Raw genomic sequence first — 568787 nt, forward strand, 5'->3', positions numbered from 1 at the left:
GAAGGATCACAACATCCCTCCAGCCAGTGGTGGGATCCAAACATTTTAATAACAGGTTCTGATGGTGGTGGGATTCAAACAGTGGCGCCGCCGCACACACGCACCTCCAGTCCCTATTGGGCAGGGAGGTTGCTTTAGTAGCCCCTTCTCGGCACTCAGAAAAAATTAGTAACCACTTCTAGAGAAGTGGTGAGAACTGGTTGGATCCCACCTCTGCCACCAGCCTCTCGGAAGCCCTGGGATGATCTCTGAATTCCTTTTAGGGTTGTCATCAGAGATCAGCCCATGGGACAGCTCCCACTGGTCTTCCAGCTGCTGGTGAGTCACAACAGATGCTTGGAGCTCGTGGAAAGCAGCAGGTCCACACCAGGTCCCAGTAAAAGCAGTACCAAGCTCAGGAGTCATTTCAATGGCAGCATCAACACCCCTCACAAACATGGTGCTCCGCTTCTGGCCCTCTCGCAAGCAGAGGATTGAATGGAGGCCTCAGCTCACCCTTCCTGCGAGTTTGTCTCTAACACAAACTTCAAGCATCAGGGAAGTTGACCAAGCCCTAGACTGGATTATTTTTTTTTCTCAGTGAACCAGCCAGGAGTTCAGTGCATGCGCAGAAGAGGCCGACATGATGGCAATTACTCACTTCCGGCCAGTCACCATGCATGACTCACTTCCGGCCAATCACCACGCACACAGGTTGGGGGGCGGGGCGTACACAGAATGGGTAAAAACGACACAAAGAAAACAGCAGAACGTGGCTGTTGCTCCCTCTCTTACACGCTTGCCCTTCTCTCCCACTGCTGAATAACTGCAGTCACTGCACCGTCTGCAGCTTCCTGAATAGGAGCGGGTGCTGGGTTGCAACTGCTGACAGCTGCAACTGTGCCATTAGCTGTTGTGCAGCGGTACAGGCAACCGGGAAGAGCAGCAGGCATCTGGGAACAGGAGGAGGAGGAGGAAGCTGATGACACGGGGCCAAGGAGGAAGGAAAGGCAGGAGGGGCCGTCCCCTTCAGTGGTCACTGGTAACCCTTGCGTGCCAATGCAGCCATTCAGGAAGAGGAGGAGGATGTGGAAAGAGTTGGTGGCATGGGGCCAAGGGAGAAGGACAAGCAAGAGGACCCACCCACAGTTTTTTAGAGCCCATTGTATTTGTTCATACAACAGGCTTCACTGCTAGGGAGCAGCAGTGGCGTCAGAGGTTAAGAGCTCGTGTATCTAATCTGGAGGAACCGGGTTTGATTCCCAGCTCTGCCGCCTGAGCTGTGGAGGCTTATCTGGGGAATTCAGATTAGGCTGTGCACTCCCACACACGCCAGCTGGGTGACCTTGGGCTAGTCACAGCTTCTTGGAGCTCTCTCAGCCCCACCTACCTCACATGGTGTTTGTTGTGAGGGGGGAAGGGCAAGGAGATTGTCAGCCCCTTTGAGTCTCCTGCAGGAGAGAAAGGGGGGATATAAATCCAAACTCTTCTTCTTTTCTTCTAGTTAATATATATTAGGGATGCTGTAAATGTTGCTACAAAAAGCGTTTTATCATTGAATTTGTCTTCTTGGAATGTGTCGATTTGGTTTACGCTGAATACACATCAAACTGGTTTGCATCAAATTTTCCCAAACTACACATGAGCAAAGACCCTGCTGATTCAAACTGATCGATGGCCATTAGCTTCAGTAACAATTACTTAGGCGAACGTTGAAAGACCGGGCTGGCTTGGTTTGAAATGCAGCATTTATTTGCTACTAATTTATACGACTCGCGAGTTATTTGTCCATTTCAACAACTTCCTAATGAGCTGAGCTGTTAAGTAGCAAGGATGGAAGGGTAGTAGAACTTCATCAGATTGTATAAGAATGCACTTGATTGAAAAGCCAGTTGTGCTATACTGCATGGTTGGAAAAGGACACACTGAAGGAAGTTGCCAGCAATTAATGAACAGTTGATTAACCATCAAACTCATGATCAAACCAACCAGGCTTCTTTTCGCATTCAAGGAACAGGACACAAGACGAAATGTAGATATCTGAGCATCCCGGTGTTCAGTGCTCATCATTTCTACATATCTCTCTCTATATAAAAAGCTAACAGTGACTTTGTTAGTCACGCCCTAAAGCCGAAATGGCTGGATCCTGGATTCGCTTCCCCAAATTTTCAGCTATGATCGCTCCTCCCCTGTTAGGGGCAGGTAATCGGACCTTCAAATCGCCAAAAGTCCATACCTGAGCCAGGTAAAACATCTTTTTCCTGGCGCACCAGGCCATGAAGCTGTCTCTGTTTAACTGTCACCCTTAGAATGTTCGTGCAGCCTGTCTGTCTGTGGCCTGAGGGCTTGGGATGTTCGTGCAGATGGGCAGAGATGAGCAGTGGAAACAGTAAATAGGTAATACTGGTAGGTAATAACGAAAGTGGAAGTGAAACACATACACACTTTGCCATGTGAGACGCCAGGTGGGTGTTCCCCCCTCACACCCAGGTAACTTTCACTCTCTGTGCCTCACCCACTGCTACCACACAACGCACATCCAGCTCATCCTCACACACCTCACTCTGCCCTCCCTCTTTTACTAAAAGTGAGCTGGAGTTTGTCTTTTCCTTCTAAGAAAATCCTCGGGGTGGGGGCGAACCAACACTACTGGCTCAGCTTCTTTTGCACGTGGCCCTTTAAGAACCCAGGGAGCTGGCCTCGATCTGAGCGCCTCACCGCCCTGCCTCCGCTGCCTGACTGGGATAGCCTGCTTGCCCCAGTTCTGCCTTACCCAAGCCAGGGCTGTGCATGTCAATCAGCCTCATGGGCAGCGGGATTCGCACTCTGGACAGTTCCATTGTGGAATGGAAAGGGTTACCTTATACTAAAAAAAAAAACAAGACAGCACCATATAACAATGTGAATTGAAAAGGGAAAGAGGGATTCTATTTGACCACCCCAAAAGGCTATGCTGCGAATCATTGGACCTGCATGGACATCTGTGTGGGTTGCAGACTGTGATGAGAAGGACAATTGCCACAGCAACGCGTGGCCGGGCCAGCTAGTTAATATATAAATAACATGGGAAAGCTGTACATTTTATGGGGGGGAAATTGACGCGAGGGAACAGAATATGGCACAAAAATACAGATTAACGTTTCTGATTTGCGCAAAACCAAATTGGGCATTTAGATGTTCAAGCAACACAGATGAGAAATTCATTAGCATCCCTATCGGGTGCTTCATTTCATTTCATTTCAGTTACATTGGCGGCAAGCGGTGGGATACGTATAACATCTGAATCCAGTTCGAAACACGCAGAAGAAGACCCACTTTGTTTTTCTGATTTGTGAGGTAAAACTGTGAAATTTTCTCCTCACAAATGTCACCACCTAAGACACAAAAGACAGCTGGTGAGGGAAAAGCCCCAGAGACAGGTGATATTGAAACACCTAAAGAAGATCCCTTTCAGGATTGGGAGAGCATGAAACTGAAGCTGGCCAGTGTAGATGCTGAGATTGAGAAAGCTAAGATGGCTTCTGGAGTTGAAAAAGCAAAATTAGAGGCTAGAGTGATGGCTGAAATGAAATGCTTGAGAGGTAGAAATTGGAAATAGTTAAGCTAACGGGCTGAAAGGGCCAGAAAAGAAAGAGAGTTTAAAATGGCGGGAAATGCGTGAGGCAAAACATGAGCCATGAGGAAGGACATGTTTAGATTTGAGAGTGAGGGAAATGAAGCTCAGAGCAGAGCTGCTCCATCCCCCCCACATTAACTGTTGTGGAAGATTTCCCTCAAGCAGATGAGAAAATGGAAACAGCGTTTCCAGGGTTGCCAGAGTACCAGGATGAACTGGAGGGAAATCCTTTTCCCAAATGCTGATGGGAAACCCTCAGAATGGCAATTCCAGAAGATGCAGTTGGAAGTGACAACGCCAACCGCTGCAAGGTGTGCCTTGCCAACGTTAAAGAAGTCCAGGAGGCGAGAAAATTCTCCTTAGCACGCCTGACTTTGTGGTAAACCAGGCTGGAGTCTGCAGCAGTTCCAGAGTTGCAGGTGATGGATGGTGTTCATGCTGACTGGTGCCAAGAAGACCAGAGGCAGGATGAGTTCCCTCATGGAAGAGAACGGAAGGAGACAGCCGAGCTTGCTGACCCCCAAAGCTATCAAAGGTGGTTCCAGTTCGAAGTGCCAGGCAGTTCCAGAGACATGGGAGGCGAAGTCAGTTGCCAACGCCCTCGGCCGGACGCGCTCCAGCAGTGCAGCTGAAATCGATCGTTCCTCGCGGAGCAGTAACCCAGAAGGAGATCGGCGAGGCCCGGGTTCCTGCGTGAGGGAAAAGGAGGCGTAAGTTGCCAACGCCCTCCCAACGCTGCCCAGCTGCGCAGCTGAACGACGCTCCTGGCGGAGCAAGTACCCAGGAGATCGCTGAGACGGTTCCTGTGAGGGAAAAGGAGGCGGTTGCCAACGCCCTCTACCAACGCTGCTCCAGCGGTGCAGCTGGAACAACGTTCCTGCGGAGCGGTACCGGAGTTAGCCCAAGACGCATTCCTGTGAGGGAAAAAGGAGGTGAAGACGTACTGCTGCCAATGTCTGCCTAAACCAACTCTTTCGCGAGGCAGGGAGGTTCCAGTTCCTGAGACGGATCCAGTATCCAACAAGAACCGGGGACATTGTTGTGCAGGACTTGTGCTTGCGGAACAGTGCAGGTCTGGCAGAAAACATCAAAAATGAACTGAAAGCAGCAGCAGCCGCGAGAAAGCCTCAACAGAGCGCTTCAGCAGCCAAACGGAGAAGGATTCTGTTGTGAAAAGCCCAACATTACAGCTGCTCCAGCAGAAGACCGAGCTGAAGTTTTGGAATGTACCAGACTCAAGAGGAAATTTGAGGGGACCGGGGAGGTCAATCTGGTATAAAAAAATGAAAAAGGGTCTCGATATGCATTATTCTGGATAAGTGTGTGTTCTGGGTGGAGGGCAAAACTCGTAAGAATGTGCTTTATGATAAAATGACAAAGCCGTACCACAAAAGAGGCAAAGTGGTAAAAAAAGACAGAGGTGTAAAACCTCAAGCTTTTGATTTGGCAGAAAGGGGTAAGTTTAGAAGGGCTGAAATTTACCTTGCCTAATCGGTGGTGTCACCATCCAAAGTCACCACCCGCGACTCAAAGGGCAACTTAACCTTGCCATGGGTGAAAGCATGAATGTCCAGCTAGGATTTTGGATAACCACCATGAGGGAAGCTTTTCCTTGCACTGGAGGGATAAAGGAAAATTTACCCTGTGCTTAGAGGCACCCACCAGTAAAGACATCTTGAAGGAAAAGGTAACAGCAGAATGTATGTAAATAAAGTACTGAGCTTTAAAAATGCTTGTTGAAAATGTAATGTGGATTACTGCAATGTTATTGATACTTATTAGGAATTCATGGTAAGTTTAACATGGTAAGAAATGTTTATGGTAAGTTAATCTTTAAGGTAAAAAAAACTGAATGCATTTTGAAAATGTGAAATTTTATGAAAACGCCCTGTTTAGTTTTGGTTAACGCAGGTGTAAGCTTTATTTACACACATTGCTGCAACGGAGGCTTGTAGCCCTCGTGAGTCCGCTAATGTTTTAGGGAAAGTGGGACATATGTAATCGAACTCTGCCCCCACCCTGAAGGGCTGGTGTACAGCAGGCCAAAGGGAGAAGGCCTTAGCAACAGCCAGAAAAAGAAAAAAAAGGCTCCACAAAGGAGAGAACCGACCTCTGATTGGCTGAAAAAAAGGTCCAGTAAATCAGTTTTGGGCAAGAGCTAGGGGAGCCAGGTGGGCTTACAGGCACCTGGAGGAGGAGAGCTTGAGTGCTGATAGGGAGTCGGTCAGAGAGGGGAGAGGCAGAGCAGAGTCTGGCAGAGAGGGAGTCTGTCAGCCTCTGGAAGAAAAAGCGATTCCTGTCTCAGCAGAGTTGGCTGACAGAAGTCCACAGTCCCCTGGCCTAAGCGGTGTATGCTTGACAGAGAGAGGAGGCCCTGACTGGGTGCAGATTGAAGTGCCCTTCAGGAGCTTGGCGGTTTTAAAACTGCCCAGACCTATCTAGTCTGCCTTGCCCCTGGGTGTATCACCAGAATCACCAGTCTGGGAGAAGCCAGTCCAGAGGCAGCGAAGCCATATTAGGACTAGTGGGAGAGAGGGAGGCCAAGTGTGCCAGAATCTCCTGGGCTTGGACTGTGTGCTTGGGTGTGATCAGTGCAAACTGATCTGACTGCAAAATAGTCTGGTTAGAAAACCTCTTCACTCCGTATCCACCTGCAATGAGTCTTGAGCTCACCATTTTGTCTGAATCCATTTTCAGTTGTATGATTGAGTTCTCAGCTTACAGTATCTAGCTTACGATCTGAATTTTTTGGAAAGCATGTTTAAACAAATCACAACATATACTGCTGGAAATTAAGAATCCTGGACCTATTAAGTAAAATACTTACTCAATCTGTCCTAACACTTGTACCTCATATATGTATACGGGAAACTAGTGTGGTGTAGTGATTAAGGCAGTCGCGAAGATGCAATGGGGACATCTGGGGACAAACACCCCAGTCGTACCCAGTTGAGTCACTTGGGGGCAGCAAATAGTCCCCCACACTTCGGGCCGAGAGGCAGGTCTCATCTCACCCCTCAGGCAGCAGATGGCCCGGCCACAGCACAGAGCAGCCAGGTGCTGCCCAGGTAGGTCTCTCAGCCCATCGGGGGCCGGCATGGGGGCCCATGGGGGGCAGAAAACACAGAGTCTGCCCCAGGCGTAGCTTTTTCCAGCTATGCCTCTGGGTTAAGGCCAGGTAGATTCTAGTCTGGAGAACTGGGTTTGATTCCCCATTCCTCCACCTGAGTGTCAGAGGCTTATCTGGTGAATTAGATGTGTTTCTGCACTCTTACATTCCTGCTGGTTGACCATGGGCTAGTCACAGTTCTTTGGAACTCTCTCAGCCTCACCTACCTCACAAGGTGTCTATTGTGGGGAGAGGAAGGGAAAGGAGCTTACAGGAGAGAAAGGTGGGGTATAAATCCAAATTCCTTCTCCTCCTTCTTCTACCTTTGTGATCTACAGCTCAGAGTAAAGAGCGGTAAATGGGCTTCTAAGCTATATTAGGCAATATTGTATGGTTCAGAACGATCTGAAACCAATAACATTGGTGCAGATTTGAAGTATCCTGGTGTAGTGGTTAAGAGTGGCAGAATCTGCTCTTAACTACTACACCACACTGGAGAGGAAGGGGAGGATTTTGTAAGCCACTTTTAGGCTTTCCCCACTACAGAAGGGAGCTAAGGTCAACTCGGTTCCCTTCAGTGGAGGGTGATTCCAGGCTGTCCCCACAGCAACTGAGTTGGCCCCCTGGAACAGAGCTAAGTGGGCGGGATCATCTTGGTGCCTGTCTCGATCGTGATTGGTGCTTGCGTTACGGCGGGAAACGAGAGCGTTCTTTTTTTTTTACAGTTTACAGTTACATGCGCTTTCTGCCAGCCACGACTCTCCCGTTCTGCGCATGCCACAAAAGCGGCTCATGATTGGTTGAACGGATGAGGTGTCGTTTCGATGCTTCCCCACTTTGAAGCGGTATCGACCTTGTTCCGGCAGAAAAGTGTAGTTCATAACTGCGATAAGGATGTTGCAGTTCTGAGGGGGGGGGGGGCTGAGACAAAACAATGTTGAGCTCGGTGGCAGTGGGGATTCACTGAGGCGAACCTAGGTAGAAACCAGTTCAACTCTGTCAGTGGGGAAAGCCCCTTTGAGACTTTTTAAAGTTGGAAAAAGCAGGGAATAAATCCTAACTCTTCTTCTTCCTCCTCTGGATATAAAAGCCAATGGGGCAAATGAACAGGAGAAGGAGTTCAGCAGCCCCAGCTGATAGAGCTGCCAAGGCGAAACTCCTTGTTCCTTCTGGCAAAGCACCTCCATAAAGCTCTGGATGGATCCAAACATGCATGGATGTTGGCAGAACAGCATGGCTTTCTGGTGGCTTCTTCTGTTTCCCAGGGTGATGGAGGCGTAGCCAGGAAAGGCAATCAGAAATCAGGAGTCTGCACCACTTCCAACTACGGCTGAAAACAAGCAGGTGACCAACACTGGATGGACTGACCTGTGAATACAAGTTTTATTGCGAGGAGTGGGGCTGTACTCTATGATTCAAACTTCCCTGACATGACATCCCGTGATGGTCCCTTGCAAGTCTGAAAGAAAACAAGTAGACATTAGCCCTAAGCAGAGGTGGAATCCAGCAGGTTCTCACCAGTTCCCGAGAGTGGGTTACTAATTCTTTGTGTGTGCCGAGAGGGGGTTACTAATTGGGTCTGCTTTTCCGTTAGAAATTCCATTAGGTCCAAAAATCATAAAGTCCTGTTGTTTCCTATGTGGCTGGTTAGCGAAGGAAGAAAACGGGATAATTCTCCCTGTTGGGCTGTTTTAAAAACATGCTTTAGAAATATGGTAAAGTTCCTTGTTTAAGGGAAGTATCCTTCTTTTGATTTCTAGAAACAAAATTAAGTATTTGAAAGTATTAAGTATTTGCCAGGCAGTCAATTAGAGGAGAAGTGGTTGTTTCTGTTGGCAGTAGACGATAGGACTTGCTAGAATGAGTTTAAATTATGGACAGAAAGATACCAGCTGGAAATTAGGAACTTTTTTTTTACAGCAGGAGCTTTTTACAGTAACAGAGAAATTATTAATGCCCCTCCCCTGGAATGCCCGGCCACGCCCCCGTCATGCCCCGCCCAGCCCCACTGGTGCTACGCCACTGTTTGAATCCCACCACCATGGGAACCTGTTACTAAAATTTTTGGATCCCACCACTGGCCCTAAGGCAACTTGATAAGCCCTGCTGGGGAGAAGCTGACAGTGTGAAAAAAAAATCTTGTGTCCCCTTTAATAGTAGCTCTTGCCTTTTCTTCTGGTCATTGTCATCTGAAGGTGATGGCCTCGGGGAAATCTTGCAGTGATGAGTGTCAGACGATCATGGCATTTGGGAAGGTGATGAAGAAACGGTACCTTTCTCGTTGTAGCTGCTCATAAGAAAAGGGAAGCACTCCTGTTACAGTGTGAAGCCAGACTTTTAAAAATACACAAGTACATTTTTTTCATATTAATATTTGGCACGGTAAGCGACAAACACCGAGGCAATCAATATTCATCGACAAAGGGTGTTGGATCATGCCATTATACGACAACATCGAAGACAGAGCTCCGAAAGCAGTGAGACTTTATGGAAATCCATCTTCATTTCCATCAGATAGGCCTCCCGTTTTAAAACAATTCTTTGAAGAGCGTCACAGCACAAATGAGACGGTGGGCTTATCTCGTTGAGGCTGGAGGGCTGGTGAGTTCTTCGAAGATAACAAATTGCGGTAAGACCTTTGGAGCTGACGGTATCTGATAATTGACCGTAGCTCTCTATTAAATGTCCTCTGTTTGCCTTGTCTGATACAAGGTGGAATGGTCTCAGCTTCTGAGAAGCACTTTCTTTTTTCAGAGCAAGTGGAAGTGTAGGGGAAAAAAAATTAGAATCAGGAAAAATTAGCAAGCCATTTTTTTCTAATAAGAAGAACTGTGTATTAAATTGCCTCCAGGAATTTTAAATTCTAATATGAATACTAGTCGATCCACGTGAGATCCACAACAAGCTTTTCTTCCCTCCCTCTCCTCCTTTCTCTAATAATCTTCCTCCTCTTTCTCCTCCTCTCCTCTCCTCTTCTATCAATATTTCCCACCTCCGTTTCTTCCCTCTTTGGCACCAATCTTACCTCTCTCTCTCTTTCTCCACTTCCCCTTCTCTGTCAACCTACCGCCTCCTTTTCCCCTTCGCTATCAACTTAACCCCTCTCCAGTGGTGGGATCCAAAAATTTTAGTAACAGGTTCCCATGCTGGTGGGATTCAAACTGTGGTGTAGCGCCAATGGGGCTGGGCGGGGCACGATGGGGGCGTGGTCGGGCATTCCGGGGGCAGGGCATTCCTGGGCGGGGCTGTGGCAAGGATGCAGCCGCTGCGCCGGTCCTTGGGCGGGAAACGAATGCACAAAGGCGCAGGCTGCCACGCATGCCGGTGCACCTCTTGCTAGACTGCTTCAAGTTCTGCACGCTACTGCTGAGAGGAGGGGCGTAACTAAGGCAAAAAGCATGTGGCAAAATCACCAATTAGTAACCCCCCCGCCCTCGGCACACACAAATAATTAGTAACCTACTCTCGGGAACCTGTGAGAACCTGCTGGATCCCACCTCTGATCCCACCCTCTCTCTTGTCAACATTCTTTCCCTCTCGCTTCCACCCTCCCACCCCCATCCTTACTGGTTGTGGCAGATGGGGCATTGGGAGGTTGCTCCAGACCTGGAGTGGTCCTCCGGCTGCCAAGCCAGATGCAGCTTCAGGCCCAACTTCAGTGTCGTCATCAACCGGGAATTGCTCCAGGCCTGAAGAAACTACAGGATGCCATGGCCAAAGCAGCTGGGCCAGGAGAGGCTCTCAGTATCTGCTGCTGCCAGCTACGGGGAAAAGGCAGATGCACAGACAATGGTTCTTATTTGCAGGGGAGGGATTTAAACCCTCCAATGTATTTTTTTAAAGATGTCAAAGTTATCTGAAAACTGGAAGCCCCCCAAATTTGCAGAAACATCTATTTAGAGTTAGTGTGGCCCCAATTCACTGATTTAGATATCCACAGATGGGGGCTACACTTGATATATATATATATATATATATATAAAGCTAACAGTGTTTTTGTTGATGATAGTATAACTCAGTAACTGCTGGGCCAATTCCTCTGAAAATCCCCAGCCACTATAGTCAGCCAGGTGAGAGTGTTTTTAAATGTTCACATACCTGAAATTTCACACCTGGCCCAGGTAAAATGCCTTTTTCCTGGCGCTCCATGGTGAAGGACATGCAGCTGCCTGTGTGTAACTGTCACCCTTAGAATGTTCATGCTGCTTAGAATGTTCGCTCAGATGGCCAAATATGAGCAGTGGAAACAGCACATAGGCAGTAACTCCAGTGGAAGTGAAACACACACACACACACACACACACACACACACACACACACACGAGGGAGAGGGGAGGGAGGGAGAGGGAGGGGTGGCATGCAGGGGAAGAGAGGGAGGGAGAGGAAAGGGACGGAGGGGGAGGCAGGCAAGGGAAGAGAAGTGAGAGAGGGGAGAGAGTGAGGGGTGGCATGCAAGGAAGGGGAGGCAGGGGGCCCAGCATCTTGATATGACCCACACACCCTAGCGGAGGGAAAGGGGAGGGAGGGAGGGAGGGAGGGAGGGAGGGGGAGAGGTGGCATGCAAGGGAAGAGAAGTGAGGGAGGGAAGAGAGTGAGGGGCGACATGCAAGGGATGGGAGGGAAGGGCCAGGCACCCTAGATTCCCTGGGCTACTCTTGATTTAGTTAAGACCATCAGGCATGCATTACTCAGAAGAATGCTTCGGTGCCTTAACCCGTGACATACTTTGAATGGCTGCGTTGTGCCCCTCAGAGGGTTTCCTCAGAAGCGACACCCATTGCAACCAACCAAACTTACTCCCAGGTAAAAAATCACGACCAGCCAGCCTAGATGTGTGGGAGGGGTGCCTTTCCATTCCTCCCCCCAAGGAATGCGGGCACACACATCACTGACATCACACAGTATCAGGCTGCGTGTTTGCATGAGCACATACTGCTGGCCTCTGCAATTGATTTGCTGCTACTGCTCCTTTCCCATTTCACCACAGTAAGCCACAGCAACGCGTGGCCAGGCCCCACTAGTATATAGATACGTTTTTTCAAAGAGAGTTCAGTCTTAACTCATCTTACCAGCTGACATAAACCGATGTAATACTCCATAGAACCATAGACTTGTTCTGGTGGGGTTTCCGGGCTGTGTGGCCGTGGTCTGGTGGATTTTGTTCCTAATGTTTCACCTGCATCTTCGACAATACATAGGCTTGTTGTTTCTGTGCATAGAACAGCAAGGTAAATGTTTGCACTGACACGAGTATGTACCATGTCACCAAGTTGCAGCCAACTTCCAGTTGGATTTTCAAGGCAAGTGATTGCACAGAGGAAGTTTGCCATTACCTTTCCCAGCAAAGTCTTTCTTGGTGGTCTCTCATTCAAGTACTGTAGCAGCAGCTTGAAATACAGGCCATAACCAGGGGTATATTTTATAAGATAGTAGATATTAATATAAATTGATTCTTTTCAGCATGGCTGAACTAAAGAGAAAAACTAGCTCTATGAGCCCTTCGGGGAAGGGCAGTTTATAAATGTAATAAATAATAAATAAATAATAAATAATATTTCCTGGCATTTTGCCCTCTGGGTGTACCGACAGGGTCTCCAGTCTATGGATGCTTGCATTTGATGATACCCATATTAAAAAATATTGAAGTGTCAGTGGCTCTTCCTGGCCTAGGCAATAACTCAGTCGGGCGTTACAATTCTCCTGCATATCAAGGGTACTTGAGGAACATAAACTATTTAGAAAGGCCAGGAATTGGATTCTTCCTCCTCCTCCAGAAAATGAGATAAAGATATTAGCCATAACACCAGTTCATTGTTATGCGACCTTGCAATGGAAGAGGTTTATTTGCAACTTTGGTGGAATGTTCTAGGTCTTATTAGCGTGGCAAAATCTCCACCCCTAAGACCCTCTTGGTCACCACCAGAGGTGTTCCTCCCATTGGGCAAAGTGGGCAGTTGCCCTGGGCGCAGCCCTGTGGGGGGCGCAAAAACTGCAAGTTCGTTTGTGGGATTTTTTTTATTTTCAGTGTTTTTCCATTTTTGGCCTGCAGAGGGCGCAGTTTTTTGGCTAGCAGCACCAAAATTTCATGGATGTTTCGGGAGACTCTCCTGATGCTATTACCCAGGTTTGGTGAGGTTTGGTTCTGGGAGCCCAAAGTTATGGGCTCCCAAAGGGGGTGTCCCATCCCCCATTGTTTCCAATGGGAGCTAATAGGAGATGAGGCTACACCTTCGAGGGTCGATAACTTTGGATCCCCTGAACCAAACTTCACCAAACCTGGGAGGTATCATCAGGAGAATCTTTTACTGATACCACTCAGGTTTTGTGAAGTTTGGTCCAGGGGGTCCAAAGCTATAGACTCCCAAAGAGGGTACCACATCCTCCATTGTTTCCAATGGGAGCTAACAGAAGATGGGGGCTACACCTTTGAGGGTCCATAACTTTGGACCCCCTAAACCAAACTTCACCAAACCTGGGTGGTATCATTAGGAGAGTATCCTAAAGATACCCTGAAAGTTTGGTGCTGCTAGCTTAACAATTGCACCCCTGACAGCAGGCACCTCCCAAATTTCCCCAGATTTTCCTTTTAAATCCCCCCGCCTTTGACATGGATTTAAAGGGAGAATCTGAGGTCCCCAGTTTAAACATTGAAAGTGATGCTGTTTCAGGGTGGGGGATAATCAACTCCAAAATAGCATCACTTCCAATGTTGTTTAAACTGGGAACCCCAGATTCTCCCTTTAAGGTGGATTTAAAAGGAGAATCTGGGCTCCCTAGTTTAAACACCATTGAAAATGATGCTGTTTGGGGGTGGATTCCAGCATCACTTGTTTAAACTAGGGAGTCCAGATTCTCCTTTGAAACATTGAAAGTGATGCTGTTTCCCCCAATTGGGGGGACTGGATACAACACCATAAAATGTTTTCATAGCAGTAATAAAACATTTTGAAAGCATTTTGAAAATGTTTTCAAAAAATTATTTCTGCTGTGTGGCATGGCTTATTGCTGTGTTCATATTTGTGAGTTGGGGCATGTTCTATAATGTGATGGTGACTTTGAAACGACCTGGTGGAAAAAATCATTGTTTGGTCATGGTGGGGGAGGGTGTCTGCCCCTGGGGGGCGCCAAACTCCAGTTTGCCTGGATACGCCACTGGGCGTAGCTACAAGGGGGAGGGTGCGCATCGCATTGGGCATGTGCCTGGGGGGGCATCAAACTCAGGTTTTGCCCAGGGCTCCAGTTTGCCTAGTTACGCCACTGGTCACCACACTGGGTCTCAGCAATGATGTATTTGGGATGCTGTGTGGTTTCCGGTCTGTATGGCTGTGTTCTAGCAGCATTCTCTCCTGACGTTTCGCCTGCATCTGTGGCTGAAATAGTCTGCAGTGCCTTTCGTGTTCTTTAATTCATGTCTGAGCACTGCATTGGGTGGTTCCTATGTAGACTTGTCCACAGCATAGCGCAGCGCTCAGACACGAATTAAAGAACACGAAAGGCACTGCAGACTATTTCAGCTAGAAAAATCAGCAATAGCAAAACACTTGATAAACCAACCTGGACACAGAATATTATTTGAAAACACAGAAATTCTGGACCACTCTGACAACCACTACGTCAGACTACACAGAGAAGCCATTGAAATTCACAAGCACATGGACAATTTCAACAGGAAGGAAGAAACCATGAAAATGAACAGAATTTGGCTGCCAGTGTTGAAAAACTCTAGAATCAAGACAGTGACTGATCAGCTCCACACAAACACAGGACAACTATAGACTATAGCACTCAAAGGGAACAAAGACCAGGATACTTCTATTCAGATCCATTCACCTATTGACCTTGCTATCTTCATTGTTACTCCCATGCTACAGACTTCTCTGTGACTCACATGCCAGGCTACTCTATTCAGATGGCCTCACCTTTTGACCTCACAGTATATATACTCCACTTGCTTTCCATTCCTACCATCAGATCCTCTGAAGATGCCAGCCACAGATGCAGGCAAAACGTCAGGAGAGAATGCTGCTAGAACACAGCCATACAGCCCGGAAACCACACAGCACCCCAGTGATTCCAGCCGTGAAAGACTTTGACAATACAATGGTGTATTTGTGACTGACATCTATATAACCTCTGAACTTTGTAATTTTGTTTCTACCTTTGGTCAGTTGCCTATTTTGGCTGCAGCTCAAAATAAAAGTTTTCTACCTCACACTCCTGGCGCTGGATTGATTGGGCTTTCAACGGAGCCAGGTCCCCCCAGCCTGGACCACCAAGACGTGGTAGAAGAGTACTGACCTGCTTAGGTTCTGAGATTCGATGACATTGGTCTATACCAGTGTTTCCCAACCTTTTTGACGTTGCGGTACTCTTGACTTCGCTCTTCATATCTCAAGGTACCCTTGAGGTTCATTTGATTTTTTTTGCATTTTAAAGGTTTTTTTCCCTGTTTTTGGCCTGTAGGTGGGGGGAGTGGCAAGCAGGGGGAGGGGAGGGAAAGCAGCGTTGACAGCCTCGTTGTTTGTTTGCCTAAATTCGGCATGGATTGGGGGGATTTAAAGGGAGAGCTCCCTTTAAATCTATCCCCCCAATCCACACCGAATTTAGGCAAATAAAACAATGCTGTTTTTCAGCGTTGTTTAAAAAGAACCCATGAGGCTTCCAACCACCCCCCCCCCTTCAAAATCCATTTGATTCCGGTGGGGGGGGGGCAGGCGGTAGCATTGTCATGGTACCCCTGGGATGTGCTCAGGGTACCCCAGGGTACCACGGAACCCTGGTTGGGAATCACTGGTCTATACGGTTCCACATCTGTGTCAGTTGCTTGCACTTAAGTACTTCCGTTCAGCACCTTTTTACACATTGCATGTTCACAGGCTCATGCAGGCTATTTAATCTGCACTCGTAAGCCTGGGAAATGTGTGAAAAACACAACGTTTAAGCAGAGTACCGAGCCCTGATTGGCTACGAATCCTCACCTCCAGTGGCAAAACGTCACAAATCAGAGGCCTCGAACTAAGAGATGGCCGCTGTTTGCCTCAAGAGAACCAATGATAAAACATCTGCGCTTCAATAGGTCGGAGCCAGTCAACGGATCTTCTTTGATCTCTGCAAAGGTTCCCTCTCCAGTGTCAGAACCAAAGACCAAATTATCACTGAGGAGATAACGCTCTGTCTGTGCTTCAATGCTTCAGAGTGCAGGCGAGGGAATTACCTGATAGCATATTTCTCCTTATTAACAGGTTGCTTGGTTACTGTTGGCAACTAGAAATTATCCCCAGGAGACCACGTGATGGCCCAGAGACCCTCACCTGCAACACACTCACCTACGTAAATCTAGCATTTTAAAAAAACAGCATGTCTACTGTACACACTGAGTTCAGCACTAACTGGATTTGTTGGTCGGTTATCAAGCCCCACCAGAAACCTCCTGTTTTATAATGTAAAGAGATTGGAAGCTGGGATCTTTTTTGCATCAATCAAGGCCCAGACAACTAAGACAAAGACTGAACATTGGTAGATTGTCAGCATTCTGCCTGAATGGCCTTTCACTTAGTATTTACCTTTTCCTTGGCCTTAGTAGGGTCGTAGGGGAAAGGGGGAAAGGGAATTGTATTTCTTTCTTCAGCTGTTTGTGTTTGCTGCTGAAACTGCATTTGCCTTCAAAAGAGAAGAATCTTTGAACAGAGTTTATCTGAAGGCTTTTCGCGATTGCTTGTAACTATGTTGATTGTTCTAATCTTCACAGATTATTTGGATTGCGCTTTGGCATAAAACCCCTGGCTCAAATTTGGGAGGTCGGGGAAAAGGGTGACCACAAAACCTCCGTGCGCTTTTGTTAAAAGAGAGGCTAGCTTAAGTAGAAATGATGTTTTATTCTTTGGACAGTGGAAAGCCTCGGTGGAGCTGGATTCATGATTTTTTAATATGGTTCTTTGAAGGTACATCAAGGTAAAAAAAAATTAAAAGGGAAGAAAGTGGGTTTCTTCCTTTTATTTCTCAGGGATTTTTTTCTTCTCTTTTTAAAAAAAACAACAGAGATTTTAACTGGTGTCTTCTGAAGAGTGAGATTAGCACATTTAAGCAGTGTTTTTTTTTAAAGTGTGCGTGTACTAAAAAGTTTTGTTGGCTAGTAATTTGTTTGCAGAACTGTGCTCGCCTTCATGCACAGAGAAAACAAGCATTGTGGGCAGCAGGTTAGGAAAATACCCTGCTCCCTGACAAGCTAGTTTTCTACACGGGGCGGGATTGCTCATTTGTGTCCGCTGCTATTTGCATTCTGAAATAATTCCCAGGTAGGCTGGTTTACCACCTCAGCGCCAACTAGTCTCAAAAGACCTACTTCAGCCTGGCTTGACTCTTTCACGCCCACCCCAACTGCTCAACTGCCACTCCTGGTGCTGCATCAGAGGTGGGATCCAGCAGGTTCTCACAGGTTCCCGAGAGTAGGTTACTCATTATTTGTGTGTGCCGAGAGGGGGTTACTAATTGGTGATTTTGCCACGTGATTTTTGCCTTAGTTACGCCCCTCTTCTTAGCAGTAGTGCGCAGAACTAGTGCAGTCTAGCAGGAGCGCAGTCTAGCAGGAGGTGCACCGGCGTGCGTGGCACCTGCGCCTGCGTGCATTCGTTTCCTGCCCAAGGACCGGCGCAGCAGCTGCGTCCTTGCCACAGCCCCACCCAGGAATGCCCCGCCCCCGGAATGCCCGGCCATGCCCCCATTATGCCCCGCCCAGCCCCGTTGGCGCTACGCCACAATTTGAATCCCACCACCATGGGAACCTGTTACTAAAAATTTTGGATCCCACCACTGCGCTGCATGTCTTATCTTCTTCTTCCTCCAAAGAGCTCAGAATGGCCACAATATTCTCCCCTCTTCCATTTTGCCACAGCAACAAACCAGTGAGGTAGGCTAAGCTGAGAGAAACCATGACGGGCCCAGGGTCACTCAGCCTGACTATACACTGCTGCCCTGCCCCGGCCAGAAGAGACACTCCTTTCGGGGCAGAGCTTCTGTTAGGGTCTCATACTCCCTGCATGGCAAATTCCATAATCTCTGCTGTTTGTGAGAAGAGTGGGCAAAGAGTACCTGAGGTAAGTGTTCCATGCATAATGGGCCTCAGTGAGCTTCATAGCTGAGCAACGGTTTTGAACCCAGCAGTGGCATACTGGGCTTAAATGGCACCCGGGGGCATGACCACCTCCCCACACTCCCCCTCTCACCCGGCCCCCCGTGCCCCACTTACAGGAGCCAGCAGGGAGGCCAGGGGAGGGGGACTTGGGGGGACAGCTTGGACGACTGCTGTGGTGGCAGGCCGGCTCCTGGACTGGGCTGTGTTGTGGCGCCCACCAGGGCTGTCCACTGCCGAGCCCCGCTTCCCAGGCCATCCTGTGGGCCGAGGGCAGAAGTTGGCCTGCAGGGACGCTGGGGCAGGGCTCGGCGGGGGGCGGTCCAGGTGGGTTCCACAGCCACCCTCCGCCAAGCCCAACCCTCCCCCCGACTTCCCTGCAGGCTGGCTCCTGCTCTCCCTAGGGGTGGGGCTCGGTGGCAGGAGGCTCGGGCACACACTATTTTGTCAGGGGGGGCGCCCAGCACCCCCTACATGATGAAACAGCATGTGCCCAGGGACATGGCATACCCCATGTCTCCATTAGCGGTATGCCACTGTCTGGAACCCAGGTTTTCCATACTCTAAATCACAGGTGTCAAAACCACGGCCCTCCAGATGTTATGGACTATAGTTCCCATCATCCCCTGCCAGCATCATGCTGGCAGGGGATGATGGGAACTGTAGTCTATAACATCTGGAGGGCCACGAGTTTGACACCTATGCTCTAAAGTGACACTAACTACTGCATAACACTTTTTTGTTGCCATGAAAATGTAAGCGTGCCTTCAACAGTTCTGAATGCTAATTGCAGGAGTTCACTGCTAGCTCTATTAAGCCTCCAGACAAGACAAAGGAATATATTGGGAGGATCTTTCAATCAGCTGGTGTAGAATAAAAGGACATATGAACACATTCTTCAGAAATGGGTACTTCTTTCCAAAGATACTGCCCACATTATGATTTAATGTTATAGGTGATGAGAGTGTTCCTACACATCAAAAATAGAACAGGGAGAATGAATGCACAGAAAGCCATAGGCACATCCCAGGACTCTGCAGTTAAGCACATTTTCAGCTTTTTAATTTATTTTTATGTGATATAATTTAATATCCTGCCCTCCCCGGCCTTCGCCACGATCAGGGAGGTTAACATACATGTTAAGTGATTACCTAACAGTACTTAATCCAAACAACAATGAAAAACGTATCATTAAAAACTCCAATGGCAATTTAAATCTAAATCATTTGCCCATGTAAGCCCCAACTACCCAATTCCAAAGCTCTTATTTGAGTATAGGAGAAGTGTTAATGTCGATTTTTTTATTTTCGCATGAGTAAGTGCATCACTTCTCATTAGAAAACAAACTCCTTTCCCTTCCTCTCCCCACAACAGACACCTAGGGAGGCAGAAAGATAGAAATTCTAATTTGAAGAGTACACTTCCTTATACAAGTGGCCAGCTATTTTGGTATCATGTGAGTGCAAGTATGGAATATTTGCTTCTGCAGGAGAGAGACTTGTAGAATCATCTGATTCCATGCAGGTCCATGTGGAAACTGAGGCAAAGACCAATGACTGCTGAGAGAGAAGACGCGGGGGCCAGAGGGCAGCTCCCAGCTACAGACAAAGAGAGGAACATCCCACAAAGAGATACACTTGGACCCATTATGCACGGTCAAGAAGCATGGGAATAGGACACTATATACCCTGTTTTGGGGAAGGACTTCACACACGTTCCACCCCCAAAATGAGTCTGCCCCATTTTATTTCTCCCAACTGGGTTTTTAAAAAATCACTAAACAAGCGATCCTTTTGAATAATCCCGGCTTGGAGCCACTCCTGAGTAAACGGCCAGGCAGAAGGTGTTTTGTTTGCCTCCCTTCCACCCCGTCTTCCATGGTGAGGGAGAAGCCGCCCGTCATTGCCCAGCCAATCCAGGGAGGCCCCTTCCCCCCCCCCTTTTTTTAAAAAAATGCTGATTCCAGTTACTTTATGGAGTACCTATCTGGCTCCAAGCAGTTGACGACTCCTTGAATACTGTCCAATCCAAATTTTTCCGTAAAATCATGGGCCTGCCAAATTGTGTACCGTATGCAGCCCTCTGTTTAGAACTGGGCCAAAATTCATTAGTTTATAGGGCTTGGTTGAGAGCCTTTAAATTTTGGCTTCGGGCTTGCCATTTCTCGCGATGATGAGCACTCAGCTGTTTCCCACCTACTTTTGTCTGATACTCTCAGGCTAATCCATGGTTCTCTCTGATAGAAAGAAAAGCATTTCAAATCATTTGGTATAATCTCTCGCTTCGCTTTTCCCGGCTATCTAGTTCAGAATCCACCAACTTGTTAAAACAAAATTGTTGGAAAGCGAATGGATTAATTCTAATTAGGGCTGCTATGAAAACTTGTTCACCCTTACATCTTTCAATACCCCTATATCAAAACAGGATGGCTCCCTCATTTGTATTTTTTCTGACTAATCCTATGCAGAGAAGAGCCCCTCACACTTGCTGCCGCTTCCAATGTTTTCCTCCTCCGCTTTTAAGCGTGGCAGATTTAATGCAACTTGGAAATGAGCGAGAAAGGTCTCTGCTCCTTGTGGTGAACAACAAAGTGAAACATTGGCACATCAACTGCTTTGCTGCCCTAAATTTGCTAATATCAGATCAAAATATTCCAATATTCTTTCTAGGGGATACCTAGTGAAATGGGGAGAATCAAGGTAGACTCCTCTTTTCCTTCTGGACAATTCTGACAATGAAACTTGTGAATTGATAGCACGGTTTTTACTGGAGGTGAGGCACAATCAATAATTTATACTCTATCTTAAACCTTTGTATTTGTGTACCTTTTATCTCAGGTTTTTTATTGTGTTATGATTATTGTTATGCCAAATAAAGGATTATTATTATTATTATTATTATTATTATTATTATTATTATTATTATTATTATTATTATTATTAAATGCTGATTGCATCTGCATAGCTAGGCAGGTTAAGCTGAACGTATCGTGGGATGATCAGCATGTCTGTGAGGATTCATCTCTGCGTGCCTGCATTTACACAGGTGTTGCAGGACAATAATAAAAAAGAGAAGCGAAGGTACAACAACAACCCTGAATATTTCCGGGGGCGCCAATCGCTGCCTGTATGGAATGGATGTGAACGGGAAAACAGGAAAATGGGTTTCTTTATCATGACTGCAACCTGTTATCAGTGGTTAGGGACAGGGGGGACAGGGAGGCATATTGCACCGGGTGCGTGCCAGTGAGGTGCAAAAATTGCCCCCTGACTCCAACCCCTTCCCCCAGCCCGCCAGGCCACGCCCCACCAGCCTGGCCTATTTTCAGCAGGCAGAAAGCTGTTTTCTGCTGGCTGTAAAAGGTAAGTGGGGGGCTGCAGTGGGAGGGAGAGGGACCACGGGAGGGGGGGCCACGGTGCACCCTGGGCTCACTCCTATTCATCCAAGCCTCTGCCTGCTATACATTCTCTGTGTGGAAGGGGCCTTGGAGAGATTTACCACTGCTCCCCCCCCCCCAATGTCCAGGCATGCTGAGTTGCTCTACCTCAACAGAAAGTTAAAGAGATCCATGTTTTGGTGACATTAACTGCTTACCAACAGTTTACCAGATTACACAGAACTTCAAATGACCTCCACCGAGACACATCAATTCAATAAGCCTTTATTGGCATATACGATAGTATAAAAATATATACATGATAGTATACACGATAGTATAAAAATACAGTTCCAGTTAAAAAGTGAATAGTAAAAAACTTCGCGTGTGTCATACATTCAGTTTACAAACTTCTGACAAAAACTTTGCCACCATAAGGCAACAATGAAAATCCTGACAATTTAAAAGCGTAACTACTTTATCTGATTCCGTATAATTGATCATAGGGCCTTTCCCCACTTACTGTAAGCCCCGCGCTACTTGAGGAGAGTAGCGCGGGGTTCCTCGTCCCTCCCCACGGCAGGGGCGGCCACAGCGCAGCTGCCCCGACGCTGCCGCTGTTGCGCCCCCTTAGCGCGCGGCATCCCAGGCGCTCTTCCGAACGGCGCCTTTTGACGACCCCACACAGAGCGCGGGGTCGTGGGGACGCCTGGGCGCGCGCCTGGGATGCCGCGCGCTGAGAGCAGCGTGCGGCATAGGGGGGATGGAAGGGAGTGGGGAAAGGCCCATAGAGTCTATAGCTTGGGATAACAGGCTGGATCGGAGTTCTTGGTGTAATAAGCAGTTCAGGAGAATGTGTGGGATGGAATCCAGCTGTCCTATGCTACAGGGACAGAACCTCTTATCGCTTGGAAGACCTTTAAGTCTTCCTCTATGTAGCGGAGATGGCATGATGTTAAATCTAGCCAGTATATAGGCTCTCCTGTGCATGGGATTTGTGAGCGCTGTAATATAATAGGCTGGGTATCCCTGCGTGAAAGGAATTGACATATTCGTTGGTGAACAAGATTTATTTGCCAGGCTCTGCAATTGTTGGTAGTCCATTGCTAACAGCCTCTCTTCGATGAGGGCAAAAGTTTCAGTAAAGGTTAGCATAGTGAAGGAGTCGCTGTCATAACCCAGTTCCCCGATCTTTGCTGTAACTATTGTGCACCATTTTGAATGGTGGAGTTCACTCAAGGTAAGTTGGGTCAATGAGTTTCTGGAGCTTCGGTAGTAAATACACCTAGACACGTAGAAATGCACCTCACCCCCCACCTAACTTTGAAGTGGACAAAACATATGCCAATACACAATCACTCCATACTGTGTCACGGAGAGAAGCACATCTTACCATGACGTGCCTCTGAGGATGCCAGCCATAGATGCAGGCAAAACATTAGAAGCAAAAAAAACCACCAGGCCACAGTCACACAGCCCAGAAAACCCACAATAGCCAGTGGATTCGGGCCATGAAAGTTCCAATAATACACAGAATTAGGATTTGTATTGTCGAAGGCTTTCATGGCCAGAATCACTGGGGTGCTGTGTGGTTTCCGGGCTGTATGGTGTGGTATATGTACATTTATTTATTTATTTATTAAATTTATAGGCCGCTTCATTCCCGAAGGAGCAGGAAAAAAGTGAGGTAAATGGTCAAATGTGGAGCAAATCAGAAAGTGAGCAAAACTAACTACAGGGCTCAAAAGTGTGGAAAACTTGTAGAATATGGAGCAGCCTCAAATAATTGTTCTAGAACAAACCTGTAGTGTGAAAAGGGCCCCTTTCCCCACAACAGACACCTTGTGGGGCAGAGAGAGTTCGACGAGAACTGTGACTAGTCCAAAATTACCCATCAGGCTTCATGTGGAGAAGTGGGGAAACAAATTCAGTTCAGCAGTAATAATCTGCTACTCATGCGGAAGAGTGGGGAATCATACTCTGAATTAGAATCCACTGCTCTTAACCACTATACCACACCATACAGCATTCTCTCCTGATGTTTTGCCTGCATCTGTGGCTGGCATCTTCAGAGGATCTGAATGAAGATCTGTGGCTGGCATCTTCAGAGGATCTGAATGATCTTCAGATCCTCTGAAGGTGCCAGCCACAGATGCAGGCGAAACGTCAGGAGAGAATGCTGCTAGAACACGGCCACACAGCCCGGAAACCACACAGCACCCCAGAATTAGGATTGCTCATGGTGAATATTCTTCTTTTTCTTCCTAAATGGATAGTATGTAATGTGTAAATCTTTTTGACAATGCGCTTATTTAGTATGATTTTGATTCTCTTCTGTCTCTTTGGTTGGGTTGCAGTTTAATAAATGTTAACTTTTTTAAAATGCGCAGTTTTGCACCGTTCGCTGCCGCCAGCCTGACAGCCAATGACTCAACGTTGGGGGTCAGTCTGGAACGTTATGCTGGTTGCTTCTAGCTTTAAAGTGTTCGTAACTGTGAACGTCTGGCCTCATTCTTGCGCCTCCCTCAGAATTACTTCCACCCTAAATTCCCTTGAGGCATATGCCCAAGGACCAGTGAATTCTCTGGTCAAGCACTTCCTTTCACTTGGATATAACGCCGATTGTCTGACACATCACCTCAACCACTGACTCAGAGTGCCTTTCCCACATTCCAGGAAGCAGCGAAAGAGAACGCATGAATTACTTGCGCTGTACCTTTTGATGAGCCTCTTGTAAAGCGCGGAAAGAGAATTAATGCAACCCACCAACGGAGAGATAAACAAGCTCTTTCCACATCTGGAATCCACGCACTGCCACATGAAAGCCAAGTGCAAGTTGACCCGTGGCAGAAAACACAGCAGAGGATATGGGGAAAATGGAGAAGCAAACGGATGCCTGGCATTCTGGATAGAGCCCCAGTGGCAAGCGTGACTGGAAAAGAAGGTTGGGAACTTATAAGAAACCTGAAGGAAAAAGGTATATATAAAGTGTCTGATTTAGTCTGTGAAGGAGAAATCATATCATTACAAAACTTGATAGAACTGGGAGGGAAGGAGAATTTGGCTGGTAATAAGAGGGTTATGGGAAAGATTAAGGAAATCGAGAATAAAAAGTGACTGTATAATAAATCAATGGTTAAGACTCCATGAAATATTAAAAGGGAAAGTTATAGGATCAGTGTATAAGTATATGGTAGAGGATAAAGAATTTATGTTAAGAACATTGAAGCAAAAATGGGAGAAAGAAACATTTTTAGAAGAAGAAAAAATAGAAAGAATTATGGATAGTATGACGAAGATAAAGATTGAAAAATGTGTGGAATTGGAAAGAAAGGTTTTACTTAAATGGTATAGAACCCCAATACAACTAGCCTACATGATTAAAGGACTAAGCCCAAAATGTTGGCACTGTGGAGAAAAAGGAGCATATTAAACTCATATGTGGATAGAATGTAAAGTGGTAAAAATGTTTTGGGAGAATATTTTGAAATATGTAGAACAGTTAGTAAAAGTAAAAATTGATGTAAACAATGATTTATTAATTGTGGGGATAATAGATGATATAAGAGTGAACAGAAATTTGGAGCCAATGTATAAAATAATGATTAGAGCAGCACACGCAGGGTTGGCGTTGGGCTGGAAAGATAACAAGAAATGGACAGTCTCAAAATGGTTGGAATATATTGGGGAACAAATTCAGTTAGAGATTTTTGAGAAACTGGCAAAAAAATACACTATGGCAAGAGAAACTAGAAGATATTATGAAGCTATGGACATTGTATGAAAAATGGATGGAAGAAGCCGGGTTTAACGAAGAACCATGGAATAAGAGAATAAGAAGAATGAACCTTCTGCTGCTTGCTTGAAATAATCAATGGAAAAGAGGGGGGTAAAAAAGGAAAAATGTATAGTTGGAACAAACATATTGAATGTAACAAATATAATAATATTCTATACAATAAAAAATTATAAAAAAGAAAAGAAAACACAGCAGAGGCATAAAGAAGAAATGCGATTCTTTCAGCCTGCCCTTTTCACTACCTTGCACTGCGAGGGAAAGAGCTCTGACTGAAAAATATCTTCGCAGAGGAGTGCCACATGACTTATATAGGTTGTGTCAAGGTGGACATATATCAGCTGAGTCCAGAGTCCTTGGAGAAACGGCACTTGGCTCAGTTTGTTTAACCATACAATCTTCTCCTGAGGATCAAGCGCCAAGAAATTAAGAACATAAAAACATAAGAACTAGCCTGCTGGATCAGACCAGAGTCCATCTAGTCCAGCACTCTGCTACTCGCGGTGGCCCACCAGGTGCCTTTGGGAGCTCACGTGCAGGATGTGAAAGCAATGGCCTTCTGCGGCTGCTGCTGCTCCTGAGCACCTGGTCTGCTAAGGCATTTGCCATCTCAGATCAAGGAGAATCAAGATTGGTAGCCAAATTCAGCTTTGGAAGCCCTGATTGGCTGTTTCCTCGTTCACTCATAAGGCAGCTGTCCCCTCGTCCTTGAATCTGAATGTCAAGTGATGGGGGAACAGATATTCAGAGAAATCAATGCACACAGAGAACTTTAAAAAATAAAAATAAAAGCAGATTGTCATCTGTGCTCAATTCATAATTTAGAACACCACCGGCATTGCAAATGCAAGAGAAAAATAGGATAATTCCTGTAATCTTGCCCAAATCCATTTGTTATGCCTTTGGGGAGGGAAATGATCAGAGCTAGAAGCAGCAGAGACCATAAAGAACGAAGGCTGGGCATTTGGGTAATCCCAAACTGAAAAGAAACAGACCAAGCACAATTAGACGATGGCTCTTGGAGGTTCCTGAAGTTCTTGGAGCCACACTTGCACATTGTGCAATGACAAAGCATGGTTGGAGGAAAGATATTTGGAAATAACGAACAGTGCAATCCACGGGGGCACTTTTGGGGTGGCTGGGGACAGTATTGTGGCAGTGGTGCAGCTGCAGCATTGCCTAAGGGGTTTCAGGAAGCACAGAGGGAGCATTGAAAACTGAACAACCCCCCAACCGACCTGGAAACCCCTATCGCTACCCAATGGACTATTCCACACTAAAACATAGCTTAAGTCACTGGGTGACCTAGGGGGCTGTTCAGGGCTGAAAGCCCTGTGGAAGCCAACTAAAGTCAGCTCCACCCCCAGGAGCAATCCCTAACTCCCCCTACTTGAGCTATCACAGGGCCCTTCCAAGATTGTAGGAGCTTCTCGGCATCTGAGATCGGACTTCTGATGTCTCCGACCTCGAAGTCCTCCGCGACAGATCGTAGCGTCGGACTCGTGTCTGACTCGACTCACCCCCCTCTCGCCGTTGAATTTCTGAGCTCGACTGGGGGGTTGAGTCGGCTGGCGGACTCGGGTTGTGCTCGAGCCGAAGCCAGCGGAGTGCGGAATCTCCGTCGACTCGACTCTGCCATCTAGCCAATCACAGCTCAGTATTTCGCCCATGCGCAGAAGGGGAGACTCGTGGCGGCAGCAAAAAGCTTTGGGCATGTGCAGAATGGGGGACTCAGCAACCAATCAGAACGCAGCGCAGGGAAGTGGTCCCACCCTCTGAGCTTGGCTCTGGAGACACGAGTCAGCTGCTGTGTGGAGGAACAGGAGGACTCGAGCTGAGGTACGATTCACCTGACACAAGTCGAACCTGAGTCGTCTCGTGTGTCCGAAAGGGGCCACAGTGTGCAGGGGGGGGGACCCTGGTGTGCTGCCATAGCAGCACACAGTACTGAGGAGGCTCAGAGCTGAGGCTGGGCTGCTGACAGTTCAGCAAGGTATAAAGTCCAAGTCACTGGGAGAGTCCAGAGAGATGTCAGTCAGGCCAGGAGTCAAATGCTGGGAACATTTACAGCAACCAGAAGTATCCAAGAATGAAGGTCAGAATCCAGTCCATTGCCAGTCAGGGTCTGGAAACAGAAGTGGTGTGCAAGCAAGGTCAGGTAGAGCAACACTTTGCAACCACACTTACAGTTTCTGCCCAAAGGACTTTTATTCCTCAGAGCTACTTGCTGGGGACTGCTCCTGCAAAGACTCTGGGTAATCCCTAGCCCAGGGGTAGGGAACCTGCGGCTCTCCAGATGTTCAGGAACTACAATTCCCATCAGCCCCTACCAGCATGGCCAATTGGCCATGCTGACAGAGGCTGATGGGAATTGTAGTTCCTGAACATCTGGAGAGCCGCAGGTTCCCTACCCCTGCCCTAGCCTATAGTCTTGCCATGTAGCATCTCTCCTTTAAGGCCAGTCTGAAGCTCCATCTGCAACACAGGCTTGCATCTGGAGACCCAGAGCTGCTAATGAAACCCCTATGTTCAGAATGGGTTGACCCAGAAAGGGGTGGAGACTCAAAGCAGCAGGAGGCTGCAAAAACTCATGAAGTTAGAGGAAGTGAGGCTACCAGGCTGGAACCTTGATTTCTTTCTTTATAAGCTGTTTACACCTTGTTTAAGGTAACTGCACAGTGTTGGGAACTAGTAATGTATGGTACTTCTGGTTTATGCCTAATAAAGGTTTTTGGATTGGATTGGAACTAGTGGGAAGGGAGTTGTTTATTTTTGCTGTATTGTAAACGTTAGAATTTATTGTTTCAGGGCTTTCTGTGTATATAGTTGATGGGAGTTCTTTTGGGGACCTTCATCATCTTGAATCCAGTTCACCCAGCCTCTGAAGTCTTCATAAGCCAACCAACAGCAGGAAGAATTGGACTTGGCATTATCAATAGACTGTAAATATAAGGACTTGGAATCGAAACTTGAACAGGTCCTTGGAGTGTTATATGAACTGTTAATGTTTAATAAGTGTCACATGTTAAAGGAAAAGTCAACCATTTTGTGTTAAAATTAGTTGTTGCAAAATCCTTCCAATTTCTGCCCCACAGAACCCACAAGCAGAGGTTACACTAGCGCTGTGGTGGCGAACCTTTGGCACTCCAGATGTTATGGACTACAATTTCCATCAGTCCCTTCCAGCATGGCCAATTGGCCATGCTGGCAGGGGCTGATGGGAATTGAAGTCCATAACATCTGGAGTGCCAAAGGTTCGCCACCACTGCCTAGCATCTTCTTTGGTCCTGCTGATTAGTTCTGAGCCAGAAGCCTGTGTGAGTTCAGGCTCTACCAGTTCAGCGGCAACTCTCTGCAAGGCTCCATTAACCCTTTCTCAGGCAAACTGTCAGCCACAGCAGGGGCTTCCTCAGAGGAGCTGTCAATTGCAGCAGAGGGGGCCATGACACACAAGCTCCTGCAGTGAAGCAGTGTCAGCATCAGTGGTGGGATCCAAAAATTTTAGTAACAGGTTCCCATGGTGGTGGGATTCAAACTGTGGCGTAGCGCCGACGGGGCGGGGGCGGGCATTCTGGGGGCAGGGCATTCCTGGGCGGGGCTGTGGCAAGGACGCAGCCACTGCGCCGGTCCTTGGGCGGGAAACGAATGCACGCAGGCGCAGGCTGCCACGCCCGCCGGTGCACCTCCTGCTAGACTGCTTCAAGTTCTGCGCGCTACTGCTGAGAGGAGGGGCGTAACTAAGGCAAAAATCACGTGGCAAAATCACCCATTAGTAACCCCCTCTCGGCACACACAAATAATCAGTAACCTGCTCTTGGGAACCTGTGAGAACCTGCTGGATCCCACCTCTGGTCAGCATGCACGGCAGCTTCCAGGTTCGGGGATGGTGCAGTTGCCCAGCGCCCCTCTGCCAGCACATTTGCCCCTTAAACCTGAGCATCACATAGTGGTCACCACTTCCAAAATGCATTTCCTCCTCCCCCCGGCCAGGTGGATTGCACTATAAGTCATCAGTTAGTTCCTGTCTCTGCTAAACAGTAGGACCAAATTCCAGGATTTAATTGCTAACGCTTTCTCCCTGAGGATATGAAGGTACCTTATACTGAATCAGAACCTTGGTCCATAGAGGTCAGTATTCCTTACTCAAACTGGCCGCTGCTTTCTGGAGTCTCAGGCTGAATGCTGAAAACCAAACCCTGCGCTGTGCTATAGAGAGTGTCTTAACCTACTGCATCTGTGTATGGTTCTCCAGTTGCACAGTGGCGGATAGGAAGGCGCTCCAAAGGGTGATCACTACTGCACAGAGGATTATCGGCTGCCCTCTCCCCTCCTTGGAAGAACTCTACAATTCCCGAAGCCTAAAGAAAGCCCAAAATATTCTGAGAGACCCGTCTCATCCAGCAAACTCTCTTTTTGAACTGTTGCCATCCGGCAGATACAGGTCTATCAAAACTAGGACAAAGAGGCTTAGAGACAGCTTCTACTCTAGAGCTGTGGCTATGCTAAACTCCGCGGCTTCTTGTTGATGTGTTTGGGGCTGTGTAGGGATGGGTGGAGGAAGGGGAAAGTGAGGATGGGGTATGAGTCTGGAATTGTGTTCATCGAGGAATGCTGCTGTAAATTTTCGTTGTGCGTGCACAATGACAATAAATGCTTATGCTTATGTTAAGACGGGCCTGACATTTTGCAGAGCATAATGGGCGTATGTTTCCTTGCCATTCAGACAATCTTTTTTCCTCTGCTACCGAAAGTCCTTCTCCAAGTACATTTCCTGTTGACAAAGAGCGGTGACAAGCGCGGGGCTATGAAGTTGCCAGTTACAGCCCCTTTTGTGCCATGCCTCCAGTCATCGGACGGGCCAGGCGTTTTAACAAGAAGTCTGTTGTTTTCCATTATGTAGCGACAGAGTGTGAGGACACACGCTGCAGCCATATGGGTGCTTCTTTGCAAGGACATATGCTGTATCACCCGAGGCACTGAAGCAATTAGGAGGCATTTGACTGAAAAGGAGGCAGGGTCCCTTCCAATCAGCCCCAGAATAGAATCCTGAGCGCAGCAAAATGCTCTTGAGTGAACATTATCTTTTTTTAGAAGCCGGAGTACGAAGAAGATAAAAACGACTGGGACGGGCATAGTTGCGAACGTCATCTTTTTCCTATCCCTTCCTCAAAAAAAAAAAGATAAACTGAGTGCCGTGAGGGGAAATAGACGTTTCTTCAACATGGGAGCACTGGGTTGCCAACTTCCAGATAGTGGGGCAGTGGTGGCGAACCTACGGCACGGGTGCCAGAGGTGGCACTCAGAGCCCTCTCTGTGGGCATGCGTGCACAGAGTTCATCATGTGTGGGGGGGGGGAATCGCCCTCCCATCTAGGCTAGCCTGGGCCCCTGGACTTGATGTGCGTGCACCTCAGTGAGCAGGGAGGACTCAGCTGGCGGGCCTGGTGCCTGTGCTCCAGGTCGCTGCTGCCCGGGGTGGGGGTGGGGGTTGCAGAGGCGGCAGAGATGCTAGAGAGGCACAGAGTGGTGCGTGTGGGACTTGCTGGAGGCTACAACAGGCTGGCCCCTGCTTGAGGGGGTTATTCAGGTTAAATTGCCGCATTGGGTTGCAATTTGGGCACTCGGTCTCGAAAAGGTTTGCCATCACTGTCCTGGGGTTACGACTAATCTCCAGTCGACAGAGATCAGCTTACCTGGAGAAAATGGCTGCTTTGGAGGGTGGACGTGATATCCCATTGAAGTCACTCCCTTAGGCCCAAATCGTGCCCACTTCAGGCTCCACCTCCAAAGGCTCCAGGTATTTCCCAATCCAGACCTGGCAATTCCATTGGAGCAAGATCCTATTGAGACATGTGCCCAGGCTATGGAGAAAATCTTTCTTGAGAGCAGCAGAGACTTCCTACCCCCTTGGGACCAAGGATGTTGATAAAGGTTTAAACCCACCCATTACATGTCCCAAGTTCTTCCCCCAGTTTGTGGGGGTTTTGTATTTTTAAAGTGTTTTTTCAGTTTTTTGCCTGCAGGGGGCGCGGTTTTTAGGCTAGCAGCACCACAATTTCAGGGATTGTTTGGGAGACTCTCCTGATGATACCACCCAGGTTTGGTGAGGTTTGATTCAGGGGGTCCAAAGTTATGGACTCCCAAAGGGGGTGCCCCCATCCCCCATTGTTTCCAATGGGAGCTAAGAGAAGATGGGGGCTACACCTTTGAGGGTCCATAACTTTGGACCCCCTGAACCAAACTTCACCAAACCTAGATGGTATCATCAGGAGAGTCTCCTGAAAGTTTGGTGCTAGCTTAACAATTGCACCCCTGATAGCAGGCACCCCCCAAATTTCCCCAGATTTTCCTTTTAAATCCACCCCCTTCGGCATGGATTTAAAGAGAGAATCTGAGGTCCCCAAACATTGAAAGTGATGCTGTTTCAGCGTGGGGGGTAATCCACACTAAAACAGCATCACTTTTAATGTTTAAACTGGGGACCTCAGATTCTCCTTTTAAGGTGGATTTAAAAGGAGTATTTGAGCTCCCTAGTTTAAACACCATTGAAAGTGATGCTGTTTGGGGGTGGATTCCAGCATCACAGCTGCCGCCCACGGGGGGGGGGGCACGCAAAACTCAGATTTTGCACCTGGCTCCAATTTTCCTAGCTACGCCTCTGCCCAGAGGGGAGGGCAGAAGGGACTGCCAGCTGCTGGCTGGGAGCCCAGCCAGTGTGGGGAGGCGGGCAGGGCAGGGGAGTCTGCTATCCCTGACCTTGGAGAGCTGTTCCCCGAACCCACCCCATAAAAAATCTATACCTACGTCCCTGCTTGGGACACATTCTTAGTTTTTCCTCACAACTCTGAAAGAACAGAATTAGCAAATTTTGGCATGAAAGTTGGAATTTTTCCACATTTGAAGGTGGAAAAGGACCTGTTTTTCTCTCCTCTGGTTCCATTCACGGTTGTCGCTTAGGAACATCAGATTTTTCAATAGAGTAATTAGCAAAAGGAAACAGAACAGAGCTGCAAACTTGGAAAAACATGAAAGGTAAAAATTGGGCATGGAGGGATTTTCATGAGAAAAGTTTTTTGGGAAAATGCAAGATCAGAAATTCAGACATCAACCTTCAAGTCAATAAGGTAGGATGATGTGAGGCTTCCCCCGCTGAACCGAATCAGGTTTATATCGGTGGAAAACAAAGACTTGGATTGAATCAAAAATATCTGATCACTGTTTCTGTCTTGTAGAAGCCCCAAATGTTGCTCCTGGAGATATGGAATCTTCAGAATGGTATGTTTGGGGGGACGGGGGGAATCAGAGGTTTGTCACTGAAGGGAAGAATCAACAAAAAACCTCCATCACCACTTCTTGCATTAGTGCTTCTCCAAAATCTCCATCACCACTTCCTCCATGCAATCCAAGCCAAGAGTTCATTTTTGTTTTTGTTTTGTTGTTCTTTTTTATTTTCATGTCTATTTGGCTTCTGTTCAAAATTCTGTTTTCCTTTCCACTGTTTTCAATAGGAAGCACAATTCAGGCTGTAATTTTGTTATTTTTGTTCACTTCCTTGGACTGACTTAATGAGTATTGTTCCTACTGCTCCTCAGCAGTAGCACGCAGAACTTGAAGCAGTCTAGCAGGAGGTGCACCTGCGTGCATTCATTTCCTGCCCAAGGACTGGCGCAGCGGCTGCGCCCTTGCCACAGCCCCGCCCAGCAGTGCTTTCTTGGTTGCCCCAAAGAAGACTAAAGACTTAAACTACATCAACCAAGATTGGTTGGAATATCCAAAACTACAACAGTTCTGTGTTTTTTCTGGGATTCTTTTTTAATAGCAAGAGTCTGCTTTGGGGGGCTAATTCTTATTTTCTGAACTGAATGTTTTCTATCAGCAGGATAATACCCAGGAAATACTCCGTAATACATGGGTGCTTGCAGTACTCTTCAGTGACTCAGCAAGAGTCTCACCTTCATGTATAGCCATAGCTCCCGATGCAGGACTGGGAAACTGATGAAGATTCATTGAAACAGGACCACTTACCAGATTCCTGCTGTACTATCCCTTGTAGTCTACCTTACATCTGCAGTCCTTTGCATTCTACGTTGCTGTTGATGCATTGAGCTTGGTAACCTCTGTACTTAGGATTTGCTAACTTTTGGACTGATATATGAATATACTGAAGGGCAACAGGCAGTGGTGGGATCCAAAAATTTTAGTAACAGGTTCCCTCGTCAGCCCCCCCCCCCTCAGCAAAGGGAGCAGAGGCGTACCTAGGCAAATCTGACCCCTGGGCAAAACCTGAGTTGGATGCCCCCCCCATGGGCAGCCACCCCACCATGACCCCCCCATTTTTTTGCACTAGATCATTTCTAAATCATCATCACATCATAGAAAATGCCCCAACTCACAAATCTGAACACAGCAATGGTGAAACACACAGGTTCTTTGATAGAGACTGGTGAGATAAAAGGTACGAAAGGCTGAGAATCCATGAATTGCAGTACCTGAAAGGGATTAACCCAGTTCAGGGAGTTACATTATTAGTCGCAATTGCTATATGGAACCTTCACGTTCAAAGGCAGGATGCCTCTCGGGAGGCTTGAAGCGGAGGCGGAAAAGCGGACCCAATTAGTAACCCCCTCTCGGCACACACAAATAGTTAGTAACCCACTCTCGGGAACTGGTGAGAACCTGCTGGATCCCACCTCTGGCAACAGGTATATTTGGTAAATATAATCCTGTCAAGCAAAGTTGCGGGCGGAAATGTGGATTGTGCTGCACGTCAAATTAGAATAGTTTATCTCTTAAAAGACCAGACTTTTTACTTCAGAAGTTCATAAAAACATAAACAGAACTTTACTTAACCTGAGAGAGAAAACATACAGTATATACATTAACAAAGTATCACCAATAATAGTTACATGCATGGCTCATGGTTAGTTACAGTTTGGTTGTGTTACAATATCTTATAGTCCAGTGGTGGCGAACCTTTGGCACTCCAGATGTTATGGACTACAATTCCCATCAGCCCCAGCCAGCATGGCCAATTGGCCATGCTGGCTGGAGCTGATGGGAATTGTAGTCCATAACATCTGGAGTGCCAAAGGTTCGCCACCACGGTTATAGTCTATACTAGTCAGAGCACATTTCTATATCATTTGGTTTACAACAGTATACAGAGCACAGAGCACATCTTTTCTCTTAGGTAGTCAGTCAGGGAGTCTAGAGAGAGTGTGTGTGAGGGAACAGAACACTACCAATGGATTTTAACTGTCACCTTTGGAATGTTTGTGCAGCTTCCCAGAATTCCCTGCCACTTCTGCTGCTGCTGCATGCAAAGCAAGGCTGGAAACTCCAACATATACTGCATCAAAATCTGGACAAGAAAATGCCCTATCAATGTGTTATGTAGAATTCAACCTCTTGTTTATGACAGCATGATTGTGTTGTAGAGTCATTCTATGATTGTGTGACCACCAAATCTATAATGTTGCATTAATGTGTTGTGGCAAAGCACAATGAAAGCAATACAATTTATGTGCATAGGTTATTTTTTTGATACATGAACAGTGGTAGGATTCAGCAGGTTTGTACCACTTCGGCAGAACCGGTTCTTAAAATGGTACTTGTAACTAACCAGTTGTTAAATTATTTGAATCCCACCACTGCACATGAAGACTGTCTTTTCCACAAAATATATAATAATTTTCATTTAGCCTAGCCCCCAGTCCCCTTTTGTTCGCTTTGGTCATTACTACCCCAAGGTACTTCACCTGTTCGTGCCCACTTGGGGATTGGCAACCCATGTTCCCTGCTAGTGACAGTGAATGAAAACGCAATCAAAAGACTCACAGCATAACATGTCATTAAATACAAAACAGACCAAAGAAAACTACGCCTTTAGGATTGCCAGCACAAAAACTGCCTTGCTGTATTTTTAGATATTCAGGCCTGCGGAAGAGTTTTGAGTATTTTGAAAGTTTGCATAGAGCAGTGATGGCGAACCTTTTCAAGACCGAGTGCCCAAATTGCAACCCAAAACCCACTTATGTCTCCCAAAGTGCCAATGCGGCAATTTAACCTGAATAACCCCCTCGAGTAGGGGCCAGCCTGCTGTAGCCCCCAGCAAGTTCCACATGTGCCACTCTGCACCTCTCTAGCATCTCTGCCCACCCCCACCCCCCGGGCAGCAGCCACCTGGAGCACGGGCACCAGGCCCACCAGCCGAGTCGTCCCTGCTCACTGAGGTGCATGCACATCAAGTCCAGGGACCCATGCCAGCCTAGATGTGTGTGTGTGTGTGGGGGGGGTGATTTTCCATCCCCCACATGATGAACTCTGTGCGCGCGTGCCCACAGAGAGGGCTCTGAGTGCCACCTCTGGCACCAGTGCCATAGGTTCACCACCACTGGCATAGAGCATTCCCAATAATAACTACTGAGTATATGTTGTGTGCCAGTAAAGGTAGTCGTCGTTGTTGTTGTTACTGAGTATATGATCAGGTATATTCTCTATTTCCCCATGACAACATTTGCAGCAGTGATGCACTATAGATCATCTTCATTCGTAAATATTTGAACATGATCACGAGATGGCTAGTAAACAGACGATGTACTGCTGCATCGCACATCTGAAATGCATTTTTGTAATCCTCATTTAGCTGACTTTTGAGGTCCAGTTTTGAAGTCTAACGAATGATGTCTAATTCATTTTATCGTGTAAGAAAAAAATGTTTGTGTTTAGGGGGAAGAACATATTTATTCGAAAATGAGAAACAGGATTGTTTATGGGTGTTCCAGAGCTTTTATGTAGATTCCAAGTTTCAGTGGGATCTTGAGCCAAGATATGTCTGTGACCTTTGTGAGTGTTGAAACAGTTCTAATATTTTTGGATCATTTTTCAGCATCTTGTAATTTGTTCCTCTTTGCAACTTCTCAGTGTTCACTTGGTGTGCCTTGCAGGCATCTTTTCTCAGATAAGTATCATAATTTTGACATGATATTTTCACAGAATCACATCAAAAGAGTCTCCTTAGGTTCCCAGGCAATGTTGTTGATGTTTTTAAAAAGACTGCAGGATTACACTTACATGTTTGTCAGGGATGGACTCATTTTAAGGTTTCCTAGCTAGTCAGTACAGCAGACTAGGAAGAGTTTGCTTCCTCTGCCTATATAGCCTTTGCATGGAAAGATGATTGGGATGTTAGATAGAGCAGTTAGACTTTTTCACAGGGGTCACCTAAGGCTCATTCCGCACATGCAGAATAATGCACTTTTAAACTGCTTTGAAGCTGTGCGGAATAGCAAAATCCACTTGCAAACAGTTGTGAAAGTGGTTTGAAAATGCATTATTTTGCGTGTGCGGAAGGGGCCTAAGACTCTCTGCATCAGTGTTCTCCATCTGTAAAATGGATAAATGTTAGGGTTGGGGGTCACCACAACATGAGGAACTGTAGTAAAGGGTCGCGGCATTAGGAAGGTTGAGAACCACTGAGTTAGAGGGTTCCCTGATCAGTCAGGGAGTTCAGTCACTGGCATAGTGAAGGGGTGTGTGAGGTGGTGCCACTTCCTGGGGGTTGTATTGCCATACCCTCCCCCCCTCCTCACAACTGCGCCCTGAGGAGTTCAGGGCGGGGTTGCAGTTAAATGCTGGCTAGCAGGGCTGGCCCCATTCCCAAACTCCACGTAGCACTTCTGCAACACCAGAAGAATAGAACATAGTCCAGAAACATCAGGAGATATAATAGTAGAACTGCCAGATGAAAATGCCAGCACAGGAGAGGGAATAATAGTGCGATCACCAGAGAAAGTCTCCATGGAAACAACTGATAGACAGACTGAAAGAAGACAAAAAGAGCTAAGAGAAAAGATCATCAAGTATGTGCAACCAAATGAGGAAAGACAATGGCTGCCAGCATTGAAAATGGCTGCCTGCTGGGATCCACATGAATACTACATCAATACATTACAACTTCCTAGACCTCTGGGTGAGGCTCGAATTGTAATTAAAGGTCAACAACCAGTTAAAGAACCGACAGCTGTGATATCAAACATAATAATAAAAGGTGATTTGGTGCATTTGTAATGTACATTCTGTTCAGATCACATTATGGGTGGTAATGATTGATGTTTTTGCTTACATACATGTATATGTATGTGAGTGTATGTATGTATTTTTGCCATCAAGTTACATTTGACTTCTGGCAACCCCTGGTGGGGTTTTAAGGGCAAGAGATATTCAGAGATAGTTTGTCATTGCCTGCCTCCATGTCACAGGGTTGAATTTAATGGACTTAGAAGGATGTAATTCTATTTAGGACAGATTTGTTAATTTTCAATAAACAAAACTGCAAATGTACTTAAATACTAGAGAGATGAAGTTGCAAACTCCGGCATTCTGTGCCAACTTAGCATATGTACCTTACTTCTTGCCATCTGAGAGGGAGAAAGTAATAAACATTGAAAATCGAAAGCATGAATTTTGTAGCAAACCAAAAAGTGCACTGTGTAGACAGAAATAGTCTCATCCAGTCAAAATAATCTATTTGGACATGGAGTTGAATTGAGTGTCGGGTTTGTCTTTCTGGTAATAGGCAGACAAAATTACACAAAGCGCCATTGGGTTAATAACTTCAAGGACAAGCGCATCAGCTGGACCCAGTCACGTGGAAGACGATAGAGGCTCCATTAGTTGTTCCCAAATGACACATTGCTGAAGGCAGGAAGATCTCTCGTTGTCCACCATTTGCAAGAAATACCTATTGCCTTCAGAGGTGCCTCCAGCTCACATAAGAACTCGTGACCTTTTATTGCAGATGGAAAGGAAGAAGTCATCGATACCCCAAAGGTAACACCATGTAATTCTCCTACTGAAGAACTCATGCAATAAACCACATTGAAATGATCTTCTAGAATAACAAATTGCTAAACATAAGGCATATCTACTCAGCAAGCCTTTATTGGCATAGACAACAGTATAACAATAATAAAAAACGGATTAAAAAGCATATACAATACAGGAAATAAATGTTAGGTCGAAGGAAATCTACTGGCGTTTTGTAATTTCCAGGAGAAAGTCTGCCACTATCATACAGAGAGAAGGATCAGGATTGTCCAACAAGTAGTGTAATCTAATTAAATCGGGGAGATGGGGTAAATGTAAAGGAGTAAGATTCACATACTTGGATCTGATTTCCTTGAATCTGGGACAGTGTAGTAATTGGTGGGCCAGAGATTCAACTGAGCCATCGTTACATGGGCACAATCTTTTAGCCTTTTATTGCTTATTAAATCTGCCGTGTAACAAGGCAGAAGGCATAACATTAAACCTGGCGAGCATTCTGGTTCTCCTTTGAGCAGGGTTTATTAAGCAATACAGGTAGTGTGCCAAGTGGCCCCGTTCAAATGGGAGATAAAAATACAGGGGGGAGCACATTTTCTTGGCTGCGGTGATTAGGGTAGAGAACTCTCTATCCAATAGTCATAAGGCATATCAATATTTTCTCCACTGCCAGCTGTAGTTTCTTATTGTTTCGAATTGCTGTATAGAGTAATATTGCCGAAATTGCATGTATGTATAACCCTCAAAATGTATCCTTCCATATATGCTGATATGATTCTTGATCTAGTGCTTTTCCATATTATATCACAACACCTCTACTTTTCAACTGAAATAAACATTTCAGTCCATAAAGAACATGTGCATTTTAATATATGTGGTTTATGTTTAATAAAAGGTTTTGTCAACTCAACTCAGCAACCTTTATTGGCATAATAATACAATTCAATCAACAGAGAGTTCAGTCACCAAACAGGTAATGAAAATAAAATTACGAATAAATATCAATACATAAATTGAAAGCTAAAACAAGGGGGAGAGGGGGAGATAGGAATTAGGCAAGTTAACACTTGGATCTCTGGATTATATATAGGTCAAGAAATTTGACCATTTAAGTTCATAAAGAGGTCCCTTATCTAGAACACTTGCATTTTAATACATGTGGTTTATGTTTAATAAAAGTTTTTGTCTAACACCCCCATTGCTGGAGCCACACGAAACATGTCAGGGAGCAGCAAGATTGTTACCTAGAGAATCTGTGATGACATTCAAGAAGGCTGGCCCTTGAACGGCAGCAAGAATAGAATGGCAGACTCTGGCAGTATAGAATGACAGCCTGTGGGCCCAGATGAAAATATTCTGGAATTGGAATGACAGCACCTGCCGTAGAATGGTAACCCCATCTCTGGGATCACTGTTCTGGGGTTGTCCTTCTAGGCACGGAGCAGTAAATGAGGTCCCTGGGACCATCATTCCACTCGGGGGCTGTCCTTCTAGACCAGTCTATCTAGGTCCAGGGATTGTCATTCCACTCTGTGAGCTATCATTCCAGGTCAAGGGCAGGTTTCTTTACCTTCTTTCCAGACTGCTATGATGTATTCCAGTTCAGCCTGTGCAAATCAAATGGCATTCCTGGTTTCTATTGTATACCAATGAGCCTTCAGATGGCAGGACTCTCCTACTGTTTCCAACAGGAATTCTTATCATCCCAGCCTTCTTTTGCAGAAACTCACCACCACCACCACCATTCCTTCCTATTGGTCTGCCATTATTTTCTATGGGGGATTTTCAGGGAGGCTGGAGCAGAGGCGTATCTAGGCAAATTGGATCCCGGGGAAACCCTGAGTTTGCCCCCCCCCCCCGCCGGTATGGGCGACCATCCTCCCCCACCACGACCAAAAATGATTTTTTTGCACCAATAATGGTTATTGATGATGATGATGAAGAAGAAGTTGCCTCCAGATTTCTATTTGCCCAATCGTAATACTTGTAAAGAACAAAAAGATTCTGCTGCCACACAGGTGAGGGAGAACAGCTGGTGTCTGCAACTTGTGTCCAAAGGTGATTGGCTGGGATTGCTGTGTGCTCCTCACAAGAGTATGATTGGAAATGAGTTATGCTATTGCCCAGGAAATCAGTGGAATCAAAGAAAAAATGTGAGGGCATGCTGCTTTTCTGGTAAGCAGCTAAACTCAAAAACAAAACAAATTTAAAAAAAATCAAAACCTACATGGATTCTTTTGGGCAAGTGTTTATTCTGTTATATTCTTGATTTATATTACTGTTCTAGTAAATCTCTGTAGTGACCTGAACCAGCCATTTCTCTGTATACCTTTAGCTTGGCAATTTTGTTATGCACATCGCTAACTGTACAGGCATGAATTCATCTTCCAAGGAAGATTGGGGATGATAAGATTCCTATACAAATCTTCTTGCCCTGCAAGGAATCTGAATGTGCTCTGGGAATATACTGATCTAACCATTTTTCCACATTGAACAGTATATTAGGGAAAGAGTGTTATTTTTCACTGTGATTTTTCCTGAGATTAGTCCTTTTTATAGGATTTCCTCTCGCCAGAAACTCCCCCAGGAATTCCTGAATCCTTACCTTTCCCACTGCCCTGGGGGTCCCAGGAGGAAATAATGTCTATGGGCAGAAATTAGGGCTTGACTATAAAGCCCACCCAAGCTGTGACTGATAAGTATGAGATAACTTGTCAGAGAGGAGAGTGTTTTCTTTTTAAACGAGAACAAGAGTGGAAATGATTGGAAACACCAAGTGACAGAAATACAAAAAGTAGCACAGGGATATCGGATTTCAGTTTTTGAATTGTTCAAGCCATAGGGAGAGAGAGAAAAATCCCTTTCCAGGTAGACTTTAGTATTATATTTTACCCTCTGGTTAAACTGCTAAAAATATACGCAGCACCATACTGTAACCGTAACACTCTCAGTTCCAGGATGGCATAAAGGGACAAAACAAATAATATGATTGCTAGGCTGCCTTTCCCCAATGCTCTCGCTCTGGTAAACCTTTTGCCAAACTCTTCACCATAACTCCAAACTGTCAATTGACTCAAACCCCCAGTTCTGGGGAGGCAGCTGGGAGGTGTTCTCTACATAATTGTTGCACACCTGACTATATTGAGCAGCTCTGTGGAAGGTGCTAATGTGGTCCCCACAGACAGTCTGAAATATTGCGGTTTATCAGGCAGCCTTGAGAGCCAGTGCTTAAAAGGCAACCTTGTGTGTCTCGTTTGGTTTCTCCTCCTTCTGTGCTCCCATATTTCCTGAAGCAGAGGCTGACACACGGTACCACAGTTGCTAGCAGCTGCTTATGTCCGTTTCAGATTTGTGGATGTCCTTGTCTCAGTTCAGCACATGTCCCCTGCCTGAGTCATTGCCTAGAGATGAATGATTGACGGGCAGTGGCATATCTGCCTAGGGACAAGGGGTACCCCTTGTCTCCGGGTGCCACTCTTCTGGTCACATGGGGGGGTGCAAAATCGGCCCCCCACGTGACCAGGAAGTCCTGCTGTCTCGTTTTCACGTGCCTCGACCCTGTCCGAGGCACGCAAAAATGGCAAGACAGCTGGACTTCCTGCTGCCTCCAAGCCCCCTCAACCCCACCCTGGACTCCTCCCTCCCTTCCTGCTCCCCAAGCCCCACCCCCAGCCTCAGTGCTTATAAAAGAAGGTCTCCGAGGCCAGGACTGCAGCCTCTTCTGGCCTGCCCGGAGGGGAGGTCAGAAGAGACTGAAGGCTGCCGGCTGGGAGGCCAGCTGGGAGAGTCTGGGGGGGGAGGTGAGCACCCTAAACCTTGCCCATGTCCATGGTGACGTGGCCAGTGTCAAGGGCAGTGGGGGCAGAGCCGAGGTGGGTGGGGCAGGGGCAGAACCTGGGGGGCGTCCTGGAGACAATTTGTCTCCGGGCGCCATTTACCCCTGGTACGCCTCTGTTGACGGGGGAGGAGTTTCAAGAGGAGCCCTCCCAGTAGCAGGGGGTCTCTGTCTCATTTCCTTGCATTTCACAAGGGGTTCTGGTCTGCTACTGATCAATAGGAGTGGAACAATACATCAGTACAGCAGCCAAAGAGGTATGTGGGTAAAAAAAATGAATGCACGTGTAAATGGGCACATATGCAACATTTGTGGTCAGGGCCACTGTGAGCTTGGATCCAACATGATACGAAAGGACCTGTGCCACACAGATAGCAAATCCCCCCCCACCGCTTGCAATGTAGTCTTCTATCGCACCCACAATTGTCTGCCCATGAATCAGTGGGCCAACTGAAACATCATGGGGGGGAATCAAGCAGGGGGGGTGGGTACAGTCAGAGGGGAGCTGTCAACAATAGATCCCCCCCCTTCAATGAATGGAAAGGGAAGTTTGGTTCTGAGCTATTATTAAAGGGGATAGTCAAGACAAATATTAACCCACAACTTACAAAGATCATGCCCCAGTTACATTGAAAAACCTCGCTGCTGGCATGTAACCAGAATGCTGCTCAATAGCTCAGTGATGAAAGATTTGTATCTTGAGCAAATTATAATTGCAAACACATTTGAATCGCAATGCCTGAGATGTCTTGTAAGTCAACATGGGAGGCAGGCATATTATTTTTGTCAAAGAAATGTATCTGGGGAAAAAAAGTTGAGACAAATTTACTTGATTAGATCTTAGAAATGGAACAATTGCACAACACAACGAGGCCAAAGTGTTTATGTAGAGTAAGCTTACAAATTTAGAGCAATAACATAATTGGGGGAAAAAATCACAGATTTTAAAGTGCAGAGATCTGGATAGAGACAAGAGGACTGGCACTTGGTAAGGGAAAAGGAGAAAGAAGAAGATTGCTGCAGGCAAGGAAGAGCGTAAATCAGAAGTGTATCTGGAGGAGGAAAGTCTGAACTTATATTGTTTTGGGAGAAACATCATGATTTGGTGAGAAAGTGAATTTGAGGAGAAAAGGAGAGAGAAAAGAAGAGTTTGGATTTGCTCCTCTCTTTTCTCTCCTGCAAGGATTTTCAAGGTGGCTCACAAACCCTTTCCCTCTTCCTCTCCCCATAACAGACACCTTGTGAGGTAAGTGGGGCTGAGAGAGTTCGGCAAGAACTGTGACTAGCCCAAGGTCACCCAGCAGGCTTCATGTGGAGGAGCAGGAAAACACATCTCCAGATTAGAGTCTGCTGCTCATGCAGAGGAGTGTGGAAACCAACCCAGTTCACCAGATTAGATTCTGCCCCTCATGTGGAGGAGTGGGGGATCAAACCCTGTTCGCCAGATTAGAGTCTGCTGCTCATGCAGAGGAGTGTGGAAACCAACCCAGATCACCAGATTAGATTCTGCCCCTCATGTGGAGGAGTGGGGAATCAGCCCCTGTTCCCCAGATTAGAGTCTGCTGCTCATGTGGAGGAGTGTGGAAACCAACCCAGTTCACCAGATTAGATTCTGACCCTGTGGAGGAGTGGGGAATCAGCCCCTGTTCACCAGATTAGAGTCTGCTGCTCATGTGGAGGAGTGGGGAATCAACCCCTGTTCACCAGATTAGAGTCTGCTGCTCATGTGGAGGAGTGTGGAAACCAACCCAGTTCACCAGATTAGATTCTGCCCCTCATGTGGAGGAGTGGGGAATCAAACCCTGTTCACCAGATTAGAGTCTGCTGCTCATGTGAACGTGTGAGGAAACCAACCCAGTTCCCCAGATTAGAGTTCACTGCCCATGTGGAAAGGGGAATCAAACCCAATTCTCTAGATCCGAGTCCACCTGCTCTTAACCACTACACCACGCTGGCTCTCAGAGAATGACCACAAAGCAGAGGTATTTATATGTAGGGAGTATTTATATATAGGGTGTAATCAATTTATACATAGGGAGTAATCAAAGAGAGGAAATCTTGAGAAGAATGGAAAGGAGTTCATTCCAGGGCATGTGGCTTGTGGGCAGAGATGAGGCATCGAAGTATAAATAGCAAATATGCAGTTGAAGATGCAAGATGAAAAGAAAAAGAGGGTCATCTATGTGCAAGATGTCACTGAAATCTGCAGCATATGGTGAGGCTTGCCGAGGACAAGATACCATGTAAATACAGCAGGGTATCTGAGGAACTTCCCCTGATAGGAGGGAAGCCCGAGATCAGCATCTCTCGGTAGAGACATTGAATATATGGTTAGAAAAATACCCACCTGAAAAGAGACACTTGGTCCTGCAAATCAGATTGGCAGAGCCTAGAGGTAGACTTCCCCGATTCAGATGGCAGGTGATAGACTTCAGATATGCATTAAAAACTCAATGCAAATACAAACCCAGCCCAGTTCTACCTCTTCTATTTGCTCTCAGTGCTTCATTCTGAAATCTGCAGTTTTTTTCCAGCATAGGGGAGCATTTCTGTTCCCTTCCACCTGAAGCCTGTATCTATGAAGTCAAGGGAGATGATGGCAGAGCAGAAACCATTAGGTATGACAGTGAAAAGATGCTGAATGATTTTAGCAGAAGAAGAAGAGTTTGGATTTATATCCCCCCTTTCTCTCCTGCAGGAGACTCAAAGGGGCTTACAATCTCCTTGCCCTTCCCCCCTCACAACAAACACCCTGTGAGGTAGGTGGGGCTGAGAGAGCTCCGAGAAGCTGTGACTAGCCCAAGGTCACCCAGCTGCCGTGTGTGGGAGTGCACAGGCTAATCTGAATTCCCCAGATAAGCCTAACCAGCTCAAGCGGCAGAGCTGGGAATCAAACCCGGTTTCTCCAGATTAGATACACGAGCTCTTAACCTCCTACGCCACTGCTGCTTAGCGAGGAAAGCATCGTTGTTGCAAGAGAACAGGTTGAGACCTTGAGGGTAAGCCACACATTCCACCAGGAGGCAAATGGTGGAACGGAAAAGAAGTGGCAGGCATGGGAAGAGGACCGCGGGTGAGGGTGGATAAAAGTCTGGTTAGTCTCTCGGGCAGGCTATGCAAATGCTCATAAGCAAAGTTTACGACATGTCTTCGCTTTCATGGTGATTTGAGAAAAGTGGATACGCTTGGAAAGTTCATTTCTTTCTTGCAAACTGGTGCCATCCACTTTTTCCAGATACAACTTAACATCCAGATACAGGCCTTCTCCGTATAAATGCCAAACATGGTTGCAAGCAGTCAAATTTGCCTTTTTTAAAAAATCCCGTGTGGTATTTTCCTCTTCTCTCTTTGGCTGATTCCGCATGGGCCAAAAACAGCAGCGTGAAAACGGTGTGAAAATGGTGTAAAAGGGTTGAAAAGGGTGTAAAAGGGTTTATACTGTTTTCACACCATTTTCACACCGCTGTTTTTGGCCCATGCGGAATCAGCCTTTGGTTTTGGAAACATTTTCACTTCATTTTTATTTTGGGTTTTCTCCAAGATTTTTACCTCAAGGATTTTTTTTTTAAATCTGTTTTGAGATCTTTTCACTGAGGGAGTGAAATTCTCCAAATGGTTTATTTCCCGATAATTTATTATCAGGCAGCTGGCCTCGTTTAGATTACAAATTGGATTAAAAAAACAAGACAAAGAATAATTAAATCTCAGATGCACAATCTAAAAGCTGGTATACATAATTAAATACGGATAGAAAACCTATCACATTTGAGAGAAACATACCAGAAAGAAAAGCATGTAATAAGAAGAGGGTTATTTGGAATATGGATAAAGACACACAAATGTTTAAGCAAGCGAAGTGACCTTGGGCTAATCACAGGTCTCTCAGGACTCTCTCAGCCCCACTGACCCCATAAGGTGTCTGTTACGAGAAGAGGAAGGGGTTTGTAAGCCGCTTCAAGGCTTCTTATGGTTGAGAAAAGTGGGTTATAAAAACCAAGGCCGTTTCCGCATGGGCCAAAAACGGCGGCCTGGGGGCGGTAAAAACGCCACCACCCTGTGCCGCCGCTTCAAAGCCCCAGGCGGCGCTGCTGAAACGCGAGCAGCGCCGCACCTGGCTGCCCTTTCCCTCCCCTCAGGGCGGCGGTCAGGCTGCACACAAAAACAACCCTTTAAAGGGGTTGTTTTGGCGAGGAACAGCGCTCTTCCGGGCGATAGCAGTGCGAACAAGCAATCCGCCCGGGAACACGCTGTTTCCTTCCCCTCCCGCTCACCTGCCGCCACCGTCGTCGGCCTGCTGTCCTCCGAAGCCCCTCCCTCACTGTCCTCCGACCCCTGGAGGTCGGAGGGCAGCGTGAGAAGGGCTTCGGAGGCCAGCAGGCCGATGACGGGGACAAGGTGAGTGGGAAAGGGAAGGGGGTAGAGGCGGCTCCATGCAGAGCCGCCTGTCGTCCGCCGGCCTCTCCTGAGGCCGCTCACATGCTTGCGTGCGAACTGCCTCCGCCCCCACGCTGGCAGAATTCTTGCCGGCGTGGGGGCGCCTGGGGGGCTGTGCGGAAACGGCCCAAGTCTTTTATTCTGGAGAACCAGTTTCGGTTCCCCACTCCTCCACATGAAGCCTGCTGGGTGACCTTGGGCCAGTCACAGTTCTTCCAGAACTCTATTAGCCCCACCTAACTCACAAGGTGTCTGTTGTGGGGAGAGGAACAGAAGGAGTTTGGAAGTCATTTTGAGACTCCATATTGTTGAGAAAAATGAGATGTAAACTCTTCTTTCAGATTCTTAATGTGGACATTCTAAATAACTGGGGTGAATTTCTGAGGTTCTGTTATTACTGTGACTGCTTTAATATATTATTATTCTCTTCAATAACACTATGCTAGTTCACACATTCAAGACCTTTTAAAACTTGTCTTAAAGTTCACACTGATTTGCCCAGGGATCCCTTGGTTACTAGTTGTGTATGTTATATCCTCAAAAAAGAAGAGAGGAAACCTCTAAACGATAAAAAAAATAAAAAGATTCAAACTATCAGAGGTCTAAATAATCATTGTAGAAACATTTAAAAAGACAAAGTACATACATAATGAGAAGATTACAAAATATAATAGAAATTACAGAACATTTTTATTGGGATTATAAAACGACGTGGTTATGCCATCCTGTGTCCACAAGTCAAAATGGCAACAATTAGAAATGGTATTAAAAAGGATTTACAAGCCCAATATGGGAAATAATAATGTGAATGCAGAGATCATATACTGCTGCAATATGGTAATTCCAGAGGTGGGATCCAGCAGGTTCTCACAGGTTCCTGAGAGTAGGTTACTAATTATTTGTGTGTGCCGAGGGGGGGCTACTAATTGGTGATTTTGCCACGTGCTTTTTGCCTTAGTTACGCCCCTCCTCTCAGCAGTAGTGCGCAGAACTTGAAGCAGCCTAGCAGGAGGTGCACCGGTGTGGGTGGCAGCCTGCGCCTGCGTGCATTAGTTTCCCGCCCAAGGACCGGTGCAGCGGCCTTGCCACAGCCCCGCCCAGCAATGCCCTGCCCCAGGAATGCCCAGCCATGCCTCTGTCGTGTCCCGCCCAGCCCCACTGGCGCTACGCCACAGTTTGAATCCCACCACCATGGGAACCTGTTACTAAAATTTTTGGATCCCACCACTGGGTAATTCTATAAAAAAGGGTAACAAGCTGGAGAAGAGCACACGATGGACAGGATGCCAGCTACGTTTCTTTTCCGATATATGAATCTTCATCAGTCAAGTACAACCTTGCACTGGTTAATTTGGAAGCCAAATCCGTGTGGGCTGAGAAAGTTCAGAGGAAACTGTAACCGGCCAGAGATCACCCAACAGGCTTCAAGCAGAGGAATTCAGGGGAATTGAACCAGGTTCTCTAGATTAGAAGAAGAGCTGGTTTTTATACCCTACTTTTCTCTCTCTTTAAGAAGTCTCGAAGTGGTTTACAATCACCTTCCCTCCTCCTCCTCCTCACAACAAACACCTTGTGAGATGGGGAAATTCTGAGGGAATTCTGAGAGAATTTTGACTGGCCCAAGGTCAAGGGAAACAAATCCAATTCTCTAAATTATCCCTCAGGGGAAACAAATCCAATTCTCTAGATTAGAATCCATCACTCTTAACCACTACGCCACACTTTCATCCAGGGTTATTACCAAATGCTTAACCAAACAAAGAAGAATAATTTGGATTCATACCCCACCTTTCTCTCCTGTAAGGAGACTCAAGGTGGCTTACAAGCATCTTTCCCTTCCTCTCCCTTGTGAGGTAGGTGGGGCTGAGAGAGTTCTGAGAGAACTGTGACTGACCCAAAGTCATCCAGCAGGAACGTAGGAGTGCAGAAACACATCTGGTTCAGCAGATAAGCCTCTGACACTCAGGAAGAGGAGTGGGGAATCAAACCCGGTTCTCCAGGTTAAAATCCACCTGCTCTTAACCACTACACCAGACTGACTGTATGGTATGCACAGCCAGGTGTATAGTAACTGTAACAGTACAGATTTATTTCAGGATGTTTTACATTGTGCGTTAATCTTAGCTTTGGTTACTTAGTTGAGACTAGAATGCTCCAGCAGCTTCCGAAGCCGTCTTCCAAATGCGCAAATTCCCAAACGTACAAATTCTAGCATGCTTTGGAGGATGCTCAATCAGTTTAAACCTGTAGTGTAGACAAAGCCTCAGGCTATAGCAAGTCAGTGGAATCATTTCACCGTATCTGCTGTCTCTATCCTCTTGAAGCTGCTATCTTGGCAGATCTACCTAGCATCCTTCCTGCCCCAGACTGTGCCTGTTTGTCTGGCCTTGTCACCAGCCTCCCATTAAGTTCTGCCCCCCTCCCTTGGGTTCTTTTCACAATTCACATTCATGCCTGTAAGAGCTCCCTTGCCCCCTCTCTACTAAACCCCCTGAGACAGATTCTATACAGTCTTGGCACCGGCAGTCGTTTTCTGCTTTAGAAAGACAAGCTCAGTAAAATCTCTGAGATTTCAATTACATCATGTTTATATTGTCCTTGTACGGCTTACAAGGAACGTTCGTAATTAGTTCCAAACTAAAGTCTCCAAAAAATTAAGGACGGCACCTAAAGAGCAATAGGTTTCGGCTTGCCTAACGCGTCAGAGCTTTAGCAATACACACTTAGACTCCAACAATAACAATTTCACAACAAATGCATTATGTTTATTGTTGGAGGTTTTCATGGCAGGAGTCAGCTGGGTGTTGTGGGTTTTCCGGGCTGTGTGTCTGTGGTCTGGTAGTTTTTGCTTCTAACATTTTGGCAGCATCTACGGCTGGCATCTACAGAGGTACGTCATGTTGTGACATAATCTGTAGATGCCAGCCATAGGTGTGGGAGAACAGTGGCGTAGCGCCAATGGGACAGGGGGTGACACCCCAAGCGGAGGCGTGGCTGGGCCATGGAGGGCACCACGGCAGGGAGGAGCAAAAACTACGATGCAGGTGCCCTGACTAATTGACTATGCCATCTTCATGGTTACTCACATGCTAAATGGGTGGATTAGCAAGATTGCTAATTGCACCCTTAACACTTGTTAACAGGAACATGGTTCTTTCTCCCACCCTGGACAGATATATATACTCCACTTGCTTTACTACCATCAGCTCCTCTGAAGATACCAGCCACAGATGCAGGCGAAACATCAAGAGAAAATGCTACTAGAATATGGCCGTACAGCCCAGAAACCACTCAACACCCCAGTGATTCCGTCCGTGAAAGACTTCGATGGTCCAGAAAACCCAGAATTGCCAATGCAGCCAATTCTTTGATAATAGCTATACTAGCAAATTCAAATGGAAAAATTAACATTTGGATATAATAAGGGAAGTGTTAACCCTTTATATTCCAGTGCTAGGTTGATTCAACTTTGGCAGCGAGAAAGTGTAAGTATCGTGCGGATATGCTATGCTTATTCAGATTTCTGTAATCGGTCTTGGTGCATTGCTTATTTGAGGTCTGTCTACATTGATTTTATTGATTTACACTGCGCAATCTGCCTTGAGTCAGTGAGAAAGATGATCCATAAATGTCCTAAATAACTAAAATGGAAGAACCTGACAAAATGAAGTTTCTGGCTTTGACTAATTAGTTTCTAAGCTGTCATATATCTTTCGAATGCCACCTTTTACAAGTGCAGAAAATCTGAATAGCTGCTAAAATTAATTACAGAAACTAAGCTCAGAATTCCTTGACTGAAAGACCTCTTCTCATAGTTTCTAGGTTTTGATGATACATGTAAATTCGATGCCTGTCTATCGGCCACATTTGTAGTCCAAGAGGCATAGGACAGCACACACAATTCACCCACCTCTATCTTATCCTCACAACAGTCTTGTGATGTCGGTTATGTCAAGGCTAAAGGTCATGCAGTGACCATTGTGGTTGAATGGAAGATTTTCCCAATCCTCATTCAACATGTTCTAAATACTGTAGTAGGACATGTGTAGTAGGACACGGACTACTGATTTATGGCCACAAGGTTATGAGAATTCCACTAGTGTGCTCATAGTCTGTGATTTCTATGAAACTGGGCAAGATGGTACCAAGCAAAGGGAAGAGCAAGGAAGTCATATCTGCTGCTAAATATATCTTCCATTTCTTTCTTCGTGTTTTACATTTGACAATAATTGCCATTGAAACAGCACAACAATGTGGCTGCCCCTTGTTGTCATGGTAATCACAGTCACACCAATTGATAAACAAATGGGTTCCAACAAGGTTACACAGTATTCTCCAACTCCTGCTGCATTGAAATCAATGTGAACATTACAGGTGCTAGGAGCACTGGCCCACAAAACGTTCTTAGCCCATCTCCAGATTTTTAACAGGCTACAGCTCTCAATGAACCACTGATTCAAATTCAGCAGGTGACGAAATACGAACGTCACTCCAAAAAACTCCAAATTGTGGCAGCTGAACAAAGCAGATTTACATCAATAAGCATACTTGATATACTTTGCTCTGTCCAGGTTTTCAAAGAATTTGGAAAGATTTTGCCAAGGGAAAAAAGTTGCAAGAGGAACACGGTGAGGAACAAGAACGATGATTAGAGTCAGATGTCCTTCTAGTAGCGGACCAGTAGAAATTCAGGACCACACGTTAGGTGGCATTTCAGATGACGGCAAGAACTAGTTCGGACAGCCTTTGGACAGAATTATCTGGAGAGAGAAATTTGCAGGATTCCAAATGCCATTCCAAATATCAACTTCTGGGTTTTTGCAGCAAAGGTGGCAGAGTTCAGTATGTATGCACTGATGATTTTTCTTGCATCATTCGGTCAGAGGTTTCTTCAAAGAATCAAAATGTCCCCCTTCCACTAATAAAAAAATGAGACATCCAAATTTAGTTGAGAACTGAAGATGGATTCTCTTTTTTTTCTGTTCAGGAATACAAAGGTCCCCTGCAGTGTGCTATCTGCAGCATTTGATGTTGTGCAATTGTGGTTCTGGAAGAAACTACACAAGTTAGCTACACCTGAAAACGGTGGCCTGTAATGAGAGACACACACCCTGCCCCGACTTTGCTAAAGATTCAAGATCTAAACAAGCATTCATGGAAAGAGGGGAGGGGTGAGAAGGAATGTCTGGTTTATGTTCAAATGATTTATATGTTTTGAAAAAAACAAAACTTTTATTATAAAGAAATAGTGGCGAATAGTCCCCACTTCGAAGTTCCAAAAAGTTATTTATAGCCCAAGTCTGTCCTTTATCAAGGTCCGCTCCATTGCACCGTTGGTCAAAAAGATCCACAGTGGCTTTGGGAAGAAAATAGAATCAGAACGGTGAGACCCAACCTTTGATTGGGTCCAGATGGGACACAGAATTCTCCTCACTTTCAACAACCAATTGTTTTATCAAAATGGTTTTGGAAAATGTTTATGGGTATACGTGTGAAAGACGGGATATTCAACTGAATTTAAGTTCTAGATGTGTCTGTGTTTTAACTCTTTAATGTAATCAGAATAAAGGCAACCAGTCACAAGGAGCTGCAAAGTTTGGTCAAAGGAGCCCACCGCTTCTCTTCACTTCTTCTCCAAACCCAATGCAGAGACCACCGCCATATCTATCACTTACATAGTAATTTTTATCTGAGTGTTGCTCAAGGTGAAGTTCAGGGCAACCTGCAATTACCTTGCCTACTCTCCCTGTGAAAAAGGTTAGAGTAACTGGGTGCCTGGAGCACACACGGGTCCTGCACCCCCTCCCCCCGGCCGTGCCCCTGCACTGGTGCGCGCCTGGGGCATCGCGCCCCCCGTCTGTGGGTGCTACGCCACTGGGCCCAAGAACACCTGGCAAGGTTCCATGGAAGGGTAGGGATTTGAACCCAGGCTGTGGGGGTCAGAGTCCAAAATTCTTGCCACTACGTCAAGCTGGCACTCTTTCTGTACAGCCTACCTATCCAAGCTGGCTCTCCCTCCCTCTACCAATTTTCCTCTACAGTTTGCAATTCTGTCCCTTTTTCTTTCCCCAAGTGCAGACCTTTAAATCAGTCTTTATTGTGGTCACAAACCAGAACGAGGTAGATAAAATATGACTGAAGGATGAAACAGCTGTTGTGGGTTTTCCAAGCTCTGTGGCTGTAATCTGGTCGTTTTTTCTCCTAACGTTTCGCCCCCATCTATGGCTGGCATCTCCAGAGGTATGTCATGGCGAGATCTTCTGAGACTTGCCTCTGAAGATGCCAGCCACAGATGTGAGCAAACTGTTAGCAGCAAAAACTACCAGACTGCAGCTACACGGCGTGGAAAACCCACAATAGTCAGTTGATTCCAGTTGTGAAAGCATTCGATAAAGGATGAAGTATTTCAAAATTGCAAATATTTTGAAAAGAATCTATCGATGATAAATAATTGGAAATAAAAAAAATTATTGAAACATAAAACAATAGGACAGAAGAATAATTAAGAAAGGGAACAAAAGCTTTTAAAAACCCATCGAAAAGGACTATACAAACTATAAAGGGGAATAGGCATAGGGCAGTGATGGCGAACCTATGGCACGGGTACCAGAGGTGGCACTCGGAGCCCTCTCTGTGGGCAAGCGCAACCAAAGTTCATCATGTGGGGGGGTGGAAAATCACACACCCCACACACACAAACACACATCTAGGCTAGCCTGGGCCACTGAGCACAGCATGTGCACACCGTGGTGAGCAGGGACGACTTGGCTGGCAGGCCTGGTGCCTGTGCTCTGGGTGGCTACTGCCTGGGGGGGTGGGCGCAGAGGAGGCAGAGATGCTAGAAAGGCACAGAGCGGTGTGTGCGGGACTTGCTGGAGGCTAGAGCAGGCTGGCCCCTGCTCGAGCGGGTGGGGCAGAGGAAGAGGGAGCCAACTGTTTTTTTCTAAACTAAAACCTCAGCAGTCAGGTTAAATTGCCGGGTTGGCACTTTGCAATAAATAAGTGGGGTTTGGGTTACAGTTTGGGCACTCGGTCTCGAAAAGGTTCACCATCACTGGCATAGGGGAACAGTAAATTGGTAGCGGAGACATTTCCCTCCACCTCGTTCTTCTTCTCCACCCTGATAGAGTTAGAATTAACTGAACTGACTCGTTTGTATGTATGAAAGCATTCAATATTCAATTGTAGTATATAGCCTGCCTGCAGTCCAAAATTGGTGCAGTCTAATTTAATGCTTCATTCTGCGACCTGTCATATATAAGGGTGCAGAGAAAACAGAGATTTTTTTCCATGGAAAAAACTCAAGAGGCCCTGGGAGAGGGGCTACAAAACTCCTTGCACAGGAGCAAGAAAACTTAAGAATCAGGACCAGTGGTGGGATTCAGCAGATTCGCACCACTTCGGCAGAACCGGTTGTTAAAATGGTGCTTGTAAACAAATAGTAGTTAACTTATTTGAATCCCACCACTGGAACCGGTTGTTAAATTATTTGAATCCCACCACTGATCAGGACACTCCTAGGAGGAGAAGCCATTTTGAACAGGAGGCCAACCTACTGTGCCTCATGGCAGACAAAACAGAGACATTCGCAGCCCCGTAGACTGGAAGTCAGTCTCCACTCAATTGGGGTTCCTCCTACGTGGGTTAACCCTAGGATAGTCTTTGTTTTTCTTGCCCAAATAGCTGCCAAGACGGGAGATGGGCCATCATGAATAAAGAACCGTGTCAGGCACAAAACATGTTACAAGTGAAGAATAGAAAGATTTTAACCAATGTAAATAGGCAAGAGGGAACTCTTGGCAGGAGCTTATCAATTGACCTTATGACACGCTATTTCAAAAACATAAAATAACAAAATGTTGCTTAGTTGTATTAAGATAAAGCCCTACTTGCAAGTTATAAATGTCTTCTTGTGAGTAGCACTTTATGTCAATACAACTAAGCAACGTTTTGTTATTTTGTGTTTTATAAGCAACTTTGAAATAGCATCTCATAAGATCAATTGATAAGCTGATGCCAGGAGCTCTTTATTATTTACATTGATTAAAAAACGTCTATCCTTCAGTTGCAACATGGTTTTAAGATTTCGTGTGACTAACATGGTTCTTTATTCATTGTGGCAAGAGAAGAGATGGGAACACAGTTTGCCCGGGCAGGAGGAGGAAGTGTTAGAATTTGGAGAAGGACGGATGTTCTGCTGGTAGATACCAGTTGCGAATGTCTCTGTGGATCAAGAACTCTTCACAAATAGAGTGAAGAGTCTGCTTTGCTTGGTTTTGCAGGGAGATTTTGACATAGGGGAGCCACTCCAAAATGGGAAATTCCACCCACAGCCGGATCTGGTGCAACCCATCTTGTTAGTTCAGCAATTTTACCACATTATTTTCTTGTACGGCAGAGACCCACGCAGCAGAATGAACCACACGGCAGAATATGATAGCACAGTGGTGGCGAACCTATGGCACGGGTGCCAGAGGTGGCACTCAGAGCCCTCTCTGTGGGCACGCGTGCACAGAGTTCGTCATGTGATAATAGTGTAATTATGTCAGGGAGATTATTAGCATTAAACCTAAGACCTAGTTTTGGGGAACCAGTATAGGTAGCCCTGTTAAGCGCTGTTAAACCCTACTGATTTTCATGGGAAGAACGAAAGCGTGATCCTTTACCTGGGAGTAAGCTCGGTTGCTGGCAATGGGGTTTGCTTCTGAGTAAACCCTCCTAGGGTCGTGATTCACCCATTCGAAGAGTTGCACAGTTGCTTCAAAGCAAAGCCACCGACTACCACCAAGCTTACTCCCAAGTAACCTGTGCCTTGGAGCCAACCATTTTTTCTATACTAAAACCTCAGTATTTAGGTTAAATTGCCATGTTGGCACTTTGCGATAAATATTATTTGTGATCCATGATCCATGGGCAGAGAAAGCTTGATGGGGATTGGGGGGGTGGGGTAGATGGGAAAGCTGTCACTGCCCATGGACCCTGTGATCCATGGGCAGAGAAAGCTTGATGGGGGTGGGGGGTGGATGGATCAAAGGAGACTGGAGCACCACTCTCTCTCTGACAGGTAGCCTCTCAGAGAGAAGTGGGCTCCAGCCCTTCCTCTCAGAGAGGGGGGACCTACGCGTGCCATAGGTTCGCCATCACGGAGCTAGGGCAAAATCTCATAATGCCTCAGGCATAGGAAATTCTTCTAGTCTGGTCCAAATGAAGACTGCTTGAAGATTCCTTAAGGTTGAGGCAAGAGGGATATAAATCCAAACTCCTCTTCTTCTTCTATCTAAACTCTTCTTCTTTTTCTCATTATTAATTCCTGGATTCCACTCCATTAATTACCCTGCCTCTTTCATTAGAATAGCCAGCCTAGTCGGTGCAAAGTCTGCTAATTTTTAATATATAATAATAATAATATATTTAAATTATATTTGATTAATTTAATTTATTATGTTATTATTATAAACATTAACCATATTAGCAGACTTTGTACCATTTAGGCTGACTCTTGGGAAAGAGCATGCTGGTGCGGGTAGAATCTGGTGTTTGTAAGGGAAACCCCCGTTTTTAGGATCCTAAAATGGTGACTGTAATTGTGATATTGTATGTATAAGGTAGGCTATTCTGGCCCTTTTACAAGTGTAGATGATTGTAATTTGTAACTATGTGTTTTTGATATTTAGTAGTTTTACATTTAGTCAGTAAAAGCCTGTTTGTGCCTGAAAGCATTACAGAAAACTCTAACTACTCTCCGAAGCCCCTCCCAGCTCAAACTTATGTACTTCGGCCAAGTCTCTCATTTGGCTACTCAGCGACCTGCGCTGCTGATCTGTAAATAAAATACATTTTCTGTGTTATTTGCATACTCCTGCCTCAGTGATCCCCGCGTTCTACTTGCTTGCCCCAAAACCTACCGCGCAGCATACTCCCCTATAGACAGTGGTGGGATCCAAAAATTTTAGTAACAGGTTCCCATGGTGGTGGGATTCAAACTGTGGCGTAGCGCCAATGGGGCTGGGCGGGGCACGACGGGGGCGTGGCCGGGCATTCCTGGGGCAGGGCATTCCTGGGCGGGGCTGTGGCAAGGACGCAGCCGCTGCGCCGGTCCTTGGGTGGGAAACGAATGCACGCAGGCGCAGGCTGCCACGCACGCCGGTGCACCTCCTGCTAGACTGCTTCAAGTTCTGCGCGCTACTGCTGAGAGGCACTGGCGTTCCTGCCTAGGGACATGGGGTACCCCTTGTCCCCGGGCGCATCGATTGAGGTCACGTGGGGGGCGCCAAAACATCCTCCTACACAGCGAGGGATTGAGCAAGCCCTAGAAAGCAGGCACTGAAGCAGCCACTGCTCCCAGTGCCTGTCATAGCCCCGGCCATTCTGTACGGTGGCCTGGAGTGTCCAGGGGGCAGGGGAGAAGTCCCACTGGGCTCCCAGGAGCAGGACTGGGGAGCTCTGCCTCCCCTCCCTCTAACCCAGCATGCCTTATTCGCCTTAAATTAAGTGTGGCATTACTCAGAAGCCTTCTCCCCCGTGACGGGCTACCGCAGGCACAGGAAAAGGCAAGCTGAGCAGGGAGCCTTAGCAGCAGCAGAACTGGAAGGACATGCTGACGCTATTTGGTAAACCTTCAGATGGGGGGGGTGACTTGTGAGAGATTTACATGCTTAAAAGCACTCCCACTTGCACTGGCTTGGAGCTGCTTCTCAGGGTTAGCAGCCTACCTCACAGGGTTGGTGTGAGGACACAATTAGGAAAATGGTGGGGAGGGAGCCATGCCTGCTTTGCTGGGGGGTAGGAGGTGATTTGTGAGAGATGATGCTGACGTTTGCTTGGTAAACCTTCAGATGGGGAGTGACTTGTGAGAGATTTACATGCTTAAAAGTTAATTCCACTTGCACTGGCTTGGAGCTCTTTCTGAGGCTAACAACCTACCTCATAGGGTTGGTGTGAGGACACAATTAGGAAAGAGAGTTGGTGGGGAGAAAGCCATGTATGTTTTGCTGGTGGTGGGAGGTGTTTTGTGAGCTGGTGCAAAAAATCATTGTTTGGTCGTTGTGGGGGAGGGTGGTCGTCCATACCTGGGGTGGGGGTTGGGGGGCACCAAACTCAGATTTTGTCCCTGGGCTCCAGTTTGCCTAGATTCGCCCCTGCTGAGAGGAGGGGCGTAACTAAGGCAAAAATCACGTGGCAAAATCACCAATGAGTAACCCCCTCTTGGCACACACAAAGAATTAGTAACCTACTCTCGGGAACCTGTGAGAACCTGCTGGATCCCACCTCTGCTTGTAGATAAGGGGAAGGTTTACGGTGGCCGATAATCCACCGGTACAGAGGCGCATGTTGGGACAGAAATCTTGTCCCGCCGCATATCCTGTTAGTGGTGCACGGAGAGAGGAGGTGCATCGTGGCCAGATTCCTGGTCCCAATGTGCTTCTTCTTGCCCCGCGCATGCGTCTCGCTTTCCCCAAGGAAAACACAACCGCTTCTGGCACAACTGTTTGCATTGGAGAGGAGTGAGGCCAGGGAGCTGTGGCACTATTGGTCCTTCCGCCTTAACCTTGGACCACCACATCCTTCTAGATCACAGGTGTCAAACTCGCGGCCCTCCACTGTGACTAGCCAAGGTCACCCAGCTGGTGTGTGGGAGTGCACAGGCTAATCTGAATTCCCAGATCAGTCTCCACAGCTCCAGGCGGGAGCTGGGAATCAAACCCTGTTTCCTCAGATTAGATACGAGGCTCTTAACCTCCTAAGCCAATGCCCATATTGTGCCAACTACAGGATTATTCACACAGATCAACTGTCTTTGTTTGTCAAAACTAGAACACACAAAATGTGTAGGGTCCAAAACAGTGCATGCCGAACTAGATAGACACCACCCAAAATCTCCAAGTATTTTGCAACCAGATTGGCAACCCTAGTTTAGCTTCTGGTTTCAAGGGATGGCCCCAAAAAAAAAGACCATCAGAAGCTGCATTCATGGGATATCATCATCATAATCATCATCATCATCATCATCAATATGTCATCATCAATAGCATCATCAGAGAAACCTATACACAACACTTCAGTTTTGGGAAAGATCTGTGGGAAACAGAGGATTTCAACAGCAAGGAGCAGTGGATAAAAGATTTTGAGAAAGATGTTGGCCAAAACAGATGCAAGGCGAGTAACTGATAGCGATAAAACATCAAAGCAAGAAAGTGAAAAGCTGGATAACCAGGACACTTGATCGAGAATTGCATGGCTTCTGAAAGCAAAACCTAACCAGTTTGCACTCGACAATGGCCAACAGTTCAATGAAGCCATGAAAAAATGCAATGAAAAAAAAATGAAGTCTGGAAGACTGACTTAATGGTTGGAAATGAAAATTTTGGACGGGTCAACATCAAGAGAATTTTTTTCAAGGTGACTCATTGTCACCCTTACTATTCTGTCATTACAGTGATCCCACTGTCATTGATTCTAGAAGAAGACAAATATATGGGGATCAAATTTTGCTGCTAGTACATGGATGATCTAAAACTGTCTGGAAAAACTGAAAATGAAATACAATCATTGAGCAACACAGTCCGAATTTTTTCAGTGCAGATATATCAATGGAATTTGGACTGAAAATGGGCCTCAATAATGGTGAAGGAAAACTAAAAACAGAGAAGAATTCAAATGCTTAAAAGGCAAATGATCCAAAAATAACATGAACAAATTACAAATCAGGGGCATTCTGGAACTAGATAACATCAAACATGGTCAAGTTAAAAAAATTGCAGTCAGCAAAGAATATACACAAGGGATTACAAAAAATATTGAAGAAGACAAAATTAAATGGTGGAAACACTATCAAACCATAAACACCCTGGGATATACCTGTGATTCATTACTGTGATATCATTAGGACTCAAGCTGATTTAGACATTTTGGATAGAAAAATAGAAAATTGATGTCAATCCACTATGCTTTACATCCTTGTAGTGACATGATCCAAATATATCTGCCCCATAAAATTGATGGCAGAGGATTGCAAGGAAAACAAACTGTAGAAGAAAGAAAGGAAGCTTTGGCAGATTACATCAATTATATCCAGCCCTGAAAGAGTTAAAAATCTGAATTTATTGAAGATATCAGCTACAAAAAATAAAATACAGTAGAACTTTAAAAGAAGAACAAGAAAACTGGCAAGAACCGGGGCAGGCGGGATAGAAATTTGAAAACATAAATAAATAAATAAATAAATAATAAAGAAGCACTACATGGTCAATATGAATAAAATCAGTGGAAAAGTGGAAAACATGGCAATGGTTAACATCTGGAACTACTAAAAAGGAACAGAAGGATTAATTCTCCACTGCCCAAGAACAATGATTAAGGCAAATGCAATAAAACAAAATCGATAAAACATCTAACAATGCAAATGCAGATTTGTACGCGGAGTGTGGATGAAACTGTGGATCACACACTCAACTCATGCAAGAAGAAGATCGTACTTGAGACTGATTACAGATTGCAGCATAATTCAGTTGCCAAAATGATTCATTGGAATTCACATTAAAATTATGGTTTTCCCACACCCAAGATGTCAGGAGATCTGGGAGGGACTCAAGTCATTACTATCGAAGTAGCCAGCCTGTCTTCCCCCTCTCTCGTGGACTGGGGGCTGATAGCCAGGCTGGGCTGGCATTTTACAAGTGTGAAGTAGTTCCTGCTGCGCATGTTCTCATCGTTGTGTTGTAATGTGTGATGTAATGTTCCTATTCTCCCTTTTGTTATCTTGCTGCAGCGTGGCCTTCAGCCCAACGAAGTGCGTGGGCATCAGGAATTAAAAGATCCAGCCGAGCTATGTTCCATGAGAAATGCGTCTATGTCTCATTATGCTTTGGCTATCCTAATACAAGTCTACAGTTTGAGAAACTACAGTTGTTTTATTTTTTGGGACTGAAGTCTTACAAGAACTGGTGGGAACAGAACACCAAAAGTGATAAAAAATCAGCAAGCCAAAATATTTATGGGACTTTAGCATTCAAATAGATAAAGTACTGGTAGCACAACACCTGAACATTACCATGCGTCAGAAGGAACCGTCTTTGGTTGGAAATTAAAGAATTAAAAAAAAGAACGAAATACCAGGAGCATCTGTAGGATATTCTGGAATAATAATAATGTCCACACCAATAAGGTTGTGGACCCAGACATTTCTGCTATGCAGAGCAGGAGTCTTACCAAAAGGTTGCTACACTATGACAGATTCGTATGGGCCAAAAACATGAGTTCGGCCTCCAAAGAGGCCGGATAGTCCCGAGTCAGCGAGGAGTTGGTGAAACAACAGTGACCTGGCCTGAAAGCATCCGATGCCAGGTCCCTTCCGAGGCGGAACTGCTGATAGGTGGAACAAGCGGCCATTCCTTCTCCCAATGGCTGTGTCAAACCAAAATTGTGGGACTAGTGTTACTGAGCCTTGAACACTTTCGTTGACTTCGGGGATGCACCCGCTGCCTAATGCAGCCAGCCCTTGTAACCCAGTTGGGGCTACAGCCGGGTCCCCTGGCTGCCCCATCCTGTTGGCTCCGATGGATGGGGGGGGGCACATTGAAGTACCCGAGGCGGCGGTAGGTAGAAATGACAATCTCCTCTGAGCATAATCTCCCCGTGGCATAAGCAACAGAAGGCAGCAACTGACAGCCACAAATCTGAGGGTTCCCCTCAAATCAGCTGCTGGCCAGAGTGGGGATGGGCAGCCAGGTGGGCCAGTTGGCACGGGCCTACAACTTTGAGGGAGCCTATTCCCTCAGGAAGAGGCAAAGGAGACCTTCTGGTTAAAAAAAAAACACTGATCTTGTAAAGAGAGCTAAGGGGGATTGTTTAGCACATGATATTAATATTTTAAAGATGATTCATAATAAAATATTAATACAGATAAAATATAGTTAAATGCAGGTAACTAAAACCAATGTATGGGTTTTTTAAAGATCGGTTTTGTGAGACACTGTAAAAAAATATGAAGGTGTATTATCCATAAATCATATGTACTTAGCACTGATTACAAAAATACTTAATGAGCAGTTTGAAATGGGACCTACATTTCCCATTTTTCAAAGCCTTCTCCTAGTCAATGGGTGGGACGTAGGACTCAGACCTGCAGACCAGTACTACGGGGGCCTTGTGTGGGATCATTGGCTTGCCATTCAAGAGGACACAGGTTAGACCCCCTACCATGCATTTTTCAGGAGAAAAAATTGAGAAGTGATCTCTAGAGCTATACATTACAAGATTTCCAAGCTAAAGGTATGTACACAGAAATCAGTCCAGTGATTTTGTGGAATGGTAATACAAGTCCAGTGTTGTGTGTATAATGAAATCCCCTTCCCTGAAACAGTCTGTGTTTTCGTGTATGAGTTTGGGTGCTAACCAGCAAAGCAGCAAGTGCTCATATTTTTCTTTGATTCCACTGATTTCCTGATCAATGGCTCGCCTTGCTTCAGATCAGATCCTTGCAAATGCAGCACTCCCAGCTAATCACCTTTGGCACAGGGTGCAAGGAGCTCCTGTTCTCCCTCCCTCACTACTTTGTTGGGTGGGGAGCTCTTTTGTTCTTTACAATTATTGTGGCTGAGAAAATGGAGCTGGGGCAGCTTGTTCAGGGGCAGCTTGCTCATTTTGAACCCGTAGTCCAATTTGTTTGAAACTTGGGGGTTAGAGGACAAACAGCACCCACTCCACTGCAATTTTATGACATTTGGCTCAAAAGCAGCCACTCTAGCTTCAGAAATCCCCCAAAGGAAATAATGGCAGACTGATGGGAAGGGGAGGGGGACGGGGGAGGCTCTGTGTGAGGGGCGTACTAAAACAAACGCCAAAAATGATGGTTGGAAACAGTGGAAGAGTCCTGCTGCCTAACACCCACTGAATATAATGGGAATCAGAAAATTCCACTGCAGGAGAGACTATGTATATGTTCCTCTAGTTCCTTAACTCAATTCAACATGTCATTTTGGATTGTCCGTTACATGTAACACCTCGTAATACCTATATTCTTCCTTACTTCAATCTAAAAACCTAATGAATAAGGACGACTTCCTTCATTTCTTGTTGAATGGCCATGTTCCTGAGATTACTGATAAGGTGGACAAGTTTCAAGGTGTAATTTTCAAGAACCAGGAAGTTTTGCTACTCTTCAACATCATTTATTGTATTGTTAACTCTGCTTTTACCGTGGTGCGAAGGACAATATCTTGTGGGACTTTCAAATCCAAATGGACAAAGTGTTGGCACATAATACACCAGACATCACAGTGATCGAGGACAAGGAAGTGACCATCATCAACGTAGCAATACCTGGTGACAGCAGGGTCATTGAAAAAGAACATGAGAAAGTCACTAAATGCCACGATTGGAAAATCAAGCTTCAGTGTCTATGGCACAAACCAGCCGAGGTTGTCCCAGTGGTAATCGGCACCCGAACCACCATTCCGAAAACACTAGTGCTGCATTTGAAACATCTTCAAATCAAACAAATCAACATCTGTCAGATTCAGCCCTGCTAGGATCCTCATGAATACTATTCTGATATGTTACATCATCCTAGGCCTCTGGGTGAGGCTCGAATGGTGAGGCCAACAACCAGCTAAAGAACTGGCAGCTGTGAAATCAACCAATAAGAATAAGAATAAACATCTGTCAAATTTAGAAGGCAGCCCTGTTGGGATCTGCACGAATACTACGCCGATACATTACAACTTCCTAGGCCTCTGGGTGAGGCTCAAATTGTAATGAAGGCCAACATCCAGCTAAAGAACTGGCAGCTGTGATATTAAACAAAATATAATAATTTCTTACCCCCAAAGGTGGAACGCCACGTGCTCTAAGTACCACAAAAGGGACCTGTGGTGCCCTGTTGCCTGGGTGCCTTAGTTGGGGTTTATGAAATGTTGGGGCTGGAGGGTTCTATGACTTGGTATATTGAGTGCGCTTGTCTGTTGGGAGGGGATGTTCTTGGTTTTGAAGAAGAGGAGTTTGGATTTATATCCTACTTTTCTCAACCATAGGGCATTTTAAAGCAGCTTACAAACGCCTTTCCTTCCCCTCCCCACAACAGTGTTTGAGGTAGGTGGGGCTGATAGAGTTTTGAGAGGACTGTTACTGGCCCAAGTTCACCCAGCAGGCTTCATGTGGAGGAGTGAGGAATTGAACCCGGTTCTCCAGATTGGAGCCCACTGCTCCTAACTATTGCACCATGCTGGCTCTCAGTGGAATTAACTTCCTGAGTTGTAGCAGTCTTCTGCAGTGTGTGTGTGTGTGTGCGTGCGTGCGTGCGTGCACGCACTCACTGGGGAAAAGCCACTTTGAATTTCCCTTTTCAAAAAACCCTTGGGCTTTGTCTGGTTGTTGTGTTTCTTTTTTTAATGTAACTTTGCATGGGGAGGGAAGGCAGTGTGGTTATAGCCTGACCTTGTTAGATCTTGAAATCTAAGCAGGGTCAGTTCTTGGATGGGAGACTACCAAGGTGAGGAAGGCAATGACAAACCACATCTGTTGAGGAAGGCAATGGTAAACCACCTCTGCTGAATCATTTACCTTCCTGGGGTCGCCATAAATCATCTGCGACTTGATGGCACTTTGCACACACACAACTTTGCACCAGTGTTGGGGCAGGGTGGTGAGACTTTGGGAGGTGATAAAGTCCAACTCTGCCCTTAGCGCATGCCTGGCATCTCCCATTCATATGCCAGCATGTTAGCCATTGCCCACACTTAGAAACGTTCCCTTCAAATGAAAGAAATATCTCAAAAATGGAAACATCTGTTTACTGGAGGTAATTGTGGACGTTGTGCGAACCCTGTGGACAATAATTTCTCCTCTTTTAATATTTCAGAAAAAACTGCCCCCTCTCGTCCGCTTCCATTGTTACTACTTGCTGTATTAGGGAGCATGGGTAAATCGAACATTGAGTTAACTTTTGTAGTAACACTGAACTCTTCAGTACTGTATATTGTTGTACTCACTAGATGCCTTGAGAATTCTGGACAATTCCATATGAGATCTATACTATTTTTCCCCAGCAGGCTCACCAGTCTGATCAGCAATGGAGGGGCGGGGGCAGAGGTGGGATCCAGCAGGTTCTCACAGGTTTCAGAGAGTAGGTTACTAATTATTTGTGTGTGCCGAGAGGGGGTAACTAGTTGGTGATTTTGCCACGTGATTTTTGCCTTAGTTACGCCCCTCCTCTCGGCAGTAGCGCGCAGAACTTGAAGCAGTCTAGCAGGAGGTGCACCGGCATGCGTGGCAGCCTGCGCCTGCTTGCATTCGTTTCCCGCCCAAGGACCGGCGCAGCGGCTGCGTCCTTGCCACAGCCCCGCCCAGCAATGCCCCGCCCCCGGAATGCCCGGCCACGCGGAGCGGAGTAGGTGGGGTTTTCTCAGACCAGATCAAGAGCCCTTGAAGGGGGTGGGGTTTTCTCTGCTTGCTTGCGGGACTGATAAGCCCTCACTAGAGGCTGAATCAGGCCTCCGGGCCACATATTTGACACCTCTGGTCTAGAGGGCGGGGAAGAGAAATTCTGTGCTAATTTTTCTGGTCTTTTTCCTGAGCCTTTTTATCTCTGGTCTTGGATTGTACTTTGGTGAACTATTGAGGAATGGAACCTGAATCCCAGTGGTCATCTGTTACAAACACCCATGTGTGGCTTCTTGCAGCGCATTAAGCCTTAAAACACTGCTGCATACAATTGTACAGCCTCCCGCTCCCTTGTGCATATAATTTTGGAATTCTGTAGAACACATTCCTACTGTTAGACTTATATTGCTTTATTGTCATCTGGTACAGAGTCTTTGAATGAGAAGAAATGAGCTAAATGTAACTCTTCTTTTTTAAAAATATAAGTGGATCATAACCAACTTGCGGGCCCGGCCACGCGTTGCTGTGGCTGAGTCTGGTGAAGTGGAAAAGAAAAAAAAGGGGAAGCGAACGGTTTGAACATATGCCATTGCACAATGATTGCAGGGGAGGGGCAAGGGGCCCCTCTCTCCCCTCCCTCTCTCCCGTTCCCTTGCATGGCAGCCGATCCCTCCCTAACGTTCCCCTTCCTCTGCTAGGGTGGGTGGGCCATGTGCAGGTGGCTGGTCCTGTCCCTTTCACTCCCTTCCCTTGCAGGCAAATTATCTAGCGTAAAACACGCTGGGAGGCATGAGCTACGTTGTGTTCAAATTTCAGAGCATTTGGTCCAGCAAACCCCTGGACCCTCCCTCACCTTCCCCTTCCTCCGCTAGGGTGGGTGGGCCATGTGCAGATGGCCCGCCCCATCCCTTTCACTCCAGATGGCAGTGGTTTTCAAGGAAGGCATGGTTGGTTCCCTTGTATCAGAGGGTGTTGCTTTGACGGCCAGCAGATGTTGCTGTTGCGGAACAGAGCTGTGGTTCCAACTGTCACATGTGTGGCATGTACACAATAACTGGCACAGTTGTGACATGTACACAACAGGAGGTGTGGAAACAGTATGGAAACCTGGCCGCACGTGAATGCGACATTGTGTGAAAATTTCAAAGCAATCGGTCCAGTAGTTTGGGAGATTACCTGTCAGCAGAAAAACGCACTGATAGATTTTTATATATATAGATAGGGCACAGAAGTTAATGGGGAGGGCGGAATGAGGACATTTCAGCAGCTGGACTGGGAAAGCACAGCGCTCAGGTGTCTGGCAGTGTGGGATTAAGTTGGTTTGCAGCAGTGGCGTAGGAGGTTAAGAGCTCGTGTATCTAATCTGGAGGAACCGGGTTTGATTCCCAGCTCTGCTGCCTGAGCTGTGGAGGCTTATCTGGGGAATTCAGATTAGCCTGTATACTCCCACACACGCCAGCTGGGTGACCTTGGGCTAGTCACAGCTCTTTGGAGCTCTCTCAGCCCCACCCACCTCACAGGGTGTTTGTTGTGAGGGGGGAAGGGCAAGGAGATTGTAAGCCCCTTTGAGTCTCCTGCAGGAGAGAAAGGGGGGATATAAATCCAAACTCTTCTTCTTCTTTGCAATGTAAAACTTGCTGAGACATGTATTTTTCCTCAAATGGAAGTGGCCCTTAGCACGTAGTTAAACTTTTTCAGGTGAAATTAAAGTGTTCGTAAATAAATAATTCATGCTTTGTAGAATACTAAAGTTATTCTGTAACTAGTTATTGTGGGTTTTCTGGGCTGCATGTTTGTGGTCTGGTAGTTGTTGCTCCTAACATTTGCCCACATCTTTGTCTGGCATCTTCAGTAAGATGCCACAGTAAGATGTGACAAGCCTCAGTAAGATACCAGCCATAGCTATGCAGGCAAAATGCTAGGTCAAAAACTACCAGACCACAAACATGCAGCCCCGAAAACCCGCATCAACCAGTTGATTCCATTCATGAAAGCCTTTGATAGTATATTCTGTAAGTCATCTTTTGTGACTTGTTTGTATCTATATTTGTTTAGAACTGTATTCAGAAAATCGTGTAATCACACAGTATATTTAGATTTGTCCTATAGGCTCCAAAATGGGTTGTCCTTGCTTTTATTCCTCAGAGAGTTTGAACTCTGCTAAAAGACTGGACAATTTAAAAATAAAATTTTTGAACACTCTTATTAATGTTGTTTGTTTGTTTGTTTGTTTATTTGAATAGACTGCCTATTCCTGAAGGGCTCTGGGCGGTGTGCAATAGATAAAACATGACAAAACACAATAAATTACAATAAAAACAGAACAATAATAATTTAAAACAATATAGTCGCATGACCTCCATAACAAAAAGGTCAACAGTTACGGCTGCCTGGCAAAATCCAATTTTGGGAGAGGACACAGCACAGCACATTTATGGCCAGAGATCAGAGGTGGGATCCAGCAGGTTCTCACAGGTTCCCGAGAGTAGGTTACTAATTATTTGTGTGTGCCGAGAGGGGGTTACTAATTGGTGATTTTGCCACATGATTTTTGCCTTAGTTACGTCCCTCCTCTCAGCAGTAGCGCGCAGAACTTGAAGCAGTCTAGCAGGAGGTGCACCGGCGTGCGTGGCAGCCTGCGCCTGCGTGCATTCGTTTCCCGCCCAAGGAGCTCTGCAGCAGCTGCGTCCTTGCCACAACCCCGCCCAGGAATGCCCCGCCCCCGGAATGCCCAGCCACGCCCCTGTCGTGTCCTGCCCAGCCAGATTGGCGCTACGCCACAGTGTGAATCCCACCATCATGGGAACATGTTACTAAAATTTTTGGATCCCACCACTGCCAGAGATGGTATCGGGGGGGGGGGGGCAAAGTGGGTACATGGAAAGAAATGGCAATCAGCAACTGACTCTCCCAAAGGCCCGGTGGAACTACTCTGTATAGTCATCCATTTAGTTTTATACAGAAGGAGCGCTACCTGTGGTACATATGCCCAACGTTGTCTAATGTAGGTTAGTTACTGCTTGACACCCATTCTAGGGGAAGGCAGCAGATTTTTGTTACAGTGAAGGATTAGTGGACTCTGATATGCTCTGGAGTTCATGCCAGGGCTGGTTGCCAGCATTTCCTGAGGCCAGGAGCAACTGCTAGGACCTCAGATTCAGATGGGGCCCACTGTCATTGATCATCCCACCTGTTCCCCCCCGTTTATTTACAACACAACTGGCTCCATGTGCCATCCAGCTGTGCCAGAGAAGGTGATGCACAGCAGTGTTACTCATGATAGCAGCACTCCCTGCCACACACACTACCCAGAGCATCTGGAGAAAGATCATGCAGGCAAGTGTGAACTTGTTCGATGGAAAGGCTTGCAAGTGGGTGGGGAAGGGATGCCCAAGTGAGGAGACCACGTGGGTGGGTGGGCAAGGAGGCTTGAGTGGGAGGCTTGGTGGGGGCAGAGGAGGGGAAGGGGATCCCTGAGCCCTTTCTCCCAGGGACCCCCAAAACACAGAACTGCTTATATATGCATTCTGCTACCACATGTCGGTAGCTCTGGATTGGAATAGAAATGGTGGCAGTGTTGGATTTAGTGGTAGAGCGTCGGTATCAAAATCATGTGCCCCACCGAGTCAGCCGAGTAGCTGGGCCCTGCCAAAGATATTGTTGCTTGTATATACTACATTTTTGCCTCCTGCAGCACTGTAATTCTAATAAAGGTATTTGCATATGGGAGCATAAAGCTTTTGCTAGAAAGATGCAGCCTATTACATGATAAAGGTGCAGATATCAGACCCGAACAACAATCTGTTTTAAATGCAGGTAAAGGTGCAGATGTCAGACCAGAACAGACCTGAACAACTATGTGTTTTAAATGCAGGAGGGACTGGGAATGTAACCAGGCTTGTTAATACGTTGTAGGCTTGCAAGGTTGAGACCACGGTGTGGAAATGATGCCGATAACTCCCCCTTCCGGGGCCATTTCAATTCGGGGAGAAAAGTGTGCCAGGAAGGCAGGAGCGCCTCCTTTCCCTGTATTGTGCTGCAAGCTGAATTGGGCCTCTGTACGTTTGAAATGCATTCCCTAGGTGCTCTGTGGCTGTAAAGAATGTGCTACAGGTTCAGGAACCTAGATCCAAATGGTTACAAAACACAGCATATGGTTTGGCCCTAAGCAACAAGCTTAGTTGTGCTGGTTGGAATTCGAGAGTTCCTAGAAGCCGAAAATTCGAACGTGCAGAACTGCCAGCTAAAATATGTAACTTATCACTAAATCAGAAGCTTGGGAGGTGGCCAATTTAGCACCGGTTTTTTTTAATTTATCCTAAGGGAATTCAGAAACCTACATCTGTCAGCCCAACTTCTATCCCAGATAAAACTAGCAGGAAGTATTAGGACAAGAATTGTTCAGATATCCAGAAATTAAAGCCTTGCCTAGAAGAATCAGCCTGTCTTCAGCGAGATATCTTGATTGAACTTGTAAAATGGATTGGCTGTGTCAGGAGGCATTTCTGGAGCCTGAAAGGCATGAAGCCGTGACGTGATGACACTTTTCACATACACACACAAGGCGTGGAGGAAGGGCACTTCCTCGTCTTTCCAAATATAGTCTCAATAAATAAAAACAAATTATCTTTTTTTTTCTGTGGAAGCTGTTAAAAGCTTAGCGAATTCTCTATGGGTTCAAAATACTAAATGTAATTTGCAGCAGACATAAGAGACAGTTACAGATGAAACAAAGTATTCTGAGGATTGTGAGGGAACAACGGTCTGTCTGTGTGCTCTGAGGAAGAAGTGATGCATGACCACTAAATCCCAGACTAGAAGTCTTTTAAACGAAATCACAGCTTGTCACTTTGGCTTCCCTCAGCCTTGGATGACTGAAGAATAAAGGCCAAACTAGCCATTACTGTGTCCGCTGGTTGGATCTATAGACACCATAACTCAAGTTTGACCCTGAGATCTACGGTAATCATTTAATGTGAGACTTTCCTGGACTCCACACTCCTCAAGCTTACTTCCCTGAAGATAGTGGCCCTTTCCGCACAACCTTTTTTTTTAAAAAAAAAAAGTTTTGAAGCTGGAAATAAAATGTTTCCTCCGTGGAGTTCTGCACAGGGACGTAGGTAAGGGGGGGGGGTTTCTCGGGTTTGAACCCTCCCCCTGTTTGGGGGTGGTTCCAGCATCACAGCGGCTGCCCGGGTGTGTGTGCAAAACTCAGATTTTGCACCAGGCTCCATTTTCCCTCTATGCCTCTAGGGGAGGGGCAGAAGAGGGCAGGGCAGGGGAGTCTGCCATCCCCAACCTCGGAAAGCTGCTTTTATAAGCACTAGGCCAGGGGCAGGGCTTGGGGAGGCGTGGCCATGCCCTAGGGGCGGGTGGGGGTGTGGCCCCCCCTGAACCCCCCCATAACAAATCTATACCTACGTCCCTGGTTCTGCATTGTCCCTCTGTATGTTCCGAAAACGTTTGATTCCCAGCCTGGAAATGTTTTATCTGAAAACCCTTTTACAAGGATGCTTTTGTGTGAAACATTTTAAAAACGTCTTCCCTTGCTGTGCGGGCATATTTAAAAAGTTTGATCTTTCCCCTTCATTTTCCATGCCTCTGTGCTTTCCTGAACTTCCCCCTCGGAGCCATTTTATCAATTCCCCTTCCCTTCCATACCCTTCCCCCCCCAGGGTGGGTGGGCCTTGAACAGATGACGGCTCCCTTCCCTTCTAACCCTTCTTAACCCTTCCCCTTCCTTCCCCTCCCCCAAGATAGGTGGGCCATTCTTCTGAATAAAAATCCAGATTGCTTTTCACTTTTATGGAGTCAACAGGTCAAAAGTTCCTGCCACTATACAACGTAGGGACGTGCAGGCTCCGTGAATTTTACTCTGCTGTTACGATTTGGGTTCTGGTTACTATCCAGGAAGAAAGGGGAATTCATTTGTGGAATATGATAGCAATTTTTAAAACAATTTTTAATTGTTTCCCTGAACAGTTTCCCTGAAAGAAAATAAATTTCATTTAATGTATTGTCGAAAGAGCATAAATAAAATCCACATTAGAAGGTGTTTTGGGGGCACACATAGAGTTAATAATTTGCTGCTTTTTTGGTGAGCCTATTCCAGAAATATAAACCGAGGTTTCTGACATGGAGTGAACACTTCCGGTAATTCAGTGAACACTTCGGGGGTTGTGGAATCCTGACATTTAAGGCAAAAACCTGGCAGTGGGAGGTTTTGTTAGTGGGCCTAGCTGGACTGGCTTTTCCAATTTTAGACCCCATGCTATACAAGCAGACTATGTAATGACAGGCAGCCGAGCAAGGGGACGAGATGAGTAGCAAAAACTTAAGGTGGATGTTTCTGGTTTGCGGTGGATAGATGGAAGAAGAAGAAGAAGAAGAAGAAGAAGAAGAAGAAGAGGAGGAGGAGGAGGAGGAGGAGGAGGAGGAGGAGGAGGAGTTTATATTTATATCCCACCTTACTCTCCTGTAAGGAGCAGCAGTGGCGTAGTGGCTAAGAGCAGTGGCTAAGAGCAGGTGCACTCTGACCTGGAGGAACCGGGTTTGATTCCCAGCTCTGCCGCTTGAGTTGTGGAGGCTTATCTGAGGAATTCAGATTAGCCTGGGCACTCCCACACACGCCAGCTGGGTGACCTTGGGCTAGTCACAGCTTCTCGGAGCACTCTCAGCCCCACCCACCTCACAGGGTGTTTGTTGTGAGGGGGGAAGGGCAAGGAGATTGTCAGCCCCTTTGAGTCTCCTGCAGGAGAGAAAGGGGGGATATAAATCCAAACTCTTCTTCTTCTTCTCTTCTTCCTCTCCCCGCCACAGACACCTTGTGAGGTAGGTGGGGCTGAGAGAGTTCAGAAGAACTGTGACTAGCCCAAGGTCACCCAGCAGGAATGTAGGAGTGCGGAAACACATCTGGTTCGCCAGATAAGCCTCCGCCACTCAGGTGGAGGAGTGGGGAATCAAACCCAGTTCTCCAGATTAGAATCCACCTGCTCTTAACCGCTACACCACGCTGTACACAGCTTCATTCAACAATTTAAAAAAATTATCAAACAAAATTATCATGCACAAGTCACCTAAAATGTTTGCAGAATGTTTGCAAAATATTTTGCACTCACCTCCTCTAAATGTTCTATGGCTGCCAGGAGGGGTTTCTCTCTCTCTTTTTAGCTATTTGTAGAACTGATGCTTTGAAGACTTGATTCATGGATTCTCTGTTGCTGTGGGTAGCAATGCTTCAAATATTGAACCATTTTTAAAAAAAATCAAAACAAAAGCAGAACTGACGAAAATAAAGAGGCGAGGGGGAATGGAGCGAGCTTAGGGACGTGATAAAATGCCGCTGAGGAGGATGTTCAGAAACGACACAGAGGCATGGAAAATTCAGTGGGAAAGAGAAAACCTTTTGAGTATGCCTGTGCAGCAAGGAAAGAGGTTTTGAAAGCATTACCAGACTGGAAATAAAACATTTTTCAGAACATAAGTGGGGGAAAATAATGTGGAACTCCGCAGAGGAAATGTTTTATTTCCTGCCTCAAAACGTCACAAAAGGTTTGTGTGGAAAGTGCCAGAGAATGCTTTTGCTACCTCGTTTAGAACTTATTCCGGCAACAAGAATGAAATGTTTTAAATAATTGAGTGTGGTGGTGAGCTTGAGTTACTCCATAACTGGAAAACCTGCTTTTGCTCTTACAGATGCTGCCGTTCGTTTCTCTTTCCATTCCCACATAACCCACACATAATTTCTCTTTCCGTTCCCATAGCCCACACTGAGACCGTTGTAAAGGACCAGGAATAAATCGAAATAATAAATCGAAATAATAAATAATTCAGTTCAATAAGCCTTTATTGGCATATACACGATAGTATAAAATACAGTTCCAGTTAAAAAGTGAATAGTAAAAAACTTCGCGTGTGTCATACATTCAGTTTACAAACTTCTGACAAAAACTTTGCCACTATAAGGCAACAATGGAAATCCTGACAATTTCAAAGCGTAACTACTTTATCTGATTCAGTATAATCAATCATAGGGTCTATGGCTTGGGATAACAGGCTGGATCGGAGTTCTTGGTATAATAAGCAGTTCCGAGAATGTGGTGGGATGGAAATCCAGCTGTCCCATGCCATATGTGGACAGAACTCTTATCGCTTGGAAGACCTTTTAAGTCTTCCTCTCATGTAGTGGGAGATGGCATGATGTTAAACCTAGCCAGCATATAGGCTCTCCTGTGTATGGGATTTGTGAGCGCTGTAATATAATAGGCTGGGTATCCCTGCGTGAAAGGAATTGACATATTTGTTGGTGAACAAGATTTATTTGCCAAGCTCTGCAGTTGTTGATAGTCCATTGCTAACAGCCTCTCTTTGATGAGGGCAAAAGTTTCAGTAAAGGTTAGCATAGTGAAGGAGTCGCTGTCATAACCCAGTTCCCCGATCTTTGCTGTAACTATTGTGCACCATTTTGAATGGTGGAGTTCACTCAAGGTAAGTTGGGTCAATGAGCTTCTGGAGCTTCGGTAGTGAATAGAAATAATAAATAATGCAGGAATGTAAATTCAGCCTCTCCCCATTTCCTTGTGGAGGAAATTGATAAATATCTGACATGGATGCTGTGACGTTTTCAATCCTTTGGTGGAGCACTGGCTGGAATAAGGGGCATCTGGCATTTGCCGGGCGGGCCAGTAGATGGCAGAGTGTTCAGAACAGCCTCTGCAGAATTGGAGGAGAAGGACATCCTCCCCCCCCCCCCCCAGACTTTCTCCAGGACTCATGTAGAGTTGAGATGCCGGGGTTGGGGGGGGGGGGCTGCCATAACAGCTGAGACGAATGCGTCATCTTCCATTGTGGCCCCATCTCCCGTTCAGCCTTTGCCCCGAGCAAAGCCCATTAGCTCTTAATGAAGCCAAAGAGAGTGAGTTAATGTAGGAAACACAAAAACTTGGTGTTCCGTAGCTGTTGAATGAACTGTGAATGGTGTGTTTCTGGTTCTTCAGGATTAAATTAAGATAAACATGTCAATGATGTAGCCTTCTGAAGTTATGACCTTTTCCAACATAAAGATGACAGGAGATTTGTGCATTTATCCTCCATTTCCTGGACCTTCTTTGTTCTAGTATGTTCCGCTTGGGTCCCAGTAATTACCTAGTTCTGTCCCCATGGCACTAGCACCCAAGCAGAGCTTTCTAGAACAAAGAAGGTCTGGGAAATGGCAGATTAATTCGCAAATCTCCTGTCATCTTTCTGTTGAAAAGGTATAGTAATGTGTATTGTGTTTTCAGTTATACACTTGGGAGTCCCTCGGGGTGTAACGAGGCAAACTGTAGCCCTGGGCAAAACCTGAGTAGGATGCCCCCCCCCCATAGGCGGCCACAATTCCAATCACGCACTCAAATTCATTTTGCAATTCATGGACACTGGTTAAAACAGCCTGCAGGGGGTGCATTTTTTAGACATATCAGTTATGGACTCCCAAAGTTATGGATCTCTCTCGTGCTGGGTGCTCCTTATCTCTCACATTAAAGCTTTCAATGGGAGTTGGGATGAGATGGGGGTTGCCATGCTTGAGGGGAACCATAACTTGGGCCCCCCTGAACTAAACTTCACCAAACCTCCAGTATCATCAGGCAGTCTCCAAGATGAGACCCCTGAAAGCTTTGAGATTGTGCCTTCAGAAATAAATGCCCTCCCCAAGCTCAGCATCTGCCATTGACAGCAATAGCAGAAAATCAATGCAGGAACAAAGATTCTTGGGCAAATTTCTGGGAGGTTCCTACAGGGGGCACATTTAGATGGGAGTTATATTCACCAAAATTTCAGGGTATCATTCTGAGAAGACCGTCCTGATGGGACTTCCCATGTTTGGTGCAGTTTGGTTTAGGGTAAGTTCCAAAGTTATGGACCCTAAGTATGGCAAAGCCCGCATCCCCCATTCTTCGCTAAGGAGATAGCTACCTTTTGAGGGTCCATAACTTTGGACCCCCTGAACCAAACTGTACCAAACTTGGGTGGTACCATCAGGACAGTCTCCAGATGATACCCTGAAATTTTGTTGCTGATATGTCCACAAATGCACCCCCTGCAGGAACATCCCAGAAATTTGCCCAAGAATCTTTGTTCTGCATTGAGTTTCTGCATTTCGCTGCTCAGTGGGGATGCAGGCTGGCAAAGGCTTATCGGCTGGCACATTTCTGAAGGGCAACGGTCTCAAAACTTTCATGAAGAAATTATCAGGAGATCGGTTCTATCGATACCCCCCAGGTTTGGTGCAGTTTGGTTAAGGGGGGGCCAAAGTTATGGACCCTCAAAACTGTAGCCCCCATCTCCTATTAGCTCCCATTGGAAACAATGGGGGATGGGGCACCCCTTTGGGAGTCCATAACTTTGGACTCCCTGAACCAAACCTCACCAAACTTGGGGGGTAGCATAAGGACAGTCTCCCGATGATACGCTGAAATATGGGGGCCGCTAGCCTAAAAACTTCGCCCTCTGGAGGCCAAAAATGGAAAACCACTACAAATACCCAAAAACGAACCCTGCATTTTGATGCCCTCACATTTCCAGGGCGCATCATCGGTAGGCAAACTGGCGCCCGGGGACAAAAGCTCGAGTTTGCTGCCTCCACCGGCTCCTGGCATATGGGCAGCCACCCTCCCCACCATGACCAAACAATGATTTTTTGTACCAGCTCACACAAAACATCACTCCCAATCTCTCAGCAATAAACATCATACATGGCTCTTCTCCCCACCACCAACTCTTTTCACTAATTTCCTAATCTCAACAACCCTCATGAGGTGGTGGTCGTGTTAGCTCAAGAAACAACTCCAAGCCAGTGCAAGTTAGGTATTAAGCATGTAAATCTCTCACAAATCAATTCCCCCAGCAAAACATTTACCAAAACAAATGTCAGCATCATCTTCCTCACAAAAACACTCTCGATATTGAATCTTTGACTCCTCAAACAGCATCACTTTCAATGGTAGTTTAAACTAGGGACGCTCAGATTCTTCTTTTAAATCCAATCTCTAAAGGGGAGAATCTGTGGGTCCCCTGTGTTAAAATCAAAATTGAAAGTGATGCTGTTTGGGGTGGATTCTACCCCACCCTGAAATAACAGCATCACTTTTGAGGGTTGGAGATTCAAATGAAAACAATAGCTGATTCAGATGGGAATCTGGGCAAGTATTTAGTACATTCGGACAAAAAACTGTCCTGATTATGTCCTGCCCAAATATGAAACAAAATGCGCATGCATAGGTATTTGGGTTTTTTTTTTGGGGTATTTTTTGGTGTTTTTTCGTCCTGGCAAGGAGTCTATTTTTAAAACTAGCGGTGCTTATGATTTTAGGGCATCATCCAGAGACTGCCCTGATGTATACCACCCGAGTTTGGTTGATGTTTGGATCAGCGTTGCAGCAAAGTGGACACCCAAATGGAATGCCTCCCATCCCCATTGTGGGATGGGGAGCTAACCTGAGATGGGGCTACCTCCATTTGAGGGACCATAACTTTGGTCCCCCCTGAACATAACTTCACTAAACTTGCAGCATCATAAGAATAGTTAACATTTATGATACCCTGAAAATTTGGTGTCACTAGCTTTTAAAAATACAACCCTTCCAGGCACCCCAAGAAATTTGGCCAAGAATCTTTTGTTTTGCAGTGACTTTGCCCATTGTAGCTAATGAGGAATTTCCTCTGAGGCAGACTGCACATTTTGAAGATAGAGGCGCCAGACTTTCAAGGTGGCTCCATTAGGCTCTTGAGAGTAATAGCATCCAAGCTTGGTGAGCTTTTGCTTCCTGGAGTGGGGAGCAGAGAGTTCTGGAGAGAACTTAGCCTATAGGCTTTCAAGTATGCAGGAACAGAAACAAAATAAAAGTCTTTTGGGGGCACATATAAAATTGAACCCCCAGAAGCAAAGTTGTCTCTCAAACCTGATGCTATTACTTCAGGAGGCGGCCCCTCCCTGGAGCCACTCCTGAAAGTCTGGTGCCTCTATCTTCAAAAATGTGCAGCCTGCCCACGACTCTCACAGAAATTCCCCATTGGCTACAATGGAGCAAAGTCACTGCAAAACAAAGAAGTTCCGGCCAAATTTCTTGGGGTGCCTGGAAGGGGTGTATTTTTAAAGCTAGTGACACTCAGAATTTTCAGGGTATCATCTGTTAATCTATTCTCTTATGATGCTTCAACCTAAGTTTAGTGAAGTTATGTTCAGGGGACCAGTGCCAGTGTTCCCTCAAAATGGGTAGCCCTCCCCTTATCCTTCAGGTTAGCTCCCTTTACTGGAAAATCAATGGGATGGGGTCAGAACCTCCTTTGGGGTCCATATAACTTTGCTGCCCCTGAACCAAACATCACCAAATGTGGGTGGTATCATCAGGACAGTCTCTGGATGGTACCCTGAAATTTTGGTGCCGCTAGCCTTAAAATTGCGCCCCCTGCAGGCTGGAACGTGAAAAAACACTTTAAACATTTAAAAAGCACAAAACGACCCTAAAATGTTGGCGCCCCCTCACGTGACCAAATGGGGGGCGCCCGGGGACATAGGGTACCCCCTGTCCCTAGGCAGGAACGCCACTGCCCCCCCCTCAAGGTGGTGCCCTGGGCAGCTGCCCACCTTGCCCAATAGGCATTACGCCCCTGGGGTCCCTTTTAAAGTATGCTATGTGTTAAGTGCTATCAGGTTGTTTCTGACTCAAGCTGTCCCTATCTATGAATCACCGTCCTTTGAAATGACCTGTTGTTTACAGCCTTTCTTGGGTCTTGCAAACTGAGGGCCCCAACTTCTTTCATAGAGTCCATCCATTGCGTCTTGGGTCTTCCTCTTTTTCCTGCTGCCTTTGACTTTTCCTAGCATTATTATCTTTTCCAGTGACTTTCATCTTCTCATAATATTTTAATGAATTGACCCATTTCATTTTTCAACCTGCCCAACCCTTTGAGGCCAGTCGTAACCGCTCAGTTCCTGCTCAATTTGGCCCCGCTCTCAGCCTCTTGTGGGGCTGTTGAAATTGCTAATCTGAAGAACAGTGCAGTTTTCAGACCAATTCTGTGTAATTTACATTCATCCTGCTGTAGTTAATTTCTTTGTTAAAGTCTGCATGAGAAAAGAAAAAAGTGGAACGGAATGCAGTGCAGAGAAATGACAATAGCTAAAATAAACATGATTTCATTTTAATGCCTTAAAAGAGAAATACATTTGTCCCAGCATAATTTATTGTAGACTCTAGAACACAAGGAGTAATGAGTCAATCTTCGCTATGCTGCTCTTTATGTAGTAAAAGTGAAAAACAGATAGTTGAATAGCCATGTTAAACAGCAGTGAAATACAGGAAGTATAGAGTAAATGTAATTATGTAAAGTTCAGACCAGATCAAGAGAAATAAAAGGACAATTCACTGCTTATTCTAGGTTAGTTAATGCCTGTAATGTTTGGGGTAGCTGTAGATTTTGCTACGATAATTCAGTTTTTCAGTCAGTAAGAAACACTCCTTGCTCATCCGGTGGGAATTTTCTCAAACCTCCTAATGAACTCAAATTCAACGCTGTAAGTTCTTTTCCAAGGAATGGTGATTCCATGGCTGTGTGTAGCTGTGTGTCAGTACTAGTACTGACCCGCTAACGGAGTGTCCTGAAAGATTGAAACGTACATTCGCTGATGTTTTAATATATCACAATGAGCAAGTAGACGAGCCTCAGATAGTATAGAGCCAGTTTGGTGTAGTGGTTAAGGGCAGGTGCACTCTAATCTGGAGAACCGGGTTTGATTCCCCGCTCTACCACTTGAGCTGTGGAGGCTCTAGTGAACCAAATTATCTTGTGCACTTCAGCACATGCCAGCTGGGTGACCTTGGGCTAGTCACAGTTTTTCGGAGCTCTCTCAGTCCCACAGTTCTTCAGGGTGTTTGTTGTGAAGGGGGAAGGGAAAGGAGATTGTAAGCCCCTGTGAGAAAGGGGGGATATAAATCCAAACTTCTCCTCCTCCTCCTCCTCCTCCCCCTCCTCCTCCTCCTCCTCCTCCTCCTCTTCTTCTTCTTCTTCTTCTTCTTCTTCTTCTTCTTCTTCTTCTTCTTCTTCTTCTTCTTCTTCTTCTTCTTCTTCTTCTTCTTCTTCTTCTTCTTCTTCTTCTTCTTCTTCTTCTTCTTCTTCTTCTTCTTCTTCTTCTTCTTCAGCTGCTATTATTTGGTCATGAATTGTGCGTTTACTGTCAAGTCATAGCTTGCTGGCCACCCCATAGGGTTTCCAAGGCAAGAGATATTCAGAGGTGCTTTGGCATTGCTTGCCTCCACATGGGCCGAGAGAGCTTTGAAGAGACTGTGACTGGCCCAAGGTCGCTCAGCAAGCTTCACATGCAGGAGTGGGGAATCGAACCCGGTTCTTCAGATTAGAGCCCTATATCGACCACTGGGATTGTTGTAGGGTCTGGTTTGTGGCCCTGCTAAGTGTACTGTTCTTGCAATAAGAGACTGTTTTGGGTTTGGGGCTTGTCTGCCTGCCAGGAAAGACCTGCCACCCGAACTCTATTGACCGGTGGGACGATCGCATATTATAAACTGGCAGGTATGTGAGTCACATAGCAAAAATGAGCACGAGAGGAAGAAATAAAGTATACCTATGCACTGCCTAATGGGACATAGAGACCAATCTGAATGAGTTCACTGTGGCAAACAAATCCTTTCAGATAAGAGCCCTCTGGCATTGCTAGGGAGTTCAGAAACCAGGAAGCGGCGACCCGAAAGGCCAGATCTGATGTTCCAAAGCATCAGTTACAATCACAGGCTACCTTCAGGCATCTAATTCCCAATCCCCACATCAGTTGGTTTTTTCTTAATCTACAGGCAAGCAAAACAAGATCGTGATTACCAATTTCCCCCACTTAAAACATATTTCAGGGGTGACGACATCTTGGCTGTCATAATCACGACGGTTTACTTCCCAGTACTGTAGCATATCCCAAGAGTTAGAATATTTTTTGTTGCTTATTGCCTGTTGCTTTGCTGTCGTGGGTGTAAGGGAGCGGGGGGGTTGGGGGTTGGGGGTTGGGGGTTAAATATCTTTCCTGTATGCCTGCGAGTGTGGTTATTGGACTTCCTTGCTCTGCGTAAAAGGTTAAGAGTGAGACTTGTCTGAAGTTTTATTTACTTGACTTTTTCAAAGTCGCTTACCCTCTACCAGCAGTGGCGTAGGAGGTTAAGAGCTCGTGTATCTAATCTGGAGGAACCGGGTTTGATTCCCAGCTCTGCTGCCTGAGCTGTGGAGGCTTATCTGGGGAATTCAGATTAGCCTGTGCACTCCCACACAGGCCAGCTGGTTGACCTTGGGCTAGTCACAGCTTCTCGGAGCTCTCTCGGCCCCACCTACCTCACAGGGTGTTTGTTGTGAGGGGGGAAGGGCAAGGAGATTGTAAGCCCCTTTGAGTCTCCTGCAGGAGAGAAAGGGGGGATATAAATCCAAACTCCTCCTCCTCCTCCTCCTCCTCCTCCTCCTCTTCTTCTTCTTCTTCTTCTTCTTCTTCTTCTTCTTCTTCTTCTTCTTCTTCTTCTTCTTCTTCTTCTTCTTCTTCTTCTTCTTCTTCTTCTTCTTCTTCTTCTTCTTCCTGTTTCAGTGTTAGCTGTAGTAGGGGGTTGCCCAGGCCTCTCCAAATCTACCTCTCTGCCTCCGGCTGCTATTCCACACACATTTGTTCTGGTTGGGGTTTTCAAGATTCCTTGACCTGGGTTGGCAGGGCAGCTGCTGTTAGTGTAATTTGAGGGGGGTCAAAGACCAAGCAGGTACAACTCTATCACATTTACAACTTGACATTTCCTGTTCTGGGACCTCTCCAAAGAGTAAGAACATTTCTTTTCTTTTTTTAAAAGTCTACCAGATATTTAGACCTCCGCTCTTGCTTGCAAGATGCTGTTTAACTTCTTGCACCTGCTATTGCGTTACAGGACCCAGGAGAGCCCCGTGCTCCTGTCGTTCTGCCCAAGCACCATGTGATGTTTTCTCGCAAGTCTCTAATTTAACTAAATTTTAGCCTTCCCCAGCTTTTCAGCCACAGAAAGTTCCAGACGATTGGCCTTTCAGATCACTCCAGTGCCAACTTCCAACTTCGCCGCTGCGGCTCGCAAACGACTGCGTTGTGGCAAAGCCGTGCATTTTCAAACTTTTCGAAAAGTCCCACACAATTCTAGTTATGGCACGCTTGCTCCCCTTAACGTCCCAGTCCCTTTGTGTAAAGAGTAACCATGCATGGATGACTCTCCGCAAGCAGCTGTTACTGGGAATTTGCTTTTACCAGAACGAACAATGCTTATCGGTTATGAACTGTCGGCGAGCATTCAAATTCCATAGCCAAAGTGAGACTGAAACTTGTGGGTTTAGTTTCCGCTGCCGTCAGTGCACGGTCTTTAAACCTAGTAAGAAAGGAGATTATTTCCACCTTTCTTCAACTGTCTTGTCTGCCGTCCACGGTTCTGTATGTGGACATAGTGTAGAATGCTGATCCAGGTCACTGCACCAGGGAAATTAATGTAGGGACTTTCATAGTAACGGTCATGACCCCAGCAGTGGGAATGAGTATCGCATTCCCCACCATCATAATGGATTCAGACTAAAGATTAAATTAGACCCGTTGTCTCGTTTTCGTTACGTATTGATGTGCAATGCACTTTTTAGCCAAGGGCATTCGAATTGTGCGTGTGTGCCCGTGCATAGTTTACAAGAATGGCTCTGAGAAAGAACAGTTGCGTCCTTACTCCGAATTTGACAGCTGCCCCCCAGTTTCTTAATGCTGGATTTCATTTCAGGACCCACTTACTACTATTATTGTGCTGAGAAGGCTAATTGAAGGGTTGTGCTGGACAGAACGAGAAAAGGTCTCTACTGTTGATGGGAAACTCTCTAGGCTGGTAGGGGGAAAATGGGGGGGGGGGCGGGAGGAGAGCAATGAATTCAACAGTTCTGTGCTTTTCTCAACAGCTACTTGCCAGTTTGGTCTGTGAGATGCGAGTAAAATATATGAAAGAATTCCACGCAAACCTCCATTCATGCATTCCTTTAAACGTTCTTTATGAATGAGCTATCCTCATTGCCAATCTCACTTTAACTTATCATCATCATCATCATCATCATTTATTATTATTATTATTATTATTATTATAAATATTTTTTCAACATATATTAAACAGATCAGAAAAAAGAAAAAGAAAATAGTAGAAAATAGCAAAAGCTACAGCATAGAAGATATCTACCCACCATTATATTAAGTACATTATATTAAGGAGCAGCAGTGGCGTAGGAGGTTAAGAGCTCGTGTATCTAATCTGGAGGAACCGGGTTTGATTCCCAGCTCTGCCGCCTGAGCTGTGGAGGCTTATCTGGGGAATTCAGATTAGCCTGTGCACTCCCACACACGCCAGCTGGGTGACCTTGGGCTAGTCACAGCTTTTCGGAGCTCTCTCAGCCCCACCTACCTCACAGGGTGTTTGTTGTGAGGGGGGAAGGGCAAGGAGATTGTAAGCCCCTTTGAGTCTCCTGCAGGAGAGAAAGGGGGGATATAAATCCAAACTCCTCCTCCTCCTCCTCCTCCTCCTCTTCTTCTTCTTCTTCTTCTTCTTCTTCTTCTTCTTCTTCTTCTTCTTCTATTATATAATAGATCCCAGAAAAGCATTTTTTGATTACTAGATAGGCCTTATAAAATCTCATAATCTTATTGTCTTATGTTTACAGGATCGATTCAGATACATATACAAAATGAGGATTCCATTTGCCACCTCAGGGTGGTCCTGTTACTGCTCAGAGTCCCAAACCCAAAATAACAACACAACACTCTTGACTGTGGGTTAAAATTTTGGCCAGAGCCAAACCGTTTTATTGACAAAGGATGAAAAGAAGCGTAAGGCGCACCGTGGGATCTGATCTGAACCCTGTGCAACCTGAATGCTGTCCCCCAGTGAAACCTTCCTCCAACTCCCCTGTCGGAGGAAATAGATAACCTTGCACAGTACCAGCGGAGCCCAGCCAGGTGGAAGGTCACTTTCTGGAGATCCATTTTGCACAGCGCAACGAACATGGAACTCAGCTGGGCGGCAGGACCCGTTCTGAGGAACCACTTTACTGCTGAGGGGTGCAAGCCACGTTAGCCCGTGCCTGGGCATCCTGACTAACCTTGCTCCACCCCAAACCTCTTAAGGAGGTACCACCAAATTGGGTTAGCACCGCAGCTCAGTTCCCATGTGCCAACGGCCAACTTGACTATGACATCAGATTCTCTTTGCCTTGTGAATATTCCCTACCACTATCTTGGATGGGAACGCAAGTTGGGATTTCTTCAGAGGAAAAAGTGAAGGTGTTAAGCGGTACTCTGGCTTTGCAGGTGGCCTTCAAGTGAAGGAAAAGTTCATGGGATAGCATGTAACTCTTAATTTAACCCTCAGAGATAGCTTCTACTAATATTGTGTGTAGAATAATACAGCCTAGGTACCATCAAGCCATAAAACAGCAACATGGCGGAGGTTCTACCAGGGGACCCTGAGGGCCAGTGTTGGATTTTGGTATCCTCCTGCAGCTGCTGAAGCCCTAGAGAAGACCCACAGTAGACCCCTAAGCAGAGGTGGGATCCAGCAGGTTCTCACAGGTGCCCGAGAGTAGGTTACTAATTATTTGTGTGTGCCGAGAGGGGGTTACTAATTGGTGATTTTTGCCTTAGTTACGCCCCTCCTCTCAGCAGTAGCGTGCAGAACTTGAAGCAGTCTAGCAGGAGGTGCACCGGCGTGCGTGGCAGCCTGCGCCTGCGTGCATTCGTTTCCCGCCCAAGGACCGGTGCAGCGGCTGTGTCCTTGCCACAGCCCCGCCCAGGAATGCCCTGCCCCCGGAATGCCCAGCCACGCCCCCATCGTGCCCCGCCCAGCCCCATTGGTGCTACACCACAGTTTGAATCCCACCACCATGGGAACCTGTTACTGAAATTTTTGGATCCCACCACTGCCCCTAAGTATCCTTGAGCAGCTGCTGAATCTCTAGTATAGGGAAGGTCCACCAAAGACTACAGTAGATAGTAGGCCCACAGTAAACCCTTCTCTCTGAGGCAAAGAGTTGGGTCCTATTGGAAGGAAGGGATTAGCAGCTCTCCATCCCCCCCCCCCCTCTGGTAGTGGGTACTGTTTCCCACCAAGGTCAGTAGCAAGTATCAGTCCTGTTCTTTTTGTATTACGATGAGAAATAGTATCTGTATTTGGCTTGGTGGTGATGTCCAGTTGGTGACCACCAAACAGGATCTTCCCAAGGGCCCTCCCCAAAAGTTTGAGCTGGCTATGGCACACACCTGAACGGAAACAGAGGATAATGAGAGGATAATGTCTTCACACGCTGTGAATTATCAGAGGGTTGCGATGGCACACATCCCTCCCATTTTGGCCAAGTATGTCCAAGTGGGTTTAGGATACCGGAGTAAAAAGGTCAATAACAACTACATGTACGAAATTTCAGGAAGATACGTAGAGGTAGCAGACGTTTGTATCTGATAGAAACAGTGATTTCTAAGTGCAGAAGAAGTGTGTTGGAACTCAAAGATGCTGTACTGAGTGTAATTCCTCATGAAAAGGCTGACTTTGATAGTGAAGCTGCTACGTTTAATTGCTGCCATCTGCAGCAAATGATTACCAGTTGCTACCCGGTATAAACTGCTGTTCGTCGCCAAGCCCATATGGTACGATTGGACTCTATTGTGATTGGTATTCTTCTTCATTACACATCATTTGTACCACGAGGATTTTTTACAGGGTGGAGGGAGGAGGGAGATGGAATAATTTATCGGTTTTCTTTCCTGCACTGTTGTCAAAATCAGAGTTCATTTAAAAAAAATGTGGTTTGGCCTGGATTTTGGTAACTAAAGCTAAGATTTTAATTGTGCACATTTGGGTATCAGAATCTTAGCTTTCAATTGAAAACTGAACTGAAGTGTTTCAGGAAGGCAACATACAGTGGGATTTCTTTTTTGGGCAGGGGGGAGTTCCAGCGTGGCTGGGGTTGATGTAGCCACTCTGCCTTCAAAGAGGCTTGCAAGCTGTAAGGGATTTCCCACCCCCACCCCCCACCGCCGGTGGAGTGGCTCTATTCAGCTCCAAGGGCTGCACCGATCTTTTTGCTGGCGTAAGTTTGTTACCGCACGGCCTGGGTAACTTTTACTCTCCCAGATCAACCAGCTCTCAGCAGCGCAGAGGAACAGAAACAGGACCCAACACAGCGAGAATAGTGAAAAATAAAAAATGAGTTTATTGAGATGCTGACCTACGTGTCAGCACCTCCACACCACGGCAACTGCAGCTGCCTAGCAGCTTTGCAACAACTTTTATACACTTTCTCCCGCCCCGGAGTCCGGGGGAGTACAGGACAGCCTACAACCATTCATTTACAGATACACTGCAACCAATTAGAGTCCGGAGGGCGGTCCCTTCTTGAATTTCACGGCAGAAGCAGGGCGAGGCGATGACGTAGGCACAGGCGGGAAAAACACAAAAGAGTCCCTTGGGTGCTTGGGGTCAGGAAACGAAACCTAACGACGGCGGCACCCTTATCTGCCTGCTGGTGGGATTAGGCAGATGGAGGCTCTTCTTCCGGGGTCTCTTTTGTCAGGTGTTCATTCATGGTTTTAGCACATAAAAAGAGACGTGCCCAGGTGGAGCAGGGGTGGACTCCTGCCTTGAGCAAGGGAGGTCCCACACAGATACAAACACAAAACACAACGTCAATTCCTACTTTCTATCTAATACAACTTATTCCTATCTAACTTATGAAGAAAATAAAACATAATTTCACCTTTATTAGAATGTCCGATCAGAAATGGAATAATTCATTTCTGACTCCGCTATCAAGTTCATGCCAGCAAATGAGGGCGTTTCTGGGCTGAAAGGGTTCCGGAAGCAGACTAAAGCTGGCCACGCCCCCGGGAATGCCCCATGTGGTGGATTTCTGTGCTGGAGAACTGCTGGCGCTGTTGTGACGCTGGTGTCCAGTGATGGCTTATCAGTTTGCAGTTATTCTGCTGAATTTTCAAACCAATCTGGATTCTCAAAGCTGTCTTCAAGGGCAGTCCAGTGTAAAGCATTTTGTAGTTACACAGTCTTTTCAGAACATGGATTCGAAGCCTATTTTCCAATGAGATCTTTTTTAAAATTGTGAATTGTCATTTAATTGAGAGCCACTTCCTGGTTGAGAAGCTGCAGCATTCATAGTTTTATTGATTTAGAGTTTATTTATAATTGTATTGATTTATGCTTATTTATTTAATTATACTCTGCCTTTTCTTGTGGTTCGAGGCATTCTGCGGCCATTCTTTTTCAGTGTTAAATTACAGCACACACATTAGTGTGCCAGTTTCGTTCACAAAACTACTCTTGCTTTTCCCAGAACAAAGGCAATCAAGGGTTAATGCTTTCAGGTTTCTGTCTGAAAGTAGGTAATGAGCTCAAGCAGAGAATATGCTTTTGAACAGGCCTGGAGGGAGAAGTTAGAAACCAAGGAGAAGGCAAACTTTTTCTTTTCTTCGAACTTGCAAGCATAGGTTTAGGCACATAGCACATACTTTGTGAGATGGGGGTGAAATCTGTGGTGTTTATCAATTAGCAAAAGAATGTATATTGCTCCCTCCCCCCCCAATGCCCCTTTATAGGAACTATACTTGCATTTCTATGAGCACATTTTTCTTAACTATCGAGGTACTTGGTCTGTCTTTAGAGCTTTTTTCATTTACAAATTGCATTAAGGGTTCAGCTTGCAATAGAACGGAAAACAGTAGAATAGAAGATGCCACAAAAGGTATCCAAAGGACTGAGATCAGTCAACAGGATTTTAGACTAAAAGAGATAATTAGTTCCTCTTGAAAAATCCTCAAATAACTGCCCATTCCAAATCTTTAGTACCGATACTTCACTTGTTCTCATTCTAGCCAAGCTCTCTATATTCTGTTTCTGTACGTTCAGTATTGTTTGGCTAATTTCGCTCAATAAACTCTAATGTAAAATACCTGGCAAATGTGAGAACGCTGTAGGGCAGCCCAAAAATAACACGGAGAACACCAGAGAAACTAAACTAGAAATGCTTTAACCAACTTGTCGTCGCACATTCTTTTTTTTTGTGTGTGATAAATCTTTATTGGAAATTCCCCATATAAATACAATAACATATCACCTTCATCTACAATCTTACATCAGAGTTGTACAGGATACAGTAAGAAAAAGAACTGCCAATTGCTTTAATGTAACTCAATATTACTCCTTTGTTTCTAGTTCTCATTCCCTCCCACTCCTACCCTCCCGCACTTACCACCCTACACCCTTGACTTCCCCTCTTATCTATAAGATATTTTGTCTTTCTGAACAACTTTCATCCTCCCCCCTGCTGTATAGGGTCCCTAACATCATCGGGACCCATCATTCTTCTTGGGAGGGTTGCATATGGGTTCGTGGGATACTGTTTTAGAATGTAAATTTTAAACTTTTATATGTTTATGTTTATATATGCTTTTATATTGTTCACCGCCCTGAGCCCTTTGGGGATAGGGCGGTATACTAAATCAAATAATTAATAAATAAATAAATAAACTAATTTCTCCATTTCCAATAATGTAATCTAACCCTTCTTACCTATTTTAATTTATTATTTACATGTTGTACTGTATATATGACAGAAACAGTGGGAATCTACTTAGCACGCTAAGCTTTTGACTTCAGAATTTTCCTGGAGTTATTGTGATATCATACATTCGTCGCACATTCTTAGTGTCAAACATCAGCCACTCTTTGGGCTGAATCATGCTTCGTTTCAGAGAACGAAACACAAAAACAGGTAAGGTTACTTCCAGTCCTGGAAGAAGAGTGGGCCTGTAGGCTGTATAGCCGAAAATGCTGTGTACTTTGGGCTAAGTGTAGCACTTGTAGCCCTACACTTAATTAATCTGAGTCTAGTTCTCATGGGACTGTCTTTAGCAGGTCTGAAAGTCAAATTGCAGTGAGGAGTCCTGTTTGCTCTTTCCAGACCTTTTTAGAAATTCCAAGCCCAGAGGGCTGTTTGTTTTTCCCACATCTGTTTTGTGCTCATTCTTTGAGACTCGGCTTGCTGGATGCTCTCTCTCTTTTTTTTAACAACTCAAATTAGTAGTTAGCGCGATTGCAAAATGTCAAAATAAGCATTTCTGTATTGCTGTTGTAAAGAATAATTCTTACGCTGTGTGTGGAACCTTCAGTTGTCTGTTCACTGAAATTAAAATTCTCTCGGTCTGTATCAGATGGTGCAAATGAAAGCTACAGTTGGGTGTATATTGCTTTTGAATCTATATATTTTAATTTATATTTAGGGAATACAAGAAAATTTCAGTTTAATAGGGGGGAAAGTGGCATATTAAAAATATTACACGATTTCTCCTGCATTATTAATCTCAGATGTTTTTGATCTTCAAAGGACACCTTTGCTTTCCAGTGTCTGTAAGGTTCTTTAAGGAATTTATGAGGGATTGCTCCTTTATGAACGCGTCTGATGTCAGAGAGAGATAAATTCAGCTGTATTCCTATATAATTTCTTTGAGAGATCATTCCTTCAGTCCGTCAAGTTTAAAGTATTTCTTAGCAGCCTTTGCTATAAATCTGGCCCTCTAACTTGTTTTCAAAGCCCTCCAGTTTATCTGATACACAGCGGCGCTTGCTAGTTCTGTGATACAGCATGTGAAAAATGCTTGTGTATTGTGTGTTTCTAGATGGTGCGGTTGAGTATCGCTGCACACATGAAAGACCTTGCATAAAGTGACTTTGGATGTGGATTTGATCATATTAGTGTCTGCTTGGTATCACTCATACAAAAACCCATCGCTGGATGTAGTAAATGCACAGCTGAAGCTACCGTGGCATTCTTTCGAATAGATTCCCACTGGGCAGGCTTCTGGCATTTGGAGATGCTCACTTACCCTGTCCCTCAGATTATCACTGGAGATGACGTTGGTGAAGAGAGAAACTGTGTTCAGTTTATGCAGTCTCTGCAATCCTTTGAATTGGTATATCAGGTAGAGCAGTGATGGCGAACCTTTTTGAGACCGAGTGCCCAAAATGCAACCCAAAACCCACTTATTTATCTCAAAGTGCCAACACGGCAATTTAACCTGAATGCTGAGGTTTTAGAAAAAATGGTTGGCTCTGAGGCATGCATTACTGGGGAATAAGCTTGGTGGTAGTTGTTGGCTTTGTTTTGAAGCAACCATGCAACTCTTCGAACGGGTAAATCAGACCCTAGGAGAGTTTACTCAGAAGCAAGCCCCATTGCCAACAACCAAGCTTATTCCCAGGTAACGGATCGCACTTTAGTTCTTTGCATGAAAATCAGTGGGGTTTAACAGTGCTTAACAGGGTTACCTACACTGCTTCCCCAAAACTAGGTCTTAGGTTTGATGCTAATAATCGAGCCCAGCAGCCCAGGCCAGCCTAGATGTGTGTGTGTGGGGGGGGGGGGCGATTTCCCCCCCACATGATGAACTCTGTGCGTCCCCACAGAGAGGGCTCTGAGTGCCACCTCTGGCACCCGTGCCATAGGTTCGCCATCACTGAGGTAGAGGGTACTATAAAATGTTCTGAAGAGGATCTGAGAGACAGCTGCCTTGGTCTAGCGGGCTTCGTTAAATGCAGAGTGGATAATCCCTGCTCCTTTCTCCACTCACGACAGCAAAGTTATTTATGTATGTGTAGAGTTTCCCTGTTGGCTTTGTGCTTTGCGCCGAAAGCGCTGCACAGACTGCTAAAGTGATCAAATTAATGTGCAACTTTCCCACAGTGTTAAAATCTCAAAACAACTCAAATAAGTTGTTTAAATCAGAATGGCTTGACAAAACTAAAAAAAACCCTAAAAATTACATTTATGTTAGCTATCTGTTGGAAGGAATCCGATTTATGAAGAATAATCAATGAATGGGATCTTTGACCGCGCTAACATAAGTAAAATCAACAATTCCATCATGCCCTGGGAGAGGTGGCCAACCTATGGCACTCCAGATGTCCATGGACTGCAATTCCCATCAGCCCCTGCCAGCATGGCCAATTGGCATTGCTGGCAGGGGCTGATGGGAATTGTAGTCCATGAACATCTGGAGTGCCATTGGTTGGCCACCACTGCGCTATAGAGACCTTCAGTATGGAGGCTTATTTATTTATTTGTTAGTTAGTTAATTAGTTAGTTAGTTAGTTAGTTAGTTAGTTAGTTAGTTAGTTAGTTAGTTAGTTAGTTAGTTAGTTAGTTAGATTTTATACCACCCCATCCCCGAGGGGCTCCGGGCGGTGTACAGCATAAAATCTCAATACAATTATAAATATCATTTCTAAAACCTTTAAAAACAGCAGTAATAATAATAATAATCAGAGGCGTTCCACAAAACCCCATTTTTTAAATCCTCCCTAAGAGGGAGGGACGGCGAGTCCCATTAGATGAAAAGGGCTCAGACTGAAGAGTTCCCATTTATCTTTAGCAGAAAAACCCCAGTGATTCCGCCTGTTGGTCATTGTGGCCATGGGCATGTGATCCTATATCAGGGATCGGGTTCCCAACTGCCTGATAATGGTGGGCAATTGCCTTCCAGTTTATGTTGCTACTTCCTGACATGCCACTAGTTGGCCGGTGGAAGCAGACTGGAGGAAGGGGGAGAATAGTCTGCATCACCTGCATGATGACATCATGTCTGACTTTTTACGGAAGTGCCAGCATGGGACTGGAGGGGCGCTCTAGTGCTCTCTCCAAAAACTCAATGGAAACCATACAGTGTCCCCCAAGTGAAATGCTGTTGCTTCTGCGTCAAGACGGAAGTGGCTTCATCGTGTAGGGGACACAGGGCAATTCCGCACACAAGTAAAATAGGTTCAACCCAGTTCCCTGAGAAGGGTGCTAACCTAGGTCGAAGCCATTGTTGTTCCCCACTGCAACCAGCTTGATCCCAGCTCGGAGGGCGGAATCATCCTGTGCCTCTTCGCCGCTCTGTTCCGATTGGCTACTGTTCTACGGCCATGTTCCGTCTATCCCCCCACACTGCCACAGGAATGAAGGGACAAAGGTGGCGTTTTTTGATTGGCCAGCTGTACGCATGCCTGAAACACTCAGCTGTGATTGGCTGAATGGGGGACTCCTGGCACCAGAGATTCCGCACTTTACTGGAATCGAGCTGAGTTCGAGCGTGGTTCCCTGAAAAAGTAGCAGTTCCCAACTGGAGTCGGAAATTCGACCGCTACACAGGGCGAAGCTGGTACAAAACCACGTCGATCCCAGTGGTTGTGCAGAGCACTTAGGTCGAACGCAGCTCGAACTTAGGTCGATAACCCAAGTGCGGAATCGACCACAGCTCGCCACCCCCTAACTGACTTCCCTGATGCGCCTGCTGGTTTCCAAGAGAGGCCTGGCCACCCTAGTTAGGGCTCACCTGTGTCCATGCTGTTTTGCCCAAATATTAAGTCTTCTAGGCACTCCCCAGCTTCAAAGATGAGGTGGGTGACAACAAAGTTCCAGGCTCTTTGGTAGCTGCTCCTCCATTTTGGAACGCTCTCCCCCTTTCTTTGCACTTGGTGTTTTTTCCTTGGGCGTCTTTCAGTACCAGGTGAAGACATTTTTATTTTTATTTCCTTTTTCTTTTAGTTCGTTTATGGCCCCTTGCACAGGTTTGGAGCTACTGGTGGTTTTTTTTAATACTGCTGCTATGGGTTTAGTTGTTACTGTCCTTTTGGCTATCTATTTGGTTTGCCTTGTTTTGAGTTCCATTTTTTAAAAATTCCTTACTGTTTTGTGCACTGATCACTATCAGCAGAGATGCTATATAAAAATACTTTACATACTTATGGGCTAGGGTCCATTTGACTAATTGTTCCTTTTTTTTAAGCAAGCCTTTATTGGCATAGACAACAGTACAACAATAATAACAAACGGATTAAAAAGCATATACAATACAGGAAATAAATGTTAGGTCGAAGGAAATCTACTGGCGTTTAGTAATTTCCAGGAGAAAGTCTGCCACTATCATACAGAGAGAAGGATCAGGATTGTCCAACAAGTAGTGTAATCTAATTAAATCGGGGAGATCGGGTAAATGTAAAGGAGTAAGATTCACATACTTGGATCTGATTTCCTTGAATCCGAGACAGTGTAGTAATTGGTGGGCAACAGATTCTAATTGTTACTTCTACAGATTTTTAAGATCCTTACCATTCTTTCAGACAGAAGGGCCATGCACGTGAACGACGGCCACGCAAAGCCTGTGTTGTTCTACTGAGGTGTGGGCTTCCGTGAAATCACTGTTCGCTGATAAAATATCTGCAGTAGCTCAAATTGACTCTTTCTACTATCAAGAGGTTGTCCAGTTTGAGTATCCCAGAGGAAGCTAGCTGATTGATAAAGTAATGTGTGTCTGTCTTATACCTCTCTTAATCTTTTTTAAGACTGAGAGATCCTTTTCAAGAAAAATCTTGAGTGATGTTGCTGTTCCCAGTGGTCTGAATTTTTTTAAAAAACTCGTGTAGAGGTGGAAGGACTCAAATTAGAAGGGAGAAGAACAGTTTCCTAGCACATTTTTCCTTCTCTGTGGAGCTAAATCTATGGGGTGGGACGTGGCCAGATAATACAAACATCCTGCCTGCTAACATGCTCTAAATTTTACTAATCGAATTGCTGTGGTGCCTAAATCCTCTGATACTTCAGGTCTATATTATATTGTTCACCGCCCTGAGCCCTTTGGGGATAGGGCGGTATAATAAATTAAATAAATAAATAAATAAATATATAAAGTGACGATGGAATAATGACCGGGGAACACTTTGTGACCTTCATGTCTTGAAAGAAAGAAGTCTGTAAAATGGCCTTACAAGTCAGTGGGGCATTTGTGGTGGTTGTTTCCGAACAATCCTATTTCTTTGACCTTTAGACAAGTTTGAGTTTGAGTCTGAATTCCATAGCATGACTTGTAGTTTGGAATGCAGAAGGTAATTTCGGAATGCTGTAATTTTATATATTTTAATGATGTTAATTATTTTAAATGTTATTGTTATTGCCATATTGTTTGTAATACTTGTTGTCCACCGCCCAGAGCCCTTAGGGGATGGGGTGGTTTATAAATGCAATCAATCAATCAATCAATCAATCAATCAATCAATCAATCAATCAATCAATCAATCAATCAATCAATCAATAATCCAGGTCTTCTTTTGGCACAAGTCGTTTAGAATGTTTTCAGAACAACAATGAAGCATTTCCTCCCAAAGGCATATTGCAGGGAAATGGCTTCCAGAGACAATTTCTTCAGGCACCCCCCCACCCTTGCACCCCCCCCATCCCGCACTCCTCCTGCGCTCAGAGGCGTGACTCAGTGCAAGCCCCCCCCAACCCTCCCCCCAGTAGACCAACTTTCAAAAGCTGGCTTTTGAAAATTTTTGAAAGCTGGTCTGCATGGAGGCCGGAGGCGCATGGGGGTCAGGGCCATGCCCCCGAGCCCTGCCCCCCAGCCTCTGTGCAGGCCTGGAAAGCCAGCTTTTGAAAGCCAGCCTGCACAGAGGGTGGGGAGCAGGCTTGGCGGCAGCGGGCAGCTAAGGCAGGTGTGTGGCCACCCACTGGTGAGCCCTGCCCCCCTGCAGGCTAGCTATGGGGGCGGGGCTTGATGGCGTACAACTGGGGTGCACACAGTTTGGTCACATGGGGTCTGTTTGGTCTGCCCCCCCCACGTGATCGAAAGGTGTGCGCCTGGGGACATGGGTGTCCCCATGTCTCTATGGCGGTACGCCTGTTTCTTCCTTGGATTTCTGCACTTCATTTCCCCCCATTGGTGCTGGAAAGGTTTCATTCTACCTTTTACTCCATCGTCTCTGAAAACCCTTTTAGCACGCTGTTTCCCCCTGAAACATTTTCAAACTACCTTCCCTTGTAGTGTGGTCATACTTAAAAACATTTTATTTTTCCTGTTGAAAAACCTGGCTGCTTTCCGCACCCCAACTTCCCCCTTGCCTACCTCCTTCCTCACCGCCAGGTGTGCCATTTTCTAACATCCCTGACCTCACTCCTTTCCCCCATGTCTCTTCAATTTCATTATTTCGTTGGGGTTTTTTCTTGCTATATCACTGGATCAATGAAGAAGAAGAAGAAGGATAAGAGTTTGGATTTATATCCCCCCTTTCTCTCCTGCAGGAGACTCAAAGGGGCTTGCAATCTCCTTGCCCTTCCCCCCTCACAACAAACACCCTGTGAGGTAGGTGGGGCTGAGAGAGCTCCAAGAAGCTGTGACTAGCCCAAGGTCACCCAGCTGGCGTGTGTGGGAGTGCACAGGCTAATCTGAATTCCCCAGATAAGCCTCCACAGCTCAGGCGGCAGAGCGGGGAATCAAACCCGGTTCCTCCAGATTAGATACACGAGCTCTTAACCTCCTACGCCACTGCTGCTCCATGAAGCATTGATTAAACTGATTTACAAAGCATTGAAGCAATGGATCGACACAGCATTGCTTCAATGAATAAGCGATTACAAAGAAAAACATTAGAGCAGCTATGAAACTTTTAGAGGAGGTGAGGGCAGACCAACATTGTGGTGGGGGAGTGGGGGGTTGAAAAAGTTCTGGAAACATTCTACACAACTTGTGCAGAAGGGGCCACCGAGTTGGTATGTTTTAGAAGAAGAAGAAGAAGAAGAAGAAGAAGAAGAAGAAGAAGAAGAAGAAGAAGAAGAAGAAGAAGAAGAAGAAGAAGAAGAAGAAGAAGAAGAAGAAGAAGAAGAGTTTGGATTTATATCCTCCCCTTTCTTTCCTGCAGGAGACTCAAAGGGGCTACAATCTCCTTGCCCTTCCCCCCTCACAACAAACACCCTGTGAGGTAGGTGGGGCTGAGAGAGCTCCGAGAAGCTGTGACTAGCCCAAGGTCACCCAGCTGGCGTGTGTGGGAGTGCACAGGCTAATCTGAATTCCCCAGATAAGCCTCCACAGCTCAGGCGGCAGAGCTGGGAATCAAACCCGGTTCCTCCAGAAAGTTTGAAAAAGCATTATTTTGCGTGTGCAGAAGGGGCCTTAGAAACTTAACCTGGACTAATAGGAGTTGGGCTGGAGTGTAATCTTCTCCTTCTAGGTTAATATGGTGAGCTTGATCGAGCCAGTTTGCCTTCTAACAGGTGGATATTTAACAACCCTTGAGCTGGGGGTGGTGGGGGGTGGGTTGTTGCAGGGGGAGGTACATCCTCCTTTTTAATTAGCAAGCGAACATTTTGCTGCATGCTTTGAGAGTCTCCTGAGTTTGCAGAACCCCCTGTCTGGTTTCCAGGTGGCTGGCCGTTGCTACCCTCTTGACGGGCACACTGTTCATTATTTTCCCGTGATCACAGACGTTTCACCTAGCTGCTGTGGCTGTTTCGAGGGGTTTCTGTGGAAGTGCTCGGGTAGACCGAGCATTTTTGGCTGTCTGATAGGAGTAGTTTTTTTTAGAGAAAGCTGCTTTTTCCAGTGGAGGGACCAAAACCTTGGATTTTCATCATTTGTTGACCTCACTGTAGCTACTGTGAAGACTGAAAGGCAACTAAAAATTAATGCCGAGAGAAGTGGGTATAAAATGACAATGGAGGCTGGCTGCTAGCAGTTCCCCATTTTTTAACTGGCAGGAATTTTAACCTTCTGAGTTTTCACAGCCAGAAGTTAGAACAACGGAACAACCAGAAATAAAAACTGTACTAGCACCTGAAACCAAACCTGTCGTTTTAGAGGTAGTTAGGACAAATGCCAGTCTGTAGTACCGGTGTTCTTAATCTGTGGGGTACGCCTCTCCAAGGGAGGTACAGATGGACTCAAAGGGACTCAAAAGGAGGTGTAGGTTGTCTCTCAGCTACAAATTGCTTTATTAGTCTTTTAGATACACAAAATGTATTTCCATGAAACTATTTCACTAGTTGTGTTTGTATTCATTTCAGTTATTCATTTTTAGTTTGTATTCATTTGAACACAAACACAAGCAACGAAATAGTTTCTTGGAAATAAATGTTGTGTATCTAAAAGACTAATAAAGCAATGACCCCCCCCCCCCTAAAAATGCAAACTCATTCTAGGCTAGATTCATAGGAGTAGGTCAGAAGGTCATTCCCAAAGGAGGTGTGACGGCAAAGACGTTTCAGAACCACTACTCTGGTATTAGGCTTCTGACCCTTCAGCTATTGTTGAAATAAATATCAGACTTGGACGCTCAGGCAATTTTCCATTGCTACACTGCCACTCACATGCATGGTAAAGGGTGCTTCTGAACATGTGCAAAATTCATTTTATTAACCTCTTACTGCCCCCAAAATCTGGACTAAGAGGTGTGAGCCTCAGACTGACTTTAGCCCCAGGGTCAAAGTACCAAGGGGCCATAATGTCCAGATGATTGTAAGCTCCCCCCTCACAACTCTCTGTACAAAGAAGTAAGGTCTTTGCAAGGATCTGAAGAAATCTGAGTCAAGGAACATCTCTGCACTGAATGCTATGACTATACCCAGGGGCGTACCGACCACAGGAACAGTGGAGGTCAAATGATCCTGGGCGCAACAGCGCCCCTCCACAAATCACCCGCACCTCCTTCCCTCCCCAGGCCCTTGGGGGCAAGGGTGGCTCAGAAGGGCACTGCGGCAGCAGGTCAACTCCTGGGCTGCCCGTTGCGGCACCCTGCCCCCCACTTCCCTGCAGGCCGGCTTTTGCCCTCCCCAAGACATGGGGAGGGCAGGAGGCGGCCTGCAGGGAGGCAGTGGCGGTGGTTCGGGGAGGGGGCATGGCAGCAGGCTGGACCAGGAGCTGGCCTGTCACTGTGGTGCTCATCCGAGCCGGCCCCAAGTCCCGCCCCTGAGCATGGGGGGGGGGCGCCCGGTGCAGGTGTTGTCCCCGGGCGCCATTTTCTCCAATACGCCTCTGACTGTACCATCAATACCCTGATCACACAAAGAATATATTTCCCTACTGCGCAATAACCAAACTCATTTACTTGCCTACTTGATATTAGAGGATAAATTTCTAGGCTGGAATAAAATTTGCCAGCAGTTGCTGATCTGGAACCCCCTCAACTTTTAGTATGAAAAGCCTTGATCAATAGTCTTCTACCTCATCTTTTCTAGCGTAGATTTGAATCCTACTTCAGTGTTATGCCTCTACTAAGAACAGACTGTGGTCTAGATATTCAACTAAATCAATAAAGAGCTTCTAGAGTGACAGGCAGATTACTTTTTCCAGATAGCTGATGATGTGCCACGTTTCTGTTATCTTGTTTACGGCCCCAAAGCTCATTTTTACTTTAAGTTTATACTGTCTGAGATGTCATATCACTCAATTCCTGTAACAAACTCCTTTTTTAAAAAAAAAAAGATACTGACTATGTTATAAGAGAGTAGGATGATAATTCGTGGCAATGTTTATCGCGTGTATCATCTTGCTTTTTATCTTAGTCCTTTGTGGTCTGTTTTCTGCATAGCAGTATGTTATACCTGAGTGTTTTTCATTGTGTAACCTTAGTATTACTGCATTGTTTATTTGATGTCTCATACTGTCTGCTTGACTTGTTTACTGTATGTTTTGCACCCTCATCCAAAGGGGAGTGGTGTGGCCATGTGCCAACGCATTTGCCCTCCTGGGGCACTTACCTCGACAGAAGTGGTAGACCAGTGATGGCGAACCTATGGCACGGGTGCCAGAGGTGGCACTCACAGCCCTCTCTGTGGGCACGCACAAACAGAGTGCCCCCTCCACACACCTAGGCTGGCCTGGGCCACTGGGCTCGATAATTAGCATTAAACCTAAGATCTAGTTTTGAGGAAGCAGTGTAGGTAGCCCTGTTAAGCGCTGTTAAACTAAAGCACAATCCTTTACCTGGGAGTAAGCTTGGTTGCTGGCAATGGGTAGACCAGTGATGGCGAACCTATGGCACGGGTGCCAGAGGTGGCACTCACAGCCCTCTCTGTGGGCACGCACAAACAGAGTGCCCCCTCCACACACCTAGGCTGGCCTGGGCCACTGGGCTCGATAATTAGCATTAAACCTAAGATCTAGTTTTGAGGAAGCAGTGTAGGTAGCCCTGTTAAGCGCTGTTAAACTAAAGCACAATCCTTTACCTGGGAGTAAGCTTGGTTGCTGGCAATGGGGCTTGCTTCTGAGTAAACCCTCCTAGGGTCGTGATTCACTCATTGGAAGAGTTGCACGGTTGCTTCAAAGCAAAGCTACCGACTACCACCAAGCTTACTCCTGAGTAAAGCACGCCTCGGAGCCAACCGGTTTTTCTAAACAAAAACCTCAGTATTCAGGTTAAATTGCCGTGTTGGCCCTTTGCGATAAATAAGTGGGTTTTGGGTTGCAATTTGGGCACTTGGTCTCGAAAAGATTTGCCATCACTGTGGTAGACGCTCCAGCAGCCACCCATCCCTCAGCCCCGTGCCACGAAACCCGGAAGTCTAGCCTTCAGCAGGGCTGCACCGATATCCTAATTGGACGGCAGCAGGGGGGGGGGGCCTTTCCAGGGTCATAGCCAATGTTGGTCAGCTCGCTCCTGGGGATTAGGACTGGGAGCACTGCCCCTTGGCCTTTGGACTTACGGGGCCCTTTTGGTGGTACCTGTACCTGTATCACTATGGGGCTTTCTGGCAGTGGACGGGTTTCAGGGCTTTTTTTGGCTTTCTGCTCTGCTGTAAACCAGAGGTGGGATCCAGCAGGTTCTCGCCAGTTCCCGAGAGTGGGTTACTAATTATTTGTGTGTGCCGAGAGGGGGTTACTAATTGGGTCTGCTTTTCCGTTAGACATTCCCTTAGGCCCAAAAATCATGAAGTCCTGTTGTTTCCTATGTGGCTGGTTAGCGAAGGTAGAAAACGGGATAATTCTTTCTGTTGGGCTGTTTTAAAAACATGTTTTAGAAATATGGTAAAGTTCCTTGTTTAAGGAAAGTATCCTTCTTTTGATTTCTAGAAACAAAATTAAGTATTTGAAAGTACTAAGTATTTGACAGGCAGTCAATTAGAGGAGAAGTAGTTGTTTCTGTTGGCAGTAGACGATAGGACTTGCTATAATGAGTTTAAATTGTGGACAGAAAGATACCAGCTGGAAATTAGGAACTTTTTTTTTACAGTAAGAGTTTTTTACAGTAACAGAGAAATTATTAATGCCCCTCCCCTGGAATGCCCGGCCACGCCCCTGTTGTGCCCCACCCAGCCCCATTGGCGCTACGCCACTGTTTGAATCCCACCACCAAGGGAACCTGTTACTAAAATTTTTGGATCCCACCACTGCTGTAAACCCTTCTCGGAGATGGCAGAGGACTGCCACATTGGCACAGCCTTCAGCCGACTCAGGCTTTGGATTGGGCTGATAACCTGCTGTGAATCTCTGTGAGAAAGGTAGGCTGTAAATGAACTAAATAAAAAATCTGTGGAAAAACATGATGGAACATAACTCCCATACAGAACATAAAGTAATTTATGGAGAGAATGAAGAATTTCTGGGTGATATTCCTTTGTTTTACACAGAGATCACATTCATATCTTGCTCTGACACTCCTCCCAACTGGAAATTCTTCTCAGATGTTCAGTGTTACGGCCTTAACAGGGGTAGGGGTTTTATTAAAGGGATTCTCCACCAGCTGCTAAACATATAACAGCACACACAGGATTTTAAAAGTAGCAAAGGGGAATGAGCTCTCACATTGGCAGCGAGAGGGGCCGAGAGGGGATCTTTTAGACTGTATAATACGAGGAAGGAATTCTAGCAATGGATATTCCACAGAGTATCAAGAGTCCAAATTGAGTTTAAAAGTTTTATATAAATTTGTTTAAAAATACAAACATACAGTGAGACATAAGAGCACATACATTCAAGTTCCTAAGATATAAAAAAGGTTTTAAAAGATAGATTGGATTATAGGAATGGAGGGGGGTTTTCAGGGAAATACGTTACCTAAGTTCAGCTGAAGAAGATCTTGTAGAAGGCAAGGATTCAAATAACCAGCATCTGAATCCAGGCGAAGGACGATATCATGTCTCAAACTGACCAGACCAAGGAAGGTACAGGCTAGTAAGAGCACATGTGTTGGGGTGAACTGAACTTTTATACCCTTTTGCCCAGGAAGAGGCGGGAACAAGTGAGTTTTAAGTTTCCTTTTTCTAAATTCTCTGGAATTTCCCATGCTGGGCTTGCTGGGTGAGCTAATTAGCGACTCTTCTATTGTTCTACACCTTGGGACAATGGGAGTCAATTGGTCCTAGATTATATCAGGAAGCACAGAATGGCTTTATGCAAAGTAACTCTTACAGTCTCTGCCTTCAGTATTCAGATTTGAATGAGGCTTGATTGATTCAGGATGGGATCTTGTTGTTAGGGAGATCATATGTGGAGGTTGGGGAAATGCAAGGAAACAACCATCTGTTGCTAGAAGAGATAGTGAAATTCAGCAACTGATGCTAAAGTGGCTTTCCATATTCTTTGTTTTAACAGTATCTTTGCAAGGTGTGGTAATCAAGATCATGCCCACAAACAAAATGAGACCTCCAGGTTATTTTGGGGTAACTCATTATCTTAACTCAGCTTTTGTTAAAGTAGTTTTGACCTTTTGGCTGTGGTCTGCCTTCAGCTTGGACACTCTGCTAACCACACAAAAATATGAGAGGTGGCTTCTGCCTATGTAGTTTAACAGGAAAATATTATGAAATAATATATATATATTATAGGATTGGTCAGAGGGCTTACATCAGTTTGTGAAGGTATTCAAGATAGCGTGTTTCTGCTTCTTTTGTCACTCCCCCAACTATTTAGACTCTCCATTACTAGAACTACCAGAAGTAAGATGACTAGAACTACCAGAAGTAAGCTGGGGATCATTAGGAAAGGAATTGATAATAAAACTGCAAAGATTGTCATGCCCTTATATAAAGCAGTGGTGCGACCGCACTTGGAATACTGTGTTCAGTTCTGGTCACCAGATCTCAAAAAGGATATTGAGGAGATAGAAAAAGTGCAGAGAAGGGCAACGAGGATGATTGAGGGACTGGAGCACCTTCCCTATGAGGAGAGGCTGCAGCGTTTGGGACTCTTTAGTTTAGAGAGGAGACGTCTGAGGGGGGATATGATTGAAGTCTATAAAATTATGCATGGGGTAGAAAATGTTGACAGAGAGAAATTTTTCTGTCTTTCTCACAATACTAGAACCAGGGGGCATTCATTGAAAATGCTGGGGGGAAGAATTAGGACTAATGAAAGGAAACACTTCTTCATGCAACATGTGATTGGTGTTTGGAATATGCTGCCGCAGGAGGTGGTGATGGCCACTCACCTGGATAGCTTTAAAAGGGGCTTGGACAGATTTATGGAGGAGAAGTCGATCTATGGCTACCACTCTTGATCCTCCTTGATCTGAGGTTGCAAATGCCTTAGCAGACAGGTGCTCAGGAGCAGCAGCAGCAGAAGGCCATTGCTTTCACATCCTGCATGTGAGCTCCCAAAGGCACCTGGCGGGCCACTGCGAGTAGCAGAATGCTGGACTAGATGGACTCTGGTTTGATCCAGCTGGCTTGTTCTTATGTTCTTCTTAAGATTATAACGATCAAAATCATCTGCTTAAATAACACTGCTTTGGATGGAAGTTCCATTCGCATCAGAGAGGTTACATCACTCTGTGGTCATCCTAGAATGTCGATAAACACTTGAAAATTAATTTAAGTAGTTGTAGGCGTATTGGAATGGTGTTTTTTTCCTTTTCCTTTTGCTGTTTCAGATTGATCGACACACACAGTGTAGCATTATGCCCCTTTATCATTACATTCTGACTATGGGCCTGCTCAGAACTGTTTGAACTGGCGAAGCGTGGCATCTCTGAAAGACCCAAAAGCTTTTAATTGGTCAGGCCCAGCAGCCGAGTGGAGACAGCAGCTGAGAGGGAGACTCACAGAACAGACTGTGCGAGCCAGTGAACGAACGGACTGAATGTATGCTCTGTGTGATTAAAAAAGAAATTCCTTCCGGCATCATATCAGTAGTCGCTCCTTTCAAGTAGCTAGACTGGCCTTGGGGAGAACTGGTCTGTGCGAACTATTCAGGATCTTTCCTCAGGACTATTTTTTAGCACAATAAACCTAAATATGTTGCTCTCTTGCTGCATTTGGTCTGGGTGCTTTTTCTTCTGAATTATGTGTTGTGGGATTGTTGTATTCTTCGAGATGGTGTAGATATGCTGGGTTTTTGTACTTGACCAAATGAGATACTTCCACTGAACTGTAACAGGACCAGCTCTTGGACTTCAGTAGATCAAGTCAGTATAAGTCAGTGGTGGCGAACCTATGGCACGGGTGCCCGAGGTGGCACTCAGAGCCCTTTCTGTGGGTACACGTGAACAGAGTTCGTCATGTGGGGAGGGGGGCAGAAAATCACACACACCCTACACACATATCTAGGCTGGCCTGGGCATGATCCTTTACCTGGGAGTAAGCTTGGTTGCTGGCAAAGGGGCTTGCTTCTGAGTAAACCCTCCTAGAGTCATGATTCACCCATTCGAAGTGTTGCACAGTTGCTTCACCAATTTAACCCGAGTAACGAGCGCCTCGGAGCCAACCGTTTTTTCTATACTAAAACCTCAGTATCCAGGTTAAATTGCCATGTTGGCACTTTGCGTTAAATAAGTGGGTTTTGGGTTGCAATTTGGGCACTCAGTCTCAAAAAGGTTCGCCATCACTGGCTATAAGCCATATTACAAGTGAAGACTTGCGATGTTAAATATTTATTTGAAAGAAAAAATATAAGCCAGTTCAATCATGTTAAAATAGAACAGTGATACTCACAGCAATTAACTCGCATCCTTTGGAAAGCACTGTTATTTCCGAAATCCTCAAGATTTGCCAATAGATGACTAGAAATCCAAGAATAAATCTGATGTGTATAAAATCCCATAAGGTGGCTGTTTTCCCATGCGTGGGTCGAATGGTAGATTGCTTCACTTGAAGGACTTAGGCCTGGTTCAAACAAGACAGCAGGTGTGGCGTTAAAAATAGCTCCTTATCGATGCGGGATTCCATACAGTCAGCATCATGTTCACACCAGGTTGCCATTCCCCACAGAGCAGTGTTAACATGTTAGTGTAATATAAAGTTGGGCTGTGCATTGTTTATCCTTGGGTTTCTCATGGGAGTCTCTTCATATGCTTACCGCCACGGAAATTTACCATCATCTAAAGATCAGACTGTACGACCAGGAATACCAATCTCTCCTGAGTGCTGCACAAAGCTCCTGTTCCCCTCTATACTTTGGGATCACACCCCCGAAATCTAGCCCTGCTGTATACTTAGAACAGCTTGTTAATTATAAGTGCAGATGGGTCATGACAAGAGCAAGGTGCAACTCATTCCCCTCTGTCTATCTTCAAGGTCGTTTCCTTAACATCCCACAAAGTGAGCGTTGTTGTCGGTACTGTCCCAACGCTATGGACTCAGTCCCTCATATCCTGCTTTACTGTTCGAGGTATAATGATATTAGAACCGATCTGGGAGCTTTACTACCTCTAGAATTTATGTGTCTCTCAGACAAACTAAAAAATGTCTAAGCTATTGAACAGCCCTAATGTAGAAATTTCTGAAGCAGTTGCTACATTTTAAATTCATGTTCTACATGATATATAACAATGATCCTGTTTTTTGTATTTGGAATGTATGGTACTTCTGGTTTATGCCTAATAAAGGTTTTTGGATTTGATTGGTTTGGATAAAATTGCACTTGTATAATCTGAAATCTGAAACATGATTCCTGGGTCCTTGGAACCATTTCACAAGTAACATTTAAATTGTGCCATAGCCAATAGGCATACACAAATTCATTTCTGATTGGGCCGACTGGCTGCCTTTTCTTTGAGCTATCAGTGTTTACCGTGTGCTAGGAACACTAGGAGCATTTATGCACTGATGGTCTCCTTCACATTGAATGTTCATTCCCCTGAGGTTGAAGTCTCGCATATGCACATACTCCCCCCTCTCCCAAATTCACTGCACCTTAGATCAGAGAATCTCCACGGTTTCTGAAACCTCTGAAGGGAAATGCAAAAGGAATCAACACGCATTTTGTTTTCTTCAAGTTTTCTCACTCCTCCCAGCTATCCCCACCCACACCGTAGTTCCTTGTGCTCTTCCCTACTTCAGAAGGATTGAAAGGACTATTTTTTTTAAATTCACACTGAGGGTCTATTGTCTGAACAGTAGAACCTTGAAATTGACCTAGAACATACATGATCTAGCAAATTTACACTAGACCGAAGACAGCACTTCCCTGCCCCTCAAAAAAAAAGGCATCAGGAAACCTCCCCAGCAGAAGGTTGTAATGATATAACAAGGAAGTGGGGGTGGGCAGAATGGAGCTTGGCTGGGGATGCTTTGCAGCAGCACAATACCCTTTTTGAACCAACCAACCAACCCACCAACCCACCAACCCAAACCCAAACCCAACCCACCAACCCACCAAACAAACAAACAAACAAACAAACAAGCAAACAAACAAAAAACCATGGAAAAACCAAGCACACAGCTATGCTGTAAGCACCGCATTCATAGATGACCTAGCAAGCCCCAAATGTCAGCTCCTCTTTGGAGTTTGTTGAACAAATGTGTTACGGACAGTGAAGGGGAAAGACATAAACCACCTGAATGTACATGCATAGATTGTTGTGGACTTGGCAGTTATTAATAGATTCCAAAACACACTATCGTGAGACACCACAGGAATATGTAAAAGAGCTGTGCCATATTTGAAGGGAAAATATGTATTTTTAAGTTGGAGGTGGCCGTGCCACAGTTGTGCGGGGTCGTAGAAGTGAGGTGTTAGTTGTGGAAAAGTGACATGTACTCCCAAATGGGAAACAGGCTTTCCCTTACAACTGGACTTGTGTGTGTTGTTCAGATGCAGACAAGCAGTGCCAGGCGATAAACATTCAGCCGCTGGGATTACTTCCTGCAAGTAAGGCGTGAGCCAGATCAATTCTAATCCAGCATCTCGACTTTTTCAACTAAGCAGAAAAGTGCTATATAAATGGAAAGTTATCATATGATTGTGGTGGGTTTTCCGGGCTGTGTGGCTGTGGTCTGGTGGATCTTGTTCCTAACGTTTCGCCTGCATCTGTGGCTGGCATCTTCAGAGGTGTATCACAGAGGGAAGTCTGTTACTGTCCTTCGACTGAACACAGGGTGTAACAGACTTCCCTCTGTGATACACCTCTGAAGATGCCAGCCACAGATGCAGGCGAAACGTTAGGAACAAGATCCACTAGACCACGGGCACACAGCCCGGAAAACCCACCACAACCAGTTGAATCCGGCTGTGAAAGCCTTTGACAATACAAAAGGCGCCCCCCTTTGCTCCCTTATCTTTACAACTTTGAGGGAGGAGTCCGCCCATTCCCTCTTTTTGGGGAGGTTTTTAATGAACTGGGTTATGGGACGCCTGTTATTATTGTTTTGACCACTGTTTTAATGGATTTTAATGGATTTTAGTGAATGTGGTCACTATTGTGATCCTTGTCATACCTTGTATATTTATTGACACTGTTGTGCACCGCCCAGAGCCCCTTGGGGATGGGGCGGTCTATCTATCTATCTATCTATCTATCTATCTATCTATCTATCTATCTATCTATCTATCTATCTATCTATCTATCTATCTATCTATCTATCTATCTATCTATCTATCTATCTATCTATCTATCTATCTAAATAAATAAATAAATAAATAAATAAATAAATAAATAAATAAATAAATAAATAAATAAATAAATAAATAAATAATCATATGATGACTGTTTTCATCACTGGATGGCCAGTGGCTCTGGCAAGAAGAAGTGTTTGGATTTATACCCCACTTTTCTCAACTGTAAGGAGTCTCAAAGTGGCTTACAGATTTCTTCCCTTTCCCTCCCTACAACAGGTATCTTGTGATGTTGGTGGGACTGAGAGAGTTCTGAGAGAACTGACTAACCCAAGGTCGCTACCGGGGAGAGGGAAGGGGTGGGGACCCATCATCTGGTTGTGTCCCAGCCACCCCGTGGGGAAGGGGACCATCATCTGGTCATGGCCCCCCACCCTGTGGGGAGGGGGGAGAGCTTCAAGTGTAGGAGCGGGGAATCAAACCCAGTTCTCCAGATTAGAGTCTGCCACTCTGAACCACTAAACCATTCTGGCTGTTAATGCACCTGGATGCCTATGAGAAAGCAGTCACATTGATTGAGATGCTTTCTGTTAAGGACAGGTGAAGAGACAGCTTTTGGTACAGTCTAGGGTTTGAATGAAGAAAGGGTCATAGAGCTAGTGTTTCTAGCTGAAGCTGGGTTAGTTGGTGAGTGCTTGGGGAGCTTTGTGGAAATGGTGCTTCTGATAATCTAGTGTAGGGTTAGTGATTTTGGTGGTATTATTATTGTTGTTGTTATTTATTTATTTATTTATTTAATTTGATAAACGGCCTACCCCCGAAGGGCTCTGGGCGGTGTACAGCAAAATCACAACTAAAACAATGTGCACAATAAATAAGTGATAAATAGTTAAAATACATAACTCAGAATTAGTAGGTAAGTTACCTGTGCTTTATTTTCAAACATTAATAAGGTTCTGTGGATGAGCCTGCCTTCAGGAGAGCAAACCTTCATAGAGTTATCCTTAAAAATGTTTGCCATCTGGGCAATTACGGAGCATTGATGCTGTTGTTATTGGACTCGTATGAGAGTCTCCATCCCAACTGTCCAAAGTTGAGCTCACAAACGAAAGAGAGATCTTTGTGCTGTCATCGTTTCTCCTGTCATTATTTCAAAGTTCCCTTAGCCTGGTGTCGTGATTAAGAGCGGTGTACTCTAATCTGGTGAACTGGGTTTGATTCTTCCCTATGAGCTGCAGACTCTAATCTGGTGAACTGGGTTTGTTTTCCCACTCCTCCACATGAAGCCTGCTGGGTGTCCTTGGGGTTGTCACAGTTCTCATCCCCATCTATTTCACACGGGGTCTGTTCTGAGGAGTGGAAAGGAAGGAGTTTGTAAGTGGCTTTGGGGCTTTCCCCACTACAGAAGAGAGCTAAGGTTGACTCGGTTCCCTCCAGTGGAGGGCGATTCCAGGCTGTCCCCACAGCAAGTGAGTTGGCCCCCTGGAACCGAGCTAAGTGGGCGGGATCACCTTGGTGCCTGTTTCGCTCCTTGATCGTGATTGGTGCTTGTGTTACGGCGGGAAACAGGAGCGTTCTTTTTTTTTTTTTACAGTTTTTACAGTTTACAGTTAAATGCGCTTTCTGCCTGCCACGACTCTCCCGTTCTGCCCATGCCACAAAAGCGGCTCGTGATTGGTTGAACGGATGAGGTGTCGTTTCGATTCTTCCCCACTTCGAAGCTTTGAAGCGGTATCGACCTTGTTCCGGCAGAAAAGTGCAGTTCATAACTGCGACAAGGATGTCACAGTTCTTGGGGGGGGGGGGGGGACCTGAGACAAAACAATGTTGAGCTCAGTGGCAGTGGGGATTCACTGAGGCGAACCTAGGTAGAAACCAGTACAACTCTGTGAGTGGGGAAATCCCCTTTGAGTCTCTTTACAGGAGAGAAACGCAGGGTATAAATCCCAACTCTTCTTATGAATCTAGTGCATGTTTATCTAAGTTCTCCTGTCTCAGAACGTCAGCTTTCTCCCCTTCGTTCCTACAAATTCGATTCTGCTGATTTTTTTTCCCCTACTCGTTTGAATCATTTGTTGGTTTTAAATGTTGTAAGCTGCCTTGCAATCATTTGGCTGAATGTGTGGGATAGAAATGTCTTGCTTGTGGCCCTGCATATAAGCTGCCATTCAGAGTCTATCCCTGCCCTGGGAAACAATTGATTTGACCCAGATGTTGCTGGAACGGTGGTCTATTTTTGGTGTGATTGAGTATAAAAACTGGGCATTCTTTTCTGATCTTTGGTCAGATGCTCTTGAGGATTGCCTTCTGTCTTTTTAAAAATTATTAAAATTGAACCATCTATTCTAGAAGAAGAAGAAGAAGAGTTTGGATTTATATCCCCCCTTTCTCTCCTGCAGGAGACTCAAAGGGGCTTACAATCTCCTTGCCCTTCCCCCCCCCACAACAAACACCCTGTGAGGTAGGTGAGGCTGAGAGAGCTCCAAGAAGCTGTGACTAGCCCAAGGTCACCCAGCTGGCGTGTGTGGGAGTGTACAGGCTAATCTGAATTCCCCAGATAAGCCTCCACAGCTCAGGCGGCAGAGCTGGGAATCAAACCCGGTTCCTCCAGATTAGATACATGAGCTCTTAACCTCCTACGCCACTGCTGCTATTCTAGTCTTCTTTTCCTTCTTCACCCTGATCCTATTCTAATGTTGTGTTCCCATCAGCGTCTGTCTGCAAGGCTATCTGGTTATGCCCCCAGTCACATTGTTTATTGTCAGGTCTCGCAACCTTAAGTCAATAAACAGATTCTGAAGTATTGATCAGTAGTGTTTATTGAATAGGTATCCAAGCACCACGCTTGACGAAGCCAGTTCTGAGGAAGCCGGCGTTCACAGTCCCCTTTATCCTCCAGAGAGAACCCCTCTCCTGTTTCCCCAAGAGTTTGTAAAGAACTGTCTTTGGAGCCAAGGTGTCCCAACGGTTGGCAGCAAATAGTTTGCTTACCAAATACTATGCTTACCAGGGCAGGTTTGCAGGTTTGCATCATGCTGTAATGATGCTTGCAGTTATACCCAGTGGTGAGATCCAAAAATTTTAGTAACAGGTTCCCATGGTGGTGGGATTCAAACTGTGGCGTAGCGCCAATGGGGCTGGGCGGGGCACGACGGGGGCGTGGCTGGGCATTCCGGGGGCGGGGCATTCCTGGGCGGGGCTATGGCAAGGACGCAGCCACTGTGCCGGTCCTCGGGCGGGAAACGATTTCACGCAGGCGCAGGCTGCCACGCACGCCGGTGCACCTCCTGCTAGACTGCTTCAAGTTCTGCACGCTACTGCTGAGAGGAGGGGTGTAACTAAGGCAAAAATCACATGGCAAAATCACCAATTAGTAACCCCCTCTCGGCACACACAAATAATTAGTAACCTACACTCGGGAACCTGTGAGAACCTGCTGGATCCCACCTCTGGTTATACCCATTGTGACCCCGCAGCTTCCATTCGTTCCAAGGAGAAAGGGAGAGAAGAGATGGGTATTGCATGGTGAACACTACCGGAATGGTAGCTATGCTTGTCTGAGTATCTAGCCTCTGTGGGGCATATGCAGGATATCCCTCGCCTCTTCCCACTCAATCCCTGCAGGTCATCGTGATGAAGATTTCGCTAGTGTTTTCGTAAAGCCATCTTGACACTTCGATTGCGACAGTTCTTGCCAATTTACCTGGAACTGCTCCTTGAAGGAGGAATTGTTATGACCCGCTTGATTGTACTCTTCAACAATCCTCCCCCCCCCCACGCCCCTTGTGCAGAGTCGTTGTAAAAGCCTGCCTGGAAGGTGATCTCTCTGCTCAGGCCTTATGTGGTCAAACATTTCTTTTGTTGATAAGAAGAGTAAATGGAAAGCCGGAATTTGACGCATTCGAGCGCATCGGTTGTTGATATGTAGGAATGAAAATGTTCAATTAGCCTTTGCGTCCTGGCTTCTGTTGCCGGCAGTATGGACCCTGGTGCTAAAGTTACCTGCCTCTGCTATCTGGACAGGAAGCGTCACATAGTGGTCAGTAAATTTGGGAGACGCGAGTTCAGATCTTGACTCTACCATGAAATGACTTGCACCAGTTATATTATAAGATTGTTAGGAGAATCACATTGAAAGAGAGGGAGCCACCCGAAACTCCTTAGGCCAGAGGTGTCCAACTCTGATGCTTCAGATGTTCATGGACTACAACTCCCATCAGCCCTGATGGGAGTTGTAGTCCATGAACATCTGAAGCACCAGAGTTGGACTCCCCTGCCTTAGAAGAAAAACAGGATGGAAATGTACTAAGAAGAAGAAGAGTTTGGATTTATATCCCCCATTTCTCTCCAGTAGGAGACTCAAAGGGGCTTACAATCTCCTTGCCCTTCCCTCCTCACAACAAACACCCTGTGAGGTGGGTGGGGCTGAGAGAGCTCCCAAAAGCTGTGACTAGCCCAAGGTCACCCAGCTGGCATGTGTGGGAGTGCCCAGGCTAGTCTGAATTCCCCAGAAAAGCCTCCACAACTCAGGCAGCAGAGCTGGGAATCAAACCGGGTTCCTCCAGATCAGAGTGCACCTGCTCTCAGCCACTATGCCCCTGCTGCTCCTAAGTGAACAGTAACACTTTATGGCCGTGGTGGCGAACCTTTGGCACTCCAGATGTTATGGACTACAATTCCCATCAGCCCCTGCCAGCATGGCCAATTGGCTGATGGGAATTGTAGTCCATAACATCTGGAGTGCCAAAGGTTCTCAACCACTGCTTTATGGCAATGTTTCTGCTGTTTTCTATTTTGTTTCTAACTTGCTTTTGTTTTTTCTCTTTTTCATTAAAGGCGCCTTAACAGAAATAATCTCCAGATGCTTTCTGAATTGTTGTTTCTTGGGACTCCAAAGCTCTACAGGCTGTAAGTAGATGTAATTTCATGTTAATTTTGGAAGGCTTTTTGATGCTGCGAGGCACTTACGGTTTTAAATAAAACATGGTCTTAAGTAGCTTCTCCGTCTGCTCCTGGAGCCAGTGCACCTCCAGTTCCTGTTTGTTTAGTTTTTCTTTCCTGTAACAGTGTGTGTGTGTGTGTGTTCCCCTTTTGGATTGCCTCTGTGGCGTTCTATAGGATTTGAACTTCTGTAGCGGACTGACCTACTTTTTGAAAGTAGGTTAGAGGGAATCAAGATTTTCCTTTCCTTTTCTTCCAGCACTTTCTAATGACGAAGTGGTTTGAATTCGGGATGGAAGCCTGATTTGAGTTTCTCCTTTTCCCTTTGTGTAGTAATTCTGGAAAGAGTCACCACGCTGACTTACTAGTGGTTTGGAGGATATTTTCCCTTTTGTAGTCTCCCGATTTTGATTTCCGATTGTACTGGATTGTGTTGTTCTTGTGCAATGTTTGCTGGGGTTTAAAAATCGGAGAAGTCATTTCCGTGTGACGTTTCAGGTAACGGTATTTTGTGGATCTGGAATGGTGGCATAAATTCTACATTCTGTTGAATTGCACCTGTTTGATGAAATGACGTTGTGAGAAGGAAACTTCTTTGAGGAAGTGATATGGAATTGAGCTCTAGTGGAAAGTGAATGTTGTCTTTAAAAAATCCCTTTTCCATGGAAAGGTAATTCCCCATAAACAGCTCTGGAACACTTGTAGGGCCCTTCCGCATCGTAGGAGTCTTCCTTAGATCGACTTGTGTCTGACCCGAGTCCTCCGCACAGACGTAGCGTCGGACTCGTGTCTGACTCGATTCACCCCCCTCTCACCGTTGAATTTCTGAGCTCGACTGGGGGGTCGAGTTGACTGGCGGACTCGGGTTGCGCTCAAGCCAAAGCCAAAGCCGGCGGAGTGCGGAATCTCTGTCGACTCGACTCTGCCATCTAGCCAATCGCAGCTCAGTATTTCACCCATGCGCAGAAGGGGAGACTCGTGGCGGCAGCAAAAAGCTTTGGGCTTGCGCAGAACGGGGGACTCAGCAACCAATCAGAACGCAGCGCAGGGAGGTGGTCCCGCCCTCTGAGCTCGGCTCCGGAGACACGAGTCAGCTGCTGTGCGGAGGAACGGGAGGACTCGAGCTGAGGTACGATTCCGCTGACACGAGTCGAACCTGAGTCGTCTCGTGTGTCCGGAAGGGGCCGTAGTTTCCAGAGAGGCTTGCTGTGTGGCCTGATGGGAACATTGTTCAAAATTGTCAAGGCCAAAGTTAAGTACCCTTGGCATAGTCTGCAGGTTATGCCATTTTTTTGGTTCCCTGCCAGAGTTTTAAAAGGCTCTAAATTTGCATAAATTTGCATGGAAAGCTCTACAAATTAATCAAAGCATAGAGTTTGGAAAATGTTCGGAGGTTCAGATATCTGCATTCATAAAAAAAACTTGCCTGTGTGTAGCTATGGGATTCCAGAATAGGTACCTAAAGTATTATAAGCTTGCAATTTAAACCATTTGTTACGTTTCTTGTCCTCAGAGCTGCATTGGTACATTTGTAAACAGCTTGTATCTGGTGTGACTGCAACTACTAACTGCGCTCAGCTAGTTCCAGTCTGTTAAATAGCCAAAAACACTGGCAAGTCCGCAGCAAGACCAAATACATAATTCCACTCATTAGTCAACTCCGTTTCTGAGCAGCATCCTTGTGAACTGTAAGAGACAGCTGGTTAGATAATATAACACTGTCATGGTCTGTTTAACAATACCCCTTAGGCGCTAGAAGAGTATCATTATAGTATTAGGACACCTTAGTACATATAATAGCGGTTTGCCTACATACTTATAAGCGTGTATTTCTTCAGGCAAAATGGGTCATTTATAGATTGCCAATGTGGCAGAAGTTAGGCTTCCTTCTTCCATGTACGCTGTAAATCTTCCGGACTTAAAAAAATATGCGTCTGCAATAACTACCTGGCACCTACTGTTAGTAAGTGGGTTCGGTTATGAAGACGCATACATAGTTCTTGCGTGGCCTGGAGAGCAACATGGAACAAATATAAGAAATACAGTTAGATGTCACTGGTGGTCAGTTGTATTTCCCTTTTGCTGCCTATTTCAGTTTCCCTTTGGAGAAGCTGAAAGTGCCCCACGTGAGCAAGCTGCGATGTTTGCTTGGAAACGGACGTGCAGTTGCTGCCGCCCAAGACTCATTCAAATAGCGTTTCCATTTATCTAACCCATTAAGAGAACTTGGTAAAATGATACCAGCTCTTTGTGAGCTGCAGGGTGGCATCATAAAAGCACGAACGTTTGATGACCGGAAGGCGATAAGGTGTGGCCCGAGACATGTTTCTTACCCAATATCCTTACTTCGTTGGGGAAAGTTGTTTCAGGTTTCTTAACTTTCAGATGTTTCCAGATAAAAATTCACCTTCTGTCCCCTCTCCCCCCTGCAAATGCTATACCAAAGCAAACCTCTGTTTACACTGTCGAATAATGACTTCCCTACTGAAAGCATCGATATCATTTATAAAACATGGTATTAGCGTGCTGTTGTGTTTTCAGGATGTACTGAGTTTTCAGAATACAAATTTGAAAGGGCGCTGTTGCAGCAGTCTGGCTGTTCGTAGGCCCGGTTTGGTTCTGCTTCTGTTGGTTTTCTGTATCTCTAGTTCAACAAGTCCTTTTCTTTCTTTGAATGGCGCAAGTTGTCTGTAGTGACCCACGTGGCAATACATCCAGCGTCGGCAACGGCATCTTCAATTCAGGAAACCATTACAGCCCGACCGAGCTCTTATCTGAGGCAAATAGATTTTGACTACTTAATTTGACTGGTTAGACTACAGCCCATCGATTGCCATTTGCTGCAGGGTACTAATTTCGACTCCGGTGCACGGAGGTTTTAAAGCCTACCTTTCACAGATGCTGTGTTTTGAAAGCAACACTGGGTTCTGTTTACAAAACGCTGCACATTTTGCCTTTACTCTTGGGGGGGGGGGGGTTGACTGCAGGCTGTCAGGCAATTCAGAGCGGCCGCTCCTCAGAACTGATATCCCGATAAGCCGCTTAATACCGAAAAAACTTGTAAAATATTTTAAAATGTCACTCTGTTTCCTGTATCTGATGCTTCGTTTCCAGCAGCCTTTAAGGGGAGAAGACGGAAAAGGTTTTAAACAGGATCTGTCTGGCGAACAACCTGCGTGGTCCGCTCGCTGCATCTGTCCTCGTAGCCCCAACTGAATGACTGAACCTTGCTTGGAGATCACTTGCAGAATCCCTCCCGAATTAAATCCTGCTTGCTGTGATTAAAGTGTGGGGTGCAAGATGTGTCAGACTCCATAGTCCTCCGCTTCATTTTACCGCTGGCCTCTTTGGCCTCTGCCACAATAAATCCAACAATGATTACGCAGGAATTGCAGGTTACAGTTGCTACGGTTACCGTTGTCCAGTTGTACCGACATCATTACTCATCTAGCGGGCTTACCATGATAGCTACCGCTGGCTTGCATTCCTGGGAGTGCTAAAGATATTTGAGGCAAAAAAGAATGGAAGTTCTCTTGGTGGCTCTTGTGTCTTGCTTTTATATGAGAGAGAGAGAGAGAGAGAACCTGCTGTTTAGGAGGTGCCATTAATACCTGTTCGGTTGTCACTAGCTTGGATGTTCTCTCTTTGTTTCCAAGTCGCCTCTGTCTGGGAGGGGAGAATGAAATACTAGTTGCATGCATATGGCATGTTTAATAAGTGCCTCCAAACGCACATCACCCACGGGGAAGAAAAGTCGGCGCACGGTTCTGTCGGCGTCTTCATGCTGTAAGCCAGATACAACCAGAAAGGATTCATGAGTAATTCTGTTAGGTAAAAAAGTTTCCATGCGTTCGTCCGACAATCCGTTTCAGTCTGCCTTGACAATTGTGCCATTGAAGAATGTCCTCTTTAAATTTTCTCAGTGCTTCTATTCAAAGCGCAAACAGGTGTCTTGAAGAGTGTGGAGAAGGACTATCCAGTGGTAGAATGGCATAATATTGGTCCTCCCCTTTCACAAATTATTATTAGGCGGATGACCAAAGGAAGTAGTGTGCCGACATTGACTGTTCTGTACATGTGTATTTTAGGTCTGTAGACTTAAAAGACAAGATGTCTGTCAGAACATGAATGCAGCTCTAGAATGTTACTTGTGTTTATAGATTACTAATATAGATTATTTACTAATATAGGAATTTTTTTTGAGCTTTAGTGACATAGTTTTATCATTACCTTGTTCCGTAAGTGTGTGGACATTTATAGTTATTCGAAGCAGCAGTTCCTTGAATAATTTTGCTTTCCTTGATTTTCAAAGTGGGAATTCACAAAAGGAAAGAGACATTTATGTTGTGTTCTTCTCCCCCTTTAAAATAAACGCACACTGGGAAACTGTCGTGAAATCCAGTAGCAATCTGATCATTAGCAGAAGCCTCATTGATGATATCTTAATTCTTACAAAGAAACCATATGACATCTTCCATTTATTTATTTATTGCTGATTGCTGGAATTGCAAAGGGTTGCTATTTTTAGTAGCTAATCAGAAGACTGGCAGTTGCCGTCTTGCTTTAGTTGTGGGCTTCCCTAATGCATCCTGGTACCCAGTGTTTCAGACAGGATGTTAAACTAGAGAGAAGTTTTGCTTATGTGTTATATGCTGACCGCTGTTAATGTTGTAATTTAGATTGGCAGGCATTGCCATTTTTCTTAAAAGGACGGAAGTCATAACGTGGGAATATCTGACATTGGCATGTGACTTGAAAATACAGCTTTTAAAAAATAATACCTGCCTAAGATTGCAGTTTGTTGCATTGAAATGGTGCAAAAATCAGGAAACACGCAGTAATTCTTGGGTCAAAATGGTTTTTTTCTTACACCTGGAATGAATTCGATCAGGATTTCAGCACAGTATTATGATGACCTGACAAAATTACTTGTCAAGATTCCCTACCTTTCTTAAAAAACAAAACAAAAACAAAACTTCGACTCTGATTTTTGTCTTGCTCAAAAACAGTGGCTAAGATATAGTAACCAATAGCTTGGCTGTATACAGTGCTTTTAACTGCAAGCGCATCACAACTAAACCAAGGTTTCTTAAGTAATTTGGGGTCTTCTGAGAAACGAGCGCGTGATGTGAATGATCTTTTAGACTTCATTGCTCTTGTGGCCCAAATCGTATTTTACATTGTTATATCCAGCAGTTCTATTTTGGAATTAGATGAAGGCAGTCTTCTTCTTTACAGGGAAATCCTTAAAACGTAGCCACCTTTTTGGATTGTACAATGCAGCAATTGCAGCAAGCAAACTTGTATGCCCTGAAAATCTGACACAGGGATGCAGCATGGATTTTGATGTCCCATTCCACCTTAACTTTGAATTCTCTGAAAGAAATAAAAACACATTAATTGAATGTAGTTGCCCCTTTTCATTTAACTCTAGTTGACTCTTAAGAGTTTGCAATGGAAATTCATGGTAATTTCAAGCCTTGGGCTTTGGTAAAGATTTAGTTTTAATTTATCCTGGGAATAGAATGACTATTTAAAAAAAAATACAAACAGCATTTCTGTCGAGGTCACAGACAATGCAGTTTTAAGCAGAATCACACCCTTCTGGGTACATTGAAGTCAATGGGCTTAGAATGATATAACTCTGTTTAGAATTGTCGTGTTTCTTAGGCAGTTTGCCTGCCACCTTACTTAGAGTACTGTACTGTCTGTCTGCTCTTGCAATAACCAAATCGTTATCAGTCTAATTCAATCACTGAGTTCTTGAATGGTTAACTTCATGATATCCTGTGATATTGGAAACCTCTTAAGCCACAGTTAAGGAGGAAACTAAACCCCAGTTGAGGAAGTAATTAAAAGTGCATAAGTCAGGAAATACCACGATGTGACTTAGAAATAGGGTGAGAAATATTATCAAGAGGCACCACGACCCTCGCTTATATTAGGGGGGCACCTATGTATAGGCATGTCATCTTGATTAATAAAAGAAAAGAGAGAGAGAGGAGGAGGAAATGAAAGCAGAACTATGGAAGAACTTGTAACTGCAAGCCGTGGTAGTAGGGAGGGATTAAAGCGTGTAGTAACTCAATAGCCGAGAAGCGCTCAAAGGAAAGTTGATTGCTTCCCCTCCAACTGTTCCAATTGATTGAAAAAACCCTAATTTAAAGTTCTGTTTGTTCTGTGTCTTAAACTATCCGAATTTCCTTTTAGAGCTGGGAGAATACTCCGAAGGAATCCAAGGATAAGAAGTCATTGCCAGCCAACAGTTGCCTCTAATCCTCACAAAATGCTGGAGAAATTAAATTTATTCTTTATTGCTCCAAGTGTTACCTAGGTCACTGGGCGATGGGAAAATTGAACTGGAAGTTGAGTGGCGCAGTCTTTGTTTTGGTGTCTAGATGCTTAACCTTAGACACGACGAGGCATCTTAGAGTATTGTGGGAACAAGGCTCGGAGTCTTAACCCTAGGACTTTTGTTATCCTGGATTTATAATGGGCTGTGCTGTCAGTAAATCAAAATGTTTTGTTTACATCTCTGTATTAAACGATCATTTAATTAACACCTTGGGTGGGTGGGGGGACATTAGAAATTCCTTGCAGCTTTTATTGTCTCTGGGGAGGCTTTAACATCCGTGTAATACTTGAACAAATACAGTGTAGCTATGGAAGATTTTATGAATTCAGTCAAGGAAGGCAGCCCAACTGCTATTGATACGGGACTGCAGAACACTTTGAATAAACTTCTTAAATACCGGTGAACATTTAAGATTTTTTTTTCCCGGCGTATTTTTGCTTTGAAGCTGGGATGTGTAAAAGATGACTGTCTTGCAAACACTGAAACTGAGAATATTATTTTAGAAAATCCTGGATAAGTTCCTGATGTGTCTTATGAATCTGTAGTTTGGCAAGATTTCTGTAGCACAAATATTTATATTTATTATTATTATTATTATTATTATTATTATTATTATTATTATTATTATTATTATTATTATTATTATTATTATTTAGATTTTTTTACCGCTCTATCCCCGAGGGGCTCCGGGCGGTGTACAACAATAAACATAATATAACATAAAATGGCTAAATCTTTAAAAGCAGCGATAAAACAGTAAAAGCTAGATCTCATAAATACAATATAAAAATACTAGCATAAAAATAAAGGGCGTCCATCAGCTCCATATTCAAAATCCTCTTCCCAAGAGGGAGGAATGGCAGGTCCCGTTGAATGACAAACGGCCCAGATGTAGAGGGCCATGAAAGGGGGGGGAAGGGGGCACCATCAGCGGCTGGTTCCTCCAAAGGCCCGGCGGAACAGCTCTGTCTTACAGGCCCTGCGGAACTCACCAAGGTCCCGCAGGGCCCAGACAGCTGGAGGGAGAGCATTTACCTGAGAATTACACTTCTGCTTATGAGGAATTGAACCTCAAACTCAGTATTTAGCATGCACTGGGCTTGCAAAAATGAGACATAAAAAAAAGAAATCAACAAGGAAATGCACATCTACTCTACATCATACAAATTGGTTCTCATTGTCCAGGTGGAAGAAATATCTGGCTGTCCAAATGCTTTTTGTTAATAAACCATTACTGATTCAGACCACAAATTGCAACAGATCCAGGTGTGCTCCTCTCCCTCCTTACCCCTGGGTCCCAACACTTTCCCCCCTCCCCAAGAACTGCCTCACTGGTCTCCATGGCCAGGTGCAGGAACAGGAAGGGACAAGCCACAGAGAGGACTTCCCACAGTGGCCCCTTAAAGCATCCAGAAAGTGCCTGATTCAAGTGCTTATACCAGCCTCTTTCCTGCCAATATGACCCCCTCTTCAATGTCAGATGATGGGAAATAGGAAGGGGAGTTCTTTGAGGAAGAACCCATAGTGGAGGAGCAACCAACCTGTCTATCTTTGGGGAAAACGATCAGTCTTATTGACTACAGTTTTTATGGCATTTCACTTCTCTTAAGATCTTCTTTCTGGGAAGGAAACAAAAGGGGGTGGCTCTAGACCAGCCATTCTCAACCAGGGTTCCATGGTACCCTGGGGTGCCATCAAACATGTCCCAAATTTTAGCACATGCAACACTTCGCCCCCCTCATTTTTTGGCGGGTGTGTCTCCCACCAGCCAACAAGAACATGGAACTGGTTCATGAGCAGAGACCTACCACAAGGTCGAAAACAGCCACCACCACACCCCAATTTTACCTCCCTTCACCCTGAGGGGAAGGGGTGTGATAATAAACAAGCTGGGCAGTGGGAGGGAAGGTGTGGAGGGTGGTGACAGGGGTAATTTTAAAAGGATATAGAAGATTATGAGGTCAGGGTACTCTTGGGAAGCTTGGGAAACACTGCTTGGGAAACACTGCTTTAGACCTAAGCTTGGGAAACACTGCTCTAGACCTAACGGAACTCAAGAGTTTTTTTCCCCAAAGATCAGTTACTTCCCCTGAGTACTTTGAAACGATAGTGAAGGTAGAATGGGCCAAACACTTAGCTAATAGGCAGTTTCTAGAGCTACAAGAAAGCTGCAGGTCCCGTTGGCAGATGCCCCTATCACAGCCCTGCAATCCACAAACTTGCCGTCAGAAGATGGAATGGGTCCCTCAGATAGAAAACTGGATTATGCCTCCCAGAAGTCCCACGAGGCCACAACATTGACCTCAAAGCAGTAGCCACAGCAGCCCTTATCTCAAGGGCTCCAGTCGTCCGGGCTTGGAAACTGAGCCAGTAGAAAGGCAACCAATCATGTCTTCAAGAGTGTTGCCTTCTTAGCAGCTGCATCTCTAGACATCTTGCAGCCCATTGGGTGGTTGTGGCATCCCTTACAACTCACATCCTGGGACTGAGAGCCTGTCAAGTCAACTTTCACTCCAAATGTGTAGCGACGACTGATCCCTTCAAGGAGTTCTTTTGTTGGTAAAACATGTTTTGATTTGGGGGGCCAGTTAGAACACTGCGGAGACACTAGAAAGGTCCAGCTGACCAGCTGGTCAGTTTATGGATCATTTTTGCCCAGTTACTTCAACAGATTTCAACAAGATCTTGGGATTGATGACGGCCACCCCTTGTATCCTCAGCTCAGCTCAACTTTCTATGGCTACCAATCTTGATCCTCCTTGATCTGAGATTGCAAATGCCTTAGCAGACCAGGTGCTCAGGAGCAGGAGCAGCAGCAGAAGGCCCTTGCTTTCACCTCCTGCACGTGATCTCCCAAAGGCACCTGGTGGGCCACTGCGAGTAGCAGAGAGCTGGACTAGATGGACTCTGGTCTGATCCAGCAGGCTAGTTCTTATGCTCTTATGTTCTTAACTTTACCTTTATTGGTACAAATACTATAAGGTGTTCAGGTTGAAACATCAAAAGAGATTAAAACCCAGCATGCCTGGGGTAGGTAAGAATAATCAGGAAACATTACATTTTGCTGTAAGTTGGGTCAACGTGTCTGCTAATTTTCCCTGCACAATATCTGTTGTAAATGAGTCTTTGTCTCTCAGAAGTTTTGTTAATGTATCTTCTTCTAGACCATGGGTCGGGAACCTTTTCCCCTCAAAGAGCCATTTGGCTCACCACCAAAGAGCCATTTGGCTCACACACCCCCCCACCCACTCGCCCCCGGTCTGCACTCCTCCCCCCCCGTGCAGACATGCAACAGCCCTCCCTCCCCAGCGCACTCACCCCTTCACCCCACGGGCTGAGAGAAGTGCCACCCTCTGCTTCTGGTGGGGCAGGCAAAGAGAACCCGATTAACAAGCCATCCCGACGCCGCGGGAAGAGCACCAGCATGACTTCGCCATGGGTCGCGGAATACTGAAATCTACCCATCCTATACAGAACTGGGTAAGCGAAGAGGGGGCCAGCTCGCTCCGCTCATGGAGCCATGAACAGCGGCGGAAGAACACATGCGACTCCATGAGCCATGGAGTTCCCGACCCCTGTTCTAGACTTTGACTTCTAGGCTTCTAGAATTCTCATTTATATATTGTTCCAGTGGCAAACGTTGACAGACAAATTGTTTGCAATTGAGCAATAACTGTAATAAGGAATCTGGCCAAATCAGCATAGTCACTGCCGGAACGGTATCTGTCTGTATCTTCCACTTGTAGCATTTGATGGAAAAACGTTGAGTTGGGCTAGCAGCCTAAATGCTCGCCAACCTTGTACCCTAAATTCCTGCCCATTCTGATCACTGAAATCATGTAAGGATTACATCATTGAGGTCCTAATGTCCATCATAAATCAGGGATGTAGGTAACCTTGCCTCAGTCACTAAAAGGAGCAGCAGTGGTGTAGGAGGTTTAAAGCTCGTGTATCTAATCTGGAGGGAACCGGGTCGATTCCCCGACTCTGCTATCCGCTTGAGCTGTGGGAGGCTTATCAGGGAATTCAAATTGGTTTCCAGGGCTACTCCCAATAACACGTACCAGCTGGGTGACCTTGGGCTAGTGCAACTTCCTGGGAGCTCTCAGCCCCACCCACCTCACAGGGTGTTTGTTGTGAGGGGGGAAGGGCAAGGAGATTGTAAGCCCCTTTGAGTCTCCTGCAGGAGAGAAAGGGGGGATATAAATCCAAACTCTTCTTCTAAATCCAAAAAGCTCTAAAACAGGCAGATGTGTAGGGATGGTTGGAGGAAGGGGAATGTAAGGATGGGCTGTGAGGTCTGAAATAGTGTGCATCGGAGAATGCTTGTAATTTTCGGGTTATTGCATGCACAATGACAATAAACGCTGCTGCTGCTGCTGCTTCTTCTTCTTCTTCTTCTTCTTCTTCTTCTTCTTATTATTATTATTATTATTATTATTATTATTATTATTATTATTATTGATATTACTGGTTAAAATAACCCTCACTAGGAGAAAAAGGTCTTGTGCCTAATTATTTATTGGTTTCCTACATCGAATGTGCTGAAGTTAGTTGACACATTTCTCTTCCTTCCAAATGCCTTTGACCAGATCTGAGCACAATGGTGAGAAGTGATATAGAACAACTTCAAGTATTCCTGGATAAGTCATGCACTGCAGAATCCTTTCAGCAGTGGCGTAGCTACAAGGGGTAGGGTGGGGGTTGCGCGTTGCACCGGGGGGCGCGCCTGGGGGAGAGGAAAATTGCCCTTGCCCCATCTCGCCCACTTTCCTTTGATGTGCAGCAGGGCAGGGTGGGGCAGGGTTCTTTTCTACCCCTACGCCCCTACCTTTCAAGCTGACTTCAGATAGGACTATGGGATGGAAACGGAGCTGGTGGTTTTAGCCAGTGATCTCCATTTGAATGTAGACTAAAGCCATGTCTCTCTGTGGCTCATTCCGCACACGCAGAATAATGCACTTTCAAACTGCTTTCAGTGCTCTTTGAAGCTGTGCGGAATAGCAAAATCCACTTGCAAACAGTTGTGAAAGTGATTTGAAAACGTATTATTTAGCATGTGCGGAAGGGGCCTGTGACTCTTACTGGTTTTATTGACAGTGTTTGACACAATGGATCATGAAATCTAGTTCAGACGTTGCTTCCCAGGAGTTGACTTTTGCACGCTTTATTTTGAGCCCTCCCTCCCTCCAATGCAGGGCTAAAGATACTGACCTCCTTACAGGGTTATTGAAAGGATTACAACACTTTAGTTGTTCAGAGTGTTATATAAATGCTAAGTATTATTAATCTGCATAGTGTCAAGAACCATCCAACAGCAGCTACAGCTCTTGATCTCTTTTAACAACAAATTATGCTAATAAATATACAACCAATTCAGACACATCCCTTTTGCAATTAATTTTTCTCATGATGGGGTAAAACATATTCTTACACGTCACAGCAAAAACACTGCCATCTTTTCTGAGTGGAGCAGTCTCCAGTTAACCTATTATATATTCAGACAGTGGAGTCTTTTGCATTGTTCCGTCCCAAAATGGGACGCTGCACTTCACTTTCGGTTTTTACATGGCAACTTAATATTCACTAGAATCTACAGGTTTCTAAGCAAGATCTGTTTGCCTGTGGCTTAATGTACGTGGGTGGAGTTCCAGTCTTACACTGATTACTTCAAATGTTTTAGCTAGAACAGCCATTCTCAACCAGGGTTCCGTGGTACCCTGGGTTGCCGTGAGCATGTCCCAGGGGTACCGCGGCCAGCCTTCTACCCCCTTTATTTTTGTGGTGTCTCCCACCGGCGCCAGCATGGACATGGAGCTGGCCCATGGGGCAGGGCCTGCCACAAGGTCAGCAGCCACCACCACCCCCAGTGCTTCCCTTCACCCTGGGAGGGGAAGGTGGGGTGTGTGGCAAGCAGGGGCAATGGGAGGGGAAGGTGGAGGGTGGCGGCAGGGGTACCGTGAGATATGAAGAGTGAGGTCAAGGGTACCCTGACCTCGAAAAGGTTGGGAAACACTGAGCTAGAATAATATTGGCTAGTGCAGAAGGGTGGTATGGGGTTTTTTGTGGGCAATAAGATTGGACTCATTTGGAAAGGAATTAGTAGCATGGCAGGGATACAGACAGACTTACCTCTCTGTGGACTACTTTCATGCTGTATTGTTGCCTGGTGCAGTAGAATGGAGGCAAATCCATCAAGGTACATATACACTAGCACTATCTCATATTTGGGTTTTTTTCTTGCAGCATGCTCCCCAGAAAGGCTGGACACCAGAGGCGGAGCTACCAGGGGGTGGGGCAGAGGTGCACATTGCACTGGACGCATGCCGGGGGGGGGGGGGGGCAGAAAATTCCCTGCTGCCCATACTTACCGTAGTTCAGCCTGAAATTGCAGGCTGGAAAATGCGGCCTGTTCACTTGAGGCTGAAAACGGCCTGGTGGGAACTACACTTTCCAGGAGACCTTGCGAGCCCCTAGTATTTTCCATACAAAATTAAGATTTACCAAGTAGAGATGATTACAGGGTTCGTTTCTCACTTGCATCTTTGTTCTCACGTTTGCTTATTGTACGGACTTTTCTTTGCAGACTTCAGTTGGGAATATCAGCTCGTAAACTGAAGGCTGGCTTCAGGAAGTGTCCCTAGTGGCAAGATGATTTGCAAAACAGCGAAGCAGGAAGAATGTCTTGGAGGCTTGCTTCAGCTCTTCACTTCAGTTCGTTCACAACTTTGAGCCTGCGTGCAAAAATGAGAAACATTGCTTGCACTGAATGTGATATCAGTAAATTTGGTTTTAGATGGGGAAGGAGGAGAGGGGAAGGGAATCACAGAATGCCGTTGAAAACATTACTGGCAGTGGTGTTGCTGGGTATGAGTCCAATTACTGAAGTGAGATATGAATGGATGAAATGTTGCCTCAGAGGCAAGAAAGCCATCCCGAGTCATAGGTCTGTGTGTTACGCTTCATGTGTTCCGTGCTGAGAGGGAACTGACAGGATCTTCTCTTCTGAATGGAATACTAAGCATCCCAGCAGTGGTATTCTGAAAGAAGGAAACTTGGCATTTCATCTGCTGTAGTTGTTCTTTATTTATGCCCAATGCAGTCACCCTTGTGTAGTGTGTTCAGCTCACTTCATGACTTGTGTTCAAATCTTTCCCCGCATGAATTTATATTTGAGCATTAAATGAAATGCAATCACAGGATGGTTCTTGGGGTCAGATGGCGCTGGGCCAGTGCTCAGGATCTAATTGATATTCATGTGTTTGTAAAGCTCTATATTAAAGACTCATTTGTGTTAAATATTGCACATAGCAACATTTACCCCATATGGTAGCTGGTTATTCCATGGTAAATATCACTGGGCTTGGGTAGTGTTTGTTTGCAGGATCTGTGGAGAAATTCCTTCTGCACTACAATTCATTCCACTCCACTTATGGATTATCTGCAGACTCATGAGAACTGTGGCCTGGTTTCCAGACTGTATGGGCCGTGTTCTAGCAGCATTCTCTCCTGACATTTCGCCTGCATCTGTGGCTGGCATCTTTATTTATTTATTTATTTATGTTTCAAATTTCTATCCCGCCCCGTCCCCGAAGGGCTCTGAACATCTGAAGCTCCAGAAGATGCCAGCCACAGATGCAGGCGAAACGTCAGGAGAGAATTCTGCCCCACCCCCCCCCCCCCCCACCCCCCCCCCCTCGCCCCCCCCCCCCCCCCCCCCCCCACCCACCCCACCCCCCCCCGCCCCCCCACCCCCCCCCCCCCTGGGACAGATCCTCCTGTTGGTCTGCCTGCCTGCCTGCCAAGCAGAAGTCCACCGGGTGAGCTGCCGCCTGCTGCCACTGGGAAGGCAGCCAGCCTGCTCAGCCCTGCCTGGGACAGACCCTCCTGTTGGTCTGCCTGCTTGGTGTGGTAGTAGTTAGCGAGGCTATAGGTTTTGGGGAGAGCGGCTGAACAATGGGGACACCTACTTTGCGGCAGGGGATCCCGGTATTGATGGGACGGGGTAGATATAGCGGTAGGCGGCGGCCATATGATAGAAGACGAACAAGATACGGTCATGCTCGTTCGCCTTCTGACCTCCGACCTATCCCAAGAGACGACGGTGGCAGAGTTCAGGGTTACTCTGCTTCGTCGCTGGTGCTGATCAATGCCAGGTCCATCAACAATAAAACCGCTGTGCTCCGAGATTATCTCGAAGCCCAACAGATGGACCTGGCTTGTATCACTGAAACCTGGGTGCGTGAGGGTGAAACCGTCGCCTTAGGCGAAGTCACGCCACCCGGGTTCGCGTGCAGCCATACAGCCACGAACCACAGGGCCGGGGGGGAGGTGTGGCGATGTTCACCCAGTGATTCCATTCCCTTCAGGGCGGCCCCCATCCCAGAGATTGCCGGCATGGAGTGTGTCGGCCTAGAGTGGTTGGCCGTGGAGAGGATGGCGGTCCTCCTGGTGTACTGGTCGCCTAGCGCACCAGGGGACAGCCTGCTGCGGCTGCTGGAGGTGGTGGCGGACTGGGCATTGCGGTTCCCCAGTCTTATTGTTCTGGGGGACTTTAATGTCCATGCCGACACCGCCTCATGTACAGTGGCTGCGGACCTGGTGTCATCCATGGCGGCACTAGGCCTCTCCTTGGTAAGTTCTGGCCCCACTCATGAGGCCGGCCACACGCTGGATTTGGTCTTTGGTTTGGGGGTTAATATGGTCATATCCTCTACGGATAGAATGCCATGGTCTGACCATTACGCCTTGAAGGTTCGGATGGCCCTGCCACGCCAAACCCGTCTAGGCGAGGGGCTGATTTATGCCCGCCCGCGGAGACTTATGGATCCGATTGGTTTCCTGAATGCTCTGCGGGACCCTGAACCCGCCGGCACACTCGATGAGCAGGTGGAGGACTGGAACTCCCGGCTCTCCGATGCCATCGAGATTGTTGCTCCCCGGCGTCCTCTTCGCCCCCGTGTTCGGCAGGCTCCTTGGTATACCGAGGAGCTGCGCCATATGAAACGGATGCCTTGACAACTATATACTGTGGCTATCTCGCGACGGCGTTGCGCGAACATCTTATAGGACGTTTATGAAGGCCTATGAGATGGCAACGAAGGAGGCGAAGAGGGCTTTCTTCTCCTCCTCTCTTGCGTCTGCTAGCTCCCGCCCGGCGCAATTATTTCGTATAATTCGGTCTTTGACCTCCTTATCGGAAGGGTCTACAAATCATCGATTGGCTATTAGCTGTGAGGCATTCATGAGCTTTTTTGCAGATAAAGTCACGTTGCTTCGCCGGGACCTTCCTGCCACGTTATCTACAATTAGTGAACTGGAGGCTCCCTTGCCGTCTTCGGGCCCAAGTTTGGCCCAGTTCTCCCTGCTCTCCGAAGCCGCTGTTGACAGGGCCTTGGCTGCTGTTAGACCTACTACCTGTCCTCTGGATCCGTGCCCCTCCTGGCTTATAAAAGCTTGCCGGGCGGAGCTACGACCCCATCTGTTGAACATCATCAATGGCTCCCTTGAGCAAGGGGTCTTTCCGGATGGGTTGAAGGAGGCAGTGGTCCGCCCACTCTTGAAAAGACCATCGTTAGATCCAGGTGATCTGGCCAATTACCGCCCCGTCTCGAATCTTTCGTTTCTGGGGAAGGTAATTGAGAGAGTGGTGTTGGAGCAGCTTCAGGGTTTCCTGGATGACGCATTGGCTTTCGACCCCTTCCAGTCCGGCTTCCGTGCTGGGCATGGGTCGGAGACCGCTCTTGTCGCCATCACAGACACGCTCCGTATGCAACTCGACCAGGGCGGATCGGCGCTGCTGGTTTTGTTAGATCTTACCGCAGCGTTTGATATGGTCGATCACGACCTTTTGACCCACCGCCTGGCCGCTTCCGGGGTACGGGGCACTGTCCTTCAGTGGATTGCCTCGTTTCTCCGGGACCGGAGTCAGCAAGTGTGGTGCGGGGATGAAGCCTCCCGGAGGTGCCCGCTTCAGTGCGGAGTACCGCAGGGAGCGCTGCTATCCCCGCTATTATTTAACATCTATATGCGACCACTTGCTCAGTTGGTGCGGAGCTTTGGGCTGATCTGTCATCAATATGCTGATGACACTCAGCTCATTCTGTTGATGGAGGGGGGAGCGGTTGCCGCCCCTGCGGCTCTCCAGCATTGTTTGGAGGCGGTAGCTGGTTGGTTGCAGCAGAGCAGGTTGCAACTGAATCCATCGAAGACGGAGATCCTCTGGCTAGACCGCAGGGGTGAGGTTAGGGATTTCCAGCCGCCGGTGTGGGAGGGGGTCTCATTGGCGCCGACCCCCTCTGTTCGCAGTCTGGGGGTCCACCTGGATTCGTCTCTCTCAATGGAGACCCAGGTGGCCCATACAACCCGGACTGCATTTTTCCATCTTCGCCAGGCCCGGCGGTTGGCTCCCTTCCTCTCCCAGGCGGATCTGGCCACTGTGATCCATGCAACGGTCACCTCCAGGCTGGACTATTGTAACTCGCTGTACGCCGGCCTTCCCTTGCGTTTGATTCGGAAGTTAAAACTGGTCCAACATGCGGCAGCACGCCTGCTCACAGGAGGCGCCTTCAGAGAACACATCCAGCCTGTGTTGCGACAGCTGCATTGGCTCCCGGTTGAATTCCGAATCATCTTCAAGGTGTGGGTTTTGACCTTTAAGGCTTTGCGCGGCCTGGGACCCTCGTACCTTCGGGACCGCATCACCCCATATGTCCCAACTCGGCCTCTGCGCTCTGCAGAGGCCAACTTACTGGTGGCCCCCGGCCCCTCTATGATGCGGCTGGCCTCCACGCGGGCCAGGACCTTTACGGCACTGGCCCCGGCCTGGTGGAACACCCTTCCTCCAGCTCCTGGGTCCTCAGGAGACCTGGGTGAGTTCCGCAGGGCCTGTAAGACTGTGTTGTTCCACCGGGCCTTTGGAGTGTCCAGCTGCTGACATGGTGCCCCCTTACTGCCCTGCCCCTAGGGCAGTTACATCAGGGTCCCCTCATATTGAGGGGTCCTGCCATCCCCCCCCCCCATGGGGGTAGGTTTTAAATTGGGGTCGGACGCCTTTTATTATGTATTATGGTTTTTTGCTGTTTTATGAGTTTTAAGCTATTTTATGGATTACTATTAATGTTTGTTACCGCTGTTTTAAAGGTTTTAGTGGCTTGTTTTACCCTGTTTTATGCTGTACACCGCCCAGAGCCCCTGGAGGATGGGGCGGCATAAAAGTTTAATAAATAAATAAAATAAATAAAAAATAAATAAAACATACATCTGACAGAAGGGTGGAGGTAGAAGCCTTCATGGTCCGAGCACAGAGCACTCAAGCTCTTGGTTATGCTAATGACTCTGGCCAAGGCAGGGCAAGTACTACATTTTTTGCGTTGGGACTCCCATCCTCTGCAAATCTGGAGGGCCTGCAAAACAGACTTGTTCCAGCAGCAATGGTTACAATCTATGTCAGAGGTGTCCAACTCTGGCGCTTTAGATGTTCATGGACTACAATTCCCATCAGCCCCTGCTGGCATGACCAATTGGCCATGCCAGCAGGGGCTGATGGGCATTGTAGTCTATTAACATCTGAAGCTCCAGAGTTGGACACCCAGATCTATGTGGCTTCCCGCCTTCTTTTCCCCTTCTCTCTTTCCCCTGGCTTCCCCCATTACGTTGACTTGTCAATATATTTCAGTATGGCGGTTGTTGGTTGTTTTAGCCCTCAAATTTTAAAATGACACTGAAGTTGATTGAATCTTACTGAATTTTATTGTTTATTATACTGCTATATTGTTGTAAGCCACCCTGAGCCTGTTTGGGGAAGGACGGCCTAGAAAACAAATAATCAATCAATTAATTAATCTTTTCCATGCAACAAAAGACAATGGAGCGGAGTCTCAACCATGGTTACTATGGTAATGCTGAACTTTAAACTACTGCAGCTTCTAGTAATACTTGGCTGTAAACTCTATTAAGATAAGTACCAAGTGTAGAGAAAAAGTAGTTTGTGTTTTCACCTGTTTTCTTTGTGCCCTTGCTCAGCCTGGATGCTTGAACAGACCATGTGTATTCTTTTAAAACTTTCTTATATTTGGAATACTCTAAGCCTGATCTCTGAAAACACTCCGTAGCTATTCAGTCTTGCAATCCGAAATGTGGTAGCGAAGAGGAGCAGCTGGAAGGCTGATTATCCCTGCTGCACAATAGCTTGAAATCACAAAGTTGCAATCGATTTTAAGGTTGTAGGAGCAAAGTCGGAGGTATGACAACTATGTGAAATCTCTAAATAGCAATGCGGGTACTGAGGGCAGGATATGCAACTTTATCTAGCAGAAGATGCTCTGGCCATTTTTCCATGGTGAAATTGCATCCTTGTTAGCACTGGAGCGTACCTGCCATAGCGCTTTTCGCCACACTTCTAGCCCCCCACGGCTCTCCGGTTCTTTCCTGGACTTGAGTTAGGGCCGGTGCGTTATGCCCCAACTGTTTCCCCACAAGTCCGGGGCTTTTCCAACAACTTTGCGAACTCTTCCGCAATCGCTTACATGCATTCATGGACAGCATATGTTCCAGTGGTGAGATCCAAAAATTTTAGTAACAGGTTCCCATGGTGGTGGGATTCAAACTGTGGCGTAGTGCCAATGGGGCTGGCCGGGGCACGACTTGCAGTCAAGAGTGGCCAGGCATTCGAGGGGCAGGGGCATTCCCTGGGCGGGGGCTGTGGCAGGGGCCTTGACCCTGCACCGGTCAGCAGGAGGAAGCAGATGCACGCATGAGCTGGCTGCTGCATGGTTTCCTCCTGCTTCAGACAACTTCCAGAGTTCTGCGCACTACTGCTGACCAGAGGGAGGTAATTGTGGGCAAAATCACGTGTGAAATCGTGTTTAAGTAACCCCCTCTCGGCACACACAAATAATTAGTAACCTACTCTTGGGAACCTGTGAGAACCTGCTGGATCCCACCTCTGATATGTTCCCTGCGTTCTGATTTGCCGAGTCTCGTTCCATTCCCCTCACTCACTCTTTCACTAGTTTATTTTTATTTTAAAATTTGAGCGCAAAACAAGGCGCTGGGAATCGCCTCCCCCCCTCCCCCCCCCCGGTCTAAATCCTGGTGCGTGTGAGAGAATCTAAATCTAAATCACTGCATGTGCGAGAGAATCACTGCCTTCCCCTGGCAATCCTTGCACACGTGAGAGAATCGCTGGCCGACGGTGGCTGCACACCCCACTTTTCTGTTGGAAAATCAAGCGCCTCTTGAACGGTGGGGCAGGCCAGGGCGGCGAGGTGGGGAAAATGGCCCCGGTTCTGCTGCCGTGGAGTTTTTCACAGCAGCAGAAGCCAACGCAGCCACACAGGGGCATTTGAAAAGAACCTCCATTTTGCTGGTTTTTGAAATTCACGGAGCAAAGCCAATGTTCCGGGGCGGCGCGGGGCAACAGCATGGCAGGCACGCTGCAGCACCGGGAGCTGTGGGGAACTCTTGATCACACCGGGTTTTTCCTCGTGCTAACAAGGGTGCAATTTCGCTGTGGGAAAACGGCCTCTGGGTCACTGATGGCAGCAGGAGTTACCCAGGGAAGGAAGCAGACTCAGAATGGCTGCAGGTGTTTTCAATCTCCTTGGGTCAAAGCCAGGACAAGAATGCAAGTCCATTCCTTCATAGGGGCACTCTGTGACTCAGTTCTTTGCCTGCAGGAGGTTCTTAATTCAGACCTAAGCATCTGCAGTTAAAAGATCTCAGGCAGCAGTTTTGGTAAACAGTTCTTTTGCCTCAGGGCTTGATGTGTGTCACTTCAGTGAAAGTCAGCAATACTGATTTCTGTAAACCAGTGGTCTGGTTCCCTCAATGATGCGGCTGGCCTCCACACGGACCAGGACCTTTACAGCCCTGGCCCCGGCCTGGTGGATCACTCTTCCTCCAGCTGTCCGGGCCCTGCGGGACCTTGGCGAGTTCCACAGGGCCTGTAAGACGGAGTTGTTCCGCCGGGCCTTTGGAGTGCCCAGTCGCTGAGGTGCGCCCCCCCTCCTTTGCTCTGCTCCTTTGCTTCCTTATTTTTTACAATTCCATTCTTGTATATATATTTGTTATCCTTTTAGGGAGGAGTCCGGCCGTTTCCTCCTTCTGGGGAGGTTTTAATGAATTGGGTTATGGGACGCCGTTATTATTGTTTTGACCGCTGTTTTAAATGATTTTTAATAGTTTTCAATGGATTTTAGTAAATATGGTCACTATTGTGACCCTTGTTACACATTGTATACACACTGATATTGTTGTGCACCGCCCAGAGCCCCTCGGGGATGGGGCAGTCTATAAATTTAAATAATAAATAAATAATGCAGCTTCTTAAGTTCATATTCTTTTAAATTTGGTTTTTGACTGGGATGTCAGTTGCTTCAGTACTGACATCACCCCTTATCGCTTCTTTTCCCTCTGTTTAAAAGAAATTTATCTGCTTCAACTATTTTGTAACCAAGGTGCTGTGGTTTCTTTGGACATTCCTTTTCTGCAGTTAATTATTTTGCACGTATGCTGGATTGTAAGCCTTTGTTGGGTAATTTCAATTTTCCTTCTTGTTCTGTGCAGTTTGTTGGTTATGATGCTAATATAATAATTGTTTAGCTGTGACGTACACAAAAGCTGCTCAGTTCACATCCCACAGATACAGCGCCACAAAATAGGAAGAGATGAAAATCCAAAAGCCCCAAGCCCCAAATTGATTTCCCTTTCAAGTAGGGAGATTTCCACCAAGAACCAGCACTGGGTAGTGGTTAAGAGCCGTGGACTCTAATCTGGAGAACTGGGTTTTATTTCCTACTCCTCCACTTGAGTGGAGGATTCTAATTTGGTGAATTGGGTTTGGCATGGTGCTGGCAGGGGGTGATGGGATTTGTAGTCCATGAACATCTGGAGAGCCGCAGGTTGTAAAACCCTGGCCTAGTTCCAGTTCTCTCCAAATCCTCTCAGCCCCACCTACCTCAAGTGCCTGTTGTGGGGAGAGGAAGGGAACGAGTTTGTAAGCCACTTTGGGACTCATCACGGTTGAGAAAAACATAGTATAAATCCAAACTCCTCTTCTTCCAATATTCATGTGGAGTATCTTTGATACCTTGTTTCACAAGGAACCATTAGTTCACCGATTGTAACAGTGATAATTGATAACATCATTCTCTGCAGCTTTCCTAAACAAAGAACATTACAATTCAGACGGATTTCACAGTAAGTCAGTGTATTTCCTTCTTGCCTGTTCTTGTATAATTCCTCAAACTTTGTGTATGTTGGCTGAAAAATTATGATCTCTTTATTTGCTTGTTTTTTTAAAAAGGATTTGTATTGAAGTTTTAGTTGTCATAAGTTCCTCTTTTAAAATAGCTGGTGTTCTGCAGGCAGGCAGGGTGTGGTCTGGTCCAGTCTCGCAGGACAGAACAGGTGGCAGACAAGAGCATAGTCCAATGGGTCACAGCAGGCAGCAGGTGAAGGCGTAGTCACGAGTCAGTTCAACAGGTCACGGCACAGGAGATCAGGCAAACAGGCTAGAGATCAGCAGTAGACCAGGCACACGAAGGCAACAGGAAACACACTTGTTGCATCCAGGCAGAAGCAAGCTCACAGCCAGGCTTATTTAGAGAGCCTTGTCCCAGGGGTTGAGATTCTGCAAGGAGTTAATCCTCATCAGATGCAGAGACTTCTATCTTCCCACATCTTGCTGCAATGCGAACACTCCTCCTTTGCTTCTGCAGCAGCTGCCTCTGCTTCTGCCTCCTGGCTCATTACTGGGTTCACTAGGAGGATCTGCAGGCTCCTCCACCTGCATGTCATCAGGCAGGGAAGGGCTGAGAGTTGGCTCTGGTCTTCCTCAGGAGCAGCCAAGTCTGGCTTCACCACTTTGTCAGCTTCTGCCTCAGAGTCCTCTGTACCCTGGTAAGTACCCAGGGGCTGGCTCATGACAGCCAAGTTTAAAATAAAATCGGAACTTCATGCAAACATATAATCTCATATAACTGATGATTCTCTTAAACCTTTGACAGGCTGCTTTGCTTTGGAAATCAAAATCTGTGAGGGGAACAGCTTTCCTTGTAGCTATATAGCTCAATAGTTTGTATATTTATGGTTGATACTGGAAAAAAATTAAATAATCATTACAACTAACCAAGGAAAAAAGCTGATTTTAAATCTGTTTTTAAATTAGCCTGGGGAGGGGGTTAATTTAAATCAGCCACTTCAGTCAATCTACCTTGAAGGGGGAACACCAATCTTGTAAAAATTCTGCATTAACAAGCATTGTATGCTTTGCCAGTGATGCAATTGCTGATATTAAAATTGATAAGCAAAAACAATGTTGTCTAGATGTTTCTGAGTTTGCTAAGCGATGCAATTAAATCAAGTCCGTCTTTATTACATCAGTGAATAAGTCATAGCAACACAACAGGTCCGTCAAAGTAAGAACCAGAAGTGCACACATCTTAATAGAAGACATTAAGTTTAGACAATAATTATTTAAAACACTATTGGGCCCCACGGTCATCATTGTTAAGGTGCTTTCTAATCCAACATCACTTTGAGCGTTCTGGTCCAACAATCTTTGTTTTGCTAAACATTTGGCTACATGGAAGCCTAGACTCCTCCAGTATTGTTGTCAGAATCGAAGGCTGTTTCAAAATACAAAACCATTCAGGGAACATATTAAAATATTTGGAGCAGGGGTGTAACGAGGCAAACTGTAGCCCTGGGCAAAACCTGAGTTGGATCCCCCCCCATGGGCTGCCACTCCCCCAATCTTTGCTAAGGAGATGGGGGCTACCCTTTTGAGGGTCCAATAACTTTGGACCCCCTGAACCAAACTGCACCAAACTTGGGGGGGTGCCATCATGACAGTCTCCAGATGATACCCTGAAATGTTGGTGCTGATACGTCCAAAAATGCACCCCCTGCAGGAACATCCCAGAAATTTGCCCAAGAATCTTTGTTCTGCATTGAGTTTTCTGTATTGCTGTCAATGGGGGTGGAGGTTGGGGGGGCACATTTATGAAGGCACAGTCTCAAAACTTTTAGGGTCTCATCAGGAGACTTCCCTAATGATACCCCCCAGGTTTGGTGCAGTTTGGTTCGGGGGGGGCAAAGTTATGGACCCTCAAAACTGTAGCCCCCATCTCCTATTAGCTCCCATTGGAAACAATGGGGGATGGGGCACCCCCTTTGGGAGTCCATAACTTTGGACTCCCTGAACCAAACCTCACCAAACTTGGGGGGCAGCATGATACACTAAAAATTTGGTGCCGCTAGCCTAAAAACTGCGCCCCCTGCAGGCCAAAAATGGAAAACCACTAAAAATACCCAAAAACGAACCCTGCATTTTGATGCCCCCCCCCCACAAGATAATGCCCTGGGCAGCTGCCCACCTTGCCCAATGGGCATTACGCCCCTGATTTGGAGAAAAAGTATCAAAGCATGTTTGAAATTCATGGTTTTGCTGTTTATTTCAGGTATCAGATACTGAAGAGAATATGCACATGTTTGGAAAATTTGCAGCCCTTATAAGTTGATGTGTGCTCAGATGATAATATGAGTGTAAGGCAATTGCATAGAACAGTAATACTTGTATATCTGAATATAAGACAGTAATATTTGTACATCTGTTTCTTGTGTGTCCCATATTTGCGGACATCTAAATCCATGAAGTGGGACCATGGTGATACTGAAGAGATTTTCCTGCAAACTTGGGGGACCCCCGTCCCCAGGTGTGCAGTGAAATCTGGACTTCAGTTGTTCAGATCAAAAAGGTTTTCGAAAAGTTGATTTTACATGTAATAAACAGGTTCGTAATGGCGAATTCTTTTATGGAAAACTGACAATAAGCAGCACTTTAATATTGCAAGTGAACATTCTAGAAACTGATTTCACAAAAAAGTAGGGAGTGTAAAGAGAAATATGTAAATAACCATTTGCTCTAATGTTTTATGAATAATTGATACTGTGAAATAAAGCCTAGTTGGTATTTTGAACGCGGGGGAATTCCTTAATACACAGTACCATGAAGGGGAAAATGGAGTGATGGCTTTCTGGTACTGAGTGTCTGCTGTTATTGGTCCAATGGGAATAACAGCGGTGGCAGAAACTTAGGCATTGTGCTAGAGTTAAATGGAAGAGACAGGTTTTTAAGCAGAGGCTAAATAACCATCTGACAGTAATGCTGATTCTGTGACTCACTAGCCCATTACATATGGGGCGCTTACCTAGGGATTCTAGGTAAGCTCCCTTTGGGGGTGAGGCGGCCTATAAAATCAATCAAACAAACAAACAAACAAATAAATTATTCTCTGCACAGTGGGCTTGCAGAGGGTTCTCCTCATATTTCTCTGTTTACATGTGAGGAGGCACTCCCTCCTTTCCCCAGAGTTTTTCTGCAGAGAGCTGTCTAGGCCTGGTTCTCTTAACTCTGCCCATCAAGTGATCCTTAAAGGCACAGATCTCATTACACCTGGTAGTCAAGACTGCTGGCTTGGCCTTTTATGCTGCACTTGTGTCGTTATTACTGTTCCAAAAGTAATCCTCCCCCACACCCAAAGAAAGAGGCAGAGCAATTCCCTGGACCACAGGCTGCTAAAGAAGGGAGCCATCCTGGAACAGATATTATCTCCCCCTCCCCTCCCCTCTCCTCCACACAGCACTTCCTATTTCTGCTGATGGTGCTGCCTGAAGACAGAAGTTTATTTCCAAGCTCTCTTTATATCATTATCTCAAAATATCAAGAGAATTAGAGGTCGGTGTTGTGTGAATGAGCTTCTTTTCTTTAAAACAACTGGCAACGTGGAAGTGGGCAGAGGTGGGATCCAGCAGGTTCTCACAGGTTCCCGAGAGTAGGTTACTAATTATTTGTGTGTGCCGAGAGGGGGTTACTAATTGGTGATTTTGCCACGTGATTTTTGCCTTAGTTACGCCCCTCCTCTCAGAAGTAGCATACAGAACTTGAAGCAGTCTAGCAGGAGGTGCACCGGCGTGCGTGGCAGCCTGCGCCTGCGTGCATTCGTTTCCCGCCCAAGAACCAGTGCAGCGGCTGCGTCCTTGCCACAGCCCTGCCCAGGAATGCCCCGCCCCCGGAATGCCCGGCCACACCCCTGTCGTGCCCGCCAAGCCCCATTGGTGCTACGCCACAATTTGAATCCCACCACCATGGGAACCTGTTACTAACATTTTTGGATCCCACTACTGGAAGTGGGGGTGAGGGGGAAAGTGTGCAAAACTGCATGAGGGAGAGGGAAGCCTGGCCAAGGGCAACAGAAAGATGTCTGGAGCAAAGCTGTGCTCACTGGCAAATCTGCCCCACTCCGGCAGAGAAGCAAATTAACCGTTGTGCTAAAAGTGATCTCGCTTGCCACAGAGAGAATGGAAAGTGAAAGCAGGGCTTGAGGAAACAAGCCTGCACAAGAAATCTTGCTGTGATGGACATTGACCCCCATCACATAGCAAGCATATTGTGTGTAATTGCCGTTATGAATTTTGGTAGATTGTGAGAGTGAGGGCTGGAAGGGATGAGCCAGTGGTTGGCTTTTGTGCCCCTTCCTTATATGCTCCGTGTTAATGCTGATGGCCTCTTTGGGGTCAGGAAGGAATTTTCCTCCAGACCAGATTGGTCCAAGGAACCTCCAGATTTTTTTGTCTTCCTCTAAGCTTAAAGCAGGGGTCACTGGGAGAGTTGCGGGTTGCGTGTGTGTGTGTGTGTGTGTGTGTGTGTGAGAGAGAGAGAGAGAGGTAGCTATGAATTTCTTGCATTTTCAGGGGCTTGAACTAGATGACCTTTGAGGTCCTTTACAGTTCTGTATTCCTATGTAGAGGTTTTGCGGTTGTGACATTTATTTATTTATTTTTGGGATTTATACCCCCTTCTTACACAAGATTAAAAGCAACTATTAAAACAATAGTAAAAACATGAACATATAAAACAATCATAAAACCATATTAATAACCACCAAAATGCCCTCCCCGACCCTAGATAGGCAACATCTGGAGGGAGCATCGGGATGGGGGTGGGGGGTCAAAGCCCACTGTCCTGCCTGCAACAGAGCCTGCTTTCCTGCCAGAGGAACAAGACCTGGAGATCGGTGGCCTGCACCTGTGGCCAGAGGGAGCGAGGGAGAGTCCTTCTCCGTCTATCCCAGGGGTCTTCAAACTATGGCCCTCCAGATGTTCATAGACTACAATTCCCATGAGCCCTACAACTTGGCCATGCTGGCAGGGGCTGATGGGAATTGCAGTCCATGAACATCTGGAGGGTCATAGTTTGAAGACCCCTGGTCTATCCTGTTTAGAACACCTGTGGAGGGTGAGGCCTGGCAGCTATATAAGACACTGCAGCATCAGCCCAAGACAGCCAGCCTGTCAGCCAGCCAAGTGCCGGCTGAGAGCATTTTGCCCTCCTTCTGTGCTTCCCCTGCGGGAACCAAGTGGTAGAGATCCTCTGGAGTCCGGGTTGGACTCAGTCAGGTGGCAACAGTGCATGTCAAAAAGATAATGGCAAACTGGGCCTTCTCTTCCCCCATGTGCTACTCTCTTGACAGTTTTGTGCCTCAACTTCCCCTTTGACCAATGGCCTGCATGGTTAGAGAAGAAAATTCGCTGTGTGCTTCTGCAGGTGATTTTAGGGTTAACGGAACGAAAGCGAGGAGGTCGATATTATGAAATGAACCAAAGAAGATTTGAAACATAGCTTCATTTTTGATCATTTTGCAATGTTGCAATGTGCTGGCAAACAGCTGTGTTTCAGTCAGATTAAGTAATTCCTGGATAGTCCAGTAATTTGAATGGAAAATGTTGGATTCTCAATAGTCCACAGGCGAACGGTCATGAAAACGGTTGCGTTCGTGTGAAGTTTTATTGTTTCGGCTTTCTGTCCTTTTTCTAAGTCCTTGTTGGTAGGCAGAATGAAAATCCAATAAGCAAAGTACCTGCTCCATCCGTCATGGGCTTTTGGGTGGGAGCAGGCAGGTGTGGTACCTGCAGCGAACAGGCCTGAAGCGGGCTGGGTTGAGGTAGAGGCTTCCATAGCAAACGCAAGTTGTCATTTGCAAAGATTATGTCCTTTATTGGGTTTGTCAAGTTTGTGCAACCCTTGACCCCTGAAGGTACCCAGGCATGTCCAGTCATACAGTCTCGCTCTTGGCATGCTTGGTTTTGTCTCAGTTATCGGTTGCTTCCCAACTGTGGTCTGTCACCACCTTAAGTTTCCAGCCCAACAAGCTGCCTGGTGTTTGGGACAGGTGGGGACCGAGGATTGGAGGGGGAGGAAGTGGCAGTGGATGAACTCACCGTTCTACTTCTATCTTCTAATGGGACAGAGTCAGTGGTGGGATCCAAAAATTTTAGTAACAGGTTCCCATGGTGGTGGGATTCAAACTGTGGTGTAGAGCCAATGGGGCTGGGCGGGGCATGACGGGGGCGTGGCCGGGCATTCCGGGGGCGGGGCATTCCTGGGCAGGGTTGTGGCAAGGATGCAGCCGCTGCGCCGGTCCTTGGGCGGGAAACGAATGCACGCAGGCGCAGGCTGCCACGCACGCCGGTGCACCTCCTGCTAGACTGCTTCAAGTTCTGCGCGCTACTGCTGAGAGGAGGGGCGTAACTAAGGCAAGAATCACGTGGCAAAATCATCAATTAGTAACCCCCTCTCGGCACAAACAAATAATTAGTAACCTACTCTCGGGAACCTGTGAGAACCTGCTGTATCCCACCTCTGGACAGAGTATAGTAAACATTGTGATATGCTGTCACCCCCTGGGTCAGTAATGACTTAGGGACTGCCGTTACCCTTTTCCAGGCCTGAGCTTGAAACAGATGTGCCTGTAAGAAGGATTGGTTGTGCCTGCTTGTACTTTTTCCCTTTCCCACCCTTTCTCTCCACCAGAAACTGACTCAATTGCTTTACAGAACAGGAATCATCTACTCTAGGGATGTCCAACTCTGGCGCTTCAGATGTTCATGGACTACAATTCCCATCAGCTCCAGCAGTGGCTGATGAGAATTGTAGTCCATGAACATCTGAAGTGCCAGAGTTGGACACCCCTGATCTACTCTCATTCTCTGAATCTGAGTTCTCAGGGTTTTTTTTTTGGGGGGGGGTAGTAGATGACTTCTCCCTTCCTTCCCCCAACACAGTCTTGGTTTGCAAACTATAAGGGCAGATTGCTCCTATTCTCCTCAACCCTTTGTGTCAGTTTCCGGTGGAGAAGAAAGAAGCGATGTCCCTCCCTCCCTTCTGACACTGACAAAATGGGTTGTCGGCCTCTGGGGAGAAATTTTTCTTTTGAGGTTTCAGCCTTTACCCTGTGTTTTGTCTCTCTTGGCAGAGTATTTTGTGTGTGTGTGTGGGAGGGGGGGGGAATTGCTCTCTTGCATCACCCATCAAAACTTTAGAGATGCAAAAGTTTGACCTGGATAACCATAGTGAAATGGTCAAGTCACACACACACCACTCCAGATAGAAAGGCTCCCAGTTGAGTTCCGGATCATCTTCAAGGTATTGGTTTTAACCTTTAAGGCCTTGCGCGGCCTGGGACCCTCATACCTACGAAACCGTCTGGCCCCATATGTCCCACGTCGGTCCCTGCGCTCTGCGGAGGCCAATCTGCTGGTCATCCCCGCCCCCTCTATTATGCGGCTGGCCTCCACCAGGGCCAGGGCTTTTATGGCCCTGGCCCCGGCCTGGTGGAATGCTCTACCTCCCGCTGTCTGGGCCCTGCGGGACCTTAATGAGTTCCGCAGGGCCTGTAAGACTGAGCTATTCCACCGGGCCTTTGGGGAGACCAGCTGCTGTTGTGGGTGCCCGAAACATTCTGAGAAACACTCTGAGACCCGCTGTCCCTCTTTCTAAGAAGAGTTTTAATAGCTGGATTTAATAGCTGGATGATAATTGAATGCTGCATTTTAAGTCTTAATTTAACTTTGTATTTTGTTTTTATGGTTTGTTGATGTTGTACACCGCCCTGAGCCCTTCGGGGGAGGGCGGTATAAAAATGAAATAATAAATAAATAAATAAAGGCGACAACCAGTGGGGAACAATTACTCGGAAGACTTAAAGTGCTTGACAAACTTCTGGAAAAACTTCCTGAAGACTTCCGGAAAGGCCTCTTTGACCTTGCCTGACCTACCTACTGGGAGGCAAAAGAGAGGGTATGAAACTGGTGGGCAAGAAAGGGCCGCTGTCCCTTGGGCTGATTTCATCAAGGCCGACGGAGCTCCTTGCCTGTTTCTGGGCAGACTGAGAGAGTTCTGAGGGATGCTGACAGGCCCAAAGTTACCCAGCAGGTTTTAGGTGGAGGAGGGGGAAATTGAACCCCATTTTCCAGATTATGGTTTGCTGCTCTTATCCACCATAGAGGGTAGAAACCCATCTAAATCACAGGTGTCAAACTTGCAGCCCTCCAGATGTGATGGACTACAGTTCCCATCATCCCCTGCCAGACATCATACTGGCAAGGGATTATGGGAACTGTAGTCCATAACATCTGGAGGGCCGTGAATTTGACACCTATGATCTAAATGTTACATCTACTGGATCCAGAATTGCCGTTTCAAAGCAGGTTGCTGCAGTAGCCAAGAATGGATTCTACTGGCTGCATTTGGTTCATTAACTCTCTACTTTATTAGACTCAACTGACCTGCCTATTCTGATGCAAGTTTTTGTAAGACCGTTGGACCACTGTAACATATTCTATGTGGGGCTGCTGTTGAAGACTGCCAAATAACGGCAACTCAGAATTTAGCTACTCAGTTATTGTCAGGGGCTAGGTGACTGGAACATATCTTGCCTATGTTAAAGCGGATGCGTTAGTTGTTTGTTTTCAAATTCAGTTCAAGGACTTGTAATGAACTTTAAAGGGCTAGGGCTGTCCCTTGGCTGTCTCTTGGCTGTCTCTATGGTCTCCGTCATCTTCTGGTTGTGTCTCTCCCTGTCCTCAGTTAAGATTGCCAACAGCATCCACCAGAATTCATCTCTTCTCATCTGAGCCAGAGGACATCTTGCTGGGTGATTCCCACAGTCCAGTCAGGGAAACAGGAAATGATTTTTTTAGCTTCCTTCTTCCTGTGGGAGTCACCCTTGAAATCTACACACTCAAGTCATCAGATGCTGTCTTCGGCAGACGAGTTCTACAAGCTGTACTAGAGACACAAGACACAAGGCACCTACACACATGAGGACTCTTCTCTGGGACGTCCCAGCAAGATGTCCTCCACCACAGATAGGAACAGTCTATTGGGCATTCACCATGAAGGCGGGTCCCTCTCATCAGGGGATAGGAGGATATCTTGATCTTCCTGTTGTTATCATCATTTTTCTTTGTGATCTGCACCTGTTCTTGTTAACTTTCCTTCTCTCTCTTTCATTCCCTGATTCATTTACGGTTATAAGGTTTGATTTCCCCAGTTGTGAGTTATCAACAGTGATTGATATAGTTACAGAGTTCCTTAGACTGCTTGCAGAGTCACTAAAATTGAATCAAAGGTGACTCTCCCAGGAAGAAGGAAGCAGGAAAAACCATTTTCTGCCTCCCTGATTGGATGGTAGGTGGGAATGACCCAACAAGATGTCCTTTTATCCTCTGATGAGAAGGACCCTTCATGGTCCATTCCCAGTGGGCTGTTTTCAGTAGTGGCTTTCACATTATAGAATGGGGCTCCTTGAGGAAATGAAAAGGGGTACCATCTTTAGAAGATTTTAGGAGCCACTGTTTTATTTGATGGGACTTTTAATGGGATTTCAGTTGCAGACGTTTTCTTGGGAGAATGTTTATTGGCCTTCATTGTATTACATTTGCTTTTAATTTAAGATCCATCAAGTGTTTTCCAGCAGCTTGTTGCTAGATAATAATAAAATGAGCTATTTTTTGGAAAACTATGAAAACTTCAAAGTATCATGGTGATGCTAGATTTCCTTTACGGTGGAAAAACATGAACTTTATTAAGCTTTGGAGTTGTCATAATTCAGCCAAAGCAAAGTAATATCAAGTCTCATTAATTTCAGTGTGAAAAATCTAAGTGGCTTTTAGCTCTCCAGTTCCAAGGGATGTTACTTGAGAATTACCTTTGGCTATGAGGTCTTTCCTTGTTTCAGGAGAAATTGCTTATATTACATTTTTATTCTACCCTTCCTGTGGGGAGATGAGGAATGGGGCCATACAATGTTCCCCCTTCTTGTAGTTGCTCCCACAGTAGCTCTGACAAATGGGTTGGGACCGTCACTTTCTTTGAGCTTCATGCCTAAGTTGGGATTTGAAATTGGTGTCCGACATCCCTCAGACACACTATGGCAGTGATGGCGAACCTTTTTGAGACCGAGTGCCCAAATTGCAATCCAAAACCCACTTATTTATCGCAAAGTGCCAGCACGGCAATTCAACCTGAATACTGAGGTTTTAGTTTAGGAAAAAACAGTTGGCTCCAAGGCGCATGTTACTCGGGAGTAAGCTTGGTGAAGCAACCGTGCCACGCTTCAAATGGGTGAATCACGACCATAGGAGGGTTTACTCAGAATCCCCATTGCCAGCAACTGAGCTTACTCCCAGGTAAAGGATCATGCCCAGGCCAGCCTAGGGGTGTGTGTGTGTGTGGGGGGGGTGATTTTCTGCCCCCTCCCCACATGATGAACTCTTTGCACGCGTGCCCACAGAAAGGGCTCTGAGTGCCACCTCTGGAGATCCTTAACGTGAAAAGGAAGGCTGCTTGTAGTGGAGGAAAACACCACCATCAGAATAAATCTGGGATCCTGTGTCACCCCCACCAGAAACCCCTGGGCATCTTCTCATTCTGACCACCCATTTTGAGGACATCTTAAGGCATGGTTGCTATCTGTGTTATAAAGCAATGGGAATGTCTTCTGAAGCATAAGAACATAAGAACAAGCCAGCTGGATCAGACCAGAGTCCATCTAGTCCAGCTCTCTGCTACTCGCAGTGGCCCACCAGGTGCCTTTGGGAGCTCACATGCAGGAGGTGAAAGCAATGGCCTTCTGCGGCTGTTGCTCCCGAGCACCTGGTCTGCTAAGGCATTTGCAATCTCAGATCAAAGAGGATCAAGATTGGTAGCCATAGATCGACTTCTCCTCCATAAATCTGTCCAAGCCCCTTTTAAAGCTATCCAGGTTAGTGGCCATCACCACCTCCTGTGGCAGCATATTCCAAACACCAATCACACGTTGCGTGAAGAAGTGTTTCCTTTTATTAGTCCTAATTCTTCCCCCCAGCATTTTCAATGGATGCCCCCTGGTTCTAGTACTGTGAGTTGTTAAATCAGCTGTTGGTGTTACTATGGACGTCGTTTTGGTGTTGTTGTGATTAATTGCCTAGTGGAGCAGAATAATTATGCCATATTGTATATTTAATTTTTCAACCTTTTAGAAGAGGATGGGGGATAACTTTGAATAAATAGAAGAAAAAATACATTAAGGTAAATGCTTTCCTTTCTACACCAGCAATTGACACGGGATTTCTATGCTTTTGGGAGGGGGAGTGGGGGTTGGTCCATATTTATTCTTTTGCGCACTAATTCCGCATAGAGATGAGTGAATCCCAGATTCATTCTCGAGGGAAGGCTCCATCTTGTGGATGACTTTGTGGAAAACAGTTTACTTTTCTTCTGCGATGTTCAATCTGTGCACAGTGAACACTGAGAACTTGTTACACCGTAAAAATGGGCCCATTTGTCAATCTTCTTGGTACTTAGCGAAGCCTATTCAAGAGAAGTCTGGGAACTCCGATTTTTTCTCCCCCCTGGTCGGCTTCGCAGTAAATAAAATCAAACAATGAATATAAAGTGGCATTCCTTCTGATTAATCTTGTGTCCAAGTGTTCAGTGCCGTAGCAGATGAACAGGTTATTAAATACTTGGTTGAATCTGATGACCGTCGTGTTTGCTTTTCTTTTTCTTTGTGACTCAGGGAATTTCCCATGAAACCTTGAGCAGTTGCCGTTGCAAAGGGCTTTGGGTGTTAGCTTATTCACATTTTAACATCACGCAAAGGGAAGCAGCTTCGTTGCGTAGCTTGATAATGTCAGACTGGTTATGGTTGATCTGGGAGGATTTTGGACCAGTTGAAACCTGGTCGAAAAACTCGCATTCCTTCAAGTTACCTAATGGATGATATGCCTTGTCATTTCATTCTAGTATGGGGAGAGGAAAGAATATCCACAGTATCACACCATTTACAAAATATATCAGCCAAATATGTGATTTGGTGTGGGAGAAGGGAGTAATTTTAATTAAAGATTAGTTTTTACAACATAATGATGGGTGCATAAACGGTATACCATTGCACGAAGCTGACCTCATGGCAGTTTGACACACAGAAAATATGGCTACATAAATATTCCCTTTGTGGAATTGTAGAGCAGGTCAATGCCCAGACTTCACAGAAAAGGGGGGGCAGTGGTGGGAGTCAAATAATTTAACAACCAGTTCCGGTGGTGGGATTTAAACAATTTAGCAACTGGTTGTTTGCAAGCACCATTTTAACAACCGGTTCTGCCGGTTCATGTCAGTTTTCAACTCTGCCGAGTCGCCGACTGTTGCAGCCCACCCTTCCTGAAACGTTCCCCCAAGCAATTTTTCTGGTCGTGGTATCAACCAGGTGCCATTTCGCCTGAGTTAATCAGGAGTGGAGTCCCAAAATGTCCCTGTTTTCTTTTCTGTACTTGTACTGTTTGCTCGGACTGCCTAGCTAGGGAGATGTGCACTTTGGGCTGAATGTTAGTGGGCATATCACGGGGAAGAGGAGTCTCTCGTTTTCCACAAAAATGTGAGAATGTGAGTGGGAATGTGATGTGATGCTGCGTCCCATTGTTTTTTTGCTGCTGCTACTTCTTGCCGTGTTGAGGCCTGCTACCTGAACTGGAAAAGGGTGAGGCTTCATGCTGCTACCTGAAAACCGCAGAGCAGGTGTAAAGGCGGGCGCCAGCAATTCAAAAGGCAGGGCGGAGACGTTCATTCAAGCTGCCGCCCCAAAACAGCAGCCAATCAGAACAGGGGACACTGAGGATGTTTGTGCATGCGTGGATACACTTGGGGTATAAATACAAAAGACCCGGGCTCGTGTGAAACGAACTAGAGTATTTCCTCCCAGTCTTCACGCGATTTCTTCACAGAAATGGGCAGCCAGGCGAAGGGAGAAACCGGGATGAAATAGACCCGGATTGTCACCCGGTGTAATTGTGCCGTGCAGAAACTGCCTTAAACAACCACAGATCTTTGTTTCAGTGAAAACTTTGGTGGAAGTCGGCTCTTGTACACAACATTTATGCTGGAATAAAAATGTGCTAGTCTTTTAGTTGTCCCATAGCTGCTATTGGACATTCCTTTCCTGGGATGATCAGCCTATAAATGAAAAAAAAACCCCGATTATCTCTCTGATTCTTTTGTGACACGCTGCAGGCTCCTAAAAGTCTTGCCTGTTCAGAGGGAAAGTTCAGATACGGTATCATTTAGAAATGTAACCATGTTTTCTTGGCCAGTGCTGGCATTCTTTGAGGTAAGATGTTCCTCCACAACCAGCTACTTCTCATGCAGCTAGCTGCTCTCTCACCTTGTCTGGAATAGAAGTTCACTTCAAAAGACAAAGTGTATGTGTCTCTCTCCCCCGCTTTGCTTTTCTGGTCTCTGGGTATATAAATATTTGGATCTGTATTCTGTGGCCGTGGACGAGGAATAGTAAATCACTTGGAGCCGTCTGAAGAAGTCTAGGTAAAGAGCAAGCACTAGGAATATTTGAGATAACACTATATACAGGTTTTGCCAAACATACATTTGGTTTACTCGAGTAGCTGTTAAATCCACAAGTCCTGTATGCAATAACAAGTAACCATGATACCTTTTTCCTCTGTATTTAGCAAATAGAATGTGTGATTTTTGCAAGATGCGCCAATTTTAATTTTAAGCGTTCAAAAATGTAATTATTGCAGTGGCCGAAAATAGCCTTGAAATACTTGGGTTGTTTGAACAAGAGCCCGTTAGAGTGACAGGTGATTGGCAGATTAAACAGTCTAGTTCTAACCTGACATCATGCCGTGATATAGCTCTGGAGAGACTGTATAAACCTCAGGAAGTAGCCACGGTCCAGTCTTTTTTTATTAAACTCCTGGTGCCAGTGACTGTTGACATTCTTTTTAATTAGCAGGCAAAATGTGCCACAGGTCTCTCTGCCTTTTATCGCCCCCCCCCCCCCAGTTTTGCACGTTTTTGTTCCTGCTCTGTGGGAATTTTGTAATGAATGAACACACTAAGTGGTCACATACATTAATGTTCACCAGGGGCGTATCTCTTGAATGTCTTTCCTGAACTGCAAAGTCCTCCATGTTGGCAAATGCAGAAATGTCAAATGCAGTTCAATGTAGCAAAATGTAAAGTGATGCACATAGGGGCAAAAAATCCAACCTTCACATACACGCTACAGGGGTCAGTGCTATCAGTCACAGACCAGGAAAGGGATTTGGGCGTCTTAGTTGATAGTTCCATGGGAATGTCAACTCAATGCATGGCAGCTGTGAAAAAGGCAAACTCTATGCTGGGGATCATTAGGAAAGGAATTGAGAATAAAACTGCAAAGATTGTCATGCCCTTATATAAAGCCGTGGTGCGACCGCACTTGGAGTACTGTGTTCAGTTCTGGTCGCCACATCCCAAAAAGGATATTGAAGAGATAGAAAAAGTGCAGAGAAGGGCAACGAGGATGATTGAGGGACTGGAGCACCTTCCTTATGAGGAGAGGCTGCAGCGTTTGGGACTCTTTAGTTTGGAGAGGAGACGTCTGAGGGGGGATATGATTGAAGTCTATAAAATTATGCATGGGGTAGAAAATGTCGACAGAGAGGAATTTTTCTCTCTTTCTCACAATACTAGAACCAGGGGGCATACATTGAAAATGCTGGGGGCAAGAATTAGGACTAATCAAAGGAAACACTTCTTCACGCAACGGGTGATTTGTGTTTGGAATATGCTGCCGCAGGAGGTGGTGATGGCCACTAACCTGGATAGCTTTAAAAAGGGCTTGGACAGATTTATGGAGGAGAAGTCGATCTATGGCTACCAATCTTGATCCTCCTTGATCTCAGATTGCAAATGCCTGAGCAGACCAGGTGCTCGGGAGCAGCAGCAGCAGAAGGCCATTGCTTTTACATCCTGCACGTGAGCTCCCGAAGGCACCTGGTGGGCGGCCACTGCGAGTAGCAGAGAGCTGGACTAGATGGACTCTGGTCTGATCCAGCTGGCTAGTTCTTATGTTCTTATGTTCTTATGTTTTTCCATGGTTTTTACAGGCTTGTGAATTTTGACAGAGGCGGACTCCAAACCTCCTCATTTGGAACCACACATTCATCACACCTAGTCCCCAGGTGGTTAATCTGACTCCTACCTTTACTCCATTGGCTACAGGTCATGACAGGAGTTAGGAGTGAGGTATTGGGGACCTCCATTATGGGATGGGAACAAAAATGTTCCTTACCGGCTGACTCCAGGCATTTGAGAATCAGACAGCTCTGTTTTAATGTCTGTTTCTTGCATTGCTTTCATACATGTCAAATAATTCACTTAAGGGTCCACGTTCAATTCATTTTAGCATTCATTTGCAAGTGGGTTTTGCCATTTCTCATAGCCAGCTCCCGTTACAAAGTACATTGAATGTGAACTTAAATTGCATTATTCAGCATATATGAAAGCAGCTTTTGGTCAGACTGGAGTGAGACAGTGCATATAAAATTGGTAGTGTATGATCTAGAACTGAGGGTAATATTTCCATCCTCTTGGCCTCTTATTTTCATGTGCAAAGAGGTAGATTCATTGTGCATAATGAGATGGCACAGTTAACAGGTGCCATGCAAATTTAATAAAATAAATAACCACATAAAATAGTTTCCTTGCATCCCTGGGCACCACCTCCTTTTAAATTTGGCACATTTTGACTCTAGTTGCATGGGGCAGTTTGCAACATTTAAAACACAATGCAGCCAAATGTAATACAATAAATACGCATAAGTATAAAATAACAAAAACCAATTAAAACATCAATTTAATAAGCCGATTTAAAGGATTAAAACAACCGGCCAGCTCCTGGCTTTGTAATGCTAACCAAAGTCTGCATGAAACAAAGTTGTCTTGGATGCCTTATGGAAGGACCTCTGGGGAATTAACATTTCTGGGAAGCTGGTTCTAGAGCAGGAGAACCTGTGGCACCTGATAAGCAGGATTGTTAATTTACCCTGCCAGCATGGCCAATTAGCCATGCTGGCAGGGGCTGATGGGAATTGTAGTCCATAATATCTGGCGTGCCAAAGGTTCGCCACCACTGTCCTAGAGTGAGGGGGCAGCCATTGAAAATGCACTTGCTCTCATGGTTGACAGGTACCTGCTGAAGACCCCACAATTATGATTTAAGGAGTTATGGGAGAGGTCATAATGAGATGGCAGTCCTGCAGGTAGGAAAGTCCCAAACTGTTTAGGGCAGTGGTGTCCAACTTTGTCCAGGTGTTCATGAACTATGATTGGCTATGCTGGCAAAGGATGATGGGAGATGTGGTTCATGAACATCTGGAGGGCCAGAGTTGGAAATCCCTGCTTTAGGGCTTTATAAGTTAGAGCTGCTAAAACACCTCCAATGACCAGAAAAGAAAGCTTTCTCTGCTTGGTGTGACCTATAAGGTGCAATTTTTCTTACGAGGTGCTCTCAAACATTTCCCAAACGGAACTTGTCCCAACACAGTCCTGATTTGAAAGTTTTACCACCTTGCTATATAGCGTTAAATCAGCCTGTCAAAATAAAGCCATTGAGCAAGTTGTACAGTGGAACCTCGGTTTTCGTTGGTAATCCGTCCGAAAAGAATCGATGTAAACCGAAACCGATGAAAACCGAGGCAAACTTTTCCGTAGGAATCAATGTAAATCCAATTAATCCGTTCTAGGCACTCCAAACAACATACCAAAAACACATTTTTGGGTGAATAAACATAGTGTTTAATGCTGAAAACAGTAACAAACAATAACACTAGGACCAGCTTCAGAGCCAGTGGACCAATGTCATACCAGAAAGCTGTCCAAAGAGGTCTGTTTCTGACGCCTGAAATGGGGCAAGACATTGTCATTAAACAAGTTGCAGACACGGCCTGCTACAGCTTTGTCCAGGTGATTTTTCTCCACAAACCCCTGCACCTTACTGCAAATCGATGAAAACCGAGGCAAATCGATGAAAACCGAGACAAATTTTTCACTGAAAAAATCGATTAAAACCGAAACCGATGAAAACCGAAGGCAATGGAATTCGAGGTTTCACTGTACTCCTAACCAGCCTAGGACTATCCACAGCCCATTTTATGCAACTATAAATGAAGAAAGACAACCAAGTACTTTTGTGGGATCGTTGTGAACATTTTCAAGCTGCATATTATTGGGAGTGCTATGTTGTAGAATAATCTTGACCCATCTGGTTTTTCTTCATTTACTTTTTAATCCTACCCTCTGAATTGTTTGAAGTGTTGTGGCTTCTGTAATGAAGAGGAACCTCAAATAAGTGGACAGTTTCATACATTCCTAACCTGAATGGGGTTGTTCCTGGCACACAAATGTAAGTGGTATATCCCCCAAATATTAAAATCCTGGGTTTTCAAGAGAACTGAAATTCTTTTAGGTGACTCATCATCCACTTGCTCAGTCGATCTCATTCATATTTCTGCATTAATTTTCCCGGCATTCAATACTGTCCATTTGTGAAGATTTGTAAGTAACTTCCTTTTTGGTTCAGACAAATGGAATGCTTCCCTGGCTGACAAAATAATTGTTGATCAGAGTATCCTCAATTTGAGCCATTTATTTTTTCAGCGGTTTATTTTTTCCAAGACAAAAGTCTCTTTCCAAGAAGTAGCAAATTTAGTAACAGATTTTCATCCCACAAAATAACAGAGAACCAAATGGCAATGTTAATGTGGCATTGCGTTTGTAAAAAACCCCCCAAATCATCTGGTAATGTTCTTGTTGCTATTAAGGTAACTACGGCCATCCAAAGAGGTGGTGCTAGATGATTTTGCTAGAATTTGTGTAGCATACTAACATGCTTCTTTTCTCAGGGCTCAGAGTGGCTTATGAACTTTGAGGTTGTAGACAATTAAAATATAATAATGCAAACCCTTTACATCAAAAAATCTACTGTCCACATACTTATATTCTTATAAAGGAGCAGCAGTGGCATAGGAGGTTAAGAGCTCGTGTATCTAATCGGGAGGAACCGGGTTGGATTCCCAGCTCTGCCGCCTGGGCTGTGGAGGCTTATCTGGGGAATTCAGATTAGCCTGTACACTCCCACACGTGCCAGCTGGGTGACCTTGGGCTAGTCACAGCTTCTTGGAGCTCTCTCAGCCCTACCCACCTCACAGGGTGTTTGTTGTGAGGGGGGAAGGGCAAGGAGATTGTGAGCCCCTTTGAGTCTCCTGCAGGAGAGAAAGGGGGGATATAAATCCAAACTCTTCTTCTTCTTCTAAAGTTCCAATGTGGGGGAAAATACTACACTACACATACAGAGGCAAAACATTGGTCGAATCCCCACTACCGTCTTAGCCAGGTTTCAGAACACAAACTAACCAGGTTTGAGGGACGACCTCCCCGGTCGAATCCCCACTACCGTCTTAGCCAGGTTTCAGAACACAAACAACCGCTGTTAGGACTTCATGGCTTGGACAGCTGAGGCCCTCCAACTATCCGGGCCCTGCGGGACCTTGGTGAATTCCACAGGGCCTGTAAGACGGAGCTATTCTGCCAGGCTTTTGGAGGGGCTGGCCGCGGTTCTATTGCCCCCCATTGATACCGGAACTAAGCTGCCTTTTCCATCTTGGTAGGGCCCTGATTCCATCCTGGGCCCTGCCTCTCCTCCCTTCTCCTTTTGCCTTTAGACCGGGAGCCTGTGTGTGTGTTTTTACACAACCTTTGTTGTTTAATTTGTATTTTAATTTTTAATTGCTGCTGAATTTTTATGAGTTATATTTTATGTTATATTGATTTACTGTTCTGGAAACAGTCATGTTGTGAGCCGCCTCGAGCCCTTCGGGGATGAGGTGGCCTATAAATTTAAACAGCAGCAGCAGCAGCAGCAGCTGCTGCTGCTGCTGCTGTTTCTCAGTTCCTGGGACTCTTGGAAGAAACTGATCTTGTGGACCCATTTCAATTTGGATTTGTTTTATTGTTTTATTTTTATTGGATTTTATTGGATTCAGGACAGGATTTATAACAGAGACTTCTTCGGTCACCCCAGAACTAGTCAAGAGAAATGTGAGCCCTCTAGTTCTAAATTTTGGTTTATGTATTATTATGTACTCCACTTCATGTCCTCTTCTTATATTGTAAGCTGTCTTGAGCTCTGTAAGGGAGAAAGGCGCTAATAAATGGGAGCAACTTGTACAGGCAATAAACTGTAACGACTCAAGGAAGTTTTGGTCCCTTGTATCCAATGACTCAGGTTCACTTAGTTTCCACACAGCTTGTATACCCAGTCATATCTGGCAGAAATACTTCCTTGACGTTTTTAATGAGACCTCTTCATTTTTCCTAATTTGCATGTTTTCTGCCTACATAAACGACAGTCCAGAGTGGCCCCCCGTCTGTGCAGAAGAAGTGCGTGAACTTGTGCTTAAATTAACGGACCAAAAGGCTCCAGGACCACGGTTCCCCAGAGTTATTTAAGAACTTTGTTGACTGGTGGCCCCCGGTACTAGCAGCTCTTACATCCGCTAATCAAACAGCTCTTGTACCATCAGATTGACCCATGTATTATAATTCCTTGCTCAAAAAGGGAGATTTTTTGCTCCCTTCCAATTACCGGTCCCATCAGTTTATTGTCCATCACTGGCAAGGTATATGCAAAATATTTGCACAATAAACTCTCTTCATGGATTACAGAAAACAAAATCATTGGCCCAGAACAAATAGGATTTCCAACATGGAAATCTACTTTTTAGATCATTGTTTGATCCTTAGGACTCTCACACAAAAAATACACCAGCGAAGCAAATCATCCCTGTTTGTGGCCTTTGGACTTAAGAAGCATTTGACTCTTGTCTCCAGAGATCTACCGGTGGAGAAAACTTGTTAATCTAGGAATTGACAGAAGGCTACTTCTTACACTAGTAATGGCCTTACATCATGACACTACCTGTCAAGTCAAATGCTCTCCTGATGGTATACTTAGTCCTTATATACCACTAACAGGGTGTCAAACAGGGGTGTGTTTCTTGGCCCCCCAACCCCTATTTAATCTTTTAAGTGATCTTGGCTCTTTTGATGGAGATTCCTCTCGCGACTGCCCTTGCTTTGAATCATATGACCATACCTTTACTTTTGTATGCTGATGACGCTTGCTATTACTTCTCCGCATTAAAAGCTGGTTGTTTGAAAACGCTTTTACTGGCATTGTGTTGAATATTGTAGTCATAATAACCTGACGCTTAATTTTGCAAAGTCAAAATACGGTTTTTGCTTTGTTCTGGAGACCATTTAGTTGGCCAATAAATAATGAACAGCTTGAACAGGTCAAAACATTTTAAATACCTGGTTCCACTTAATTATATAACTCCTCTTGCTACCCAAAGGAAATTGGCCATTGAATCAAGCAAACTTAGTTGCAAGGCCATTAGCCGCTATTTTCGCGACCTCAAAGGTCATGAATTTGTACCTGCAGCCATTAAGGCATTCATTTAATGCTAAAATCACCATGCAATTACTATACGGAATCCCACTGTGGATACAAGCATGGAGCTGCGATATGGAAAGAGTTCAGTCATGCTTTCTATAGTATATTCTTCGGCTTACCTCACTCAGTCCCATATGCTGCGGTTCGTTTGAGGTGGGCTAACATCTACCCATACAAGCATGGTGCATGACCTTCCAATTCTGGATGCATTACAGTTTTTAACAACTGTCACAAAGCTTTACTTACCAGGCTCTTTCTTTTCATAGCCAAAACCGAGTGGTGGTCCTTTGTTGAGGCTAGTAACCATGAAAATGGGTCTATCCTTGGATGCATTGGTTTTAATGAATGCCAATGAGCTAAAAGCTGACTATCAAAAAAAGAGATTGTATGATTCTCGAAAGAGAAGTCACCCGATGCAGCAGGCTAATAAACGCTTGCCTCCCTTGCACTTGGGTATACCATTAAAACCTCTATACCATGGGCCAAGTATTTCCATTTGGTCTTAGAACCCAAATTATGACGAGCCCTGACCCTTGCTAGGTGCAATATTCTCCCTTCAGCTACCACTCAGGGGCAGAATACAGAAAGTGCCTTTAATGAAAGATTTTGTCCCTGCAGTTCGCTACTTAAGAATCATCAATCCAACATCGATATTGAATTGCCCGCTACACAGTTTAGCCAGGAATAAATATCTAAACTGGTTAAAACCCCCCATTGATAATAATAATATTAATCTATCAATTGTGGTAACGATGTTGGATTGTGGTTCTTGCAAGGTATTGAAGCGCTATTAACTTTTTTTGTGCTCTGTCATCAGCAAACGGTTATAACTGTACTGGAGATTGTATCATTACACTGAGGTCGCCATTTTTCTGGTATATTGTTGCTGTTTTAATTATGCCATTAAAGGTTTATATATATAAAAAAATAAATGTAATACTCCACATTTTTAATAGTGGCTTCAAAAAAAAAGTTGCCAATGAAGAATTTAGATACTAAATGGATGAGATATGGTTATGCTCGTTCACCTTCTGACCTCCGACCTATCCCAAGGGACGAAGGTGGTTGGGTTCAGAGACACCCTGCTTCGTCATTGGTGCTGATAAATGCCAGGTCCATAAATAATAAGACCGCTGTTCTCCGGGATTTCCTTGGAGTTCAGCAGATGGACCTGGCTTGTGTCACCGAAACCTGGGTGCGAGAAGGCGTAGACTGTTCTCTTAGGTGAGATCATCACTTCAGGTTTCGCGTTTCCACCGACGCGAACAACACAGGGCCGGGGTGGCGGCAATGTTAGTCCGGAGATACCATCCCTTTTAGGGCTATCCCCGTCCCTGAGATCATTGGTATGGAGGTCGGCCTGGAGTGGTTGGCATTGGAGAGGTTGGCTGTTCTCCTGGTGTACCGTCGCCTACGCCTCCAGGAGACGGCTCGTCAGCGCTGCTGGAGGTGGTATGATCATGCTGAGGCACTTGCGACTCATTGTGCTGGGGATTTCTTTAACGCCCATGTTTCCACACCGCCCTTCATGCACGTGGCTGCGATCTGGTGTGTCATCCATGGCATCGCTGGCCTCGGTAAATTCTGGCCCCACTCACGGTAGCCGGTCACACACTGGATTTGGTCTTTGGGCCAGGGGTTGATGGTCATATCTCTATCGACAGAGTGCCATGGTCTGACCACCACGCCTGAAGGCTCGATGAGCATGCCACCAACACCTCGGGCTCCAGGCGACGAGCTTAATTTATGCTCGCCCGCTTAAGACTTCATATGGATCCTGATGGATTCTGAATGCCTTATGATTTGAACTCAATCGGCACTCTCGATGGCCTAGTAGCGACTGGAATGCCCGCCTTCAGATGCCATCGTAGGTTATTGTTCCCTCGACGCTCTCTTCGACTCCCCGCTGCTTCGCTGGCCTGCGGGTATAATGGAGGAGCTACGCTTGAAACGGAGCTTAGACGGTTTGAGCCGGCGTGGAGGGAAGTCTTGACGAGGCTGCTTTAACATCTTATAGGACGCTTTATGAAGGGTTTGACGAGATGCATTATAATTTTAAGGAGGCTTAAGAGAGCTTTCTCCTCTCGCCGCTGTCAAGTTAGCTCTACCTGTTACCAACTGTTTCGCATTATTCGATCCCTTTACCCTTTATCAGAGGGTTCAAAACGATCAATTGGCTATTAGCTGTGAGGCTTTTATGAGCTACTTTTGCAGATAAAATCGCTGTCAGTCCGCCAGGACCTTCCTTCTGCCACCTTGAGACAATTAGTGAACTGGAGGCTCCTTGTCAGCTCTTCTGGCCCCTTGCTTGGCCCAGTTTTCCCTTGCTCTCCTCGAAGACGATGTTGACAGAGCCCTTAGCTGCTGTTAGACCTTACTGCTACCTGTCCCTCTGATCCTGCCCTCCTGGTTTATTAAAAGCATGTCGGGGAGGAATTACCAATTCCACCCGTTATTATTAATTGCCCTGGAGCAAGGAGTTTGTCCGGTATTGAAGGGAGGCAGTGGTCCGCCCACCTTAAAAGACTCTGCCGCTAGACGCAGGATCCGCCACCACTCGCTTCAATCTTTCGCTTCTGGGAAGGTAATTGAGAGAGTGGTGTTGAGCAGCTCAGGGTTTCTGGAGGACGTTCTGCCTTTTGATCCCTTCCAGTCCAAGCCTGCAAGGGCATGGGATTCGGAGACTGTTCTCGCCGCTGTCACAGATACGCCCAGATGCAGCTTGACCGAGGCGTGATCGGCGCTTGCTGGTAAGAAAGAAGATCTCACCGCGAGCGCTTTGATGTGGTCACCACTCTATCTTTTGACCCACCGAAGCCTGGCCGCTTTCCGGGTGCGGGTACTGTCCTTCAATGGATTGCCTCGCTTCCTCGACCGGAGTCAGCAAGTGTGGTGGCGGGACCGAAGCCCGGAGGTGCCCGCCTCTATTGCGGTGTGCCTCAGGGAGCCGCTGTTGTCCCCTGGGCTGTTATTTAACATCTATATACAATTTCTTGCTCAGCTAGTACGGAGCTTTGGGCTGAGTGCCATCAGTATGCTGATGCTACTCAGCTCATTCTGTCGATGGAGGGGGGGAGGTGACGCCTGCAGCCTCTACAGCATTGTTTGGAGGCGTTGCTGGCTGGTTGATGCAGAGCAGGTTAAAACTGAATCCAGCTAAGACGGAAGTCCTTTTGGCTGTGGGTCGCAGGGGGCGAGGGCTTCCAGCCGCCGGTGTGGGAGGGGGTCTGCTGGCACTGCCCCTCAGTTCGCAGCCTGGGGTCCACCTGATTCGCCTTCTTTCTATGGAGACCCAGGTGGCCCATGTAACCCGGGTTAAGTGCGTTTCCATCTTCGCCAGGCCCGCCGCTGGCCCCTTCCTTCCCAGGCTACGGATCTGGCCACAGTGATTCATGCAACGGTCACCTCCAGGTTAGACTATTGCAACTCGCTTCACGCTGGTTTCACCTGAGACTGATCCGAAATTGAAACTGGTCCAGCATGCGGCGTTCGTCTGCTCACGGGTGGTGCCTCTAGGAGATCGGCTGATCACTGGGTGCCGTACCGCCCTGTACTGGCTCCCAGTTGAATTCTAATCGCCTTCAAGGTATTGGTGTTAACCTTTGGGCTGGCCTTTACGCCGTCTGGGACCCCGCCAGGCCTTAGGGACCGTCTAACCCATATGTCCCACGCCGGTTCTGGCGCTCGGGCAGAGGCTAATCTACTGGAGATCCCCGCCTCTATGATGCGCGCGGGTTGCTCTTTCACCAGGCCAGGGCTTTTACTGCCCTGGCCCCCTGCCTGGTGGGAATACTCTTCCTCCAGAACCGGCCTCCCCCTGCGGGACTCCACAAGAGTTCCGTGAGGGCCTGTAAGACTGAGTTATTCACCGGCTTTTGGGAGGCCGGGCTGATAGTGCCCATTAACATATCAACTAAGATCCGCCTGTCCCCCCTTAGGGAGTTGGGGAGCCAATAGCTGAACGCCATCTGTTTCTGACCGTCTTAATCAGGAGCTTGTTTTTAACTGATGAATTTTTAGTATTTTATTTGTTACCCACTTGTTGTATTATGATGTGAACCGCCCTGAGCCCTCTGGGGGAGGGCGGTATAAAAGTGGAATAAATAATAATAATAATAATAATAATAAAAGGTTGAGCAATATTGAAATAGATTAAAAACACATACTTCCTTGATGTGTAATAACAGTTTGCAGCTTACGCGAAGTGTAATAAGACAGTGTTTGGTTGTCTTAGTTGGGGAAAAAAAGCACCCTTTTTGTTTCTCTGAGGATTATTTTTGAAGAAAGCCATTTCTCATGTTTGATCTGTTTGCCAAAATAAATTGAGTTGCAAGAGGTCAAATAATGGTTTTAGGAGTAAGCTTGGTTTAATGTTGCTTACGGGGAGAGCCCAAAGCTGAAACTCAATATTGTGAAGGAGAAAGACTCAATGTGACTTGATGTATCTTGGACATAGAAACTTGATTGTTCTTGCAGAGTTTTGTCTCTATCATCTGGCACCTTGGAAAAAATTACACAAAATTTGTGCTTTTCCCCGTTCCCGTTATGCAGGTGGTTCTAGGTTATTTATCTCTACAGCCATGGAAAACAGCCATACTTGCTAATGTTCTTGTTTTTTTTTTTAATATTTTCAGTTCATACAAACATACATAATACCCTTACCCCACATTCCCTTACATTTACTACATTCACATTACATAAAACCATCACCCCACCCTTGGTGCATTTGACTTCCGCTTGGAATCAATCCATCTTCTGATATCATTTGTCTGTTATATAATTCTACGTTAGTCCAATATTTTCATCAACATTGCAGGCATAACAAAAATTATTTATAATCTTCATTTTTCCTTAAGAAATTAATCACTGGTTCCCAAATTAATACAAATTCATCAATTGTACCCGTACTTAACACTTTAGATAGTTTATCATAGGAGGCAATTTCCAAAAGTTGGTTCATCCAATTTTCTATTGTTGGTACTGCAGAACTCTTCCATTTTTTTGCAAATTGGATTCTCCCAGCAACTGACATATATAAAAATAGTGTTTCAGTCTTTTTCCCCATTTTTTTCTATAATATTTAAGAGAAACAGCTCTGGTTTGAAAGGTATTTCTATACACAAGATCTTTATAATTAAACAATAAATACTATACCAATATTTTTGCGCTTTCTCACAATTCCACCATAAATGCATAAAGGTACCTTTTTGGCTATCACATTTCCAACATTTGTCAGAACAAGTACTATACATTTTTTGCCAATTTGCTTGGGTACAAAGACCACTGGTGAAAAATCTTAAGGTAATTTTCTTTTAATCTTATTGCTTTAGTGAATTTTTGTTTCTTAACCCAAACATTTTCCCAAGTTTCCAGTGGTATTTCTCTATGTAAATCTTGTGCCCATTTGATCATTATAGTTTTTACTTGTTCACCAAATAAGTCCGTTTGCAAGATATCTTGCTAATGTTCTTGTGGGATGCGGTTTCTGGTTCTTGTGAAAATGATGTATGTGTTTCAACAGTGCATCACTGATCTGCAGCTAAAATCTGGTTCAGGCAAGAATTGGGGCAGGAGTTCTGAGACTTAATTGTAGTGATTAATAAAGGAAATTATGCTCTTCAGAAAAAGAACTGGGGCTAGATTTCCTGTAGCTTTGAGGCTTGTTTTAAGCCAAAGCGATCTCACTCCTTTTTTTAAATCAGTCTGATTTAAATTAACATGTGGTGATGGCGAATGCTAAATATTGGCAACTCTGTGTTATTTCCCCTCCCCTCCCAAAAAAAGAGCAGTTGAAAGCCATGGGTCTAGTCTAGGAGAATGGCCATAAGCAAGAACATAGTGGCCCCTTCCGCACATGCAGAATAATGCACTTTCAATCCACTTTCAATCCACTTTGAAGCTGGATTTTACTGTGTGGAATAGCAAAAATCACTTGCAAACAATTGTGAAAGTGGATTGAAAGTGCATTATTCCGCATGTGCGGAAGGGGCCAGTGTTGCCAGGCAACCAATGAGAAGCTTGGGGGCAGGGATATGCAGAGCAAGGTCTTTTCCACATATGCGATGTGGCTCTTGTACTGAAAAGTTTGGAGGACCCCCTTCCATTTTAACTGAGTATATTGCCAACTAACTGTAGCAGAGAGATTGTGCGTAGAATATTGAAGGGTTTGAAATAATAATTTGTTCCAATCAACTGAGATTGTAGCATTTGACCATTAGATAGATATTTAGTGTTTTTGAAAAACACTCTTGTTCCCTATCTTAATGTTAGGATTTCCTAAATAGTTAGATCCTTTTGGGTTAATGAGTTGAAGGGCAACCGAGTGCCAGCCATCTGTCAGATCAACCTTGGAGCCTTGGGGATGATTTAAGCAAGTAGAGCCCAAGGTAGCCCTCTTACGAATGGAATAGTGCTGGGGTAATCCCCTTCAGGTATTTCCTGTTTGGGAGCTAGGGTCCAGTATTTCATGCTACCCTGTTTCCCCGAATAGAAGACATCCCCTGAGAATAAGACATAGTAGAGGTTTTGCTGAAGTGCTCAATATAAAACATCCCCCGAAAGTAAGACGTAGCAAAGTTTTTGTTTGGAAGCATTGCCCGTCAAACAGAACACCAGAGCATGCATCTGTGGAGCGGAAAAATAAGACATCCTCTGAAAAGAAGACATAGCACATCTTTGGGAGCAAAAATTAATATAAGACACTGTCTTATTTTCGGGGGAAACACGGTAGACAGCAGGAAGGCTAGGTGATATTGGTGCAGATTAGGGAAATTAAAGTGCCTTTTCTTTCACTGTTGGTTGAACTTCTTATTTGCAATCCAAGGCCTGCTTGAAGGACCCCAAATGAGTTTGTATGATGAACAATCGATTTCTGCAAAAAATCTTTTGGGGAGTATGTACTGGAAGTCTTCTCAGGATATAAATGATGCATGGAATAGTATTCATTTTAAGCATGTTAACTTATATTTAAATGGAATCATCTATCAGGATCTTTGGAAAGCCGTGATCTTTTTCCCGTGTACATCTCTACATATTCTCTAAGAGATTTGATTCGTACTTGAGTCTACTTTGAGAGATCTGGGGGACACGACATCTTCATTGTTGACCCTGGATGTCTTTGGTGTGGTCTCTTAACCAAATAACAACTAAGGCTGGCCCTCCTTAGCTTCTGAGATCTGACAGGATTGGGTTAGCTTCTGTAAGAGAAGCTGCCTGAAATTGCTGACGTTGCTTGTTCAAAGCTGGCTAGGATATATTGCTAAAAAAAACTTTGAAACAGCCTCTGCAGAAGGTACAGAAGAACAAACTGCTTTAAAATGTTATGAATTGATCACTAATTAGGGTTGCTAGCTCATTCCTCCTCCTCCTCCTCTTCTTCTTCTTCTTCTTCTTCTTCTTCTTCTTCTTCTTCTTCGTGAGTTGCTCTGGTTTCTTCCAGAGGTATGGGAGTCTCTTGGATCATGGCAACGCAGCATGTTGTCTTTTAAAGTCATGTAGTATTCTTTTGCACATTTTTAGGTTCCAAAGACCCTTGACAATTCATGATATTCAAAACTAAGAGCTCTACAGCAGATGCATCTGTGAACAATAAGCAATTGCCCCACCAGCCCCATTTAGGGGAGTCCTCTGAGTTTTGGGGAGAGCGAGGAGGAAGGAAGGAAAATAAACTGACAATAAACAGGAAAGAAAATTATAACAGTAAAGAGAAAGAAACTAAGAACCTCATAAGAGTTAGAGCAAATCCACCCAGTCACGTCTGAGGCTTCTAGGGCCATTCACAGTCCCAGTCAATATCATGGGGGCAGGAATGGGGGTGGAGAACTAAAAGAGAATTTAGCAGATCAGCAATATGCAACGTGACTAATTCTGACAGCTTTCCCACTGGCTGACTTAGAAGGGAGCCAGATACAAACACACGAGTGATAAATTGGGAAGAATGTTAGAGACAAAACAGAAACTGCAGTGCGGTATCTGTGCTCAGTAAGGAAGTGCAGAGAATTGAGTCCCAGTGCTAACCAAGAGAGAAAACAAATGCTGACGAAGAGAGAAAAAGAAATATAGCAATGCGAGCACTGGCAAACGATGCGTCGGTCGTTGGAATTCCTTGAGGCTGCTGTTGTGAAGGCCGGTGGGAAACCTTGCTCAGTGCAGGAAACCCAGAAGTCAGTTTTGCTGCAGGCATCTAATTTCTGCAGACCTCCGTCGTTCCTAAAAGCTCACGGAAATAGCATTCAAGAAAAGTATTCATGAAGTTTATAGGAAGAACTTTCAGAACTTCAGATTATTCCAGATTATTATTGTGGTAGATCTCCAAGAAGCGTGCAGGTTGAAAGAGGCAGCCGTCGCTGGGCAGTCGGGACAGATTCTGCTTCAACGGGAATTTGGAATCTTTTTATTTCTTACTCGGAAAATTGGTAGATGTGTCATACAGCAGAGGTGTCCAACTCTGGCGTTTCAGACCAGGGGGCATTCATTGAAAATGCTGGGGGGAAGAATTAGGACTAATAAAAGGAAACCCTTCTTCACGCAACGTGTGATTGGTGTTTGGAATATGCTGCCACAGGAGGTGGTGATGGCCACTCACCTGGATAGTTTTAAAAAGGGCTTGGACAGATTTATGGAGGAGAAGTCGATTTATGGCTACCAATCTTGATCCTCTTTGATCTGAGATTGCAAATGCCTTAACAGACCAGGTGCTCGGGAGCAACAGCCGCAGAAGGCCCTTGCTTTCACCTCCTGCACGTGAGCTCCCAAAGGCACCTGGTGGGCCACTGCGAGTAGCAGAGAGCTGGACTAGATGGACTCTGGTCTGATCCAGCTGGCTTGTTCTTATGTTCTTATGTTCACCAATTGGCCATGCCAGCAGGGGTTGATGGGAATTGTAGTCCATGAACATCTGAAGCACCAGAGTTGGACACCCCTGTCATACAAGCTTCTAAAGTCTTGTCCCAGACAAGAGTCCTGGCAAGTCAGGAGAACAGCTGGAGCTTTTGTCCTGTAATTCTGCCTTTCAGCTTGCAGAAGCTGCCTTTTTGTGTGTGCAAATATGCAATACTCTTACTTGTATCTTGGGGTGGTACAGTCGAGGAATACTGTTGAACTGGGTCTTCACATCACCAAAATAAGATGCCTCCCATATGGATTTTGCGTCTGGCCTTTCATTCATTGATGCTAAATGATTTTTGACCTTCGCCGCTAAGGTACAGTGCATAAACTTGCTGTGTCTGCCCGGCTTAAAAGAGGAGACGAGACTTCCTTTGTGATTTTCGATGCCCCACAATTATATTTCTCCAGTTCTTTAACTTGCTTATCCTGTCAGATGTTCTTGGTGAGCTTTTTGGAGCAGGCTGTCCATTTGCATGCATAATGCATCGCGAAGGAGAAGTGAGTCTGTATGAAAAGCATGTAGTATTTGCCTTGTTCTTTCATCAGAAGAATTTTTCCTTTTGTCTATGTTATGCTTGTTTCCAGAGGCTTAAAATGAACGCTTTGTTTCTGAAATAATGGCTTAGTGTAAGCTTACGTTGTCGATCCCCTTGGTAGAGGCAACATAATCCACTTTGGTAATGTGAATTTTTAAACAGTCACCACCTTTTGCCATTAACCCTTGTGTACAAATGGTAATACCCTAGGAGAAACTTTAAAAAAGATAATTTAGCAACCTGGTTTAACATAAGAGTTGGAAATTCGTACACTTTCCGCACCCTGCATCTTCCTGCAAAAGGTGGAAAAAAAGAGAAGTGGGGTCCCCGGTGTGTAAGCAGCGGGTCATTATCAGTCGCGGAGCTACAAGTGGCAGGGGGTGCATCATGCACCGGGCGCACGCCTGGGAGGGCGTGAAAAATCGCCCCAGACCCCTCCCCTTTCCCCGCCCTCCTGCGAGGGCCCCCCGCGGTGCCCCCCCACCCCCCTTCCCACACTTACCTTAGTTCCTTTCCTTTTCCAGAACTTTTTCAGGCTGCAAAAGGCCTGTTTGCAGTAAAAAACGGCCTGAGGAACTACAGTTCCCAGGAGACCTTGGGGCTCACAAGGTCTCGCCGTGAAGTATCAGATTCTCATCAGGCCACACTGAGAGAACAGGCCTTTGCAGTCCTGAAAAAAAGCATCCGAAAAGGAACTAGGTAAAGCTACTGAGCAGGGTATCGCCTTCGGGATAAGGGCGGTATACTAAATTTAATAAATAACAACAACAACAACAACAACAACAACAACAACAACAACAATAATAAGTGTGGGAAGGGCGCCATGGGGCGCCAGCGGGGGGGGCACGGCCTGTGTTCATGACTGTGAGTGTGTAGTGTTATTTTGCTAGACCATGTAGATTTCATGTAGATTTCACTGGCTTATTGCTCCAGCAATAGACCGGCAGTATTAAAATAATTTTTAAAAGCTCTTCTGATTGCTGCCCCAAAGAGAGGGAGAAACTGCTGTTGAGTAGAACATTTGTAAGTACCCCTGACCTGGAAGGCATGGTGCCATCAAATCTTAGAAGCTAAGCAGGGTTGGCCTTGGTTAATATTTGGATGGGCACAATCCAAGGAACACCAGAGCCCTGACATAGGCAAGCAATGGTAAACCACCTCTGAATGTCTCTTGCCTTGGACCTCCTGTGGGGGACTTGACAGCACACACACAAAAGGTAATTCAGTAAATAAGTAAATAGCATTCTAGGGTTGATTCTGCACTTGCGTTATCGACCTAAGTTCGAGCAGTGTTCGACCTAAGTGCTCTGCACAACCACTGGGATCGATGTGGTTTTGTACCAGCTTCGCCCCGTGTAACGGTCAAATTTCCGACTCCAGTTGGGAACTACTACTTTTTCAGGGAACCCCGCTCGAACTCAGCTCGATTCCAGTAAAGTGCGGAATCTCTGGTGCCAGGAGTCCCCCATTCAGCCAATCACAGCTGAGTGTTTTGGGCATGTGTACAGCTGACCAATCAAAACACGCCACCTTCGTCCCTCCATTCCTGTGGCAGTTTTTTTTATAATGTGTGTGGGGATAGACGGAACATGGCCATAGAACAGTAGCCAATCGGAACGGAGCAGCAAAGAGGCACAGGATGATTCCGCCCTCCAAGCTGGGATCAAGCTGGTTGCAGTGGGGAACAACAATGGCTTCAACCTAGGTCAGTACCCTTCTCAGGGAACTGGGTCAAACCTATTTTACTTGTGTGCGGAATCGCCCAATATGTCTGACTGTTGAGCCAACAGAGAGTGAGTTGCATCATAGAAAATGTTCTCTTCATTCATATGAGTAGGAAGGTTGGCCTGACAGTCACGCAACGTTCTGTGTAAGCCGGATGGCTGTGCAGGTTCTGTATTGCTGCAGCGCAGGTCGGGTGGCCACCCAGCAGCAAAAGCTCTTGCTGGCACTTGAGTTCCGCTCAGTGAGAGCAACCTTCCACGCAGGAACACATTGCTGTCGCATTACCCGCAAACATGACATGCCTCTGAGGATGCCAGCCATAGATGCAGGTGAACTGTTAGGAGCAAAAACTACCAGACCGTGGCCACGCAGCCCTGAAAACCCGCAACAGCCAGTTACACCCAGGGTTTTTTAAAATTAGTGGACATTATTGTAACATGTCTGTGAATGTAAGACAATGCACCCCTCTTTTGAGGGCATACCTGAGGGTGGGGGGAAATGCCTACACTTCCATTTGAGTAAATATCATAATTCAACTAGTCACCAACATGGGTCAGTGGCGTAGGAGGTTAAGAGCTCGTGTATCTAATCTGGAGGAACCGGGTTTGATTCCCAGCTCTGCTGCCTGAGCTGTGGAGGCTTATCTGGGGAATTCAGATTAGCCTGTACACTCCCACACACACCAGCTGGGTGACCTTGGGCTAGTCACAGCTTCTCGGAGCTCTCTCAGCCCCACCTACCTCCCAGGGTGTTTGTTGTGAGGGGGGAAGGGCAAGGAGATTGTAAGCCCCTTTGAGTCTCCTGCAGGAGAGAAAGGGCGGATATAAATAAATATAAAGCTCCTCCTCCTCCTCCTCCTCCTCCTCCTCCTCCTCCTCTTCTTCTTCTTCTTCTTCTTCTTCTTCTTCAAGTCTCTCAGGTAATGAATTCCACTCCCCCCACCCCAAAGTATTCTGTTTCTCATAGATGTAATCAAAGTTTCGAAATTAAGAAACACTGATCAGCTCCTGTCGCTTTCCATGACCTCATGAAGTAAAATTGCAAATTAAGCGTGTTCCGAGGGAAAGCCAATAATGCCGAAGAAAACAGCTGAAAGTGAAATTGCCGTTGTGCGGTTTGAAGTTAGAGAGACCAAAGAGCAAGTTGCAACTTAGCACCTGCTACTGGCGTTTCTCAAATCCCTAAAGTGATTGTGAAAAAAGAATGGGCAGAATATTTCCACACAGTTATTAAGTTGAAAGGCAAAATATTTATGCTTTTGATATGCTGCCCATTAGAAAAATAGCAGTCAGAATGTTACTCCTTCCATTAGCATATGGCTTAGTTCAATGGTCGTGGAAATGTTTTGTGACCTCCATTCTAAAATTCCCACTTCAGAAGTTACGTCAGTGAAAGATGTGTCTACGGTTAACAGTTCCCGAATTTTTCTTGCCTTGGGAAACTGGAAATGTTGCTATCCATTAAAAAACCCTAATGCATCTGGGATTTTGAACGGTCGAGAGGGCCTGCATCGCTCTGTACTGTAAAATTGCATGTTAGAACTTGACTAAGGAAATTGGGGTCCCTTGAAATAACTTTGCGCAGAGAATGAGATGCCAGTAATAGCCAGCAGTCTTTTCTCAACAAAATATTATAATAAATATAATAAAACTTTCAATTTGTATTCGTTCCTGGCAATTTTATGTATTAAATTTGCGTAACTCTCTGCCTGGAGAAAGTTGCACTTAGTAATCAAGGTGTTTTTCTGTAGACCAGAGGGAGTTCTGGAAGAGAGTCCAGCTCAGAACTTTTTAAGCCTGAGACCTTGACCAGTGTGAACAGATAGGGTCAACAGCTGCCATCTTCCAGAGTTTTTTTTTAAAAAATAATTTTCTAATAGCTATAGAAAATACTCGCAGTCTGTTTGGTAGTTACATTAAATGCTGCAGTTCTACTGTTGTGTTAACGCAAAGCGTAGCCTTGAATTTTCCTTGGGAATGAAAGATGCAATGTAAGTAGAATGAAGTGCAAGCATTATTATAGTTACCAAGATAATGAATAGTTCCGTATCCAAATCAGCGCTACAAAAACTTGTGGTGATGGCTGAATTAATTAAAAGGACTATGTGCATTGGCCATGAGCCCTAAATAGATTGAATTTGTTTTTGAGAGTTCCTCTTTGAATAAGGTGACCAGATGGTCACCTTTCTGAACCGGGACTGGGGCGCGCGCAGCTGCAGGACCGCACTGCCTTCTGGAGCTTGCCGTTTCCTGCCCTGTGACAGGGCGGGAAACAGCAAGCCCCAGAAGGCCATGCTCCTGAGGCCGCATGCGCAGGAGGCTGCCGCACTGCCTTGCGCCCCAGAAGGCAGTGCGGCAGCCTCCCAAAAATCGGGACAATTTAAATAACCCGCGGGACACGGGACAAATTGTTTGAAGGCGGGAGTGTCCCGCCAAAAGCGGGACGTCTAGTCAGCCTGTCTTTGAATGTAATTGTTGCTTTCAGTCAGATGGAACAGGTTTTTGATTTTTCAAGTTGTAAATTTTTCAATTAGGTTGTCAACCTTTTTGGTATATTCTCTTGTAGGCTTCCCCCAGAAGAAACATACCGTTAAGTATTGTGTGTCTACGGAACTTGTTGCAAGGGGATCAGATTTAGAGTCTCCCAAATTTACAATGCTAGGCCATTTAAAATAAAATAGGCCACAAATAGTGTGAGACCAGGTCATTTGAAGGATTGCCTCCTTTCCAGCTCGTGAGTTAAAAAATCCTCCTTGTTGGTCCTGCCATCTGCCCGTCTGTAGAGACGAGATGGACTCTGACAGGGCCTTTACTGTGGTGGCACCTCACCTGAGGAGTACTTTTTCCCTGGAGGCATTAAAAGCATGGGTAAAAAGAAATGTTTTTGCCTGCCACTTAAAAGGGTAGGTTCTAAGGTTGCCAAGTGTCCAGTATTGTCCTGCACAGTCCAGTATTTTCACTAACTGTCCTGGACAACAATATCAAAAAATGCCACATACTTATATGTCTGGTGTTTTGTCCGCTTCTCCCTGGAACACTCTGAAAGTATTGAACTGTCCAAGCCAATTGGCAAATTTACCAGGCCTAAAGAGTGAAACCCAGTGTTTGGGATGGGAAGAGACTGTGCTGAGGCAGCCCGAGCTGGTGCTTGGAACTTGGTCAGCATGATCCTGCCGGGGCAAATAACATGCCTTGTCTTCTGGTCATGGCCCATCCACCCTGGGGCGGGGAGGGTTAGGAAGAGGGAGAGGGGAATGGAGCCTGTCATCTGGTTGAGGACCATCCACCCTGGGGGGAAGGGTGTTCAGAGGTGGGATCCAGCAGGTTCTCACAGGTTCCCGAGAGTAGGTTGCTAATTGTTTGTGTGTGCCGAGAGGGGGTTACTAATGGGTGATTTTGCCACGTGATTTTTGCCTTAGTTACACCTCTCCTCTCAGCAGTAGCGCGCAGAACTTGAAGCAGTCTAGCAGGAGGTGCACTGGGGTGCGTGGCAGCCTGCACCTGCGTGCATTCATTTCCCGCCCAAGGACCGGCGCAGTGGCTGCATCCTTGCCATAGCCCCACCCAGCAATGCCCCACCCCCGGAATGCCTGGCCACGCCCCCACCCTGCCCCGCCCAGCCCCATTGGCATTACGCTACTGTTTGAATCCCACCCCCATTGGAACCTGTTACTAAAATTTTTGGATTCCACCACTGAGGGTGTTCCTCATGTGGTCGAGGCCCATCCACCCTGGGGGGGGGGAGGGTTAGGAAGAGGGTGGGTCTTGACCAGATGACAGGCTCCATTCCCCTCTTCCTAACCCTCCCCGCCTGTCAGGCCCCGCCATTCTGGGCCTGCCAAAGCACCTGAGACATGCCTTTGCATGTCTTGCGGTGGCTGGCCTTGCATCAGCCTTGCCCCAGGTCAGAGGTGTCAGCTTTCCTGTTTTGCAGCAAGGTGGTGATTAGAGTTTAACGATTCCTCCTAATGTCTCCTCTTCCGGGAGTGGCTAGGCCATTCCCAAAACAATGTGTCTACTGCAACTGTCTTCAACTATCCTTTCTAATGCTGATATGGGGAATGCAAGGGTGGGGGCTACTGGATTGTAATTGTAAGGTTTATACTGGGAGCCAGGGAGCTGGGACCTCAGTCTCAGCTACCTGGCCATATGGGTCAGACACAATTTCAATAAAGCTCTTGAAGCCATTCTTGACTGGGGTACTAGACCCTTACACCGCCCCAGGGCAGATGGGCCTTGACCTGATGACGGCCCTTCTTCCCTAGGGTGGATGGGCCTTGACCAGATGAGGAACCCCCTTTCACCCAGGATGGGAACCCCCTTTCCCTCCCCTCCCTGCGCTAGGGTAGGTGGGCCATGTCCAGATGCCAGCCCCCCTCCCTCCCCTCCTCTTGCATGCCACTTCTCCCCCTCCCTACCCTCCCTCCCTGCGCTAGGGTGCGCGGGCCATGTCCAGATGCCAGGCCCCCTTCCCCTCCCTTGCATGCCTCCCTTGCATATTCCCCCCTCTTTTTTTGGGGGGGGGATATGATCTCCCTGTTACAGAATCTAGTAATGCCCCTATGAATCTAGTAATGCCCCTATACTGAGAGATGCGAGGAACCATGAAAAAGGTGAAGGGTGACATGTCCACAAAGGAAATGTGTGACCTCTGATGCCAAATGCATTGTTAGTCCTGTAATCTTCAAAGGGAAATTTCAGTATATTAACTGTCATCATACTTAGTAAGTTAAAGTTTTCATAGGTATATTTAATCCTGGGGATAACCCCAGGCTAGCCTGATCTTGTCAGATTTCAGAAGCTAAGTGTGGTGGGCCCTGGCAAGGGAGACCTTTGAGGACGCAAAGGCAGACAATGGCAAATATAATGTGTACAGACACCTAGGCACATTTGAGCAGTAGAATGTTTGGAGCCCAAAGTGTTAATCTGGAACTCCATGTGATTGACTGAGAGATATGCACTCAGATATGCACAGTGTCCTATAGCCAGAGGACAGAAAATTCTGAGGGGAGAACTGAATTGAGATCCAAGTGAATGGTTGTTCTGTGGTAGCTCCGTTCTCTGATAGCTGAGGGCCAGTTCACAATGAGCTGTTCTACTCTTGATTAAGGGCCAGGAAGGGCAGATTTCAGATGTTCTACTCTTGATTAAGGGCCAGGAAGGGCAGTTAGGGAATCTGTGCCAAGGTCCTGGAGTTAGCCATAACACAGTAACACTGATTAATCACATGGATGGCTTGTTAGTGTTCTCCGAGGAGAACCCCACTCAGATATGCAGCAGGGAAGCTCCTGGGGTGTGGGGGAAGGGAATTATATAGAGAGAGGATTGAAGCTTTCTGAGTGAGAGAAGCCATCCTTCTACCTGAAGCACTGTGTGAGAGAGATACTCTAGTGAAGAGTCTGACTTAGAGTTAGTGTTCAAGGAACTGTGTGAGTTATATCTACCTGAGGGTAGAAACTGAGGTTTTTAAACAAAGGGATAGAAAGACAAACTGAACATTTTAATGCCTACATGGGAGTACCTAAATGTTTTTGTCTAGAGTTGAAGTGACTGTAACAATGGAGTGACCTGTATGAAACTTGTATCAACTGGAAAAAGTTACTGAAACCACCTGTAAATAATAATCTCTCGAAAACCAACTTCTTATATACATATTTATCTGTTTATTCTTTTGCCTGTAAAGTTCTTTCACTTGGTTCCTGTAAATAAAATCTTTTAATTTCACAGTTCAGCACTGCAAGCCTCTGGTGCCAGTTTATTATTGTTGGTTTGAAAGAAAAGGGTTATTTTGGTGTCCTTTCAGAGCTGTGTCTCTGCCTAACTCAAAAGTGTCCTTGATGAGCAGCTAAATAATATTTTGATGGTTTAAAAGAATGATAAATGTGGGAAAACTTAAACATGATACAAACTCTCAAACACCTTTTCCACATTACTAAACGTCTGTTCTGACAGGGAAAAAAAGAAAGTTGCTCAGTCTGATGATGATGATGATGATGATAATTATTATTATCATTATCATTATCATTATTATATTGATCTTGTTTGCTGTGTATAACTGTTTTTGTATCAATATAATAATAATAATAATAATAATAATAATAATAATAATAATAATAATAATAATAATAATTATTATTATTATTATTATTATTATTATTGGGAAAATCCCCTCAAGGCAGTGGGCAGGTGCCTGAGGGCATCCTCCTTTTGTATGGGTGAATGTGATCCCTATAGAGTCACCATTAGATAGGTGCGACTTGATGGCAAAAAAGAGAGGACATTTAAAATTAAATTACTGTAATGAGTTTCTTTTGATTTGTTTTGAAGATGAAGAAGAGTTTGGATATATGCACCCCACCTTTCTCTCCTGTAAGAAATCTCAAAGGGGCTTACAAACTCTTAGATCAGTAATTTCTAATCGTGTTTTTTCTCACTTGTATTTTTTTCTTTATTATACATATCTGTTTTATAATTTTCCTCTTTGTCTGCCAATAAAGGGCATTGTTGTTGTTGCTGTTGGCTTACAAACTCCTCCCCTTCCTTTCCCCGCAACAGGCACCTTGTGAAGTAGGTGAAGCTGAGAGAGTCCTGAAAGAACTGTTACTGGCCCATGGTCACCCAGCAGGCTTCATGTGTAGGAGCAGGGAAATAAATCCAGTTGTTCAGATTAGTCTGTGTTGCTCATGTGGAGGAGTGGGAATCAAACCTGGTTCACCAGATTACAGTCCGTCGCTCTTAATCACTACACCATGCTGTGTTCTTTTATTTTTAAATTGTAATTAAATTGCATTATAAGTGGAAATTAATCAAATACAGTGTGCAGAGAGAAAATATTCCAGTCCTCTCTCCACAATCGTTTGCTAAGGGACAGCCCCTTAGATGAAACAGCGGAGGCTGGAATAGGCCGTGTGCATTCGCTAGTTAATGTTTCATCCAATTTATGTTTTCTCATCTGAGATCTAAAAGTTGGACTGCAACATGGAATAGGAGAACAGTGTAACGTAGTAAAACAAGAGCCTAGTGGCACCTTAGAGGCTAAAAGAATTTATTCCCGTATCAGCTTTCATGAGTTAGAGCTTACTTCTTTAGAGGCATGAAGATGTGTAACATTATTTGCTCTTTCCTCCCGGGAGCACATTTCTAAAGCATCTACCCCTCCCCTTTGTGTGTGTGTGTGTGTGTGTGTGTGTGTGTGTGTATTAACACCTTATCAAGAGGTCTGGAGGAATCAAAAGCTTGCATGTCGTGTTGTTGTGTTTTTATTGGGCTTGATACAAGCCATTATGTGACCTTGTTTTTTTTAATTTGGCTTGGGACGAGCACCCTTTAAATTCCCTTTTTTCCTCTGTAAAAAAGTGCCCTCAAAATAAATCCAAGGTGGAAGCAGCTGCTAACCCCGGGTAACTGATCAAGCTCCAAAACAGCAAGAGAAAAATAGATTCATAGCTCTTTCAGATTTCTAAAAGACGCCTGGACAGGCTTCTTAAAAACAACTTCATATGCACAGTGACCTAAACGCGCTCGGTGTGGCTCCATGGATGCCACAATGATTTTAAGTTTCCACGACGGCTAATGAAGGTGTTCGTATGTTTTGTTCGGAATCCCCGAATCCACTTTTGTCTGGTTCTGCTTTCCTAAGAAAAGGGCAAATGCAATATTTGGCAAGCGCTTTAATGTCTATTGTCATCCTTCAGCTCAGAGAGAAAGCTGTGGTCAGCGGGACACAGTGGGGATCCTCCCTTTCCTCCAGATGGCTGTGACATTTGAGTAAACCTTTGGGGATTAAGAGCACGCCAGTGAGCACTGGCTGCAAACTCCTGACGCAACCTGACAGTCCGAAGCTGGGCTGGGGACCAATTTCAGTAGGCATGGGCCCGGGACAAAAATCAATAGCCCTGTGGATTGTCGAAAAGGGACTCTAAAATGAGTGGTGTCTAATATTTAAGAGAACCGATTTGTGAGCAGAGGCGGGGCCAGCTCAGACAGCCTTCCCGAAATGTTATTATACAAATAGAAGGGCCGATTTATGTGCCTCCCTACTCATTAATTTCAACTTGTCTGAAGCCGCTTGCCTGAGTGAGCACAGCACGGTGCAAACCGTCTTTGCGCCACCTTAAATGGGGTTTGCAAACAACCTAAATAGTTAAATAATGGAGGGAACTATAGAAACTCATCAGACCCGAGCCAGGTTGACTAAATGTAATTATGCACTGGCACCATCTGCTCCAACGTGATAACCAAGCAAACGCGAGCATCTTTTTCTTTTTAGTCCGTTGGGTCCAAATTCCCTGTTCCCCCTCTCTTTAAAAGTGAAACACTTCCTGTTTTGGGGAATTGCTGAAATTAGCGCGAGGGAGGGTTTAGGAGTCTCTGTAAGACGGTAGACTTAGAAGTTTGAATTTTTTTAAATGCCCTGTGATGCTTTCAGGTGGAATTTGAGAAAACATCGTTTTCCACGTTCGTGGACCTTCTGGGTTAATGCACGTTCCCGGGGTTGTACGTTGAGCCACTGAAAAACCACGTTGGCAACAGGTGTATGATTATCAGCGTTGCCCGTATCTTCAAAGTAACACGTTTCTTCTGGATGAGTGAATATTTAAATCACACTGCTTAACACTACTTCTGCTAGTAAACAGACAATGCTTCAGCTGGGGCCTGTAAATTGATCTGCGTTATCTATAGATTGCTTTTTACTGCACAGCAATTCACTGCAGTAATTTGTGCCTTTCAGTGTTTTTCTCTGTTTATCAGAGCGTGACAGAAAGTCTGGTTTCATTCCATGTTGGGGAACGAAGGAGAAAGCACCAGTGTTTTTAATTATTATTTTCTGCCACCCACCTTTTCTCTCATTTCTTGTTTCTTGCTGATCTGAAAGGGTGTGATACGAAAATGCTTTCAGGGAGCCAGGAATGGCTCTACTTAGATCTAAACCTTACAAATAGGGCCTTTTGATCCACTGTATGTGTTGTGTATGCTATATTATTGAGTATTTTCCAAACTATATTCTGTGGTATATGATTTAACTTTCCTGTGGGGCAACTGAAATCATGTTTCAAGAATTGTTGTCATATGCACTAACTCAGTGGTGGGATCCAAAAATTGTAGTAACAGGTTCCCATGGTGGTGGGATTCAAACTGGCATAGCGCCAATGGGGCTGGGCAAGGCACGACGAGGGCATGGCTGGGCATTCCGGGGGCAGGGCATTCCTGGGCGGAGCTGTGGCAAGGACGCAGCCGCTGCACCGGTCCTTGGGCGGGAAACGAATGCACGCAGGCGCAGGCTGCCACGCACGCCGGTGCACCTCCTGCTAGACTGCTTCAAGTTCTGCGCGCTACTGCTGAGAGGAGGGGCGTAACTAAGGCAAAAATCACGGGGCAAAATCACCAATTAGTAACCCCCTCTCGGCACACACAAATAATTAGTAACCTACTCTCGGGAACCTGTGAGAACCTGCTGGATCCCACCTCTCCACTAACTTGATGTGTAGCTTCAGAGTTGAAAGTGAGCCTTTTTGGAAAAGACTGGCTAAGTCTTTAAAATTTTAAAGAAGTCTCTTTCTCTCTTTTCAAACAGGATCCGCCCCTGGTCTTTTTCAACAGACTGATCTGTATAGTCTCTAGACCCCCACTAGATCCTTGTGAATCTAGTAATGTCAGTTTCTAGAAACATTCAGGGACAGAGTAAAATATGCATAGAAGTTGAAATTAATTTGAAGTTCATTTGGTGCCTTTTTTGAATCGCCAGCTCAATTATTTTGAAATAAAACATTTCACACTTTTGGTTATAAAGAAAAGCAGAATATTGGATGCCCGTGCAAAATATGAGTCGTCCACAACGGCCTTGCGTTTGATGTGCAATTCCAGGCATATTAATTACATGCAAGCAAAGTCGCTATCATTTCCTAAGTGCTTACCTCCCGAAGTGGTTTTCTGTGCTGTACTGATTACTGATCTTTATAAAATATCATGTTAAGGTTGGCTTGTGAGTTGACCTAAAATGCAAAGTCCTGGCCTAAAGAGAAAGGGGGGATATAAATCCAAACACCTCCTCCTCCTCCTCCTCCTCCTCCTCCTCCTCCTCCTCCTCCTCCTCCTCCTCCTCTTCTTCTTCTTCTTCTTCTTCTTCTTCTTCTTCTTCTTCTTCTTCTTCTTCTTCTTCTTCTTCTTCTTCCTTTGATTAGTATTGAGTGAAATAGTTGATTCTCAATACTCGCTGAAAAATGCCCATCCTCGATTTGGAAAATAAAAACGCAAAATGAGACTTTTTTGCACAGACATTTAATCGGCTTGTATAAACCTCCAAACGCTTCATTTATTTTTTAAAAAAAATCAGAGAACTATATAATACTTTGCTTCTGGTCTTTACTGCATTTGGCGTTTCTGAGCATTCAGTAGTACTACTGAATTCTGCAGACGGTGTCTACCCTCTGCCTCGGGTTACTTTGCCTTTAATTTTTGATCCTGTTTTATGTGGCCCATATTTGTAGCCACTGGGGGTACTGCTCCAGTGTGCTAGTGAAGGCTTTCATGGCGCGCTGCCCGAGTCAGCTATTGTTCGTGCTGCTTGAGGCTGCGAGGTTGCTTGGAAACCCCCATTTGCCAGCCTGCTCCCCCTGCCTCCCAAATCACAGTGGTCTGATGTTTGATGCTTCTGAGAAGGGAGATCTATGTTGAGGTTGTTTCTTGTTGACCCCGGTGGTACTAAACCACTGACCTCTTAAACGCAGACATGTAGCTGCCCATTGTCGTTTGCATGTCTGTCTAGTTAAAACAAACACCGTACCAGCTGCCAAACAATTGTAATTGATGCCCGTAAAGTCATTAACATTGTGACTTCAGAAAAGAAACTATTGCATTGCTCAGAAACAGAAAGTTGTATGCTGAGCATATTCTTACAGTAGATCTAGTTTGAAAAGAGGACGAAACGGGATTTTTTTTTCTTTAAGACGCGTGAGGAAGCAGAAGATCTCTTGTACATTTGTAATAAAAAAGCGGAGTTTATCATCCTTTCTAGATGACTGTTCCATTTTGCTTCCTCTACGTTTCTTTCCTAAACAGTAACGTCACTGTATTAAGGATCTATGCACCAATTCTGTCATGTTGCGTTCAGACTGATCTCTTAGCAGAAATATTAATAGTTTTGAATTCTCTGAGGCACTGGATTTTCAAGGCACTCAAACTTTGGGTGACTACTTGTAAAACTTTTGAGATCACGAAGATTGCACAATGTAGTCTTAGATGTTTTTATCACTCTGTAGGATGACTACATAATAGCAGCTGTAACCATGTTTGCCTACATTCTGTGTAAGAATATAGAAAACGTAGGGTGTGTTACTTACACAGTCTGCTATAATTTCAAAATGTAGAAGTAGTGGCGGGCTCGATTTTTCCCTTGGTTCAAACATGAACAAGTCTTGAAGGCGCCCCAGGCTTATTCGTAATACAGTTAGCCTCCTCATCTTCCCTCACGTGTAGTGAGTGGTGAACTAATGCAGTTATTTTCACTTCTTTAGCAAAGTGTGTTTGAAATTACATCCAAATGGGCAAACTGTGATTTCTGCTTGTTCTGCAGACCTGGTTTCCATACAGGAATCAAGCCATGGTTTTGAGTCCTACCTGGAGCCAGCGTGGTTAAGAGCAGGCGGTTAAAAGCAGGTGCACTCTAATCTGTAGAACTGGGTTTGATTCCCCACTCTGCCACTTGAGCTGTGGAGGCTTATCTGGGGCACTAGATTAGCCTGTATACTGCAGCTCATCCCTGTGGAATGTCCAGGGTGTGAGAAAGAACCATTTGCCTGTTAGCAAGTGCAAAGTTTAACAAGCTTGTTTGCATGTGTTGAGTGGGATCCACCCGTTTCCGCATGTGAGTAACCATGAAGAAAGCATAATCAATTAGTGAGGGCATCTGCTTTTTGTTTTCAAGGTTTGGATCCTGCTCAAAATCCATAGTTATCTGGGGCAAGGGGGGGTGGGCAGAGAAAGGTGACCAAATTTTCCTGCTTTTATACGGGATTTCTTGCCTCTCCTGTTTGTTTCCAAACAGATGTGTGCAGGTGACATGTGCAGCTACTCAAAACATCACTCAGAATTTTGCTAACAGAGGGAGTTGTAGAATCCATATCTGGGGTGGGAAAACAGATTAGCCTGGCTTTCTGACTTTCAGAAGCTGATGCTGTTGATGATGGTCTAAGACAGGGGTAGGGAACCTGCGGCTCTCCAGATGTTCAGGAACTACAATTCCCATCAGCCTCTGTCAGCATGGCCAATTGGCCATGCTGGTAGGGGCTGATGGGAATTGTAGTTCCTGAACATCTGGAGAGCCACAGGTTCCCTACCCATGGAAGAACTTTAATACAGAGGAGGGGAGATCGCCAACATATTGCACCAGGGATGGAACGATACAGTTCTGGTGTTGTGTTAAGTGGAAAGTGCAAAACAGACAGGAATTTGCAATGGTGTTCAACTTATATTTGGTTTACTACATCCAAATGTAGGAAGAGGAGCAGTGGCATAGGAGGTTAAGAGCTCGTGTATCTAATCTGGAGGAACAGGGTTTGATTCCCAGCTCTGCCGCCTGAGCTGTGGAGGCTTATCTGGGGAATTCAGATTAGCCTGTGCACTCCCACACACGCCAGCTGGGTGACCTTGGGCTAGTCACAGCTTCTCGGAGCTCTCTCAGCCCCACCTACCTCAGCCCCACCTACCTCTCAGGGTGTTTGTTGTGAGGGGGGAAGGGCAAGGAGATTGTAAGTCCCTTTGGGTCTCCTGCAGGAGAGAAAGGGGGGATAGAAATCCAAACTCTTCTTCTTCTTCTACATTATCTGATGCAGAAGCAATCCTAAATCTCAGTACATAAAAGAATCAAATTGCTCACTTGGGGCTTTTGTGCACTTTTTGCCCGGCTCTTTGCTTTGCGGTGGGTTTTTCTCTCTGCTTTCTTAGCAAACAGGATTCTCCGGGTGCGAAGCACCCCCCAGCCATGGGGATCTGGCCTTCTGCCCGCTCGCCCTTCCTGCTTCTATCCCTGTTGGAGGAACCGATGTTGTACGGACAGGGACAGCCGGGAGGTGTGAGAAGACCCACGGGAAAGCAAAATGCACACTTTTCCTTTCACTTTCCCTGCGAAGGAGGGCAAAGAGTTGAGCTTTTCCAGGTTTTGAAAGCTGTGCGGCTTCTCTCAGCTGAGACCTGGTGATTTTGGAGGACAGTGAAAGGTCTGTGTTACAAGGAGATCCCCCAGTGGAAATGAATGCTCACCACGTGCATGCATAAATGGCCTTGGATTGGTTTAGAACCCGTCTCCTGCTGTAGTTTGAGACATCAGATGCACTTCCTAGTGTGAGGCCGGAACTCAAGTCCGGCCTGCGCAGCTGTTTTGAGAAAAGATGGGTTAGAAACAAACTCCCAAAAAGAAAGCAAAAGACATCTGACATCAGAAACAGACGGACAGTTTTACTAAGCAGAATACAGAAAATTACAAAAGATGAACTCTCCCGAGGGTGCTCTCAAAAGAGACACACCCACCATACAAAATACCTTAGTCTTTATAGATACAAAGAATAAATACGTCACAGTTCATCCCCATAAGATCCATACCCCTTTCACGTGCTATAAGCATGAACCTTAAAATCCCATTGGATGGTTCTGTCTCCTTGTCACATTAAGACGGCCTCTATTCTACGTGTCTGATTCCTTCTGTTATACACACACTGCATGCTGTTTTCTCACGTCCTTCTGCCCATATGCAAACGGCTGCAATAAAACTAACTTCTGCCTGTCCGGGAGCGGGGGTAGCCCCCACCCCCTCCCCAGACTCGCGCCCTCGCCTGCGGCCGGCAGGCGCTTCCCCCACGCCGCGGGACGACGTGACGGCGGGGGAACCCCGTCGCGGCGCCGGCAGGGCACGGGAGCGCTCCGGGGCCGGTCGCCATGGCGACGGGGACGGGAGCGTCCCCCGGGGCTCTCGCCAGCTGGCGAGGCGGGTGGGAGCCTCGGCCTCCGGGAGCGCCGCGCTGAGGGGGCCAAGCCGACCGAGCAGGGCCAGCTGGGCCCTGTTGGACTGAGTGCGGGGGTGGGGGTTTTATTCGGCAGGCAGGCGGCGGAAGGGATAAAAGGGGGGAAAGGAAGAACGTCGGGGGAGGAGGAGAGAAGGAGGGAGGAAGGAGGGTGTGCATGGGTGTATGGGAAGGAGAAGAAGGAGCAAGCACTTTTTGGGACCAGTGCTCTTTAACTTATTCATAAATGACCTGGAAGTAGGGGTGGGTAGCGTGGTGGCCAAGTTTGCAGATGATACCAAATTATGTAGGGTGGTGAGAACCACAAAGGATTGCGAAGAGCTCCAAGTGGACCTTGATAAATTAGGTGAGTGGGCTCAGAAATGGCAAATGCAGTTCAATGTAGCAAAATGCAAAGTGATGCACATAGGGGCAAAAAATCCAAACTTCACATACACGCTACAGGGGTCAGTGCTATCAGTCACAGACCAGGAAAGGGATTTGGGCATCTTAGTTGATAGTTCCATGGGAATGTCAACTCAATGCATGGCAGCTGTGAAAAAGGCAAACTCTATGCTGGGGATCATTAGGAAAGGAGTTGATAATAAAACTGCAAGGATTGTCACGCCCTTATATAAAGCAGTGGTGCGACCACACTTGGAGTCCTGTGTTCAGTTCTGGTCGCCACATCTCAAAAAGGATATCGAGGAGATAGAAAAAGTGCAGAGAAGGGCAACAAGGATGATTGAGGGACTGGAGCACCTTCCTTATGAGGAGAGGCTGCAGCCTTTGGGACTCTCTAGTTTGGAGAGGAGACGTCTGAGGGGGGATATGATTGAAGTCTATACAATTATGCATGGGGTAGAAAATGTGGACAGAGATAAATTTTTCTCTCTTTCTCACAATACTAGAACCAGGGGGCATTCATTGAAAATGCTGGGGGAAAGAATTAGGACTAATAAAAGGAAACACTTCTTCACGCAACGTGTGATTGGTGTTTGGAATATGCTGCCACAGGAGGTGGTGATGGCCACTGACCTGGATAGCTTTAAAAGGGGCTTGGACAGATTTATGGAGGAGAAGTCGATTTATGGCTACCAATCTTGATCCTCTTTGATCTGAGATTGCAAATGCCTTAACAGTCCAGGTGCTCGGGAGCAACAGCCGCAGAAGGCCATTGCTTTCACATCCTGCATGTGAGCTCCCAAAGGCACCTGGTGGGCCACCGCGAGTAGCAGAGAGCTGGACTAGATGGACTCTGGTCTGATCCAGCTGGCTTGTTCTTATGTTCTTATGTTCTTATGAAGGGACAAGGGAGGCGACGGTGGGGAAGTCCTGGGGCAGAAGAAGACACGACGTTAGGGAGGGAGGACTTGGAGAAGGGAAGAGTTGGTGGTTGGATAGAGGGTGCAGGAGCTGAGAGGGGAAAAGCAGCCAGCCGTCCAACGCCTGGCAGGGGAACTTCCCCACTCCCCCTCCCACGCTTCCTGCGCGCCCTGGGTCAGCTGTGGGCAGCCGGCTCAAGCTGTGGCTAAAGCGGCTGTCCCACTTAGTCCACTCCCCAGACAACGGGAGTGAGGCCGGAAGCTCCAGCATCCGGGCAGGGGTAGGCGGGTTGACAACAGGGGTCCCGGCGGGGACGCCGCCCAGGGCGCAGGACACTGCCTTTTCTTGTTTCCAAGAATAACCTGTTTATTAAGTTTGCTCCTGAAGAGAGATATACCTCTTCAGGGTATGCAGGTTTGACATTCTTTAAGATAATAAAACTTCCCTTTTCCCAGTTTGAAATTATTTAACTTTAACAGATTATACAAACATTGATTCTAGCACAATAGAATTATAGTAAAATACCAGTAAATATGAATCTCTCATTATCATTTCTCTGTGTTCATGTAGCTAGTTCTAACCAAAAACAAAGTTATAAAGTATATGTCTTCTGTCACGTATTAGCCTTTAGTGACAAGATCTTAAAGTTATTTATCTTTGATTGCCTGCATAATCACTGACAAGCTTCTAACATGCCTTTTGACCTGCTGCTAACATGCAGTCCTGCTGGTCACTATACAGAAACCCCATTTTGATTCTTAGAAATCTTTGGTTCATACGAACTTATATTCCTTAATCAAATGCAAATTTTAGGCATTTGATTCAGTTCCCACACTAGTTCGGTGATCTGAAAGCACAAGTTGCGACTGTTTGGTGGTGAGTGAAACTTGTTCTGTACAAAGTCAGATTTTTAAAAATGATTTCTGTATATTAAAGGACTTGGGTGCCACGTGATGTTTACGCGTTTCGATCTGTATTTTGAAGCCTGGTTTTGGAAAAGGATGTTTGCGCTCTGTTGTTCATAGCTCCTGGTACAAATGCTTGCCAAAGCTTGCTCGCGGTATCTTTAGAGGTGTGGGGATCAGGTGCTTTGGGAATGTTTATCCCTCCATAGGTTTATTTCTGCCTTTATTATAGAATGGAGAAGGAGGAATACTTGCAACCTTAGTTTCGCTGATGCCGCCGTTATGTGTTTCCAGAGTCAAGCAAACAAGTGCTCATATCCCTGTTTTCAGGAGCTGATTTGGGAACGTGCTTGTTTTAAATTAGCTCACCTGAAGTATATTCACTCCTAGATTCTTCAGCTCACAAGGCAAATGATACACGTGTACAAAAGTCCAGTATGCTGTCAATTCATACTGTAGATTTTGCATGTAGTTCCTGAGCTTCTGTTAGGAAGGAAACTTGGGGCGTTTCCCCACTTGCCACGACCCCCCTATGCCGCGCGCTGCTCTCAGCCCGCATCATTTCTGGCCCGCTCCCAGGCTTCCCCACAACCCAGTGCTCTGCGCGGGGTCATCAAAAGGCGCCGTTTGGAAGAGCGCCAGGAATGACACGCGCTGAGGGGGCACGACAGCGGCAGTGTTGGGGCGGCTGCGTTGTTGCTGCCCCTGTAGTGGGGAGTACCAGGGGACTGGTAAGTGGGGAAACGCCCTAGGACTACCAGCCAGAGGCGTAGCTACGAGGGGGTGGGGGGTGCATGATGCACATGATGCGGAGGGGGGTGCATGATGCACACCTGTGGGGGTGTGACGGGGTGTTCCAGGGGCGTGGTGGGGCCGTTCCAGGGTGGGATGGAGGTGTTCCGGGGTTGGACAGGGGCAGAGATCGCACCAGGGCACCGGGCGCTTCCCCCCTTGCTATACCTCTGCTACCAGGTTTGTACTAGATTGTACTTGATCGGATTGACTTGCTTAGTTACACTAATAGCCATCTGTGAAGTCTTTTAAGTCTTGAGAGCCAGCGTGATGTAGTTGTTAAGAGGGGTGAATTCTACTCTGGAGAACCGGCTTTGATTCCCCATGCTTCCATATGAGTGGTAGACTCTTATGACCCAGGTTTGTTTCCCAGCTCCTATACATGAAGTCTGCTGGTTGACCTTAAGAACATAAGAACAAGCCAGCTGGATCAGACCAGAGTCCATCTAGTCCAGAACTCTGCTACTCGCAGTGGCCCACCAGGTGCCTTTGGGAGCTCACATGCAGGATGCGAAAACAATGGCCTTCTGCAGCTTGGTAGCCATAGATCGACTTCTCCTCCATAAATCTGTCCAAGCCCCTTTTAAAGCTATCCAGGTTAGTGGCCATCACCACCTCCTGTGGCAGCATATTCCAAACACCAATCACACGTTGCGTGAAGAAGTGTTTCCTTTTATTAGTCCTAATTCTTCCCCCCAGCATTTTCAATGGGTGCCCCCTGGTTCTAGTATTGTGAGAAAGAGAGAAAAATTCCTCTCTGTCAACATTTTCTACCCCTTGCATAATTTTATAGACTTCAATCATATCCCCCCTCAGACGTCTCCTCTCCAAACTAAAGAGTCCCAAACGCTGCAGCCTCTCCTCATAAGGAAGGTGCTCCAATCCTTCAATCATCCTCGTTGCCCTTCTCTGCACTTTTTCGATCTTTTCGATATCCTTTTTGAGACCTTGGGAGTAGTCACAGTTCTCTCTGAACTCTCTCAACCCCACCTACCTCACAAGGTGTTCATTGCGGGAAGAGGAAGAGAAGGAGTTTGTAAGCTGCTTTGAGACAAGGTGTAAATCCAAATTCTTCTTCTAAGTTTCCATATAACTTAGTTCAACTTTCACTAATCCTACTTCGTAGGTTGTGAAATAGTATTTTGATTCCCATAACACTGTTGCTTTATATTAAGTACTCACTCACTATAAACTTCTGTAATGTATAGATAAATCATTTTCAGTAGATCTCCACTGTGTTTGCAAATAAAGCATGCAACCTACTCATTGATTTTAGTGGGAGTTTTAAGACAAACAAAATCAATGGCATGCTTTCAAAAGTGCTTTGGCTGGATTAGTGCAGTTTTTGTTTTATAAAGTTTCTTCTCTTTGAATATTTGCATCCTGAGCAGATTGTTCAGGAAATGAAACTGGAGAATGTGCAAGAGAAGAACCAACATTTAATATTTAAATATCAGCTCCATTTTATACAAAACAGTGTAAAAATCAAAAGGTACAGGAACAAGTGCACTGCAACTTTTGATTGAGATGATGATGATGATGATGATGATGATGATGATGATGATGATGATGATGATGATGATGATGATGATGATGATGATGATGATGATAAGGTCAAGATCCTGTGGGACTTTCGAATCCAAACGGACAAAGTGTTGAAATACAATACACCAGACATCACCATGATCGAGGACAAGAAAGTGACCATCAACGACATAGCAGTCCCCGGTGACAGCAGGGCCATTGAAAAAGAACACGAGAAGGTCACTAGATACCGTGATTTGAAAATCGAGCTTCAGCGTCTATGGCACAAACCAGCTGAGGTCGTCCCAGTGGTAATCGGCACGCTGGGCGCCATCCCCAAAACACTAGGGCAGCACTTGAAACATCTTCGAATTGACAAAATTAACATCTGTCAAATTCGGAAGGCAGCCCTGCTGGGATCCACACGAATACTACGCCGATACATTACAACTTCCGAGGCCTCTGGGTGAGGCTCGAATTGTAATGAAGGCCAACAACTAGCTAAAGATCTGGCAGCTGTGAAATCTACAACAACAACAGCAACAACAAACAATCAACAATAATGCCATAATGAACCTATGCCAGAAGTTAATTTGGAACAACATTTCCCAATATATCAATACCTTACCTGATGGCAAGAAAACCTTAGCTTAGGTTATTCAGGCTGTAAATATCAGTTTAGGGAAACCACAGTTGAAGGCTGCACGCCCTGTGGCAGACTCAGCAAGCAGGTCAATGAACTCTGCCCTTGTTATCCTGTGCCAATCCTGGCAAATAATACGAGAGCAAAACCAGAAGATTTTCTGTTTGAGGACCAGGAGCTGTTTAGTAACCAAACAGACAAGGACTTAAGGAGCAGCAGTGGCGTAGGAGGTTAAGAGCTCGTGTCTCTAATCTGGAGGAACCGGGTTTGAGTCCCCGCTCTGCCGCCTGAGCTGTGGAGGCTTATCTGGGGAATTCAGATTAGCCTGGGCACGCCCACACACGCCAGCTGGGTGACCTTGGGCTAGTCACAGCTTCTCGGAGCTCTCTCAGCCCCAGCTACCTCACAGGGTGTCTGTTGTGAGGGGGGAAGGGCAAGGAGATCGTAAGCCCCTTTGATTCTCCTGCAGGAGAGAAAGCGGGGATATAAATCCAAACTCTTCTTCTCTTCTTATATAAAATGCAGAAAAATAAACTCCCCCCCCACTCCAAGACCTTCCAACAAAGGTGTTTCCCTGGACATCTCCCTCAGCCTCAGAGTCACAAACAGTATAGATCAGGGGTCTGTTCATGCACTACAGTTCCCATCAGCCCCTGCCAACACGACCAATTGGCCACACTGGCAGGGGCTGATGGGATTTGTAGTACATGAACATCTGGACAGCCGCAGGTTGCAGACCTCTGGTATAGATACTATGTATTGTCGAAGGCTTTCACGGGCCGGAAACACTGGAGTGTTGTGTGGTTTCCAGGCTGTATGGCCATGTTCCAGTAGCATCTTCTCCTGAAGTTTTGCCTGCATCTGTAGCTCCAGAGGATCTGTGGCTGGCACCCTCTGAAGATGCCACAGATCCTCTGGAGCTACAGATGCAGGCAAAACTTCAGGAGAAAATGCTACTGGAGCATGGCCATACAGCCAAGAAAAACCCACAACACTCTAGTGTTGATACCACCTGCCACAGCAAGATACTATGCTGCTCAGGTCTAGCTGGGATCACTGAACATGCAACAGGCTAGCAGACAACTGAGGCAGACATCGAGCAGTTGCAGAGATCCAGAGGCTCATGAGTCTAGGTCAGGTTGTGTTTGCAGGTGTGGGTCAGGCAGACCAGAGGTCATGCCCGAACCAGAGGCGGTGTCTAGCAGAGAGTCCAGGCACACAGTGGCGCTTTCCCCACTACAGAAGGGAGCTAAGGTCGACTCGGTTCCCTTCAGTGGAGGGCGATTCCAGGCTGTCCCCACAGCAACTGAGTTGGCCCCCTGGAACCAAGTGGGCGGGATCATCTTGGTGCCTGTTTCGCTCCTCGATCGTGATTGGCGCTTGTGTTACGGCGGGAAACGGGAGCGTTCTCTCTCTTTTTTTTTTTACAGTTTTTACACTTTACAGTTTACAGTTACATGCGCTTTCTGCCCGCCACGACTCTCCCATTCTGCGCATGCCACAAAAGCGGCTCGTGATTGGTTGAACGGATGAGGTGTCGTTTCGATGCTTCCCCACTTCGAAGATTCGAAGCGGTATCGACCTTGTTCCGGCAGAAAAGTGTAGTTCATAACTGCGACAAGGATGTCGCAGTTCTGAGGGGGGGTGGGAGTTAGACAAAACAATGTTGAGCTCGGTGGCAGTGGGGATTCACTGAGGCGAACCTAGGTAGAAACCAGTTCAACTCTGTCAGTGGGGAAAGCCCCAGTGATTCCAAGGGAGTCACACTTGTTGCTCCCAGGCAGAACAAAGCCCAAGTCCAGGCTTATATCAGATGCCCTTACCAAAGAGACCAGAATCCTGCAGACACATTATTCTGACCCTAGTCCACCTCTAATGCTGCAGTTGCCAGTTCACAGAGCCTTCTGCCACATGGAGCCACCATACAGGTGCCTCTCCTTTTATTACTTAGCTCTTGTCTCGATTTCTACCTCCTCCACTCTAATGATTCATTAGCTTCTGCTGACCGTTCCTTTTGTATCTCTGCTTCCACTGGCAGTTTGTCTGGCTGTGATTTGTTATCTCCTCATCTGCTTCCAGAGCCTCTGGCGTTTGATTTATTTCTTTGATGTCTTCCTCGGCCCCTTGTGCTTAGAAGGCTGACTCGTGACAGATCCCATGTTTCACAAGCAACAACCAAAACAAAGTCATTATGCCCAGGCTACAAGAAATAAGCAAAAAGTTGCTAAACCGACATGCAGATTTATTGTAACGGTGAATGGAAATGAAACGGAAGAATCAAAGACCTATGTAAGAATGTGCTTAAAAAAACGGGTCATTCCCCTGATGGGGCAGGAGGACACCTTGTGTGGGTCATTCCCACCCCTTCCTTTAGGGAGGCAAGAAATTATTTTCTTTTGCTTCCTGTGTCCATGTGTGGGAGTTCCCCATCTTCAGTTGTTTTCTTGCCTCAGACAGGGAGAGCAGGGTTTGACAAAGAAGGAGGAGGAGGAGGAGGTGGCGGCGGCAGCGGCGCCGGCGGCAGCAGAGACTCAAAGGGGCTTACAATCTCCTTTCCTTTCCCTCCTCACAACAAACACCCTGTGAGGTAGGTGGGGCTGAGAGAGCTCCGAAGAACTGTGACTAGCCCAAGGTCACCCAGCTGGCATGTGTGGAAGTGCACAGGCTAATCTGAATTCCCCAGATAAGCCTCCACAGCTCAAGTGGCAGAGCGAGGAATCAAACCCGTTTCCCCAGATTAGAGTGCACCCGCTCTTAACCACTACGCCACTGCTGCTCTTTTTGCTCTACTTCTTTCCTAGCTTATTCAAAGCTGTTACTTAATTCCTTTTCTTTCTCATTCTTTATACTTCTGCTGCCCTGATCTGGTGAAACCCCACGCTCTAACACTCTCCCGGCCAAAGTGATGGCCACTAAGAAGATCGTCTTCATTCTCAACCAGCTCCAGCTCCAACTTGGAGAGAAACCCATTGTTCAGTTTGCTTCACCTCATTGCACTTGGTCGAGAAGCGGATACTGACCCTTGTTGAGGCCAGCCAGATCACTTTTGGGCCAGGGATCACCAGTAGGTCCTCCTCCGAAGAAGAATGGAGGGGCCTATGGGGCAATATGTTAATCGTCAGACATTCGAACCCTTAGAAGTGATGTTAATAATGAAAAAGAGTCGGATTTCATACCCTCCTTTTCTCTACTTTTAAGGAATTTCAAAGCTGCTTACAATCCCATTCCCTTCTTCACCCCACAATCGGCACCTTGTGAGGTAGCTGGGGTTGAGAGAGTTCTGTGAGGTCTGTGACTGGCCTATGGTCACATGGCAGGCTTCATGTGCAGGAGTGGGGAAACAAATTTGGTTCACTGGGTAAGAGTTTACCATTCATAAGGAGAAGTGGGGAATCAAACCGAGTTCTCAAAATTAGAGGCTCCTTCCGCACATGCAGAATAATGCACTTTCAAGCTGCTTTCAGTGCTCTTTGAAGCTGTGCGGAATAGCAAAATCTACTTGCAAACAGTTGTGAAAGTGGTTTGAAAACGCATTATTCTGCGTGTGCGGAAGGGGCCAGAGTCTGATGCTCTTAACCACTACGCCATTGTGGCTGGAAACACTGCCTCCTAAACAGAGTTATGGCCTTCTAAGCCCATGACTTACACCCTTTCAGCTCGATTTTGGGTGTCTTTACCAGACATTGAATCTGGTGGTTTTTTAAATCAAACTATTAAAAAAAAATAAGACTGAGTTGGATCTTGTGGATCATGAGCAGAACTCTGCTCTTGGAAAAGGGTTGAAAGTTGGCTCCTGGGAACTCAGAGCATAGGGAAATATAAAGGGAACATAACAGGTGAATGCAACTCAACAAAGAAAATGTATTGTCAAAGGCTTCCATGGCTGGAATCAACTGGGTGTCATGGGTGTCCCGGGCTGTGTGGCTGTAGTCTGGGTACTTTTTGTCAGACTCTCGAGCATAGAAATAACGGAGACCATGGAAAGGTTCTACAGCGTTTATTCTAGATATGAAGAGTAACATACCGTGTTTCCCCGAAAATAAGACAGTGTCTTATATTAATTTTTGCTCCCAAAGATGCGCTATGTCTTATTTTCAGGGGATGTCTTATTTTTCCGCTCCACAGCTGCATGCTCTGGTGTTCTGTTCGACAGGCATGCTTCCAAACAACAACTTGGCTATGTCTTACTTTCGGGGGATGCCTTATATTTTGCACTTCAGCAAAACCTCTACTATGTCTTATTTTCAGGGGATGTCTTATATTTGGGGAAACAGGGTACTAAAGTTGGATCTGAGCGGGAGACTCAGATCTCTCTACTTTATTTCACTAGCCCCCCTCCCCCCGTTGCGTGCCACACCAAATGGTCACTGCGACTATACTACAAAACATCAAAGGACCTGGGAACCTTTCACACCTCTTTTGAAGAGGTTGCTGAGGGGAAGGAAGAGAGGGACATTGCAATAGCAATAACATTTGCATTTCACTCCTAGAAAACATCAAGCATAGTCAGCATGATCCTGACACTTTTTGCTCTTAACATTTTGCCCACATCTATGGCTGGCATCTTCAACCTGGAAAACCCACAACACCCAGTCAAGACGGAAACTTGCAGAAATGGGTGAGTCACACCCCTTCCAAACTTGGTCAAGAGGAACTGTGGATCCAATCCACCATCTTAAGGCTGGGATCCGATATACCCTTAACCAGAATACAACATTTAATTGACTAAGTCTTATTCAGAAGTCCAAATTCCTAGAACAGTGATGGTGAACCTATGGCACAGGTGCCAGAGGTGGCACTCAGAGCCCTCTCTGTGGGCACGCGCAAACAGAGTGCCCCCCTCCCAATCTAGGCTGGCCTGGGTTGCTGGGCTCAATTATTAGCATTAAACCAAAGATCTAGTTTTGGGGAAGCAGTGTAGGTAACCCTGTTAAGCACTGTTAAACCCCGTTGATTGTCATGCAAAGAACTAAAGCGTGATCCTTTATTTGGGAGTAAGCTCGGTTGCTGGCAATGTGGCTTGCTTCTGAGTAAACCCTCCTAGGGTCGTGATTCTCCCCTTCGAAGAGTTGCATGACTGCTTCAAAGCAAAGCCACCTTCTAACACCAAGCTTACTCCCGAGTAATGCACGCCTCAGCGCCAGCCATTTTTTCCTATACTAAAACCTCAGTATTCAGGTTAAATTGCCATGTTGGCACTTTGCGATAAATAAGTGGGTTTTGGGTTGCAGTTTGGACACTCGGTCTCGAAAAGGTTCGCCACCACTGTCCTAGAATGAGGCGGCAACAGTTCATTCATAGAGTAACATTTCCCTCGGTCCATTGAAGTGAACAAGCTCTGTGAGATGTAACCCCTCTTAGGATTTAATTGCAAATAACCTAGACACCAGCCTTCCTTTCACCTATCTGTCACCATCAGCCCTCTAAGGCAAGTGATGTCTACAATAAGTCATTAATTTAGTGCAGGAAAGCAAGACATGCTTTTCTAATATTGGGAGGGCATTTTCAGAGACTTCCCAGTAACATTTTCAGTCGTTTGAAGAGCTGTTCTCCTGAGCCTCGAGGCAATGCAGCGATATGGCCGGTACCAAAATGTTATCATCATTCGTGGAAGAATTTGTATCTCTGCGGTCTGCCGTCCTAGGCCCGTTGCTGTATAAAATGAAATGCTTCACAGAGCTTTTCACAGCTATTTTCTAATCATTGTGCTCACACAAAGGACAGCCAGCGAGACAAGGCATTACCCAAATAGTGGACATATGCATAATTCTTTTTCTTTACAGGATTCATCACGCCGCATCCTCCTTTTGCAAGCTCGGTTCGTGCTTCATGCCGCCGCACACCAGTGCACAACCACAATTGCTCCATTCTTTCGATGTGCTGAAGGACATAGATTGAATCTATGGAGTAATCTTCTGGCATTTTTTAATATTACAAATAGCAAAAGAAAAGACCACGCTATGATCATTGAACCATGTAATAATCGTTCCCAGAAAATCTCTGGAGAGATAAAGATAACAGAAACTAACCTTTAGAAATCAGACAGGGGACACCGCTATCATAATAAATCATAATAATTCCTGTTGAGTTCAAATGCTGAGTCTTTAAGGGACAGGCCGCGCAGCATCCATCCTCAAATAAAACAGCCCTTTCCCTCATTCTTTTATTTATTTGAATATGGGCAGATATAATCTGCTGCCGCTGTTATTTAAACTCTGCAAGAAAAAAAAGAAAAATATTCACGGCCTTTGTTAGACTCTCTGATATGTCATTATTCCGTCAGGTTATCAAATGTGAAAAGCATACCACAGGACCCGACTACCTTTTTGGGGGAATATCCAGTGATGGGATCTAAAAATTTTAGTAACAGGTTCCCATGGTGGTGGGATTCAAACTGTGGCCCAATGGGGCTGGGCGGGGCATTCCGGGGGTGTGGCCAGGCATTCCAGGGGTGGGGCATTCCTGGGCGGGGCTGTGGCAAGGACGCAGCTGCTGCGCCGGTCCTTGGGCGGGAAACGAATGCACGCAGGCGCAGGCTGCCACGCACGCCGGTGCACCTCCTGCTAGACTGCTTCAAGTTCTGCGCGCTACTGCTGAGAGGAGGGGCGTAACTAAGGCAGAAATCACGTGGCAAAATCACCAATTAGTAACCCCCTCTCGACACACACAAATCATTAGTAACCTACTCTTGGGAACCTGTGAGAACCGGCTGGATCCCATTGTGTGGGAATATTCACACAATGTCCTCCAATCATCCACTTTATATGTTTCTCAAACCTACTTTACTACCATCTTTTCAGAAAGAGCACAATCCGAGCATGTTAGCACTCCATCTGGATGGGAAGGCCTGCATATTCAAAGGTCCAGTCTGCGTCAACATCTTTTCCCCCCCTTTTCCATCAGTTCCGTCTGGCTGCCGTTTCCTTTGCAGTAGGGCTTGGAGAATGCCGGATTCAAGCTTTACCGATTCTCACCGTCATAACCAGGAAGCCCCTTGGAAAATCCCTGAAGTTAAATCAGGCATTTTGACACCCAGCACAATTTGTAATGTTCTTATAAATAACCCAGAATAGTTGCAATTAAGGAGGAGCTATTTCTATCCGCCTCAGAGAAGAATATGACTAATAACTTCTCTTTGCTTGCTGTGGAAAGAAACGATTTGTTTGATATTTGCAATTTCTACATTTGGGCAGGTTTCCTACCACTTTAAATTCCCATCTTGACTAATAAAAATTCTAATTGTGCAGGGAAAAAACATTTAAGTGTCATCTGTAAAGTACAAAATAGCCCTGATGGAGATGACTTCCTTCAGCTTGACTTCTGAAGGACAAGAAAAGAGAGAAGGACATTCCACCTGTGAGGGGCCCTGGTTAAAATGGTCCACCCAGAGGTGGGATCCAGCAGGTTCTCACAGGTTCCCGAGAGTAGGTTATTAATTATTTGTGTGTGCCGAGAGGGGGTTACTAATTGGTGATTTTGCCACGTGATTTTTGCCTTAGTTACGCCTTTCCTCTCAGCAGTAGCGCGCAGTCTAGCAGGAGGTGCACCGGCGTGCGTGGCAGCCTGCGCCTGCGTGCATTCATTTCCCGCCCAAGGACCGGCGCAGCAGCTGTGTCCTTGCCACAGCCCTGCCCAGGAATGCCCCACCCCCGGAATGCCTGGCCACGCCCCCATTGTGCCCCTCCCAGCCCCATTGGCGCTACGCCACAGTTTGAATCCCACCACCATGGGAACCTGTTACTAAAATTTTTGGATCCCACCACTGGGTCCACCCATAGAAGCTCATTAATCTGACTGGATTCTTGAGTGTTCCAGGGGATTTTAGGACCCAGAACATAAGTTCTGCTGAGGCTACTGTGGAAACATGGAATGTGAAGCTCCATGAAGCTACTGAGAAGGTTGTCCCTCGCTGACTTCTCCCACCCATGGGATGAAATTCAACCTGCTGCTTTAACCTGCAGCTAGATGATCTGATAATGACTATTGACAGTTAGGAGCCACAAATGTTTGGCCAGATCAGACTGAGCATTGTGGATAGTTCTCCCCTGAGCTAGAGGACATCTTGTGGAATGGTTCCCACCGTCCAACTGGAAAGGCAGGAAATGAACTTTCTTCTTGTTCCTTTGGACTGGGACCGCCCCTTTCCTCCAGTTCTATTCCTGCCTCAAGGGGAGTAGCACATTCCTGAATTACCTGCACCACCCTTGCCTTTTCTTTGATCTTACTTTGCGGAAAAGTGACAGTCTTCTGTCGACAGTCTTCAGCCTTCAATATGTACATGTGTCAGAGAAGATCCCCCCCCCCCCGAGAGTTGTGGAACATAGGAAGAGATTTCACTAGCTCAGTGGTTGCATGTGTTTGGTTTACTAACATTCTCAAAATAAACTACTGTACATCTTGCTTTTCTTGTTTTGCTTTTTGGGGTATTTTGGGTTGTTTTTGCTGTTAAGTCACAGCCAATTTAAGGCAACCCTGGGGGATTTTCAAGGCAAAGTTGAGGTGGTTTGCCATTTCCTGCCTCTGGGTAGCAACCTTGTGCTTCCTTGATGGCCTCCCATCTCAGTACTAACCTGGGCTGACCTTGCTTAGCTTCTGAAGCCTGATGAGATCAGGCTAGCCTCAGCTGGCCAGATCAGGTCCGCCAGTGGCCCCTTCTGCACTTACTGTCTCCCTCGCACTTACTTTCTCCCTCGTTTTAACTTTAGTCAGTGGTGGGATCCAAAAATTTTAGTAAGAGGTTCCCATCGTGGTGGGATTCAGTGGCGTAGCGCCAATGGGGCTGGGCAGAGCATTCCAGGGGCGTGGCCAGGCATTCCGGGGGCATGGCCAGGCATTCTGGGGGCGGGGCATTAATAATTTCTGTTACTGTAAAAAACTCTTACTGTAAAAAAAAGTTCCTAATTTCCAGCTGGTATCTTTCTGTCCATAATTTAAGCTCATTATAGCAAGTCCTATCGTCTACTGCCAACAGAAACAACTACTTCTCCTCTAATTGACTGCCTGTCAAATACTTAATGCTTTCAAATACTTACTTTTGTTTCTAGAAATCAAAAGAAGGATACTTTCCTTAAACAAGGAACTTTACCATATTTAAAAAACATGTTTTTATAACAGCCCAACCGGGAGAATTATCCCGTTTTCTACCTTCGCTAACCAGCCACATAGGAAACAACAGGACTTTGTGATTTTTGGACCTAATGGAATTTCTAACGGAAAAGCGGACCCAATTAGTGACCCCCTCTCGGCACACACAAATAATTAGTAACCCACTCTCGGGAACTGGTGAGAACCTGCTGGATCCCACCTCTGGCTTTAGTCATGCAGACATTTCCCCCTCTTGAGAACTCTCTGTGCCTCGAATCTGAATCTCCTTGGAAATTCCAAGACTGCTTAAAGTTCGACTTTTTGGTCTGTCTCGCAGTCCCTGTGGAGGGAACAAACGAGTGCTCTTCTTCTTGTGGGTTTCCCCACTCCTCTCCATTTTCCCTCACTCAGACAGCAGGAGTTCTGCCTAGTCTTCCGGTCGCTGAGCAGGAAGCAGTCAGTGGGACTTCCTTTTATGGGAGAAGTTCCTTCCCTGTAGCTCCCACATGGGAGCCCACCTTGCTCCCTTAGCACCCTGGAGCAGCAGTGGTGTAGGAGGTTAAGAGCTCGTGTATCTAATCTGGAGGAACCGGGTTTGATTCCCAGCTCTGCCACTTGAGTTGTGGAGGTTTATCTGGGGAATTCAGATTAGCCTGTGCACTCCCACACACGCCAGCTGGGTGACCTTGGGCTAGTCACAGCTTTTTGGAGCTCTCTCAGCCCCACCTGCCTCACAGGGTGTTTGTTGTGAGGGGGGAAGGGCAAGGAGATTGTAAGCTCCTTTGAGTCTCCTGCAGGAGAGAAAGGGGGGATATAAATCCAAACTCCTCCTCCTCCTCCTCCTACCAGCGTCCAGCGCCTTGGGGATGGTAGCCTTTCCTCCCTCGAATTTTTTCAGGGCATTTTTCAACTACATCTTTTTGTGCTTCAGCCATGTCTTCCAGCTGAGCTGCTGGCTCACCCACGAGCTCATTCACAACACCCTTGTGACTGTTGCATGAGGGAAGCCGGGGAGCACTTGGGAAGGATGCGCAGGATGCTTGGAGAGGATGAGCAGGGTGTTTTGGTGGGAGGGGATGGAGGCCAGAAGGACAGCCGGAGGTGGGGGAGGAGAGCCAACTGCTGCGCCCAGAGAAGGGGGGGGGCGCGGCTGAGCCAAGTGTGCACAAAACCACGGAGAGAACCAGCCTGAAGACAAGAGTTGCAGAGTACATAGAGCAAGGGTGGCCACCCTATGGTGCTCCAGATGTTCATGGTCAATTGGCCATGCTGGCAGGGACTGATGGGAATTGTAGTCCATGAACATCTGGAGCACCATAGGTTGGCCACCCCTAACATTTGTTTTTATTTATTTTATTATCAGTTTTTTATACCGCCCCTCCCCCAAAGGGCTCTGGGCGGTATACAACATAGTTAAAACAACATTAATGAAGCATATAAACAAACACAGTCACATATAATGTAGGCTCCATATAATATAGGGAGCATATAATATAGGGAGCAGCACATATAATATAGGGAGCAGCAGTGGCGTAGTGGCTAAGAGCAGTGGCTAAGAGCAGGTGCACTCTGATCTGGAGGAACCGGGTTTGATTCCCAGTTCTGCTGCTTGAGTTGTGGAGGGTTATCTGGGGAATTCAGATTAGCCTGTACACTCCCATATGCCAGCTGGGTTACCTTGGGCTAGTCACAGCTTTTTGGAGCTCTCTCAGCTCCACCCACCTCACAGGGTGTTTGTTGTGAGGGGGGGAAGGGCAAGGAGATTGTAAGCCCCTTTGAGTCTCCTACAGGAGAGAAAGGGGGGATATAAATCCAAACTCTTCTTCTTCTTCTCCACTGAGCGTAACATTAAAACCCCATAGAGACAGTGTATCATACAAAATATATATTGGCGTCCAGCGTAAAAATCTTTATAAAAAACCCTCCCAGGAAAAAAAAGGAAAGAGAGAGCCCCCCCCCCCCCCGGTAGATATTAAGGGGCCCAAAGGAGAACAAAAGGGGACACACATCAGCGTCCGCCCCCCCCCCCCGAAAAGCCTGGTGGAACAACTCGATCTTATGTAGGGTGTACATAAGGGTTCTGACTTCATTCCATTTTAATTGAGTTTGTTAGAGGTGCTGTTCTGTGAACACTGTGGAAACAGAAACGTTCAACCACAAGATTTCCACCCCCAGATACTCTCCCAGTTCTGGATTGGCAAAGGAGTTGTATTGTGACAAGCACTGGAACCGTAGTGAGCATGCCACTGTTTGTTTGACAACTGTTGGCCGAGGATTTCTATTCTGTGGAGTTCAGTCCCAGCCTAACAGGTGGTTTTGAGTTGGAAAGCATTTTTTAAAAATACATCCAAAAAGTTCTCATTGCACGGCAGGGCTCCTTCGATATTGAAGCTAACGAGCAGAAAGAGGCACGGTTTCTTCTTCTGCAAATTGGTCATCCTCCAAACATTCCTACACGCAAGGAGCGTGCTGAAGTATTGTTGACACTCAGATTTCTGCTCAGTCTCACGATGATAGATGGAAATGCAGTTAAATGAATTTTGATGTTGTCATGGAGCTCTGAACATGATTTATTGCACAAATTTCAGATAGAAAGCAGAGATCATGGCGTGTTCCAAAGCTGCGGGAGGATATTTACTCAGTTTTAATGAAATTTTTTTTAAAAAATCTCCATTGCTTATTTGATATGCTTCACACATTACATTTTTGGAGTATGTATCTAAAAGTCCAAAACTTTGTGTGAACATGATAAACATCGTATTGTCGAAGGCTTTCACGGCCGGAATCACAGGGGTGCTGTGTGGTTTCCGGGCTGTATGGCCGTGTTCTAGCAGCATTCTCTCCTGACATTTCGCCTGCATCTGTGGCTGGCATCTTCAGAGGATCTGATGGTAGGAATGGAAAGCAAGTGGAGTATATATATACTGTGAGGTGAAAAGGTGAAGCCATCTGAATAGAGTAGCCTGGCATGTGAGTCACAGAGAAGTCTGTAGCATGGGAGTAACAATGAAGCTAGCAAGGTCAATTGTTGAATGGATCTGAATAGAAGAATCCTGGTCTTTGTTCCCTTTGAGTGCTATAGTCTATAGTTGTCCTGTGTTTGTGTGGAGCTGATCAGTCACTGTCTTGATTCTAGAGTTTTTCAACACTGGCAGCCAAACTCTGTTCATTTTCATGGTTTCTTCCTTCCTGTTGAAATTGTCCATGTGCTTGTGAATTTCAATGGCTTCTCTGTGTAGTCTGACGTAGTGATAAACATCACTCGGAACCACCTGCAAGACTAACAGATTTGTATACTATCATAACATTTTGTGGACCAGCAACCACTTTTGTGACAACCGATGGACTGGGCGGGGGGAGAGAAAGAGAGAGAGAGAGAAGGGGGGAATATATGAATACATAGAATAAAGACACAAGTTTCAAGAAGCAAGGGCAAACAGATCATAGAGTTTTCAGTCTCTGGGTGGAACCTGGAATTTTCCTAGAATTCCAACTGATCTCCAAACTACAGGGATGAGTTCCCCAGGAAAAAAATGGGAACTTCATTTGGCCTTTATGGAATTACATCCTTTCAGGTCTTCCTTCTTTCCCCAAGCCCCACCCCCAAATCTACAAGAATTTCCCAACTGGAGTGGGCAAACCGAGAAGGCCTTGTGATATAAAAAAAACCCGGAGAGCGTAGCATTATTAAGTAAAGTTAAAATGCAACCAAGAAAAGCAGTGGGACAATTAGGGCATGCTGTCTCCTCACCTCGCAGTAGACGTCTCACATATAACGGTATGATAGAAATTCTACATGCTCACCTTTGGAGCAGGTGACTGATGCCAAATTGGGGCGGTCAAAAGGAAGGAGGAGTCCAAGTTGAAAACATCTAAAGAACATTACCTTATGACACCTTACCTTCCATGTGTCTCCTCCCAGCCAGAAGAGTCCTGTTTTTCTGAACCTTGGTCACCAGACCAAATTCAAGATTGCCATACTCCACCCAGGAAGTATGCCATACTCCACCCATACTCCACCCACTCATGCACCAGTGTTCTTATTTTTGCCTTTGAAACGCGGGAGAACATGCAACAACACTTCAGTGTGTGTTTGGTGTTCCCACTCCATTTGGAAAGCAGTTCATTCACCGAAGAATGAAATCTAGGGGAAGGCTAAGTCACATTGTAGAAAAGAGTGCTTCCTAAGAGTGGCTTTGGTCAGTGGCATACCGCTAATGGGGACATGGGGTATTCCATGTCACCGGGTGCATGCTGCCGAGCCCTGCCCCCCTCCCCCAGCCTACCTGCAGGCTGGCTTTTGCCTTCCCCAGGCAGGGAGGCCGGGGGATGGGCTCAGCAGTGTGCGGCCCAGGAGCCAGCCGGCTACCATGACGCCAATCCAAACCCCGCCCTCCCAGCTGGCTCCCTGGCTCCAGTAAGTGGGGCGGGGGGCAGGGGGAACCGGGTACGGGGAGGCGGTCATGCCCCCGGGCGCAGTGTAGCTCTGGTACAGCACTGGCTTTGGTTGTATGGTGATGTGCACTTTGGGTTTTGATGTATCCTGCAACATGTCTGCTCAGAACTAGGCATTTTGAAATACGTCTTTGTTGAATTATGCCTGTAATGTATTCTGTAAAAATTGCTGATGACTCGATAAGGTTTACCGTCTGCTTTCTTTCAGTTTGGGAGATTATAAGCTGTTTGTTGTGAATTATTTAAAAGAACAGGCATGCTCTTTTGTAAATTTTGTGGGTTTTCTCCTTTATAATGTTTTTGGTCTATTCGTGAAGTTATTGTAATGGTTTTACGTCTAATTAGTTAGGACCACCACCATTAATGCCCATCCATAAGTGTGTACTTGAATAGTAAGTGCCTGTCTGAAGAGAATTATGTATATGCATGTCTGAGAATTTAAGGGATGATCAGAGGCGTAGCGGGGCCAGAGTGCGCCCTGTGCGCACTCTGGCTTTTTTGCGCGCCCCCCGCGGCGGCGCCCCCCCACTCCCACTCCCACTCCCACTCCCACTCCCTTTAGGAAACCGAGCAAACTAGAGGCCTGTTCTGGTGGGAACTACATTTCCCAGGGTAACCTGGGAAATGCAGTTCCCACACAGGAAGGCCTGTTCTCCAGCCTGCTCGGTTTCCTAAAGTAAGTGTGGGGGGCGCTGCAGGGGGGGCGCTGCGTGGGGAATTATGCCCATCCCCTGCAGCCCCCCCACACTTACTTTAGGAAACCGAGTATGTAGTTCCCACCAGAACAGGAAGGCCTGTTCTCCAGCCTGCTCGGTTTCCTAAAGTAAGTGGGGGAGGGGCACCGCCGGGGGCACACAGGGGGCGCGGGGAAGGGGGAGAGGCCGGGGGGAATTTTGCGCCCCCCATGTGACCCAAATCTGTGCTGCCGGTGCGTGGCGCACCCCACCGTCCCTTGGTGGCTTCGCCACTAGGGATGATAAATTACCTTTATTGGAAGTAGCCAGGCCACAGAAGTGACGAAATAAGGAAAAACTAGACAGTGAAAGGATTACTATGGAGGAGGATGGGATTATTATTTTACAATAGTCCTGGTAAAGTTGGGTGAAAAAGAGAACTGAAAGCCTCATCTCATAAGGGAATCCTACATTTTTCCAAATTGTTGAGGAATTTAACTTAGGCTCTTTCCTCACAAATCACCTAAAACATTTGCAGAATGATCCTCCCCTTTTGTTCACACTCACCCTTTCAAAATGTTTCATGGGTGCTATGAAGGTTTTTTTCTTCTCTTTTTGGCTATTTGTAGAATCATTGCTTTGAAGACTTGATGCATGGATTCTCTGTTGCTGTGTGTAATCAATGCTTTGAAGATTTAAATTTTTTTTAAAACCCCACAGAACTGACTAAAATGAAGAGACGTGTGTGTGTGTGTGTGTGTGTGTAGCTGAGTCTGCTAGGGGGAACATAATAAAATGGCTCCGATGGGGAAGTTGAGGGATGGCACAGAGGCATGGAAAACACAGCAGGAAAGATAAAATGTTTTAAATATGCCCACACAGCAAGGGAAGACATTTTGAAAATGTTTCACAGGAAAAAAAAAAAGGTTGTAAAAGCGTTTTCAGATGGAACATTTCCAGACTGGAAATAAAAGGTTTTGGAATGTAAGGTGGAACTTCCATTGAGGAAACGTTTTGTTTCCTGCCACAAAACGTTTCAAAAGGTTTATAATCCAGTAGCTACGTCAGAAAGCATATTTCACAACACATTCCTATTTCAGTGTGCCTCAATTTCTGTCGGTTGCTTATCCTCAGAACTTGACGATCTCTCTCTAAAGAAGCAGAGACAACTTTCACCACAATGTGAAAATATCAGAATGTGTCCCTACTGGAGAAGTTCTGGTATCCTCCAAGAAAATCACGGCATACTGTTCAGAGTATTTTGGGCAGGATACTCTATTTTCGTAAGCACGGTCTTGCAAATGAACATATTTTCTTTGATTGCAAAGTGTGTTCTGGAATTTCTTGTCTGTAAAGGTTGAATACTTGTTTGTTTAGGAAATGTTGCCAGATTCTTGATGAAGGAAATAGCTGGATCAAACAGTTGAGGTAGCATTCGAAACACAAGTGATTGTGTGGGGGAAAAGATTCTGCACTGCGCCTGGACAAGTGAAATGCAGGCAGTTCTCAGATCCAGGATGTTTTTAAAATCTGGAGCAGAATAAAACTTGGCAGGGCACATGCATTCCTTTTCTGTTTTTCTGTGTTTTTCATTACATGAAATAACTTTATTAAACATTTTAAATAGAAGGCCTGACATTTTAAAATTCTGACTTTGAATTTTAGAAACCTGGACTTTTATACATTTGCACCAGCCAACATTTAAAAATCAATGTTTTGGGTATGCTCTAGCATAGAGGTGGCCAATCTATGGTGCGCCAGGTGTTCATGCTGGCAGGGGGTGATGGGAATTGTAGTCCATGAACATCTGGAGCACCATAGGATGGCCACTCCTGCGGGCTAGCATGCATTCGTGTGCCAGTGGCATTGCCATTGTATGGGCTACTGCCCACCAATAAGATGGCCACTAACCTGGATAGCTTTAAAAGGGGCTTAGACAGATTTATGGAGGCTCTATGGCTATGAATCTTGATCCTCTTTGATCGGAGATTGTAAATGCCTTAGCAGACCAGAGGAGCAGCAGCAGCAGAAGGCCATTGCTTTCTCATCCTGCATGTGAGCCCCCAAAGGCATCTGGTGGGCCATTGCGAGTAGCAGACTGCTGGACTAGATGGACTCTGGTCTGATCCAGCAGGCTCTTTCTTAGGTTCTTAAGATTCAAACATTGGCTAAATATTGCATGAATTAATATCCTGAAATGGGTAGAAGATAGGAAAGGTGGCAAATGCCACCTAGGATATTTCTTCTTTCTGCCTTTGCTTGTTTGTTTGTTTAGGTTAGTAGTTGACAAATACTTGCCAAGATGAAAAACACTAATAATTCACCTAATAATAATTGTTTACTCTTTTCCTTGACCCTGAGGCCCCTTCCGCACATGCAAAATAATGTGTTTTCAAACCACTTTCACAACTGTTTGCAAGTGGATTTTGCCATTCCGCACAGCTTCAAAGAGCACTGAAAGCAGTTTGAAAGTGCATTATTCTGCATGTGCGTAATGAGCCTGGATGTCCTAGAGAGCTCTGCTTCTTGCGCTGTCAAGTTTGACGGATTGTGGCGACCAAACAGTAAATCACTTGACTGTGTGGTTTAATCTGTCTGCCGCAGTGTACCTTATTTGTACCACCTGCTAGTCACAAAATGCTTTCTGCGACTTGCCGTAGCATTAGCTGTACTTTTGTTTTGGGGCCTGGAAAAACCCCTGGATCTTGGTGACTTTGGCTTTGCTTTTATATTTACTTACTTGCAGTTAATCTACACCAGGCTATTCTGGCTTGTCTGAGTCCCATCTGACTCTACTGCTAACAGCTGACATCATCAGTATAGGCTTGAATAAATTTTAGGTTGTTAAATCTTGTAAGCTATGAGCTAACCTTGTAGCCTCAGTCAGGTTCATGTTCTATTCATCATATTCCTCACTCCTGCAAGAGGATAAAGTCAGCATCATTTTATGGCTTGAAAGGTCGAGCCTGCTACAAATAATTAATACGATGCAGCCTCAATACGAGACTCGGGCTTTGATGGTGCTCTGATTCAAGGCTCAAGGCTGAGGAGTAGAGCAGCCTATAGGTCTCAAAGGCAGCCTTTTCCGTACACACAGGTCTGCAGTGACCAGGCACCCAGCAAGCCTCAGCAAGGAACTGAAAGAAACAGGCCCTTTCCGCACAAACCTTTTGAAATGTTTTGAGGCAGGAAATGAAATGTTTCCTCCATGGAGTTCCGCATTGCGCGGCCTGGGACCTCTGTACCTGCGGGACCGTCTTACCCCATATGTCCCGAATTGGTCTCTGCGCTTGGCAGAGGCCAAGCTACTGGTGGTCCCTGGCCCCTCAATGATACTGCTGGCCTCCACCCGGGCCAGAGCCTTTACAGCTCTGGCCCCGGCCTGGTGGAACGCTCTTCCACCAGCTGTCCAGGCCCTGCGGGATTTTGATGAGTTCTGCAGGGCCTGCAAGACTGAGCTGTTCCGCCGGGCCTTTGGGGAGACTAGCAGTTGATGTCCCCCCTCTCTCTTTATAACATCAAGTGGATCCTACCACCCCTCCCCTTTGGGTTTTTGAGGGAATTGATAGTAGGTGCCCTCTTTTGTGTTAATTTTAATAATGCTGCATTTTAATGGGGTAGGGTTTATATTTATTAGAGCCTGTATTAATTGAAATTTAACGGATTTTAATCTGATATATGTGCTCTATTTATACGCTGTTCACCGCCCTGAGCCCTCCGGGGGAGGGCGGTCTATAAACCTAAATAATAATAATAATAATAATAATAATAATAATAATAATAATAATAAATTATGAAATTATAAATAATAAATTATAATAATAATTATAATAAATTATAAATTAATAATAATAAATAATAAATTATGACCATCAATCGAGCACTGCATCCAAGAAGTGATGTAGACAGACTCTACCTAGCAAGGTCAGAAGGAGGAAGAGGACTGCTCCACATCAAGCAATCAGTAGAGGAAGAGAAAAGAGGCCTGAAAGAATACATCCAAGAAAGTCAAGAGCCAGCATTGAAAGAAGTCCACAAGGCTGAGATGCTGAAAGCCAAATAATCAAAAGAGTATAGAGTCCAACAGTTTAAAACACGAAAGGAGCAGTGGCTAAACAAGCCACTCCATGGGCAGTACTTTAAGAACATTGAAGGGAAGGTTGACAGCAAGAAAACATGGGAGTGGCTCAGAAGGGGAACTCTAAAGAAGGAAACTGAAGGCCTGATTTTTGCTGCCCAGGAGCAAGCATTACGGACAAATGCAATAAAGACACGAATCGAAAAGTCTTACAATGACCCAAAGTGCCGTCTCTGCAAAGAGGGTGATGAAACTGTGGAGCACATCATCTGCTGTTGTAAGAAAATAGCCCAAACTGACTATCTTGAACGTCACAATAGGCTAGCAGCAATGGTGCACTGGAACCTTTGCAAAAAGTACGGCCTGCCCTGTAGCAAGACCTGGTACGAGCACAAACCAGAGAAGACCACAGAAAATGAAGAAGCAAAAATACTCTGGGACTTTAGAATACAAACAGACAGACACCTGGCACACAACACCCCAGACATAACAATGATAGAGAAAAAACATGTTTGGATCATAGATGTTGCTGTGCCAGTTGACAGCAGGGTAGAGGACAAAGAGCTGGAAAAGATCACAAAATACAAGGACCTACAAATTGAAGTCGAACGATTGTGGCAGAAAAGAACAACAGTAATCCCACTAGTAGTCGGTGCTCTAGGAGGAATCCCAAGAAATCTTGAAAAACATCTGGAAAGCCTAAACTTGGACAGAACATCAGTCCACCTGCTGCAGAAAGCAGCACTTCTAGGAACTGCGCACATTCTACGCAAATACCTCTAATATCCTAGGTCAGGGGTAGGGAACCTGCGGCTCTCCAGATGTTCAGGAACTACAATTCCCATCAGCCTCTCTCAGCATGGCCAATTGGGAATAGGTCCTTGGGAAGGACTCGATATTCAGAGATGAATTCCAGACACTTGTGCTGTGTTGTTATGTGTATAATAATAATAATAATAATAATAATAATAATAATAATAATAATAATAATAATAATAATAATAATAATAATCATCATCATCATCATCATCATCGTCATCGTCATCGTCATCGTCATCATTGTTTTTTACTCCCAAACGTTTTATTTCCAGCCTCAAATCATTTTAAATGACTCCCCTTTCAAAACGCTTTCCCTGGTTGAAACATTCTGAAAACGTTTTCAGTGGCTGTGCGATCCATTAAGTATGTTTCCCAGGCTTCTCGGCTTCCCCAAACTTCCTGTTTGGCTCCATTTTCTGAACTCACTATGTTCCCCCTCGCCTGTTTATTTGCAGCATTTCTCTGTTCTTTTATTTTTTTTTTAAGGGAGGGGGAATCTTTGAAGCATTGAGTATACAAGGAGTAGAGAATCCCAGCATGAGACTTTGGTGCATTGAAGCATTGATTCAACACAGAACTTTAAAAAGGGGGAAGGGATGACATAATGGTGGCCAGGAATCGTTTTGAGTGGGTGAATGCGGACATACATCATTGTACAGGGGAATTTGCGCAGAAAGAGCCGTAGAGTAGAAAATGGAAGTCCGTTGCTAGTGAGGAAGTGGAGCCTTGATTAAAAATGTAATCCAACAAATTGATTCATGTCATCTAGTTCGGCTCCTAGGAATGAATGGGAGAAAACCAATGCATAATTTTACTAACAGAGGCTCATTCTGCACACACAAAATAATGGACTTTCAAGCTGCTTTCACAACTGTTTTTGCCATTCCGCACAGCTTCAAAGAGCCCTGAAAGCAGCTTGAAAGTGCATTATTCTGCGTGTGCGGAATGAGCCAGAGAAACTGCACAAGAGTCATTCAGTCCTGCCTGAGGTAATGCTACCAATCAACTGAGGGGCTTGAAGTGAGGAAATTCCACTCAGTTCGTAACACCACCCTTCTTCTTTCCCATACATTTTGAATTTTCTTCGAAGTGAACTTCAGAATATGGTTTCATAGGTTAGCCTTAGGAAGGCCTCAACCTGCCATTTACAATTCTCACAGTGTGTAAAATGTCAGTGAATAGATGTTAATGACCAGAATAGTGGTGTTAAAAATAATATATCTATAAGGTACACCTACCCTGTTTCCCCGAATATAAGACATCCCCTGAAAATAAGACGTAGTAGCGGTGAAGTGCGAAATATAAGGCATCCCCCGAAAGTAAGAGATAGCAAAGTTTTTGTTTGGAAGCATGCCTGGCGAACAGAACACAGAAAAATAAGACATCCCCTGAAAATAAGACATAGCGCATCTTTGGGAGCAAAAATTAATATAAGACACTGTCTTATTTTGGGGGAAACACGGTAGAAATCCCTTTAGTAACTCATGGATTCTGACAGGCTGTTTAGTGTTAGAATTCCACAGTTGCAAGAGCAAGAGATCAAAACGCTATCTTGTCCTCGTTCTGCTTTAAGTCAGTGTCATTTCACAACTCTGTCTATACCAGGGGTAGGGAACCTGCGGCTCTCCAGATGTTCAGGAACTACAATCCCCATCAGCCTCTGTCAGCATGGCCAATTGGCCATGCTGACAGAGGCTGATGGGAATTGTAATTCCTGAACATCTGGAGAGCCGCAGGTTCCCTACCCCTGGTCTATACAATGCAAACCAAAATATGCCATGTTTCTATGGGTTGTTTTTTTTTTCGAGAGGACAAGCGCACTGTAGAAAAGTTGGCTGCATAGGTGACTGTGTGATTTGCAAGGTCAGCTGCATGAGCTATAAAAACACAAATCGGGACGTATTTTACTTTAACTCCTATGCAACTACTGTGTGAATCTGAATCGGAAGAAGTAGAAACCAAATCAACATGAAAAACCTGTTTTCAGTCCCTGCCATTCCTGCTTAATACCATCAGAAGACTTCTAAAGGGCTCACTTCTGCCTGATTCTATGGTTTGTGACGGAGAAGTTTTGAAAATCTTTGAAGGGTAGAATCAGAGGTGGGATCCAGCAGGTACTCCCAGGTTCCCGAGAGTAGGGTACTAAGTATTTGTGTGTGCCGAGAGGGGGTTACTAATTGGTGATTTTGCCACGTGATTTGTGCCTTAGTGACGCCCCTCCTCTCAGCAGTAGCGCGCAGAACTGGAAGCAGTCTAGCAGGAGGTGCGCCAGCGTGCGTGGCAGCCTGCGCCTGCGTGCGTTTGTTTCCCGCCCAAGGACCGGTGCAGCGGCTGCGTCCCTGCCTCAGCCCCGCCCAGGAATGCCCTGCCCCAGAATGCCCAGCCACGCCCCCGTCGTGCCCCGCCCAGCCCCATTGGCACTATGCCACGGTTTGAATCCCACCACCATGGGAACCTGTTTCTAAAATTTTTAGATCCCACCACTGGGTAGAATATAGGCTACCGTAGTGAAGGTAACATGCTATAATGCTTTGGGTGACACCCCAGCATTCACTCACACCCATCAACAACTGTTCTCCCTGTTTGAGTAATTTTGTAAGTATTTGATGTTTCCTTGTATGATATGTAGCAGCACACATCATTGGACTCTGTTTTTTTTAAAAAATAAATGAATATGCAAAGAATTGTTTCTCTTTCAAAGGGAGGATGTGTGTGTGAGAGAGAGACACACACACACGCCAGCAGAGTCAAGTTAGGCATTTTCCGAATTTTTGACATGCTGAGTTCAAAAGGTTCCCCATCACTGATATAGGCAAATAAAGAAACGAACAAACAGAACTATACCTACTCTGAATTCTCAGAGCCTATAATTAGACATATCAGCCAGGAACCTTGATGTTTGCAAACTGTAAAAAAAAGAGATTTTTTTTAAAAAATTGTCATGTCTAGAATGGCAGATATGGCCCTAAACTGTCACAATTGTTCTACATTTATTCTTAGTCATCCTTGTGTGGTATGATGCCGAATTGAGATATTGCTGAAGAAGAAGAGTTTGGATTTATATCCCCCTTTTCTCTCCTCTAGGAGACTCAAAGGGGCTGACAATCTCCTTTCCCTTCCCCCCTCACAACAAACGCCCTGTGAGGTAGGTGGGGCTGAGAGAGCTCCGAGAAGCTGTGACTTGCCCAAGGTCACCCAGCTGTCATGTGTTGGAGTATACAGGCTAATCTGAATTCCCCAGATAAGCCTCCACAGCTCAAGCGGCAGAGCGGGGAATCAGACCCGGTTCCTCCAGATTAGAACGCACCTGCTCTTAACCACTATGCTGCTCTTTTGAAGCACAAAATAACTTTTATAGTCGTAAAAAACGTATTGCAAAGTATTAACTGGTTTGAAAGCTGAAGTTGAAATGAAGAAAGCTGACAGGAAGAAAGTTGATTCTTTGCAATGTGGTGTTGGAGGAGAGTTTTGTGGATACTGTGGACCGTCAAAAAAATCAAATCAGTGGATTCTAGATCAAATCAAGCCTGAACTCTCCCTAGAATCTAAAATTATTAAATTGAACCTACTTTGGCCTCATTTTGGCCTCATTTTGAGAAGATATGCGTCACTGGAAAAGACAATAATGCTAGGAAAAGTCATATGTAGAAGGAAAAGAGAGAGACCCAACATGAGATAGATTGGTTCTACAGATTGATTACTTCTGTCTGCCAGACCTGAGCAAGGCTGTTAATAGGGCATTTTGGAGGACATTAATACCGTATATACTCGTGTATAAGCTCTTAATTTCTAATTCCAGCATATAAAGTCGAGGGCACCTAATTTTACCTACAAAAAACTGGGAAACCCCTTATTGATTTCAGCTGTGATTATAAGTCGGTGGGAAATGTTCTGAAAGCAGCTGCTGGTAAATTTCAAAAATAAAAATAGATGCCAATAAAATTACATCAATTGAGGCATCAGTAGGTTAAAATGTTTTTTTTGAATATTTATTTCATATAGAAAACAGTAAACTGGCTCTTGTAAGAAGTGGGAAAAGAGGAGGTCAACAAGAACAATATGGGTATCAACAATAACTTTAAAAGGGTACAAAACCTTTGAGCCTTCAACCTGCAACCAAGCTAAAACACAAAGAGTTAAAATCCTCCAAAACTGGATTCCTCATCATCATCTGTATGTCCAAATGTAACCCAACTTAGATTTTAAGAGGGATATTATCAGAAATGGAAAATCTACTATTAGCTTCCATTGTAAACAATGGGGGATGGGGCATCCCCTTTGGGGGTCAATAACTTTGGATCCCCTGACCCAAACTTCACCAAACCTGGCTGGTATCATAAAGAGACGCTCCTGATGAGACCAGCCAGGTTTGGTGAAGTTTGGTTCAGAGGGTCCAAAGTTATGGACCCTCAAAAGGGTAGCCCCATCTACTAATAGCTCCCATTGAAAACAATGGGGAATGGGGGCACCTCCTTTGGGGGTCCATAACCTTGGACCCCCTGAACCAAACTTTACCAAACTTGGCTGGTATCATCAGGAGTGTCTTCTGAGGGTACCCTGAAATTTAGGTGCAGCTAGCATAAAAACTGCGCCCCCTGCTGGCCAGCAAAGTAAAAACAAACAAAATTTTGTAATGACCCGCATATAAGTCGAGGGGAGCTTTTTCAGCATTAAAAATGTGATGAAAAATTCGACTTATACATGAGTATATACGGTAAGTAGGTTTGCCACAAAACAGAAGCAACTTGGCTATACTTAACTCACATGCAGATAATGTATGTTTTAAGAGTTCAACTTTCCAATAAAGAATTTCCATTAAAGAATTTCAGGAGAACAGCGCTGCAGCAGCAGCAGCTGTGCGAACAGTGCCCCACGGACGGTGTTGTTACTGTCCCTATGGTATTGTTTTGGGGCCATGTAGAAACGGCCATAGTGTTTTCCTCAGGGAATGACAGAAAAAGAAGAAACAGAGTTGCTTTAATAGTGAGGGAAGATTTAGCACAGGCAGTCAGGGGCTATAATGGAAAGTCTGTCAATAATATCAGTCAGATGTCAGGGAAAGTCTACCAACATAACCATCATTTAAGTTTATGCCCCACTACAGATGCTGGTGAGGAAGACATTGAAAGCTTGTATGCAAGTGTCCAAGAAGAAACTGATCACACACCTGAACAAGGTGTGCTGATAAACATAGGCAACTGGAACACAAAAGAAGAAAACAAAACAGAATCGAATATTATTGGCATATTGGGACTAGGAGCCGTTGCTTCATGGCCCATAAACAGTGCTCTAGGGCAGTGGTGGGATTCAAACTGTGGCGTAGCACCAATGGGGCTCGGTGGGGCACGACGGGGGTGTGGCCGGGCATTCCTGGGCGGGGCATTCCTGGGCGGGGCTGTGGCAAGGACGCAGCCGCTGTGCCGATCCTTGGGCGGGAAACGAATGCACGCAGGCGCAGGCTGCCACGCACGAAGGTGCACCTCCTGCTAGACTGCTTCAAGTTCTGCGCGCTACTGCTGAGAGGAGGGCATAACTAAAGCAAAAATCATGTGGCAAAATCACCAATTAGTAACCCCCTCTCGGCACACACAAATAATTAGTAACCTACTCTCGGGAACCTATGAGAACCTGCTGGATCCCACCTCTGCTCTAGGGACGGTAAAAACACCGTCTGTGGGGCACTGTTTGCACAGCTTCTGCAGCAGCGCTGTTCCCCCCCCCCCCCCCGGCAGGAAAACGCTCCTTTCCTACGATCCTCTGAAGATGCCACAAATGCAGGTGAAATGTCAGGAGAGAATGCTGCTAGAGCATGGCCACACAACCCAGAAACCACACAGCACCCCGCTCCTTTCCTAACTCGCTCATTGTTCCTTTTCAAACACATGTATTTGGACCAAATTACCTACTCTTTTTCTTTAATCCACACCAGTGATTCGCAATGAGGGTTCCATGGTACCCTGGGGTGCCGTGAGCATGTCCCAGGGGGACCGCAGCAATGCTACCAGCCCCCATCACTTTTGCGGTGTCTCCCACCGGCACCAGCAAGGATGTGGAGCTGGCCCAGGGGGCAGGGCCTGCCGCAAGGTCAGCAGCCACTTCCCACCCCCACCCCCTCGTGCTTCCCTTCACCCTGGGAGGGGAAGGTGGGAGGTGGCAAGCAGGGGAACTGGGAGGGGAAGGTGGGGGAGGATTGCAGGGTGTAAAGTGGTGTGTGTGTGTGCTTTCTGACCGTGACGTGGTTCCTGCTGGAAACTCTGGGCTCAATGCCCGGGAAGGGGAATTTAGCTGTTTTGGTTATCTTTTACTTGCTTGCCAGTCTGTGTGAAACTCCGTGTGAAATCCTGCTTTGTTTATTCCTTTTTGGCGGGAGCCGGTCTGCTAAAAGCTGTGGGTTGTAATCTGGGTTTCAGTTCTTGCATTGCCTGTTTCTGACTAAGAATGCCAGCTCAATAAAGAACTCGTAACAGTTACTTTTGCCTGTACTTTACTAATTCGTTACACAGGGGTACCGTGAAATAGGAAGAGTGAGATCAAGGGTACCATGATGTCGAAAAGGTTGGAAAACACTACTCCACACTGTAATCTCTCCCCCATTGTCCTCCACTCTTCCCAAGTAGCTGATTGAGTGCCATGCAATTTGCAGGTACCATCTTCTAGCAGTAGAGCTTTCTCCAGTTTGAATTGTACCATCAGAGTGTTTTTGAGGTAAGAGTTGGTCAGAAGTTGCCTTCTTCTGTGTAGTACTAACCTTCTTCTGTGTAGTACCACTACACAGAAGAAGTTGCCTTCTTCCCAGGATTAGCTGTAGTGCCACTGTGGTTGTCTACGAAAGGCCCCTTCCACACACGCAAAATAATGCGTTTTCAAACCACTTTCACAATTGTTTGCAAGTGGATTTTGCTATTCCGCACAGCTTCACAGAGCACTGAAAGCAGTTTGAAAGTGCATTATTCTGCATGTGCGGAATGAGCCATTGATTCTTCATCAGTGTAACCTTCCACTACTGCTGCTTCCAGTAGCTAGCCTTCAAGGATTCTTCTGTTCCCATCACCATCGGAACTGTCTGTTCACTTCTGCTGATGTGGCCATTTATTCCCAAAGCGGGTGGACAGATCTTAGTCTGGTTTCTCAGCTGTGACCATTCCACTTCAAGTGACTCTGCTAGAGAGTCTAGACGCCTTACGGAACTGCTCCCAACTACACCGACGCGTACAAACTTTCTCACCACATCAAAGTGTGCGTCCAAAATAACGTAGCATCCAAAATTATAATATTTGGCAAACTCATGATATTTGAAAGTATGAGTGCCTTATAGTGGAATCCAGTGCAGCGTTACCTAATGAGCTTTGAGCTGTCATTACTAGTTTTCTGCAAGTATACACAGTACTTGAGAACTCTCCAAACTGCTGCACATTGTGCTACCTGAGCACATTCATCTTAGTTTTTGTCATCTGTGGAGTATGAAAAATAACTGCAATTAAGAAACAAGCAGACCTACAGAGTCACAACAGTGTATTTTGATATCCTCTTAAACTTTGTAACATTGAAAACAGTGATGACTTATTTGTTAGCATACTCGTATTTCAACAGTTAACATATAATCGACAATATGTTATGTGTACATTAATACTATATGTGTACATTAGTACTATCGAATGCTGTGGTGCAGATAAATGCTGTCTTGCATAAAATTTCCCATGCTAGACGTATTGAATAAATCTAAAGATTTTCACTCATTATAAACAGTATTTCATAGGAGTTTTTTCAGAGTTCCTATTTTTCTACTGCATAAAATTGAAAAAAAAGTTATTAGGAAAAAAAGGGACAGAAACATATTTGTCCACATTTTCTGTGGTTTCATATCAGATTTCAGGTTGTCTTTCTGCTATGAAATTGCCCGAAGAGTTTTCATGCTCCCATAAGGCAAAACATCTTTCTATCATTCTTAGTGCAGGCTGCGTTTTGCAAGCAGGATTGCCTAATTTCCTATTTCAGCCTAACCTGAACATTCATTGATTCACTCATGCCTTTAAAGTATTTATTTCCTGCCTTTCTATGGCCAAATTCAAGGTGGCTTATGAAGTACAATAAAATCAAGAGCAATAAAACCAAATTAAGTACAATAAAATAAACTAAAATCATACTATACCATTTTTTTTAAAAAAAAATAACTTACATGAGCCTATAAAGCCTAACATGATGTTTGCTAAAATCTAGATGTTAAAACCTGTTTTTTTGGGGGGGGGGAGGGGGGAGTTTTCACCTGACAGCAGAAGGTGAGCAAGAAAGGAGCACACCAGGCTTTTGTAGGAAGAGTGTTCCAAAGTCTGGACACCACCACCGAGAAGGCTCTCTCTCTCGAGTCCATACCAAAAGTACAGATGGGATGGAGAGAGATCTTTCTGCGGATGATTCCACTGTGTATAGGCAAACTCTTTCTTGTATCCATGCAGTTTGACTTGCTGTCTGCCAAACTCCTAGTGGCTGTTCTAAGGGAGACTTTGGCCCCTTCCGCACACGCAAAATAATGCATTTTCAAACCACTTTCCCAACTGTTTGCAAGTGGATTTTGCCATTCCGCACTGAAAGCAGTTTGAAAGTGCATTATTCTGCATGTGCAGAATGAGCCTTTGGTTCAGGCGCACGGCCTTTTCCATTTTCACTCTTGCGGAAATATGTTTATTCTCTTTCTCATGTTTGATCTTTATTTGAGCAAACGAGGCCCGGATCTATTTTGACTTTTTCACATTGCCAGGTAAAGAATGCTTTTGTCCAAGAGCGGGGGGATTCCGTAAAGATGAACTAATTCCAGGCAACTGAACGCCTTCGGTGCTTCAGTTCAGTTCACATGTTTGACCTTTTCCTGCTTTGTATACTCTCCCTGCTTTTTAAAAAACAGAATAAAGGCCATTTCTAAACAATAAGGAGGCCGTCTACAGAGCAGCCCTTGAGTTTCACCTTTTTGAGCCTTGGGTTTTGGACGGCTGCTCTGTTAGCCTGATAAACTAATCCATCTAGCAGCCCTCCCTGTGAAACAGCGACTTTCTGCTTAGATCATCAGGAGCACAATTTGTTGTTTCATTTCCTCTTCGGATCCCATCAGGGAAATTGTATTGTGAAAAGGCTGCCCACTGGGATCATTCAGCCCTCATGACTGAATAAGTAACTTCTTTTTGGGTACTGTCTTAATTAACAACAAAGAGGGAGAGGCCATAGTATGAAGAAGTCGGCTGTGATTCTGATACAGATGACTAACTTCAGTAACACAATCACTTGAACCGCAAGGCCTTTGGAAAGTCCGGGGGCCCCGTGCAGGTGCAAAGCACAAAGCTTCAATACGCCGTCCCGGGCATTTTATCCAGCACCGCTCAGCAAAGCTCTCAGCAGACCATTCCGGAGACTTAAGTCTGCATCAGAAAAACAGGGCAGGAGGAAGTAAGGTGGAAATGCAAATAATGCAGGAAAACTCTCGTATCCCACTATATAATAAATTATTGAAAATAATGCTAATTCACGCACGTCCGTGGTGGCGAACCTATGGCACTCCAGATGTTCTTGGACTACAATTCCCATCAGCCCCTGCCAGCATGGTCAGTGGTGGGATCCAAAAATTTTAGTAACAGGTTCCCATGGTGGTGGGATTCAAACTGTCGAGTAGCACCAATGGGGCTGGGCAGGGTAGCCCCATCTTCTATTAGCTTCCATTGGAAACAATGGGGATGGGAGCACCCACTTTGGGGATCCATAACTTTGGACCCCCTGAACCAAACATCACCAAACCTGACTGGTATCAGCAAGAGGTTATCCTGATGATACCATCCATTTTTAGTGAAGTTTGGTTCGAGGGGTCCAAAGTTATGGACCCTCAAAATGTAGCCCCCATCTACTATTAGCTCCCATTGGAAACAATGGGGGGATGGGGCACCCGTTTTGGGGGTCCATAACTTTGGACCCCCTGAACCAAACTTTACCAAACTTGGGTGGTATCATCAGGAGAGTCTCTTGAAAAATCCCTGAAATTTCGGTGCTGCTAGCCTAAAAACTGCACCCCCTGGTGGACGACAAAGTAAAAACCCTGAAATATTTTTTTAAATACACCTCACTCACGTATAAGTCGAGGGGGGCTTTTTCAGCACAAAAAATGTGCTTATATGTGAGTATGTACGGTAGGTCGACTTCAATCTGCAATAAGAAGATTTTATGACTGCCAGGTAGTAGAAGGTACAAAATCGAGAGTTGTTAAAGGTTTATTGGACTTGTTCCCTGAGCACATGAGCATGTATGACGTCTTCTGAATTGCAAAAGGCCGATATTCAGCCATATAGTTGATCCAAGATGCAATTTGAAAAAATCTGGTTTCAGAGAGTACACAGTTTGGAGGCATCATTTGCATGGTAAAGGGCCTTTTGCCTCTGTGCCTTTGCAGACTGAAATAGGAAGCCCTTGAGGGGTGGCACTACCCTCAAGCCATAGACCCTGCTGCTAGGGGGACAGGAAGTGTGGCTCACCTCCCTCGGGCATCGTGAAGGCTTGGCGCAAATGAATATGAGCTGTACGTCTATGACAGCCCAAGGCTCAAAGCCAGGATGGCCTCGCCCACAAATTCAGGGATGCACAAACAAGAGAAGGCCCCGAGTCTTCTCGATCCCACCAGTTGCCTGCACTGCAAAAGGGTCTGAAATGGGATTTGGCCCGTGGGTGCCCAGATCCTCTTTGATCAATGTAAATAAATATAATAAACAAACTTTGCCCTTTTTATTACCTAGTTGACTGTCCCAGCTCTCCTTATTCTGTAGCTGTCTGCAAAGGAGATAATTTTATCCCTCACCGAGCATGAAGCTAACCTGGCTAAAATGGCTGTAAAAAACTAGATTTGCCTCTGTTTATTAGCACACGCCAGTAATTGGGTGCTCTGAATTCCCCCATATGTTCATAAAATCATTAAGGCTGGGGATTTTTTTGAAAAGAGAGATTAAAGTTTAGGTCACTCACTGTGTGGACCTGTGAAGAAACCCAGATGCCAACTGAAGCAACACTAATATGGATCTAATAAGGTCGGCCATACCATCAAAGGGGCTCATTCTCTTGCATGTCCTCCAATAGAATATAATCAATTATCTGTCAAGAATGGCTTCCTGCTGGCTGCATAAGACAAATAGGTCAGTCTCTGAGATAAATGGGCATAAATTAAACATAAAAATGGCAGCACTCAGACATTTACCCAGGTTGTTTCAATGTACCAAGACAAAAATTGGCAAGCCTTATTGGTGTCCAAGGCCAGATTGCGTGGAGGGGGACCAAGTATACTGCCTCCCCCAGTGCACGCTTGCCACACGTATTACGCTCAGTGCCTTTGCATGGGCAAAGGGGGGACCCAGCGCTCCTCCTTCTCCCCTCTGCCTGCATGGATCATGCATAAAAATGTGTTGCATGATGTCCTTCAACATCCCAGAACCTTCTGAAATCGCCTAACTGCTATTCCCAGTATCGTTCAGGCCATATCTTGGATTGTTAGTGACACATCTGGAGATGTTGGTTTTTGAACCTGGTCCAAGCCTGAATCTGGATGAAACGGACTCTGTCAGAAAAAAAAAAAAGTACTTCTCACAAACAGCCTTGAGTGAGAGCTACCCCCTTGTGTGCGTAGAGCTCCCCAAAAGTATGCTTTGGTTCCCTTGACTGATAATGGCATGAAAATTTACACTGCTGTATCCCATGGAGTAGACTGACCAGCTTACTGCTATACATTTATGTCCTGTATGGGTGGTGTGATCGGACCACATGGCCGTGGAATTGTGACCACCCATACCTCTCTCTAAACAAATCTTGCCCCATATGCCCCAAATCGGCCTCTGCGTTCAGCAGAGGCCAACTTACTGGTGATCCCTGGCCCCTCAATGATGCGGCTGGCCTCCACCCGGGCCAGAGCTTTTACAGCTCTGGCCCCTTCCTGGTGGAACGCTCTACCTCCAGCTACGTGGGCCCTGCGGGATCTAAATGATTTTCACAGGGCCTGCAAGACAGAGCTGTTCCACCGGGCCTTTGGGGAGTCCGGCCGCTGATGGCCCCCCTTTTTTCTACAACATCTGTGGACCCTGCCGTCCCTTCCCCCCCTTTTCTTCTTAGGGGATTTATTTGTAGGACGCCATCGGTATATCTGATGTTAGGACGCTGCATTTTAATGGGGTTGGTTTTAATATATATAGATCCACTATTTAATGATTATTTAAATCTCGATATTATTGATTTTATTTGTGCTCTACCGCCCTGAGCCCTCGGGGGAGGGCAGTTTTTATTATTATTATTATTATTATTATTATTATTATTATTATTATTATTATTATTATTATTATTATTATTATTATAATGATTTATACGTATAAGGAGAGGACCAGTGGTGGGATTCAAATAATTTAACAACTGGTTGTTTACAAGCACCATTTTAACAACCGGTTCTGCTGAAGTGGTGCGAACTGGCTGAATCCCACCACTGGAGAGGACAGTGTGTGACTTCTCACTTTCCAGGTATTAGAGACTATGTCAGCATTTTTTCAGATGAACGCAATAATTCCTCACCAATCCCGAGACCCTGATTTCATTTATCTAGGAGGTCTCTGTAGATTTGTTGCATAGATTATGGCCTGCTGCAATCCTTCTAATGATCTTTCATTCTTTGGTACGAAGTCACTACAGTTCTTGTGTTCCAGTTTATTTTTCTCAACATTGTTCAACTTCTTGAAGTGTTTTGGGAGAAGTTGGAACGGTTTTGGTTTTGGTTGATATGTGTCACCCCTGTTCAGAATGGAGTAAATCCAGTTTTCTTGATCTGCAATAATCTTTCACCACTAACTGCTTAACCTCCAGTAGCAGTATGAAGTTTTAGTAAAGTCCACACTTTCCTCCTGTTAACTATCTTGCCCCCACTCGGTCCCTGTGATCTTTCTTTCTGCTTCTAATCGAGTTTCATGAACTCATAAAATCATCAACAATTCCCTAAAATAATGCCCTGATTCTAAGAACATGAGCCAGAGGTTACTACTGTACCGCGGCACTTTACAGAATGAACAGAGAAGAGGTTCCATTTACAGGATAAAGGGCTGGATTTTCCCTTGCTTTTGCACATACGTTTTTGTTTTTCAGGCGACAAAACTTGCTATCTGCTTTAAAACCAATCACTGCCAAACAGATGCCAACTCTCCATTTCCACCATGTTCAAATACTATCTCCGTTTTGCCTGTGAAGAACATTATGCCTTCTAAACTAATGGTTAGTATGTTATATTCTTGGGAATTGTGAATAAGAGAGAAGTGAACTAAGCTTTTCAACTGGTTTGTGAAGGTGTGGGGTTTTCCGGACTCATTAGTGACATGGTCTGAGTCAATCTTGTTCCCTAATGTTTCAAACCTCGCATCCTGGTGACTGGCATCTTCAGAGGTGTGTCGCAGAGAGAAGTAACACACCAGGAACAAGATCTACCAACCACGGCCACACAGCCCGGAAGGCCCACAACAATCAGTTGAGTCCGGCCATGAAAGCCTTCGACGATACATAGCTTTTTTCCCTTCGTGATGATCATTTGCCCTCCCAATGATAGGTGTTGATTATTGCGTTCGAATTGCATCCATTCTGTAAGAACTATGACTAGATCTGGGTGGAGAGCATTAGACATTCTAGTTTTGTTTGCTTTTGAAACCAGGTATCTGTTTGGGTCAGTTCACTAAATCAGCGTCTGCTTGCTTGATGCTTCCCAGCAGGTGAAAAAGGCAAAGAACAATAGGGTAGCTCAGACATCAAGATGTTATCTGAACACAAGGCCTACTACTGTTTTTAAGCTTTTCTTTCTTTCTTTCTTTCTTTCTTTCTTTCTTTCTTTCTTTCTTTCTTTCTTTCTTTCTTTCTTTCTTTCTTTCTTTCTTTCTTTCTTTCTTTCTTTCTTTCTTTCTTTCTTTCTTTCTTTCTTTCTTTCTTTCTTTCTTTCTTTCTTTCTTTCTTGTAGGTCTTCAGAAAATTGTGGGGAAATGTGCAGCCAGACACTAATCTACCTAACTGCTCAGTAAAAATAAAAAAGTAATAAGTCAGCTACATTCCACCGTTTCAGCTAATGAGTGAGAATCACTATTGTGAAGGACGTAGAAAGGAAGCTGCAGGAACTTGCTTGATTTCCTGACTCAGAAAAAGCAGGATTATTTATGCCTCCCTTGCTATAAGAGTGGCAGTGAGTTTGCTCTTCAGTCCAGCATAGCCACAAAGTTCACCACACAAACTCACCACAATTGTGTTTCAGGATTCCTGGTTTGTCTTCAGGAGAACAGTAGTGTCGGAGATAATCCGACGGAGCCCCGGTCCATGAACAGAGTCAGTTGTGGCTACATTTTCAGACCAGTGAAAAAAGAGATAAGAACCACCCAAGCAAAATGAAGGAAAAACAGTGGTGCTTGAAAGAAAAAAAATTACTGTCTGTGCCCCCCGTGGGATTTGCATGAGCTTCATTGAAGGGACTGTTTGCAATGCCCTTTGCTTTTAGAAGGGAAAGAGAATGCCACATATAGTCTTTAAAGTTATACTCCCACCCCCACCCCACGAAGCCTACGTGAAAAGCGTAGGGCTGTGGTGGCGAACCTTTGGCACTCCAGATGTAATGGACTACAATTCCCATCAGCCCCTGCCACCATGGCCAATTGGCTATGCTGGCAAGGGCTGATGGGAATTGTAGTCCATAACATCTGGAGTGCCAAAGGTTCGCCACCACTGGCGTAGGGGGTATATAGATGAAATGTTTCCTCAAGCACCATTGCCTTTTGCTTTTTCTACATGTTCAGACCCCCCCCCCCCCCCAATCTCCTTATAGCCCCTACACAAAATCTCGGTGTCAAACAGGCTTTCCCGAATTCCACTCCTAAGCCATCTTGGAAGCTGAGTAAACCCAGTCAAAGTCATATTTACACCTGTGAAGTTAGGAATTGTAGAGATCAAGAAGATAGCACTGTCAGGGCCCTTCTTTACCAACTCTGGCTTGATATCTACTCAGGCACAAATTCTGGTCCTGTCTTTGCCTCAGCCATACTAATCCCTAAGCATCTTTATTTCCAGATCTAGTCCAGGATAAGTTAAAGTAGCTGTCACACATGCTCAGAACTTCCTTATTTAAAAAAAATATATATGTGGATGTTTAAGATTCTGTACTAAACAACTTTTCAAACTTTTCCCTACTCACAAACTTTAACTACTAGATCGTGCTAAGTACCAAAACAGTGCTCAGGAAGTAGCTGTTTGGCTGATTGAATTCTCCCTGGTAAATAGATGAATGGTTTATATCCCCCAATAATGAACCCCCCCCCCCACCTCCACTTACTTCATGTTTCAGGCACTGAATCTAATTAGGATTCCATTTCGTCTCTTTATCAATTATTCATTTCCCTTAATTGTTACATTTGGCTCTCCAGGGGTCTGTTAGAAATCCTGAGGTGTCTGCTCTGCCGTTTCCATTGTTTGTGGTCTTCCCTTTCCTGAGCGAAGTACTTAATCTTAATTAATCCTTGTCAAATGTGGACATTAACGCTGTTCACTCCCCAAATTCTGCAGCTGCTAATTTGAGTTGGCAGGATGGTTCCGTAAGTTTCACATATTCCTGTCCAGTGGTTTAGCGTCCTTACAGAGCTGCCTGGGAAATAGCCAAGTCATTTGAATGACTGGAATTCTCATTTAATATTTTATTTATGTTATGATTGGAAGTTGCGTAGGAATCAGGAATATTGTGCATTCAGAATTCAGAAACTGTATGATGTATTACGTAAGTTTTCTACTGTCAAGGGATTCTTTCTAGGTTGACTTGTCTGTGTAGATCAGGGGGGTCCAACTCTGGTGCTTCGGATGTTCATGATCTACAATTCCCATCAACCTCAATTGGCCATGCCCGGAGGGGCTGGTGGCAGAGGTGGGATCTAACCAGTTCTCACCACTTCTCTAGAAGTGGTTACTAATTTTTCCTGAGTGCCGAGAAGGGGTTACTAAAGCAACCTCCCTGCCCATAGGGACTGGAGGTGCGTGTGTGCAGCGCCGCCACTGTTTGAATCCCACCACCATCGGAACCTGTTATTAAAATTTTTGGATCCCACCACTGGCTGATGGGAATTGTGGTCCATGAACACCTGAAGCGCCAGAGTTGGACACCTCTGGTGTAGATGGTTCTGGACCTGTTCCATGTTTTCCTGACTTTCCAGTTGGGTTTCACCTTGCCTTCCTTGAGAATGGAGAGTGTAATCTAGAGTTGACCAGCCCTTGCTCACAGTTACCTGAAGAGGATTGTGGGAAAACTGGCTTTCACTTTTATGTGCTGATCAGCTTCTGTGGACATTCCAGGTTGCTTGGAATATAGTTGCTTTATTACATGGTTTATTTATTGCTATCAGCCCAAGGCTACTACAGTCCTCACATAAGAAATAACAAAAATTGAAAGGAAAAAATACAGAACTGTACAAAAGCGAGGCAACTCCAAAACATTTTTTTTTACTAAAAGAGAAATAAAGTTTGAATTTCCATGGCTCTCCCAGTGTAGTTTCAGTCCCCAGATCCCTTTGGATTGCACAGTAAGGTGCTATCAATAGATAAGGCCTGGGGGGATGTTGTGAAATCCGTATGTTCTGGATGCAGGTACAGATCCTCTGTAGCACTGAAACCAAGTTAGGGCTTCCGCTAGATCAGGGGTAGGGAACCTGCGGCTCTCCAGATGTTCAGGAACTACAATTCCCATCAGCCCCTACCAGCATGGCCAATTGGCCATGCTGACAGAGGCTGATGGGAATTGTAGTTCCTGAACATCTGGAGAGCCGCAGGTTCCCTACCCCTGCGCTAGATATTTTGCAACAACCAACTGTAACTTCAGGATCAGCATCATTCAGTAGAAATTGAATCATCTGATCTTTACTTGCAAATGCTTTTGCCTGAGTTAAAATGGAGAATATATTTTGCCAAGGGCCTTCATGTAAATGACGGTCCAGGATTATATACTGAATGGATTCCATCGAATTGGATTGTGCACCGAATGGAATCCAGCATATACAACGCATCCCCTGATAAGGAACATGCTGAGATCTTCCAGTCATCACACATGAAGGAAATACATTCGTTTGCGTGAGTGATCTACATTGGAAAGGGTGAAATGGACGAAATATGTTTGGAGACCAAGCTTAGCAGGTGAGCATACATTTGACTGGAGTGGAATCAGACTTTGGCACTCATGATCTGCAAGTATCTGTTTAGCAGAATGAAGGATGTGTTTCGTCCAAAAGTAGAAGGGAATCAATTGCTATTCCAATTTGGGTCAGTTTATGGACAATTGCAGTAGATCTGGTGGAGATGTACGAGTCACTTTTCCAATGAGATAATGAACTGTTTGGTTCGACTCTGAAATGCATTTGAAGCCATTACTTTAATGGGGCTATCCAGGTCTTTGTCTCCACAAGATGTCAGCCTAGTTCAATACAAATAAGTGAATAGGCCATGAAGTTAGGAACTCCAAGTAGATGATGGGAAAAAGAAGCTCGAACTCACTTGACATTACTGTTGAATGCATCAGTCCAGATAGGAATGCCACATAAAATCTGAGGGGAAATCTTGGCGTTAAAGATTCTGGTTGCATCGGGTGCATGCTGGTTGCCTCTAAGAAAATAACATTGTTTTGTTTCAGCTGAAGTACATTTGGCCAAATTAATTGACCATAGTTGATGACACAACCATTTAAAATTATACTGAAATGTGATACCAAGATATTTGACTTGCTCTATTTCAACATTGCCAGTTTTCCATTTTGAGCAATGTACTAGGTTCATTTACAGCAACCCCATATCTTTATTTATGGCAGTCCCAAAAGGATTTTCAAGGCAAGAGATGTTTAGAGGTGGTTTGCTGTTGCCTGTCTTCATGGGCCGAGAGAGTTCTGAGAGAACTGACTGGCCCAAGGTCACCCAGAAGGCTTCCTGTGGAGGAATGGCTCCCCAAGTTAGAGTCTGCTACTCTTAAAAGAAGAGGAGGAGGCTTTTGGATTTATATCTTGCTTTTCTCAACCATAAGGAATCTCAAAGTGGCTTACAATCACCTTCCCTTCCCCTCCCCACAACAGAAACCTTGTGAGGTAGTTGGGACTGAGAGAGTTCTGAGAGGCTGGCCCAAGTTCTGAGAGACTGGCCCAAGATCACTCAGCAGGCTTCATATGTAGGAGCAGGGAAACAAATCCAGTTCACCAGATAAAAGTCTGCCACTTATGTGGAAGAGTGGGGAATCCAACCCGGTTCTCCAGATTATAGAGTCCACCTCTCTTAACCACTACACCACCCTGGCTCTGGGTTCATAGTAGAGGGAGCAACATGAAACATGATGGGGGACATCCTCACAGATAATGCACGGTGTCACAGGTAATTGGGTATATTGGCCAGTTAGCACGCCTGTTAGCCTGGATTGAAAACCAGTTTCATAAAGGCAAACCTAAGCTTGTAGACTGTCGCACACAAAAAAGAGGGTCCTTTTTAAACCGCTTGAACCTGCGAGAAAATTTGAAACCTGATGTAATTTGTTTAACGTGGCAAGTTATTGAATTGAAAAAAATGGCACACCTTAATATTTGTGCAGTGAGAACTGAAACGTGGGAAATATTTGGGCGCATCTTGCCTGAAATGTGGGAAAGGAAGGGCGGACTTAGACTGACACAGAGCGATGGGGAAAGCTAGCATTCACTAATGAGACCATGTGGACTTGTAGTTCCGAGGCGCTCCGTTTCTCTCATTCAGTCATAGACCAAGCTTAGACATTTGAGTCCTTAGTGCACAAATGTCAAACTCGCGGCCCTCCAGATGTTATGAACTACAGTTCCCATAATCCCCTGCCAGCATCATGCTGGCAGGGGATGGTGGGAACTGTAGTCCATAACATCTGGAGCGCCGCAAGTTTGACACCTATGCCTTAGTGGCTTTCTCACCTTGTAGAGGTGGGGATCAGACCTTCGAATGTGTGAGTGGCTTTTTGTGTGAGCCGATTGAGTTGAAATGCTCTCTATATTGGTCCACCTGACATATATACTTATTCCTCATTAAGGCTCATTCTGCACATGCAGAATAATGCACTTTCAAACTGCTTTCGGTGCTCTTTGAAGCTGTGCGGAATGGCAAAATCCACTTGCAAACAGTTGTGAAAGTGGTTTGAAAACGCATTATTTTGCGTGTGCAGAAGGGGCCTTAGATTTCAATATGTCCTCTCAGAAGATGATCTCTCAAATCCCAGTAAAGATTTTTTTTTAATGTAAATTGCTCAGCTTCTACATCAAGAAACTGAATTCTGGACATCTGTTTTATGTTGCAGTCATCCGTTCTGTGTCCCCCTTTCTATACCTTAGATTCCTTCAGTGGATTTAATGTACTGGGTTTTTTTTGAAAGGGGCTTGTGTAGTTTTTCCTCCACTGCATTCCAGCTAGACTAATGAAAAAATATGTAATAATATTGAAGTTTGGATCAACTTCATAGACTTTGGCGGCGCTCCAGCTCTTTGGGTGGGATTTATGGTTCAGGTGAAAATAGTATGGAAATTAGTCAGTGGATTCTCGTGGTAGCTGCATGAGACCAAGCTAGATTTGACAGGTTTCAACCCCATTTTGATTTGAGATAAGTCTGAAGTGAAATTGCCCCAGCTGATTCTGTGAAGATCAGTGCTTGGCTTTCATTGCTGTAGCACTAAGTTGTTGATAGAAGTTGTGGAACAGTATAAACCAGGGGTCCCCAAACTACGGCCTGGGGGCCAAATGTGGCCCCCTGAAGGCATTTATCCGGCCCGCCAGGCATGGCAGCGATGGCTCCATTCATGTGCAGTGGGGGCTCGAGGGAGAGGAGGAACCGGCCCCAACGTCTGTTGATTGCAGTTACATGATGGCACCCCCAAATCTCCATGCATTTTCTGACCCAGAGTTGGAAACCTTACATGTGGCAACGCCTGCTCCGCCCTTCCCTCTCGGCTACTCCATGTGTTGCTCTCAGGGTTTCTGTTCCGCCTCACTCCCATTGGCATCAGCCAGGCTGGCGAATCGCTCGCTGGCTGCTAGGGAGGAAAGAACCCAGGAAGATACCTGATCCTGGGTTAGATGGAATGCTTCATTGGGAAAGTTCTGCTTTTTTTTTACAGGGGAAGGTATTCCACAGCCTCCCCAACAATATTTGGAGCCCACCCTGTACTTGACATACTTTGGTCACTGTTCTAAAAATAGACCATGACAGAAAGGCTGAAAGGTGAAATGAAACATTTTACAATCATTTGTGCATAGGAATTTGTTCATAGTTTTTTTTAGTCCGGCCCTCCAACAGTCTGAGGGACAGTGAACTTGGCCCCCTGTTAAAAAAGTTTGGGGACCCCTGGTATAAACCTTTGTAACTTTCTATTTGGTTGTTCGATTATACACCTAAATGTTTCTGAGTTTTGGTTCACATATCTATGGTGTGATGCATGTCACTTTACAGCTAAATGCTTTTCAGGTTTGGTTCATGGATATGTATATATACGTGTATATATGTATATTCATGTGTATATGGTGTAATGTATTCATCCACATATGCTGTGATGCATGTCACTCTTCTTCTCACACTCACTTTTCCATTCTCATTTCTTTCTATAGATTTCCCTGGCCAGGAACATGTTCCACTCTAGGGAGCAGCAGTGGCACAGTAGTTGAGAGCAGGTGTACTGTAATCTGGAGGAACCGGGTTTGATTCCCAGCTCTGCCGCCTGAGCTGTGGAGGCTTATCTGGGGAATTCAGGCTAGCCTGTGCACTCCCACACACGCCAGCTGGGTGACCTTGGGCTAGTCACAGCTTCTCAGAGCTCTCTCAGCCCCACCCACCTCACAGGGTGTTTGGTGTGAGGGGGGAAGGGCAAGGAGATTGTCAGCCCCTTTGAGTCTCCTGCAGGAGAGAAAGGGGTACCAGACTAGGCCTGGGAAATTCAGGTTCAGATCCCTCTCACACCACGGAAGCTTGCTGGGTGACCTGGGGCCAGTGACATACCCTCAGCCCTGACTTTGATTAGTATTTGAATGGAAGACCCCCCAAGGAATCCCAGGGTCGCGACACAGAGGCAGGCAATGACAAACCACCTCCAAAACATTTCTGGCCTTGAAACCCTACAGAGTCACCATAAGTCATCTGTGACTTGACAGCAAAATACGTGAATGAAGTAGTAGTAGCAGCAGCAGCAGCAGCAGCAGCAGTAGTAGTAGTAGTAGTAGTAGTAGTAGTAGTAGTAGTAGTAGTAGTAGTAGTAGTAAACTGGAACCAAGTACTTGACCCTTTCCCCTCTAAGCTGAAGGACATCTTGTGGGGGAGTCCCACCACCCAATCGAGAGGTCAGAAAAAAAACCTTATCTCCTCTTCCTGTTTGGTGTGGGATTTCCCCCTTCTCCTCAGTTCAGGACTCTTCAAATAGCCATCCATTCGTTAATGATGTATGACTCTGAGGGAACATTAGCTGACCATTCAAATGCATAACAAGAAGGTGAAGGGACAAACAGGAATGAACAGGAAGAGATGTAACAAGAAATGGTAGATAAGATTAGATTGTCTAATTACTAAACAGACTATGGGACAGTTAAAGATTTGTTCCTTGCAGAACGATGACTTGGGAGGGGCAAGATGTCGTCTCATTGCTCAGAGGAGAAGAACCTTTCACGAGTGAGTAGCCAATGGTTCTTTTCCCTCTGAGCTCAGAGACATCTTGTAGGACCTCCGGAGCAGTGCCCCCATTAGCAGGGTGGGTCATTGTCCTGGGAGGATTCCTTGTGTTATATCACTGTGTCCAAAGGCAACCTAGCTAGCTGCTTCTCCCCTTGAGGCAGGAAAAAAACTGAAGAGCAGGGGGCGATCCTACACCCAGCAGGAAGAGGAAAGAAGTTTTTCCTGCCTCCCCGATTGGGTGGTGGGACTCACCCGCAAGATGTCCTTTCATCGCTCAGAGGAAAAGGACCAATTGATGGCCGTTCTTTTGTATAAATATGCCTGCCTGTAGGATTTTGTTAAGAAAATATTCTGAATGCCCCCTTACTCCATCATAAACGAGATGGTTGAGTTCAAGGGTCAGGGCCTATATTGTTGTACCTCCTGAGAGGCTGATTAGTTACCACTTTTTTTATGTACCAGTTTTTATACATTTCCCCCCAACTTTTGTTGACTGTGTATTTTTTAAATTTTTTGTTGATTTTTGCCAGCTTTTGGATAAATTGTCATTTCCTTCTGTTCTTGTCTATTTTGATTCAATAAATAACATTTATTGCTGTTCTGTCTTTATTCATCTTAAATATACTTTAGACTTTATACTTTTTTGGCACTTTTATTAGTGCCTTTGAATCTCCAGCATGTTTTTTTTTTTAAAGTTATGATTATTATATTGTTTTTATGTAATGGTTACAGTTTTAACTGAATGTTATAATTTTTAACTGTCAAATATGAATGTCATGCTGTAATTTTATATTTCTGGACTCTTTCGGAACCCTTTTTATATGCCAGTGAAAGTTTTTGAATTTAAATTTGAAGAAGCTGTTTCAAGGTTTCTTTGAACCAACAGGATATGTGTGCTAGATAAATATCAGAATCAGTCTCTGCCGTGGTAGGTGCTTTGAAATAATTGCTGTGCCTAGCTTTTAAGATTTGAAGCCTAGAAACCGGCTCTTAAATCTAAAGTTGTCAAACAGCAGGCTCAGGATTTTTATATCATCACAAAGTTGTTCAAAAGTCACTTCGCTTTATATTTGTTTGACTCGCTTGTTTTGCTTTCTGTGCTGAAATGCCTGTCCATTGCAGCCAAGACAGCGTGCTAATTAATTGAAACTTTATTCCATGTTCATGTTTGCGTGAATACCTGTAAGAAGAGTAGGCACTTAGAGCCTTTGATAGTGCCGCATAATGCCTTTTTGAATTTTTATGGCTTGCTTCTCTGAAGCCCTGACGCAAAGTTTTTTATCCTGTTTTATTGAAGAAACTTTGGTTCGTGGCAATTCTGATATTGAAAGCTCAGCACAAACTGGATATATTTCATCTGCTTTGGTACCTCGGTCTAGCGGTGGAGCAGTTTTATTCTGCGAGCGACAGATTTATGGTTGTTTCCGAAGTCAAGGGCTTGCTGACGAAGCAGTGGCTTGGAGGTGCCCCATTTCAAGTGAGGGGAACTAAAAGTCAGAAGTCACATAACCTTCAAAAGACTGGTACTTGTTTTGGATGCCTGAGACAGTTGCTTACCCCGTCTCTGAGCTTATGAAGCAATACAGGCGTATGGCCAATTATGGCATTAAGTTAATGGAAAATTTGGACAGAAGCACATTTTCTCACATTTTGGCATGAAAGCAGGGCTGTGTTTGTAATTCTTGTAATTCCCTTGTTATCACACCGAGGATCACCACGTCAGGCCCCCACCAATCTCCAGTTCATGTTGGTGAAAACCCTGCTTTATCTTCTCGCAAAGTGTATTAATTTACTCTTCAGTCACTTATTCAGTGCTTCAGTGAGCTCTGGGAATTCTTAACCCTGTAGGGTTTTCAAGGCGAGAGATGCTCAGAGGTGGTTTGTCATTGAAGAAGAAGAAGAAGAAGAGTTTGGATTTGTATCCCCCCTTTCTCTCCTGCAGGAGACTCAAAGGGGCTGACAATCTCCTTGCCCTTCCCCCCTCACAACAAACACCCTGGGAGGTAGGTGGGGCTGAGAGAGCTCTGAGAAGCTGTGACTAGCCCAAGGTCACCCAGCTGGCGTGTGTGGGAGTGCACAGGCTAATCTGAATTCCCCAGATAAGCCTCCACAGTTCAGGCGGCAGAGCTGGGAATCAAACCCGGTTCCTCCAGATTAGATACACGAGCTCTTAACCTCCTACGCCACTGCTGCTCCTGCGTCACACCCCTGGTATTCCTTGGAGGTCCCTCATCCAAGTGGGTTCCGTCTGAGAGGGTGCAACGGGCCCCAGATAACCAAGCAAGTTTGCATGGCAGAGCAGGGATTTAAACCTGGGTTTCCCGCTGTGCTATACAGAGTGTCTTAACCCACTGCATCTGTGTATGGTTCTCCAGTTGCACAGTGGCGGATAGGAAGGCGCTCCAAAGGGTGATCACTACTACACAGAGGATTATCGGCTGCCCTCTCCCCTCCTTGGAAGAACTCTATAATTCCCGAAGCCTAAAGAAAGCCCAAAATATTCTGAGAGACCCGTCTCATCCAGCACACTCTCTTTTTCAACTGTTACCATCCGGCAGACGATACAGGTCTATCAAAACTAGGACAAAGAGGCTTAGAGACAGCTTCTACTCCAGAGCTGTGGCTATGCTGAACTCCGCGGCTTCGTGTTGATGTGTTTGGGGCTGTGTAGGGATGGGTGGAGGAAGGGGAAAGTGAGGATGGGGTATGAGTCTGAAATTGTGTGCATCGAGGAATGCTGCTGTAAATTTCGTTGTGCGTGCACAATGACAATAAAAATGCTTATGCTTAACCCAGGGGCCCACGATGGCCATTCTGGTGGGGGCTGATGGGAATCGTAGTCCATTAACATCGGGGGCACCAGAGTTGGACACCCCTTCCTTAACTGCTACACTTTTATTATGTGCAGAATGGTGATACCGTCGACCAGCTTCCTAGGAGACATATTTCCTTTAAAATAATGCACAGGTACAGGCTTGGCATAGAAGTTGATGGACATCTTTACACCATAAAAGATTAGAACGTGAAATTCATTGCAAGTGGATATACTGATGGTGAATAACGTTGGAGGGTTTTTAAGGGGTAGAGAGATGGACCACTACACAAGAAAGCTGATAGGATCCTCTGTATTCCGAATCAGCAAATTTCTGAACACCAGTCAGTGCTGTGAGGCAAAATCAGAATTCCGCATCCTCTGTACCCTGTTTTCTAGTCTCCAAGGCAACTGGTTAACAGCTAGTCTGAAATAGTATGCTGGACTAGCTGGATCACCAGTCTGATCCAGCAGGGTTCTTCTTATATGCAGCAGTGGCGTAGGAGGTTAAGAGCTCGTGTATCTAATCTGGAGGAACCGGGTTTGATTCCCTACTCTGCCGCCTGAGCTGTGGAGGCTTCTCTGGGGAATTCAGATTAGCCTGTACACTCCCACACACGCCAGCTGGGTGACCTTGGGCTAGTCACAGCTTCTCGGAGCTCTCTCAGCCCCACCCCCCTCACAGGGTGTTTGTTGTGAGGGGGGAAGGGCAAGGAGATTGTCAGCCCCTTTGAGTCTCCTGCAGGAGAGAAAGGGGGGATATAAATCCGAACTCCTCCTCCTCCTCCTCCTCCTCCTCCTCCTCCTCCTCCTCCTCTTCTTCTTCTTCTTCTTCTTCTTCTTCTTCTTCTTCTTCTTCTTCTTCTTCTTCGAGTTTGTGAATCCTTTCATACAGGAGGATTCATATATGAAACACTAAATTTTCCTTCTTGGGGACTCCATGTTCTGTAGATCAATGCTGAACAGTAATGCAGCCCTGCGATAATAATATGATTTTACTGCCGAAGGCTTTCACAGCCGGAATCACTGGAGTGTTGTGGGATTTCTGGGCTGTATGGCATTTTCTCCTGACGTTTCACCTTCATCTGTGGCTGGCATAGATGCTCCATATGGTTTTACTGTTCCTCGGTTGTCTTATTTGTTCTTTTCTCAGGCACACTTCCCAAACTATGGGAAAGACAAACTTCTTCATAATTAACTTTCAGTATATATTTTTCCCATTGCAGAAAGCTGAATCTGTGCAGCAATTAAGGAGCTATTTATTTTAATTTCCCAGCCTCTTTTATTTCCTATGCTGCGCTCCCTCTGTTTACCCCCTTGCGCAGTGGGGTTCCGTCCCTAATTTCCTTTTCTTGGCAGCCATTAAATCTGTCTCAGGAAAATTATTGTTTACCTACAACTTATCTGCATATTTACACCTATTTTGGATGTCCCAGGAATCAAAACCAAAAAAAGAGACAAGGGGGAGGCAGTAGAAATTGTTGTCAGGACTGTGTAAGCCAACGGCATATTTCTAATGTTCCAGCTATTGAGGAGTGCATCTAAATTGGCCCGCGACACTCACATTTATGTTAGTAATTGTGGCTTTATCATTGAAGGGTTTTTTTAAATCAAAAAGTGATGTTTTCTGGTTTCTGTTTTTCTATTTGGACACTGTAAATAAGCACCTTAATAAGAACATGTTAATGGCTTTCACTGAACTATAAATTATCTCTTAAAAGCATAGAACAAGGAAGTTGCAAAACACATTTTTAAAGTCTCTGGTGCATTCTGGATTGCCAGTTTACTCTTGATGGTGGCAATCTCAGTTTTCTAGGAACTATAAACAAAGCATTGCGGAGAAGGAGGAATTATTTCTATCCGAGCCATGACAAGAAAAACAAAATACACAGTCAAAATAATAGCTCCCCGCCTAGCTGTAGAATGAATGAAAAACCCAAACATGTTGCATAATGTAACACTTGTACTTCAGTTTGTTCAACGTGCTCCGTGTTTTGGACCAGATTAGGGATTTTAACCTGCAGTTGGGTCCTGGGGATCACCCAAAATTGCAGCCTATCTACAGACTGTAGAGATTGTGGTAATATCTTGTTACCAAATATGAAGCCAACAGGAGCGAGTTCTGAGCAGCTTTACTTGCAAAGAAAGGGGAACCGTCCTTACATGGGCGGACTCCACTGGCTGGTTACGTATACTGCATATTTAGTCCCTTTCCCTGATTCTGCTACACCCTCTCCATTCTCCCATTGGCTAAGGAAACTTGGAGTTACAACTTTCCAATCCATCTATTTGCATGTTGCTGCTTGATATGTTGCCTTCTCCCATATTCCTCCTGTATGTTCATTATAATACAGTTTGTCGTCAGAGCAGGAGGAGAAGTTAATATGCATTAGCCCATTAAGCATGCTGAATGTGTACAAACTGATACAACCCTTGCTCTTTAGCCTAGTTACTCGGTTCAACTGGTCTCAGCCGTCTTATCTTGTCCAGCCACAAACATCCTCCCTTATGACTCATTCCTAGTAGAAAACACATTTTTTTTTTCATTTATCACAAGATAAATTTGGAGAGGATGGCTGATTTCGAAGGTGGACTCCATGGCATTGGCATTGTACCCCACTGAGGTCCTTGTCCTCCCCAGACTCTATCCCCAAATCTCGAAGAGTTTCCCAACCTAAATATGGAAACCCTAATTACCCCCCCCCCCATCTCCCACTTGTGGCCAGGGGAGACCTGACAAACCTAATTTGTATCCAGGCTAAATTGGCAATTTCTCCTTTGCCACTGCAGGCCTCCCTGTATGTCATTTCTCAAAGGTCCTGTATGGCCAAGGAATGGCATTTCCGGCACGAGAGTTGGGAGGCAGAAGAGTTCTGTTCTACTGATGGAAATTTTTTTATTGGTATTTTGGATTGTTACAGATTTATATTATATATCTTTACGTTTCATCCTCCATATCCTTTTACCCCCCTTTCCCCCCCTCCCCCCTTCTTCTTTTCTTCTTTAAATGTGCAGCAGCAGGTCCATTCTTTCTAATCTTCTTTTCCCGTTTTCTTCTGTGATTCCAATTTCGTTTAACCAGTCTTTCAATTCAGTCCAGATCCGCTTCATACCTTTTTGTTTTTCTTGCCATATTTGGTTTCTTGACATTATGTCAAAAAATTCTAATTGTATTTGTTCCCATATATATTCCAACCATTTCTGTATTGTCCAGATTCTTTTGTCCTTCCGCCCTAATGCAATTGCTGCATGGGCCGCTCTGATCATAAGTTTAAATAGCATTCTCTTTCTTTGTTCTATTATTGTATAATCCAGTATGCCTATAAATAATAGATCTATATTTATCTTTATTTTTACATTCACATATTTTTCCATATACATTGTAACATTTTCCCACAGGTGTTTTACCTCTGGACATTCTAACCACGTATGGGTGTAAATTGCATTTTTATCCCCACGGTACCAACATTTCGGGCTGAGTCCATTTATCATATATGCCAACTGTTTCGGTGTTCTATACCATTTTAATATTATACTGATGGAAAATTTAACCTGGATCCAAACCACCATGTTATATTATGGTGGGGCCGAGGTAGAGTGTAACTGCATTCCTAGGTCCTAAAATATAAACTCATCGGAGCTCCATTGACAACAAATAAATAATTTGCTCAAGGCCATGACTGAGTTCCGATTATCTGTTCTCCACATGAAATTTCCTCATAACACATTTTCCAAAGGAGAGCCATGATGCTCGCCAGGTTTATTGCTATGCCTTCTGCCTTGTTGCATGGCAGATTTAATAAGCAAGAAAAGGCTAAAAGATTGTGCCCATGTAATGATGGCTCAGTTGAATCTCTGGCCCACCAATTACTACACTGTCTCAGATTCAAGGAAATCAGATCCAAGTATGTGAATCTTACTCCTTTACATTTACCCAATCTCCCTGATTTAATTAGATTACACTACTTGTTGGACAATCCTGATCCTTCTCTCTGTATGATAGTGGCAGACTTTCTCCTGGAAATTACCAAACGCCAGTAGATTTCCTTCAACCTAATATTTATTTCCTGTATTGTATATGCTTTTTAATCCGTTTATATTATTGTTGTACTGTTGTCTATGCCAATAAAGGCTTGCTAAACACACACACACACACACACACACACACACACACACACACACACACACACACACACACACACACACACACATTTTTGGAACAGTTTAGGATTGCCCTAACCCCCTGTGTAATCAACAATTGATGGGATTTCTCTCTTGGACTTTTACCTCTTTTTATGCACTTTCAAGAGAAAGCAAAATATTTACTCCTTACAGCTTGTCCCTTCGTCCCAGACTAGGAGAGAGCAGAATAGAATCAGTGGAGTTTCAGGTGTAGTAACTATGCACAGGGGAGCAATATAAAATTGCGGTGGAATTGGGACAGATGTGGTGGTTGGAGGGAAGCACAGAATTAATTGGCATCAGGCAGGTGGTATATAATTAATTGATAGGCAGAAAGCCAAAATTAATTGACATGGGCCTGCAAAACACATCCTTAATTGATGTGGTCGTGGTGCCAGATTTGTATAAAATTATACAGTAATATGTGGGGGGAGGGGCACAATGAGGGTAATGAACCACAGAACCTGAAAATGCTGAATCCATGGCTTTCTGATGTTATTCCTGGAATTTATGTGCTTCCAGAATGTCAACATACAAAACTAAACAACTGGAATTTTTAAAAAGCTTTCTTCTTCTGGAAATCACATGGGTTGTTTTTTTTTTTTTTTTTTGCATACTGGGACGGTCTCCAAGAAAAGGAATATTTAAAAAAAAACCTCAGGAGAATTGCTTTTGTGTGAAAATTTTAGACCTTGCTTCTATTTATGCTTGATGTACATTCCAGCATCTAATCCATAAAATGCAATAAAAAGCAAAAACGTACTGAATAACACTGAAATACTTGATTTCAAGCATCTATCTGTCTGTCGGCCCGCCCACCCACCCTCCCATCCATCTGTCCATCCTTATCTTGGTGGCACTAGCATGTTAATGGCAACTTGCTCCAGAATCTTGGATGATCTCACTGAAAAATCTCCTGTAAAAATTAATATTAATAGCTGAAAGCACTGAGTCTCCTGACAGTCTTCATGTTGATGAATTGGTTTCCCCTCTTCTGCCATCAATCTGATAGAAAGACAGAAACATACCATACCATACTGAACGAAGCAGACAGAACTAAGAAAACAAGTAAGGAAGGATTACCCCAACCCGTTAGTAACCAAAGATCGTCTGCCATTCCCACTGAAGCTGTCTCTTAGTGGTAACCAAGCCAGAAACCTGCTCAACCACCTTAAAGGAGCAGCAGTGGCGTAGAAGGTTAAGAGCTCATGTATCTAATCTAGAGGAACCGGGTGTGATTCCCCAGCTCTGCCACCTGAGCTGTGGAGGCTTATCTGGGGAATTCTTCTTCTTCTTCTTCTTCTTCTTCTTCTTCTTCTTCTTCTTCTTCTTCTTCTTCTTCTTCTTCTTCTTCTTCTTCTTCTTCTTCTTCTTCTTCTTCTTCTTCTTCTTCTTCTTCTTCTTCTTCTTCTTCTTCTTCTTCTTCTTCTTCTTCATCATCATCATCATCACCCCTGGGGCTTAACAGGGGTTAACAGAGGTTCCTCTTTGTCCTGGGCTTCTCAGAGGTGGGGCTCCTGAGGTGAGTCACTCTTTAGTTCAGTCTCTGAAACCAGAGTCCAGAGTTCAGTCTCTGGAACCAGCAGAGGAGAAGCAGTGGTGGAGAAGACTGGCCAGAAAGAGCAAGGAGTCCAGCTCTGGTGTTCATTTCATTTTGAAGGGCTTTTCTCCTTAATACATCTTTTTAAAACAGTGTACTTTAACAAGGGGTTTGCAGGGGTTTATCTCTTTTTTTCTCATGAGCTACTAGGAGCTGAGATTGCTGGAAGGTGGGAGGGCTTAACAGGGGTTAACAGAGGTTCCTCTTTGTCCTGGGCTTCTCAGAGGTGGGGCTCCTGAGGTGAGTCACTCTTTAGTTCAGTCTCTGAAACCAGAGTCCAGAGTTCAGTCTCTGGAACCAGCAGAGGAGAAGCAGTGGGGGAGAACTTCAGGCCAGAAGAGCAGAGTCAGCTCTGGTGTTCATTTCATTTGAAGGAGCTTTCTGCAGCACATCTTTTAAAACAGTGTGTACTTTAACAGGGGTTTGCAGAGGGTTATCTCTTTTTTCTCCTTAAGGCTACTAGGAGCTGAGACTGCTGGAAGGTGGGGCTTAACAGGGGTTAACAGAGGTTCCTCTTTGTCCTGGGCTGCTCAGAGGTGGGGCTCCTGAGGTGAGTCACTCTTTAGTTCAGTCTCACAAGAACCAGAGGACCAGAGTTCAGTCTCTGGAACCAGCAGAGGAGAAGCAGTGGGGGAGAAGACTGGGCCAGAAGAGCAGAGTCAGCTCTGGTGTTCATTTCATTTGAAGGGCTTTTCTCATAGCCACATCTTTTAAAACAGTGTACTTTAACAGGGGTTTGCAGAGGGGTTATCTCTTTTTTTTCTCCTTAAGGCTACTAGAGACACAGAGACTGCTGGGAGGTGGGGCTTAACAGGGGTTTACAGAGGTTCCTCTTTGTCCTGGGCTGCTCAGAGGTGGGGGCTCCTGAGGTGAGTCAGTCTTTAGTTCAGTCTCTGAAACCAGAGTCCAGAGTTCAGTCTCTGGAACCAGCAGAGAGGAGAAGCAGTGGGGGAGGAAGACTGGGCCAGAAAGAGCAGAGTCAGCTCTGGTGTTCATTTCATTTGAAGAGCTTTTCTCATAGCCATCTTTTAAACAATTATTGTACTTTAACAGGGGTTTGCAGGGTTATCTCTTTTTTCTCCTTAAGGCTACTAGGAGCTGAGACTGCTGGAAGGTGGGGCTTAACAGGGGGGTTAACAGAGGTTCCTCTTTGTCCTGGAGCTGCTCAGAGGTGGGGCTCCTGAGGTGGAGTCACTCTTTAGTTCAGTCTCTGAAACCAGAGTCCAGAGTTCAGTCTCTGGAACCAGCAGAGGAGAAGCAGTGGGGGAGAAGACTGGGCCAGAAGAGCAGAAGTCAGCTCTGGTGTTCATTTCATTTGAAGGAGCTTTTCTCATAGCCACATCTTTTTTAAAACAATTATTACTTTAACAGGGTTTGCAGGGGTTATCTCTTTTTTCTCGCAGGCTACTAGGAGGCAGAAGAGACTGCTGGAAGGTGGGGGGCTTAACAGGGTTAACAGAGGTTCCTCTTTGTCCTGGGCTGCTCAGAGGTGGGAGGCTCCTGAGGGTGAGTCACTCTTTAGTTCAGTCTCTGAAACCAGCGGCCTTCGCCCTAGCTGGCAGCATAATTTCATTTTCCCCTGTTTTTCTTTTTGTTTTAATTAAAAGAGGCAGTTCTTGAGGATAGTATGTACAGATAGCTCCAGAGGGCACAGACTAAAAGTTTAATATTTAAATATCTAAACAAAAACAGAGATGAAGGCAGGAAGCCAGCAGGGGGCGGGGGGGGCTTTCCAGTGTTTTGCACTGAGTGTCACATGTATGACTATCTGCCACTGGGACAGAAGTGGGTGGGTGTGCCCTCGCTGCAATAGCTCCTGGCACTCAAGAACGTGTCGTTCTCTTGAAACCAAGGTAAACTTGAAGACCTGGAGAAGCTGAAAGAGTGTAGAGAGGGTGACAGGCTGAGAGGCTTTCAGGGACCTAACAGCTGGATCCCACTCCCAAGGTGGCGATCCATTCAGATGTCATGGAGAATGAAGGTCTTGAGGACGGAGGGTGCCAGTCTGAGGTGGGGAAGATGCTCCCTTAGATGGGACCCTTCCTTAGCTGGTGATCAGATATTCTCGCACTGAGGATACCCCTCAGAGAGGTGGGGGGCTTCGTGAGTGGGTGATTGATCATTAGAAATATAGAGAGTTGGGTTTTAGTGATGACCGCATGGTGACTTGCCTGCCTGGCAGCGAAGGTTACCAGATGTCAGCTTCGTCTAGATAGGCTTTAGACAGTGCTGGGGTGGAGTCCAGCAGTTGTAGTCCCACATTGGCATAACGACATTGGGAAATGTAGCCGGGAGGTTCTGGAAGCTAAATTTAGGCTGCTAGGTAACAGGTTGAGATCCCAGGACCCCCCAAGGTGGCATTCTCCAGAGAAATGCTACCTGTTCCATAGCAGGGCGAGCTAGGCAGCGGAGATACAGGGTCTGAATGCGTGGATGAGAAGGTGGTGTAAGGCAGAGGGGTTTCAGATTTGTGAGGGCAGAACCTTTTGGGACAAGGCAGGCCTGTACAAAGGGGCGGGGCTTCATCTGAACAAGAGGAACAAGGCAGCTGGAGCTCAACAATACAAAGGTGGCAGAACAGCTTTTAAACTGAGCCCTGGGGAAAGCCGACAGGAGCTGGTGACTTCGGTTGAGCTGAGTATCTATGGGGATGCAGACAGAGAGGGAGGTTTTCTAAATCAACCACATACAGCGAGGAACATAGCAATGTGCATGTGACAAGGGATGTCTACAAAGACTTGAGGGGTAAAGCACATAAATCCCAGGTTAAGGACAGAGGCAGGTATACAGGTGTCTCTATGCTAATAGCAGAAGCCGACTAAAATGGGAGCTGGGTACAAGAGTTTTTGAAGGAGGGACTTTGATATAGTGGGCATTACAGAGACATGGTGGAATGAGGAGAACCAGTGGGATGCTGTTATACCAGGCTACAGGCTCTATAGGAAGGATAGGACAGGCGCATTGGGGTGGGAGCTTGCCCCATAAAAGAGAGCATAGTGTCACATAAAATAGACAATGAAAGGAGCTGGTTCCCCTACAGAATCACTGTGGATATCAATACCAGGTGTGAAGGACAGTTTAATATTAGGAATATATTATACGTCCCCTGACCAAAGTGCACAAGGGATTCTGAGATGGAAAAAAAAAATTAAAGAGGCCAACAAAAACAAAAATGTAGTGGTAATGGGTGATTTTAACTATCCCCATATAAACTGGAAAAATGCATGTTCAGGTCATAGTAAGGAGAGAGCATTCCTGGATATGCTAGAAATGACTGTGGCTTAAGAGCAGATGGTTGTGGAACCAACCAGGGGAGAGGTGATCCTAGATCTAATTCTATGTGGGACCCAGGATCTGGTGCAGGAAGTCCAGTGTTGTTGAGCCATTAGGGAACAGCGACCACAATGCTGTCAGATTCGGTATCTCTGCATGCGAACAAGTGACAACTACTAATGTAGTTACATTCGCCTTCAGAAAGGGGAAATTTCTCAAAGATGAAGGGGGGATAGTGCTTGGGAAGCTGAAGGAAAATCAAGAGAGTCAAAACTGTCAGGATGCTTGGAGGTTATTTAAAAACACAGTCATAAGAGGAAGCTCAGCTGGAATGTGTGTTCCACTTAGGTTAGGAAAGAGCAGCGCCCAGTCAAAAAAAAAGAAGCCACCATGGATTTAACAAAAAGAGGTTGAGAATTATCAGAAAAAGAAAATGTCTTTTAGAAAATGGAAGTCCAGTTTGACATTGATAGAAGAATATGAGAGGAACACAAATGAGTGGCAAAAAGAAGTAAGTTAGCTATAAGGCAAAAAAGGATTATGAGGAGCATGTAGCTCTGAACATCAAAACCAGCAACAAAACAGTTCTTCAAGTACATCAAAAGCAGGAAGCCAGCAAAGAGCGGTAGGCCGTTAGATGACAAAGGAACAAAGGGGTGTGCTAAAAAGATGGCAGGGAAGTTGCAGAGAAGCTGAATGAATTCTTTGCATCTGTCTTCCCTGCAAGAGGTGAGAGAAAATTCCCTGCACCTCAACCAAGCTTCTTGGGAGGCGATTCACGAGAACTAGCGATGATAGTGGTAGACAAGGAAGAGAAGTTCTGGCAGCCAGTGATAAACTAAATGCTACCAAATCCCTGGCCCAGATTGCATTCACCCAAGAGTTCTTAAAGAGCTCAAGCATGAAATTGCTGATCTTCTCACTTTAATATGCAACTTATCCCTGAAATCAGGCTCCATCCCTGAAGACTGGAAGATGGCATGTCACACCAATCTTTAAAGAAAGGATCTAGGGGGGGACCGAGGAAATTACAGGCCAGTGGGTTTGACATCTGTTCCTGGCAAATTAGTAGAATCTATCATTAAAGATAAAATTATTAAACATGTAGAAAAGCAAGACCTGCTGAGAGAAAGAGTCAGCATGGCTTTTGCAGAGGCAAAATCTGTCTTACAAACTTACTAGAGTTCTTTGAGGGGTGTAAACAGGCATGTGTGGATAGGGGGGAACCAGTGGACATTGTCTACTTAGTTTCCAAAAGGCTTTTGACAAAGTTCCTCACCAGAGACTATTAGAAAACTCAGCAATGAAGGAATAAGAGGGAAGTCCTCCTATGGATTAAAACTTGGTTGAAACAGGAAGCAAGAGTGGAGTTGCAAATGGAAATTCTCACAATGGAGAGATGTAAGGAGTGGGTGCCCCCAAGGATCCGTTTTGGGACCAGTGCTCTTAACCTATTCATAAATGACCTGGAAGTAGGGGTGGGTAGCGTGGTGGCCAAGTTTGCAGATGATACCAATTATATAGTGTGGTGAGAACCATAAAGGATTCTTGAAGAGCTCAGCGGACCTTGATAAATTAGGTGAGTGGGCTAGAAATGGCAAATGCAGTTCCAATGTAGCAAAATGTAAAAGTGATGCACATAGGGGCAAAAAATCCAAACTTCACATAACACGCTACAGGGGTCAGTGCTATCAGTCACAGAACCAGGAGAAAGTGATTTGAAGCGTCTTAGTTTGATAGTTCCATGGGAATGTCAACTCAATGCATGGCAGCTGTGAAAAAAGGCAAACTCTATGCTGAGGGATCATTAGAAAGGAATTGATAATAAAACTGCAAGATTGTCATGCCCTTATATATAACTTAGCCGTGTGGTCGCGACATACGCGACTTGAGGTACTGTGTTCCAGTTCTGGGTAAGCCACATCTCCAAAAAAAAAGCGATATATCGAAGAGATAGAAAAAAGTGCAGGGAAGGACAAGCGAGGGATGATTGAGGGACTGGAGCACCTTCCTTATGAGGAGAAAGCTGCAGCGCTTTGGGACTCTTTTAGCTTGGAGAGGAACGTCTGAGGGGGGGATATGATTGGAAGTCTATAAAAAAAATTTCATGCACTGGGGTAGAAAATGTGGAGCCATGAGAAATTTTCTCTAACTTTCTCACTGTCACAATACTAGAACCAGGGGCATAACATTTGAAAATCTTGAGGGAAGAATTAGAACTAATAAAAGGAAACACTTCTTCACGCAACGTGTGATTGGGGTTTGGAATATGCTGCCACAGGAGGTGGTGATGGCCACTAACCTGGATAGCTTTAAAAGGGGCTTCGGACTTGAGATTTATGGAGGAGAAGCTCGATTTATGGCTACCAATCTTGGATCCTCTTGATCACAGGGTGCAAATGCGCCTTAGCAGACCAGGGTGATAGGGAGCAACAGTCGCCATAGCAGAAGGCCATTGCGTTCAACATCCTGCATGTGAGCTCCCAAAAGAGCACCCTTGGTGGGAGCCACTGCGAAAGTAAAGCGTTATGAAAGCTGGACTAGATGGACTCCGGTCTGATCCAGCTGGCTTGTTCTTATGTTCTTATGTTCTTCTTCTTCTTCTTCTTCTTCTTCTTCTTCTTCTTCTTCTTCTTCTTCTTCTTCTTCTTCTTCTTCTTCTTCTTCTTCTTCTTCTTCTTCTTCTTCTTCAGGAAAAACAAATTTGGTACTGGTCTCGTTTCCCAGGTTCTCCTTTTCCAGTAGAGCTATAAAATCTCTCTCGGCTGTTTCGATTTTTTTAATCCTGGTCTTTGGAGTTTTTAAGGGTTCTCCGCTCCCTGGGATACAAGATCAACAGCTTTCATGATCCCTGAGAGCCCATCCATATCGGCCAGGGTGATGAGTCTAAGATGATGGCGTGTGGGTGCTTTTGGTCCAGGATGTGCTCCCAAGTGGCATCCAAACTGATAGTGGATCTGGGAGGTTTTAGCTGCAAATAATCTCCCATAAGTGTAATGTTTGAGCAGCGCAGTCCTAAACAAAGTCCATTGTCCTAAACAGAGCAGTGCAGTCCTAAACAAAGTCCATTTCTGAGTCCATTGAAGTGGATTGATGCAGAAGAGCATCACTCAGATCAGAGAATTACTATAGGAAAGGGCAGAGGTGTATCGGGGGAAATGCCCGCCATTTCGTCACATTGGGGGGGAGCATCTGGCACCCCATCACATGACTGAAAGGCGTGTGAAGTGATCTGAGAAACAAATAAATAATTTGGAATATGCCAGCCCCCGGATCCCCCTCTCCAGGTTTTGAAGTTGGGCAGGCTAATTTCCTCCTTTCTCCTTCAATGCACTTTTAGTTTATTGAATTAACTTTTACCTGCTGTCAACATTCAGTCATCAGCTGGCCGGATTTTTCGAGCATTTTTTTTCCTTTCCAAATACTGTTTTGCCCAAACCTGGGATATCTTATCTATGGAGGGTCTCGTTTTACTCCTTTGTACTTGGCATGAGAGTTAGGCTACTTTACTGTTCAATTTAGCGATTCTAATGTTTAAGAACATAAGAACATAAGAACAAAGCAGCTGGATCAGACCAGAGTCCCTCTAGTCCAGCTCTCTGCTACTCGCAGTGGCCCACCAGGTGCCTTTGGGAGCTCACGTGCAGGATGTGAAAGCAATGGCCTTCTGCGGCTGTTGCTCCCGAGCACCTGGTCTGCTAAGGCATTTGCAATCCCAGATCAAGGAGGATCGAGATTGGTAGCCATAGATCGACTTCTCCTCCATAAATCTGTCCAAGCCCCTTTTAAAGCTATCCAGGTTAGTGGCCATCACCACCTCCTGTGGCAGCATATTCCAAACACCCATCACACGTTGCGTGCAGAAGTGTTTCCTTTTATTAGTCCTAATTCTTCCCCCCGCATTTTCAATGGATGCCCCCTGGTTCTAGTATTGTGAGAAAGAGAGAAAAATTTCTCTCTGTCCACATTTTCTACCCCATGCATAATTTTATAGACTTCAATCATATACCCCCTCAGCCGTCTCCTCTCCAAACTCAAGAGTCCCAAAGGCTGCAGCCTCTCCTCATAGGGAAGGTGCTCCAGTCCCTCAATCATCCTCGTTGCCCTTCTCTGCACTTTTTCTATCTCCTCAATATCCTTTTTGAGATGTGGCGACCAGAACTAAACACAGTACTCCAAGTTCGGTCACACCACGGCTTTATATAAGTGTTTATGATGTTATGTGTCCCCGAGTTGCAAATCTGGGGGAATGAAAGCTGGAAGTTTGACTTGCATGATTCTTTGCTTTCCTGCTGCAAGCATTGGTCACATAGGGTGGATCACAGGATCACAAACTAAACTGTTGCAGGAGATATAACATTAGAGAAGATTTCCTGAAAGCTGAGGGTACAGAAAAACTGGGAAATCGGATCACAGAACTTGTTCAGTGTTTCCAGTTTTGTGTATGTGTTTTGGCCTTGAGTGTTGTTTGTTCTTCACGAAGTAAAGTACTGTTACCCAGCTGGAATATTCTGAGTATTTTAATAAACTCAGAAAAGTATTGTAAGACTTTGGATGATAAGGATTTTTTTTTCAAGTGGTCCAGTAATAATAAGAGCATCATCAATATCAGCTGTCTGTTCGTATTTAGCATTTTCTGAAGAGCACCTAGTAAATACACTGGGTTTTCCATTGTGGACATGAAAGCAGTTGATTATCTGAAATGGATAAGTTCTCTTTGATTTGGTAACATGACATATCGAATCCGTCACAGATAAAACAAGGCCTTTTCTGCCTGGCTGTAAACGCATGTGTGTACGAGACAGCGTGACACATCTGCGTTTTGGTTTCAAAGGTAACGACGGCTTCCTTTTCTGATGCAGCCCAGATGAATCTTATCAGGGGCTGACAGGAATTGTTTTCAACTTTTACACAGGAATATCTTGCAGCCTCTGTTCAGATTGTCACTGGGAAACGCTAGGTTGCTATGAAACAGGCACGGATTTGGTTGTTTTTGTCTTTTATGTAATGTTAGATTTTTTAAAACTCACGTTGAAAGTTCTGGAAAAAATATTCAGAAAGATACCCCCCCCCCCCCCCCCCCGGCCCTACATTGTACTATACTGTTTATCTGGCTTTTCACATTTTTATCCCATCGTTCTTTAAAGGAGTTCACGGGAGAATAAAAATAAAATAAGAAAGAAAGAAAGAAAGAAAGAAAGAAAGAAAGAAAGAAAGAAAGAAAGAAAGAAAGAAAGAAAGAAAGAAAGAATACTTTGGTCTCCTCTGACCTCACAACAACCCTGATTAAGATACAGTGACTATTGAGTGTCACTCTGGGAGCTTCACAAAAGTAATGGTAGTCCCCTGTAGAAACACCAGGGCCCCTTCCGCACAGGCAAAATAATGCGTTTTCAAAGCACTTTCACAACTGTTTGCAAGTGGATTTTGCTATTCTGCACAGCTTCAAAGAGCACTGAAAGCAGTTTGAAAGTGCATTATTCTGCATGTGCGGAATGAGCCCAGGTCAATACTGACCCAAGGGGTGACATAACATCACAATGTTTACTAGGCAGACTGTGTTTACAGAGTGGTTTGCCATTTCCTTCCCCAGTCATCTACACATCGGCTTTTGTTTTACAGACATTGGAAGGATGGAAGGCTGAGTCAACCTTAAGCGGGCTATCTGAAACTGACTCCCAACGGGATCGAACTGAGGTTGTGAGCAGAGCTTTGACTGCTGCAGCAGCAGCAGCAGCAGCAGCAGCAGCAGCAAGCCTTTATTGGCATAGACAACAGTACAACAATAATAAAAAAACAGATTAAAAAGCATATACAATACAGGAAGTAAATGTCAAGTCGAAGGAAATCTACCGGCATTTAGTAATTTCCAGGAGAAAGTCTGCCACTATCATACAGAGAGAAGGATCAGGATTGTCCAACAAGTAGTGTAATCTAATTAAATCGGGGAGATCGGGTAAATGTAAAGGAGTAAGATTCACAAACTTGGACTGCAGCTGCCTATTCTGTGCCCTGAGATTCTGAAAAAAAACCAAAATGGATCGGATCGTATGTCTCCCCCCATATATAAGGAACAAACCGGCAGGGTGGTGTGTGCTGTTTTGGCCTCGGTACGGTGTGGGGAAAGGAATCTGAGTTTTATCCTTCAGCCTCCACCCAGTTTTGACTAATCAGAACTGATTTTCCTGCTTTGTTATGAATATTGTAAAGGGAGGGGGGGGAATGAGTGTGGTTGAAGGGCATGTCTTTTTCCCAATAGCCGAGCAGGGAGCCAGCCTCAGTTAGCCAAAGCAAGGAGGAGTTAAAGGGTTAAGCCTCCCTTTTCTTCTTGGATGACCCCCGAGGCAAACTGAGACCGCAGGAGCCTGCGATTTGCATTTTCAGATGGACAGAGCAGCAGGGCCTTCACTAAGTCTGTTTGAACCCTGAGTGGGGAATTGAACTTTGCTCATCCTAGCTTGGCACTTCAACCAACAAATATCATTGGCTATGTACATCCCAAGTTAATATCCACTCACTGAGTATACTGAGCGTACATTATCAGGACATTGCTGATAATGTTGTGACCATTGGGTCCATTTTGCTGTGTGAACTCTCCATTCTCCTGGAACCGTGGTTTCTCCTCTTCCCTCCAGCACACCCTGATCTTGCCGGATCCAATGGGTGATCTGTTGAGTGTCCAATGTTTCAGCGCCTTCAAGATCCAGGACGGGGCACTCCTTGACTCTGGGGGAACTGGTGGTGCTAATCATGGAGCCGCCATGTTTGGCCACATCCTGGGGGGATGCCAAGCTCCTTTCTTTAGAAGTGTGGCGCTTCTTCGCAGCGGTCCTTGTGCTGCTTCTGTCTTGCTTCCCCTGCTTGGGGGGAGGCTGGGGGCTTTCCAAATGGGAGCTAGCTTTGGCAACACATGTCCCTTCAGTGGACCAGTGGGCAAACATCTCCTGTGGGTGGGAGAAAGACCTGGCCGCCATATTAGTCAACCGCTTAAAAAGCACAGGAAACGTTGCTGCTTGGCCGGGGGGGCGGGGGGGGGGGTGCAGCGGTGACAATCCTGGTAATTGAAAAATCTGTAATGATATATTTCGTATTTATAGTTATATCTGAGATTATTTGCATTGTTTCAGTCACATCATGCTCAGTGCGTTAAGGAGTCATGTGGCCTTTTTGATGGACAGTAAATATAAATGCAGCTCTCTGGAAGCCACTGAGTAAGAATCCCATTTTTGTAGTCAAGTCACAGCTGACTTATGGCAGCCCTATAGAATTTTAAAGGCAAGTGATCGTAAGAGGTATCTTGCCATTGGCTGCCTCCGCATGGTGACCTTAGTATTCTTTGGAGTATTCATTGGCTCAAGGTCACTCACCAAGCGTCCATGGTGGAAGGGGGATTCGGACCTGGATTTCCTAGTCAGACAACTTCACCACTTGCTCTCATGACTACCACTACATTAGACATTTTACAGGATTTATGTGCATATACACAATTTAGTAATTCTGCTGTGTGATGACTTTTCTTTCCTCTGTAGATACTAATTCTTTTTTTATAACTATAATTGATTTTCTCAAAATAATTATACAGAAGAAAGTAGTAATTGTACCTCTCTATTCTGCATTGGTTAGACCTCACCTGGAATATTGTGTACAGTTCTGGGCACCACAATTCGAGAGTGATATTGACCGGCTGGAGCAGGTTCAGAGGAGGGCAACCAAAATGGTAAAGGGTCTGGAGTCCATGCCCTACAAAAAGAGGCTAAGAGAGCTGGGGATGTTTAGTCTGGAGAAGCGTAGGTTAAGGGGTGACATGATAACCATGTTTAAATATTTGAAGGGATGTCATGTCGAAGGGGGAGCAAGCTTGTTTTCTGCTGCCTCAGAGACTAGGTAGGACATGGAGTAATGGATTCAAGGTGAAGGAAAAGAGATCCCACCTAAACATTAGGAAGAACGTCCTGACCGTCAGGGCTGTTCGACAGTGGAATTCACTGCCTTGGAGAGTGGTGGAGTCTCCTTTGGAGGTTTTTAAACAAAGGCTGGATCAGCATATGTCAGGAGTGCTTTGATTGTGTGTTCCTGCATTGCAGGGGGTTGGACTTGATGGCCCTTGTGGGCTCTTCCAACTCTATGATTCTATGATTCTAGTAAGCAAAAAAAAAAAACAGGAAAAAAACATAAGAATAATAAACAAAAAAATACCTAACCATAAAACTAAAACACAGCAACAGAACGGAACTTAACATTCTAATAAATTAACATATAATAATAATTATTATTTTTCATTGTGCTGTTCTGGTATCTAATCTCAACAGTCTTATGATGTAGATGATACGGGATCGTATGCTGCAAATATAGAATATGAATGGAAATGAGATCAGGATGGTAAATATTTCCCAGATCAACTGAATTACTATACCCATCATGTCCTTGACAATGTATTTGCTTTGGGATTTAATGCATAGACTAGATTGGGGTGGCCAAACTTTCTTAATATAAGAGCCACATAGAATAAAGTTCAGATGTTTGACAGCCACAAGACATCAACAAACGCTACACACATGTTTATTTCTGCATGCACATTTAGTTACAAACCTTTTATATAAACATTAAGAAATATGCATATGTAAAAAATTATTCATATATGTAATTTTTATTATTTTTTATTAAATAAGACTATCAAAAACAAAAGGTCTAAAAAGAGATATTTCCAATGAATCTTCTTTGGCTAAGACTCTAAATAGCTGGTTAAAACATGGAGAAAAATATGTACAATATAGATACTGGTTATTGTTGCTAGTAGCAATATTGTGAGTCTCCATCTTTGCTGTGAATCGTTTAAAATCCAGCTGATGTGTTGTCAATGTTGTACAAACTACAGGGGCTGTGAGGCTTTGGGCACGCTCCTTCCGACCCCGCACCCAACCTCCTGCCACCCCTTCCAACCTCAGTGCCCCGTAGCAAAGCGCGGCAGCACGGCTAGGACAAGGATGCACACTGGGAGAGATCCCTCCACCAACTAGCCTCCTTGCCCGTGAACTGCCCATTATGTGGCAAAGAGCCACTTGTGGCTCACGAGTCGCAGTTTGGCTGCCGTGGCCTAGATTGTTTGATCTGTGTTCTTATTTTTTTAAAAAACCTCTTAAACCAGTGTGTGTCAATCATTCCTTTTCCCCAATTATAAAAAAGTTTTGTTTAAAGATTTGATACTAGTGATTTTTCTCCTTCAGTCTAACCGCAGAAGAAAATCTTGACCAGATTTCTCAAGAGAAGACCAGATCAGTTCGCATGTTAAATAAGCACATTCCATTGCTGGTGGTGGATATTAATGAATATTTTTTTTTAAAAAAATTGAATATTTATTGCTGTGATTTAATAAATGCCCTGGTTTAAAAGGCCGTAGGGAAAGCAGGGAATATGTATGAAGACCTTGAACCAAAGTCACTCTTTTGCAGCCTGGTAGTTTCATCATTCCAGATTTTTCTGGGTGCAACAAGAGCCACAACCACATCTACACAACTTCAAATTTTCAGGCCTGACCATGTTCTTCATTTAGAACAGGGGTCCCAACACTTTAGAGCCTGCGGGCACATTTGGAATTCTGGCCTCTTCCGCGCATGCGGAATAATGCACTTCCGCCAGTGTTTGCATGTGCATTTTGCTGTTCTGCACAGTAAAATCCAGCTGCAAAGTGCATTGAAAGTGGATTGAAAGTGCCTTATTCTGCATGAGCGGAAGGAGCCTCTGACACAGTATGGTGGCCCCAGCAACAAAAATGACTGGTACAAAATGGCTGCCTCAGAGGCAGAACCAGCTACCAAATGATTGTCACAGTTTAAGTGTCAGCAGACGTAGAGCAGTACAACTCAGTGTAGACACGTGTAGACACGTTGAGTCAGTAGTCCACCTGTATATATCTGACATGCACTGCAACCTCCCACCTCCAGGAAGAAGAAATACTCCACACAGTAGGTTCTTTCCAAAGAAGGCTTTTACCAAAGAGTTGCTTTATGTACAGGATAATATATACAGAGTTCTGAAACAACCAAAGTGCTTCGCCATGCACTGGTTTCCCAGGGGAACAAACTTACAGTACAGTACAGTTGCTTATATACATTTGTTGAGCCAATCAAATGTCACTTTGATCTAATTTGGACCAGTCTAGTTGCTGTTGCCAGGTGTCAGATCACTCCCTTTTTGCTGACTCATGATTCCGCTGGATAGGATAGGATCTTCATGATCTACATCTGCAATTCAGTTGTTCACCTAACAATGGTAACATTCTTTCAAACTTTATTTCAGGTACTTCTTTAATAAACAAGTCAGCGTGGTTGTTTTCGCTTTCTACATATGACAGAGTAACTGTTTTGTTTTGCCCCATTTGCTTTACGTTTTGGTATCTTACCCCAACATATTTGGTTCTTGTTTTCATGTTCTGTGTCTCTGCTAGGCTGTTGCACGTTTGTGGATCTTCCTGAATGACTATGGGTTCTATAAATTCCACATTTAAGTCGTTTATTTTTTAAAAAATTTTTTATGGATATTTTGGATTGTTACAGATTTATATTATACATCTTTATATTTCATCCTCCATATCCTTTTGCCCCCTTCCCCCCTTCTTCTTTTCTTCTTTAAATGTGCAGCAGCAGGTCCATTCTTTCTAATCTTCTTTTCCAGTTTTCTTCTGTGATTCCAATTTCGTTTAACCAGTCTTTGAATTCAGTCCAAATCCACTTCCTATCTTTTTGTTTTTCTTGCCATATTTGGTTTCTTGACATTATGTCAAAAATTTCTAATTGTATTTGTTCCCATATATATTCCAACCATTTCTGTATTGTCCAGATTTTTTTGTCCTTCCACCCTAATGCAATTGCTGCATGGGCCGCTCTGATCATAACATTTAAGTCATTTAGAAGTTGTTTTACCCACTGTATTTCAGTGCACGTTTCTGATAAAGCACAATATTCTGCTTCTGAGGTAGACAAGGCTATAGATGTCTGTTTTTTAGATCTCCACACAATTAAGACATTTGCATATTTTACACTATAACCTGTACATGATTTTCTGTCGGTGTCATTTGTGAATGAGCTGTCTGCTGCAGCTGTTAACACACTGGTTTTATCCGGAGCAATTACCAAACAGTTACAGTTGCTTATATACATTTGTTGAGTCAATCACTGTAAAGGTCACTTTGCTCTAGTTTGGATCAGTCTAGCTGCTGTTGCCAGCTTTTTGCTGACTCATGATTCTGCTGGATAGGATATGATCTTCATGATCTACATGTCATGACATTAAGTTCAGCAGCACAGAATAGATCCTCGTGTTTTGGTGTCATCTGCTACCAAAGCAACATTTTAAAAAATTTGTTCAGCCAACAAATCTCCAGTGGTCAATCAGAAGACTTGCTGGACTCAAGCCCTACCTGGTCCTTGGTTTAGATTAGAAAACATAGCTCTTCCCTTCCATTTCTACTCCCAGTTCAGGGTTCTAAATAGGAGTGTAGTGGCATGCAACTATAAAGTCTTTGCCATGAACCAAGTCCTAAGGATTTGATCCAAGCCCAGGTGGGATCGATTTTCAGGATGCTCGTAATATTCCAGGAAATTATTTGTTATTCCAGTTAAATGTAGCAGTGTCTCAGGCTGGGCCTACAAATCACTGCATTTGATGCCATGGGCACTTTTTAACATAAAAGGCAGTATATAAATGTTCTACATAAATAAAAGAATAAATACATAATGTCAAAAATTTTAATTATACCACATATCCATCTTAGATCTCACTCAAATTGGTATCAGTTTACCAATTATCATTCCATTAAATATGATGGACCTGTTAATTGAATTTGCTATGACATACTGATTTCTTAAACATCTAATTAAATACCTGAGTGCTGCTTAATTATATTTTAATCTGTAAGGAACCAATATGTTTCAGCAAGTCATTATACTTCACTGCGTAATGATAAGTCCATAGAGCCTCATAGGTTAACTTTTGAGTTTAACGTTCATGATATATTTAGTCTGAAGTCTGTTATCTCATCTTCTTGCCTTTTTAATTTTCTTCTGCAAACCCACTAAAATTAATGAATTTAGATTAGCAAGCGCACTCAGAGTTGCACTACGTCATATACCCAGTACCCAGTTGCTCGTGAAATTCTTCTCGGTAAGTAGAGGATTTCCCCACATTGCCTTTCTGTGGCTGAATCTCGAAAGGGGGCTGTGGTGGGAGACACCTTATCCTGGTCTGAGAACCCTGATTGATGGGCGTTCAAAAAAGTTACGGTATTCTACTGTTGACCTGCGAAAGTGGCAGTTGAAAGTGAAAGATTGAGGGGGGAATGGAGTAGGAGTGTGTCATGTCCCGGAGAGCTCCCAATAGAGACTCAGGTTGATTCCCCATTGCAGAGTCGACTAGATTCAACCCGGTTCCCTGAAAAGGAACTGACCTAGGTCGACTCCATTGTTACTCCCCACAGCAGCCAAGTTCGTGCCACCAGAGCTGAGCTCAGAGGGCGGGATCACCACAGCGCCTCTTCTGCTCTTTGTTCCCCGATCTGGCTGTTTATTAGCATTTACCATGGGAAGCGATGAGGAAGCGATTGCATCCGTTTTTTTTTTAACATAACAGCAACATAGCCACAAATCAGTGCTCTATGTCGCTAAAAGCAGCGTGTAAACGTGTGCTGTTTATATGTATGGCCATCGCTTCATATACAAGAAGGATTTTTTTAAAAAGGGCGTGCTTTTCCCTGCCGCGAGTCTTTCATTCTGAGCATGCTCAAAACACTGAAGTGTGATTGGCTGACCAGAGGGAACAGTTCCTCGATGATTCCCCACTTTACCAGCTTCGACCTGAGTTCAACCTAGGTTCACTGAAAAAGTTGTACCTCCCTGATGGAGTCGGAATTTGACAGTTTGAGGGGGTGAAGCTGGGACGGAACCGTGTCGAACTCAGCGGCTGTGGGGAATACCTAAGTCAAACCTAGGTTGAACCTAGGTCAAACCTGCCAGTGGGGAATCGACCTCAGTGAACATTAAATCGATTTATTGATGGGAGTTTCAGACATGATACACTTCAAGGTTTGTGCCAAAACTAAAGGCTTCAAAACTTGGCTTCCCATTAATCCCAACTGTGAACCCCCTCCCTTTGTGCTGTTGCTAAGCAACCCCCTTCCTTCATCTTCCCACCAGGGGTTCACAAGCTTGCAGCATCTCCAAGGTTGCTCTTGGACCTGGGTGCAAACACCTGCTCTGGAAGAGCCGTACAATTCTTCAGCTTTAAACAACACTACACACAGCAAAGACCCGGATGGATGCCACAACCTCCCATCCTCCCCTTGAGACATGACAAAACCAAGGCAGATCTTGACCGGGGGGGGGGGGGGGTAGGATTCAGGAGGATCCAGAAAGAGGGAAGTGAAACCAGCAGGTCTTGCCTGAGGGACCTGGCTCCACGTAAAGGGGGATGAACCATATCAATCTCCTTGAACTGAGATTGCAAATTCCTTAGCAAGTGCTTGGGAGCAGCAGCAGCAGAAGGCCATTGCTTTCACATCCTGCATCTGAGCTCCCAAAGTCATCTGGGCCACTGCGAGTAGCAGAGTGCTGGACTAGATGGACTCTGGTCTGATCCAGCTGGCTTGTTCTTATGTTCTTACTAAAGAAGGAAAATGGGAACCTAATTGTATGTTCCTGCCTCTACAGACGTTAGAAATTTTGTCTCAAAACAACTTCATGCCTGTTTATCTAAGACAAGGGTGTCCAAATTTTTAAGTATGAAGGCCACATCATATATTTTACAAATATCTGCAAGCTGGGGGGAAAAAATCAATTTTAAAAACAAATAAATATTTTAAATCTTGGTCATTAATCAAATAAAACATTTCACAATCCCTTTTTTTTAAAAAAAAAAAATTGCTCCAGCAAATAGTCCCGCAAGAGATATTTAACTGAACACAGTTTGGCACAAATACATTCAGGTGATGAACGGCTTTTTAAAATATCACAACCCTCTCTCCGAACAGCATTTTCCAAATGCAAGTAGCCGTGGGTGGGGCAAGAAGCCGCGTAAGGTAATAATAATAAGAAGAATAAGAAGAGTTTGGATTTATATCCCCCCTTTCTCTCCTGTAGGAGACTCAAAGGGGCTTACAATCTCCTTGCCCTTCCCCCCTCACAACAAACACCCTGTGAGGTAGGTGGGGCTGACAGAGCTCCGAAAAGCTGTGACTAGCCCAAGGTCACCCAGCTGGCGCATGTGGGAGTGCCCAGGCTAATCTGAATTCCCCAGATAAGCCTCCACAACTCAAGCGGCAGAGCTGGGAATCAAACCCGGTTCCTCCAGATCAGAGTGCACCTGCTCTTAGCCACTACGCCACTGCTGCTCATAACACCTCAGTCACAAGCTACTGAAATTGTTAATTCAGATCCCACCTGCTGTTGAGGTTTCAAGAAGATACTGACTATCCCATACCTGCCATAAGAGCTAAATCCGTGTGTTAAAAAGGTGTCCGGTGGTAACTTAAAGACTCAGGTATGACTGGACCTTTGTTTTTACTTTGCTCAATGCTTTGTAATCTTTTTTTTTCTTAAAACAAACCTACAGTCCTGAGGAATTTGGGATCTGCTCAGCTCTGCCTTCTGCAGCTTCTCTGTGTAGAACTGTACTATATATCCAGCCCTGGCGATAGTTAAAATTTAGCTTTGGGGATTTTGCATTATTTATTAATCTATTTTACTGTGTGCTGCATGGTGGGCTCATTCCCCACCCCCCACCGCACGTGGCTGGATCACAGAGGGGGCAGCAGCCAGCCAAGCCAAGGGAAGAATAGCTGCTTTGGCGCCTGCCGCCTGTTTATTACGGGGTTTGCTTTTGCTGCTTTCGGGACGCTGAGGGTGGTGGAATGGGTTAATTGCATTTCTAACTGACTTTTCTCTCTCTTTTGTGTGATGCTATACAGTACCAGGTGCTGCCCAAGGTCCAGTGCCTGGCTGTCTTCACTGTTATCTCATTTGCAGTTCTTATGGCGGGCATTCCCACGATGTGGGGGGGGGGGGTGCACCCTGCTTTAACTATAGGGGTTTGCGCGGGCAAATCTCAGTTCTGGCATTAGCCAGGGAATATCCTCATTACCAATAAACTACTGTTCTTCTACATGAGTTTGTTGCAGTTTTTGGGATTCTGACAGCGACTCTGTTTGCTTGCTTTCACATCCCTTACTAGCTCCTGCCTGCCATGCAAAGCCGTTCCACTTGACTTTTCATCGGTACTTATTCCTTTGACAGCAGCAGCCGCCACAGCAGCGTTGGCATCCGACAGCTTCCTGTGGTAGAGAGGGATCTTCTCGTGGGCAGCAGTGGCGTAGTGGCTAAGAGCAGTGGCTAAGAGCAGGTGCACTCTGATCTGGAGGTACCGGGTTTGATTCCCAGCTTTGCCGCTTGAGTTGTGGAGGCTTATCTGGGGAATTCAGATTAGCCTGTACACTCCCACACACACCAGCTGGGTGACCTTGGGCTAGTCACAGCTTCTCAGAGCTCTCTCAGCCCCACCTTCCTCACAGGGTGTTTGTTGTGAGGGGGGAAGGGAAAGGAGATTGTAAGCCCCTTTGAGTCTCCTACAGGAGAGAAAGGGGGGGATATAAATCCAAACTCTTCTTCTTCATCATCCTACCAACTCAAGCCTTCTCTTGGCTCTTCGCATGGGCCTGGAGGCCCACTGGGAGTGGGGCCTTTCTGCAGGGCAGGGCTTCTCTTCTGCTACCCGCACCCACCTGTCCATCTTCGTCACCACGGCAGAGGCATATCTAGGGAGGGTAAGCAGGCATGGCTGTGAGCCGGATGAAATCTTTTCACAGGCAGGATGTGGCCCGCAGGTGATACTTTGGAGACCCCGGATCTCAGGAGCGACCACCAAGTGGTCACTCCCGACAGTTGTAAATTCTTATGATTAGAACAAAGCAGCTAAGTTTTTGTGACAAACTGTCTGTTGTACCTCGCTAAAGGAAGTCCCCCCTCATTCCTTTTGCTTTTTTTTTTTCACCTGGCAAGTTTAACCCTGAACCCTCCCTGACTTGACCATTTCTCCACAAGACTGACATAAAACAGTTTGTGTGGCAAGGGCGTAGATGCAGTGGGGACATCTGGGGCAGCTCGCCCCGGGCACCGCCGTTGCAGTCACATGTCAGGGGTGGGGCCAGGGGCATGTCGGGAGCAGATTGGGGTGTGTCGGGGTGTTTTGGTGAGGGGCTGGGTGCGGGTGGGAGGGGATGTGCAGGCAGTTCATGCCCCGGGCACAGTTTTTCCTCCAGAGGTGGGATCCAGCAGGTTCTCGCAGGTTCCCGAGAGTAGGTTACTCATTATTTGTGCGTGCCGAGAGGGGGTTACTAATGGGTGATTTTGCCACGTGATTTTTGCCTTAGTTACGCCCCTCCTCTCAGCAGTAGCGCGCAGCACTTGAAGCAGTCTAGCAGGAGGTGCACCGGCGTGCGTGGCAGCCTGCGCCTGCGTGCATTCGTTTCCCGCCCAAGGACCGGCGCAGCGGCTGCGTCCTTGCCACAGCCCCGCCCAGGAATGCCCCGCCCCCGGAATGCCCGGCCACGCCCCCGTTGTGCCCCGCCCAGCCCCATTGGCCCTACGCCACAGTTTGAATCCCACCAACATGGGAACCTGTTACTAAAATTTTTGGATCCCACCACTGATCCCTCCCTTCGTCACTGTTGCGTGGTAAATTAATATCAACCTCTCATGTTCCATCTTCATACTTATACCAGCATATACCAGCAAAGGGTTTTTCCTTTCCTCAACCTCCAAGCCTGCGTCAGAACGCATTTATATACATTTTATACATCAGGGGGGTTGAGGAACAGTCATAGGGACATTTAGGAAGTTGTGTTGAGTGATATAATTTCCTATAACCGTCACAGCTTTCATCTTTTCGCCCTATCTTATATCTCATTTGAGATGCCAGAAGAGGCAGTGGTGAAGAAAAGCGGACGCTGTGGTGAGCTGGGTTTGATTCCCTGCTCCTCTGCATGGAATTTGCTGGGAGCAGCAGTGGCGTAGTGGCTAAGAGCAGTGGCTAAGAGCAGGTGCACACTAATCTGGAGAACCGGGTTTGATTCCCTGCTCTGCCACTTGATCTGTGGGGGCTTATCTGGGGAATTCAGATTAGCCTGTGCACTCCCACACACGCCAGCTGGGTGACCTTGGGCTAGTCACAGCTTCTCGGAGCTCTCTCAGCCCCACCCACCTCACAGGGTGTTTGTTGTGAGGGGGGAAGGGCAAGGAGATTGTAAGCCCCTTTGAGTCTCCTACAGGAGAGAAAGGGGGGATATAAATCCAAACTCTTCTTCTCCTTCTTCTTCTGGGTGACCTTGGGCCAGTCACAGTTCTCTCAAAACTCTCTCAGCCCATGCAGAGGCAGGCAATGGAAAACCCTATGAGGTCACCGCAAATCATGTGTAACTTGATGGCAAAATCACATACATTTTTATTGAAAAATTAAAATAAGTTTAGAATTCCACCTAAAATGGCACAATTCTAGCATGGTACAAACTTGTTACGTATTCTAAGCTGCACAGTTATAATACATTCTGCTCAGGACAGCAGTAGTGGGAAATCACATTTTCCTACGCTATTCAAGTTGAATGCTGGAACTAGAGTTAGGAGGAGGGCCGAACCAAAGAATGAAGAAAGGAAAATATGAAAGCCTGTGTTTCAATAAATCTCCTCACAGCTATCGGCTTCATGCTACGGTTTGCTTTTCTTCCTCTGACTTTAATGCTCGGAAAGTCGAACTCCCCTGCAACAGAACTTAAGAAGAAAGACCGAATGAATCTTTCACGACAAATGAGCGACAGAAGATCTACAGGGATCAAAATCAATTCCGGAGCCCGGATCTAGCATTTGCTCGTAGGCGATGGCTCTGTGGTAAATTTATGTGTGGCTATTTTTGCGCATGTAAAGCAGCAAAGGATATGAAAGCATTTGCAGCGCGGGTTTTAGAAGCCGAAAGCATATGGATGCAATTCTTTTAACCTCAACACATGAAGGACTTGTCAGCAAAGGTCCCTGCATCCAAAGCTAGTTAATAACAGCCGCGGGGCAAAGTTCTCTTAAAAGCTATTGGAGCATTTCAGAATTCGCTGAGACTTTGAACAAGTGAGGCTGACCACATGGGAATTTCGAGCTCTGCCTTCTGCTGTTTAAGTAACTAAGGAGGGAAGCGGGAACAGTCGCGAAGCAGGCGTATTGTAAGCCTTAAAAGAGGAAACATAAAATAGGGGTTTCTGGTGAATTTTAGGATTAAGCCTTATTACTTGATTAGTCTTTATCGTGGTGGTATTAAACATAAATAGGATAGAAGGTGAGAAGAAAGCTTGCAATAGAAGCTGTTGGTGAGTTTGCCTTCAAAAATAATGACTTAAAGTGATTCCAACATAATCCTGGGTGTAATACCTGTGTTTCCAAAGAAGGAGTAGTAGTAGTAGTAGTAGTAGTAGTAGTTTGGATTTATATTCCCCCTTTTTCTCCTTTAGGAGACTCAAAGGGGCTTACAATCTCCTTGCCCTTCCCCCCTCACAACGAACACCCTGTGAGGTGGGTGGGGCTGAGAGAGCTCCGAGAAGCTGTGACTAGCCCAAGGTCACCCAGCTGGCGTGTGTGGGAGTGCACAGGCTAATCTGAATTCCCCAGAGAAGCCTCCACAGCTCAGGCGGCAGAGCTGGGAATCAAACCCGGTTCCTCCAGATTAGATACACGAGCTCTTAACCTCCTACGCCACTGCTGCTCCTGCGTCACACCCCTGGTATTCCTTGGAGGTCCCTCATCCAAGTGGGTTCCGTCTGAGAGGGTGCAACGGGCCCCAGATAACCAAGCAAGTTTGCATGGCAGAGCAGGGATTTAAACCTGGGTTTCCCGCTGTGCTATAGAGAGTGTCTTAACCTACTGCATCTGGTCACCCAGAGGTCACCCAACTGGCGTCTGTGGGAGAGCACAGGCTAGTCTGAATTCCCCAGATAAGCCTCCACAGCTCAGGCGGCAGAGCAGGGACTCAAACCCGGTTCCTCCAGAGTGCACCTGCTCTTAACCGTTACGCCACTGCTGCTCCGACAAAAGAGTTTTGTTGTAGTGGTGAAGAGTGGCGGAATCTAAGCTGGAAAACTAGACACAGCGTATGAAACAGACGTCTCTCTGTGATACACCTCTGAAGGTGCCAACCACAGATACAGGCGGAACGTTAGGAATAAGATCCACCAGATTATGGCCACACAACCCGGAAAACCCACAACAACCAACTGTCAAACTAGGTTCGATTCCCCACTCAGTGGCGTACCTATGGGGGCAGGTGCAGTCCGTTGACTCAGGCTTCATTCGCCTGGGTCACCTGGAAGGCATATTTTGGCCCCAAGCCTCCTTTCCTTCTGTTCTCATCCCAGGCTGAACTTTCTGCCCTGCCCCTGCCGAACTAACCCAGTTGCCGAACTACCCTGCCACCCAGAGGTGGGATCCAGCAGGTTCTCACCAGTTCCCGAGAGTGGGTTACTAATTATTTGTGTGTGCCGAGAGGGGGTTACCAATTGGGTCCGCTTTTCCGCCTCCACGCCCTCGCCTCCCCGAGAGGCATCCTGCCTTTGAACGGGAAGGTTCCATATAGCAATTGCGACCAATAATGTCACTCCCTGAACTGGGTGAATCCCTTCCAGGTACTGCAATTCATGGATTTTCAGCCTTTCGTACCTTTTATCTCAGCAGTCTCTATCAAAGAACCTGTGTGTTTCACCATTGCTGTGTTCAGATTTGTGAGTTGGGGCATTTTCTATAATGTGATGATGATTTAGAAATGACCGGGTGCAAAAAAAATTTGGGGGGTCATGGTGGGGTGGCTGCCCATGGGGGGGGGGCATCCAACTCAGGTTTTGCCCAGGGCTCAGGTTTGCCTAGAAGAAGAAGAAGAGTTTGGATTTATATCCCTCCTTTCTCTCCTGCAGGAGACTCAAAGGGGCTTACAATCTCCTTGCCCTTCCCCCCTCACAATAAACACCCTGTGAGGTGGATGGGGCTGAGAGAGCTCCGAGAAGCTGTGACTAGCCCAAGGTCACCCAGCTGGCATGTGTGGGAACGTACAGGCTAATCTGAATCCCCCAGATAAGCCTCCACAGCTCAGGCAGCAGAGCTGGGAATCAAACCCGGTTCCTCCAGATTAGATACACGAGCTCTTAACCTCCTATGCCACTGCTGCTCCTAGGTACCATGTGAAGTGGCAGACTCTTCTCTGATGAACTGGATTTGTTTCCCTGCTCCTATGCTTGAAGCTTACTGGGTAACCTTGGGCCTGTTGTAGTTCTCTCAGAGCTCTCCCAGCCCCACTCAGCTCACAAGGTGTCCACTGTGAGGAGAGGAAGGAAGGAGTTTATAAGCCATTTTGAAACTCCAATTGGCCATGCTGGCAGAAGGTGATGGGAATTGTAGTCCATGAACATCTGGAGCACCATAGGTTGGTCACCACTAGTCTAAGGACTGAACCTGGACCTTCTCCTGGAGGCGATGGAGGCCATCTTGGATGGGTGATTTCCCATTTCCATTCTCAGGGAGGCAGGAACCAGACGTTCTGTTGCTGAGCAAACGGTCCCTTCTCCCTGTGTGAGAATCCTCCTTTTCCCTGCACCATTGTAGAGCTGGATTTGCTAATACTGGGCCAGGGCCATGGGTAGAGCATGCCAGGTCAGACTTCAAATCAGTTGCTTCCTCTGAGGTGGAAGGTCAGTCAGCCCTCAGAGAGTCGGAAGAAGCAGAAGATGTTCTCGGTGCTAGTGATAGTTTAGACATCAATCCATGGCAGGGTTCTGAATGAAGGTTGCTTTCTGTGGGAGGAGTTTGCATCCATCAGTCCGCCGGCACAGACGTCCCTTGGTCCTGTAGGCTTCGGACCAGGAACACAGTTTTGAGATACTTTCAGGTGTGCTCGGTCACCCACAAGTCCAGTTGGAGTCGGTGATGGCAGGAAGACCTCAGACCACGAGTGTCGAACTCACGGCCCTCCAGATGTTAATGAACTACAATTCCCATCAGCCCTTGCCAGTATAGCCAATGCTCATGTTGGGAGGGACTGATGGGAATTGTAGTTCATGAAATCTGGAGGGCTGCGAGTTTGACACCCCTGCCAAACCAAAAGAAGTAAAATTCTGAGGGTAGGGGGTTCACTTCGTCAGTTTTCTGAAATCCATCTTGATATGAGGGAATCTTTGGCAGATTGGCGCAAACCCTGACATCGACTGAGGCTCTTTCGATGGACTCCCTTTACATACTTACCTCTAGTGAGGCGTATAAAACTCTAAAAGCGAAAGTACTTGATTGGGAATTCCAGTCACTGGCAAATGCGGCCAAAAGGACCTGTTCACCTCTAAGCTTAGCAATTCTTCCCATTCAAGGCCAAACAGCCAACTATCTGATTGCTTGGACTACTAATCCAACCCCAAGACGAGCCCTGACCCTTGCCAGATTTAATGTCATGCCCCTCCTCTTTTCGTCTTGGGAGGCGCAACAGTCTCGACAAAGCTCATCGAGCATGCCCTTGCAACTAAGACCAAATCAAAACTGTAGACCACTTACTTTTTCATTGCCCAAGAACCAAGGGAGCCAGAGACAGATATGCACATTTCATTCCGTTACTCTCCACAACTCTGGCAGACACACTTGCTGTTCCAAGTCTTTTGAATAATCCTGATCCTGTATTTAATGAGTTTGTCGCAAATTTTCTGCTCGAAATTATTGAAACCAAATGATTTATTCAGTAGTCTGCAATGGTATGTACAGACCAAATGTATCCATCCATCCATCCATCCATCCATCCATCCATCCATCCATCCATCCATCCATCCATCCATCCATCCATCCATCCATCCATCCATCCATCCATCCATCCATCCATCCATCCATCCCTCCCTCCCTCCCTCCCTCCCTCCCTCCCTCCCTCCCTCCCTCTCCCTCCCTCCCTCCTTCCTTCCTTCCTTCCTTCCTTCCTTCCTTCCTTCCTTCCTTCCTTCCTTCCTTCCTTCCTTCCTTCCTTCCTTCCTTCCTTCCTATTTTACTTTTATTTTATTTGAAGATTTTATCTGAAATACTGTGATATGCCAATAAAAGGCTTTTGAATCTGAATTTGAAACATCAACCGAGGGTAGTAATGTATTGCTTGTCTTCATTACTGCAGTACAGTGATAGCTGATAAAATATATGATTTTATTTGTTAAGTAATAATAACCAAACGTGAGATTTCATTTATGAATAAGTGTTACAGGGGAACTTCTGAATTTTTACAGCGTTTCCAAGCCTTGGAGTGCCCCGTGGTGGCCGAAATAAAAAATGCAGCAATATTTCTCTTATTAATCTGTCTTTCTGACAGACTGCTAACCTTGGCTGTTGGCGAGTCACTGTTCTCAGCTCACTGCCACATTTTCAAGAGGCACTCGGGCCAAACAAGCACTCCTATTGCTGTGGGAAAGTCTCTCCTTAACAGAAGAGCGTTTGTGCGGCATTGAAGCTAATCTGGAAATTGCTGACATTCTGAAGTGACTGTCTATCACTCCTCCCACTGACGACTCCAATTTAGCCCTTCCTGTTTGTCTGAGGATTGTTCGCCTTGGATGGTCTATGACTGGGTTATGGCTTGCAGAGTTATTGGCCAGTGTGCCTTTATTCTACTGTCATTATTGTTGCTATGACGCAGTGGCGTAGTGGCTAAGAGCAGTGTCTAAGAGCAGGTGCACTCTGATCTGGAGGAACCGGGTTTGATTCCCAGCTCTGCCGCTTGAGTTGTGGAGGCTTATCTGGGGAATTCAGATTAGCCTGTACACACCCACACACGCCAGCTGGGTGACCTTGGGCTAGTCACAGCTTCTCGGAGCTCTCTCAGCCCCACCTACCTCACAGGGTGTTTGTTGTGCGGGGGGAAGGGCAAGGAGATTGTAAGCCCCTTTGAGTCTCCTACAGGAGAGAAAGGGGGGATATAAATCCAAACTCCTCCTCCTCCTCCTCCTCCTCGTCTTCTTCTTCTTCTTCTTCTTCTTCTTCTTCTTCTTCTTCTTCTTCTTCTTCTTCTTCTTCTTCTTCTTCTTCTTCTTCTTCTTCTTCTTCTTCTTCTTCTTCTTCTTCTTCTTCTTCTTCTTCTTCTTCTATGATATTTTACTAAATCACAGTTGCTAGGTCTTCAGCCAGTGTTGGCCTTCATGCATATCAGTATGGTGTAGTCGCTAAGGGCAGGTGGATTCTAATCTGGAGAACCAGGTTTGATTTCCCACTCCTCCATCTGAGTGGCAGAGGCTTACCTGGTGAACCAGATGTGTTTCTACACTCCTACATTCCTGCTGGGTGACCTTGAGCTAGTCACAACTCTCTCGGAACTCTCTCAGCCCCACCTACCTCACGAGGTGTCTGTTGTGGGGAGAGGAAGGGAAAGGAGCTTGTAGACCACCTTGAGTCTCCTTACAGGACAGAAAGGTGAGGTATAAATCCAAACCCTTCTTCTTCTTCTTCCTCCCAAGAGCCTAGAAAATCGTAACAGATCCGCACATGTGGATCCAAGCAATCTGCATGGATCCGAGCCATGTGTCGATCCGAGCCATGTGGTGTTTTGTAAGTAATAGATGGAGATTTTATCAATAGGTAGATGATTCAAGTTTTTTTCGTCCAAGTTTTTTTAGTATGGCATTCAGTGTGACGATTAATATGATTAATATTACTGCTGCTGCTGCTGCTGCTGCTACTACTACTACTGTTATCAGCATAGTATATGCGCAGATCAAAGTGGTGTGGCGTTTTGTAATTGATAGCTGGAGATTTTATCAATGTGTAGATGATTCAAGTGCCATCCAAGGTTTTTTAGTATGGCGCCCAGTTTGCTGAATAATGTTATTACTGCTACTACTAAAACTACTGTTCACATTTGATATATCGGCATAGTATATGTGTGGATCAGAGCAGCGTGGCGTTTTGTAATTGATAGCTGGAGATTTTATCAACATGTGGGTGATTCAAATGCCGTCCAAGTGTTTTTAGCATGGCACCCACTGTGCCAATTACTACTACTACTACTACTACTACTACTACTACTACTACTACTACTAGTAGTAGTAGTAGTAGTAGTAGTAGTAGTAGTAGTAGTAGTAGTAGTACATTGATACTCTCAATTTTTCCAGCATTTATCTGAAATTGCATGGTGTTTCTAAACAAAGGTATGGTCTTTATGCAAATGTGTAAACTAGGGGTCAAGAACCATTTCTGTTCTTAGCATGCTAATTTTCTGGGAGAACTTTCCCATCTATTTGCACGGCTGTTTAGAGTGGTAAAACATAAGGTGTGGGTTTTTAAAATGAAGTTCTCAAAGAGGTATATGAGCGAATATTCCAATTTTTGTCGAGCCATCACAAATTAAAATTGGGTAGTTTGTGAACTGAACTGCATTAGACAGCGACCATCCCATCTGTTTGCTTCTTGGTCTGCCATGGCAGGTGGGGTGGGAGGGATGTCTAATTTTAACATTCAAAGGGGAACTTGGGGAACAGGACGATTAACCCACCAGGCTACATTGATTCATGCTCCTTTTTCCACCCAGTTCACAAAGAGGGGCTGAGAGAAAAATGCCTAAGGCAGTAAAGTGTAGTAAGCGGAGCAGCTTCCCTCTCTAGTGTGCGCAATGTTTTTAACCGTTCAGATGAAGTTCTGCTGCTTGCTTGCATTTAAAGCCCACTGGCTCCCAGTGGAGTTCCGGATCATCCACAAGGTATGGGTATTAACCTTCAAGGCTTTGCGCGGCCTGGGGCCCTTGTACCTTCTGGACCACCTTACCCCATATGTCCCTACACGGCCTCTGCGTTGAGCAGAGGCCAATTTACTGGTGGTCCCCGCCCCCTCAATGATACGGCTGGCCTTCACCCGGGCCAGGGCCTTTATGGCTCTGGCCCTGGCCTGGTGGAACACTCTTCCGCCAACTGCCCAGGCCCTGCGGGACCTTGGAGAGTTCCGCAGGGCCTGTAAGACCGAGTAGTTTCACCGGGCCTTCGGGGAGGCCAACCGCTGATGGTGTGCACCCTTCCTGTCCCTCCCTTTAACATTCTGGGAGTTTGTGACATCTATACCGTCCCCCTCTTTGGGAGGGGTTTTTATTGATAGTTTTAACGCTGGACGCCAAATGATTTATATGGAACGCTGTAATTTTATATATTTTAATGATGTTAATTATTTTAATTTTATTGTTATTGCTATATTGTTTTGTAATATTGTTGTTCCCCGCCCAGAGCCCTTAGGGGATGGGGTGGTTTATAAATGCAATAATTAATAAATAAATAAATAAATAAATAAATCAATAAATATGTACTTGAAGGACTGTTACCCCTTGTATGAAGCTGGGGGGGGCGTGAATCCCCCATTGGATGTGGTGTGGGCTCGTGCCAATGGGGGTGGCCATCCTATCAGTGGAAGTGGCACCCCTGCCATCAGTGAGGGCATCCACACCTCTGGAGGGCCATGCAGAGCTCTGTGGTGCCGCCCCACGAAGTGCGAGTGCCCCCCACACTTGTCTGCTGTGGAATTGCATGCTGATGGGAAAAGGGACATTCTGGGGATGGCCATAAGGTCAGAGCTGACTGCAGGGGACTTCCATTGAGCTTTCAGTTTCCAAACGCCACTGCGGCTGGTCCCAAAGTTGCACCACAATTTTCACGGCAAAAGTTCCTTTTGCTATAGGGTTTTTGGGGACAGGAGGATTTCAGTTTTCCACGAGAGCCAGCGTGGCCTAGTGGTTAAAAGCAAGTGGATCCTAATCTAGAGAACCGCTTTTGATTCCCCACTCCTCATCCTGAATGGCAGAGGCTTATCTGGTAAGCCAGATGTGTTTCCGCCCTCCTACATTCCTGCTGGGTAACCTTGGGCTAGTCACAGTTCTCTCAGAACTCTCTCAGCCCCACCAACCTCACATGGTGTCTGTTGTGGGGAGAGGAAGGGGAAGGAGCTTGTAAGCCACCTTGCGTCTCCTTACAGGAGAGAAAGGTGGGAAATAAATCCAAACTCTTCTCTTCTTCTCCTGCCCATGCTACTGGGAAACCTGGTAAGAGGTGTCTTCCCGAGTCGCTGTGCTCCTCCAACCCTGTCTCGGTTGGGCTGCTTCAGAGATGGAATCCAGCAGGTTCTCACCAGTTCCCGAGAGTGGGTTACTAATTACTTGTGCGTGCCGAGAGGGGGTTACTAATTGGGTCTGCTTTTCCATTAGAAATTCCATTAGGTCCAAAAATCATACAGTCCTGTTGTTTCCTATGTGGCTGGTTAGCGAAGGTAGAAAACGGGATCATTCTCCCTGTTGGGCTGTTTTAAAAAACATGTTTTAGAAATATGGTCAAGTTCCTTGTTTCAGGAAAGTATCCTTCTTTTGATTTCTAGAAACAAAATTAAGTATTTGAAAGTATTAAGTATTTGACAGGCAGTCAATTAGAGGAGAAGTAGTTGTTTCTGTTGACAGTAGACGATAGGATTTGCTATAATGAGTTTAAATTATGGACAGGAAGATACCAGCTGGAAATTAGGAACTTTTTTTTACAGTAAGAGTTTTTTACAGTAACAGCGAAATGATTAATGCCCCGCCCCTGGAATGCCCGGCCACGCCCCGTCGTGCCCCGCCCATCCCCATTGGCGCTACGCCACTGTTTGAATCCCACCACCATGGGAACCTGTTACTAAAATTTTTGGATCCCACCACTGGGCTGCTTGTTCTTGAGGCAGGGTCCCAGTCCCTGTCCCTGTCCTTTACCATAGTGGAAATTGTTGGGATTCACACAAGACCTTTTAGAATAGTGAGCTTTTACGCTATTGAATATTCTCCCCTATATGATGGGGACCCAGCCTTGCTGGCCTTTTGGAGAGTTTCCAGAAGTGTGCTTTTCAGGAGAGCAACCGAGGCCATTTTGGAAGATTGCAAATTGGGGCAAGATCTTTTGGTTTGGTCAATATTGTGGGGAAAATAAAAATATAACTGTTTGAATTACATATGTCTTTAATATGTGTTTACAGCCGGCGTGGTGTTGTGGTTAAGCTGTTGGATTAGAAAACCCGGGTTCGAGTTTGAGCATAGTGGAAGGCTCCCGGGTCGTCCTGGCCCAGTCACACACATTTACCTTACTTACCTTCTAGTTGAGCTGGGCCAGCCCTGGCAAGAGATTGGGACTGGGGACGAATTCCCCGTCTCTCGTTGGGCTTGGCACCGCGTGGCTAGAAGGAGAGTAAGGCAAATTTCAAAGGAACCAAAGGGTTTTTTTGGCAGACGGGGCGGTGGCCAGGTTGCCCCCAGCCACCTGACCATCGGGGCAATCGGCCAGAGGTGGGATCCAGCAGGTTCTCACAGGTTCCCGAGAGTAGGTTGCTAATTATTTGTGTGTGCCGAGAGGGGGTTTCTAATTGGTGATTTTGCCATGTGATTTTTGCCTTAGTTACGCCCCTCCTCTCAGCAGTAGCACACAGAACTTGAAGCAGTCTGGCCGGAGGTGCACCGGCGTGCGTGTCAACCTGCGCCTGCGTGCATTCGTTTCCCGCCCAAGGACCGGCGCAGCGGCTGCATCCTTGCCACAACCCCGCCCAGGAATGCCCCGCCCCCAGAATGCCCGGCCACACCCCCGTCGTTCCCCGCCCAGCCCCATTGGTGCTACGCCATAGTTTGAATCCCACCACCATGGGAACCTGTTACTAAAAATTTTGGATCCCACCACTGCAATCACCCCCTTGCTTTGCCTCACTACACCCCTGGGCTGGGGGTGGAGGACACCATTAACACAGTGGTGTTATCTCATTTCCATAGAAATCTCTAGGAATTGCCAGAAACTCTATGGAATGCTCTATAATAAAAATCTGGGAAAGCAGGGGCATGAAAATATTATAAATAAATATATATATATATACACACAATATGTTTTTTAATGAAACCTAAACTATCTTACTGTTTTGACAGCATAACATGAATAATTTATAATGTAGTTAATGTCAAATGATACTTTGGGGCACATTTATACAATTTAGAAACGTAAACGGCTTAGATTTATAGAAGCAAAACTGCAAACATACCCACTACCAGTGAGAAAGCAAGCAGCAAACTGCTGCACCCCTCTACATGTATTGTTTTTAAGTACCCTCTCGAAATAGATGTAAACATGGTTTCAAATCACAAAGAAGAGGCTGTTGAGGCAGCTGTTGATAAGAAAATTTAAAAAGTTCATTGTGTATCGTCTGGAGAAAGGCCAAGAAAATAGTGCTATAAGGAAGTAATGGTTATCCTTTGCAATCCCATTAAAGTCTGAATTTTGGCATCTCAGTGTCACGTTTTTTTGCAGAAAGTCTGAGACGGCTCTCTTGGTCCCGCTAAGAGAATTCCAGAGAACTGCTTCTATGGTAACCAATTAGGCCGAGTGCATTACTCAAATGTTAGCAGTATCTATTTACATTTGCAAAACTTTTATTTTGCAAACCATTGTGTTTCTTTTCCAAGACCCCAACGCTTCTTCGCGGGTGGAATCAACCAGGTTTGCAATTGAAAAAAGAATGCTCCGAGAAAGCTGCATCCATCCACAGGAAAGCAAATATTTGTTTTTGGTAGACAAATAGCTGTCCCCAGAGCTGCCAAACTGGGAATGGGAGAGCCGAATCCATCTTCTGCGAAAGTCAGCTTAATTTCATGCTGTTTAGCATTGATGGTGACTACCGGTTTTAAACCCCTCCCCACAAAGCAGGGGTCTTGCTCCATCCCTTGTGTGAATAAAATCGGCAAAGTTCAGTCAATATTGGACAGCGGGAGGCAACAGCTTCAGGAGACGGTTGTGAGCGCAAAGGGGCTCCAATAAGACTTGCAAGGATTCTTGAAGAAAGTGGCCGGGACTGGAAGGATCTATAGAACTGTGTTGTAATATTAATTCATTTCCTGTAGTGCAGTAATGGCGAACCTTTTTGAGACCGAGTGCCCAGACTACAACCCAAAACCCACTTATTTATCGCAAAGTGCCAACACGGCAATTTAACCTGAATACTGAGGTTTTAGTTAAGAAAAAAATGGTTGGCTCTGAGGCGTGCGTTACTCGGGAGTAAGCTTGGTGGTAGTCGGTGGCTTTGCTTTGAAGCAACCATGCAACTCTTCCAACAGGTGAATCATGACCCTAGGAGGGTTTACTCAGAAGTAAGCCACATTGCCAGCAACCAAGCTTACTCCCAGGTAAAGGATCATGCTTTAGTTCTTTGCATGAAAATCAGTGGGGTTTAACAGTGCTTAACAGGGTTACCTATACTGCTTCCCTAAAACTAGGTCTTAGGTTTAATGCTAATAATTGACCCCAGCCTAGATGTGTGTGTGGGGGGGGGCGGGCGCATGATTTCCCCCTCACATGATGAACTCTGTTTGTGCGTGCCCACAGATAGGTCTCTGAGTGCCACCTCTGGCACATCATTGCTGTAGTGGGTACAGCTTCTATATGGCATTGTGAAGGTGCCACTCTGTTCATTAACTTGCCGATTACAAAAAGTAGAAGCGAGAGGGTCCTAGCTGTAAACTAACGCTGGGGTTTAGCAGTATATGCTGCAGCTGGGAAATTCTTCAATAGCGTTTAAGACTACCCCAGGAAAATTAATATCTTACCATAAACTATTAAAACTTCACTTCTTTTAAAGGACTATATTTGGGGGGGGGGGTCTTACACGTTCAGACAAGTCTTGGTCAGATGAATTAGTCAAAGGCAGTTTAATATTATACCGTTTGGGATTCTTACGTGTCTCCCCCTTTAAAAAACATCAGTGCAATCAACATTCTTATGACTAACAGGATTAGAAGTGTTGTAAGGGGATTTAAACAAGGTAATTTACTGCTTATCCCCACAATATAGCCTGCAAAACCATTCTGAGGGAATATGGACAAAACAGGTGAGAAAATGTGCAGGAAATTAGTGAGAGTTGCTCAACAGGACCCTAATCAACTGTTGCATTATGAAAGTCATACAATATTCATTCATTACTTCAGACTATTCGCATTTTTTTCAACCAGACCCCCAGTGATGTTAAGGAAAGAAAATAAGTGGTTGGGAGTATTTCTGGGAGACCAAAAACTCTGTTTCAGGTGTTTCAAAATAGGTCCGGGAAAACCCTTCCTTCTTTTTGGTTATTAATGCTGCTGGATGATCTTGTTCTAAGTCTGTTGGATGATCTTGTTCTAAGTCTGTTGGAGCCAATAGTATTAGAAACATGTTAACCCTAATCAGGATGGCTCTGTCACTTGTACAGAATAATTATTCAATGAAAAAGACATACAGTGGAACCTCGGTTTTCATCGCCTTCGGTTTTCATCGATTTTTTCAGTGAGAAATTTGTCTCGGTTTTCATCGATTTTTTCAGTGAAAAATTTGTCTCGGTTTTCATCGATTTGCCTCCGTTTTCATCGATTTGCAGTAAGGTGCAGGGGTTTGTGGAGAAAAATCACCCGGACAAAGCTGTTGCAGGCCGTGTCTGCAACTTGTTTAATGACAATGTCTTTCCCCTTTTCAGACAAATCTTAAAGAGGCGTCAGAAAAAACAGACCTCTTTGGACAGCTTTCTGGTGCGACATTGGTCCACTGGCTCTGAAGCTGGTCCTAGTGTTATTGTTTGTTACTGTTTTCAGCATTAAACACTGTGTTTATTCACCAAAAAATGTGTTTTTGGTATGTTTTTTGGAGTGCCTAGAATGGATTAATTGGATTTACATTGATTCCTATGGAAAAGTTTGCCTCAGTTTTCATCGGTTTCGGTTTTCATCGATTCTTTTCGGACGGATGACCAACGAAAACCGAGGTTCCACTGTACTGAGGGATTTAAGTGGAACAGTCAGAGTGGAGAATATCTTGGACTCTTCCCCCCCCCCCCCAGTTGCATTGCTGCTATTGCAATATTGGAAACATACTGTATTACGCTGCACAGTCCTAAGCGGAGTTGCACCCATCTTGTTTCCTTTACTCTTTACAAAGTTCACAGTGAATGTGTAGGGGATTAACCAGTGACCAGTGAATCAGGAATCCCAAGTTCAAATTCTGCCTCAACTATGAGCTCATTTGACAAACCGCTTATCCCCTGTGACAAGAATGACGTGTTTGACATGAATGTTGGTCAACTGATATTGACCTTACAAAGCTCTTGCCTCCCCTTATTAAACAACCTGCGTGAAGATGTGTGTTTTTACTGGCCTTTCTGTCAGTGACGTAGGTATAGATTTGGGGGGGGGGTTCAGGGGGCGAGGCCACACACCCCGCCCCCCTGGGGGATGGCCATGCCTCCCCAAGCCACGTCCCCAGCCTCAGTGCTTATAAAAGCAGCTCTCAAGGCAAGGGATGGCAGACTCCCCTGCCCCGTCGCGCCCCCCCCCCCGGCTGGGCTCCCAGCCGGCAGTCCCTTCTCCCTCTCCTCCAGGCAGAGGGGTAGCTAGGGAAATTGGAGCTTGGTGCAAAATCTGAGATTTGCGCCCCCCCCAGCAGCTGCTGTGATGCTGGAATCCCCCCCTAAACAGCATCACTTTTAATGTTTAAACTGGGGACCTCACATTCTCCCTTTAAGTCCATGCCGAAGGGGGTGGATTTAAAAGGAGAATCTGGGGAAATTTGGGGGGTGCCTGCTGTCAGAGGTACAATTGTTAAGCTAGCAGCACCAAACTTTCAGGGTATCTTTAAAAGACTCTCCTGATGATACCACCCAGGTTTGGTGAAGTTTGGTTCAGGGGAACCAACGATATGGACCCTCAAAAGGGTAGCCCCATCTACTATTAGCTCCCATTGGAAACAATGGGGGATGGGGCACCCCTTTTGGTGAAGTTATGGACCCCGCAAAGTTATGGACTCCCTGAACCAAACTTCACCAAACTTGGCAGGTATTATCAGGAGTGTCACCTGTCAGTAACCTGAAATTTTGGTGCTGCTAGCCTAAAAATGCGCTCCCTGCAGGCCAAAAACTGAAAAAACACTTTAAAATACCAAAAAAACCCACAAACGGGGGCCGGAGCTTCGGACGTGCAAGGGGGGGGGGTTGAACCTGAGAAAACCCCCCTTACCTACTTTCTGTCACCTCCATGATCAGTTCAGCTCTGTCACTTATGCATTCTTGCAGTTTCATGCCCTTTACTGTCCAGAGGTTCAAAATTGGCACGAGGCAGAGTGCACCAGTATGAGAAACCCAGTCACCACCCAGAGAGATACACGTCTACCTGGCACCCAGGATTGTAGACTTGTTAGTCAAGACTTTCCGGCAATTAACCTAGGTGCATTGTCACACACCAACTCTATTAGCATTGACATTTCTTTTAAACAGACAACTCTGGTTACATCTGCATTTACAGGTTATAAGGCTTTTCTCCCAACACGACTCATGATCAGACAGTTGTGAAAGACTGCTAGCGTTACGCATCCTGATTAGAAAACCAGTCCTGGCATACCTTCTTATTAATCCGAGAGCTCCTTTCCTTATTTTGTCATTTTTCCCAGGCTCCGGGAATTCTCTCATGCCTCCAGCCAATCAGGAAGCCCTTCCACTGTGGTCACTTGGTATCTCCTCTTCTTTTCCAAGGCAGACAAAAAAAATCTGAATATTTTGTCCTATGTACAGTTCTGAGCCTTGCACTAGAATCCCCCCCCCCCAAAAAAAAAAATTGTGTGTCTTGCTTTATGTTGCTTACCTGGTTTGGTCATGTACCTAGTTTTGGACCTTCTCCTGTACGCATTTGTGACTTGCTTGGCTGGCTCCACATGTCTTTTGCTCTCATTTCACCTTGGATCTTTATTTGGATTTTCCTGCTGGCCTCTGACCCGGGCTTTTTGATCAGCTCCAACCCCTCCCAGTTTCTGCAGTTCGCAGGCTCCCTTTCTATTTCTAGATGTTTGGGAAGCCTCGGCTTTCCCCATCCGCATGAGCATTTCGAATATGTGCCTCGGCTTTCCCCATCCGCATGAGCATTTCGAATATGTGCCTCTCATTGTGGGCATTCCAGCCTGTGACTCTATCGTTCATGTTTGCTGTTACTGTGACTGAAGATGCCAGCCACAGATGCAGGTGAAACATCTGGAGAAAATGCTACTAGAACATGACCATACAGCCCGGAAACCACACAACACCACAGTGATTTCAACTGTTAAAGCCTTTAGGCTCATTCCGCACATGCAGAATAATGCACTTTCAAACTGCTTTCAGTGCTCTTTGAAGCTGTGCGGAATAGCAAAATCCACTTTCAAACAGTTGTGAAAGTGGTTTGAAAGCGCATTATTTTGCGTGTGCGGAAAGGGCCTTTGACAATATTATTACTTACTACCAAGCTTACTACCGAGTAACGCATGCCTCGGAGCCAACCGTTTTTTCTAAACTAAAACCTCATTATTCAGGTTAAATTGCCATGTTGGCACTTTGCGATAAATAAGTGGGTTTGGGGTTGCAATTTGGGCACTCGGTCTCGAAAAGGTTCGCTATCGCTGAATTAGGAGTTGTGTTGGAGAGCAGGTTCGTTTGGCTGCTAGATGTAAATTTGCAAATTCTAGATCTAAAAGCCGATCTCTGAGCCTATTGTATGCTTCTGAATAGGACATTAGGTAGAGTGATTCAATAGGCAGGCCGATGGTGCAAAAGCCAGCAAGGGCTGCTCTGTTGAACTGTCCAGAAAAGAAATAAGTTTTCCGTTTGAGTGACAGAGATAATCCACGGGGGAACCAATTAGGACAGCAAAAGGTTCAGGTTGTTACAGACTTCAATTTTTTAAAAAATGGACGCAGGCACCCACTGTGAACTTTCAAGTTTAGCTCACACTCATTGCCCTTTTGGTTTGCTTTTCTGCTCCTCCTTATTCAGAGCAAAAATAATGTATTTGCGAGGAAGCATCGAATATCGATTTTTACCCTGCAAAGGCCGGGATGCGTTTAGTGATCGCTTTCTATCTAGTGTTGGAAAGATCCATGGTGTCTCGATTTGAATGCTTCTTTCTTCCTTAAATAGTGGTTAAGTGGTAACATTTGCAAGAGCCAGTTCCATGGATTTGTTTTGCAAATACAATGCAGGCACTAATATTTATTTATTTATTTATTTATTACTTAAACTTTTAAACCGCCCCATCCCCGAAAGGCTCTGGGCGGTGTACAACACAAAAATATAAATACAGTTAAATAAATTACTAAAACCATTTAAAACAGCGATAACAGTAAAAGAGGCGTCCGCCAACCCCAATTTTAAAATTCTCCCCGGGAAAAGAGAGGGGGAGGTGGCGAGCCATGTTAGATGGAAGGCCCAGGTGTAGAATCAGCTAGGGGCCAAACTGGGGGGGGGGGGCACCATTCAGCGGCTGGACCCTCCAAAGGCCCGGCGGAACAACTCCGTTTTACAGGCCAAGCACATATTGGGACTGTGCATCAGCAGGCCCGCAGTGGAGAAAGGTTTCTAGCTTAAAATAGCTAAGTGGCGAAGTAGTTAAGAGCAGGTGTACTCTAATCTGGAGGAACCGGGTTTGATTCCCCGCTCTGACGCTTGAGCTGTGGAGGCTTATCTGGGGAATATCAGATTAGCCTGTGCACTCCCACACCCCAGCTGGGTGACCTTGGGCTAGTCACAGTTCTTTGGAGCTCTCTCAGCCCCACCTACCTCACAGGGTGTTTGTTGTGAGAAGGGAAGGGAAAGGAGTTTGTAAGCCCCTTTGAGTCTCCTTACAAGAGAGAAAGGGAGAATATAAATCCAAACACCACTACTACCACCACCACCACCTCCTCCTCCTCCTCCTCCTCCTCCTCCTCCTCCTCCTCCTCCTCCTCCTCCTCCTCCTCTTCTTCTTCTTCTTCTTCTCTTCTTCTTCTTCTTCTTCTTCTTCTTCTTCTTCTTCTTCTTCTTCTTCTTCTTCTTCTTCTTCTTCTTCTTCTTCTTCTTCTTCTTCTTCTTCTTCTTCTTCTTCGTGCCCCTAAGTGAAGGGGAGGACAGTGAGAAGGGGGAATTCCTCTCCAAGGAGGAAATATCTCATATGGAAATGGCAGGGCAAGCAGTAGGATTGCCAAGGTCTTCTGGCCAAAGGTACACCTGCCTTGGACCTGCCGGAAACTATTCCTAGGGTTGAATCCATGACCTCTCAATCTACCATTAGAGGCAGACCCAAGGGTAACAGAGAACATCCTCCCATTGCAGTGGCAAAAGCGTTCCCTTTCCTTATCATTTTTGAGAACCAACTAAAAAATGGGTGGACTAAGCCCACTGCCAAACATTTCCCTACCTTTGTTAAATAATGACACGCCCTGCCTGATTTTGCCAGCCAGCTTCTGTAGATGGCTTTCCTGGTGGCCGTCCTACAGTTGAGCAGGCTGGCCTCAGAGGGATGTCTTTAACAGAACCATTCTTTAAATTTATTCATCTCTTCTGTCTTGGGCGACACTATTTTATTACACAAACCAAACTGTGCTTGCTGCATTCGCTTAGCTATTCAGCTAATCGCAGTTGCGTGGCGATCCTGATGAATGTCCAGATTATTTTTGGAAAAGGTACCTTGGGAGACATTTTTCCCGTCGGAGCAAATTGTGCATTTCAGCCATTGATCCGCTGTAAGCCTATGTAAGAGAAAGATTATGATGATCTAAATTAGCTGTAACGTACATAGAAAGTTGGGCCAAGTGGCATTCTGGATGCATGTTTATTCTCTTATCTCTTAAGCTGTGTGAAAAAGATCTTTACTTGGCTGGCCCTGTGGGATTTTGAACGGAATAAAATGTGCTTTGAGGCAGAGATTAAATAAAGCACTGGAGTGTGAGAAACTCTAGATCAGGCACCGATTGCAAAAAAAATCATTCATTCATTCCTCATATTTAATCCCACCCTTCCTCCAAAGACCTGACGCTGGTTATGCAGTTTTTCCCTCCAAACAACCACATGTTAGCAGAGAGCGAAGGCCTTCCCGTGGTCACTTCGCAGGGGTCTTGCTTTATAAGGGTCCCATTTTCTAAGGGTCCTTCCCAGTGGTGGGATTCAAATCAGAATTCCACAGGTACTCACAGACATAAAAAACGCCGAGGACCCCTGGTTTGGCCGGGCCCTCCACTCACCTAGTTCTATGAACCATGTTTTGCTATTAGCAGCCTGCTAAGATTTTCTGCTTTTGAAGCATTTCCTTGGTCCTTCTGTTCCTCCATCAGTCTAGAAGAAGAAGAAGAAGAGTTTGGATTTATATCCCCCCTTTCTCTCCTGCAGAAGACTCAAAGGGGCTTACAATAAGGTGACCAGATGGTCACCTTCGCTAACCGGGACAGGCGGGTGGGTGGCCCCCCGTGCGTGTGGCGTTGATAGCGTCGCGCACAAGATTAGCCTTGCAGCAAGCCGCGGGGAACAGCACCTTCAACTGCAGAGGCATTGCGATTTCCCACCCTGTGACGGGCGGAAAGCGGCGAAAGCGCTAAACTCTTGACGGCGATGTCGCGCATGTGTTGTGTGGGGCGCCAGCGACAGCCTTCTGGGGCCGCTAGCCATTTCCTACCCTGTGACAGGGATGGCAGCCCCAGAAGGCCCTGCTCCCGCGTCAAGATGTGCGCTGCTGGATCGCAGGGGAGCTGCGACAGTTTCATGCTGCCGCTTTCCCACCCTGTCAATGCAGGGCGGGGAAGCGGCAGCACCTCAAAATGCCGATGTGCTGCTGCGACCGCAGCGAGGAGGGCTGCCCGCACTGCCTTGCGCTTAGAGAGGCGAATTGCAGCAGCCTTCCAAAACCCAGGACTTTGGGACAAGTTCGTTAAAGGCGGGAATGTCCCGCCAAAAGCGGGACGGCTGGTCACCATAGCTTACAATCTCCTTTTCCTTCTCCCCTCACAACAAACACCCTGTGAGGTAGGTGGGGCTGAGAGAGCTCCGAGAAGCTGTGACTAGCCTAAGGTCACCCAGCTGGCATGTGTGGTAGTGTACAGGCTAATCTGAATTCCCCAGATAAGCCTCCACAGCTCAGGCGGCAGAGCTGGGAATCAAACCCGGTTCCTCCAGATTAGATACATGAGCTCTTAACCTCCTACGCCACTGCTGCTCTAGCATGAGATGCTGCTATTATTTCCTTGTGTTTTCCTTCACCAATTTTTTTATTAAGATGACTTCCCTGTGGCCTGCTAGTGAATGCAAAAGGGGAGTAAAGATTTGAACCAAGATTTTAATATTAAGATATTGGCCACTCATGGTTCGACAGAGTTATGGCACTTAGGAGTACGCACTGACAACTGCTTTCCGCCACTTATCTTTTTGAAGTTTATAACATCCAGCTGGATAAAGAGCTCTGGTGACCTCAGAAGCCCGCGTGGTATTTTCTGTCCCTTTGGCTCATTCTTAGTTTTAATAAAGGCCATTAGGCAGATTTTGTTCTTGTTCATTTGTTCGTGTTCTTGCGGATCAAAGCAGGCCAAGGCTTGTATTTGTGACCGGATTCCCAGCTGGAAATTGTCATCAGATATCTCTAGCTTGGCTGCTTTTTAAGTTTGAAAAGTGAGGCCTTTGCCTCACCAATCCCTGAATCCACCAATTCCCCCCCACCCTTTACCACAATTTATGTCTGCACTCGCCTCCTCAAAATGATTCCTGGCTGCCATTTTGTGTTTTTTGCCCTTTTCTAAAGTACGTCGTCCAATCGGAACCATTCCTGGTTTCTGTGCTTCACAGCTTTTTGCTGTGATTCTCTGCGCCTTCTGAACTCCCTCCATCAAAGATTATCCTCCCCACAAAATGGAAAACAAACGGACAAAGTGGGGTGCTGTGTGGTTTCCGGGCTGTGTGGCCGTGTTCTAGCAGCATTCTCTCCTGATGTTTTGCCTGCATCTGTGGCTGGCATCTTCAGAGGATCTGAAGATCATTCAGATCCTCTGAAGATGCCAGCCACAGATCATAATTCAGATCCTCTGAAGATGCCAGCCACAGATCATAATTCAGATCCTCTGAAGATGCCAGCCACAGATGCAGGCGAAACGTCAGGAGAGAATGCTGCTAGAACACGGCCACACAGCCCGGAAACCACACAGCACCCCAATGATTCCAGCCGTGAAAGCCTTCGACAATACATTAAACAGACAAAGACTTCAAAAACAGTGGAGAGGAAATGGAGAGTAAGCACAGAAAATGGTACAGAGGAAGAAGTCCAGGGACTGCAGAGAAAAGTGGGAAACGTCTTTAAAAAACCACACAGGCAAATGAAGCCGTTTTGAAAACGTTTCAACTAAAAATGGTTTTAAAAGGGCACTCACTTGAAACATTTCGTGGCTGCGAAAACAAACACATTTGGGGGTAAAAACAACGCCGACCTCTGTGGAGGAAACGCTTGATTTCCTGCCTCAAAACGTTTTAAAAGCCCATTATGCATGGGATGCTTATGCCGAGCCTGTTCTCTGCACAGTGGGCTCGTAGTGGGCTCTCCTCGCATTTCTCTGTTTACAAGCGAGGAGGCAGCCCGAAGCCTGCAGTGCAGTTTGTCTGCTGAACTCTGCTGGGCATCTGCTTCTTCCAGTTCTCTTAACTCCGACCATCAACAGCCATAAAGCTTATATGCTCTCCCCCACTCCCTTGCCCTCTGCCCACCCACACCCACGCACACGCACACACCCACTCTCTCTCTATGTATCTCTGCCGCCTTCGCAAGAGAAGAGTGAGAGAGGCTTGGTTTAAAACAGAGTCTTGACTAAAATAAAGTTTTAAAAGCCCTCCCAGCCATTGGGGAAAGTAGAGAGCAGAGCAGGGAGCTGGGGTGGAGCCAAAAAGATGCCCGCATATACTGTTTCTTGAAAAAGCCCTGTTTGTTGTTGCTTTATATCGAAAGATCCATCTCTCAATCTCTCAATATGTGCACTTTAAAGAAGCTGGAAGGAACCAGCGAAGCAGGAAGAAGCCAACAGGATGAGGGGAGTGGAGGGGTAGGGGGGAGTGGTGCAAATTGCTGCGGGGGAGTGGGAAGGCTGGCCATGGGCGGAGAGAAGATATCAAGGGCAAAGCTGTGCTTACTGGTAAATCTGTCTTGCTCTGGGGTGATTTAAATGGGCCTAAGTGGTTTCTCTTGCCACAAAGAGAGCGGAAAGTGAAAGTGAGGCTCCAGGAAATACACCCGTACAAGAAATCTTGCTGCCGCGAACACTGGCCTCCATTATGCAGCAAAGGCTTTGTGTGTAATCAGCCAAAGTATCTGTGTGGAAAATACCAAAGTCTCTCTGCTGAGCTCACTTCCCCTTCCCTCACCTGTAGGCATAGAAGCAAATGAAAGTTTTGTCCCTTTAAAGGACAACATAGATTCTTCACCATTTCCTCCTTCTGGTTTTGCTAACAAACAGGGATGGATTTGGGAAACAGGGTCCTTTTATCTGTTTCGATTGAGGCACGCAAACCTCAGGTACAAAATAGAACGATCCCTTGGTCAGCTTTCACAAGCAGCACCTGTAATGTCACATCATTGTGCACTTCTGGGTGTGACCAGAGCATTTGTTGTTGGGGGCAGATAGACTAAACAGGCCCTGGGGAAGGAACTTGGGTCCTTTCCGCATGGGCCTAATACAGCGCCCTGGGGACTGCAAAAACGCCGTCCCCAGGGAGCTGTTCGCATGGGGGGCGCAGCGAGGTTTTCGGGAAACCGCGGTTTTTGGGAAGGCACCATCCCTCCCCCCTGTCCCAATCGACTTACCTTCCCTGCGACCGTCCGGCGCGTCGCTGAGGCCTGGGGACACGCCCCCGCTGCCCTGCAACTCCGGAGTGGTCGCACAGGGCAGGGGGGGCATGTCGCCTGACCTCAGTGATGCGCCGGACGGTCGCAGGGAAGGTAAGATCTGTATTGGGCGGCCAGGCGCCGATGCCTGAAATGGCGCCAGTGCAGATATGGTCCCCAAAGGGGTTGGGTCGTAAGTCATATGCCATAACCCAAGCCCCCACCGCGGTCGGGTATGGAAAGCTTGGTCTTAGGTTTCATTAGACCAATGTTATTCCTTTTTTAAAATAGCTTCTTGCTGTATACCATATAAGAGCTGTTATCCACATAAATATGGTGTTATCCACATCTGTTTGACTCAGTTTCTGTGTATCCAACATTGATGTCTCCAGTAGGCCTTTTTGCCACTGGGGCTTATTCTACTTCTTTACAAGGACTTTATTTCCATTTTCAGTTCCAAGGGCTTAAAGTAAATTATGAGTACCATTAAGTAAATCATTTGACTTTTGCAAGTACACACATAACATAGGCCCTGCCTAATAAGTTTATGAATAATATTTTTCAACAGCTCCTCCTGGTGAGGGGAAAGTATATTGACCATCCTTTCAGTGCCTATTGCAGTGTGTTCTGTTTAGTGCAGGCAGCATGCTATAAGCATTCATAAAGTGGCCATATTATAGCGAGTGCTGTATCCTGTCTTACTCAAGAGCGTGGCGCTCAGTGCTAACAGAGAGCTCAACTGCTCAGCTGTATTTATCTTAAATAAGGAGCAGCAGTGGCGTAGGAGGTTAAGCGCTCGTGTATCTAATCTGGAGGAACCGGGTTTGATTCCCTGCTCTGCCGCCTCAGCTGTGGAGGCTTATCTGGGGAATTCAGATTAGCCTGTACACTCCCACACATGCCAGCTGGGTGACCTTGGGCTAGCCACAGCTTCTCGGAGCTCTCTCAGCCACACCCACCTCACAGGGTGTTTGTTGTGAGGGGGGAAGGGCAAGGAGATTGTAAGCCCCTTTGAGTCTCCTGCAGGAGAGAAAGGGGGGGATATAAATCCAAAACTCTTCTCTACTCTTCTTCTCTTCTTAAATGGCACTTCTTTTCTTAAGAATTGCAACCACTTCAATAGTTTGATTGAGGGGGAGAATGGCAAGGGAGAAACCCTACCTATTTCCCCCTCTTCTGTTTTCCCGTTGGACGAAGCTGCCTCTCTGCTACCTTTGTCACTGCTGGGGAGAAAAGCAGGTGCCTTTTACATTTTTCCGTGCAAGAGTAAAAGCAACTCAGGCCTGGCTGGTGTGGAAATGGTTAAGCTCAGTGGTGGGATCCAAAAATTTTAGTAACAGGTTCCCATGGTGGTGGGATTCAAACTGTGGCGTAGCGCCAATGGGGCTGGGCTGGGCCTGACATGGGCGTGGCCAGGCAATTCGGGGTGGGGCATTCCTGGGCGGGGCTGTGACAAGGACGCAGCCGCTGCGCCAGTCCTTGGGCGGGAAACGAATGCACGCAGGCGCAGGCTGCCACGCACGCCGGTGCACCTCCCGCTAGACTGCTTCAAGTTCTGCGCGCTACTGCTGAGAGGAGGGGTGTAACTAAGGCCAAAGTCACGTGGCAAAATCACCTCAAGCTTCCCATCAACCTAGAGCCGGCTACCTGAAATCAACTTCTATCGGGATCAAACTCAGGTCGTGAGCAACGCTTTTGGCTGCAGTACCACAGCTCGCCACTCGGGGTCACGGGTCTCCTGGAGAGTTAAACACGTAACTAAGTAATTTCCCTTAAAATCTGTGGGACTTTACGAGGCTTAATTTTGCTCCCCTTCTCTCTATATTATATTTATGTCATTTTTTCTAAAATATAGTGGTTATTTTTGAGTTTTAGGGACAGGGTAAAATACGAACAACTAACGACATAATTTAGCAAATGAAAAAAGGAAACAGGGTTGAACAAGTGTGCAGTGATCGGTGTATTAAAAAGTTTACTTTCACGGCAGTATTTAGTCATTTCAGGATTTAATTGAGTAGAAGGCCCACAATCAGAATACAGAATTCACAGCTAATGACACTGAAATACAAAGAAGCTGTAGTTGCAAGGATTTATCTAGTATACTGTATCAAAAACAGTTGCTCAGATGAATTTTTTTTAAAAAAAAGGTTGATCAAACATTAAAATAGGAATAGGAAGTTTCATGCCACAAAATGAAGTGTGTGAAATGGGACATAATGCCCTGGTTTTTCTTAAGCACGTTGGATTTGTAGCTCTTCAGAAAAAGTAGCCATTTGTGACAGACGCATGACAGTAGCATTCATACGAGTTCAATAGTCTTGCAGTATTTTGCTTGATGGAAGCTAAGTAAATTGGGAAGCGTTTTTAACAAATGCATTGTGCTAACTACTTTGACAGATGAAGCTTATTGCTGTGATCTAATGGCGCAGGGAAAGCCGTGTACTTGCCGTTCCTAATTGTGCAAAGCTCTCCATCTCTTTCCACTTTATTTTTCTAAATCCTCCCCGGAATGAAAAAGTTCCAATGTGTAATTGAATTTTCTTTTGGCTTTGCCAGAAAATCAATTAATTCTCGAAACTTTCCAACCACTGAGAGTTGTCCGTCAGAGAGCCGTTTGTCCCGTGCAATTAGATTTCATCATACGCTTGTCACAATTCTGCAGCATCTTGATATATCCGAAGAAATGTGGCAGGGAAACGCAAAAGTACCGTCTTTTGCGGAGCTTAACAATACAGACGTGGATGTAGTTGGTTCCTATCCATCATTAGACTGTATCTCCCTGGGGCTAAATCTAAGTCCACATCTGTCCTGGGCAAGTTCATGGCATCAAAAGCACATGTGGGAACCATATGTTGATTTTCAAAACAGGATTAAGTTTGTACTGCACCCTCTAAATCAGTTTATAGGCCCTTTTAATATCATTCCTGTGTGTAAAAGATAGAACTTGAACGTGGGAGAAATTTCAGCATTTTCTCTTCAATGCCTGCAATCCTTTGAAATCCATGGAACTTAATGCTCCATATCCAGTATTGCTTTTGAGGACTTTTCTGTTTTTTGGTGCCCCACCTCGTCCACACTGCTCTGCATAATAAACTGCACAATGAATTTAAATTCGGAGATTTCAAAATTTGCTATATCAGTCTGAGTTTTCGAATTTACGTACTTCCCCTCAATTTCCTTCTGCCATTTTCCATACCTTATTGCAGTGATGGCGAACCTTTTCAAGACCGAGTGCCCAAATTGCAACCCAAAATCCATTTATTTATCGCAAAGTGCCAACACGGCAATTTAACCTGAATACTGAGGTTTTAATTTAGAAAAAAATTGTGGGCTCCGAGGCGTGCGTTACTCAGGAGTAGGCTTGGTGGCAGTCGGTGGCTTTGCTTTGAAGCAACCGTGCAACTCTTCCAACGGGTGAATCACGACCCTAGGAGGGTTTTCTCAGAAGCAAGCCCCATTGCCAGCAACCGAGCTTACTCCCAGGTAAAGGATCGTGCTTTAGTTCTTTGCATGAAAATCAGTGGGGTTTAACAGCGCTTAACAGGGTTACCTACACTGCTTCCCCAAAACTGGGTCTTAGGTTTAATGCTAATAATCGAGCCCAGTAGCCCACGCCAGCCTAGATGTGGGGGGGGGGCACTCTGTTTGCGCGTGCCCACAGAGAGGGCTCTGAGTGCCACCTCCGGCACCCATGCCATAGGTTCGCCACCACTGCCTTATTGGAACCCTGGGAAGGACAGCCATGAAGGAACTGGAAATGATTCTGAAGCATAAAGATGTAACAGTGGAAACCAAGATAAAGTTAATTCATGCCACTGTGTTCCCTGTATGGGTGTGAAAGTTGGGCAGTGAAGAAAGCTGACAGGAAGAATGTAGGGTTCTTTGAAATGCAATGTTGGAGGAGAGTTTTGTGGATACTGTCCACTGCCAAAAGGACAAATTCTACTTCCAATCAAGCCTAAACTGTCCCTGGAAGCTGAAATGACATTTATTCGCAGGGTTGCTGTAAGGGTCTGTTACTCCAGTCAATAATTGCGACTCATTAAGGTATCAAGAGCTTTATTGAGCCGTGTCAGGACCCCGGGGACGAGTAGCTAAACCTGGGGGCTCTGGCTTCCATTCCTGGTATATATCAGAAAGCATTTACTCGTTGGCATTCCCACTTCCCACTTCTCTCAAAACAATTTGCAACAGACAAGGAAGAGTGAGAGAAAGCATTGTTATGGAATCAGGGCCTGCAAAAGACTCCCCCTTGGTCCCAGGAAATGGGAGATAAGGAGGGTTTATGCCTGAACCACTTCCGGTCAGTGGTGGGATCCCAAAAATTTAGTAACAGGTTCCCATGATGGTGGGATTCAAACTGTGGTGTAGCGCCAATGAGGTTGGGTGGGGCATGACGGGGGCGTGGCCGGGCATTCCAGGGGCGTGGCATTCCTGGGTGGGGCTGTGGCATGGATGCAGCCACTGCGCTGGTCCTTGGGTGGGAAACGAATGCACGCAGGCACAGGCTGCCACGCACGCCGGTGCACCTCCTGCTAGGCTGCTTCAAGTTCTGCGCACTACTGCTGAGAGGAGGGGCGTAACTAAAGCAAAAATCTCGTGGCAAAATCACCAATTAGTAACCCCCTCTCGGCACACGCAAATAATTAGTAACCTACTCTCGGGAACCTGTGAGAACCTGCTGGATCCCACCTCTGCTTCCGGTAGTTACAAAGTGAAGCAATAGTAGAGCCATCCAAACCCCAAGCGGCGATAACAAGTCAGGTATGGCCTTGGGCAAGTGGCAGGAAATGCCAGACTTGGTGGGTCCAGGCCGCTCTCTGGTGGGCCTGACATTTTCCATGAGTCAGAAGTAACTTGATGGCACTTAACACATGCACATTGGAGCCTCTTAATTTGTTTCTGATACCGTCTTGTCCTCTTCTGGTTCATGGCTGCACTTCCGATAGATGTAATGAGTGCCATGTGCTTGCATGCTTTTAGTCAGATTTATGGAGAGTGGCTAGTAGCTGTGGTGATTAAAATCAGTCTTCATAGTCCAAGGTAGCAAGCATTTACATACCACTTCTTGAAGGCAACACCCAGAAAAGACCTCTGTGCCCTGGTTGTTGGCTTGCCAGAATTTCCAGTTTGACCCTTGTGTTAAACATGATGCTGGACTAGATGGACCGCTTGTCTCACTTCCCCTCCACTCATCCTTAACACTCAATCCCTATCCTGCCTGGTTGGATAAGGTGACCAGATTTTCAAGGTTTAGATGCAGGACGTGCGTGCCTGGCTGCAGGAGCTCACTGCCTTTTGGGGCGCTCCCCGGTTTCCCGCCCTGTCACAGGGCGGGAAACGGGAGCACCCCAGAAGGCAGGGCAGCAGCACGGGAGGCTGCCACATTGCCTTCTGAGGTGCTACCCTGTTTCCTGCCCTGTAAAAGGGCAGGAAACTGGGGAGCGCCCCAAAAGGCGGTGCGCTGCTTCGGCCGCGTGCGCGGGAGGCTGGGGAGCGCCCCAAAAGGCAGTGTGCTCCTGCAGCCGCGTGTGCGGGAGACTGCCACACTGCCTTCTGGGGCGCTACCCTGTTTCCCACCCTGTGACAGGGCGGGAAAAGGGGAGCGCCCCAGAAGGCAGTGAGGCAGCCTTCCAAAAATCGGGAGAATTAAACAACCCCGCAGGACAAATTGCTCAAAAGCGGGACTGTCCCGCCAAAAGCGAGACGTCTGGTCACCTTATGTTTGGAGCCAGTAGACTTTGCCTTCTCTTCAGGAATGGCCCAAAATGTTAACAGGGGTGGTGTGAAAAGGGACTAGCAGGCATCACCCTGGCCAGACCCCAGATGTTCTATGCCAGGGGTGTCCAGCTCTAGCACTTCAGATGTTCATGGACTACAATTCCCATCAGTCCCATTTGGCCATGGCAGCAGGGGCTGATGGGAATTGTACTCCATGAACATCTGAAGCCCCAGAGTTGGACACCTCTGTTCTGTGTGCTAGGGCTTGGCTTATCAGCACTTTGTTCCAGCCTGATCTCTTTTGTGGACTCCATTTTGCTTCATACGTACCCCAAGTAATCCCATGCATATGTTCAGGTTTATATATCTGACATTAGTTCAGAAGAAGAGGAAGAAGAGTTTGGATTTATATCCCCCCTTTCTCTCCTGCAGGAGACTCAAAGGGGCTTACAATCTCCTTGCCCTTCCCCCCTCACAACAAACACCCTGTGAGGTAGGTGGGGCTGAGAGAGCTCCGAGAAGCTGTGACTAGCCCAAGGTCACCCAGCTGGCATGTGTGGGAGTGTACAGGCTAATCTGAATTCCCCAGATAAGCCTCCACAGCTCAGGCGGCAGAGCGGAGAATCAAACCCGGTTCCTCCAGATTAGATACACGAGCTCTTAACCTCCTACGCCACTGCTGTTCAGTCATCTAATTTGAAGAGAAGAATACATGCTGACACTGGATACTCAATTAAGTCTTTTTCCGCCCTCATCCCTGTGGGTTTTGCCCTTCTTCATTTCTTTTCATTTCTTCTCTGCTAGTGCAGGTCTTGGAAGGAGCCCAGATTGCTTTTTGGCCTTTCTTGCCACATAGGTAATCCTTTCTTTCTTTGCACCTTTATAGTGTGCTTTCTTCTCTCTTTAAAAAAAGCAAAACAAGCCGTTCAACCTTCCACCTATGCTTGAGTGACTCACCCCCAGAACTCCTGTGGCTGTGTAATTTGCATCTCAATTGACCGAATTTGAAAAGGTGATTTCCTTTCCAGACTGTCATGCCCAAAGGCACAAAGAGCTGCAGAAGCAAAGGTAGAAAAGTCAGTCGGCCACGAGGAACAACACGGGGAGAGTGTCAGGCTGAAATCCAAAATGCCACAGCTGGCTGCGAGGAGGACTTTGGCACCCAAACCATCACGACTTATGTCAGCGGTTACTAGCAGTCTGTGTCAGCTGCCGTTTCTCTCACAGCATAAATGGCACTCAGGAGGGACTGGAGATGCCTTTGCTGTCCTTGTGGGTTTTCAGAAGTGGCTGAAAACCCAAGGCAGAAAGAGGCCCGGCTCTTCAAGCACCCCTCAATCTCATCAGCCTACCTTGTGGGACACTCTTATAGCATAGTGACCAGACGTCCCGCTTTTGGCGGGACAGTCCCGCTTTTAAGCAATTTGTCCCGCGTCCCGCGGGTTTTTTCAAATCTCCCGATTTTTGGAAGGCTGCTGCACTGCCTTCTGGGGTGCTCCCCTCGTGGGAAACAGGGGAGCACCCCAGAAGCGCGAATGCGGCAGCCTCAACTCGCGCATTTGCAGCTCGCAGTGGGCCTTGCCACTGCCTTTTGGGACGCTCCCCGGTTTCCCGTCCTGTCACAGGGCAGGAAACAGGGGAGCGACCCAGAAGCGCAATCGCGGCAGCCTCCGCGTGCGATTACCAGCGGCCGACGAGGAGCTTACACTTCGCCTTTTGGGGCGCTCCCCGGTTTCCTTCCTGTCACAGGGGCAGGGAAACGGGCGCACTCCAGTAAGCTGTCGCGGCTTGCTTCCCGCTGCTGCCGTCGCGACTTCCTTCTAAGGGCGCTCCCGGTGACAGGGCGGGAAACCGGGGAGCGCCCCAAAAGGCAGTGCGCTCCCGTGGCCGTGTGTGCGTTTGCTGGCGTCCCGGTTAAAAAAGGTGAAAATCTGGTCACCTTATCTTATAGGCCAGACTCAGGTCATCAAAAAATCCTCTTGGTTTGCTAAAGCTGCACAAAAAAGCTCCCACCTCCATCTCCCCTGACTTCCCAGCTGGGGGAAGAGATTTACATCTCTAGTTCTGAGCGCTCAGAGTTGGATTCTGACAGGAAATTATCAGAGGAAGACCATCCTTAGCAGGACCTGCAGTCCCACAGACTGTTTTCTTATGATGAGTTGCTGCCATTATACTACACGGCCGCATCTCCCCATATTGCCCTAATAGGGCCCTCCGCTCCACGGATGAGCGTCTGCTGGAAATCCCTGGCCCCAAACAGATCCAGCTGGCCTCGACAAGGGCCAGGGCTTTCACAGCCCTGGCCCCTACCTGGTGGAACAGGCTCCCTAAGGAGACCAGGGCCCTGTGGGATCTTCAGAGCTTCCGCAGGGCCTGTAAAACGGACCTGTTCCACCAGGCTTTTGGCCAGCTGGGGTGACCATCAGACCCTCATACCATCCTGGTCTCCCGTGGGCGGGATAGGGTAGGAAGGTCGCCATCAGTTTACATTAGTGTGACCAGACGTCCCGCTTTTGGCGGGACAGTCCCGCTTTTAAGCAATTTGTCCCGCATCTCGCGGGTTTTTTTAAATCTCCCAATTTTTGGAAGGCTGCTGCGCTGCCTTCTGGGGCGCTCCCCAGAAGGCAGTGCGGCAGCCTCCCACGCACGTGGCCGCAGGAGTGCACTGCCTTTTGGGGCGCTCCAAGGTTTCCTGCCCTGTCACAGGGTGGGAAACAGGGGAGCGCCCCAGAAGGCAGTGCGGCAGCCTCCTGCACACGCGGCCACAGGAGCACACTGCCTTTTGGGGTGCTCCCCGGTGGGAGCGCCCCAAAAGGCAGTGCGGCAGCCTCCCGCGCTGCCGCACTGCCTTCTGGGGCGCTCCTCGGCTTCCCTGTGACAGGGTGGGAAACCGGGGAGTGCACCAAAAGGCAGTGCGCTCCTGCGGCCACGTGCGCGCGCGTCCCGCTTTAAGAAGGTGAAAATCTGGTCACCTTAGTTTACACAGGTATTATTGATCTGAATTGAATTATATTAAGTGGCTTTATTATATTTATTGTTTTATGTGAGTGTGAATTGTTTTATGTGCATGTCCACCGGCCTGCGCCCTTCGGGGGTAGGGCGGTTTAGAAGTGGAATGGAAATAAATAAATACTCCTCAAATTTCCACTTCCCAAGGAGATCCAGAGCCGTGGGGCCGTGGAGCTGTTTGGTATAGGAAAAGTCAAAGGCTGCAAGAGAAGAGGAAGAGATGGATGGGCTCTATAAAGGAAGCCCGGGCCCTTCAGTTTGTAAGACCTGCATAAGGCTTTTAACAATAGGTCATTTGGGAGGACACGCATTCATAGGGTCCCCGTGAGTTGGAAGCAACTCGACGGCAGTTAACACAGATACAGTTCCGGAGATGTCAGGGCGATTCCGCACATGAGTAAAATAGGTTCGACCCAGTTCCCTGAGAAGGGTACTAACCTAGGTCGAAGCCATTGTTGTTCCCCACTGCAACCAGCTTGATCCCAGCTCGGAGGGCGGAATCATCCTGTGCCTCTTCGCCGCTCCGTTCCGATTGGCTACTGTTCTACGGCCATGTGTTCCGTCTATCCCCACACGCGTTATAAAAAAAAAACTGCCACAGGAATGGAGGAGGACAAAGGTGGCATTTTTTGATTGGCCAACTGTACGCATGCCCGAAACACTCAGCTGTGATTGGCTGAATGGGGAATCCTGGCACCAGAGATTCCGCACTTTACTGGAATCGAGCTGAGTTCGAGCATGGTACCCTGAAAAAGTAGTAGTTCCCAACTGGAGTCGGAAATCTGACCTTTACACGGGGCAAAGCTGGTACAGAACCACGTCGATCCCAGTGGTTGTGCGGAGCACTTAGGTCGAACGCAGCTCCAACTTAGGTCGATAACGGAAGTGCAGAATCGACCTCAGTTATCCTATACCAGGGATGGCCAACCTATGGCGCTCCAGATGTTCATGGACTACAATTCTCATCAGCCCCTGCCAGCATGGCATATACATACGGATACCAGATATCTTTATTGTCCTTTTCTAAAGACAAGATGAAATGAAACCATGATTTCAGTATCTGTTGTACAATCTAAGCAAGTTATTTTGATATGACCCTCAGATAATACACAGGCAGTGAAGCCAACTGTGAACAAATAAAAATTCCTCAGCAATTCTGTTGCTAGAATAGTAGTAGAAGAAGAAGAGTTTGGGTTTATATCCCCCCTTTCTCTCCTGCAGGAGACTCAAAGGGGCTTACAATCTTCTTGCCCTTCTCCCCTCACAACAAACACCCTGTGAGGTGGATGGGGTTGAGAGAGCTCCGAGAAGCTGTGACTAGCTCAAGGTCACCCAGCTGGCATGTGTGGGAGTACACAAGCTAATCTAGTTCACCAGCTCAGGTGGCAGAGCTGGGAATCAAACCCAGTTCCTCCAGATTAGAGTACATGAGCTCTTAACCTCCTACGCCACTGCTGCTCCTGGTGGTAACACTGGCTGGTAACACTTCAAGACTGAGGCCTGTAGACTTCCAAATGCTTTGGCCGGGGTAGCAGCGTTTGAAACATTTCATGTCAGGGTTCAGTCCGCAGAGGTCAACATCATCTCCTACCGTACACACAATTATAAGTTAACAGTATTTGCCCATTTCCACCACTATAGCGTTATCTTACTAATCATCAGAGGAACTGTACACGCGCCACAGCATTACCACCGTAAGTCAATACTTGTCACTCAACTGCCACTATCAGATTGACTTTTTCGGCAGGAGACGTAGCATTCATTTTGTTCTTCTTTCCAGGGATTTCAAGGGCAGTTTTCTTTAAAATAACTGCTTTGGGGCTACACTGAGAGCCCTGTTGAAGTTCTTTCCATTTTAGTTGTCTCGGCTTGGAGGCTTTTGTGTGCTGGGGGACATCAGAAGTCAACGCGCAAGAGCAAAAAGCAATCTAAGCGAGTCGGGTCAACCCCGCATCTCAGAGTAGTGAATTACCCAAGTTAATTTCCTCCTCAGCGAACCTTTGCTTAAAACACTGACTGTTTTTCTTCCATCTCCCAAAGGAAAACAGCTTGGTTAAAAACGGAAACTTTAGGAACGGTTCCTGGAATATCCGTGAGGGATCTGTCCCCGGCAAAGAAACCCTTTGGCTACCCTAACTTAATAGTTGTTTTTAACTGCGCATTAAATAATTAAGAAAGGTAACTAAGAAAGGTCACAAATCTTTTCAGAGCAAGATTTCAGGATCTTGAATGAAGTACATTTGAGTTCCTGATGTATTCCCATTTTATTTTTATAATTACCATTTGTTATGCTGAACCATTGTAGCTTTTTGTAATATGAGTGGTGAATCTGCTCAGGAAATTAATTTCTTATAATGAAAAATATTTTCTATCTGCTTAATATTATGCTGAACAAATTACTGTAAGTGCATTTTTGGATGCGTTGCAGCTTAGAATTTATTCTTGCTCTGGAAATTGCTAGTGTTGATGCCTTAGTTTTCTACCAAGATTAAACGTGATCCTTCAATAGAGAAAGGAGTTAGTATTCTTCTAGCGACTTTGCTCTGTGAAGACTACAAAACAAAGCAACCCCTTCAAAATTCAAAAGTGGGGTTTAGCATTTTTGTTCTGCGCAGGTCCGGCAAATGTCATCTCTTGGGTCATGGCTGAGAGATGGTTCCGGTGGGCAGCAGCCACTGACATGACTGTTTGGAGTTATTTTAAAAAGATATTTTGCACCAAGCAAAAGGAAGGAAAAGCAAAAAAACAACAACAATGGTGCTTCAGGGGAAATATATTTTGTCTATACAGTGGAACCTCTGTTTTCGTTGGTAATCCGTCCGAAAAGAATCGATGAAAACCGAGGCAAACTTTTCCATAGGAATCAATGTAAATTCAATTAATCCGTTCTAGGCACTCCAAAAAACATACCAAAAACACATTTTTTGGTGAATAAACATAGGGTTTAATGCTGAAAACAGTAACAAACAATAACACTAGGACCAGCTTCAGAGCCAGTGGAACAATGTCGCACCAGAAAGCTGTCCAAAGAGGTCTGTTTCTGACGCTTCTTTGTCTGAAATGGGGCAAGACTTTGTCATTAAACAAGTTGCAGACACGGCCTGCAACAGCTTTGTCTGGGTGATTTTTCTCCACAAACCCCTGCACCTTACTGCAAATCGATGAAAAACGAGACAAATTTTTCATTGAAAAAATCGATGAAAACCAAAGGCAATGAAAACCAAAGGCAATGAAAACCGAGGTTCCACTGTATACCCATACATGTTTTGCATAAGTTTCTGGGGGATGTAACTGGAAAAATAAGTGTTAAAATAAATGTAAGCACATACTAATGATAAATAATTTAAAATATATTTAAAAGTGAACATTATCCACAGAGCATATATTAAATATAATTACCTAGACTATGAACAGAGTCTAATTGCACAAAGCGTATATGATAATTAAAACTGTAGTTACACAGAGCATGTGCAAAGTAAAATTTCACGAATCGCCACCACTGTCCTAGAAGAAAACGCATGGTGATAATAGAGTTTTGAATTTTTCTTGTCACCAGCAAAGGATGGATTAATCTAGAACACACATCTGCATTTATTTGGCATTCTAGAAGGACATGGATCAGAGAATCAGGAGAACCACAGCGACAATATCTTTGTTGTTTTGGAATTTGATGGTACCTTCCTTTGGTTGAGGCTGAGGGAAAACTATTAAAGTGGGCTAACATAAATGCTGGACGCTGATCAACAGATAAGGTAGATGTAAGGTAATTGGCTATAGCTCCATACGTAGAAAGAATGCCTAAGGCTCGGGGAGAACAGACTGGGATTTTTGTTGAATAGAAAATCTGACGTCCATGGTCTCTCAGTCTGTCTTTGAGACAAAATAAAGTTTTCATTACTGTTTTGGAGGGCAATTAAGTCTATTCCAATACTCTTAATTTTGTGGGTATTTGCTTTTGACCAATTGGAGACGTGATTGTCTTGAAGTAGATGTAAAATAATGTCATCATCCTTTGATCTAAAGTAGACCTTAATCCAGAATTTGATTGTAGAAATACAAGCTAAGGGCTCAACTGAAGACCGTCCAGATTCAAGGCACAGAGTGGTAAAGGTGATACTGTTAGGGACTCCCATTTCTCAAAAATGAGGCTTGAATTAGATCAATTTCTGAGTTGAAAGCATCGATCCACATGGGGATCCCGTTGTCAGGACTGAGCCTGTCAGTGCCAAATGGCAGGTAGGGCGGGGGAGGCGGTTTACCATCCTCTGATGTGGGGTGAAAGTCCGGCGTCTTCCCCTCGGCGCCCCAGGGTATCCCGGACACAGATCTTATCAAAGGAAGGTGTGAACTGATACCAGGCTCACAATGCTTTGTCGTAAATGCTTTGTAGTTTGTAGAGGGGAGTAGGAGCCGTTTGTCTCGGTGGGAGGGGGCAACAGGATATAGGTAGTGGGCCCTTAATTGGATCGAATGGGGAGAGTGCCCCCACATAAACTTCTCTTTATATTTTTGTAGCGTGGCTTGCTTTGCTTTGTCATACATGGCAATATCTAGAACATTCTGCCTGATCCCTGATATAGTGGAGATTTGCATTCTTCACCTACCTTGGCAGATGTTCTTTTCTATCAGAAGAATGTGCTGTCAAATTGCATCTGATTCACGGTGACAGAGGTCTTCCTCCATATACCAACCCATCGTCCAAGTGCTGACCACAGCCATCCCTGCTTAGATTCCAGGCTCTCACGAGCCCAGGATAACTATATCGTTAATAAAGCTAGATCAGAGCTCTGCAACCTGCGGGTCTCCAGATGTTCATGGACTACAAATCCCATCATAATAATGGGATTTCTAGTCCATGAACATCTGGAGACCTGCAGGTTGCAGACCCCTGAGCTAGATTCAACGCCTTAGCACCATAGAGACCCAACAAGATATTCGGGGCATAAGCTTTGGAGAGTGAAATCTCTCTTTGGCCTTTTCCGCACAAATCACTGAAAATGTTTGGAAAATGTTTTCAACCCCCCCCCCCCTTTACAACTATGTATGTTCGCACTCACCCTGTCAAAATGATCCGTAGCCTCCATTTTGTGATTTTTCCCTTTTTAAAGTTCGTTGTTGAATCGAGGCTTCGGTGCTTCACAACCTCATGCTGTGATTCTCTGACCCTCGTATACTCAAGAGAATCCTATACTCGATACATCAAAAAAATAATATATTCAATGCATTGGAGAGTAACCCCCCCCCCCAGCCCAAAAATAAGCAAATAAACAGGCGAGGGGGGACGGAAAATGAACTGAGAAAATTACACCAAGGAAGACAGAGGCAGAGAGGCACAGAAACATCTTAGAGTGGTTGCCTCCTATGAAGCTGTTTTGAAAAAGTTTCAGCCAAAAGAATAATTTTTAAAGAGTCTGGAAATAAAGCATTTCCAGAAGCAAAGGGGGATGGAATGCGGAACTCCATGGTGGAAACATTTTATTTCCTGCTTCAAAATGTTTTTCAAGTTTTGTGCGGAAAGGACCTTTTTTCAGGTATCTAACACAGGGAGCTTTGACTCTCGGGAGTCAAACTCGCATAATGTAATGAACCAGCACCATGTTAAGTTCTTTATTGAGCTGGCATTTTTAGTCAGAAACAGGCAATGCGAGAACTGAAACCCAGACCCCGCTCAAACGCTTATACAGGGCAACAGACAGGCTCCCGCCAAAAGATTATCTACAAAGCAGGATTTCACACAGAGATTTCACACAAGAGTTTCACATCAGGCAAGCAAGCAAGTGAAAGATAACCAAAACAGTGAAATTCCCCAAAAACCTCCGGCGAGAACCTTTCCAAGGTCGGACTACACACACACACACACACCAACCTTACACTTACACCCTGACAATCTTGTTGGTCTCTAAGGTGCTACTGGATTTGAATCTAGCTCTTCTACTTTGGACCAACGCAACTACACCACCAGCGCAAGGTGCTTTCCCTTCTCAGAGCGCCTCCTGTGCCAGGGCAGGGGAAGGTTCTTCACATCATAGAATCATAGAGTTGGAAGAGACTTCAAGGGCCATCCAGTCCAAGCCTGTAGTGGAGCCCGCAGCGGTGCTCTATCGGTGTGGGAGAGGACTGGGGGGAGTTCGAGGCCCGGAGGTTGGGAGATCATCATGTGATACATGATCTCTCATCTGGCTACGTCTTGGAGGAAGGGCGTGCAGCGTCTGGGCAATCTCACCTGGGGGCAAGACCATTGTCCCTGCGCCCGGTGATTGAGCCAGACAGTTCACGACCCGTGACTCATGGGGGGATGAGGAGTGGGGGTGCGGTGCGACCGGCAAGGCCGCAGGTCCGTTGGCGTCCCAACGTTCTCGCGGCACTGCTGGAGTGCGGCAGTGCACTACCCCATCTCCTCCTTTTACATTTTAAGCGGGGGGGCAGCAGCTAAGGCGATTTAAAGGGGCGCTGTCTCCTCCGCCCGTTTGGTCAAGTTGACCAAGCTGCTTGTGCAACATTAGGAGCTTGATTTAGCGGGAATTGCAAGAAGAAATCGCGAGGGTTTCTTACACCGTTACAGGCAATATTAGACGCATTGAGCGAAACAAGATCCGATAGCAAGGCACACAATTAAACCAATGCAGAGCTGTACAATGGCACTCAACCATCCTCCCGACAGCCAGCTCCAGAGGGCTGACCACCAATGAGGCAAAACATCATGCTTCAAGATTAGATACAACTTCTTGCAGCTCCGCTTTTCATGTGGATCAACTGGGAATTATCAGAGAAAGATTAAAAACAACACATATTATGTACATTCTCACAACCTTGGTGATGTAACAACAACAAATAATCAATAGCGGCGATTGTCTGGGGTGGCTTGGCGAGTTCCTGCTGCTGGGAGGGCCAGGGCATCCAGGCCGGTGGAGGTAGAGGTTGATGAACCGCCAAAGGGTGAGCCAGCCCGTAGCCAATAGTCTTAACATTGTAGGAAGGCGAGTCGGGGACTCCCACTAAGTTGCGGGGAGGCCGAACTCCGCTTGGAGAGGCGACCAGCATTAAGCTCCGACAGGAGGGTCGAAACGGTGGCAGCTGGCAGCGTCGGGCTCGAAGTGGAGCCTGGGGTAGGACAATTGGCTGACGGGCAACAAGAAGTTCCGGCAGGGAGTGGGAATAGTTAACGTCCTCTCCCGCGGGTCCAGAACCAGCAGCCCTATGGGGAGCAGGATGTTTCGAACGGGGGGAATGTCCTCCATGTGTGTGCAGTTCCAACTGGCGAGAGCAGCCGAATGGGCGGGTAGGTTCCCGTTAAATGCGCCGGTGATGCGAGCGCGGGAGTGTTGGACTTCGTGGTTAGCGGCCGTCTTGGTGACAAAGGGAAAAGCGCCAGCGAGGTTTGGGCGTGAGGTCTGGTCGGCACTCGCCGATATCTGATGGATGAGGCATTCATGAAGGGGCTCAGCCCAGACTCGTAGAAGTCTCCGAAGGTGCTGCAGGCGAAGTGCCAGGAAACAACGCGGGCTCTCCGACCCTAGGTACTAGCCCGGGCAAATAGAGACGTTGGCAGCGGCGGCAAGCTGCTCCCAGATGTTGGTCTGGTGAAAGCTTGCCAGGGTGTACGTCATGTCGACGCGGGAGGCAACAGAGCAGGCAAAGGATGGTGGTCGTGAGTTGAGGTGGTGATGATGCAAAGGCGACACAAGAAGGTTCGGGTGTCGGGGTGGTCTTGCTGTGCCAGCAGCCAGGCCTGGCTGGTGGTCATATGGCGTCCCAGGTCGTGCCGGATAACTTTGGTACTGGCGACTGGCGATCCTGCTGTAGGATGGCTGGTGAGTCCTCTAGAGAGATGCGTTCATCTCCGGGATAGAGTTGGTTTCCTCCACCAGCCATTCCATGGGAGTTGGCCTGTCATGGCGAATGAGTCCGCGAACCTGTAGGAAGAGGACTGGCTACCTTCCCAGGATTCTGAGGCAGGTCCCGCCAAGCTCAGTTCTAAGCCGGATAAGCGGGAAGGTGGGATGAGTTAGTGTTTTGGAATATGGGAAGGGAAAGGCTTGTTTTGCAGCCTGTGAAGGTTGCTTTAATGCAACCTCCTGAGGGAGGCGCCTACACTCCTCTTTCTTTAGTTACGTTTTGACAGGAGGCAGAATTGGCGACCCTGGTGAAATTAACTTCAAGCGTCATCAGAGTCGTCAAGGCGAGGTCGAACTTCGAGAGGAACGAAGAAGCGAGTCCACAAGAGTTGTGGGTATGCATGCTTAATCAACAACACAAAGGGGGCTTTGGAAGCACCTTTTGGGGGGGATAGATCGAGGAATGAAGCAATCGAGCAATTAGAATTACTCGCACACACAAAGGAAGGGAGGTTTCTTTGCAAGGGAGTTGCACTTGCGTGACCTTGGTGGCTAATGCAGGAAGCTGGATGGTGCTAATTTTGTGATCAGGTATCTTGAAATTGCCGCCCTTGAGAACCTCATAAAGAGGCGGTTTCGGCTGGCCTAACCTTTAATGTGAGGTACTGATAAAGTTGCCGAAAGGCTGGGCAATATAACAATGAGTTTGGAAGTATTAAGCGGCATAATGGCTGGCAACCTTTTAAACTGGGGGGCCTGTCTGACAGTGCTACGGTATCAGAGACGGAGCCCAGATTTTTAATCAAGGAGGAGCCAGTCAGTAATTAGCCTCCATGCTACACTAATCCAGTAGAAGGAAAAGGGGAGGAAACAGATTTCCTGTGGAAATTAGGAGGCAACCAGACGCGATTGGAATCAATGATCGTGTGACACACCCATCAGACCAGAGTCGTTTTAACCTGACTCATGAGGTCTCTTCCCCAGAGATTGACATGGATGTGTCTGACGATAGGCGGACTGGCGGAAACTACCGCTTTCGAGTCTGGGCTGTTGACGTGGCGGATGCTCCATCTCGCGGTTGTCACCAGATGTCGCGGGCAAGGCTCCGGTGCGACTAAGGCCGAACCCGCACCTGTGTATTAACATCTGGCGCCCGGTGTCCACCAGGCCCATGAACTTATCCTTCTATGGCGAGTTCCAGATATGGGCCAGGGCTCCCGATAGGTATTGTCTCCACGCTTCGCGGCGGTGGGTAGTAGGCTGCGCCATGATAATGTTGGCTGCACAGAGACCAGTAGCCTTTATTAGATTGCGACAGCGAGGAGCAGCGCGTAAGAACAGAAAAGTCAGCTGGCGCAGCGCTTGCCTTCAGCTCCAGCGGAAGACGCTCCTGTGGGATGTTGTCCAGACCTGGAGGTGGATGGGTCGCGAATTAGCGATGATACGTCACTCGGGGGCGATGAACAGTCCCTGTTATTCCAGCGGCGAGGCACTAGCAACACTAGCCGGTATCGGTAGGGATAGACCATCATACTGGGTTGGGGCAAGAACACCATTAGAACTTAAAGGAGAATGGGCTGGGTATGCGGCGAGATGCCACGAGGGGTGAAGAGGTTTTGGCAGGGGCATGGCGTTTGGGTCTGCTCGTACTCTCCTCCTTGGTCCTGGGCTGGGGAGCGCCCGGCGAGGAGTTTCCCGGCGGGCGGTGAACCTCAATAAGAGCCTTCACAGCAGCGTGGAGCACCCGGGTTTTAGGTGGCCTTCTCCTCCTGGGGAGGACCCTCCTCCATCGGGGTTGTAGGCCCCCACCCGGGCTACCCTACTCCCGCCGGAAGTGTCGGGTCTACCGCGGATTAAAGCAGTCATCAAAGAGACTGTCTCCGCCGGTGGAAGTGCTGCGGCGAGGGGCTAACAGTGGTGAGGAGGACCCAATGTCCTGGCAAGCCGTAATACAAAAGGCGGTTCAGGATTTTTACTAGGCCCGTGATTTGCCTCGCGGCACTCCATGGAAGCGTTCTCGCTGCGGGCATGAGGCTTCGTTTTGAGCCTCCTACGCTATCTACCTACCTCTTGGCTTCCTGGAGCCTGTTCACAAATTCAGCATAGGGCTCTTGGGGTTTTGCCGGATGGAGAAACTCTGGGTTGGCTGGCGGCGGTAGGGGACTTTGATAAAGTACTATATAGAGGCGCCTCAGGCGACGGTAAAGGAACTCAGGCGGGACAATCTGATCGTTGGGATTGGCAAAGCCGAAGCAGTAAACTGGCGGTGTGAAACGCCAGGGTGGCTGCTCTGTTGAAACACTGCTGGCGGAACTCACTTTCCCCAGACCACAAATTGGGCGGGGCTCAGGAGCATCGCGAAGGTGGTCTTCCAGTCATCTAGGACCATTAGGTGGTTCCTTGCGATTAGCCTCCAGCGCCACCTCTGCGTAGGACTACAGTGACTCCCTACGTCCGCGTACTGAATTTCGGTAGGATGTTATAGCTTAGGGGTGGTACTTCGACAACCAGCGGATGGCGCCATTCTCCCCTCAATTATCTGTGAAGTGGATGGGGCACAATGCAAAGAACTCTCGGCATCGTCTTCCGTCAGGGTCTTTCTTCTGCAGATGTCGTGGCTATCGTTCGCGAGTTTCTGAAAACCAGCGCCGTGCATTATGGCGGAGTGCGGTAGCTTCGGAAAAATGTAAAGCCCGAACAGAAGAAGCTGAGCGGGAGGAGGATTTAAAATGGGTGAAAAGGAAGCCGAGGGGCAAGAAGGAGGACGAAGCGTCCAATTTAGTGGATAGAAAATTCGAGGTTGAAATTGAAGGTGAAAAGATGTCGAAGGAGGCGATACCACAGCAAAGGAGGCCGTGGAGTCTGCAGGCTGATGGCGACAAACATTAATCTCCCACGTCAGTAGCAGCGACACATCGTAGCGGGCTCTGTCGCGAAGAGTCTCTTCCCGATGTTTCAGTCACCAAGATTCAATGTCCCCTCTGGGTACCATGGACACTGAGCTTCAATCCTCTCCTCAACCAATTTGCGCAGCTCCTAACTTCTCTTCACGGGGGACCCTGCGCGCATTTTAGATTAGCTTTCGGTTCGTCCAGCGTGCTTGTCATAAGCCTGCTTTACCGCATAAACTCCCATACTCACCGGTGTTCGTCCGGACCAGTATACAGGGCGTGTCTCTGGATCGCCCACGATCCAGAGGACAGGCGTGCAACGGTGGTCCCCTGGATCTCGCGCCGATCCAGCGGACTTCGGTATCAGCGGCCCTTCCCAAAGCGGCGATGAGCAGGGTGGAGGTTCGAGGATTCCGGGTTTTGACACCAACATGTAATTGACAGCGGTCAAATTAAAGAGCGAGCGAAGGCAGCGGAGATAACATCTGGTGGAGATCGTAACCAGCGGGAGACAGTCCGTGTTCTAGCGGAAGTCTCCGTCTGCGGTTCCACAGCACTTTATTGTTACTCTATGGTGTAGAAGGAGAGGACTGGGGAGTTCGGAGGTCGAGGGAGATCATCATGTGATGCATACGTCTCATCTGGCTACGTCTTGAAGGAAGCGTCTGCGTCTGAAACTAATCCTCACCTACAGGGCAAGACCATTGTCCCTACGCCAGTGATTAAGGAAGCCAGACTGATTCGACCCGATGACTACATGGGGATGAGTAGAATTAGCGATCACGACGGCAAGGCCGCGGAGGTCCGTTGGCGTCCCCAACGTTCTGCACGGCACTGCTGGAGTGGCAGTGCACTACTATCGGCTGCTGCGGGGAGTCTTCGGGTTGGGGCGGATCTTGGTCGTTCCGATGCTGGTGTAAGTCTGCTGAGGCGCTGTGGGATGGGAGGTGCTCGGGGAGGCCTGTTCCCGTCGCCGTGGTGTATGGCCTAGCGTTTGGCATCGTTCCTCGAGCGATTCCGGACATGTCGGGCTGGAATCCATATAGAAGAGGACCTGTAGGGAGAAGGACTGAAGCATACCCCTTCCCCAGGTTATGAGGGGGGGCGGTCCCACCGGGTTGATCTGGGGAGTTGGCGGTGTGAAAAGACTATGGCGTGGGGGGAGGGGTCTGACTGCCTGAAGTGTCTTTTCTATGGGGTAACCTGTTGTCCTGATGGTAGAGCGAGCAAATTTAGATGATTAATGGTGAAAAGTACTTTTGAGACTGTTTGTTGTATGTGGCCTAAATGGGAGGCTAACTCCCCTTTCTTTAGTTGTCTGGCTAAAATCTCTTTGAAGTTCGCGTTTATGCTTTCAGCGATTGCGCGCGGTGCTGTTGGCAGAATCCCGTGTGTTAATACGATTCCCAGTTGGTTAAGAACTGGAGCATGGCGTGAGGAATTATCGCGAGCGTTGTCGTTTTAAGCGGTATTAGTAGCGGTTATGCGCAAAGAGGTGCTGGATAGCGTGATTGGTGGTCGCCGCCGAGTGTTGCAGGCGTTACCCGAGTAAGGCTCTATGGTTACGTGTAGGTGCTTCCAAGGGCTAGAGGGCAGGAGGGACCAGGGAGTTCACGTCCATTACCACAAGTCATTGCCAGGGCCTCTCAAGGTTTACCCGGGGTCTGGCGAAGGCAGCGTGAAACGTGGCGCAGAAGTTGCGATGGACCTGCTGCCTGGTTGAAGGATATGCTGCAGGAAGGATCCGGGCGAGGAAGTGCTTTGCTGGTGGAAAAAATGCGTGTGACTGGAAGGGGTGGGAAAAGAGGTGGAGATGTGGGTAGCGTTGTCCTGGGTACTGGTTTCCAGCTGAAGGGCCTAGAGGCGTGTGGCTATATGGCCTACAAAGTACTGGGAGGTTCTGGATGCTAGAAGGTTCCATTAGCGTCAGGAAAGAGACTCATGAGTTTAGATGGGTCGGAGAGGCCGCGTAGGCTCGGGTAGTGGAACGATACGTCGCCCGCAGTAGTAGGAATCGACCAAGAAGAGTTGAAAGGATAAGGAAAGTTTGAAAGGCCAGAATGGCCTTGGCGGCGCTCCGTTGAAGAAGCCCGAGCTTTGAAGCGGTGTGTAGCGGTCTGCCATTGACCATTTCGTTGAAATCTGCAATGGCGCCCGACAGCGCTGCCGTCGGCCGAAGATGGTGGGGAAGGTGGGGCAGGGGCAGCTAAAGGCGGAGAATGGGACAGGGTAGGAGTGGAGGAGAAGTGGCGAGGTCACAGGGGAAGTGGAAGGATCTCCCCGAAATTTTCTAGGAGCCAGCTGGAGGTGAGGAGAGGGGCATTCAAGGAGGTGTTGGAACTCTGTTATTCTGTTTAGAGGCATGGCGATTTTTGGGGTCCCATCCACCATTACCAGAAGAGTCGCGCTGGCAGCCCTTGGTTGATGAAGATCTGCGTAAAGCTGGCCGCAGAATTCGAAGAAGATTTTTAGCGGGCACATAGAGGCAGGTAAAACCATTGACCAGAAGGTTTGTGGCCGACGTGTGTACCCTAGGACGGTAGGGAGAGTGTTCAAGAGGAAGAGTGAAGGTTGATCTTTGAGGGGACTCGATCCACCCATGTGAACTAGGACCTCCTTTTACTGCTCGAAAAGGTGTCCTTGTGCTTCTGGTTGGATCTTGTCCCTGGATTTTGCGGCGGGTGAAAACGGGGAGGCTGGCGAACAGAAGTGTGGTGGCGAAGAAGGGGCCGGATTGAGGTTCGAGCAGCTGCTGCAGCTGGAGGCGTGGCGTGTCTGGGATTTGAATCTCGGTATGACGGTGCAGGAGTGGAAGAGCTTATGCCTGAAAAGATACAAAATGAAAACCGTTCTTCTGCTGCACCTTTTGGGGCGATGTATAGGCCTGACTGTTTTGGCGTGTCATTGCTGGCGTCGCACTCTGCGAGAGGATAGTGCGGTGCAGCTACTAGGATATCATCCATGTAATGAAAAGGATGATCGCATAGCTCGAAGCTTTGGCCTTGAAATGGGGAACTAAAAAGGCGTGATGGGGCGAGAAAAGAATTGACACAAAGGTAGAGACTGTTGAGCATCCTGGGGCAAGACCTTCCATTAATTATCCTGACCGTGGAATGCTGATGATTAAACACCGGCACTGTGGCGAAATGTACTTTCGATGCTTCAGGAGAGGGATACAAAGAAACAATCGCTGGGTCAACAACCAGGACTTCTGGTAGTCTGAGGGAATAGGTTAGGGTTGGGTAAGAAAACGCGTGAAGAGGGCCCATGGGCTGGATACGGCATTTACTGCTCTGAGATCCTGTAATGTCGCCATGACCCGCTCTTCTTTTATTACAGGTGTGTTCCGGGGGCCGATGTTGAGACCTCAATGTGGCCGCGGTCAATACTCCTCCGAAGGAGTTGGTGCATGGCAATCAATTTCTCTCTGGGCAGCGGAAGCCCACTGTTCTACCATACTGGGGATGCGTGGTCCCGCGTGGGGAGGGCAGTGGGCGGAGGCTTCGTCTGAAGCTCTCCCCGCTGACCATGGGAGGCGATGAGTTGCCGCCGATTTCTAGGGGGGGTTTCTGGTGCGAAGCCTGCTCCCTTTCCCCAGGCCCAAATGTGTCCCAGCGGCCACTGATCAGGCGCCCGGACGCCGTCGATAACGTGCTGGGAATGCGCACCCTGGGGTTCACCTGGGCCTCCCGAGCTGTGTGTGTGGAGTGGGCGGCGGGATGCTGCCCAGAGGCGTGGGAGCCCGTGCGTCGCTGACTGCCCACCGTGAGGCCGTTCCGCACCGCGGTCTCCCCGCCCCACACGGTAGAGATGCGGCGGGCTCCGAAGCGGCGGAGTCAGTGATGCCCCCCTGTAACAAGGATAGTTTTGCTTAAGGGTGGAAGGCTGGGGGACGGGCGGGCCTCCCTGAGGTCTTTCCCTTTGGAGACCCCGGTCTTGGTCGTGGGCCCCTACTGGGCAGCCTGCAATCTTCACGGAGTGTCCGGACTGGCGAGTGGCAATTGAAACGCACCTGCCCACCGGGGGGCTGTTCCTGGCGATGGAAGGGCTGCGGTCAGGAGGTCAGCGTGGTGGGCGGGACCCGATATCACAGCAAGCCTTAAACATGTCGACCAGTTCAGGGTCCTTACCTAAACGCAGCGATTTGCCTTAGGCATTCAGGGCTCTCTCTTTAGCGAGGCAGCCCTAAGGAGTTAAGCCCTGAGCCTCCCTGCGTTGTCAACCTGCCTCTTAGAGCCTCCTGGAGTCTGCTCCACAAACTTCGGTATTAGGGTTCTTAGGGTTTTGCGGATGGCAAACTCTAATATTGAGCTGGCCAGAACTGGACTGACGAAGCGCACTTATAGCGCACTCAAACGTAGGTGGCTTCAGGTAGGACAATCTGATTGTTGGAAGGTACTGAAGGCATCCGAAGCCATTAAAGTTCTTGGCGGTGTAGAAAGAAGCGCCGCCCGGTGGTTACCCTGCTAAAGAACATTGCTGGCCCGGAACTTCGGCTCTCCCCAGATAAATTAATGCTTGAGGGCTCCAGAACGCTGTCACGGGCGGTCTTCCAGTCGTCAGGACGTTAAGGTGGCTCCTGGCGACGCCTCGAGCATGCTTCTCTCCACATAGGGGGTGAAGTGACTCCCGTCCGCGCTTCGGTGAGGATTTTGCAAAGCTCGGGGGCGATTTTCGACAACCGCCCGAACTATGCCATCCTCTACCGGTATCTGTAGGTGGGCGGAGGCACAATGCAAGAATCTGAAGCATGTCGTCTTCGTCGGGTTTTCTTTCTTCTGCAGATGCGTGGCTATCGTTTGCCGCAAAGAGTTTCTGAAAACCAGCGCCGATGCGTGCGGCGTAGCCGGAGTCTACGAGTAACTTCGGAAGAAGAAGCGAACAGGGGAGGCCGAGGTAGCGGAGGATTTAAGGTGAAGGCGAAGAAGGAGCGAAGGAGGGGCAGAAAGAACAGGCGTCCAATTTAGTGGATAGAAAAAATTCGGGGTTGGGAATTGAAGATTGAAGATCGAAGAATGACCTACAGCAAGGGAGCCATAGGTCTGCAGGCTGATGGCGACAAAACATTGTGTCTCCGCGTCAGTAGCGACACCCGGTAGCGAGGCTCTGTGTCGAAGAGTCGCCGATGTTTTCCCAGTCCTTAAGATTAATGTCCCCCCTCTCTGGGTACCATGGACACTGAGCTTCAATCTCCTCAACCAATTTGCGCAGCTCCCGCTTCTCTTCACGGGGACCCTGCTGCATTTGGTTGCGCTTTCAGTTAGATCAGCGTGCTTGTCGCCAAGCCTGCTGCGAAACATACTCACCCGATGTTCGATGGTGAGAGTGTCCCTGGGGCCAGCGTGTCTCTGAATCATACGATCAGAGGACAGAAGCGATGCGAAGCAGTGAAGTCCCCTGGATCGCCGATCAGCGGACTTAAATTAGCCGACCCTTCAGGCGACGGTGATGTGAGCGGTGGAGGTTGATTCCCGGTTTCGGCACCAGCTTGTAGTCATTACCAGCGGTCAAGCGTAAGAAACGAGCGAGGCAACGGAATAACATCTGGTGGAGATCGCCAGCTTGGCGAGAACCCAGTCCGTGTTCGCGAGTCTCCCGGAAATCTGCGGTTCACAGCACATTTATTCTATCGGCGTGGGAGGGAGGACTGGGGAGTTCGGAAGCGGGGAGGTAGAATATGCATGATGCATGATCTCATCTGGCTAAATCTTGAAGAGGAAGCGTCTGGCGTCTGAAACCTAATCCTCACCTGGGGGCCAAAGACCATTGTCCCTGCGCCGGTGATTGAACCAGATCCGCGACCATTGACTCATAGAGGATGAGAATTAGAGTGCGTCACGACGGTAAAGGCCCGCGCCAAGTCCGTTAAGCGTCCAACGTTCCACGGCACTGCTGGGTCGGCGGTGCACTACTACACCCTGCCATGCAGGAACACACAATTAAAGCACTCCTGAGATATGTTCATCCAGCCTCTGTTTAAAAACATCCAAAGAAGGAGACTCCACCACTTTCCGAGGCAGTGAATTCCACTGTCAAACAGCCCTGACAGTCAGAAAGTTCTTCCTAATGTTTTGGTGGAAGCAGAAGAAAGCACAACCGGATTTGTGGGATTTTACTTCTTATTACTATTTTACTTGTGGGTGCATAGCAGTGGTGGGATCCATACATTTTAGTAACAGGTTCCCATGGTGGTGGGATTCAAACAGTGGCGTAGCGCCAGTGGGGCTGGATGGGGCATGACAGGGGCGTGGGGAATTGGTGCATTGCTGGAAGTGGGGCGTAGCAGGACGCATTTGCGCCACTGTGCCAGTCTTTGGGCAGGAAACGAATGCACGCAGGCGCAGGCTGCCACGCACGCTGGTGCACCTCCTGCTAGACTGCTTCAAGTTCTGCGCGCTACTGCTGAGGAGCGGAGGAGGGGTGTAACTAAGTCAAAAACCACGTGGCAAAATCACCAATTAGTAACCCCCTCTTGGCACATACAAATAATTAGTAACCTACTCTCGGGAACCTGTGAGAACCTGCTGGATCCCACATCTGGTGCATAGTCCTACTTGATGAATAGGAACATAAGAAGGCTTTTCATGTTTTCGATGTATCTCATTGATTCCTAAGACTGGACATGCTACTAAGGCATTGGAAGCGGTCAAGCCCTTTACTCTGAGAACAAAATGGGTCTTTTATCTGGAATTCTCCGTCGTCTTCATACTATTTTGGCCACTGATATTTATTTATTTATTTATTTTTATTTATTATTCTACTTTTATATCGCCCTCCCCCAAAGGGCTCAGGGTGGTTTACAACAGTGATAAGACAATAAATATTAAAACAATTTAAAAGCAGCATCCAATTTCTGTATCAATTAAAATAAAGATGGCGTCCCGCTATTAAAACTCCTCCTACAAAGCGGAACAGCTGGCTGTGGAAGCTGTTTTCCGGCAATCCCACCTACTCAGCGGCTGGACTCTCCAAAAGCCCGGGCGGAATAACTCAGTCTTACAGGCCCTGCTGGCGGAATTCATTAAGGTCCCGCGAGTCGGCCCGACAGTTGGTGGGAGAGCATTCCACCAGGCAGGGAGCCAAGGGCTGTAAATGCCCTGGCCCTCTAGTCGGAGGCCAGCCGCATCATAGAGGCGGGGATCACAAGCAGAGGAATTGGCCCTTCTGGGCCGGCACGCAGAAGACCGACGTGGGACATATGGGGCCAGACGGTCTCTTAGGGTACCGAAGGCTATCCCAGACCACGAAATTTGGGGCCTTAAAGGTTAACACCAACACCCTTTGAAGACAATCCGGAGACTCAACTGGGAGCCAGTGCAAGCTGATGCAACACGGGCATGATGTGATTCTCTAAAGGCACCTCCCGTGAGCAGATCGTGCCGCTGCATGCTGGACCAGTTTCAATTTCCGGATCAGTACCGCAAGGGGAAGGCCGCTGCAGCCGAGATGCGAAGTTGCAATAGTCCAGCCTGGAGGTGACCGTTGCATGGATTACAGTGAAAGCCAGGTCCATCTGGGAGAGGAAGGGGGCTTCAGCCGCCGGGCCTGTCGAGAGTGATACGGAAGAAGGCAACCCGGGTTACATGGGCCAGCTGGGTCTCCATTGAAAGAGATCGTAATCCAGGTGGATTCCCCCAGGCTGCTGACGGAGGAGGGTCAGTGCCAATGAGACTCCTCTCCCCACACCAGCCGTGCTGGAAATCCCTCTAATTCTCTCCACGGCCTAGCCAGAGAATCTCCAGCCTTACGTTGGATTCAGGGCTTTTAACCTGCTCTGCTTCAATCCAAACCAGCTACCGCTTCCAAAACAAACAATGCGTTGTAGGAGGCTGCAGGGGGGCGGTGACCGCTTCCACCTCCATCGACAGAATGAGCTGGGTCATTTGTCATCAGGCATATTGGTGGCACACACCAGCCCAAAGTCCGTACTCAGCTGAGCAAGGGGTCGCATGTAGATGTTAAACAACAGCCGGGGACAGCAGCGCTCCCTGAGGCAATTCCACAATGGGGAAGGCGTGGGCAGACCGCCGGAGTGCCCGGTCCCCAATAACCTGGCACTTTGTGCGCTGGACCCCGGTCCCGGATGCGAATCGAGGGGCAACTTCCATTGAAGGACAGTGCCCCGCACTCCGGAAGCGCTGCTGTAGGCGGTGGGTCAAAAGGTCATGGTCGACCACATCAAACGCTTTGCGCGTAAGTATCTCAATAATACCAGCGAAGCGCCCGATCCGCCTCGGTCAAAGCTGCATCACCGAGCAGCCATCTGTGACAGCAACATGAGAATCGTCTTCCATCCCATGCCCAGCACGGAAGCTGGACTGGAAGAGGATCGAAGGCCGATGCGTCCTCCAGAAAACCTTCCTTGAAGCTGCTCCAACTCCCACTTCTCTCAATTACCTTCCCCAGAAACGAAAGATTCGAAACGGGCGCGTGGTAAATTGCCGGATCGACTAGGATTCCTAACAGCGGTCGCGCTTTTTTTTAAGAGTGGGCGGATCCACCTGGGCCTTCCTTCAATCCCACCCGGAAAAACTCCTTTAGTTTGCTCAAGGGGAGTTGTTGATGATATTCAACAGGTGGGGATTGCAGTAACTCCTCTCGGCATAGTTTCGAAAATAAGCCTTGGAAGAGGGGCACAGATCCAGAGGACAGGTAGTAGATTCCAGTAACAGCAGCCATGGTGGATTCTGTCAGCAGCGCTTGCGAGAGAGCAGGGAAAACTTCTGGGCCAAGCGTAAGGGCCAGAAGACAGCAAGGGGAGGGCTTCCAGTTCGCCAATGGTGTCTTCTAAGGTGGCAGGGAGGTCACTGGCGGAGCGACGACGACTTTATCTTGCAAAATAGCCTCGGCAAAGCTCCTCATGCAGCTAATAGCCAATTGGTCAGTTTTTTGAACCCTCAGATATTGGAGAGGTGAGAGACCGGCCAATAATGCGAAACAGTTGTGCTGGGCGAGAGCTAGCAGGATGCTTTTGAGAGAGGAGGAGAAGAAAATGCTCTTCGCTTCCTTCCATCATCTCCATCTCATAGGCCTTCATAAACGCCCTATAAGATGCTTCGCTGCTGTCCCTCGTCACTGTAGACTTCCTCCACATCCCGCTTCTAGCCGTCTAAGCTCCTTCGCTTTCAAACAGCGTGAGCCCTTGGTATCACGCAATGGAGCTAGCCGAGAACGGGGTCATTAGTAGAGGGTAATGTCGGGGAGCAACTTCAGCCTCGATGGCATTGGAAAAGGCGGCATGATCCAATCCGCCACCAGTCCATCAAGGGTGCCGGTGGGTTCAGGATCCCGCAGAGCAGTCAGGAATCCGGCAGGATCCATAAGTCTCCGCGGGCGAGCATAAATCCGCTCGTCGCCTAGACGGGGGTATTGTGGCATGCGCATCCGAATATCAAGTACATCTTCGTTTTTCAAATGTGACTTACGTTATCTTTGAATCTGCCAGCAATTATAAGAGGATCCTGTTCTATGGGACACTACTTTGTTACCATACGGAATCCTTTGGATTTAAGACTTACCTGTGAATCTGTTACTTCATAGAATCCTTCTGATTTATTCGTTGCTACATTGCATTGTTTATATTCAAAGTGTTTCCGTCTTCATTTAAATCTACTATCATTTCTGTCCCTCCACTGCTTGACTTTGGAAATGTTGGCAGGAAACAATCCAGAATGCATCTTGGGTTTGGGGGGATGTTTGTGCTGCAATTACTTCGTTTGTGCCATGCATAATTATTATAGAAGTTTGCAACCATTTGCCATGCAAGTCAACAGTTGTAGCTTTTGCTCAAATAACAGCTAGCTATGCACTGTGCCCTGTGAACTGAACTTCTGGAAGAGATAGTCATTGCTGTAGAATAGGTTTTTTACAACTCAGCACTGCATATAATGTCTTTCCAATACATACTTTTATTTGGTCACTGTGTGGTTCTCGCCTCCTGTTATATTGTAGAGAATATCCATTATTCTTTTTCTTGTCAGCATTCAGTTGGGCCATTAATGTTTGGAGAATTTCACAAACAGACTGTCCCTGGGAGAGAAGTAACAGAATACTGGCAAACACCGCAGGACATAATAAAGAAAGGATAGGGACGATACACTGAAGAACTATACAAGAAGAAGAAGAAGAGTTTTGGATTTATATCCGCCCTTTCTCTCCCGCAAGAGACTCAAAGGGGCTCACAATCTCCTTGCCCTTCCCCCCTCACAACAAACACCCTGTGAGGTAGGTGGGGCTGAGAGACCTCCGAGAAGCTGTGACTAGCCCAAGGTCACCCAGCTGGCGGGTGTGGGAGTGCACAGGCTAATCTGAACTCCCCAGAGAAGCCTCCACAGCTCAGGGGGCAGAGCTGGGAATCAAACCCGGTTCCTCCAGATTAGATACACGAGCTCTTAACCTCCTACGCCACTGCTGCTACAGAAGAGATAAAATGTCAGACTCCTTCCAAGAAGAAACTTCTGTCTGGACTGAGCCTGTCTGCGACGGATGGCAGGCAGAACAGCGGGAGGCGGTTTTCCATTTCTTGATACTGGGCAGAGGTCCGGTGTCCTCCCCTCGCCACCCCAGGACATCCTGGACACAGATCTTATCACAGGAAAATGTGAACTGTTCTCAGCTCACAATGTTTGTAGTAAATGTTTTGTAGTTTGTAGTGGGGATAGCAGGAGCCTTTTGTCTCAGTGAGAGGGGGCAATGGGATATAGTTGGCAGGTCTGAACGGGAATCGCCAGATTCCTCTTTGGCAATGTTACCCTATGCCAGGGGTGGGCAATTATTTTTTCCATGGGGCCGCATAAGAAACAGAAAATATTGTGGAGGGCCGGGCCAAAAGGCTGAACTCAATTCTGCATAATATTTATTGTATTTCTTTATATAAAAAAGCAGTAAATAGCATTGTTTTGACAAGCGGGCAAGACTAGTATATGTTAAAGTTATGCAATGAAAAAGTGAGGTTGCCTTCCAAAAATGTGATTTATTCACACAAATTTCTCAAAACGATGGTAGACAAAACATCGTTAACATATTTTTTTACTATTTAACTAGTGACTCATATATGGGTAGTCAAGAAGGGTCATCCATGGGCAGGATAGAGATTCTGCTGGGCCGTATGGGTAAGATATGCTCCAGTAGGTCTTCGCCCTATGCCTCTGAAATAAAGTTGCCTCTTTTTAGAACAAATCTACAGTTTCCGTTGTTTCCAGACCTGAGGTCTGACAATTTCTGAAGAAGAAACAACAGAAGAGTTTGGATTTATATCCTGCCTTTCTCTCCTATGACTCAAAGGGGCTTACACACTCCATTCCCTTCTTTTCCCCACAACAGACATCTTGTGAGGTAGGTGGGGCTGAGAGAGTTCTGAGAGAAGTGTGACTAGCCCATAGTCACCCAATAGGAATGTAGGAGTGGGGGAGCAAATCTGGTTGACCATGTAAGAGTCCATCGCTCATGTGGAGGAGTGGGGAATTAAACTTGGTTCTCTAGATTAGAGTCCCCCTGCTCTTAAGCACTACAACATGATAGTTCTTGCTGAAGGGTAGGAGAGACAGACATAAAGTAGAACTGTAGTAGTTTGGAACTCCCCCACAGTTTGGTCCCCTGAAACTATAATAAAACATGAGCTTCTCAGTACTATGTCATGGGTTTCACCTGTATTCTAAAGCAGAACTGTCACAGAAGAGTGAAAATACACAACCAGATTTGCTTCTCTACTCTTCCATTCCTGCTGGGTGACCTTGTACTAGTCAGAATTCTTTTGAACTCTCTCAGCTCCACCTGCCTCACAAGGTGTCTGTTCTGGGGAGAGGAAGGGGAAAGGAATTTTTTCCCTTGAGAGTCCTTATAGGAGAGCAAGGCAAGAGATATATCCAAACTCCTCTTCTTCTTTTCAAGCTGCTATAAAGGGATGTAATGGTCTTTCTTTCTTTCTTTCTTTCTTTCTTTCTTTCTTTCTTTCTTTCTTTCTTTCTTTCTTTCTTTCTTTCTTTCTTTCTTTCTTTTTGTTTGCTTGTTTGTTTGTTTCTTTGTTTCTTTGTTTCATTCATTCATTTCACACCACTAATTTTAAATAAAGTAATAATTTTTTACCTGAAAGCACAGTCAACATATTCCTAAGTGTTTTGGCATCCGTGACACAATTTCATAGTCATAATTGCCTTCCACGGGTAGGGAATTTTTTAATGTGTTGGGGAGGGGGCACAACATTTAAACATATGCCCCCCTCTCGTTTGTATTCTGACATCTTGTGGGTGAAAGGGGAGTTGTGTATGTTATATCTGAAAGTGTTGCTTTAACACAGAGAGCAGGGTCAGTAAAGAATAAAGAAATTGCTAAGACTCTGACAATGACAGTATTAGCCTGTGTAAATTGATGCCCACTTGACCTTGGGGGAGTAATGCAATGCATTTTATTTGGCTGGTTAATGTAGAGGGGTTTGTGGTTTATTATTTTATACTCTATATTCTATCCTGAAATAACCATTCAGAGTATGTATCCTGGGCTAACGATTTGCCTCTGAATTTCTACCTTTCCCCTCTGAAAATAAATAAATGCCATTTGTTCTTCCCTGCACGATACATGACGCAAAGTATTGGGTGGCACTGTAGATTTATGATACAACGGATCAGACTCCGAGAGAGGTTAAACCAAAGAGGAAAAATAAAATTAGTGGTAATTAAATTTAAAGGCCGGTTTGCCTTCTGTAGAAGATTTATTGTCTTAAAGTAAATGACGGTTTAGCTATACAGGAAAAAGAACACTAATACAACCTTAGTAGTGCATGATATAGTTATTGCACGCAGCAATTTCCATTTATACAATTAAAATAATAACACTTCGTGCTTTGTGAGGTAAATGGCATATTCAACTGGAAGTCTTCGGTAGTGAGTAATAAAATAGCCGCAATGCAGACCTGGCTTCATTTGCTAAGAGCTAGTGCATTGTGTGTGATTCACTAATATTATAATCGATATAAAGTTTATAAAAATACATGTGGAAATGTACAAAATGTGTTCATCAGACCCTGTGTGAATTGCATGAGTATGCAATATAGACTCCTGGTTGAAGACACTACTGCTTATTTCACAGTAGAAGTACCCAGATGCATAGATTGCCTATATCTTATTTAACACCTAGCAGTTGTATCTTTTAAATCTACTTATGGGTTGCTCTAATGAGAAAGATATCAGTGGTGCTACAAAACAATGCATACTACATTTTACAACCTATGATGTAATAGCTTAAATGCAAACAAATTATCATTTATCCAAATACAGAGTAGTTTTTGATAGAAAACCTTTGCATCAGCTCTATTCATTAATTTGCAAAACAACATTGTTAACATTTTCTAACTTGTGTTTCATTGGCAGGGGGAAAGGACAAATCAGACTGGCTTCAGAAAAATTTCAGTGTTGGCACACAAAATAAGTATAGTACATCTGGGCTATTGCAGTGGTGGGATCCAAAGATTTTAGTAACAGGTTCCCATGGTGGTGGGATTCAAACTGTGGCATAGCGCCAATGGGGCTGGGCGGGGCATGATGGGGGCGTGGCCGGGCATTCCAGGGATGGGGCATTCCTGGGCGGGGCATTCCAGGGCATTCCTGGACGTATTTTGAATAAAATAAATAATTAAATCCCTGTTTGTTTCATCTAGCTTTTTGGGATTACCGCTTACTCTTCGCCTGCAGGATTGTAATAAGTGATGTCAACAAAAAGATAGTTCAGGATATGTCTCATAGGTCCGTCGCCTAAGTAAAAATTGCTGTTTGATGGTGTTTGCTGTGGAGAAATGTATCAGCCTATTCTGAGGGTTGTAGAGAAGAACCCATTTTTTTTAGAGGTACGGTAATTTCTTTCTGACCATTCATGTTCACAGTCCAAGGCGCTCTTGACGTATGTTTCATTTTAAGGCTTTTGGTTCTGTAATGTCCATATGGACATAGACAGAAATGGATACATTTCAAATCGAAATTAGATTAATGAGGAGAAGAGAAACCAAGGTCAGCGGGCTCATGCCTTTATTTCCTGCGGTGTCTGTTCGACCAATGGCCTCCGATTTGGCTGATTTATTGCCTTCTGTGTCTGTTATTTATTTTTAGTATCCTCTGTTGTAAAGTGCCTAAAATGCATTGGCAGAAGCATACGCATGAATTAAATGATTAAAGTGTTATGTTGCATTCACTTTTTCGAACCACATTTGGTTTTTTAGGAGCGTTTTTTCACCAATTGAGGCCTGATTCCCTTGTTCCAAAGACTGGATATTGCTGCACGTGAGGGGTGGTGTTCCCAGCCTGATGGGAAGGAGGGCTGCCAGAGTTGGGAGGGGCCAGAGGGCTGATGCAGAAGGACATGATCCCCTTGCACCCAGAAAGCAAAGATGCCAGCAACTCCTTGTGCTTGGCTAGTGGGTATCAACATGTACTTGTCCACAGTGGCAGAAATCTGAAGGTGGGGACCATGTGACAGTGGCCAATACGGGGTTTCCAGAGGTGGAAGAAGGAGAGGGAAGCAAATGAGAAATGTGAATGAGCCACACAGTGCCTTGTAGTGGGGGAGGGGGGGCAGCCAGATGGGACATATCAGATTTGAAAAGCAGTCAAAACAGGTGCTCAATTGGGAGGAAGGGGGGCTGATGACCGATTCTCTAAAGAATGTGGGGCACAAGGTGCGGGTGACATTGACCACCCTACATTTTGATGTTATCAGAGGCTTATAATGGTATGAGGGCATGTTAATCAGATTTGCAGATGACCCCAAACTAGGAGGGGTATCTAATACCCCTCAGAATTCAAAATGACCTAGACAGATTAGAGAACTAGGCCAAAACTAACAAAATGAATTTCAGCAGAGATAAAGGTAAGATACTACACTCAGGCAGAAAAAAATGAAATGCACAGATATAGAATGGGTGACACCTGGCTTGACAACAGTACCTGCGAAAGGGATCTGGGAGAGTTAGTGGACCACAAACTGAACATAAGTCAGCCGTGTGATGCAGCAGCCAAAAAAGCCAGTGCAATTCTGGGCTTCATCAATGGGAGTATAGTGTCTAGATCAAGAAACATAATAGCTCCTTTCTATTCTGCATTGATCAGACCTCACCCTGAATAATGTGTCTAGTTCTGGGTACTACAATTCAAGAAGGACATTGACAAGCTGGAATGATTCCAGAAGAAGACGATCAAAATGGTAAAAGGTCTGGATTCCATGTCCTGTGAGGAATGGCTTTGAGTGCTAGGTATGTTTCATCTGGAGAAGAGAAAGTTAAGGGGTGACATGATATTTACCGTATAAACCTTTTTTAGGCTGAAAAATGCCCCCCTCAGCTTATACGTGGGTCACCTCTCCACCCACGCGGAGCCACAGCGCTTACTTATGAGTGGCGAAGCCTCGTCCCCCTCACTAACTCACGCTTTCTTTCTTGCAGGCTCAAAGTTTAAGACATTGTTTCAGGGAAGCTGCCGGTTTTCTTTCTTGCATCTCTAAGTCTACAGGGAAGCTGCCTCTCGAAGCAGCCTGTCTATGGTTTTCTTAAAAGGAAACCATAGACAGGCTGCCTGGAGAGGCAGCTTCCCTGTAGACTTAGAGCTTAGAAAGCCGGCAGCTTCCCTGCAAGAAAGAAAGTGTGAGAATGAGGGGGAGGAGGCATTCTCTGCTTCGCTTTCTCCTGCTTTCAGCCACTTTCCCTCTCCTCAGACCCGTGCGTGCCGCCTCACCCCTTTTTAAAAAGCCTCCTAAAGGCTTCTGGGGCACTCCTTTCCTCCAGCTGTGGCTCCTTTGCCGGCTCAGCACCCTGCCTCCTGATGGATCTTTCCCACCCTCGGCTTATACGCGAGTCAATAAAATTTCCCAGTTTTTTGAGGTAGAATTGGGTGCCTCGGCTTATATGCGGGTCAGCTTATGCGCGAGTATATACGGTAACTATTTGAAAGGATGCCACGATGAAAATGGAGCAAGCTTGTTTTCTGCTGCTACAGAGTCTGGGACAAGGAGTAGTGGATTCAAAGTACGGGAAAAGAGATTCCACCTAAAACATTAGGAAGAGCTTTCTGGCAGTAAGGACTGTTCAACAATACAGTAAACTGCCTCAGAGTGTGGTGGAGTCTCCTTCTTTGGAGATTTTTAAACAGAGGCTGGATGACCATCTGTCAAGGGTGCTTTATGTATTCCTACATGACAGGGTGTTGGACTGAATGGCTCTTGTGGTCTCTCCCAACTCTATGATTCTGTGATTGTAAATAAACATGAGCTTGCTGATGTAGCGAGCCTTGCTGGTGTGTCGGAAGGCTGGCTTACCCTGGGGTCTTGTGACAGGATGATTTGCCTTGTGCTGAGATCAGCAGAGAGAGTTTCCGTGTAAATAAAAACGTGCGCCTGAAAACCTGTCCAGAGATTAACTGAGGGCACTTGCATTCATGTATATTAAATCAAACGGCTTTTATGTGGCAGATCCCTCCAAAGGCATTTAATGGATTGTAAGTTATATTCCATTTGCAGGGTTACTTAAGTATGATAAGAAGTTAAATCACAACTCGCTGGCATGTTGCTGAAATTTCTGTTCCGTCTTAGTGCAAACCGAGCTGCGTCTGGGCGGTATATATCTTCTTGAGAGCGATGGCTTAGATTACTCAACTGCAAACATTTTACCAATAAAATAAAACTTCCTTCTTCCATTATGTACTGCCAGAGAAAAGATCGGAGCGTCGTATCGTTCCGAAGAGTTTCCTGAAGACATGTTTCCGAACATTCCAAATTGAAAAATATTACAGTGTAGAGGTTAAAAGTACTTCCACGTTTCTGCTGTTCTAATGCTGCACTGGCAGTTTATCAATTATTTTTTTTGTGGGGGAGGGGAAGGACTTAGCTATGAGATGTATTATTAATCACACATAGCATCGTAGGTATGCAGACTCCCGTGTGGTATTCGTACCCACAATCCTATGAGGTTGAGCTGTTAAATTTCCCATCTGAAAAGATGAGAGAGGGTGAGAAATCACAGGTCGCTAAAAGCCATCTCTGTTCTCGGATGGCTCAGTAAAGATCTGCACCATTTAGTCCAGACCTGTGCACGTTTACCTGGCAGTGTGACACATCAAATTTAGAAGAAGGATAGAAGAGCTTGGATTTATACTCCGATTTTCTCTCCTGTCAGGAGTCCCGAGCTCATGTTTCTAGAAATCAAAAGAAGGAGACTTTCCTGAAACAAGGAACTTGGCCATATTTCTAAAACATGTTTTTAAAACAGCCCAACAGGGAGAATTATCCCGTTTTCTACCTTCGCTAACCAGCCACATAGGAAACAACAGGACTTTGTGATTTTTGGACCTAATGGAATTTCTAACGGAAAAGCGGACCCAATTAGTAACCCCCTCTCGGCACACACAAATAATTAGTAACCTACTCTCAGGAACTGGTGAGAACCTGCTGGATCCCACCTCTGCATCCAGTGGTTTACCAAGGCATTAACTATTTACTTTTACTCAATTACAGTTAAGTTGTAAATACCCAAAGGATCACTTGACAAGCCTCAAGCATTCCTCTCCTCAGAACCAGATGGCTATATTGCCCAATGAGTCACTTCCGCAAACTAGGAAATTTAACAGTGCGGTCCCGTGCAACGTTCCCCTTGTCTAAACCCATTGGCTTCAAAGGGATGTGTCTGAAGTAACTCTGCACAGGATCGCACTGTAAATTTCCACAGTTGTTTCTAAAGTAAAAGGGTCATCTGCTATTGGGAAAGAAACAATAGTAGCTGTGCTGAACACATACACAGGGCCAGAGCAAGTGAGAACTGCACCTGGGGCATGCGTGCCCCCCGCACCCCCGCTAGAGGGCATCTGCAATGTTTCCCCTCCCTCTTTTAAACTTCAAAAGTCATTTTGAGATATGGGTGCCACAAAGGGTCACCAGGACCAGAGATTGGTGTCTTCCCTGGGCTGGAGCATAAGACCCCAAGGTCTCAGATGCTGCATTGGGCTTGCTGCCCAGTTGAGTCAACTAAAAGGAAAACCACACCAAAGATTATGGGCTACATGGACCATCTCTTGGGTTGTAACTTCTGGAGATTTTGGGATGGAGACTTGGGGAGGGGAGGATTGATTTCTGTAGTCTGGAGGTCAGTTGTAATTCTGGGGGTTCACCAGTCCCCACGTGGAAGTAGACAACCATCTCTATAGCAGTGATGGCGAACCTTTTTAAGACCGAGTGCCCCAATTGCAACCCCAAACCCACTTATTTATCGCATAGTGCCAGCACGGCAATTTAACCTGACTACTGAGGTTTTAGTTTAGAAAAAACCGGTTGGCTTTGAGCCATGCATTCCTCGAGAGTAAGCTTGGTGGTAGTCGGTGGCTTTGAAGCCCCCGTGCAACTCTTCCAACAGGTGAATCACAACCCTAGGAGGGTTTACTCTGAAGCAAGCCCCATTGCCAGCAACCGAGCTTACTCCCAGGTAAAGGATTGTGCTTTAGTTCTTCTCATGAAAATCAGTGGGGTTTAACAGCGCTTACCAGGGTTACCTACACTGCCTCCCCAAAACTAGGTCTTAGGTTTAATGCTAATAATCAAGCCCAGCGGCCCAGGCCAGCCTAGATGTGTATGTGTGTGGGGGGCAATTTTCTGCCCCCCACATGAGGAACTCTGTGTGCACGTGCCCACAGAGAGGGCTCTGAGTGCCACCTCTGGCACCCGTGCCATAGGTTCGCCACCACTGCTCTATGGCATGGAGTAGAATGTAGTGTATGTTTGGATAGCTATAGCTTTGGAGATAATTGAAAGCCCCAGTGGAATTTGTTATGTAGATAACATAAACTTTCCCTCCTTCCTCACTGCTTGTTCTAGGTAATCAAATCCGACATACTGCCTAATCAAACTGCATTTCCTCTTGGGTTCAGTGTTTCTCTCCCTTTACATGTTTGAACCCAAGCTATTGGGAGTTTTTCTGCAGTTCCCATTCCTTTCCAACTATGCCATTTTGAGTCAGGATTATCTGGAATCTGTCCGTTGAAAAAAGGAACTCTTCATTGCTCTATAACTTAATATTTGTAAAAGTGGTTGTTTCTTTGTAGTGGGTAACAAGTACTTTATTGTAAGAAAATTAGTTTAATTTGGAATGGAGAATGAATTGCACTGATTTGGATTAGCTTGAATATGTTTTCTTGAAAAATTAAACTATGGGCATTTAATCAAAAGAAACCAAGAGTGATGAATAAAATAGTCTATATGTCTAAAAAACTAATGGGCTGGGGGCTCCCAAAATTACAGGAATATTACGAGGCATTTCAAATAAAAAGTTTGATGGGAGTTCAAATAGATAAAAGAGACAGATGGATGAAGTTCGAAAATGAAATAAACTTGAACACGGGTAGCTTTGGAATATATTCAAGTTGTTCAAAAATAGAAAGACAAAAATTAAAAGGCCCTAGAAAGGTGTTAATGGAAATCTGGGAGAAATGGAAGGGAAAATGGATGCCAGGGCTACTGGGTGCGGCACCACTCGCGAGCATGGTTGGACAGGAAGGAGCACAAACAATATGATCTCTACACAGACAAGGAATATACAAGGTAGCACAACTGTACAATGAAAAGAGGAGAATTAATACTGCTTTCCAAATTTTATAGAGAAAGGAGGTTATTAAGAGGAATCTGGGAAAAGATAAAAGCCTCCAGGAGGGAGGAAGAGTGTATAATGAAAAGTTGTATAAAAATATATGAGGAAAAGAAAGGACAAATATTAGGAGTTATATACAAAAAACATGATAGAAGATCAAGAATTCATGATAAGAATTATAATGGAAAAATGGCAACAACATGGAGTGAATGACATAGACCTTATTAAAAGGAATATAGATAATATGAATAAAAAAAAAATAGATAAATATGCAGAACTAGAGAAGAAATTAATATTAAAATGGTATAGAACACCGAAACAGTTGGCATATATATGATAAAGTGGCCTCAGTCCGAAATGTTGGCATTGTGGAGAAAAAAATGCAATATATACCCATATGTGGCTAGAATGTATAGAAGTAAAAATATGTGGGAAAATGTGATAAAATACATAGAAAAATATGTAAAGGTAAAAATAAAGATAAATATAGATTTACTATTTATAGGTATAGTGGATTATACTATAATAGAACAAAGAAAAAAGAAAACTTTTCAAATTCATGATTAGAGGCGGTCCATGCAGTAATAGCAGTGGAAGGACAAAAAAATCTGGACAATGCAGAAATGGTTGGAATATGTATGGGAGCAAATACAATTAGAAATTTTCGACACAATGTCAAGAAATCAAATATGGCAAGAAAAACAAAAGGATATGAAGGAGATTTGGATGGAATTCAAAGACTGGCTAAACGAAATTGGAATTACAGAAGAAAAATGGACAAGAAGATTGAAAAGAATGGACCTGCTGCTGCGCATCTAAAGAAGAGAAGAAGAAGGAGGGAGGGGGGAGAAAGGGGGAAAAATGATATGGAGGATGTATATAAAGTATACAATATAAATCTGTAATAATTCCGAAATATCAATAAAAATATTTAAAAAAAAAAAGAATATGTTTTCTTGAAGTAAAGTCCTTTACAGAAGATTCTTGTAATGCTTTGTAAAAGTACAAGCAGCAACCAAGCTTAAATCCTGTGTTGTTGTTTTTTTCTTTTCAAATTAGAGACCTCAGTGAAAACCAGATTCATGCCATTCCAAGGAAGGCTTTCCGGGGCGCTGTGGACATTAAAAACCTGTAAGTACCATTGTTCAGATGGCTCAGTTTTTATTATTAATTTGGGTATCTCAAGGGTCATAGTCTGTTACGTTTCTTTGCAGCAGCACAGAGTTGTCTATTATCCAGTTACATCTGATAAATATGAAATAAAAAGTGGATCTCCTCTCATATACCTAACTGCGGCATATCAAAATCAATTTCTTCATTCTATGACTCATTGGAAAGGCAAAAGAATAAGCTACAATTGTCCAATATATTTCTGGTGACTATCTGGATTAGGTCAAGCACTATATTCCAGAAACCTAATAAAATGTGGAAAAATGGACTTTTTATGTGATTTATGTCTTATATCACAAAAACGGTAATGGAGAGAGGAATTATTGATATTTTTCATGTGTAGTGGAATTTAATAATTTTAAACGATCAGTGCTTTTAACCGGTGGCGCTTTAAATTTTGAAATTGCTCAATTGGTTCACAAGGGTTTGCTCAAATGAGTGAAGGTAAGAAAAATTGGCTTTATCCATCTTGATGACATCATAAAAAGCCGAAGCTATCGATCGAAACAGGTTATCATATCATATCAAACATATGCCTTTCAGAAAAACATAAAAGACGTTTTGCCACTTTGCCTGAGAGCGGCATCTGGTCCGGCTTCTGTGCTGTTCATTCATAACTTTGGTTTCATAATTCAAATTGAGATTTTTTAAAAAAGATAGTGGTATAACTTGCACTTATAGGTATGTAACAGGTAAAGTGGGCACAGATTCTGAACCATAATTGAAATCCTAGATTCCCTTTGTTGCCCTATAAAGTTATGTTTTGTTCTTTCCTTAGCAGGGACTTCCTACGATCATAAATCACATCATAAACCAGCTTTTCTTGTCTCCATCTCACTTCTTATGGTTCTGTCCTCTCATTCTGATCCTCCTTCACTGCACGCAACCTGGCTCCGTTGTCTCTGAAGCCCCCTAGATCAGGGGTAGGGAACCTGCGGCTCTCCAGATGTTCAGGAACTACAATTCCCATCAGCCCCTACCAGCATGGCCAATTGGCCATGCTGACAGAGGCTGATGGGAATTGTAGTTCCTGAACATCTGGAGAGCCGCAGGTTCCCTACCCCTGCCCTAGATTATGAATTCTGCCTGATTTTGGATACCACCGGCTTTCCAGATGACCCAGGGCTGAGGTGATAAACCTCAGACTAAATCTGTAATCACTTCAGACTAAAAAGTGTGTAAGGAGGAGGGATTGGGGGGGAGGGGGTCACATGATTAAAAGTTCCTCCATATTAAAAAAAAATCCCTATACATAAAAAATTAAATATCAGAAGTTGTTGTTGTGGGTTTTCCGGGCTGTGTGACCGTGGTCTGGTAGATCTTGTTCCTAATGTTAGGAACAAGGGTCGTTTCCCCACTTACTTTGACCACCCTTTGCTGTGCGCTACTCTCAGCGCGCGTCATTTCTGGCGCGCTTCTGGGCTTCCCCACGACCCCACGCTCTGCGCGGGGTCATCAAAAGGCGCCATTTTGAGGAGCGCCAGGAATGACGTGCGCTGAGAGGGCGGGAGAGCGGCAGCATCGGGGCAGCTGTGTTGTCACCACCCCTGTAGTGGGGAGTGCTACGGGACCCCACGCTACTTGGGGAGAGTAGCGCGCAGCAGTTGGTAAGTGGGGAAACGACCAAGAGCTCCCAGACCATGGCCACACAGGCCAGAAAACCCACAACAGCCAGTTGAATGCAGCCGGGAAAGCCTTCGACAGTACAAATATCAGAAGCGTTTCACTGTGGCCTTCTCATTGACATGGTAATTTTCACCGTGTTGAATGTTTTGCTTGGTATGAAGGGAGGCCTTTTGTGGTCCCCACTGTCAGGATGATATGGTACGACTGAGGCTCAGGTTTGCCACCTTAGTGAAAACCGAGCTTTGTTCTTTTTTGAAGGGTGGAGATTATGGAACATTTTTCCAGACATCCTTCAACAGAATGCAGCCATGGGGGCCGTGACTAAAGCAGGAAACCTACATACTGGAATTATTTTGCCTATTTAACGCAAAAAATTGCAACTTGTGATTTTTCAAGTCTGGTTGAGAGTTCTAATATTCATACCATTTTCCTAAAAGCAGTTTGGTGGTGGGGATTTGGTGTGGTAGCATGAGATAAAAAGGTCAAAAGATTTCCTCTCCTGCCATGGTAACACCCCCCCCCCCCAACACTTCAAACTGCAATTCCTGTGGATGTCTTGTTTTAAGCTAAAAGGAAAAATCATAGTACTACAGGAGCAGCAGTGGGGTAGGAGGTTAAGAGCTTGTGTATCTAATCTGCAGGAACCGGGTTTGATTCCCAGCTCTGCCCCCTGAGCTGAGGGAGGCTTATCTGGGGAATTCAAATTAGCCTGTACACTCCCACACACGCCAGCTGGGTGACCTTGGGCTAGTCACAGCTTCTCGGAGCTCTCTCAGCCCCACCCACCTCACAGGGTGTTTGTTGTGAGGGGGGAAGGGCAAGGAAGATTGTCAGCCCCTTTGAGTCTCCTGCAGGAGAGAAAGGGGGGATATAAATCCAAACTCTTCTTCTTCTTCTTCTTCTTCTTCTTCTTCTTCTTCTTCTTCTTCTTCTTCTTCTTCTTCTTCTTCTTCTTCTTCTTCTTCTTCTTCTTCTTCTTCTTCTTCTTCTTCTTCCATGTAATATGTAACTCTACTGTGAGAAGAACGGACACATCCCAGTGACTTACAAGTCCTTTTGGCAGTCTTGGATGACTTGTGTCTTGAGCTGGGACAGTGTTCTTTATCTGTCTGACTCTGAATATACAGATACTCAGATCCCCCCCCCCCCCAATGATACAGAAAAAAACAGCAACATATAGTGATTCTGGATACCCCTATACCAGGGATGGGCAAGCTATGGCGTTCCAGATGTTCATGGGCTACAATTCCCATCAGCCCTTGCCAGCATGGCCAATTGGCATGTCTCGATGTCTAACAGCATGGCTCCATGTCTAACAAGACACAGTTGTAATGCTGTCTGAAGACTCTGGATGATGCCAACACTATTATCACCTGGATTACTCGTTAAGGGTCTGGGATGTGAAGGTGATCTGGCTATGACATCTGTCATCCCATTGGTTGACAGGGTTGAGTCGGTTGATGTGACTGGCTAGGCAGGTCCCCTACCTTCCTCACTGCTCCACCCTTCCCGAAGCTGCACACTCAGCGGAAGAGAATGACCATCCTTGATAGTTACAGGTCTGAGAAATTGCCAAGGTAGAACACCAATCTTACTATTTCGGAGTAACTATTCATTTCCCACATAATTATAGTAGTTAATACAGGTCTTTTTGAAATAACGTTATACTTTTTTCTATTCCTTTTTTAGTAAATGCCTGTCTCTTCTCTCCTTCTAAATGTTTGTCTTAATAGTTCATAGTTCATGTTGGAAGTCCATACGAAATTTACTTCAGCAAATTCCCATTTTAGATTCTGCCTGTCTGCCTTTGTCGTATGTGTACACCTGGGAACAGGAATGCAAACCTGACTTGACTTTAAGATACTTGAGAATATTTGGTAAACCCAACAGGATTAGGGTTAGAGTGAATATGGGAGTAACATGCCGTTCATTTGTATACATGTGCTCTTAATCAAGAAGATAGACCAGGGGTCTGCAACCTGCGGCTCTCCAGATGTTGATGGACTACAATTCCCATCAGTCGGCCATGCTGGCATAGGCTGATAGGATTTGTAGTCCATCAACATCTGGAGAGCCGCAGGTTGCAGACCCCTGAGATAGACTACAAGAGACCAGCTGCTTTATAAAAAATGTCAACTTGTAAAAAGCTTGGTTTTGGGAGTGACAGCATTTAGGTCCTACAGGGTGGAATCTGCTGCCATCTCCAGGATCTCCTTTCTTGCTGATCTGGCCCTTTAGGAGCCTCAGTAATGGCAGGGGGCAAGGGTTTGTCTCCACCTGATTTCCGTTCCCCAGTTCCACCTTGGTCTTTCCTCCAGTTTCATAGAAGAAACCTCACTATTCCCCCTCAGCTCCCTTCAAGCTCACTCTTAAAAGTCCGTCCCAGGAGAGTGACAGACTCAGGTTCTCCAGTGTCATCTGTTATTGACTGAAGGCTTCCTGTTTGTCACACCCATGAGCCAAATGAAGGGCTTGTTGTGGGCCCTTCCCTGTTGTGCTCATCCCTAGTTTTGAACAGACGACAGTGTTTATCGAAAAGTGTGGTGAGCCGTGCCAGGCGTGAGTGGGTTTCTTTTAACGTGCACAATCCTTGAGGAATGTTGCCAGAGCTATTACTGCACCTTTGAAAAGACTGAAGGTCATTCTCTCTTTTGCGTGTATATTCTCAAATGCAGATCTGATGAAAGAAATTCATCCTTTTGTTGAGATACATCTTTACCACACTGTCTATTACGGTGCATTAAGATGGAGAAAGAAAATGAGGAAATGTCTCAGTCATTTACCATCAAAAGTGTTTTCCCTGCCACCACCACCACCACCACCACCTCCTCCTCCTCCTCCTCCTCCTTCTTCTTCTTCTCCTTCTTCTTCTCCTTCTCCTCTTCCTCCTCCTCCTCCTCCTCATTATTATTTAATTCTGTTTAATATCACAGTTTCCAGTTCTTTAGCTAGCTGTTGGCCTTTCATTACAATTCGAGCCTCACCCAGAGGCCTAAGACATTGTAATGTGTCGGCATGGTATTTGTTGGCAGGGCTGCCTTCTGAATCAGACAGGTGTTGATTTTGCCAATTTGAAGATGTTTCAAGTGCCGCCCTAATGTTTTTGGAATGGCGAGGTACCAGTTACCACTGGGACGACCTCAGCTGGTTTGTGCCATATTTGCTGTATTTCGATTTTCAAATAGTGGTGTTTAGCAACCTTCTCATGTTCTTTTTCATTGACCCTGTTGTCATCAAGTATTACTATGTCCATGATGGTCACTTCCTTGTCCTCGATCACTGTGATGTCTGGTGTATTATGTGGCAATACATGACCGTTTGGATTCAAAAGTCCCACAAGATCTTGACGTCGTCGTCATCATCGTCATTAATTTGACCTACAAACCACTCTCCCATCAGATGAGCTGAAAGGTTTATAAATCAAATTAATAATGAGGAGGAGGAGGAGGAGGAGAAGGAGAAGGAGGAGAAAAAGTAGTAGTAGTAGTAGTAGTAGTAGTAGTAGTAGTAGTAGTAGTAGTAGTAGTAGTAGTAGTAGTTTACAGCCAGTTTACACCCGACAATGGCCAAGCAGTTCAGTGAAACCATGAAAAAATGGTGAAATTGATGTATGGCTAATGACTGGGAAGACATACTTGATGCAAAAAGATCTGGCCAAAGGGACATCTGAAAACTACAGGCTAATAACATGCTTGCCTACGAAGTTCAGATGCTCACCAACATAATAGTGGATAGCATAATGGAAGCCTACTTGGAAGCCTACAACACTTTTGTAGAGTGAAAACCAGATAAAAGAAGGTGCAGGGGTACAAAAAATCAACTCCTGATAGACAAAATGATAATGGAGAACTGAATTTGCATATGGTCTGGATTGATTACAAGAATTTATTCAACTCACTGCCCCACAGTTGGATCATGAAATGCTTAGAGACAATTGGCGTCAGCAAAAACGTTTGAGTATTCACTGAAAAAGCGATGAGACAGTGGAAAACTGAAATGAAAACTATAGAATAATCAATATTAAGTGAGGAATTTTCCAAGGTGATTCACTATCACCCTTACTGTTTATCGTTGACATGATCCCACTAATAGTAATTATAAAGAAAACAAAGTTGGGATATCAAATGGGCAAAGACTCAGAAAAAAAAATCTCACATTTGCTGTACACAAACGATTTGAAGCTGTACGGGAAATCAGACACGAAATCCAGTCACTAGTGAAAACAGTAAAAAACATTCAGCACGGACATTTCAATGCAATTTGGCCCGGAAATGTGTGCCACTGTGGCAATGAAGAGGGGCAGGATCACTGAGAGTGATGGCATAGAAATGTCTGATGACCAACTAATCAGCAGTGGAGCAGCAGTGGCGTCGGAGGTTAAGAGCTCGTAGTTTGGAGGAACCGGGTTTGATTCCCCGCTCTGCCACCTGAGCTGTGGAGGCTTATCTGGGGAATTCAGATTAGCTTGTACACTCCCACACACGCCAGCTGGGTGACCTTGGGCTAGTCACAGCTTCTCGGAGCTCTCTCATCCCCACCTACCTCACAGGGTGTTTGTTGTGAGGGGGGAAGGGCAAGGAGATTGTCAGCCCCTTTGAGTCTCCTACAGGAGAGAAAGGGGTGATATAAATCCAAACTCTTCTTCTTCTAATCAAGTGCAACCGAGAGAAATACAGGAAATACCTGGGTATTTTGCAGCTGGATAACATCAAGCACATTCAAGTGATGACTGTGGTCAGCAGATAATACACCGAGAGGGTCAAGAAAATTTCAAAATTCGAATTAATTGGTGGGAATACCATCCAGGCTATCAACACCTGGGTCATACCCGTCATCAAGTGTACTGCCGGAATCATAAACTGGACGCAGGTTGATCTGGATTCATTGGATAGAAAAACTCAGAAGCTTATGACAATGCACTATGCCTTACACCCATGTAGTGATACTGATAGACCAGGGGTAGGGAACCTGCGGCTCTCCAGATGTTCAGGAACTACAATTTCCATCAGCCTCTGCCAGCATGGCCAATTGGCCATGCTGACAGGGGCTGATGGGAATTGTAGTTCCTGAACATCTGGAGAGCCGCAGGTTCCCTACCCCTGTGTCTAGACTATACCTGCCCCGAAGATCTGGTGGCAGGGGATTACCACCCATAAAGCAAACATTGGAGGAGGAGAAACATGCACTGGCCAATTATGCGAATGAAAGTTATGTTACCCAGCTTTCACAGGTTGTGAACTTATTTCTAAGGAATCTCCACCAGCTGCTAAGAGTGTAACAGCACACAACTATTTTAAAGTAGCAATAGGGAAAATAACTCGAAGCCTTGGCAATACTGGAGCAGGCAAGCTGGGTATGTGGATCTTTTAGACTATGTATACCAGAAACGGCTTGAAACATATCTGCAGAGAATTCACAAAAGACCAAATTGCAGTTTAAATATTTTTATACAAATTTTGGTTGCAAACAATCACACAGTAAGAAATCAAGGCACACACACACAGTTCCTAGGATATAAACAGGGAGGAGAAGATAGGTGGGATGATAGCACAGGGAGTTGGGGAAGCAGGGACTATACGTTACCTAAATTCAGCTGAAGAAGATCTTGTAGAAGGCAAGGATTCAAATGACCAGCATCTGAATCCAGGCGAAGGACAATATCGTGTCTCAACCCAACTAGACCAAGAGAGGTACAAGCTAATATTGAGCACTGGAGTTGGGGTGCTCAGTATTTTTATACCCTTTTGCCCAGGTAGGGGTGGGAACAAGTGAGTTTTACGTTTTACTCTGGCTTGTTTCTAAGTGGACACACTGCTACCCACCCATACAAACATGGAAACTGGCATTTTGCAGCACATGGTATGAGAAATAATATGAACTTAAGGCAGGGGATGGAGGCCAGGGTTACAGTTAGCAACAGGCATTGATTGAAGGGAAGAACAGAAATTTACTGAAAGCTAAGCAAACAAACAGGAGTACAGGGAAAATGTGATTAAAACATGGACTGAAAGCTGGCACAACAGAGCATTGCATTGCCAGTTTCTGGAGAAGATCAAGGACAAGGTAGACAATGAAAAGATCTGGCTGTGGGTAAGAACTGGAACTTTGAAAAAGGAAACTGAATCACTGATTTTAGCCGCTCAAGAGCAGACAAATTAGAACAGATACGGTTAAGGCCAGAATCAAACAATCCTCAGATGATGTGAAGTGCAGATTGTGCAAGGAAGCTGACAAAACTGTAGATCGCATACGCAGCTGCTGTAAAAAGATTGCCCAGGCAGAGGCACAACTCAGTTGCCAAGCTGATCCACTGGAATTTATGCAAGAATTACGTCAGGATGGCTAAAAACTGGTGGGAACATCGTCTAGAGAAAGTCTTGGAAAACAAGAAGGTAAAGATCTTGTGGGACTTTTAAATTCAAATGGACAAAGTGTTGGCACATAACATCACAGTGATCAAGGACAAGAAAGTGATCATTATTGACATAGCAGTACCTGGTGACAGCAGCATATTTGAAAAAGAACATGAGAAGGTCACTAAATACCATGATTGAGATTCAGCGACTGTGGCTCATTCCGCACATGCAGAATAATGCACTTTCAAACTGCTTTCAGTGCTCTTTGAGGCTGTGCGGAATAGCAAAATCCACTAGCAAACAGTTGTGAAAGTGGTTTGAAAATGCATTATTTTGCGTGTGCGGAAGGGGCCTGTATCACAAACCACCAGAGGTTGTCCCAGTGATTATCGGCACCCTGGGCGCCATTCCAAAAACCGTGGGGTGGCACTTTGAAAAATCTTCAAATGGACAAAATTAACATCTGTCAAATTCAAAAAGCAGGCCTGCTGGAATTTGCATGAATGCTACATCGATATATTACAACGTCCTAGATCTTTGGGTTGGGCTTGAATATTAAGGAAAGGCCAACATCCAGCTAAATAACTGGCAGATGTGATATTAAATATATTATAACAATATTAAATATTGTATTGTCGAAGGCTTTCACGGCCGGAATCACTGGGGTGCTGTGTGGTTTCCGGCCTGTATGGCTGTGTTCTAGCAGCATTCTCTCCTGACGTTTCGCCTGCATCTGTGGCTGGCATCTTCAGATGATCTGAATGATCTTCAGATCCTCTGAAAATGCCAGCCACAGATGCAGGTGAAACGTCAGGAGAGAATGATGCTGGAACACGGCCATACAGCCCGGAAACCACACAGAAGAAGAAGAAGAGTTTGGATGTATATCCCCCCTTTCTCTCCTGCAGGAGACTCAAAGGGGCTTACAATCTCCTTTCCCTTCCCCCCTCACAACAAACACCCTGTGAGGTAGGTGGGGCTGAGAGAGCTCTGAGAAGCTGTGACTAGCCCAAGGTCACCCAACTGGCGTGTGTGGGAGTGCACAGGCTAATCTGAATTCCCCAGATAAGCCTCCACAGCTCAGGTGGCAGAGCTGGGAATCAAACCCGGTTCCTCCAGATTAGATACACGAGCTCTTAACCTCCTACTCCACTGCTGCACCCCAATATTAAATATTATAATAATAAATAGTAGTAGTAGTAGTAGTAGTAGTAGTAGAAGAGTGGCACTGTAAAAAAATAAATAAAAACGTGTGATAGTAAATGACTGTGACATTTCACTGTTTTCCCTCTCTGTCTTTATCCATAGTCATATGATATTGTGGTAAAAATGTATCTCGACCCAAGCAGAGTTGAGTTTCTTGGCATGGATTACAGGATGCTAAGGTCAACATGAAACTGACAAAAGCCAGCATGACTGGAAAGAGAAGGAAACAAGAGCAAACTTCTGATTGGCTGGAGGAGAGAGTTGGTGGCATTGAAAAAACCGGTTGGAGATATTAGCTTTGGAAGCAGACACTGAGAGAGCATCTCTGCATTGTGAGGAGAGTGCTAATCTTACTGAGGGAAAGTTTCAGAGAAGTGACTGCTCTGGTGTAGACTACTTTTCCCGAGTGGGAGTAAAAAAAACAGAAATACACAGGGATTGTGGGGGTTTTGGGGTGGGGGAAGACTCTGAAGTGGAGAAGCAGCGAGGCTTCTTAGGCAAAGCCCAGAGGAAATGATTATTCTTCCGAAAGTCAGAAGCGGGAATCCTTAAAAAATTGGAAAAATATTTCGCGTAAATATGGACTAATCTCCATGGAGAATTCCCTTAGTCTGGTGAAAGGAAGAACTGCTATGACTTTTACTTCAGGGTAAACATCCTAACTCAGGCCGTTTCCGCATGGCCACGATGGGGGTTGGGTCAGCGTACACGATGCTGACCCAACTCCCCTGGGACCGTTCGCACGAACGGTCCCAGAAACAACTGGGAAGACGGTTCCGCGGAGCGCCGTTGCCCAGTCGACCTGCCGTTTCTGTGGCCGTCTGGCACGTCGCTGAGGCCTGGGGACATGCTCCCCCTGCCCTGCGCGACTGCTCTGGTGTCGCAGGGCAGGGGGGCGTGTCCCCAGGCCTCGGCGATGCGCTGGACGGCCACAGAAACAGTAGGTGGACAGTGAAAAGGGGGGAGGGAGGGCGCCTTCAAGCCGCTGCTGTTCTCACGGCAGCGGCTCGAAGCCGCTGTTTTCCGAAAACCTCGCTGGGGAAGCGAGGTCGGAAAACGGCGGATTCGCGCCGCTTGGGAGGCGCGAGGGCGCCGTGACTGCGCAGCAGCTGTGCCCCCCGTGTGAACAGCTCCACGGGGACAACGTTTTTGCCGTCCCCAGGGCGCTGTTTCTGGCCTGTGCGGAAAGGGCCTCAGATTATCTAGTGCAGGGGTCTGCAACCTGCGGCTCTCCAGATGTTCATGGACTCTCCAGATGTTCAATCGGCCATGCTGGTAGGGGCTGATGGTAATTGTAGTCCGTGAACATCTGGAGAGCCGCAGGTTGCAGACCCTTTGTCTAGTGGAGCAGGAGGTATGAGGACACTTAATGTCAGGATGCTCACAGACTAAACTAGATATGTAACTTTCAAGGGAGAAAGTGACAGCTTTTAAACATTTTTGTTTTTTGAAGATACCCGTGACCTTTGTTCAAGGACTGAGAAACTTATCCAACTTTTGTATCAGTTTCTAAACTTGAGTAGTAATTCGATGCTGTAAACAACTGCCTGATTTTTAAACTTAATTGATTTTTTTTGGTGTGGCAACTCCTTGAAATGTGTATTTCTTATAAATTCTTCTAGTTACGCTGAGAAACCTCTAGTGCCAAGTGATTTATGACAAAGTGGCAGGGGCAACAGTGAAAATTCTCTGCAGCTTTGGGGGAAGGTTCTAGGAAAAGCCCAATTACTCTATTTTCTTAGAATTCACACATTTTAGCTAAGGGTGGGTCAAGATTCACCCTGCTACCAGGGCAAATGCCCCAGGAGGGGCAAATCTGCTGATGTGGCCCCACAGCACTCCCACCAGCTGGTTTGCGTCACCCCCCACCCACCCCCGTGTTGACTGAAGTCAGATTCTGGGCAGGTTCAAGTGAGAGGAAATTAACTTTGGCCTCAAACCGTGTAGGACACAGGTGTCAAACTCGTGGCCCTCCAGAAGTTATGGACTACAGTTCCCATCAGCCCCTGCTAGAATGATGCTGGCAGGGAATGATGGGAACTGTAGTCCACTAAAACTTATCTGGAGGGCCGCGAGTTTGACACCTATGGTGTAGGACTTTAAAGCCAAAAACTTTGCACATCCAAACTAGCCAGAACGGAGTGGAAGCCACCGTGTAGTTTCGGGGGTCATAAAGCCATCCTGCTGAGTGCCTCCGTCACCGTCCTCGACTGCTGTATTTTGCGCCAGTCGAATGTGCCAGCCTGCTTTCGAAACTAGCCCCGCATATGGCCAAATTGGGTTATGGCTGATGCAAGTTAAATCAAAGTTTTCCCCAACCTGACAGTGTTCTTTTTACACATAGGCCCTTTCCCCACTTACCGTTTGCTGCGCACTACTCTCCCCAAATAGCGCGGGGTCCAGCGGCGCTCCCCACAAGTCTGGGCGGCGACAACGCAGCCGGCCCGACTCTGCCGCTCTCACGTCCCCTCAGCGCGCGTCATTTCTGGCGCTGAAGAAACGGCACCTTCGCGGGGCAGTGGGGAACACGACCCCACGGCAGAAATGACTTGCGCTGAGAGTAGCGTGCCGCAAGCGGTAAGTGGGGAAAGGGCCATAGCCTCAATGTCACGGAACTTGTGTTATCAAGCGCACTGGGGCCAGATTTACCTCAGGAGAGTGATGGAGGGGAGGGGGGACCTTCAAGCTTCCCCTCCCACATGGCTTTCTCAAGCTGAAATGGCTTCAGGAGAAGAGTTTGGATTTATACCCCACCTTTCCCTCCTGCAAGGAGACTCAAGGTGGCTTACAAACTCCTTTCCTTTCCTCTCCCCACAACAGACACCTTGTGAGGTAGACGGGACTGAGAGAGATTGGAGAGAACTGTGACTGGCCCAAGATCACCCAGTGTTAACGCCTGCCCCACAGCCTTGCTGTGTCTCCCAGAAAATGTTGTCACCTTTTAACTCTTGCTTGCCACACTGTGCTTTTTTTTCCTTTGTCTTTTGCACCTGGAATTATAGTTTTCTCATCCTCTGACCTTGGAGACTGTTGTGTTTTCACTTTTGCCTGGAGAAGCAAGGGTGGGGGGGGGTGGACTTTAGCTTGGCTTTATATTTACTGATGTGCTTACTGAATATCAGTCCTCGCAGTCGCCAGCTGTGTATCCATCACAGGTTGTCAATAAAATCAGATTTCACTAACTCCCAAGTCTGCCTTGCTGAATAAGAGCACAGACACAACATTTTGCCACAACACCCAGCGGGCTTCACCTAGAGGAGCAGGCGAACAAATCTAGTTCACCAGATAAGAGTCCGCTGCTCATATGGAAGAGTGGCGAGTCAAACCCGGTTCTCAAGACCACGCTGCCTCTAAACCATGACACCATACTGGTACCTCATGAGGTCAGTGGGCCTGAGAAAGTTCTGAGAGAACTGTGACTGACCCAAGGTCACCCAGCAGGCTTCATGTGGAGGAGCAGGGAAACAAATCCAAGCTTCATGTGGAAGAACAGGGGAACAAATCCAGGCTTCATGTGGAGGAGCAGGGGAACAAATCCAGGCTTCATGTGAAGGAGCAGGGAAACAAATCCAGGAGCAGCAGTGGCGTAGGAGGTTAAGAGCTCATGTATCTAATCTGGAGGAATTGGGTTTGATTCCCCGCTCTGCCGCCTGAGCTGTGGAGGCTTATCTGGTTAATTCAGATTAGTCTGTACACTCCCACACACACCAGCTGGATGACCTTGGGCTAGTCCAGGGGTGGGCAATTATTTTTTCCATGGGGCCGCATAAGAAACAGAAAATATTGTGGAGGGCCAGGCCAAAAGGCAGGGGGGCAAGGCGCTTTTGAAAGGCAACCGGCTTCTGCGGGGCTTTCAAAGACGCCTCGCTCCCTAGCACGGCAGGGGGGCCAGTCAGGATCATCCGGCGGGCCGGATGTGGCCCGTGGGCCTTATAATGCCCAGGTCTGGGTTAGTCACAGCTTCTCGGAGCTCTCTCAGCCCCACCTACCCCACAGGGTGTTTGTTGTGAGGGGGGAAGGGCAAGGAGATTGTAAGCCCCTTTGAGTCTCCTACAAGGAGAGAAAGGGGGGATATAAATCCAAACTCTTCTTCTTAGAGTCTACTGCTCATGTAGGGGAGTGGGGAACCAAACCCAGTTCTCCAGCGTAGAGTCCACCGTTCTTAACCACTACATCACGCTGGGTCTCCACATGTTACACCACAGAGAACCTTGACCCGACTCTTGTCAGAAATAATGTCCAGGTTGGTCCATTTAGCATCTTGCAGTCGTCTAATGTCACAGAAGCGGCCAGGATTTTGAAAGAATAATTCCCTTTCAGACCAATTCAGCTTCTGCAGACTTTGGACAAAAAACAACAACTCCAAAACGAAAACCCAGCGGCCGGTATTCGGCACTACTTCAAAGAATGCGAAACAAAAGAACTAAACATTTTAATCAATGCCCCTGCTGCCAAGGAAAGCATCGGAGCCAAGTTTTATCCAAGGGTGAATAGGGAAAAAAAATTACTATGTGGGAAAGAAGAAAGTTTGAGAACCGCTAACCAGCCCCTAACTACAGCGCTGTTTGGAGAACACCATTAAAAGAAAGACCCTCCCCCCTGCCCCCCCCCCCGGCCTTTTTTATTTCAGATGCACCTGAACTTCTGCCAATTTAAAGGGGGGAGGGGAATCTGCCTTTCAGGTCTTGTAGGACAAGATTTGCTCAAGTGCTTTCTATGCCATTAAATCTTTCCCTTTGTATATAATATGGATGATTTAGGAGGAGCCCGTGTCAGCGCTGATTTACACATTGACAGCTAAGGATAATAAGATATGGGCCAACATACAGCTCACCCTTTTACGGATTAACCTGCAGACTGCATTAGGCAAATTTGAAGGCATTAGGAGATTTTACCAATTTGTCTGGAAACAATTTCTCTTTTGTGTTGTGTCAGGGGATAACATTTCATGCCATTGTACCAATTTAAATGGCTTTGATAAATTGCTCCGGAGGTTAGGGAACGGTGCTGGAGATATTATTTTGGCCCCTTAAAAGAAAAAAAAAGCCTATTAATTTTAATTGTTAAATGCTCTTAATTATTTAAAACGGAAAGTGTCTCAGAGTGTTGTGTTTTTTTTTACAACAACAACCCCCACCCCCCCAAAAAAACTGCTTTGCAACACAAACATTGTGCCAAAATGATTAACCACACTGTCTGAAAAATGATTGTTTCTAGTAGACAAATAATATGCTACGATGAAGAACACAGGAAAGAAGTGACTGTACACAGTCTCGGTGAAATTCGCAGGAGAACTTTTGGAGCATACTGGTCGCATGAGGGTGTTTTTATAAACCGAACAGTCCTCCTCTTCGAACATATGTTTTTCCTCCTTCTGTGAAAGAAAAGCATTGTTTTTGCCCTCTTCCCCCGTCCTCCAAAGCCACTCAGGTTTCACAGTAGAATGCAGCCAAGTGAAAGGATTACCTCCCATTCAAAGTGTCTCCTGTAGTTCACGATTAAGAACTTCATTTCTGCTGATTGCTGGTTACAAGTAGAAACAAGGAGAATAGAATTCACTGGGCATAGCACAAAACAAGGACACGGGTCCCTGCGTAAGCGGTCGGGGGGGGGGGGGCTCCAGAGGTGGGATCCAGCAGGTTCTCACAGGTTCCCGAGAGTAGGTTACTAATTATTTGTGTGGCCCGAAAGCGGGTTCCTAATGGGTGATTTTGCCACGTGATTTTTGCCTTCTCTCAGCAGTAGCGCACAGAACTTGAAGCAGTCTAGCAGGAGGTGCACAGGCGTGTGTGGCAGCCTGCGCCTGCGTGCATTCGTTTCCCGCCCAAGGACCTGCGCAGCGGCTGCGTCCTTGCCACAGCCCCGCCCAGGAATGCCCCGCCCCCAGAATGCCCGGCCATGCCCCCGTCGTGCCTCGCCCAGCCGCTTTGGGGCTACGCCACAGTTTGAATCCCACCATCATGGGAACCTGTTACTAAAAGTTTTGGATCCCACCACTGGGGGCCTCCTACTAAGGAGTGCCGTGGAGGCACAGGGGCAAGACTGGCGTTAGAACAAGACCCTCCTCCCCACAAAACGGGTGACTCTCAGAGAGTTTTGGGAGCCATCTTGTGTGTCAAGCCTGAACAGGAAGGTGGTTGGACGGTGAACTTTTCCCCTGGCTTTAAGATGTGCCTGGCTGGACCTTGGAGCCAACAAATCCCCATTGTATCACCCTACGGCAGTGATGGTGAACCTTTTCGAGACCGAGTGCCCAAACTGCAACCCCAAACCCGCTTATTCATTGCAAAGCGCCAACCCGGCAATTTAACCTGAATACTGAGGTTTTAGTGTAGAAAACACGGTTGGCTCCGAGGCGCGCGTTGCTCGGGAGTAAGCTCGGTGGTAGTCGGTGACTTTGCTTTGAAGCAACTGTGCAACACTTCAAACGGGTGAATCACGACCCTAGGAGGGTTTACTCAGAAGCAAACCCCATTGCCAGCAACTGAGCTTACTCCCAGATCACGCTTTCGTTCTTCCCATGAAAAATCAGTAAGGTTTAACAGCGCTTAACAGGGTTACCTACCCTGCTTCCCCAAAACTAGGGCCCCTTCCGCACACACAAAATAATGCGTTTTCAAACCACTTTCACAACTGTTTACAAGTGGATTTTGCCATTCCGCACAGCTTCAAAGAGCACTGAAAGCAGTTTGAAAGTGCATTATTCTGCATGTGCGGAATGAGCCTAGGTCTTAGGTTTAAAGCTAATAATCTGCCTGAAATAATTACATTATTATCACATGACGAACTCTGTGCCCGCGTGCCCGCAGAGGAGGATCTGAGTGCCGCCTCTGGCACCCATGCCATAGGTTCGCCACCGCTGCCCTACGGTGATTTAATTAGCATTCCAAGCAAACCATGACTTACCTACCTGCAACCATCCCAACAATCAATCAGTATTCAAGAGAATAGCCCAGGCATTCATTTGGATCCTGGTGATCTACCCAGCCTCTCTTACCTTTTTGCTGGAACTCCAGAAAACCAATCAGTTACTTGTCTTTGGCTTTCCTGCCAGCTTCAGGACCCATTTTGGGGTATAACTATTGGTCCTTGGGCCATTCATTGTGTCTGTCTGTGTGTGCATGCTCTGGGTGCATTTGTACCCCCTCCCCCTTGTGTTTGGGCTGTTCCCTTTCCTCCTGGAAATGCTGTCATTTTCCTCCTCAATTTTGCTTTCCCTGGTAACTATCACCCATCTAGAACTCTATCCAACTTCTTCCCTTTTCTCTTAGCCAACTTTTGTTTGCTTGGCTTAAAGTGCATTGCTTGTTTTGCTCTTTTTTATTCTTCAATTGAAGCGTATTTTAATCGTACAACCCAGGACTGTCCTGGTCATTGATCCCAGTTACCATTTCTCACTCTCTGGCCCTTTCCGCACGGGCCTTTTACAAGCGCCCTGGGGACGGCAAAAACGCATCATCCCTGAGAGGAGCTGTTACGCGAGAGGCGCCAGCTGCTTCTGCCATGCGCAGCCCTCGCCTCGCCTCCCAGCGTGGTGGCTTGAAGCCGCCATTTTCCCACCTCGCTGCCCAAACAAGGTTTTTGGAAAACGGCAGCTTCTGACTGGAAGGCGCCATCCCTCCCCCCCTGCCCAATCAACTTACCGTCCCTGCGACCATCCGGCGCGTCGCCAAGGCCTGGGGACATGCCCCCTGCCCTGCGACTCCGGAGCCGTCGCGCAGGGCAGGGGGTGTGTCCCCTGGCCTCGGCGACGCACCGTACGGTCGCAGGGACGGTAAGTCGATTGGGCGATGGCTCAGCGCGGTGCCATCTTCCCGGTAGTTACTGGGAGGGTTGGGTCGGTGTCATGTACGCCGACCCAACCCCCAGCGTGGCCATGTGGAAGCGGACTCTGTCTCCAGCTAATTCCATCAGCTAACTGCCTACTTAGGGTAAGACCGGCCTCCATGAAGTTTATAACCTGGAAATTCAATCCTAGGGCGAGCTGCAAGAGTACAAAGGGGTGGAAGGCAGAGACAAGTGGCAGAATTTAACTGCACATATTTATGTTAAATTGAAATAAGGGATCTATATATATATATAGTTCTCCTCTCTATATAGTTTAGAGGAACAATACTCTATATATAGTTCTATATATATAGTTCTCTGTATATAGTTCTCCTCTCTTCCTCCATTTTATCCTAATAGTTTTCCTGTGAGGTAAGTTAGGTTGAGAGAGGCAACTGAGTTGAGTTGATTTGAATGCAGCACTCCATATTCTTCATCGATCACTCTACCGCACAGCCACAAGGATGCGGGGGGCAAACGAAAGTCTTTACAAAGAAGATGAACTTTGAGGACAGAGCTGAATAGGAAAACGGTAGTCAGGATTATCTGGTGTTCTGAACAGAAGTTCCAAGTATAGGGTTGGATCCCATGAATTTATTCCACTAACAGTGATCCCTGGCTCAGGTAGATCCCTTCCCCATTATATGGGAGACTTTGCATCAGAGAGAAGTTGCCAGCTTTAGTGGAACAGATCCATGGGATTTAATCCATAAGGAAGAGCAACAAAGAAGAGAAGAGGAGATACTTAGATTGCTGTGGGTTAGAAGAGCTAGACAAGTAAAAATAGTTGATCAGCACTTCATATTATCTGTCTGCTTTTAGTATTGTTCCTCTAAATCAGTGATGGCAAACCTATGGCACTCAGAGGGGGCACTCAGAGCCCTCTCTGTGGGCATGCACAAATAGAGTCCCCCCCTCCCCCACGCACACATCTAGGAGGCCTGGGCCGCTGGGCTCGATTATTAGCATTAAACCTAAGTCCTAGTTTTGGGGAAACAGTGTAGGCAACCCTGTTAAGCGCTGTTAAACCCCACTGATTTTCATGATCCTTTACCTGGGAGTAAGCTCGGTTGCTGGCAATGGGGCTAGCTTCTGAGTAAACCCTCCTAGGGTCGCGTTTCACCCTTTGGAAGAGTTGCACAGTTGCTTCAAAGCAAAGCCACCGACTACCACCAAGCTTACTCCCGAGTAACACACGCCTCGGAGCCAACCGTTTTTCTAAACTAAAACCTCAGTATTCAGGTTAAATTGCCGTGGTGGCACTTTGCGGTAAATAAGTGGGTTTTGGATTGCAATTTGGGCACTTGGTCTCGAAAAGGTTTGCTATCACTGCTCTAAATTCAACTGGGATATTTGGGCTATCTGGATGTTTGACTGATATATAATCCACTTCTATGATGAGCTGTATCGGTTGAATCTTACAGTCGTATACAGAGACCATTTTTAAGATACTGTACTGCCAAAGACTGCAGACTGCTCCAATTGTTTAAGTATCTTCTTTACTGGGGGGGGGAAATTAATCCCAATTTGTTAAAGTACATTTGGACATTGCAGCTAACAGGAATGAATTAGAAGTTTCCCTCCTCAAGACAAGGGAGGCTGACTGAACATTTAACGAGTCTTTTGCCTGTCACTAATAAACCGAGGATCGATTGTGATATCTGACTGGCAGACACAGTGTTGCAAACCTACGCCAGATGGATTTTGTCCTCATGAAGTGAGTGGGAAGTATACCCCAATCCAAAAGAGATTTACTCAGAAGCAAACCCTATTGATCCTCTGGGAAATTTTTTGGATACAAGAATAGGGTCACCGGAATATATCAAAGCCCTTCAGTTTAGTGTTGTTGTAGGTTGGAGTGGTAAAATGTACTCAGTGTACAATCTTTTACACCCCCGTTTAAGGAAAAAAATACCTTTGAAGCGAGTGTCTCTTAGTGCTGAATATTAATGGATTTCAAGTTTTCTTAGAGGAATGTTCAGGAATTCCACTTTTTTTGGTTTATAAAGCTTCTCAATCTCACAAACATTCATTTTTGATAAATGTACAAGTGTGGGATAAATATACAAACAGATGAAAACAGGTTAATACAAATGCCTGTGTTTCTTTGCAAATGTATATGTGTCGTTTTTAAACATAAAGAAAAGGAGCTGCAGTAGGATCAGATGGCTAATAATTTCGGCAGGGGTGGGGAATTTCCTTTTCTCTCCAATCCTAAATATAATTATTTGGAAAGCTCTAATAAGTGGAACTTGTTTATAGCTAATTATGCTAATGGCTGCAAGTAATCTTTAACCTGGCTGATGCTTATATGAATTAGCAGTATGGAAATAGTGGTGAACCAATGCTTGCTGTTAACCAGGGGGTTTTTTTAGGGGGAGGGGGTAGCAAAAAAGTATATTGGCTGTTGCACGCACACACAAGCGCGCGCGCACACACACCTGCATTACAAACGAAGCAGTGCCTGAAGTTGAAGAAAGTAATAATCTCCTTCCGAACACAGAGTGTAAATTTTTCATATCTTAATACTTAAAGATTAATAATGTATGGGGGATCGCACTGCTGATTTTAACGTGCGGAATTCCTTTTGTTACGTCCGATCTGCACGCCGTCGGAAGGACCCAAACTGTGCAGGGTTGTTTTCCGTGAACTGGAATATGCATCGGTTTTGTTCTGCGCGTTATTGGAAAAATGTAACACATCGTCTGTACATGTCCAAGAACGTGGCATTCTGGAAGCTGCTTTGAAAATAAAAAAGGACGGGTGGTCCCTCTTCTTTCTTGCCAAGGATAGTGAAATTAACATGCAGCTGAGCTTCTCTGATAAATGGATTCTGTTAGGTCACTGAGGGGATGCATGTGACATTAAGTGATTTACAGCCCTTTACCTTAATGAAATTGTTTCAGCGAGATGACGCTGAGAGCTTTTAATGGATAGCTTTTCTTGATGTAATGAAATTGCATTCCTTTGGCATTTAATATAAGATGCGGTTATTATTTACTGGAGCTTTCCCAGGGCTGCCGTGTTTTCTTGCGTACCCAGTTCAGAACAAAAAGAGATTTCAGTGGCAGCCTCAAGACCAGAATGGCGTGTGACATTCTTAAGGAGACGAGTGTGTTTGGGGGGTCCGTTTCAGTCGGTGTGGCCTATCTCTCGAGTCTCATCTCTTCGGGAGCCTTTCTCGCCCGTAATACTGCCAGCTCTTCGTCTCTTTCATGCATTACCTCCTAATCTTTTTAACAGGCAACTGGATTACAACCAGATCAGCTGTATTGAAGATGGGGCGTTTAGGGCTCTCCGCGATCTGGAAGTGCTGTAAGTAATTGCACGTCTCTCTTACTTTTTTTAAAACAGGGAAGTCCGAATGCAGAAGCTAGTCCGATACTGTAGCTCTGAGTGTCAGAATGCTCTTAATGAAAAGATGCCTGTGAATCCATGCACTTTGATGTGTGACACATGCAAGGGGAGAGAGGAAAGATTTTCCATTTTTGACAAGAACACCATATTCCCCAGATGCAGTCATTTAAGGACATATCGTTCTCTTTAAAAAAAAAAAAACCTGGCTTTTATGATTGTTCTTGCAAAACCAGGTTTCCATTGTTCATATGCCACACAGTTCTGTTCCTGCTTCCAAACATAAATATATTGTGTGCCGAACACAATGCAAAGCTTGGAGAACATGCTAGCAGCTGCCTCAAAGCTAATTTTCTAGAACAAAATGTGGTATTTTCAATGTATGTGACTTTCCATATTCAGATTTTTTTTAAAAACCCACTACTGTCAGCAAGCTGTTCATTGTACTGTAACCTTGAGAAAATCCAACAGGACGATCCTCCATATAAACAGGTAGGAACACGGGTAATCCTGGTTACTCCAGTCTTGAAATCACTGGGTTTGGACTGGAAAAACTCTGCGTAGGATGAAACTGACAAGGTTTTTCAGATCTCAGTGCCAGTGAAATACCACCTGTCTGTTGCACTGAAGGGAAGGTGCTATCCTGTAACTGAGCCCTTGTAAATGAGCTTCTTCAGGGTCAATTAATAGGATTTCAGTGGTGGCCAAATAATCTCTAGTTGCATGCCAACTTCAAACAGTAAGTATGGTGGAGAAAAATACCTATATTTTTTTTTTGAATGGAGAGACAGCATGGAATCATTGAAATATCTCACAGTCCTAGTTGCATGTTCCTCAGGGACATATTTTCAAGCAACCACAAGAGTGCACGTCTCTGTCAGTATGCAGTGGTCCCTGCAAGTACTTGGCTCATTAGTTTGTTTTATCCTTCTTTTCTATATCAAGAGGCATAAAAACAAATTCATTGAGTAGAAAAGAAGATTGTTTGCCTATTTTTGTTCTTGTTAGCTTGGGAGCTCGGGAAGCAGTTTAAAAGAAATGAAGAGATTGTTTTCGCTAATGGAACCAGAACACTCAGTAGAAGGAAAACAGTTGATAATTGTTTAGCAATTTAAGCGACAATCTCCATTCAAGAAAAATGGTAAAGCCCAGTAATTACCACTTAGTACTTCAAGATAGCTGTATAACTGAACTTTATTCAAGGGCAGGATAGTATTTTACAATGAAGAATAATAGCTTGATGTAGAAATACCTGGATTATATGAATGGTCACATTCCATTAATATAGATGAATGTGTTCTATATTATTATGCCAGCATTTTCCAAACTCTGTATTGTTCTGTTAGAAGGTGGTATTAAGCACATGTACACTTTGACTTGTTATATAAAACTTTAACCTTGAATGAAACTTCCAACAATCCTACCTGAAGAAAATCTCAAGCAAGGCCTTTCCATCATGTTTTCACAAGAGTTTGATAAACGGTTTGAAGTTAGTCCCTGTAGTAAATTAAGTGACGTTGCTTCGGTTTTTCTAATTGACAAATCGTATTGTTGGTATAAAGATAGTATCATGCATGGAATATGTGTCTTTTACATTCCTGTGCATTTGTAACATGGTTGTGAACCTTCTAAATTCACGTAAACTTTATCTGCAGTTTTCTCAAGGCTCCATAGTGTCGTTATTAGTACAGACTTCGGTATTTCTGTAAAAGAAGAAGAAACAGAAACAGTTTTTGGAATGGAGAGTATTTCATGACAGTGAAACTGAAAATGATGACCTGAAAAGATTTCAGGTGGTTCGGTCGATGAATCGCTCCTGTGCATGCCGTTGTGTTTCAGCATCATCCCCCATCCCTACTGCTGTATGGGAAAAAAAATCAGCCAAATAGTCGAAAAATGGCAGAGAGAGAAAAATAACTCCTCTGCAACTGTCACAGCGCTGTCAAATCCACCCACTGAACCGAAAATAACAGAAAGGAAATATATTGTGAAGTACATAAATGCGAGGTGGCTTACACTCAGTAAGTTTGAACACAGGACGGGGACGTTGGGTGATGGGAGTTGGAAGTGGAGGTAAACATTATCCATTGAATTGAACAAAACAGGCTAATTGAGAAAATGGCTTGTTGCCTAATGCATCGCACTGCTGTTCCCATGTGCGTGGGAGTAGTCTGGCCTCATGGAAGCACATAAGACCTCTTCCATGAAATACTCATGTTAAAGCATCCCATAGACTTCAGTAGGACTTCTGCCCCCTATTTCTCACAATACATCCTTGTTTTTGTTTAGAGCGATTCACTTTTTAAAAATTTTCTTGGAGCTCTTTGTTTGGGTTTGTTTCCTCACTCCATACTCATCAGTTGTACTTCAGGAAAAAAGATGGAGGCAGACGCGGTTTAAAATCCCAGCATATTGTTCGGGCAGTTCGCAGAACCATCAAAATTAATTGGAAACGCTGTTTCCATCCAGGGCAGTGGTAAATGGGCATTGTTGCAATAACTCCTTGTTCCTTTTTTTCCCCTTGAACAAAATGCCCTCAGAAAACAAATCTCGCACGCATAGACATAAGATAGTTGGGTTTAGGTTTTCACAACGATACGAAGTTGTGCTCATTAAGCTAGGGACACGGGTAAATACAGACTACTGTAACCGCAATCTCCGCATTCTTCTATTAAGAAAACTTTTGAGTCAGAGCAGTAAATAAATAATAATAAATTTAAAGAAATAAATACTGGTGGTGGTAGCAGTGGTAGTAACACACACTTTGAACCTGAGTAGCAGTCACAAGCACGTTCTATTAATTTCGAACTCTCACATTAATTGAGTTACGTTTTCTGTTAAAATTCTGGTCCACAGAAACAAAGGCTCATTCCGCACAAGCAGAATAATGCACTTTCAAACCGCTTTCAGTGCTCTTTGAAGCTGTGCGGAATGGCAAAATCCACTTGCAAACAGTTGTGAAAGTGGTTTGAAAATGCATTATTTTGCGTGTGCGGAAGGGGCCAAAGTTTGCTCAGCCCAAGGCAGAGCGTGCCGTTTTTGGCCTGAGACTCGCACGGATCTCTGCGCTTTGGCATGATCAGAGATTACTAGTGCTAGAAAGGGATCCAAAGCTTGTCAAGTCCACCCAAAGCAAAAATCTCCACATGTCCCATTCTGCCAACTCCGCACTGCAAGCTTTAAATGAATAGCCTTGCCATAGATGTAAACTAGACGTGCTTGAGGTGAATAACCTGAGCTTCATGCCATAGAAAGAGGGGGGAATCTTGAGAAGAGTGAGGCTAGCTGAAGGGAGAAAAACGCCTTCGTAGAGACCAGCCTGGAAGTCAACTGAATATGAAGCAAAAATCCTGGTGGTTTGATGGCCATTTAAATAGCCAGTCACTTGTAATGAGTATGGATCATCTCAAGACATGGTTGCTTGGTTCTTTGGTGCAGCTGTGGCTTTAAGCCACGGTTTGTCAGGGTGGCTGCTGCTCCCTTGTACTTCCATCCCCATCCAGAGGAAAAGCATCTAATGCAGTGTTTCCCAACCTTTTCGAGGTCAGGGTACCCTTGACCTCACTCTTCATATCTCACGGTACCCCTGCCGCCACCCTCCACCTTCCCCTCCCATTGCCCCTGCTTGCCACACCCTCCACCTTCCCCTCCCAGGGTGAAGGGAAGCACTGGGGGAGGTGGCTGTTGACCTTGTGGCAGGCCCTGCCCCATGGGCCAGCTCCATGTCCGGTGGGAGACACCACAAAAATGAGGGGGGAGGGGCGGTAGTGTTGCCGCGGTACCCCTGGGACATGCTCACAGCACCCTGGCTGAGAATGGCTGATCTAATGCTTCTTCCATGCTCATTCCTCGGGACCTAAAAAAACAGCAAGCTGCACATGCTGAGGAAGGCTCTTCCGTCTTTGGGAAGCACCACGGTGTACAACCTACTCGCTCCACTGTATTTAAATGTACCTGGTTCCTGAGAAGGGCGGGAGCATTCTCTTATCTGGATCTTGGCCAGTGTGGTATGATGCAGCGTGGGGCGCAGGGTGACCAAGGACAGCTGCCTCAGGGAACTCCTGTTGTTGATCCACTGCAGTCTCCGGATGGATAAGGTGGGGACACGTTACCATCTTTTTTTGAGGCACCCATGAACAACATGATCTAGTGCCATGGTGGCGAACCTTTGGCACTCCAGATGTTATGGACTACAATTCCCATCAACTCCTGCCAGCATGGCCAATTGGCCAATTGGCCATGCTGTCAGAGGCTGATGGGAATTGTAGTCCATAACATCTGGAGTGCCAAAGGTTCGCCACCACTGATCTAGTACAAAGCATTTACAGGCCAGCGACATTTGTCAGCATTGGCTAGCGAGCACCGTTAATTTCCTGCTTTGGTTGCATTCTCTCAGTGTGGGGGTAAGAAGTACCATCAAGTCACAGCTGACTTCTGGTGACCCCAGCAAGGAGCTTGCAAGGCAGGTGAGGAGCAGAGATAGTTTGCCAGTGCCTAATTCTTCAGAGTCTTCGTTGGGGGGGTCTCCTTTCCCAAGTAATGACCCTGCATAGCTTCTGAGATCTGATGAGATCAGGCTATACCAGTTTGGGGCCCTTGCTGGATGAAATCTAGAACTTGGGGAAAAAAATCAAGATTGAAAAACTTCTGTTTGACAGAAATCCGGTAGTTATTAGACAAGTTGTGAAGCTTTACACCTTAGAGTATAAAGAGGGAGGGGGAGGGGAGGAAGGGGTGGCATAGAAGGGGAGTGAGTGAGGGGTGGCATGCAAGGGAGGGGAGGGGACCAGCATCTGGACATGGCCCACCCACCCTAGAGGGGAGGGAGAGGAGGGGGTGAGAGGTGGCATACAAGGGAGGGGGCCCAGCATCTGGGCATGGCCTACCCACCCTAGTGGAGGGAGGGGAGGGGGAAGGGAGGGGACCAACCTATGGCACTCCAGATGTTCATGGACTACAATTCCCATCAGCCCTTGTCAGCATGGCCAGTTTTAGTGGGGAGGGGGCCCAGCATGGCCAATCTGGAGTGCCAGGTTGGCCACTCCTGGGCTATACCATGCTTCCATCCCTCCATAATTCTCTCAATGCTCAACCTTTTTTGAGGTCTTCTAAAACTTACATCTCAACAGCCTTACGTGGTGCCATTATTTGCAGAAAATAATTGTTGCTTTCAAAATCAGGGCATTCTTGTTACATTCGGAGACTGGGATTTGCTCTCTATGCTGTATTGTCAAATCTTCAAGTATAAGTTATAGTTAATGTCTGTAATTTACTACGATTATTTCTCTTATAAAAATGGCTGACAATATTTAAGTTTTTGCTCTGGGTGCATACCAGATACCTTGGGGAACAACATCCCCCAAGCTTAACAACATTTGTTTATTTATGTACATTATTTATAGTCCCTTTTTCTCTCTTGGAGCTAATGTGGTTTACACAGAATGAGTTAATGTGATTGGCAGGATGGGATATTCAGTAAACAATGAATAGGATTAGGGCAGTGGTGGGATTCATCAGGTTCGCACCAGTTTGGTGGAACGGGTACCTAACTCATTGTTAAGTTCATAAAACCGGTTGTTAAAAGCGGCTTTCAGAGCCCAGCTGCTCCAAGGCACTAACAGCCCCATCGCCCCACTCCCAGGGGAATGAGGGTTTTTTTCAGAACTGCAAGGCCCCCTTCCACCCCCACAAGAAGTTCCTTTGTAGCAGGTAAGTGAGCAGCGGGAGGAGGTGTATGGCAGTGGGTGCTTGCAGTGGGGGGTGGCACAGCAGGAGGGAGAACCGGTTGTTAATTTATTAATAACATAAGAACAAGCCAGCTGGATCAGACCAGAGTCCATCTAGTCCAGCACTCTGCTACTCGCAGTGGCCCACCAGGTGCCTTTGGGAGCTCACATGCAGGATGTGAAAGCAATGGCCTTCTGCGGCTGTTGCTCCCGAGCACCTGGTCTGCTAAGGCATTTGCAATCTCAGATCAAAGAGGATCAAGATTGGCAGCCGTAGATCGACTTCTCCTCCATAAATCTGTCCAAGCCCTTTTTAAAGCTATCCAGGTTAGTGGCCATCACTGTCATCCTCCTTGTGGTAGCATATTATTCCAAACACCAATCACACGCTAAGTGAAGAAGTGTTTCCTTTTATTAGTCCTAATTCTTTCCCCAGCATTTTCAATGAATGCCCCTGGTTCTAGTATTGTGGCAGGAAAGAGAGAAAAATTTCTCTCTGTCAACATTTTCTACCCCATGCATAATTTTATAGACTTCAATCATATCCCCCCTCAGACGTCTCCTCTCCAAACTAAAGAGTCCCCAAACGGCTGCAGCCTCTCCTCATAAGGAAGGTGCTCCAGTCCCTCAATCATCCTTTCGCTTGCCCTTCTCTGCACTTTTTTTTTTCTTTATCTCTTTCGAATTATCCATTTTGGAGATGTGGTGACCAGAACTGAACACGAAGTACTCCAGAAGTCGCGGTCACACCACTGCTTTATATAAGGGCATGACAATCTTTGCAGTTTTATTATCAATTCCTTTCCTAATTATCCCCAGCATAGAGTTTGCCTTTTTCACAGCTGCCATGCATTGAGTTGACATTCCTATGGAACTATCAACTAAGACGCCCAAATCCCTTTCCCGGTCTGTGACTGATAGCACTGGACCCCCTGTAGTGTGTATGTGAAACTTGGATTTTTTTGCCCCTATGTGCAATTTCACTTTACATTTTGCTACATTGAACTGCATTTTGCCATTTCTTAGCCCACTCTACCTAATTTATCAAGGTCTGCTTTGGAGTTTCTCTTCGGTAATCGCTTTTTGCGGTTCTCACCAACCCTACATAATTTTGGTACCATCCGCCAAACTTCTTGGCCACCACGCTTACCCACCCCTGCACTTTCAGGTCATTTATGAATAGGTTAAAAGAGCACTGGTCCCAAAACGGATCCTTGGGGACTTCACTCCCGACATCTCTCTCCATTGTGAGTACATTTCCCATTTACACTCCACCCTTTGCTTCCTGTTCCTCAACCAGTTTTTAATCCATAGAAGGACTTCCCTCTTATTCCTTCATTGCTGGAGTTTTTCTCAATAGGCTCCTGCAGAGGAACTTTGTCAAAAGCCTTTTGGAAATCCAAGTAGACAATGTCCACTGGTTCCCCCTTATCCACATGCCTGTTTTCACCTTCAAAGAACTCTAGTAAGTTTGTAAGACAGGACTTGTCTCTGCAAAAGCCATGCTGACTCTTCCTCAGCAGGTCTTGCTTTTCTACATGTTTTATAATTTTATCTTTAATGATAGATTCTACTATTTACCAGGAACAGATGTCAAACTGACTGGCCTGTAATTTCCCGGGTCCCCCCTAGATCCTTTCTTAAAGATTGGTGTGACATTGGCCATCTTCCAGTCTTCAGGGATGGAGCCTGATTTCAGGGATAAGTTGCATATTAAAGTGAGAAGATCAGCAATTTCATGCTTGAGCTCTTTAAGAACTCTTGGGTGAATGCAATCTGGGCCAGGGGATTTGGTAGCATTTAGTTTATCAATGGCTGCCAGAACTTCTTCCTTGTCTGCCACTATCTTCACTAGTTCTTCGGATTCGCCTCCTAGGAAGCTTGGTTCAGGTGCAGGAATTTTCCTTACCTCCTCTTGGGTGAAGACAGATGCAAATAATTCATTTAGCTTCTCTGCAATCTCTCTGTCATCTTTTAGCACACCTTTGTTGGCCTCTCTAATTTCTTTTTCCATCTCAGAATCCTCTTTTGCGCTTTGGTTAGGGGGACAATAATATATTCCCAATATTAAACTATCCTTCACCCGTGGTATTGATATCCATAATGCTTCTGTAGGGGAATCAGCTCCCCTTGCAATGTCTGTTTTATGTGTCACTATGCTCTCTTTGATGTAGAGAGCAACCGCACCCCCAATACGCCCTGTCCTATCCTTCCTATAGAGCCTGTAACCTGGGATAATAGCATCCCACTGCTTCTCCTCATTCCACTATGTCTCTGTGATGCCCACTATATCAATGTCCTCCTTCAAAACTCTGTACTCCAGCTCCCCCATTTTAGTTCGAAGGTTTCTACTATTAGCATAGAGATACAGGTATACTCTGTCTCTGTCCCTAACCTGGGATTTATATGCTTTGCCCTCTAGTCTTTTGTAGACACTATCACTTATCACATTGCTATGCTCCTCGCTTGTATGTGGTTGATTTAGAAAAACCACCCTCTGTGTCTGCATCCCCTTGGATACTGTATTCCGAACCGAAGTCACCTCTGCTCCTATTGGCTTTCCCCCAGGGATCAGATTAAAATCAGTATTAGAATCCCACTACTGGATTAGGGTTGCAGAACCAACTAGAAGTTTAAAAAAAAGACTGAAGCTAAGCATAAGTATTAACAAAACATTAAGGCCCCTTCTGCACGGACCAATAAACACGGGTTAAGGACAGTAAAAATCCGTTTTGAGGGGAGACTTCGCATGGATCCCACCCCTAATGTGAGTCTGCCCTGTGTTACTTTCCCCAAACCAGATTTTTCGAGAATCGCACTATCCCCAAATCTTTTTTAAAATCCCAGATTGCAGCTGCTTGCGAGCGAACAGCCAAGCACGAGGCACTTTATTCGGCTGCGCTTTCCGGGGTTTTTTTTAATTTCCCGCATAGCCAAGCAGGTGCAAAGGGCTGTATCGTGAGACAGCATGGCTGTGGGGGTCCATTTGTGCATGCCTGCGTCATTATGCATCAGTGGGAGGTAGATTTTTAAAAATGTGCCTCCATGCAAAGGCGCAACAGCAACCCGCATTGTTTCCGTGGGCTCCAATCGCTGCCTGCACGGATGCATGCGAACGTGAAGACAGGAAAGCGGGTTACTTTATCCCAACTGCAACCCACTGTGCATTTGCTGTGCGGAAAGGACCTAAGTGATACAGAAATGATGCAATAGGGGCTTAGTTTCCGCAAGGTATATGCAATTGTGTAGACCTCAACCCCGAGCTGCGTGATCTAAAGAGGGCTGGTCTGAAAGCTGCATTGGAAGTGGTGGAAGGGTCGTGCCAGCATCTGTGACACCAGCACCGTGCAAAGTGGCACAAACCCTGGCACACAGAGACTTGCCCCAGTGGTGTGGCGCTGTGGCTCAGGAACCAGGGAGTGGTCTTGCACGCCATCATTCCTAGGAACACCCCCAGTGGTGGGATTCAAATAATTTAACAACCGGTTCCGGTGGTGGGATTCAAATAATTTAACAACTGGTTGTTTACAAGCACCATTTCAACAACCGGTTCTGCCGAAGTGGTGCGAACCGGCTGAATCCCACCATTGAACACCCCCCCATGCCGGCCGCTGACTTGTGTCACCAGAAAGTGTGGCATAAATCAGTCTTCCCAAGGGGATTTTTAAGGCGGTCGTGTGTTTTTTTTCTTTTCCCCACTCTTCCTGTGCTGCCTGAAACCCCGTTGGAGATCCCGTTGGTGCACTGCTTAAGCATCATCCCTGCTCTACCACCGCCCTTTGCATTGAACTGTAATAAAATATCCAAGTGACTCTGCAAATCTTCTCCCACCCCAGTGCAACCCTTTTCTATAGAACGTAGGTGTCAAACTCGCGGCCCTCCAGATGTCATGGACTACAGTTCCCATCATCCCTTGCCATCATCATGCTGGCAGGGGATGATGGGAACTGTAGTCCGTGACATCTGGAGGGCCGCGAGTTTGAGACCTGTGCTATAGAAAATCCCTCTTAAATAATTCAGCTTTGCATAGTTTGTAGGAAGCCGGGAAAGTGGGGGCCTTCCTGACTTCCTCGGGCTGGTTGTCCCATAAGTTGGGGGCCACGAACAAGGAGGCACACGTAGGGGCCATTGTTGGTTTTGCCCATTTTCAAATTGGTACCCGCAGGATACCCTGCTGGCATGAATACAGTATGGTAGAGCATTCACAGAGGATAATGGCCACACCTTTCTCTCTGCCAATTGTATGGGGTTGGCGGAGGACAGCATAAGCATTAGCTGGGACAAACATACCCCATCATTATTTTGCAGCCATGTTTCTATTAAGCAAGCCTGGTCAATTTCTTTTCCCATTAGTGTCTAAAAGAAGTGTGCAACTTTGTGCTTCATTATTCTGGGTATTGGTGTAGTTGTTGGGGGGGAAAGGGGCCCTGCTATCACCAACTCTTGGGGCGCTACACAGGTTACACACAGAGGCGAATCTAGGCAAACTGGAGCCCAGGGACAAAACCTGAGCTGGCGCCCCCCCGTATGGGTGGCCACCCTCCGCCACCATGACCAAACAATGATTTTTGCACCACCTCACAAAACACCTCCCATCCCCAGCAAAACATACATGGCTGTCTCCCCACCAACTCTCTTTCCTAATTTTGTTCTCACATCAACCCTATGAGGTAGGTTGTTAGCCTGAGAAACAACTCCAAGCCAGTGCAAGTGGATATTAAGCATGTAAATCTCTCACAAATCACCCCCAGCAAAACATTTACCAAACAAATGTCAGCATCATCTCTCACAAATCACCTCCAGTGGAATCCAACCCCAAATAGCATCACTTTTAATGGTTAAACCAGGGAGCTCAGATTCTTCTTCTAAATCCACCTTAAAGGGAGAATCTGGGGTCCTCGGTTTAAAAAAAATGAAAGTGATGCTGTTCGGGGGTGGCCCCCCCCCCCCCCCGGAAAAGCATCACTTTCTAGGGTTGGAGAATCAAATGAAACAAATACCAGATTTGGACAGAATCTGGGCGAATTTGGGCATATTCGGACAAAAATTGTCCGAATATGTCCTGCCCAAATATGAACGAACCCAAATGCAGGTATTCGGACTTTTTGGGGTGTTTTGGTGTTTTTCGGCCTGCAGGGGGCGCATTTTTAAAGCCAGCAGTACCAAAATTACAAGATGTCATCCGGAGGCTGTCCTGATGATACCACCCAAGTTTGGTGAGGTTTGGTTCAGGGGGGCCTAAAGTTATGGACCCCTAAAGGGGGTGCCCCCATCCCCCATTGTTTCCAATGGGAGCTAACAGAAAATGAGGGCTACCCATTTGAGGGTCCATAACTCTGCTCCCCCTGAACCTAATTTCACCAAACTTGGGTGGTATCATAAAAATAGTTAACGGGTGATACCCTGAAATTTTGGTGCCACTAGCTTTAAAAATACACCTCTGACAGGCACCCCAATAATTTTGCCCAAGATTCTTTGTTTTGCAATGCCTTGGCTTCATTGTAGCCAATGGGGAATTTTTGAGTGTGTCAGCAGGCTATACATTTTCGAAGATAGAGGCATCAGACTTTCAAGGTGGCTCAGGAGGCCTTCCTTGTAATAGCATCCAGGCTTGGAGACCTCTGCTTCTGGGGGTTCAATTTTATGGTCCCGCAAAAGACTTATTTTGCTTTCCCGCTCCTGCACATGAAGCTTGCTGGCTGAGTTCTCTCAGAACTCTCTCAACTCGCTCTCCCACCCACCCTCAAAAGCAAAGCTCACCAAGCTTGGATGCTATTACCAGGAGACCTCTTGGAGCCACCTTGAAAGTCTGGAGCCTCTATCTTCAAAAATGTGCAGCCAGTGCTTTCACACTCAGAAATTCCCCAGAATGTGCCAGGCTCTTCAGCAAGTTCTGTGGTGGGAAAAATTACTTTTCCCACCATAGACTTCAATGGGGCTTTCTGTTATGCCCAGCTGGCTCTGTGGTAGAGGTTTCAGTGGGAGGCACTGTGGTAGGGGTCTTGCTCTGGGTGGGGGCACTTATTTCCTGTAGGGCTGCTGGTGTGAGTCTCCTGAAAGGAACCAGCCAACTTTGCTAAAGTTTGCTTGGGAGGGGCAAATGCTGTGGGTATCAGGTTCACCTTCAACTGGGTGCTCAGAGCTCTCCCACACACATTTTAGCAAATTTGGCTGGCTCTTTTCAGGAGACTGACACCAGCCCCCCACAGGAAATGCCCCCCAGAGCAAGTTCCGTACCACAGTGCCTCCCATTGAAACCTCTATACCACATATCAGTTCAAAAATGGTCTTTTACATTTATGATTATAAAGGACATCAGTTTATTGAATGTCTCCCTAGCACAAAATGGGCCACGCATCTCCATAAGCAAAACCCCAAGAACGTTCATTCTTCCTCCAGCTGAGCCAAATCCTTCTCTTAAATCCTTCAATTTGCTGGTGTTCCCTAGCCCCTCGATGATGCAGCTGGCCTCTACCCGGGCCAGGGCCTTTACAGCTCTGGCCCCTGCCTGGTGGAACACTTTGCCACCAGCTATCCGGGTCCTGCAGGATCTTGGAGAGTTCCGCAGGACTGTAAGACCAAATTGTTCCACCGGGCTTTTGGGGGGGGGGGCGGCCGCTGATGAGCACCCCTTTCCGCCCCCTTTACAGTCTGGGCCTTTAATATTGATGGGGGCCCTCCGCTCTCTTATTTTGTTTCCTTCCAGGGTGGGTTTATGAAGTTTTATACTGGACGCCTATGTAATTTTGTTAATTTGCTGTTTTAATGGGGTTTTAATGTAATTGTTGTTTTATTATGTTGTTCACCGCCCAGAGCCCTTCGGGGGAGGGGCGGTATTTAAAATCAATTATAAATAAATAAATTAATGGAGAAATCCAGTATTTCCCAACACAAAGCCTTGGTAAGTAGACATATTACATCACAAAATAGCATGGCAGGCTACTAAGTCCTAAAGAATGTCTTGCCAGACTGGACGTTTAGTACCAAAAAACCCCAACAACCTTGAAATGATATTTCTCTCCTTTCTACTTGGCTTTGGCAAGGGAGGAAAGGCAACAGAAATACTGGAAAAGTCTAGCAAAGGAGGAAAGAAGCCATCCCTGCTTTGTTCCACCAAGGTCTTAGTTGAGTAAAGAGAGGTGGTCCATCTTGCTTATATTGGGCTTCTGCAGGAGATGACCAGCAACTTCCTACAAACACCAAATGAGAACAGGATCTTTCGGATGGACCCATAAGACTAGACCAGTGGTGGCGAACCTTTGGCACTCCAGATGTTATGGACTACAATCCCATCAGCCCCTGCCAGCATGGCCAATTGGCCATGCTGGCAGGGGATGATGGGAATTGTAGTCCATAACATCTGGAGTGCCAACGGTTCGCCACCATGGGACTAGACCAATGATATTTATGTGAGGCTAATGGATTTATAGAATCCTGGCTCTGTAGATCGCTTCCTGATGATTCCCACTTTTTTTATGGAAGAGGGGAGAAGCGAATAAAAATATCTGTTTATCAGTATTGACTCTCAAAGTATTATCTTTGTGTTTCGTCCCTGACACTAACTAAACACACAAGTAAGGGCCTGCAAAATGACCTCTTGTATTCTTTACCACACACTTGAGAATAAGTGTGAATTGAGAATAAATTCTAAATTGAGAATAAATTCTAAATTGAGAATAAATAACTCTTACTAATGTTTGCCGGAGTGCTGAATTTTTAAAATTCCCAAAGCCTGTTCGTGCAATCAAGTACATAGGTCTGTCGCCTTATTTTCTCAACTGAAGTTTAACTACTTGGATTGATTTTCTTCCTTTGAATCCAGCAGCTTCAGAATTATTTCACTTTTGAGCATTAGCTCATAACTGATTCCAAACACGTTGGCATATTCACGAATCAGTTTAAGAGTGAATGCTAATCTAAGGCCCCTTCCGCACATGCAGAATAATTCACATTCAATCCACTTTCACAATTGTTTGAAAGTGAATTTTGCTCTTCTGCACAGTAAAATCCAGCTTCAAAGTGCATTGAAAGTGCATTATTCTGCATGTGCGGAAGGGAAGCAGCAGGCATCTTAAGCAGTGCCTTTAAATTTACTTTCAAAAGTATGGTGCCAAATTCTTCTTATGTCTCTGTAGCAGTGCCACAAAGCCCTTCCCCTTATACCAGCAGAGTCATCAAGAGTGTTACATCACACACACAAGCCTTTGTTGGCATATAAAACAGGACAAAATTTTAAAACAAAACAAGGTTAAGAAATACAGTTAAAATTACTAATTTCCAGTATAAAATTTGCAACAGTTTCACAAAAGAGCACACCAGAGCTGTTCAGGAGATTGGGTATCTTATAAAACACTCATGCCACTGAGAACATTGCAAGAAAATGGAATTCATGTATTTCATGCGTATCTTATTGTATTTAGGGCATAGAAACAAAGAATGGTCAAGTGTTTCAACCGTAGTCATATCACATGAACAAACTCTTTTAGAAGGTTACCAAATTCTTATTTTGCTTCAATGCCTTGTCATTCCCTATTTTGATTGATCTGTAGCTGAGCACGGTATCCTTCAGAAAATGTTGCATGCTTGGATTCCAGTAGAACTGTTGAGTAATTTGAACCATTTGTGTCTCATGTTTTGCAGCACTCTCAACAATAACAATATCACCCGACTCTCAGTGGCCAGTTTCAACCATATGCCTAAACTCAGAACCTTGTAAGTAGTTCAATCTCACTCTTTCTTGTGTCTGAAAATTCTGGACAAAACCCTCCACAAAGTTTGCAGATTTGAGCATTTGGTAATAGTGCTCCTTCAAGATGGGATTTAGTGGCCTGAAACCATTAATTTCTCACATGAACAGATCATTTCTCCTCCCCCCACCCCCTTTTTGTGGTTTGGTGTACACAAAGGGACATGGAAGAGCATTTATATAACTATATTCTATTCCACAGAAAGGTAATAGGGTTGTATATTCCTCCGCCACAGAACTCAACATGTCGGACCTTCTTTGTTGTAGAATGCTCCGCCTGGGTCCTAGCGCCCACCTAGCTCATGTTAGAGAGAGAGAGAGAGTTTGGATTTATATCCCCCCTTTCTCTCCTGCAGGAGACTCAAAGGGGCTGACAATCTCCTTGCCCTTCCCCCCTCACAACAAACACCCTGTGAGGTGGGTGGGGCTGAGAGAGCTCCGAGAAGCTGTGACTAGCCCAATAGTCTTTGGGATTATCCCTCAGAAAACTAGCCCTGCTATATATCTGCAACAACTTATTAATCACAATAGCAGATGGGTCATGACCAGAGCAAGGTGTAACTCTTTTCCGTCAGCACATCTTCAAGGTCGATTCTCTGGTATTCCACAAGATGAGCGTCGCTGTCAATTCTGTCCTGATACAACTGTAACACTTTCTCATATTCTGCTCCATTGTTCAAAGTACAACAACATCAGAACCAATTTGAGAACTGTGTTACCAACAGGATTTATGCTCCTCTCTGATAAAACAAAAATGGCTAAGCTTCTAAATAGCTCTAGTGTGGAAATATCTGAAGCTGTTGCTATGTTTTTGCTCGGTGTACTGCAAGTTGAGCAATAATGATCTTTCTATTGTATTTGAAATTCTTGGCACTGGTTTTATGCCTAATAAAGGTTTTTGGATTTGGATTTGGACTAGCCCAAGGTCACCCAGCTGGCGTGTGTGGGAGTGCCCAGGCTAATCTGAATTCCCCAGAGAAGCCTCCACAACTCAAGCGGCAGAGCTGGGAATCAAACCCGGTTCCTCCAGATCTGAATGTGCATGCTCTTAGCCACTGCTCTTAGCCACTACGCCACTGCTGCTCCCATTTAGGATGTTGTGGTTTTTCCTGGATGTATGGACATGTGCCAGTAGTATTTTTTCCTGATGTTTCGCCTGCATCTGTGGCCGGCATCTTCCCAGGTGCAGGTGAAACATTAGGAGAAAAAACTACTGGAACATGGCCACACAATCTGAAAAACCCACAACATCCTAGTGATTCCACCCGTGGAAGCCTTCAACAATACAATGCTCTTTTTTTGTTTAGAACTATATTCTAATGCAGAAGCATATAGGTTTCTCGACTGCTACACCTCAATTGACCGTACTAATATCTTTCTGTGATAACAGAGTACAGAAGACTTTCATGGCCGGATTCAACTGGTTGTGGTGGGTTTTCCTGGCTCTGTAGCCGTGGTCTGGTGGATCAAGATTCGTTCAAGGCAGCAATTCAAAATTAATAACTTGTTCCCCCCAGTTCCCCCTTGGAATCCTAATGGGGTGAAGCAAGTAGCAATGGTCTGAAGAAAATGGGGTCTTTGAGACAGTCCCATAGATAAGACAGGTGTCGGCAGCCACGTGGGTGAGAAAATAGGAAGGAGAAAGGAAAACAGGGCAGGGGTTTCCCACATTTTATTCTCCTGGCCCACCCCAAAGATCTATGGCAAAAGCACGGGGAAAAGAACAAGACTTCTAATGTTGCTGACGCAGGTATTAATCTGGGTGGGTGATCATTAGATTCACTTCAGTCTGTTTGAGCCATCTAGCCAATAGAATTTTGAGAGAAGAAACATCCTTTTTGCTTTTTGGGGGGTGGGGGGTGGGGGTTCCCTATCTTTCAACTAGTACAAGTGGATATGAACACATGAAGGAGACACTGAAACCTATAATGGGTCACTATTTGGACCAGTCTAACACTTTTATTGCAAATAAGTGTTGGGAAACAGCAAAAGTGGAGAATATTTTGCAGAACTTAATAGGTCATGTTTCATTTAAATTATCTGTTAACTCGTCACATATGAGAGGCATGATTTTTAAGCTTTTATTGCCGTAATGCTGGCAGGCCTTATTAAATTAAATGATGTTTCTAGATTATTTCGAATATAAAAACCAGCATCTGCCTCAGAACCCTGCAATTAAAACTGAGTTTCACCATTTGTTTCGGGATCCACCCTTTTGCTGGGTCCCATCTATATGTAAAATGTTCGCCATGGTTACATGAAAAAAATATTTTAAATAATGCCCTGGTCAAAGTTCTTTTAAAAAAAAAAAAAGTTTGCTACTTCATGAAAAATAGCCAAGAAAACAGTTCTGTGAAATTAGAATCCGACAGCCCCATCCAAATGGCTGATAGCCACAGCGCTGCAGCCACAGTGACCCCCCCATTCCCAAGGAGGCTTTCTGGCTTTGTAAAGAGGGTAAAAACACAAAAAAGCCATCCCGCCACCAGAAAGCCCCCATTGGGCTTTAGGAACTTACATCACCAAAAAAGTGGCATACCCGTATATACTCGTGTATAAGTCGAACTTGTTATATTTCGAGTAATCTAATTCTACCACTAAAACTAAAAACTTATTGACTGCGTGTATAAGCTCTCGAGGGTGGGAAATGCGGGTGCATCAATTGAGGTAATTGTAGGTTAAATGTTTTTGAATATTTATTTCCAAAGAAAAACAGTAAAACTACTCTGCAAGTGGAAAAGAGGGTCAACAAGAACAATATGGTATCAACAATACAACTTTATGTAAGTACAAAAACCTCAGCTCAAATCCAGAAGCAAACTAAGCTAAAACATTAAGAGTTAAAATCCTTCAAAACTGGATTCTTCATCATCATCTGTATGTCCAAAATGCAGCCCAACCCTAGATTTTAAGAGGGATATTATCAGAAATGAAAAATCTAATGTATTAGCTTCCATTGTAAAGTCAATGGGGGATAAAATCCTCTTTGGTGGTCAATAACTTTGGATCCCCTGGACCCAAACTTCACCAGACCTGGCTGGTATCATAAGGATTTCTCCTGATGGAGACCAGCCAGGTTTGGTGGAAGTTTGGTTCTAGAGGGTCCAAAGTTATGCACCCTCAAAAGCGGTACGCCCCATCTACTAATAGCCTCACATGGAAAACTATAGAATGGGGGTATCCCTCTTTGGGGGGACTATAACTTGGACCCCCTGAACTAAACTTTACCCAAATCCTATTGGTATCATCAGGAGAGTCTTCTGAGGGGACCCTGAAATTTTGGTGCCTCTAGCATAAAAACTGCGCCCCCTGCTGGCCGGCAAAGTAAAAACACACAAAAAAAGATTTTATGACCCGCATATAAGTCGAGGGGAGCTTTTTAGCATTAAAAATGTGCTGAAAATCTTGGACTTTAAGAAGCTGAGTAGAGCATGGTAAGCTCCACGTCTCGCAGCAACAGGGGCAACTTCCGGGTGGAAGCCAACTAGTATCAGCTCCTCCCTCGAACACATCCCCAAATTGCTCCCACTGCAGCAGGGTTGCGGAGACACCGGCGTGGTGTTCGATACTACGCTCCCCCTTCTGTGGAGGGCCGCTCCCTGCAGCAGGTCCACCCTCCTTTTGGGTGGGGCCACGAATTTTCTGATGCCTATTTTTGAGATGCGTTTGAGTACTGAGAAAACAGGGGCTGAAAATGGAATAATTACGATCCCCGCATCTCTGTACTGTAGGATCCCCCAATCTCCCTTCCCAAGAATGAAGGTGCACCAGATACGATCCATCCTTGGAGAAGGAGAAGTTGCTGCTCAGTTGAAATGGTGGCTTCAGCAGTTTCTAAGTGAGGAAGAAACTTGGCAACTGCCTGTGTAATCTTAAAATCCGCCCCTGTCAAAAGGGACCGCAGGTTATCCAGTTCACACCTGTCAGGCTCTCGAACGTGGAAATGACAGAGACCGTAGGAAAGTCCTAAAGCAGTTTATTTCTAACAACGCGTAGAATAACAATAGAAAGCTGAATCTAAGCTCTCCAGCTTAGATCCAGAGATTATATCCTTCAAACCCCCCCCCCCATTTGTCCCACACCAAATGTGCCTTACAAATTGTACAACATTTGCACTACAGAGCTTCAAGGAACCTGGGAACCGTTCGCACCTTCTTGCAGGAGAGCTGGTGCCAGGGAGTTGCCAGGGAGGGAAGAGGGAAACTGAAAAGCAGTTACAGGGAAACATTTGCAATTCTTACACAGCAAGACATCTGGTCCTGACAACACCTAGGGTCTTTTGCCACATCCATCTATCTCTTGCCATATCAATATCCTATACACCATAACATTTTCTTTTTAAAAAGTTAATTGTCAATTTTATTACGATCTGCATGCTTCCCCTATTAGTACATTGTGTTATATATTTGGTGAAGCTAGAATAATTAAACAATTTTTTTGAATTTTCTTTTATCCTGATATAGCTGCAAAAATGAGAAAAAATACCTCAATAACACAAATGATTCTGAAAATAAGTGTTGATTTATACATCAAGTTGCCACATATGTCTTTCGTTTGAGAGAGCATGGAAGTGTAGGCAAAGTCCCACATCAATATTAGTGAATATATTTGTCCGATACTCTGGGAAAATGCCTTTTGCAACTTGGGCAGATTGCATAAGTCCATACCAAAAGAGACAATGTACTTAATTCCTTCACTCTCTTCCATTTGGTTTTTAATTTGGGGCATTTCTTTCAGTTTGAGTCCCTTGAAAAGCTGCTAAATCCCCCTCTGCTGTAATAGAACCAAAAGAGAGAGAAGCAGGGGGAAAATGTGAAAAGTCTTTTGTATTGAAGTGTTTTGTCATGTTCAGCAAAAAATCAAATATGAGCTTACTGGAGGGATGTCTTTAGACAGTTACTACAGAGATTAGTAATATTTTGACAGACTTGTGTCTTCAATTAGAAAGCAGATATGTTATTAACTTTTTCCATCTCCTTGGCTTTATGTTGATCTCTCTACGCACACCCCTTTCATTGTATTTTATCTCTTTCAAGTTGTATATTTTGCTTTTATCATTCGGAAACCTAGTGTTTCATTGCTTCAATATGGACAAAATGTAAAATTAGTAGAGTTATTTGTTGACACTGATTGTTAAAAATAATTTATTCTAAGGGAACTACACAGTAACTTTCTATCAAAGGCGTATGGCCTATAGCAGTGGTGGCGAATCTTTGGCACTCCGGATGTTATGGACTACAATTCCCATCAGCCCCTGCCAGCATGGCCAATTGGCAGGTGCTGATGGGAATTGTAGTCCATAACATCTGGAGTGCCAAAGGTTTGCCACCATGGGCCTATAGGGACATGGGCACACATCATTGAGCACTGCCCCTGCCTCCCTGCAGGCTGGCTCAGGAGCCGGCCTGCAGGGAGATGGGGGGAGGGCAGGGATCAGCCGCAGAGGCGGGCAGCCTGGGCCTCCTGCCCCTCCAAGCACCACCCCCCAGCCTCCATGCAGCTCCCCCAGGCCCTGCTGGCCTGCATGGAGGCCGGGGGGCAGGGCTCAGTGGTGGGCAGCCCCACCCCTGAGCGTTGGTGGGGTTGGGGGTGCGAACGGAGAAGGGTTGTCGCTAGGCGCCTTTTTTCCCCAAGACGTCTCTGCTTTCTATACTGATCCTATGATGCATGTTTACTTAATACACAGATTTACAGTTCATCGGGACTTATTCCCAAGGAAGCGTTCATAACATTTTAGGTACAGAGCCCTTCGGGGGTAGGGCGGTATACAAAACCCAATAATAAATAAATAAAATACAAGCTGTAACGATCTGCCTTTCAGAGTTGGTTTTATGTTTGTTGAAACCTATTGACTTTTCGCCCCCGCTCATGCAGCCGACTTCACTCCAACAACCTCTACTGTGATTGCCATCTGGCTTGGCTCTCGGACTGGCTGCGACAACGACCGCGGGTTGGCCTCTACACCCAGTGCATGGGCCCGTCACACTTACGGGGTCACAACGTGGCTGAAGTTCAAAAACGAGAATTCATCTGCAGCGGTAAGGGCATCAGGATGAAGAGAGCAGCACCCTTCTACGACTAAAAACAGCTCAGTAAGGACTAGGGTAGGGGTGGCCAACCTATGGGGCTCCAGATGTTCGTGGACTACAATTCCCTTCAGCCCAATTGGCCATGCTGGCAGGAGCTGATGAGAATTGTAGTCCAGAAACATCTGGAGCCCCATAGGTTGGCCACCCCGGACTAGGGTGTCCAGCTCTGGTGTGGGAAATACTTGGAGATTTTGGGGTGGAGCCTTAGGAGGGTGGGACTTGAGGAGGTGAATATAATGCCATAGAGTACCCCTTCTATAGAAGCCATTTTCTTTCTTTTAAATAGCTTTTATTGAAAATTAATATAAATACAATTTGTGCATTCATATTTTAACTTCATACATTTCGTTTCATATGATTAAAATTATGTTGTCTCCCTTTATTGGGAGTTTCGTACATAAACTTTCTGTTCAGAAGACTTCTCTCCTGATTGCAGCGTTTTACAAATCAAATCAATCAAATATGTGGAAATGTTATATTATAAATCTACACACAGTGGCTCTTTCATACTATATCTTACATATAGTTATATCGGTCAGACACTCTATGTTTAAAAATTTAAATATTTGTCTAACTTATTCTACCTACCTACTTATTTATTACATATTTATTCTGTATACTTATTCTACTTATCTACTACATATTTATTCTACCTACACTTATCTACTGGTAGTATAGTTTGAAATAATCTTCCAATGGTTTCCATTCCAGTTCTTTCTTTCTTGTATCTGCTTCCTGTAAAGAAAGTGAAATGTGTTCCAAGTCCATAAACATATATACATTTTCAAGCCATGCCTCTATACTTGAAGCCATTTTCTTCAATGACAGTTGGATTACAATGCAAAGAGCAACGTTTGGTGCACAATTCATTAAGGCTCAGTTAAGATTACGGAAGTAAATTAAGTTAATAAGATTTTAGGATTCATTATATTTCATATGATTTTGTGGATGTTATAAATTTAATTTTCAGGGGTACGACAATTTGCAATATTTCCTATTGTTCATAGTTTGTGCAATATTGATATTATAATTTACTGTAGTTTCTTCTTGTGTTATATTGTTTGCTGCGACTGTGCCAAAGCAATAAAGTATTGAACTGGCTAGGGCTGTCAGCGCTGGATTGGGAAAAAATGTGGAGATTTTGGGCGGATTCTGGGGAGGACAGGGACTGAGGCAGGGGGACCTCAGCAAGGCATAATACCATAGAGTCCTCCTTCTAGGGTGGCCGGTTTCTCCAGGGGACTAATCTTTGCCATCTGGAGACCTGTTGTCGTTCCAGGAAATATCCAGCCGCCACCTGGAGTTTGAGAACCCTAACAGTGTCACATGTTTAGTGCAAGCTTTACTGTGAGAACGCAATGCACAAGTGAGCTCCATCTCTTCACACTGCCAGTGTGCAGGGCTGAAGAAAGCCCTATTTCTTTCTCTCCTGCTTTCACAGATGTGGGCAGTACAACTGGAAGTTGGGGGAATGGGCAGCACCTCTCAGACTCACATTCAGGTCTCCCTCACCACCTATGAGTTGTTCCACTGGGCCTTTGGAGAGACCAGCCGCTGAGTGTGCCCCCCCCCCCCATTATTCTCTGGGTCTTCAATGTCATCAGGACCCATTACCTCCCCCCCTCCTCCTTTTTTAGGAGGCTTAAGTTTAAGTTTTAGTCTAAGTAAGGCTTTCGTGAGACACCTTTTTGGGAAACAATTACTGTTTTAAGTGTATTTATGGAAATTGTATTTATGTTGATTTTATATATACTGTTTTATGTTGTACACCACCCAGAGCCCTTCGGGGATGGGGCGGCATATTAAATAAATAAATAATGTAATAATAATAATAATAATAATAATAATAATAATAATAATAATAATCCCCACCCCCCCCCCCCCCCCCCTTCCTTCCCCCCCCCCCCCCCCCCTCCCCCCCCCCCCCCCCCCCCCCCCCCCCCCCCCCCTCATACCCCCCCCCCCCCCCCCCCCCCCCCCCCCCCACCCCCCCACCTCCCACCCCCCCCCCCCCCCTGTCTCTCCCCTTTCACCCCCCCCCCCCCCAACCCCCCCCCCCCCCCCCCCCCCCCCCCCCTAACCATCCCCCCCCCCCCCCACCCCCCCCCCCCCCCACCCCCCCCCCCCCCCACCCCCCCCCCCCCCCACCCCCCCCCCCCCCCACCCCCCCCCCCCCCCACCCCCCCCCCCCCCCACCCCCCCCCCCCCCCACCCCCCCCCCCCCCCACCCCCCCCCCCCCCCACCCCCCCCCCCCCCCACCCCCCCCCCCCCCCACCCCCCCCCCCCCCCACCCCCCCCCCCCCCCACCCCCCCCCCCCCCCACCCCCCCCCCCCCCCACCCCCCCCCCCCCCCACCCCCCCCCCCCCCCACCCCCCCCCCCCCCCACCCCCCCCCCCCCCCACCCCCCCCCCCCCCCACCCCCCCCCCCCCCCACCCCCCCCCCCCCCCACCCCCCCCCCCCCCCACCCCCCCCCCCCCCCACCCCCCCCCCCCCCCACCCCCCCCCCCCCCCACCCCCCCCCCCCCCCACCCCCCCCCCCCCCCACCCCCCCCCCCCCCCACCCCCCCCCCCCCCCACCCCCCCCCCCCCCCACCCCCCCCCCCCCCCACCCCCCCCCCCCCCCACCCCCCCCCCCCCCCACCCCCCCCCCCCCCCACCCCCCCCCCCCCCCACCCCCCCCCCCCCCCACCCCCCCCCCCCCCCACCCCCCCCCCCCCCCACCCCCCCCCCCCCCCACCCCCCCCCCCCCCCACCCCCCCCCCCCCCCACCCCCCCCCCCCCCCACCCCCCCCCCCCCCCACCCCCCCCCCCCCCCACCCCCCCCCCCCCCCACCCCCCCCCCCCCCCACCCCCCCCCCCCCCCACCCCCCCCCCCCCCCACCCCCCCCCCCCCCCACCCCCCCCCCCCCCCACCCCCCCCCCCCCCCACCCCCCCCCCCCCCCACCCCCCCCCCCCCCCACCCCCCCCCCCCCCCACCCCCCCCCCCCCCCACCCCCCCCCCCCCCCACCCCCCCCCCCCCCCACCCCCCCCCCCCCCCACCCCCCCCCCCCCCCACCCCCCCCCCCCCCCACCCCCCCCCCCCCCCACCCCCCCCCCCCCCCACCCCCCCCCCCCCCCACCCCCCCCCCCCCCCACCCCCCCCCCCCCCCACCCCCCCCCCCCCCCACCCCCCCCCCCCCCCACCCCCCCCCCCCCCCACCCCCCCCCCCCCCCACCCCCCCCCCCCCCCACCCCCCCCCCCCCCCACCCCCCCCCCCCCCCACCCCCCCCCCCCCCCACCCCCCCCCCCCCCCACCCCCCCCCCCCCCCACCCCCCCCCCCCCCCACCCCCCCCCCCCCCCACCCCCCCCCCCCCCCACCCCCCCCCCCCCCCACCCCCCCCCCCCCCCACCCCCCCCCCCCCCCACCCCCCCCCCCCCCCACCCCCCCCCCCCCCCACCCCCCCCCCCCCCCACCCCCCCCCCCCCCCACCCCCCCCCCCCCCCACCCCCCCCCCCCCCCACCCCCCCCCCCCCCCACCCCCCCCCCCCCCCACCCCCCCCCCCCCCCACCCCCCCCCCCCCCCACCCCCCCCCCCCCCCACCCCCCCCCCCCCCCACCCCCCCCCCCCCCCACCCCCCCCCCCCCCCACCCCCCCCCCCCCCCACCCCCCCCCCCCCCCACCCCCCCCCCCCCCCACCCCCCCCCCCCCCCACCCCCCCCCCCCCCCACCCCCCCCCCCCCCCACCCCCCCCCCCCCCCACCCCCCCCCCCCCCCACCCCCCCCCCCCCCCACCCCCCCCCCCCCCCACCCCCCCCCCCCCCCACCCCCCCCCCCCCCCACCCCCCCCCCCCCCCACCCCCCCCCCCCCCCACCCCCCCCCCCCCCCACCCCCCCCCCCCCCCACCCCCCCCCCCCCCCACCCCCCCCCCCCCCCACCCCCCCCCCCCCCCACCCCCCCCCCCCCCCACCCCCCCCCCCCCCCACCCCCCCCCCCCCCCACCCCCCCCCCCCCCCACCCCCCCCCCCCCCCACCCCCCCCCCCCCCCACCCCCCCCCCCCCCCACCCCCCCCCCCCCCCACCCCCCCCCCCCCCCACCCCCCCCCCCCCCCACCCCCCCCCCCCCCCACCCCCCCCCCCCCCCACCCCCCCCCCCCCCCACCCCCCCCCCCCCCCACCCCCCCCCCCCCCCACCCCCCCCCCCCCCCACCCCCCCCCCCCCCCACCCCCCCCCCCCCCCACCCCCCCCCCCCCCCACCCCCCCCCCCCCCCACCCCCCCCCCCCCCCACCCCCCCCCCCCCCCACCCCCCCCCCCCCCCACCCCCCCCCCCCCCCACCCCCCCCCCCCCCCACCCCCCCCCCCCCCCACCCCCCCCCCCCCCCACCCCCCCCCCCCCCCACCCCCCCCCCCCCCCACCCCCCCCCCCCCCCACCCCCCCCCCCCCCCACCCCCCCCCCCCCCCACCCCCCCCCCCCCCCACCCCCCCCCCCCCCCACCCCCCCCCCCCCCCACCCCCCCCCCCCCCCACCCCCCCCCCCCCCCACCCCCCCCCCCCCCCACCCCCCCCCCCCCCCACCCCCCCCCCCCCCCACCCCCCCCCCCCCCCACCCCCCCCCCCCCCCACCCCCCCCCCCCCCCACCCCCCCCCCCCCCCACCCCCCCCCCCCCCCACCCCCCCCCCCCCCCACCCCCCCCCCCCCCCACCCCCCCCCCCCCCCACCCCCCCCCCCCCCCACCCCCCCCCCCCCCCACCCCCCCCCCCCCCCACCCCCCCCCCCCCCCACCCCCCCCCCCCCCCACCCCCCCCCCCCCCCACCCCCCCCCCCCCCCACCCCCCCCCCCCCCCACCCCCCCCCCCCCCCACCCCCCCCCCCCCCCACCCCCCCCCCCCCCCACCCCCCCCCCCCCCCACCCCCCCCCCCCCCCACCCCCCCCCCCCCCCACCCCCCCCCCCCCCCACCCCCCCCCCCCCCCACCCCCCCCCCCCCCCACCCCCCCCCCCCCCCACCCCCCCCCCCCCCCACCCCCCCCCCCCCCCACCCCCCCCCCCCCCCACCCCCCCCCCCCCCCACCCCCCCCCCCCCCCACCCCCCCCCCCCCCCACCCCCCCCCCCCCCCACCCCCCCCCCCCCCCACCCCCCCCCCCCCCCACCCCCCCCCCCCCCCACCCCCCCCCCCCCCCACCCCCCCCCCCCCCCACCCCCCCCCCCCCCCACCCCCCCCCCCCCCCACCCCCCCCCCCCCCCACCCCCCCCCCCCCCCACCCCCCCCCCCCCCCACCCCCCCCCCCCCCCACCCCCCCCCCCCCCCACCCCCCCCCCCCCCCACCCCCCCCCCCCCCCACCCCCCCCCCCCCCCACCCCCCCCCCCCCCCACCCCCCCCCCCCCCCACCCCCCCCCCCCCCCACCCCCCCCCCCCCCCACCCCCCCCCCCCCCCACCCCCCCCCCCCCCCACCCCCCCCCCCCCCCACCCCCCCCCCCCCCCACCCCCCCCCCCCCCCACCCCCCCCCCCCCCCACCCCCCCCCCCCCCCACCCCCCCCCCCCCCCACCCCCCCCCCCCCCCACCCCCCCCCCCCCCCACCCCCCCCCCCCCCCACCCCCCCCCCCCCCCACCCCCCCCCCCCCCCACCCCCCCCCCCCCCCACCCCCCCCCCCCCCCACCCCCCCCCCCCCCCACCCCCCCCCCCCCCCACCCCCCCCCCCCCCCACCCCCCCCCCCCCCCACCCCCCCCCCCCCCCACCCCCCCCCCCCCCCACCCCCCCCCCCCCCCACCCCCCCCCCCCCCCACCCCCCCCCCCCCCCACCCCCCCCCCCCCCCACCCCCCCCCCCCCCCACCCCCCCCCCCCCCCACCCCCCCCCCCCCCCACCCCCCCCCCCCCCCACCCCCCCCCCCCCCCACCCCCCCCCCCCCCCACCCCCCCCCCCCCCCACCCCCCCCCCCCCCCACCCCCCCCCCCCCCCACCCCCCCCCCCCCCCACCCCCCCCCCCCCCCACCCCCCCCCCCCCCCACCCCCCCCCCCCCCCACCCCCCCCCCCCCCCACCCCCCCCCCCCCCCACCCCCCCCCCCCCCCACCCCCCCCCCCCCCCACCCCCCCCCCCCCCCACCCCCCCCCCCCCCCACCCCCCCCCCCCCCCACCCCCCCCCCCCCCCACCCCCCCCCCCCCCCACCCCCCCCCCCCCCCACCCCCCCCCCCCCCCACCCCCCCCCCCCCCCACCCCCCCCCCCCCCCACCCCCCCCCCCCCCCACCCCCCCCCCCCCCCACCCCCCCCCCCCCCCACCCCCCCCCCCCCCCACCCCCCCCCCCCCCCACCCCCCCCCCCCCCCACCCCCCCCCCCCCCCACCCCCCCCCCCCCCCACCCCCCCCCCCCCCCACCCCCCCCCCCCCCCACCCCCCCCCCCCCCCACCCCCCCCCCCCCCCACCCCCCCCCCCCCCCACCCCCCCCCCCCCCCACCCCCCCCCCCCCCCACCCCCCCCCCCCCCCACCCCCCCCCCCCCCCACCCCCCCCCCCCCCCACCCCCCCCCCCCCCCACCCCCCCCCCCCCCCACCCCCCCCCCCCCCCACCCCCCCCCCCCCCCACCCCCCCCCCCCCCCACCCCCCCCCCCCCCCACCCCCCCCCCCCCCCACCCCCCCCCCCCCCCACCCCCCCCCCCCCCCACCCCCCCCCCCCCCCACCCCCCCCCCCCCCCACCCCCCCCCCCCCCCACCCCCCCCCCCCCCCACCCCCCCCCCCCCCCCCCCCCCCCCCCCCCCACCCCCCCCCCCCCCCACCCCCCCCCCCCCCCACCCCCCCCCCCCCCCACCCCCCCCCCCCCCCACCCCCCCCCCCCCCCACCCCCCCCCCCCCCCACCCCCCCCCCCCCCCACCCCCCCCCCCCCCCACCCACCCCCCCCCCCCCGGATAGGGCTGTCCATCATAAAACAATTGATAAGGTGCCCAGCAGATTTATTGATAACATCACAGGATAGCTCTCAATGTTGATCATCTCTGTGAATGTCAGAGAATTAACCAGCCTAGTTTGTCTTGTAAGCCAAGTTACCTGCAAAAGTTGGTTACTGTCCCCTGGTTCTTCTAAGTGTTTTTTTTAAAAAATGGGGCAATTTAAAGATATTGTAATTGCAGGTAAGTGTGGTTAAGATTGCAACTTTTTTTCTTATCCCATAACGTTCTCTAAGATCTCCCAAGAGCCCCTCTAATTTCTGCCATCTGTTTACCAAGTTTTCATGAAATGGAGGAATTTATTGTGTTTACTCTGCAACCATGGGGTGTTCCCTTGGTGATGAATAGTTCTGTCAAGCCACAGCTGACTTTTGGCCACCCCATTAGGTTTTCGAGACAAGGGGTGTCCCCTTAGACTACACCTTATCAGTACCGTTTAGATGTAATTTCTATGGGGTAAACACAATAGTCTCCTGAAGTCAAAACAACAAAAGAACAGTGGCGTAGCACCAAGAGGAATGGGGGGGCGCAATGCACCAGGCATGCACAGGGGTGTTCCGGAGCGTGGCGGGGACGTTCTGGGGCAGGTGGGGGCATGGCTGGGGCGCAGAGTGCATGCGTGCCCTGGGTGCAGTTCCCCCTCGCTCAGGCCCTGCAAAAGAATCTTATGGCACTCGAAAGACTAACACATTTATTCTGCAATAAGATTTTGTGAGCCCACTTCGTCAGATCTATGTGGCATTACATTTAGTTGGTAGATTTTTTTTCTTTTTACCTAGGACTGTAAATAGCCCCTGCAGTGAACTCTGTCCCCGAACCTCCACTGACTGGGAGGGGCTGATGGGAATTGTAGTCTATGAACATCTGGAGCCCCATAGCCCTGTTGGGAAGGGCGGGATATAAATCAAATCAAATAAATAAATAAAATTTCAACAGCTAGACATTATTAGGTACATTCACAATGATCCATTAGTCATGTGACGCGGGCTTCTCCTCTTAATATGTGATACGTGCCAATGGTGCTCTTTTGCCTTTTGCACTGACCAAACTCTGTAGAAAAGAATGGCTTGGGTGAATGGGAGCATTTCCACGAACAGAATAATTTTCTCTTGCAGAGGGCAACTTTCTTGCCTCCCAAATGTCTCCCTAAATTCTGTTTCTCAGAGAACAGCATTGGGGAGGCATGAAAGTCACACTCTGGAAATCCTTCCATCCAGACCAATAAATTGGTGCAAATCAGAGAATAAAAACTCAAACACTAAGGAACTAAGTGGGGAGCGTCTTAGCATGTCTGGCCATATAATAGTAGCCTTGAATGCTACTGTCTTGCTGCAGAAATGTTTCAAAGGGAGACTAGCAAGATATCGTTGATTTGAAATTCATATATAGAATACTATCAGACAGATTCAATAGTGACAAGGTGTCATTCCAAAAAGTCATAATTCCTTCTTACACCTTTCTTTATGCAGTCCCAATTTCCTCTTACATTTCGAGCTGATTGGTAAAGTTGATGGTCCTTAACTACTCCCGGTAGACGATTAACTCTTCTCAGCAAATCTCATTTTCACCTCTGTTTTTCAATGTATTGGACCTTCTGGCCAGAGGCGTAGCTAGGCAAAGCTGCGCCTGGGGCGGCCTCTGAGTTTTCCGCCCCCCCCCCCACGTCACCACTTACCTTATCCAGAAGTTATGATGGTGCTTTCGGGTGGCCATGGCACAGGGATTCATGGAGGGGGGCGAGAAAACGTGAAGGCTGCCATCCATGGAGCTGGGCAGAGGGAGTTTTCCCTGCTTGGAGCAGCAACTCCCACGGTGCGAGAGCAGGAAGCCCAGAGGAAGCCCAGAGCGCGGAGCTTAGAAGGTTCAGCACCCCTCTCACTTTCAGAGGGAACTTCTGAGAGTGAGAGGGGCACTGCGTGCAGCCTCTAAGCTCAGCACTATGGGCTTCCTCTTCTTTTTAAGCCAACCTTTCTCAGCTTAAAAAAAAGAGGAAGCCCAGAGCTCCGAGCTTAGAGGTTTTAGCACCCCTCTCGCTCTCAGAGGGAAGTTCTGAGAGTGTGAGGGGCGCTACAGCCTCCATTCTGGGCATTTGCGCGGGGTGGGGTGGGGGGGTTAAGCCAAGAAAGGGACCTTTCTTGGCTTAAAAAAAGCACCGGGCAAGGAGGAGGGGGTGTGGACTGGCTGTTTTGCGCCCCCCACGTGACTTCTTTTGGCGGCGCCCAGGACAAACTGCCCCGGATGTCCCCGTGGGAGCTTCGCCACTGCTTCTGGCCTCCCTGTATAATAGTTTTCTTTCATCTTTTTGCTGGATATGAATCTTTCTATTAACTAAAGGTAATGTTTTGAGCATCTTTCAAAAATATTTATTTATTTATTTATTTATTTTAGACTTATACCCCTCATATATAATACAAACCTACTGTAACCTTATCCCTCCAACTTAGTTCTCAGATTATATAAAATTATATAATTATATATATAATATATATAATTATATAAAATTTCTTGATGCCACTTTAGTTCTCAACCTCACAAATTTCTCAGCCTCACAAACTGAATACTTCAGACTGTCATCTGACAATCCTTTTATTATTAATATCTAACATTCTGGGTTTTTTTACTGACTTTACCATTTAACTGTTGCAACAGCTAGACATTATTAGGCAAATTCCTTTATGTTTTCCTTGTAAAATTCTTAGGCAGTTGCTGCAGGAGTGATTCTATGTTGTCCTTTACAAGTGAAGAGTTCTTCCTATTTAAGCCATGTAAATCTCAAATGTTTCTTCCTTAGTGCATCCACTAGGAAAGCATAGTCATTATGTATCTGCAAGACTCTCATGGGAATCTCTTCATAATGATATCTTTGTCTTCTATCTTAAATATTGATTTTTGATGAGCCTCCATAATTTGATCTGCAGAGTCTTTTGCATAGAATAAGATAACAATGTTTCTATGCAGTCCCTGCGATTTTGGATTTTTTGAGTTTACTCCATATACTCTTTCAGTTTTTGAAACCATCTCTTTTTCTTTCATCTTCATAAAATTGGCCAAAGCTGCAGAGATTATCTTTCTAAATATTCACTTTTGAAGGGACTTGTTCCTCTGGTACTCTTCTCAGTCTTAAGACTTCTCTCTAATCTGATGTTCAAGTCTGATCATTGCTTGATCATTGCTTGATCATATGTTTTAATTTCCATTTGTACAGAGTTAACTCTTTCCTTCAAGTCTTTAACTTTTTCTTTTGTTGCTTATAATTATTCTTCCTTATGGCCAGTTTTCTTTATTTCCTTAAATCCCTTCAGTCGTTCAGCCATTCGGACATAGTTTCTGGTATATTCTTTTCAATTCTATTTTTTCTAGTCCATATTCGGCTGTAGACTTTGTATATTGGTAGCTATCACTTTAACATCGTTGGTTAGTTCCACTATTCCCTGGGACGCTGATCCTTTTCTTGCTGTTGTCATTTCAAATAACACCTAAATGTCACTTTGCAACAGGCACCCAAATCAGCAATTGTCTAGATTAGAGTCTGATGCTCATATGGAGGAGTGGAGAATCAAACCCAGTTCTCCAGATTAGAATCTACCACTCTTAACCACTATACCACTCTGGCAGTAAGTTTTTAATTTGCCGCTGAGATCAAATACAGCAGTGGTGGAATCCAAAAATTTTAGTAACAGGTTCCCATGGTGATGGGATTCAAACTGTGGCGTAGCACCAATGGGGCTGGGTGGGGCACGACGGGGGCGTGGCTGGGCATTCCGGGGGCGGGGCATTCCTGGGCAGGGCTGTGGCAAGAATGCAGCCACTGCGCCGGTTCTTGGGCAGGAAATGAATGCACGCAGGCGCAGGCTGCCATGCACGCCGGTGCACCTCCTGCTAGATTGCTTCAAGTTCTGCGCGCTACTGCTGAGAGGAGGGGCGTAACTAAGGCAAAAATCACGTGGCAAAATCATCAATTAGTAACCCCCTCTCGGCACACACAAATAATTAGTAACCTACTCTCGGGAACCTGTGAGAACCTTCTGGATCCCACCTCTGAAATACAGGTTCGATGACATCATATTGATGCAACGTCAGTATTACCACGGCACAGTGACTTTCAGCATACTGGAATCACAGGAGAGGCCTGGGTCATTGCTTTCTTTTTTAATCGCTGTAGAAGGAAACCAAAACTCAGTCACAAGTGCAAAGATTATAAACACGCTGCATCTAGTAGACAAGCGCTGGCGATGATTATATGTAGCAATAAAACTGGTAGCATATCTCATGAGTATTTCTCATCTGCTTTTAGTACAAATTGTAAAACCAGATGTAAAAAAAAATCTTAGAGGGGAGAATCACAACTGCACTGAGACCGGTACACATTTTTCCCCCTGTATCCAGTATCTGTCAGTCTTTTGACAAAGTGGAGCGATCTCATGTTCTGCATACGGTTTGGGGATTTCATGAAAGCCCAAATCCTCCCTCCCTCTTAACAACGAGAAAGTCCTGCTTCTATCCTCAGTGTGTAGCACCTAAAAAGATGTGTTCCGAGGTACTGCTCCGATCCGTCATTCCAGATTATTGTTGGCTGCTCGTTATATAAATTTGTCTGACATCGCTCTGTTAGGAACTTGTAACCGCAGCCCTCCGACCTGCTTAGCTTTTAATGTCCACACAAATTGTTCCATCAAATGCTACCTCCAGGGACCAGCTGTTAATGACACAGACGCCTCCAGATGCATTTTATCAGTTAAAATGACAAACTGTCATTACACGGTTGCAGAACAATGAATCATCTTTAGTCAGAAGAAAACTCTGGTTTTATCCAAGAGGGAGCGGCGTGTCTTCTGCCTCTCAAAAACAACATTTCTGCTCAAAATCTTTGTTTCGTGCGTCGGGATGGGGCTGTGATAAAACTTGAAAAAAGGGGTTACTTGTACATACAAATCAAAGTTTGCTTAAAAATTAATTTGGAATCAATAACACGAGGGAAAAAATTATGTTAAGAATCCTACTATAGAATTCTTCGTGTGAGAATGTCTCTGCTGCCGCTTTTTACAGTGATCAAAACAAAATTTAGGGAAATCTGGAGTTGCTGAATGCATACCTTAGAATCAGGGGATCCCAGAAGCCGATGTTCAGGTCCATATTCTATCAGTTCTCTTACCAGCATGGCCACTCGGCCATGCTGACAGAGGCTGATGGGAATTGCAGTTCCTGAACATCTGGAGAGCCGCAGGTTCCCTACCCCTGCCTTAGAAGAAGAAGAGTTTGATTAGAGACTCTTTCTCTCCTGTAGGAGACCTGGGTAGCTATAACCCTCCCCTTCCCCTCACAACAAACACCTCTGGGCAGAGGTTGGTGGGGCTGAGAGAGCTCCGAAAGCTGTGACTAGCCCAAGGTCACCCAGTTACGCAGGGAGTGCCCAGGCTAATCTTGAATTTCAGATAAGCCTCCGCACAACCTCAAGCGGCAGAGCTGGGAATCAAACCCGGTTCCTCCAGATCAGAGTGCACCTGCTCTTAGCCACTGCTCTTAGCCACTACGCCACTGCTGCTGAATGCATACCTTAGGGAGCTACAATAGCCCATTCTAAATCCCACCCCCCTGCTGCTCGCTGTCCTTTTGGGTGGGTTTATATTGGCTATGGCCCGTTCTGGGGCTTGTTTGCTGAATGGATAGGTCCATTAAAAGGAACCTCCATTTTCAGAGGCAACAAGCCTGTGGATCCTAGTTCTAGGAGGCAGCATAAGGAAGAGACATCAGACCTCTCAGTTCCTCTGGTTGGTCACTGTGTGAAGCAAGATGCTCAACTAGATGGACCACTAGTCTGATCCAACAAGGCTCTTCTTGTGTCCCTGCTGGTCTGATCTAGTAAGGCTAGATCTGTGTAATGGACTGTTGAGTAAGGTGAGGTGGGTTCTTCAGAATAGCCCGTAAAGTAGTGCTGTTTCAGAGGACCTTCCACTTATTCTGTTAGTTTTGCTGTAAGCCCTTTGATTGGCTTGATTTTATGGTAGGCAAGTATTATCATATTATGTGGAAATTGCCTTAATTGTAAGGGAACAGTGATAAATAGACAGGCAGGCAGGCAGGCAGCAGACGGATGGATGCATGGATGCATGGATGCATGGATGCATGGACCTTTTCTAACATAAAGATGACAGGAGATTTGTGAATTCATCTGCCATTTTCTGGACCTTTTAGAATACTCCACTTTGGTCCTAGTGCCTATCTGTCCCCAAGGCAGGATTCCTGTTATCAAGATAACATTAAATTTCATCAAATATTTACAGGTATTCAGATCTAAGCTCCTGCCCTTCCAACCCCATTACATTTCATAACACAAGCGTTAAGTTCCCTGATTCAGGATTTTGATCAGCTGTTCTATCTTTTAGTCAGTAACTTGAGATCTTATCTAATAGCCCCTGATCGTCCACATAAATACATCCATTGGTTTGATGACTCTTCTTTGGATTTATTTTCACCACTTCTGTGGTTAGCACTTTGGCTGGTATAGTCCCTCCTGGAAGTGGGTTCTTGCTGTCCAGATTAGTAGTCTGATGGTAACTGGAAAACTTCAGATAGTTCCTGGGCCCAACTTTTCTCACCATTTACATCAACGTGTGACTGTTAATTGTATCTGTCCAGTAGAAGTCTGGGTTACTGGTGACTTATTTTCACTATTCATTTTTTTGGGCAGTAGGAGATTTTGAGTAATAAAGTATTCTTGCCTTTGGCCTCTAGTATCATCCACCTGCCATAGTATTTGTGGCTTTTCTAGAAGTTTTAGATCTTGAGTCTTCCTACCCTTTATCAAACCCAGCTTTAATAATTCTAATTTTTTCCTGTTCTTCCGCCGGTAGAGCTAAAAAGTATTCTTTAAGATTGTCCTCCAAAGCTTGATTATTAATAGCATCATTAACATTAGTATCTTCCTTTCCTATGTGTACAGTAGGAGTATCTGCCAACTCAATAAGTTCAGTAGTACACACATTCTCTGTCGTTTTTCATGGTCTGTTGAGTCAAGCTTGTCTTATCAATCCATGGTCCCTTATTTCTCCGTTTATTGCTGCTTTGGGGATAAGTGGATCTACATGAGTGTCCCTAAACACTCTGGAGCAGAGGTGGGATCCAGCAGGTTCTCCCCAGTTCCCGAGAGTGGGTTACTAATTACCGTATATACTACAGATAAGTCTAATCTTTACACATATAAGTCGAGAATCTTAATTTTACCACAAAAAACTGGGAAAAACTTATTGACTCTCAAGCAGATAAGTCGAGGGTGGCACGCAGCAGCTGCTGGTAATTCTCTAAATAAAAATAGATTCCAATAAAATTAAATCTACCGAGGCATCAGTAGGTATACAATGTTTTTGAATATTTATTTCAAAGAAAGACAGTAAACTGGCCTGGTAAGTGGAAAACAGGGGCAACAAGAACAATAGGGTCCCAACAATAACTTTAAAAGTACAAAAACCTTAGCTCAACCAGCATCCTAGCTAAAACACAAGCGTTAAAAACCTCCATAACTGGATTCCTCATCATCATCTGTATGCCCAAATGTAATTCCACTTAGATTTGCAGAGGGATATTATCGTGAAATGGAAAATCTACTATTAGCTTCCTTATATTGTAAACAATGGGGGATGTAGCATCCCCTTTTGGGGGTCAATAACTTTGGATCCCCTGACCCAAACTTCACCAAACCTGGCTGGTATCATAAAAGAGACTCTCCTGATGAGACCAAGTTTTCAGGTTTGGTGAAGTTTGGTTCAGAGGGTCTGTTATGGACCCTCAAAAGGGTAGCCCCATCTACTAATAGCTCCCATTGAAAACAATGGGGAATGGGGGCACCTCCTTTGGGGGTCCATAACTTTGGACCCCCTGAACCAAACTTTACCAAACTTGGCTGGTATCATCAGGAGTGTCTTCTGAGGGTACCCTGAAATTTTGGTGCTGCTAGCATAAAAACTGTGCCCCCTGCTGGCCGGCAAAGTAAAAGCACAAAAAAAATTTAATGACCCGCATATAAGTCGAGGGGAGCTTTTTCAGCATTAAAAATGTGCTGAAAAATTCGACTTATACATGAGTATATACGGTATTTGTGTGTGCCGAGAGGGGGTTACTAATTGGGTCCACTTTTCCATTAGAAATTCCATTAGGTCCAAAAATCATAAAGTCCTGTTGTTTCCTATGTGGCTGGTTAGCGAAGGTAGAAAACGGGATCATTCTCCCTGTTGGGCTGTTTTAAAAACATGTTTTAGAAAAATGGTAAAGTTCCTTGTTTAAGGAAAGTATCCTTCTTTTGATTTCTAGAAACAAAATTAAGTATTTGAAAGTATTAAGTATTTGGCAGGCAGTCAATTAGAGGAGAAGTAGTTGTTTCTGTTGGCAGTAGACGCTAGGACTTGCTATAATGAGTTTAAATTATGGGCAGAAAGATACCAGCTGGAAATTAGGAACATTTTTTTTTTGCAGTAAGAGTTTTTTTTACATAAGAGAGAAATTATTAATGCCCCCGCTTCTAGAATGCCCTCGCCAATGCTCGCCATGCCCTTCACCTATCCCTACTACGCCGCTATGCCACACTGTTTGATCAATCTTGATCCTCTTTGATCTGAGATTGCAAATGCCTTAGCAGACCAGGTGCTCGGGAGTAGCAGCAGCAGCAGAAGGCCATTGCTTTCACCTCCTGCATGTGAGCTCCCAAAGGCACCTGGTGGGCCACTGCGAGTAGCAGAGAGCTGGACTAGATGGACTCTGGTCTGATCCAGCTGGCTTGTTCTTATGTTCTTATGAATCCCACCACCATGGGAACCTGTTACTAAAATTTTTGGATCCCGCCACTGCTCTGGAGGGAAAAATCCCTTTAGCTGCCAAGTCAGCTCTTTTCCATAATAGTAACATGAAAGTTTCCTTAGAACAGAATGTTAATAAAAACCATGGTTCCCGGCTATTGTAGTCTAGTCTTTGTACTGATAGCAGATTTAAATAGCTAAATCCGTGCCCCAGGATCATCTTTAAGTGTCTTTTCGCTAAATATGCCTTCCTCCAATCAAGGATTGCACCCAGGTATCAGCAGACAGTCAAACAGATTTTATTAGGTTGCAGTATCAGGTTGCTGGGATTATTCAGCCTCTCGTTCGGATATAGGAGATTAAAGCTTTCCTTGTTCACAGTTTCTTCCCGATGCTCTGTCTGCTCTTGCCTTTTTATGTCAACTCTCAGGTCCCTCAAGGAGTTCGTTATTTTACTCAACTCCTCACAGAGCAACTTCAGTTCTTTAAATATATGTTCAGTAGTTATAATAGTCAGAGATGAAGCAGAGGAGTCTTTCTTACGAGGCACAGGTTTCCCTGCTAAATCCTCTATCTGCTCTATGTCTGCCATTTCATCCACACCCTCATTGTTCTCTCTAAGCAACTCACTGCCATTCTCTGCAGCTCTTGTGACCTTCGCTCGGTTATTATCCGATTCTTCTGGTCATATCTCTTCTTCAGCCAAAACTTCAAAGCGATTTTTTGTCGGGATTTGAAAGAAACCCATCCCTTTGGTTTGCTTTGCAGATGGCTGCTCGTTATTGTCCATCTCCAACTCCCTCACCCGCGTTTGCTTTTTTGTGGATCGTAATTAAAGAAGATATCACCGGGAGCAAAAAAGGGAGGGAGGGTTTTAAAAGCTTCCAAAATATCCCAGCAGACAAACAGTCTCCAAGATAACAGAATTATAACACTACAAGCCTCAGCAGGGCATTCTTCAAGCTGTCTCCGAGCCACAAGATGTTGCTGAACTCTCTCAGTCCCACCTTTCTCACAAGATTCTGGTTGTGGGCAGGGAAAGGGTATCTGATTGTAAGTCATTTTGAGACTTCTTGGTCGAATCCCCACTACCGTCCTAGCCAGGTTTCAGAACACAAACTAACCAGGTTTGAGGGACGACCTCCCCATTGCTTGCTTGGCAGATTCTGTTTCTGGTGCTCGTTCTCCCCGTTAATCCGCGTTCTGGTAGGACCTGGTTGCAAGTGGCATAGACCCCATTAACACGGTTCAGAGCTCATCCAAGGGAAGGGATGAAGTTGAAACCCTGACTCGTTTCCCGCCCTGGAGTATGACGTGGAATTCGGGCAACCAATCAGCGCTGTGATGCGCGTGCAGCCTTTCCTTGGTTTCGTTTCTGCTTTTGCGATCGGCCAGCAGAAGGGGACGCAAATGTTAAACAGTCAAACATGTAACTTTGAATCATTAATGGTTTACACAGGTAACACTTAACTGTTTGCACAGTTAAACGTTAAACCTTTACACGTTGGGGTTTTTTTATCACACCCCTATAATGTACATTTCTCAGTGGGAAAAGGTCCCGCCCCATCAAGGGATGTCAGCCAATCAGGGGAGACCAATGAAGCGAGCTTGCCTGGTAGTGGGGATTGCTAAGAGTTCTGCAACCGGGTGTGTCTGCTGTGTGCTCGCTGTGGTGGGGAGGGAGAAACTCCGATGAAGAGGACACGGTTTCCCAACGAACAAGTTTGGATCTGTGTGCAAATTTCAAGTGGGGATTTGACCCTTAAAGGTAGAGAAAAGGGAGATATGAAAACCAGTTTCCCTTCTTTTGATCTGGTGTCAGGCCTGCGCTAATCTACTGTTTCTATTTCGAACCCGAGGTCTGACATCTAGAGAACCGGGTTCAAATCTCCACTCCTCCACATGAAGTTTACTGGGTGACCTTGGGCTAGTCACAGTTCTCTCTGAACTCTCTCAGCCTCACCAACCTCACAAGGTGTCTGTTGGGGGGAGGGGGAGGGAAGGTAATTGCAAGATGCTTTGAGACTCCTTAAAGCAGAGAACAGCAAGGTAGGACAACTAATTCTTCCTCTAGTGCAGAAACCAGATATTGGACCAGATCCAGACTCAATTTTCCAGTTGTAGAAAGGAAATTGTTCTGTCTCTCTTTACAGGTCTCTACAAAATGCTGCTTCTGGCGACCAGGTGACCCAGAGAAACAGCATGCAGCAGGAAGGGGGAAATGGTGGGAATTTCCAGTTTAGTCTGAATCTAAGGCCCCTTCCACACATGCAAAATAATGCATTTTCAAACCACTTTCACAACTGTTTGCAAGTGGATTTTGCCATTCCGCACAGCTTCAAAGAGCACTGAAAGCAGTTTGAGAGTGCATTATTTTGCATGTGCGGAATGAGCCCTAACACATGGTGAAGGACATGCTGAATTCATTGGGCACAAAGAGTTACAGCCCTCTTGGATCCAGCTGATCCTCTGCAGACTGCCACCATCTGGGGGGGAAATTAACTCTTTGTAGTACTGGTCAGACTAGGCCAGGTTCTTTGTTCATGGAGCACACATCGATTTGTATGACAGCTTACTGTCGCCCAAGCTGTCTGAGGCTCTGAAACACTGGGAACTCAGGCCCTTCATGGAGGTAAACTTATCATGCAATAAATTGCCATGGTGAAACCAGCAGCAGAGACGTATCTTGTGTAATCCTGTTACTTGCATATGCAGGCCCACAAGAACAAGCTTATAACGTGATTGTATAGCTGCATCTCTAATTGCGGATCTGTGATTGGTGGTTTCACCCAACCCAGTTATCATGTGATAAAACACTTGGTATGATTGGATTGAGGTGCAGCCAATCACTGAGCTTCTGGAAAAATCTCGGATGTGGAGTACAATCATTACAATGGAATAGACCAGTGGTGGCGAACCTTTGGCACTCCAGATGTTATGGACTACAATTGGCCATGCTGGCAGGGGCTGGGAATTGTAGTCCATAATATCTGGAGTGCCAAAGGTTCGCCACCACGGGAATAGACGAAAAATGTTGCTCCCTCCTCTTTTCTACTCCAGGGCCCCCTTTTCTGGAGGTGGGATCGGAGCAGAATCTAAGTGCTCAGTAGTTTCACTGATTCATTAGAAGATCCTGCCTTTAAGGAAATCGCAGCCTTATAGCACCCCATAGGTCGGTTCCGCGATTTGCGCTATCTAATTAAAGCTCCAGCTGCGTTTGACCTAGGCGTCTATCACAATCACTCGGGATCAACGTGGTTTTGTACCAGCTTCGCCCCATGTAATGGTCAAATTTCCGATTCCATTTGGGAACTACTACTTTTTCAGGGAACTACGCTCGAACTCAACTCGATTCCAGTAAAGTGCGGAATCTCTGGTGCCAGGAGTCCCCCATTCAGCCAATCACAGCTGAGTGTTTCAGGCATCCGTACAGCTGGCCAATCAAAAAATGCCACCTTCATCCCTCCATTCCTGTGGCAGTTTTTTTTTATAATGTGTGTGGGGATAGACGGAACATGGCTGTAGAACAGTAGCCAATTGGAACGGAGCGGCGAAGAGGCACAGGATGATTCCGCCCTCCGAGCTGGGATCAAGCTGGTTGCAGTGGGGAACAACAATGGCTTCGACCTAGGTCAGTACCCTTCTTAGGGAACTGAGTCGAACCTATTTTACTCATGGGCGGAATCGCCCATAATACCCTTTTAACCCTACAATAGAAATCTGGCAGTTTTCGACCACTTTTCCTGGACTGGCTAGAATGAGTTTTGGTTTTTGGAAGACAAGGATGAAGGAACAAACTAATGCATCATCTCAGAGGTGTTTCCAAAGCCTGTGAGCAAATTCAGGGCCCCTGTGACTTTGTTCTTCCCTAGAGGGAGTCAAGCAAGATACTGATCATAAGTAAATGTTGGCATCGACACACCGTCTTGATTTCAAGTTGAGCTGGCACTTCCGTTCATACCCACGGCAGCATAATAATAGAAATTGTAACTGACCTTGTTCATTGGTCAAGAAGGGAAGTGGGAATTGATTTACTTCATGTTAAAATGATTTCTCTTACTCGGAACAATTGCTCCACAATCCGTTTCACAAACAAAACCGTTTCATAATGAATAATACTCCCCACTAATATCTGAGGCTATTAAAACCAAAAAGAGCTCATTATTTAATTGGATGGTGGCCATGATGCATCACACATAATTAAACTCAGTTAATTAAATGAGAGGTTGGTGTAAGCAATTGTTTACTTATCAGAGTGGTCTTGGGCGGGGTGCCACTTAAGCCAAAGGTGTACAGAATAGACAGACCTGGCTTAAGAGTCCCCACACTATGAAGCTGTGCATGAACTGGTAACTGGCCCCTTTTTACTTTTATTTTATTTCTCTCCCACCCCACCTCTGCCGGAGGACGGCTGAGGGCAACTTACAATTCATCAGTACACATTTATAGATCAACATAATCATAGTTAATGATACCCTAATAGTTAAAAGGAATTGAATTACTCAAAAGCTGGCTGATACCAGCTTATATCTGAAGATACAGTGAAAATACCAACGGGATTTATAACAAAGTGCCAACTGAGGGTAGAATTTGCAGTTGCCAAATAGGAGGTGTTGAAAACTCGGAACATATATGATTTGAATGCTCATACTATGATGAGATACGTTGGATGCTTCTGTCCTTTGACCAGACAAACTCTCCTTTGGCTAAGAAAGAAAAGGTTAAAATACTGTTATCAGATACCAATAAAAATCTAACGTATTCTGTTGCCAAGTTTGCCTGGATATCAAGTAAAATCAGGAAGGCCCGACAGAGCACTACTGGCTCTGCCAGCTAATCCTTATTATTAATTATTATTAGACTGACCTTCCACTCATTATCTTGAGCTGATGTTCTGAGTTCCTGAGGCCTATTATCTGCATTTTGTTAACTGTTTTAATCTGTATATTTGTAATATCTGTAAATTTTATGATTTTAATTCTTTTGGATCTTGCTGGTCAATGACCGAAAATAAACTATGATGATGAATGCATGTGTTTCTGTTTGGGGGATTCCGCACAGTCAATCTAAAACAGGATAAGGAGGCAAAAAAAACCTCATTTGGGGGCAGAGGTTTGCACAGAACATTTCCCCCCAAATGGGTCAGACCCGTTTTAGAGAGCCCAACCCAGATTAAGTGAAGATTGCTGAACAAGCGCTCCTTTTCCTGGTTTCAAACGCTTCCTGCTTGCCTATGCAAACTGCAACAGCAGGACGCATCCAATTTCCCCTCTTTCCATCCCCTGTTTGAGGGGGTTCTCTAGAGCAGTGGTTCTCAACCTGTGGGTTGCAACCCCTTTGGGGGTCGAACGACCCTTTCACAGGGGTCGCCTAAGACTCTCTGCATCAGTGTTCTCCATCTGTAAAATGGATAAATGTTAGGGTTGGGGGTCACCACAACAGGAGGAACTGTATTAAAGGGTCACGGGGGCGGGGCATTCCTGGGCGGGGCTGTGGCAAGGACGCAGCCTCTGCGCCAGTCTTTGGGCGGGAAACGAATGCACACAGGCGCAGGCTGCCACGCACACCAGTGCACCTCCTGCTAGACTGCTTCAAGTTCTTCACACTGCTGCTGAGAGGAGGGGCGTAACTAAGGCAAAAATCACGTGGCAAAATCACCAATTAGTAACCCCCTCTCGGCTTACACAAATAATTAGTAACCTACCTTCGGGAACCTGTGAGAACCTGCTGGATCCCACCTCTGCCACCCCTCCTTCCTCTCACATCGTTTTTGTCTCTTCATCTGCATTTATTCCACATACTGCTGCTGAAAACGTATTATTTTTGACGGTGGTGGGATGCATAGGCTCTCTAGTGTTACTGTGCAGTTACATTTTGAAGTAGCAATTCAAAAATGTCTCAGCCTCCATTTCTACTATTGAGAACTACCAACCCCAAATAGAATCCAAAACAATTCCTGGAGCAGGTGCCATCATCTGAAAGAACACCAATACGCAGGCCGCCCACCTCCTGCAAAGAATCAAATTTTTCAGCCAAATTTGGCTCGCAGTAATGCATTTTACTGCAGCAATCCTTAGTTTCGTGTGGCAATTACTCCTAGTTTTCTTTTCAGTTGCCCCCGCATCTCAGCATTTATCACTGATGCAATCACCACATGCAACAAACATGCATTCTGCCTTCTATAACGCCAAGGTATGGAAACCACTGACTCAGATTTTTCCCGCCTTTTAACTTCAGGGTCTGAGGTGCTTCTAATAATGGTAGCATGAAGTAGAAAGCACTTTCCCTCAGCCCTGGTATCATACATACCAGAAGGCAAAGAGATGCCTGTTGACTTTTATTTTTATTTTCCCCTCTCAAACTCCCCATACTAGGCTCAAAATAAATATATGGAGGCAGGAATAAACTTAAACAAGAACTCAGGTTTATTTAACAGTCAGAGGAGATGGTGAAGGAAAGGATTTTTAAACTTGGAGATGGATGGTTGAAACAAAAAAGGCAGGAGGCAAGAAAGATATGTTCGGTATGTTCAGTATGACCTCCAAAACAACCTTCCTCAGGTCTCGCAAACTGGAGGTTGTGATTTCCTTTACTGAGACAATTCATGTGCAGTGTGAACAAAAGTGGAATACTGGAGGGCATGAAAAACTAGCAATAATATCATTATTACAAGAAGTTAGGTCACAAAAGGGATACCCTAATGTGAATTTGGGGATGAAAAGCATTCATTTTGTTACCAGTTTCATTAATAATAAATTTCCATAGTATACATATCTGGAAGTTCAGACCTTGTCAGTTGAACAATCGGAACTTGGTCATTAGTGTCTGCATCACTTCATGCTTGAAACTTTTACTTAAAGTCCCTTTTTCAAAAAATCAAGTTGACCTAGAATGGCTTGCTTGGGCAGATATCAGTCATTTACTTGTGCTTGCTACGCAGATACGTTGCGTATATAAAACCAGATTAGTTCCTTAATTTAAACTGTCACCAGCCTGAATGTCAGGATGATAAAATATGTTTCTTTTTAATGAAACCAGTTGCTAACCCTCGATTCCCAGGGTGTAATCTTTCACCATGCTCGAAAAAAAAAATTACCTATGTTTTTAAAATGCATTCCTTTTCATTAATGCCAGCATGAATTATACATATTTTTAGATCGCTCTTCTTATGTTATGATTTGGAGTTTTTCATAATATTATTTTTCTTTGCTAGACGGTTGGAGCAAAATTCAATCAAGGTCATCCCTCCTGGAGCTTTCTCGCCGTATAAGAAGCTGAGAAGAATGTGAGTGAGAAATACTTTAGTGTTTATATAAAACATTTTTTTTTAAAGTCTGGGATCTATAAAATACCTTCCATCTGCGCATGGCTATTTAACACAGTCTGACAGCTGACAGATTGGTTGCTGATACGGTTCCTGTGTTCCTGACTTGGTGCTTGGCCTTACACTTGCTTTCATTTTCGTCGCTAACAAACTGCCACTTATGAGGATTTATTATACAAATTAATCTGAGCCTGTGCATTATGGTTCAGTTAACAAAAGTAATCTGTTAAAAGGAGAGATTTACTTTGGAAGCCGTGGGCTTGCGATACAAATATTGTCGCTAGTGCAACATTCGACACTCAAACTAATTTAACCTTCTGTGTCCCAGATACACAAAATGTTTTACAGTTGAGTGTTGTTGTCAACATTTGAGACATTGATCTAGCATTGTTTCTAGTGTTTTGAACAGTGTGTATTGTTTTTTTAAATAATATGAGAAAAAAGCGGCCGCGACTTACCGCGGTCGCCATTGCTGCTGGGGAAGGGACAGCCTCCCACGGGCTGCCGCCTTCCTGGCTGCCTCGCGAGTTCCCTCTGCTCACGAGGCTTTTGGTCTTCTAGGGCGCCCGGCAGTGACGTCACCTGGGAGGAGGGCCGGCCAGCCTATATAAGGCTAGGCCCGGCTTTGCTCCTCCCCTATCTACATGGAGCACGCGAGTCTCCCACCCTACCCTCCCTGTATTTGTTATTTGTTAATGCATGTTTGTTTTGTTAAAGGTTGGCGGATTGCGCATGTGGGACTGATCTTTAGTTTAGGGTCAGCGGGTGAAATACCCGATTTATTGGAACCTCCTTATGAGGTTTGGGGTGGAGCAAGCCAAAGGGTAACCTGCCCAGACGTGGGCTTATATGGCTTGCACCCCTGGCAGCAGTAGAGTCTTCAGGAAGTGGCAACCGCCCATCTGGAATCTCACAGCTGCTCCAGCGTGCGTTAATTTTTCATCAGCAGGCGTGCTGTAGAAAAATGTAGGTGTCTGGGGGACAGCTCTCGGGCTGCCCAGCACACAGATCAGCCCCCCATGTTGTGCCATATGCTTTGTTTGCCTTGAACCAATTTTGTTAAATAAAATGGCTATGGCCAACTTTTCACCACACAAGAAAGCATGTTGTACTCAATTTATTGTAAGTCTAGGAGGGTTCTTAGCTACTTCCCTCAGACAGCAAAACTAATTCCTTAATTTTTATGATTAACAACCCAATCCAGAGCTGACGGGCAGGTGGGGACAACACTGCTCCAGCATTCTGTGCTCTTCAAAGGGCTTTCCTGCGATGCTGGAAGTCCAGTTAAAAAACCCCAACCCTCACCAACGACCCCCCCCCCATGGGTAATATGGAGATATGTCACGAGAAACGTGGCAAAGCTCCCAGGGCTCCTGCGCCAACATGCGGGGTCTGAAAAAGCAATGGAAACCAACTAAGTTTGGCTCCACCCCCTGGCCCACCCCTAGAACACCCCTAGGCATGGCCCCGTTGTTTTGTGCATCAGTGGGCCTGGGCTAGGACAACAGCTTCTGGGTTGGGCTCTGCGGAGTCACGTAGCGCCCACCCAGCCACACAGATCGCCCCTCCACCAGCTCATTTGCCCCTTGCCAATGAGGATTCACCCCCCTCCCCCCCCGGATTGTTCTGTAAATCTATTAATCATGCCTTATGACAGTGGTGGCGAACCTTTGGCACTCCAGATGCTGGTAGGGGCTGATGGGAATTGTAGTCCATAACATCTGGAGTGCCAAAGGTTCGCCACCACGGCCTTATGAGATAAAATAAACAGATGTTTATCTGTTTCACTGAAGATGCAGCCTGACAGCATTGAGAGCATGCGTGGGTTAAGTTAATACGATCTCGCTTCTAGAGGTAGTGATTTGAGTAACAATAACGATCTCTAGAGGCTTAGACTCAGATATTTCTAGAATTTTCATGTATGCTCAAGCCAACTCTCGCTGTGAGTATGACTTCTATCTCTCAGAAGAAAGGCCGCATTCCTTGCTTTCCTGGAGTTCAGGTGGCAAATGTGTTTGATATCAGTCTTCTGGCTTTGGATTTTGATATTGTACAATAGCAGCAGTCACCTCAGAAGTCTGGCATCCAGTATTCAACCAGATCCTTTCCAGGAAGCCCGCAAGCAGATATTATGGCATCCAACCTTAGGACCCATCTGACAAGCGTCTGTGGTGGGGACTAGTTTTCTGACATGTAGCTCCAGAAACTGAAGTTTGCAAGAATGAGATAACCAATACATCTAGGCAGAGGTGGGATCCAGCAGGTTCTCAACAGTTCCCAAGAGTGGGTCACTAATTATTTGTGTGTGCCGAGAGGGGGTAACTAATTGGGTCTGCTTTTCCGTTAGAAATTCCATTAGGTCCAAAAATCATAAAGTCCTGTTGTTTCCTATGTGGCTGGTTAGCGAAGGTAGAAAACGGGATAATTCTCCCTGTTGGGCTGTTTTAAAAACATGTCTTAGAAATATGGTAAAGTTCCTTGTTTAAGGAAAGTATCCTTCTTTTGATTTCTACAAACAAAATTAAGTGTTGGAAAGTATTAAGTATTTGACAGGCCGTCAATTAGAGGAGAAGTAGTTGGTTCTGTAGGCAGTAGACGATAGGGCTTGCTATAATGCATTTAAATTATGGACAGAAAGATACCAGCTGGAAATTAGGAACTTTTTTTTACAGTAAGAGTTTTTTACAGTAACAGAGAAATTATTAATGCCCTGCCCCCGGAATGCCCGGCCACGCCCCTGTCGTGCCCCACCCAGCCCCATTGACGCTACGCCACTGTTTGAATCCCACCACCATGGGAACCTGTTACTAACATTTTTGGATCCCACCACTGCATCTAGGTATCGAAAGCTACCAGATGGTAGGTAGCATTGGTTATCACCATCAACAACCAGCAGAAATAAAATATAGACAAACAGCATTAATTCCCGAGGACGATCATTTCCGAACACAGTGCTTTCAAATTCTAAAAATCCCAAGTAACAATGTATGGCATAATACAGTAAAACACGACTGCTTACTCAATTAAGCACTGATTTGATTTCACTACTGTATAGAATTTTGCAACCTTCTCCATAGTCTGTTTTGTCTGCTAAAAAAAAAAAAAATGACGTGTTTTCTCACTTTTCCCCCCTAACAAAACAGTGGCTTGTCTCTTTGGCAGTACTGCTGTGACAATTTTTTTAAAAAAAATTCCTTCAGCAGATATAACTCTTACCTGTATGCACATATATGTGCACATATACATATCTTCCTCCACTAGTTCATTCTCTAGGCCAGAGATTCCCAACCAGGGTTCCGTGGTACCCTAGGGTACCATGAGCACGTTCCAGGGGTACCACAACAATGCTACCGCCTGCCCCCCCCCCCCCGGAATCAAATAGATTTTGAAGAGGGGGTTGGAAGCCTCATGTGCTCCCTTTAAACAACACTGAAAAACAGCATTGTTTTATTTGCCTAAATTCAGCGTGGATTGGGGGGGGGGGTAGATTTAAAGGGAGCTCTCCCTTTAAATCCTCCCAATCCATGCCGAATTTAGGCAAACAAACAATGCGGCTGTCAACGCTGCTTTTCCTCCACTCCCCCTGCTTGCCACTCCCCCCACCTGCAAGCCAAAAACAGAAAAAACCCTTAAAAATGCAAAAAAAAAATCAAATGAACTTCAAGGGTACCCTGAGATATGAAGAGCGAGGTCAAGGGTACCGCGACGTCGAAAAGGTTGGGAAACACTGCTCTAGGCCATACATAGTTGGTAGTGATGGGAAATTCTATCAAAAGTTGCAGCTGGAAATCTTAAAGGGTTTTCGAGGCAGGAGACATTGCCTTCCTCTGTGTAACAATCCCAATTATTTGTTGGTGATCTCCCATCTGAGTACCAACTAGGGCCAATTCTGCTTCGCTTCCAACATCTGTTTAGATCAGGCTAGCTTGAGTTATCCAGGTTAGAGCCCATACACAATCACAAATGGATATTTTCAAGAACGTGCAAGGCAATCTAACCAGTGTTGGCATTTTATGCAGCCATGTACCCTAATCCCTGACCAGTTATTTTGACATCAACCCATTTAATTCTTTTATTTTTTAACAAGATTACATTTTTTCCAAATCCGAGTCTTTTGCCTCAGCTTCATTGTAGATCCAGCCTCTAAGAGGTTTTTGGTTTTGATCTTAAGGTTTTGATCTTAATGAAATGAATGTTTCATGTCACAGCCTAGTGCACAGGTGTCAAACTTGCAGCCTTCCAGATGTTATGGACTACAGTTCCCATCATCTGATGCTGGCAGGGGATGGTGGGAACTGTAGTCCATAACATCTGGAGGGACGCAAGTTTGACACCTGTGGTCTAATGAATTGTCCCATTCTGAGCAACTATGGATAGATCTAGGCAACAGAAGTAGAAACACATTAAGGCTCATTTTTACATGCAGAATAATGCACTTTCAAACTGCTTTCATTGCTCTTTGAAGCTGTGCGGAATAGCAAAATCCACTTGCAAACACTTGTGAAAGTGATTTGAAAACACATTATTTTGCGTGTGCGGAAGGGGCCTAAGTTATATGGTTTGTGTCTTTGCTTACTTGTTGAATTCCTTGTTTGGACAGAATTCTGGCCCACATTTCACATCTGGGAAGATGTGAAAATTCAGACATGGAGTGTTGTGCAAATGTTCATTCTGCATCACATAAATGTGAAGGAAGAGTTCAATATCACGTCCATGTCATTTGAACATGAGCACAGGCATAGCAAGAGGGGGCTAGAGCACTCAGGGGGCTAGAGCACTTCCCATGGTTATGTGGCAGCGCATTGCAACCTCCCCCCGCCCCCATGCAACTGCCCCATGCCCCCAAACGCCCAGTGGAGTTTGGAACAGGAGCACAGTTGAACACCATCCAGCAGAGCTTGCACTGCCCCCAGACCCCATGTGGAGCTTGAGAGTTGGGACAGCCAGGCCCACGCCACTCCTGAACCCCCCCGTGGAGCATGAGGGCGGGGCAAGCCCATCTGGTCCTGATCCCAATCTCCTCATAGAATTTGGAGTGAGGCAAGACCCTCTGGCCAATGTTCAACTGGGCCCCTGTTCCAAACTGCACAGCTCTGGTGGGGTGGATGTCGCCTAGGGTGAGACCCAGGTGCTGTTTTAAATAGCAACAGCACTTAACAACAGGAGCAGCAGTGGCGTAGGGTTTGATTCCCAGCTCTGCCGCCTGAGCTGTGGAGGCTTATCTGGGGAATTCAAATCAGCCTGTACACTCCCACACACGCCAGCTGGGTGACCTTGGGCTAGTCACAGCTTCTCAGAGCTCTCTCAGCCCCACCCACCTCACAGGGTGTTTGTTGTGAGGGGGGAAGGGCAAGGAGATTGTCAGCCCCTTTGAGTGTCCTACAGGAGAGAAAGGGGGGATATAAATAAAAAAAATTAATATAAGACCTTGTCTTATTTTCGGGGAAACACTGTTTGGGTTGAACATTTTCTGTTTGGGATACACATTTACACTAGGCCTAGGACAGTTAGATCCCCCTCCCCTTCCATTTTTATCTTCACCGTTAGCCTCATGGAAACCTCATTTGGTTTAGGAAATTGTTTAGGAGACTTTAGTGATAGTCCATTTGTAGTACTTTGAGGAACCGATCAGAACGGACGCAAAATAAAAAGAGATGAGATTGAACATGGCTGGCCCCCTGCTGTGCATCTAGAGGGCTGTCTGGTCCTGAAGGCTTTGATCCACTTGTGCCAATTCTGTGCAATTTGAAATGAATACATATCTGTTTCCAGTCAGTCATTGTGGGTTTATTATTTGTCGCAGTGTTCTCTACGGAAACAAAATCACCGAGCTTCCCAAAGGTCTGTTTGAAGGACTCTTCTCCCTGCAGTTGTTGTGAGTATTTGTCCTCTGAAATCTAGTCTTATTTTTTTGGACACTGAATAGGGATCTTTGCATTCAGTGACGTTGTACAAACTTTTGTGCTGGGGGAAACCTGCCTTTTGAAGATCAGGAGCAGCAGTGGCGTCGGAGGTTAAGAGCTCGTGTATCTAATCTGGAGGAACCGGGTTTGATTCCCAGCTCTGCCGCCTGAGCTGTGGAGGCTTATCTGGGGAATTCAGATTAGCCTGCACACTCCCACACACGCCAGCTGGGTGACCTTGGGCTAGTCACAGCTTCTCGGAGCTCTCTCAGCCCCACCTACCTCACAGGGTGTTTGTTGTGAGGGGGGGAAGGGCGAGGAGATTGTAAGCCCCTTTGAGTCTCCTGCAGAGGGATATAAAGGGGGGATATTCAAGTTCAAGTTCAAAGACCTTTATTAGGCATTAAAACATAGCAGAACTAAGTAATCCAAATACAGTTTTACGAGATAAAACAGGTACTCCTGTTTCAAAATGCATACATCAGAGCGAAAGAGGAAACCAGGAAATCATTTCGTAATAGTGAACAAGAATTTGGCCACTATGTCCGAAGGGGGGATATAAATCCAAACTCCTCTTCTTCTTCTTCTTCTTCTTCTTCTTCTTCTTCTTCTTCTTCTTCTTCTTCTTCTTCTTCTTCTTCTTCTTCTTCTTCTTCTTCTTCTTCTTCTTCTTCTTCTTCTTCTTCTTCTTCTTCTTCTTCTTCTTCTTCTTCTTCTTCTGCCTTTCCCCCCATATGCCTGATGCACAGTCCCTCCCTTCTCCAGCAACGAGAACAACCCTTTTATATTCCACCGCATTTCTCTGAAATCCATAGTTACACTTTATCTCATTTTCATTTGTATTAACGTTTATAAAATGTCCCCAACAGCTATATTAATCGGGACATCAGTAGTCCAATTCAGACAACACAATGACCTCTGAATTAGGCTGTTTACCTGCACCCTGGGTTGGATACTACAGATCTTTTTTCTCTCGTGAAGGCAATTTTTGTCCAACGGAAAGTCTTCTCTTGACATTCTTGTATGAGCTCCAGACCTCTGGTTTAACAAACCAGAAACCATCGTCTGAAACAAATTTGCAAGTAGCGGTTTGTGCCAAGGACATTCCTGCACCCCTACTCTCAGAGAGGTGAAGGGGAAAGGGTTTGGGGTTTGCCACAGCGACGCTCAGCCTGTCAGCCGTCAAATCTGTGAGCAGCGGTTTGTGCCAAACCGTGGTTTGGAATGGTGCCTGTATTATCAAACCATTGTTTCCCCTCTGGAAACTTCTGCATCATAGGAACAGGAGTGTCGAGTAGATGGAAAATGAAAGTAAACAAAGCGATTTGTTGTGGTCTGCGCTAAGGGATTCAAATCAGGCCTTGGGGAGTGAGGAATCGTCTACCAGCCCTTGTGAAAATATTTTGCTGCAATCATTGCTCAGTAAAATGGTTGAGGTGACGCCTTACTGGGAGAGCAAGACAAAAATTGGCCTTGTGGGTGGGTATCATAAAAAGATTAAGGAACAGCAGTGGCGTTATGGTTAAGAGCAGGTGTACTCTAATCTGGAGGAACCGGATTTGATTCCCCGCTCTGCTGCTTGAGCTGTGGAGGCTTCTCTGGGGAATTCAGATTAGCCTGTGCACTCCCACAAACGCCAGCTGGGTGACCTTGGGCTAGTCACAGCACTTCAGAGCTCTCTCAGCCCCACCTACCTCACAGGGTGTTTGTTGTGAGGGGGGAAGGGCAAGGAGTTTGTAAGCCCCATTGAGTCCCCTTGCAGGAGAGAAAAGGGGGATATAAATCCAACTCTTCTTCTTCTACTGGTCTTTCACTCACTGGTTTGGATCCATTCATTTGGATCCTGTGAGTGTATGTGGACAATTTAAAGTTATTGCTTTTCGTGCAAACTGACAACTCTTTAAAGAACATGTGAATGATACAAAATAAAAAAAATCACGGGTTTAAGTTTCAGAGACTCCTTCCCTCCCTCCCTCCCTTTTTTGGGGGGGATTGTGTATTTGTCACGCTATTTGTTTTGTCTGGCTTGCTTTTCTTTTCCTGTTTTTTGTTTTAGGATGAACAATCAGGATTTGTTGCTTTGGTTAGTTTCCTGTTTGAAAATAAATGAACGTTTTCAGAACTGAAATGAGACTTGCTCCCTTTTAATTTATTTTGATTTTTCCTTGATAGGCTTAGTATGCTTCATTTAACCTTTTGGTTCGTTTTATGATTTCAGAATTGAGCAAATATAAATTTCTTTATATGCTCGGGTGTAAACATCAAGTCGCCCGAAACAGGATCCACGGGGCACAGTCTAACCGTACTCCAACTAGACTTCCTCCAGCTTTAGTGACTTTGCCTCCCATGGAAGAACCACTTAAGCTGGAGAAAGGCTTCTTAGATTTGAGGAAAGCTTCACACTTGAGCCAAAAGAAAATTGGGGTATACATGGTTAAATAAGTACACCTCGCTCAGTGGAATGATGGGATCTATTTGTTTCTGGGCACAATTCAAGGTGTGGTCTTGACCTTCAAATCTCTGTCAGGTTTGGGACCAACATACCTGAAGGATTGTCTACTTCCTTATGAACTAATCCAACCACTACAGCAATCTTTGGAGGTGCTGTTTCAGGTGCCCCTGCCTTCTGAGATTAGGCGGGTGACAACACAAGACAGGGCCTTCTCAGTCATGGCACCCAAGCCCTTAGCCTCATTTACTCATAAACCCTTAAATTTTATCCTCTGCATGAATGTGGTGAATCATGGGGGCTTCTAAGTAAAATGCAGGCTAAGCCAGCCAATGGGCCCATTTGTGTGTGGGGGGTGGGTGGGGGTGGGGGGCATTCATTGAAAAATGGGGCATTCATTGAAAAGGGGGCGTTCATTGAAAATGCTGGGGGGAAGAATTAGGACTAATAAAAGGAAACACTTCTTCACACAACGTGTGATTGGAGTTTGGAACATGCTGCCACAGGAGGTGGTGATGGCCACTAACCTGGATAGCTTTAAAAAGGGCTTGGACAGATTTATGGAGGAGAAGTCGATCTATGGCTACCAATCTTGATCCTCCTTGATCTCAGATTGCCAATGCCTTAGCAGACCAAGTGCTCAGGAGCAGCAGCAGCAGAAGGCCATTTCTTTCACCTCCTGCATGTGAGCAGAAGGCCATTGCTTTCACCTCCTGCATGTGAGCTCCCAAAGTCACCTGGTGGGCCACTGCGAGTAGCAGAGTGCTGGACTAGATGGACTCTGGTCTGATCCAGCAGGCTAGTTCTTATGTTCTTATGTTCTTAACTCCCATGTTCTTAACTTCTTATGTTCTTAATCCCCAATCCCTTGGGGATTGGGCGGTCTATAAATTTAAATAATAAATAAATAATATAACAGCCGTGTTCTTGCTCATTTCCTTTGCCTGTTTTCCCTATGAACATTCATTGCACACTCATTATTGAAGAAAGTTGACATATCACGACATGTGTTAACTGCAAATATATATATTTTGATGCCTAAGCAACTGGTATACTTCAGCGAACTCTAAAGTTTTTCCAACGACTGATGCTTCCGAAGCAGTAAACCGACCCTTAACCTGTGTTGCCGTTGTCTTTGGGTTCACAGATTGTTGAACGCTAACAAGATAAATTGCCTGCGAGTCGACGCTTTTCAAGACCTCCACAACTTGAACCTCCTGTCTTTGTACGATAATAAGCTGCAGACCATCGCGAAGGGCACCTTCTCCCCGCTCCGAGCCATTCAGACCCTGTATGTATTAGGATTCTCTGTTGGCTGCCCTGTGCTTCAGCCTTGGGGTCGGGGTGGGGGGGGAGGTTGGGAGGAGGGGGTCTGTTCCCAAATAGACAGGGGAAAACTTTGGGAACTGCAGAGACCAACCACAAACATGTAAAAGCATTCTTTTCTCTCTCTCTCTTTTAATTTGTGAAAGGCATTTGGCTCAGAACCCATTTATTTGTGACTGCCATCTGAAGTGGCTGGCGGATTATCTCCATACAAACCCCATTGAAACCAGCGGTGCCCGCTGCACCAGCCCCCGCCGTCTGGCAAACAAAAGGATCGGGCAGATCAAAAGCAAGAAATTTCGCTGCTCAGGTAATTTCCTCAGCCCAACGGCTGCTTTCCTTTCATCCCCTCCCCCTCCGGCGTCCAGAAAGCCGTTTCCTGTGCTCTTCACAAAAACGTGGCCTCTTTTTTTAGCAGAATTATTTAGCCATTGTTGCACCTCCCGCCTGAACGGAACCGTTTGATCCCACAATGTTCCTGTAGCTGGCACAGTCAGCGCAGCCTCTGCCGGACACAAAACGGGGGGCAAGGAATTGAATACCCACTGTGAGGTATTCCTCTTGTCAGCCGCCTTCTTTAAAAGCGGGGCGGGGGGGAGTATGAGGGAAGAAAAACACCCAATCTGGAGGGGGAACATAACCAAATGTGAAAACACGGCATTCATATTACACAGGGAAGCTTATATCACGCTGAAACATCTTGTTTGCTTTTTTTCTGATCTTACTCCATTTCCTACTGACATGTTTCTAAAGCCTAACCTCTCTCGCGTGGTGTCCAGCTGTCCCGGGTGCATTTCATAATAATTCTGTCAAAGCACAGGCTCCATTCGTATCTAGCCGCACTTGTATCAACAGTTGCTTTGAAAATGCACCTCTCTGCCTCTAATAATCTGCAATTAACTGTAGACTGTCCTCACGTCTAACAGAATTAATTCTTTGCTTTCTGAAATTCAGGTACATCTTCTATTTTTCTCTTTTTTATTTAGCGAAAGAACAGTATTTCATTCCAGGTAGGTTGGCTGTACCATAAACTAATTACAGGCGCCTTTCTCCCCTTCACCAGAAGCGTAGAACCAATGCATGCATTTTGATTCTAACGAAAACTTCCTGAAACAGTGTTGGTTTTTAGTTCTGTGTGGGCTACGCATGCAGCTCTTGATATCCAACTCACCCGTCAGCACAGAGACTATCCAAGTGGGACTTGGTTTGCTTTAGCTGGGTTGCAGCATCTGTTTGGAGATCTGTCTGTCTCTACTTTGCATACCCTGCTTCCTTTTCTCCTGTTCTGTTGTCTAAAGGGTAGCTCCTGAGCTGCTTTTAAATGAAGAGATTCCAACTATGATCAAAGAGCTACTGTACTCCAAAGACCCTTCAAAGGGAATACATGTTCCTGCTTTGCTTTTATGCCCCAAACTCATCGTTCCCTGCTGATTGCCTGCACTGTTGCTTGCTCACTTGTGACCTTTGATCCCCGCGTTTGTGAAATCGCACACCCGCAAAAATGCTGAGCACAAACTATGTTCATGTCCTTTGCCGAAGCATCCAGAGGCTGTAAGGGGTCTTTGGTGAAAATATGTTGGATAAAGAACAAAAATCTGTAAAAGTTAACACTTGTATCTCACTTCAAGCTGTACTAATTCTCTTGGCGTAGTTCACATGGCGTAGTTCTACCTCTTTGAAACTGGTTTCTTGTGTCCCCTTTGCTCTTGACAAAAGAGTGCTGTGCTTTCTTAATTGGGGGCGGGACCCCAAACCAACACTCTCATGCACTTACGTTGTGATACTCCTAACTGGTGAAACGTTATAGATTTGCTGAAGAACTGAAAAGTCTAATGAAGTTTTTGATTGAACTACATATGTATGAACCAAGAGCCGGAAAAAAAATCGATTATAATTTGCTGTCTAGAAAACCCACTGTAATAATTGAGTATGCCATTAGTACAAATTGTTCTTTCAAGAACTACAGGTAGTGTTGTGATCTATTGATCAGTTTCGGCGACAGCCTATTAGATTGGCGTGTTTAACTCGGCCTCTTTTGACTGTAACAGTCTTTATTCTTTTCACATGACTCTTTTCCCATGGTATTCCATACAGCAGTGGTGGCGAACCTTTGGCACTCCAGATGTTATGGACTACAGTTCCCATCAGCCCCTCTCAGCAGGGGCTGATGGGAATTGTAGTCCATAACATCTGGAGTGCCAAAGGTTCGCCACCACTGCCATACAGTATGAAAATAAGAACGTAAGAAGTGCCTCCGCAGACCACTGGCCCTGATTCTGCAGGTACTTCTTACATTCTTATTTTCAGACTGTACATACTATGGGGAAAGGGTAATGTAAAAAGAATAATATTTGGATCTCACCAACAGGCAGACAAGAAGAATCTAAGAGCCCAGGAGGAATTGTGAAGTATCTTGAGGCCCTTTTAGTTGTATTAGTCAAGGGTTGAAGGAACAAAATACGCAACTGGCAATCCCCATTCTTTTTTTAAACTTTAAAAAAATCGATAAAGAATATAAAGAATTAAAAAGAGCATTGTTACAGAAAATGTAGTATATGGGAGTTGCTTACATCTGTCAGCCTCTGAAACTTACATAATCAAATTTTCTGTTTAAAAGTTTCAGACCTAAAAAGATTATATATGCACCTATTTTTATAAAAGTGTGTATGTGTATATAACTTTTTAATAAACTTTTAAAAATAAAATATAACTTTTTCCCCCCAGACCTTAATCTACATCAGGGGTAGTGTCTTTTTGGACTATATAGATCAGGGTTGTCCCAACTCTGGCCCTCCATATGTTCATGGAATACAATTCACATCAGCCACTGCTAGCAAGGCTGATAGGAATTGTGGTCCATGAACATCTGGAGGGCTAGAGTTGGACAACCCTGATCTACATAGTCCAAAAAGACACTCCATTTCCTTTCTAAATTCTGTAGGCCATCGGTTATGTATCAAAGATGTTAACTTCACCGCTGTTGTGTAGTCTGTTAGGCTCATTCCGCACATTCAAAATAATGCACTTTCAAACTGCTTTCAGTGCTCTTTGAAGCTGTGCGGAATGGCAAAATCCACTTGCAAACAGTTGTGAAAGTGGTTTGAAAACGCATTATTTTGCGTGTGCGGAAGGGGCCATAGTTTGTCCATTCTGTAAAATCAAGAGGTTGCTCTGCTTTCCAGAGTGATTCCCATTCTTGAATATAGGGTTTTTCCTTGCAATCCTAAGCACCATCACACCTTTCTTGAAGTCAAGTGATTTAGAAAGGTATAATTCTGTTTAGGATTGCACTTTTTTTCAAAGAAGTGTGGTGCTCGAAGGAAATACTTTTTTACTCAATAAGTAGTAGAAAAAGAGGAGTTTGGATTTATACCCTGCTTTCCTTCCAATAAAGAGTCTCCAAGCAGTTTACAAACCGTTTCCCTTCCTCTTCCCACAACAGACATCTTGTGGAGCAGGTGATGTGAGAGAGTTCAGAGAGAGCTGTCACTGGCCCAAGGTCACCCAGCAGGCTTCACGTGGAAGAGTGGGAAAACAAATCCAGTCCACCAGATTAGAGTTCACTGCGCATGTGGAGAAGCGGGGAATCAAACCCAGTTCTCCAGATTAGAGGCCACCACTCAGGTGGGGAATTGGGGAATCAATCCCAGTTTTCCAGATTAGAGTCTGCCAGTCTAAACCACTACACCACGATGGTTTAAATCAGTGGTTCCCAAACTTATTTGGCCTACCGCCCCCTTTCCAGAAAAAATATTACTTAGCGCCCCCTGGAAATTAATTTTTTTAAATTTTTAATAGCAATTAAACAGAAAGATATATGTATGAATGTTTCTACCTGTGGCCATCACCGCCCCCCTGGATCGCTGCAGCACCCACCAGGGGGAGGTAGTGCCCACTTTGGGAATCACTGGTTTAAATGGTGGAGTTCAATGCCAGCAGAGGATGTCGATGGACATGAACATAGAAGGTTTTTAAAAGGAGGTTAGATAGGTCCTTGGAGGAGAGGTCCATCAATGGCTCCTAACCATGATGGCAGAAAGGAGCTTCAGTCTACAGAGGCAATGAACTTCTGAATACTGGTGCTGGGAGCCAGCAGCACAGGAAGGCCTTGACATCTGTGTCCTGCTTGTTTGGACCTCCGGGCAACTGGTTGGCCCTTGGGTGAACCGGGATGCTGGACTCGATTGACTACTGGACCTGATTCTGCAGGCACTTCTTACATTCCTATTTTCATATGTTGTGTATCATGGGAAAAGGGTAATGTGAAAAGAAAAATAACTGGATCTCCCCAACGGGCAGACGTGAAGAATCTCAGGTCCCTTCCGAACATGCGGAATAATGCACTTTCAATCCACTTTCACAATTGTTTGCAAGTGGATTTTGCTATTCCACACAGTAAAATACAGCTGCAAAGTGCATTGAAAGTCGATTGAAAGTGCATTATTCTGCATGTGCAGAAGGGGCCTAAGAGCACAGGAATCTCGGATCTGTCCACATGTAGAGTCTCTGTGTTATTCTTCGGCATCACCTAAACATTGGGAAGAATGTAACTATGATATGCGCTTCCTTGGTCACTGAATTCCAGTATCCTGGAGCTATCCAGTCCAAAGTTTCTTTGATCGTAGTTTTAAGTGGCTTATTAACTAAGGTAGCAAGGGCATCAAATTACAGTATGTTTCCATGAACTATTGAAGGATGCAGATCATGCCACTTGGCTTCACAATACGTCCTTTTCTTTTGTTTTTCTGGCTGTTGTGGATTTTCCAGGCGGTGTGGCTGTGGTCTGGTAGTTTTTGCTCCTAACGTTTTGCCTGCATCTATAGCTGGCATCTTCAAAGGTATGTCACAGTGAGATGTGTTTCTCTCCAAGGCACAGTGTAGAGTGATTGCCTGGACAAAATGTATACCCCATCAAACACAGATGCAAGCAAAACATTAGGAGCAAAAACTACCAGACTGCAGCCACGCAGCCCGGAAAACCCACCACAGCCGGTTGATTCCATCCGGGAAAGCCTTCGACAAAACATTTTTTTTTGTTTCACTTTGCCACTTCAAAGAAGCTATTTATTTAAAATGTTTGCGCCCCAATAAGGTCCCCAAGGTGGAACGGGGATAAATTACGCTTTGGATATCATATGATCAAGGAAGTGGAGAGCAAAAGTAATCTTCGCTGAGTTCAGTTGGGAGTTTGGGAATGGCCTTGAGCAGGGGTCTGCAACCTGCAGCTCTCCAGATGTTCATGGACTACAATTCCCATCAGCCCCTGCCAGCATGGCCAATTGGCCAACCCTAACCAATTGGCCATGCTGGCAGGGGCTGATGGGAATTTATTTATTTATTTATTTATTTATTTTTATTTCTTAAATTTCTATACCGCCCAATCCCCGAAGGGCTCCGGGCGGTGTACAACATAAAATTCAAACAATATGGAACAAGGAGCAAATCATACAACACAATAAACAATCACATAGGCTCCATCCAATTAATAATCAATGAAACATTCTAAAACTTCATATAAAACAGCGGTTAATAATTAAATAATTAAATAAATAAATAAATAAATAAGCAAGAGGCGTCCAAAAAAACCCCATTTAAAACCGACCCCAAGAAGGAGGAACGGCGGGCCCCTCAATATGAGGGGCACCCTGGTGTAACAGCACCAGAGCAGAGAGGGGGCACCACATCAACGACTGGACACTCCAAAGGCCCGGTGGAACATCTGGAGAGCCGCAGGTTGCAGACCCCTGGCCTTGAGGGTGGCAGGGTGTTACCCAAAGCCTAGCAGAGGTTGGGATCTCAACCTCCAGGTGGTCGCCAGAGATCGCCCACTATTACATCTGATCTCCAGGCAACAGGGAGCCGTTCCCCTGGAGAAAATGGCTGCTTTGGAAGGTTGTCTCCATGGCACTAGGCCCCGCCCTCCTCAGACTGAACCCCCACAAGCTGCAGGTATTCCCAACCCGGAGCTGGTAACCCTAACTGAAGAGCTAACAAGGATGACATTTGTGTTTTTATCTTCATTGGGATCACTCTGTCTTTCTTTCCTCCTCTGGCTGTCTTTCCTGTTTCAGGAGTTCACCATTTGGGCTGTAAGTAAAGTGCGGTGTGTGAACCGAACAACCAAATCCTTCCTGATCCTGATGCACCTTCCACTTCCTGTTTCAATCCTTGGCACCTTCTGTCCAAGAAGAATTCATCTGTCTTTTGACTTTTCCTTTCTTTTTCCTTCCCCTTCACCTACCCCCGCCCCAAGTCCGTTCTAGATGTTTCTTCCTGATCTGTATGGAATGTCACTTCCGTTCCGTAACTTTTGAGGGATGATGAAGACATCTTTCTTCCCGCATTCTATTTTTGTGTTGTTTTCCGACCCCTTGGTGTTGCAGTGGGAATGGACATTCTGTAAGAAGAATTCCAAGCCAACCCATCAACAGTTTTCCTACTGCCGCCTCTCTCCTGTTCTTTCCTCTCTTTTCTCTCCTTTGGCTGCCTTTTCCTTGGCCTAAGTGGATGAAGTTGTGATAACTTAGCGAGATTTTCTGTTGTGCTTGATCTAACCATGTGGTTGCGAGGTATGAGTAAAACATGGTTCTGTCAAGCACCACGGAACGTCGCGCAGCTTTCTACAGCATGGCGGGCTGCTGAGGCTTAAATCCAGAATACACACTTCTAAAATTTTAAAAAAATAATAATTGAAGGAGAAAACCGGGCTTTAAATTTTACGGCACTGAGATTACGGAGGGGGGGTTGCGGACAGTGAAATAAAAGGAGCAGGGAGGAAGGGTAATGAAACGGGACACAAGGATCTACTTAAATCCTGAAACAGAGAAAAGATACCTTGAACAAGAATTAGTGGTGCGTTGTGTGTTTAAACTGTAAAATGGAAGAGATTGGCTGACAACCGAATCAGCAGAAAGTATGGCTGTGAAAAGCTCAAGCAGTTAACGTTATCCCACCGCGCCAATTTTTTTCCAGCAAATTCCAAGCCCTCTGAAATTTAACCCGCTCTCAAACCTCGGTGTTCCTTCATTATCACAAAATTTACCAGGCCTTTCCCCCGACTATCTGTTTGTACGTACTGCTGGTCTGTCCCTTTTCTTTCCTTCTGCAAGAAAATAATGTCATTACCCTCCCAGTGGACTTGATTACCTGTATTTTTTTCTGTTTGTTTCTTACCCACAGGCACAGAAGACTACAGATCAAAACTTAGCGGCGATTGTTTTGCAGTAATCATACTGGCTTGCCCGAAAAAATGTAAACTCGCCATGAAGGGGATCGATGGTGGACTGCTCCAATCAAAAGTTTAGCAAACTTCCTGATCATATTCCTCAGTACACAGCTGAACTGTAAGTTTTGAGTCCCCCGAGGCATTCAAAGTAGGAATTACTTTGCCATAGCGATAAGGTGCACTTTGTAAAATCAGTGGTTTCTGCAACCTACAGGGAATTTTAGGGACAGCCTAGAATTATGCGCATGCAAAGTAGTTTGGGGGGGCATAAAAAAAAATTATGTAATGGATTTGCTAATATGGGGGTTCAATTTTAGGGGAATGGGTTGCTCGAGTGAAAAAGGTTGGGAACCACTATTGTTAATGGTATTATATGATGTTTTTCGGCTCATTATAGAGCTGCAGCTTATCGTGTTTTCGGTTTTTTAAGCTTAATTTGTGCTGAACATTTTAAAAAATGGGGGAGGGGAGAAAAATAATTTTAAATGCTAATATAAAACATTCAACTCTTTGTGAAAGGATCTTGGTGCTAATGGGGAAGCTCATCCTATTTCTATGTAGGATTAGGTTTGGCAGATGAGGGAAGCAAACCAACTTGACTTCCAAGTGCTGCCGCTGGGGCAGAATCTCATAACTGGGAGGTTCAGAAGGGTGAATTCAGAAATCCCCCCTCTGAAAAAAAAATAACCCTATAATGAGTATCTCATTAGAAGGTGTGTCCAGATTCCTAAACATTTGCAGCATTGACCATGTGGTATATCTATCCCAGAGCATAGTCAACTCTATGTACTATCATGTTCTCTTTTTGTAGAGCCCAGGGCCAAACCTTTGAGCAAAACTGGGGTGCTGTGTGGTTTCCAGGCTGTATGGCCGTGTTCTAGCAGCATTCTCTCCTGACGTTTCGCCTGCATCTGTGGCTGGCATCTTCAGAGGATCAGCCACAGAATGCGAGCGTAACTATCAGGAAAATAACAAGTGCAGAATATCGCCATGCTCGGAAACTCCACAGCACCTGATTCAATGATTCCGACGATGAAATAGCTCTTGACAATACTTTGAGCAAAACTCTTAGGAATCTATCCTCTTTCTCAATTCATTAAAAAAAAACACATATTCTTTCTATCAGGTGAATATGTTGCTAATAGAGTAGCACCTTTTGCCCCGGCAGCCAGATAAGAACCAAGAATGTAATTAAAACTTGAAAGCATCTTTGCAGAAACCATTTGTCCCTACCAATTAAAGATCATTCTGTTGATTTTACATGTTTAATTTGAATAGTTTTAACAGAATGGTTTAACGGAATGGTGATGCATTTAATTTTGCTCTGGTTTTATTTGGATTTGATCTGTGCTTTGTATTTGAGACATATGGGAAATGCAGCAGCTGCTGGTAAATTTCAAAAATAATTTGTGTTTTTGAATATTGTGTTTTTGAATATTCATTTCAAAGAAAAACAGTATGGTATCAACTATAACCGTGGTGGCGAACCTTTGGCACTCCAAATGTTATGGACTACAATTCCCATCAGCCCCTGCCAGCATGGCCAATTGGTCATGCTGGCAGGGGCTGATGGGAATTGTAGTCCATAACATCTGGAGTGCCAAAGGTTCGCCACCACTGAACTATAACTTTAAAAGTTCTGAAGTGGAATATATAACTCTCACAGACTGTATCTCTTCAGAGTTTCATAGGGAAGGTGCTCAACAAGACCCCCCTTTTAAAAAGTCCCTACAGGTCCTTTTTCAACACGGATAGCTTATCATTACACAGTGAAGATGCTTGCGTGGTGATGGCAGCTGCTGCCCCAAAGCAAGTCTTTTTTGCAGGTCTGCAAGCTCAGCCGTTCACTCGCGTATAAGTCGAGGGGGGCTTTTTTCAGCACAAAAAATGTGCTGAAAAAGTGGACTTATACACGAGTATATAAGGTAAGCCACTTTAGGAAGAAGGGCGGGGTATAAAAGAAGTAAATGAATAGCTTCATTTTTTTCTGGAAATGTTAAAATGGAAACTAAAGGGCAGAGCCTGGTAAAGATATTTTCAAGCTATTGTAGGGTCCCTTCAGCCTCTTTTATGGGACAGCAACAGTTACCATCTCAGGCCTCCATTTTCTGCACCCCCCTCCCCAACACCCCAAGTTGTGAGGCAAGAGGGTCGTTTTGTCTCCCCTTCTTTTAAGACTGATTGAGGCTCCATTAAATGGAAGAGTCATCATTTTGTTTAGTAGGTATATGTACAGTTTTTACAGAATTGTGATGTGTAGTAGATACTTGCAGTTGTTGTTTGTATTATACGTATATCAGACATCAGAGCACATTTATTGACATTTTTATAAAAGAAATCCAGGGGGAAAAAAGAGTACTTCAACAGGTTCATCAAAAAACATTTTTAAAAAATCAGCTTGCAGGGCCAATAGTTGACGAGTGGTTGACTTTGTCATATATAATTGCAAGTTGGATCATAATTTCCACTGAAAATTTAACTACCAAATCTGTTGCGAATGGGTCTTTATCATTCAAGAGAAATTTCCCAAGCCTGAGAGGGGAGGGGTGGCATAGAAATATAATGGAAACCAATAAATTATTATAATATTGATACAAAAACAGTTATACACAGCAAACAAGATCAATATGCTGGATTTTGTATTACATCACACGTATTATTATTATTATTGTTATTGTTGTTGTTGTTGTTGTTGTTGTTGTTATTATTATTATTATTATTATTATTATTATTATTATTATTATTATTATTATTATTATTATTATTATTATTATACAAAACAGTTATACACAGCAAACAAGATCAATATTCTGGATTTTGTATTACATCACACGTCGGACACTTCCCAAGCATCTAGGACTGTGTGATGTATCGACGAATAATGCGTGCAGAGCCGAGTAGGGTGGCCTTTTGCAGCTGACATATGGTGATTTTGTCAGCGCCAATTGTTTTTAAGTGCTGTTCAAGATCTTTAGGCACTGCACCCAGTGTGCCGATCACCACTGGGACCACCTTTACTGGTTTGTGCCAGAGTCTTTGTAGTTCAATCCTTAAATCCTCGTATCGTGTAAGTTTTTTCCAGTTGCTTCTCATTAATCCTTCTGATGATGGTGATGATGATGATGATGATTATTATTATTATTACTATTATTATTTTAGCATTATTATTATTTGATTGGTGAAATATCCGTTTATGTTTTCTAGCAACTGTTACCCTTCTCAGGAAAACATCGTGCAAATCTCTCTTGAGCACACTATTTGTATGCACTCTTTCCTGAGACTATGTGCAAATTGCTGGATTTTTTCACATTCACCAGATAATTTAATATTAACCCCAGGTTTTGTGTGTGTGTGTGTGTGTGTGTACGTGTGTGCTGCTCATGCAGGCGACTCAACAACAATGAATTCACAGTATTGGAAGCTACAGGGATCTTTAAGAAGCTTCCTCAGTTGCGTAAAATGTAAGTGTTTCTGTTTTCTTCTTGTATTGGCAACTTGCTCCTTTTCACTGTATGATTTGTTTGTGGGAAATATGTTCCACAGAAGACCAGCAAAGGTAGATGGAGGCCTGCCGACTTTCCCAATGATGGAGCCGGGCAGTCAGTAATGATATTTTCGCTTTCAATTGTTGCTATTGTTAGTCTGATGGCTGTTTTATCCTATGCCTAATAAAGGGAATGAATGAATGATATTTTTGCTGCACAGCTTTGGCACCTTCCAGACTTTTTGGGACACCAGTGACCTTTTGTTTGATCTCTGGCCCAATGGAAGTTCAGCTTGCCTCAATCAGGGCCAGGGCTTTTTCAATTCTGGCCCCTGCTTGGTGGAACGCTCTGTCTGGAGAGACAAGCGACCAGCGCCCTGTGGGATTTAATGCAGTTCTTCAGGTCCTGTAAGACAGAGCTTACAGAGCATACGGCTGAGGCAGCTGCAGTGCTACATTGTGAGTGCACCCTCTGCCTGGCTTTGTAGGAGTTTTGCTACCCTTTTAGAACAGGCAAGACACGACTCTGGCTACTGTTCATACACTCTTTACTTTCATCAGTTAGTTAACAGCACTCCTGTAAGCTTGAACTCCTGGATCACACAAACCTCTGCTCTGCCCTCTTTCCCTGACTCCCTTTTATCCCTCTCAGGAGGTTCCCTCCATCCTGGGACCTCCCGGCTCCAGTCTAGTAGTGGCTGGCAACCTGTCAGACGTGCCCTGATTAGGGTTGGTCAAAACTCAAAACATTCAGTAAAATTCAGATTCGGATGTTTTGGGGCATAAAATGATTTGTATGCCCGAATCCGACATTTTTTTGGTGTTTTTTACATGTTTCGGCCTTCAGGGGACGCAATTTTAAAGCTAGCAGCACCAAACTTTCAGGGTATCATCCAGAAACTGACCTCATGATTCTCCCCAAGTTTGATGAAGTTTGGTTCGGGGGGGCAAAGTTATTGACCACCAAAAGGGGTGCCCCACCCCCATTATTTCCAATGGGAGCTAGACTTTTGAGGGTCCATAACTTTGGACCCCCTAAACCAAACTTCACCAAACTTGAGGAGTATCATAAGGAGAGTCCTTGTATGATACCCTGAAATGTTGGTGACAGTAGCTCTAAAACTGCGCCCCTCACAGTCACCCAAAGAAATTTCCCCAGATTTTGTGCTCTGCAGTGGCTGGCTGGCTCCATTGCAGCCAATGGGAAATTTCTGTGGGGGGGCTGTGGAGTGCACATTTCTCATGGTGAACCCACAAAACGTTCAGGGTGTCTTCAGGAGAGTCTATTCATGACACCATCCAGGTTTGGGGGACTTTGCTTCAGGGGGTTCAATTCTATGGGACCGAAAAAGCATAGGGCCCATCTCCCACTGCTCCCTGAAGGAAAGTTCCCCAAACCTGGATGGTGTCATCCAGAGACTCTCCTGAAGATACCCTGAATGTTTTGTGACCGTACTTTCAGAAATGTGCACCCCACAGCCCTCCACCAGAAATTTCCCATTGACAGCAATGCAGCTAAGTCACTGCAGAACAAAAAATACCCAAAAAATAAAACGTGATTCGGCTGCTGATCCGAATCCCACGGATTCGGAATTAGATGTGATTCGGACAGCTTGGATTCGCACCCGAATCCATCCGAATCAGTGCAGATTCGGTCCAAACTCGGATTCGGACCATCTGAATCTCCAACCCTAGCCCTGATGGCCTTGGACTGGTTCTTCAGCTTTCCTGGCCCACCTCCTTGATTGCGACGGTTAGAGCTGTGCCAGCCTCATCCCACTCCCTAAGACTGCAGTGGGGTGCTAATTGCAACTTGGCTAGGGCCGTGCTATCACCCTTTTCCCTGGAACTACTGAGGTTTGTTCTTGCTGCTCAGGTCCTTCTGCCATTTCCCTGTAGTTTCTCCCAGCTGCTATCTTCCTGGAGGTCCCTGCTCCTTGTGGTAAGCCCAAGGGTGGGGCTGCCAGTTGTGAGGTGATTCAGGGTCCCTGGGTGGCTGCCCATGACAAGAAGAGGGGTGAAACAGGCAGCCTGGTGGTGGGAGTCTACCCCATCCGTTGGCACACATTAATGGCTCCCTCCTCCCCTTCCCTCCCTCTTCCCCATCTTTTTGTTTCCTTTTAAAGTAATCCCCCTCTTCCTCCCCTTTCTTTCCCCTTCCCTGTTTTGCTGATCCTTTCTGCAGGGGCTCCTCCTAAACTAAGTGATCTGTTCTGTACAGGAAGAGACCCAGGCATTTGCTGTTTGATGTTACTTGCCTTTCAGATTCAGATGTATTTTAGTGGATGAGTTTTAAAGGCTTTATTATGACTTGGTATTGTTTTGACTGAGGTTGTAAATCACTCTGAGACTTTGAGGAAAGGGGAGAGGAAAAATATTGAATGAATAAATAAAATAGCAGGAGTGGAGCAGTTGAAGCCACAAAAAGGTCCCCCTAATCTTACATAACTTCTGTTCCTTCTGCCCCGAATGTGTGGTTCCATTCCTTGGATCACATTTGAAGTTTGCTTTTTACTTTATCCTTCATTAAACTTTTTATAGGGGAAGTGAATGAGTGAGAAGGAGAAGAAGAAAAAGAAGATGAGTTTGGATTTATACTGTGCTTTTCTCTCCTGTAAGAAGTCTCAAAGCAGCTTACAAAGCCCTTCCCTTCCTTTCCCCATAACTGGCACTTTGGCCCCTTCCACACATGCAAAATGATGCGTTTTCAAACCACTTTCACAACTGTTTGCAAGTGGATTTTGCCATTCCGCACAGCTTCAAAGAGCACTGAAAGCAGTTTGAAAGTGCATTATTTTGCATGTGCTGAATGAGCCTTTGTGAAGTAAATGGGGCTGAGAGAGTTTGGAGAGAACTGTGACTAGCTCAAGGTCACCCAGCAGGCATCATGTGTAGGAACAGGGAAACAAGCCCAGTTCACCAGATAAGAATCTACCGCTCATATGGAGGAGGGGGGGAATCAAACCTGGTACTCCATATTGGAGTCCACCGCTCTCAACCAATATACCACACTTTGTGTGTGTGTGTATGTGTGTGTGTAAGGAAGAAAAAGGGTCTAAACATAAATGACCGGGGGGGGGATGCTTTTGTATCCCATATGTTCCAATTAATTTAACTGCATTTTTTTATTCCAAAGTAAGTTTGAAAACTCAGCTGGTTGTTAAAAGTTATATGAAAAAAAATCCCTTTGGAAGCAGGAATAATACTGATGAAAAAGAACACGAACAATTCTTTTAAATATAAATACATGGCTCTTCAGATTTGTAAAAATCCCCAGCCTACAACTATCAATTACAGTAATATTGGCACAAGCTGTTATTGTGTTGTGTTGTTCAGATCTATCTGAGGTGAAAAATGAGTGGCAGTATCTTTGCAGGGCAGCCAAGTGAGGATTCCCTATGACAGCCATGGAAGATGCACTCAGAAATGCCAGTCCGTTGAATTCACAATAGCAAAGCATTTAAAGGCCATCAGAATTCAGTGGAAGCTGCTGTGAAATGAACTAATGAATTTCAGCTGTCAGCATATTATTGCAGTTGTCCAGGAATAGATATTCTTTCAGACCTTTGCAAAAGAAGAAGAAGAAGAGTTTGGATTTATATCCCCCCTTTCTCTCCTGCAGGAGACTCAAAGGGGCTCACAATCTCCTTGCCCTTCCCCCCTCACAACAAACACCCTGTGAGGTGGGTGGGGCTGAGAGAGCTCCGAGAAGCTGTGACTAGCCCAAGGTCACCCAGCTGGCGTGTGTGGGAGTGCACAGGCTAATCTGAATTCCCCAGAGAAGCCTCCACAGCTCAGGCGGCAGAGCTGGGAATCAAACCCGGTTCCTCCAGATTAGATACATGAGCTCTTAACCTCCTACGCCACTGCTGTCTTTGGTTAGAGCGTAAAATAAGGTTCTGGGAGACCTAGGATCGAATCCCCTCTCTGCCATGGAAGCAATCTGAGCCAGTCACACGGTCTCAGCCTGACCTACCTCACAGGGTGAAGGTGTGCATAAAATTGCAGATAGAAGAACGACGTAAGCTACGTTTGCTTCCCATTGGGAAGAAAGAATGGGGTATAAATTACATAAATAAATAAACGAACTGAACAGTGCTACCTGGAAATATTGTTCTTAGAACAAAGCCCAGTCTTTCCTTACATATGTTTCAAAAATGGATTATCACAAGGGCCAGATCCAATACCTTCCCATCGGCCATTACAAAGGGTCGCTACTTATCCATCCCTCTCCAGGATTGGGTTTGTCCACACTGTAAAAATCAAGTGGAGACTCTTGCTCACATTATTCTTGACTGTCCGAGATATGTGGGCATCAGGAATTTCTCTCCCAGGCTGGCCCTAGACAAATCTGAACGTGACTCTGACTGTTCTGTTGTGGAGCTTCTGTTAAGCAACACAGATGTCATGCTCTTGGAAAAAGTAGCAAAATTTCTTGTACAAGTGACAGAACTTTCTAAGTAATGTATACTGCTATATAGTCTTCCTGTCTGCACTTTGAATGTACTCTTGATTTGTATTTCAAAATTGTCTGGCAATGCTCTAGAACCTATTTTTAAATGCCAAATAAAGGTGGTGGTGGTGGTGGTGGTTGTTGTTGTTGTTGTTGTTTCAAAAATATTTCCAGAACATTTCTTCCTTTTAACCCTCTCTTCCATGACCACGCAACAGAAATCTTAGCAATAACAAAATCACGGATATCGAAGAAGGAGCGTTTGAAGGCGCGTCGGGTGTAAACGAGCTGCTGCTGACAAGCAACCGGTTAGAAAATGTTCGGCATAAAATGTTCAAAGGTCTCGAAAGTTTGAAAACCCTGTAAGTCCATCTCTCTACATTTTTCTTTTCTCCCTTTCTATGTTTGAGCATCTTTTTGTCTCACGAATTTCTGTCAGGGGAAAAAAATAATCACCCAGGATGTGACTTTGTTTTAGCCCTTCTCCTGTATGTAATGTAAATACATTAATCATATATGTGGTCAATTTGCAGTTAATCTCTGTAGTTACTGGTTTAGAGATTTTGTGCGCGCATTTGGCAGCATATAATAAATGAAGCCAATTGTGTTCACAAGGGTGGAAATGGGATGGATACCAGATGTGGCTCTGGGTTTTTGGCTCTCCCTTGATTGGAGGTCTGCATATGTCCTCCCATCTGTTGTTTGACTCTGAGGCAAACTTGTATGCAGTGTTTTTAACATTGCTGCCTGCCCCCCATGCAATAGCTATTTGAACTGAAGAATCAGACTTCAAATTTTGAGCTGTGGGACCACATGGTCTTTGGGTGAATGGGAGATTTGAGGGGAAAAGAAAAAAAAAACGGGGAAAATTAAAACTTATGTAATGTTTTCCAGTTAAGATTAAATTTCTTTTATTTAACAACATCATTTATAATTTAGCACATACAATTATACTTTTGGGCATAGTGATGAAATTTAAAAACACAAATGCTGTTGAAAGTAAAAATATATGTGAATAAACCTGTTGTTTGAGAGAGAGCAAGAAAGAGCAGCTGTCTGCATTACCCTGTGTTACCTTTATTTTATTTTATTTATTAAATTTATAGGCCGCCTCATCCCCGAAGGGCTCGAGGCGGCTCACAACATGACTGTTTCCAGAACAGTAAATCAATATAACATAAAATCTAACTCATTAAAATTCAGCAGCAATTAAAACAATAAATACAGATTAAACAACAAAGGTTGTGTAAAAACACACACACAGGCGCCCGGTCTAAAGGCCAAAGGAGAAGGGAGCACATATATCTTAGCTTTTGACATCTGGGATATAGAGAAAAAATAAATGGTGAGATTAAAAAGACACAAATTTTGTAGCAAACAAATTACCTGGACAGAAATCCTGTCTAGTCACAATATAATCTGGCAGCATATTTGGATAAAAAAGTTAAACATTGTAAAACATTGTAACACTGAAACCATTGAAATGTTTCATACTTAATTTTCCTCACACACATCATAGAATATTTATGATAGACAGCAGTAATGTAGATATAGTTTTTTTATGGGGGGGTTCGGGGGGTGGGGCCACAACCCTTCCTGCCCCTGGGAGCATGGCCATGCCTCCCCAAGCCCCGCCCCTGCCTCAGTGCTTATAAAAGCAGCTCTCCAAGGCCAGAGATGGCAGACTCCTCTGCCCCCCCCCCGCCTCGCCCTCCCCCCCACTGTCTGGGCTCCCAGTCAGCAGTCCCTTCTGCCCTCTCCTCCAGGCAGAGGCGTAACTAGTACAAATGTAGCCAGGCACAAAATCTGAGTTTTGCGCCGCCCACCCACCCCCCCCCAATGATTCTGGAATCTACCCCCAAACAGCATCACTTTCAATGGTGTTTAAACTAGGGATCCCAGATTCTCCTTTTAAATCCACTTTAAAGGGAGAATCTGAGGTCCCCAGTTAACATTGAAAAGTGATGCTGTTTTGGGGTGGATTATCCCCCACCCTGAAACAGCATCACTTTCAATGTTTAAACTGGGGACCTCACATTCTCCCTTTAAATCCATGCCAAAGGGGGTGGATTTAAAAGGAGAATCTGGGGAAATTTGAGGGGTACCTGCTGTCAGGGGTTCAATTGTTAAGCTAGCAGCACCAACCTTTCCGGGTATCTTTAGGAGACTCTCCTGATGATACCACCCAGGTTTGGTGTAGTTTGGTTCAGGGGGTCCAAAGTTATGGACCCTCAAAGGTGTAGCCCCCATCTCCTATTGGCTTCCATTGGAAACAATAGGGGATGGAGCACCCCTTTTGGGAGCTCATAACTTTTGACCCCCTGAACCAAACCTCACCAAACCTGGGTGGTATCATCAGGAGAGTCTCCCAACAAATCCCTGAAATTTTGGTGCTGCTAGCCTAACAACTATGCCCCCTGCAGGCCAAAAACCAAAACACTTTAAAAATACAAAAATACAAAAGGGGGCTGGAGCTTCTAACATGTAATGGGGGGGTTGAACCTGAGAAACTCCCCCCCCCTTACCTACGTATTTGGTAGACCGAATTAGTCACATTTGAACAGTAACCATATCCTGGAAAATACATTGGCTATGTGTACAGTATACTTAGGAATAACAGCTATCTAATTCTACAGATTGCCTGACATTAAAATATTCATGATATACATTTTCAGTGAGTAAAACCTTGTCTTTAAAAGCATTGCATTTATTCCGGAAGAAAATCTGAGCTTTTTCGGTACGCCTAAGAACACTCAGTTTTTCCTTGGAAACTTTCTCTTTAACATCTCTGGGTCCAGTACAAATCATGTCCATTTTAGCACATACATATTTTTATTCAGTTTATTTTATTTATTTAATACTCTATACATTGAACATGTGTCTTAATCGACTGGAAAAGCATTGAACTGCCAAATCTTTATGTTGGGGCTGGATGTTGAGGATCAGTGGCATATTTTCTCCCCTCCCCCAACACAAAAGCAATTGCTTACCTGAATGGGCTAGAGTAACCTGATCTCCTCTAGTCTCAGAGACTAGGCACTGTTGGCGCAGGTTAGTACTTCGATGGGAGACCATCAAGGAATACCAACCTGAGGGCACTTTACTCATACAAAAGGGCTTGAATAAGAAGCAGAGGTCTGCTTTATTGCCTCTGGGCCAGAGGTGGGATCCAGCAGGTTCTCACCAGTTCCCGAGAGTGGGTTACTAATTATTTGTGTGTGCCAAGAGGGGGTTACTAATTGGGTCCGCTTTTCCATCTCCATGTCCTTGCCTCCCCGAGAGGCATCCTGCCTTTGAACGTGAAGGTTCCATATAGCAATTGCGACTAATAATGTAACTCCCTGAACTGGGTGAATCCCTTTCAGGTACTGCAATTCATGGATTCTCAGCCTTTCGTACCTTTTATCTCACCAGTCTCTATCAAAGAACCTGTGTGTTTCACCATTACTGTGTTCAGATTTGTGAGTTGGGGCCTTTTCTATAATGTGATGATGATTTAGAAATGACCTGGTGCAAAAAAAATTGGGGGGGTCATGGTAGGGTGGCTGCCCATGGGGGGCATCCAACTCAGGTTTTGCCCAGGGCTCAGGTTTGCCTAGGTACGCCTCTGCCCCCTTTGCTGAGCGGGGGGCTGGCGAGGGAACCTGTTACTAAAAATTTTGAATCCCACCACTGCTCTGGGCATCTTGGTTCTTCAACTTCCTGCTTTATAGTTTACACTGTGACCTGTGCTCTCAGAAGTGACTTCTATGAGTAAATAAGAACACTATTCATGAAACAGCACAGGTAGGCTCTCTAGTTTCCGTCCAATGAGTGAGAACCATTGAAAGAATAGCAGCCCTTCTCTACCACAACGAAAGCCAGATTCAAGAGATACTCGTGGACTTCGGCACAAATTGGTTGTGGTCTCAGCGGGCCAAGCTGATAAGCTTCTAAATTCCTCTGACATGATTGAATGGCTCTACTCCTTCTGGAAAGATTGCCCCCACCAAGAGTCCTGGAAAGAAATGTACATCCAACATACTTGTATAATCAGCAATACTGTAGGGCATAATTTTTTTAAACTTTCGGAGCTGGCATGAACCAGAAAGCTGTCAAATAGGGACAGGGGGGAATTGTAAAACTGTGGATGATTGTAAAAGTCTGATTAGATTAGATGTTGCAGTTAGTTCAAGCCCTGCTCATTGGGTCACAGCCAAATCTCCAGGAGTCTGGATGAGCAGTTTAGCAAAAAATGAATTTTGTAAATTGGCTGTTGTGGGTTTCCCAGGCTGTGCGGCCATGGTCTGGCAGCGTTTGTTCCTCGTGTTTCATGCGCATCTATGGCTGGCATCTTCGGAAACTGCCAGACCACGGCTGCATGTCCAGGAAACCCACAACAGCTCGAAAACCAGAGGTGGGATCCAGTAGGTTCTCACAGGTTTCCAAGAGTAGGTTACTAATTATTTGTGTGTGCCGAGAGGGGGTTACTCATTGGTGATGCCACAGCCCCGCCCAGGAATGCCCGGCCACGCCCCTGTCATGCCCCGCCCAGCCCCATTGGCACTACGCCACAGTTTGAATCCCACCACCATGGGAACCTGTTACTAAAAATTTTGGATCCCACCGCTGCCGAAAAGCCCCCGAAAACCCCAGAAGCCACTTGATTCTGGCCATGAGAGCCTTTGGCAATACAATTTGGTAAGCCATTTATTCCCCTCCCCAAAGTCCGTGGAGACCACTGGCAGGGGAAAATAAGAACCGCCATCCGCAGCATCACACCCTTCCACAATCTCACAGTTTCGAGCTTAAGGCAAATGAGTTCTTGTGGGTTCTCCCTAGGATTTTCTAGCATTCAGTTAACTTCAGTCATAAGAGTACCTTTGCCGGCAGCACACACCTGTGCTCTTATACACAAAGGGAAAAAAATTCCTTAGTTTCCACAGTGTACAGGTGTTTGCTTCAAGAAGCTCCTGTAAGCACATTTGCTTAGTGTGCCGGAAGAACTCCTTGGAGTCCAAGAAGTGAGCTCTTAATGAGTTCTTTTCGCTATTAAGAAGGTTCCGGGAGCCTTAAGGAAATCATAAGCATGCATTTGCTAAGCTCTCTAAATTCATGATTTCGTGTGCATGCTTTTAGGGCATTCAGAATACTTTTTTCCCTCTTCCTTCTGGTGTCTCCTGTCTCCTCCCAGACACTGGAGGAAATGGTGAACGGCAGAGAACGTGGAGTATTTCCTGCCTTCTTCTGCAGTTCTTGTCAGTTTGTGACATTCAATGGGAGATGTTCAGATCAAATTCCCAGGAACAGAGAAAGGGTGACTTTTCAATGGGATGCAAATTCTAAAATCTGCTCAACCCTGTGTAAAAAAAATGCATAAAAATCTATTCCACTACATATTGGATTAGTCTATCGCAGTGGTGGCGAACCTTTGGCACTCCAATTGGCCGTGCTGGCAGGGGCTGATGGGAATTGTAGTCCATAACATCTGGAGTGCCAAAGGTTCGCCACCACGGGTCTATCGTTTTCTTTTTTTTAACCAGCGTAACAACACTCAAAATAAATTACTTAAAGCTATTTGCACGGTTTTCTATTTGAGAAATCAGACACCTTTAATGGCATTTCTTACTATAAAAAGAGATCGCTTCTGACACCCTTTTCATTTAAAAGACATGTTCGGTTCGTAGCTATCATTTTATAACAATCTCACAGTTCAGAGAGCCATTGGCTAGACAGAGAGCCATTGGCTAGACAGTTGGTCCACATATGACAGTTGGTCATTGTGTAGGCGCAGAAGAAACAGAAGTAGAAAGTCAGAGCAAGTGGTAGAAAGAAAGAGAAAGAGGGTTTTAGATTCAACCAGAAAGATTATGTCTTCCTTCCTTCCATTATTTTTCCTATAATGGAAAGATGGCAACCATAAAGCTGCTGACCAAAGAAATCATACAGGGCTTAAACCTATTCTTTTCTATTGCTAGCTTAGCCTAGTAACTCCAAAAATGTCCCATTGTTCACAATTATACAAAATGTGCAAGCTAAACTGTTTTTAAGATCCTGTTGTACCCAAGAGATACCTCAAAAGTTACTCTTTTCCTGAGAACAATAAGAAGGCCTATGAGAAAGCTCTTTGTCTAAGGAATAGAGCAACTTGAAACATACATGATAAGAGAAACAAGGGTTTTTGATTCACATAACGTCAAAGAGTGAAATATTGACATCTTCCAATGAGGATCTTGGACAACCCCAAAGGGCTGTGGGAACAGGGAAAATCTCCACCTTTTTGTGATTGATTGATGATGTGGGCATTTTGGGGTGTATTCTTTGCTGCCATTTTGATATAGCTCGTCATTAATACTATAAAAGTGAGAACACACTGCCATTTTAGGGTGGCTTCCCTGATATTGTCTTGCCCGCAGTTGGCCGAATAAAGATCTCTCTGATTTTATTCTGTATCGGCTTGAGCTTCTTTGAGCTTATTTATTTTAAATTCGTTACTCCGTTGTAACAATTGGTTATTTCCAAAATATTCCTGGTGGGATCCTTCCATCAGGATAATAGCCAGGGAAGGTGCCACTATTTCAGTGACCTCCTCATTTTTGTCTGCTAGAAGAAATTGTATAAATGACTTGTCTGTAGTATACTTCATTTTAGCCACTGAAGGGCTAGGAGTGTGAGCATGGACTTCTTTATGTAAAGAGCCATGTCAATTGATATGCAGTATTGTGTCAGGTAACACAGAGCCACAAAGGCAAATCTTATTAGAGAATGGAATATGACTGTGTCTATTTAAGTATATGTGGTGGAATCCAGTGGTGGGATTCAAATAATTTAACAACTGGTTGTTTACAAGCGTCATTTTAACAACCAGTTCTACCGAAGTGGTGTGAACCGGCTGAATCCCACCATTGGTGGAATCTATTTGAGAATATAGCATACATACTACCCCTGTTTCCCCAAATATAAGACATCCCCGGAAAATAAGACGTAGTAGAGGTTTTGCTGAAGTGCGAAATATAAGGCATCCCCCAAAAGTAAGACGCAGCAAAGTTTTTGTTTGGAAGCATGCCTGACGAACAGAATACAGAAATATAAGACATCCCCTGAAAATAAGACATAGTGCATCTTTGGGAGCAAAAATTAATATAAGACACTGTCTTATATTCGGGGAAACACGGTATTTGAAAATATAGTATAGCCAGTGGTGGGATTCAAATATTTTAATGACTGGTTGTCTACAAGCACCATTTTAACAACTGGTTCTGCCGAAGTGGTGCGAACCGGCTGAATCCCACCACCGAGTATAGCTCTAGCACACAGGTGTCAAACTCGTGGCCCTCCAGATGTTATGGACTACAGTTCCCATCACCCCCTGCCAGCATCATCCTGGCAGTGGATGATGGGAACTGTAGTCTATAACATCTGGAGGGCCACAAGTTTGACACCTTTGCTCTAGCAGGTATAATTTGCCTAAAGGGAGAGGCAACGGCTGCTGTTAGAACTGCTTCTAAAACTTCCCCCCCCTGATTTTGGACTGAAAAGTCACAGCTGATTTAGGGTTACCCCATAGAAATTTTTAAGGCAGGAGACTTTGATTTGCTACTTCCCACCTTCATGTCACAACCCCGATATTCCTTGGAGGTTGCCCATTCAAATACTAACCAGAGCTGACCCCTGCTAACCAGGGTGTGTACATGTGTGTGTGTGTGTGTGTGTGTGTGTGTGTGTTAGTGAGACAGAGTGAGAGAGAGAGAGAGAGAGAGAGAGAGAGATCCAGCTCAGGGAGAGGCACGTGCTGCTATTTGAACTGCTGCTAAACCTGCTGTCAAGAAGAAGAGAAGAAGAAGGGTTTGGATTTATATCCCCCCTTTCTCTCCTGCAGGCGACTCAAAGGGGCTTACAGTCTCCTTGCCCTTCCCCCCCTCACAACAAACACCCTGTGAGGTAGGTGGGGCTGAGAGAGCTCCGAGAAGCTGTGACTAGCCCAAGGTCACCCAGCTGGCGTGTGTGGGAGTGCACAGGCTAATCTGAATTCCCCAGATAAGCCTCCACAGCTCAGGCGGCAGAGCAGGGAATCAAACCCGGTTCCTCCAGATTAGATACATGAGCTCTTAACCTCCTACGCCACTGCTGCTGGATTTGATGTAAAAATGAGGCAAGGAGGATAACGTGGTCTCTTTGTTAACTCAACAGTCTTTTCCAATTCTATCAGTCTTGAGAAAAAAATTACAGTTCAAGCTGAATGCCGTGCCAGAAAGCTCCTCTCTCTTGGAAGACCACACTGTTTAGTCCTCTGTAAAGAGCTGTTGGGGATGGAAGGCAGCCTGATATAGCCCCATCTCGTGAAATCTCGGTAGTTAAGCAGGGTTGGTACTTGGAAGAGAGACCACCAAGGAAGACTCTGCGGAGGAAGGCAATGACAAACCACCTCTGCTTCTCACTTGCCTTGAAAGCCCCTTGTTGAGGTCGCCAGGAGTCATCTGCGACTTGAGGGCAGTTTACACACAAAGAACCATAGAGTTGTGTATGATGTTGTCTGCTCAACAGGCTAACCAGCTAATCCTTTCATTTCCCCCCCCCCCCCTTCAGGATGCTAAGAAGTAATCGGATTAGCTGTGTGAGCAACGATAGTTTCACCGGCCTGAGTTCCGTCCGGCTGCTATCTTTGTATGACAACCAAATCACCACCATCGCTCCAGGTGCCTTCGATACGCTCCATTCCCTCTCCACGCTGTAAGTTTTTCTTTGTACTTGTGGCCTGCTGGCAACGGGTGTATGAACGGCCATTCGATCTTTTTGTCTGTTTCTGTAAATACAAAGACCAGAAATATAAAACATAATTTTATGGTCAACAGAACACAAAGATAACACTTGCAAAGAAAAAAGGCAGGTGCGTTATTTGGCAGCTCTCATGATGCAGTGAAACTCTAATTAATTAGCACGCAGGCAAAATGTGGATTTTGGAGCCTTCCCTGCTAACTATTTACTGGCACCCTTTTCTGCTAAAGAGTCACAGAGTTGGAAGAGACCCCAAGGGCCAGCAAATCCAACCCCCTGCCATGCAGGAACACACAATCAAAGCACTCCCAACATATGTTCATCCAGCCTCTGTTTAAAAACCTCCAAAGAAGAAGACTCCACCACTCTCCGAGGCAATGAGGGAAGCTGCAGATATACATTAACACTCCATGCTTTACATTTTCAGATTTTGGATAGATTGAAAACTAGTCCCTCATAATGGTCATGTATAGCTTTCTCTCCTCTGTGTGGTGTGAGAAGTTGCATTTTTCACAATTCTTCTTCGTCATACAAATATTAATAGTGTATCAGTTCTGATGCTGAATATGACCGCTCTTAAGAAACCAAAAATGCATTCAGCTTTACGTGGTTATGGGGCTCTTTGATGTTCCTGAAGTTAATGTGAGTGGGTGAATCTTCAAAAGTGTATTAAGAGAAGACTTGCCCAGGTGGAAAAGCAACATTAGAGGTTGTGGTCTTCCAAAGTGGGGCATGGGATGGCCGTATTTATAACGACCCAGTTCCTGTACCTTTATTAGCAGATTGATATGCAGAAATTAGGCAGGTGAAGGGTAGAGAGAAGGTGACAGGAAATACATCACTTGTCAAGCAGCTGTTTAAAGAGAAGACCGGGTGAAATGAAGGTTCCAGAAAGCATTCCCAACGTTGTTTACAGGATGCGGCCTCTGAGACAGATCCATTTGGGTCATCCCAGAATCTTCCGCATTTAACGTATTGAGTGATGGAAGAAAAGATGGGTCAGGATGCCTGGCAGCGTGGCGCCTGCTACCTATTCAGGAATTTCCTAGAACAGAACTGAAGTGTGACACGTTCCACTGAGTGACTAATTTGCACATATTAAAGATGGCATGTTTATAAATAACGAAATTGCCAGGAGGACTCTGCCGAAATAGGGAGATGCCAAAAGTGCTGAGACGTGTGGAGGTAAATTCATTTTTATAACTGGCATGTAATCCGCTCCGCTGTCAGTTTAGATGGGAAACCTATTCTCTGGAGCAAATAAACGATGGAAATCTCGAGGAGGCAAATTAATGAAGGAGCTGTTGTCAGGTTAAAGCTAATAATGTAAAGTAATCAGCCTTCATCTCTGTATTAATTTGCTGTATTATTGAGAGTCGGGAGCCTGACAGGCAGTCAGCTCTGTGACACCATTACATTATTTCTAAATAAGATGTTTCGGGATTTTCTCAGCTCAGACCGAGAAATGCTATCCCGAACTTTCGTGGTGCGTGAAGTTTTTTCGAGGGAGGATTTCATCGTCGTCGTTCATGGTGCAGAAAATGCCAACGTGGCTGGGCAAGAAGGGAATAGGAGAGAAGAGGATTTGTGAAAAGTATCCTCTTATTGCTCTCCAGACCAGCTCTGCTGCCAATATTTTGTAAACGTGTTTAATTAAATGCTTTCTTTGCTGTGTTTTTTTCTCATGTGTTTGTCAGAAACCTCTTAGCCAATCCGTTCAACTGCAACTGCCATCTAGCGTGGCTTGGGGAGTGGCTACGGAAGAAGCGCATCGTAACGGGGAACCCTCGCTGTCAGAAGCCCTACTTCCTGAAAGAAATCCCAATACAGGATGTCGCCATTCAAGATTTCACTTGCGATGATGGTAAGAAATGCAGTGGTTGCTTTAGTACCATGTAAAGCAGGGGTCTGCAACCTGTGGCTCTCCAGATGTTCATGGACTACAATTCCCCCCCCACCCCCCCCCCCCCCCACCCCCCCCCCCCCCCACCCCCCCCCCCCCCCACCCCCCCCCCCCCCCACCCCCCCCCCCCCCCACCCCCCCCCCCCCCCACCCCCCCCCCCCCCCACCCCCCCCCCCCCCCACCCCCCCCCCCCCCCACCCCCCCCCCCCCCCACCCCCCCCCCCCCCCACCCCCCCCCCCCCCCACCCCCCCCCCCCCCCACCCCCCCCCCCCCCCACCCCCCCCCCCCCCCACCCCCCCCCCCCCCCACCCCCCCCCCCCCCCACCCCCCCCCCCCCCCACCCCCCCCCCCCCCCACCCCCCCCCCCCCCCACCCCCCCCCCCCCCCACCCCCCCCCCCCCCCACCCCCCCCCCCCCCCACCCCCCCCCCCCCCCACCCCCCCCCCCCCCCACCCCCCCCCCCCCCCACCCCCCCCCCCCCCCACCCCCCCCCCCCCCCACCCCCCCCCCCCCCCACCCCCCCCCCCCCCCACCCCCCCCCCCCCCCACCCCCCCCCCCCCCCACCCCCCCCCCCCCCCACCCCCCCCCCCCCCCACCCCCCCCCCCCCCCACCCCCCCCCCCCCCCACCCCCCCCCCCCCCCACCCCCCCCCCCCCCCACCCCCCCCCCCCCCCACCCCCCCCCCCCCCCACCCCCCCCCCCCCCCACCCCCCCCCCCCCCCACCCCCCCCCCCCCCCACCCCCCCCCCCCCCCACCCCCCCCCCCCCCCACCCCCCCCCCCCCCCACCCCCCCCCCCCCCCACCCCCCCCCCCCCCCACCCCCCCCCCCCCCCACCCCCCCCCCCCCCCACCCCCCCCCCCCCCCACCCCCCCCCCCCCCCACCCCCCCCCCCCCCCACCCCCCCCCCCCCCCACCCCCCCCCCCCCCCACCCCCCCCCCCCCCCACCCCCCCCCCCCCCCACCCCCCCCCCCCCCCACCCCCCCCCCCCCCCACCCCCCCCCCCCCCCACCCCCCCCCCCCCCCACCCCCCCCCCCCCCCACCCCCCCCCCCCCCCACCCCCCCCCCCCCCCACCCCCCCCCCCCCCCACCCCCCCCCCCCCCCACCCCCCCCCCCCCCCACCCCCCCCCCCCCCCACCCCCCCCCCCCCCCACCCCCCCCCCCCCCCACCCCCCCCCCCCCCCACCCCCCCCCCCCCCCACCCCCCCCCCCCCCCACCCCCCCCCCCCCCCACCCCCCCCCCCCCCCACCCCCCCCCCCCCCCACCCCCCCCCCCCCCCACCCCCCCCCCCCCCCACCCCCCCCCCCCCCCACCCCCCCCCCCCCCCACCCCCCCCCCCCCCCACCCCCCCCCCCCCCCACCCCCCCCCCCCCCCACCCCCCCCCCCCCCCACCCCCCCCCCCCCCCACCCCCCCCCCCCCCCACCCCCCCCCCCCCCCACCCCCCCCCCCCCCCACCCCCCCCCCCCCCCACCCCCCCCCCCCCCCACCCCCCCCCCCCCCCACCCCCCCCCCCCCCCACCCCCCCCCCCCCCCACCCCCCCCCCCCCCCACCCCCCCCCCCCCCCACCCCCCCCCCCCCCCACCCCCCCCCCCCCCCACCCCCCCCCCCCCCCACCCCCCCCCCCCCCCACCCCCCCCCCCCCCCACCCCCCCCCCCCCCCACCCCCCCCCCCCCCCACCCCCCCCCCCCCCCACCCCCCCCCCCCCCCACCCCCCCCCCCCCCCACCCCCCCCCCCCCCCACCCCCCCCCCCCCCCACCCCCCCCCCCCCCCACCCCCCCCCCCCCCCACCCCCCCCCCCCCCCACCCCCCCCCCCCCCCACCCCCCCCCCCCCCCACCCCCCCCCCCCCCCACCCCCCCCCCCCCCCACCCCCCCCCCCCCCCACCCCCCCCCCCCCCCACCCCCCCCCCCCCCCACCCCCCCCCCCCCCCACCCCCCCCCCCCCCCACCCCCCCCCCCCCCCACCCCCCCCCCCCCCCACCCCCCCCCCCCCCCACCCCCCCCCCCCCCCACCCCCCCCCCCCCCCACCCCCCCCCCCCCCCACCCCCCCCCCCCCCCACCCCCCCCCCCCCCCACCCCCCCCCCCCCCCACCCCCCCCCCCCCCCACCCCCCCCCCCCCCCACCCCCCCCCCCCCCCACCCCCCCCCCCCCCCACCCCCCCCCCCCCCCACCCCCCCCCCCCCCCACCCCCCCCCCCCCCCACCCCCCCCCCCCCCCACCCCCCCCCCCCCCCACCCCCCCCCCCCCCCACCCCCCCCCCCCCCCACCCCCCCCCCCCCCCACCCCCCCCCCCCCCCACCCCCCCCCCCCCCCACCCCCCCCCCCCCCCACCCCCCCCCCCCCCCACCCCCCCCCCCCCCCACCCCCCCCCCCCCCCACCCCCCCCCCCCCCCACCCCCCCCCCCCCCCACCCCCCCCCCCCCCCACCCCCCCCCCCCCCCACCCCCCCCCCCCCCCACCCCCCCCCCCCCCCACCCCCCCCCCCCCCCACCCCCCCCCCCCCCCACCCCCCCCCCCCCCCACCCCCCCCCCCCCCCACCCCCCCCCCCCCCCACCCCCCCCCCCCCCCACCCCCCCCCCCCCCCACCCCCCCCCCCCCCCACCCCCCCCCCCCCCCACCCCCCCCCCCCCCCACCCCCCCCCCCCCCCACCCCCCCCCCCCCCCACCCCCCCCCCCCCCCACCCCCCCCCCCCCCCACCCCCCCCCCCCCCCACCCCCCCCCCCCCCCACCCCCCCCCCCCCCCACCCCCCCCCCCCCCCACCCCCCCCCCCCCCCACCCCCCCCCCCCCCCACCCCCCCCCCCCCCCACCCCCCCCCCCCCCCACCCCCCCCCCCCCCCACCCCCCCCCCCCCCCACCCCCCCCCCCCCCCACCCCCCCCCCCCCCCACCCCCCCCCCCCCCCACCCCCCCCCCCCCCCACCCCCCCCCCCCCCCACCCCCCCCCCCCCCCACCCCCCCCCCCCCCCACCCCCCCCCCCCCCCACCCCCCCCCCCCCCCACCCCCCCCCCCCCCCACCCCCCCCCCCCCCCACCCCCCCCCCCCCCCACCCCCCCCCCCCCCCACCCCCCCCCCCCCCCACCCCCCCCCCCCCCCACCCCCCCCCCCCCCCACCCCCCCCCCCCCCCACCCCCCCCCCCCCCCACCCCCCCCCCCCCCCACCCCCCCCCCCCCCCACCCCCCCCCCCCCCCACCCCCCCCCCCCCCCACCCCCCCCCCCCCCCACCCCCCCCCCCCCCCACCCCCCCCCCCCCCCACCCCCCCCCCCCCCCACCCCCCCCCCCCCCCACCCCCCCCCCCCCCCACCCCCCCCCCCCCCCACCCCCCCCCCCCCCCACCCCCCCCCCCCCCCACCCCCCCCCCCCCCCACCCCCCCCCCCCCCCACCCCCCCCCCCCCCCACCCCCCCCCCCCCCCACCCCCCCCCCCCCCCACCCCCCCCCCCCCCCACCCCCCCCCCCCCCCACCCCCCCCCCCCCCCACCCCCCCCCCCCCCCACCCCCCCCCCCCCCCACCCCCCCCCCCCCCCACCCCCCCCCCCCCCCACCCCCCCCCCCCCCCACCCCCCCCCCCCCCCACCCCCCCCCCCCCCCACCCCCCCCCCCCCCCACCCCCCCCCCCCCCCACCCCCCCCCCCCCCCACCCCCCCCCCCCCCCACCCCCCCCCCCCCCCACCCCCCCCCCCCCCCACCCCCCCCCCCCCCCACCCCCCCCCCCCCCCACCCCCCCCCCCCCCCACCCCCCCCCCCCCCCACCCCCCCCCCCCCCCACCCCCCCCCCCCCCCACCCCCCCCCCCCCCCACCCCCCCCCCCCCCCACCCCCCCCCCCCCCCACCCCCCCCCCCCCCCACCCCCCCCCCCCCCCACCCCCCCCCCCCCCCACCCCCCCCCCCCCCCACCCCCCCCCCCCCCCACCCCCCCCCCCCCCCACCCCCCCCCCCCCCCACCCCCCCCCCCCCCCACCCCCCCCCCCCCCCACCCCCCCCCCCCCCCACCCCCCCCCCCCCCCACCCCCCCCCCCCCCCACCCCCCCCCCCCCCCACCCCCCCCCCCCCCCACCCCCCCCCCCCCCCACCCCCCCCCCCCCCCACCCCCCCCCCCCCCCACCCCCCCCCCCCCCCACCCCCCCCCCCCCCCACCCCCCCCCCCCCCCACCCCCCCCCCCCCCCACCCCCCCCCCCCCCCACCCCCCCCCCCCCCCACCCCCCCCCCCCCCCACCCCCCCCCCCCCCCACCCCCCCCCCCCCCCACCCCCCCCCCCCCCCACCCCCCCCCCCCCCCACCCCCCCCCCCCCCCACCCCCCCCCCCCCCCACCCCCCCCCCCCCCCACCCCCCCCCCCCCCCACCCCCCCCCCCCCCCACCCCCCCCCCCCCCCACCCCCCCCCCCCCCCACCCCCCCCCCCCCCCACCCCCCCCCCCCCCCACCCCCCCCCCCCCCCACCCCCCCCCCCCCCCACCCCCCCCCCCCCCCACCCCCCCCCCCCCCCACCCCCCCCCCCCCCCACCCCCCCCCCCCCCCACCCCCCCCCCCCCCCACCCCCCCCCCCCCCCACCCCCCCCCCCCCCCACCCCCCCCCCCCCCCACCCCCCCCCCCCCCCACCCCCCCCCCCCCCCACCCCCCCCCCCCCCCACCCCCCCCCCCCCCCACCCCCCCCCCCCCCCACCCCCCCCCCCCCCCACCCCCCCCCCCCCCCACCCCCCCCCCCCCCCACCCCCCCCCCCCCCCACCCCCCCCCCCCCCCACCCCCCCCCCCCCCCACCCCCCCCCCCCCCCACCCCCCCCCCCCCCCACCCCCCCCCCCCCCCACCCCCCCCCCCCCCCACCCCCCCCCCCCCCCACCCCCCCCCCCCCCCACCCCCCCCCCCCCCCACCCCCCCCCCCCCCCACCCCCCCCCCCCCCCACCCCCCCCCCCCCCCACCCCCCCCCCCCCCCACCCCCCCCCCCCCCCACCCCCCCCCCCCCCCACCCCCCCCCCCCCCCACCCCCCCCCCCCCCCACCCCCCCCCCCCCCCACCCCCCCCCCCCCCCACCCCCCCCCCCCCCCACCCCCCCCCCCCCCCACCCCCCCCCCCCCCCACCCCCCCCCCCCCCCACCCCCCCCCCCCCCCACCCCCCCCCCCCCCCACCCCCCCCCCCCCCCACCCCCCCCCCCCCCCACCCCCCCCCCCCCCCACCCCCCCCCCCCCCCACCCCCCCCCCCCCCCACCCCCCCCCCCCCCCACCCCCCCCCCCCCCCACCCCCCCCCCCCCCCACCCCCCCCCCCCCCCACCCCCCCCCCCCCCCACCCCCCCCCCCCCCCACCCCCCCCCCCCCCCACCCCCCCCCCCCCCCACCCCCCCCCCCCCCCACCCCCCCCCCCCCCCACCCCCCCCCCCCCCCACCCCCCCCCCCCCCCACCCCCCCCCCCCCCCACCCCCCCCCCCCCCCACCCCCCCCCCCCCCCACCCCCCCCCCCCCCCACCCCCCCCCCCCCCCACCCCCCCCCCCCCCCACCCCCCCCCCCCCCCACCCCCCCCCCCCCCCACCCCCCCCCCCCCCCACCCCCCCCCCCCCCCACCCCCCCCCCCCCCCACCCCCCCCCCCCCCCACCCCCCCCCCCCCCCACCCCCCCCCCCCCCCACCCCCCCCCCCCCCCACCCCCCCCCCCCCCCACCCCCCCCCCCCCCCACCCCCCCCCCCCCCCACCCCCCCCCCCCCCCACCCCCCCCCCCCCCCACCCCCCCCCCCCCCCACCCCCCCCCCCCCCCACCCCCCCCCCCCCCCACCCCCCCCCCCCCCCACCCCCCCCCCCCCCCACCCCCCCCCCCCCCCACCCCCCCCCCCCCCCACCCCCCCCCCCCCCCACCCCCCCCCCCCCCCACCCCCCCCCCCCCCCACCCCCCCCCCCCCCCACCCCCCCCCCCCCCCACCCCCCCCCCCCCCCACCCCCCCCCCCCCCCACCCCCCCCCCCCCCCACCCCCCCCCCCCCCCACCCCCCCCCCCCCCCACCCCCCCCCCCCCCCACCCCCCCCCCCCCCCACCCCCCCCCCCCCCCACCCCCCCCCCCCCCCACCCCCCCCCCCCCCCACCCCCCCCCCCCCCCACCCCCCCCCCCCCCCACCCCCCCCCCCCCCCACCCCCCCCCCCCCCCACCCCCCCCCCCCCCCACCCCCCCCCCCCCCCACCCCCCCCCCCCCCCACCCCCCCCCCCCCCCACCCCCCCCCCCCCCCACCCCCCCCCCCCCCCACCCCCCCCCCCCCCCACCCCCCCCCCCCCCCACCCCCCCCCCCCCCCACCCCCCCCCCCCCCCACCCCCCCCCCCCCCCACCCCCCCCCCCCCCCACCCCCCCCCCCCCCCACCCCCCCCCCCCCCCACCCCCCCCCCCCCCCACCCCCCCCCCCCCCCACCCCCCCCCCCCCCCACCCCCCCCCCCCCCCACCCCCCCCCCCCCCCACCCCCCCCCCCCCCCACCCCCCCCCCCCCCCACCCCCCCCCCCCCCCACCCCCCCCCCCCCCCACCCCCCCCCCCCCCCACCCCCCCCCCCCCCCACCCCCCCCCCCCCCCACCCCCCCCCCCCCCCACCCCCCCCCCCCCCCACCCCCCCCCCCCCCCACCCCCCCCCCCCCCCACCCCCCCCCCCCCCCACCCCCCCCCCCCCCCACCCCCCCCCCCCCCCACCCCCCCCCCCCCCCACCCCCCCCCCCCCCCACCCCCCCCCCCCCCCACCCCCCCCCCCCCCCACCCCCCCCCCCCCCCACCCCCCCCCCCCCCCACCCCCCCCCCCCCCCACCCCCCCCCCCCCCCACCCCCCCCCCCCCCCACCCCCCCCCCCCCCCACCCCCCCCCCCCCCCACCCCCCCCCCCCCCCACCCCCCCCCCCCCCCACCCCCCCCCCCCCCCACCCCCCCCCCCCCCCACCCCCCCCCCCCCCCACCCCCCCCCCCCCCCACCCCCCCCCCCCCCCACCCCCCCCCCCCCCCACCCCCCCCCCCCCCCACCCCCCCCCCCCCCCACCCCCCCCCCCCCCCACCCCCCCCCCCCCCCACCCCCCCCCCCCCCCACCCCCCCCCCCCCCCACCCCCCCCCCCCCCCACCCCCCCCCCCCCCCACCCCCCCCCCCCCCCACCCCCCCCCCCCCCCACCCCCCCCCCCCCCCACCCCCCCCCCCCCCCACCCCCCCCCCCCCCCACCCCCCCCCCCCCCCACCCCCCCCCCCCCCCACCCCCCCCCCCCCCCACCCCCCCCCCCCCCCACCCCCCCCCCCCCCCACCCCCCCCCCCCCCCACCCCCCCCCCCCCCCACCCCCCCCCCCCCCCACCCCCCCCCCCCCCCACCCCCCCCCCCCCCCACCCCCCCCCCCCCCCACCCCCCCCCCCCCCCACCCCCCCCCCCCCCCACCCCCCCCCCCCCCCACCCCCCCCCCCCCCCACCCCCCCCCCCCCCCACCCCCCCCCCCCCCCACCCCCCCCCCCCCCCACCCCCCCCCCCCCCCACCCCCCCCCCCCCCCACCCCCCCCCCCCCCCACCCCCCCCCCCCCCCACCCCCCCCCCCCCCCACCCCCCCCCCCCCCCACCCCCCCCCCCCCCCACCCCCCCCCCCCCCCACCCCCCCCCCCCCCCACCCCCCCCCCCCCCCACCCCCCCCCCCCCCCACCCCCCCCCCCCCCCACCCCCCCCCCCCCCCACCCCCCCCCCCCCCCACCCCCCCCCCCCCCCACCCCCCCCCCCCCCCACCCCCCCCCCCCCCCACCCCCCCCCCCCCCCACCCCCCCCCCCCCCCACCCCCCCCCCCCCCCACCCCCCCCCCCCCCCACCCCCCCCCCCCCCCACCCCCCCCCCCCCCCACCCCCCCCCCCCCCCACCCCCCCCCCCCCCCACCCCCCCCCCCCCCCACCCCCCCCCCCCCCCACCCCCCCCCCCCCCCACCCCCCCCCCCCCCCACCCCCCCCCCCCCCCACCCCCCCCCCCCCCCACCCCCCCCCCCCCCCACCCCCCCCCCCCCCCACCCCCCCCCCCCCCCACCCCCCCCCCCCCCCACCCCCCCCCCCCCCCACCCCCCCCCCCCCCCACCCCCCCCCCCCCCCACCCCCCCCCCCCCCCACCCCCCCCCCCCCCCACCCCCCCCCCCCCCCACCCCCCCCCCCCCCCACCCCCCCCCCCCCCCACCCCCCCCCCCCCCCACCCCCCCCCCCCCCCACCCCCCCCCCCCCCCACCCCCCCCCCCCCCCACCCCCCCCCCCCCCCACCCCCCCCCCCCCCCACCCCCCCCCCCCCCCACCCCCCCCCCCCCCCACCCCCCCCCCCCCCCACCCCCCCCCCCCCCCACCCCCCCCCCCCCCCACCCCCCCCCCCCCCCACCCCCCCCCCCCCCCACCCCCCCCCCCCCCCACCCCCCCCCCCCCCCACCCCCCCCCCCCCCCACCCCCCCCCCCCCCCACCCCCCCCCCCCCCCACCCCCCCCCCCCCCCACCCCCCCCCCCCCCCACCCCCCCCCCCCCCCACCCCCCCCCCCCCCCACCCCCCCCCCCCCCCACCCCCCCCCCCCCCCACCCCCCCCCCCCCCCACCCCCCCCCCCCCCCACCCCCCCCCCCCCCCACCCCCCCCCCCCCCCACCCCCCCCCCCCCCCACCCCCCCCCCCCCCCACCCCCCCCCCCCCCCACCCCCCCCCCCCCCCACCCCCCCCCCCCCCCACCCCCCCCCCCCCCCACCCCCCCCCCCCCCCACCCCCCCCCCCCCCCACCCCCCCCCCCCCCCACCCCCCCCCCCCCCCACCCCCCCCCCCCCCCACCCCCCCCCCCCCCCACCCCCCCCCCCCCCCACCCCCCCCCCCCCCCACCCCCCCCCCCCCCCACCCCCCCCCCCCCCCACCCCCCCCCCCCCCCACCCCCCCCCCCCCCCACCCCCCCCCCCCCCCACCCCCCCCCCCCCCCACCCCCCCCCCCCCCCACCCCCCCCCCCCCCCACCCCCCCCCCCCCCCACCCCCCCCCCCCCCCACCCCCCCCCCCCCCCACCCCCCCCCCCCCCCACCCCCCCCCCCCCCCACCCCCCCCCCCCCCCACCCCCCCCCCCCCCCACCCCCCCCCCCCCCCACCCCCCCCCCCCCCCACCCCCCCCCCCCCCCACCCCCCCCCCCCCCCACCCCCCCCCCCCCCCACCCCCCCCCCCCCCCACCCCCCCCCCCCCCCACCCCCCCCCCCCCCCACCCCCCCCCCCCCCCACCCCCCCCCCCCCCCACCCCCCCCCCCCCCCACCCCCCCCCCCCCCCACCCCCCCCCCCCCCCACCCCCCCCCCCCCCCACCCCCCCCCCCCCCCACCCCCCCCCCCCCCCACCCCCCCCCCCCCCCACCCCCCCCCCCCCCCACCCCCCCCCCCCCCCACCCCCCCCCCCCCCCACCCCCCCCCCCCCCCACCCCCCCCCCCCCCCACCCCCCCCCCCCCCCACCCCCCCCCCCCCCCACCCCCCCCCCCCCCCACCCCCCCCCCCCCCCACCCCCCCCCCCCCCCACCCCCCCCCCCCCCCACCCCCCCCCCCCCCCACCCCCCCCCCCCCCCACCCCCCCCCCCCCCCACCCCCCCCCCCCCCCACCCCCCCCCCCCCCCACCCCCCCCCCCCCCCACCCCCCCCCCCCCCCACCCCCCCCCCCCCCCACCCCCCCCCCCCCCCACCCCCCCCCCCCCCCACCCCCCCCCCCCCCCACCCCCCCCCCCCCCCACCCCCCCCCCCCCCCACCCCCCCCCCCCCCCACCCCCCCCCCCCCCCACCCCCCCCCCCCCCCACCCCCCCCCCCCCCCACCCCCCCCCCCCCCCACCCCCCCCCCCCCCCACCCCCCCCCCCCCCCACCCCCCCCCCCCCCCACCCCCCCCCCCCCCCACCCCCCCCCCCCCCCACCCCCCCCCCCCCCCACCCCCCCCCCCCCCCACCCCCCCCCCCCCCCACCCCCCCCCCCCCCCACCCCCCCCCCCCCCCACCCCCCCCCCCCCCCACCCCCCCCCCCCCCCACCCCCCCCCCCCCCCACCCCCCCCCCCCCCCACCCCCCCCCCCCCCCACCCCCCCCCCCCCCCACCCCCCCCCCCCCCCACCCCCCCCCCCCCCCACCCCCCCCCCCCCCCACCCCCCCCCCCCCCCACCCCCCCCCCCCCCCACCCCCCCCCCCCCCCACCCCCCCCCCCCCCCACCCCCCCCCCCCCCCACCCCCCCCCCCCCCCACCCCCCCCCCCCCCCACCCCCCCCCCCCCCCACCCCCCCCCCCCCCCACCCCCCCCCCCCCCCACCCCCCCCCCCCCCCACCCCCCCCCCCCCCCACCCCCCCCCCCCCCCACCCCCCCCCCCCCCCACCCCCCCCCCCCCCCACCCCCCCCCCCCCCCACCCCCCCCCCCCCCCACCCCCCCCCCCCCCCACCCCCCCCCCCCCCCACCCCCCCCCCCCCCCACCCCCCCCCCCCCCCACCCCCCCCCCCCCCCACCCCCCCCCCCCCCCACCCCCCCCCCCCCCCACCCCCCCCCCCCCCCACCCCCCCCCCCCCCCACCCCCCCCCCCCCCCACCCCCCCCCCCCCCCACCCCCCCCCCCCCCCACCCCCCCCCCCCCCCACCCCCCCCCCCCCCCACCCCCCCCCCCCCCCACCCCCCCCCCCCCCCACCCCCCCCCCCCCCCACCCCCCCCCCCCCCCACCCCCCCCCCCCCCCACCCCCCCCCCCCCCCACCCCCCCCCCCCCCCACCCCCCCCCCCCCCCACCCCCCCCCCCCCCCACCCCCCCCCCCCCCCACCCCCCCCCCCCCCCACCCCCCCCCCCCCCCACCCCCCCCCCCCCCCACCCCCCCCCCCCCCCACCCCCCCCCCCCCCCACCCCCCCCCCCCCCCACCCCCCCCCCCCCCCACCCCCCCCCCCCCCCACCCCCCCCCCCCCCCACCCCCCCCCCCCCCCACCCCCCCCCCCCCCCACCCCCCCCCCCCCCCACCCCCCCCCCCCCCCACCCCCCCCCCCCCCCACCCCCCCCCCCCCCCACCCCCCCCCCCCCCCACCCCCCCCCCCCCCCACCCCCCCCCCCCCCCACCCCCCCCCCCCCCCACCCCCCCCCCCCCCCACCCCCCCCCCCCCCCACCCCCCCCCCCCCCCACCCCCCCCCCCCCCCACCCCCCCCCCCCCCCACCCCCCCCCCCCCCCACCCCCCCCCCCCCCCACCCCCCCCCCCCCCCACCCCCCCCCCCCCCCACCCCCCCCCCCCCCCACCCCCCCCCCCCCCCACCCCCCCCCCCCCCCACCCCCCCCCCCCCCCACCCCCCCCCCCCCCCACCCCCCCCCCCCCCCACCCCCCCCCCCCCCCACCCCCCCCCCCCCCCACCCCCCCCCCCCCCCACCCCCCCCCCCCCCCACCCCCCCCCCCCCCCACCCCCCCCCCCCCCCACCCCCCCCCCCCCCCACCCCCCCCCCCCCCCACCCCCCCCCCCCCCCACCCCCCCCCCCCCCCACCCCCCCCCCCCCCCACCCCCCCCCCCCCCCACCCCCCCCCCCCCCCACCCCCCCCCCCCCCCACCCCCCCCCCCCCCCACCCCCCCCCCCCCCCACCCCCCCCCCCCCCCACCCCCCCCCCCCCCCACCCCCCCCCCCCCCCACCCCCCCCCCCCCCCACCCCCCCCCCCCCCCACCCCCCCCCCCCCCCACCCCCCCCCCCCCCCACCCCCCCCCCCCCCCACCCCCCCCCCCCCCCACCCCCCCCCCCCCCCACCCCCCCCCCCCCCCACCCCCCCCCCCCCCCACCCCCCCCCCCCCCCACCCCCCCCCCCCCCCACCCCCCCCCCCCCCCACCCCCCCCCCCCCCCACCCCCCCCCCCCCCCACCCCCCCCCCCCCCCACCCCCCCCCCCCCCCACCCCCCCCCCCCCCCACCCCCCCCCCCCCCCACCCCCCCCCCCCCCCACCCCCCCCCCCCCCCACCCCCCCCCCCCCCCACCCCCCCCCCCCCCCACCCCCCCCCCCCCCCACCCCCCCCCCCCCCCACCCCCCCCCCCCCCCACCCCCCCCCCCCCCCACCCCCCCCCCCCCCCACCCCCCCCCCCCCCCACCCCCCCCCCCCCCCACCCCCCCCCCCCCCCACCCCCCCCCCCCCCCACCCCCCCCCCCCCCCACCCCCCCCCCCCCCCACCCCCCCCCCCCCCCACCCCCCCCCCCCCCCACCCCCCCCCCCCCCCACCCCCCCCCCCCCCCACCCCCCCCCCCCCCCACCCCCCCCCCCCCCCACCCCCCCCCCCCCCCACCCCCCCCCCCCCCCACCCCCCCCCCCCCCCACCCCCCCCCCCCCCCACCCCCCCCCCCCCCCACCCCCCCCCCCCCCCACCCCCCCCCCCCCCCACCCCCCCCCCCCCCCACCCCCCCCCCCCCCCACCCCCCCCCCCCCCCACCCCCCCCCCCCCCCACCCCCCCCCCCCCCCACCCCCCCCCCCCCCCACCCCCCCCCCCCCCCACCCCCCCCCCCCCCCACCCCCCCCCCCCCCCACCCCCCCCCCCCCCCACCCCCCCCCCCCCCCACCCCCCCCCCCCCCCACCCCCCCCCCCCCCCACCCCCCCCCCCCCCCACCCCCCCCCCCCCCCACCCCCCCCCCCCCCCACCCCCCCCCCCCCCCACCCCCCCCCCCCCCCACCCCCCCCCCCCCCCACCCCCCCCCCCCCCCACCCCCCCCCCCCCCCACCCCCCCCCCCCCCCACCCCCCCCCCCCCCCACCCCCCCCCCCCCCCACCCCCCCCCCCCCCCACCCCCCCCCCCCCCCACCCCCCCCCCCCCCCACCCCCCCCCCCCCCCACCCCCCCCCCCCCCCACCCCCCCCCCCCCCCACCCCCCCCCCCCCCCACCCCCCCCCCCCCCCACCCCCCCCCCCCCCCACCCCCCCCCCCCCCCACCCCCCCCCCCCCCCACCCCCCCCCCCCCCCACCCCCCCCCCCCCCCACCCCCCCCCCCCCCCACCCCCCCCCCCCCCCACCCCCCCCCCCCCCCACCCCCCCCCCCCCCCACCCCCCCCCCCCCCCACCCCCCCCCCCCCCCACCCCCCCCCCCCCCCACCCCCCCCCCCCCCCACCCCCCCCCCCCCCCACCCCCCCCCCCCCCCACCCCCCCCCCCCCCCACCCCCCCCCCCCCCCACCCCCCCCCCCCCCCACCCCCCCCCCCCCCCACCCCCCCCCCCCCCCACCCCCCCCCCCCCCCACCCCCCCCCCCCCCCACCCCCCCCCCCCCCCACCCCCCCCCCCCCCCACCCCCCCCCCCCCCCACCCCCCCCCCCCCCCACCCCCCCCCCCCCCCACCCCCCCCCCCCCCCACCCCCCCCCCCCCCCACCCCCCCCCCCCCCCACCCCCCCCCCCCCCCACCCCCCCCCCCCCCCACCCCCCCCCCCCCCCACCCCCCCCCCCCCCCACCCCCCCCCCCCCCCACCCCCCCCCCCCCCCACCCCCCCCCCCCCCCACCCCCCCCCCCCCCCACCCCCCCCCCCCCCCACCCCCCCCCCCCCCCACCCCCCCCCCCCCCCACCCCCCCCCCCCCCCACCCCCCCCCCCCCCCACCCCCCCCCCCCCCCACCCCCCCCCCCCCCCACCCCCCCCCCCCCCCACCCCCCCCCCCCCCCACCCCCCCCCCCCCCCACCCCCCCCCCCCCCCACCCCCCCCCCCCCCCACCCCCCCCCCCCCCCACCCCCCCCCCCCCCCACCCCCCCCCCCCCCCACCCCCCCCCCCCCCCACCCCCCCCCCCCCCCACCCCCCCCCCCCCCCACCCCCCCCCCCCCCCACCCCCCCCCCCCCCCACCCCCCCCCCCCCCCACCCCCCCCCCCCCCCACCCCCCCCCCCCCCCACCCCCCCCCCCCCCCACCCCCCCCCCCCCCCACCCCCCCCCCCCCCCACCCCCCCCCCCCCCCACCCCCCCCCCCCCCCACCCCCCCCCCCCCCCACCCCCCCCCCCCCCCACCCCCCCCCCCCCCCACCCCCCCCCCCCCCCACCCCCCCCCCCCCCCACCCCCCCCCCCCCCCACCCCCCCCCCCCCCCACCCCCCCCCCCCCCCACCCCCCCCCCCCCCCACCCCCCCCCCCCCCCACCCCCCCCCCCCCCCACCCCCCCCCCCCCCCACCCCCCCCCCCCCCCACCCCCCCCCCCCCCCACCCCCCCCCCCCCCCACCCCCCCCCCCCCCCACCCCCCCCCCCCCCCACCCCCCCCCCCCCCCACCCCCCCCCCCCCCCACCCCCCCCCCCCCCCACCCCCCCCCCCCCCCACCCCCCCCCCCCCCCACCCCCCCCCCCCCCCACCCCCCCCCCCCCCCACCCCCCCCCCCCCCCACCCCCCCCCCCCCCCACCCCCCCCCCCCCCCACCCCCCCCCCCCCCCACCCCCCCCCCCCCCCACCCCCCCCCCCCCCCACCCCCCCCCCCCCCCACCCCCCCCCCCCCCCACCCCCCCCCCCCCCCACCCCCCCCCCCCCCCACCCCCCCCCCCCCCCACCCCCCCCCCCCCCCACCCCCCCCCCCCCCCACCCCCCCCCCCCCCCACCCCCCCCCCCCCCCACCCCCCCCCCCCCCCACCCCCCCCCCCCCCCACCCCCCCCCCCCCCCACCCCCCCCCCCCCCCACCCCCCCCCCCCCCCACCCCCCCCCCCCCCCACCCCCCCCCCCCCCCACCCCCCCCCCCCCCCACCCCCCCCCCCCCCCACCCCCCCCCCCCCCCACCCCCCCCCCCCCCCACCCCCCCCCCCCCCCACCCCCCCCCCCCCCCACCCCCCCCCCCCCCCACCCCCCCCCCCCCCCACCCCCCCCCCCCCCCACCCCCCCCCCCCCCCACCCCCCCCCCCCCCCACCCCCCCCCCCCCCCACCCCCCCCCCCCCCCACCCCCCCCCCCCCCCACCCCCCCCCCCCCCCACCCCCCCCCCCCCCCACCCCCCCCCCCCCCCACCCCCCCCCCCCCCCACCCCCCCCCCCCCCCACCCCCCCCCCCCCCCACCCCCCCCCCCCCCCACCCCCCCCCCCCCCCACCCCCCCCCCCCCCCACCCCCCCCCCCCCCCAGATGTTCATGGACTACAATTCCCATCAGCCCCTGCCAGCATGACCCATGCTGGCAGGGGCTGGTGGGAATTGTAGTCCATGAACATCTGGAGAGCCGCAGGTTGCAGACCCAAGGTTTAGATCATACCTAGTGATCCAGAAGTAGAATTGATAGTTCATTCACTAAGTAACAGTTCTTAAGTGCAAAAGCAATTGCCTTGGCTAGATGTTCAGCACAGTGTTGCATATCAGCAAAGCAGGGACGTTTTCCATACGTGGAGCCGTCTCACCCAAAGCATTCGTTGACTCCAAGGACCCGTCTTGAAGAATGCTGCATCTGCCGTAAACAGGGAAGGCCTGTTTCTAATCACCGGTCCCCTGATCAGCTCTCCTCATATTTGTGAACGAGTTTGTTGTGTGAATATTTTGTATGTTTTCATCTACTTTCAAATGCCATGGGCCACATGGCTCTCACATCCTTCAACATTTATTTTTCTACAAAGTAGGATGCTTAACAGTGCCAGGAAATTAACTCTTCAAAATGATCGTTCAATGGTACTTCTTTTACTTCCTTTTTTAAAAAAGCAAATGAACCAGATCTTACATCAAAAGCTGACACCCAGTTTTATTAGAACGGGGGCTTTGACAACCAGCGTCCTTCTGCAGTTGTGGCCATTTGCACTAATAACTTCTCAGCATTCTTTTCCTGATATCCTCATGTTGGAAGTGTATTGCTTTGCTATCATTTATTGTTTTTATTTGATCATATGATAAATCTGCAAAGGGGTTCATGGTGGAGCGTCTTCATAATTTTAACAATTGGGATCTAGCAGGATGTGTTTCTTGCCATCGTATTGGATGCCGGATCCATGGGGTTCACCAACCTCAAATTTAAGAATGAAAATTTTTGTTATCAAGGGCAGCAATGTAGAGTTGAAAATGAACTTCGCTACATTTTTAAAATTATTGTATCAAATTATTTGCTTGAGTTCCTTATTCATTAGGAAAACAGGAATGTCATCATCAGAGATTGAGTTTCAGGTTTAATTTTTCCCACTCGTTTCCTTTATTTGCCTAATTAGAATAGCCAGTGGCCTTAATTCAGTGGCAAACAATAGTGCAAAGATAGGACATTGTACAGGGACAGAGCTGCCTACCAGTACCTGGCAGCCTGTTCTACCCCTCTCCTCCAGGGACCCTGGAGCACCCTACAACTAGCCGCTCTGCCCTTGGACTAACCAACAGGAGCAGTGACATCCAGGAAGCCTAAAGATGGGAGAAACTGCAGAGAAATGGCAGGAGGGCCTGGGCAGCAAAAGCAAGTCTCTGCAGTGCCAAAGGAAAAGGATGAAGGCAGCACAGCCCTAGCCAAGCTACAATCAGCAGTTCTCAGCAGCTGGGGAGGGAGCTCAGCCTCAGCCAGGCAGCAATCAAGGAGCAGGGCCAGGAAATCTGAAGAGCCAATCCTAGGCTGGCAGAGCTCGACAGACAGCTCATTAGCCACTCCTGAGAGGGATAAAAGGGAGGCAGCAAAAGAGGGAGGAGGTTGGTGTGGTGGCTCAAGTTTACAGGAGTGCTGTTAACTGCCTGATGGAAGTAAAGAGCTGACAAACAGAAGCTAGAATTGCATTTTGTTTGATCCAGAACGATAGCCAAGTCCCTACTGGGCCAAGGTGGCCTACCTTGCAGGGGTGGCCGGTTGAGGGCACGCCCAGAAATTCTTGCCTCTCACCCCTTGATAGCTTAAAATAGATTATTTTTTCCCCTTTTGAAACGTTTAAAATATTTCAGTAGAAATATTGGGGGTGACGACAAACTTCCATGACTGATTTCTTCCCTTGAGTATTAACCCCAATTCCCTGCGCAGAATTTCTTTTTTGAGTGTCACATCTAACAGGCTTTCCCTTTTTACTTCTGGCATTTTCAAAATCCCTTCCATGCTTCTAGAGGTTCCAGGGCCCTGTGGTTTTCTTATACCAGGTAAGATTGTCAAGTGCCCTTAACTGGATGTCCTGCTTTGAGACAAGACCTTCTGACCTTCCCTACGTTCATTTATTCAAACGTTTGTTTATTCAAACATTTGTTTATTCAAACAAATGTCTTTCCTAAAATACGCATGTTATCTTTGGTCCTTCCCCTGTTTGCTCGGACAGTTTTTATAAGTGATTCATACCCTCACCCTGAAACATCAAATGACCTGTTCTTTTAAAGTCGTGCATTAATTACCCCGTTAAATGTCATCGGCAACCACCTTGCAGTATTCTTTAGCAAAGTTGCCGAAAAGTCTGCGGAAAAACATCCTGACCCTTTGATGGAAGCGTAATGTGCCGAAATCGGCAACTGAAGGTTTTCATGGCATGACGGTAATTAACCTCACCTGGTAAATAATAGCCAATAAAGACTCTATTAAAGGAACAGGGTACTTTTTCTCCAGGCTATTGGCAACCCTACTCCTCCGTAACCATAATTGTTTTGATAACTGTATTCGTTCGTTCCTTTCTTGTTCCTTTGTTTTGGAAAAACAGAATGTGGAATCTCTGGCTGTTTGGTTTCTTGGATCTTTTCCCTAAATCCCTTCTTTGCTCACACTGATCTTCCGCTTTCCCAGCAGTTTGCAGTCCTTGTTTATTTACATCGGTACTTTGTATAAGTAAACAAGCAAACAAGTGGGTATAGCTTACAAAGCAAATAAAATGGAGGGACGGAACCCAAGTAACAATACGCAGGCTACAAAATCATGAAATAATAACACCAAATTGTATATATACAGTGGAACCTCGGAAATCGGCACCTTTGGAAATCGCCGATTTCAGTTTTTGCCAGTCACCGCCGGCCATTAGATCGTCTCGGATTTCGTCAACAGTCTTGGATTTCGCCGATGTAAATTGCATAATTTACGCAATTTGCTACGCTGTTTGCGCATGCAAACAGCGCAGTTTCGGAAATCGCCGATTTTGGATTTCGCCAATAATCGCCGGACGGATTATCGGTGAAATCCGAGGTTCCACTGTAATTGCACATGCAAGGTTTAATGCTAAATGTAACCAACAACCCTTACACGTGAAACCCAATTGAAGCATGAAGCTTGCATCCACAGACATTCTCAAAGAAGATGGTACATAATAAAAACACAGTTCAAATTGCAAATATTCTTTTGAAGTTCTCACTGAAGTGAAGTGTCTTGAAACTTTTGTACAGACAAGAGTTAAATAAATACCTTGCAGGATAGGTTTCCCAGTTTTCTCCTGTATTTATAATTGCATTCCTATATAGCCTAACTGCATATTTTGGCTGATCATTTTATTCACGAGTCCCTGGAAAAAAACCATAATCATAGGAAAAATTGAAAGCAGCAGAAAAAGCAGGAATTCCAACACGGCCCTCAGTTTGGGAGGCATGTGAAATGATAGGACAGTAATGTCCATGATAGGGCATTAATTCTCAGGGCCACCATAAAGCAGAAGTGGCTTGATGGCACTTAACACAGATATATTTCAGACTGACTTCACTGCATCTGTCAAGGCAGAAATGTGACACTCATGATGTCTTGGCCACGTTCCCATTGAGAGTATGATAGCCTCATTCAGCTACGGTACTCTACTGTCTGAATTCCTCAGAGTACAGAGGAATTGTGGAATCTGAAGGTCAATTCTGCCCTAATGGGGAAGAAGGTGTTTTGTTATCATATCCCAAAGGGCAGAAACGTATCGAGGGGAAATTACACCTGGGGGCAACACCTCCTCCTGGTGCCCCCGCCCCCTGCCTCTCTACAGTCCGGCTCCTGCTGCCCCAAGGCCTGGGGAGGGCAAAAGCCAACCTGCATGGAGGCCAGGGGCAAGGTTCAGTGGCAGTGGGTGGCCCAGACAGGTGCCCCGGTCACCTGCCACCAAGCCCTACCCCTGCCTCCATGCAGGGGGGACAGCTTCTACTCTAGAGCTGTGGCTATGCTAAACTCCGCGGCTTTGTGTTGATGTGTTCGGGGCTGTGTAGGGATGGGTGGAGGAAGGGGAAAGTGAGGATGGGGTATGAGTCTGAAATTGTGTGCATCGAGGAATGCTGCTGTAAATTTTGTTGTGCGTGCACAATGATAATAAAATGCTTATGCTTATGCTTATGTGGCTGTGTCGCATACTGTTTTGTCATGTGGGGGGGCGCCAGGCACCCTCCTTGACCAAAAGGTGTGCGCTGTGTAGGCTGTACGCCTCTGCCAAAGGGTAACTATCTCCAGGCGATCATCTGCATCCCTGGAGATCAAGTTTTTTAGGTTCAACCCCATCCATCAACCGATAAGGAGTCAGTCCTTCTCTAGCACGAGGCACGTAGTTAAGACATAGTTGTACCTCTGATATGAGACAGTATCACTTTTGGGGCCTTCCTGTCAGAATCTTCCTGTTTATGTCTATGTTTGTCCATTCTTCAAGGCCAACCTCCTAAATTCCTAAGCTGGGGCTGTGGGCTTGGGACCTTTCTGAGGTGCCGTCCGAAGCCGATGTCCCTTTTGGTTAGGTGGGGCAAGCCAGGAGCAGGGGAAACTGCTAGCTGATCCTGCTGTGTCTTTTCCCAGCCATCTTCCAAACAATCTTTCATCCATCCCACATCATAGTTCTTTCCAACATTTCCGATTGCCTTTTCCTTCAAAGTCCCTCTTAAATCTTTCCCACAAGCTTCTTCTCTTCGATAATATTTATTATTCTTTACCTTTTAGGCTGTTTTTTTTTCTTCCTCAGCTTTAAACCCTTAATCCTTACCGATAAATCTTTCCACAGTAATTCTGCCCAAAACCTTTCCATGCTTGTCTTTTCTTCTTCCTCTTTTCCCTCGTCGTCTCACGCGCAGCTTCATTACTTTGATTAAGTTAATTCCAGGCCTGGCCGTCAGCATTTTCAAAATGGTATGCAGGGGGTCATCTCCCTTTTTTCTTCTGAATCTCCTTAAAATCTGCTATTTCTCCAGCACCTTTCGTGAACAGCTGCATTCTCACCTGGCTTGTGCCTTCCCACTGTAAGGTCGATTCCCCACTGGCAGGTTTGACCTAGGTTCAACCTAGGTTTGACTTAGGTATTCCCCGCAGCTGCTGAGTTCGATACGGTTCCATCCCAGCTTCACCCCCTCAAACTGTCAAATTCCGACTCCATCAGGGAGGTACAACTTTTTCAGCAAACCTAGGTCAAACTCAGGTCGAAGCTAGTAAAGTGGGGAATCATCGAGGAACTGTTCCCTCTGGTCAGCCAATCACAGTTCAGTGTTTTGGGCATGCTCAGAACGAAAGACTCGCGGTGGGGAAAAGCGCGCCCTTTTTTAAAAAAAATCCTTCTTGTATATGAAGCGATGGCCATACATATAAACAGCACACGCTATTACACGCTGCTTTTAGCTACATAGAGCACTGATTTGTGGCTAGGTTGCCATGATGTTAAAAAAAACGGACACACGTTCACGTTCCCATGGTAACACGACAGCCAATCGGGAACAAAGAGCAGAAGAGACGCTGAGGTGATCCCGCCCTCTGAGCTCAGCTCTGGCTGCTGTGGGGAGTAACAACGGAGTCGACTTAGGTCAGTTCCTTTTCAGGGAACCGGATCGAATCTAGTCGACTCAGCAGTGGGGAATCAACCCAAGTTATGTCACCCATTTCTATCCCTCTTGCTCCTGTCTCAAACCCCTTCCCTTGTGTTTTCTTTTTTTGTCTTGTTGGTCTTGTCAGAATTTCTGAGGTGGCAAACCTCTGAGGGCAAAGGGCGGCTGCCCTGTGCTTTTCCTCGCCTTAGCTCACTCCTGGTATTGAATTAAAGGAGGGTTAAAGATGGTAAGCAGGTGCCTTTTGAGATCAGCCGCATTTTGCTTATAAAGCAAATGGACTTTTGATCTTAACCCAGAACGCCGTTTTTGTGGCAGTGCGTTCTGATTTCCACGTGGAGATGCACTGTCTTGAATAATGGCCCGTGCTTGGTTTTTCCCACATGTCAAACTTGCACAAGATTTTGTGAATAGAGCACCGCTCTGTGGATTGTGGATGGCTTCCTTTGGGCTTTGTGTGGGAAAAGTTTGCCACCTGAAATTAAAGATAAAACCACAGGACATTAATCTTTCTCTGGACTTCTAAACATGATTCCTTTGAAATGAGAACTCTCCCTTGGCTAATGCTTGTATGTTTCAATAGGTTTAGTATTTTATATCTAGATGGACTCTGGTCTGATCCAGCAGGCTCTTTCTTATGTTCTTATATCTTTTTCTGATGAAACACCGTACCCTGCCCTGACCCCTGTTCTAATGTTATCTGTGATCCAGCACTACATACATGCGCTGTTTTGAAACATCTGTCCTTTAACCGCTAACTTTTTGTTACTCGTCAGTATAAGATAGAAGTACTGGGATTAGATGCCCCCCCATTGCACAAAACTTGCATAGGGCGTTTCCCCACTTACCTTTGCTAAATTCTATGCTGCGCTGCTTACTCTCTTTGTGGGCGCGGGTATCTTCTGGCGCGCGCCTTGATCGTCCCCTTAATAATTCCGCCAGCTTCTGCGCTGCGGGGTCATCAAAAGGCGCCGTTTCGAGTAGCGCCAGGGATGCCACGCGCTGAGGGGGTGCGAGAGCGGCAGCGTCGGGGCGGCGGCGTTGTCACCGCCCCTGTAGTGGGGAGTGCCGGGGGACCCCGCGCTACTTGAGGAGAGTAGCACGGGGCTTAAGGTAAGTGGGGAAAGGGCCGTAGTTACTGGTACAGAAATGCTTAAGGTTATCCTCTGTAAGTCTTGTTTTTCCTGTCTTTGTCACAAATAAGCAAATGTCTGATGAAGCACAAATAATGTGAAAGCTGAAATGGGCAGAGAGAAGAAAATGAGCTTTTCCTCTATGCAGGGGCGAAGCGAGGGGGAAGTGCCCCTAGGGCATGTGTGTGCCCTGCGCCCCTGCCATGTCCCCGCCCCACACCGCCCCCTGGGTGCTAGCCACTGCCTTTATGTCCACAAGCTCAGTCCGGTTCTCACCTGGGAGAAAAGAGCTCAACTTGGTACGATGTGATGGAGGCAGCCATGTTTTCCTGCTTGTGTGCCTGCTCTAGTTCAGTAAAAAGTGGGGGGGGGGGAGTTGGATTGTTCTGCCAAATGGGTTGTGTGGGTGAGAACAGTTGAGCCTACCCTGGCCCCACCTTGGCTGACCCTGCCTTGAAAATTTTTCTGTGGGGCCAAGGAAGGAAGGTCGGGTCTGGGCCCAGGAGTGTCTGACCCAATGAGAAAATGGGGGAAGAAAGGAAGTTCAGCTTTACTCAGCTGCGTAATATGACAGTGGCCCTTGCCACACAAATCCCCTAAAACGTTTCAAAAACGTTTTTGTTCCCACACCCTGGGGAAAAACATTTAATTGGAGAAACAAGGTGTTTGGCCTGGAGAAGTTTTATTAAAATGTCTGTGAATCATTAAAATAAATCAGGTTTGTTCATCAGCTCACCTTTTTAATGTATTCTTGATTATTCCCATCGTCTTTTCCCATGGGCTCTTTACAGACCTGTCTTGGGGGAGGGTCACTGTACAGCCTTTTTTCTGTTGATTCTGGCATCCGACAGAGAATTCCAGTTAGACATCTTTGTCAAATAAACTAATAATGCACAGAATTTGAAGGGTCTATGACAAGGATCTGCAATGTGTGGCTCTCCAGATGTTCATGGACTACAAATCCCATCAGCCCCTGCCAGCGTGGCCAATTGGTGGGAATTGTAGGCCATGCTGGCCATGCATGGCAGGGGCTGATGGGATTTGTAGTCCACGAACATCTGGAGAGCCACACGTTGCAGACCCCTGGTCTATGACATTTTAATGATTAAAAAACACCATTTAACAACAACTTGTTAATGTTTAAGCTCTCTATGGATTGCAAGTTCCTCTCCTGCGAAGTGCTCTGATAACACGACAGCCTGTCCTATTTCAGTAGCATCTCCTCTTCCTGAATGTGGGAAACTCCGCTGAGTTTGAAAGGCATATTGAATGTGTGTGTTTTGGGGGGGGAGCAGATTTAGTTGCAGTTGCCTGGAGAAAGGCAAGCTTACAAGGGTTTTAAGCGAGCTAAAATAGAGATGGCTTCAGGGCATTATGCAAAGCTGTTGCACGGCACAGAATTGGACGGCAATGAAAGGATTTAGGATGCCTCGGCGCCATTGTTTCCTCAAAGCCTTTCGATTGCCACGGACCCAACTGTCTTGGCGCTGTTCCCCCACGCCCAACTAATGTTTTCTAGTAAACTTGATATACTGAGAGTGCAGCTGGCAGAGTAAAGTAAGAATTCAGGTTTGCTGTGTTTGACAAGCCCAGGGCTTCCCTTCTTCCATTCATTGGCAGGAGCCATCCTCTGCCGCAGTCATGAATAGCTCTAGGGCCATGGTGGCGAACCTTTGGCACTCCAGATGTTATGGACTACAATTCCCATCAGCCCCTACCAGCATGGTCAATTGGCCATGCTGGCAGGGGCTGGTGGGATTTGTAGTCCATAACATCTGGAGTGCCAAAGGTTCGCCACCACTGCTCTAGGGTTTCGGTGCCATCTTCATCCCATGCCAGTAGATGACAGCAGGTTTCTGCCCTCTTCCTCTTCCAGTTCAACCAGCTGTGCAGCCTCCTATGGAATTCTGAAGCTCTGCTTGGAAAGGCAGAAGCCACTTATTTGTATCTGTGACTATGGATTTGTCTTTCTTTGAAGGTCCGGTGGACGTCAGCATCCTTGCGAAATGCAGCCCCTGTTTATCAAACCCGTGCAAAAATGACGGGACATGTAACAACGACCCTGTGGACTTCTATCGATGCACCTGTCCTTACGGTTTCAAGGTATGGACAGCCAACCAATCAGATTCCGGCCTTTTTACCCTGCTCAGGCAGAGAAGGAACGTCCCCTGCCTTGTTATTGGAGAACTGGAAATGCCAACAACTGCGCCTGAGATTTCTTGCATGCGCAGCATCGAGTTTGGTTTGCTTCCACACAGTCTCATATATTTGCTGTTTTATTCCTAGGGCCAGGACTGCGACATTCCGATTCACGCCTGTATTAGCAGTCCTTGTAAACACGGGAGCACTTGCCACTTGAAAGAAGGTGAAAAAGATGGATTTTGGTAGGTTTTTAGGGGGGGGGTTGGTTTTTTATAACAAATGTGATGACACAGAAAAGAAAACTCTACTGTGATTGAAAGGCTGGTTTTACTAAAGCAGTGGTGGCGAACCTATGGCACGGGTGCCAGAGGTGGCACTCAGAGCCCTCTCTGTGGGCACACACAAACAGAGTCACCCCCTCCCACATCTAGGCTTGCCTGGGCCGCTGGGCTCGATTATTAGCATTAAACCTAAGACCTAGTTTTGGGGAAACAATGTAGGTAAACCTGCTAAGTGCTGTTAAACCCCACTGATTTTCATGCGAAGAACTGAAGCGTGATCCTTTACCTGGGAGTAAGCTCGGTTGCTGGCAATGGGGCTTGCTTCTGAGTAAACCCTCCTAGGGTTGTGATTCACCCATTGGAAGAGTTGCACGGTTTCTTCAAAACAAAGCCACCAACTACCACCAAGCTTACTCCCGAGTAACGCACATGTCGGAGCCAACCAGTTTTTTAAAAACTAAAACCTCAGTGTTCAGGTTAAATTGCCGTGTTGGCACTTTGCGATAAATAAGTGGGGTTTGGGTTGCAATTTGGGCACTCGGTCTCGAAAAGGTTCGCCATCACTGTACTAAAGGGTAAAGGGTACACCTAGAACAAGCCCTATTAGAAGGGAAACTGAATGGATGTGAGGAAGTCACCTTGAGTAATTATCCCGATTAAGATTGAAGAATTGTAATCTGAAGAAGAATCTATCGAAAACGGTTACAGTAGCAGAAGAGTTTTATTATTATTGATATCCAATTGACGGACTTTGGCTCAGACCGGTCCGCATTGCCATATAGACTGGTCTACTGACCGAATGCAGCATAGGCAGCTATCGATAAGTTAATGACGATCTTCAAAGAAGAGGTCCCGTCCAAAGCAACCGCTACCACGAAGACATAGGACCGAGTGAAGAAGACATCGTTTAGTCACCTTGACTATGTTGTAGGGTGATGTGATATGTGTAGTATTGTAAGAGTCTAGGCTCTGATGTTGTTTGCACTTTTCACTGGTTGCACTTTATGTATTGCACTTTATATTTATTTATTTATTTATTTCATTTTTAAACCGCCCTCCCCCGAAGGGCTCAGGGCGGTGTACATCAACATCATAATACAAGTATAAAAAAATCTATATCAATTTTAAATTACTAGAATTTGAACAATTTAAAATTTACAGATGGCGACTTATCCCAACCCCATTCCCGCCCACGGGAGACCAAGATGGTATGGGGGTCAGATGGTCATCCCGGCTGGCCAAAAGCCTGGCGGAACAGGTCCGTTTTACAGGCCCTGCGGAAACTCTGAAGGTCCCGCAGGGCCCTGGTCTCCTTAGGGAGCCTGTTCCACCAGGTAGGGGCCAGGGCAATAAAAGCCCTGGCCCTTGTTGAGGCCAGCCGGATCTTTTTTGGGCCAGGGATTTCCAGCAACCGCTCCTCCGTAGAGCGGAGGGCCCTAGTAGGGCAGTACGGGGAGATGCGATCCCTCAGATATGTAGGCCCAATGCCGCTAATGGCCTTAAATATGTGGGCTTAGTGCAATTGATAAAGCAGCGGTTGATGCAGCACGTTTGTTGTTTAAGGGGTACACCTCACAAAAACCTGCATCTGATGATTGTTTGATTTAGCCAAGCAACGGGGAAAAGAATCTGTGTGGACTTTCTCAAAGTGGAGGCTCCTTTAAGGCCTTTGAGCTATTCAGGAAACTTTAACTAACATCAATCAGCTCAGCAAACACCAAAAGTCCCCTCTTTTTAAATACGCTGTTATTCGTCAAGGCATAACAGGGCACGACAACATGATGTTGACTCCATTATGCTAATTAATAGCTTGCCAGATCCCTGCTGAAAAGTCTTCCCATTCAGCTGTTGTTTTGTGCATTATATCAACAGACGGCCTGTAAATGATCAGACGTAAATCCCAGCGAAACAGAAAATTAATGATTCATTGCCAGACTAGCGCACCAGTGGATAAACATGCTGTGAGCATTTTTAATCTGGAGTTATTTAATCACACAGTACAATTATCTCAGATGTACTTCATGAATTATGAAACAGAGTTCTTTAATAAACGGATCTAATAATTTTAAATAAGCATGCTCACCCACTCCTCGAGCTTGTTAGAAATGTTCTTGAATCCTCCTATTCATTAAGAAATTATCCTTATTTTCCGACATCTACATTTTGGGGGCAAAGGTTTTGGTTGCTTCCTGCTTGAAATTAATCTGATTCATATTAATAGCAAGCCAAAGCAATGTTCTAATCGCGGTATCGAGGGACTTAACTGAGACAAATGCTCAAGAACACATTGTTTGGGTAGAGTCTGGGCAGGACAATTTATAAGTATGTTCTGAGATCCAGGTTATAACGTTGTTCACTATAAATACATTTAGCTCTGCCATAGACCTAAGCATTATGCAATACAAAAATTAACTTCTGCCAAAAATAACTAAAATGTTATAGTAGTAGGTTCCACCTTTTTACACTCACATACATATATACTCATAGATTTTTTTCCTTGTGGTAGAGGAAAAGTGGGGTATGAAAGCATCTTTTCTTCTTCTGCTATCACTCTTCCATACAAAAAAAATCCCTTCCCATGGAAAGCTAGCATGGACTGGAGCCTTCTCCCTGCCATGCTGGTTTTTGGTCTGTAGGGAAATTGCGGAAAAACCGTCCATCCTGTAAGTCCTCACTGCAACAGGTTAGGCCAGCCATTCTCAACCAGGGTTCCCTGGTACCCTGGGGTGCCGTGAGCAGGGGTACCACGGCAACACTACCAACCCCCCCCCCTCATTTTTGTGGTGTCTCCCACCGGCACCAGCAAGGACATGGAGCTGGCCCATAGGGCAGGGCCTGCCACAAGGTCAGCAGCCACCACCACCCCCAGTGCTTCCCTTCACCCTGGGAGGGGAAGGTGGGGGATGTGGCAAGCAGGGGCAATGGGAGGGGAAGGTGGAGGGTGGTGGCAGGGGTACCGTGAGATATGAAGAGCGAGGTCAAGGGTACCCTGACCTCGAAAAGGTTGGGAAACACTGGGTTAGGCCCTTAAAAACAGCACCAGTGCAGGGTGAGTCAAGAGTTCTCAGCAGAGCTGACTTATACCTGCTGTCATCGCCACTACAGTTGGATATGAGCCAGTCAGACCCGGCAATGGTGTCAACCCCAAGAGGCCAATTGGCTGAGCTTGCTACTGCCCACCACGGACTCTCCAGGACAATGACCCATCAGGAATGTTCCCCAAAAGGTCAAGGGTCACCATACACACACACACACACACACACACGCTTAAGTGGAATGGACAAGACACAAGGATTGGGTTTTTTTTGTTTTTTTGTTTTTTTAATATGTTTTTATTGTTAATGACAAAAGAATATATAAACAAAATACATAAAAATAGAACAGACATATTGACATAAAACATAGACATAGTACATAGACATAGAACAAACATAGGTCCCTTCCGCACACGCAAAATAATGCGTTTTCAAACCACTTTCACAACTGTATTGTCGAAGGCTTTCATGTCCGGAATATAGCTTTAGTGTTGTAGATTGTTGGGTGGTTTCCGGGCAGTATTCTCCGATATTGTGGCTGGCATCTTCAGAGGATCCTCTGAAGATGCCAGCCACAGATGCAGGCTAAACGCCAGGAGAGAATGCTGCTAGAACACGTGCCATACAGCCCGAAACCACAGCACCCACCTTCACAATAAACTGTTTCTGTAGGCAGCAGGGTTTGCAAGTCCATGCGCTTCTCAGAATGAGCGGAGTAAAAGGTAAAAAAAACCCTATATATATAGTGTTATCTTTATTTTAAATGTCAAAAATTATTTGCGGCTCCAAGTGTTTTCTTTTCCCGTGGAAAACGGGTCCAAACGGCTCTTTGAGTGTTAAAGGTTCCCTACCCCTGCACTAGCAGGTACTATGGATCTGTGATAGATCCCGCCAGGCTTCATTCGACAGGAAATTCCATCAGGATGGGGCCAGAGCTGAAAAAGCTTCTGTCTCGGTTAAGAACATCCAGATATTTTTTGAGCCAGGGACCACCGACAAGTTGCTATATTCTGCAAACACAGGTGAGGGCTGAATTAATGTGAAGAAAATTACACTGGACAATCCGCGTGATCTGTCAAGGTGTACAATCTGTTTAAGAATTCGCTTTTCTCGTGGCTAATCCCCTTGTTTGAAGAGTGAGCTGATTGTCCTCCGTTGCAGGTGTGCCTGCACAGACGGGTTTGAAGGTGAACACTGCGAGGTGAATATTGATGACTGTGAAGATAATGACTGTGAAAATAATTCGACCTGCGTAGATGGAATAAACAACTACACCTGCCTTTGCCCACCTGAATACACAGGTAGGAAAGAAACAGAGTGACGTTTGAGAAGCTCTTTAATGCCATGCCAGAATATTATAACCAGTGACTTCTTTTGGCTGTGAAGGCATAGGGGCAGGGGGCCTTTTCAGGGTCATTCAGGATTTAACTGTTTAGCTGTCGTCTCTGCTTTCCTTCAACGTGTCGGTTAATAAGAAAATGCACAACTGGACGAAGCAGAAAAATGATTGCCAAAGAGACCAGTTTTCATTACAATCTTCGCCTAAAATGTTGCCTTGGCCATTGAAAAGATTTAGGGTTAATGTCCCCAAATGGCCATTATCCAACAAAGCCACATAGATGCATGCTAGCTTTCCCATGAGTTCATCCCCACACACTCACACACGTTTCCTTTTTTTTTTTTTGCTTATGTTATTCTGCTGCATCAAATAGTGTCTTTTTCACAGAGGTAATTGTTATTTTGCATTTTAAGAACATAAGAACATAAGAACTAGCCTGCTGGATCAGACCAGAGTCCATCTAGTCCAGCACTCTGCTACTCACAGTGGCCCACCAGGTGCCTTCGGGAGCTCACATGCAGGATGTGAAAGCAAGGGCCTTCTGCTGCTGCTGCTCCCGAGCACCTGGTCTGCTAAGGCATTTGCAATCTGAGATCAAGGAGGATCAAGATTGGTAGCCATACATCAACTTCTCCTCCATAAATCTGTCCAAGCCCTTTTTAAAGCTGGCCCATAGGTTAGTGGCCATCACCACCTCCTGTGGCAGCATATTCCAAACACCAATCACACGTTGCGTGAAGAAGTGTTTCCTTTTATTAGTCCTAATTCTTCCCCCCAGCATTTTCAATGAATGCCCCCTGGTTCTAGTATTGGGAGAAAGAGAGAAAAATTTCTCTCTGTCAACAGTTTCTACCCCAGGCATAATTTGATAGACTTCAATCATATCCCCCCTCAGACGTCTCCTCTCCAAACTAAAGAGTCCCAAACGCTGCAGCCTCTCCTCATAAGGAAGGTGCTCCAATCCTTCAATCATCCTCGTTGCCCTTCTCTGCACTTTTTCTATCTCTTCGATATCCTTTTTGAGATATGGCGACCAGAACTGAACACAGTACTCCAAGGGCGGTCGCACCACTGCTTTATATAAGGGCATGACAATCCTTGCAGTTTTATTATCAACTCCTTTCCTAATTATCCCCAGCATAGAGTTTGCCTTTTTCACAGCATTTTGCAAGAATGCTGCAGCTTAATGGGAAATAAAATCCCCACAGAATGCAGGTTTGGTGAATTGTGACCAAGAGAACCTAGGCTGAAGATAAAAAATACCTTTCTAAACAAATCGAAGTTTTTTTTAAATATCATTTCCAGTATAAGGTATTATTTCACGCATCCATGTAGAAGCTCAAGGAGCGGAACCCTAACTTTTGAGCTAATAATATCATTGTTTCATTACTGTTGGTTTAATTTATCGAGGCTCTACTTGATTCTGGTTAGGAAATGAGAAATGAACAAAGGGAACAAAGGCCAGACTACTTCTATTCAGATGCCTCACCTATTGACCTTGCTATCTCTTTTGTTACTCACATGCTTCACTTCATTGTTACTCACTTGCCAGGCCACTCCTATTCAGATGCCCTCACCTATTGGCCTTTACTCACAGGTATATATACTCCACTTGCTTTCCTTTCCAACTATCAGATCCTCTGAAGATGGCAGCCACAGATGCAGGCAAAACGTCAGGAGAGAATGCTGCTAGAACATGGCCATACAGCCCGGAAACCACACAGTACCCAATGAGAAATGACTTAGGAATAATTTTGGATTCATACTGGCTTTAAAAATGGGAATGTAAACATTATTTTGGTGGGGACGAGGAAGCTGATGGAGGGGAGACAGAGGAAAAAATCCTCATTTGGTTCAATATGCAGGACAGTCCATCATTTCCTCAATGAGTCTGAATATCAGAGATCGGATTTCTCACACACAGCAGGAGTGCTTTCATTGTGTGTCTGAGTGACAGATTAATCTGTAGCAGCTGGGAAAGGGGTTTAGGTTAAGGAATCCTGATACAAGGAGAAATCTGGGTAGCACCGGTAATACACTGATTGTCCTCTGCCAGTGTGCCAGTGACCAAATAAATATTTCAATCCGATTCTTCCTCTTTTGGTGGCTGCACTTTGCAAGTTCTTTGTGTATGTTCTCAATATTGTCGGCCAGAACCTCTTTGGGTTGAAGCTGTTTTTAGGTTTCACTATGTCTGCAACAGATGTGCCCCCCCCCCCCTTGTATTGCATATTCTGATGTTCTGGCCTTGCCAAAGGGAGGATCTGTTTTGAGGATCTGACATAGTGGGAAAGGTGGCCTCTTGTATATGAAAGATTTTAGTGGATCATACTTTAGTGCAGTGTTTCCCAACCTTTTCGAGGTCAGGGTACCCTTGACCTCACTCTTCATATCTCCCTGCCGCCACCCTCCACCGTCCCCTCCCATTGCCCCTGCTTGCCACACACCCCACCTTCCCCTCCCAGGGTGAAGGGAAGCACTGGGGGTGGTAGTGGCTGCTGACCTTGTGGCAGGCCCTGCCCCATGGGCCAGCTCCATGTCCTTGCTGGCACCGGTGGGAGACACCACAAAAATGAGGGGGGAGGGGCGGTAGTGTTGCCGCGGTACCCCTGGGACATGCTCACGGCACCCCAGGGTACCACGGAACCCTGGTTGAGAATGGCTGCTTTAGTGGATCGTTACTTGTTATCATAATCAATAACAAGCCTTTTTTTATGTAGGGAGCTCTCAGTATTTTTTTTTATTTTGTACATTCCCATACTGAAGACTACGCTTTTAAGTATAAATTGTCTGGTCAGTGGTAGATACAGGACCCTTCCCTGTGTCTTGGCTGGTCTCTCACTTTCAGAAGTGTCCTGTTCTATGATCTCAGTCAGATTAAATACCACAGGATGCCTTGCCCCTGATCATCTGCTGGCAAATAATACATGAGGAATATGAGTAGTGGAAGCTACACACTCTGAATGAAGACTTTAAACTGACACACATGGTGTAGTTGTTAAGAGAGGTGGACTCTAATCTGGAGAGCTGGATTTGATTCCTCGCTCCTCCTGAGCAGCGGACTCTGATCCGGTGAACCAGATTTGTTTTCCCACTCCGCCGCATGAAGCCTGCCGGGTGACCTTGGACTGGTCATAGTTCTCCAACTCTGAGAGCAGCAGTGGCGTAGTGGTTAAGAGCAGGTGCACTCTGATCTGGAGGACCCGGGTTTGATTCCCCGCTCTGCCGCTTGAGTTGTGGAGGCTTATCTGGGGAATTCAGATTAGCCTGTGCACTCCCACACACGCCAGCTGGGTGACCTTGGGCTAGTCACAGCTTCTCGGAGCTCTCTCAGCCCCACCTACCTCACAGGGTGTTTGTTGTGACGGGGGAAGGGCAAGGAGATTGTAAGCCCCTTTGAGTCACCTGCAGGAGAGAAAGGGGGGAATATAAATCCAAAACTCCTCCTCCTCCTCCTCCTCCTCCTCCTCTTCTTCTTGTTCTTCTTCTTCTTCCAAGCATGCCATTCTCAGCCACAGCTGGAATACCTGCTTTCAGTGATGCTGGAGCAGCATAATCTGATTGTTTTGCCCATTGATGCAAAGCGGTGAGGTTTTAATATTCTTCTTTGTTTTTAATTTTGCTCCTTCCCTTTCCTTCTTAAAAGCTCCTTTGATCTAAAGATCTTGAGCTGTAAATAAGGAGCTTTGATTTCTTTAAGGAAAATGTGGCGGAGAGATCGTTGACTCCTGCCAGAGTGATCTCTGGTTCTCTTATCCATCAGCAAGTGGGGAACAATATTACACTTTGTAATCGTGAAAAGTAACTCAGTTAAAATAAGGGCAATCCATAAATCACGACAAGAATCAGGAGAGCGTTCCAAAGTCATGGGGGGAAAGAGAGTCAACCGTTTTCGTTTTCGTTTTGTGGTAGATTTGCTGTCTTGTTTTGTACAGTTTTGTTCTGTGCTGTTGGGACGTGGAGTGGCAGGAGGGGTGGTGAAAAAGAGAAAATGGTTCAGTAATCATTCATCAGAAGCTGTAGCTCAGTGTGGTACCAACATCTGGAGTGCCGTCTTGGCATAACTACATAATCTGAGATCTGTCTAAGGCAGAGGGCAGCCCCTAATCTAGCTAGGCCCTTTCCACTTCCCTTCCTGATGCTGCCACTCAGACCTCCATGATACCATCACGATATCATCAGCAGAGGGAGAAAGACTGGGAACAATCTTTTAAGAACAAGACTCTGAATCAGCACGTTGAAATGTGGACTTCTTGGGCTGACTGTCATTGATTGAGCTGCCAGTATTTAAGGCCCTTTCCGCACGGGCCAATACCAGCGCCCTAGGGAAGGCAAAAACGCCATCCCTTGGGAGCTGTTCGCATAGGGCGCAGCTGCATCGCAGCCGCGCCACCCTCGCTCCCCCCCAGCGGTGCGAAGCCACTGTTTCCCAACATCACTCCTTGAGCGAGGTTTTTGGAAAACAGCGGCTTCCAACCGCTGCCGTGCGAACGGCAGCGGCTGGAAGGCACCATTCCCCCACCTTTCCCAAACGCCTTACCGTGTCCTCCGGCCTCCGGCACGTCGCACAGGCCAGGGGACACGCCCCCCCGCCCTGCGACTTCCAAGCTGTCATGCAGGGCGGGTGTGTGTGTCCCCTGTCCTGTGCGATGCGCCGGAGGACACAGTAAGACGTTTGGGGGACGGCACAGCCTGCGTGGAGGCTGCGCCGTCTTCCCCACCACAACCGGGATCGTTCGTGCGAACGGTCCCGGGGGGTTAGGTTGGTGTCATGTACACCGACCCAACCCCCAGCGTGGCCGTGCGGAAACAGCCTTAGTTTCACATTCAGGGGTTCTTTTTTTTTTTAAATTTCCAAGATAGAAGCCTGGTTTTGTTTTGTTTTTAAAACTTTCTTTTGAAAGGCTGCCCCTTCTGTTCTGTGAGCAACTTTGTAACTGTGCTCAGGACTACAGAGTGTTTTTAATCCTGCAAAGGAAAGGGCATCTGGAGATGGACCATATACATTGTGTGAGTCCCTAGTGAATGGTCTAGGGTGGATTCCTCATAGGCCAAATATAAACTGATGTAGGATATTATATAAACCAGGGGTCTCCAACCAGCGGCTCCGGAGCCGCATGCGGCTCTTTCAGCCTTATACTGCGGCTCCACGTGGCCTGGAGGTCAGAGGGTAGCATGGGCGTGTCCCTCCAGCCCTCCAGAGCAGCGCTGGAGGGCTGGAGAGAATTTAGTCACCAAACCTGTAATGAAAATAAAATTATGAATAATATCAGTACATAAATTGAAAGCTAAAACAAGGGGGAGAGGGGGAGAAAGGAACCCTGGAAGGCGCTCTGCTTTCGTGACCCAGTTCCGGATCATGACCCATCATTTGGGAAGCGCTGCATTATACATATGCTGTGTTGAATCCACCTAGAATTATCTAAGGTAGTCAGGCTGCTGAAGGCGGAATGAGCATGAACTTGGAGCATCTCTAGGGGCGATTCCGCACACGTGTAAAATAGGTTCGACCCAGTTCCCTGAGAAGGGTACTGACCTAGGTCGAAGCCATTGTTGTTCCCCACTGCAACCAGCTTGATCCCAGCTCGAAGGGCGGAATCATCCTGTGCCTCTTCGCTGCTCCGTTCTGTTTGGCTACTGTTCTATGGCCATGTTCCGTCTATCCCTACACACGTTATAAAAAAACTGCCGCAGGAATGGAGGGACGAAGGTGGCATTTTTTGATTGGCCAGCTGTACACATGCCTGAAACACTCAGCTGTGATTGGCTGAATGGGGGACTCCTGGCACCAGAGATTCCGCACTTTACTGGAATCGAGCTGAGTTCGAGCGTGGTTCCCTGAAAAAGTAGTAGTTCCCAACTGGAGTTGGAAATTTGACCGTTAAACGGGGCGAAGCTGGTACAAAACCACGTCGATCCCAGTGGTTGTGCGGAGCACTTAGGTCGAATGCAGCTCGAACTTCCGCACTTGCATTATCGACCTAGGATGGAAGGCCAGTTCTAGGATGGGAGAACCATTAGGATCAGTTCTAAGAAATTTCATTTATTTAGCTCTTTGTTTCTTTGCTTTTGCTATCAAGTCGTGGCAGACTTACAGCGACCCCATAGGTTTTTCAGAGGTAGTTTGTCATTGCCTCTGCATAACGACCCTGGACTTATTCGATGGTCTCTCATCCAAGTACCAACTAGCATCAACTCTGCTTAGCTTCCCAGATCTGACAAGAATCTTCTTTATTCCTTCATATTCCAACCCTTTATTCCTTCTTCATTCCTTCATATTCCAACTCTTGCCAAATAGACTTGGCAGGCTTTTTCTTTTAGTTTCAGAAAAACAGTAGTGCCCTCTAGTGGGAATACACAAAGCACTAACGATGAACTCCAACTAAAATGGAAAATAAAATGTTATCTTTCCATGTGTCTTGTATGTTTTGGTGGGGTTTTAAAAAAAACACCAACACCTTTCAAGTGCCATCTGGTGTTTGGTTGAAAGCATGGCTTACCTTTGGTTATCAGCCGTCAGAATTCTGTTCCAGTGCTGTGAAGAACAACATATTGCTGGGTGAAATCCTTGTAGATCAAAATAATAGGAATCATATAGAGCAGATTCGTAGATGAAACATACGAAAATAAAACACTTGCAAATCCACTGACGTTATTTCCTGTAGTCTTAAAAAGTTTCTGACGTTCTTAACAGTTGGGGGTTAGATTATCTGGTCATGTCTCCTAGTGTTCGTCATCATCCAGCATTAAGATTGCAGATGCCTTTGGTCTACCAGTTACATTCTTTCTCTGGCCAGCAGTAGTACATATTGCTTCTGTCTGTTTTGTTCAGCGATAGGGAAAAAAATAATAAAAGGCAACCATTCACTTTCATGGCTCCGACCTGACTTCCGTGCTGCTGATAATTGTGCCTTAACTTCCTTGTGCTGTGCTTTCTTGCGGCCACGTAAACAGCCTCTTTGTCTCTTCTGTCTTTGTTACCACAAGCTGCTAATCTGAACGAAGTGGAAAAAGGTCAGTTGCCTTCTTAAGCCTGTTTTCACCACCTTGGTTTCTCATTTCCATTTTACATCAGTTGCCTCCATTTCAGCTACTGAAATGGCCAGCGAGCGTTGACGTTTTGTTCCCGAATCATTCCAGTTCTTTTAACCATGCTTTGGTACTGCTTGTCTGTCAAGAGTTCTGCATGTGGGTCTTGATATTCTAACCCAGGTTTCTTTAAAGCTAATGCACGTGTGTCTGATCTGCTTGACACGTCTGTTTGAAGTCTACTAGTATGATGCTTCAAGCAGTGGAAATTGTTCATTTTACAGAGTATTCATGCCAGCGTGGATGGTGGTTAGGAGTGGTGGGTCTAATCTGGAGAACCGGGTTTGATTCCCCTCTCCTCCACATGAGCAGCAGAGAACTGTTCTGGAGAGTTAGGTCGTTTCCCCACTTACCTGCTGCTGCACGCTACTCTCCCCAAGTAGCGCAGGGTCCCCCGGCACTCCCCACTACAGGGGCGGTGACAACGCAGCCGCCCCGATGCTGCCGCTGTCATGCCCCTCAGCGCGCGTCATTCCTGGCGCTCCTCAAAATGGCACCTTTTGATGGGGAAGCCCGGGAGTGCGCCAGCAATGACACGCGCTGGGAGTAGCACGCAGCGAAGGGTGGTCGAGGTAAGTGGGGAAACGACCTTAGATTTGATCCCCTACTCTACATGAGAGGAGACTAATCTGGTGAACCAGGTTTGATTCCCCACTCTGCCACATCAATGGTGGACTCTGATCTGATGAATCAATTCTGTCTCCCCCTCCTCCACATGAAGCCTGCTGGGCAATCTTGGGTCAGTCACAGTGCTCTCAAAACCCTCTCAGTCCCACCAACTTAAGAGGGGCAGTAGGTGGGGCTCAGAGGAAGGGAAGGAGTTTGTAAGCTGCTTTGAGAGTCCTTAAAGGTTGAGAAAAGTGGGCAGCAGTGGCGTAGGAGGTTAAGAGCTCGTGTATCAAATCTGGAGGAACCGGGTTTGATTCCCCGCTCTGCCGCCTGAGATGTGGAGGCTTCTCTGGGGAATTCAGATTAGCCTGTGCACTCCCACACATGCCAGCTGGGTGACCTTGGGCTAGTCACAGCTTCTCAGAGCTCTCTCAGCCCCACCTACCTCACAGGGTGTTTGTTGTGAGGGGGGAAGGGCAAGGAGATTGCAAGCCCCTTTGAGTCTCCTGCAGGAGAGAAAGGGGGGATGTAAATCCAAACTCTTCTTCTTCTCGCTTCTTCTATTTAAACCAACTCTTCTTCTGCAATATACCCAAGGTCCAGCACTCATAGAGTTCTTTCAAAATTAGCGAATGTGGCATAAAGTGGGTGTTTTGTCATGCGTTTCCCTGGGAAGGGGGACACATCTTGCTCTTGTAGATTTTTAAAAGTAATGTTAGAATTATACAAGCCAGAGTTGTACTATCTAATTTACAACCATTGTAACTGATTAAAGGTTCTTCAAAATCTTTCTGTCGCCGACGTGAAAATATCTTAAAATATAAACCCGTCATGATCCTCAAAGCAATTAAAACCTCTACCACAAACATACCAGAATTCAGCCAATACCCCTGGAGAGTAGGTCAGCAGCTCGGCTTCCAGAGGTCTCTCAGAAAGTTGCATAGAAGGAAGGAGACTTCAATTCGGAGGCCATTTTGGAGCACTCTGGGCCCTATGCAGCTGGTTTAAGAACATTGTCATATGAAGGGGCACTGTAGTTTCCACCCTCAAGCTTAGGCCATTTCCGCATGGCCAAATAACAGCGCCCCAGGGATGGAAAAAACGCTGTCCCTAGGATGCTGTTCGCACAGGAGGCGCTGCTGCATCGCAGCAGTGCCGTCCTGCCCATCCTGGAGCAGCACAAAGGCGCCGCTTTAAACCTTGTTCAACAAGCGAGGATTTTGCAAAGTGGTGCCTTCAGGCCGGCGCAGTGCAAACCGCACCAGCGTGAGGGCACCACTTTCAGCCCCTCGGTGTGTGCAAGGGACTTACCTTGCCATCCTGTTCAGCTCCAGGCACTTGCAAAGACACGCCCACGCTGCTGTCTGACCCCCAGGGGTCGGAGGACAGCGTGGGCACATCTGTTCAGCCGCTCGGAAATGAACAGGACGGGCAAAGTAAGTCCCTTGCACACAACCTGGGCGGCTCCATGCAGAGCAGCCCTTGTGAGCAGCGTCGTCGTCAGGGCTGCCACATGGGACAGTGTGAGCAGTCCTGACGCCCCATTGGCTTCATTTAAGCCAGTGGGATGCCATTGCCACTGGCTGTGCAGAAACAGCCTAAGAGAAGCAGGGATAAGCATGGTGGGATCCTTAAAGGAACATAGTCTGTGCAACAATGAGGCCAACCAAGAGCTTCCTTGGCCACTGTGGCTGCTTGTTTTCCCTGGAAACAAAGAATTTTTTCCCCTGGGATTCTGGAATTATTTGGGTACCGTTATTCCATAAGGAGGACTTTTTTATTGGAAGGAGTGAGTGAATTGGCCAGTTTTAAACTAAACAGTACCAAAATGGCAGGGAACGTAGTTCTGCCTGTCCACTAAAAACTGCCCAAGGGTCAAGCAAATTGTGAAAATGGGTCCAGTTCTGTGGACCCCTGAAAAAGAAGAGAGGGAAAAGGAGTCAGCCAGACCCACAGTTAAGCCCTGTGCATGGTTTGTGCTAGCTGTGAACTACCTTCCCTGGGCCAGGCAAGACTCACTCCAGCCAAGAGCCATCTTCCCTGGGCCGAAAGCTTTCCTTTTTACTTCCTACTGTTGCCTGAGAAACCCTTTAGGGGAAAAAACCAGGCCTGGGATCCTTAAAATGCCAGCACCAAATAGTCCTGAATATTTCCAGAAATCTACAGGACCCAGCAATATATTAAACCTCAGGAAGACCCCTTGTTCCCCAAAGGAAATATACGCACTTAAATCCAGTGTGGGTGGGGGAACAGAAGTAAACCTGAACCATCAAAAGGATTTCAGCGGGCCTTTCCCCACTTACCTTAAGCCCTGCGCTACTCTCCTCAAATAGCGCGGGGTCCCCCGTCACTCCCCACGACAGGGGCGGCGACAGCGCAGCCGCCCCGACGCTGCCGCTGTCGCGCCCTCTCAGCGCGCGGCATCCCTGGCGCTCTTGTAAACGGCGCCTTTTGATGACCCCGCGCAGAGCACGGGGTCGTGGGGACGCCCAGGCGTGCGGCATAGGGGGGATCGTGGAGAGTGGGGAAAGGCCCAGCATTTGTAATCTCTGAAGCCAGGGGAAATCAAATCTGAATTTTACCGATTCCCCCCCCCCCCCAAAATGCACGCCCCATAGTCTTCAGGCTGTGTTTCTGTTTATGATTTTGGTGTGATACAGTTTTTGCGAAAACTGCCAGGCCACGACCACACAGCCTTGGAAAACCCACAACAGCCAGTTGATTCCGGCCTTCAGCAATACTCTAGAAGTGTTATTTTTTATAATCTGTTGTAATCCAGTCAATTCCTGTAAGCATCTTCTCTTAAGGAAAGCACTTCTTCATTTATGGTTCACAAAGAATCATTTTGGCATGAATGTAAATTATGAATGCATTTGAACGATGACTTATGTCAGTATCTAAGGATCAGGATTAAGGATCCATAGGGTTGTTTTTTAAGTGCATTGAATGCTATGGGTATCCTACAGAATTTCAGCCATTTCCCCCTTCGTTGCGGACACCCCGACACCATGTCACAACTCAAACTGCTTATGAAGAAAACAGCACCATGTGGTACGGAGCCGCAGTCCCAAAATATTTGAGACCAAATTTCCCTCAGCTCACAGAATCAACTGCACAGTTCTTTGAAACGGGGCTGATGATGTAATTTATGTTTTGACGTTGGATGCCAATGTAACGTTATTAATTGCTGTTTTAATGGGGTTTTATTGTAATTATTGTTTTATTGTGTTGTTCACCGCCCAGAGCCCTTCGGGGGAGGGGCGGTATATAAAACCAATTATAAAGAAATAAATAAAATGGGTTCTCCTTCTGTTGCCTGACAGTATAACTGACAATAGTTTGGGGGCAGTTGACCGTTTACACTGAAGATTACAACTAGAAGGAAGGGCTGTGAGGTTTGGGAGCCAGGATGGTGTAGTGGTTAAGAGCAGGTGGGTTCTAATCTGGAGAACCAGGGTTGATTCCTCAGTCCTACACGTTCCTGCTGGGTGACCTTGGGCTAGTCACAGTTCTTCGGAACTCTCTCAGCCCCCGCCTACCTCACAAGGTGTCTGTTGTGGGGAGAGGGAGGGAAAGTGGTTTGTAAGACCCTTCGAGTCTCCTTACAAAGGAACAAAGGTGGGGTATAAATCTGAACCCTTTTTCTTCTTCTTAATGAGCATTCAAAATTAGCATTTTGAAAGCGGGTGAAAAGATGTTCAGAGCAGATTAACCCTTTAGGAGAATATGGGACGTGGCTTATCAAACGTGGCTGAGCATCGCTGATAGGGAGCTTCAATGTTCTTTTCAAGGCACAGGGATGGAAGATGGGGAGGTGCATAGGAGGAAAACATACAGCAAGGGGCAAGCTGCAAGGAAGGAGGAGTAGAAAATAAACTGAAGCAGGAAGGAAGCAATCAAAATATGGAGCAGAGAATGTACGATTGCCAGCCTTTTGTCTGAACAAGTCAATGGAGAGATGAGAAAAGGGAATCTATCAGCAGCTGACAGAACTGTTGATACTCAGTAAGGAGAAGAAGAAGAGTTTGGATTTATATCCCCCTTTCTCTCCTGTAGGAGACTCAAAGGGGCTGACAATCTCCTTGCCCTTCCCCCCTCACAACAAACACCCTGTGGCTGAGAGAGCTCCGAGAAGCTGTGACTAGCCCAAGGTCACCCAGCTGGCGTGTGTGGGAGTGCACAAGCCAATCTGAATTCCCCAGATAAGCCTCCACAACTCAAGTGGCAGAGCGGGGAATCAAACCCGGTTCCTCCAGATCAGAGTGCACCTGCTCTTAGCCACAACAGAACCTCATTTTAGCATTGTTCCCATTTGATGCCTAGAAGAGCTTTTCTACACCTTGCTTTGATGTCCCAGTAATGCGTCCATGTTAGTGCTGTGTGGATGAGGCAATTGGCAAGTCTCCTGGGCATCCAAACGTTATCCACCCACTCCCCTTGTGACACCATTCCAGCAGCCATTTTGGACTTCACACGTATAGTTCCTAAATACGCTTGTACCAGAAGGGGAAGGATAACAAGAGGGGGGGGGGGTTTCACTTTAAAAAGGGGCTTGAAGAGGATCTGCAAAAAAAAGCCATTTGTAAAGAAAATATGAAAGAGGGATTCTTAATTTATGCTGTGTGTTTAAGGTAACGGAAAGGGGAAGAACATATTTGTGTTTAATCAGGAGAGCTAGCGTGGCTTCATAGTTAAGAGTGGCAGGCTCTAATCTGAAGAACCAGAGTCGATTCCCCACTCCTCCACATGAGTGGCAGACTCTTATCAGGTGGACAGGGTTTGTTTCCCCACTCCTACACACCAAGCTTGGGCCAGTCATAGTTCTTTCAGAACTCTCTTGGCCCCATCTAGATATCTATTCAGCAGCAGTGCCGTAGGAGGTTAAGAGCCCGTATATCTAATCTGGAGGAACCGGGCTTGATTCCCCGCTCTGCCGCCTGAGCTGTGGAGGCTTATCTGGGGAATTCAGATTAGCCTGTACACTCCCACACACGCCAGCTGGGTGACCTTGGGCTAGTCGCAGCTTCTCGGAGCTCTCTCAGCCCCACCTACCTCACAGGGTGTTTGTTGTGAGGGGGAAAGGGCAAGGAGATTGTAAGCCCCTTTGAGTCTCCTGCAGGAGAGAAAGGGGGGATATAAATCCAAACTCCTCCTCCTCCTCCTCCTCCTCTTCTTCTTCTTCTTCTTCTTCTTCTTCTTCTTCTATTCTGGGGAAAGGAAGGGGATTGTAAGCAGCTTTGAGACTCGTTATGGTAGAGAAAAGCAGGGTATAAAAATCAACTTTTCTTCACTTTATATTCTTATCTTCTAGCCATATTGCACTACGATTGGTCGGTGGGTCTACCAAGCAATAGACTGACCATTTATTATAAAACTAGAATGTTGTGGGTTTCCCGGGTTGTATGGCCATGTTCCAGTAGTATTTTTTTCAGGAGACAATGCTACTGGAACACGGCCATACAACCCGGAAAACCCACAACATCCTAGTGATTCTGGCCGTGAAAGCCTGTTGTGTATTCTAAAAAGAAGTTGCTGGGGGAAAAAAGTGGTGAAAAACAAGATGTCACCCCTGAGCAAGAGCAACAATTCTTTGCCCGATGCTTTCCCCAGCTGAGGTCACAAGTGCCGCTTGGCGCTGCTGTGCGTTGCCATAGAAATAAATAGTGGCCCCGTTTGGCCTCTTGGGTCCTGTGGTGGGCTTTACTTTCTGCTGACTGGATCTACTTTGTTGCAGGTGAGCTGTGTGAAGAGAAGCTGGACTTCTGTGCCCAAGACCTCAACCCTTGTCAGCACGACTCAAAGTGCATCCTGACACCCAAAGGATACAAGTGAGCCCTGCCTTTGAATTGTCTACTTTGTTTGTGTTTTTAATCGTGCCTTTGTGCTCCTGAATGGCCACGGGCTTGGTTTTCAAAAGGGGGGGCGGGTGAATTGTGCTGTCAGCCCTCATTCAAGAGAGTTGTGATCACCGAAGAATGGCTCAATAGGTTTCTCCTTCTGCTAGTTGGGAGCCCCCCCCCCCCGCCCCCGTCCCACCCCTCCGTGTAATAACATGAAGATTCTCTGATGAGTGACCGGTTTCCTAGCAGTGTGGATTAAGTGGGAACAATGAAGAATGGAGAGTTTTTTTATTCTCTGTGTCAAATCCTCACCAAATCCTTTCAGCGACTTGGACCAGGAAGTGAATAATCATGTTAAATTAAAGCTGGGATTATGAAGCTGTAATTACAAGACGGGGTCTTTAGCAAGACACATTGGAAACATTGATACAAGGAGGAGGTTCATCACCAGGGAGGCAAATCTTTAATTAAACGACATCCTTGTTATCATTAATTAGTATGCGCTCTTGAAAAGTGAGTTTTAATGGACTTCAGATTATCAGATTTGGGCATCCTGCTGGTCTAATCCGCACCTGCTTTATGTGCTGGGTTTTGTTGTGCTGAAATCATATTAGGCCAATTGTGAGTTGTTGTTCTAAGTGCATTTAAACACCGGCTTCTCTTTGAAACTGTTTAGGCCCGTGTGGGAATTTTGCAACTTGTATTTTGATGAAGTTTAATAAACAAGACGACTTCTGACTTCAGTGGTGGCGAACCTTTGGCACTCCAGATGTTATGGACTACAATTCCCATCAGCCCCTGCCAGCATGGCCAATTGGCAATGCTGGCAGGGGCTGTTGGGAATTATTATTATTATTATTATTATTATTATTATTATTATTATTATTATTATTATTATTATTATTATTATTGATGATGATGATGATAATAATAATAATAATAATAATAATAATAATAATAATAATAATAATAATAATAATAATAATAATAATAATAATAATTCGATTTGATAAACCGCCCTACCCCCGAAGGGCTCAGGGCGGTGTACAACAACAGACAACACAATAAAACAAATCGAACAGCCCCAGTTAAAAATAATACAAAACCTTAAAACTATAGCAGCAGTAACCTTCAATAAATAATTAATAACAAGAGACGTCTGGCAGCAAACCCCAGTGGTCAGACCCTGGGAGGGAGGGGGTTGGCAGATGGTCAAAAATATAGCCAGTGCGCAGGCAGTAAGAGGGCAATAAGAGGGCAATAAGAGGGGCGGGCTCAGCGGCCGGCCCCCGCAAAAGCCCGGTGGAACAACACAGTTTTGCAGGCCCTGCGTTCCACCAGGCAGGGGCCAGGGCGTTAACATCTGGAGTGCCAAAGGTTCGCCACCACCGTCCTAGATTCAAGTCCAGGAGCGCCTTAGAAGCAACAAGATTTCGGGGGCTTTCAAGAGTCAGAGTTCCCTTCGAATGAACGGAGCTTTGACTCTCAAATGTTTACACCACGCAGAATTTCGAAGGTGCGAAAGTGTTAGGTCTGGAACCTTGAAGCAACAAACAGACTCTGTATTATTGATCAGCAGTTTATTGATAGGCATCTTTTTCCAGCGCTTTGCTCCTCTGCTGGCCGGTTCCTTTTAGGTTGCTTGTCAAATTTGTGTCTGGCGTGAGGGATTTGTAAGACCAGAGGGCAGCATGGATAATTTCAGGGACACCTTCAGCATACATAAAGCACCAAACTTGGCAAAGCTAGCTCTGACGAACCTGGCGTTTGCTACCCTCTTTAGTCCAATGTTAGTCCTCCCTCACATTTTCCCAAGAACTGTGAGAAAGAGTTAGTTTGGAGCTAAGGCGCCCCAAGGTCGGCGCTAGATAGAGATAGAGCCACCTGGTATCCTGTCCCCACGAGATCACAGAAACAATCCCGTTTTCCCCTGAGACCAAAAGTGTCAGGGGAAAGCCTAGTTATCTACTCAGTGTGTGAAGCCATAAAGCAAAGATCAAGGAAAGAATGTCCCAGAACGGCAGCGATAACATACAGCAGGCTGGTTATATCTTGTAGCAATAACATTGAGCTAGGAATGCATCTCAATCACCTAGATACAATCCCCCTGACAAAAAGAGCTCACATCTAGGTCTCTTGCAAACCAACATAGCTATCTTCTGAAACTATGGATATTTTCTGTCCATCAAGGCATCAGAGGTGGACACAATTTAAGAGAGGAGCCACCAAAGCTATCATAGCCCATCTCAACCTTAAAGCATTGTGGGAAATCATTCTTCTTCTCTCCCCCCCCCCACCCCCACACACTATTTGTAAACATTTCCTTGCTGGGAAAATTGAGAATTGCAAGGAGGGGGATTGAAAACAAAGTTTAATTCATTTTTGGTTCTCACAAAGACTCAGAGCAGTCTGAAATGTGTAAGGCAGCTCACAAACCAGTTAGGCTCTAGGCATAAGAAGATAAATCCAGTTCCACGCAAACCATTTTGTCTGCCATGATTTGTTCATGATTTGTTCACTTGGTTTTTATGTACTGCCTAGATAACTCTGTGAAATCCAAGGCGTCCCAATATCTCCTGTGCTGTTTTTCTCATCTTTTATAGAAGACCTCGTTTGGGGTAGCATGCTTTTTTATAAAAAGGCAATCACGAGGCTAAAGATCTGTTGAGGCTTTCCTTTGGATATGAACAAATAAGTAAACATCAGTGGTGGGATCCAAAAATTTTAGTAACAGGTTCCCATGGTGGTGGGATTCAAACAGTGGTATTAGTGCCAGGTGGAACTGGATAGAACCTGATGAGAACCGACCAGGCATTCCAGAAGCGAGGGCATTCTATGATGGGGCTGTGGCAAGGGCGCCCAGCCACTGCGCCGATTCTTGAGCGGGAGCAGATACACGCAGGCACAGGCTACCACATGCGCGCCGGTGCACCTCCTGCCCCAGACTGCTTCAAAGTTCTGGCGGCGCTACTGCTGAGAGGAGGGAAGTAACCAGGCAAAAATCCGCGTACTTTAGTCACCAATTAGTAACCCCCTCTCGGCACACACAAATAATTAGTAACCTACTCTTGGGAACCTGTGAGAACCCTCCTGGATCCCACCTCTGGTAAACATCTTTTTCTTCTTCAAGTATGATTACTACTTTTCCCAGAGTTTGAATAAATAGTTGATTACCAGCAAGGATGAAGGATTAAGAACAAGAGGCGGAAAAGTGTCAACTGGCCTACAAAAATATTCAAACCAACTACGAGGTGGAACCTCTCTGTTTTTCTGTTACCTTCGGTTTTCAGCGGTTTTGGTTTTCGTGATTTTTTTCGGTGAAAAATTTGTCTGGGATTTTCTATTCGGTTACATACCGGTTTTCATCGATTTGCACTAAAGGTGCAGGGGTTTGTCAGAGAAAAATCACCCGGAGAAAGCTATTGCAGGCCGTGTCTGCAACCTTTGTAATGACAATGTCTTTACCCATTTCAGACAAATCTTAAAGAGGCGTCAGAAACAGACCTCTTTGGACAGCTTTCTGGTGCGACATTGGTCCACTGGCTCTGAAACTGGTCCTAGTCTTATTGTTTGTTACTGTTTTCAGCGTGCAACCTTATGTTTATTCACCAAAAATGTGTTTTGAATTTACATGTTGTTTAATTACTAACTTACATTAAACCACGTCACCTGCTAGGCAGCCAATTTAGGTTTGGTATTTCTATACTTATATATATTAGGAACAATGCTCATCACGCTGTTATGAAATCATACTATATCTATCTCGCATATCAGCAGAATTTCATCATTCACTGTTGTATCATCCGCATAGAATTGAAGACCATAATATTTATGGTGAGCTTTTGTGATCCAACTGCAAGAACCTCAGATTTGAATGAGTGTGGAAACACCTTGGAAGGGACGCTGTTTATGTTTGGAATTATTGAATAGAAAAAGAGAAAAATAATTCATGTGATGATACAACAGTGAATGATGAAATTCTGTTGCTATGAGATAGATATATGATGTGGTGTATGTGATGAACATTGTTCCTTAATAATATATAAAATGCCATAAACCCTAAATTGGCTGCCCAGTTCGCGACGTGTTCGCCAGATATTTAGACGTTACCTACATCTTTGTTACCTTATGTTGTTTGGAGTGCCTAGAACGGATTAATTGGATTTACATTGAGTCCTATGGAAAAGTTTGCCTCGGTTTTCATCGGTTTCGGTTTTCATCGATACTTTTCGGACAGATTACCAACGAAAACCGAGGTTCCACTGTACCATTATTTTTAACTGTTACTATTTTTTTCCATCGAGTCACAGCCAACTAATAGAGACCCTAAAACAGTGGTTCTCAACCTGGGGGTCAGGACCCCTTTGGGGGTCGAACGACCCTTTCACAGGGATCACCTAAGGCTCTCTGCATCAGTGTTCTCCATCTGTAAAATGGATAAATGTTAGGGTTGGGGGTCACCACAACATGAGGAACTGTAATAAAGGGTCGCGGCATTAGGAAGGTTGAGAACCACTGCCCTAAAAGGTTTTTCAAGTCAAGAGACAAACAGAGGTGGTTTGCCATTGCCTGCCGTTGTGTAGCAACCTTAGACTTTCTTGGTGGTTTCCCATCCAAGTACTAACCGGGGCCAACCCTGTTTAACTCCTGAGATCTGATGGAATCAAGGTTAGCCTGGGCCATCCAGGTCTGGGCAATGGTTTTGTTAGCTGCCTCGGTGCCTTTATAAGGATGCAGAAATGCAGGATACAAGTTTTGTATAATAGATAAAACTTCAGGAGGCTTAGCAGCTAAATTAAACACTTGTAGAATTTACAGGGTTATGATGTAAGCTGATATGGTGGAGATGGTTAGGGGAAATTCTGAGGGGTTTTGGCTTTCACCAGTAATCACTGTTCATATAATTTCAGCCGCAGAGGGCCGTGGTTTCCCACCCAAGTACTAACCAGGGTTGAACCTGCTTAACTTCTGAAATCTGACAAAATCAACAAGTGTTATAGCATTAAAAAAATAGTGGCTTTGGTTTCCTACAAATTAAAACAAAATATTTAAACTACCTCCCTGTACTGATATGATTTATTCATGAGTGTTGACAGAGGATGCCCCAAGTAAACAAGAAGTTATTAAAACAGTGAATCAATAACCTCTGACAGAATCCCAGAAGACTCTCCTCGCATTTCTCTGTTTACAGTGCCTGCCCCACAACTACTTGCTGTATCTCAACCAGCCTTTTATTTTGTTGCTTCTCTTAACTCCACCCATCAACAGCCTTCAAGGCACAGATCTCACTGATATTCTCTTCCCCTCCCTTTACCTACATATACACACTCCCACTCACTCACTCTCTCTTGCTGCTGCTGCTGCTGCAAGAGGCTTGTTTTTTAAAATAGAAGCTTGTCTGAAAGAAAGTTTTAAAAGCAGAGTGGGGATGTAGGGTGGAGCCAGAAAGAGACCCTGCATGTGCTGTCCCTTTGTAAAAGCCAACTCTCTGTTATTACTATATTGAGGTATCGATACAAACATTTAGAGAAGCAGGAAGGAGTTGGCAATAGAGAGGAGGGCAAGGATGAAGCGTGCAAAGCAGTTCAAGGGAGGAGGTAAGACCAGGTAGGCTGGCTGTGGGCAGAGGGAAGAGGTCTGGGGCAAAGCTGTGCTCATTGGTAAATCTAGCGCTGACTGTGAAGCAAAATTAAATTCATGCTAGAAGTGGTCTTGCTTGCCACGGGGAGAATAGAAAGCGAAAGCGGGGCTTAAGGAAATACTTCCATACAAGAAGTCTTGCGTCAATGTGCTTTTATGATATGTTATACAATGTTATATAATATGGATAATATGGAAGTTTTTGCTATTTTGTACTGCCATGTTATTGTTGCACGTTGACTTGATGATGACTATTGATGCCTGTTGTTTATATCAATGTTATTCACTGCCCTGAGCCATAAGGGGGTAGGGTTAAGGTTAGGAATCGAAGTCGAATGATAAATAAAAATAAATTTTAAAAAATTGCCCCCATTGCGCAGCAGATGTGTCATCGGCCTCCGAGTAGGATCTTCTTCATGGCGATGCATCTCCATGGAGAACATAATACTTTATTAGGTGCCGTATGAAGTGCCCCCATTTAAATTCCACTTGCAGCTAAACGCTGAAAATAAGCAACTGAGGAGTACAAAAAGGTCGGACCCAGTTTAGGAGAATAAAACGAAGACTGTAATTTCTTCAAAACACTTCAGTCAGATAATGGCACAGTCAGTGGTGGGTTCCAAAAATTTTAGTAACAGGTTCCTATGGTGGTGGGATTCAAACAGTGACATAGCGCCAATGGGGCTGGGCGGGGCATGACGTGGGCGTGGTCGGGCATTCCGAGGGCGGGGCATTAATAATTTCTCTGTTACTCTTACTGTAAAAAACTCTTACTGTAAAAAAAAAGTTCCTGATTTCCAGCTGGTATCTTTCTGTCCATAATTTAAACTCATTATAGCAAGTCCTATCGTCTACTGCCAACAGAAACAACTACTTCTCCTCTAATTGACTGCCTTTCAAATACTTAATACTTTCAAATACTTAGTTTTGTTTCCAGAAATCAAAAGAAGGATACTTTCCTTAAACAAGGAACTTTACCATATTTCTAAAACATGTTTTTAAAACAGCCCAACAGGGAGAATTATCCTGTTTTCTACCTTCGCTAACCAGTCACATAGGAAACAACAGGACTTTATGATTTTGGGACCTCATGGAATTTCTAATGGAAAAGCAGACCCAATTAGTAACCCCCTCTCGGCACACACAAATAATTAGAAACCCACTCTCGGGAACTGGTGAGAACCTGCTGGATCCCACCTCTGGGCACAGTCCAAAGAACATCACTTGGGGAAAATCCGCCAGTCAGTTTCAGCCCACAGGGGTAAAGCTACAGAGAGAAGCAGGGTTAAAAACCAACCCAGTCCACAAAGTATCCACTTCACTCAGAATGGGTGAAACTGTTCTTAGATGGCTGAAGTAGAATTAATGTGCAATCTAATCTAGGAAACTGCATCGTAAAACCAGGTAAGATGTTCCAATAGGAAGTTACAGAGGTATCGCTGAACTAATCAACATCTACAAGAGTAAGATAAACAAGATGTAATGAGTGAGATATGGGATTTCCTTGCTATGAACTAGTAGAGGAAAAGTAGTATTAAACTTAATTCTAATTCAGCCACTTTGTCTTGGACTCTCCATTTGACGCTCTTTTGTGGAAGAACAGTGACTTTTAAATAAGCAAACTGAACTTAAGCTACTGAACAAGATGTGCAATCCAAAGGATGGGTTTACATTTCGTCCTGACTCCTCAGGTCATGACATACCTCAGGGTGCCACGCAACTCCACAGCGCCCAAATTCGGAAGTTTGCCCCCACACTGTTGCTTCTGCACTCTTGGGGACTGCACTGGCATGGAGGGGGCATTCCGAGGGCGGAGCGATCTTTAGTCAACTCCGAGTGTAATTTCAGCCTAAGAATCCCCCCTTTTTGTGGAGCAGACTTACGCAAAAAGGGTGTTATAAGTCATTCTCAAAAATGGGCTTCCTTGGGAGAGAAAAAAGAACTCCTTCTCCCTTATTTTTGATCTCCTGTGACTGGTGCAGCCCTTTTATTTCTCCTTATTTTTAAATAAGCAACAGAATGCCCTGGAAGATTACAAGAGTAATCGAATGGCTCTCGGATATTGCAATTTTTAACATCAGATTTATTTTTTTTGTCAGAGGGAAGCTGTGTTGGTCAATTCAAGTCCTGTAGCACCTTCGAGACCAACAGGGATTTCAGGGCACAACATTTTGAGAGTTAAAACTCACTTTGTTGCATATCTGACAGTGGGAGGTTTGACTCTTACTTGAATGGTCCTACCCTGAAAATCTTGCTGTTCTCTGAGATGCTGCAAGACTCGTATCTACCTGTTCTAACATCATATTTGTATCCATTTCTTCTTCACTGTACAAACCGACCTGTTTTTACAATGTACAGGATAGAAGGATATTGTTGATAAGTGATGGCGTTTATTGTGTTGGAAGATGAGCAAGTGAATGAGTCTGAGAGTGATTCCGCACAGTACATTACCAGCAGGGCTTGACTTGTGTTCGGCCCGGGTAGTCCGCACAGCTGCAGATTTCGACACAAGTCTGACTCTCCTTCAACTCGCCTGAGCCGGATCTTCTCAATCCCTGCTCAGAGGGAATACTTTTTGGTGAACTTGTGTCGAGCGCATGCTTGTGTTGTACTCAACTCGCCCCTCCAGCCAATCGCGTTGTTCCTGTCTCTGCCCAATCAAGGCTTAGTTTCCCTCTAACCAATCAAGGCGCGTTTTTGGCCAGCCAATCATAATCGCCATGGGAAAGGGAACCAATTGGGGCAGAGGGGTGGATGACGCACAGAGTCGACCCTGCCCACTGAGCTCGGGTAAGGAGAGATGAACTCGGCGATGTGAGGATTAATGGCGAATCGAGGCTGGGTGTAACTTTTAGGTGGCAGCCAATAGAGATGTCTGACTTGGGAAGGAGACATGCATAGCTCACCCAGCCCTCTGAGCGCTCGGCTAAGGAAGGGCTTCGACACGTGCAGAATGACAGCGAGTTGACTTCATGAAGAAAAATTCCAGCGGACGCAAGTCGAGCCCTACAGAATGTACTGTGGGAAATCACCCATAGTTGATTTAGCTGAGGTTATAAGGTCTTGTGATCATGCTGTTGGTGGAAATATGTTATATAATATTGATAATATTGAAGTTTTTGCTGTTTTGTACTGCCATTTTATTGTTGCTCGTTGACTTGATGATGACTATTGATGCAACCTTAAAAACATTTCCTTGAGTGACAGCCCCATTGAATAAAATGAAACTGAGTAGATCTGTTAAGGATTTCTCCCTGACACAATAATGGGAAGTCCAAGGCCTGAGTTGTTTGAGAAGGGGTGGGAATCCAAGGTTGGTTCTTTATTAAAAAATTATATTCTTTCTGGGACTTCTAATGGAAAGTATATAAAATCAGAACCACTTTAAAATCACAATAATTGTTTTTGAAATGAGTTAGAATTTTGTAGGTAACCTAGCTAAACTTAGACGCACGTTCAATAGCACCCTAAAGACTAACAAAAAATTTATTCCGATGTAAGTATTGAATGAGTCAGAGCTCACTTCCTTAGACCTTCTGTCTCATTTTTCATTTTTGTTGCGGATGAAAAATTCATTTCTGACCATGCTAATGCCATGCAACATATGCTGCTGTTTCCAGCTTTGTTTGCAAGTGAAAATGTTTGACTGTCGGGGGGATTGTATCTAGGTGATTGAGATGCATTCCTAACTCAACGTGATTGCTACAGGATATATGTAACCAGCCTGTTGAATGTTACCACTGCCATTCCGGGGCATTCTTTCCTTGATCATTACTTTATGGCTTCACATGCTGAGTAGATAGCTAGGCTTTCCACCAACACTTTGGTCTCATGAGAACTAGGATTGTTTCCATTATATCGTGTGGGCAGGATGCCAAGTGGCTCTCTATCTGTCTCTGACCTTCGGGCGCCTCAGCTCCAAACTAGCTCTTCTCACGTTTCTTGGGAAAGTGGGAGGGGGGACTAACATCGGAATAAAGGGGGTAGCAAAAGCCACGCTCGCCAGAGCTGGCTTTGTCAAGCTGGGTTCTTCGATGCCTATCAATAGACACTACTGGTCAACAAGACAGAGTCCGTTTATTGCTTCCAACATTCACCGCTAACATTCACCGCCAAAGCAAAATCTTCTCATATTTGTCTGGGCTTACATATTGGCTCATTTTGAAAATTCTGTGTGTAACTGTAATTCCAAGAAGAGCTGTCAGAATGATTCATGGGAGCCCTCAAGATGTACACTCTGAATATTTGATATAATGTCAAATAATCAGGCAGAATAGCAAACGAGACATAACCTACATACATTAACTTGTGGTCTCTCAAGTAAAGCGAGGCCTTCAATCAATCTATCAGCTTTCAGAAGCAAGCTGTTGAAGGGTTTTTTATTGAAAGACCAGGGTGGCACAAATCCATCCTGAAAACGTGTTAATTTTTTTCCCCGAACACCACTGCATTTTGAATTACATCACTGTCATTCTTCTCTTAAGCCTGTTACTTTAATTGTTAAGTCTTGCATTGACTTTTGCCATTTTCCCCCCACTCTATAGATGTGATTGCATACCTGGCTATGTAGGGGAACACTGTGATATTGACTTTGACGACTGCCAAGACAATAAGTGTAAAAATGGAGCGTACTGTACTGATGCGGTGAACGGTTACACGTGCAGATGCCCTGAAGGGTATAGGTGAGAGCAAATTTGTGGGCATCACCAGCAGAGCCACAAGCCTGCCCCTGTGTCCGAAGAGTGACTTTTGTGACATAATTGTGTCTTTGTTTGCATCCAGTGGTCTTTTCTGTGAGTTTTCCCCACCGATGGTCTTGCCTCGCACCAGTCCGTGTGATAATTACGAGTGTCAAAATGGAGCCCAGTGTATCACCAAAGCCAATGAGCCTGTCTGTCAGTGTTTGTCGGGTTACCAGGGCGATAAATGCGAGAAGCTGGTCAGCATACATTTTGTGAACAAAGAGTCCTACTCTGGGTCATACAAGCCAAGATTAAAATATCAGACAAATATCCAGTCTCCAGATGAATTCAAGGGGGCACTGAATGGGGATGAAATACTTGGTATGATGAGTGCATCCAATTAAAAGCATGCATATATTTATTTATTTCTCAAATGTCTTAATTGCCCCTCCCAAAACTGACTCGGGACGATTTACAGATCAGTAACAACACGACATTTTGTCTCGGCATATGTGAACCCGCAAAATTGGAACCCGTCTACTGTCTGAAATTTATTTATTTATTTGTTTGTTTGTTTGTTTGTTTGTTTGTTTGTTTTTGAGTTTTTTATACCTCCCCACCCTTGAAGGGCTCTGGGCGGTGAACAACAGATTAAACAACATACAATTAAAACCATTTAAAACACAACAGTCAGCATATAAAAATAGCGTCCGTAACGAAATCCTTATTAAAACCTTCCCAAAAAGGGGAGAAGAGGGGTCCCATGGGTGGTAAGGGACCTCAGCACAGGAAACTAAAGTAGAGGGGAGGGGGGGAGGGGAGGGGGAGGGGGGCACACCAGCGGCAGGACACTCCAAAAGCCCGGTGGAACAACTAAGATGGCATCCCACCTAAACCTAATCCTCCTAGAAGGAGGAGGGAGAGGTTGTGGGTCCTGATGGTATTAGGACCTGTAGGTCTCAATAATGGGTCCCGATGATATTGGGGACCCATGACCGGGGGGGGGGCACAACTCAGCGGCTGGTTACTCCAAAGGCCCGGTGGAACAACTCAGTCTTACAGGCCCTGCAAAACTCACCGAGATCCCGCAGGGCCCGGACAGCTGGAGGTAGAGTGTTCCACCAGGCAGGGGCCAGGGCCGTAAAAGCCCTGGTCTGTGTGGAGGCCAGCCTCATCATGGAGGGGCTGGGGACTAGCAGCAAATTGGCCTCTGCTGAGCGCAGAGGCCTAGAAGGGACATATGGGGTAATGCGGTCCCGAAGGTATAAAATTTTAAATATAATTAACTCAGTTATAATTAAAACAACCTAATTTTAAAAAGATATATAATAAATTTGATAAGTACCACTATCAGATAGTAGACCAATAAATGATGGCGACAATATATGTAACCATCTGACACTATTTGGGAAATGGGCTCAAGATGGCATTACCACCAGCTTCAGATTCAAGGAGCTAAAAAGAAATACTCAGTAACTTGTGCGAGACACAGAATTGGCAACTGTCAGCTACTCCACTGCAAAAGCGGTGGGAGAAGTAACAGCTATAGCTACACTAATCAAGGATCTCTGATTGGCTCTTTTCGAGTGTAGACTTGGTGCCTTCATGAAATGGTCTCTGATGTTCCACCATTGATGGCTGCCACCGTACTGGATTTCTGCGATAATTTTCCAACATTTAGAGAAATCATTGAGAGCCAGTGTGGTGTAGCAGATAAGGTGTAGAACTAGGATCTGGGAAGAAGTAGAGTTTGGATTTGTACCCCACTTTTCTCAACCGTCAGCAGTCCCAAAGCAGCTTACAAACTCCTTCCCTTCTTCTCCCCACTAACATACACCCTATAACCGTGGTGGCGAACCTTTGGCACTCCAGATGTTATGGACTACAATTCCCATCAGCCCCTGCCAGGATGGTGGCGAACCTTTGGCACTCCAGATGTTATGGACTACAATTCCCATCAGCCCTACCATGCAGGACCAGCCAGTGTGCATTTTGTCAGAATGCGATGGGACTGGGAAGAACCGGAGAAAACTGTGACTGACCCAAAGTCACCTGGCAGGCTTCATGTGGAGGAGAAGGGAAACAAATCTGGTTCACTAGAGTCTGCTGCTCGTGTGGAGGAGTAGGGAATCAAACTCGGTTCTCCAGATTAGAGTCCACCACTCTTAAACACTACACCACACTGCGAATCCCCGCTCTGCCACGGAAACTTGGTGGGTGACTCTGAGCCAGTCACGCCCTCTCAGCCTTGACCCTGTATTTGTATGGGAGACCTCCAAGGAATTCCGGGGCATGATATGAAGGCAGGCGATGACGTCCCAATGTCTCTTGCCTTGAAAACTCTACAGGATTGCCATGAGTCAAGTGTGACTTGACGACAAAAAGGAGAGAGAACTTGTTATACAAAACCGCTATTGATGGCACTAGCATAAAGAAACGTTTGGTTTTGTCAAAGAAACATATACTTTGTGAATGGTGCAATCCAAAATTTGATGAAACAAATCATGGGCCTTCCAAATTGCGTATGTTATGCGGCTCTCTGCTTAGAACTGGGCCAAAATTCATTAGTCTATAGGGCTTGGTCGAGGGCCTTCAAATTTTGGCTACATTTGCACTATACATACAATACGCACTCTCTGGTTCATTTAATACTATCAGATATCCAGAGTAAATCATGGTTCTCACTGATAGAGAGGGAGATCGAATCAATTGGTATACCTCTTGACTCCCTTCTACCTTTAACTTGTTCAGAATCGTATAAATTATTAAAACAAAAAATTGTTGGAGAGAGAATGGAACTATTTAACTCTGGCAGCGAGGAAAACTTGTTCACCTTTACATCTATCAATCTCCTTACAACATAACAGAATGGCCTCCTATTTGTATCATCTGCCCAATCCAGACCAGAGAAGAGTTTTTTCACTCGCTCGCTTCAATGTTTTCCCTTCAGCCATACTACAAGGTAGATATGACAATATAGAAATGTAGTATTACAGAGATTGCTCATGTGAGTGCAAATCAATCAGAAGTATGGGCTTCAATTGTTCTGTGTGATGTCCCAAATCGTGAAGCATTAGAGTCCAAATACTCTAGGTTGCTTTCTATGATACCTAGCGAGCTGGATGAACTAAGCAGACTATTGTTTTTATTAAATAACTCTGATGCTACAATCTGTAAAATGACTGTGAACTTTCTGCTGGAAATATCCCATAAGCAACAGTATGTATGAATCAACTTCATTTGCTATATGTTGCAAGTTTGCATTTTGATGTGATTTTGATGTGATTTTATGTTGTTTATGCCAAATAAAGGTTGAATGAATGAATGGTTTTGTCAAATGATAGCAGTTGCTTTTTTTAGCAGTGAAACTTCTGTGAGTAGCTTCATTATCTTCTAACACAAAATCTAATTCATTATCAGATTGCTACAAACGAGGACAGTGGGATCCTTTTGTATAAAGGCGACCAAGATCATATAGCCGTGGAACTGTATCGGGGGCGAGTGAGGGTCAGCTATGATACAGGATCGTACCCAGCGTCTGCCATCTACAGGTGAGCCTATACGTACAAATCTTCAGCACATCTGTCTGTGCCCAACGAGCCCAAATGTAAATCAAAAGCTAGTTGCTGTGGAACGTTTCGGACAGCCCTTTACTACCGGAAGTGAAACAGAAGACGCCATTTGTCTAATCTGGCTTCTTTCAAACCACTGAATGCCAGACCCCTAGAATGAAAAACTTGAAGCAGTTTTGGGCAAATACTTCTGAATTCAGCTGTCCTTTCCCCATCTGGCTGTGTTGAATTCGGGAACTCAAATTTGCACGTGTTTTACACATAGGTGGGTAGATGACTTGTGTGTGTGCATGTGAACTATGTGAAAGCAAACTCCACTATCTAGTAGTCCAACACAGAGGTAGGCAAGCTTATGGGGTAGAATCATGTGGCTAGATAGAAAGTTGCTGTGACTCTCTCAGTGTCCAACCAGGCAGAACCGCCGGCCCCATTGTCTTAAGCCCATCCACCATCACCCATGGTCGGCTAGGCCTCCCACCCACGACCCTTCAGTTGTGACACAGCTATTATCCTCACCTACCCTACGAGCCTTGTAGCAGGGTGGAAGTGGGCAGTGGCTTGAGAGGAAGCAAGTGAAAGATAGTGTAGAGGCTGACAGTGATCTCTTGCGAGCGAGTAGAGAGTGAGCCAAATGGCTCTTTGAGGGGAAAAGGTTCCCGATCCCTGGGCTAGAGCAAAAGCAACTTGAAGCAGGTTCAGATTATGGGATGGAGAGTTAGAAGGGTCACTGAAAGTCTGTGCTAGCAACAGACTAGAAGCTGTAAGTCAGAAAGCCGTTGTGGTGTGGTGTTTAACAGCAGTGGATTCTAATCTGTGGAACCAGGTTTGATTCCCCAATCTCCACTTCAATGGCAGACTCTAATCTGGTGAACTGGGTTTGTTCCCTTATTCTGCCACATGAAGCCTGCTGGGTGACCTTGGGCCAGTTGCAGTTCTCTCTGAACTCTCTCAACCCCACCTACCTCACAAGGTGCCTGCTGGGGGAAGAGGAACGAAAAGGGTTGCAAGCCACTTCGAGATTCCTTGAAGTTGACAAAAGCGGGGTATAAATCCAAACGCTTCTTCTTCCAAAAGATCTTTTGTTTTTTAAGTTTCAGCTTTATATTCAAAAACTAACCTGGTTTAAAATGAAAAAATTTTTAATACTAACATATCCGGTATCTAATTCCCATGAGTGCTGCCTCTATTCATATCCCCAAAAACCCTGTAAGGGATTGTCTACAAACCTGGGTTAACAAAAAAAACCAAAACACCCTCAGGTTTGTGTTAAATAAAGAAGAAGAAGAAGAAGAAGAAGAAGAAGAAGAAGAAGAAGAAGAAGAAGAAGAAGAAGAAGAAGAAGAAGAAGAAGAAGAAGAAGAAGAGAAGAGGGAGGAAGGGAGGAGGAGGAGGAGGAGGAGGAGGAGGAGTTTTGGATTTATATCCCCCTTTCTCTCCTGCAGGAGACTCAAAGGGGCTTACAATCTCCTTGCCGTTCCCCCCTCATAACAAACACCCTGTGAGGTGGGTGGGGCTGAGAGAGCTCCGAGAAGCTGTGACTAGCCCAAGGTCACCCTGCTGGCCTGTGTGGGAGTGCACAGGCTAATCTGAATTCCCCAGATAAGCCTCCACAGCTTAGGCGGCAGAGCTGGGAATCAAACCCGGTTCCTCCAGATTAGATACACGAGCTCTTAACCTCCTACGCCACTGCAAATTAAATCAATCAATTTGGAGTTAAAATCTTCCCAAAGCAACTAGTGTAAAAGTAAAGACAAGGTAGGAATTGCCCATTCTAGGTGTGGGGGATAGGAGCCATTAGGGGCGGTGGCCAGGGGTGGGGAGTGGTGAAGGGGGGGGAACAAGGAATTGGAAAGGTTGCAGTGGGAGAGGAAATGGATAAGTGAGTGCAAGGACTGAGGGGGAGATTAGCAGCAAAGCAAGAATGAAGAAGAAGAGTTTTGGATTTATACCCAGTGGCGTAGCGCTGGGGGGACACACTGCACCCAGTGCCCGCCAGTGCGTAGCGGGGCGCAGGACGCACACCTGTTGCTGCTCAACCGTAAGCCTGGCACAATAGCTTGAATGAGGGGCATCTTTCCACCATCACAGCACTTTTGGCCTGAAGAGTGAGCACTTTGTCTGATATTTTTGATACTTTATAAGCAGCTGCCTGCCTGTTTGAAATAAGTTTTTCCAATAATTCCTCTCAAATAGCCAAATGGAATGAAAAGCTTGCATCCATACCCTGGGGAAATAATGCTAAACTTTGTTAAGCAATAATATTAAAGGCCCCCAGATGTTAGTAGATTGCTAAGAAAATATGTATGAATTTTTTTTAAAACGTATATGTAAAATCCAGTATTTTCTATACAATAACAGCACCCTTTGAACATTTCTCTTTGGAAAGCGTTTTCAGATGCCCTGTTCATCTTTATAATGCCTGTGTTTATAGTTCTGAAAAAGTATTGCAATTTGTGCGGCAAACATATTAATTTCCATAGCCTAGATTCAGGCACATTGGATAAAAGCAGGATTACCATAGTACCAAAAGGCCAATAGAAACAATGAAGCACACAAAAAAATTAAGATCTCATTCTTTAATGTTAAACAAAAGTTGTAATTTCTTTTTAAAGAGTTCCATATTTGCTTTTACCAAAGGGAGAGGAGTTTAAGGTCAGACCAGCAGAGATGAGAAACTGGCAGTCATCTCCTAAAACTGGCAAGTTGCTGACCCAGGGATCTTGATTTTTCCCCTCTTCCTCTGGACATAAAGTAGGAGTCACTGGGGGATGGGGGTGAGTAGGTGTTAGGGTCTGTTACTCCGGTCATCAAACGAGACTCAAGAAGGTTTCAAGAGCTTTATTGGAACCGTGTCAGCCCAGGGCTCAGATAGCCAAAACTGAAGTATTTACATGTAAGTTATAGTATGGTTCAACCAGAGGTGGGATCCAGCAGGTTCCCGAGAGTAGGTTACTAATTATTTGTGTGCGCCGAGAAGGGGTTACTAATTGGTGATTTTGCCACGTGATTTTTGCCTTAGTCACGCCCCTCCTCTCAGCAGTAGCGTGCAGAACTTGAAGCAGTCTAGCAGGAGGTGCACCAGTGTGCGTGGCAGCCTGCGCCTGTGTGCATTCATTTCCCGCCCAAGGACCGGTGCAGCGGCTGCGTCCTTGCCACAGCCCCGCCCCCGGAATGCCTGGCCACGCTCCCATTGTGCCCCGTCCAGCCCCATTGGCGCTACGCCACAGTTTGAATCCCACCACCATGGGAACCTGTTACTAAAATTTTTGGATCCCACCACTGGGTTCAACCCATAATCCCCCCTCCACCCTCACATCCCCATAATATCAGCATTATAAAGGACGGTGGGAACAGAAGCATTGTTTACGGACAGGCGGTTCACTCCTTCGGAGGAAGGCAGATAAGAGTGAACATTTAAGCTCTCTTGACTAGTTACATGTGAGCAGGGGGAGGCCTCCTTCGCCTCAGGCGATGATAACGGCTGGGCCAGCTGGGGCCTTGATGCGGACATGCAAACTGCCAGGCCAAGAATGGTGCAGGCCTGACAGTGGGTAGATGTGAATGTCCTGCATTAATCAGGGGGTTGGACTAAATGGGGTCCCTCCAACTCTGTTTCTATGTTGCATAGGTGGTATAGACCAGGGGTGTCCAACTCTGGTACTTCAGATGTCCATAGACTACAATTCCCATCAGCCCCTGCAGAGCTGATGAGAATTGTCGTCAGAGGTGGGATCCAACCAGTTCTCACCGCTTCTCTAGAAGTGGTTACTAATTTTTTCTGAGTGCCGAGAAGGGGTTACTAAAGCAACCTCCCTGCCCAATAGGGACTGGAGGTGCGTTTGTGTGGTGGCACCACTGTTTGAATCCCACCACTGTCAGAACCTGTTATTAACATTTTTGGATCCCACCACTGATTGTAGTCCATGAACATCTGAAGCGCCAGAGTTGGACACCTCTGGTATAGACACTCTACATCACATGATTTTTGAATGTAACTGTTTTTCTGAGGCCAGAAATCTTTTAGTTTTTCCTTTGCCCCAAAACATAGATTATATGGAGGCATTACCCCTTTTATTAGAAGATAATCGTACTATCGTCAGGTTTGTTTCCCCGCTCCTACACGTGAAGCCTGCAGGGTTAGTCACAGTTCTGTCAGAACTCTCTCAGCCCCACCTACCTTACAGGGTGTCTGTTGTGGGGAGAGGAAGGCAAGGAATTTGTGAGCCACTTTGAGACTCCTTACAGTTGGGAAAAGAGGGGTATGAATCCAAACTCCTCCTCTTCTTTCAGTCGAGAAATTTTATAAGCTTGTGATTGGTTTTCATAGTTGTTCCAATGTGGTCTAGTTGTGTATATTTGAAATCTGCTTAAAACTAATTCTTTAAGAAGCAGCATGTGATAGAGAGTTCTGTTTCCACATTTCTAAGAGAAAAGTGAGATCCCCTTCCCACAACTCATTGCAAGTCCGCTGCTTCTGCCTGTTATTAAGAATAAATAACAAATCACAAAAACTGCTCTTAAATGTAGTGCATTTGGGTAATATAATCTTGAACTTGCCCAAGAACAGGCCTTGAAATCTTGCCTGGAGCCTTCTCCCCACCCCTCAAAATGCTGAAAAGTTGCTCTAGCGAATTCATTTCTCCATCCTCTACTATTATGCTTTTGTTTGCATTTATACTATTGGATGTTGTTCCGGTGCCTCTCTGCTGCGCGCCAGTGGCTTTGTTGTGTGTGTCTTTGGCCCTGTCCATACAGGCCAAAAACAGTGCCCTGGGGACTGCAAAAACACCGTCCTCAGGGAGCTGTTCAAAAGATAGCATGAGAGCAGCTGCTTCGGGCAGCCATGCTTCACCCTCGCTTCCCTCCCTTCAGTGGCACTGACGCTTCGCCTGCTCCCCAACCTCGCTCCCTGAGCGAGGTTTTTGGGAAACAGCGGCTTCCAACCGCTGCCATGCGAACGGCAGTGGCTGGAAGGCGCCATCCCTCCCCCCTGTCCCACTTGACTTACCTTCTCTGCGACCGTCAGGCGTGTTGCCGAGGCCTGGGGACACGCCCCCCTGCCCTGCGACTCTGGAGTGGTCACGCAGGGCAGGGGGCGTGTCCCCTGGCCTCGGCGACATGCCGGACGGTTGCAGGGAAGGTGAGTCGACCGGGCGACGGCGCAGCATGGCACCGTCTTCCCGGTAGTTTCCGGGCCTGTTCTTGTGAACGGTCCCGGGGGAGTTGGGTCAGCATCATGTACGCCGACCCAACCCCCGTTGTGGCCGTGCGGAAGCGGCCTTTGAGTTCATGAGCTAGTCAACGTCCCTCTTTCTTGCACTGTCCCAATTCCACAGGGTGCTCCAGGATGGAAAGTTCAAGCACAATTGCCCTAATCCCCAGTCTGTTCTCAGATTTTCCTTTCTATGTTGGAACTTTTCTTCAATGCATTGGGACGGAGAGGACACAGTCTGGAGGGAAGGCTGTCCTGGCCCATATGCAGAGCCGCTCACTAACCCTGACAGGGCTGGAATTAAATAGTCGACTGCCTATACACGGCAAAATGCACCCACTATTTGGATCAGGGTTATACAGCGAGAAGAGAGGACACTCAACACCTGCTTAGTCTTGATGACCAAGAAGAGGTGTTTGGAAGGGGTTTTGAAGGACCAGCAGGAGCAGCAGTGGCGTAGTGGTTAAGAGCAGGTGCATTCTAATCTGGAGGAACCGGGTTTGGGTGTCCCAGCTCATACAAGGGTGTGGAGGAGCTTATCTGGGGAATTCAGGCCTGTGCACTCCCACACACGCCAGCTGGGTGACCTTGGGCTAGTCACAGCTTTCCAGAGCTCTCCCAGCCCCACCCACCTCACAGGGTGTTTGTCAGTGGTGGGATCCAAAAATTTTAGTAACAGGTTCCCATGGTGGTGGGATTCAAACAGTGGCGTAGCGCCAAAGGGGCTGGGCAGGGCACGACGGGGGAGTGGTCGGGCATTCCGGGAGCGGGGCATTAATAATTTTTCTGTTACTGTAAGAAACTCTTACTGTAAAAAAAAAAGTTCCTAATTTCCAGCTGGTATCTTTCTGTCCATAATTTAAACTCATTCTAGCAAGTCCTATCGATGCACTGCCAACAGAAATTAATTGTTTCTCCCTCGAATGGACTGCATGTCAAATACTTAATACTTTCAAATACTTAATTTTGTTTCTAGAAATCAAAAGAAGGGTACTTTCCTTAAACTAGGAACTTTACCATATTTCTAAAACATGTTTTTAAAACAGCCCAACAGGGAGAATTATCCCGTTTTCTACCTTCGCTAACCAGCCACATAGGAAACAACAGGACTTTATGATTTTTTGACCTAATGGGATTTCTAACAGAAAAGAAGACCCAATTAGTAACCCCCTCTCGGCACACACAAATAATTAGTAACCCACTCTCGGGAACTGGTGAGAACCTGCTGGATCCCACCTCTGGTGTTTGTTGTGAGGGGGGAAGGGCAAGGAGATTGTAAGCCCTTTCGACTGGCAAAACCTAGTGCGGGTTCTGAAGGCTGAATCTGTCTTCCCCCTGATCTGAATCTCGCTATGTCGTTTGTCTTGACATGATCAGCGATCTTCATCACTTCTAATTTGGCTCATTGCTTTTTGGAAACTCATAGCCTGCCCTAGAGGTAAGAGACAGTCAGGGCAAGGATATATGAATAGCTAGGAATAGTTGAGCGGAAGTGCCAAGTGAGTAGGGAAACTGCACATTTCTAAGAAAGAGTCTCAACTATCATGTGCCTTTAGCCACACATTTTGGGTCAGGGCTGCAACTCACCTGCTTCAGGAACCTTAACTGCATGTGAACTTATTCATTGACGAGGAAGTATAATTCCTTGGGTTTCCCATGTCAGGCTTTCAAACGTGAAAATAACAGAGACCGTAGGAAATTCCTAAAGCAGTTTATTTCTAACAACACGTAGAGTAACAATAGAAAGCTGAATCTAAGCTCTCCAGCTTAGATCCAGAGATTATATCCTTCACCCCCCCCCATTTGTCCCACACCAAATGTGCTTTACAAATTCTACAACATTTGCACTACAGAGCTTCAAAGAACCTGGGAACCATTCACATCTTCTTGCAGGAGAGCTGGCGCCAGGGAATTGCCAGGAAGGGAAGAGGGAAACAGAAAAGCAGTTACAGGAAAACATTTGCAATTCTTACACATCTGGGCACTTACACATCTGGGCATTGACAGGCTTGGTCCTGACATCCAACAGCTCATGATATCTAATATCTTGCCCACAATCAACAGGTATTCACTGCAAAAAATAAAAAATGCAATTGAAAATCATTGCCAGAAGTCAGGGGCATTTACCTAGCCTGTTCTTTCAAGTTTTCAGAATGCGAACTGCCTGTAGTAATGCACTGTCGAAGGCTTTCATGACCAGATTCAACTGGTTGTTGTGGGTTTTCTGGGCTGTATGGCCGTGGTCTGGTAGATCTTGTTCCTAACGTTTCGTCTGCATCTGTGGATGACATCTTCAGAGGTGTATCACGGAGAGAAGTGTGTTACACACTGTGATACGTTTCTGAAGATACCAGGCACAGAAGCAGGAGAAACGTTAGGAATAAGATCTACCAGACCACGGCCACACAGCGCAGAAAACCCACAACAACCAGCTCCCTGTAGTAAATTAGTTACATACATAAAACCTTTGTTAGGCATAATACCAATATAACAACCAGCATTATCCAGGCAAATGTTCCATACATAAAACCATCACAGGTATTATTCCAAAGTTCCTAAAAGGAACCTAGCTACAGAATTTAAAATCACAGAAGAAGAGTTGTTTAGTAGGAATGCAACCTTCCCGGCAACAGAGTATTCCTTAAACTTAGCAGGAAGAAGAGTCAAGAAACCTGGTCCTATCTTCTTACATTATTTGGGGAATGGTCAGCATTATGTGTTCCATGGATTGCACCACTATAGTACAGTGGGGGCATTTCTGCTCTTGCAAGTCAGTTTTAAGAAACCTCCCTTGGAGTACAGAACAAGGGAAGGAATTACAATGAGCCCTTGTGTATATCCATCTAAGCTTGAGCTCTTGGAGTATACTCAGATAGTAAATTAGTTGTGCAGCTGTTAATATGTCTAAATTTTCTTACAGGGACACAGATACTTAAGAAATTAAGTTTGCTTGTTCTTTTTTTCAGTGTCGAAACTATCAATGATGGTAACTTCCACGTAGTTGAGTTACTGGCCATGGATCAGAGTCTATCTTTGTCTGTGGATGGAGGAAGTCCTAAAGTCATTTCCAACTTGTCGAAACAATCCACTTTGAATTTTGACTCACCGCTGTATATGGGAGGTAGGAGAACGCATTGCCTTATATAGGTAGATATGAATAGCTCACAGAATCTGGGAGAATAGGAATGATAATATAATATTCCAAGTGAAACTAATAGTATTGTTTGTGACAGCTATGATTTCATAGTGGTACATTGACATTATAACTGCGGCTTGGGAGTAAGATTATTAAATTGTGAATGGATAAGATATAAGTAACTGATTATTAGATTCTTATTGCTGTTTTGGAACTGAAGGTTAGAAGGCAATTAATTTTAAAATTATAGAATGTTCACTCTAAATGATATTAGTGTTGTAATTTTGAGATCCAGTGTATTGGAATGTATGTAACTTATGAGTAGCTGTATTTCTTTTCTCTCTTTTTTTCTTATTCGATATTTCTTTTTCACGTTTGTGAATTATATTTGAGAAAATTAGTAAAAATATTATTAAAAATATCTGAGGCTTGGGGTTGATCAAAATCTGCTGAATCAGATTCGATGCATGGCCATTTTCAGGTCAAATAAAAAAAAATTTTTCCAGGCGACCTAATGGGTAATAAACTCAACAACCATCAACGGTTAGGCAAGCAGAATCCATGCAGTATGATAACAGGGTGGTGATTTCGAAGGCTTTCATGACCCAAATCAACTGGCTGTTGTGGGTTTTCCGGGGCTTTGTGGCTGTGGTCTGGTAGTTTTCGCTCCTAATGTTTTGCCACATTGAGGGCTGGCATCTTCAGAGGCATGTCATGAGAAGATGGGTTTCTTGTATTGTCGAAGGCTTTCACGGCCGGAATCACTGGGGTGCTGTGTGGTTTCTGGGCTGTATGGCCGTGTTCTAGCAGCATTCTCTCCTGACGTTTCGCCTGCATCTGTGGCTGGCATCTTCAGAGGATCTGATGGTAGGAATGGAAAGCAAGTGGAGTATATATACTGTTACTCCCATGCTACAGACTTCTCTGTGACTCACATGCCAGGCTACTCTATTCAGATGGCCTCACCTTTTGACCTCACAGTATATATACTCCACTAATGTGCAGAACTGAGTGTCATTTTCCACTCCTCCACATGAGCGGCAGACTCTTATCTGGTGAACCAGTTTTGCTTTCCCTCTCCTACATTCCTGCTGGGTGACCGTGGCCCAGTCAAAACTCTCTCAGCTTCACCTACCTCACAAGGTATCTGCTATGGGGAGAAGAAGGGAAAGGAGTCTGTAAGTGCCTTGTGTCCCCCAACAGGAGAGAAAGGTGGGCTATAAACCCAAAACTCTTATTCTTCTTCATACCCTGGTTCCCCAAAAATAAGACCTACCCCAAAAATAAGCCCTAGTTACAGATTTCCCGGTGCAGCTGAACTGGTCACATGGGGGGGGGGGGCACAAAATCTTGAAAAAAAAATAAGACATCCCCTGAAAATAAGCCCTAACGCATCTTTTGGAGCAAAAATTAATATAAGGCCCTGTCTTATTTTCGGGGAAACAGCTCCAACCTCTGTGGCTTCTAATGGTGATCTTACAATGAATTATTTGGAATAAACAGGAACAGCCTTCAAGTAACGACCACGATTCATCTCAAGGGAGTTGCCGCCCTGTTTGTTTTCCAGGGGTGCCCATGAAGAACAACGTTGCTGCTTTGCACCAGCCCCCGGGTCAAAATGGCACCAGCTTCCAAGGCTGCATCCGCAATTTGTACATCAACAGTGAACTGCAGGACTTCAGGAACGTCCCGCTGCAGATGGGGATCCTCCCTGGCTGTGAGCCGTGTCACACGAAGATGTGCCTCCACGGGACATGCCACGTGACGAGCCAGTCAGGCTTTTCCTGTGAGTGCGATGGAGGATGGACCGGCCAGCTTTGCGATCAGCAAACTAATGATCCTTGTCTAGGAAATAAGTAAGTCTACTTTCCAGTGTCTTCGAATACCTAATGGCGAGATGGTATCCTTTATTTATTTGTTCGTTCGTTCGTTCGTCCGTCCGTCCGTCCGTCCGTTCGTCTGTTTGTTCGTTCGTTCATTCATTCATTCATTCATTCATTCATTCATTCATTCATTCACACTTATAGCCTGCCCTCCCCCCGAAGGGCTCAGGGTGGCTTACAACCAACATATCATAAACAACAATCACAACATTTAGTAACTCAGCAAACATATTTTGAAACAGTAATAGAAGGTGACTAGCCCAAGGTCACCCAGCTGGTGTGTGTGGGAGTGCCCAGGCTAATCTGAATTCCCCAGATAAGCCTCCACAGCTCAAGTGGCAGAGCGGGGAATCAAACCCGGTTTCTCCAGATTAGAATGCGCTTGCTCTTAACCACTACACCGCTGCTGATTAATTGTCAGGAACTCAGTAAATGAAGCTGCGATTTTCTGCCTTCTTTCGTGTGATGCGATGAAATTATGCAGAATCGCACTTGATCCTGTCCTTTGCTAAGTTACGAAGATTGGAGGGGGGGCGGGATGGAGGCTTGGGGGTAACTTTGTCCTTTTCCAGCTCAGAATCACCTTCCCCACACTGGTTTTAGACTTTCGTGGGGGAAACTCTGCATTCACTGTATGTTTCTCCTCTACTTTGGGGGAGACAGTTTTAAGACTGATTAAAATGATGGGAGAAAGCTTTGATTCAGAATCAAGGTCAAGCTAGACAGGATGGGAGCCCTGAAATGGCTATTCTAGAGGCACAGCCTTTGAATTTCTGGTTACCCCTGTTTTAATTGGCGGTCAAATGGTCCCTCCTTTGTCTGACACTCTGACTACTGTTCTTTAATTCTGCTCATCTTCTGGTTCTTAAATTGTACCTTGCATATAAACCAAATGTCATTAGAAGTGCTCTTAGCTAATGGAAAGCCGCAGCAGGTACTCCAGGGTCCGTACATGGGGGTCCACAGCCCCTTACAGCCTTGTCTCCTTGGGAGAGGGGGCTCTCGCCCACAATTGCACTGCTCCATTCAGCAGCAGTAGTGGCTCCCATCCACTTCACATGGGTTAGAAAGAGGCTACCCCTTACTTGGCCCCCATGGGGGGGAGGGGAAGCAGTAGGGAGATGGCAGTAGTTCTAGGTCCCCATCCTGAACTTTTGCTTTGCACACTAAAATTACTATGACCACCTCTGAATGTCATCTAACTATCTAACACAGGCGTGGCCAACCTATGGTGCTCCAGATGTTCATGGACTACAATTCCCATCAGCCCCTGCCAGCGTGGCCTATTGTAGTCCATGAACATCTAACACTGTGTCTAACCCTGCTTTCCTTAAACTCGAAAGCTTATTCTACTGCGAAATAACTTTGAATTCTGTTGGGTGGAAAGTTGGCCAACTTGGATTGATGCAAGCAGAGGTGGGATTCAGGGGGTTCCGAAGTTTCTGTAGAACCTGTTGTTAAAATTCAAAATATCACTTTTTAAATACTTAAAATATTTTTATTAAGTATTAATATTTTTAATACTTAAAATAAAAAAGTGATATTAAAATTTTTTTTAATACTTTTATTAAAAATACTTTTAAACAGTCATTATTTGAATCCCACCACCATCGGAACCTGTTGTTAAAATGTTTGAATCCCACCACCGATTACAAGTGGTTACAAGAGCCATCTCCAAAACCATCAGCGCTTCTCCCAGCTCCGGCATCTTCATAGCGTCTGAATGAATTGCAATTTCTGTTGAGCATGAAACTTCCAGTTTTGTTTTGTTTTTAAGCAGAGGGCTCTGCGGGGTGGGGGAGGGGCAGAGAATGCAGGTGAGTTGGGGCTTTTTCTCCTTGCAAACTTTAATATCTGTTTCAAATTGAGTCACTTTCAGCCAGATTATGCATTCCTTGCCCGCACAGTATCTCGCAAAGTGGGGGGTGGGGGGGGGAGGGGGGGAAGAGCCCTATTACTTGAGGAAAGCATAACCTGGTACCTGTGACATGCTGCTCAGGTCTTCCATAACACATCTACAGTGGCAATATTCCAGCACTAACCCAATAGCGTCCATACGCTTGCACTAACCTTGCAGACCAAGCAATCCCATTAAACTGTTTCGCCATGGCTTTCCAAACAAGCACCTTCTGAAAAAAGGGGCGAGGCCCAAAACTTGACGCAATTTCCTTTATTTTTTTAAATACAGTCCAAAGCATTGATAGCCAATATTGCGTTGCCTTCGTTTGGAGAAATAATTTCTTTTTATTCTCTTGGGCTTGTCTCCCCCTGTAGATGTGTGCATGGTACCTGCTTGCCAATCAATGCGTTTTCATACAGTTGTAAATGCCTGCAGGGACATGGGGGCGTCCTCTGTGATGAAGATGGAGAACTGTTTAACCCCTGCCAGTCCATCCGATGTAAACATGGTAAATGTCGGCTTTCAGGCCTTGGGAAACCGTATTGCGAATGCAGCAGCGGATACACTGGGGACAGCTGCGATCAAGGTAGATCATCAGTCTGTTTTTGGTTGACTCACACGGCTGCGGTCGTTTTATCATCCAAAGATTTAAGATGACAAAAACATTCATTCCATTCTTACCCACATTAAGTCCATTTTTCTTTGTCCCAGAGTGTATGTGTGTGTTTTGTTTTTGCGTTTCTGTTTTCCCCTTTATAAACTGTACAGAGCTGGTCCCCAAAAGAAAAAAAATATCTTTTTATAAGTTTTAAATTTTTTTTAGCATTATTATGTTGTAATGAAGAATGGAGGGGGGGGGATATTTTCTTTCTTTCTTTTTTAGGCATCTTGCATTTTATATTAACATTTGGGAAATTTTTCCTCGCCATCATATATTTTGCTGTCACCCCTTTTTTACTTTATTCAAAAGCGACTTTTTGCTATATTTAAACTGCCACCTTTTACCTGCTGTATCTTTCTGTATTTATTGTTTCTCTGCTTTCTGCAACTGAGAAGCCAAATCCAATGATTCTGCTCCTAGTTTTATCACAAACTCTACTTTTGACCTCTCATCTTCAGCTGATTTATCACAGCGAATTATACAGGTGAGACAGATGTCACAGGATGCCTGTTTCCTTCCATTGTCTTGTTCTTCTCTCCCTTTGTCTATCAAGGCTGTCTTCCTTTTCTCTCTGCCCCTTTCTCTCCTGCTGTCTTCCTTTCATGAACTGACATTTATTTATTTCATACTTTGCATCAGTATGACTAGAATTGAAGGGGGTGGGGGCGGTCCAAGCCTTTAAACCAGATGTCTTCTATTTAAACTGGTTTATGCTTTGGTAATTTATGCAGTTAGTGGAATGTAACATCTATTAAATAACAGATTGAACAATATTTAACTCCAGGTCTAATAAATGAAATTGCGTATAGTCTCAGCGGTAAAAGAAACCAGCTGTTTGTGCCATTAAGGAGAGATGTGTATTTTTGTAATAAAGAAAAAAGATTTACATTTCCAATTTTCTTGTTATTGTAATAATACTGTATTTATGGTTTGGATATAAATCATCACTGCAAAATACGCCGATCTGAAGAAGTGTCGTCCAGTTTTAATTCTGTGTCTCGAGACCGTTATTTTCCATTTTGTAACGCAACCTCAGCGCAAACCTAGAACCATATTTAGAAGTCTCTTATTAGAACCATGCGTTAGCGGCCGTTTTAGGACCGATTTCGTTAAAAAGGTATGTAATTTGGCAAGTGTTCTTTTCCTTCACGTTTCAGAAATCTCTTGTCGAGGGGAACGAATCCGAGATTACTTCCAAAAGCAGCGAGGCTACGCCGCGTGCCAGACGACCAAGAAGGTATCGAGACTAGAGTGCCAAGGAGGGTGTTCGACTGGGCCGTGCTGCGGGCCGCTGAGGACCAAGAGGAGGAAATACTCTTTTGAATGCACTGACGGGTCCTCTTTCGTGGACGAAGTTGAGAAAGTGGTGAAGTGTGGCTGTACGAAATGCCCCTCCTAAGCGTGCTCCGTTTTTGCCCACGTCTATTTTTTTTAAATGTTGTATACTTATTGACCATGTCGGACTAATTATTGCTACATAGTGGAAAGATTTGAAATATATTGTAAAATACAGAACAGACTTATTTTTATTATGAGAATAAAGACTTCGTTTTTTTCTTCGCTTGCAAAAAAAAAATTAAAATCAGAGGCTTGAACTGTGAGACTTCTTCTGACCTAGAGGAGCGTTAAAGGAAAAAGAAAAAGTTAAAATAAAGACCCAGTAACGTTTCAGCAATGATTGGAAACTTAACTGCTTTTAACGTCAGTCCTTTATAACATGCTGAGGATAAACACAAGCACCTTCCACATGACTTTCTACCCTTCAGTCTTACTGATCAATAGGAATAGGAGACTTCTTTTTTTACTGAACAATAGTTTTTGAGGAGGTTTTGTATTCTTTTGACAAGACCATATCAGACTCTTCCAGGAGGTGGGAAGAAGAATGGCAGGTGAAAAGAATCCACTTGTGCAAGTTTAACAAATGTACGTGATGTGTTTTGTATGCCGTTCCATATGCAAGTTGAGGGTGTGTGGGGGGGGGGAAACGGGGGATCTCACCTCCTGGACGGAAGAGTATCCCCCCACGATCCCGAAATCTCCTGATCTACACTTTTCCCTGGGCGTGTTGGCAAAAGAAGAAATCGAGTGTTCACCCACCCTTTTCCCAGTATTAATTTTTTGTACTATAAATGTTAAGGGTAAAAAAAAAATAGATTATTGTTGAGAAAATTAGGTATAATATGGAGTTTTTGTTTCTATGAGTTATGAACAGCTCTATACAGTATTCAGTTTATTGAGAAATATTTATTGTTTCAAAGTACATTGTACTTAACATTTTAGGCTACCCCTTTTACTGTTTTTTTTCAGTGCTTTAATATATATTAATTTATATTTGTCCTGATATTTTTGTATTTTCTGGGTTTTTTTAAGACATGAAATCAGGATATTTGCAATAGGACTAACATAGCGTATTCTCTTGGGGTAAAATAGATTTGGTCTGGGTTCTTTAATTATTTCTCCCTAGCAGCCTATCATGTGGTGTCACTGACGAAACTGGAAGCAACTATCCATTGTAGTTTTCATGGTAGCAAAAAATAAGTCGCCTCCTACATCCCTGTAATGTATGAGAGATGAAAAATGTCTTTACCATAGATGGGAAGTGTATAGAATTGAGTGTTTCCCTAAATATACATTAATTTACAGCAAATGAACTGGTGTGTAGAAAATGACTCTGGGAAGTAGATCTTTAGAAACTGATATTTCTTTGGAGTTCCTTATCTTTAAAATTAAAAAAGAGAGGTTGTATTTCCAAGAACTGTGATTCCCCACCCCCCCAAAAAATATTAAAACTACTTTATTGCCCTAATGTTTTCCTTTGTTAACTATGTTGCTGCTAAATCACAATATAAAATTGGTAATAATTCTTCACATTGGGTTGTGTTCTTCTTTCAATAAATCTTGGGGTACCCTGTGAAAAGGTTTTTTAATTTTTTTAAAAAAGAAAAAAAATTAGATGTACATGTGTTATACAGTGTGGCTGTGTCTGATCTCGACTGATATCAGTAAATTTACTGATGTTTGTAAATTAAACAGATATTTACTTTGGTGCCAGTTTTTAATTGTATTCTTCCAAGACGTTTAACCCATTTACTGTGCTCGTATGTAAACACCCATCAGCTTTAAAAAAAATCTAATTTGACAAAATTCCCCTCTTTAAAGGGTTACGTTGCTGAAAAACTGGAAGACAAATTCTCACAAGTACCATATATTTCAGCTTCAGTTATTAGACCAGCCAAGTCCTCAGTGTAGGAAAAAAGACTGAAGGAATGTGATAGAGCAGCCATTCTTGACCAGGGTTCCGTGGTACCCTGGGGTGCCGTGAGCATGTTCCAGGGGTACCGCGGCAACACTACCGCCCCCCCTCGCTTTTGTGGTGTCTCCCACCGGTGCCAGCAAGGACATGGAGCTGGCCCATGGGGCAGGGCCTGCCACAAGGTCAGCAGCCACCCTCACCCCCAGTGCTTCCCTTCACCCTGGGAGGAGAAGGTGGGGGGTGTGGCAAGCAGGGGCAATGGGAGGGGAAGGTGGAGGGTGGCGGCAGGGGTACCGTGAGATATGAAGAGTGAGGTCAAGGGTACCCTGACCTCGAAAAGGTTGGGAAACACTGTGATAGAGATTCATAAAATTGTGCATGAGGTGGACAGAGATCTTTTTCTCCCTCTCCCAAAACAGTAAGACTTAGGAGCATTGATGGGCAGTAGATTCAAGATGGACAAAAGGGAAATACGTCTTCACCCAAGGAGCGATTTAAATGAGGAATTCACAGCCAGAGAACATAGCGATGGGCATAGACATGGATGCCTTTAAAAGGAGATTAGGCAAATTCAAGCTGGAAGGATCCAACAGTGGCCAAAGGGAATCACTACCTTCAGAGGCATACCAGAAAGGGATATATATCATAAAGAGGCATTTCCCCCTTATGAATATCAGAAAGAAGAAATTTCAGGGGACTGCCTCAGCGTGGTGTAGTGGTTCAGAGTGGTGGACTCTAACCTGGTGGTCCAAGTTTGTTTCCCCACTCCTACACACGAAACCTGTTGGGTGACCTGGGGCTAGTCACAGTTCTCTCAGAACTCTCTCAGCCCCACCTACCTCGCAAGGTGTCTGTGATGAGAAGAGGAAGGGAAGCAGTGGTGGGATTCAAAAATTTTAGTAACAGGTTGCCATGGCGGTGGGATTCAAACTGTGGCGTAGCTCCAATGAGGCTGGGTGGGGCACGACGGGGGCATGGCCGGGCATTCTGGGATGGGGCCTTCCTGTGCGGGGCTGTGGCAAGGATGCAGCCGCTGCACCAGTCCTTGGGCGGGAAACGAATGCACGCAGGCGCAGGCTGCCACGCACGCCGGTGCACCTCCTGCTAGACTGCTTCAAGTCCTGCGCGCTACTGCTGAGAGGAGCGGCGTAACTAAGGCAAAAATCACGTGGCAAAATCACCCATTAGTGAGAACCTGTGAGAACCTGCTGGATCCCACCTCTGAAGGGAAAGGAAGGAGTTTGTGAGCCTCTATGAAACGTTTTACAGTTGAAAAAAATGGAATAAATCCAAACTCCTCCTTTTCTCTGTGCCCTGTTGTTGGCCCTCCAGAGTAACTCCTTTGCCACTGTGGGCGCTTTCGCACATACAGAATAATGTCCTTTCAATGCACTTTCACAATTGTTTGCAAGTGGATTTTGCCGTTTTGCACAGTAAAATCCAGCTGCAGAGTGCATTGAAAGTGGATTGAAAGTGCGTTATTCTGCATGTGCGAAAGTGCCCCATGTGAGAAAGGATACTGGACAAGAAGGAACACCAGTCTGATCCTACATGACAATTAGCACAACCCTAAGAACACTTTCCTGGAACTAATTCTCACTGAGTAAAACTGATCGTAGGCTGTTTATTATTATCCACATATTAAGAGTAAATGTATACCCTTCCCGCCAAAAGGACGAAGTAGAATTGTAAATCATCTGCCTCTACTTCCTGGAGAGAGAGAGCCAAAGGGCGTTTTCCCACTTACCTTTTGCTGCACACAAGTAGCACGGGGTCCCCTGCGCCTCCCCACTACAGGGGCAGCGACAACGCAGCCGCCCCGACGCTGCTGCTGTCGCGCCCACTCAGCGCGCGTCTTTCCAGGCGCTCTTTGCAACGGCGCCTTTTGATGACCCCGCACAGAGCACAGGGTCGTGGGGAAGCCGGGGCGCGCGCCTGGAAGGGCATGCTGAGAGAAGCGTGCAGCAAAGCGGAGGCGAGGTAGGTGGGAAAACGCCCAAAGAGAGATGCAGGCAGGAGAGACTGCAGAGAGATGGCTGTCCGGAAGGGTTAGGAGTGACTCAGTCCCACTCGCTCGTTCACTGCTCTCCAACACTGCGCTGTGGGAATGGCTCACCCTGAGCACTGGCTGCTGCCGGAGTGAGAGAAGCGCGAGGTGGAAAGCTGGCAGGCAGTGCAGTGCTGCAGTCTCCAGCCTCGACGTGGCACCTTCCTTTTCGGCCCAGCCCAGAGTTTGAAGAGCAGCTTCTTGGTCCCCTGGCCGTGGCTGATGAAGCCGGGAGTACGAACAGAGGAGGACCACATGCCTATTGTTCCTCTGGAAACCTGCTGCAGGGGTTCCAGTTGTGTTTTTTGGAGGGCAGTGGTGGGATCCAAAAATTTTAGAAACAGGTTCCCTCGCCAGCCCCCCCTCAGCAAAGGGGGCAGAGGCGTACCTAGGCAAACCTGAGCCCTGGGCAAAACCTGAGTTGGATGCCCCCCCATGGGCAGCCACCTTACCACGACCCCCCAAAATGTTTTTTGCACCAGGTCATTTCTAAATCATCATCACATTATAGAAAATTCCCCAACTCACAAATCTGAACACAGCAATGGTGACACACACAGGTTCTTTGATAGAGACTGGTGAGATAAAAGGTACGAAAGGCTGAGAATCCATGAATTGCAGTACCTGAAAGGGATTAACCCACTTCAGGGAGTTACATTATGAGTCGCAATTGCTATATGGAACCTTCACGTTCAAAGGCAGCAGGCCTCTCGGGGGAGGCGAGGGTGTGGAGACGGAAAAGCGGACCCAATTAGTAAGCCCCTCTCGGCACACACAAATAATTAGTAACCCACTCTCAGGAACTGGTGAGAACCTGCTGGATCCCACCTCTGGGGGGGGCAATCTGGGCACATCGACCGGGACCTGTTGTGGTAGCTCCAGTCATCAGCAGCGTAGGGGGCAGTCCCCCCCAGTTGCTTCTCCAGGACAGGGCGCAGTGCTGCCATCTTTAGGCTTGACATGGTGCCGAATCCGGAGGCTCCCCCTGCCTCTGCTCTCACAGCAAGTGGAATGCCCTCTCCGGGGGCAGCGCCTGAGGCTCTTACAGTGTCAACTATACCCTTTTCTATCAAACAGCACTATTTTCAACGGCGGAATCATGCCACTTCCACCACACGACCACTGACCACGCTTAGTTCTTTTGGTGGGAAAGGGTATATTCCCCTATGCGAGCACGTTTATACAACATCATTACCTGTCTGTGAGATGCAAGGCCATCTGTCCCAAAAGATCCTAGTCAGGAGAGGAGTGAAACATGGATGCATTCTAGCTTCTTTTCTATTTAACGTAGGAGGTTAAGAGCTCGTGTATCTAATCTGGAGGAACCGGGTTTGATTCCCAGCTCTGCCGCCTGAGCTGTGGAGGCTTATCTGGGGAATTCAGATTAGCCTGTACACTCCCGCACACCCCAGCTGGGTGATTTTGGGCTAGTCACAGCTTCTCGGAGCTCTCTCAGCCCCACCTACCTCACAGGGTGTTTGTTGTGAGGGGGGAAGGGAAAGGAGATTGTAAGCCCCTCCTACAGGAGAGAAAGGGGGGATATAAATCCAAACTCTTCTTCTTCTTAACATCTATAAACACCATGGCACACCCTCCAAATTGCAAAAAGAACTCTACCCACACTATTATACGCTGATGACATGGCAATCCTGTTGTATGGTGAAGTTAGCCTCAGAAGAGTTCTGTGAGTTCTCATGAAATATTTCCAAGAAGAACATCTAACAATCAACATCTCAAAAGCCAAAATCCTCTTTTTTTCCCCAAAAAAGATACAAAAAAACACAGTTGTCAGGTAATGGCCATAAAATTGTCCAAGTGTATTCCATTATTCTGGTCCCTGGACAGCTCAGCTATCTCAGGCAATGGATGCTGCTCAAAAAATGTTAACAGCTATATTGAGAATCTTTTACACAAAAGGGGAAATTCACATACCAAACCACTTGAAGGGCAAATTGATTACCCAACTTATGTTTGGAACTCAGGTTCTCCCATGCAAAAACCATCAAAATTTAGAAGCAGTCTAATCTAAATCTTGAGAGCTATTTTTAGAGTGCCTCAATGTGTACCCAATGTTTTACTTCAGCTAGAAGCGGGGATAGTTTTGCTAGACACACACACTTGGCTTCAAGCCATATACGTCTGGCTTAGGGTAAATTATACCCCCTCTAACATCATTAATTTTTTGTTAATAATTTCCATTCAAGCTAAATGAGGAAAACAGAGATAAAATTGCTCCATCTTGGCCTCTCCTCTGTTGGAACTTGGGCTTCAACGGGCCAGAGCTCTAACCAGACAAAAAGTGTGGGATATTTCCCTGCCAAAGAACTGAGTGCACCTTCATCCTACTTTTACAGCAGAAAATTTACATTAAAACTCTGCTCAAGCCAAATATTCATACTCTTTAGAATATCCAAAACATCATTGAGCATTCTCTCCTGCTCATTCAGCAGAGTTCTGTCAGTTCACCTTTCAGGAAGATATGTTCTTTATTGGCACTCCATTTATGCCCATGCCAGTTGGGTGCAGTAGAAACCACAGCTGTGACCGCTATCAAGATGTCCAAATTTGATACAGTTCTCCAGTATTTCTTAAATATCCAGGCAGAACAAACCATTTTTGTGTGTCTTTGCTAGCTATAATGTAATTACAAGCAGAGTAACAAGATACTGTGTGATCACTTGCTTGATAAGATAGATAAAAAGTGAGCTAGGTTCAACAAATGGTTTTATTATTCTGTATTTTATTATCTAAATTACTAGATTTTAAACTAATCATTGGCCGTTTGCGCACGGCCACGCTGGGGGGTGCGTCGGCGCAGTTAACGGCCAATAATAATACACACCCCGTGAATCGCTTTGATCGACGTACCTTCCCTGTGTCCTTTCAGTGCGTAAGCCAAATCTGCGTCAGGGGACACGCCCCCTACCCTGCGCGACAGCTCTTTGGGAAGCCTATTAGGCAGGGAGGGCGCGGTTCCTCATATTCGAGCGTTTGACCAGGAAGGCCTGAGGAAAGGTAACGCGATCGGGAAAGGGGGAGATGGTATCTTTAGCCGCTGCCATTCAAGACGGCGTTATATTGGAAGTCACTGTTTCCAGAAAACCTCACTCGGGGAGCGAGGTTTGGAAACAGCAGCTTCGCGCCACTGGGGGGGAGCGAGGGCAGCGTGGCTGCGATGCAGCTGCGCTCATGCTAATAACAATATTCCCTAGGGATCTGCGCTGCCAATCTCTGGTGACGCCGGAAAGGGCTGGTGAGCTTTATGATAACTAATCTTGTTCAACCTGGCTGCGATTTTGTTTGTTGATCTGTGATTGTAAATTTGGGGGAGGCAGTCAGTGGGGAGAAAGGAGTGGGTCCTACTTTCTTGAAGTCCATGCATGGCTGGATACACAACCCAGTGGTTTCATTTCAACTGTATAAAAATCCAGTTACGTAAAGTCTTTGCATACCAGGGCTGCAAGTGACTTCTGCCTGATTCCCTGGAAAGCCATTTCCAAACAGTATGACAGACCAGAGCTCTGGTGTTCGCGTGCGCGCGCGCGCGTGTGTGTGTGTGTGTGCGTGTGTGCGTGAGAGAGAGAGAGAGAGTCATTCAGATGTTGTTTTCCTAAACTAGCTCCATCAAAATGTAATGATAGCTTTTCCAAAACGGTGAGGGAGACTTGTAAGATGCCTACTAACATGTCACAAAGGAGTCCTGTTTTGCTATATTATTGTTTTGCTGGGAATGCTTTTGGTTGTGTTAATTCTTTTGATATTTGGTTTTGGCAAGCAAGTTTTTTTCCCTAGTCACCCATTGTTCTCAATTTGCAGTTCCAAAAGTGAATTCACATCTGGAGCCCTAGCCATCTTTCAATACTGTGCGGTCTCCATGTGAGTTGCCAGACTTAGAAGCACGTATGATGTGAAGCACAGGAGTTATTTTGGTCATTCATGAAGATCTTCCGTTGTGAGAGAGGTATTGTTTGGCTGTTATTAAATCAATCTGTAATCCATTTCTTACTGTATGATTTTACCACTGCAGCTGGAAAGCTATGCAGATAAAGTCACTGTAAACCAATTGTAAAGTGTGCAAGCATATAATCCTAGTTCTGGGTAGGAAAAAAAAATATGTGAAACTTACCAAGCATACAGTCAAGGTTTAGGCTGATAAGTAGCAAGGCACACAGGTGCCCATGCTCGACAGAGTATACAGGATTTCCTGTCCTGCCGCCTCTAGTCACCTTTCAGTCCTTCACAATAATAACTCAGCTATAACCTTCCCCCTCTCTGTTTACTCTAAGGTCGAATTCCCACTTGAAATTTGCACGCAGATCCAAACCTGTTCGTTGTGAAACCGTTCCTCTTCATCGGAGTTTCTCCCTCCCCAACCGCTAGAAAGCTTTGGCAGCACACAGCAGAGACAATAACCCGGTTGCATGAACTCTTGAAGCAATCCCTCCTTAACTCACCAGGCGTAGCTTCGCTTCGCTGGTCTCCCCTGATTGGCTGGCGTGCCTTGATGGGGCAGGACCTTTTCCCACTGCAGAAACGTACATTGTAGGGGTGTGATCAAAAAACCAGCGTGTAAAAGTTTCACACTTAACTGTTTAACTGTGCAAACAGTTAATCGTTACCTGTGTAAACCATGAACAATTCAAAGTTACACGTTTGACTGTTTAACGTTTGCATCCCCTTCCGCTGGCCGATCGCAAAAGTGGAAACGAAACCAAGTAAAGGCTGCGTGTGCATCACAGTGCTGATTGGTTGCCCAAATTCTGCGTCACACTCCAGGGCGGGAAACAAGTCAGGGTTTCAACCCTCATCCCTCCCCTCGGATCAGCCCTGAACCGTGTTAATGGGGTCTATGCCACTTGCAACCAGGTCCTGCCGGAACGCAGATTAATGGGGAGAACGAGCACCAGAAACGGAATCTGCCACGCAAGCAATGGGGAGGTCGTCCCTCAAACCTGGTTAGTTTGCATTCTGAAACCTGGCTAAGACGGTAGTGGAGATTCGACCTAAGACTCCACTTCCTCTCACAAATCCTCCTTCACCCAACTTTCCTGCTTCTTCCAACTGTCCTTCACTTATCTCTCCTCACCCTTCTGCAGTACACATTTTGTCTTGATCCCCCCCCCCCATCACAAACGCTATGGGTGGCAAAACTACAAATGCAACACAGCATGGACTTCAAGAAAGTAGGACCCGCAGACAGAAAATGTGTGCACAATAATTGAGAAGGCACAAAGCAAATCGGTACCTGATGTTTCAGCTATGAGCCTGTTTTGGAGTGAACGGGAAAGCAGGTAAGAATGGGAGTAAATGAGACACAGACGAAATTGCTTCCTTATCTTTGGCGAAGTGAAACGGAAGAAGGGGGGGGGGTAAGACAATTAAGATGTGAATAGTCACTCTAAAAGACACTGTACAGATACATCACTTTCAAGGAAAAAAAGACATTGGTGGTTATAATGTATTTTCATTTAGCGGGAAATGTCTTAAACACTGACAAATGACTAACAACAGTCTCTGTGTTAGAGGAACACTTTTTTTAAAGGCCCAAGATTGTAAATTGTAAATATGGTCGTTTGCTAGAAGCTAAATTGCTTTTTTCCCCTATTTAAACCTAGGCCCACGTATTTGAGTGACATGAAAGACATCGAAGAGTATTTATCTTTAATTTATATTCAGTCTGCTCATGCCCACTGTTTTTAGGCAACCCGTGTAATATTGGAGATTTGCCATTATTTGTATTCATCATCAATGTCTTTCATTTCATCCATGTGCAAAGGTTCGGCAGGAATCTGTTGCTGCCGAATATCTAAACATGTAAGATCAAAATAAGAAAAAAAAATGTTTCCAACTCTTGACCTAAGAAGAAGAAGAAGAAGAAGAAGAAGAAGAAGAGGAGGAGGAGGAGGAGGAGGCGGAGGCGGCGGCGGAGGAGGAGTAGTAGTTTGGATTTATATCCCCCCATCTCTCCTGTAGGAGACTCAAAGGGGCTTACAATCTCCTTGCCCTTCCCCCCCCAACAAACACCCTGTGAGGTGGGTGGGGCTGAGAGAGCCCCGAAGAACCGTGACTAGCCCAAGGTCACCCAGCTGGCATGTGTGGGAGTGTACAGGCTAATCTGAATTCCCCAGATAAGCCTCCACAACTCAAGCGGCAGAGCTGGGAATCAAACCCGGTTCCTCCAGATCAGAGTGCACCTGCTCTTAGCCACTGCTCTTAGCCACTACGCCACTGCTGCTCCTAAAATTATTTGCATTTATTGTACAATTCTGAATAAAACGTATAAAACTGAAAATGTATTTCAGGAGAGGCATGTATTGCCGTTTATCTAAGGAATATAGTTCTTTTTTTCCCCTTTTTGGTGCCTTGGACAATATGCTAACAATTTTCCTGGTCTTTTACTACTTTCCCAACAAGACTAGCAGAGACAAGTTAGAATGGATTTTGTTTTCACTGATAGTTTATTTAATCCATATTTAACCTTTCCCAGTTCCTGATGAAGTTGTGGTATGAGAGATCTGCCCTTTATTATGATGCTTATCTACATTCACCTCTTCCAAATGTTTCACGGCTGCTGTGAGCGGGGGTTTTTTCTTGGGGGGTGGGGTACTTATTTGTGGAAATGGTTCTTTATTGATTCATTGCTTCCATGCTGTGTGGATCTGTTTGATACTTTGTTGATCCACCCAAAACATACACAAAAAAACCCTCACAAAATGACAAAAATGGAGAGGCAAGGGAGAAAGGAGTGAGGGAAGGGAAGGGAAGGGAAGGGAAGGGAAGGGAAGGGAAGGGAAGCCAAAAAAGGACAGACCAGCTGGGGAGTTTCAAGACGGCACAGAGACACTGAAATCAGCCAGGCTTTTCTGTGTGGAACATAAAACGTTTTATGTATGACCGCACTACAAGGGAAGCCAGCTTGGAAATGTTTCAAAAATACACCGTTATCAAAGTGTTTTCAGAAACAACCGAGAAAATTTTGTTTGGAAATGCTTCCGAGCCCAAATGTTTCCACAGAGGAAATGTTTTGTTTCTAGGATAAAAACATCATAAATAGCACATGCAGAACAAGTCATAGAGTCATTTAAGACAGGACAGAATGATCTGGAAGAGTTTCTCTTCCAAGGGCCAGTAGCTGAGTGCCCTCTTATTGATTTATTGAATGCCATTGTTTTGTATTGCAGAGCAATTCAGCCAAACGCATATCCATCGGTCCATTTAAAACACAGGTGTCAAACTCGTGGCCCTCCAGAGGTTACAGACTACAATTCCCATCATCCCCGCCAGCATCATGCTGGCAGGGGATGATGGGAACTGTAGTCTATAACCTCTGGAGGGCTGCGAGTCTGACACCTATGATAAAATCTCAGTAATTTAAAACATAAATACAGTGTTTAAAGTATAGCACCAATGCATGATTTTAAAGTCATAAATCAACTTGAAGCTTTTCAAAATATTGCTGTGCAAATTTTGACATAAGTGCGTGCTATGCTATCAGTGAGCACTCCTTTACCATTTGTTTAAGGTGTTCACACCTGACATTTGGGGTTTCCAATCTGTCCCCAGTGCCTATGTTCAGTCCTTTTATTTATTTATTTATTTATTTGTGTGTGTGTGTGTGTGTGTGTGTGTGTGTGTTTGTTTGTTTAGCTTGATATACCACCCACCCTCGAAGAGCTCTGGGCAGTGTGCAGAATAAGTTACCATAAAACATTATAAAACCCCAATAAATAGCAATATAGAAATGAAGACATAGCAATCGCCGTAACCAATTAAACAATAAATAAAACAACGGATGGTGGCCCATGTCTCTTCCATTCAGCCTCTTCCATTCATTCCTGGCAGGGGATTGGGCCATGATGCAATAGTCAAATGGGGAAAACATACAGCATACCTGTAAAGCATACAGGTGTCAGAGCACACAGGAAATGGCCCTTCAGCAGCCAGCCTCTCCACTTTTCTTGAATATAATTGACACCAAATTTTCCTTGGCCCCTTAAACTTCAGTGGAGGTGCTTTGGGGTTAAAATCACAAATTTCATTCTGTTATCCACAGCCAGGGTGTCCTCTGAGCTGGGGGTTCCATCTTCCAGCAAAACAAATATATCTATATCTATATCATCTATATCTATCGATATCGATATCGATATCTATCTATATATCTATATCTATATCTATATATCCATATCTATCTATCATCTCTCTCTCTCTCTCTCCCTCTCTCTCTCTCTCTCTCCCTCCCTCCCTCCCTCTCTCCCTCTCTCTCTCTCTCTCTATATATATATATATATTTATATATTTATATATAATCTATCTATCATCTATCATCTATCTATCTATCTATCTATCTATCTATCTATCTAGACAGACAGACAGACAGACAGACAGACAGACAGACAGACAGACAGACAGACAGACAGACAGACAGACAGACAGACAGACAGACAGACAGACAGACAGACAGACAGATAGATAGATAGATAGATAGATAGATAGATAGATAGATAGATAGATAGATAGATAGATAGATAGATAGATAGATAGATAGATAGATAGATAGATAGATATTTTGGATTCTTTCAAAGTATCTGATGATCACAAGAAAAACAAGAGCTGGTTTTGATACCCCACTTTTCTCAACCTTCAAGGGGCCTCAAAGCAGGTTACAATCGCCTTCCCTTCCCCTCCCCACAACAGACCTCTAGTGAGGTAGGTGGGGCTGAAAGAGTTCTGAGGTACCTAAGACTGGCCCGAGGTCACCCAGCAGGCTTCATGTGTAGGAGTGGGGGAACAAATCCAGTTCACCAGATAAGAGTCCGCTGCTCATGTGGAGGAGTGGGGAATCAAACCCGATTCTCCAGATTACAGTCCGCCCCTCTTAACCACTGGCTCCATTGCCGTCCTCAGCCCTGCAGTCATTAGAAGGCAAGGAATGCATGCACCTGTTCTTCCAATAACACGGAATGACTGTCGTTTGTGTTGTTAGCTGTCCCTGTCGGCCGGTGCGCGCTGGCAAGGATTCCGCTGTGCATCATCACATACCCATGCGAGCACCCTTGCAATACTCAAGCCACATCCATCATAGTGACAGGCATCGTGGCACCATACAGCAGTGGCACAATAGTGAGAAGGAACGTGTCTGCTCCTCCTTTCACGATAAATCTGAGCAAGAGAAATTGATTTGGGAGACAAATTGCCCGCTGGCTCGCTGCTCAAGGTCAGCCTTTCTTGTATAAGTAGACTGTTGGATCTCGGGGGCAACATAAAACCATTAAGTTGTTCTTTGATGTCACACCTTCTGCGGAGCGTTCAAATCAATTAAGCATGAAGGCACTCCGCTTCTCTCCTTTACAGCGCATAAAACTACTTTGGCGTGGCTGGCACGTTACTACATTATAGATCAAAGTGAATCGGGCACTTGAGATCCAAGCGAGATATTTATGAGATGCATTTTCCCCCTGCCAAAAAAGAGAGAGAGAGAGACTTGTTACATATATTTGCTTCCCAAAGAAAGGGAAGCCTTGTATTTTGATCGAGATGTAAATGAAAAGCTTCCAGAGTGTATATTTAATGGGCAGAAAGAATTGATTAAGGGAAGGAAGCCATGGAGGGGACAGGCCCTTTTCCTAGCCAAGGGACTTTGTGCTTCACTCGGCAGGTCTGTTCCACGAGCGTCTTTCTAATAATCAGCATGGAGAAGCAGCAGGGAGACAAAATAAAGGTGTTCCTGCCACATCCATTTGGGCTTGTTCAGGATCCGTTCGCTTCCTGCCAGTTCAACTTTGTGCATCAAGAAGATACATGGCTGGAAGGTACAATTCAGCAACCTTGCTGAAGTTAGGAAGGTCTGGTTAGTGGTTCTCAACCTTCCTAATGCCGCGACCCGTTAATACAGTTCCTTATGTTGTGATGACCCCCAACCCTAACATTTATCCATTTTACAGATGGAGAACACTGATGCAGAGAGTCTTAGGCGACCCCTGAGAAAGGGTCGTTCGACCCCCAAAGGGGTCCCGACCCCCAGGTTGAGAACCACTTAGGGCAGTGATGGCGAACCTATGGCACGGGTGCCGAAGCTGGCACTCAGAGCCCTCTCTGTGGGCACGCACAGAGTTCATCATGTGGGGGGGGGGAATCGCCCCCCCCCCATCTAGGCTGGCCTGGGCCACTGGGCTCACTCCATAGCACAAGTCCCAAGACCTAGTTTTGGGGAAAGAGCATAGGTAACCCTGTTAAGCCGCTGTTAAACCCCACTGATTTTCAGCCATGCAAAAGAACCAAAAGCGTGATCCTTTACCTGGTAGGTAAGCCCGGTTGCTGGCAATGTGGCTTGCTTCTGAGTAAACCCTCTTAGGGTTGTGATTCACCCGTTGGAAGAGTTGCATGGTTGATTTCAAAGCAGCTATCAATCGACTACTACCTCAAGCTTACTCTCGAAGTAACGCGACGCTCTCAGGAGCTCCAAACATTTTTCCTAAACTAAAACCTCAGCATTCAGGTTAAATTGCCGCGTTGGCACTTTGCGATAAATAAGTGGGTTTGGGGTTGCAGTTTGGGCACTCGGTCTCGAAAAGGTTCGCCATCACTGACTTAGGGCCAGTTATGCTCCGTCACTTGCCAGTGGACGGCAGCTGTAATCCGGGGAGATCGTCACACACACACAAACCTGGAGCTTGCCAGCAGCCTCCCTGAAACTTTTCCATACTTAAAAGAAGTGGGAGTCATGAAATAACATAAATTAGTTCTTCAGGACATGGCAGCTCTGATGCAGAAGATTCCACTTTGCTGCTTGTCTTTTCCAAACGTCAAATACACACTTGTTCTGATACACATAGTTGTTCTGATTATTTTATATCCTTAAGAACATAAGAACATAAGAACAAGCCAGCTGGATCAGAGCAGAGTCCATCTAGTCCAGCACTCTGCTACTCGCAGTGGCCCACCAGGTGCCTTGGGGAGCTCACGTACAGGAGGTGAAAGCAATGGCCTTCTGCGGCTGCTGCTCTCGAGCACCGGGTCTGCTAAGGCATTTGCAATCTGAGATCAAAGAGGATCAAGATTGGTAGCCATGAATTGACTTCTCCTCCATAAATCTGTCCAAGCCCCTTTTAAAGCTATCCAGGTTAGTGGCCATCACCACCTCCTGTGGCAGCATATTCCAAACACCAATCACATGTTGCGTGAAGAAGTGTTTCCTTTTATTAGTCCTAATTCTTCCCCCCAGCATTTTCAATGGATGCCCCCTGGTTCTAGTATTGTGAGATCCTTCCTTCCTTCCTTCCTTCCTTCCTTCCTTCCTTCCTTCCTTCCTTCCTTCCTTCCTTCCTTCCTTCCTTCCTTCCTTCCTTCCTTTCCTGAGCTGGGAAAAATGACTCAAGCAAACAGTGCATTTCTGCACCAGGATTTTTTCGCTTTCCAACCTCGCACTTTGGCAAACATTTGAAATACAGGAATTAATTTTTAAAAACCTATTTTCTCCATACCCTGACAGCAGCCGTGGAACAATGACGACGGAGTTAGACAGAACAGTATGGGAGAACGACCAGGACAGGGAACGCGAGACCGTGAATCAGCATCTCCATCCAGTGGACAAAAACGAAAACTGAATCCAACAGCCAAAGCGCTGCAGCTACTTTCTGTCCGGTTCTTGAATTTGAGTTATTTTCACACACTCTCGGTCAGTTCCTAATGAGAAAAGTAAATCTCCCCTGCGTTCAGTTTTCTATTATTTTCTCCTCCACGTTCTTTCCCACTTTTGGGGGGCAGTCAAGTCACAGCTGACTCAGGGACGTTAACAGCACCCTCCTCAATACAAAAAAAAGGGTCACCTTTATGACTGACACGGTTTCTTGCACAGTTTCTTCCCAGTTTGACTGACAAGGTTTCTTGCAAAGAATCTGGGGGATTGCAGTTTGTTGTGTCAGGCTCTCGAACGTGGAAATAACAGAGACCGTAGGAAAGTCCTAAAGCAGTTTATTTCTAACAACGCGTAGAGTAACAACAGAAAGCTGGATCTAAGCTAGAGAGATTAGATCCAGAGATTATATCCTTCAAACCCCCCTCCCCCTGTTTGCCCCACACCAAATGTCCCTTACAGTTTCTACAACACTTGCACTACAGAGCTTCAAAGAACCTGGGAACCGTTCTCACCTTCTTGCAGGAGAGCCGGTGCCAGGGAATTGCCAGGAAGGGGAGAGGGAAACAGGAAAGCAATTACAGGAAAACATTTGCAATTCTTACACAGCAAGACATCTGGGCACTGACAGGCATGAACCTGACAGTGGGGACCCTCGTCCCCCCCAGTCTGCACCCCCAAATCTCCAGGAGTTTCCCAACCTGGATCTGGCACCCCCAGGGGGACCTGGCATCGCTCTCTCCAGGTGACCAAGATCAGCTCCCCTTTTGAAAACGGCCACTTTGGAAGGTAGACTTTATGGCATTATACTCTCCCCCAGCTACCCCCACAACATTTCCAGGCACCTCCACTCTGATTTTTATTCATTAATGTATTATGTATTTACTACATTGGGATCCCACCCTTCTGTCGTGTTGTTCAGGGCAACATGGCTTATTCTCTCCACCCCCCACCCCACCCACCCCACCCAGTTTAATTCACGCAACAACCCTGCAAGGAATGAGAGGAAAAGAGAATGGCTCAGGGAAGACGTGGGGTTTGAACTCAGGTCTCCCGGATCCTAGTCTGATGGTCTGATCAACGCGCCACACTGGGCATGATCCACACCCATGACAAACCCTGCACTTTTAAAGTCCTCGGTCGTGCCTAGAAATGACTTTATCTCGTCGTTTTGTGGCCATGAATGTACAACCTGCTGAGAATTCCTGAGGAACTCAGAATGGCTCACCATATGATACTTTGCTCTTGGTCTTAATAAAAAAACTGTGACCCAACCATCGCTGCCTCTGCCACAGGCCTGGTGGATCAGTTTCCCTGGAGGGCCCTCTACGGCACCAGACCCTGCCGAGGTACCTCTGCTCTCCAACCCCGGCCCTCCTCAGACCACAGCCCCACAATCTCTAGGAATTTCCCAACCTGGAGCTGACAACCCTACAACTGTCAGGACCAAGCCTGTCAGTGCCCAGATGTCTTGCTGTGTAAGAATTGCAAATGTTTCCTGTAGATGCTTTCCTGTTTCCCCCTTCCCTCCCTGGCAACTCCCTGGCGCCAGCTCTCCTGCGAGAAGGTGCGAACATTCCCAGGTTCCTTGAAGCTCTGTAGTGCAAATGTTATACAATGTGTAAAGTACACTTGGTGTGGGTCAAATGGGTCTGACACTCAGTGGGGTACAATGCCAGAAAGCCCACCCTCCAAAGCATCCGTTTTCTCCAGGGGAACTGATTTCTGTAGTCTGGAGATCAGCTGCAATTCCAAGAGATCCCCAGGTCCCAACTGGCAGCTGCCATCCCTACCTGGAGATCAATTGCAATAGCAGGAGATCCCCAGGTGCCTGAGATCCAGTGTGGTGTAGCGGTTAAGAGCAGGTGGTGTCTAATCTGGTGAACGGGGTGTGTTTCCCCGCTCCCACACATGAAGCCTTCTGGGTAACCTTCAGCTAGTCACAGTTCTCTCAGAACTCTCTCAGTCCCACGTACCTCACAAGGTGTCTGTGGGGGGGGGGGAGGAGTCAGGCCTGTTCCGCCTAGGCCAATAAACACGAGTATAGGACGGTAAACAAACCACGAGGGGGGGGGGACAAAACTTTGTACAGATCCCGCCCCTAAAGTGAGTCTGCCCCGTGTTATTTCCCCCAAACCGTTTTTTTAGAATTGCGCTATTAGTGAGTGTTTTTAAAAATCCCAGGTTGCAGCTGCTCAAAGGCAAACGACCAGGCAGGAGACATTTTATTTGCCAGGTAAATTGCAGCTTACATCTACGTAGCCACGCAGGTGCAAATGGTCGTATTGTGAGACGTCGGCATGGCGGGGGGTCATTTGAGCATGCCTGAGTAGCTACACATCGATGGAAAGAAAATTAAAATAAAACAGATGCATCTCCAGGCAAAGGCACGACAGCAACCAGGATTGTATCCGTGGGCGCCAATTGCTGCCTGCACAGATGCATGTGAAAACAGGGAAATGGGTCACTTTATCCCGACTGCAACCCGCTATACATTTACTGTGCAGAAGGGGCCAAAGGGAAGGGGTTTGTAAGCCTCTTTGAAGCTCCTTAAGGTTAAGAAATGCGGGGTATAATAAATCCAAAACTCCTCTTCTTTCTCAAGCTGATACAGAAACATTCAGCCCAAACGCAGAACACTGGGGGACTCGGAAGCCTGCACAGCCTTTCCTGATAATTTTGCACAGGGCGACGTTTATTTATTATGCTTCCAATCCAAATGAGCATCCAGGCAGCCGACGGAAGCACGGCAGGGCGCCACCGGCAGAGGGCGCCAGAGCCTCCGCTCTCGCCTTCCCTTGTACGGCCCTGCGCAATTGGGAAGAGAGGTTTGGCCGCTTCGGCTTCCGTACCGTCCTTAGCAACGGGTCGCCGCCGCGTTGCTAAGAAAGGCCCGGAGAGCTTCTTGCCCGCGGGGAAAAGAGCGATTGTCGCGAGCCTCCGACCGTGCTGGAGGGCCGCCGACTCCCCTCCTCCCGGCGGAATCGGTAAGGAAAAGAACCCTGAAGGCGCATCCCATAGTAAGCCCCCGCGCGGCTCTTTTCTCTGCCCCTTCCATCCCAGGATATCCTTGGGAGAGCGGGGGGGGGGGGGTGTCCCAAAGTCTCCCAGAGCTGACACTCCTAGGCCACGTGACTCTCCGTGCTCCTGTCACAACAACCCTGCGGGGTGGGCTCAGCTGAGGAAGCGTTCCCACGTCACCCTTCGAGCTTCACAGTCGAGGGAGGGGCTTCGGTCCCCGCCCCCCTCGCTCCGCCTGGCCGCCCCGGGCTCCCTTGAGGCGATGGGGTTAAAATTAACCCATGCAAAGAAAATAAATGTTATTTTATAAATTCTTTTCATCAGATGATTCTGGTTTTTGCGCATTCAAACGTCGTGTCCCCGTTTTCCAGGTGCCTCCAAAGTGGCCTGCGGCAAGATCAAAGCCGGACTGGGTTTGTTTGTTTTTTTGCAAATAATTTTATTTGATCAACTAAAGAAGTGCAACAAAAAAAAAGGAAAGTTTTAATAATTCATATGCCATTAAAGATTAAAATTGAAATTGAATTGAAAAAGGAAAGTTATGAATGGCAAACAGATAAACGTAACAGTCCCGTCCATTTTCACAATTGAAACAAGCAATTGTAATAAACACATAATCTTATACAATCTGAATCTGATATAATCTTTATCAAAATTCCATGTGAAATGGATCTGCGTTTATAATCTTGTTACTAAAAATGCATAAACTGATAAACTGGATACGAACAGTTTTAATGGTTAATCTTATTAAGCAGCTTAACTGATTTTAATGGCAATCAGAACAAGACTGTTTTTTTGTGGGGGATAAATAATTTAATTTATCAGCTAAAGAAATGCAAGAAAAAAAGAAAGTCAAGAATTGAAAGCATAAAGATAACAGTCACATCAATTTTCACAATTGAAGCAAACAATTATAATGAGTTCATAATCTTATATAATCTGAATCTGAGATAATCTGTATCAGAATTAAATATGAAATGGATCTGCATTTATAACCATGTTATTAAGAATACACTAACTGATAAATTGGATAAGAACAGCTTTAATGGTTAATCTTATTAAGCAGCTTAACTGATTTGAATGGCCATCAAAACCAGACTGGAGTTTTTTTAGCAAATAATTTATTTTTATCATATAAAGAAATACAGGGGGGGAAAGTAAATTAAGAACTGAAAACAGATAAACTTAACAGCTATATCAGTTTTCACAACTGAAACAAATAACTATAATGAGCACATAATCTTATGTAATCTGAGAAGGCTCTCATGGCCGGCCACAGATGCAGGCGAAACGTCAGGAGAAAATGCAACTGGAACACGGCCATACAGCTCAGAAAAACCACAACATTTGTGTGTGGCTAGGCTTATAGTGCCTTCAGCTTTGCATATGCCTTTCTGCCCTGGCAACTCTACAGTGTGTAGAGCCTAGTAAAGTTCCCCCAGACCGGTCTGTCACTGAAGAGTTCCTTTGGTCAGCTTCCTCTGATATCGGTAGTGTTCCTGATGTAGCCCCTTAAGCATTTCATCTCTTTAACAAGCTTTCTGTTGAACACTTCTTTGGGAGGATGTGCTACCAGGGATCTCAGTGCTGAGTGAAACCAAACAGAATGTATTTGGGGTGCTGTGTGGTTTCCGGGCTGTATGGCCGTGTTCTAGCAGCATTCTCTCCTGACTTTTCGCCTGCATCTGTGGCTGGCATCTTCAGAAGATCCTCTGAAGATGCCAGCCACGGATGCAGGCGAAACATCAGGAGAGAATGCTGCTGGAACACGGCCATACAGCCCGGAAACCACACAGCACCCCCCCCCCACCCCCCCCCCCCCCCACCCCCCCCCCCCCCCACCCCCCCCCCCCCCCACCCCCCCCCCCCCCCACCCCCCCCCCCCCCCAACCCCCCCCCCCCCCACCCCCCCCCCCCCCCACCCCCCCCCCCCCCCACCCCCCCCCCCCCCCACCCCCCCCCCCCCCCACCCCCCCCCCCCCCCACCCCCCCCCCCCCCCACCCCCCCCCCCCCCCACCCCCCCCCCCCCCCACCCCCCCCCCCCCCCACCCCCCCCCCCCCCCACCCCCCCCCCCCCCCACCCCCCCCCCCCCCCACCCCCCCCCCCCCCCACCCCCCCCCCCCCCCACCCCCCCCCCCCCCCACCCCCCCCCCCCCCCACCCCCCCCCCCCCCCACCCCCCCCCCCCCCCACCCCCCCCCCCCCCCACCCCCCCCCCCCCCCACCCCCCCCCCCCCCCACCCCCCCCCCCCCCCACCCCCCCCCCCCCCCACCCCCCCCCCCCCCCACCCCCCCCCCCCCCCACCCCCCCCCCCCCCCACCCCCCCCCCCCCCCACCCCCCCCCCCCCCCACCCCCCCCCCCCCCCACCCCCCCCCCCCCCCACCCCCCCCCCCCCCCACCCCCCCCCCCCCCCACCCCCCCCCCCCCCCACCCCCCCCCCCCCCCACCCCCCCCCCCCCCCACCCCCCCCCCCCCCCACCCCCCCCCCCCCCCACCCCCCCCCCCCCCCACCCCCCCCCCCCCCCACCCCCCCCCCCCCCCACCCCCCCCCCCCCCCACCCCCCCCCCCCCCCACCCCCCCCCCCCCCCACCCCCCCCCCCCCCCACCCCCCCCCCCCCCCACCCCCCCCCCCCCCCACCCCCCCCCCCCCCCACCCCCCCCCCCCCCCACCCCCCCCCCCCCCCACCCCCCCCCCCCCCCACCCCCCCCCCCCCCCACCCCCCCCCCCCCCCACCCCCCCCCCCCCCCACCCCCCCCCCCCCCCACCCCCCCCCCCCCCCACCCCCCCCCCCCCCCACCCCCCCCCCCCCCCACCCCCCCCCCCCCCCACCCCCCCCCCCCCCCACCCCCCCCCCCCCCCACCCCCCCCCCCCCCCACCCCCCCCCCCCCCCACCCCCCCCCCCCCCCACCCCCCCCCCCCCCCACCCCCCCCCCCCCCCACCCCCCCCCCCCCCCACCCCCCCCCCCCCCCACCCCCCCCCCCCCCCACCCCCCCCCCCCCCCACCCCCCCCCCCCCCCACCCCCCCCCCCCCCCACCCCCCCCCCCCCCCACCCCCCCCCCCCCCCACCCCCCCCCCCCCCCACCCCCCCCCCCCCCCACCCCCCCCCCCCCCCACCCCCCCCCCCCCCCACCCCCCCCCCCCCCCACCCCCCCCCCCCCCCACCCCCCCCCCCCCCCACCCCCCCCCCCCCCCACCCCCCCCCCCCCCCACCCCCCCCCCCCCCCACCCCCCCCCCCCCCCACCCCCCCCCCCCCCCACCCCCCCCCCCCCCCACCCCCCCCCCCCCCCACCCCCCCCCCCCCCCACCCCCCCCCCCCCCCACCCCCCCCCCCCCCCACCCCCCCCCCCCCCCACCCCCCCCCCCCCCCACCCCCCCCCCCCCCCACCCCCCCCCCCCCCCACCCCCCCCCCCCCCCACCCCCCCCCCCCCCCACCCCCCCCCCCCCCCACCCCCCCCCCCCCCCACCCCCCCCCCCCCCCACCCCCCCCCCCCCCCACCCCCCCCCCCCCCCACCCCCCCCCCCCCCCACCCCCCCCCCCCCCCACCCCCCCCCCCCCCCACCCCCCCCCCCCCCCACCCCCCCCCCCCCCCACCCCCCCCCCCCCCCACCCCCCCCCCCCCCCACCCCCCCCCCCCCCCACCCCCCCCCCCCCCCACCCCCCCCCCCCCCCACCCCCCCCCCCCCCCACCCCCCCCCCCCCCCACCCCCCCCCCCCCCCACCCCCCCCCCCCCCCACCCCCCCCCCCCCCCACCCCCCCCCCCCCCCACCCCCCCCCCCCCCCACCCCCCCCCCCCCCCACCCCCCCCCCCCCCCACCCCCCCCCCCCCCCACCCCCCCCCCCCCCCACCCCCCCCCCCCCCCACCCCCCCCCCCCCCCACCCCCCCCCCCCCCCACCCCCCCCCCCCCCCACCCCCCCCCCCCCCCACCCCCCCCCCCCCCCACCCCCCCCCCCCCCCACCCCCCCCCCCCCCCACCCCCCCCCCCCCCCACCCCCCCCCCCCCCCACCCCCCCCCCCCCCCACCCCCCCCCCCCCCCACCCCCCCCCCCCCCCACCCCCCCCCCCCCCCACCCCCCCCCCCCCCCACCCCCCCCCCCCCCCACCCCCCCCCCCCCCCACCCCCCCCCCCCCCCACCCCCCCCCCCCCCCACCCCCCCCCCCCCCCACCCCCCCCCCCCCCCACCCCCCCCCCCCCCCACCCCCCCCCCCCCCCACCCCCCCCCCCCCCCACCCCCCCCCCCCCCCACCCCCCCCCCCCCCCACCCCCCCCCCCCCCCACCCCCCCCCCCCCCCACCCCCCCCCCCCCCCACCCCCCCCCCCCCCCACCCCCCCCCCCCCCCACCCCCCCCCCCCCCCACCCCCCCCCCCCCCCACCCCCCCCCCCCCCCACCCCCCCCCCCCCCCACCCCCCCCCCCCCCCACCCCCCCCCCCCCCCACCCCCCCCCCCCCCCACCCCCCCCCCCCCCCACCCCCCCCCCCCCCCACCCCCCCCCCCCCCCACCCCCCCCCCCCCCCACCCCCCCCCCCCCCCACCCCCCCCCCCCCCCACCCCCCCCCCCCCCCACCCCCCCCCCCCCCCACCCCCCCCCCCCCCCACCCCCCCCCCCCCCCACCCCCCCCCCCCCCCACCCCCCCCCCCCCCCACCCCCCCCCCCCCCCACCCCCCCCCCCCCCCACCCCCCCCCCCCCCCACCCCCCCCCCCCCCCACCCCCCCCCCCCCCCACCCCCCCCCCCCCCCACCCCCCCCCCCCCCCACCCCCCCCCCCCCCCACCCCCCCCCCCCCCCACCCCCCCCCCCCCCCACCCCCCCCCCCCCCCACCCCCCCCCCCCCCCACCCCCCCCCCCCCCCACCCCCCCCCCCCCCCACCCCCCCCCCCCCCCACCCCCCCCCCCCCCCACCCCCCCCCCCCCCCACCCCCCCCCCCCCCCACCCCCCCCCCCCCCCACCCCCCCCCCCCCCCACCCCCCCCCCCCCCCACCCCCCCCCCCCCCCACCCCCCCCCCCCCCCACCCCCCCCCCCCCCCACCCCCCCCCCCCCCCACCCCCCCCCCCCCCCACCCCCCCCCCCCCCCACCCCCCCCCCCCCCCACCCCCCCCCCCCCCCACCCCCCCCCCCCCCCACCCCCCCCCCCCCCCACCCCCCCCCCCCCCCACCCCCCCCCCCCCCCACCCCCCCCCCCCCCCACCCCCCCCCCCCCCCACCCCCCCCCCCCCCCACCCCCCCCCCCCCCCACCCCCCCCCCCCCCCACCCCCCCCCCCCCCCACCCCCCCCCCCCCCCACCCCCCCCCCCCCCCACCCCCCCCCCCCCCCACCCCCCCCCCCCCCCACCCCCCCCCCCCCCCACCCCCCCCCCCCCCCACCCCCCCCCCCCCCCACCCCCCCCCCCCCCCACCCCCCCCCCCCCCCACCCCCCCCCCCCCCCACCCCCCCCCCCCCCCACCCCCCCCCCCCCCCACCCCCCCCCCCCCCCACCCCCCCCCCCCCCCACCCCCCCCCCCCCCCACCCCCCCCCCCCCCCACCCCCCCCCCCCCCCACCCCCCCCCCCCCCCACCCCCCCCCCCCCCCACCCCCCCCCCCCCCCACCCCCCCCCCCCCCCACCCCCCCCCCCCCCCACCCCCCCCCCCCCCCACCCCCCCCCCCCCCCACCCCCCCCCCCCCCCACCCCCCCCCCCCCCCACCCCCCCCCCCCCCCACCCCCCCCCCCCCCCACCCCCCCCCCCCCCCACCCCCCCCCCCCCCCACCCCCCCCCCCCCCCACCCCCCCCCCCCCCCACCCCCCCCCCCCCCCACCCCCCCCCCCCCCCACCCCCCCCCCCCCCCACCCCCCCCCCCCCCCACCCCCCCCCCCCCCCACCCCCCCCCCCCCCCACCCCCCCCCCCCCCCACCCCCCCCCCCCCCCACCCCCCCCCCCCCCCACCCCCCCCCCCCCCCACCCCCCCCCCCCCCCACCCCCCCCCCCCCCCACCCCCCCCCCCCCCCACCCCCCCCCCCCCCCACCCCCCCCCCCCCCCACCCCCCCCCCCCCCCACCCCCCCCCCCCCCCACCCCCCCCCCCCCCCACCCCCCCCCCCCCCCACCCCCCCCCCCCCCCACCCCCCCCCCCCCCCACCCCCCCCCCCCCCCACCCCCCCCCCCCCCCACCCCCCCCCCCCCCCACCCCCCCCCCCCCCCACCCCCCCCCCCCCCCACCCCCCCCCCCCCCCACCCCCCCCCCCCCCCACCCCCCCCCCCCCCCACCCCCCCCCCCCCCCACCCCCCCCCCCCCCCACCCCCCCCCCCCCCCACCCCCCCCCCCCCCCACCCCCCCCCCCCCCCACCCCCCCCCCCCCCCACCCCCCCCCCCCCCCACCCCCCCCCCCCCCCACCCCCCCCCCCCCCCACCCCCCCCCCCCCCCACCCCCCCCCCCCCCCACCCCCCCCCCCCCCCACCCCCCCCCCCCCCCACCCCCCCCCCCCCCCACCCCCCCCCCCCCCCACCCCCCCCCCCCCCCACCCCCCCCCCCCCCCACCCCCCCCCCCCCCCACCCCCCCCCCCCCCCACCCCCCCCCCCCCCCACCCCCCCCCCCCCCCACCCCCCCCCCCCCCCACCCCCCCCCCCCCCCACCCCCCCCCCCCCCCACCCCCCCCCCCCCCCACCCCCCCCCCCCCCCACCCCCCCCCCCCCCCACCCCCCCCCCCCCCCACCCCCCCCCCCCCCCACCCCCCCCCCCCCCCACCCCCCCCCCCCCCCACCCCCCCCCCCCCCCACCCCCCCCCCCCCCCACCCCCCCCCCCCCCCACCCCCCCCCCCCCCCACCCCCCCCCCCCCCCACCCCCCCCCCCCCCCACCCCCCCCCCCCCCCACCCCCCCCCCCCCCCACCCCCCCCCCCCCCCACCCCCCCCCCCCCCCACCCCCCCCCCCCCCCACCCCCCCCCCCCCCCACCCCCCCCCCCCCCCACCCCCCCCCCCCCCCACCCCCCCCCCCCCCCACCCCCCCCCCCCCCCACCCCCCCCCCCCCCCACCCCCCCCCCCCCCCACCCCCCCCCCCCCCCACCCCCCCCCCCCCCCACCCCCCCCCCCCCCCACCCCCCCCCCCCCCCACCCCCCCCCCCCCCCACCCCCCCCCCCCCCCACCCCCCCCCCCCCCCACCCCCCCCCCCCCCCACCCCCCCCCCCCCCCACCCCCCCCCCCCCCCACCCCCCCCCCCCCCCACCCCCCCCCCCCCCCACCCCCCCCCCCCCCCACCCCCCCCCCCCCCCACCCCCCCCCCCCCCCACCCCCCCCCCCCCCCACCCCCCCCCCCCCCCACCCCCCCCCCCCCCCACCCCCCCCCCCCCCCACCCCCCCCCCCCCCCACCCCCCCCCCCCCCCACCCCCCCCCCCCCCCACCCCCCCCCCCCCCCACCCCCCCCCCCCCCCACCCCCCCCCCCCCCCACCCCCCCCCCCCCCCACCCCCCCCCCCCCCCACCCCCCCCCCCCCCCACCCCCCCCCCCCCCCACCCCCCCCCCCCCCCACCCCCCCCCCCCCCCACCCCCCCCCCCCCCCACCCCCCCCCCCCCCCACCCCCCCCCCCCCCCACCCCCCCCCCCCCCCACCCCCCCCCCCCCCCACCCCCCCCCCCCCCCACCCCCCCCCCCCCCCACCCCCCCCCCCCCCCACCCCCCCCCCCCCCCACCCCCCCCCCCCCCCACCCCCCCCCCCCCCCACCCCCCCCCCCCCCCACCCCCCCCCCCCCCCACCCCCCCCCCCCCCCACCCCCCCCCCCCCCCACCCCCCCCCCCCCCCACCCCCCCCCCCCCCCACCCCCCCCCCCCCCCACCCCCCCCCCCCCCCACCCCCCCCCCCCCCCACCCCCCCCCCCCCCCACCCCCCCCCCCCCCCACCCCCCCCCCCCCCCACCCCCCCCCCCCCCCACCCCCCCCCCCCCCCACCCCCCCCCCCCCCCACCCCCCCCCCCCCCCACCCCCCCCCCCCCCCACCCCCCCCCCCCCCCACCCCCCCCCCCCCCCACCCCCCCCCCCCCCCACCCCCCCCCCCCCCCACCCCCCCCCCCCCCCACCCCCCCCCCCCCCCACCCCCCCCCCCCCCCACCCCCCCCCCCCCCCACCCCCCCCCCCCCCCACCCCCCCCCCCCCCCACCCCCCCCCCCCCCCACCCCCCCCCCCCCCCACCCCCCCCCCCCCCCACCCCCCCCCCCCCCCACCCCCCCCCCCCCCCACCCCCCCCCCCCCCCACCCCCCCCCCCCCCCACCCCCCCCCCCCCCCACCCCCCCCCCCCCCCACCCCCCCCCCCCCCCACCCCCCCCCCCCCCCACCCCCCCCCCCCCCCACCCCCCCCCCCCCCCACCCCCCCCCCCCCCCACCCCCCCCCCCCCCCACCCCCCCCCCCCCCCACCCCCCCCCCCCCCCACCCCCCCCCCCCCCCACCCCCCCCCCCCCCCACCCCCCCCCCCCCCCACCCCCCCCCCCCCCCACCCCCCCCCCCCCCCACCCCCCCCCCCCCCCACCCCCCCCCCCCCCCACCCCCCCCCCCCCCCACCCCCCCCCCCCCCCACCCCCCCCCCCCCCCACCCCCCCCCCCCCCCACCCCCCCCCCCCCCCACCCCCCCCCCCCCCCACCCCCCCCCCCCCCCACCCCCCCCCCCCCCCACCCCCCCCCCCCCCCACCCCCCCCCCCCCCCACCCCCCCCCCCCCCCACCCCCCCCCCCCCCCACCCCCCCCCCCCCCCACCCCCCCCCCCCCCCACCCCCCCCCCCCCCCACCCCCCCCCCCCCCCACCCCCCCCCCCCCCCACCCCCCCCCCCCCCCACCCCCCCCCCCCCCCACCCCCCCCCCCCCCCACCCCCCCCCCCCCCCACCCCCCCCCCCCCCCACCCCCCCCCCCCCCCACCCCCCCCCCCCCCCACCCCCCCCCCCCCCCACCCCCCCCCCCCCCCACCCCCCCCCCCCCCCACCCCCCCCCCCCCCCACCCCCCCCCCCCCCCACCCCCCCCCCCCCCCACCCCCCCCCCCCCCCACCCCCCCCCCCCCCCACCCCCCCCCCCCCCCACCCCCCCCCCCCCCCACCCCCCCCCCCCCCCACCCCCCCCCCCCCCCACCCCCCCCCCCCCCCACCCCCCCCCCCCCCCACCCCCCCCCCCCCCCACCCCCCCCCCCCCCCACCCCCCCCCCCCCCCACCCCCCCCCCCCCCCACCCCCCCCCCCCCCCACCCCCCCCCCCCCCCACCCCCCCCCCCCCCCACCCCCCCCCCCCCCCACCCCCCCCCCCCCCCACCCCCCCCCCCCCCCACCCCCCCCCCCCCCCACCCCCCCCCCCCCCCACCCCCCCCCCCCCCCACCCCCCCCCCCCCCCACCCCCCCCCCCCCCCACCCCCCCCCCCCCCCACCCCCCCCCCCCCCCACCCCCCCCCCCCCCCACCCCCCCCCCCCCCCACCCCCCCCCCCCCCCACCCCCCCCCCCCCCCACCCCCCCCCCCCCCCACCCCCCCCCCCCCCCACCCCCCCCCCCCCCCACCCCCCCCCCCCCCCACCCCCCCCCCCCCCCACCCCCCCCCCCCCCCACCCCCCCCCCCCCCCACCCCCCCCCCCCCCCACCCCCCCCCCCCCCCACCCCCCCCCCCCCCCACCCCCCCCCCCCCCCACCCCCCCCCCCCCCCACCCCCCCCCCCCCCCACCCCCCCCCCCCCCCACCCCCCCCCCCCCCCACCCCCCCCCCCCCCCACCCCCCCCCCCCCCCACCCCCCCCCCCCCCCACCCCCCCCCCCCCCCACCCCCCCCCCCCCCCACCCCCCCCCCCCCCCACCCCCCCCCCCCCCCACCCCCCCCCCCCCCCACCCCCCCCCCCCCCCACCCCCCCCCCCCCCCACCCCCCCCCCCCCCCACCCCCCCCCCCCCCCACCCCCCCCCCCCCCCACCCCCCCCCCCCCCCACCCCCCCCCCCCCCCACCCCCCCCCCCCCCCACCCCCCCCCCCCCCCACCCCCCCCCCCCCCCACCCCCCCCCCCCCCCACCCCCCCCCCCCCCCACCCCCCCCCCCCCCCACCCCCCCCCCCCCCCACCCCCCCCCCCCCCCACCCCCCCCCCCCCCCACCCCCCCCCCCCCCCACCCCCCCCCCCCCCCACCCCCCCCCCCCCCCACCCCCCCCCCCCCCCACCCCCCCCCCCCCCCACCCCCCCCCCCCCCCACCCCCCCCCCCCCCCACCCCCCCCCCCCCCCACCCCCCCCCCCCCCCACCCCCCCCCCCCCCCACCCCCCCCCCCCCCCACCCCCCCCCCCCCCCACCCCCCCCCCCCCCCACCCCCCCCCCCCCCCACCCCCCCCCCCCCCCACCCCCCCCCCCCCCCACCCCCCCCCCCCCCCACCCCCCCCCCCCCCCACCCCCCCCCCCCCCCACCCCCCCCCCCCCCCACCCCCCCCCCCCCCCACCCCCCCCCCCCCCCACCCCCCCCCCCCCCCACCCCCCCCCCCCCCCACCCCCCCCCCCCCCCACCCCCCCCCCCCCCCACCCCCCCCCCCCCCCACCCCCCCCCCCCCCCACCCCCCCCCCCCCCCACCCCCCCCCCCCCCCACCCCCCCCCCCCCCCACCCCCCCCCCCCCCCACCCCCCCCCCCCCCCACCCCCCCCCCCCCCCACCCCCCCCCCCCCCCACCCCCCCCCCCCCCCACCCCCCCCCCCCCCCACCCCCCCCCCCCCCCACCCCCCCCCCCCCCCACCCCCCCCCCCCCCCACCCCCCCCCCCCCCCACCCCCCCCCCCCCCCACCCCCCCCCCCCCCCACCCCCCCCCCCCCCCACCCCCCCCCCCCCCCACCCCCCCCCCCCCCCACCCCCCCCCCCCCCCACCCCCCCCCCCCCCCACCCCCCCCCCCCCCCACCCCCCCCCCCCCCCACCCCCCCCCCCCCCCACCCCCCCCCCCCCCCACCCCCCCCCCCCCCCACCCCCCCCCCCCCCCACCCCCCCCCCCCCCCACCCCCCCCCCCCCCCACCCCCCCCCCCCCCCACCCCCCCCCCCCCCCACCCCCCCCCCCCCCCACCCCCCCCCCCCCCCACCCCCCCCCCCCCCCACCCCCCCCCCCCCCCACCCCCCCCCCCCCCCACCCCCCCCCCCCCCCACCCCCCCCCCCCCCCACCCCCCCCCCCCCCCACCCCCCCCCCCCCCCACCCCCCCCCCCCCCCACCCCCCCCCCCCCCCACCCCCCCCCCCCCCCACCCCCCCCCCCCCCCACCCCCCCCCCCCCCCACCCCCCCCCCCCCCCACCCCCCCCCCCCCCCACCCCCCCCCCCCCCCACCCCCCCCCCCCCCCACCCCCCCCCCCCCCCACCCCCCCCCCCCCCCACCCCCCCCCCCCCCCACCCCCCCCCCCCCCCACCCCCCCCCCCCCCCACCCCCCCCCCCCCCCACCCCCCCCCCCCCCCACCCCCCCCCCCCCCCACCCCCCCCCCCCCCCACCCCCCCCCCCCCCCACCCCCCCCCCCCCCCACCCCCCCCCCCCCCCACCCCCCCCCCCCCCCACCCCCCCCCCCCCCCACCCCCCCCCCCCCCCACCCCCCCCCCCCCCCACCCCCCCCCCCCCCCACCCCCCCCCCCCCCCCCCCCCCCCCCCCCCCTTCCCCCCCTCCCCTCCCCCCCCCCCCCCCCCCCCCCCCCCCCTTCCCCCCCCCACCCCCACCCCCCCCCCCCCCCCCCCCCCCCCCCCCCCCCCCCCCCCCCCCCACCCCCCCCCCCACCCCCCCCCCCCCCCCCCCCCCCCCCCACCCACACACCCCCCCCCACACCCCCCCCCACTCAGCAGGTCTTGCTTTTCTACATGTTTAATAATTTAATCTTTAATGATAGATTCTACTAATTTACCAGGAACAGATGTCAGACTGACTGGCCTGTAATTTCCATAAGGTCCCCACTAGACCTTCCTTTCTTAAAGATTGGTGTGACATTGGCCATCTTCCAGTCTTCCAGGGATGGAACCTGATTTCAGGGATAAGTTGCATATTAATGTGAGAACATCAGCAATTTCATGCTTGAGCTCTTTAAGAACTCTTGGATGAATGCAATCTGGGCCAGGGGATTTGGTAGCATTTAGTTTATCAATGGCTGCCAGAACTTCTTCCTTGTCTACCACTATCTTCGCTAGTTCCTCAGATTCACCTCCTAAGAAGCTTGGTTCAGGTGCAGGAGTTTTCCTGCACCTCACTCTTGGGTGAAGACAGATGCAAAGAATTCATTCAGCTTCTCTGCAATCTCCCTGTCATCTTTTAGCAGACCTTTTGTTCCTTCATCATCTAACTTGAGATTTTCTGGCTTCCCTAGCTGGCTTCCTGCTTTTGATGTACTTGAAGAACTGTTTGTTTGCTGTAGTCTTGATGTTAAGCAGCCATGCGTTCCTCATAATCCTTTTTTGCCCCCCTTACAGCTAACTTGCTTCTCTTTTGCCACCATTTGTGTTCTCTCTGGTATTCTTCATCAGTTAAGTTGGACTTCCATTTTCTAAAAGACATCTTTTTTTTCCTAATAATTTCCTCAACCTCCCTTGTTAACCATGGTGGCTTTCTTTTGGACTGGGAGCTGCCTTTCCTACCCTGCGGAACACATTCCAGCTGAGCTTTTAAGACTGTGTTTTTAAATAACCTCCAAGCACCTTGGACATTTTTTTTGACTCTTGATTTTCCCTTTCAGCTTCCTGCGCACTATCCCCCCTCATCTGTGAGAAATTTCCCTTTCTGAAGGCGAATGTAACTACATTAGTAGTTGTCACTTGTTAGCATGCAGAGATGCTGAATCTGACAGCATTGTGGTCGCTGTTCCCTATCAGCTCAACAACGCACTGACTTCCCTTTTCCAGGTCCTGGGTCCCACAAAGAATTAGATCTAGGATCACCTCTCCCCTGGTTGGTTCTACAACCATCTGCTCTAAGCCACAGTCATTTAGCATATCCAGGAATGTTCTCTCCCTTACCTTATTGTACAGAACATGCATTTTTCCAGTTTATGTGGGGATAGTTAAAATGCGCCCATTACCCACGACATTTTTGCTTTTGTTGGCCTCTCTAATTTATTTTTCCATCTCAGAATACTCTTATGCGCTTTGGTCGAGGGGCCGATAATATATTACTAATGTTAATCTATGCTTCACCCCTGGTATTGATATCCCACGAATTAGCTTCTGTAGAAAGGAATCAGCTCCCCCTGCATTGTCTATTTTATGTGACACTATGCTCTCTTTGATGTAGAGGGCCACTCCTCCCCCAATACGCCCTGTCCTATCCTTCCTGTAGCGCCTGTAACCTGGGATACCAGCATCCCACTGGTTCTCCTCATTCCACCATGTCTCTGTGATGCCCACTATATCAATGTCCTCCTTCAAAGCTCTGTACTCCAGCTCTCCCATTTTAGGTCGAGATAGCTACTATTAGCATAGAGACACTTGTATACTCTATCTCTGTCCCTAACCTGGGATTTATGTGATTTGCCCTCTAGCCTTTTTTGAACGCTATCACTTATCACATTGCTATGTTCCTAAGCTTGTATGTGGTTGATTTAGAAAAACCTCCCTCTCTGTCTGCATCCCCATGGACTCTGTATTCCGAACCCGAAGTCACCTCAGCTCCTGTCGGCTTTTCCCAAGGATCAGTTTAAAAGCTGTTCTGCCACCTTTTTTAACGTTGAGAGCCAGCAGCCTGGTTCCTCTTTGGTTAAGATGAAGCCCGTCCCTTTTTGGCCTGGGCCTGCCTTATCCCAAAAGGTTCCCCAGTTCCTGACAAAGCTGAAACCCTCTGCCTTACACCACCTTCTCATCCACGCATTGAGACCCACCAGCCTGTCTCCGCTTGCTTAGCTTTCGCTGCGCGTGGAACAGAGTAGCATTTAGGAGGAATACCACCTTAAGGGGTCCTAGATTTTAACCTTTTTCCTAGCAGCCTAAATTTAGCTTCCAGAACCTCCCGGCTACATTTCCCAATGTCATTGGTACCAATGTGGACCACAACTGCTGACTCCACCCCAGCACTGTCTAACAGCCTATCTAGACCAGGGGTAGGGAACCTGCGGCTCTCCAGATGTTCAAGAACTACAATTCCCATCAGCCCCTACCAGCATGGCCAATTGGCCATGCTGACAGAAAAAAAAAAAAAAAAACGATGGGAATTCTGACTCCGTCCTGACTGCCCTACCCCTGATCTAAACGAAGCGTGAACATCCGCAACCTTTGCACCAGGCAGGCAAGTCACCATGTGGTCATCGCGCCTCTCATAAACCCAACTCTCTATATTCCTAATAGTGTTCGAATCACCCACTACAAGGAGCCCCCCACCTCCCGGCCGAATTTATCCTCAGTGTGAGAGGATATCTGACCACCAATAAGGAAGGGGTCCCATCTGAGGGAGCATCTTCCACCACCTCTGACTAGCACCCTCCGTCACCCAGACTCTCATTCCCCATGACATCTTCGAGGTATCACCTTGGGAGATGGGACCCGGCTGCTAGGTCCCTGAAAGCCTCGTTTGTTGCCCTCTCTGCCTCTCTCAGCTTAGCCAGGTCTGCCACCTTGGCTTCAAGAGAACGCATACCGCGTTCCTTGAGTGCCCAGGAAGCTCATTACAGCGAGGGCACACCCATGACTTCTGCCCTAGTGGCGAATGGTCATACACATGTGACACTCAGTGCAATACACTGGAAAGCCCCCATCCCCCTGCTGGCTTCCTGCCTTCATATCTAATTTTGTTTAGATATTCAAATATTGATTTTAATTAGTGCCTCCCTCTTAAGGTTTCTATACCTTCTACTATCCCTTAAAATATGTTCTTATTTAGCCGCTGGTTCCAGAGACTAACTGAAAAGATTTAAAAATGTGAGAAGCCCCACCCCTTCAGCACTAACTGAAAAGATTTACAAATGTGAGAAGCCCCACCCCTTCAGCAGCCTCTCCCAATCAGCAGCCCTAGGACAAGGAGAAAAAAAGAGAAACCCCCTGTTTAAAATACACTGTTTAAAAGATGTGGCTTTGAGAAAAGCCCTCTGTAAAGAAAAATCAGAGCTCCTCAGCCCTTTCTGGCCCACTTCTCAGCCCTTTCTGGCCCACTGCTGTTCTCCACTGCTCCTCTTCTCTGCTGGTTCCTTGAATTGCTTGTGTCAGGTATCCATCATAATGACAATGTGAAGAGAAAGCTGCTTTCACTATTGATTGTAATTCGGATAAATTCATTATTGCTGTAGAGCAGGGGTTCCCAAACTTTTTCAGGCTCCCCCCCCCCCCCCCCCGGCTCCCAGGCCACAACCCACGTACCTCCTCCCACTCCTTGTCCTAGTCCCTGGAGCAGAAGAAAACAAGCTTGCTTGATCTTCAGCATGAGATCTTTCCCATTTTTAAGACTGGCTGCCCTGTCACCTTTTAACCTTCTCTTGTCCAGGCTAAACATAACTAGCTCCCTAAGCTGCTCCTGAATCTAGCATGGAATCTAGACCTTTTACCATTTTGGTTGCCCTCCTGTGAACCTGTTCTTCTTTAATGTGAAGGGGAAACGGCACAGTCCAAGCTGTCTTGTCTTATTATTGATGTTTGTTTAATCTTCTGTTTCATTCCAGGTTGGTTCATGGCTCTGTTAAACACAAGCTACAGTGGGATTGTCCCCCTGAAACCCTTCCATTTGATCCTCTTCTTATCACTTTAGCAGAGGTCAGTTCTTATATTTGGTTGTTGTCGCACCATGATTATCCATGTTCGTGTGAAGCGTTTATTGTGCGGTTTCTAGAGATATGGGTCACCTACAGCGTAAATCCTCTGGTTTTGTTGAGAGAGTAAAGCACAGTGAGGGTCCAGGATTAGCTTTTAAAAAGGAAAAAATTACTGATAATAAGAGGTGAACTGCTTTTTAGTGGATAAATAGGGATTATCTTGTAAGTAGTCCTCTGAAGAAAAGCGCCTGTAGCTTTAAGAAGCAGATGTCCTCAGTGGGCTGTTGAAGTTATCAAGAGGGAAGCAACCAACAGTTAACAAGCTGCGTTCTGAATCTTCCTCTGAGCTCCTGTCCCTGTTCACATAGCTGGATCCATGTTCACATATTCAGCATTCCAGTTTGCTCACAGAAAAGGGTGAGATGATTTGGCTCCACCACCCATAAAACCTTTTGGCCAAGTGGTTGCAACCTGCAAGAGGTTACATCAAATCTTTCATCCCTTGTTTTAGTGTATTGTTCTTTGAAAAATAGTAAATAACTTTTTTGCCCTAATATGCATCTCTTAATGGCCTGTTAGAAACTCTTCCCTTCAGAACTGGGGCAGACGGCATCCTCCCTCTGCATATCCATGCCTTGGCCGTTTCCATATGCATCACTTCCATATGCCATCACTGCCTTTCAAGACCAAATATGCAGGATAGCATTTCCGAACTTTCCTCTGGGCTTCCCACACTTTTTATCAGGGGTTTATCTTTCCTTTGTAGCTCAAACAAGGGTTGCGTTCGGTCCTTGAACTTCATTAATTCAGCATCAGGCATGAAGTCGTTACGGCGACACAATGAAGAGACAAGACGCAGCAATATCAGGAAACTGGTGGAGAGAAGCCAGCGGCTCTGGCTAGTCTGTCGAGCTGGGGTCCCTGGCACCTTTATTAAGGGTTTGGGGAAGGCGGGAGAGCGGGAGAAAGTTGCGCGATTCATGACTCAGCGGAGGGCTGCGTACGTGCAGGGAGAAACGTTCCTGTCTAGGTCGAATCCACATTCAGGTATCTTGTGACCCGGGTGTCTGGGGGATCTTGTGATGTGCGTACGTGTGAGCCCAGGAGGGGACAGATGGCGCAGGCATTCCTGTGCACTTTCTGAAGCTCTACTGGGTCCGCTAACGCACCCCTACAAGGCATCAGATCTGCTTGGTTTAAACAAAAACTTCCCAGGGAGCTCCTAATTTTCCTTCCCGAACCAGTAGTGTGCCAGACAGAGGAAAACGTGGAAATGAATTCATTTGTCTGCCTTCTTTCTTCAGTAGCCTTCCAAAATGACTTGCTTGTCCAAAATGCACAGTAAATTCTGCAGCTCTTGGCAACGGGGGAGATGGCAGCACTGAGGGTACCTCAGCAGGCAAGCCCACGGCAGGCTCGTTAGCCGGATCGCAAGCAAGGGGGTGGGTGGATGAGTGCCAGGATTAGCAAGCCCACAGTGAACTTGGCATGCCAGATCAGAAACCTGGCGGGGGGGTGTGTTTTGCCTCAAGGAGCCCTTTCAAGGAGCCCAGTTAAGCCCCAGGCCGCATGTTTGACACCCCTGACGTATACAATAACAACTTGGGTATTAGGTTGCCTTGAAAGCAGTAATTGGTCTCCATAAATGTAAGGCTTGAGACTTCTAGGGGAAAAAGAGGGTGTGCTTTGGAGGGTCCTGATTTTAGATTTGGATGTTCCCAAGTAGCAAAACAATGGAACCAGTACCAAGTTCCCAACTTCCGTGAGATCAGTACTGTGAGTTTGAAGCTAGAGAATAGATTTGAAGTGGTGAATCCTCCCTTGTCAGTGAGGATAAAGAATAGACACAGGAGCAAAAGTCAGCCCTCAAAAGGAGTCCCTCAAAAGGAGCAGCAGTGGCGTAGAGGTTAAGAGCTCGTGTATCTAATCTGTAGGAACCAGGTTTGATTCCCAGCTCTGCCGCCTGAGCTGTGAAGGCTTATCTGGGGAATTCAGATTAGCCTGTACACTCCCACACACACCAGCTGGGTGATCTTGGGCTAGTCACAGATTCTCGGAGCTCTCTCAGCCCCACACCTCACAGGGTGTTTGTTGTGAGGGCGGAAGGGCAAGGAGATTGTAAGCCCCTTTGAGTCTCCTGCAGGAGAGAAAGGGGGGATATAAATCGAAACTCTTCTACTCTTCTTCTTCTACCCTTGCCATCCTGGGTTTGCCAAGCCCTGAGTCAGCAGTGCCACTGATTTTGAGCATCTCAGGGGTGGGTAACGGGTAGGACTTCTAGCAACCAGCTAGGCCAGTGGTGGTGAACCTTTGGCACTCCAGATGTTATGGACTACAATTCCCATCAGCCCCTACAATTGGCCATGTTGGCAGGGGCTGATGGGAATTGTAGTCCTTAACATCTGGAGTGCCAAAGGTTCGCCACCACGGAGCTAGGCCATCGGCTCTTGATGCCAGAGCTGGCTTGCTCCCAAACAGATCTCTCTCACAGCTCTCTTCCCTTCCTTGCTGTCTAGTGGCAAGGGGGACAGAGCTGTTTTCTCCGGTTTTTGCAGGATCTTGCTGCCTGTGCTGGAGCACAAGCTGAGGACTTGGAAATATCCCCCGTTTCTGAATTCGCATCGAAATATGTGGGAGGGTAAAACGAAAATGAGAAATTAAATGCGTCGGTTAAATCAACTGTTTTCTTGGGGGTTTGAATGGTTTGGATGTGTAAAACCAGACAAAAGCTTGCTGACTCATCTTGTATTTCATGGGCCCACCAGGTGGCATAAGTGCGTTTGGAATGTCCCTCGTGAAATTTCGGTGATCTACAATGTTGTCTGACGGTTTTCAAAAAGGATTTTTTTTAATTTGCAAAGGAAGGTGTGGCTGCAGCAGTGGCGTAGTGGTTAAGGGCAGGTGTACTCTAATATGGAGGAACCGGGTTTGATTCCCCGCTTTGCTGCTTGAGTTGTTGAGGCTTATCTGGGGAATTCAGATTAGCCTGTGCACTCCAACACACGCCAGCTGGGTGACCTTGGGCTAGTCACAGTTCTTCTGAGCTTTCTCAGGAGCAGCAGTTGCGTAGTGGCTAAGAGCAGTGACTAAGAGCAGGTGCACTCTGATCTGGAGGAACCGGGTTTGATTCCCAGCTCTGCCGCTTGAGTTGTGAGGCTTATCTGGGGAATTCAGATTAGCCTGTACACTCCCGCACACGCCAGCTGGGTGACCTTGGCCTAGTCACAGCTTCTCGGAGCTCTCTCAGCCCCACCTACCTCACAGGGTGTTTATTGTGAGGGGGGAATGGCAAGGAGATTGTAAGCCCCTTTGAGTCTCCTTCAGGAGAGAAAGGGGGGATATAAATCCAAACTCTCTTCTCTTCTTCAGCCCCACCCACCTCACAGGGTGTTTGCTGTAGGGTGGCGGGAAGGGAAAGGAGTTTGTAAGCCCCTTTGAGTCTCCTTACAAGAGAGATAAGTGGGGGGTATAAATCCAACTCTTCTTCTTCTCCTCTTTCTTCTTCTTCTTCTTCTCCCTTGTAAAACAACATTGTACCTCTGTGGCAGGGGCTGAGAGAGACGAGGCATCCATATACGTTCGTCTCCAAGGAGGGCTTCAGAGAATTGCTGTCGGTGGGAGGAGCCGCCCAGAAGGCCGTCCCGCTGCTGCCTCGCCTTGTTCCCGTATTAAAGGCTGCTTTGGTATGACTCTTCCATTTATTGTACATTTTGTCAACTCGGGGCCAGAATCATTTCAGCCACCGTCTCCAGCATATGTGTGAAAGCAGCTAAACATGGGCAGAGAACACTGTACAAAAGCTTCTGTGTGGAGGACCAAGCTGTAGCTCAGGGGTGGCACCTTTTGGACCACCTCTGGGTCCTTCTGAATCCTAGAGGCTTTATAGTAAATTGAAGATCTGGATCAGGGGTCTGCAACCTGCGGCTCTCCAGATGTTCATGGACTACAATTTCCATCAGCCCCTGTGTGTGTGTGTGTGAGAGAGAGAGAGAGAGAGAGAGAGATGGTATAGTCAAGAGACTGCCTTGACTTTAGCATGTAACTAGCTATAACCCGTCTCTTTCCTTTTATTTTAAAGGCCCATTCAGATGGTGAAGTCTTTGAAAGAGGTCTGACTGCTTTGGTACAACTGAGTGCTGTCATTGGCCCTGCACTGAATGATCACCTGAAGCATCTTCTCTCAAGTGTGAGTACAACAATATGTTGTGGTTGCTTTTCCCCCCGGCCTTTGCAAGGCAAGCGGCTTTAGCTCATGATACATTATCATTTGGATTGAATATGATAAAATACATTAAAGGCAGGTTGGCATCTGGGTGCTGTTGGATCAGACTGTGGGTGTGGTGGTGGTGGTGGTGGTGGTGATGGTGGGGTGTGTGTGTGTGTGTGTGTGTGTGTGTGTGTGTGTGAGAGAGAGAGAGAGAGAGAGAGAGAGAGACCACCAAGGACTGCCAGGGTTGCTATGCAGAAGAAGAGGAGTATGGATTTATACCACACTTCTCTCCTGTTTGTAAACCACTCAAGGTGGTTTACAAACGCCTTCCCTTCCTCATCCCACAACAGACACCTTTTGAGGTAGGTGGGGCTGAGAGAATTCTGAGAGGACTGTGACTGGGCCAGGGTCACCCAGCAGTCATCATGTGGAAGAACGGGGAGACAAATCCATTTCAACAGATAAGAGTCCACCGCTCAGATGGAGGAATGGGGAATCAAACCCCATTCTCCAGATTAGAGTCTATCTGCTCCTAACCACTATACCACAGTGGCTGTAGCAGACCATCTCTGTTCAGTTGCCCTAAGTTAGCTGCGACTCGACGGCACTTTACTCACAGACGTTTATATTCTGCTGGTTGGTGACTATATTAAATGATTGTTAGATTAACTTCCTAACATACACAACTGAAGTCCCACCAAGCTAGTGCAACGCAGCAGCCACGCACTGTACCTTTCCAGGTGCTTCACAGCTGCCTCCACCACCACCACCCAATCATTGCAGTCCTTTGCAGCTTTTTTGTGCTCCTGAGGCTGCTGTCGTGAGCAGGACTGCCTGTCCCCTCAGCCACAATGCTCACATCACCTCGGGGACCTTCCTCAGGTCTCAGATATTCTCAACCTGGGTCGCACCCTAGGGAGCCTCTGCTAATGGTTGACTGGCCTTACAACAAGCAGTCACCAAATAGCCTTCTCCTCCCTGACCCTCTGGCTCCCTGGGGGTTTTATGGCTTCCTTCTCCCCTCCAGCCCCACCCCTGAGCCTGCTCCTTTGGCCGGGACCTTCACGGGCCTCCACCTGTAAAGCTCTGCTGATCCGCCTTCTGCTCTTTGGTTCCTGGGAGGAAAGAGCTGTTCCTCCTGCTGGGCTGTCTTCCTTGCAGTGGGTGGGCGGCACTGAGACAAGCCCTGCCTTTCTGGCCCTGGCTGGCCAAGTCCTGCAAGTAAGTGGTTTGGGGCGGGGCTGCTAGGGCAGTTGGGGAAAGCTTCATTGGACCTAACTGGTGTGGCCTGGACTAGACTCAGGCCGTTTTGGTTACTCCAAATCAGGGGTCTTCAAACTCTGGCCCTCCAGATGTTCATGGACTACAATTCCCATGAGCCCTACCACTTGGCCATGCTGGCAGGGTCTGGTGGGAATTGTAGTCCATGAACATCTGGAGGGCCATAGTTTGAAGACCCCTGCTCCAAATGTACGGTGTAAAGCGGGGTCAAACACGCAGCCCCTTGAGAAGTCGTATCAGGCCCACGAGCTGCCTAAGGCAACCCCATCGCCCCCCTTGTAGCCTAGCGAGCTTACCGCAGGCTCACCAGTCTAGACTCCCACCCAACCCCTGCTCCTGATCTGGCCTCACAAGCCCGTTGCGGGCTGATCAGTCCACCCCCGACCCACCCACCCACTCCCGATCTCAATCTGGCTTGGCGTGCCATCCCCCTGTGCCAGTGTAAGCTGGTAAGCCTGCTGCAGGCTGGCCAGCTGAGGCAGCACCCCCCCCCCATGTTGATTTGGGCTGGCGAGTCTGCTGGGGGCTCGCTAGCTGAGGCCTCCCCCGGGCCTGGCCTGACCAAGTCACATTTATGTCATGTCCGGCCAGTGGTGGGATCCAAAAATTTTAGTAACAGGTTCCCATGGTGGTGGGATTCAAACAGTGGCGTAGCGCCAATGGGGCTGGGCGGGGCACGACGGGGGCGTTGGCGGGCATTCCGGGAGCGGGGCATTAATCATTTCTCTGTTACTGGAAAAAACTCTTACTGTAAAAAAAAGTTCCTAATTTCCAGCTGGTATCTTTCTGTCCATAATTTAAACTCATTCTAGCAAGTGCTATCGTCTATTGCCAACAGAAACAACTACTTCTCCTCTAATTGACTGCCTGTCAAATACTTAATACTTTCAAATACTTAATTTTGTTTGTAGAAATCAAAAGAAGGAGACTTTCCTTAAACAAGGAACTTTGCCATATTTCTGAAACATGTTTTTAAAACAGCCCACCAGGGAGAATTATCCCGTTTTCTACCTTCGCTAACCAGCCACATAGGAAACAACAGGACTTTATGATTGTTGGACCTAATGGAATTTCTAACGGAAAAGCGGACCCAATTGGTAACCCCCTCTCGGCACACACAAATAATTAGTAACCCACTCTCGGGAACTGGTGAGAACCTGCTGGATCCCACCTCTGTGTCCGGCCTTTGTGACAGTTGAGTTTGACAGCATTGGCCTAAAGGATTCCCAGTTATCAGTCAATGTCGTCAGAGCTTCATTCACACTCTGGAAGACTTTCTGTCGATAAATGATATGTGCTGCAAAGATCTGAACGGTTTGAAATATCAACACCCACTGCTGTATATTTTCCTTTCGCAACAGCTTTCCAAGAGGCAGATGAGCAAGCAATTCAAAGAGCAAACAACAGATGCTTTGCAGAAGCTGGAGCAATATGGCGGGAAGGTGAGCCAATCTCAGTGATCTGACCCCCCGCAGGAGAGCTGGGATAAAATTGATATTCCTGCCCTCTGCTCTGCTCAGTTGCCTGTCGGCTTCTCCGCCGATTTGAGGTCTTTGAGTCAAGGTTTCGTAGGTCAGTGAGAACAGTTACTCTAGGAGGCGTTGTGGTAAAATGGGTGGATTTTGTGCTGGGAAAGATGTTGAAAATTAGACAGCCTTTTCTTGATGTAAATTTTTGATGTGTCCGTATTTAAAGTGCTTGATACTGTTCTGATCACTCGCTGCCAAAATAAAATTGTAGCCTTTGGGGGGCGGGGTCAGAAAAGGGTAACTGATAAGACCATTGGAACACCTCCCCTGTAGTAAAAGACATTGAAGCTTTTAAATTTAGCAGCTTGCTGACTAACTGACCAGGTTTCTTTCTCTGCTGCCTCACGCGGGACTTGGCCAGGTCGAACATCACCGTCTGGCCTGGCAGAGCCTCGCATGAAGTGAGGCACGGCAGATGGTGGTACCTGATGGTCCTGTCAGAGGGCTGGACTGGGATTTTAGGTCATTGGCTCACTGAGAGGCATCCAGGTTCTCTTCACAATTAGTCTTGGCCCTACCTGTGAGGTAAGTTAGGCTGAGATTGTGCAACTGGTCCATGTCCTTCCCCCCCCCCCCCCCGCCCCCGCCCCAGTGAGTTTTCAGGGCAGAGTGAAGATTTGAGGTCATAGTCTGAAACTCTTAACTACCGCACCCTGCTGACTTTTGTGGAATTGCTGTTCTTGAGCAGTAGCAAGCAGTGAGACCATAGCGAGTCTTGCTAGTCGTATAACAAGTTATCCATGGGTCTTGCTGGATCTGATTCCAATGAGTACTACCTCAAAAGCAAAACAGCCCAGGAGAAGGCCCTGTCCCCTTCTTTTGCTTACAGAAACCAAGCCTGTTGTGGTTGCCTAGCAGCAGCCACTGAGGACATCAGCTTCTTGAAGCTACAGATGCTTCTTTTTATCATTTGTGGGTTTTTCAATCTTCTGGGGGTTTTTTTCCCTGATATTACAGATTTTTTGCAAGCTTGTTGTATTTTTTCCAAGTTTATAGAAAAATCTCTGTTTATGGGTCCAGTCTCTGGATTTAAGTATTTTTGGATTTGGCTGACTTGGTGACAGGAGGATTTATCTAGGTGATTGAGATGCATTCCTAAATCCATGTGATTGCTATAAGATATATGTAACCAGCCTGTTACCACTGCTTTCTTTCCTTGATCTTTATGGCTTCACACACTGAGTAGATAACTAGGCTCTCTCCTGACACTTTGGTCTCATGAGAACCGGGATTGTTTCCATTATCTCGTGGGGGCAGGATGCCAAGTGATCTGTCGCCGATCTTGGGGTGCCAAACTAACTAATTCTCACATTTCTTGGGGAAATGGGAGGGGGGACTAACATCGGAATGAAGGGGATAGCAAAAGCCCGATTCGCCAGAACTGGCTTTGTCAAGCTGGGTGCTTCGAAGCCTATCAATAAATGCGGCTGGCCAACAATACAGAGTCTGTTTATTGCTTCAAGATCTGAGACCTAACCCTTGCTTATTAGAATACAGACAAGCAGGGAGATGCAAGAAACTTGCATAGAGGAAGCAGCTTTCCCCCCCTCCCTTGCTGTCTTCCCTTCTCCTACTCACACTTCTCTGTCCATCTCCCCATCTCTCTTTCTCCCCTCTCCCGTCCCTCCTTTGACATCTTTTTGGGCCAACCAACCAGACTCCCCTCCCTCGCCATATCCCCCACACTCACGACTCTTGCCTCCTTACTGCTTTGTCGGTATGCTGTTTGTCCTTCCCCCACAGTCTTGAGCGCTCTGCCTGGCCACCTCCCCCCTTATCCCAGAGTTCAGCTGGGCTCGTCCCAGCTGGGGTGGGGTCAGAAGTGCAGCAGAGAGCTGCGCTGGTCTTCAGGGCCACAGCAGTAAATACTGGTAGCCTAGCAGCTGTGGTAGCATCCCCAGAAACCCTGCTAGGGGTCTCATTGTTGAAGACAGGTAACGTGCCTACAGTGTCTTTCCCTCACAGCAGAAACAATGCCCACACATGTGAAGTAAATGGTCCTCTGATCCAGAGGATTTGCACACACACACACCCTTCAACTTTTCCAGCTGTTTCAGCTTTTTCTGCAAAACTGGATCCATTACCAAATTTGTAGAAAAAAATCTTTCTGCTGTGTAAATGGGCCCAATCCATGGATTTAGATGTTTGCAGATCAGCCCTCTCCCTTCACTATTAGGTATAAGATATGGAGTTTATTGGGGGATTTGGTACAATTGGGGGGGGGGGTGTCTTTATTTAGCAAGCAACCACCAGTAAATGCTAAACCATGGAACAAGTAAACCGCACATTCCTCACCCAAGCTAACGATAAAACAAACAGCAACTACTAAAAATTGATCCAAGTTTCTGCTGTTTCAAGCAGGAGTTACTTTCAAGTTAACGGTGTTAATGTGGAGGAAATAGGGGAATAGGACAGAGAAGTAGAATCAGAATCAGAAGGACAGAGACCAAGGAGTCCAGTCTTCCAGGTACAAGGCCTGAATTGCAGAGAGGAGCAAAATGCCAACTCTTTATGTAGTTCAGTTCAGGATTCAGTATGTTGGGAGCCAGGTTGCAGTCCAGTTGCTAGCCAGGATCAGACTTGCTTGCTTTAAAGCCAGGCCGGTCATACTGTTTCATGCCTGTTGGATAGGGTGGGTTCATTTCAGTACAACGAAAGGTCGCAACAAACTTTGGAGTTATCTGGAAAGAACTATGGAACTGACTGAATTATCAGGAAATGGCCATATTCCTCCACCTCGAACCCAAGTCTTGACCAGAAATGAGGATTCACAAGCTATGAGGGTCTTTTCAGACTACACTGCGGGATATCTGGTGTTCCTCCTTTTCTAGAGTATATAGCTTGAGAGCTTGTTTCTGAATGTATTTCAAGACAGCAGAGGCCAAGCAATATGACCACTTGAAAATCTGTTATCGCCACAACGGGGTAAAGTATTGCACTGAAAATCCTGTAATAGCAGGGGACCTACTGAGCAAACTTTCCTATGATCCACAGCTGTTTTTACCTTTAGCTAAGATCTGTGTGATGCAGGCATTGGCATGTTGCCCTTCAAAAATAGTCTTCTCTTCCATTTCCTTCACAGTAACTCCTGTTCCAAAGAGGGATGGGTTAAAATTATTTTAATAAATTCCAAGCCTATCCCTAAGGCAGTGATGGCAAACCTTTTCGAGACCGAGTACCCAAACTGCAACCCAAAACCCACTAATTTATCGCAAAGTGCCAACACGGCAATTTAACCTGAATACTGAGGTTTTAGTTTAGAAAAAACGGTTGGCTCCAAGGTGTGCATTACTTGGGAGTAAGCGTGGTGGTAGTCGGTGGCTTTGCTTTGAAGCAATCATGCAACGCTTCGAATGGGTGAATCATGACCCTTAGAGGGTTTAGAACAGGGGTAGGGAACCTGCAGCTCTCCAGATGTTCAGGAACTACAATTCCCATCAGCCTCTGTCAGCATGGCCAATTGGCCATGCTGGTAGGGGCTGATGGGAATTGTAGTTCCTGAACATCTGGAGAGCCGCAGGTTCCCTACCCCTGGTTTAGAAGCAAGCCTCATTGTCAGCAACCGAGCTTACTCCCAGGTAAAGGATTGTGCTTTAGTTCTTCCCATGAAAATCAGTGGGGTTTAACAGAACAGGATTACCTACATGTCGTGCCCAGCAGCCCAGGCCAGCCTAGATGTGTGTGTGTGGGGCGATTTTCGCTCCCCCCAGCATGATGAACTCTGCACGCATGCCTACAGAGAGGGCTCTGAGTGCCGCCACTGGCACCCGTGCCATAGGTTTGCCATCACTGCCCTAAGGGAACAGGAAAAGCATTTTATATAAATCAGTAAGATTAAACTGATGAGGCGCCAAAGGGAAACATTGTTTACCTTTTTACAAAACAGATCAAAGGCCCACTCCACATGGGCCTGCGAAGTGGCGGCACACCAGTGTGATACCGGTGTAGCCCTTGGGCCTTTCGCAAGTTTCCGTGCAGGTGGCCCTGGAGCCACCACGGCCCGTGGAGGTGCCTTCACCCGGATGTGCCACCATTTCATTTTAAAACTTACCTTCTCCTCCCTCCACAGCTCTGCAGGAACGAGGGGACACCCCCCCATGGCCATGGCAACGCCTCGGGGGTCAGAGGGCAGGAGGTGTGTCCCCTCATTCCTGCAGAGCTGCACAGGGAGGAGAAGGTCAGTGTGGGGGAAAATGGACACGCCTAAAAGCAGCGCCTCCCAACCAGTGCTGTTCGCTCGGCACTGGGGGCAAAATGCTGTTTTTTAAAAAAAACTCGCTCATTGAGTGAGTTTTAAAAACAGTGTTTCCCCACAGGTTGGGGGGTGGGGGGGAAGCACAGTGCTGCCTTATTTCAGAGGCGGCAGCTGTGCAAAGCGCTCCCCCGGATTGGTGTTTTCACCGTTCCTGGAGCTCTGTTTTTGGCCCATGCGGAATGCGCCTAAGACTTCCAAAAACCTGTCTGTCCAACATTCATGACTATTTTGCTTCTTTCTGATGGCAAAGTAGTATTCCAAGCATTGGGGGTGGGGGAAGAGAGGTCCATTTCTTGTGTTTATCATTGCACATCAGTTATGATTTACAATGGTTCATTTCAGTGTGTATATATACTGTTTACCTTCTCAATTCTCCTTTTATTACCAGGAAAGCTTGGCTATTATAAAATCTAAAATTCCAACTTATTGTTCAATTGGTTTCTGAAGAGAGTTGTGAAGAAGAACGTCCCCTGGGACTGTCTGTTCTACTGTGACCTCTTTGTCGATAGGACACTGCTCTCTCTTGCGGGATACGAGGAATGGTCAGCGCTGACGTGAAGAGTAGATATGCTTCTCAGTACTTCTAGCAAGAGTTACAGATCAGTTCATCCGGACGGGATAATGGAGTCATGTCTCTTTGTCAAATGTAACTATGAAGAAAATAGAGATATTTGCTGTGTATTTATGTGTTTGCTAAATGTGATGCATTAAATGTTGTGGGTATAGTCCAACTCAAGTCAAGTACTGTTACAACCTGTTGATTCAGTAGAAGGGTGTTAAACAGGCACTCAAGTCTTATCAAATGGGCCAAAGGGACTTGAAAGGGCTCGAATCTGCTCCGGGTGCGTCGTGCTTCATTTATTTTGAATCAGACACTCCTTGCCTTGGGCTCAGAGAGAAATGTATTTTTATATTGTTAGGTTAAAGAGAGATTTCTTTCCCTAAGGATTAGAAAAAATGTGTGAAGTCTGTTAAACTTCACGCAAGCCCTTCCAGGAATCTACCAAGTTTTACATTAATGTGCTAAAATTGCTTCACTCTTTAATTTGAAACGGTGGTGAGATTACAAGTATCAAAAGATAAAATTCAGAGATTTAACAGGTACTTCTTGGAGTATTAAATTTTTGCAGAATAAATTTGTTTTGTGACTCCTGTCCATATCCTGGGGGCGGGGGGGAAGAAAATCCCAGACTTGCTGCACCTGTACGCGTTTTCTTTTATTATAAAATGTGCACATTTACTTTCACAGCCTTACTATAGCAAGTTTCAGGTGTATATGAATTGTACTACTCGTATTCCTACACTGGCGATACCAGAGTATTCTCCAACCATTCTCTGTTGTCCGTATCTGTTTACCCCAGAATAGATACGTTGATTAATGTTGGCAGACACCATTGGCAGAAATTGCTGTACTCCTGTAAACTCTTCCAATTCTTTGTGTCGGAGTGTTGTCGTTAAGATTGGCGCACGTCCCAGACAATTAATATCCGGCTTTTAAAACAGACGTATTAATTAATTAATAATACAGGCTGCTGTGGGTTTTCCAGGCTGTGTGGCTACAGTCTGATAGTTTGTGCTCCTAACATCTAGTGTGCATCTGTGGCTGGCATCTTCAGAGGAATGTCACAGTTAGGAGCAAAAACGATCAGGCCAACCTGGAAAATGCACAACAGCCAGTGAAAGCCTGTGACAATATGTTAATTAATATTGCTTGGATTATGTTGGAAAAACATGGACCTTCAATCACGGTGAAGCGCCAGAAAACTGGCAGAGCAGGCAGGGAACCAAATGAATTGGCTGGCATCTCTCTGCTCCCTCCCTTTCTTTGCCCTTCTCTCTCTCGCGCAGCTTCTGGCCTTCACAACTTGCACTTTTCCCTGATGGGCGCTGTCTGTAGCTGAGTCGGCCTGGCCAATCCCTCTCTGTCTCCTGTGCTGTTGTATTCACCCCTTGCCCTGACAGTCACCCTCCCTCCCTCTGTGGAGCCTTCCTTTCTGTGCTCAATGACGACGAATGGTAGCCAGTTTTTAAATAAATATTTATTTCCCAAACCATTTGGAGGATACGCAGGAGGAAAAAAAACAAAACTCAAGAGCCTGCTGATACAGTGATTGTTTGCCGTTACTGTATAAGTATCCTGAGCGGCGGACCTTTGGAAGCTTAAAAGAACATTCTCTTCCATTTAGCAGCAAATGAGCTCACCAAATTAAGAACTAAACAGCACTCTGATTTTCTTTTCTTGATTTTAAATCAAGAGGCAGTCATCTCAAACGCCCGTAGAATTACGCACAAACATGTAGCAATCTTGCTGACAGAAAGAGGTTTGCGTTAGGCAACTAGCAAATTACCTGAATCATTTAAAATGTTTACTATAAAAGAACATCTTTTTTTCTATAAAATGAGTGATCATGAATTTTAAAAAAAGCAGATCACTACATTGAGAAACACAGGGGGCAAACTTTCCCCAGGCGGGTGCTACCTTTGAAAGCTCTCAGTGCAGTGTGGCATTGTGGGGCATGGAAGGTCCAGGCACACCTTGAACTCGCTACTTGAGGGCCGAACATGAGCCCTGAGAAAGGCATGCAGAAGCCGCCTAGTGCCTGGAACCACTGGCCAAGTGGTGGTGTTGGGTACAAAAAAACGGAGAAAAAAAACAGGGCTCTTGCCTTGTAAAGAGCTCGCCTTTTGCTGAAAAGCATGACCCCAACATGGAAGTAGCTGTGTGGGGATTGTGGGAAACAGTTTTTTTTAAAAAAGATCATGAATATAAAGTGTTTTACATTCTAGAAACTCATCTGCAACAAATGAGTAAAACACCCTGACTTTTCCCATCCCTGCCTCTGCCTCTCGAACTTCTACGAAGATTGGGGTGGCCACAGCGCAAGTTTTCACATTGTTTGTCTTTGGCATCTTCTCCAAATCCAGTGTGGTTTCAAGAACATCTACAAGAGCATAGATTAAAGAGGAATGTTTGATCTCAGCTAGTGGGAAAAAATGCAGTCTCGTTACCGAGGCTTATTAAACAAAGCTTATTTGCACTATACACATCGCGGTGTAAAGCAATCCTGTTTTATGGTTCGAAGTGGAGACGCCTGTATGGAGCTGTTGCTGCTGAATTGTTCATAATGTCCGTTCGTTGAAAGAACTACATGGAGTTAAATCACATTTTCAAAGAGCTGCATGGACCGCATTATATTTTCATCCTGTAAAGAAAAACACAGCACCTGATTAGACAAGGAAGAAAGTTAAAATTCGAATATTTTTTTTTAAAGGCAGAAAACATTTTCATTGAGGAAAATGGGCCTGTCCCCATCATGCCAAAAGATATTGCTTAAAAAAAAAGTTTCCTCCGATGTCTGGCCAACACAAAAGGCGCGTGTGAATTACCACGAGGCGGAGTTGCTGATCGGGGTGGGGGATTGGAACGAGCCCAGCTGGCACTGCCCAGGCGAGGGCGGAACTGGAAAGGGAGCCACTGTGGGAAGGGGCAGCGTCTTCGGAGGAAAGGAGGAGCGAGCTGAGGCTTTAAAGGGGCTTGCCCTCCTTTGTTCAGGCCATGTACTCGCCAGCCGACGATTTGCCCGCCCACTTCACCCTGCTTTTATATGTTAATGCATGCTGTTATGTCATAGCCCAGTTTGCGGCGGTTTGGCGCATGGGTATTGATCTGGAAGGGGAAGGGGGCTAGGGAGCCGCGCCTTCCCATGGGAACGGCAACAGCGACAAGAGGCGACCGCCCTGTCGAACTAGGCCGAAAGGGGGAACATCTCTGGCCAGGAGCAGCCGCCCGGCAGAGCCCCACAGTAGATTGAAGCTCGGGACTGGGCACCCGCCCTGCTGAGCTGCAGCACGTACCCGCATGACCAGATCCAGACCCATGCTTAGCCTCACGCTTCTGCTCAATAAAATGGCTATGGCCAATTTATTACCCCAGCAATGGTGTGATGTGTATCATTATAAAGGGGCTTCGCACAAGAAGTGATCCACCCTCGGGCAGCAATGTAATTTGTTGCAGGCTATTAAGTATAAGAGTCTTCAACATACTAGCAGGGAAAGTGGCCCTTTTCCAGATATTTCAATGGTACCATATAAACTATTTTTTGCATAGGTTTTTGAAGAGGTTTTATTTTTATGACATTTTATTTTACTATAGAGATTTTATTTACTATAAATATTTTATTTATAGTATTGATTCTGACATTATGGAAGAATGGAAAATGGAAAATCCTTCCTCCATTTGGGTATTTATTTTATTATTTAATATTTTATTCTTGCAAACCTGTGGTAGGAATAATTAATGCTTTGACTTGTAATGAGCAGGGTTTAGAGCGGCATATCTCTCTATATAAAAATCTATCAGTGTGTTTTTCTGCTGACAGGTAATCTCCCAAACTACTGGACCGATTGCTTTGAAATTTTCACACAACGTCGCATTCGCGTGCGGCCAGGTTTCCATACTGTTTCCACACCTCCTGTCGTGTACATGTCACAACTGTGCCAGTTATTGTGTACATGACACACCTGTGACAGTTGGAACCACAGTTCTGTTCCGCAACAGCGCCATCTGCTGGCCGTCAAAGCTACACCCTCTGATACAAGTGAGCCAACCATGCCTTCCTTGAAAACTACTGCCCTATGGAATGAAAGGGATGGGGCGGGCCATCTGCACATGGCCCACCCACCCTAGTGGAGGAAGGGGAAGGTGAGGGAGGGTCCAAGGGTTTGCTGGACCAAACGCTCTGAAATTTGAACACAATGTAGCTCATGCCTCCCAGCGTGTTTTACGCTAAATAATTCGCCTGCAACGGAAGGGAGTGAAAGGGACAGGACCAGCCACCTGCACACGGCCCGCCCACCCTAGCAGAGGAAGGGGAACATTAGGGAGGGACTGGGAATTAATTAATTGGGAACGGGAGAGAGAGAGGGGAGCGAGGGGCCCCTTGCCCCACCACTCCCTTGCAATCATTGTGCAATGACACATGTTTGAACCATTCACTTCCCCTTTTCTTTCTTTTCCACTTCACCAGACTCAGCCACAGCAACGTGTGGCCGGGTCTGCTAGTAGCAATATATACAATTAAAAATACAACTGGATATAAAAAATGTAAGTTACTGTTCGTAAAGAATGGCACCTTCCCCTTTTTACCCTGAGGATATGGTTAATAACAAACATAAAATCAAAAGAACAGAAAATATAAAATAACTTCAAAGAACATTAAAGACATAAAAACATATAAACAGAGGAGGATAAAAAGGAGCCATTAATTTTTACCAGGGAAGTGGAAAGCAATTTGTATACATGGGATTACTCCACAAAAGGGAGTTAACTGTTTGGTTTCCTCTGGATCTTTCATGAATTGTCCTGCGTTTGAGAACATATTTGCGAGAGCTGAGGGTGAAACAGCAAAGGGTGGATTTCGGCCCCCGTTTCACACATCTATAAAGGGATTGGTAAGGGGATAATATTTCAAAACCAACTCACCCCCCCATCCTCCCCAATCTTGGTGTCTGAATGGGGACAACAGGTTGAGGAAAAGCCCACGGGACAAACAGGGAAAGATCCCCATGAACATATTTTGCTGTACTGATTGTGGTGGGGTTTCTGGTTTTCTGTGGTCGTGGTCTGGTAGATCTCGTTCCTAACGTTTCGCCTGCATCTGTGGCTGGCATCTTCAGAGGTATATCACAGAGAGAAGTGTGCACACTTCTCTCTGTAATACACTTCTCTCTGTAAAGTTATCTAGGCAGCAGTAAGTAGCATCTCCTTGCAGGTGCTCCTGTGAAAACTTTGGACTCCTGTGGAAACTTTGTGCCTAAAAAGGATAAGCAATGGGGAAAGTACGTACAACAGAATGTAATACATCATTTGTATTGTAAAATGTTGTATTTTCTTTGTCTTAGAAGGAGTCCCCTATTGTTTCCTCTTCCTCAAGCTTCCCAAGAGCAGGATCTGGTCCGTTGCTTTTTACTCTTGTGTAGCTTCAGATGAAGTCTCCTTGCCAAGAGAGAGCTGCCAGAGGGCTGGACAAATATGATACTGGCAGGGTTGGGTGCCACTGTAGAAAGGGACGATTCTTAGCAGGTCTACTTAGAAGTATTTCCTGTGCTATCCCATGGAGCTTACTCTCAGGAAAATGTGTTTAGGATTGCAGCCATTATTGGTTGGAAAAAAAACACTGCACCCATTTTAATGGCATCTCCTTTTAAAACATAACTCTACTTTTTACATGTTTGAGCTTTTGGCTTTTCTGTGGCCCCTTGGCACACTACCTGTATTGCTTAATAAACCCTGTTCAAAGGAGAGCCATAATGCTCGCCAGGTTTAATGTTATGCCTTCTGCCTTGTTACATGGCAGATTTAATAAGCAAGAAAAGGCTAAAAGATTGTGCCCATGTAACGATGGCTCAGTTGAATCTCTGCCCCACCAATTACTTCACTGTCTCAGATTCAAGGAAATCAGATCCAAGTATGTGAATCTTACTCCTTTACATTTACCCAATCTCCCCGATTTAATTAGATTACACTACTTGTTGGACAACCCTGATCCTCCTCTCTGTATGATAGTGGCAGACTTTCTCCTGGAAATTACTAAACGCCAGTAGATTTCCTTCGATCTGTATTGTATATGCTTTTTAATCTGTTTTTTATTACTGTTGTACTGTTGTCTATGCCAATAAAGGCTTGCTTCTTCTTTTCTGTGGCCCACTCTGCACGGGTCAACAACACCAGTTCAGGCCTGGTAAAAAACAGTGGTTGTGAGGAGAACTTTGCATGGCTGCCACCTCCGAAATGAGGCAGCACCACTCCCCCCCCCAAATCGGTGTTTTTGAAACTAGTGAGTTTTTTTTAAAAACACCGTTGTGCACCCAGTGCCGAGCAAATGGCATCGGGTAGGAGGCGCAGCTTTTAGGCATGTCCTTTTTTTTAAAAAAAAAACTTACCTTCTCTTCCCTGCACAACTCGGGAGGGACGAGGAGATACACTTCCTGCCCTCTGCCCCCCAAGGTGTTGCCATGGCCACAGGAGCGTGCCCCTCGTCCCTGCAGAGCTGCACAAGGAAGAGAAAGTAAGGTTTTTTTCAAAAAGGATGCGCCTCTGTGCGGAGGCGCCTTTGCAAGCCGCAGCAGCTCCGGGGCTGGCCGCATAAAAGCGGGCGAACAGCCCTGGGGCTATGCCAGGGTAACTTATCCCGGTGTCCAGCCACTTTACTGGCCCAGTGGAGTGGGCCAGTGTCTCTCTGCAGACAGCTGCAAAGAAAAGCAATGAATTCATGAAAGTTGAGGCAGAGCAGCTCACAGAAGCAGCAGCCGTGGGGTCGAGGAACCCTGACCAGAAATTAAAATCCAACAGGTGTCCAAGAACTAACCAGGTTTATTTCAACATACATTTTTATGAGTCAGAGCTCATTTCATCAGAGATACAAACAATTATCTAGGGGCGTTTCCCCACTCACCCTGATCCCCCCTATGCCACGCGCTGCTCTCAGCGCATCCCATCTCTCAGCATCCCAGGTGCGCAGAGCGCGGGGTCATCAAAAGGCGCCGTTAAGAGCGCCTGGGATGCTGCGCGCTGAGGGGGTGCGACAGCGGCAGCATCGGGGTGGCTGTGCTGTCGCCGCCCCTGTCGTGGGGAGTGCCAGGGGACCCCGCGCTACTCTCCTCAAGAAGCGCGGGGCTTAAGGTAAGTGGGGAAAGGCCATTTTTGGTGGACATTAGGTTTTCCTAGATCATAACAGTATGGAGGGTGCAGTGTTGTGTGCACGGCATTGCGTGTACTTCTCTCTCACACTCAAACAATGGCGCTACCACATCCAGAGTGACAACTGGAACGCGGCGGCCGCCTACTCACTTTTTGGCAGCTTTCAATGAATTCATCCATGGTGACGACGCCGTCTTTATTTTTGTCCATTTTCTGCCGAAGAAGAAATGTATGTCAGCTCAATGTTATGTTAAGACCGTCGCCCTGCATAACACTTGGAATACTGGGTGTATGTATGTTCAGATCAGTAACATGCACAAACTAGAAACTCCCTGCATGATAGAGAAGAGCGGCCACAGGTGTCAAACTCGTGGCCCTCCAGATGTTGTGGACTACAGTTCCCACCATCCCCTGCCAGCATCATGCTGGCAGGGGATGATGGGAACTGTAGTCCATAACATCTGGAGGGCTGCGAGTTTGACACCTGTGGAGAAGAACCTCCGTCACTTACCCACTTTTGACTTCGGGGCAAATGATGAATCACAGGGTTCTAGATTCAAGTCATGGGCTTCTCTCTCGCTTCTGTCATAGAGTTTTTTCTGCACTGCAATGCTCACTTCCTGCACCACAAGCATTTCTGCTTTTGTAAGTGCTCCCTGGAAAATACTGATCTTGGGAACCCAGAAATACGAGGGACATGCGATGCGAGCACCAAGCAGAGAAAGACCTCTGCAGCAGCCAGAGAGAAGCACCACAAGCTTGTGCTGGGAAAGGATGAGGTTGAAGTCTAATAAAAAAAATAAAAGTTGTCATACAATCAGAGCCTGGGTCTCCAAGTATTAAAGGTAAAGGTGCAACCCGGTCCAAACCTCAACCCAGCAAGAGGACACATTTAGGTGTGCAATAATAATGGTGAGAGAACCTTTGAGGGGCACCACACACCAACCCATACCAGGTAGAGGTTCTCTCATCAATTTCAAACCTCTGTCCGAAGTTTTGAAGGAACGAGCTCAACCATTGTTAGGCTGTCCCAGATACCCCCTCACCGACAAGGCCAGAATTTCATGACCAACCAAGTTTAACACTGCTGGGAGATCAAACAGCAGCAGCCCTGACCTGCCTTGGTCCACGTGTCTCTAGAGCTCGTCCGTGAGGGCAGTTAGAGTCGTTTTTACCCCATGGCCAGGTCAGAAGCAGGGAGCCTCCTTCAAACTACTGAGTTTGGATTTATATCCCCAGCAGTGGCGTAGGAGGAGGAGCAGTGGCGTAGGAGGTTAAGAGCTCGTGTAACTAATCTGGAGGAACCGGGTTTGGTTCCCAGCTCTGCCGCCTGAGCTGTGGAGGCTTATCTGGGGAATTCAGATTAGCCTGTGCACTCCCACACACGCCAGCTGGGTGACCTTGGGCTAGTCACAGTTCTTCTGAGATCTCTGAGCCTCACCCACCTCACAGGGTGTTTGTTGTGAGGGGGGAAGGGCAAGGAGATTGTAAGCCCCTTTGAGTCTCCTGCAGGAGAGAAACAGGGGATATAAATCCAAACTCTTCTTCTTCTACTACTGGGAAAATCCCAGTGCTGAGGGAAAGACTAAGTTTACTTCAAGAGGGGCCACACCTTGTCCACAATGACTTTTACCAACCTGGATGGGCAAGGATCCAAGAAGCACAAAGTGGGATTTGCAGCTCTCAGGAAGGATTCCTAATAAAAGTCATCAGTTTGGTAACCATCACAGAACATGCCTCTTTTCTGATCAACCTACCTGAAAAAATGTTTCCACGTGTTGCCTGGGTGCGTCTTCTTTGAGAATAGGGTAAGTGCATTTCCCCATCATATCATATATGGCTTTCATAATATCAAGCATTTCCTGTGTATCAAATAAAGAAACATGTCGCCTTAGAAAGGACAGTATGTTGATGTGATGAGGTTAGAACAGAGGACAGACTTCATTTAAATCCCCACTCAGCTACAAAACTCATTTGCATGTGCCCGGCCTCTTGTAATTCAGCCTAGCCTAGGTTGCAGGAGAAGAGAATTTGAGTATCACTACCTGGAGCTTCTCTGAGGGAAAGGCAGAATAAAAACAGTGCTTTCTTGGGGGATGGGTAAAAGGTTGCGCTGATCTCTGCCAACTCCCCCCATCAGAGGCGTAGCTCCAAGGGGGAAGGAGGGGGCGCAATGCACAGGGCATGCACTCCTGTGGGGGTGTGGCAAGGGCATTTGGGGGCATGGTGGGGGTTCCGAGGTGTTCCGGGGGTGTTCCAGGGTGGGTTGGGAGTGGAGGACGCATCAGTGCACCAGACGCTTTCCCCCCTTGCTACGTCTCTGCCCTTCATACAGAGGTGGGATCCAGCAGGTTCTCACCAGTTCCTGAGAGTGGGTGACTAATTATTTGTGTGTGCCGAGAGGGGGTTACTAATTGGGTCTGCTTTTCCGTTAGAAATTCCATTAGGTCCAAAAATCATAAAGTCCTGTTGTTTCCTATGTGGCTGGTTAGCGAAGGTAGAAAACGGGATAATTCTCACTGTTGGGCTGTTTTAAAAACATGTTTTAGAAATATGGTAAAGTTCGTTGTTTAAGGAAAGTATCCTTCTTTTGATTTCTGGAAACAAAACTAAGTATTTGAAAGTATTAAGTATTTGCCAGGCAGTCAATTAGAGGAGAAGTAGTTGTTTCTGTTGGCAGTAGACGATAGGACTTGCTATAATGAGTTTAAATTATGGACAGAAAGATACCAGCTGGAAATTAGGAACTTTTTTTTACAGGAAGAGTTTTTTACAGTAACAGAGAAATTATTATCACCCTGCCCCCGGAATGCCCAGCCACGCCCCCATTGTGCCCCGCCCAGCCCCATTGGCGCTACGCCACTGTTTGAATCCCACCACCATGGAAACCTGTTACTAAAATTTTTGGATCCCACCACTGCCCCCATAGGCATTGGCAAAAAAAACCCATGCCAGTATTCTGTACTGATGTGTGTGGGTGTGTCAAGTGCTGTCAAATTGCTTCCAATTCATGGCAACCTTATCCATCAATGTCCTCCAAAATGTTTTCTCATTAACAGACTTGCTAAGGGCTTGCAAACTAAGATCTACGGCTTCCCTTATAATGTCGATCCATTTTGGACCTTCCTCTTTTCTTGCTACCGTCAACCTTTCCATCATTGTCTTTTCCTTTGACTTGTGCCTTCTCGTTATGTGACCAAAGTACTGGTGAGTACTGCCAAAAAAAAAAGCCCTGAACAAAAATGTGATTGATAGATTTGTTGCCCCTAAACCACAGTTTGGGTGAACAACAGAAGCCCAGAATTGAAAACTTTCCAGAATGCAATTGGCAAAACTGCAAAATAATTATTAGCGATTAAATCAACTGCTAGAGATTATGTGGCTGTTTTGGCTTTGGGGGAATATATTTTTGATGGCAATTGCTCCATGGCAGCAATTTAAGGGCGTCATAAAGTGGATCCCTAATAGTACTGAATTGTCAAGGTGTTTTTGAGGGTGCTTCTGCCCCATTTATCTGCTGAAGGCTGCCTCCAAAGGCCACTTAGATTTCAGAAGCAGAGATGAATGCTTGGTCCAACTCTCCTCACTTGGACTTTGGAGACAGGGGAAGGCGCAGAGATGAATGCTGAGCTTGGCTGAGCCAAGCCAAACGTTCAGTTCTGTGGCTCAAAATTTTTCAGGATCAAATTTAAAAGACCCTGAAAAATGTAAAAAACCCTATAAAGCGAAGAAATGTCTTTTACCAACTCTACAAGGAACAGAACACAATAACCTGTCTTCAGGAGACACACATAAAAAATGTGGAGGAAAAATACTTAAAGAACAAAAAATTAGGAACACTATTCTATTCCTCATATAAGAAGAAGAAAAGAGGCGGCGCCTTATATATAAACCTAAATTTGAACCCTAAAGAAATACAAAAGGATAAGGATGGTAGATACATCATTGTAGAAATAAATTGGACAAATGTCAAAATAATTATAGTGGGGGTATATGCCCCCAATTCACAAAAATCGGAATTTTATAAGAAATTGCACGAGATCCTACTAGAATATTCAACCTGGAAAAAAACCTGGAAAAAGGTTGGGAGAAAAAAACAACCCGTACTGTTAACCCAAACCTGAAAAATGTCAAAAAAGCCATATTGTTAAACATGAACCTGAAAAATACTGAAAAAATGGCGCATAACCCTACTTCACAGTGCAATCATAGGCAAAGTTATTCCTGTCTGCACACTGAAATCAATCATTGTGCTGTTAGACTAGTAGCTGATATCTGTGTATAGATTGTAGGATTTTTTAAAAAAGAAATCTAGTGTCTGGAGAACCACAAGGAAGATGAATGCTTGTGCTGTATAGTTCAGGTTGTCAGTTCCAGCTGGAGAGCTCCTCAGATTACGATCGATCTCCAGGAGTCAAAGTTCCTCTGGGAAAATGGCAATTTTAACAGGTGGACTCTATGGCATTATACTCCTCCCACTCTCCAAACCCTGTGCCCCCCGGCTCCACCCCCAAAATTGCCAAGTATTTCCCAATCCGGAGCTGACAACCCTACATCTAATATGTGGCATCTAATTAATGTGAATAGAACATCTATGGTGATGGCTGTTTTCAGAACACCGCGGAAGGATCTTTCAGTTGTGGGAGGTCCTTATAACAGATCATGGGACGGGTCAGCTGAGCCAGCTGAGAAGTCCTAAGAGACTATCGGGTGTGGCTGCTAAAAGGAACAAAATGGTCTCTGGGAAGGCTGAGGCCAAGGCTGCCGCTTTTGAACCAAATATCTCACAGCCCTGGCAAAGGAACTTGGTGATAGAGTCCAATTACAGTGAGTGAAAGGTCTAAATCAGGGGTGTCCAACTCTGGTGCCCCAGATGTTCTTGGACTACGATTCCCATCAGCCCCTGCCAGCATGGCCAATCCTAGTCCATGAACATCTAGGGCACCAGAGTTGGACACTCCTGGTCTAAATTATATAGACAGTCTCGCATGTTTACTTCCTGAATGACAGTTTGGTATCTTATGCACCCAGTCAACCATAACAGTCATGCTTTGGATGCCCCCACCTTCTGAGATCAAGCAGGTAGCAACCAAGGACACTCCCTTCTCAGCTGTTACACCAAAACTCTGGAACTTTCTCCCAAGGGAGATTCGCTTGTCCTCTTCCGTTGCTGGCTTCCACCGTAGGGCGACATCTTTTTTTTCTTTCATTTGGTATTCACACAATGATCCATCCTTCCTAACCAATGCTTTAACATTCTGAGTGTATTTTAGCTCTGTTTTTTCAAAGGGACTCCTTACCTCTTTTGTTATATAGCCGTCCTTATTTATGTCATATAAATTAAAAGCCCAGTTAAGTTTTTCTTGCACTGTCCCCCGGAGCAAAATTGAAAGTCCCATAACAAAATCCTGAAAGAAAGACAAAAGAGGATTTATTATTATTATTATTTGTTCAATTTAATAGACCACCCTACCTCCGAAGGGCTCAGGGCAGCTCACAAAACAATCAACATTTAAATACATCAAATAGTTTCAATTAAAACAATAAATAAATTAAACATTAAAACACTAGCAGCAGTGATCTTCCACAATTAAAATAAGTAGATGATGTCCGGCATTAACCCCCCGGGAGGGGACTGGCCGATATTCAGTCAGCAGATGACAAAGCTGTAAAGTCAACAAAGAATTTAGGGAGCGTTTTGGGGGGGAGGATCTGGAGTGACTTCAGAAAGGGAGAGAACAGAAAGCAAAGAACAGCCAGTTGTGAGCAAAACATCCTTCCATTGTTAACTGAAGGGTTATTTCACCTTCTCCCTTTGGAACTGGAAGGAACAAAATGTTAAAGGTGACAGTCCAATCAACTCAGCCAATTCTAAGACTCTTTGGCTGTTTCTGCACGGCCAGAGCAGCAACTTCCTACCAGCTTAAATAAAGCCGGTGAAGCGCCGGGACCCCTTGCACGGACCCGTGCGGGCAGTCCCAACGCCACCGCTGCCCACAGGGGCGCCTCTGCACGGAGCCGCCCAGGGTGTTTGCGAGGTACTTACCTTTCCTTCCTGTGCAGCTCTGGATGGCTAGAAAGACACACCCATGCTGCCCTCTGACCCCCAGGGGGGTTGGAGGGCAGCGTGCGTGTCTTTCCAGCCATCCAGAGCTGCACAGGAAGGAAAGGTAAGTGCCTTTGGAACACCGGAGGGGCCAAAAGCGGCGCTGTAAGGATGGCGATCCTGCCTGGTTCTCTCCCAGCCAGCTGGCCTTGACGGAATGCCTCCAGCCGGGCGGCGGGCCAGAATCGGCAGCAACAACCTTGGTGGACGGCTTATCTTGCTGTCCAGGATGAGCATTCCGTTCTCATGAGGGGGGAGGATTCGGGTATGTTATAACCTGTAGTTTGGGCGGGAGGTCTCATTCCTGTCATATCGTGTGTGTGTGCTTTCTAAGATAGTCTGAATAAACGGACTTATATTCAAAAAGCTCTTTTATTTTCTGCTCTTTGGAATTCCTTACATTATGACAGGAATCCCATTTTAACCTTTACTGTTACATCGAAGTGGATCTCTGGTGTTCCGACATGCAGAGATTGAGTACTCTTGACCATGTGGAAGGCACGATAGCCCCCATAGAGGGTTTTCCTCGAAGCCTTCCCTTCCAGATCTCGGAGGATCTAGGAGATGGGAGATGGGCGATTTTCATCTGGTGACTCTCTCCAGACCCTAGAACGACAAGTACAAGCTTCTGCCCTTGTTTCATTGGGATGAACAAGGTGGGTCCGATTACGTGGAGATGCACGCAGCGTTTGGTGCATTATCCATGGATCCGGCTCCTGTACAGATCGGGTTTCATTTCCCCTCCGACAACGAGTGGATTACTGGAAACCCCAAATGCAACCAGTCCCTGAGGAACTGGGACTGACAAACCATCCATGCTGACACCCAGGAATCCATGGAAAGATTCCCTAGGACAAAGTAGCACTTTGATGATATTCCCCAAGGAGCAGCAGTGGCACAGCACCGCGCATCCCAAAACTACTGAAGCTGAAGGCTGAGAACAATGACCACCTTTGTCCGGATCGATGATGATCGGTAGAGGGTTCCACACCTTCGCAAACCCCGGCTCCAGAGCCGGGGGCAAATGAAACGGATGGAAAGAGCTCCGTGGAAGCCGGTCGGAGGGAATCCCGAAAAAAAAGAAGTCCTGTCTGAGGTGGGAACTTAATCCCGGACCCTGACCCGTTCCTCAAATGCCCCTCGAGAAGAAGGAAAGTTGGGACGGCGATGAAGTGGCCTGCTGCGTGAGAAGCCAAACTTTCATACCTGGGGAAAGGCCAGCGAAACGCGAGCACTCTATGGGAAGAGGAGCGAAACTCTGCAACTGAACCGTGAGAAGCAACGTGCGAGAAATCCAAATGGAGTTGGATCAGCTGAAGAGAAGCTGTTGCGTCGAGCAGTTCCAGCAGAATCTGACCATCACATATGACGAAAGTACTGGATCAATCGAAAATGGATTTAGCAACCGCCAGCGTGAAGGCATCAGGGGCTATCCAAACCACGGCATGAACTGGACTACAGCAATATTACAACGAGATGAACGAGGCCAAATTGGATGCGTGAAAGGGCAGCTTGCATGCGCACCAGGGCCGGCCCTAACTGCGCGAAAGAAAGAGAATTGGCCGACCTAGAGACAGGGATTTGCGAAGACAGCGGGCTACACCTGGCGAGGGCTCCAGATAGAGTCTCCTGGGCACCTACAGCTCCTCTCCTCTCCGGAGGCAACGGTAATTGATGAGGAGTCCGATTCCAGCGGCCCCCCAACTCCAGAGAAGCGCCTCAGCCACTCCCGGTTCCGCCAGTCCCGCCACCTTACCCTTGCAGCAACAACCTCAACCTTACAGCGCCTCGAGCTGGGTTGAAAGAAGGATTTTACAGGCCAGCCCATCCCGGCTGCAGCTTTTGACGGGACTGCATCGAAAACTTCCCTACTTCATCCTACAAACTTTCGATGCCCATATGCAAGAGTATGATGACCTGGTATCGTTCTGAGCGTGAAAAAGTCCGAGAGACATTGGATCAGTGCTGGATGGTGGCATAAGCGGGCTGAATGGTTCGTTACTCTCTACTAATTGCAGGCTGACGACACTCGCACAGTGGGGGGGGGGGTTCCTCCAGGCGTTACGTCTTCGTTTCCAGGATCCTGATGCAGAAAACATTGCCATCACGTGCAGTAAAACCATCCAGCAAGGTAACCGTTCTTTCGCTGAATATGCCGGGAATTTCGTTGCAGCGGCCAGTAAACTTCCTCCAGACTGGCGGAACGCATGAAATGTGAGTACTTTTTCGAAGGCATGGACATCAAACTGCGAGAAGCGGTTATCCTCATCCGGATTCAGCGGACAGTAGCTGAATGGATCGAACTGGGATCACAAGTGGCTACTGCGTCTTCGCGCGCGCCCGTGCAGATGGCGATCCGCGCCCAAAACCAGCCGCAACACCAGCACCAGAAGTACTCGCAAGTCAACTGCTGCCGTCACAACTGAAACCCGTCCGGGAACGTCATTAAGCCGCTTGGGATTGTGCCTTTACTGCGGGGGCCCTGGCCACCTGGCTGCCAACTGCCCAAAGAAGCAAAAACCTCAACCTCCGACTACACGCTGCCGTGGCGGCCAAGCCTCCACGGAAACCAGATCCGCCGCCTCAGGGGTAGATCCTAAAGCTACTATCGAGGAAGATTTGAGGACGGAGAAGTAGCGCTCTGCCTGTCAGCAGCACCTGAAGACATTAACCCTACTCCGGATGCGGTGAGTGAAGGCAGTGCTCCCATTACCATTTTGACCGCGCTAGCCAACCCAAGTAAACATCTGGCGCATTCTGGCCTCCGCGCTTGTGGACTCGGGCTGCTCCCACTGTCACATGAGACGACAAGTGGCTGACTAACTCGGTTAATACCTAGTCCCCTCCGTGTAGCCCATTCCCTTCACCCAAATGGATGGTAGCCCTCTAGGTGGTGAAGGTCCGGCACGTTTTAAAACCCAGCCAGTATTTCTTCGTTGTGCCGACCATTGGGAAAAAATAAGTTTCATCCTTGCTCCTGTTGCTAAACACTCTATTGTGTTACGCATGCCTTGGTTGCTCCTACACGAACCAACCATCATATGGAAAGAACGGATCCTCCAATTCACGGATCCTCCTGTGGAGATCACATGAGCGGAAAACCCAACTCTCACTGAGAATGAGCTCATGAGTCCCAAAGCTTAAAATGTCTTGTCTGCCTCTGGTCCTGCGTAAATCCCACAGGCGTATCGAGGCTTGTCCAGAGTGTTTCAAGAACAGGAGTGCGACCAATTGCCCCCCCACTGACTGTAAAATTTTACTGCAACCCGGAGCTCAGTTACCCAAAGGTAGAATCTACCGCATAACTCCCACCGAAGAGAAGGAGCTCAGCTTTCTTAGATAAAACCTGGCTTGTGGAATCAGACGGAGAGCGACAAAACAGACCCGTGCGGCCCCTGGTCGATTTGTTAAAAAGAAGGGCGGTTCGTTAAGACTTTGTACTGATTATCGCGGATTGAATGCTGTGTCTGTATCCAACAAATATCCTTTGCCCTTAATTAAAGACCTCTTGGATGCATTGGGCAAAGGGCGGATCTTTACTAAATTGGACTTAAGAGAGGCTTATTACAGAGTCCGTATTGCGGAAGGCTATGAACACTTGACAGCTTTTAATACAAAGTTTGGACAATACGAATATTTAATAATGCCATTCGGATTAGCTGGAGCCCCAGGAGCTTTCATGGCCCTTATCAACGAAGTTTTACAGGATCTGTTATACAAAGGGGTGGTCGTATATTTAGATGATGTTTTAATTTATTCACAAAACATTGAGGAGCATGAGAAACTAGTACGAGAAGTCTTACAACGCCTACTAGACAATTCCCTCTTTGTTAAGTTGACAAAATGTTGTTTCCATCGCTCCTCCATAGATTATCTGGGGTATCGGATCTCTCATGAGGGTTTGGAAATGGACCCAGCGAAAATAGCCGCCCGTAATTGAATGGCCTGCCCCACCAACAGGAAGGAACTGCAATCCTTCCTAGGCTTTGCCAATTTCTATCGTGACTTTATTCCCCGATTTGCTGAGATCACCTTACCGCTCACAGATCTCCCTCGTACCAAAGGCAAAGACTCGTGCGGGCTTCTAAACCCGGAGCTCCCCTCCTCTGGTCTCAGGAATGCCAGTCAGCATTCCAGCAGCTAAAAACAGCTTTTACCACAGAGCCAATTTTAAGTCACCCAAACCCAGATCTTCCCTTCATCGTGCATGTGGATGCTTCGGATAAAGCGCTAGGCACTGCCCTCTTGCAGAAAATTAAAGATAACAAATTGGTGCCGTGTGCTTACTTGTCCAAAAAGTTTTCTGGGGCTGAACTGAACTGGACTGTGGGGGATAAGGAGACCGCGGCTATCAAAGCTGCTTTGAGTGTTTGGCGCCATTGGCTAGAAGGAGCCAAGCACCCTTTCCAAGTTTGGTCGGATCACAAGAATCTGGCTGCCCTGTCTACACCGCTCAAAATGTCTGCCAAACAATTACGTTGGGCCGATTTCTTCTCCAGGTTCTCTTTCACAGTCCATTTCTTTCCTGGTAAGAGCAACAAACTGGCTGACGCGCTGTCTCGCCTCCCCGGGGAGGGGGGGAACACATCGCTACGAGACATCCCACGCACCGTTCTTACTCCCTCCCATGAGACCACAAGTGGGATTAGCTGTCACCCGATCACAAACAACAGCGGCTCCTCGCCCTCCGGCCATCCCTAACATCGTCTCCCCCTTCCTCCAGGGATTCAAGGAGGCGGGGCTCCGCGAGCTCTCGGCGGAGGATGGAGATTCACAACTACGTTTGGAGGGTGGTGTTTGGAAACGGGGAGGGTGTTGGTACAAAGCCTGCCTCCTCTCCGGAGGCAGGTTCTTGAAATATGTCATGATGCCCGTCAGGCTGGGCATTTCGGATTTTTGAAAACGTTGCATCTGGCCCGCCGACAGTTCTGGTGGCGCTCCATGCGCAAAGACATTGAAACGTATATCAAAGGGTGTCCCGTCTGTGCGGAAGCCAAGTCGATACTGGGAAAGCCACATGGGTTATTAAAACCCCTCCCCGTTGCATCTCGACCCTGGCAGGTCATTTCCATGGATTTTATAACTGATTTGCCGGAAAGCCACGGGAACACTGTTTTATGGGTGGTAGTGGATCTTTTTTCTAAACAAGCGCATTTTATTCCTTGCACCACCATCCCGTCGGCACCTAAATTGGCCCGGTTGTTTATTCAACATGTCTATCGCCTACACTCCTCCCCCGACAAGGTGGTATCCGACCGCGGTCCCCAATTCGTGTCTAAGTTTTGGAAGGCGTTCCTGGAGCTGTTGGGAACCACCCCGGCGGTCGCCGCCCCCTACCACGTTCAAAGTGATGGCCAATCAGAACGGACGAACAGAACGTTAGAACAGTATTTACGTTGTTATACTAACTATCATCAGGACAATTGGTGCGATTTACTCCCTTTTGCAGAGTATGCGTATAACAATGCCATTCATAGCAGCACGCAAAAGACCCTGTTCGAGATTGTTTCTGGTCGGTCCTTCCCACCGTTGCCCCAGCTGCCTGCAGAGGTACTGCAGCCTCCGGAATTCGAACAATGGATTTCTTCGCTAGCCGAGGGTTTGGAAAAGCGGTGCAGTCTACCTTACAGCAGGCCCAAGAATCACAAAAGGTTCAGGGAGACAATCGTCGCTCAGACTTCCCTTTGCGGGTTGGGGCATGGGTCTACTTAATCCACTAAAAACCTTAGAGACATGCACAAATATTCAAAAACTTGGCAAGAAATTTGTGGGCCCTTTTGGGATTACAAAGGTGATCAATGATGTTACTGCTTTCGTTTGGAACTGCCTAACTTCGTTAAGTAACATTCACCTGTCTTTCATTCAAGCTTACTCCAAAGGAGGCTCCGTTTCAGATGCCTGTGACCCTCCAGAGCCACCCCGAACCAGTTATAATTGATGGCCACACGCCCTATGAAATAGATGCTATTCTGGATCCCGTTTCTCCCGCAATGTCGTCTACAATATCTAGTTTCATGGGTTTGGCTATTGCCCTCTGGCGCATAATCAATGGGTGTATACAGAAAAGCCATTGATGCCTCCCTCATTTCTGCCACTTTCCCACAAAGCGCTTTCCTAATAAACCAGGGGAGGCTTTTCTTAGGGGAGGCAGAGTGTAAGGATGGCGATCCTGCCTGGTTCTCTCCCAGCCAGCTGGCCTTGACGGAATGCCTCCAGCCGGTGACGGAGCCTAAGAATCGGCGGCTTAACAACCTTGGTGGGACGGCTTATCTTGCTGTCCAGGATGAGCATTCCGTTCTCATGAGGGGGGAGGATTCGGGTACGTTATAACCTGTAGTTTGGGCGGGAGGTCTCATTCCTGTCATATCGTGTGTGTGTGCTTTCTAAGATGTCTGAATAAACGGACTTATATTCAAAAGCCTTTTATTTCTGCTCTTTGGAATTCCTTACAGGCGCCCTCATACTGGTGCTGTTCGCCCTGTGCTGGCGTAAGACGCTGCTTTTGAAAAACCTTGTTCCCTAAGCGAGGTTCAAAAACGGCTTCTTTGCACCACTTAAGTGGCACGAGCACAGCACTGCTGCGATCCAGCAGCGCCAGCTGTGCGAACAGCGTCCCAGGGACAGTGTATTTACAGAGCAGCAGTGGCGTAGGAGGTTAAGAGCTCGTGTATCTAATCTGGAGGAACCGGGTTTGATTCCCAGCTCTGCCACCTGAGCTGTGGAGGCTTATCTGGGGAATTCAGATTAGCCTGTACACTCCCACACACGCCAGCTGGGTGACCTTGGGCTAGTCACAGCTCCTCGGAGCTCTCTCAGCCCCACCTACCTCACAGGGTGTTTGTTGTGAGGGGGGAAGGGCAAGGAGATTGTAAGCCCCTTTGAGTCTCCTGCAGGAGAGAAAGGGGGGATATAAATCCAAACTCTTCTTCTTCTTCTTCTTCTTCTTCTTCTTCTTCTTAGGGCGCTGTTTTTTGGCCGTGCGGAAATGGCCATTGATTTGAAAGGCAGAAATCAGTGGCAAGAAACTTTGGATCATGCCCATCCAGATCAAGAGACAATATAACTTATTTCACATTCTTTTTGTACAAATCATTGATGTTGATTAACCACTGAAACCAATGGAACTACTCAAGTGTGTATGTAGGCACCCTATGTTACTATGTATGCATGCATTTATGTATGCATGTCTGTGTCATTAAATTACAACTGTTAGACACACAAGCAAATGAGAAGCAGAGGTGGTTTGCTATTGCTTTCTGCTACACAATCTTACTTGGTGGTCTCTCATTCGAGGCCTGGCCCTACTTAGAACCTGAGATCTGATGACACCATTCCAGATCTCCTACGGCCTCTACGAGCATAAAATAAAAATTGTCAAACTTGTTACAAACCCAGCTCTCTGTTCATAGCTGACATTCCACTGGCTGTTTTTTCCTGGTTGGAATGTGTGTGTGTGTGTGTGTGTGTGTGTGTGTGTGTGTGTGTGTGTGTGTGTGTGTGTGTGAGAGTGTGGTGAGTGTGGTGAGTGTGTGTAAGGGGGGAGGGCTTTGATTACAGAAGAAGAAGAGTTGGCTTTTATATCTTGCTTTTCTTTCCTGAGAGAACTGTGATTGACCCAAGTAGACTTCTTGTGGAGGGGCAGAGACTCAAATCTGGTTGTCCAGATTAGAGTCCACCACTTTATGTGGAGGAGTAGGGAAATCAAACTTGGTTCTGTAGATTAGATTCCATCACTCGTGTGAGGGAGAGGTGAATGAAATCTGGTTCACCAGATTAGTGACTGCTGCTCCCGTGGGGGAAATCAAACCTGGTTCACCAGATTAGAGTCTGCTGGTCATGTGGAGAAGTGTGGAATCAAACCCAATTTACTAGACTAGAGTCCACCACTTATGTGGAAGAGTGAAGAATCAAAGGCCATTTCCGTACGGCCAAATAACAGCACCCTAGGGACCAAAGAAACGCCATCCCTAGGGTGCTGTTTGCACAGGAGGTGCTGCTGCAATGCATCCTGGCCACCTGGGAGCAGCGCAAAGGCGCCGCTTTAAACCTTGCTTAACGAGCAAGGTTTTTGCAAAGCAGCGGCTTCCCGCTGGCGCGGTGTGAACCACACCAGCGGGACATCACCTCTTTTCCCGTCGCCTCCACTCACCTTCCTGTCCAGCTCTGGAGGGCTGCAGAGACCCACACACGCTGCCTTCTGACCCATGGAGATGGACAGGAAGGTGAGTGGAGGGGGCCCATGTGGAGCAGCCTCTCCAGCAGGGAAGCAAGTCGGAGCCACTCGCACGACAGCGTGCAAACGGCCTCCGAGCCTCCACCGGCACGATACATGCCAGTGGAGCTGCGTTTCTGTGCGTGTGCGGAAACAGCCAGAGTTGTTCTCCAGGTTAGAGTTCGCTGCTCATGTGAGGGAATGGGGAATCAAACCCAGTGCTTCAGATGAAAGTCCTCCACTCTTAATCACCACGCCACGCTGGCAGTTATGAATAAATCAAGTCCTAATTTATACATTACTAATCTATCTGATCTTGGGTGAGATGGTAAGTTAGCTTTCGTCTGCGCTTTTGTGTTTACCTGTGAGCAATAAACTTAATTGAGTAGGATGGAAAAATAATTTTCTCCGAAGTGAGGAAAATGATCAAAAAGTCACTGGGAATGTACAGCATTTTGTCACATATATTACAGCAAACAGCAGTTAATTACAGAGCCCAATTAAAATATCTCAACAGCTTTTTTTGCACAAATTAAACACGTCCTTGGGGAGCATCCGTGATTTCCTGTCCATCCCGAGTCTTCTTGATTCTAGGACAGGGGTCTACAATCTGCGGCTCTCCAGATGCTCATGGACTACAAATCCCATCAGTCCCTGCCAGCACGGCCAATTGCCATGCTGGCAGGGGCTGATGGGATATGTAGTCCATGAGCATCTGGAGAGCCGCAGGTTGCAGACCCCTGTTCTAGGAGGAGGCACAGGTATGAAATGATATTAAGTTAGCCTCAGTGGTAATATAAGGTTCTTCAAGGGGAACAAGAGAGGCTACCAAGGTTAAACCCCCACTGAGACCTAGGCCCCTTCCGCACATGCAAAATAATGCATTTTCAAACCACTTTCACAAATGTTTGCAAGTGGATGTTGCTATTCCGCACAGCTTCAAAGAGCACTGAAAGCAGTTTGACAGTGCATTATTCTGCATGTGCGGAATGAGACCTGGAGCCTGGCCATTAGAGATGCATCCCCCCCCCTCATGGAAGATTGACATGACACCAGTGGAGGAAACTGAATACAAGAGAACTATGCTCTGATGCCTTCCCCATAGGGCAGTGGTGGTGAACCTATGGCACGGGTGCCAGAGGTGTCGCTCAGAGCCCTTTCTGTGGACACGCACAAACAGAGTCCCCCCACCCCATATCTAGGCTGGCCTGGGCCGCTGGGCTCGATTATTAGCATTAAACCTAAGACCTAGTTTTGTGGAAGCAGTGTAGATAACCCTGATAAGTGCTGTTAAACCCCACTGATTTTCATGGGAAGAACTAAAGCGCGATCCTTTACCTGCGAGTAAGCTCGGTTGCTGGCAATGGCACTTGTTTCTGAGTAAACCCTCCTAGGGTCGTGATTCACCCATTGGAAGAGTTGCACAGTTGCTTCAAAGCAGAGCCACTGACTACCACGAAGCTTACTCCTGAGTAACGCACACCTTGGAGCCAACTGTTTTTTTCTAAACCAAAACCTCGATATTCAGGTTAAATTGCCGTGTTGGCACTTGGCGATAAATATGTGGGTTTTGGGTTGCAATTTGGGCACTCGGTCTCGAAAAGGTTTGCCATCACTGGCTTAACTACTCCGCTACACCAGCTCCCAGACTGGGCGAAATTGAAATCTTAATACACTGTATACAATTTGCACACCCTTTGTAGCAGGCTGATCTGTAGCTACCACTTCCCCCTACAACGATGAAATACAATGAGTGTTCAAGTTGCTCACAATTAAAGTTGAGATTGCAAACGGGTTAGAATGCACATGCATTTATTTTGTTAACTTTGTAACTGCCATACAAAGCAATCTTAAAGAAATTTGCTGGAGAATATGTCCCTTGTGTGTGTATGTTTGTGTGTGCGCAATGTCCCCCTAATAAGGCCAGATCTGAAAATAGCCCTGTTTGCGATAAATATGCTTGTTCTCCTCCATGCCTTTCCCAAGAGCAGATTCTCACTCCTTTTGGAAATCCTCTGCTCTCCACACAGCATCATTTACAAGCAGTGAAATACCCTTTGAGCTCTGAGAAATAGATAGCACCCTGCTTACTCCGTAGATCGTTCTGGGCATAAAAAAAGGGGGGGGGGAAAGCAAATCCCCAAAATGCCATGGAGAAGATTGAAAGGCTACATATTTCAGAGTTTATGGTACTGCCACCTGCTTCCTTGCCTGCTTCTGTCGTTCTGAGATTAGAGGCAAAACCAGTGGTGCACCAAAGTTACAAATGAGGACTTACGTTCTTCAGTTGAGTCTCTCAAATCTCAAGCCCCCTCAGAGCTGTTTGGAAGCGTGTCTCCTCACAAACAACCAGAAAAATGTGGGACATTTCCCATTTACATTTAGTGATAAGTTCCTTAGAAATTGACACCAACTGGTATACAACAGCTCAGCACTTTCACACCCCTCTGACTATCCAGTTAGTATGATGCAGTTGTGTCTTCTGAGGTAACTAAATAGAGGTTATTTATTTCCCCACAGCAGAGTTACAACACACACCTTGGAAGATTTACTCAGATATACATTCTGCGCGTAGCAAAAGGCTATCACACAATCCCAGAGGGCTTGTTGGCTTTTGAGCTCAGCCTTAAAGGGTCTGTTGACAGAACATGTTCCAAAGGTTTTAACTCAAAAGCTCATTCCGCACATGCAGAATAATGCACTTTCAAACTGCTTTCAGTGCTCTTTGAAGTTGTGCGGAATGGCAAAATCCACTTGCAAACAGTTGTGAAAGTGGTTTGAAAACGCATTATTTTGCGTGTGCGGAAGGGGCCAAAGATGATTATTTGTGGAAGGAATTGTTCTGGGTTTTTTGAGGGGGGTTGAATACGGGTGCTAAAAAAAAGAAAATTGCATTCAATGGCTCGATCACACCATCAGCCATTAAGAGGGTGTCGAACGCTTGACATTGCTTCAGCCTTGGGACTATATTATGGGGTGCAGGCATTAATGGGAAGATGGAGGACAATGAAAACGAGACACCAAAGCTGCCTGAAAAATAATCCCCACCTCTATTTCTTTCTCTTCCTCCTGACACAGCACAAGTAACAAGATTTCGTTAAAAAAAAAATAGACAGAGATTTAACAGTGCACATAATTTTAAAATAGTGTTGTTCTTTTTTTAAAAAACCCATCAAATTAAAAAGAAACTGTACTTTGGAGACAAGCCAAAACAATTTTGCTATGGAACAGTAATATTAAAATAAAACAACATATTGATCCTGTTTCCACAAGTACTACCAACTTGAAAACAATTACATTGCTTTCCAGTTCAAGCGTCTTTGGATCTATGGGCTGACTGTTATGCTGAAAGCAGAGTTGCACTTCCACTAAATTTAGGGCTCCCAACTCCAGGTTGGGAAATATGGGGTTAGAACCTGAAGAAGGAAGTGTCTGGGAAAAGGAAGAACCTCAGCATGTTATAATACCATGAAGTCCATAGTCCAAACAAAGCATCTATTTATCTTCAAGGGGAACTGATCTTTCCAATCCTGAGACCAGTTGTAATTCTGAAAAATCTCCAGGTCCCAACAAGAATCCAGCAACCCTAATTAATCCTGCCCCTATGGGATGAAGTTCAAAACACGCTCAATCCAATCACCCCTCAACCCAATCACCCACTCAATCCAATCACCAACAGGTTTGTTAAAGGTTCAAATAGGTGCCATGTAATTAGTCCTTTTGCATCAAGGAAGAAATAATATTGATATATGTCACTGAATTCCCTTGTCAGGAAGGGTACAAATCTGACAAATAGATTGAATGGCCCATCAGTTGATATTTGAAAAAAATATCTTATAGTCTAATACAGCCAAAGTTGAGCACTTCCAAGTCCTGTTGCTTTAAATGGGAGTATGACAACCAGGTGTATAATGAAAAGGATTTTTAGCCTCAGGCTGAACTGGACCATAAGAAACACAACCACGATTATTATTCCCATATAGGCCAGCATTAGGCACTGACTGACTATCAAAAACATAACTTTGGACTGCCCTTACCTCGAAACTCACACATCCATTGTGATCTGTGTCAAATGCGTTGAACAGAAAATGTGCATATGTTGTGGAATCTGCAATGTAAAGAAGAATGTGAATTATTAGCTATGGCTTTACATTCCACAGAAAAAAATAGGGACTCTTCCGTACTTGCTCCTTCTGTATAAAATCTTTGCTTTGCAACTCTGCTTCCCCAAATGTACACATCCCTGAAGTCTTTTGTCCACCTGCTGCTTCCATCACTTGGTAACTGCTAGTCATACCATGGTATCAGTAGCAGCATGGATTAATCAATAGGGGAGTGCATAATGAAATTGTCGAGCCCATGATATGCACGAAAATGGATGTTTTGAACATGGCTGGTAAAATGATTTCCTGGAAAGGTAATAAAAATCCAGGGTTGTTGATATAATGAAACCCCGCACCCCAAAACAATCTTAAAAAAAAACTTGGGTGCCTATCAGCAGAGCAACACTTGCTGGTCTTTTTCTTTGATTCCACTGATTTCCTGGGCAATGGCATGCTTCCCGTCCAATCAGGTCTGTGCAAAGGAGGAGCACAGAGTATATCCAAGCCAATCATATTTGGAGACAAGATGCAGAGAGCTGCTGTTCTTCCTGATTCACTCCTTAGTGGGGGCAGCCCCACATGGATTTGAATCAGGAACCAGCATTGTCCTACCCGAGAAAAAAAAACTAGGGTAACCCCCCCCCCCCCGCTCTTTGGCCAGCCCAAATCCAGAATTATAGTATATTTTTCTTGGTGTACACCCCTAATAACAGGGCTGCCAGCCTCCAGGTGGTACCTGAAGATCTCCCACAATTACAACTGACCTCCAGACAACCTAGATCACTTCCCATGAAAAATAAAAAGAAGAAGAAGAAGAGTTTGGATTTATATGCCCCCTTTCTCTCCTGCAGGAGACTCAAAGGGGCTGACAATCTCCTTGCCCTTCCCCCCTCACAACAAGCACCCTGTGAGGTAGGTGGGGCTGAGAGAACTCTGAGAAGGGCCCTTTCCCCACTTACCGTTTGCTGCGCGCTACTGCCCCCAAATAGCACGTGGTCCAGCGGTGCTCCCCGCGAGTCCGGGCGGCGACAATGCAGCCGCCCCGACTCTGCGCTCCAACATCCCTTCAGCGTGCGTCATTTCTGACGCTGGAAGAAACGGCACCTTCTGACTGCCCCGCGCCAGAAATCGCTCGCTCTGGGAGTGGCGCGCAGGAAATCTTAAGTGGGGAAATGCCCAATCTGTGACTAGCCCAAGGTCACCCAGCTGGCGTGTGTGGGAGTGCACAGGCTAATCTGAATTCCCCAGATAAGCCTCCACAGCTCAGGCGGCAGAGCTGGGAATCAAACTCGGTTCCTCCAGATTAGATACACGAGCTCTTAACCTCCTACGCCACTGCTGCTCCCGCCCCTTTGATTGATTAGGAGGGCAGACTTTATGGTGTTATACCCTGCTGACAATTATGGATCTACTTTTTTTTCTTCAAGGGGAACAAAAGTACAGAATGATGCCCCCCATATATTATATACATATTTTTCTTTATACGTACATAGATAACCAACCGACATAATCAATTTATACAGCAAATAAGCATTAAATATTAAGCTACTTTTATTATTTTTGTCCCTCTTCTTGGTTTGCAGAAAAGGTAGCTATAAGCATTCAGTGAATCAGCTGAATCACTTCAGCAACTATTTCCTTTTGTTACTGAATATAATATAGGTCCTTTCCACACAAATCACCTACAATGTTTGGAAAACATTTTCAATCCCCCCCTTTACCATGATGTTCGTCCACACTCACCCCCCCCAATGCTTCATGGCCACACTTAGATGGCTCCCTCCCCCTTTTGAATTATTTGAACTGATGTTTCAATGCTTCGTGCTGCAATTTTCTATAGCCCACCCCCAATGAAAAAAACCCACACAGAAAGAATGAAAATAAACATGTGAGAGGCAATGGAGTGAGTTTAGCAAAATGGTGCCAAGGACAAAGTTTGCAGATAGCATAGAGTAAGGTGACCAGATGGTCACCTTGTGACCCCAAGACGAGGGTAGGCGGCTGTGCGTGCGCACGCGCGCACAGCCTTCTGGGGCGCTGCCATTTCCTGCCCTGTCACAGGGCGGGAAACGGCAGTGCCCCAGAAGGCAGTGCGCTCCTGCGGCCGCGCGCGGGAGGCTGCCACACTGCCTTGCACCCCAGAAGGCAGTGCAGCAGCCTTCCAAAAATCGGGACAATGGAAATAACCTGCGGGACGCGGGACAAATTGTGTGAAGGCGGGACTGTCCCACCAAAAGTGGGACGGCTGGTCAGCCTAGCATAGAGGCATGGAAAACGTAGTAAACAGATTGCACATCAAAAGGATACCATCCATTCAAGGGCCAGTGTGCTGCACAATCAACCCTAAACCCCAGGAGGAAGCCAACTAATGTTGGTCCTGCCCTGGGAACACCCTGGTCCACCCCCACCCACAGGTTAGCATCCAAGCAGGGTGCCAGCACAGCCTCACTGTGCCCCAAACTATTAGGTTTTCCAACAGTGGGGCTGTGGTATGTGGAGCCGTTGGTGCATCTGTTCCCCCCACCTGGGTAAATGCCCCAGGGAGGGCAAATGCACCAGCATGAGGTCGCATCACTTCCAGGAGCCCTTTCAGCCCCTTCCTTGGGGGCTATTAGTCCCAAGAAAGGATTCATACACTTACATTATACAGTGATTGGTAAAAATATTACCTCACAGTTTTTATAGAATACTAGCGGGGCCCGGCCATGCGTTGCTGTGGCAATTGCCTTCTCATCACAGTCTGCAACCCACACAGATGTCCATGCAGGTCCAATGATCTGCATCATAGCCTTTTGGGGTGGTCAAATGGAATCCCTCTTTCCCTTTTCAATGCACATTGTTATATGGTGGTGTCTTGTTTTTTTAGCATAAGGTAACCCTTTCCATTCCACAACGGAACTGTCCAGAGCGCGAATCCCGCTGCCCATGAGGCTGGTTGACACGCACAGTCCTGGCTTGGGTAAGGCAGAACTGGGGCAAGCAGGCTATCCCAGTCAGGCAGCGGAGGCAGGGTGGTGAGGCGCTCAGATCGAGGCCAGCTCTCTGGGTTCTTAAAGGGCCACGTGCAAAAGAAGCACAGCCAGTAGTGTTGGTTTGCCCCCACCCCGCGGATTGTCTTAGAAGAAAAAGGCAAACTCCAGCTCGCTTTTAGTAAAAGAGAGCTGTGGCAAATATGGGTGAGGAAGTGGGTAAGTGGTGGTTGGATGTGAGGGAGGGCAGAGTGAGGTGTGTGAGGATGAGCAGGATGTGTATGAGAGTATGTGTGTTGTGTGGTAGCAGTGGGTGAGGCACAGAGAGTGAAAGTTACCTGCGTGTGAGGGGGGGGGGATCCCACCTGACGTCTGACACAGCAAAGTGTGTATGTGTTTCACTTCCAGTCGTATTACCTAACAGTATTACCTATTTACTGTTTCCACTGCTCATCTCTGCCCATCTGAGCGAACATTCTAAGCCCTCAGGCCACAGACAGACAGGCTGCACGAACATTCTAAGGGTGACAGTTAAACACAGCCAGCTTCATGGCCTGGTGCGCCAGGAAAAAGATGTTTTACCTGGCACAGGTATGGACTTTCGGCAATTTGAAGGTCCAATTACCTGCCCGCAACAGGGAGGAACGTCATGTGAAAATTTGGGGGCGATCCATCCAGCCGTTTCGGCATTAGGGAGTGACTAACAAAGTCACTGTTAGCTTTTTATATATATAGATACTCATGTATGTATATTGCTCCCTTCCCTCATAAAAGTGTTTCCTTTGTTTCCATGGAAGGTTCCCTTTCCATATTTGCAAGTGGACGCACATCTCATACAACTCAAAGGCTGTGATTGGAATAAATGGAATGTTCCCTGTACATTCAAGAGATCTGGCTAGGCACATCTGGATCTCTAGATTGAGGTACATCCACCGCTGTGGACTTTGCTTGCTATGTATCTGGAACTGTGTATGTTCATGGAGAGCACCATTTTGGCAGTTTCCCCCACTAAGGGATTCGTCTGTGATGAAGATGAAGAACTGTTTAACTCCTGTCAGTCCATCCGACGTAAACATGGTAAATGTAGGCTTTGAGGCCTTGGGAAACTGTATTGCAAATACAGCATCAGACACAGCTGCGATAAAGGTAGATAACCAGTCTGTCTGTTATCAATTCAGGTAGAAAGGGTCATTGTGCCAGTGAAATCAAAGACACTGTGAGGTCCTTAATTTTTTTTAATAGACTGCTCAAATCCTCCTTTTTAGGAATTCTATATACTTGCAGAGTACCCAAAAAAAGTCCAAAGGTTCATTTGTGCAGACATTCCAGTTTAGACACAAAGGCAAAAGATGATAAACTACTACTGTGAGCACCCAGATGTGAACAAAGAGATATGCTTCTTTGGCAGACATACCAGCCACGTAGGGCCATTTTGTTTTTTGCAACCACCGTCCATGAAAAGAACTGAGATACTTGTCCTCCATCTGAGGTAATTACATGTGATTTAGAGATAACAAGCGGGATTATGTTCTCTCTATATGGTATCTCCAATGAAGGATTTTGAGCTTATCACCATTTTATTTATTTTTATTTTTATTTATTATTTGATTTCGTATACCGCCCTATCCCCAAAGGGCTCAGGGCGGTGAACAATATAAAAGCATATATAAACATAAATATATAAAAGTTTAAAATTTTCATTCTAAAACAGTATCCCACGAACCCATATGCAACCCTCCCAAGAAGAGTGATGGGTCCCGATGATGTTAGGGACCCTATACAGCAGGGGGAGGATGAAAGCATATAGTTCATTGTATTTTTACTTTCAAACAGATCAGTGGGGCAGCAGGACTAGGTAGGCACTAGGAGCCAGGCAAAACTACAAAACTATTGCTGCCTGAGGCCGTTTCCACACAGCCCAAAAACAGCACCCTAGGGAAGGAAAAAACACCATCCCTCGGGTGCTGTCACACAGCTGGCACTGCTGCATTGCAGCAGCGCCGTGTGCAAGCCCCCGAAACAGCGGGAAGATGGTATTTTCAAAACTCTCTCAGGGAGTGAGTTTTTTTCCAAAAGAGGCGTCTTCCCGCTGGTGCAGTGCAAACCACACCAGTGTGAGGGCCCTCTTTTGAGTCCTATGGTGTTTGCAAGGCACTTACCTTTCCTTCCTGTGCAGCTCTGGATGGCTGGAAAGACACACCCATGCTGCCCTTCGACCCCCGGGGCTTAAAAACGGCCTGAGGAACTACAGGGGCTCACAAGGTCTCCTGGGAAGTATAGTTCCCATCAGGACGTTTTTAAGCCTGAACTGTGAATAGGCCTTTTTTCAGCCTGAAAAAGTTCTAGGAAAAGGAAAGGAACTAAGGTAAGGGGGAGAAGACGGGGTGCCGTGGGGGGATGCCGTGGATGGGGGGCGGAAAATATAGACTGTGCACCGGTTATTTGTTCTTGTTCTCAACACCCCATTTGGATCTAGGATCAATGTTTTCAAGTGTACTGTGTACTAATCAATACAGAAGGAGACATTTTAAAGCAATCTTACATACATTTCAGATTATTCTTGTGGTTTGTGTTGTCATTGCACAGTAATATATCCAACCAGTGAAGACGATTGCAATCAAATGTAAAGGGAAGGATGACACCCTTAAGCTTTTAATTAGAGCCACTTAATGTGCTATCTCTATCACTTAGGCCCTTTCTGCACGGGCGGTATATGGCGCCCTGGGGATGCAAAAACGCCGTCACCAGGGAGCCATTCGCACAGGGGGCGCAGCGTGTCTCCAGGCCTCAGCGACGTGCCGGACGGCCAGAGACACGCCGGGTTGGCCGGGCGATGGCGCTCCGCGGCGCCGTCTTCCCGGCTGTTTCTGGGACCGTTCGCGCGAACGGTCCCAGGGGGGTTGGGTCGGCGTGGAATGCGCTGACCCAACCCCCATCGACGCCGTGCGGAAACGGCCTAAGTCTGGAATATAAATCTGTACAGAGAGAGTTCAATTTAATGAAATATGGCTAGTCTTCAACACTCAGGGGTCGTAAACTTTTACAATGCATTAACATTCTGACAGATGGCAGCAGGAAGAACACACACTGATATTTTCTGGACAGCACAAATAAAACATCTTGTAGACATTATAAAAAGAAATGTTTTTGCATTTTTTGTCCGCATAGCATGAAAAAATAAAGTCTTGCCAGTAAAAAGGGTTCTTTTTCCTGCCATTTTTTTTGCCACTTCAGAGATTCTCTGGACCACCTGCCGTTTGCTGAAGGGTTCCAAGACATTTCTTCTGCTTTCATTGAAGCCTCACACCATTTCAGCGTTTAAAGTACATGAATAAACTTAGTTTTGCCCGGCAATTCCGCAAATGTGTCATTTTCTGTTGTTGTTGTTTTTGTTTTCAATGAGATATCTTCAAAACTATGAAGACACGACATGAGAATTGGCTGTGATTCTCCTATCAAGTCTTGTGAGACACCTTATTGAAAACAAACAAAATTGGAAATAACAATGAAATCAACTTTCAAATCTAATTTCAGCCAAGCTAATGCTGTGGGGAAGGTTTTAAATATGGGTTTTCCAGACGCCTTTTATTTTATTGTAGTAACCGCTGTTTTACATAGAGTTTTAGTACGTTTTACTGATTATTAACTGAATAGAGCTTATGTAATTCGATATTGTGTTTTTGTATGATTTGCTCCTTTATTCAGCATTGTATGAATTTTATGTCGTACACCACCCAGAGCCGCTCAGGGACAGGGCGGTATAGAAATCTAATAGATGGATGGATGGGTGGGTGGGTGGGTGGGTGGATAAATAGATAAATAGATAAATAAATGTTTTTTTAAAAAAGAATTTAAGATTTTTCTGAAAACCAAGGAAGTGCCTCAAGAAACAAGAAAAATGAAGTGTAACTTTGTATGTCTCTCCCTGGGCTAGTTCTCAGGCCCTTTCCCCACTTATCTTAAGCCCCGCGCTACTCTCCGCAAGTAGCGCGGGGTCCCACTGCATTCCCCACGTCAGGGGCGGCAACAGCGCAGCCGCCCCGACGCTGCTGCTCTTGCACCTCTCAGCGCGCGGCATCCCTGGCGCTGGCGAAAACAGCGCCTTTGGATGACCCCGCCTCTGCGCGGGGTCGTGGGGACACCCGGATTTGCACAAGGGATGCCGCACGCTCAGAGCAGCGCGCAGCGACGGCGGCGGCAGGAGAAGTGGGGAAAGGCCCTCAGTCATCTAAGGATGAGGGGTTTTTATTTTTTTGTTCAAATGGAGTGGGAGGGGAAAACAAGACAGGGCAGGCACTAATAAGGTCTGGGAAGAAGTGGCGGATGAATTTACAATTCTACTTAAATCTTCTGATATCAGAGTATAGCTCTATTGCCCCCTCTCCAGTAATACTGTACTTAGCGCAAAGAGTACACTTCACTTCCAACCACCTGACTCAGTACACAAGAAAATTTAATTTGGGGCTAACCATTGGCATTAATTGTGCAGAATCAGTGAGCTGCTCAGAAGGATATGTCTTGCTGAGGCATCATATGTGGTCTGTAACACGTCTCCCACTTACTGTCTTAAATTGCCCTCCTGAGGGAACTTGATTTAAGTGAACTTCAAAAATAAAAGCCACGCACTGTCTTTTATTAGGACTAAACACAGCAACACAAAACTGCTGGCAAGTCTTTGAGTTCTCCAAAACACTCATCAGGTTGGCTAAAAAACAAGAAAGAGGAGGGAGAAGAAAATAGAGAACCTCGCTCGGCAGACACCTGTGTGAAAAGCTAAGCAAGTATTTGGATTTAAAACGATGTCAGCATCAGGCAGTCCAAGCTCCTGCCATCGAGTCTCCCAAAGCCCAAGACTGAGCATCTTTCAAAAAATGTAAAACCTTCCCTGAAGATTTCAGCCTTTGGAACTCAGGAAAAGTGAGAATGGACTTTTCCACATACCGTGTTTCCCCGAAAATAAGACAGTGTCTTATATTAATTTTTGCTCCCAAAGATGCGCTATGTCTTATTTTCAGGGGATGTCTTATTTTTCTGTGTTCTGTTCGTCGGGCATGCTTCCAAACCAAAACTTTGCTACGTCTTACTTTCTGGGGATGGCTTATATTTCGCACTTCAGCAAAATCTCTACTACGTCTTACTTTCTAGGGATGGCTTATATTTCGCACTTCAGCAAAATCTCTACTACGTCTTATTTTCAGGGGATGTCTTATATTCATAAGAACATAAGAACATAAGAACAAGCCAGCTGGATCAGACCAGAGTCCATCTAGTCCAGCTCTCTGCTACTCGCAGTGGCCCACCAGGTGCCTTTGGGAGCTCACATGCAGGATGTGAAAGCAATGGCCTTAAGAACATAAGAACAAGCCAGCTGGATCAGACCAGAGTCCATCTAGTCCAGCTCTCTGCTTCTTGCAGTGGCCCACCAGGTGCCTTTGGGAGCTCACATGCAGGATGTGAAAGCAATGCCCTTCTGCGGCTGTTGCTCCCGAGCACCTGGACTGTTAAGGCAAAAAATTCGGGGAAACAGGGTATGCCATTTACTACATTTTGAGGCCGGAAAGAAAATGTTTCCTCCGTGGAGTTCAGCATTGTTTTTATCCCCTTTGGTTTTGGAAATTTTTCCAAGCACTATCTTCTTTGTTGTTTCTGAAAACACGTTTCAAGCGTTTCTGTTTGCTGAAATGAATCTGAGCCGCCTTTCCTTACAATGTGATCATTTTTGAAATGTTGTATTTTTTTTGCACCAAAAAGCCTGGCTGTTTTCCACACCGCTGTGCTGTTGCCAAACTTCCCCCTTGGTGCCCCATCCGCCATTTTTTTCATATCCCTGTATTTTTCCATATCCCTTTATTTTTGACAGTTCATGGTGGTGGTTGTTTTTGCTGTTTTGGTTGAATCAATGAAGCATTGATTAAACAAATCTACAGAGCATCGAAGCAATGAATCAATGACGCATCATTTTAACGAACACAAACACAAACCCTGACAGCGGCCATGAAATGGTTGGAGGAGGTGCGTGCAGGCAAACATTGTGGTAAAGGAGGTCATCGAAAATGTTCTGGAAAGGTTTTAATTGACGTGTGGAAAAGGCTAACGTTTAACTGAACTAGTTAGAGTGGGACTAAACAGTTGTGTACTGTGCTTCCTTAAATAGCTGTTCCTTGTAATATTCCCATCCCTTAATTAGGCCAAAGCGCTAGCGTCCATCTGTCCATCCCCCAGCCTCCCGCACCATTAAAGAGATATAAAAAAAAGATGCTGACAGCGTATTTAGACCAGATTTTCAAGCAATTACAATAGCAATTGTTTGCATAGGCAAACGAGACTCATTATCTGCTTGGTACTCACCTCCCTGTGGGAAGAACTGCGAGTAAATCCCTTTGAAGGTCTCTTCATCAACAATCCCACTGGGACATTCCTAAAGAAAGTTGCAGAGGAGATGGCTGAGTCACGTGGCCACCTACAAGCGCCATTCATGAAGCTACAAAATGGCTGACCCGATGTTTTATTCATCTATATATTTATGGTCCCCCTTTCTCACTTGAACTCAAGGCAGATCACACACCCATACAGTAATTTCAAAAGACTCAAACACCAGTGATGAAGATGTATTGGTTTTGATCAGTGGTGGGATCCAAAAACGTTAGTAACAGGTTCCCATGGTGGTGGGATTCAAACAGTGGCGTAGCGCCAATGGGGCTGGCCGGGGCACGACGGGGGTGTGGCCGGGCATTCCAGGGGCGGGGCATTAATAATTTCTCCGTTACTGTAAAAACTCTTACTGTAAAAAAAAGTTCCTAATTTCCAGCTGGTATCTTTCTGTCCATAATTTAAACTCATTCTAGCAAGTCCTATTGTCTATTGCCAACAGAAACAACTACTTCTCCTCTAATTGACTGCCTGTCAAACACTTAATACTTTCAAATATTTAATTTTGTTTCCAGAAATCAAAAGAAGGATACTTTCCTTAAACAAGGAACTTTACCATATTACTAAAACATATTTTTAAAACAGCCCAACAGGGAGAGTTATCCCGTTTTCTACCTTCGCAAACCAGCCACATAGGAACAACAGGACTTTATGATTTTTGGACCTAATGGAATTTCTAACAGAAAAGCAGAGCCAATTAGTAACCTCCTCTTGGCACACACAAATAATTAGTAACCCACTCTCGGGAACTGGTGAGAACCTGCTGGATCCCACCTCTGGTTTTGATGCTTGAAAATGGATCCTCTCCTAGAAATGTTTTTAAAATAAAAAAATACAGAAATTGAAAACCCATACGTTCCACAGTAAAAAGGCACCCCTGTACAAACAACGTTTCCCCACCGTTGTCACCGATTCCTTGCCTCCTTGTTGGAGAAACAGAAGCCAATACAGTGGGGAGGAGGTTACTACAGCTCAGAGCTCTAATAAACTCAAGTTAGGCAAATGGTCACTTTGTGTACAACAGCTTTCCTAGGAGACATACTCAGAAGCTATGAAAAAGATACTCAAACATCACCACGGGTGTTAATGCAACACCTTATATAAGTATGTATATGTTGGTTTTGACCTTCAAAGCCATTCGCGGTCTCGGACCTGCATACCTGAGGGACCGCCTCTTCCCATATTGTCCCGGTAGGCCCCTCCGCTCCTCAGAGGAGAATCTACTCGTGATACCTGGCCCAAAAATGATCAGGCTGGCCTCGACGAGGGGCAGGGCCTTTTCAGCCCTAGCCCCTACCTGGTGGAACAGGCTCCCTAGGGAGATCAGAACCCTGCTGGACTTACACAGTTTCCGCAGGGCCTGCAAGACGGACCTGTTCTGCCAGGCGTTTGGCCAGCCTGGTTAAAAATACATCTGGCCTCCCGTGGGCACAAGGGGGGGGAGAGGGGTAGCCAGACGCCATCCACATTTTAAAATGGGTTCTGTTTTTATGTAATTAATATTTAAATTATGTTTTAATGTATGTTTTAACTTTGTTGTAAACCGCCCTGAGCCCTCAGGGGGAGGGCGGTATATTAAATAGATAGATAGATAGATAGATAGATAGATAGATAGATAGATAGATAGATAGATAGATAGATAGATAGATAGATAGATAGATAGATAGATAGATAGATAGATAGATAGATATGTGATGTAGTGGCTAAGAGCAATGGATCTAATCTGGAGAACTGGGTTTGATTCTCCATTCCTGCACATAAATCCTGCTGGGTGACCTTGGGCCAGTTGCAGTTCTCTCAGAATCCTCTCAGCCCCACCAACCTCGCAAGGTGCCTGCTGTGGGGAGGGGAAGGGAAGGTGATTGTAAGCCACTTTGAGATTTCTGAAAGGTAGAGAAAAGTGGGCTGTGAAAATCAACTCTTCTTCTTCTTTCAGCCTGCATCAATTAATTCTGTTCCCTCCCCAAGGAGTGGGGATTTAAGGCAGAAAAATCATCACAGCTTCCACATAGAGGATTCTTGCCTTCTTGCCTTTTTGCAGTCTAAGCCTTGAGTCTGTCCCACACTGGGATTTGCTTCTCCGGCCAGGAGCTTTTCTTCCAAGCATATAGGCAGGCTCATAGAACTGTGTTCTTAGAACTGACTCTATTGACACAGGGCTTGGCTGATCCAGAACAGCTGCTGACACAATTCGGGGAAAAGCTTCCACTAGACTCTCAGCCAAGATTGTTCTGTGTATGTAGCCCTCACTCCTGGGGGAAAGATCAAATCAGGGCCCTTTCCCCACTTACTGTTTGCTGCGCGTTACTCTGCCCAAATAGCGCGGGGTCCAGTGGCGCTCCCCACGAGTCCAGGCGGCGACAACGCAGCCGCCCCGACTCTGCCGCTCTCCCGCCCCCTCAGCGCGAGTCATTTCTGGCGCTGATAAAACGGCACCTTTCATGACCCCGCGCAGAGCACGGGGCAGTGGGGAACACGACCCCGCGCCAGAAATGACTTGCGCTGCGGGTAGCGCGCCGCAAACGGTAAGTGGGGAAAGGCCCCAGGTGAATGTGAAGGGAACAGGTGAAGGAATAAATATTCAACAGGTTGGATTCAAAGTATGGCCAGTGAACCAAAGCTCATGATTAGAGTAAGTGACAACACTTTTGGATCAAAACCAACGTTTCCAAGCAAGAGTCCTCAAAATCTGTTCAGAACTGAGGGCTGCTGAACATCTTGAGAAGGTGATTGGATGCTTCACTTGATATGCATCCTGGCAGTTATCCCTATAACACCTTGAATTATGCTTGCTGCCTTCTGTACTTTTATGCTGAGATTACCCCTTGAACATTCTAGACCAGTGTTTCCCAACCTTTTCAACATTGAGGTACCCTTGACCTTGCTCTTCATATCTCAGGGAACCCTTGAGGTTCGTTTGATTTTTTTTTTTGCATTTTTAAAGGGATTTTTTTGTTTTTGGCCTGTAGGTCGGGGGAGTGGCAAGCAGGGGGAGGGGAGGGAAAGCAGTGTTGACAGCTGCGTTGTTTGTTTGCCTAAATTCGGCATGGATTGGGGGGATTTAAAGGGAGAGCTTCCTTTAAATCTACCTCCCCCCCCC

General features: G+C 48.2%; 3 protein-coding genes across 3 annotated transcripts; 2 read left to right on the forward strand and 1 right to left on the reverse strand.

The window, feature by feature from the left end:
* The first annotated feature begins 109956 nt into the window (after positions 1 to 109956).
* On the forward strand, positions 109957 to 486312 carry SLIT2 (slit guidance ligand 2). The gene is given in 31 exon segments (XM_048508707.1): positions 109957 to 110022; positions 314921 to 314992; positions 335290 to 335361; positions 349767 to 349838; positions 355747 to 355916; positions 374749 to 374794; positions 378902 to 378973; positions 380871 to 380897; positions 383867 to 384052; positions 384816 to 384887; positions 388512 to 388655; positions 388837 to 389000; positions 389677 to 389700; positions 395870 to 395949; positions 395951 to 396033; positions 399302 to 399376; positions 404071 to 404214; positions 412418 to 412561; positions 414304 to 414501; positions 438158 to 438347; positions 438531 to 438628; positions 442864 to 443003; positions 450029 to 450055; positions 456474 to 456567; positions 466764 to 466901; positions 467002 to 467257; positions 470322 to 470452; positions 478652 to 478806; positions 480389 to 480677; positions 482979 to 483190; positions 484423 to 486312. Coding segments are annotated over 31 exon segments (3864 nt in total). The 5' UTR covers positions 109957 to 109975; the 3' UTR covers positions 484665 to 486312.
* Positions 486313 to 518796: 32484 nt separating this feature from the next.
* Positions 518797 to 531309, forward strand: PACRGL (parkin coregulated like; the record flags this gene model as incomplete). Its single annotated transcript, XM_048509462.1, has 5 exons — positions 518797 to 518895; positions 522443 to 522577; positions 522973 to 523080; positions 525747 to 525827; positions 530558 to 531309. Coding segments are annotated over 5 exons (480 nt in total), but the record flags the coding sequence as incomplete, so codon positions are not given.
* An 879-nt stretch (positions 531310 to 532188) lies between these two features.
* KCNIP4 (potassium voltage-gated channel interacting protein 4) lies at positions 532189 to 565714 on the reverse strand. Its single transcript, XM_048509461.1, has 6 exons — positions 565607 to 565714; positions 556224 to 556294; positions 543169 to 543276; positions 539626 to 539730; positions 538019 to 538081; positions 532189 to 533372 (listed from the first exon to the last, which is right to left on the reverse strand). The coding sequence occupies exons 3-6, from the start codon at positions 543265 to 543267 to the stop codon at positions 533325 to 533327; spliced, it is 315 nt and encodes a 104-aa protein (XP_048365418.1). The 5' UTR covers positions 543268 to 543276; positions 556224 to 556294; positions 565607 to 565714; the 3' UTR covers positions 532189 to 533324.
* Positions 565715 to 568787: the final 3073 nt, after the last annotated feature.

Source organism: Sphaerodactylus townsendi, linkage group LG10 (assembly GCF_021028975.2).
Source record: "Sphaerodactylus townsendi isolate TG3544 linkage group LG10, MPM_Stown_v2.3, whole genome shotgun sequence".
NCBI lineage: Eukaryota > Metazoa > Chordata > Lepidosauria > Squamata > Sphaerodactylidae > Sphaerodactylus > Sphaerodactylus townsendi.

Bases quoted from the DNA above. Each gene is read 5' to 3' on its own strand.
- KCNIP4 (XM_048509461.1), bottom strand. From the start codon at position 543,267: ATGGGACTTTCAATTTTGCTCCGGGGGACAGTGCAAGAAAAACTTAAC. The intron at 539,731-543,168 runs GTAAGGAGTCCC...TTTGATACACAG, and splicing joins ACGGCTATATAACAAAAGAG to GAAATGCTTGATATTATGAA. The intron at 533,373-538,018 runs GTGAGTAGGCGG...TTTTCTTTACAG, and splicing joins TCATTGAAAGCTGCCAAAAA to GATGAAAATATAATGCGGTC.